We start from the raw sequence: 576716 nt of genomic DNA, 5'->3' as shown, positions 1-576716 counted from the left end.
TACCTCATCAAGAAAACCTCAGTTCAGAACTGTCCACCAGTATGAGAAAGAAAACTAAAATTCTTATCTTCTATTGAAGAGGAATCCATGGACTGTGGAGAGAATGGGGTGGAAAGACCCACTGGGCAGTGTTCAAAGAACGAACAGAAGGAAACATGGCCAGCAAGAACTGGTAATCAGAAGAGACTGTGAGAGATGGACGTGTGCCATAACCACACTGCCTTCCTCATTGTTTCTGGAACACAAGTGCATGCCATTCCCAGGTCTTTCTCCTGAAATCCACCCACTGGAGGATTCCCCCCAACCTCCACCTCCTTCAGGCTCCTGATCAAATGTCTTCTCTTCCAATAGCCCTTACATGATATCATTTTGTGAGTGCCACTTCTTGGACTTAGAAAACTTTCCTTTCACTGACTTGACTTCCACAGTCCTCCAGATCCTTCCAGAAATTCTTCTTATTTCTTTGACATCCTCTAAAATGAGTAAGATGCCCCTCCTGTATACCCTCACAGTGGTCTGTGCTTGTGCCTCTGGTAACTCGTATCCTACCCCTCCTAGCTGTCTCTTTGTGTGTCTGACTCTCCCAAGAAATGTTAGGTGCTTGGAGAGAAACTACTTTGTTTTATTCTCAGCACCCAGCACACAGAAATCTCTCAGAAATATTTGTTAAACAAAGGCAGTGAACTATGCACACATATTTATTCTTGGACAATGTATGCCCTTTTATTTATGGATTCCCACATTCCCAAGTCATTGGGTATACATCCATGTGGTTCCCAAATGTCCCCACACTATTCCTATCCTGGGAAGCTGAATCCACAAATCTGATGCCATATGAGATATTCTTAGATCTCCCATAATTTTAAAATAGACAATAAAACAAAACAACAGTCCTCATTTCCTTCAACTAAACCTTATTCCAAGCTTCTACTCTGCCCTTACTTAACTTCAAATATCTTAAAAGAGTGACCTAACAGAGACTCCCTGTATTTCTTCACAACCCTTGCCCACTTGGTTCCCCCTGGGGGTCTCTGGAAACTTCCTTTTGTGAAGCTCTTCAGGGAGAATAATATTCTCCACATTACATGGCCCCTTTTCTTAGTCACTTCCCCACACTAGCCTTGATTATTTCAGAGGAGGTGAAGAAAAATCTGAGGCCCTTCCCCACATCTAGGGAGCTGGTGGCTTGGAGAGCTGACATCCTTACTGCGTGGTGCCCCTCCCCAAGCCCCAGCACCTCTGCAAAAGCACACCCACCACACGCTGTGTATTGTGAAGTTGGCATAGATGTTTTGAAACTAGGCAGACCTTCTGCAGTGTTTAGTTTTGGGCAGAATTTATGTTTTTGGCTGGCTGCCACTGTGAAATGTGTTTAGTTTTAACTGACAGGCTTGTTCAACACCACAGGTCATAGGTAAGCCTGGCTAATCCTGACTAGGTGAAGCCAAATCAAAAGGTGGGCTCCCATTCCCAATTCCCTTTTGTGCTTTTTACTGCCTTAGTGTCGGTTAATCCCGGCAAAACATTTCTGTCCTTCTACTTGATTCTCTTTGACAAATGCTCCCTGCTTTGGGATGGCACTGTTCAGAAATCCAGGGGTTGGGAGAAGCTATATAGGAAGCTGTAAAAGAAGAGATTCGTTGGCACTCTGGGAAATGAGATTTGTGGGCAAGGTCAGAAGAGAGGCTCATGGGGCACCTGGGTGGCTCAATGGTTGAGCGTCTGCCTTTGGTTCAGGTCATGATCCAGGGGTTCTGGGATTGAGTCCCACATGAGGCTCCCTGCAGGGATCCTGCTTCTCCCTCTGCCTCTGACTCTGCCCTTCTCTCTCTATGTCTCTGGTGAATAAATAAATAAAACCTAAAAAAAAAAAGAAGAAGAAGAGGGGTTCACATAAGAGACATCATATGGCATCTCCCTCCCTCTCAGACCTGGGTGGCAATCAGGAACAATTAGACAGGTTGACAGGAGAACTGCCAATTAGATGAAGACACTCTGATATTTGCACACGCATGTCACTGGAACACAAGAGGTTTTGTGCAGTGAGCGAGCCATCTTGTGACTGCTTATTTTATCCGGTTCAGTGAGTATGACTATGTTTTTCCCTACTGTCTCAATCAGAATCTGTACCTATGCCAGGCTGGGAATCTCAATCAGAATTTGTACCTATGCCAGGTTGGGAAAGTGTAGACTCCCAGCATGAGAAGTATGATCCAACCATTATGAACCTCAGAAAGGCTTGTGGGATGGGTCAGTGAGTTGCAGGATGCCATAGGTATGAGGGTCAATGCTGTTTGACCTGTGATGGGAAAAGACTTCAAAGAAACTGTCAAAGTCAAAGGTAACCCACAGAGTTTACGAATATATCTTAAAGCTAAGAGAAGTTATGACAATATTATAATGAGCTGGCAATGATCATCGGAGGATATTAAGTATTTGGGGTGCCTTCATTTTCACATTTTTGAAAGACAATAATTAGAAGGCAAATAACATTATGGAAACATAAGTTCCGTGAAGTAGGAGTTTTGTCTATGTATTTGTAGTGCTCACTGCTAAATAGTAGAGTTAGCTTGACACATGGTAGGCACTCAATAAATCCATATCAAGCGAATGAGTAAGTAAATTAATTAAAAGTATGATTTTAGAGGGCACTGAAAATGGGACAACTTAGTAACTATGACATGTCTAAAACACCTGAATTGAACTCTACCAAACATACTCCCTGCTGATACGAGAAATTTTCCCAGATGAATAATATTTTATTTCTGGAATTATGATTTAAACATTTGTATTATACTAAAGTGACATATGAATGAACATGCTGAACTTAAATGCATTAATTCAAACTCAAATTTCATATATAAATACAGATGTATACACACAAAACACACATATGTACTTGTACATGTATGTTTATGTAGATGCATTTTTTTCCTCCTTCTGTTTAACAAGTGGAAAAGAATACTATTAAGAGACAACATGGGACAAACAAAGCTATCAAACACAGAAGAGGAAGGGGACCCTTAGCCGTAGATGCATAGGACTTGGCTCTGGATTTCAGGGGCAAATGAGGCTACATCTTGGGGGAAAAAAAAAAAAACGGTACCTGCATTAATTTTGTTTTCCCTCCTCACTGGATTTGAGCCGTGATCTCTTGCTAACACATGCACCGGCAAGGAAGTTATTGATTGTAGACACATCCCCCAGATTATGGGGAGTGTGCATCCCACGCGTTAGTCGTCTTCTGGTTTCTGGAGAGGCAGGGACAGAATATAGAATCCATTAGCCCTTTCATAAGAGGCCCATGGTTCAGGCATGGTTTGGAAAGGGCCCGGGCTTTGGCAGGCGCTCCAGGCGAATATTCCAGCAACAGTGTAGCTCCATTTGCCTCCTTCAACAGGTCTTCAGTTGGTTACATTAGTTCATCAGCTTCAGACTTTGAATTGGCACAAATGCATTGTGCAGATGGGGCAGTCACATCAACGGGCCTGGAACTAATTAAAAACTGGAATATTTTAGATCAGGAGGAGGAAGTGTGGCCAGATTTGCAGGGATAGTGCAAGTGAGCTGAAAGAGCAAATTGACCCAGCCCTATGAGAAAAGTCACTGCTGCCTGACCTTAGGTAGCCCCAACTGGGCTTGGCATTTCCCTGTGTGAGATAGATCCTGCTAGCCTGACAGGTACTGAGCCATCCCAGTGGCTTAGGGAATATTATTATTAAAAAAAAAAAAAAAATCCTCCTAGTGGCACAGTGTTTTGTTAGGAAGAACAAGTTTGCCAAGCTTGTTAGCTTTGGGGAAAAGACAGATCCAAGAGAGTGAAGGCCTGTGAAAGGCATTTATAATGAGGGAAAATTAATGCTGGTTGAGTGTCAGGGGCTGGGTTCAGAGGACTGCACTTTAGGACGGCTGGAGGCACACCCAGCAACCTCCGGCCATGGTGGGACACCATCCACACAGCTCCCCTCTGGCCTGCCTTCCCTGGTCTGTCTGGATACATCATGTCTCCTCTCTTTGTCGCCCCCTCCTGGCTCTACTTGGGATTCTTTTTGACTAAGTGATAACCTTTCTCTTTGCTCAGATGAAGACTTACTTGTCTTGCTAAGGACCTCACCTAGGCCTGCCTCTAACTGTGTCCCTCCAGGTTTTGGGGAACTACTTAGGCCTGCTTTGAGCTTTATAGATAGCTCAGAGCTAACAGTTGAGAATTAAAAAAAATTCCATAGCTGGTTGATGTCAGTGTTTTGTTTTTGTAACTTTCTTTTAACACAATTTATTTGATTTGTACCACCAGTAGGCCACATCACAAAAGACATTATTCCATTTAGTCCACTCAACAAAAATGTAAAGAAATTGATATTGTTATTCTGATTCTTTTAGTTTTTTAACTATGGTAAAATATGCATAATGAAACTTACCATCTTAGCCATTTTTAAGTGTAAGTTTCAGTGGCAGTAAATGCATTCACATTATTAGGCAATTATCAACAGCATCCACTTCCAAAACTCTTTTCGTCTTGCAAAACTGAAGCTCTGTCCACATTATACAACTTTCCATTCTTCCCTCCCCCCATGGGACCTGCCAACTGCTGTTTTAGTTTCTATCTTTAAGAATTTGAACACTCTTGGTGCCTTTTGTATGTAGAATCACACAATATTTGTCTTTTCGTGACTGGCTTATTTCACCGAGCATAGTGTCTTCAAGGTTCATTCATGTAGCAGCCTGTGCCAGAATTTTCTTCTTTTATGGCTCAATAATACCCCATTGTATACATAAACCACATTTTATTTATCTATTCATCTGCTGATGGACAATCAGGTTGCTTCTACCCTTTGGCTACTGTTAACAATGCTGTTATGAACATGAGTTTTCAAATATCTTCTTGAAACTGATTCTGTTCTATAGGTGAGGGATCCATGCCTCTACATGGAGAGGTTAGTAACTTGCCTCAAGTCACACGATTGTTAAGATCATGGATCATAGGTCTGGATTTACATGCAAGGACTCTCATTCCAGAACATGTCCTTTTCATCTCTGTCCTCTCTACCTTGTCCAAAAGGCAGAACTCTGTCCTCCAGCAATGTTGCTGAGGTATACACCAAAGAATTTTGCATTAATTACATCTTCATTGTTCTGCTAATGAATTTTCCAAATGAATCTTTGATGCTAAATGACACAACATTCCAAAAATGTCAGGGTTAGATTAAAGCAATAATAATGGTAATAATAAACGGAATCAGTGATTTGGTGCCTCATATGTATAAATTATGATACTGGCTACATAAGTATATTGATTCTGACTCAAAGTCATTTAGCCATTTTATTCCACTGTGTGCTAGCTCCAATCACTATGATAATATCCACAAGGTGCTAGCATTGTTAATAGATCCTTTATCTATTTTACCCTACAAATTACTTAGTGGTGTACCCATTTTATAGATGAAGAATCCAAAACATGAAATATTAGAGTTAAATCTGCCATGTGTCAGACCCCAACATCAACAAACTTCAGTGAATCAGATGCAAACAAATATTTGTATATATAAGCTGTTATGAATTTTAAATGCATAGCTTTGGGGAAGAAATCTGGAATGGTCAGGAACTATTTGCAAAGGTCTTTGAAGGACAGAGGCTTGTGTAAATAAATTAATGAATGACTTATTGAAAAGGACAATGCATATTTAAGATCTAATAAAATCCCATAAATGCCACCATACCCTGCAAGTCACTGCAGCTGCCTCTGACAAATCAGCTTTTATGTGAAGGATCTGCTCTGGGAAGCTTGTTCAGCAAACCCCTGCTCAGGCCGCCTGGCTCCTTTTCAAAATGTTTCCAGTGTTTCAGCCTCCAACTCAACTCTTCATCCTGGAAAAGTCTGTGTCTCATTCCAGCTGGGTGCTGTGATTTATTTTTGGCGGGTAAAGGGAAGAATTAATCATACCTACTCTCCTATTGGAGTTTAATGGGAGCATTGTGACTGGTGGTAAAGATGGTAGTTTATCAGGCCGGTGACTCGTACAGTTTATGGCATCGGCCTCCTTGCTCCTCTGTCCCTCTCCCCTGTGAGTCACTTTACAATAATAATGAAGAGGTGAGGTCCAATGTCTGACAGTGGATCTCCTTGTGCTGGGCTTTCAGCGTTGCAATAATGTCCATATTGTGAAAAGAGAAATGATGTCACCTCCTTGGCAGTTGAGAACAAAAGGAGGGCAAGTAAAAATGACTAGGGCCACCCAAAGAACTGCCAATCAATACTATTGACAATGAAAAGGAAAGCATTCTTTCTCTTGATCATAAAGTATGGCTGAGCTAAGCAGTATTGACCTTGGGGTAAGGCATTTCCTAGCATTTAATGAATGGCTGGAAAGCTGATGGACTTTAGTCAAACTGGTTATTAACTGCCTGAAAGTGCCTGACCCTGGGAGCCATAATTAGGGCTACAAACACAGAGTACATAAGAAAGCCCAAGTGTGGTTCAGACAATGAGCTATTGTAAGAAAGTCCCAAATCTGGACCATCACATTGACCTTACAGAGCAGCTGGAGTCACCCCCAACCACAGAACCGTTCCTAATGGACATTCTCTCATAAAGATCCAATGCTAGGTATATGTTCCAGAAATAAAAATGGATGGCAGTCGGCAGTTTACAGAAATGAATACTGTACATTTTAAATAGAACAGTGTACCTTAAAGGTAATGGGTTGAATTGATATCACTAAGAATACAGAGGCCAGTGCTGTTCATCAGAAGCATAATGTGAGCCACATATATAATTTACAAGTATCTACTAAGCACACATAAAAAAGTAGGTGAAATGAATTTTAACAGCATATTTTTTCTTAATCTAATAAATCCAAAATATTAACATTTATACACACATTCAAAACATTCTTGAGATATTTTACATTTACATTCATTTTGTATACAAAGTCTTCATGATCCAGTGATACACTCGGAGTACATCTTGATTTGGACTAGCCGCATTTCAAGTGTTCAAAAACCCCATATGGTTAGTGGGTACCATTTTGGACAGCTCAGTCATAAGAAATTGGTTTGGTTATTGGTTATTGGTTTGCATTATTTAATAATGCATTCAAACATATAGTCGGCAAAATGGTCAAAAGGATGTATTTTCCTATAATGATCAATGAAGAGCTAACTTAGGAAGAGAATACTAATACTTTTAATTGTATATTTAAGAAGACTTATAGACGAATTGTATATTTAAGACAAACAATGGTATTTAAGTATGAAAAAAGCTTTCATGGTGACTAACTTTTGCCATGTTCTCTATGCTTTGTTGACTTAACTTTACTTACAGAAATGTTTCTAGGTTGTAGGGGCAAGAAGATTCTGGAATTATGTTTCAAGGGAAGCAATATAGCATAGTAGAGATATTCTTTGGAAACAGTCTGGGCTTTGAGAACAGAAAGACCTTAGCCTGACACTTTCCCACTTAGTGATATAGGGCAAACTATTGTACTTTTTTGGAGTTGAGTCTTCTGAGCTCTGATATGTGGATGGTAATGCTCACCTCTTTTTGGTTGTGTGGATTGGATGAAACAATGCATGACAAGTCTGGATGTTGGTACCATCATCATCATCTGCATTGGCATTAGAAAGTACTAGAAATGTCCTCCACCAATGTGGCTCCTCAGTGAGGTTCAGGGACCACTGTGCTTGCCCAGGCACCTCTTAGAAAGAAGGTGTTGACTTAAGTGTGAAAGATGATGATTCGCTAAAATTAATTTTCTAGTATTTGGTATGACAGCAGAAAAATGTAACCACAAATCTAGTATACTTTATTTGTTCATTTTCTAATGCATTCATTCAGTGGATATTTATGATTGGTCACTATGCACCAGTCACTCTTAAATACCGGACACGTAGTTTTAAATAAGATAGGAAGAACCTCCTCTTTCACAGAATGTACATTTTTGTACCAAGAAACATACAGCCCACAAGCAAAAATAAGTGCAAAATAAGGTTACGTCAGATGGTGAAATTGCTACAATGAAATTCACACAGAGCAACGAAAGAGATCGGGTCATGGGGTGGAGTGTGGCTGGCTATGGCAGAGAGGTAACATGACTTTAGAGGCTGGTAAGAAATGCTCCCTGGGTTGATGGAAAGGTTTAATTATAAGCCTATAAAAGAGATATTATTAGCCCTATTTCACAGAAGGTGGCACAAGTCCCAAATAAGTTAAACACTTCAAATGTATACAGCTTATAGGTGTTGGAGTAGGATTCAAGCCCAGAATTGGCCAAGTCCAGGGTCTATGTTTTACCAATATACAAGACCTGGATTATAAACCAGCATCAACAGCCTAAATAGTTTCTGAAAGAATGCAAGGTTATATATAGGTACATAATGATAGATCTACACTACAGAAGTAACAGGAAAGGTAGAGAATGATCTTCCCTTCATTCCCTGTTTAAACAAAAAAAAAAAAAAATAGGGCAGTTGGGGGAGGAGTTTGATGAGGAGCAGTGAGAAACACAGAGGGGAGCCAGGGTAGAAACTGATATGGAGGACTTTGAAACCATCCAGAGAAGAAAAAATGTGAGCCATTGTGCTTATTCTAAGAAAGTGTGAGGGGACACGTCTTGCACTTTTTCAAATGATTCCACTATGCCATAGCTTACATTGCCATCAGAATGATTTAAAAGCACCCTATGCTTAGAAGTCCTTTTGGTGGCAACTTTATAATCTGCTCAGTGTCCAACAAGACTCTCTCCAGTTAGCAAATAAACGATTTCAAGGCATAGCTTATAGGGAATTTATTTTAACCTGCTTTTATTTCATGGGTTCTTTCCAAGTTTTGCATGTTAACTACAAAGGGATAAATGTTTCCCATCAGGCCAGGAGGAGAAAAGATGAGGCATAAACATAATCCAGACTAAAAATACAAAAGCCATCTCTGGAGATAAAATATTTATAATTCATATATTTGAAAAAACCCACACGCCTTTGCCTGGGCAGAGGGGAATCATTTCTGATAATTATTAAATATCTAAAAAGGGAAGTATCATACTCCTCTGGGGCCATATGTCATATTTTGCCCACTTTTTTACAGAAGCTATTATTAAGCAACAACCATGTGCTGGTGTAAATTCTTAGCAGCTTGCCCCAGGGTTACTTGGCCACTACTGTATGGAGTGGGTACAGAGACCTATTTAGCCATTCCAACAAATGCTTATGCCTGGAAGCATAAATGATACCATTAGACATCTCTGACCAGAAGGAAAAGGATTGGTAGATAAATGTTCCCTTCCTCCATCCAAATGGACGTATTTCTACATTTATTCTATGTGTCTCATCAAAGTTTTCCTACTAGGATCTAGCCCCTGTTCTTGTGAATCACAGTCAACTTGATAGCAGACTCTTGGATTGGCTTTTCCCATTACTCCTCTTTGAATTCACTTCTCAGAACAAATTACCTGCACCTAAGTGCTTGCTTCAAGCTTTGCCTTTTAGAGGAATCTAAGCTAAGAAAATATTATTACCCTATTTTATAACTGAAGAAAACTAACTGTTTAATGTCTCTTGAAAGTGTTGGACAATGCATATTTTAAGCAATGTCTAAAAACTTACTTCTATTGAAAATGTATTCAAAATACTTGATACCCCTTACATAAGTTAATTTTCCTCAGGGTATTAAAAAAATTGGCAATCACTAATCTAGCAAGAAAGGCATGAAATTTTAGTCTGCACATAATTTTATATTTCATATTTCCACTATTTTGTGGATTGTGAAGTTTCTTAGAAATGTGTGAAAAATATTCACCTCTGCTTAAGATTACTCCTGGAAGATTCATAAAATGTGACATTTTAAAAATTAACCAAAAAAAGTAAACCAAATTCATCTAAATTTCTTGATTTGACAGATGCCATTTATTGAAAGAGAGTAAATGAAAAACTTTTCAGAATACCTTAGACACATATTGTGTCACTTCTTTGCAAAACATTCCCAAGAAGATCAAAGATGGTGGACTACTGATCTCAAACTTTATTTTTTTATAAGATTCTCATAGAGAATTGGTCAGAATTTCAGTTTCCCTAACCACATCCCCCAGAGTTAGCAGGCCAAAGATGAGTCCAGGAATATACATTTTTGCCTAACTTATCAGAAATTCCTCTTTTTTAATTTTTCTTATTGAAGTTTGATTTGCCAACATATTTATCAGAAATTTCTGATACACATTTCAATGATGGAAGTTTATCTTGCAACTAAACCATTCATTTTGGAGATTAGAAAGATGATCCCAGTAGCATTCTTCCCTTTCTTTGTTGTTGTTGACTAGATCTTTAAAGCATGACTAAGAAAACTAAAATAACTCTAAGTACAGAAAGCTGAGGGAATTTATTTTTTTAAGAATTATTTATTTTATTTTTTAGAGGCAGGGAGGGGTGGAGGGATAGGGAGAAAGAGAATCTCAATCAGGCTTCCTGCTGAGCACAGTGCCCAATGTGAGGCTTCATCTTGGGACCCTGAAACCATGACCTGACCTAAATCAAGAGTTGGATGCTTAACTGACTGAGTTACCCAGGCAACCCAAGCTGAGGGAATTGAGTGCAGGGTATTGGTTTCAGAGGCAATGAAAAAGCTCAGAAGCCAAACAGGGAGAAATGAGGCACTCTGAGAATCAGCATTTGGAAGGTATCACCACTCTGAGGCAGGATTGGTGAAGGGGGATATGATGTTGTGATATCTGATGTCACTGAGGTCATCCCAAACAAACCGGTACTACAGTGGTCTCATACAACAAGACATGAAGCAATGGAAGGACATCATTGCTACTGGAGATACCACCTAAGACAGCAAAGAAGGGAGAAAAATACCGGGGTCCCCCACCCTCTTCTTGCCAGTGCTTTCCATTGGCTGAACCCACCTGGAAGCTAGATCACAGGAGGATCTGGGCGACACTGCCACCAGATTTGCCTTCCTCCAAAGGTAAATAATTTGAGGCAGAGGCAGGGAAAGACAAGGGATTGTGAAACTAGAAGTCCCAGGAGCATCACAGGTGTCATTACATTGATCCATATCATCATGCAGACTTATGGTAGAATTGTGGGTGTCCATCTCTACTTTTTCCACATCAGTACCCTTGGAAACTGAATCTGCTACAGACCTCACATAGCCCTATTGGACAGTGCTGCTCACTTGATTTAGCCTAACTGGCAACACTTTCATTTCTTTCCTGGGGATGTTATGTCATTATTTAAGACCATTTCTCTGCCTTATTAACAGTGGGTACCATACAGATATTTTGCAAGATATAAAACAACTTGACACTGTAACAATAGATTGAATAGAAACTTCCTGAAGGAAGGTTTCTCTACAGTCTTTCTAATTTCAATGTAGCAACTTTAAGAAAAACTCTAATTCTAAGAGTAAAACGATATGAGGATAAATCAAATTTGGGAACATGAGGTTAAAAAAATTGAACAGTTTCTTTATTACCATTAATATGTTATTTTTTTCACAGTGAAACCATTCGTTTTCTACATTTGTTTTTATTTAAGTTTGATCTGCCAACATATAGTATAACACCCAGTGCTCATCTCATCAAGTGCCCACCTCAGTGCCCGTCACCCAGTTACCCCAACCCCCTGCCCACCTCCCCTTCCACAAACCTTTATTTCCCAGAATAAAGAGTCTGCCATGGTTTGTCTCCCTCTCTAATTTTTCCCACTCAGTTTCCCTCCTTTCCCTTATAATCCCTTTCACTAATTCTTATATTCCCTGTATGAGTGAAACCTTATGATTGTCCTTCTCCAATTAACTTAAAACTTCACTCAGCATTATACCCTCCAGTTCCATCCACATCGAAGCAAATGATGGGTATTCGTCCTTTCTGATGGCTGAGGAATATTCCATTGTATATACATACCACACCTTCTTTATCCATTCATCTGTCGATGGATATCATGGCTCCTTCCACAGTTTGGCTATTGTGGACATTGCTGCTATGAACATTAGGGTACAGGTGTCCCATAGTTTCACCACATCTGTATCTTTGGGGTAAATCCCAGCAGTGCAATTGCTGGGTCATAGGGCAGTTCTATTTTTTAACTCTTTGAGGAATCTCCACACAGTTTTCCAGAGTGGCTGTAGCAGCTCATATTCCCACCAACAGTGCAAGAGGGTTCCCCTTTCTCCACATCCCCTCCAACATTTGTTGTTTACTGTCTTGTTAATTTTCCCCATTCTCACTGGTGTGAGGTGGTATCTCATTGTGGTTTGATTTGTATTTCCCTGATGGCAAGTGATGCGGAGCATTTTCTCAGTGTTTGTTGGCCATGTCTATGTCTTCTTTGGTGAAATTTCTGTTCATGTCTTCTGCTCATTTCATGATTGGATTTCTTGTTTCTTGGGTGTTGAGTTTAGTAAGTTCTTTGTAGATCTTGGATACTGGCTCTTTATCTGACATGTCATTTGTAAATATCTTCTCTCATTCTGTAGGTTGTCTTTTAGTTTTGTTGACTTTCTTTTGCTGTGCAGAAGCTTTTTATCCTGATTAAGTCCCAATAATTCACTTTTGCTTTTGTTTCCCTTGCCTTCATAGATGTGTCTTGCAAGAAGTTGCTGTGGCCAAGTTCAGAAAGGGTGTTGCCCGTGTTCTCCTCCAGGATTTTAATGAATTCTTGTCTCACATTTAGATCTTTCAATCATTTTGAGTTTATCTTTGTGTATGGTGTAAGAGAATGGTCTAGTTTCATTCCTCCGCACGTGGCTGTCCAATTTTCCCAACATCATTAATTGGATAGACTGTCCTTTTTCCAATGGATATTCTTTCCTGCTTTGTCGAATATTAGTTGACCATAGACTTGAGTGCCCATTTCTGGGTTCTCTATTCTGTTCCATTGATCCTGTTCCATTAGTATGTTAACATGGGTCACGAGATCACCAAAAGGAAGATCCGATATGAGGTATTTGCAAATTTATGTAACCATTTGCTTATTCATTTATTCAACAAATATTTATTGGTCAACTATTCTATGCCTGAAACTCTATAAGGTGCTAGGGGTACAACACTAATCAAATAGATAAAATATTCAACCTCACAGAGAATAGATTCTAGTGGAAGAGAGTAATAATCAAAACAACAACAAGCAAGTAAATATACAGTATTTTCATGGTGTTTTCCCTAAAATTAACATTCAATGATTACACATTTAGTACCACTGTAACACTTTCAGTTCTGTTGTGAAGCTGCTTCCAGATCTGTTGGATTCCAGGCTATTCTTCTACCCCAAATTATGTTGTTTTCTTTCTAATGTAGACAGTATTAGTGGTTAAATGTGATGGCTCTGGGGTCAGGCCACCCCTTTCCAAATCCTGGTATGGCCTTTCACTGGGAGTATAATCTCTGTGTCTCATTCATTCATTCATTCATTCAACACATGCTCATCATGCCAGACCCAGCACTAGAATTTCAAGATCCATCAGTACACAGATGAAGAATTTATGTTGAGGAATTTATGTTTCTTTCACTGAGTCAATTTCTTCACCGAAAAATGAGTATATTAATAGCATCTGCCTCATCAGATTGTCATGAGGATTAAATAACTTAATCCATGTGAAACACTTAGAACATTGCCTGGCACATCCTTCCCAAATGTTAGCCTTTATTAATCATGTAGTCTCTAAGTTTAAAATCCTTCACTGAGTCACTGCTGCCTTTAGGGTAAATTCCAAACTGCTTAGCACAATAGACAAAGCCTTTCAGGATGTGGCTTCTGATTTTGCATTTTGCTTCATTCCCTACACACTCCTTCCCCTCCAGTCATATGGAATTATTCATGGATTCCATTATGTGTACTACTTTCTCACTTTATGCCTTCATTCACCCAGTCCTCTCTGTCTTGGGTCTTCTCCTTTGGGAGTCAGTGCTTTTTTTCTCTGTGAGAATTAGCTCAGTTGTTCCCTTTGTAAAGACCATTGTGCTGGCTCCTCTGTGCACATCCCTGGGCCCAGCTGGTCACATTGACCCTTTTTCCCAGAGAGCATCCATATCCGACTCTGTCTGCATTTCTCATGTGCGTTCCAATTAACTCACTTATATCTTATATTGTGCCCGCAACACATCATGGTGATGAATAAGGGTGCATTAGGCATGGCAAAACAGCTTTGTGAAAATAGTGTCTTGAATCCTGTAGGCAAAGAGAGAGGCTGAAGGAGACAGGAAAGCAGTAAGAAAGGAGCTTCCAATAAATAATGGTAAAAGTGAACTCGTGTGAATATTTCCTATCTGTCCCAAATTCCCACATAAATATAATTCCCACACAATGTTAATAACAGTAAAGATACTTTAAAATATATAATGAATATGTGTGCTCACAATTTAAATGGATATGAAATTAGTGGATATGAAATTTGGAGCTATTTCTTAATGATAGAAAATAAAAGTAAAAGAGGTTGAGTGGGAAGATAACCGAAGTAAAGAAATTCACAGAAATCTACCAATACCCACAGGCAAAGGCTGCTGCAGAGAGAAGAGCCCCTCTTCCCAACAGATGTTCTGAGGATCATCAAGTTGGGGTTGACGAACATGCAGAGCAGATGCAGGCTGGAGGCAGTCATCCAGGTTTGAGGTTAAGCTTCTGTTTCAAGATTAGCTGGATAAGGCAACTTCCATCCACCGTTGACATTTATAGAGCTGCTGGCTGCAGCATTTTCTCACTAGGTTGAATCTATGAACTCTTTCCTAAACTACTAGAAATCACCTCTTAGAGAGCACTTGCAGTTTAAGTGCTAAGGTCTGATAGAGAAACAGAGAAGAGAGTGAGATAACTAAAGTCCTAAAGCAAGATCCAGATTAAATTAAAATAAGATCTTGGCACCCAAGAGAGTAAATTATACATTAAAAAATCCCCACCTGAGAGTCAGTCTTTACTACTTGCTGTCCCTTAGCTCCCTGCCTGCTCTTTGCCTGTGTACAAATAGAAAAGATTGCCTCTGGAGAGATCCAATTGATTTCCACAAAGCTCAGTTATTTCTCCTGTTCAGGGGGGAGTCCCATTTAGGAGACACAACACAATGGGGGAAAAGAAAACCCACTCCATCTAGCATACTAATCAAACTAGTTTTTGATATACCCCTATAGCCAAAAGTCACGAAGCATTTGAGGAAAGCCCAGAGTTTGCAAGAAAGCATTTTAGGAAAAATAAAAAAGAATGATAGACCTAGGAGGAAAAATGGAAAAGAGTAAACAATAAAAACAAAAAACCGAATCAGTATCCAAGGAAAGGCTTAAGAGACGATTTAGCCTATAAAACAAGAAGAGAGTGTTAGGGAAAAAGGAGAAAAAAGAATAGCTATGAAGAAAACATTAAAAATATGAATACCAAAAAACTTAAAAATATCAAAATAATCCAACAGAAATAGACAGAAACCAAATTGTTGATCTAAGACATGAAGTCCTGGAATTCCTTTGAAACAGATTAATGGAAAAATGAAAGTCAAGTGAAATCTTATTAGGTGGATATTATGCTTCCTGTGTTCATCTTCAATATCACTTAACTTTCCATAGACTGCAGTACATGAGCACAAGGAGGGGTTAGGAAGTGGAGACATGGTGCAAAGTCAACTCTTTCCAGAAGGCTAGTCCTGAAGAGAAGCAGAAAGATGGTGAAGTAGCTGGACAGTGTTAACTGAGCAAGGGGGTATATTTAGTTTTCCAAGAGGCACAGTGCAGTAATATAAAGGATGATACTGCAGCAAAGGAGTAGTCCAAGGTGCAGGTTCTATCTATCTTTTAATTGATCTAATAATGGTTTTCTAGGATTTTATCTTGATCACAATTCTCAATGTCAGTCGATGATCATAGATCAAGAGCCAACAGTAAAGGGTAGGAGCCAGTAAATAATCACAATAATGGAGTCCACACTCCTGGTTCTGCTGATCAGGCTTGCATCAACAATATGTCTTAGAAAATTGTTAGAAATCATAGGCTATGTGCTTTTTAAACCATACTCTTAAATATGCCTTTGAACAATATTGAACAAGGACCAGCCATCTCTGGCTTATATTGCTGACAGATGTGCGTACCGCTACTGCAAATAGCCTTAGAACCCGGCGAGAGATGTTTGGCTAACATTCTCTGGGGAGGCTGAGCCACTTAATAAGAACATCCCCTCGAGGATGAGTTGTAAGGGCCGCTGAGGTCAGGATTCTGCATAGAAACATTGTGTTTAACAGGCATTAAGAAGCTTATTCAATATTGGACTCACATTGAAATTGTTAGTTGAATTGTCAGCTTTGTGGTGGAACCATAAACTTTTTAAAGGCAAGGACTATGGAATAGTCTTTTCTGTGGCTCCAGCAGCTAATTCAGAGGCTGGCAATTGATTGCCCTTTAAATATTGATTGAATGGTGGAATTAAATAAATGCATTTAATAACAAAATCATTAAAATTAGAGATGTCATAAATACACACTCATGGTTTACAGAGGTTACTACTGTCCCTATTACCAAGACAATCACACACTCTAGAAATTCCGAGGCATATTCAATTTTGGATCTTGCCCATTATTCACATATGTGCCCCATTATATAGTGAAACATGGACTTTTCCTATGAAAGACAGATCTTCCCATCCAGCATCTCCCTTAATGATTTATGAGGAGCTACCATTGAGAAATCTTTTATCGAAAAAAAAAAAAAAGAAATCTTTTGTCAGTATTAATACTCTTTTTCAACAACAGCATCAAAAATAACAATAATACTATTTATTGAATATAGACCAAGTATTCCATGAGCAACATTTCATACATCACACATCAGTAATTATTATAATTATAATTATTATAATCTCCACTGTACAGGTAGGAAAATGAGGCTCACAGAAACGTCATAACTGCCCCAGGATCACAAAGCTAGTAAGTTACTGATTGGGAGTAGGGCAGAAAGCCAGATAGAAAATGACATCTAAGCCACAAAAATATATATATTACCATAGCTCTAGAAATTTACATTGCAATGTTACTCAACATGGTAGTGAACACGGGACTGGTCTAAGGCAGCCTGGGTTTGGTGAGTTGGGGTGGGGATGGAGAGGTGCACCAGGCCAGCAGTTAATTCTGGAAAATACAGATGCTGGAATCCAGAGAGGAAAGTCAGAGTCTGGGCAGAAAGTAGAGACCATGCTCTAGTAACAAACTTAACCTATTTCAAAATGGGGTCTGTGGCCCGCCCTTTGTCCTCGACTTGTAATCCATAACTACTGCCCTTACTGGAAAGATAATTTATAAGACTAGAGGGACAAGAGCCCTTGTGCAGAGCTCACAAGATGGGAACAGTGACTTGTACTTTCCTCAGCGGCTCTGAACGTGTTTCCAAAGCGCCAGCTAGTTTCAAACAGCTTTGGGGATTCTTTGCTCTGAATACTGACTTCATTTCAGAGAACTTCTGTTTTATTAATTTACTATAGGAAATAAGGACATTAGAGAAACTGTAGAATAGTCAGCAGAGGAAAAAGAGAAGGAGGGAGGTCAGTACAGATAAGCTAGTCTGGAAGTTTTCAAAAGGGGTGTTTCACTGGTTAGGAAATTTACTTATTTATTAATATGGCTCCTTGACCTCCCTGCCAAGCATTTCTTCTCCCACCTCCTTCCACCTTAGAGAAGCAGCAGATGATTTATTTTCCCTCTTAGAGTTTCTCCCCAGTGAATTGCTGATTGGCAGCAGACTTTGCTCAGGGAAACCTGGTAGAAATATTCAAAAAGACATCAGGGACTGAATCTATTTAACACTGTGCATGCCACTTCATCTGTTTTGACCAGCCTCCTCTAGATTGGCGGGGAGGAATTATTCTCAAGTCACAACTGTGTGGCTCCTCACAAAATCTGCTTCAGCCTGACCCAATGGGCAGTTTGCCTGCTTTATTGTCCCCTCCTTTCCAACAAGAAGGTCTACTGTGAGTGGAGGAAGGGCTTATGTCATCAAATACAGACCAGATTGAGAGACTTTTTGCAAAGCTGCACAGCTAGTTTAGATACCAGTGACTTCTCTTCCAAGCTGTGGAAGCAATTGGTTTGCACATAATTGCTCCTTGCATCATCTGTCTGAGGAGCCTGGTTCTTATTGTGAGAGACAAAGAGTCATATGTCTTTCCATGAAGCCTAATGGAGATGGGATAAAATTGGAGGCTCCCTTGAGGTCTGGTGGGAAGTTGATCTGAAAATTGTGTTCACATTTTCCCCCCATCATTTTTAAATAGGTTAATAGGGGAAGGCCATCTGCGGACTATCCCTGGTTTCTTTTCTTTACTTCATGCTCAATAACACACAGTTTAGATCTTCCCACATATATTAACATCCATTACCTCTACTGAATGAGGACATGTAAGCGCTGTAGCTATAGTAATACAGAGGATAAATTCTCTAGATAGGGCTTTTGAAAATGAATTTTCTTTTGTTCTTTGGCTGTTTTCAGCACAGCAATACGTTGCATGGAGAGATGGGTTCATCTATGGAATCCCATTCACTGTTCCCTCTCTTGACCAATCCCTCCAACATTGCCTTTTTCTGTCAAACATTCATTCAACACGTACATTCCACCCACTTGGAAGTGCCAAATACTGAGTTAGGTCAAGATGAAGTAGCAGGAGGCATATTTACCTGGAATTATTTGTATATTAGCAAAAGATAGATACAATGGATAATTTCATCTGAAAAAAGAATCCCATGTCCACACAGTTGTGCATAAGATTTTGAGACTTATGTGGACACCCCCTAATGCCAATTTTTTCAGAGACTGGGTTAAGATAACTTAACTTAAAACAACAACAACAACAACAACAACAACAACAACAACAAAACTCAGTGTGAGTGGGATTTTGTATCTTGAATAGCCTGTGAGGAAAATATTTTGTTAGGGGCATTTCTATGGGCCTTTATACATATGAGTAATAGACATTTCCAATTTTCCAGTAAGCAAAGCACAGAAGCAAAAATATCATGAGAACAAGTCAATGAGTCTAAACACAGGGCAATTCACTTCATATGACAGCATGAAAGTCACTTAGAAATAGGTATATTACAGATACTCAGTGGTACAGAAATGGATAGTATACACCACACCTGAGAATACATGAAAAAGAACAGGAAAGCAAAATAAAATAAAGATTTTAAAAATGTATCAAATAGCCTTCTACTTGATTAAATATGCTAAATATAGCCATCTCTGTCTCCAATCTACACAGAAAGCCAACTAAAGTGACTTTATTTTTTTTAAGTCACTTTAAAAAAATACATTAGCCTGCAAAGACAAAGAGAATGACAAGATGACCAGATAGAGAACTTTAAGTGCTAAAACAGGATGTCCTGGATGGCTCAGTTGGTTAAGCATCTGTTTGCTGCTCATGTCATGATCCTGGAGTCCCAAGATAGAGCCCCACATCAGATTCCCTGCTCAGTGGTGAGCCAGCTCCTCTCTCTCCTTCTGCTCTTCCCTCTACTCCTCCCCACTCATGCCTTCTCTCTTGCTACTTCTCCCAAATAAATAAATATATCTTAAAATAAAAACATTAAGGACATCCAAAGGGAAGCAACTGATTCATATTTCAAAATGCTGAAAGGTCAAGAACCAGAACACCATGGATAGGAAAGCAGAGTAAGAAATAGATCTTAATTGGAAGGAATGATTGAGATAAGAGGAGCTATACATTCCAGATCCTCCCCTTCCTCCTCCCATTCCCACAACTATAGCAAAATATAAAGATTATTCTGGAAAGGATGGCTGTTTCTAGGCTCAAGGACACCTAGATGTAAGGTATAAGTGAGCGCAGGCATGAAAACACCAGAAGGCAGTAACAACTATAGATTGAACAATAACACTTCTTTCACTTTGTTCCCAGAGTGCCAGGGTATAGGTTTAAAACCCCAAAGGCAGATATGTAAGGATTCCGATTTGACTGAACAGAATCATCTGAGAGAAAAGACCTACAGATATTAGCATTCAGTCATCTCCAAAAGAAACTTCTAGATCCCTGTTCAATTTTTCTCCAATAAAGTTTATCAGTTAACAAGTATTACCATACATACAGCTTAGCACTTAACATTTCAGTGTCTCCTTATTTAGGAATGAAGAGTGGATCCATTGTTATTTGTGGAAATCCCCACAATAAATTAAAAGGAAAAAAAAAACAGAAAAAAGAAAGAACTCAGAGGAAACAGAGCAATGCATATTATGGGGGAAAATTAACCACACAGAGATAAGAAAAGTTATTGCTTCGATGAATCTAGAAAATAATTTTTAAAGGTATTTTCAACAGACAAGAAAGAACATATGAAAGTTAAAATAAGATTTAATAGAATATGTGAAGATGTAGTAGTGGAGAAAACTCCTAAGAAGTCTAAGAAAAAGGCAAAGATGTGAATATAAAAGTGTCAGAAAAAATTAGAGAATTATTTTAGATGCAACATTTGACCTTAGTATTTCCAGAACCAGAGAAAGAAATGGAAAGGAAGAAATTATCAAACAAATAATATAAGAAAAAGAATCCCAGAACTAAAATACTGATGTTCTACTTTAAAAGCACTCACTACATATCCAAAACAATAAGAAAGTATACACATGCACACACACACACACACACACACACACACACGGTACGGCACTTTATAATTTTAGAATGTTAGAGAAAAACAAAGTAACCATAAAAGTCTCTAGAAAGAAAAATCAGATCTCATACAATAGATGGAGAATCATAATGATGTGCAATTTCTCCAGAGCAATTCTTAAAGCTAGAAGACAGTGAAGATCTGTAACCCATGACTAAATACAGCAATTCTGAGTATGACACGACAATACAAAAAAATGATCTATGTGACAAAATTGACACACACAATCATAGTGAGAAATTTAATACTCTTGTCTCAAAAAAAGATAAATAAGGTAGGAAAAAACAGGGGAATAATGTAAAATATTAAGATCAACATAATTAAAAGTTTCATCTAAAACAGATATAAATGGGCACCTGGGTAGCTCAGCAGTTGAACATATCTGCCTTTGGCTCAAGTCATGATCCTGGGGTCCTGGGATCGAGTCCTGCATCAAGCTCCCTGCATAGAGCCTGCTTCTCTCTCTGCCTATCTCTCTCTCTCTCTCTCTCTCTCTCTCTGTGTGTGTGTCTCTCATGAATAAAAAAATAAAATCTTTAAAATACAATAAAATAAAATTCCAATTAACATCCCAAAGGTGGTTTTGGTGAATCTAAACAAATTAATTCCAAAATTTACATAGAAATATGTAATACCAAGAATAATGAAGATAATTCTAAAAATGGGACAAGGTAGAGGTACGAGATATCTTCTCATTATAAATTTATAATAATTAAAACAATGTAATGTTAGCACAAGAAAAAAAAAGGAAATAAACAGATCAGGTTAGAAAGCTCACAATAAACTCCAAAACATACATGTGATCTTGATACATGAAGAAATATTATTATGAGTTGGTAATAATCTCTATAAACACCAGAAGAATGATGAATCACTTTATAAATATTATTACTTTTACACGTTAAAAAAACTGTGGCTTATACAAAAGAAAAAAAGATGTGCTACATGTATTAAGACCTAAATATGAAAAACATAAACTTTAAAACAAATTAAAATGAAATATAGACTAGAAAAATTCTTAAATAAAACCCAAAAAACATAAATTAAGAAGAAAACTATTTAAAATTTAATTGATTTCAATGTATAATCTCCAATGAATAAAGACATATTAGCTGAAGTTTTTTTTTAAAGTGAAAATAGAAAAAGACTGGGAAAAGATAGTTACAGTAAAGTCTAGCAGAAAAGGATCAGTATCTAAAATGCATTAAAATCAAAAAGAAAAAAAGAAAAAAAACACTATTGAAAAATGGTCAAAGATTTTGAATAGGAAATTTATATGAGCTACTTTGTTTAGTTAACTCATAGAAAGACTCTTGTAATTAAAACATCACAATAAGAAACCACTTTTCATCTCTTAGTTTGTCAAAAAATAAAAATAATAGCAATTGCTAGCAAGTAGGTGAGGATAGTGAGGAAACAGGAAATTTCACTCATAGGTAAAGAGAGTGCAATATTTTTTTTCAAGCATTCTGGAAAATAACTTGTCAAAACACACTAATATTTTTAAAAAATTACATCTACTTTCAGTTTCAGCTCTGACCTGTACAACGTATGGAAGTCATCTTCTCACCCTTACAACAGAAAAAGCTGGGCAAAGTGAAACTCAATTGCTTTTCTTGGACCAATCAGATAATCGAGGCTGTAAGATCAACCACCATGCTGAAATGTGGTGAGAAGTTGCCTCCAAAGAGATGGAGGCTGTGATATTTGCTTACTAGGGCAAAAGCTGCTCAGTACCGTAAGTCAGTAGGGACACCTAACTAGTAATTTTGACAGATTGATGAAGGCCAAGTGTGGACTAAGGATCAGAGTCATATAGATATCCTCACGCTTTTGGGAGCTTTTCCTCTCGGGAGTCTCACCAAACTCTCACTGGAAGATCTGAAAACATACCCTTCCTATCACCCCATATTCACTCACTTTGACAGAGGAAAAGAGAAATCAGAAAGATTAACCAAGATTTATTCTCCAGAGAGAAAAACTTGGAAAAAGGGAAAATACTCACCTGTCATCCTAGCTAGAGGAAGGGAACCATGTCCTATTCTAGCCCTCCAGCCCTCCTGTCTTATCTAAGGAAAAGGGGGAGGGGAAGCCATTGATAACAGAGAAAAGGGTACAAACAGGTAGACTGTGAATGCTGCAGTCAGGGAAAGGAAAGGGTGAGAAAAGGCATAAAGCTCCTCTTGGAGGGGGTTCAGAAACACTTCTGAAAGCCAAACCCCCAAACATAAGTTCTCTGTGCACTTCAAAGACCGAGACATCATCATCATTGGAGTATTAGCAAAAAAGTCCTCTTTCCCACATCCTAGTATCATGCCAATAGCCTCTCTGATAACAGAGAATTCCAGCTGAAAGATGCAGATCCTGTCCCAGGGGAGCAGTACAAAGGGAAGCATCAAAACACAGAGGGGAGACAAAAGTAAGATTACTGGAGGAATTAGAACCTTCTTGTGCCTATAGCAATAACAAATATTAAACACAGCCCAGTTCCTAGCCTGATCAATATAAATCCTCACACTAAAGATTCTTAGTATCTATTACCATTATACAACATACCTAGCTTTCAACAAAAAAATTATAATACACCTCAAAAGCTGTTAAAGAACCAGTCTGAAGAGTCAAAACAATCATCAGAACCAGATGTAGGTATGGCACAGCTATTGAATCATCAGAGAGGGAATTCAAAGTAACTACAATGAATCTCTTTAAGAATCGAATGGAAAAAGTAGGCAACCTGCAAGAGCAGATGTGTGATACCAGGAGAGAAGTGGCAATTGTAAAGAATCAAAACAGATGTTACAAGTAAAATTTTAAGAAACAGTAACAGAAATGAAGAATATTTGGGTGGGCTCATTAATAGATTGGACATGCCGAGGAAAGAATATGTAAACTTAAAAGTAGGTTTATACATTCTGTTTATGTCAGTAGTCAAATCCCATGCTTGGAAGATGCCTTGAAATTGGCATCCAGTGATATATAAGATGTTGATAACTTGCGGTGATGTTGTTTTACTCATAGTTTTAACTTGCCTGTCAGGGGACACCTCACCTTAAATAAGTGACTGGCTCAATTTCAGCTCAGGTCATGATCTCAGAGTCATGAGATCGAGCCCTGAATCAAGCTCCACACTCAGCATGGAATCTGCTTGAGATTCTCTCCTTCTCCCTCTGTCACTCCCCCCACTCACGTGTACGCATGCTGTCTCTCTCTCTCTCTCTCAAATAAATAAATAAATAAATAAATAAATAAATAAATAAATACAATCTTAAAAGAAAAATTAAGTTAGATTGTTGGTTGGTGAGAGTCTCTGGTCACATCCAGACCTTGGGCCCATAGCAACAGTAGTCTGGGGAATAGTGCTTTTCTCAGAGCTGTCTCTTCAGGTGAGGCTGGTACTTAGATCTGATGTCCCCTTCCCTGTGGGTCCCCCTCTTGCCTCCTGATGGGCTTCACCCAAGATTTTTCCAAAAGAGATTCTGCTCTCTACTTCCCAAAATGAAAAAGACTCTTCTTTTATCCCAAAATGTCCCTAGAAGTTTCCTCAGGAAGAAAACAATCACCCTTTGACTATAGCCTAAATCAATGTCAGGTGAAAACTCTGTATGCCCCTAATATGAAGACTGGAAAGACCAGCCATAGGAGCACAAAGTCTGTTTTCCAATCCTTTGGGGGACCGGGGGTGGGGGTGGGAAGGGGAACAGAGCTGTTCTGTTTTTCTCTCAAAGGCTTGCCTTATCTTAAGACTAAACAACTTCTCAAAAAGAAAGAAAAAAGAAAAGTGGTTTTCTATCAGAAACAGGTTGAGCATTTTTTATCGAGCTATAAGAAATTCACAGGAGCTTGGGAGTAATGTATGCTTTGGAATTGCTAACATGAGGAATGAATGGTTTTCTCCTCTCATGAAATCTGTACTAAGTCTCACTATCTTTTAAGCAATCAGAGGGCAGTGCCAGCTACATCAAGGAGACAGCCCTAAGATGTGTTTTTCCAATGACTCATTGAAATCCTTATTAATTAAAGGAGCAAAGAAGGAAGAGGTTGGGATCTATAGCCCCCAAAGGATTGTCCTCAGCCCTGAATAGCACAGTGGTCCTCCTGTTTCATTGCAATGTTTTATTGTGGTTAACTTTTTGTCTCTTTCCTCCACAAAGCTCCAAATTCCTGGAGAACAGAGGTCCTGATTCCATTCTCAGAGCTTAGCATTGGTGTCTGGTTCATAAGACATCCTCAGGATACCCCTTGCAAAAGATAAAATTAATGAATTAGTCAATGGAAGAAGTTAAAGAAGCAAAAGTTAAACAGGAATGAACAAGGGCCATTCAGTATTTATCATATTACCCAGAGATGATTATTCATTACAGAACTCTTTCTTTTACTATTTATTGATACATCAAGTGGAATGGAAATGTCAATTGGGATAGAAAGAGGTCTCCTATATTGTCAACAAGAAGCAGGCCAATTAATTTATTTTAATCAATACTTTTCTCTCTTGCTAAAGATTATTGCTTTTAAATCTAGTGAAATGAAAAAAAAAAGAGCTTCAATTCATATTTAAAGTAACTCATACACAGTGACATATTTATGAATGAAATAATGCATCTTAGATTTGCTTTGAAATAATATGTGTGTGAAGGGGAAAGTGAGTAAGGATAAAGGTAAAATTAGACTGAACATAAGTTAACAGCTCTTGAAGATAGGTGATGGTTACATGCAGATTTATTTATTACTATGTATACTCTCTATTAAAAAAATAATTTTCTACATGTAGCTATTCCTTCATGTAGATCCAAGAAGTCATTTGTTACAGAGGATGAGAATCCAATTGTCTTATGAGACAAATATTGTCTTATGAGCAAATATCATTATTCATACATTTATTAAAGGAATTGCCTGTTCCTTTTCTTTAGAAAAGCCCAACAATGCCCCCTCTCTTCCTCGGCACTGCTTTTAGAGGTGGCAACCATCTCTTACTCAACATCAAGGCTGCCCTTGGTCCTCTCGTGAAGTCCAAGATCATTAAAAAGAGGACCAAGAGGGGCATTGGGGTGGCTCAATCGGTTAAGCATTTGCCTTCAGCTCAGGTCATAATCTCAGGGTCCTGGCATCAAGCTCAAGCTCCATGTTGGTCTCTCTGCTCGGCGGAAAGTCAGCCTCTCCTTTTCCCTCTGACTCCCCCCGCCCCCTGCTCATGCTCACATTCTGTCTCTGTCTCTCTCTCCTAAATAAATAAATAAATAAATAAATAAATAAATAAATAAATAAAACCTTAACAAAAAAAATAAAACCAAAAAGTACAATCAGCACCCATCAGACTGATATTTCAAAATTAAGTGCAACTGGTGGAAGCTCAGAGGCACGGACAATAGGGTACACAGAAGATTCAAGGGCCAGATATTGGTGCCCAGCATGGGTTACAAGAGCAACAAGAAAACAAAGCACATACTGGTCAATGGCTTCTAGAAGTTCCTAGTTCACAATATCAAAGAGCTTGACATGCTGCTGATGTGTCAAAAATCTCACTGTGCAGAGATTGCTCACAGTGTCTTCTTCAAGAACTGCAAAGCCATTGTGGCAGAAGCAGCTCAGATGGCTATTGAAGTCACCAGTCCCCATGCCAGGCAGTGAAGAAAATGAATAGACAGCTTATGTGCACATCATGCTTGTATTAATAAAATAAAATGAAACAGCTCAGCAATAAGTAAGCATCTGCTTTCGCCTTTTTTCCTATAAAAGGCTCATGATATAAACAATCTTCTTAGGAACTTGAGCAAAATTGCATCACCCAGGATTTGAGAAATACAAAGGACATGCATGATTTGAAAGCAGAGGATTGTAAGGAAATACATGAAAAATCACAGCTGAACTTTAGAGCCCTGAGTACTAGTGCACTGGTGGTCTTAGGTTTAGAAGTTTGGCTTTCTACACCAATGAGACTGCAGATAGCACCATCCCATCTAGACTGGGTCTTTAAGAAATGGGTCTTTCAGAACTTCAGACCAACGGCCTCAGAAGGGGGGATCACAGAGCCAACAGATTCTGACTTCACTATAAGCCACAGCTTCTAAGGATCATAGGGCCTGTGAAAATGCTCCAAAAACCAGTTATTGATTGGTCCTGTTTTGTTCTGTTTTGTTTTGACTTATCATTTGAGTGGTTGGTTTGTTCACCCATTGTGGTCATTTCTCAAGAGGCTGCAATGAAGTTTCTTATTTTTGCTTCAACATCCCGTGCCTGCTTCTATTCTGAGTTTACTTCTATAAAGTGCCTCACAATAATATTATAATTTGTTAAGAGAGTTTTTGCACAGCCTTCAAGGAGCCTCAGCAAGCAAAGGGACCAGAAACACAAGTAACCACAGCCACCTCTTCCCTTTGCCTTCCTTGCTACTCTTGAGGATATTAAGATAAAGCCCCACATTCTGGGGCTACAACCAACTCTGTCTGAGTTGAAATCAGAAGTTCAAACATGCACTCTGTATTCATGTTCATTCATCTAGCTCCTAGAGGAGAGAGGGACAATCTCTTCCAATGGGTATCATTGATAATTCCAGGCAATATTTATAAGCATTGTTTCGTTTGATATAAGCATGAACATTTGTCTTGACTTCCATTCAAGAATTATCGGGCGTTTACTCATGCCAAATTGGATGCCAGGCATAGGGAATGAAATGATAAGATACAGTTTGCCGTTAAGGAGCTCAGAATTTAAAGCAGGAGATAAACAAATGAAAATGCACACAGCTTTGGGGATATACAAAGGTGTCCATGAGGCATTATGGACGCCAGGGTAAGAGCGTCTCAGATGGAGAAAGAGAGAGGCATTTCTGCTGATTCCTAAAGGATAAGCAAGTCCCTACCAGGTACAGAAAGGGAGAGAAGACAGGTGAACTCTTGATTTCATTTGAAGTACAGTGTGGGCAAATGCACAGAGTTAAAACAGTGCATGACACACCCAGGCAACTCAATACAAGTTGAAGAGAAGGTAGGATGAATATGAACAAACATTGAGAAATGAGATTAGACAAATGAGAGCAGGTCATATGGAAGTAGATGTTAGAAAGATTCTGCAGGATTCAAAGCATACATTTCTCCAATCTCTGTGCATTAGCAACCCTAGACTTGCCTGGGCAGCTTACACATGTCTAAGCCTGGTGGGTAGATCTGCCAGGAGCACATTCATGCAAAGACTGGGATAGAGAAACATCAAGGGGAATATATTCAAAGGAAAGAAGAATAACCAGACGGGAAGGGATTTGCTTTGGAGCTGAGTCTTGGTTATTGGAGGGAATTTATGATTCTGAATACAATGTGGTTTCTGGTTGTCCGATATGTCTTCGACCGGGTCTCAAGGATCCATGTTGGGACTGGGTGGTAAAGTGATGGGGCAAAGCAAAAAATAAAACTTGCTGTTGCTCCTTCATCAATCTCTTTAAAACCTTAAGATATCAACTCTCCTGCTTAGAATGCGCTCTCTAAACACAAAAGGAGGCATTCTCTGTGGCTCTTCTACTTGGTCCTGATGCGTGGGGCTCACTGTCATTCCAAGGCTTGCAGTTTATTGATGGTAGTGCCCTTGAGGGCAGTGGTGACGATGTCAGGAAGGGTGTCAGAGTCCATCAGATCAGGGAGGTGTAGGCAGAAGATGGTCATGCCCTTGAAGTCTGGCTACACATAATTTCCTAAGCCCAAATGAACCACCTCCTGGGGTTACCACTCACACCTCTTTCCTCTGGTTGCATTATATTCACTGTTGCATTCTTTGAGCTGATCGTAGTGCCAGGCATTAGGAGATGCTCAATAAACATGTATTAAACCACGTCCAATTTACTTTTAAATTCGTTGCAAAGAAATACCAATCAAATGTATTAAATACAGATAGGAAAGCCTCAGAAGGTGTACTTCAAATGAAATCACCACTTGTACACTATTCTCTTTCCAAGTTGAAAAACAAATTGCCACATACCCTTCCCTTCAAGAGTATTTTGTTGTTGTTGTTCTGCTAGATTCATCATCGTGGAACCTATACCAATTCAGAGCCTTGTGGTATTCTTTCCATTTTTCATCCGGATGTGTCACTGACACTCTGCCCTACTCTGCCATGAGGCTCAGAAGTATCCACCCGGCTTCATCAAGACAGCAACCATGCTTTCTTAGATCTCTGATACACTCTGTGAACCTCAGCACTGACTTTCCAATAAGATGCCCGGCCACTCCAAAACCTTGTACAGAACAATGAACACTTAAAAAATTTTTATTTGTTTGAGGGAGTGAGAGAGACAGATAGACAGCAGGAGGAAAGAAGAGTGAGAAGAGCAGAAATCCTCAAGCAGACTCTCTGCTGGACGCAGAGCCTGACTCAGGTCTGGGTCTCAGGACCCCGAGATCTTGACCTGAGCCAAAAGCCAGAGTCAAACGCTTCCATCTGAGCCATCCAGGTGCTCCTACAATGAACACTTTTGCAAACTAACAAGACTGCCTAGGTTTGACCTAATGGAGGTTGAGTTCCTTTGATTCAAACCTGTTAACCTGTTACATAATGGTGAGGGAGACAGGAGAAAGAAGCATACAGGTCCAGTAATGGTCTCAGAATAAGCTCTCCAGATGTGCCATATATTTTTTTTTTCTCATCTCAGGCTGTCATCAACATTTCAACATTTAATGTTTGATTTCCTGCTCTCTTCTTGCCTGCTATGGAAATTGAACTGCAGTCCCCCTTTCACAGAAGGAATCACACACACATACACATAGATGTATTTTTTTCACTGTGCTCTGATCTGGGAGCATCTCAAGCAGGGTTTTCTTCACAAGTTGCAAGTTAATGTCACAGAGGGGAAGCTGCCATGTGAGAGCTGTCATACATCAATCATTTCCTCCTATTTGTGCTGTGAGGCATGCATTGATTATTTTTACTTCTTGGCTGTATCTCCTTCCTAAACTTCCCTGGGGAAGAGTGAGAGCAGTGCTTGACCTACAGTGAGTTTAAAGAGAGGGGCATTTTGCAAAGGGAGTTGCACAATCTTACTTCCCTATCAATTTCTTGCTCCATCATAGACACTTGGACGTCCCCCTTGTATGAATGCTGCACTGCTCTCCAGCATCTGTGTCTGCTTCAACTGATCTCAAACCTTTTCAAACATATCATTCCCAAAGTTTCCATCCAACAGCACTTCAGAGAGAATAGTGAGGAAATAATTGGCATATCTTGAGAGCTGAATCATGTCAGGATGGAATTGACAGGGCAGGAGTAATTGGGGAGAAAATGTTTCTTTAAGAGAAGTCTCCAATTTGGCTTTCATATTTCTAGGCTCTGAGGTTCCAGGGGGTCATTGCATGGAGTGATGAGGGCAAAGATAGTCTCACTAGCCAGGCTGGGCTTCTACTCCCTGTTTCTGGTAACTATAGGATTATGTGCCAGGGGATTGGATTTATAAGCTTTTGCCACAATGTCTAAGGTCACATAGAGATAGAGCTTTGCTTTACATCAGGAAACCTGTCCCCTGGGCATAAAGTGTAGACCTCAGGTAGCTGCTCAATCCTTGGAGAGCATACCTTTGCAGACAATAAACTGTATGAGATATTAGTTATAACCTAAAATGACCATAGCAGCTACCGTATATTAAGGACCTTCTGTAGGACAGATACGATGCTAGTGCCATACACACACACACCACAGCTGATTCTTCCTACAACCTAAGAGTGATCATCTTTTGCAGTTTGGAAATTTGAAAACAGAGATTCAGTCACTTGGCCAAAGCCACGGTTTTGAGGGCATATTCAACTTCCCACATTGGAGCTCTCGGTATCTTTTCCTACCATCTGTATGGAGAGACAGATAGGAAAATATCTTATTGTCAATGAGTGAGATACATTATTTTTCTATACAACAATATATAAAGAGACATGTGGGTGACACTGTTGGTTAAGAGTCTGACTCTTTGTTTTGGCTCAGGTCATGATCCTGAGATCCAGCCCCACCTGGGACTCTGTGCTTGGTGCAGAGTCTGCTTAAGGCGCTCTCTGGCCCTCCTCCCTCAAATAAATAAATAAATCTTTAAAAAAATGACATAAAATAAAATAGCACATAGAGGGCAAGGTGTTAATTAGGTCTATTGCTTTCCTAGACCTATAAAGGTAAGGCATTGGTGACATCTTGGTTTGGAAAACATTAGCTTTCTGCTCATGACCCAGGGAATTGCAATATAGCAGAAAGAGTAATCATAAATGTTTGGTTATCTATTGCTGGGAAACAAACCAACCTAATCTTAGAGTTTGAAACAGAAAACAAAATCATATATATTTACTGACCACTCAGGGATTTGTTCGAGGTTCCAGTCTCTGCTCCCCATGGCATGAGCTAGGACAGTCTGACTCTGCCCAGATCTGTTTCTTTTCTTTTCTTTTTTTTTTAGATTTTGTTTATTTATTCATGTGAGAGAGAGAGACAGAGACAGAGAGAGAGAGGCAAAGACATAGGCAGAGAGAAAAGTAGGCTCCATGCAGGAAGCCTGATGTGGGACTCGATCTCGGGACTCCAGGATCACACCCTGGGCTGAAGGCAGATGCACAACCACTGAACCACTGAGGCATCCCTGCCCAGATCTGTTTCCAAGATGGCTCACATGCTTGGCTAACAAGTTGGTACCGGCTACCCCTGGAATCTCAGTGGCAGCTGACAGCCTGGAATTTACTCCATGTGGCCCATCCACCTGGCTAGGTGGGCTTCTCTCAGCATAATACCTGGGTTCTAAGGTATCTTGGGATACAAGAGCCAGCAAAAAAAGACAGAACCTGGTGGGCAAACTTATCAACCTTCAGTTTACTTTACACTGGGATTTTACCAAAGCTGCTTTCAAGCCAAGCTCAGTCGACATAGGAGGAAACTACACAAGAGACCGAAAACCAGAAGATGTGGCTAACTGGAGGCTACCCAAGTAGCAACTCTTCCCCAGAAGCATACTCACTTTGATCTGAGCAGGGGCTAACTGACTAGTTAGTGCTTCTTATGTAAACCTGAGAGAGTTGCTAAGCCTCTCTGTTCCTTTCCTTCCCTGTGTGATTGGCTTAACAGAATCAGCACCATATACTTTTGCTTAATTACTATAATTTCCACACTCATATGGGATGAGAGTGTTCTTCTGCTTCAGAATCTGGCAATTCTGAATTAACACTGATAAAAGGAATCAGGGCTCGATGTTTGTGCAACATAGAGGCTCAGGAATTGGGTAAGGACAGCAAACCTCAAGCTTTCTTCTTGCAGAAGCCGGAGATAATGGATGCTATGCTTTCATACAGAGAAAAAAAAATGGAGAGATTCTAAAACACTTTATAGGGTGTTGACACGAAAGAGGGCTGACTACGTGGATACAGCATGATTGATCACAAAGATTATGGTCTTGGGAGTAAACAAAAACTGGATATAAATCTCACTCATGTTGCTGAGTGGGTGTCTCTCCCAGAAACTCAAATGCTGTTAGCCTTAGTTTCTATATTTTAAAAGTGACATGCTGGATAAGCTAAATAAGATATTAGTTATAGGGTAGCCTGGGTGGCTCAGCAGTTTAGCACTGCCTTCAGCCCAGGGCCTGATCCTGGAGACCCGGGATCAAGTCCTACGTCGGGCTTCCTGCATGTAGCCTGATTCTCTCTCTGTCTCTCTGTCTCTCCCCCTTTTTCTCTCATAATAAATAAAATCTTAAAAAATAATAAGATTAGTTATAAAGTATCTCTCACAGAGTCGTGTTTTATAGCATATACTCAGTAAATGGTATTGTTTTAATATTTGTTGTCAATATTAATGAGAAAACAGTTGCCATTTTTAGTGACCTAAAGAATCAAAGCCATGAAAGACACCAAATGACTTATATCTTTATTTCTTGCTTTCTTTGCATCAGGACTTCAATATACTTGTTCCAGGCTCTGCTTCGGAATCAGTCCCAAGTTCCATAAGGATTATGTGGTGGTGTAGGCACTTAACTCTAAATCTGTATTTCCTCCCTTAAAAGGGGTTAAGAAGATGTTTAAATGAGGTATGGAGCCATTTTACACACTATTTGGGGTTTTATAATTGAATGAGAATTTTTAACATTGTAATTATTACCCATAATAGCATATAGATTCAACCGTTTTATCAAAAATTCAACCGTTTTATCAAAAAATCAAAACAGCACCTTAAATGTTTACTTATTTTTCTATCTCCATACAAGTTTAAGGATCAACAGTCCTAAACTTAACATGATGGCTTTACATCACCACCCTTTCTTTCTGTTTGCTCTGCCAACCTCAATACGAACCTTTCATCTCATGGTCTAAGGTGGCAGCCCCAAACTCTACCCTTACATCTGCATTCTGGTCAGTGGGAATTACAGAGAAAAAGGGGAAAGCAGGGCCCAGAAATTCTCCACATCCCTTCTGCACGCATATCACTGTCCACGACATAAGTGTGTAGCTACTTAAGCTTCAAAAGAGGCTGAAAAATGCAATTCCAGCAGAGTGGTTCCCTATCCAGCTAAAATTCAATTGTTCAGCTGCTGAAGTAAAAGCAAAAACAAAAACAAAATGAAGTGTAAATATTGAAGACAACCAAGACTCTTCCACATCACCTGTAATTAAGTCTCTAGTAGACAGACATCTGGGTGGCTCTGCGGTTGAGCATCTGCCTTTGGCTCAGGTTGCAATCCCGGGGTCTTGGGATAGAGTTCTGCATCAGGCTCCCTCCCGGGAGTCTACTTCTCCCTATGTCTCTACCTCTCTCTCTTTTTGTGTGTCTTTCATGAATATATGAATAAATAAATATTTTTAAAAATATATCTCTAGTCAGGTCAATGTTTTCATTTGTTTTGTTTTGTTTGAAAATATTTTTATGTGTCAGAATCCTTTTAAGAAAGGAGATTTTTGGGGCTCTTGGGTGGTTCAGTTGGTTAAGCATCTGATCCTTGATATTGGCTCAGGTCTTGATCTCAGTGTTGTGGGATTGAGTTTTGAGTCGGGCTCCCCACTCAGTGGGGAATCTGCTTGGGATTCTCTCTCTCTACCTTTCCCCCACTCTCTGAAATAAACAAATCTAAAAAAAAATAAAAGAGAGACTTTGCATTAGATACAATGTTTAAAAAGGAAGCAAAACTGTTCTGCACTTGGGTAATAGGTAACACGTATTTTTAAATTTCTCACTGAGAAAGTGTCCTATTTTAATAAATTGAAATAGATTTGTGGAACTGAGGGCTCCAGGGGGAATAGTTTATTACAGAGCTAACAAAATTTTCAAAAAGGCCAGATAGGAAGTATTTTATGCTTTAAGGGACATTCTGTCTTGGAAGGAAATACTCAACTCTGTCTTGGTGGTGCAAAAATAGCCATAGGCAACACATAAATGAATAGGTACAATTATGTTCCAATAAAGCTTTATTTACAAAAATGGGTGGTGGGCCAGTTCTGGTTCATGTGCTACAGTTTGCCGACTTCTGATTTACTAGCTGCTTAATGTTTAATGGTAAAAATTCTATCCTCCCTTAGAATCAGATTATTGAAATCCTCTGAAAGATACCATGTCAATATATACATTTATCTTTGATCCCATTAACCAACTAATTTGAGCAGAGAGAAAAATTAGTACACTGGGATTATTGTCACTTGATCACTCATGCCAAAAGAATTATAATATGGTAATTCTTGGTCTCCAGGAATAGCTAGTTGGATATTTGAAATAATCAATTTTATAATCATAGAACATATACGTAGAACAGACAATGTTCCAAATAGTCCCAGTCTTGCAATTTTTGTCATTCCATTATGTATTAAATTGGGGGATTAGACATATTCAATTATTAATAAAGTCACTTTCAGTTCTAGACCTCATGCTCGTTTCGGCAGCACATATACTAAAATCAGTTCTATACTTCTAGGACTCAGTGTAAAATTTAGTACTGGCATTTCCTCAAGAAGAGTGAGTGAGCTCATTTGCTCAACAAATATTTATTAGGCAATTATGATGGCCCAGGCACTGTTTTCATCTATGAATAGGAAATCATAGAATAAAACTAAATGTATTTTTGATTTTATGGAGCTTACATACTAGTAGAGATAAAAAAAAAGGGAGGGGGGAAGAAGAGAGGAATGAAGGAAGGAACAAAGGAAGGATGAAATGAAGGAGAAAGAGATAGCAGAAGAAAATCAGATAGTACTAAGTGGAAAAAATAAATTAGGGTAAGAGAAGCCAGATGAAGTCTATTTGGAGAAGTTACATTTCAACTTCCATGTGTACATAACAAAGAGGACTTTTTTGAAGTTCACATGATGATAAGGAGGAAGATCATTACAAGCAAGGGTATCAGCTAACATAAAGACAGGAACTGACATGTTCTAAAAATGGAAAATGTTCCTAAGTAAATGTGGCAAGGGTTAAGACAGAGGGGTGCCAGAGGAGGCTGGAAATGTAGGTAATAACTGGATGACCCAAAGCCTTATGGTCCATGGTACAGGATTTAGACTCCATTTTAAATCCAATAGGAATCTATTGAGGAGTTTTAAGCAGGGAAAGTATTGAGTGGATAAACGATTATGGAGAGTAGAAAAAGAAACACTATCTTCAAAATACTTTACTTTTTTTTTTTTTAATCATGATAGACACACAGAGACAGAGACAGAGACACAGGCAGAGGGAGAAGCAGGCTCCATGCAGGGAGCCCGACGCGGGACTCAATCCCGGGACCCCAGGATCATGCCCTGGGCCAAAGGCAGGCGCTAAACCGCCGAGCTACCCAGGGATCCCCTGCTTTACATTTTTTAGTGTGTTTGCTACTGTACAGTAATCATTCCAGAAGGTAGCGTTGCCATAAAAAAATTGGTACTAGATAATGGGCAGGCATTAAGGTGTATCTCTGAGGTCATTGACTGGAAGAATTTAGAGTGTTATGTGTTAGTTGGCCATTGGCTGTCCTCAGTAAGTACTGTAAGGAAGAGGTGAGCTCAGGCAAGAATCAGCTGTTTACGAGTGGAGACCAATATGTGTGTAGAGAATTAAGAGATGATGGACCTTCCAGGGTCAGATAAGCCATCTGACTAGAAGTGTGGTTGACAAGTCCCCTCTAGACTTGATTAAGAGTTTTGCACAACAGCTGGAGATCCTGGACTTTGGTCTGTGCTTTGTTTGTGTGAGAAGACAAGGAAGAAATGGGTATTTTCTGCCCCAAAAAGGTGAGATATGGTAGAGGCAAAGTTGTTTTTTCTTCATTTCTAGGCTCTCCTGCAGTTTGGTGTGATATTTAACCATAAAATGTAATGAAACATGGTATGTGTCACATTTGGGACTGTCCATAGAAATCCCCCATGCATAACATAATTCTTCATGCTCTTTTCTCTTCTGCCTCCTTGATGTGTGTAGGCAAAGACTTCACTGACTGAGCCACCCAAGCACCCCCTAGTTGCATATTAGGTGAGTGGCTTGCCTTGTAGCTTATGCACTTGGAATGTAGATGTCTGGAATTCCAGGAGGGATCCAGGGTGGACATTTGGGAGTCATTGGAACCTAGATGTTATTTAGAGCAATGGGACCCAGTTTATAGTTAAGAGAAGGAGGCTCAAAGCTTATTCAAGAGCAGCCAGAGTTCAGGAGTCAGAAGAAAAAAAAAAAAAAGGAACCAGAGGTAAAGGCCAAAATGCACCCATCCAGTGAAGGAGGAGAAAAACCAGGAATGAGTGATATCACCAAAGGTGACCGCACCTCGATACAAGTTCATGTCTGAGGTTTCTAAAATACACATCACCCCAGGGGTCTCTCTGGGAGGTAGAACTTTGCAACCCTTGGGGTAGAATGTCAAAGTTTATTTCTTTAGAAGTAAACTGTAAAAGAAACCACCAGCTCAGTAGACCGCACACCTGTGTTTTCTGAAGTCCTTTGCTCAAGGGAATAGTGAGTCAGAACATTTGAATTTAATGCTTCATTCTGTAATCCCCTGAGTACCAATGGGGCTACGTAAACAACCATTTCCTGTAACCTCAGACCATACATCCACTTCTCACCTCACTCTTGTCACCCACACATGCTGACAGGTTTCCTCCTCCCTCTACAAGGTTTGAAATGAGACATACAGGGGAAAAAAAAAAAAAGAGCAGGTGAGCAAGAAAAAAAAATAACAAAAGTCCCCACCAGGAGAATTTCACAGACAAAACATTTATCTTTGCAAAGAGGAAACAATAGGGATGACATAATCATGTGTATAGATTCTTCACATTCAGAGGATGCCTCTCATTAAAAGACTAATTCTGGAAATAAGGACCACTAATCGCAGGTCGGAGCATGGAAATACAGAGAAAGTGGCTGGATTATTCCAACTCAGGTTTCAGGTCATTTTCCATCAAACATTCGGGCAATGACTTATTCATTGTTGGGAAAAAAGATGTTTGTCTGCAGGGAGATGAGTCTTTAACTTGCTATTTTACTATTGTGAAGGTCAATGCAAAGAGCTGGAACTAAGAGACCTCAAACTTTCATGGACTAGATAAAACAGAAGCTCATTTTTATCTCTTACTCTCTCAAAAGTGTCCAGAGGTGAGTGATCTAGAACAATGAGTTTTGGCAGCTCTTTTATCCTCACAATGTGGTTTCCATGTTAGAATATAAGGTGGCTCCTTCCATTTCTTTACCACAGGTAAGGGAGAAAGAGAGGTAGTGAGTCATTAGTCATATCCTTAGAGAAAATCACACCAAAAAAAAAAAAAAGAAAGAAAAAGAAAAGAAAAGAAAAGAAAAAGAAAATCACACCAAACTATATGTATCACTTCTGCTTATATTCCATTGGCAAGAATTTAGTCATATACCTAGCTGCAAGAGAGTCTGAGAAATGCAGTATCAGTAGCCAGAAAGCCAAATCCCCTGATAAAAATGGCATGTACTTCATAGGGGAAGCTGCTTGTCTAAAAGGGAAATTAGGAGAATAGATTCTCAGAAGGGATTAAGGGCATGCATCATGATGTTCAAAATAAGAGCTGAAGTTCACAGTCAGAACATAGACCACAAGATGGGAGTGCCCTTTTAGACTTCTGCTAATCCAACCTCAGGCACTTCAGGTCACCATCCTTTGCCTTCTCTTCCCCTTTTAGGTTACTGCTGGTATTCTTTAAACATTGACTTCAATGATGTAGACAAATGTAGAGAACCCCATGGTTAGTGTTAACTCTGAACTTCCCTACATCTCAGGCTTATGGTAAAAATCAAAATAGGGTTTGCCATATATGAGAAACTCTGCTTGAGGGATGAGAATATTTGTGGGAGTTGATATAAATAGCAAAACAAAGTCCAACTTTTAGAGAAGAAACAAATGTTTTGCTTAAGGTTTCTATTTCGCATTTTCAAGGCTCTGGGAGAAAGCATACTAATGTAGTCCCATGGTCACAAAATTGTTTGACTATGCCAATAGGAGAAGGTTTAATTTTGTTTGTTTAAGACTCACATCTCTTGTGGTGCAAGCTTCCAAGGTGGTTTCCAACTGTGTTGGTCAGCTCGGGTTGCTATAACAAAATACCATGGATGGGGTGGCTTACACACAAACATTTGTTTCTCACAGTTCTGGAAGCTGGGAAGTCCAGGATCAAGTTATCAGTTAGATTTGGTTTCTGGAGAGAGCCCTCTTCCTGGCTTGCAGGCAGCCACCCTCTCACCCAGGAGAAATAAAGAGCTCTGATCTCTCTTCCTCTTTATAAGGATACGAATGTCATCATGCAGCATACTCTTGTGACTGCTTCTAAACTTATCATCCTCCAAAGGCCCTACCTCAACATACTATCACATTGGTGGTTAGAGCTTCAACACTGAAATTTAGAGAAACACAAATAGTCCACGGTGTGAATGATTCTCATTTCTTTATATTTATGCCACTATGTTCTCCTTCTTGTATAAGACTCTACCTTTGCAACCGTAAGTGAATATGTGTGACTTCTGAGCACAAGTCATAACAGATATCACCTCTTCTGTGGTGCTCTTTTGGACTGTTCACCCAGGAGGAAACAAGCCACCATATTATAAAGACACTTAGGCAGCCCCATGTAGAAGCTCATGTGTGGAGAAACCAACTCGCCAGCACCAAATTGTCAGCATGGGAACTGATCCTCCAGCCCCAGTCAAGATTTCAGATCATTTAGTTCCTCAGCATTTAAATCATTTAGCAGAGGCCCTGACATCATGGTGCAGAGACAAGTCATCCCTGCTGTGCCCTATCTGAATTCCTGACCCATAGGTACCATGATCACTTTTGTTTCAAGCCACTAAATTTTGGGGGTGATTTGTTGTGCAGTAACAGAGACTACCTTTCCATTCTGGTTTCTTGTCTGTTATATTTGAGTGGCATTGGAGTAGTCATGGGCAGTTGGGGGATTTTGCTAAGGAATATTTAAGTTGGGAATACTTGTAGTTTTGAATTAATAAATATTTTTGTACTTTGTAGCCAATATTGTGCATAGATAAGTTCTTTATAGCTGTCTTAGCATAGGGATAGTTCTCAAGTTTTCCCTGTCACTGTAACAGCAGCTGTGTCATGATAATAGCCCATATTCTGGGGCCTGACAGCGTATGGCCCATGCAGACACAAGGTGTGAAATACATGGAGCCAGAAGTTAGTCTTTGGAAAACTCTCTCACTCAAAAATGTATAAAACTGTATGGAGAAAATTTGTTTCTTATGAATCAATCAAATCAAAATTGGGAGGTTCTCTACTATCAGAAATACATGTAATAATGGAGTGTACACAATCATAAACACATGCCATACTTCTTTTCTCTTTTTTATGGGAGTTAAACAATAGAATTTAACAAAATTCCTCTATTGAAAGTATTAAATCCTGTAGTAGTACTACAAACAAACAAACAAAAATGCACCTGTGTGGGAAGTAACATGTTTTTACATCCTAATTCTCAGTAATAATAATAATAATAATAATAATAATAATAAATCACCCATGTAGAGGAAAATACAAATTTTCTCTCAAGTATATTTATTAAAGTAATAAAGCAAAATTATTGGCACATGAATAAGTGATTAAAGCATGTGTAGCCACAAATCAAGAGACAAGGTAGTAGAGAGGTGGATTAGACAGCAAATAAATACCATATTATTTTATAATTCCAGATTTTGTGACACTTATGGTATTTGCCATTTGGGGATAACATTTTCTTTTCCTCAATTAATATTTACTTTTCGACCTAATTTTGCATTCATGACTTTTTCATCTTAAGAGCTCCTACAGTTGCATAAATTTCAGACTCCACAAAACTTGAATCTCTTCATGCCTAATCTTTGTTCTGAGAACCTCTTCAACATGAATGCTTTCCATTCATTTGCTTATTAATTCATTCATTGATAAGCATTCAGCCCAACCCGTGCCATCCCTAAAAGGAGGCTTTCCCAATACCATCCTCATGAAGAAGCAGTCTTTGGTGTGGATCCCAGCAGTCAGTGTCTCCTGCCCTTTGTATGTGGTTGACATATACTCCTTCCTCCACCCTGCAGGGTACCTAAAGACAGACAAGGACTTTCCTTTTTTTTTTTTTTTAAGAGTTTATTTATTTATTCATGAGAGACACAGAGAGGCAGAGATATAGGCAGAGGGAGAAGCAGGATCCCCATAGGGAGACTGATGCAGGACTTGATCCCAGGACCCCGAGACCATGCCCTGAGACAAAGGTAGGCACTCAACTGCTGAGCTACCCAGGTGCCCCCAGACAAGAGCTTATTTATTTTTTAGTACACACAGATTTAACAGTGTATGGTAATGAGTGGATGCTTGTTCATAAATGTTCAACAGCACAACTCCCACACCGGAGCTGAGGCTTCACAGAACACTCAAAACATGTATTTCTTATTTATTATTTCAATCTACTTCAAGTCCCGAACCTCAGTCTTTGCTGAGATTCACTCTATTAACTTTTTTTCCCCAGCTAGTTGACTTAAACTACAAATGTTTTATCAGTATGTATAGTAGGCAGACTACTGGTCCCTCAACCTTGTCCACATCCCAATGCCTAGAGCCTGAGTATGTTCTCTTACATGACAAGCAGGATTTAAGTTTGCAAATGGAGTTAAGATTACTCATTAGATGAGCCTAACATAAAGCTATTATTCTGGATTATCCAGAGAGGCAAAATGTCATCATGAGTATTCTTAAAAGGGAATCAGATGAAGGACCCAGAGAGATAGTAGTTGAAAAATGACTGGACCCAACATTCCTGGCTTTAAAGATGAAGGAGTGAGGCCAGGAGTCAAGGAATGTGGGCAGCTGCTAAAGCTGGATAAAACAAGGAAAAGAATTCTCCCCTAGAGCTTCCAGAAGGAACAAAGCCCTGCTGACACCTTAATTTTAGCCCAGTGGGAAACATTGTGCACTTCTGACCTCCAGAACTGTAAGATAAATTCATTCTTTTTAAGCCACTAAAATTGTGGTAATTTTTTCCATCACCAACAGGGAATATATACAGTATGGTAAGCCTACACAGTATAAGCCTTTGTTTAAATATAAATCATACCTAGACACTACCTCAGAGTATGGCATTTATTGAAATCAATGTTGAAAATATGTTTAGAAATTCATTTGAAGTAAATAACTTTTAGCTTACAAAAGTGAGTGTTTCCTCTGGGAGAACCCAGCCCTGCTAATATTAACCCAGCAGGCTTGGAATCCAGCTAGATCTCCCCAGCAGTTTCGCTGAGGTCAATTAAAGGAAGAAGCTCCAATGGGTTATAATATTAACCTAGGAAACTTAAATAACCCAATGCTCATGTGACATCTTGCATTTTGTAAGCTTTCCCTTGTTAATACTGCCTTTGGTTTGCTTGTTGAATGTTTACATTCCAAGGAAGGCAAAACACTAGGAAAATAAATAAATCCTTCTAAGTTTGTCATATTGGCTATTAATAAATGGGAATAGATGGTGGGAGGTATGCACACTGATCAGATTTCTTCCAAAAGTCAAAAATCTTATTTAAGAATGAGTCACTCTATCAATATGTTCTTGAAAGATTTCTATTCTTGGAACAAACATTTTTATAATCTGTCCAGGCCATTCAAAGAAATGATAGATAAGTTAACATACCTTTTAAAAACAAAGAATTTTTAGCCTTTGAAAGGATCAATTCAGAAAGAAGTGTCTGATGCTTGAATGGGTTGCCTCTGCTCTTTTTCTTGCTCTCCTCTAAAGATTTTAACAAAAATAAACAGAAAAAGACCTGGTATGACTTGTATATAGGTATTTAAGGAGAGATCACTTGCAAATCAGATGCTGCACCTGAAGACTAAAAGCACGGAGACAGTAAATAAGTTACTATAAAAACAGCTCCAATATCTATAAAGACGGGCTGTGATTTGCCACCTCAGAGAAAACAGAACTATTCCTGGTCACACTGACACCATGCATATGGTGGATATTGTTTTTAATTATATTAGTCTGAAAGCCTTTTAGGGATAATAGCCACATTTGCTTACATTTCTATCTCATATGCCAAAATTATTGCTAATGTGAGCAATAATATAATAACCTTGGTTTTCTTTTAAAACGGTTAGTGTTTCCAGATTTGTGTCAACTCTGATATTTATGGGGATGGTCACTTCAGTGCTTTGATTGCTAGTCTGGAAATCCAAATTAAAGTGGCAGCTGGAGAAGGAAAGAAGGAGGTGGAAGACAAAAAAAAAATAAAGATTTTATTCAATTATTCAGTTTCTTCAAGCTCTTTGGTTTTCCCATCTCTCACTTAGACAGTTCATAATATTTGACATTTATAGAGCTGCTTTCAAAACAAAGACCCAGAAAGCTTAATGCACCATGGTAAGAGGCAGAAGGGAAATCAGCTCACACGCCAGGTGCATGACGCCACCTCTGATGTGGAATGTAGCAGCTGGGCCACAGCTGGTGGGTAATGAGCACCGGACAATGGCCCAGAATAGGAAGTGAAAAGGAATCCTGGATCCAGTTGAAATTTCAAGAGCAGCAGGAGGCAGCAGCAGGAGATGACACATGGGAATGTTGCTGGGAAATTAGTCTTACAAAACATTCAGGCTCCCTGGTCAAGGGTAGGGGGACACATTTTCTGGCATGGTGGAGGAGATCCTCAGCCATCAGGATCTGGGTCCTTCTAATCAGACTCGACAGTCAGAAGAATGGTTTGAAGACACGGAGCACTGTACCCAGAAACGGCACAAGCAGGAAGCAGACATGCCTCTGCCATGAGGGCCTTCTGCCCTAAGTGGTAGAAACAATAAAGGAGACTTCCTTCCCACCTCACCTCAGTTGGCAGTTTCATATCCAGGGGACAAGGATAAGAGCCACCACTTTTCACTTGAGGGTTTAAAACAATGTGGTCAAGTCTACATAGTTTCAAGATTACTTTCCTGGAGAGTCTGTCTCATGCCTGGAGGATTGAAACACTCATTCCAATCTGTTCACTTGTGACATTTTTAGTGCATCTCCTCAAATTACACCCCAGCAGCAAAATTAATGGGGATGAAGGCTCCAGGGATTTTTGTGTGTGTGTTGCTGTTCTTAGAAGAAGGTTTGAAGAAAATGAAGGGGAAAAATATACCCTTAGTTCACTTGAATCTGCTGAGCCATTTGGGCTGACTTGAAGTGACTAGGAAGTGATAACAGTACCACAGGTATGACAAACATGAGGCCAACAGGAAGGCCGGCAGTCATGGTTCTGAGATGCAAGGTTCAGGATAAAAGGGGCAATTGATCGAAATATTAGTTTGATTCAGGGATCTCTTCCTGCATAGGGAGCAACTGGGCTGCACAGTGGGCATGTACACACTGATTAATTCAATAGTGTGTCAAGAAGTGCCATGTTAAGAAGGATTATGAGACCATAGTCAACAGACTTAGCCAGAAGGAATGACCAGAGGTGGCAATGACACGTGCCATGTATTTGCAACCTTGGTAGGCGTATTAATAGGAGAAAGACACAGGTCATTTTCCTGAAAGAGGAAAATATATTCTTGATTTTAAAACAAAAGCCTGCTTAGAATGTGACTGGCATATGCCATGTTTTTCTGGGACAAAGATGCTACAGGTGCTCCTTCTGCTGAGCCATGATCTCTGGAATAGCCACTCTATAGATATATCAAGCAACAAGTGTTCTAGGAGGCAAAGTACCCCAGATTGGTCAGCGATGCAGGCTCCTTGGACAGGCCTTTGGCAGAGCAGCTCAGCACAATGTCAAACTCTTATGAAACATTTCCTCTGTGCCAGTCATGTTCTGGAAGTTTTCTAAACATCAGCATATGTGCACTTTCTCCACATCATACCCCAGGAGGTAAACGATTTTACATTTACTTTATAGATGAGGAATCTAAGACTTCCTGAGGTTAATTTCCAGCATGGGGCAAAGGAAGAATTTCAATCCAAGTCTCTCTGGTTTCAAATATAATTATCACAGCTAACGTTTACATATGTTGCCATCTAATGTTTGTAACTGTCCCACCATTATTGCCACTTTATGTGTGATGAAATTGAGGCCCCAATAGGCTAAGTAGCTTATCTAAGTTGCCATGGTTACTACATGGCAAAAGCGGAATTCCCACCTAGGTGGACCTACCCCAGGGCTCTGTTCTTAACAGCCATTATATGCTTGAAAAGCCCAAGAGCTTTAACTACCCAGTAACATCTCTAAAAAGAGGGATCTATGATATGTCCATGGCAATGGCCTAATTGGCTAGATAAGCTGAGAAATAGGTCAAGTACTTCAGAGAAAGGGTATTGCTTTCTTTCTTTAGAGAAAGTGGTAGTGTTCTCAAAATGCAGTCCTCAGATCACCCCCATCAGAATCACCTGGGTGGGGGAGGGCTTTTTAAAATGTTGATTTCTGGCTCCTTTCTTCATCCCACTGAATCAAAATAACACAGGCAGGGCCCCTCTATTTGCCATAAGATTCCTCTGCACTCTCCTACCTGTTTTTGTTGAAGGTAGTGGTTACATTTTCAAGCTGTGAGGTCAGGATGGATTGAACTCCAGTTTGTGCTTTTACCACTTACTAAGTGACCTTGGAAACTGATTTTTATTAGTCTAGTCATCACTGGTAGTTACCACCTTCTGGGTTTCTCAAAGTTTTCTATGCTTCTGTGCATTAGAATCACCAATGGAATGCTTTTTTTTAGAAAGATACCTGGATTTTTAGACTTGGTTCAAAGGTGTAGCCTGTGGCCTGAGAATATCTTTATTTTATGAAAGGCTTCTTCAGTGCTTCTGGCTTGTGGACCTGGTTGAGAATCATTAACAGTAACAAAATGACAAATGCATAATGCCCATGATGCTCAAATATTTTAACCACCACTGATATTGATACTATTCGGGTGTCATTGTTCTGTGGCCATTTCCTATAAGCAGAGTTGGGCTTGCAGCCAAACAAGAATCTCCAATGAGGACAATTTTTTTTAATTTTTTAAAGATTTTATTTATTTATTCATGAGAGACACACAGAGAGAGGCAGAGACACAGGCAGATGAAAAAGCAGGCTCCCTGTAGGGAGCCTGATGTGGGACTCCATCCCAGGACCCCAGGATTACCACCTGAGCCAAAGGCAGATGCCCAATCACCATGAGCCGCCCAGGTGCCCCTCCAGTGAGGATAATTTCAAACCAAGACGCACATGGTAAACCTAAGATATAGATCGAAAAAAAAACACGTTTTTTTTTTTCAGATAAGTTTTTTTTTTCTTTTAGGCTGAAATTAGGTTCTAACTTGGTTTTTATCAGATGTAGAGGGAACCCACATGAAAGATACAACCTCTGAGGATACAGCCTTGAAACTGAACTTGTTATTTAAAATAACAGAATAAGGCTTTTTCGCAAATATCATAGACAAGGTGACTTCAGTCACATGGTGAGAACTGCATGCTTATGATTTATCTCAATTGTATATTAGAGTAGAGTTGAAACTAATGGCACTCTTAAGTTCTCTGCCATTTGCACAGTGTGAGAAATTACCAAGACAGAAGCAGGGAAAGTATACTGAGAGACTTTCTAGGATAATAGGACAAATTTTTCCTTTGTAGGTCCCTGGGTTATGGTTCAGAAATCCTCACCACTCGAGGTTTGGGAATATCATATTTGAAAATGTGTATCAGCGTTAACACAAAGGTTTATAACATAGACATGAGCAGTAGACCCAATGCTAATTGATATTTACCTTGTTTATTTCCCTGGAAAAAAACTGTCCAGTGCCTTCACCCCAAAGAAGATTCTTGCAGTGGGAATGGCAACTTGTCCCTCCATCCAATACAATGATGAGAAGACAATGGCTCATGTTCAGTAAAGTACCAAAATGTATGGCAGGAACTATAGTACAGGCTCTGCATTCTATCACATTTTAATCAATCTGCAAGGTGCTATACTTAGAAACTTTTCATGAACGAAAAATGTATGCTTGGAGTTATTCAATTGAGTGAATATTATATAGGGTAGGAAACAGAGCTAGAGTCTGAACCAAAATTAGTCAGACTCCAAACGCAAACTCGTTCCATGTCAACACATTGGTTCCAATCTAGAATTTAGATGGGCTAATGCAGCTACAGAGGAATAGAAGGCCTGCCTTGACAAAGGAGGGGTAGCTAATTCTCTGCAGCAACTCCAGCAGTTGCAAACACACACAAAAAATTAAAAGCAGAAAAATACATGATCATGCATCTTCCTGGAGATCCTGCAGAAAAGGGTAAAGCTAGGCCACCCTGAGACCCAGGAGATTTAAATTAAATGCAATTTTCCCCTTTCTGTGGCCTTGAGAGAAGGAAGATGATGTTGCTCAAGTAAAAATAGAAAAAAATAAGCATTTGTGTATTGAAAGTTGGCTATTAAAATTATAGTTTATCATTTCAAATACTTACGATATTGCAGGTATATACATTACCTACTTAAATCATTACAACAACCTCATGAGATTATTAAAATCTATTTTACAGGTAGGAAAATGTGACTCAGAGTGGTTAAGTAATTTTCTCCAGAGCAGAGCTTGTAAATGACTGAGTCAGGATTTAATTCCAAGCCCACTGACTCCAAAATCAAAAGTTTCTCCTCTTCATTATACCAGACTCTTTCCTACTCTGCCATTGTAAGTATTTGATCAAATATTCATTGAACAGAAATAAATTCAGCAATGCAAATTTATCAATAAGATTTCCAGTTAGGCTAATAAATGACCAAATTAATTTTAAAAGTGTTTGTTTAGACTTACTGCATGCCCCTATGAATATTTTCAGTGTATAAAGAACTTAAAGATGAGCAAATATAGCTCCTGCATTAAAAAATGTATTATGTTGTGTAGGGCATAAAACCATTATACAGATTACTATATGAAAGAAGAAACGTTCAACCAAGTGCTATGGAGACTCAAATTAAGGAGGGAACAAAGCCAGTGAAGAATCAGGGAGGTCCTCATGAAGGTGATGGGCTGGGCTGGAAGAGTAACAACCTGTAGTAGCTTCATGATTGCACAAAAATACCATTTGCTGGGATGCCTGGGTAGTTCAGTCAGTAGAGCGTTTGACTATTGATTTCAGCTCAGGTCATGGTCTCAGGGTCCTGGGATCAAGCCCGGCATTAGGCTCCAGACTCAAGGATTCTCTCTTTCCCTCTCCCTCTGCCCACCCCCCTCACTCCCACTCTCTCTCTCTCTCAAATAAATGAATAAATATTTTTTAAAAAAATACCATTTGCCTCTCTGAAGGTAGATTATACTTCAAGGCTTGGAAATGTGACTTGCCTAGACAATGAGCTATAAGTAGAAGCAATGAGCCTCCCTTTGAAGTAGAAGTTTTTTTTTTTTTAAGATTTTATTTATTTACTCATGAGAGAGACAGAGAGACACAAGTAGAGACACAGGCAGAGGGAGAAGTAGGCTCCATGCAGGAAACTCAACATGGGACTTGATCCGGGGACTCCAGGATCACACCCTGGGCTGAAGGCAGTGCTAAACCGCTGAGCCACCCAGGCTGCCCAGAAGTAGAAGCTTTTAAGGACAGCACTTGGCTCATCATCTTTTCTTCTACCTGTTGGCATTCTCCCAGATAAATGTTCCTGTAGTGGGCTGGGCCTAGGAGTGAAAGCAGTGCCAACTGGAGCATCATCTGAGTTACAATGAGTGAGAAATACAACCTAGGATAGATTTCAAGGTCATTTGTCACTGCAGCACAACCTAGCCTATCCTGCCTAAATTAGTGCCCAAGGGCAATGCCTTTCAAGTGCAAGGCCACATGTTGAACAGAAAAGAAAGATATTGAAGTAAGAGAAGCAGCAGAACAAATCTCCCAAGGTGGTGATTATGGAGCATTCAGAAGTCTCACCCCTGGCCCTCTAGAAAAACATTAATGCCTGAGCCCATCCACACATCAGTTAAATAAATGTTGAGATGAAAATCACAGATAAGTGTATTTTTAAAAACTCCTCAGTTTCCACTAAAGTGCACCCAAGATTGAGAAGTGCTGATAGGATCGAGTTCCTTTATACTGCCCATGAGGAAACAAAGTCTCAGAGGGAAGGCCCATTTGAGCTGAACAGCTGCAAGGTCTCAATCTCTGTCCACAGGGATCCAAATTTAGCCTTCGTGCCAGAACGAACACTAATTAAATTTAGAAAAAAATTCTCTTGGCTTTAGAAAAACTGATGTAACCTGGATTCAAATCCTGATGAGAAATTTACTATTTATCTGGCAAATCATTTAACTTTTCCGAACAAATCATTTAACTTTTCTGAATTTATTTATTTTTTTTGCTCATAAAATGGTGATACTAGTAACCATCTCATTGCATTGTGGTGACTATTTAATGAGATAATGAACGTGTGAAAGGATAGTATAATAAAGGTCAGGCATATGGATTCTGAGTCCAAGCCATTAGGTTTCAATGCCAGCACTGAAACTTACCCTGTAATGGACTTATCTGTTAATATTACCATGCTTCAACCACCCTGCAACAGCAATACTGTTACTGCAACAATAAAATGGGTTAGATATAATCATGTTGCTTTTAAAATTTATTTTTTATTTTTTTAAATTTATTTTTTTATTTTTTTATTTTTTAAATTTTTTCATTTGTTTATTTGAGAGAAAGAACATGAATGGTGGTGGTGGAGAGGGAGAGAGATAATCCTCAAGCAAGCTCCCTCAAGTGGGGAGCCTAATGTGGGGCCTGGTCCTAGGACCCTGAGTTCATGACTTGAGATGAAGGCAGACACTTGCCCAATGGAGCCACCCAGGTGCCCCTAATCACATCGCTTTTAAAGTTGTTGTGAAAAATATATGTAGAGCTGATGTGTTGCAAAATCCAAAAGGCATCATTATATGGGCATCCATGCATGTAGCACCCCCTGAACTTGTACCTGTGGAAGCCCTGTATATCAGTTATTTCATGTTGAGAATGTAGAAGTGTAGCTGGCGCACAATAGGTGCTCATGAAGTCTATGCTATGATGTTATTATAAAGTTCTTATGTTATTATGTTATATTATAAAGTTATTATATTATTATGTTATATGTTATTATGGTGTCTGGCATGCTGACTGGGACATGGAAAATAGTCAATATGTATTTGTTGAAAGAAAGACTGAGTAAAGTACATTAATAATGCAATTAGTAAACTAATTTTGATAAAAGTACATAGGAAGTAAGATAGAAAGTAGACTGTAAAGACAGGTGTAAAAATAGAAAGTAGATCGTTAGAACATGGACCTATCTTGGATGCCAACTAAGTGTCTTGGGTTTTATTTTGTAGATAGCGGGGAGCCACTGAGTATCTCTGAACAGTAGAGTAACACACTCAGGGCAATTGTAAGATTGATCAAGGGGGTAGTGATGTATAGAATAAGGGGGAAAAGTTTCATACCACCATATAAATCATCCAGCCATGAGCTAGATGGCACAGGAAAGGACAGGAAGGAAGAGATGATCATGAAGAAAGGACAAGGCAGGCATCTCTGAGGAAACAATCTAAATCACATTCTAGTGCACACCAAGAACCCTGGCTCCAGCTCCGTTCTTGGTTCATACGTGTTCTCAGAACATGAGGGAACCAAGGCTCCTCCTTACTTTTTAACAGCAAAATGACCAGACTTGCAACTCCTAAGATTACTTCAGCTCTAGAGCCCACCTGTGAAGTGGAGAGCAAGCTGGGGGTGGTTCAGAACTCACTAGGACCCTGGCTGGGGGCCGTTCCACATGCCTGTCAAGCTGTGGAACCCCATGTGGGAAGCTAATGGGAAGAGCACACTATTGTCTTAATTCTAGAGACCTGTAGACAGGTCTGCAGGCAGACAGCTGCCTTTCCTTATTTAAGGGCTATTAGGTGCATGAGGGAGATGGGGTGGCGTTATCTTTGAAGCCAATTGCTTTAGTCTACTCTTTCATTTCTGTCGGTTCAGGGCAAGGTCAAGTGAGCTATGATCCCAGATTCATTTTCCTCTCCTCGCGTCTCCCATTCATGCAATGAGACTCCAGCAAACCCACATGTACACACTTACACAGACACATACACACTCACATACACAGCTACTCAAATATGCACTTACTCATACACACTCATACACATTCACATTCCTGTGCTCACCCGTGCAACTCTTACTCACACACACTTAGGCACACATACACAAACAGGCACACATACATACTCATACACACTATGGCATGCTTACTCATGCACACACATGCTGACTCACCCCAACATCCACTCACACACATATTTCCTCGTGCATGCACATGTATATGCACATTCACCCACCTTCATAGTCTTCCACAATCACAGACACAAGATCACTCACATGATTCTTGTTCACATCTGCAAACACATTCCTGAACATACATGCTGATGTATGTATGTTCTTCATACAGGCTTCTTTCCCAGGAGGCAGGCCTGAGATGTATGGGATTTTCCAGCCCAAGATTGTTTGAGCATGCCTGTTGTTCTGGCTCAGGGTAGCCAGAGAACAAATAACCAAGCTCCATGGATGCCCCCCTGGCTCCTGCAGACTTGAAGCAATAGCACATTTTTGGAAGTAAGAGTCAGAGATCTGCAAATAGGTATGTAAGCCTTGAATTTTTAATTTCCCATGGTAGCCAATACAACTGGGAGAAATATCCAAACCCAAAGCTCCTTTTCTAATTCTCTGCTCCAATCTTCATCCTCACCAGTGCCCACCTCCCAGGAGGACATGCTGCCAGAGAGGTGATTAAAACCAGCTTCTATTTAATTGAAAAATAACCACCCCACCTTTCTTTCCAAATATGTTTGTAAATTCCTTATAATTAGATTTTCCCCTCAAGGAAAGACCACTGGGTTGCTCCTGAGGGGGGCGGGGAATCAGTGGCATGTGGCCAGCACCTTCCAGACCATTCTGCTGTGATAAGGACTAACTCCCCATTGTCCAGCTAGGTGAGGACACAGGGATGGGGCCATCATGGCCTAAGTGATCAAGGTCACTCTCGTTCCCCTTTCAGCCTTCAGAAATACATTGCTGCTAATTCCAGTAAAACTAGGAGATGCACATGTTGACTAGCTTGTAAAATAACCCAAAAGCTTCTCATTTGGAGTAGAGGCACACAAGTTACATTTACATAGGGACTTAGCCCTTGTGGGATCATGACTCTTTTCTAAGCACCTGTTCTTCCTGTCCAGGAGACACGCCACTGCCCACCACTCCACACCCCCAGGAACCAGAACACGTCTATTCCTTGGGGGAATCCTCTGGCAGAAGCACACCAGAGCTGCCAGGATGGGCTGTGTGATGATGTGGAAAATATGCTGCTTTTGTAATCAGGAGATTTGCCTCTGAGGCCAGTCTCTGCCACTTACCCTTTTGTTTGTTTTTATTATATTTATATACTTATTCATGCTGACCCCGGTTTCCCAAAGAATTTATGGTCTTTATATATATACATGGGTTAAATAGAAGTGGAGAAAGGCAACTAAAAGAAAGGAGAAAGCAAGTATGCCAGGCATGTGGGCTAATAAGTTGCAGTAACTACCCACTGATTTTGTTCTGATCTTTCTAGCATCCTAGTGGGGAAGGGAAACATGATGAGCTGGATGACCACCGACGGACTCTGACTCCCAAGGAAAAATGCTTTTTGTCTTTTTCTTTTTTTTCTGGGCATCAATTCTCAAAAGATCTGACCCAAGAAGACATCCAGATGGCCAATAGGCATATGAAAAGATGCTCAACATCACTCATCATCAGGGAAATGTATATCAAAGCTACAATGAGATATCACCTAACACCTGTCAGAATGGCTAAAATCCAAAATACAAGAGACAACAGGTGTCGGCGAGGATGTGGAGAAAAAGGAACCCTCGTGTACTGTTGGTGGGAATGCAAACAGGTACAGCCTCTGTGGGAAACAGGGTAGAAGTTCCTCAAAACGTTAAAAATAGAACTACCCTATGACCCAGGAATCGCACTCCTAGTTACTTATCCAAAGAATATAAAAATAGTGATTCGAAGGGATAGAAGCAGCCGTTTATAGCAGCATTATCTACGATAGCCAAGATACAGAAGCAGCTCAAGTATCCACTGACTGATGAATGGATGGAGAAGATGTGGTGTATACATACAATGGAATATTACTCAGCCATAGAAAGAAATGAAATCCTGCCATTTGCAACAGCACGGATGGGGCTAGAGGGTGTGATGCTAAGTGAAGTAAGTCAGAGAAAGACAAATACCACGATTTCACTCTTACATGGGATTAAAGAAACATAACAAAAGAACAAAGGAAAAAGAAACAAACCATGAAACAGACTCTTAGCTACAGAGAATAAACTGATGGGTACCAGAGGGAAGGTGGGAAGGGAATGGGTGAAGTAGATGAGGGGGATTAAGAATAAACTTACCTTGATGAGCACTGAGTGTTGTACAGAACTGCTGATTTGCTACACTGTACACTTGAAACTAGTAGAATACCAGTTATGTATGTTAATTGTACTAGAATTAAAATTAGAAACTTAGTAAACGGGGTGCCTGAGTGGCTCAGTTGGTTGAGCATCTGCCCTTGATTCAGGTCATCATCTCAGGGTGAGGTGGCCACCATCTCAGCCCAAGTTGGACTCCCTACTCAGTGGGAACCTGCTTCTCCCTCTCCCTCTGCCCCTCCCTTCCACTTGTGGCCTCTCTCTCTCTTTCTCTCTCTCTCTCAAATAAATAAATAAAATCTTAAAAATATATATACCTGACCTGAAAAATTTCATAGGGGTATTGATAAACATATTGGATATAAAGCCCTCAATGATGATTTTTGTGTCATCCATAACTGTGCTGGTCCAAATGCTTAAATATTTCTTTGGCTTTTTTGTCAAATGATGCTTAAAAAAGCACACTTAGCTTACGATAAATTTTAAATGAAATAATACCACTTTTAATACCAAATAAAATAATAAAACCAAATAAAATAATACCAAATTTTACATGAAATAAAGATAGCACTTTATCTACAGTAAACACACAATTACAAGGATGAAGTACAAGCACTCATTCACATTTTGTTAGTAACTTAAAAATAGGGGAGGATCCAGAGCTCTAGTGGGCCTCCAGATGCCTTTTGTCCCTCCTCCAGATAAGGGCAACATACCTTTCCTGTCAGGACACTGTCCCAGGAGGTGACATAGCTTCCTGGACAGGGAGAGCAGGGGCTTGGAAGGGCCATCTGACTTGTCAAAGGCTAAGTCCCTGTGGCAACATGACTTGTTTGCCTCTACCCCAAACAAGAAGCTTTCCCAGCTATTCTGCAAGGCAGTCAGCCTGTGCATCTCCTAGTCTTAATGGAATTAATTCCATTAGCAATGTGTTTCTAGAAGCTGTAGAAGGAGCAAGAGTGGCCCTGCACATGGTGTTGAAGCTGTAAGCCTTTCTGGTACATTCTCCATCCCCTTTAGTTTTCCTGGACCTGAGCCTCCGCCCAGTAATCCCCTGCAAGGCTCTCAACCACGGCAAACTGTTGGGCTCTCCCACCACACCCCTCGGGGAGGGCTCTGGCCAGGATCTAGACCAAATTCAGCTGGTAATTACACTACAAATTGCTGTGAGTATTGAAACTCCCGGAGACTGACTGGATGGCTTACCACCCCTGCCCCTGCTGGGCTGGTCAGAATCCGTGGTCAGAATCCGCCTGGCAGGCGGCTGGAAGGGAGGCTGGAGGTGCTGGGCTAGGCGGTGGGTGTTTAAAAAAAAAAAAAAAAAAAAAACCAACAGTCCTACGTGTTATTTGGAAATCTGTGATTCATGCTCATAAACAGGTGTGAGTACAAGGGAGTGCCAGAGGCGGTAAGTGGCTGTGACTTTACCTGCAGGGATGGAGGAGGGGCGGTAAGCCCAGCTCCCGAGGCAGAGATCCACTGTCACAGCCACTGTGAGTGGAACCCAGGGACTCCTGGCCTTTTGCAATACACAAAGGTCTTCCTCTAGAAGAGGAGGCTTCTTCTAGAGCTTTGCAAGAGGAGTTAACAACGACACTGTCTTTGCCTTGACTGTTAGGTAACAACAGGGTCGCGCAAATGCCAGCTGAGCAAAGCAGCCTCCTGGTTCTTGAAACAGCAGGTCTGAGACTCTGGCCAGCCAGGATGCCCGCCTGGGGATCCACGTGGACTCAAAAAAGCACAGAGAGATAGTCTCTCTGTCCCAGAACTACAATCTGGAACGCCCAGGGATTCCATCCCAGAAGGAAATGAGTAATATCTCCGATTTAGGGATTAGCGTATTATTGAAATAGCTGCCACGAAGAAGCAGTGGCTCTAGGGTCACACTAGAGAGCATGGGCCCAGCACCCAGCGTGACTGCTAACTTGCCAGTGAGGCTTTTGAGCCTCAGTTTCCCTCTCTGTACCAGAGGAATTATAATAACCTCCTCACAAGGTTATCATAAAAATTCATGACATCTCTTTTTTTTAGTTGCTTAGCTAAGAGTCTGGCTCTTCTAGGCACTCAATAAGTGGCAGCTACTTATGAAGCATCCATGATGTTTACGGATTTTCCAAACAGCAATTCAAACACTCTCATTTATTTTTTCCAGCGATTGCCTTCAACTGTGCTCTTCTATCTCTTTGTAAAGCCGCAGCGCCATATTATTCAGACCATGGAACTTGCTTTCACCTGCAGTTATCACTATGGTGCCAACCCAGGACACAAGGCCTCATCTTGTCCTGGGTGACGTTGCTGGTTCCTACCCTCCCCGCCTATGTGGTTTGCTTCTCCCTCACTGAAGAGATGGGATCTATTTCCTATTTCCCTCAGCGTCCCCTGCCTCTTCAGGGCCTAACAGCTCTGGAAGGAGATGTTTTCCCCGAAATTTCCTGGAACAGTGTTAGCATCAGGTGAGCCTACAATCTTCTCCAACCACACAAGCACCTGGCCAGGAGGTACCTAGTTCCCTAGTCTTTCAAATACCTCTACTTTTTTTTTTTAAAGACTTTATTATTTATTTATTTATTTATTTATTTATCTTTCATTCATTCATTCATTCATTCATGAGGCATGCAGAGACATAGGCAGAGGGAGAAGCAAGCTCCCTGTGAGGAGCCCAATGCAGGACTCGATCCCAGAATCCCAGGATCATAACCTGAGCTACCTAGGCATCCCAATACCTCTACTTTTTTTATCCCCATTTGATTTGGGGTGGAGAAAGCCCACTTCTCATCAGGAAAACTATGACTCCTTAGGACCTGAAGAACTCTGGCCTCCAGAGGTGTCCTGTCCAGTGTGTTGCAAAGACTGCCATGGAGAGGGTGGTAGCTGGGGCAGGACAGGGGAAGGGGTCAGGCCCAAAGTGCCCTCAGCCAGGACTCTGTAGTCCACCACTGAAAGCCCTTGGAGGATCCCTTGAGTGCTCCAGAGCAGAAGTTCTCAAACTGTAGCAGGCCCCTGGTGGTGGGCTCATGCAAATAGGGATCACTGGGCTCCACCCCCAGAATGCAGTCAAGGAAAGAGTGAGAATCTGCACTTCTAACAAATTCTAGGTGTGGCTGATGCTGATAGTACCAAGACTCACTCTGAGAACCACTATTCAAGAAAACATGAATTTCTTGTGATAATGAAAAATGTGAATTTTGGAGAGGTTAATTTACTGGTTAATTAAACAACTAATAAGTGGAAAGTGAAGTCTACATGCAGATTTGCCTGGCTCAAAACCCCTGACCTTTCTACTCTAGTGCGTGCTGTCATGGTTGAAGAGGGATTCCAGTAAGAGTCAAAATATAGCTCACTTTTTCAGGCTGTAGCGACCTCAGCTGGATGAATCAGAATCCTTCCCCAAACTCTGTGACCTTCCCACAATCAAGGGTGGCACCTGACCACACTGAGGGATGTCTGTTTCTCCCTTGGGAAGTTTGTAGATGAGGATGGAAAGACCTCCTTTGTGCCTGGACTGGACCATGGACAATTCAGGGACTCTTGGCCATCGTTTATTGTCCCATGAATCTATGTGCAGAGGCCTCTACTGAAGTTAGAGAACCATGGCCTGGCACTGTGGAATGCCAAAACCTGCCCACCCACTTCCTGAGATCCAACCCTGACTCTAGTCATAGGCCTGACAGCCTTTCTGCTCCTGGTTACTATGAAATGGCCTAACGACCTTCCAGTAACCTCTTTGCCCCACACAGCCCCCTAATGTGCCTTTACTCTTTCTCTTAAGCTCCTTGAATTAGATCTTTTATTACTTGCAACCAATAGCTTCTTTATAATATATAGTGCACATATTCTACACATTTTTATTGACTGACGTTCTGTTCAAAGGATCTAGCATCTCATAGCAAAATTATTATGACCACTTCATTGGTCATTTTTGGCAGGGAGGATCATGGTGGCCATGATGTGTGCTAACACCTCTATTTTTATTTGTTTTTGGCCTCTCATCCTTAGAAGGAATGATAAGCATGTGTAAGTGTATATGTGGGAGAGAGGGGGAGGGTTCTCAGTGTTGTGCACACAGACATGAACCAATCTTAGATCCGTGACCTCCTCAGAGCCTGGCCTTACTTGTTGCCAGAACCCCTGAATCACGGTCTCCCAGATGGTACATCCTTTCCATGTGCCCCTGACGACTGCGCACACACCATTCTGCCCTTGGGAATCCTCCCTGGATTTGCAAGCACAGAACACCATGAGGAGAGTCTGTTTCCCTATACTCCCAAAGTGAGTTTCTCCCCATGAAAGGCCAAAATAACACCATCAATCAACCAGGCTTGTTGTTCTTTTTCAAAAGCTCATGTCCACGGAGCTGGGATTAGCACTGGGTTACTGCCCCATACAGAGCCACCCACATAGTGTTCATCAGGCCCCCTGGCTGCTCAGGAAGCCATGACTCAGCTGGAGAAGCCAACTGAGTTGTGAGGTCTTTTAAGGGTAATTTAGCTGCACGTAGAAGTGCTGATTTATTCTTTTTTCCTCCTCCAGATAATGGACACTGTGCCTCAATGTTCCTGGATTAGTGACAGGGCTGTAGGCACTCTGAGATTCCTCACCCCTCCCTCCCGAGCTGTGTCCTGAAACATCTTTGCACACAGCTTCTGAACTCAGTTTTCAGAGTGCTCCTTTCCTTTTCTCTTAATTCCCTTCCAGTGTTGCTCATGCCGCCTATGAGGAGAACCAGGAAGACCCAAGCCCAAGCAGAAGCGGGCCAAGTTTAGAATGGAGCAGGGGAATGGACCAGGAGAGCCACTTCTCCCAGAGCAGGAGATATGATGTAATGCTTCATGAGTTTCTGAGTGTGGGAGGAAGTGAAGTTGAGCAGATGGAGCTGGAACACCAAATATGGCTGTGCAAAAACTATCTTGCACAACTCTAGGGGGCATTCTGGACTATGACGTGAAAGACACTCCACACGTTATACAACACGCCACTTCTGATCTAACTAGTTCAATCGAATTTATTCCTATGTCCCTCTTACGAAAGAAAATGGAAGTTTTAAAAGGAATGATTAATCACAAATGTTTCCATTTTATGGTAAACCAACAAGGATTAAGGCAAAGATGGGCCAGTATTACTGAAAGAGCCAGTGGTGTGTTGGGACATGCTTATACCAGTTTCAAGGGCCAATTCTTAGTATTTCTAGCCACCTATGTGTTCAGTGACTTCATATTGCTAGCTTGAAACCAACCATAGTGGATTATTTACAGAAACTGGCAAGCACTGAAAATCAGGATCCTCTTACTACCCCCTCCGAGAACCAGCTGTTTAGCATTTAACAGCACACCACTGGGCATTAGCCACCTCTTGCCCTAGGTTCTCAATTTCTATCAGGACTAGGATCACTTAAAAATGTCTTTATTAATGGAATATTACTCAGCCATTAGAAACGACAAATACCCACCATTTGCTTCAACGTGGATGGAACTGGAGGGTATTATGCTGAGTGAAGTAAGTCAATCGGAAAAGGACAGTGTATGTTCTCATTCATTTGGGGAATATAAATAATAGTGAAAGGGAATAGAAGGGAAGGGAGAAGAAATGTGTGGGAAATATCAGAAAGGGAGACAGAACATAAAGACTCCTAACTCTGGGAAACGAACTAGGGGTGGTGGAAGGGGAGGAGGGCGGGGGGTGGGGGTGAATGGGTGATGGGCACTGGCGGGGGGGCACTTGACGGGATGAGCACTGGGTGTTATTCTGTATGTTGGTAAATTGAACACCAATAAAAAATTAATTTATTAAAAATAAAAAATGTCTTTATTTTCATATTTGCTCTCTTAAATGGAATTGTTGCTTGGTCCACCCCATAAAAGCTGTCCTCCTCCTACCTCACCTGAGACCCAGCCCTCTACATCTTTAATTCTTAGTTGATGAGTGGCTAAGGCAGCAACCTAAATTCTCTGTCTACATTAAACACATTATTACCAAGTGAATTTGACAGGCTATATTCCTGAACTGTTTTCAGGGGAGGGGTTCTTGCACAATCCTTTAAGTTTTTATAATTGACTGAAACTTTGTAAATCTGAAAAAGTTGATTCATAAAGATTTCAACTCAGTGTTTCTAAAATTAGCTAATTCTCTGAAGAAGAGAGTGTGATACCTATGTTTTGGAATAGCTACAGAGCCACTGATTCTGGTAATATTTGGTCCACATCAGCTCTAAGAAAGTACATTGATTTTTTTTTTTTTGTCCTTAAACTGCGATCTCTATTTAGTAAGAGTTCCCCCAGAGGCATCCAGAAAAGACTCTGATCCCTGCTACTGGATTTAGAAGTTATGTTTGTCTAACTTCATTGTCTGTTTGGTAAGCCATAATTCCATCGGTAATAAGCATTTACAAAGCACTTTAAAATTATTAATGAGTAAATTTACACAACTCGCCTTTCAGATGCTTTACAAAAAAGGAAATAGTTTAAAATTTTTTCTTAACACCAAGGACAGGAAAAATAAGGAGGAATTTCCAATGATCTGTGCCAATATCATTCAGCAGTTGGTTAAAAATGTGTGTAGTTCACAAGATGAAGAGAGAAATTTCCAGACCAGTGTATTTGGTCCAACTTTTCTCCTCCACTTACAAATGTTTTTAAGTTAGATTATAAGATACTGTTCAAAAATGGTTAATATGATTCAGACAATACAGTCAACTAGATATTTCTCCAGGTCAAAAAAATCATTTCGTTTGTTGTGTGTATTATTTGCCAGGCACTGTTATACAGATTCACACACATTCCTTCACCTCATTTCTGCAGGAATATTGGGAAGACAGCAGTGGCTGAGTTCACAGTAAGTGGCCCTCTTTGCTACTTGCGCTATTTCCATAATGTATGTATAATTTATATAAGTCATATCATGACCCCGTGCAACTGGAAAATTATAAATGGTACTAGATCAATATAATCCCTAAGTGGAAGAGGAATAGAAACATGTTCTTGATATCAAAAGCAAAACAAAGTTTGATCTTCAGTGATGAATGTTTCACTTGAGGGACCAGTAACATCCAGTTCCGTTTCAGTTTTGCAAGAGCTAAGCCATCTATTGGCTGCCTTTTCTAGCAACTGTCTTCAAGAATGAAAAGAAAAATTGAGCACACGATGTTGATTTTATTCTATAGGAACTCCCTGGGGAAGAGCAGGATTGGCCTATGTGGACCTGTGGAAGAAAAAAAAAGAAACTCATTCTTCCAGGAGGCAGTAATCGTTGGGGGCTCTTAAGGTACTGGAAATACAACAAACACCACAATCAATGAAAATGTGTTTGGATTTAACTGTCAAACTTGCCAAAGATAGAAAAAAATTGTATGTCTTCAAGAATAACAATATCTGAATCATAGAGTGCACATCTGTCAGATGTTCTTTCCCAAATGACCCAACTAATCCAAGTGCATCTCTGCTTACAAGTACAAAGCAAAGCCAAGTAAAGGGCCTATTAGGAAAAGAGAATAATTTTGCTGTCAAAAATTCATACTCTGCAAATCTCTTGGATTCAAGGCAAAGGGTAATAAAAGTGAGATTCTGCTTCTACTACCTTTGAAGGGATTATGAAACAAGCAAGACCTTTCAGGATTTGATGTCTTGAAAGTTACTTTCAAAGGTGAGCAAGTATCAGGCACTCCTTGGGTCTCCCCAGGAATGCAGTTGGCCCACAGTGGCAAGGAGTTAGCATCATACAGTCTCAGATACCTTTTCTGCTTTCCTTCTGACAACTCCAGCTTCTGTTTCATGGACAATTTTTATCTCAGTTTGTAAATGTACAAAATTAAGAAATAGCAAACATAGGAAAAAGCATAGAATTAGAAAGTGTTAGAGCAAGAGACACTGTTTCAGCAGATTCAGTTTTAGCCCTTCCATCCAAACATAAGGAGAATATGCATGAGGCTCATGATGAGCCCAGGTCACAGAACTCAGTGGTAGTAGTAACACTAGTTTCTAGGCTCTGCCTCTTGTGGAAACTCTCCCCTGTGCCTTGTCTCTCACAAATAAAACACTGCACATTTGAAATTGATAAAAATTCTAAAAGTGCATTAGAAAAGAAACTTTGGCAGCAATAGCCAAAGAAGCAAGCTGATTGACAAAAGTCGAGTTTATTTTTTTCTTCTTTTCAAACTTTCTTCTGCTATTCATAAGGTGCGCTGTACCCATTTATTTAACACTGAAGAGAGAAGGTCAAAATTCAGAGTAATTTACTGAGTGAAGTTTAGAGGCCTGGGGTACATTCTGCAATTCAGTTTGATCCTCAGAATAGGACTAAAGGTTTACCTATAACAAACATGAAATCTAATGAAAAGTAAATTCAACTGGAAAACCTACCCTATCATAAACATCTCTAAATATAATCACGCTTCCAAATGTAATATACCAAATATGATAAGAGAGGCAAAGTTCACAGCTCTTACATTCCTAACTAGCAAACAACATTTTTTAGGACCTTTTTTTGTAAGTTCTCACACCTCCCATGATTGAAAAGACAGATTTGCTGTGCCCTGATGACTGGAACATTTCTGCATGTTTTAGGCCCTTAGTGGAAAGTACTGAGGTGTACCTTTACAATGGAAAACACAGCATCATGATGCAGCATACCTTTATAGCTAATTTGTCCTGCTACAGGTTTAAACCAAGAAGTTCTATAAAAACTGGTCACAAAAGAGGCTCCTGGCTAAAAAGAAAAGAAGTACAGATAAATCTTGCAGATGAGATGTCTTGGAACCCAGATTGCTATATAGCTTAAAGGGAATGCTTCCATCCTAAGAGCTCAAAAGCAATGAATATAAATAGCAGTGCATTTTTCTCTTCTACACCTTTTACCAAATGTCCAGTGAAGTTGCAGCTGGATAAGATGGCCATAAATCTGCTCCATTCCTGCTCTAAAATTAATAATGTATTTGTTTATTTTTCAACATGCTTCCTCATAAAAGTCCAGTATGGGAGGACAGAATTACTGAGGGCAAATTCTAACAATTCTACTTTCCTATCTTCCATTGCATAAATTCAGGTCACCAGAACGCTTGAAGTAAGCTTGTTTTTCCTTAAGGTGAGAATCTGGAGCTGGCAGGCCAGAGAAAAACCCTGAACTCCACATGCCTCAAAGACCCTGTGTTCCTTCCATATATTCTGGATTTTATTGCTATTGCATTAACTCTTACGTGTAAAGTTTGCAGTGACCAACTAGACATGGATCATGTGGCTTATACAGACTAATGTCCATGTCCAAAGGAGGGGATAAGTGTGGGGTGATGAGCCTCCAGAACCCCAGGCCTGTGTTCCAGTTTTGACTCCAGATGATCACCAGGCCCTGAGTGATCACATCAGATGGTAGAGTGCCCCCCTAAAGGCTTCAAGGATTGGGAGGGAACAGGCCCAACCTGATCTGGCCCCTTTGGCAGCTGTTGCCCATGACATTTGGGAAAACAGAGAGTAAACATTCCAGGATCGCTTGTGAAGAATACATCAGCTTTGCCAATAGAGGGAAAACTGCAAACAATGCCAACCTTCCCCAAACTTAGGAAGGAACCCTGATGCTCTAGGGTGCAAAGCAACGCACTGCCACTTAGACTAAAAGTTGGCTACCTTTGGATGGGGCTTTGGAGTTTGCAAAGCGCCTTTACATTAGTTACGTGATGTTCCCTATGAGGATGCACACTGGAGCATCCCTCTAAGTCTCCCTCCTCCTCCCACCCGCTCCCCATACTCCTCATACACAGCCTTAGCTGATGCTGGGTGCAGAGCCACTCCCCTTCAGGCTAGCTCCAGTCTCTGTCTTCTAATCTGATTTTCAGCAACCCACTCAATCCTGATGATTGTTTTGGGGCCTCTTGAGTTTTTGCTCTTGGTCCCTGTCTCAGGTGGGGTTCTCCAGGCAGACACAAAGACAGGCATGAGATAGGTTCATTAGGGAAGGACGGCAGTGACAGGGAAAGGGGTAGACACAGGATGGAGTGGTGGGCAAGGTCACGGCATGACATGGGCATGTCCAAGTAAAGAATGCCCATGCGGAGTGTCATGTGTGGGGAAGAAATGCCCAGCCCCTCACACTGTGGCTTGCTTACTCACTGACTGAGAGCCACCCTCGTGGGGTCTGGCCCTCTGTCACATCCCTGACCAGCTCCACCAGGGGCCAGGTCACTGGCTGGAGCCACCCTGAGAATAGCAAGTCTTCAGTGGTCAGGCAATCACACTCTTCACAGCCAGAGGGCTTCCATAGGGCGGGCAGCATACCTGCACATCCACCTCAGCTCTCAGACTCTGGATAAGGGCTCTTCTTTCTAGAAAGTCACTTTCACTGAGATTTGACAGAATCTTACAGGTAAGTAAACACAGATACAGAGCAGGGAAGCTCAGGCTTGAGGTAGCTGCACTTACCCAATAAAAAATTGAAGATCGGAAATGTGAAGTGATCGGTCCCCAGCCATACGACTGGTAGGGGACAGAGGCAGGATAAAGCAAGATGAAGCAGCAGAACGACGGCACACTTCCCTTCATAAAACAATATTTGCTGACCCTGCTTAAGGCTGTGGAGAACCAGCCCGGCTCCAGGCCACAGGCAATCTATGTGGCATGTCACTCCTCACAGTCTCAGCGAGACAGTATTGTACTCCTCATTTGAGTGACTGGAAAACTGGGTCTTGGAGAAGTTCAGAGATTTGATCCAGGGCACACAGCCAGTACTGGCGGAAGCTGGACTGAACTGGGTCGACGCCAGCGCCTGCGCTCGGTACCGCCATGTTGCCCTTCCTCACCATGGCCGTCGCAGTGGCACCCGATTCCTCTGACAGTGTTTCCCAAGCGTATACTTTTGGCTTCTGTCAAATGTGACATTTGGAGGACTATCAACTCAAGAAACTGTGCATAGCCTACAAGCACTACATGAGAAAGGAAAAGGCCATTTTCTGTGGTTAGGAAGATAACTCTGGCAAACACCCCTCGCCGGTCCAGAAGAGGCACACTTTGCCATTTTTCTACAGACAAACCAAAAATGATGAAAATAAGCAAAAGATGTTAGAGATTTTTAAGCACCAAACGCTGCTTGATGGACTTTGCCAGTTTCCTAGAATATTTTATCCTGGAACAATTACAAAACACTCTTAGCTCTAAATACATGGGATTTTCCCTCAACTTTTGCAACCAAGATTGACTTCTTAAGTTGAAAGCTTGATGTGTCTGAGACCTTAATCAACACGTATTGATTGGACATTAACAGTTTTCAAGTGTTATTTTTCATATCAACTGGGAAACACATCCAATAATCATCAAATTTATTAAAGACTTTTAATAAGATCAACATGAGGCTGGAAATGATTGAGTAATTGTACAGGTGCTGAGCCTGTATCAGCCATTTTTATAGCAAGATCTGCCTTTTTTTTCAAGCTTGGTTTCACAGAAAAACAAACAACAATAATGGAGCATTTGCTAAACATTTCTAAGAAATCAACTCAAACCATGAAAAATAGAGTGGACATTTCCGGGATTCATTTTATTAGCCTGATCAGAAGATTAAAGACTGGAAAGACATAACAACTGTGGGAAAATATAAATTTGTGGCATTATCAAAAAGCAACATCACGGCTTACTTTTAATTAAACTTAAAACACAGACTCCACTATATCTCATAAGATTTTAAAGGATTAAATATGTGTTGTAGGCTTCAAGAAATAATCGTGGGTGTTTAAAATGAAAAGATTTCCCTTTGTTGTTTTTACAAACTTTATAATACAAAGTATTTATTTCTAAAAGTAAGAATTCACAAATCCCCTTCAGGGATCATTTCTATCCACACACTTAATTCTCTTTAATTTGAGACTAGATGTGATGAAGACAGCCCCTCCTCCCCCCAAAAAGACAAAAATCAGACAGACCACACACCAAAACTACAGTAACGCCCGGCGACATTAAGATGCTATTCAGGCAAAGAATTCAACCATGCTAAAGCGATAAAAGCATTCCTGTGAGGTGCATGCATAGATCTTCACTGTCCCTATCCTGGCCTCAGATGACCTGAGCACATGTTCCTTTCTGTTTTAGACACAGTTCTAATAAACTAAGTCATCTGATCCCTACTTCATGACACTCGGCCAACCCTTCCCTTGTCAAAGCCTCGGGTCCATCCCTGAGCACTTGGCAATGGAGAGCTGGATAACTACTAATCTGTGCTGTGCAGTGAGGTGTGAGCCCATTGAGGCTTGGACTTATGTCAGATTTATCTCTACACAACTCGCACATAATTCTATCTCTTGCATGCGTAGATTATCAAGTGTTCAATGTGCATTTGCTGAGTGAGGGAGCTGATGAGAGAGTACATACAAATTTGCTTCAAAAGCTGGAGGGAAGGAGATCATGAAGTCGCTGGTGAATGAAAAAGGAAGAGAAAAACCGTTGAAAACACACACAGAAACTGCCAACAGGGAGGCGTGGGCGAGACAGCAAGAGGCTGGCAGTGCTAGGACTCACCATCTACTTGTCTGAGACAATCACAAAGTTTCTGGGGGACTCTTTTTTCTCACCTATAGAGTTAGAATGCTAATGTCTACATTGCTGAGTCATCATAGGAATTGGAAATATCTTGAATAAAACAATCAGTGTATTTCCTCATGCATATGTACTTGGCTGGCTCTAATTTTTTTAAGTGTAACTTTTGTCTTTTCTTTAAAAAGAAACATGTCTATTTAGAGAGTTCAAAAGTAAATAATTTTAAGCTGAAAAGCAAACCCATCCATAACTCAATCATAATCCCAATACAGAGAGGTCAGTGAGCATTTCAGCATTTCTTCTTCTAGTCCCACATTCCTTCCTTGTCTCTTATCTGTTTATAATCATCCAAATAGGGATATGATGTACCCTAACACTTTCTGACCCAGCAGCATACAAACACCTTTTCACATTATTACATGATCTATATCATTATTGTTTAAGGATGCACTCCATTACATTGTTGTGATATGGCTTAGCTAAATAACTTCCTGTTTGGGGACACCAGTGTAGGTCATTTTTACTTTTCAATTATTATAAATAAAGCTGAGGTAACTACTCTTATACATGTAAGTGTTATTTTTAATCATCATTGGCTGAGTTCATTTTGTTTTACATAGATAGCAATGTCACTGAAGGCAACCCAATTATATATTTAGTATAAAGCTCATGTACCTAATAATAACCTGGATTATTACATTTATTTGGTCTTTTGTCCTTTGCTAGGCGCTAGAGATCCAAAGATGAATAATTTAGCCCATCCACACATTGCACTCCTTTGTCATTTGAGGGAAAGCATACACTTCAAAGAGCTTTCTACCTAAAATATGTAAATGAGGAAAATCACGTATTCTTTGATCCTGGCAGGACAAAAGGAGACAAAGTACTCATGAACATTCAACATGGTAGGAGATGGTACAGGAGTTAAAAGAAATCATCATGACCTAATGCAATGGAGAGTAAAAATACTGAGTATTCTATTTTGAACAAATTGTTATCACTCACTGCAATTTGATTTGCACTTTCATTGTATCTAGTTGATAGCTTTGTTCTGTCTTCCCGTACCAAACTTCCCACAATCAGGTCATCTTAACTTTCTGTAATGTCAATACCTGAGTTTCATGCCTCCATGATTAACATTTTTCACTTTCATCTTTTAAGAATAATTTTAGCTATTTATTTGCATATAAAAAAACAGTTGAAAGGAGTATTTCAGACACTCCACATGTTTTCTGTAAAAAGAACCTTTTTTCTTCAAGACTCAACAAAACAAAGTGCCAATCTGTGCTCACCAGACATGCATAACTTTATTCAGGAGAGAATTTGCACATGGCATAATTTGTGCCTACATGAAACCAAGATCTGTGGTACGTAGTATAGACTGTAAGGGTACAAACAATAGCAGACATCACTTGACTCATTCATTCTGAAATATCTTTCCCTGTGCTTTTTAATGCTGTAAGAGACTAAGATTGTATTCCTTCTGAGACCCTAACTAAGAGTTATAGGAGAGGCCATATTCTTGAAAGGAGAATGTGAGTATATGGAAATCATGTTCGAGTAGATTTTTAGAATATTAAAGTTTGATACAGCCAATGGATGTTTCCTTAAATTCGGGTGAAATGGTATGCATGTAGAGCTTTGATACAAGTTTGAGAACATTTCTCCACCATAACCCCCATCAGATTATCATTCCAGAGAGTCTTAAATAGACAGCAGCTGAGCGAAGAAATAATCAGCAAAATTGAAAGTAGGTTAATAGAGATTATCCAATAATCTCTATAGAAAGAATAGAAGAGAAAGTCAAAAGGAGAGAAAGAAAAAGAGTGATACAGTAGTCTAGTGTGAAGCTCAAGAGTCACCATTTCTAACAAGCTTCCAGAGGAGATTGATGCTACTGGCCACCAGCCACTCTGAGCAGTCAGGTTCTAAGTTCAACTTACTTTTGGACTGTTTGTTTTAAAAAAAAAAAAAAAAGAAAGAAATGTGCAAGCAAACAAATAATGCAAAACATGGTTTATTTTTTTTTCTAAATCTTAGCTGTTTGATAGCATTTCTTGGGAGATGTTGTGACGTAGGGTATTATAACAAGTTTAAAGAAAAACAAGGATATATAGTTTTAAACATCTGTCTCTTGTTTAAGTTGTTATGGACAAGCAATCAAGCAGAAAGTTGTGTAAGGGGAGTGTATAAAAACTGATTACTATGATAACTGTGATTATCGTCTTACAGATGAGAAAACTAAAATTTAGTGACATTAATAATAATTATTTAGGGGCCCCTGGGCAGCCCAGTCAACTGAGCATCCAACTCTTTATTTTGGCTTAGTGTTGAGGCAATTTCTAAACAATTTTTAAAAATATGTGTAGTGGAATCACTTTTTGGCCAAAGGGACAAATAGACTCCATTCTCCAGTAACAGTAATTTTTTCTTTCAATATGTTTGTAATTGACATCTTTACTAATTCAGCCTAACTTTCCCATCTTAATCTGAACAGCGGATGTCTTATAGTGCTTCTAATTGGATTCATCTTAGCTTCCTTTTCTTACAAGGTGAATTAATCAGCCCCATTGAGATAACAGTGATCAAAATTCCATGACACCTGCAAATGAGCATTCAGCACCAGCCAAAGGATGTCATAAATATAATGGATCATTACCCATAAACAAGAGCCCATTTAGTCACTTTGACCAATGCCATGTGCTCACTTAGACTTGTCTAATGCAGAGAGGCATAAGGCAAGCATGAAGGAGGTCACCCACAAAGATTACTATCAGCAGTATGCCTGCCAAGAAATAAACTCTCTGAAAATTAACTAACTCTCTCCTTCATATTTATTGCCTATTCTACTAATGCACAATGCATTAGCCCCAAGGCTCTAGGATCAATAGTTCAATTGTATAGATTATAAAACATTTTATGTATTCTTTTTCTGGTCAACATTAAATTTCTAGGATTGCAGTTAGAGTAACTTCAACTTAGAAATGATTTGGCCTTTGAATCAAAAACATTTGTCCAAAATGTAGCACATAGAACTTGACATCAAATATTATCTTAGATTGATTTGCCTTGGGCAATAGCAGATTGTGCAGAATGTGTTAATATGGTTTCTACCTCCCTTGAAAAGGCTTTAGAGATGAATCTATGCACAACCAAAGAAGGCCTTGGTTTTTCCTCCTTTAATAATTCATATATCAAAATACTCAAGCCAAATTGTGTGGGAGAATAAAAATAGAACAACATGAAAACAGAGAGTGCTTTCTACTCCTTGTCATTAAGTCTAGTTGAAAGTTTGTAGAACGAAAAAGAATGAAATTTCATGTCTATACCATGGAAATAAGAAAATTAACATTTCCTAGTATCTTTGTAATCATTTTGATATGACATTTCTTTTGTATTATTAAGATAATGAACTACCCTGCCTATTTTGGAATGTCATGGAGGTCAAATGCAATAATAGATGGAAAGGTGCTTTGTAAATTCTAAGTGTACACATTAAGAATATTATTATTAGAGTATAGTAGAATATTAACAGGGAAATCTAAAGTAAAACACTTTAATCATTCTTGGTAATTCAAGATTAGTATATGAAAACCAACGTCAAAGAGAATAGAAAGCCCTCATCTTTCAAAGTGTTTATTTTAATGTTTTAATTGATTTAATTAAATTAATTAAATTTAATTAGATTTAAGGCATATTTCAAATATACACACAATATACCTTCTAAAGATGAAAGTGGGTTATATTTCAATGGAATGAATGTTGGGATGATATTCAGAAAATAGTAGATTGGTATAGCCAAAGTGGGCCTCATTTGAATTCTAAGAATTTTCAATCAATTAAAAAAAATAACAAAATACCATGTGTAATCAGTACTGTGATTCACAGGATCTGTGTAACAAAAATGAATTAGAAGCCCAAGAGAAATCTAATTATTCCTGGAATTGAGATAGAAAGGCATTTCTATGTTCTATTTAAAACATGGGTTTTAAAGAATCTTTTATGAGCAATTTCTTCCACAATATCTTTATAGTAAATCCAACAAAGTTTTTCATAGAGCTATTTCCTACAATGTCCCTCAAATATCAAAACACAATGTAATAAAAGCAATTATTTTTTTTCTCTTTGTGGTGGGGAGAAGTGATGAGCAGGAAATGGAAGGAAGAGGAGATATCCAAAATACTGCATCCATAAACAGATCTCTGTTATGGACAGATTTAATCCAAGTATAATATGTTAGAAGGTTCAAATCAGTAATTCTTAATTGAGGTATGTATCAGAAGTGTCCTAAGACACTCAAACTCCATATGTCTAGGATCTACACCAGAGGTTCTGATTGAATAGATCTGGAGTGGAGATTTGATAAAGCTCACCATGGGATTTCAACGTGCATACGTAAATAAGGACTGCTGATTTAAAGGAATGAATGAACTGTCTTCTTTTCAACAAATCTCTATGTTTAGACAGGTATTTAGCAGCAAAAAGTTCAAAGTCCCAGAAAAAAATATTATGTCCCTGATCTTCTCGATACCCCCCCCTTTTTTTTTAAATGTTCCTAAAATACTCTCCACCCCACACCAACCTGTGATATGACCTGGGAAGCTGACCACTATGGACTGTGTCAGATTTGGCTCACCATTGAATTTGCCAATGAGAAGCACTAGCTGGTGACTAGAAAGGACAAGGAGAATGAAGACTAGCATCTATTCATTTGGTTTTTTGAGTTACATGGACTTGCTGAGGCTCTTGACAATACAGCTCACCCCTTGCACACTTTCTCTCTTCCATGACTACATGCCCCACTTGTCACTTCATATCCAGAGCAGTAATGGCTCCCAAAAAGTATCTGCTCTAGGATACTGCTCTTTTGAAATTTCCCGACACTTTGACTGTATCTTCACCAGATACAGTGAGACACCAGTCTCTTTATTAAGCTCCATGAAAAGTCCTCAAGTTGAATGTGCCATCTGTTTTCTATGGGATCTGACAAACTTTAGATAAATCTTAGACTCTAACCTTTTGTATATTAATGATATTTTTAGAGTTTAGGTATACAAACCACAAAGAATAGGGTAAAATAATGGGGAAATGGGGAGAGCATGTAAAGTATAGTATAGAATATGATATGTAAAATATAGTAAAAGCTATGACATTTAAAGTATGTATATTTTTAAAATGTTCATTGAAAATAAATAAATCATGTACATTAACCAAAAATGTATTAAAGGCTTTTTATGATTGTAATTAATTGATATTTCTGAAAATTTAAAGATATCATATTGCATAAATCTTAAGTATTTAGCAGTGTAAACACACTAATATAAAGCTAACAACTGGGACACCTGGGTGGCTTAGTCAGTTAAGTATCTGCCTTCAGCTCAGGTCATGATCCCAGGGTCTTGGAATCAAGCCCCCAGTCAGGGTCCCTGCTCAGTGGTGAGTCTACTACTCCCTCTCTGACACCTCCAACTGTGCTCTCTCCCTCTCTAAAATTGATAAATAAATGAATAAAACAAAGCTAGCAATTTTCAGTTGGAATATTTGAATTTAGAAAATAAATACATTTTCTTAGGTATGACCAATGGATCACTTTTCAGTTAAAAAAGAAAGGATCTTTCTTGATGCATAAGAAAGGTGGCAGTTTCACCAGCAGAAACCAAGGTGGTAAGTGATCTCTTTTGAAAAGTTTTCTCAGACATCTGTCTGCTTTTGCTATATCTTTGTTTGTAACACAAAACTTATGAAATATTTACAACATGAAGTAGCCCTAAATCTCCCAGTTGATATGATGATGATGAAGAGATTTGGACATCAGACGGCTGTTGGATTCTACTATCTTCGAGCTTCTTCTGTATAAATGGTTCTAATATTTAGATCCCCAGCAAAGTCATCTTCTATTTGTACAGCGTAGGTCTCTTGTTGTGAGTTGAATTTACATACTTGAAGAATCAACTGAGTAATATTTATATTTCAGCCATTTCTATGAAAAATCCAACAAAGACACTGGCTAAAATGAACCAGAACCAATACTACTAACTAGTGGCAAATGCCAAGTCCATCCACACAAGTAGAACTAAGAATTTCACTGGTCTGAATCCAGTAAGGACAGCACCCAAACCCACACTCCACCCTAGGAATCTGTGGGCGACATTTTCAACACAGTTGAATGAGACCTATTTAGAAGGTCCCAGTCTGGGTCACTGGTCTCTCCCTCTAACATCTTGGATATTGTTCATTTGTGGTACTCTAAAAAAATAAAGCAAAAACAAAGTTTCAAAATTTTCATTCCAGCACTGTTTTTGTTGCAATAGAATTAACTGAATAAAATTCTTCTTTCCCATTATTTTTATTCTGGGAACACATTTTATTTTTATCTAGACTCCTTTTGACTAGCCAGGATTTCTTCCTTGAATTCCTTTCTACTACTTTTCTATGCTGGGTCTTTTGGGTTTCATGATTGTCTCCCATTGAGTGTATTTCACTGCAAGGTTTTTACCTAACCTGTTAGTGTGGGGTATGAGGACTCTCAGCCTGATTGCTGACACTCAGAGTGAGCACATTTCCCATTCGGTGCATAATAGCTAGAGCCATAGGATCAGGAACAGCAATGAATACTCCAGTAACCACTTCCAGAAAATCAATAAGTTTTTTTTTTCTCAACTACCCATAACATCTTAAGGAGCCCCTTTCCCAACATATTACTTAAAATAAAGATTCGAGCAATCTTTCATGGTGCCTTGACAATGTGACACTGACCAAACAGAAATAGCCAATTACAACTTTCCAAGAATGCACACTACACATTGATCATACATACATTTCAAACAAGAAAAAATATATATTGTGGATATGCACGCATTCAACACTGTCCCTACTTACAGTATCAACTTGGAAATGTGTGAGGGGATCCTTGGAAATGATAAAGACAAGTCAATTCAGCTAAAGAAATTTTGAGGACAAACAGGGATCAAAGGAAATGAGGAATGAAAGATTGGTGAGCAGAGAACTTCCAACTTTGATAGTGCAGACATGGAGGGTCATTTTTTTACCCTTTGCAAAGGCCGTGAAGGTTAACTTTAGGAGGTATTTCCACTGGAGATGGAGGAGGGAAAAAGAATGGATAGAGTATATCAAGGTATGAAAACGAAACAATTGTAGAGGAGTGGGCTTCTCCCAGACACATGGTGCCTTGGTCCCAGAGCAACACCTTAATGGAGGATTCACCTTCCATGGTTGGGGAAGTGAAAGCCAAGAACATGTGCCATAAATGGAGGCAGTTGCCCCCTAACAGGAAAACAGGGTTCTAATAGTTCCTCAAGCCCTGTCATGATTCACCACCCCTATGGGGGAGGTGAGCCACGCTGACTTGAGGTAAAATAGTTTTTAGCTAGGAAGAGTCAGCAAGGTCAGGCTGGACTGGGGAAAGATTGCAGTTTGGTTTTCCAGATGGGCACCTGGGTGACTCAGTTGGTTAATCATCTGCCTTCACCACAGGTCATGATCTCAGGGTTCTAAGATCAAGTCCTGTATCAGGCTCCCTGCTCAGCAGGGGGGGAAAAAAAAGACTGCAGTTTGGTATTCCAGATGCTGTGTGTGTCTATGTGTGTGTTTGTGTGTCTAGATTGTGTTTGTCTGTGATTGTGTGTGTGTCTCCTGCTGTGTGCATGTGTGTGTTTATGCACACCGCAGAATATGAACTGAAAAGACTATCACATAACAGCTGTTAATATTAGCTTGTTCTTGATGCTGTTAGTTAAGGATAACACCTCTCCCTTTTATTTTGATTTCCTCTGTTCAGGAAATGTTTGACTACCTACTGGTTGCAGTAGGAATGTGATGGTATGGCTTTTTGCGTCAGCCCAGAATCCTCTCCCTGGTGAGCCTGTGCCACAGCCCACAACTTAGAGGCAGGTGGGGGTGAGCAGGAGGCCAGTGGGGGGCCTGGGGAGCACAGTTTAGGGAGGCACTCACTCTCAGGTGTACAAGTGTTGATGTCTTATTTGCCTCACCTTCATCATCCTAATTAGTTAGCATTTCCCAAGTGAACAATAATCCTTTGAGGCACTTCAAGGAAAAAAAAAAAGTGGATCTTCTCAGAGAATAAATGTAAGAAATTTTGCATAGTTAACACAGCTAAGAAACTTACTCGGCAAATGTGTGAATTAAAAACTTTAAAGTCTAGCAATAGAAAAATAAATCAACCTCACTTGGCCTTAAGTCAAGTTTTCCAAACTTTTTTGCTACCTTTTTTTGTTCTTTTTCAAGGAATTTGTGTCGGCATCTTGTAAATACTCACTGGGAAGTACTAGGTTTGGGTTAAGTTAATGTGGTTCCAGGACTCTTCAGACAGATGCTTCCTAGAGTCTAGTTGCTATTGATCTTGAATAATTCCTCAATTCAATCTTCTTTGAAATAATAGAATTTCCTCCAAAAGTCTGAGGTCAGAAATCCCAACATCCTACAGGCTTCCACCCCACTATGATTAGCATGTTTCTGTAACTCTCATAGTAGACATCTGTGTGTAATTACCATTTATCCCCACCAGTCCCAGCAATCCTGAAGAACTCCAGATCTACCCTAAACTCAGTTCTTAGACTTGCTCTCATCAGCATTTTTATCTACAACAAAACAAAGAAGTTGACTTCAAGTCAAACAAACTTGCAAATGACTTGGGGTAAGGAGAAATAAAAATGCTCACTTATTTGATGGTTGGTTATACTCTTATTAGATGCAAGAACAGCTGGATCTTATGGACAGAATTCAACTATAATAAACACAGGTCGTGCAATTGGTTCCAAACCAACCAACCAACCAGCCTACAAAACAAATAGGACAGGTTAAGAAGCAGTATGTAAAAGGTCTAGGGAGGCCTCAGTTTAGCTCAACATAAGAGAGTGTTTCTAAAATTACAATGAAAAGACACTATAAGGAGCTAATGAATTTTCTACCACCAGAGTCATTTAAGCAAAATATTGTACCTGGGACAAATAGCATAGTGCAAGTGGAGATACTGAAGTAGAGCCTAAAGAGTAAACTATAATAAGAAAAGTAACTCGGTATCACACGTGGCATAGGAATTGGGGAGGTGGATGCTCATGGTAGGAGATCAGCCTTGACAGAGCTCCTTTAATCACACATGAACAGCTTTGAGAAAGGGAGAATCAAGAAAACCAACCGAACCAAAAAAGAGCTATGATTACTGACGGTGTTTGAGGGGGGTTGCCCTTACTCAACTTAATTGCATCATTGATTTCTGCTAGCAGGCATGCATGCAAGGGGTTGGAAGCAGAAGGAGTGCAGTTCTCTGGGAAGCCTCTTCTGTAAACTGGAGAGGACTCACTGAATCACTCACCAGAAGAGCCTTTTTCTGGAAGTGGTCCAGTAGTTCCTATTGAAATCCTGTGTCCCTTGACTAGGAATCAAACCTAATGGTCTCAGTGGAGAACGTTGTTTAGTGACAAACGCCCCTCACTGATTCCAGAAGCACTTGCAATCCTTGATGCGTGCACCCAGATGCTGAATATCAGGTGTGGAGCTCACCCAGCCTGCAAAGAAGAAAGGGAATTGCACAAGGAGATAGAAAAGATTCCACTTCCCAAGTTCAATGACTTCGCAGAAGAAAGAACAGGCCAATTTTCCTCTATGGTCAGTCTCAGCAATGATGGGCGTAGAACGAAGAAAATGGGGCTAAGTGACAGCAGAGGACATTGGATTAAGCTGGGTGCCTTAGACATAACCCTCGGGTTATATGCATAGAATGGCAGCCTCTGCCTTAGGGATAAAATTTTTTGGAGATTGAACATTCTTCCCACATTGTTTTAGATGCTAGTCCTCTGGCTCTCTGATAAAGTAGATACCTCTAACATAATCCACTTTCTTTCGAGGGACTTCTAGAGATGATGCTGTGTTCCCTTAAATCATAGGAGATGTAGCTTAAACCATTCCTCATATGAAAGGAGAGGAATAAATTTACCCATAGCTGTTTGTATTCCTTTCCAAACAGATGATTCCATAAAACCATGCATGGGAGGTTTTAACCAGGAGGTGTGAGGGAGAGAAGCCGTAAATCACAAGCCAAATCTATCCACAAGGGTCCTGAATAACTTCAGCTACATCCTCAGAAATGCCTGGAATTCAATAATGTGTGTGTGTGTGTGTGTGTGTGTGTGTGTGTGTGTAGGGGAAAAGTGGGAGAGTGAGAGCTTTTACAACTACATGCATCAAAATTCTAATCCATCTCCTTGTGAAGGGGGGCAGGTGGCAGAAAGAAAGGAGCTGGGGTAAGCTTCCACACACACAAAGAGATAACCCTGATGGGATAGTGTTACAACTGGAAACAGAAAAGATGCATTTTTTAGAACTGTGGCCCTATGGAGTATTGCCAGCTCCTTGAGAATTAAGAATGGCTAAGGCCAATTGAGACCTGGTGATAATTTCAGAGGATCCAGTCTCAATAGGAGAGTCTGCAGTTCCAGGAGAACTGCATGGCTGCTCTGTGTAACCTCTCAAGGATCACACTTCCCTGCTTTTCCCAAGAACCTATCAGATGCAAAAGAACGTGGGTACCATTGAGAAGCAAGCAAAATGTTCCTCAACGAACTTAGTTACGGCTACCCTGGGAGACCCTAAATTGTTCATTGGACTGTTTTCCAGGCTAACAACATCTATTGAGCTTCCCTTTTGTAAAAAGGGAGGCAGCAGGAAGGTTTTACAGACTATATAACTGTGACATTCTTCTTGAGAAAAGAATGAACAATACTATAGGGAAGAAAAGTCACATGTAGGCAGAATAGAATTAGTACCACATACAAAACATAACTACTTTTTCTTTCCATGGAACATCCTAGCTTAGCAAAAGATGTATTTTGAGGCATCTGTGGCCATACCCAAACATCATCTACAATCCTCAACTTTATGGATATTAAACATTCTTATCCCTTAGAGAGCCAGAGGAGACAGAGCATATAAATGTGTGCTCTTGTTCAAAAATATGTTTGAAAGGGGAGAAGAAATTCCAAAACTAATGATCATCTGCATGATTTTACTTTTGGGTTCAAAAGCCTGAATTACGGCCTGTTCTCAAGACCATGGCTGAAGTGTTTATTAGTCTGGGCCGGCACACGGGGGCCCTGACTAAAATGTTTCTTGAATGCCAAGGAGTACAGCCGCCTGTGCACAATCCAATCCTCACTCATTATTCCTAGAAAATTCTTGCAATCACCTTAAGAGCCCTTGGTTTTCTCAGCCTCGCAGCTCTGATTCTCTCGTCAGATCTTCTGAGTGCAACCTGCTGCCCATGGCTGAGAGACAGGGTGGGCGCAGGCCATGAGTCATGCTGATAAAAGTGCACGTCCCTACTTGAGCAGACCAGACGAAGGCAGTGAAATAGAAAGGCAGCCAGTCTCCTGGTCTGAATACCAAACAGTTCCTCAGAAAGGATAAAAGACAAATGAAGCCCATAGGATTTATGGCAGAGGTGCTCAGGAGAATAGGAAAACAGGAGCCTTCTCATTCGGGGCAGCGATGGTGGCAGTGGTGACAGCATTGGGGTCAGCCATGAAACACTGCTAAGATGGGAAAATGGGGGCGAGACATGCCTTCACAAGCAAAAAAAAAAATGACTTTAAAAGAATTCCATTTGAAGGCATGTGAGAATGAATTCTTGGTGGAATGAGAGAAAGGAGAAATAAACATAGATGCACTCTACAGAAATATAGTTAAGGATAACAGTGCTGTGGGTATGAAAGGAGAGTAGTGGTACCAGCTCCTAATTTTCCATTTGAAACAGAAAATCTTGGAAATAGTACCAAGCACTTGGCATGGATCGATTTCGAGCTTGGTTCATGACCTAAGTGTTGGAATGAACTAGAAAATGTGCTAATTTCTCATGTAATCTGTGGGCTTTTTGAGGATTGAAATTTGCTCTTTTTCTCTCTCTCTCTTTCTGCCTCTGTGTGTGTGTGTGTGTGTGTAGGTAGGTGTTTCACTCCTTTAGAAAACATTTTTTCAGGAAAAGCATTATTTTGTGAACCACTTTTCAAATAGTTAACACCACAGCATCTGCTTATGAATCTGAATCCCTGCTTTTTAGGCCCTCACTTTCATCAATTGTGAAGGAAGGGTCCAGGATTTTATCTTACAAGAGAGCAAGTTAGCTTGATGCTGGCAGAAAACACAATACTTATGGGTCAGAGACAAAAGACTTTATTGCTTACAGCACAGCGGTCATAAGATCATCAGCACATTTGTGAGTTTCTCTTGCTCCCCAAAATCCCAGGGGGCAATGCAAATGGGTCCAAGTGGCTGCGTGCACACAAGGAGAGAATTATGTTACAGGAGAGGAGCCCTGAGCTGAGGGAATCTGAATCTCTCATCATCGGGAGTAAGGATGTCTGCCCTTTGCCCAAGAGAGAGATACTGTCTCATTCCTCCAAGGCCGTTGGCTGTACAAACATCATTGAAACCGTAGTACAAAATGAAAATAGTCAAAGTTTCTCCTCACAGATGTGTAGAAATGTGACAGATCCATGGAGAAAAGTCTCCTGACAGCTGTCATCTCAAGTTTTACAGAAATCCCTTCCCCTTTCTGGATCACATATTTTCATATTTTTAAACAAAGGGGTTACACTGGATCAAATCTAAGGTCATCTCAAGGCAATATAATTAAGACGATTATTTCTTACTTTTTTCTTGGAAGAGTTTCAAAAAGATTCTGCTATTTCAAGGTCTTATAATCTCAGGAAGTCATGCTTGCTTCCAAATGATTGCTGCTGGCATTTAAACACATTCACACACATACACATACATACAGAGAGTGTTCATACCTGAGAGAGAATGATGTTGCTTTTCTCATTTTATTTTTTTGTAAAAGCCCAGTGAAGTGGAAGCTAATAGTAAAAGGAAAATTGAGCCATAATTATATATATATATATATATATATATATATATATATATATATATATATCATGTCTTTTCCTACCACTTCAGATTCATTGGCAACACATTTTCCTTAATCTGAAGTCATATAAAATAGTCTGTGAGTTGATCTTTGTTGATTTTATTACTTTTTATCTTTCTTCCCCCCTCACCCTCAATAGGAACTTGTTCTGGGAGTGGAATAATTTGTTGAAATATGAGCTTTGCAAGAAGAGCCCTGCTGATCCCTACAAAAGAAGCCAGGTTACCAAGCAAAGACCTAATGCATCTGCTACAAGTCGCCTGGTATCTTGCCAGTGTCAACCACAAAGTGCTCATGATGGTAGCAGATCTGATACCTCTGAGCTAGGTGGCTATTCTAACCTGCTGACATTGGGCTCTCAAGAGTCACCTTCAAAGTCTGTATTTTCCTCTGCAGACCAATGTACCTCTGTCCCAGCTTCCATTTCTATAGAACTCTTATCTATTAGAGTTTGAGAACTCCATAGGAATCATCAGTCTCTGCCAGAGTTTTCCTCAAGTGAATATTAGCAGAAGGTTCCCTAGGGGTAGGCACTGGAGACTTTCAATATTCAGGACCACTGGGAACACTCTGTCCTACTCTATTCTTGAGCTGGTCTTCATTGCATCAGCCAGTGAGGACTGGATTGTATCACACTGCTTCATCTCAATATTGGTGTGGCTGGATTTTGTCCTGGATACCTTTATGCTCCCTATCCCCATCCCAAACTGCTGCAAACTTCTGTCTCTTCCACAGTGCTTATTCTACTTTCGTAACAAGGTTTTTTGCCTCAACACAATGGTTATCATTATCACCCTCTTGCTACATGTCTGCCAGAGCTGATATGTATAGTCATACAAATTTTGAACTTTATCACTCCGCAGGGCACCATCAGATAGGCCCCTGCCCAGATTTGTGCAGCACCCAATCTACACAACCATACATGGTGAGCTTTCTGGCATTTGCTCATCACTTTACATGCTGTTGCTCATATAATCTCCTAATAGCCCTATAAAGTAGATGCTATACTTTAGATTCTCACAGAACACTGACTCCAGAGAGGCTAACTTCCCCAGGGATTAATAGTTACTAGATGACCAGATCAAGATGCCTACCTTGACAATTAGATGGCAGGTTATCAAACTTTTTAAAGGCTAAATAAGCCTTAGTTCAAGTGAATCATGAGCAGAAACAAAGAAAACCTAGAAGAGAACAATGTTAAGCAGTGTCTCTTTGGCCAGTCCTTTCTCTCTCCATCCCAGGCCTTCCCTTGGAAGCCCTTCAGATATTATCTAGGTTTCATAAACAATCTTTGTCGGCTGGCTTTTTCCTGGTCTAGACTGAGGAATCCACTGGAATCCCAGGAGGGTTACCTATTAGAGTGGCCATTTGCATGGCTCTTGATAGTCTCCTCTCTATGCATCTAGAAATTTCTGCCTCCTCCTTGCAGTAAGCCCTTCCCATCTCCCAGATGCTGAGTATATCACACTAACAGGCCTTACCACTTGTTGAATTTCACTGAAACCAAGACAAATCCACCTCCCTGTCCACAGCATTAGATCACCAATCAGCCTGAATGAGACTAAATTCCCCAAATCCTTTGGACACAGACACCTGAATGACAACCTATTTTCCAGCCCCGCGTAGAGCCTCAGAGGATACAGACAACTACAGGCATTTTGGTACCTGGCTACCTCGCGTCGTGCCATCTCCTCTCGCTGGAGCCTGAACTTCCCCTTGACCTAAAGCAGGGCCATGGTATATCAGGGCCAACCTTCTAAGAGGAAGTCTCTTCATTAATTCATATAAATTAATGATGAAATTGATGTCAGCCTCTCCGGAGAAGGAAATAAAGTACAGAAACACTTTCCCCTTCATTTGACTACCACCTGACAACCCATAGTCTGGGTTCCCCACTAGTATCCCAGCTCTCTGATTCCACAGGATGGACTGTGTGCCCTGTGGAGAACCCTTCCCTCTCTCATCATAGTGTTTACTCTCTGTGTTATGGTCCTCTGCTTATTGATTACTTCTCAACTCCATGGGAAAAAGGACTTTGCCTATTCAGTATTACCAATCCCTGCTCTTATATATAAGACGTATAGTAGGTGCCCATTAAAACTCTGTTGAGTGAATGAACTATTGTGAATTATCGAGTTACAAATACTACTTTATGGCTTATATCTCTAGTCACAATATGAATAACTACATATTCAAGAGAGTTTTACTTTGCATTTTTAAACGTGTATTAAATTTGGAAGAATCGCTTTTGATTCTGTTTTTAAAGATGTGACTGGCATTTGGTTCTTCACAGACAGGAAAATGATAAAAATGGGTTTGAGTTTACTTAACCCTTCAAAGGAAGGAATTGGTCACCTGTCTGTATCCGGGTATATTCTTGAAACTATCAACCCCTCAAGGACTTTAATAAGATGTTTTTCAAAGATTTTATTTTTTAAGTCATGCTACACCCAATGTCATGCTCAAACTCACATCCCTGAGATCAAGAGTTGCATACTCTACCAACTGAGCCAGCCAGATGCCCCAAAGACTTCAATAATATTTTTATTTTTTTTTAATTTTTTTATTTATTTATGATAGGCACACAGTGAGAGAGAGAGAGAGGCAGAGACACAGGCAGAGGGAGAAGCAGGCTCCATGCACCGGAAGCCCGACGTGGGATTCGATCCCGGGTCTCCAGGATCGCGCCCTGGGCCAAAGGCAGGCGCCAAACCGCTGCGCCACCCAGGGATCCCAGCATTTTTAAACAAATCTTTTAAATTTGCTTCAAAGAATGTGTTTTGTTGACTTAGCTTATCATCCATTTTTAAAAGTTTTTAGAAATTTGATGTAAATGTAAAGTTTATGTTTCATTTAACCCTAACCTCCAGCAATCAACATTTCATTTACCAAAAATAAAAACCCCAAACCACACATACACAAAACCCAAATTTGATAGCAAGGATTTGTTTTTAACGCCACCTAAGATTTTTTTTTAACTTTAAAAATATTGAGTTTGAAACCCTCAAGTTGAAAATAGCCTTAAATTTGGCAATGTGTGTCCTTGTCTTGGTGCTACATAATTGTTTTTTTATCCCAAATAATTTTTAAAATTCCCTGAAATGAGGCCCTACATTGTCTTCCCCCCAAGTGTGACCTAGGCATAGAGTTTGAAACTCAAATTACAGACTTTCTTATTACAAAACAAGCACAGGTGATGTAGATACTTGCTTTGATCTGTCCAAGGCTCAGACACAGAGAGTGGGAAACATTTGAGTATTGAGTTTTGTCCACTTTGACTTCCCCTTGACAAACTCGTTCTCACATTATTTCCAGAGACAAATATTTTGAAAGTGAAGAACACAAGAGGTTGCTAAATATTAGCTTTCAAAGGCTTGGAGTCACATGATATTTGCTTGGGTGACCTCTTCTTCAAGCCTGTATAAAGAATCATGTTTACTCTTGAACACTCTTCAGAGCTGAGGCGCTGCTGGGTAAAGAAATATGCAGAAAAGAATGTAAACATCGTTGGGACTTGCTTGGTTCTGTGGATGTAGAAATCTCTGCTTGGTTTGGGAAAATCAGAAAAATGGAGAAGTAGAGAATGTGAAACATAAGATTTCAGGGCAAAGATGAAGTCTTACATGAAATTCAAAAGTAATATCTGACAAATACCTTCCTTAGCCTTGATTTTCTGCGAGATCTGAGATGACCATTCACTACAATTTAAGAGCACATTTTCTAGTGGTCTAAAATAACTGTGAATTATCAAGTTTACCTTAATCTACAAGCATGAAATTATAGGTGTAGAGAATCATAGTCTTAGTTTCATTTAGGTTAACTCAAGTATAATTTGTCAATTGCCAGCATTTTAAAGTTGACCATTCAGGCCCTCTCCCTAAAAATTTACTGAGTAAAATTCAAGAGTTTTGGGGAACTGAATCATCTCAGATTATTTCAGTCAGCACTACCAGTGCTAAGTGCTTATGAATTTTTACCTAAAGTCTTTCTAAGATGCCATGCGCATTTTGCTTCCTTCCTTATACACAGCATTTGGAACATAAATTTAACTTTTCATGACAATTTAAATCTAAACAGGCCTTATTCTATTGAAGGCAATGGGTTAAAATTATGAAATAAAGAGGATTAGGAGTGCACTTACCATGATGAGTACCGAGTAATGTAGGGAATTGCTGAATCACTATATTGTACACTTGAAACTAATATAACACTGTGTGTTGATTGTATTTCAATTAAAAAATATTAAATGGAATCCAGGCTCAGCGATTTACCAACTATGTGACAGTTGACAAATTATTTCATTTCTCTGATCATTTACTTCCTCCTTAGTAAAATGAGAATGACCTTTACTTACCTGACTCTGTGAATGCTCATGAGGACAGTGAAGTTAAGGTGAAAGGAATTTACAAGCCAGAAGGTACCATGCAGTTATGACAACTGGGTGTTACAGGGACAAACTGGCAGGCTAAAAACTTTATTCCAGATAAAATTTTGACAAATTTTTCACCTATTTTTCACATTTCATTGCTCTATTTAGGTTTTATTATCTTGATAATGTCATGCTGATTTTGCCTACATTTTCAGAAACAAATGTGCATTTAAAATTTTTTGAAAATATTACAGTTGGCCATCATGTGATCTTGATGCTTAAAAACTATTCTTTGTGCCATTTTACTTTCCCTCCTTTGTCAATAAAGCATTTGAGTTTTCTTGCTTTTATTAGCTAATAGGAAAGATAATTTATTATTCCTCAAAAGATTTCTATGAGATAGGTATGATTTTTATCCCTGTATTATCATGTTGAAGGGTTTAGGATGATTACATAGTTCATCTAATTCATTTCTGTCATGATAATAATGAAAACATCTTTAGAAAGGGACTTCTTAGAAAGATATCTCATTGCTGTTATTTTCTAAGTAATGTTGATAAAGACTCATTTCAGGAAAAAAAAACACCTTGTTTTGAGTAAACATATTATTTTATTTTTTTAAAGATTGATTTATGTATTGAGGGTAGGGGAGACAGAGAGGGGTAGAGAGAGATGGAGAGTCTTACTCTGTGCTGAACACAGAGCCCAGCACAGGGCTCCATCTCATGACCCTGAGATCATGACCTGGGCTGAAACCAAGACTCAGATGCTTAACCGACTGTGCCACCCGGATGCCACTCAATTAAACATTATACTGAAGCACAGCATACCTACAGGGAAGTGCAGAGGTGAACACTTTTTGTATTGGTGAGTAGCCTCAATGCTTTATGCCTCCTGCTGTTCACACCCTTGAGTACTCCTTTCTATTGAATCGTATCTGGTATGTGACCAATAGGATACTTCGCAAGGGATATTGTGTGACTTCCAAGACTAAGTCATAAAAGATATGGCAGCTTCCTCCTTGGCCTCTGGATCTTTCTCTCTGGGAGAAGTCAGCAGAAGTCTTCAAGGGCACTCAAGCAGCCCTATGTAGAGAGAATTCACCAGCAACAACCTGCCACCTCTCTGAGGGTACCACCCTGGGAGGGAATCTGCTTGCTGCTTATCAAGCCTTCAGGTGATTCAGACCTCAGCTTTTAGGCCTCCCATCTAAGGCCCCAGACATCATAAGGTGGAACCACATCACTCATCTGTTTCAGCTCTGAATTCCTGATCAACAGAAACTATGAATTAACAAATTATAATTATTTTAAGCCACTAAGTTTTGGGGAGACATTATACACCATAATCAATAAAATATCCATGTATTTATAACCCAAATTAAGAAACAGAATGTGAATCCCCCACCAAGCCCCTCTCATGCTTCCTCTTAGACCTCTTATGCCCACTACCTTGATTTCTAGCACTAATTAGTCTTGCCAGCTTTTGAACTTTATTTTAAAGAATGCTACAGTAAATATTTTTGGTTCTTTTTTTTTTTTTTGTGGAACACTCTGCTTGTGAGATGTGGGATTCATTCCAGTTTTTGCATTTGGATGTAGTTCATCTGTTTTCACTAATGTGCAGTATGCATAGTCTATACCAATATTTCATTATTCTACTGTTGATGGATATTTGAATTATTTCCAGTTTGAGGCTATTATGAATATTGATGCTATGAACTTCTCAGATATGTCTTTGGTGACAAATAATGCATTTCTATAGGGATTGTACATAGTAGTAAATGCTGGGTCATGGGATATGTCTATGTTCAATTTTAGAAGGTGCTAATTTCCACTCCAAACAGAGGGAAATGAAAGTTCTCATTGCTCCCTGTTTCTGCAAATATGTGGCACTGATGGTCTTTGAATTTTAACTCTTCTGATGTATTGGTACTGGCATTTCCTCTGTGTTTTTTTTTTTTATTGGAGTTCAATTTGCCAACATATAGTATAACACCCAGTGCTCATCCCGTCAAGTGCCCCCCTCAGTGCCCGTCGCCCAGTCACCCCAACCCCCCACCCACTTCCCTTCCCAGAGTTAGGTGTCTCTCATGTTCTGTCACCCTCACTGATATTCCCCACTCATTTTCTCTCCTTTCCCCTTTATTCCCTTTCACTATTTTTTATGTTCCCCAAATGAATGAGACCATATAATGTTTGTCCTTCTCTGATTGACTTATTTCACTCAGCTTAATACCCTCCACTTCCATCCATGTTGAAGCAAAAGGTGGGTATTTGTCGTTTCTAATGGCTGAGTAATATTCCATTGTATATATACACCACATCTTCTTTATCCATTCATCTTTTGATGGACTTAATCAAGATAATCCTCTGTGGTTTTATTCCATTATGGGACTGAGCTTTCTTACACATGCCTATCAACCATATGGATGTTGTCTTTTGAGAAGTGCCCATTCAAGTTTCTTTTTTCTTTTTTTTTTTTATTGGTGTTCAATTTACTAACATACAGAATAACCCCCAGTGCCCGTCACCCATTCACTCCCACCCCCCGCCCTCCTCCCCTTCCAACACCCCTAGTTCGTTTCCCAGAGTTAGCAGTCTTTACGTTCTGTCTCCCTTTCTGATATTTCCCACACATTTCTTCCCCCTTCCCTTATATTCCCTTACACTATTATTTATATTCCCTAAAGGAATGAGAACATATAATGTTTGTCCTTCTCCGACTGGCTTACTTCACTCAGCATAATACCCTCCAGTTCCATCCACGTTGAAGCAAATGGTGGGTATTTGTCATTTCTAATAGCTGAGTAATATTCCATTGTATACATACAAGTTTCTTGTACATTTTTCTGTCAGTTCCTCTTTTTTTTATCAATTAGTAATAATCCTTTAAAAAAGTAATAATCCTTTAAAAAATCTGGCTATGAATTCCAATTATTCTGTGGCCTTTGTTCCTTCCTCTCTTGCTTTTTTTTTTTTTTTTGGATTATTTTTGATTATGTTATTTTCCTCTCAGCTGGCTTATTTTCCTATTATTTGGTGTTAAAACTAGTGGCTATAATATGTCCTTGACTTACAGTATAATACAAAATGAGTACTTTTTCCATTCATTGGATAACAAGTGAATTAAAATTGTGAAATATAATGACAATATTTTAAGTGGTGACAATGTTAAATAATATACTTCATAAATATTGGGAGGTAGAAGAAATAAAAAGAAACAGGAAGAAAGGGCCATATGGTGATTTCTTCATCTTTCATAATAGACCATCTGTAAGTACAGTTTAAAGACAATAAAACAAGAAATAGAGGCTTAGATATATTCTTTTTTAGTTATAAAAGTAAACATTAAAAGAATAGCAATGCACATATGTCTCATTTTCTGCTTTCTAGAATCTGAGCTGCTTTGTATATGTAAAAATTTCTCTACTCTCTGAGTCCGAATAGGTAGGAAAGCCCTCCCAAGTATAAAGAATGGAAATAAATATTCCCTTTCCCCCTTGCAACTTGGGTATCGGCCTATGATTTAGGCTATGCCAGCAGATACTCCCTTGCTGTGCTTTAATTCAAGAACTACTGACCCAAGAAAAAGAGCCAAGGAAGCTCTTCTCTATTTCTCTCTATCTGGGGAGTGGGCAGGAATAGGGTAAATGCCAATGTTAGTAATGATTTCCTTAGTAGAATTAATGCTCAGGTGTATAGGGGGCATTTTTATTAGCCATTTAATCCTGAACCTCATTTCCTTGTTTCATTAATGAATATATACTTACCCAATATTGTTTTATTTAGATCAAAAGTATTTATTACATTACTAAATAAAAGACTGGTGAACACTTTTTTTAAAAAAAATCTTCAGATTGTATCTACAATGAAAACTGAAATATTTAAGTTATACAGGAGACACAGGCCAATTGAAATGAATAAGAAATGTTGAAAACGTAACAACAAGCAGACACTCCAAGTAAAGATTTTAAAAATTAAAACTAAAAGGAAGAAACAATCTCAATTTATTATCAGATGAGTAATAGTAAGCATTCAAATTATATTTTACTATGGTAAAATATACAATATATCATGCAGGTATATTGAGCATAGATCTTTATGTATCAAGTCATGAAATACCACAATACTGAAGCAAAGTCTGGAGGATATAATTTAAAAAAAGAAACAAGGAAAAAAATCAATGGCTGCATATAAACAACATAATAAAGTAGTACAGAAAATATATCTTCTTTTCAACACATCCATAAAAAGTTTATAAAAATTAACCATCTTAGGCAATAAAAATTCCAAAATGTAGCAATAAAAATTCCAAAATGTAGAATCACAGACCAAATGATTTAAGTAATAAAAAGTCACAATAAAAATCTTTAAAAATCTAACACACTATTTTGAACCAACAATTTTAAAAATTGATCTTTATCTCAGATTTTTAAAAAGCAAGGATAGTGGGCATCAAATTCCAAAATATTAAGAAAATAAAAATGGCAACACAAGAATTTGCCTAAAACTATGTATAAAGACAAATTTATACTACATATGTACACTACTAAATATGAAAGTGAAAAAAGTAAATGAACTCCAAAAGCAAATTTCCAACTAAATAGGAAAAAGGCAAAAATTAACTAAGGAAATAAGAAAGAGAGATTTAATATGACCAATGAGAAAGTGATAAATTAGAAAATTTTAAAAATGGGGATGACCTGGGTGGCTCAGTGGTTGAGTGTCTGCCTTTGGCTCAGGGCATGATCTTGGGGTTCTGGGATTGAGTCCTGCATGGGGCTCCTCACAGGGAGCCTGCTTCTCCCTCTGCCTATGTCTCTGCCTCTCTCTGTGTGTCTCTCATGAATAAATAAATAAAATCTTTTTTAAAAAAGAAAATTTAAAAAATGATAAATCAAGCCCAGAGCTGGTTCTATACTTAGAACCAGAGTACTCTGGACAAATCTGATATGGAAAACAAACAAACAAACAAACAAAAGTATACGCATATAGAGTCAGTAATATGCAAAAAAGTAGCTAAATTAAACATAGATACATATATAGACATAACATACACATATCAACAGATAATATGTTTTAAATACAAATATACATTATTAAAACTGACCCAAGAAGAGATAGAGAACTCAACCCCTGCCACATAGTAGAATTATGGGAGTGAAAAGGGGGTTGGCTTCAAAATGAACCTAACCTAAGAAAGTTGTCAGAGAGCTTCATCCTAGAAAACACTAATCTCAACAATATAAACTCCTATCATGTTATCAAATAAAAGAATATGTTGACACTATTTTAAATATTCCAGAGAAAAATGAAAAACACATTCAAAATCATTTTTGTAAGACCAGCATAACAATAAAACCAAATCTTAGGAAGCCTGATTTAAAACTGAAGGAGGAAAAAAAAGCACAGGTCAGTTCTACAAAAGAGAACTATTTAGAACATTATAAGAAAAATATGCTACAGTAAGTAGTTTGCACCAAGGTACAGGGACAGGTCATTAAAAGAAAATCTTTTAAAATCATTAACCATATCATAAAGTCAAAAAAGTAAGCATCTCAGTAGATATCAAAATAGCATTTTAATAAGAGCTGATATCCAGCCATAATTTAAAATAAAATCAATTCCTTTTGAAAAAAATAAAAATAGGTGAATACTTTCCCAATGTATTAAAAATATTACATATACTAAACCAAATTCAGCCTTACATTCAGTTCTAAAAAAAACAGAAATGTTTCCATTAAAGACAGAAACAAGATTAGGATGTCATCTGTCACTACCATAAACAGTGGGGCTGTAATTTGAACACAGGTTTGTTATGTCTGTTACGGATGGCGATTTCTTTTTTTTTTTATTTTTATTTTTTTATTTTTTTTATTTTTTATTTATTTATGATAGTCACACAGAGAGAGAGAGAGAGAGGCAGAGACACAGGCAGAGGGAGAAGCAGGCTCCATGCACCGGGAGCCTGACGTGGGATTCGATCCTGGGTCTCCAGGATCGTGCCCTGGGCCAAAGGCAGGCGCTAAACCGCTGCGCCACCCAGGGATCCCCGGATGGCGATTTCTAAGAACAATCCAGTCAATATATTAATCCACTCTTCAAATGGTATTATTGTGTGAAAAAGTGGACTTCAAACCAGTATCATATATTTGTTGTAACACAAACTATAAATACTTAGATTCACATATTTATCCCCTATTGACATTTTGATGCATTGAAAAAGTCTGTAAAAGCTCACAAAATGCTGTTACCATATTAGGGGGAGGGGAGCCTTGGGAGGAGACATTGATTTTTCTATTTTTCATGGCTTATAAAGCGTTTATATAGTGTTTGAGGTCCCCCCACTTCCTGCTCCCAAAGGGCATGTATGACTTTCATAATCAGTAAAAATAACAAATAAATGTCCAACATAGACAAAAAATTAAATGTCACATAGAAATATTATGGCAATTATTATTTATGAAAATATTTCTATGGCACAAGTAGAAGCATGATTTCCCTGCCAATAAAGCCAGCAAAAATAACCTAAGGGAGCAGTTTTAACACTATTTAAAAATTCAAATAGTAACAACTTCTTCTGGGGACTCTCTTTAAAGAGAATGTTACTTTCAGAGAAATCTGCATTCTCTGTTTGTGACAAACGTTCTGAAGATTATTTAAACATGCTTCTCCTGGGCAAAAACTCAAAGTGAGATGTTGTGGTGGGCCTGGCCCCCAGCATCCCTTTCTGACACCTTGGAGTCTCACTCCTAATTTTTTAACCCTTCCAGGAACATAGGAGCTGTCGGCTGGCAGGCAAAGGTTAACTTGGTTTATGGTTGTGTTTTGTTTGTTCTGCTGTAGATTATTCGAATTAGTTGCCACTATTGGAGAATTGAGAGACTGCACATTAAAAAATCATCAAAGAGATCTTGGAAACTGGAGGTTCGGGTAGGGCTGGGCCCGCAGTGGTGCCTGAGAGTCTTGGGACCCGGCTGAGAGCTACCAGCCTGCTTTACTGGAGGTCTGCAACTCTTGAGGTCTTAGACCTCTGCATGTGGCAACCCCTTGGGGAATGGATTTTGCCACACCCGTTTTGCCATACAAAGACCTCACAAAACCTTTCAAAACCTGCCTCTGGCCTTCACCTTAAGTCAGTAATGATTGATGAAGATGTACTGTGCCTTTCTATCCATGGAAATCGGTCATTCTGTGAGAAAGCAAAATGATCAAGAGTTTCTGTCCACATTCCAGGTATTAGCCGATCAAAGATAAACCATTTTATCTGAAACAATGCAAATCACACAGTGGTGCAGCCTTTGAGACCATCACTTTTAGCATCCTAGGAAGGTATGGCTGTGAAAAGTCCAAGTAGGATTTCCTGCTTTAGGTTAAATCAGAACACCGTGCAATGCTGCCACCTTGTGGTCACTCAAAGTGACCACGAATCATCCGCCCCACTCAGTCGTTTCCTGAGGTCATATTGCCATCTGCTGGGCTCTCCCAAGAAGGCATGACACGTCCGAAAGCTCACAAGGCCAGAAAGTGAATGCACTCCTGGAATACCCATCCAAATTGTGGATATGTGAGCGCTACCAGGGGCTAATTGTGGATAGTTCCAGTATTGCCAGTTCAATGTCTGTGATGTCAACAACCCATCTTGGTGCTAGAAACGAAAGATGTTTACCTGAGGAAGCTGAGAACCCAGTTATCTTCCAGAGGCAGAGAAGAACATTTATGTATCTAAGATGGTTGGGATTAGTGACTCCCAAATGTCTACTGTGGTTGCATTAGAATTCACTGGGGAGCCTCTTAGAAATCTGTGTCTTGGGTTCTAACTCAGAAATACCTGGAATCTATTTTTGAGTTCCCCCAGTGACCTGGGGAGCCCATGATTTTTTAACTGGGTGATAGTCTAGTCAGCGGCACCAGATTGCATTCATTTGCCCACTCAAATTTTATTGAGATGTGGTGTACTGAGCTAGGTTTGGTTTCAAACTAAAGAGCCCTACCTACGTCAGCATATATGTACACTGTTAAATGAGGTAATTTATGCATGCATTTAACATAAGTAAGGCAATTTAGGGGTGCCTGGGTGGCTCAGTTGGTTAAGCATCTGACTCTTGATTTTGATCAAGTCATGATCTCAGGGTCATGACCTCAAGCCCCACGTGGGGCTCTGCACTCATCATGGAGTCTTCTTGGGATTCGCTCTCTCTCTCCCTCTGCCCCTGCCACTCATGCACTCTCTCTCTCTCTCTCTCTCTCTCAAATAAATAAATAAATCTTAAAAAATAAGTAAGGTAATTTATTTCTTTCAAGAATGTCTACAATATAGCAGAAAGAAGAGGGATAATCATGTTTTCTTCATGAGAACACAGGAGCTTTGCAGAAAAGTATATAACGACCCAGGTACTTGCCAGGGGACCTGTGGGAATGGAAGGTAAATACCATCCTGGGGAATGTAAATCAATGCATGAAAGTCCAGAGATTTTCAGGAGCACACTATCTCTAAGAATTTATAAAACTACCTTAGTCTTGAACTATAGCATTTTCCTCCAGGGGACAAAAATTAAAACTGCCTGAGAGGGCAAGAATCACATTAAAAGGCTTGCACACCCTGCCAAGGAACAGACATTTCATCCATGTAGGTGAGCCATAGGGAGCTACAGGGGGATTTGCACAGGGAGGGATAGGACCCAACTTAGGTTTGCAAAGAGTATGTGGGAAGAGAGTAAAGGTGAGTTATTGAAGCCACAGAAGAGGAAAGAGATGGGCAAAACACCTGTTAGAGGGATCTCTGGGTGGCGCAGTGGTTTGGCGCCTGCCTTTGGCCCAGGGCGCGATCCTGGAAACCCGGGATCGAATCCCACATCGGGCTCCCAGTGTATGGAGCCTGCTTCTCCCTCTGCCTGTGTCTCTGCCTCTCTCTCTCTCAATCCCTCTGACTATCATAAATAAATAAAAATAAAAAAAAACACCTGTTAGAGGAGAGCAGCTTGTGGATGAGGACCTCATGGTGAGGTTGGAAGGAGGGGTGGAAGAGAAGACACTCCCAAGTTGGACAAGCAGGAGCGTGAGTGGATGTGGAATGTAAAGCAGAAGAAAGAAGCTAAAATAATCCCAAGGCTTATGATTTCCTCTGACTGAGCACCTGGGTAGACAGAGGTATCAGTCCCCAGAGAAGAACATAAAGGGAGGTGACATGATGTAAAGTTCTGAAAGAAATATGGCTTTGAGCCACTCACATGGCAACATTTCAGCACCAATGTTATAAGGCCCAGGGAATTCCAAGAGTTTAGCAAAAGCCACCATTGGTGGCAGAATGAATAAGGCAGGGAATTGGGTACTGATCGAAGATTTTCATGTTACCAAATCCAACAGTTGCTATTTAGATTTCAAGCCCTCACCCCTGCATTGACCCTGTGTTTACTTCTGCCCTTGATGGAAAACAGCAGAGAAGCTGGGAAGAAGGGCAGGGAGGCCAAGTGAGAAGAGGTGAAGAGTATAGCCAACACAGAGTGGTTTACAGAAAGGGCATAAAGTGAAAATATCCATGGCTTGAGTGACTGTTTTCTGTGAAATAGATGCTGGAAGCACAATTGTCTGCACAGGGTGGTGGTGGGGGTAAGATGTGAAAGTCTGAAGATAGACACTGATGAGAAGCTGAAAAGGAAAAAAGCCAGGAGTTATGAGTTTTTAGGGTTTCAATCTGCTCTGTCATGATTTGTACTATAGCGCTCAGAAACCCTCTAAAGATGAATGAAGAAACCAAAGGAAATATTTAGAAGATCCTTTAAGAATCTGAGAGTTTCAGGGGTGCCTGGGTGGTTCAGTTGATTAAGCAGCCTATTCTTGGTTTTGGCTCAGGTGGTGATCTCACAATTGTGGGATTGAGTCCCACGCTGGGCTCTATGCTCAGTGTGGAGTCTGCTTAAGGTTATTTCTCTCTGTTTCTCTCTCTCTCTCAAATGGATGTATAAATATTTTTTTAAAAAAAGAATTTGAGAATTTCAACCAGTCTGAGAGTTGTTCTTCTGCTAAATCTTATACTTCATGTCTTGGTCTCAACGTAGATCCAAGCTGAAATTCCCAAATCTCTTAGGAATTGAACCAGAGGAATTCAGTGAACAACTTGGTGCTTTCCCTAAATTGACACAAACCTCCCCAGATCTATCATCACAACCGTCATCCTATAGTTGGAAATACAATAAGCAGTTCACATCTGACTCTGCCACTGGTTAAAGTCATCCTTGGTCTAGCTCCTTCCTGGGCTGTGGCTGCAAGTTCCTTAATGAATCCGTTCGAGTTACATATTTCTTAGTTTCTAGTAGACACTGCTTTTCTGTTTTCCCCAGACTACAGACTACAGACTGCTTTGAGGAGTGGCCAAGGAAAGATACAGATATTCAGAAAGGCCCCTGGACAACATTTATGATTAAACCAGTAGCCCTCAAGCAGAAGACTTCCCCACTCCTCCAGAACATCATACATCATTGACCAAACAACCATGGTACCTAACCAAGCACTAGTTCTCTCTGCAAATGGAATATCAGAGCCCAACTGTTCCTTCTGCCTGGACATGGACCCACTCCCTCTTTGCCTGTAGAAAAATGCTGTATCATTTTAGGTACATCTCAAATGGCAGCTTCTACATTCAGCTTTGCAGACACTCAGAACCAATTGAAACTTCTCCTCTGTTGAGCCCCTGTATCACTTACTTGTAAACATCCATTATGATGCTTATCACTATTTGTGTCTGTGTCTTCCTTCTATTTATGAACAGGGTTTCATTTTCACAGAAGCACGAGACAGGGTTGGGACATTACCAGTCTGCCGGCGGGCTGCCAAGTTGCCTTCCACCCCCGCACACTCAGCCAGAGCAGCGCAGCCTAGAATCTGGTCCACAGCCTAGGAACTAGGAAATAATTTTCTTTCCTTTTTTTTTTTTTTAAGATTTTATATTTATTTGAGAGAGAGAGAAAAAAATGTGATGGGTGGGGGAGGGGCAGAGGGAGAGAGAGAAGCAGACTCCTCGCTGAGCAGGGAGCCAGATGTGGGACTCAATCCCAGGACACTGAGATCATGACCTTAGCTGAAGGCAGACCCTTAACCAACTGAGCCACCCAGGCACCTCGGAACTCAATTTTTTAAGTACTATGAAAAATACATTTCCTTAGGGAGACTTTCTCATATTAACTAATATCATTTAGTTTTTAAATATGCACAGAATGATGAGTTATTAACTTACAATAAATAGTATACTGGTATGCTCAGGTATGGGTATGGTGAGCATTCATCACGAATTGAGAGGAGGGATAGGAAATATTCATTTATTGAACAAAAATAATTACTGGCATCAGCCTATGCTTCTCAAATGCATCCAATGCCACTATAGAGCTTTATCTGTCAGAGGCAGAGAAGAGCCTTCTGTGGGCAGAGTTAGGGAATCCATGTCACTGCACATTTATATGTGTGCCAACCTTTTATTTTCTGCCCAAACATTCTTTCTCTAAGCGGGATAATACAATTCATTAGGCTTCATTTTCTGTATTATAATCTGTCCCCTTTACTACCATATCATAATGAGACAGTGCCAACTATTCTCAGTCTCTTCGGCCTCATGATAATTAGTTATCTCTTGATTTCTTCCATAGCTGGTTTGAATCCCATGCATTGTGTGAAGATTTTACCAGCGGGAATCTCAGAAGAAGCCCTAAGGTAGAGTCTATACAAGTTTTCCTAAGAGCACCCCGTCCCTTGCTTCTTCTTAGGTTGATAACACAGTGCCTGGCTTGAAGTAAATTCTCAATGCAGACTTGCATCCACTTGAACTTGACTATTCAGCGGTTTACTTCACTCATGAGGCAACATTGGCAGAAAGTACATGAACTTGGAGAATGCCCATGCCCCTACTAAATTGGCAGTATGTGAAATAATAAGTTCAATTTGTCAGTTAGTTTGCTTTCTGTAAAAATAATGATGACTGCCAACATTTTCAAAATGAGGAAAGAAGTTGCAGTGATGGTACTGGGTAAGTTACATCAGCATCAAGTCAGTAATTGTACGACAGTGGTTCTCAAAGTGTGGTCTCTGGAATAGTGCATCAGGGTCCCATGGAAACTTGCAAGAAATGTACAGCCTTCTGCCCCTCTTTAGACTTAAACTGAATCAGAAACTCTGAGGACAGGGCTCAGCCATTTGTGTTTTAACAAGATCTCCAGGAGATATGGGTGCTCACTCCCATTGGAGAGCCACTCTCCTGGTTCGTTCACAACCTCCCATATGATTTCAATGGTTCTCACCCATAGATAAGCAGGCACCTTAAATCTCCAGCAGCCTGAGACTAACAGTGTATTAGGTGTATAGACAGGGCAGCCCCTGGGGTATGCCAGGCAGCTGGCACACAGTTCCTACAATGCAGTATGCAAGGGACACATTCATTCACAACTACATCTCAGGTTGAGATCAAGCCCCGCATTGAGCTCATGCTCAGTATGGAGACTCCTTGAGTTTCTCCCTGTTCCCCTGTCCCTCCACTCATACTTGCTCTCTCTCGCTCTCTCTCTGTCTCTCTCTCCCTCAAATAAATAAATAAGTCTTTAAAAAAAATACCACTTTGGTAATCACATATGGGAGGGGTGTCTGGGTGGCTCAGTCAGTTAAGCATCTGCCTATGGCTTAGGTCATGAACCTGGGGTGCTAGGATCAAGCCCCACATCAGGCTCCCTGCTCAGTGGGGAGCCTGCTTCTCCTTCTGCCTGCTGTTCTCCCTGCTTATGCTCTCTCACTCTCACTCTCTCTCTCTTATAAATAAATATCTTTTTAAAGATCACATACGGGAAAGTATGGCCAGCCCAAAGAACATTTAAATGATTAAGTCATTAAGAGCAAACCTGTTTGCCACTTATAAAGCCTAGTTACTAAAATGTTAGGAAAGAGGAGAAAAGGCAAAATAACACCAACACTTCCTAATAAGATTGTTTATTCCAGGGAATCCATTTGCAGTTGAGTCTCAGCAGGCGAATTAAGAAAGCATTCTGGGCGTTGGGCTTTGAGTAGACCTGCTGCATTGCCAGTGAGCCGAAAGTCTGGAGCTGGATTCCTAAGTCCCTGTAATGCTTTGCAGACACCCTTTGCTGCCTCTGTGAGCACCAATCCATAGACCTCTGTGGCTTCAAGAAGCAAAAAGAATATCTTTTGGGCCAAATTAAGCCCAGAGAAGTATTCCCTGTTCCTGGTGTGAACCTATGATTACTATTTGTCCAGCTTTAATGTTGCTTTTTTGTAGTTATAACAGTTTCCCTTATCCTTTCAAAAGTATCCCAGTTTGGGGGCACATGCTGGCTCAGGTAGTAGAGCATGAGACTCTTGATCTCAGGGTCATGGGCTCAAGCCCCACATTGGGCATGGAGCCCATGTAAAATATATATAGATATAAAAAAAAAAAGCATCCCAGTTTTGACACTAAACTATGTGGTCACTGTACCTATTACTCAAGTGTTCTCCCTTCTTCTCCTTCTCCTCCTTCTTCTTTCTTTCTCTCTCTCTGACTCTCTTCCTTCTTCCCTCTCTCAGTCTTCCATTCCTTCTGCCTCTCTTCATATTTCCTGCCATCACTAAAGAAATTTCACAAACCTTCTCAGGTTCTTGAAATCCAGTTATAGAAACAGTGGAATAGGGGATCCCTGGGTGGCGCAGCGGTTTGGCGCCTGCTTTTGGCCCAGGGCACGATCCTGGAGACCCGGGATCGAATCCCACATCAGGCTCCCGGTGCATGGAGCCTGCTTCTCCCTCTGCCTATGTCTCTGCCTCTCTCTCTCTCTCTCTGTGACTATCATAAATAAAAAAAAAATTAAAAAAAATAAAATATATATTAAAAAAAAAAAAAAGAAACAGTGGAATATTGTACAACTGATCGCAGCACTCCAGGGCTGTCACTCATATAGACATGGTGTGAATGGATCCATTGGAATTGTGCAGCTTCCAATCTGCACAGATATCTGGTACTGTCCTAAAAAGGGACTTTAGTGTGAGATCTTAAACTCCAGCCTAGGTCCATGTGTCTAGTCCCTGATCTTTAAGTGATTGGCTTCCTCCAAGCTGCTAAAATTTGGGACTATGTAATGACTTGGAGTTCTAAGAATTGGAACTTTATCTGCAAAACTAATCAAGACCATGGCACATACTAATTTCTCACTGCTCCTCACACTTGACTTGTTTTATTATTCAACCTAATTTTTGATCGCGAGCCCTTTGACTAAAGATATAGTTAAGCTTTGACATCTCCATTCTCTGTAAAATACAATTTGTTTCTCACCTCCTTTTTCCATGTTTCAATCTGGGAAGCATCTTCCCTATGCATTTTTAGGTGGTCTCCTAGAAAATAAATGGAGAACAGAACATGATGAAGGAAATCAACTAATCCAGAGAACATTCTCTGCCCCCAGGAGATCAGATATGCCCATACTTGATGGTCTTGGAAAAGGTCATCTCAACTCCATTTCTCTGGTATAATCTGCTGTAGCTTAGGATCCTTCAGAAAGTTCCTGGGACAGACATGGCTACTGTCCAGATAACAGAAGGCAGGAGCTTCAAGAACAATTTTAGCCACTGCAAAATTGAGAGCAAAGGGCATCAAAATACTCCAAATGGCTCAGTGAAGAGAACCCCGAAATAAGAGTCGTGGGCCTTGGGGAGACTATATAAGGGTGCATCTCTGCAGAGTACAGCTACCCCCCAGCACAGTAGCCCGTCTTATGGTCCCCCCAAGTCACTGCAGATCAGACTCCTAGGAGAGGTTAGGAGAGACAGTGTACTATAGGCACAGGATGAATTCTTCTGGATGTCTCTGCCATGGGCAGCATCCCCAGTTTACCCAGGTCTCACACTGGACCTGCTCCTCTTTAGCAGGAGGAATTTACCTGCTGCATTCTGCATTCAGCCTTATCAGGAATGTTGGCTTATGTCTCTGCTTATCCTCTATGGCATCCCTAACGGAGCAAGAGTCTAGGACAATACCAGGCACTGTCCTTAATTTGAACTCACCAGGCATCCTACAGAACTGATTCATCCTTGCCTGTCTTATGACTCTCACTGAAAACCCTTCTGCCAAGATCACCCCGACTGGCAAGTCAAAATATTCTTTTCCATGTATACCATACTTGCTTTTGTTTTGTTTGATTTCATCTCTTCAATTTTTAAAATTATGTACTCTACTGACTATATTTAGCAATAATATATTTATTATGTATTTATTATTTACACATGCACAGATCAGCATTTCTCAGTAAATACAGGACAATTCCAACACCCCTAAAGAATACCCTTGTTCTGTGTCTTTGTGTTAGGACTCTCCCCATATTTTTCACTTTTCCAGAATGTTATATAAATGCAATCATACAATATGTAATCCTTTAAGACTACATTCTTTCATTCAGTGAAAAGAGTGAATATTGTTCTCAAGTAGGACATTTGGCCATGTCTGCAGACATTTTTAGTTGTTATGATTTGGGAAGGGAAAGTACTACTGTCTCCTACGCATAGGGGTGGCATCTCCAGGATGAGGGTAAATACAATGCACAGAGTAGACCCACAACAAATTATCCAGCCTGAAAAAGGGCAGGAGCCATACTTTTGAGAATGGCACATTTCTCCCTAAGATTTATTTATATTGTTGCACATATTAAAAGTCCATTCTTTTTTTTAAGTGCTGAATCATAGTCCATTGTGTGGATGTCACACAGATTGCTTATATTTTCATCCTCTGAAAGACATTTGGGTTGTTTCCAGGGATGGGCAACTATGACTAGTGCCCCTACAATTATTCATGGAGGGTTTTTTTTGTTGTTGTGTTGTTGTTTTTTGGATTTTTTATTTAAATTACACTTAGTTAACATACATGGATAGTTTTTTGTTTAAACTAAGTTTCATTTTTCTAGAATGCATACCCAGAAGTGAGATGTCTGGGTCACCTGGTAAGGGCATAAGTGTATGGTAACTTTTTAGAAACTGACAAAAGTTTTCCAGAATGACTAAACCAGTTTGCATTTCCCTCAGCGATGCTTGTGCATTACTGTTGCTCTGCTTTTTCAATAGTATATTAACTGTATTTTGCTTTATGCCAGCATTTGACACCGAAGATTAAGAAATAGAGAGTTATTGACACGCCAGATCTCTCTTTGGGCTTCCTTCCCTACCACTCACCACTCAAAGATAAACACCATTCTAACATATAACAGCAGAGATTTGATTTCAATGTTTTGGACTTTAGATAACTGAATTTATAAAATGCACACTCTTCAGTGTCTGGCTTTTCTCTCTCAATATTTTGTTTATGAGACTTATCCCCATTATTGTATGTAGTTGTGATTGATGATACTCTTGGTCACATGATACACCCTTGTGTGATTTACATTTTATTCCAGATGAATGTTTGCTTTCTTTTTTACTGAGGTTTAATTTATATTCAACAAAATGTACCAATTTTCAGTGTGCAGTATTTTCGAAAAATATATATACTCATGTGAACACCAACATTACCTAAATACAGGACATTTCAGCACACCAAAAATATTTTCTCATTCCCCTTTGCCTGCATTCTCCTGCAGTACCCCCATGCCCAGTTGCACATTGATCCATTTCTGTCACAATTGCTGATCTTTTCCAGACTTTCATGTAAATAGAAATATAGAGTATGTAATCTTATGTGTCTGTTTTCTCTGGCTCAGCATAACATTTTTGAAATCCATCTACGTTGTTGTATGTATCAGTACCCTGCCCTATTTTATGGTCAAAGCACACTCCAATGCATATGCCATATTTTTAAAAAATTTATTCATTTGCTGTTGGACATCTTTGGTATTCCAGCTTTGGGTTATTTTGAATAAATCTGCTGTGAAAAACCATATACAAGTCTTTATGTGGAAACCCATTTTTTCCCCTTGGGTAAAGAAAGAAGTGTGAGATGGCTGTGTCATATGTTACATCTACATTTAACTTTATAAGAATAACGTGCCAAAATGATTTCCAAATTGATTGTGCCACTTTGCATTCCCAGTGGGAAATAGGAGTTTTAACTGCTTCAACATCCTCACCAACAACTTTTGGCAAGACTGCTTCGTTTTCATTCTTAATTTAGCCATTCTAGTTGGTGCATAGTTGTATCTCATTGCGGTTTTAGTGTCCTATGTATGTCAAGTTTTTCAAGTCTTCCTTATCTTTATTGATTTTTTAATGCTTATTCTATATATTACTGGGAAAGGAGCTAAAATCTCTAATGATAGTTGTAGACAATACTTGTTTCTCCTTTCAATTGTATAAGGCTATAGGCTTTAATTCATGTATTTTGAAGCTCTCTATTAGGTACTTACACAGTTACGATTATTAAGTTCTCTTGATATCTTGGCTTCTTTATATTATATAATGTTTGTCTTTATTCCTGGCCATAAACTTTTCCTGAAGTCTTTGTCTGATTTTATATAGTCACTTCAACTTTCTTTTTATCCCCTTTGCATTCAATTTACTTTAATTCAGCATGTGTTCAACAAATATTGGTTGAGTTTCTGTGCACCAGACCCTATTGTAAGCATGGGAATAACATTAATGAACCAAGCAAAGACTTTTGCCATTATGCAGTTTCCATCCTGTGGGGAGAGACAAACAATAAACAATCATCATAATAAATGAGCAGATAGTATATTAGATGGTAATTAGCTCTATGGAAAATAATAGAATAGGATAAGTGAATTGAGAATATAACTGTGGAGAAATGAGACGGTAATTAGGTCTTCACTTTTTAACAAAGGGATGTCCAGAGTCACCCTCCCTGATATGATATCTGGGAAAAGATTTCAGAGAGATGATATGGTTGGTCATAGGGATGGATTTTCATGATGAGACTTCTAGGCAGGGGACACAACCAGTGCAAAGGCCCTATGGCAGAAACCTGCAATGTTCTCTTGATTAGTGTTTGCATGGTAAATGGTATATTACTGCATTCCTTGACTTCTAAGACATGTCTGTCTTTACATGTAAGGTGTATTTATGTTAGAGAGGATATAGTTAAATCATGCTTTTTAATTCAGTCTGACAATATCTACCTTTTATTTGAAGTATTTGACATTTCCATTGAAGGCAATTATAAAGTGCTTGAGTTCAATCTACCATCTTGCTACCTGGTTTATATTTCTTACAGCTGTTCTTTGATCTCTTTCTATTTTTTTTTCACGTATTCCTTTGAGTAATTTACTATTTGTCATGTCTCTATTTTACTTTCATTATTGGTTCATTAGTAATTCCTCTTTGTTTTATATTTTAATGGTTATCTAAAGTTTAAAATTTGCATATTTATCATATAAACTATCTTCTAATAATAATATATAACATCTCTTATAATGTAAAAAATCACATTAAGATATTTCCATTTACTGGGGGGGAGGAGCAAGATGGCGGAAGAGTAGGGTCTCCAAATCACCTGTCTCCACCAAATTACCTAGAAAACCTTCCAATCATCCTGAAAATCTATCAATTCGGCCTGAGAATTAAAGAGAGACCAGCTGGAATGCAACAGTGAGAAGAGTTCGCGCATCTATCAAGGTAGGAAGACGAGGAAAAAGAAATAAAGAAACAAAGGCCTCCAAGGGGGAGGGGCCCCACGAGGAGCCGGGCTGAGGCCGGGGCGAGTGTCCCCAGGACAGGAGAGCCCCGTCCCGGAGGAGCAGGAGCTGCACCGACCTTCCCGGGCGGAAAGGGGTTCCAGGGAGTTGGAGCAGGACCCAGGAGGGCGAGGATGCCCTCGGGTTCCCTGGGACAGTAACAGAGCAACTGCGCGCCAGGAGAGTGCGCCGAGCTCCCTAAGGGCTGCAGCGCGCACGGCGGCACCTGGAGCAGCTCGGAGGGGCTCGGGCGGCGGCTCCGCGGAGGGGGCTGCGCGGCCCCGGGAGCAGCTCGGAGGGGCTCGGGCAGAGGAAGAGGCTCCAACGGAGGGGGCTGCGCGGTTCCAGGAGCAGCTCGGGGTGCTCGGGCGGCAGCTCCGCGGAGGGGGTTGCGCGGCGGCGGCCCGGGAGCGCGAATCCACCAGCGCAGGCCCCGGAGCACAGGGCGCCGGGACACAGCCCAGGATCCCGCCTCCCCCGGGACAGGCAGAGGCCGGGAGGGCCCAGGACAGCAAGGACGCTCCTGCCCCGAGCTGAGCAGATCAGCGGCCCCGCCCCGGAGCCTCCAGGCCCTGCAGACGGAGTTCCTGCCGGAGCTGAATCCAGGTTTCCAGAGCTGCCCCGCCACTGGGGCTGTTCCTCCTGCGGCCTCACGGGGTAAACAACCCCCACTGAGCCCTGCACCAGGCAGGGGCACAGCAGCTCCCCCAACTGCTAACACCTGAAAATCAGCACAACAGGCCCCTCCCCGAGAACACCAGCTAGACTGACAACTTCCAGGAGAAGCCAAGGGACTTAAAGTACACAGAATCAGAAGATACTCCCCGGTGGTTCTTTTTTTTGTTTTGTTTTGTTTTGTTTTGTTTTGCTTTTTGATTTGTTTCCTTCCCCCACCCCCTTTTTTTTCTCCTTTCTTTTTCTTTCTCTTTTTCTTCTCTCTTTTTTTTTTTCGTTTTTTTCTTCCCTTTTTTTTCTCTTTCTCTTTTCTTTCCTTCTTTCTCTCCTCTCTTTTTCTCTTTTTCCCAATACAACTTGCTTTTGGCCACTCTGCACTGAGCAAAATGACTAGAAGGAAAACCTCACCTCAAAAGAAAGAATCAGAAACAGTCCTCTCTCCCACAGAGTTACAAAATCTGGATTACAATTCAATGTCAGAAAGCCAATTCAGAAGCACTATTATACAGCTACTGGTGGCTCTAGAAAAAAGTATAAAGGACTCAAGAGACTTCATGACTGCAGAATTTAGAGCTAATCAGGCAGAAATTAAAAATCAATTGAATGAGATGCAATCCAAACTAGAAGTCCTAACGACGAGGGTTAACGAGGTGGAAGAACGAGTGAGTGACATAGAAGACAAGTTGATAGCAAAGAGGGAAACTGAGGAAAAAAGAGACAAACAATTAAAAGACCATGAGGATAGATTAAGGGAAATAAACGACAGCCTGAGAAAGAAAAACCTACGTTTAATTGGGGTTCCCGAGGGCGCCGAAAGGGACAGAGGGCCAGAATATGTATTTGAACAAATTCTAGCTGAAAACTTTCCTAATCTGGGAAGGGAAACAGGCATTCAGATCCAGGAAATAGAGAGATCCCCCCCTAAAATCAATAAAACCGTTCAACACCTCGACATTTAATAGTGAAGCTTGCAAATTCCAAAGATAAAGAGAAGATCCTTAAAGCAGTAAGACACAAGAAATCCCTGACTTTTATGGGGAGGAGTATTAGGGTAACAGCAGACCTCTCCACAGAGACCTGGCAGGCCAGAAAGGGCTGGCAGGATATATTCAGGGTCCTAAATGAGAAGAACATGCAACCAAGGATACTTTATCCAGCAAGGCTCTCATTCAAAATGGAAGGAGAGATAAAGAGCTTCCAAGACAGGCAGCAACTAAAAGAATATGTGACCTCCAAACCAGCTCTGCAAGAAATTTTAAGGGGGACTCTTAAAATTCCCCTTTAAGAAGAAGTTCAGTGGAACAGTCCACAAAAACAAGGACTGAATAGATATCATGATGACACTAAACTCATATCTCTCAATAGTAACTCTGAATGTGAACGGGCTTAATGACCCCATCAAAAGGCGCAGGGTTTCAGACTGGATAAAAAAGCAGGACCCATCTATTTGCTGTCTACAAGAGACTCATTTTAGACAGAAGGACACCTACAGCCTGAAAATAAAAGGTTGGAGAACCATTTACCATTCGAATGGTCCTCAAAAGAAAGCAGGGGTAGCCATCCTTATATCAGATAAACTAAAATTTACCCCAAAGACTGTAGTGAGAGATGAAGAGGGACACTATCTCATACTTAAAGGATCTATTCAACAAGAGGACTTAACAATCCTCAATATATATGCCCCGAATGTGGGAGCTGCCAAATATATCAATCAATTATTAACCAAAGTGAAGAAATACTTAGATAATAATACACTTATACTTGGTGACTTCAATCTAGCTCTTTCTATGCTCGATAGGTCTTCTAAGCACAACATCTCCAAAGAAACGAGAGCTTTAAATGATACACTGGACCAGATGGATTTCACAGATATCTACAGAACTTTACATCCAAACTCAACTGAATACACATTCTTCTCAAGCGCACATGGAACTTTCTCCAGAATAGACCACATATTGGGTCACAAATCGGGTCTGAACCAATACCAAAAGATTGCGATTGTCCCCTGCATATTCTCAGACCATAATGCCTTGAAATTAGAACTAAATCACAACAAGAAGTTTGGAAGGACCTCAAACACGTGGAGGTTAAGGACCATCCTGCTAAAAGATAAAAGGGTCAACCAGGAAATTAAGGAAGAATTAAAACAATTCATGGAAACTAATGAGAATGAAGATACAACCGTTCAAAATCTTTGGGATGCAGCAAAAGCAGTCCTAAGGGGGAAATACATCGCAATACAAGCATCCATTCAAAAACTGGAAAGAACTCAAATACAAAAGCTAACCTTACACATAAAGGAGCTAGAGAAAAAAACAGCAAATAGATCCTACACCGAGGAGAAGACGGGAGTTAATAAAGATTCGAGCAGAACTCAACGAAATCGAGACCAGAAGAACTGTGGAACAGATCAACAGAACCAGGAGTTGGTTCTTTGAAAGAATTAACAAGATAGATATACCATTAGCCAGCCTTATTAAAAAGAAGAGAGAGAAGACTCAAATTAATAAAATCATGAATGAGAAAGGAGAGATCACTACCAACACCAAGGAAATACAAACGATTTTAAAAACATATTATGAACAGCTATACGCCAATAAATTAGGCAATCTAGAAGAAATGGACGCATTCCTGGAAAGCCACAAACTACCAAAACTGGAACAGGAAGAAATAGAAAACCTGAACAGGCCAATAACCAGGGAGGAAATTGAAGCAGTCATCAAAAACCTCCCAAGACACAAGAGTCCAGGGCCAGATGGCTTCCCAGGGGAATTTTATCAAACGTTTAAAGAAGAAACCATACCTATTCTCCTAAAGCTGTTTGGAAAGATAGAAAGAGATGGAGTACTTCCAAATTCGTTCTATGAGGCCAGCATCACCTTAATTCCAAAACCAGACAAAGACCCCACCAAAAAGGAGAATTACAGACCAATATCCCTGATGAACATGGATGCAAAAATTCTCAACAAGATACTGGCCAATAGGATCCAACAGTACATTAAGAAAATTATTCACCATGACCAAGTAGGATTTATCCCTGGGACACAAGGCTGGCTCAACACCCGTAAAACAATCAATGTGATTCATCATATCAGCAAGAGAAAAACCAAGAACCATATGATCCTCTCATTGGATGCAGAGAAAGCATTTGACAAAATACAGCATCCATTCCTGATCAAAACTCTTCAGAGTGTAGGGATAGAGGAAACATTCCTCGACATCTTAAAAGCCATCTATGAAAAGCCCACAGCAAATATCATTCTCAATGGGGAAGCACTGGGAGCCTTTCCCCTAAGATCAGGAACAAGATAGGGATGTCCACTCTCACCACTGCTGTTCAACATAGTACTGGAAGTCCTAGCCTCAGCAATCAGACAACAAAAAGACATTAAAGGCATTCAAATTGGCAAAGAAGAAGTCAAACTCTCCCTCTTTGCCGATGACATGATACTCTACATAGAAAACCCAAAAGTCTCCACCCCAAGATTGCTAGAACTCATACAGCAATTCGGTAGCGTGGCAGGATACAAAATCAATGCCCAGAAGTCAGTGGCATTTCTATACACTAACAATAAGACTGAAGAAAGAGAAATTAAGGAGTCAATCCCATTTACAATTGCACCCAAAAGCATAAGATACCTAGGAATAAACCTCACCAAAGATGTAAAGGATCTATACCCTCAAAACTATAGAACACTTCTGAAAGAAATTGAGGAAGACACAAAGAGATGGAAAAATATTCCATGCTCATGGATTGGCAGAATTAATATTGTGAAAATGTCAATGTTACCCAGGGCAATATACACGTTTAATGCAATCCCTATCAAAATACCATGGACTTTCTTCAGAGAGTTAGAACAAATTATTTTAAGATTTGTGTGGAATCAGAAAAGATCCCGAATAGCCAGGGGAATTTTAAAAAAGAAAACCATATCTGGGGGCATCACAATGTCAGATTTCAGGTTGTACTACAAAGCTGTGGTCATCAAGACAGTGTGGAACTGGCACAAAAACAGACACATAGATCAGTGGAACAGAATAGAGAATCCAGAAGTGGACCCTGAACTTTATGGGCAACTAATATTCGATAAAGGAGGAAAGACTATCCATTGGAAGAAAGACAGTCTCTTCAATAAATGGTGCTGGGAAAATTGGACATCCACATGCAGAAGAATGAAACTAGACCACTCTCTTTCACCATACACAAAGATAAACTCAAAATGGATGAAAGATCTAAATGTGAGACAAGATTCCATCAAAATCCTAGAGAAGAACACAGGCAACACCCTTTTTGAACTCGGCCATAGTAACTTCTTGCAAGATACATCCACGAAGGCAAAAGAAACAAAAGCAAAAATGAACTATTGGGACTTCATCAAGATAAGAAGCTTTTGCACAGCAAAGGATACAGTCAACAAAACTCAAAGACAACCTACAGAATGGGAGAAGATATTTGCAAATGACATATCAGATAAAGGGCTAGTTTCCAAGATCTATAAAGAACTTATTAAACTCAACACCAAAGAAACAAACAATCCAATCATGAAATGGGCAAAAGACATGAACAGAAATCTCACAGAGGAAGACATAGACATGGCCAACATGCACATGAGAAAATGCTCTGCATCACTTGCCATCAGGGAAATACAAATCAAAACCACAATGAGTGCTCGCTTCGGCAGCACATATACTAAAAATTGGAACGATACAGAGAAGATTAGCATGGCCCCTGCGCAAAACCACAATGAGATACCACCTCACACCAGTGAGAATGGGGAAAATTAACAAGGCAGGAAACAACAAATGTTGGAGAGGATGCGGAGAAAAGGGAACCCTCATACACTGTTGGTGGGAATGTGAACTGGTGCAGCCACTCTGGAAAACTGTGTGGAGGTTCCTCAAAGAGTTAAAAATAGACCTGCCCTACGACCCAGCAATTGCACTGCTGGGGATTTACCCCAAAGATACAGATGCAGTGAAACGCCGGGACACCTGCACCCCGATGTTTATAGCAGCAATGGCCACGATAGCCAAACTGTGGAAGGAGCCTCGGTATCCAACGAAAGATGAATGGATAAAGAAGATGTGGTTTATGTATACAATGGAATATTACTCAGCTATTAGAAATGACAAATACCCACCATTTGCTTCAACGTGGATGGAACTGGAAGGTATTATGCTGAGTGAAGTAAGCCAGTCGGAGAAGGACAAATATTATATGTTCTCATTCATTTGGGGAATATAAATAATAGTGAAAGGGAATATAAGGGAAGGGTGAAGAAATGTGTGGGAAATATCAGAAAGGGAGACAGAACGTAAAGACTGCTAACTCTGGGAAACGAACTAGGGGTGTTGGAAGGGGAGGAGGGTGGGGGGTGGGAGTGAATGGGTGACGGGCACTGGGGGTTATTCTGTATGTTAGTAAATTGAACACCAATAAAAAATAAAAAAAATAATAAAAAATAAAAAAATAAAAACAAACAAGCAAACAAAAAAAAGATATTTCCATTTACTCTCATCCTTTGTGGGTATTGTTGTCATGCATCTTACTTTTGCATATGTTAAAAATGAAACATACATTAATATTATTTTAGTTTTAGACAATCAATTACTTACTAGAGATATGCTGTTGGCCCAGCACCACTTATTGACGAGATCATCCTTTCTAGCCTGGGAAAGATGCATAAGTATGGTGCTGCAAGAATAGGCATAAAGTGTGAGAATCTATGTATCACAGATTCAGGTCCACCAGAGACCATCCATCTACAGAAGAGATTTTAAATAGCTAGGTTCACAGGATGATTTATTCAATACCTATAAACCAACCTCTATCCTCAGATGCTTAATGTGCGCAAATTGGGGCCTTGAATTGAGTCATCATAAAGACAGAGAGAGACTATGCATGAATCCAGAGGTGTGGGTTTCATCTTACCAAGACTGATCTAGCTATTGTTGAATGTCCAGCCTGGTGGCAGCAGCAACAAACATTAGCCCTCAATGTAGCACTATCCCTGAAAGAGACCATGTATCTTCATAGTAGGAAGATGATTACATCAGTCTCTTTACATCCTGAAAAAAAGAATTTTCCTGATTAGAACTGCCTTGTACATTGGATATGGGTTTGCTTTGCTTGTTCATATGTCTCACTGTCCAGAGGCTCACAGAATATTTATTGAACCACCACCATGGGATCCTGCAATGACATTATCTCAGACCAAGTGGCCCACTTTATAGCACAGAGACCCACAAGGAACATATAACCATAGGGTCCACTGGTCATATTATATAACACATCACTCAGAAGCTATTAGCCTGAATATTGACAGATAATGTACAGCAAGGTCATGGTGCTATCAGTCATCAACAGCTTAAATCAGTGACTGAAGCACAGTAGTTATTTTTCCTCCCCAACAATTTTAGGTTCTACAGATCTAGGGGTCTGTCTCCCAGAGAAGGAATGATTTAATAGTGAGAATTCCACTAATATAGAACTACAATTGCTGTGTGGTCATATTGGGCTTCTCACACCAGTAGAGTAGGCAAAGAAATAAGTTACTATACTGATGGGGTAATATCCTAATTGTCATGAAGAAGGGGCTTACTTCTACATAATATAGGAAGTGAGGAATGCAGTTGGAGCCCAAGAGATCTTGAGGCCTCCATGACCAGGTTTGACTACAAAAACCAGTGACCATACCTGCAATCTGATAAAATCACAAAGCCAGAGCCTAGACCCCCTCAAGTATAATCCTGGGTCATCTCACCCGATAAGCCACCTAAAAGCAGAAGTGGTAATAGTGAGTAGAATCTAGAAGAATTAGTAAAGGACTGTAAGTTATGATTTTCTGATCAACTTCAGCAGTGGGAAGCTACAGCTCATTTTGCAAACCCTCCTATTTTAATGCTTTCCTTTTTCTCTTCCCAACATTTTTAGGAAGCTAGAATAGGATGGAGTGAAATTAATATGATGTAAGTGGATCAGACTGGTTAAGGAGTAGACTCCATGGATATGTCCATACTCCACCAAGATCTCCGTAATTCTCTTTTATGATTTATGTATCCCCCTCCTTGGCTTTGTTACTGTTTTGTTTCTAAGAGCCCATTCTTGCAATTCTCTTGAGAAGACTACCTTCAAACTGCTACATCTGGGCAGACTGGGTGGCTCAGCGGTTTAGCACCACCTTCAGCCCAGGTCATGATCCTGGAGACCCGGGATCGAGTCCCATGTGGGGCTCTTTGCATGGAGCCTGCTTCCCCCTTTGCCTGTGTCTCTGCCTCTCTCTCTCTCTATGTCTCATGAATAAATAAATAAAATCTTAAAAAAGAAAACTGCTACATCTCCTCTGTCCAGTAAGTGGAGAGCCAAAAGTGCCTGGGAGTTTATATCCTCAAAGTAGCCCTTAGCTAAAAACTGATTAAAAACTGGGACTTTGGAAGCCCAGTTCCCTTTCCACAACCAGTAATAAATGCCATGGCATAATTTCCACTCCTTGCAAGATTTGAGCTGAGACTGGAACTTTGTCTGAAAGTTACCCTGCTTGATTTCTTTCCTGTCTGCTTTCTTTACATTTTTACTGCTGGGAGCACTAAATCAGGAGTGTTCCTTAAACCAGTTCATCCCAGGAAGCAGCAAGTCACATAAGACAATTGTTAAATTGTCAGTAAGTTTGTAGGCCAGCTTGGAAATCCAAACAATAAAAAATCTAGAAGGCTACATACATAATGATCAGAGATGGACACATGCTCAGAAAAGAAATGAGAAGACTCCAAACTTTCAACTCTGGCTGACTGGCTCTACGTAAGCAGGAAGTAAAGGCTAAGGTAGAATTGTAAATAGCCAGATTTAGCATTGTGAAAAAGTGCCCTAATACAAACATAATCTACAAAGACCAAAATAGTATTCTTGTTGCTTATTTATTTGGACTAGGCGATGGCTCCATGTTTTTAAGAAAATCCTTATAAATCACTAGCTCACCATTAAGAGACTTGAGTGGCCACACATAACAAATAATCCAGTTACAAAACATAGTTTAGAAAAGCCACTAAGCAGTTACAACTCACAAGAAGCAGGAACAAAAATACCTGGGGAAGGAGGAGGATCTGGTTTCCAGAATTACCATATTATGAGACTCAAAATGTCCAATCTTCAACAAAAAAGCAAGAGGCATGTAAAGAAATAAACTATGGCCGTTTAAAAGAAAAATATTCATAGAACTATCCCTGACAAAAGCTGGCTATTGGACTTACTAGACCAGACCTAAGGAAATAAGAGATACCATAAAATGTTACATACTTTATATAACTTTACTTTAAGGGAGTCTTAGAAGAAAAGAGAGAGAAATAGAAAATATATTTGAAGAAATAGTAGCCCCAAATTTCCCCAGGATAATGAATGACATGAATCTACACATCCAGGAATCTCAATAAACTCTAAGTAAGATAAATTAAAAGCGAATCACACTGAGACACATTATAATCAAACTGTCAGAAATCAAAGACAGATAGAATCTTGAAAAAAACAAAATAGATAAAATTACCCATATACAAGAGATCTTCAATACAATTAACAGCGAATTTCTCATTGAAAACCATGAGAGTCAGATGGCATGCAATGACATATTTAAAGTGATGAAAGAAAAAAAAGAAAAAAAAAACCTCTCAGTGAAGAATTGTATACACAGCAAAGCCATTCTTCAAAAAAGAAGATGTTGATAAATTTTCAGATAAACGAAAGTTGAAAGGAGTTCATTACTTTTATAGATATACTATACAAGAAATGCTAAAGGCAATTCTTTAGGCTAAAATGAAAGGACACTAGACAGTAACACGAAGCCATATGAAAAAATTTTTAAAACTAGGTAAAGGTAACTACATAGCTAAACATAAAACCTAGCACTATATTTGACTTGTCACTCATTTCTATGCCTATATTATTCAAACTAAACATGTGTGAAACAATAATAAATCTATGTTAATGGGCACACAATACATAGCAACATAATTTGTTAAAGAAATAAAATAACAATATAAGGGGGCAGAGTTGTATAGGTGTAGAGTTTTTGTACATCATTTAAATTGGTATTCATCCAAACTAGATTGTTATAAATTTAAGATGTTAATTGTAATGCCCAGGATAAGCACTAAAATAACTGAAATATATACAGAAAAGGAATGAGAAAGGAATAAAAAGATACAATAGGAAAAAAAATCAATCAAACATACCAGGAGGCAGTAATAGTGAAAATGAGGAACAAAAAAGATATGGCATAATTAGTATAATGACAGAAGTAAGTCCTTTCTTATCAGTAACTACTTTAAATGTACACATATGGAACTCACCAATTAAAAGACAGATTGGCAGAAAGAACTTTGAAAAAACACATAATCAAACTGTATGTCGTCTATAAGAGATGCAAATAAGCTTAAAGTAAAATTGTTAAGAATATATTCCATATAGGGGTGCCTGGGTGGCTCAGTTAGTTAAGTGGCTGCCTTTGACTCAGGTCATGGTCTCCAGGTCCTGGGATGGGGCCCCACACTGGAGTCCCTGCTCAGTGGGGAGTCTGCATCTCCCTCTCCCTCCACTCTTCGCTCCTGCTCATGCACTCTCTCTCTCTCAATAAATAAATAAAATATTATATATATATATATATAAATATTTCATGCAAAGAGTAAATGAGACCTGAGATAGATATATTAATATCAGACAAAGAGACTTTGTAAAAATGTTATTACAGGTAACAAAGGACATGAGTCTCCTGGGTGGTTCAGTTGTTTAAGCATCCGACTCATTTTTTGTTGTTGTTGTTAACATTTTGTTTGTTTGTTTGTTTATTTATTTATTTATTTATTTATTTATATTTTTATTGAAGTTCGATTTGCCAACATATAGTATAACACCCAGTGCTCATCCTGTCAAGTGCCCCCTTCAGTGCCCTTCACCCAGTCACCCCATCCCCCTACCTGCCTCCCCTTCCACTACCCCTTTTTTGTTTCCCAGATTTAGGAGTCTCTCATGGTTTGTCATCCTCTCTAATTTTTCCCACACTTTTTCTCTCTTTTCCTTTATAATCCCTTTCACTATTTTTTTTATATTCCCTGTATGAGTGAAACCATATAATGATTGTCCTCCGACTGACTTACTTCACTCAGCATAATACCCTCAAGTTCTATCCACGTTGAAGCAAATGGTGGGTATTCTCTTTTCTAATGGCTGAGTAATATTCCATTGTATATATAATCCCTATCAAAATACCATGGGCTTTCTTCAGAGAGTTGGAACAAGTAATCTTAAGATTTGAGTGGAATCAGAAAAGACCTTGATTAGCCAGGGGAATATTGAAAAAGAAAACCAGAGCCGGGGGCATCACAATGCCGGATTTCAAGTTGTACTACAAAGCTGTGATCATCAAGACAGTGTGGAACTGGCACAAAAATAGACACATAGATCAGTGGAACAGAATAAGGAACCCGGAAATGGGCCCTCAACTCTATGGTCAACTAATATTCAACAAAGCAGGAAAAACCCACTGGAAAAACGACAGTCTCTTCATTAAATGGTGCTGGGAAAACTGGACAGCCACGTGCAGAAGAAGGAAACTAGACCATTCTCTTACACCATACACAAAGATAAACTCAAAATGGATGAAAGATCTAAATGTGAGACAAGAATCCATCAAAATCCTAGAGGAGAACGCAGGCAACACCCTTTTTGAACTTGGCCACAGCAACTTCTTTCAAGATAGATCTATGACTTGGGATCCCTGGGTGGTGCAGCGGTTTGGCGCCTGCCTTTGGCCCAGGGCGCGATCCTGGAGACCCAGGATCGAATCCCACGTCGGGCTCCCGGTGCATGGAGCCTGCTTCTCCCTCTGCCTGTGTCTCTGCCCCTCTCTCTCTTTCTCTCTCTGTGTGACTATCATAAATAAATAAAAATTAAAAAAAAAAGATACATCTCTGACTTAATGAAGATTAAAAGCTTCTGCATAGCAAAAGAAACAGTCAACAAAACTATAAGCATCCGACTCTTGATTTTGGCTCAGATTATGATCTCAAGGTTGTGAAGCTGAGCCCCACATCAGGCTCCATGCTGGGCATGGAACCTTCTTAGAATTATCTCTCTCTCCCTCTCTTTCTTCCCCTCCCCCTCTGCTCTCATTCTCTAAAATCAATCAATCAATCTTAAAAAAAAGACAGAAACAAGAGACAGTATTTATTGACAAATGGATCATTCCATCAAGAATATATAATGATTATAAACATATGAGGGGCAGCCCGGTGGCTCAGTGGTTTAGCGCCGCCTTCAGCCCAGGGCCCCATCCTGGAGACCCCGGATCGAGTCCCACATCGGGCTCCCTGTGTGGAGCCTGCTTCTCCCTCTGCCTGTGTCTCTGCCCCTCTCTCTCCCTATGTGTCTCATGAATAAATAAATAAAATATTAAAAATATATATATGCATCTTTCTACAGAGCATCCAAGTTATGTATAGGAATATTGTGTTTTCCAATCCATGACCAGAAAATATCTCTCCATTTGATTAGATACTGATTTCTTCCATCAGAGCTTTGTAGTTTTCCACATGTAGATCCTGTATATATTTGTTTAGATTTATACCTAAGTATTTCATTTTTTGATGCTACTTTAAATTATATTTTAAAATTTTTAAATTCCAAATGTTCATTATCAGCATGCAGGAAAGCAACTGAGTTTTGTATATTAACCTTATTATGTGCTATGGTTGCTTATTATCACCAAGACTTATTTTATATATTCCTTGGGATTTTTTACATAAACTATTAGGTCATCTATGAATAAATATTGTATTTCTTCCTTTTAAATCTACATATCTTTTTTTGTTCTTGTCTTATTGCACCAGTTGAGATCACTAATATACAATGTTTTTATATATATATATAAAGACCGTCACTGCATTGATTCCAATCTCAAGGGGAAAGCATCCATTTTTTTAAACCATTTAATATAATGTTAGCTTGCAGGTGTTTTGTAGACAGTCTTCATCAGGTTAATAAAGTTTCCCTCTACTTCTAATTTCGTAGAGTTATTGTCAAAAATAGGTGTTGGGTTTTGTCAAATACTCTTTCTACATAAGTTGACAGGATCACATGGTTTCTTTTCTTTAGGCTGTTGATATGATGGATTACATTTATTGTTTTTTTTATTGTGAAATTAGCCTTTCATACCTGAAATAAACCCTACTTGTTTGTAGAGTGCAATTATTTTTATGCATTGTTGGATTTGATTTGCTAATGATGAGTTTAGAATTTTGCATTTATGCTCATGAGAGGTATCAGTCTGAATTCTTCCTTTCTTTTAATATCTATCTGGTTTTATTAGATAAAATAATCTATCCCTTTTTTCCCTTCTCCCTCTCTCCCTTCTTTGCTTCCTTCCCTAAGGACTCCTTCTCAGAGAAGTATACATCTGGCTGCTATTTCAGCTGTACTGTATTGTTATACTTCAGTTCCATCAGGGTAGTACATACAGGGTATGGGTGAGGGGAAGCATTTTATAACCTTATGAGTTCTTTTCAGTCTTTTAGTGGACCTGTTTCTCTGGGCTCTGATGTTTACAAGTGTTTCTTCAGAGGGATCATTTCCCCTTCCCCTTCCACATTGCTTTGGTGAGACAGAAAAGCAAGAGATACATATTTATATTTTTTTGTCATTTGCTCCCATGTTTTAATTCTCCTAGTAATTTTTAATGGATATCTGACACTGTAGATAACACAATACAGAGGCTCTGGATTATGTCATTTTCCTTTAGCAATAATTAGGTTTTCTTCTGGGGAGCTTATAGGAACTCTGGGTTACCATAATCTAGTTTAATTTTAGAGCTGGGTTTGGTGTTTTTCAGTTTTGAGATTATTCCTAGGCCATGGTTCATCTTCTAAATTGTGGTCTTTATTCCAAGTTTGTGGCCCTTATTCCTACTTCATGGCTCTTTGGGAATCTCAGCTGAAAGTTTGGGCTATATTCTAAAGCTCCCCCAACTTGTTAGGAATTGAATTCCAACCGTAGTCTCCCCAGCAACATGCAGCTGCTGAAATTTCTGCTGTTCTATTTGCCTTCCTAGATGCTATAGTCTGCTGGACTTTTGGACTCTTGCCCTGATATATTTAGCATAGGAATTAACCAAAGACTCAATGGGAATTAGAGATTTGGGGGACTTCTCTGTATTTCCCTATTCTCCAGGATTTTGTCCCTCAGATCCCCACCATTGTGGCACTGTGGCAGTCTCACTACTCTATCTTTACTCCAATTAGAAAAAAAAACAGGATAAATGTGGAGCCTTCAATGTGCTTCTCTTTTCTAAAGGATCACAATCATCCAAGTCTCATCTCTGTTAGTTGTTCTTCAATGAGTTCCAAGAGTCGTCTCATATGTAGTTGACAGTGGGAGGTTTAGTTCTATTTAATCTAATCTTCCCATCCCAAAACCAGAAATTTGCAATGCTAATTTTGTTATACCTAGTGATTTGAAGTGTCCTATATTGGAAACTGTTTCTCTGAAATTCTGTGTTGCCATATTTCCTCTCAAAGTCCTAAATCTGTAATAAACCATGGTACCTTAAGAGATCCATTTATAAAAATTAATGTGCAATCATCTCTTCTTAAATTTCAAAACTATATTTAATCTCCACTGCCAGGTACTTGATCTATTAAATGACTTAGAGTCATGTATGTTTTCATTTAATAGCCTATAGTTTTTAGGAAATCAGAACAAGGACAAAAGAGTGTCATGTGGCTCAGGGGAACCTGTGAGATCAGAATCAAACTATATCAACGGTGTGGCCATTTGCACTTTTTTTGCTAAAATTTCCTCATTTGTAGTGGTGCCTGGCTGGCCCAGTGGATATAGCATGTGACTCTTGATCTCAGGGTCCTGAGTTCAAGTTCCACATTGAGGCTAGAGCTTACTTCAAAAAATACAATAAAATAAGGGGCACCTAGGTGGCTCAGTCTGTTAAGCATCCAACTCTTGGTTTCAGCTCAGGTCATGATCTCAGGATCCTGGGACAGAGCTCCACATTGAGCTCTGTTCTCAGTTCAGAGTCTGCTTATCCCTCTCCCTTGGCTCCTTCCCCCACCCATGCTTTTTATATTTCCCTATCTCTTCCTCAAATAAATAGTATTTTTAAACAACAATAATAAAATAAAATAAAACGTGTAAGAGTTTTAACTTTCCTTAGCTATTGTTTTCTCATTTGTAAAATGAAAATAATACTCCCTTTATATGTTGTTGTCATGGTACATACACTAAAATGTTTACAGTAGCATTGTCCATGGGGGCACAAATATTTAAAACAGAGTAAAGGCAAAATTTTATTTTAAAACTTTAAAACCCTTTCAATACAGTTATGGCTGAATAAATTATGGTGTATCTACACCATGAATTCACGTGAAGCCATTAAAGAGAGTAGCTATGCCACTTGACTTCAGAGACTTAGTCTGAGATAGTAAATGAGAAAAGAAAGACATAGACATGTGAATGTAATTTTTAACTATGTAACTATGCATACACATACTTATATATTCCATTGAAGAAAACCACTGAAAGGCATGTATTATGTGAACATGGATTTTGGGATAGGGGAAGATGGGAAGAGGAAGTAGGGTTGGCACAGAAGAAAGAAAAAGAGAAAAAAAGTGAACATGGACAAATAAAAGTCTATTTCAAGAAATGCATGTATGCAATGATCACTTTTATACATTTTTATAAAATTTTATTTCTATTTGCTTATATGGGTAAGTTAATTTTTAAATGTTGACTTTTCCATTTTAAAGTATAAATTCAGTATAAATGGATATAAGTTCTTTAATAAAACACCTGATTTATGAAAGGCAGTTAGGGATGAAGGGGTAGATCCTTAACTTAATGATCTTCCAAGTGCAAATTATCATTTATTCACAAGACAATCTTGATGCCTGTGCTAAGATGTACTCCCAGGCCTAGTAGACATACTAGGCTTACAGAATCTGTCTTTTATTTCTGTATATGTAATATTCATTTTAGTTCTAAGGTCCTCCATATGCATTTTCATAATACAAAGGCTGATAATTCATGCTCCCTTTCTCTATATGATATATTCCTCCCCCGTAATTTATTTTTGCCAAATAAAAGGTTGGCAAAAAACTTCCCCAGAGTGGATGCTCAGTGTGTGGACATGAGTATAAATTTAGTTGAGGGATACCTGGGTGACTCAGAGGTTGAGCATCTGCCTTCAGCTTAGGGTGTGATCCCAGGGTCCCCGGATCGAGTCCCACATAGGGCTCCCTGCGAGGAGGCTGCTGCTCCCTCTGTCTGTGTCTCTGCCTCTCTCTGTGTGTCTCTCATGAAGAAATAAATAAATCTTTAAAATAAATAAATAAATTCAGTTGAATCACTCAATTGCCCTTCCATGAAATTGTACTAACATGACTTTACTTGCGTAGATCTTTAGAAAGATCTTTTCACACCCCTGCAATGTTTTACAAGTTTCAAGTCGTTCAGATGAATGATATTTACAAAAGAAGATATCTGCCACTGAACTTTTGGAAATTCTAGGTTGCCTAGTCAGCCAATGGTTTTCTGTAAAAGACCAGGTGTGAGCAGGGAATGATGTTCACGTCCTAGAGGCCAGGCTATCAGCCAGTCCTGCCAGCCTTGCGGGAGGATGCCACACAACTTACACACCTAACCCATACTACATGTTTTTGTGTGTGCTATTTATAAGTGTTGGTAGGGACCTAAGTCCATGACAAGAGAGATTTGCTAAGTGGTGTTTGATCTTTTGACTTGAAGTGAATGGTTAAAGATTAGGTATTATGCACCAATAGGCTAAAGATGTGTGACAGAATGATATGTGAGTTATTAAGGAAACTGATGAATCACAATTGTTAACACTTACCAAACACTTACTATGCATTAGTTGCTCTTGGTTAAAAGCCTTGTTCATAAGAATGTACTTAATCGTCAAAGTCCTCCTAGGAAGTAGGAAGTCTTCTTATTTTAGATGGGGAAACTGAGGCATTACCACTGATACAATGCAGAGCTAAGATTGAACAGAGTTATCTGAGATCCACACGTCATCCTCTCAACCACTATCCTGGGTCTGTTTAAACCCGGAGAGCCCATGATGTGTGTTCACTCTTCTGCCCAGAAATTAGGTCCCTGTTTTCTTGAGCAGTGACCAGCACATGGAGAGTCTCAGCTTCTGTGGTAACAAGTCAAGAATTCAAGGATGAGATACGGATTTGAAGGTCCACCTGTTGTGATAGAACTGCTTTTGTCATTGCCTGGTTTCCATTACTTCTTTGTGTGTAAAGAGAGCTTTGGGCTGGGGCTGGGCACACAGTGAAGGGTGACAAAGGAGCTGGTGGAAGAGGAATGTAGGGGGAGAGTAAGTGGCACTGCAGCTCGCTCTCACCCCCTGGCACGTCAGGGACAAGAGGGAAATAAAGAAGAACCTCTCAGGACTTAAATGTGTTAACAGTGAGGGAGACAGACACACTGCATCCTGGACAGGGTATGAGAACATCTCTGAGACAGTAGGAGTACCCCTGGGAATGTGGGGGACAACTGAAATGGTTGGTGGGGCATAACAGATAGGCAGTTGCATGGTCCTAGAAGCTCATCCCAACACCCGATAGATCTTGTTCAGATGTCTTGGCTCAGAATGTCTTCCAAGAATATCTTTCCATGAAACTTACAGAGTGGCAGCAAGGAGCTATCCTGCCGGGGAGAAATGCTGGCAACAAGAACACAGTGATTCTCTTTTCCCTGCCTTGCTGCTGTGTCTCCAATTAAGAGTCAGGAGGAGAACAGAGGAAAAGCTTCAGATGGCAATGTTGAGCCAGACTGTGATTGATTTGATAATCCTGAATTTACCCCAGATCACTAAGTGTAATAGAGAATATTTGGAAGGTGATAGAAGAAAGTATCCAAATCACCACAGTAACCGTAAGTAACCCTATTCACAGTATCCTTCTTACAGTATTAATATCTCTTGCTTCTTCCCCACCTATCCTACCGTAAGGCTCCTTAAATATAGCTCCTATGTATTTTTAACTCCTTAAAACCATTGCTGAACTCAGATAACTTTAGCTATATTTACTACCAAATTAGGAAAGAATTCAGTAAAGTGCTTTTTTGGGACTACAATTTTGGAGTCTGAGAGGTTTTTAAAAAGCACATGCATGTATGTGTATGTGGGAGTTGGAGGGGGGTATCATAAAATGTATTGCTTTGACAACTTTCCTCTGACTATATGAACATATGAAATACTTTTCAACCTCAAAGCTAGGAAAAAATATCTTAGAAACCAATAAACTTTCTCTCAATAGTCAATAGTTTATGTGAAATATTTGACATTAAATAATAAGAGGTCCTCAATTAACAAAAATGAGGGGGATGTTCTAGAAACTGCTGGACACTCTCTCTTAGGGAATGTCTGTAATATATCTTACATTCTACAATGTGCTGATAGTGTTTAGATTTGAATAGTTGATGGCTTAGGAAGGAGTCCACCAAACAATGCCACAGGCTATAAACCACAGTTCCTGAAACCATCAATTGTACTAAGGAGAATTAATGAACTGTTTTGCTCAATGATACATCCTGTTTCATGCCAACTCATTGATCTTTGTAATCAGATACCGTTCAGGTTAGTCTGGCCTTCGTGGGAAACTTAGGAGTAAATTAACATGTCATGGACTGGGTTCTTAATAGTGATGAACTTACTAATATAGACTTCAGCTAATATCTATTTTCTAAACAGGACTTCTGACTTCCCAAGAACTTGGTTTAGAGAATGATATGAAATATATAGCATCTTCCCCCAAAGGGAGGTGTTCTGATAATTCTGGAAATAATGTTAAGAATGACATGGTAGGGGATGAAGATGAAACTGTTGGGTCTTGGTGGGAAAAACATATACCCCCTGTCAATTTAAAGGCTGATACTTATAGGATGCAGAAGGGCCTGTTATAGATATTGTGCATGGATATTTATAAAAATAAAGATAGACCAGAAACATGCATGCAAATGAAAAGCACTAATACCTAGGAAACAGTCACACACACACACACACACACACACACACACACACACACGCCCTGATGGATATAGCTTCAAACCTTTTCCCCTATGGGCATTGGGTTCAAGAAGGCCAGGCATGTAATAGTTCGTCTCTTTCTATTTCCCCCAAAACAAAAAGTCAAGCAGGCTCTCAAATCATCTACAATGTCATCTATGTGGTTTATTGGTGTTACTGGAGCAAGATCAATTGGAACATTGAAAGTATTACGGATATATTGCCAACTACATATCCATAACACTGAGGACTGCATAAAACCATGAATGCATATTTTCAATTGTGCTACCTTCCCCTTGTCTTGAAACTTCCTCCTTAGAAATTCACTGGGGCTGAATGCATGACTTTTCTGAGGCAGGTGGTATTTAAAATATGCAAAGTAAAAAAAAAAAAAAAGCGCTAGGAACCCCTGGATGGCTCAGTGGTTGAGTGTCTGCCTTTGTCTCAGGGCTTCATCCTGGAGTCCTGGGATCCAGTCCCACATTGGGCTCCCTGCAGGGAGCCTGCTTCTCCCTCTGCCTATGTCTCTGCCTTTCTGTGTCTCTCATGAATAAATAAATAAAATCTTTTTAAAAAATTAGCAAAAAAATTAAAAATTTAATTTTTATTAAAAAAATAAAAATTATTAATTAAAAATTAATTAAAATTAATTTTAAAAAAATTAATCACTCCAATTAAGAACAAGATGAGAAGCATTCTGAGAACAATTAGAGATGAGTTTGAAAAAGGAAAACATATCCTGGTGGATGCTTCTCCCAAATCATACCTCTTGTTTCAACTCAGCACTGGGTGGAATGGCAGACAGTTTTTGAGCAGCTGCACTGGAGCCTCTGTTTTTTAAAGAATGTGTGTAGTGTAGCTCATCTTTAATGTGGGAACAGGATGAAATTGCCTACTAATCTAATTTCCAATTACAGCTTAGGATAAGCCCCCCCAAATTTGACAAAGATTACCTTTTGGCATTATCAGATGTTTCGTTAACAGATGAAAAAAAATGCCTTCCTCTGTAAATCTTAGGCAGGGAGGAGTGGTATATTCTCATTTTGTAACATTTATTTCCTCATAAAATTGGTTAAGGATTATACTTAGTTTATGTATTAAATTCAGTCAGTAAAAATTCATTGATGGTCCATTACTATTGACAAACTGCAGTGTAGGGACTTCAGCAAATCCTCCCAAACCCCTGCTTGCTGGATACTTTTCTTTGCTCCATCTTTTCAACTTCATCAGAAGTGATACGTTATAAGCAGACATATTTATCTTCCAGCTAATCCCAAATGGTTGGAATAAAGAGCTTGACACCAATTTTAAGCTTTTCTTTTTTTCCTCCTCTAATCATTCGTTGTGGAAGAAAAATAGCCCTACAAAAATGGATTTTTTTACTGCATCCTCAATAAATCCTACATGCATTTCTCTTATTCTCTGTCCACTGCAAATATACCTCCATCAAGATTAATACTAAATTCAGCCCAAGGCTGAGCACCAGATTTGAGGAATGACAAATTCCTCACATTTCCCCACAGATCTTTTACTTTTTCTGCTAAGTTGTGAATTTCAAGCTTGCCCTCGAAATAGACAGAGTGGAAAAGCATTCTTATCACTGGGTATAAGTCATTGTTTTTGAACCCTGACATACCGATACATCTCAGCTTTTGATGTGTTATTTGATCTTTCATCCAGCTAATTTTTGGGACTTCCTAAAAATTTAGATCATTCATAGTTGAAGTCCAATCTAGTGTCTTGAAAGGAGAATGGGGAAGGCTATAAATGTTTTAGATCAGTTGTCCCCAGATTTTGGATTTTTATCAGCAAAATATATTTTTTAAAATGAGAGGATGAAAATAAGACTCAAATTCAAATTGTGTCAAATACCGACATGCACTCACATAAAAACAACCTTCCACCAGCTACTAGTTCTCTAATTTCACGATAAAAATATCAGAATAAGAGTTTTAAAAAATGAATAGCTTGCTTTATGTTAGTTTTCTTCTCATTTTGTTGGAGATTTATCATGTATATACTACTGTCCGCAGCTTTGCTTTTTCAGGGAAAAAAAATAGAGCCTTCCGTCTACATGGTTCTAAAACAGGGACCAGCGGACCTGGCCTGTGATCCCAGCACTTTTTCTTGATAAATAAATCGCAATTGTACCAAGTCATCATGCCTCAGGATGAAGCCATGTGTGGTCAGCTGAGTGGTCAGACTATAGCCTTGGGACACTTTTCCTAATTGTGTTGGTCTAGAAACGCTACAACTCCACAGGTGCATAACTGAGGATCTAGGAAGTCAAAATTTAATCTGAGATTTTAGAACTAGCTGTAATTAATTAGTTAGAACACATGGGCCTCATTGGACCTTCTAAACAATGATCAGATATTGCACCTATTAATTTATGTTGGGGATGGAGAGGGAGACCTTCAGTGACTTCAGATACTGAGAGATCATGCAAGTACATTAAGTGGTGGAAATATGATGTAAGACCATGAAGGATGGGGGATGAGGGTGTATGCCCATTCCATTTCTAAATGGAGTGTTTTGGATATTCTGACTACTAATCTTTGATCCTAGTTAATTGCAATCTACTTCCCACTCATACACAGAGTCCCTAAATCTCCCCTTTCCTATTGCACTTAACATTTTATAATATACTATATAGTGCCTTACTTTTTGCTGTTTCTTCCTTGAATCTTCCCTCACCCGTTAGACACAGAATTAAACTACATGAAGGAAGGGATTTTTGCTTGTTTTATTCGATTATGAATCCCCTTTTCCTATGTAAGTGTCAAACATGTAGCATGCATTCAAATATTTATGAATGGGTAGCTCTTAATTATTTCATGTATTACTATGTGGATAATCAGCTTTTAATATGAGATTTTATGTTTGTGTTTTCAGCTAGCTGGGCACTTAGCATCTCATAGGAAAATGGTCAGGTAAGGATCAAGACAGATATGGCACGTATCTGGAGGAGGATTTCCATCTAGTACTGGTGTGATACAAACAGTAATTGTGTGCTTTCCAAGTGAGATCTTTTCTCTTCACTACATGTCAGGCAGACGATACCAACACCAATGGGAGTTTGCAACAGGAGGGAACACTTTTGTCATTCCTGAGATAAGGTAACATCAGGATGGTATATAAGTAGACTATGTTGGTGCATGATGTATTTTAAATTATTTGGCATCCTAGATATAACCCACTACTACCATAGTGGCCAATTCCCCAAAATACTTGAGACTCACAAGTGTGTCCTGTTGACAAAAGACTGAAAACAATTGGGGAAACAGACTTGCAGAAATGGTAAAGTATTTCTCACAGACAGACTTGGTAAGTAGCCTTTGCTGAATTGCTGTTCACCTTGTCTGTTTGCTTAAGCACCAGCCTCTAGAATATACTGATAAATCAGCTCTGTATATAGCAGGCATCACAAACTCTGGGGCTTTGGATTCACCTGTACCACATATACATTAATTTGGCCAAAAAATGTTGGCCTCATAACACCCATGTCAACATGTCAAAATCTACAGAATTCATGTCAAAATCTGGGTTACTGGCAGCTCTTTAAAAATTAGGAGCCTGGAGATATTGGGCAAGCATTCCCATAATGCCTTTGGTGATAAATCTTGTGCAATTCATCCTGGCTGGGCCACTACTGAATCTTTTTTTTTTTTTTTTTTTTCATTTTGTTCACTCATTGCTATCACCTGCTGCCTGGTTTATGTTTTTAGGGTATGATGATGGATCTATTAGTAATTTCTGCTGAAGCTCTAATTACATGCTTATTAAATTACTTCTAAAGATTGAGTCAGGGTATGTATGGTGAGGACAGAACAGTTGAACAAATTATTAATTTGTAGCATCATCACCCAATCACCAACTGTACAGACCAGACGGCAGGGGTAAAGGGCTATCTACCTCCTTCACTGAGAAACTGCCAAGATGTGGGGAGGAGGGTATCTCAGCTTGGAATCGTAGCTCTCCTTCTTTTACTCTGCTGTTTGGCTCTGATGATTCTCAGCTTGGGCCCCACACATTCCACACCCAATGCTGTCTGCTTCAGAGTGCTCATTTACTTCATCAGAGCCATTGATCCTAACTGTAGCAGAAAGATAGGGGACTCTAAAAACGCAACCCAAGTTGTATATATTGGTACAGAGATTATGGCAGCTCCATTTCCACAGCTCTCCCTATCTGCATTGACCTTGCCCTTCATGCAGGACCTTCTGTCTTCCGGAATAAAGTTTGCAGGATGTGTGATGCAGGTACCTGTCACTCTGATAATCTTTTTGCTTTATGTTCTCCTGGCCTTGGATCTCTTTCTGTGCCATTCTGTGCAGCATCAAGGCATGGAAAAAGTAGTTTCCAGGCTGATGGCACCCCAAAAATACAAAAATCAAGGACTTTATGATAACTTTTATCTCACAAGTAAATTTTTGTCTACCTCGTCCAGAGCCCATAACATTTGGCTGTTTACCTGTGTTAGTCTGCTATGTGTAGACTGAGCTTAGGAATCTGAAAGAATATACCTGCCAAGAGCCCATTTTTTCTATGACCCAGCTAAATGCAAGGGTCCCCAATGTGGTGGTATGACCCAAACACGCCTCATCTTTCAGAGCCCTTCTGAACTCACAAGGGAAATAAATGCTTGCTGGGTGTGAGTGAACCAGCATGAGCAAAAGAAGCAGCAACCAGTTTAAAGTTGATACTTAAATCTAGGAGACCCAGACTAAAGGTAAGCCAAGTTTTGTCATCACAAGAAGGAGAGGAACTACACAGGGCAGAAAACAGATTTCAAAGGAGAGAAAGTCACCGCTTAATCCGGGCAGATTTTTGACCCAGGGCCTAGCAACATAAGTGAAATTATATTTCCCAGAGACCTTTGAAGCTACGACTGCTGAGAACAAGTCACTTGCTTTTGCAATTGGAACATTAGAAGTTTATATCAAGATGGCAGCGGGCCTTGTAAATTCCTGCAAATTTCTAAGACCCGTGAGATTCATTGGACAACTAGAGCATATGAAAACCCACTGAGCCTTTTCCTTCCCCTTCAACTGAATACTTGTGACCCCAAACAACCCAGATTTCAAAAAATATTCAAAATTGCATTTCTTTTAGACTATATTCAAGGCATAGGCTGAAGTCTTGGGAAATACAGATATGATTAAGCTCTAACTCCACATATAAAAACTATCTTTTGTGAGCACCTGGGTGGCTCTGTGAGTTGAGCGCCTGCCTTTGGCTCAGGTCATGATCCCAGGGTCCTGGGATCGAGCCTGGCATTGATCTCTCTGTTCAGTGGGAGGTTTGCATCTCCTTCTCCTTTTGTCAGCCACTCTTCCCTGCTTGTGGACTCACTCTATCTGTCAAATAAATAAATAAAATATTTCTCAAAATATATCTTTTATGTAAAGCTTTTATTGTTGGTTTGGGAAGAGTGGGAAGATAGGAAGAAATAAAATGGAATTGGACTGTGAGTAGTCAGTCACTAAGAATCTGGGGGACAAAAAAAAGAATCTGGGGGACAAGAGAATTGGGGATGAGCACAGTGCAGTCCTTACAAATAATTTAATGTTTGCCCTGGCCATCAGGGCATAATCAACCCATTGATTTTGAAAAAGACCACAGGATTCCTTACCTCTCTGTCTTGGTACTCCCCATAAACAAGCACGTATTTATCTTGCAAGCCTCAGCACAAGCTCAACTTCCAACACCTTCTTCTTTTTTTTTTTTTTTAAAGATTTTATTTATTTATTCATGAGAGACACAGAGAGAGGCAGAAACATAGGTAGAGAGAGAAGCATGCTCCCTGCAGGGAACCTGATGCAGGACTTGATCCCAGGATCCCAGGATCAAAACCTGAGCCAAAGGCAGATTTTCCAATCACTGAGCCACCGAGGTGCCCCCAACCCCTTCTTGACTTCTGACTATGCACTACTGGGTTGACCACACTTCTTCCCCTGTGCTTATACTCCTTCTGTGTGGATCTCATACCACATATGCAAGGACAATGGCTAAGTCTACTCTCCAATGGCTGATTGGATTTAGTCCCCGAAACACATGTTGAATAGCGGTCAGTCCCATGAACACGTGACACTGTGGACTTCAATCAGACAGGGCTGACTTTGGTCTGGGCCTCAGCACTTACAAGTGTGTGACATCCAATTTTCTTCAACTTAGTAAACCTTTGTTTCCTCTCATGCAGGAAGAGAATACAAGATCCCTTGTGAGGACAAAATGGATGGAATAAGTTGTGCAAAGCACCCAGCCCAATCCCTTGACATTTGTCAGGCATTTGTAAAAGTGGAAAGAAAATACAACAAACATTCATGAATCTACCAACTAGCTTGGTTGAATTTAGATTATTTTCAAGATTTGCATTGAAAATCTGTGGTCCCCAAACCGTGTGCCACAGGGAACTCACAGAAGTGCCATTGTATGTTTTCAATTTTCAAGGGACACACGGGGATATCAGACAATTGACAGCCATTACTATCAAGCTTTTTGAATACTAAATACTTAATAAAAGGAACCTTTAGGCATTTCTTTCAGCATGGGTGCCATCACAAAATAATGGAGATAATAAAGGTGCTATGAACTAGGAAAACTAGGAACCTCTGCTTTAGAATTTTTTTTTTTAAATAAAATATTACAATTGGAGCTGTATCCTCTGTGGTTCTGTATCTCTCTCTTCCCATTTAGAGGAATAATAATTCTGAAATTTGATCATTGACACTTTTTTTTTTTAAGATTTTATTCATCTTTTGAGAGAGAGAAAATGAGCTGGGGGAGGGAGGAGACTCCCTACTGAGCAGCAAGCCAGACTTGCAGCTCCACTCCAACACCCTGAGATTATGGCTTGAGCTGAAGGCAGATACTTAACCAACTAAGCCACCAGGCACCTCTGATAATTGACATTTGCATTAATATTTGTATATTTTCTTTTTTTTAAGATTTAATTTCTTTACTCATGAAAGACACAGAGACAGGAGGCAGAGACACAGGCAGAAGGAGAAGCAGACTCCATGCAGGGATCCCAATGTAGGACTCGATCCCGGGACTCCAGGACCATGCCCTGGGCTGAATGCAGGCGCTAAACCACTGAGCCACCTGGGCGTTCCAATATTTGTATATTTTCATTGCACATTTTCTTCCATGTAAATATATAATATTATTTTTGTTTGAGGGATAATATAAATATCAGTATCAGGTACATTATCTTTCCCGAACTTGCCTTTTGCCTACCATGCACGGATATACACTCTCTTAATTGATATCACTTTATAATAAATATGCATATCTGGTAGGGTGAGTCCCTCTACCCTATTCTAATTCAGAATTATGTGGTTTTAATATTTTTTAATTTTTAGTTTTTGTGGGTCGTTTGGCCTTATGCTTTCCACATACATTTTAGAATGAGCATTTTGAGTTCTACCAAAAACTGATAGGATTTTTATTAGAATTGCATGGAATTTATATATTAATTTGAAAATAATTAACATCTTTGTGAAAGCATGTCTTCCAATCCAAGAACTTGCTTTATTTCTTTACTCTGCAATATTCAATAAAATCTATTTTCCCTCCAAAGGAGCTAGCTCACCATTTGTTAGAGCTATTTCTACTTCTTGATATTGCACTGGACACATATTTGCCTTGTTCCTGACTTGCAAAGTAATGGCTCTACATTTCACTATTAAGCATAAAGTTGTTTGTAGTATTAAATAGATAATCCTTATAGGCTAAGGTTTAGCTTTCTATGCTTGGTGTGTATGTGTATATGCAAATCTTAGATAGATAAAGTATTTTAACAAATGCTTGTTTTGTGTATATTTGGGTATTTTAGAAAGTTCTTATCCTTTAAATTAGTTTGTGTGATAAATTGCATTTATAGTTTTTTTCTCATCTTAAACCATCCATGAATTCTCCTGATAAGTCTACCTCAATCATAATGGTTTTAAAAATAATAAAGTGATAACTTTTGTTTGCTAATATTTATTCAGGATTTTTGAGTTTATATTAATCAGTGAGATTGCATAATAAATTTTGTGCTATTCTTTTCCGGTCTGGTATTAAATTCATTATTAACTTCAGAAAGTAAGTTAAGGAGACTCACTTCATTTCTTCTGCTTTCTGAAATATTATGTATAAAATGGGAATAATGTATTTCTTCATTTTTGTAAAAATTAACTCCTAAAACATCTTATCCAGGAGTCAATTTAGGGAATAGACTTTTATTTATTGATTTTAAAAAGTTGTAATGGTTAAACATCAATTCTTGTTTCTGGTTTTTCTTAAAATACATTTTTGGTTAAGTTTTTTGTGCAATTGGAAAATAAGATAAATATAATCAGAAATAAATAATTTCTAGAAAATGATCTATATATCTCAGTTTTTAATTAGTTGGTATAAATTCATTCATGATTTTCTCTTACCATTATCTACACTCTATCTCTCATTGTGACTCTCTTTAGTTCCTAATATTTATTTATTTATTTATTTATTTATTTATTTATTTATTTATTTATTTATTTTTTGTTCCTAATATTTATTAATGCCTTTTTCTTTCTTGCTCAACCACATCTGAATTTTCAATTTTATTAGGTAATGCAAAGAAAGCAAGTAGCTTTGATTTTTGAGTGATTACTTTTCTGTTCTACTTTATTAATTTGTGCTTATCTATTTTTTTCTTTCTTCTGACTTCTTCGGGTACAGTATCCTTAAAGAATTTCTTGGAGGGATGCCTGGTAGCTCAGCAGTTGAGCGTCTGCCTTTGGCTCAGAGCGTGATCCCAGAGTCCTGGGATTGACTCCTGCATCGGGCTCCCTGCAGAGGGCCTGATTCTCTCTGCCCGTATCTCTGCCTCTCTCACTGTGTCTCTCATGAATAAATAAATAAAATCTTAAAAAAAAGAGAGAGAATTTTGTTGGAGGTGGTTACTTAGCTCATTTAACCTACTTTTCCAACATAAAGATTTTAAGGCTTTAGCTTTTGCAGCTTTCCCACTTTTTCCAGGATCCTTGAGACCATGACTGAAGCCAAAATCAAGAGTTGCAGGGTTAACCAACTGAGTCACCCAGTCACTCAGCCCATAGCTTTTGATATGCAGTTCTTATTAATGTCCAATTCTTAAAAATTTCTTAATTTTTGATGTTGGATTCTTTGGCCCGTGAGTTATTTTGATGTGTGTTTCAGGCTCCCATGTGAATGGGTTCTTCTGGTTATTGCACAACCATTCTTTAATTAATCTGTTATCAGGTTTGTATAACATTAAAGCTAAATTAACTGCTATAATTTCTCGCCTAATACATGTACTTAAAAGAAATGTTGCTTCTTCATATCTTATGTTATTTATTTTCAAATGGTTTGTGCATTCTCTTACCGATTTTAAGATCTCCTTGTGCAGTTTAGATGATAACATTCTCTGTGCTGAGTTGCAAACATGTTTCAAAATCTATGATTTTCTATTGCCTTTATTGAAGTCATCTTTTCCCATGCAAAAGTTTTTATTTAATACTTATAGAGTGAAATTTGCTTATCTCTCTTTTTTTTTAAAGATTTTATTTATTTATTCATGACAGACACAGAGAGAAAGAGAGAGAGGCAGAGACACAGGCAGAGGGAGAAGCTGGCCCCATGCAGGGAGCCCAATGCAGGACTCGATCCTGGGTCTCCAGGATCATGCCCTGGGCCAAAGGCAGGCGCCAAACCGCTGAGCCACCCAGGCTGCCCGCTTATCTCTCTTTTTTTAATGCTTTGTAGGACTCTATATTGCCTAAGGACCCCACCACTTTAAATGTGTGTGTGTGTGTGTGTGTGTGTGTGTGTGTGTGTATACATATATATATATATATTCCTATCTGTTCTTGTAGGATTTTTATACATTTCTTTCAAAGGAAGATCTAGGGCTAAGGAATACAATTCATATAATTTTTTTTATCCAAAGACCTTTTATGAAAAATGCAAACATAGGCACAAAATTTGGTATAAGAGTGAATATTTGTCCAAAGTGTGAAAAATCATAAAAAATTAATGTTAACAAATATCTCAAATATGCCCCTAATCAGAAAGATGGCATAATATTATTAATAAAATGACTGGTTAATACATGTCTGTAGTGTTTTTATTTTCCTACATTTTTTGGCTTCATATTCTTTTGATCACCTCACTATCCTAGTTGCAATTATATGATATCTTCCATAGAGGAAATAAAAAGAAAGGTTAACCTTTCCTTTAGTAGAGTTGATCAAACATTGTTTTATTCTTGATAGTTAGGATGTACAACCCACATGAATTCAGACACAAACACATTCACTATAAAACCACTACACAATTGTACATTTCACACAGGAAATCTGAAAAACCACATTTCACTGAATTCTCAGAAACAAAGAAAAAACAGATGATGCCTTTGTATTGGTAAAATGACCTTTCCACACATTGAATTCTGGCCCCATATGTTGCAAACCTTGTTTCTCCCCCAAGACCCCTGTTCTGGTGCCAGGAGCAGTAGGACATGGTAATAACGTGGCATGAGCCAAGGTCCTGTGTCTTGGTGAGAGAATGTTGAGTGGGTCAGTGCTAGCACCCTGGAGGCTGATGTTCTGCAACACTTACCAATAACTTAATGCAAAATTACAAATTACAAATCCCAGGCATCTATCCCACCAGGCCAAAATGAAATACATCCCTTATTCAGCCTCCCCTCTGCCAGACCCCATAGGCCCTATATTTTTTCCAGGGCCATCTGATGAGAGAGACGTGGGAAGAATGGAAAGTAGGATGAGCGACTTACCTCAGCTTGCCAAGGACTTTGCTGATTTTAAGTACTGAACATCCCATGGCCCAGGAGCTCTCTCAGTCCCAGGGCCTACAAGGAAGGCCGATTGCTCTAGGCAAGAAGAGACAGCGGTCTCAGCTGTTGGTTCTTAAAATAACTTGGTTTTGCAAATTTTTGAGAACTGATGACCTCATGGACACATAGCTGGGGCAATTCCTGGGGCATTAGAAGCAGCCCATGCCAGGGCTAATGATGAAGTTCTGGTAGCTTCCCAGTAAATTTGCTGAGTAGATCATTTAAGTCTCTAATCTATCTTTCATTTAAGGCTTTAAGTCTTTATCTGAAATTCGTTGTCCACTTGCATTCTTTATGTATTTCCTAGTCTTCCTCCTTTTGGGTATTGGGTGCCTGGAATGGTTTGTCTCTCTGCCAGAATCCTGTGACTCAGGTACCACTTCTGGAATCCCCCTTTGTCAAAAAGGAGATGACACAGTCTCCCCCTGTGCTAGGAGAGGAGAAGCAGAGTGGTCTCCATGTCTGCTGAGGCTCCTGGAGTGAGCTAAGCCTCTCTGCTCCTGGAAGTCCCAGCCTTGGAACTGCAAGGCCACTGTTCCACTCAGCCAGGGCTAGGCATCTCCATATCAGGGAGCACAGCTTCTCCAGTCTCACATCTACGCTGCTCAGGGGGATCCCAGATCTCAGCACATATTCTTCAAAGAATCTGCTGCTTTGCTCATCATTGTGGCAGAAATTGCTGAAGCTCCTTTCCAGGATCTCACAGTCTGTGAAAAAAGAAGACTCAGAGCAATTTGGTTTGGATTTGTTTTTCTGCTATAAGTCCTATAACAAGCATCTGTGCCTAATTGTTGTCTTTTGCCTTTAAAGCATATGTGTGTATATGTGTGTACGTAGTAGACATGTACAGGTATATGTATGTATACATATACAGTTGGCCCTTGAATACCATAGGAGTTAGTCTGCATAGTTGGTTGAGCAATTGACTCTTGGTTTGGTTCAGGTCGTGATCTCAGGGTCCTGGGATCCAGCTCCATGATGGGCTCCTCACTCAGCAGGGAGTCTGCTTGAGATTTTCTCTCTCCCTCTGCCCCTCCCTCCCTGCCCTATCTCTCTCTCAAATAAATAAATAAACCTTTCTTTAAAAAAAATCTGCATATAACTTTTGACTCCCTGGAAATTTAACTACAAATAGACTACTATTAACCAGAAGACTTACTGATAATATAAATAGTTGACTCACACATATTTTTGTATATAAAGTATATACATTATATACTGTATTCTTACAATAAAATAAGCTATAGAGAATGTCACTTAAACCTTATAAGGAAGGGAAAATATATTTACAGTATATTTATAGTACTGTATTTATTGAAAAAGATCCACATGTAAGTGTACCCTCACAATTCAAATCTGTATTGTTCAAGGGTTCACTGCATATAAAATATTATGATACTAGACAAACATACATAAAATATATGTGTACCCATCACTTGATCAATGACATGATGCTGGACAACAGAAATTATTACCTAAATATATTTATATTATTTATATATGGTTACATTGCCTTCTTCAACAAAAGATTTGTATAGCTTGCCTTAATTTTAGTTCAGATTTAAGAATATTCATCTAATCTAATGCTAACAAAAGACTATTTCTCAAACAAAAAGAAATAGTAATCTCCTGCCATGGTCTCTAACTCATTTCTGTTTGTTAAACGCTGGTGATGACTGTGGATATACAAAATGCTGTTGTCATTTCTGACATCTAAAACATACAGGGGAGAGCTCAGTGTGGGTCCCCTCAGAATAATCTTCCATTTTTTGGTTCAAGCATAGGATATTATAAGACTTATTGGAAATATGGAGGCTAGGGATGTCTTTCACACTTGCCATTCTCAAGAAAGGCTGAAACATAAACTCAAAAGCCAATGTACTCACTTGCAATGGGCAGTGTACCTGGTGATATGACCAGCATTGGCCATCAGCCACATCCCCAGGGACAGTCTGCTCAGAAAACCTCATTATATGGGCACCCGGATGGCTCAGTGGTTGAGTGTGTGCCTTTGGCTCAGGTCATGATCCTGGGGTCCTGGGATTGAGTCCTGTATCAGGCTCCTCACAGGGAGTCTGCTTCTCCCTCTGCCTATGTCTCTGCCTCTCTCTGTGTCTCTCATGAATAAGTAAATAAAATCTTTAAGAAAAAAAAAATAAAACCTTTTTTTAAGAATGTTCCAGGATAGGGAGGCCTGTCGGTTAGGCATCCAGCACTTGATTTTGACTCAGATCAGGATCTTAGGGTCATGAGATCGAGCCCCACTTTGGGCTCCGTACTCAATGTGGTTTGCTTGGGATTCTCTCTCTCCTTCTCTCTCCCTCTGCCCCTCCCCCACCTGCTCACAGGCATGCGTGCTCTCTAAATCAACCAATAAATAAAGTCTTAAAACAAAAAAGAAAAGAATGTTCCAGGAGAGCGAAGACAATCAAATGATCAATGGGGTATTTCAAATAGGAACAGAGCAGGGGAAAGGGTATGAACATTAGGCCACCCACATGAGGATCTAATTTTGGCTCCAATGCTCAGGGGTTGTGTGGCCTCCTGCAGAGACCTCTCACTCTCTCTGGGCCTCTGTTTCTCCTTCTCCATAGTAGGGATGATAAATAGGATTGTTCTGAAGAAGATCTGCTCTGGCTTGCTCAGGTATTAACTCACTTTACTCTCATAACTGACCTATAAGGTTGGAACTATTAGCTTGGTTTCATCCATGAGCAGAAAGAGATACAGAAGACATTGTGCCCAATGCCTTGATTTCCAATGAGAGGCAGCGCTGGCTGCCCAGCCTCCTTTCAGACCTTCCCACAGCACTGGGCCTCTCCCCTGAAGCATCAGGTAGTAGGAGATCATCTGGTGCCATTTCATTCTGCACATGTCCGCATCTCAAACAGGGTGAGTCCGTGATTTGCCCTTGTCATAAACACCTCAGAAAAACTGCCATGACATACCTCTCTTCCCCCTTGTGATGACATAGCAGCCTTGGCCAAGGCCAGCTCATTGCATACATTTCCTGCTGTTTCTATGATTTCATTATCATAGCAGGTGGAACAAGAGAATTACACAAGACCATGGAGACCCATCAGATGTCCCCTTAAAAGCTCACCAAGTGCTTAATTAAACTTTCTATAACTTTTTATACAGGTGAAGAAAACTTTTAGAGAGATGTAATTAAATCGCTAACAAACATGCATACAAGTAGGTGGAAAGGGACCCCAGAGTTCAATAAATAATTGTCACCATCTGTCCCCAACTCACCAATCCACCCTTGTTTTATTACGGAATCTAGGGAAGCCTCAAAACATGAGCCATTTTGGCTACCAAAATACGATATTCCTAGAAAGTATATGTCTTCATCTCCTTTTTTAAAGTATGAAAATTAGGATATGGTCCTTTATTGGCAACACATGAGGCTTGTCACTGTAAAATCTGGGCTAGGATGTGAGCTTCCCTTTGCACAAGCTGTCTCTAACCTTGGACCAGTCATTTCACTTCTTTGGGGTCTAGTTTCTCATTTATAAATGGGCCCAATGATTTCCTCTCAATAGGCTGTTGTGAGGCATAAATAAATGAGCAGATGCTAACAGAATTAATATATGAGTAATATAAACACTCTATCAGCAAAAATGCCTACTGAGAGGGATGCCTGGGTGGCTTAGCAGTTGAGCGTTTCCCTTTGGCTCAGGGTATGATCTCAGGGTCCTGGGATCCAGTCCCACATTGGGCTCCCTGCAGGGAACCTGCTTCTCCTTCTGTCTATGTCTCTGCCTCTCTGTGTATTTCATGAATAAATAAATAAAATCTTAAGAAAAAAATGCTTACTGGATGGGTGGGTATAGATGCATGTGTGGTTTCTACCTGGGGTGGGGAATGTAGTGAGGCAGGGCGATCTCAAACAAAAACAAAACCCACAGGTAGGTGTCACACTAAACTGGATTCAAACCATGACTTTATCACATACCTGCAGGATTCTTAATCCATCTGGGACCCCAAGGTATCAGTTGAATTGACTACCTGTGGAGGACGGATGTGAATATAAAATTCAGCAATAGCCAGGAATAGAGAAAGAGGGAGGAGGGCCCAGGGAAGGAGGAGTATCTTTGGATTCCCATCTAGGGGCACCTGGGTGGCTCAGTCGGTTAAGTGTCCCTCTCTTGGTTTCAGCTCAGGTTATGATGTCAGGGTCCTGGGATGGAGCCCCACATCAGGCTCAGTGCTCAGTGGAGGATTCTCTCTCCCTCTGTCCCTTCCCCTGCGCGCTCTCTCTCTCTCTCTCTCTGTCTTTCTAAAATAAATAAATAGATCCGGTGGTGGGAGCAGATCTCAATCTTTCCCCCTTCAGGTCCTCCTCCTAATGCAACCCCCAGAAACCCAATGGTGTTACCAGGACGAGGAAGCACAGGACAGCCACCATGAAAAGCTTTGATTTCTTCCCCTTTTATTGCTGCTTCTCTGTCCTTGGGATTTGTGCTAAGAACTGGGACTGTACAATTTCATATCATTTAAGAATGAAGGGATATCAGGGAGCTTAAGAAGCAGCCACTTGGCAAACATGAAAGCCTGTTCCAAGACATCTTTCTAAGCTCTATCCCCATCGGGGTGCTCCTCAGAGCTGCCTCCCCGCAGTGCTAACTGAAGCTTCAAGACCCAGCTGCTTATGCCCTGCCCTCCAACACGGGGCTTTATTTTATCCTGTGATTGCTAGGGAGAGCTACAAACGGCATCCAGCGGGCAGTGACAGATAGCATTACCTGTTTTCATTGTCATTTTCGGCTTCATTTAGGTTCAGCTGCCTTAAGCACTGGGAACACTTTACTTAAAAGGCTGGGCTCTGCACTTCCAGGTTTATCAAAATAAAGCAGAAGTCGAGCTGGCTAGTTTTAAGGGCGCAAAGGAAAACACGGTTTGGTGACAGGAGGTTGTGAATTCCAGTGGGCAGGGATAGCTGGGTTCTGCTTAAGACTTAAACATCCAAATAGATGCATTTAAAATAACTGCCCCCACAGCCTCCATCTGAATTCTCGAATTCTCGTGCCTTTGTTATCAACACAAAGCAAGCGGCTCAGCAGCAGGTCCTCATAAATTCCAAGGATTAAACTCGCACAGATTGCATTTGGGATTCAATGGCACATTCTAGAATGAGGAGTGGTTTTTGTCCTAATGCTTTTCACTTGGGTATTAGCAGAGTTGTTATCAGTTTCCTGAGACTTTAGGTTGGAAATGATAATAGTTATTTACTGAGTGCTTTAATGCCCTAGGCAGGAACCATTCAAGGACTTTATATGTAATATCATTTAACTCTCACAAAACCGTGTAAGATACACAGGATGAAGAAATCGAGACCCAGAAAATTAACTTGCCAAAAACCAAATAACTAGTAAATAGTGAAGATCCAGAATATAAGAAAGAAAGAGTATTAGAGGTTCAAGGTGACAGTAGATCCCTCACATTCCTAAAGTCACGCCTTTTCCATCCGGCCACATCTCGGATGTATGCAAAATAAATATTGCCATATTTCTCCAAGAATAAGATGACGCGAACTGTAAGATGCTCCTTTGTGTATCACAAAGGGGAAAACAATCTGCCTATTAAACTGAGGATGAATTCCAAGACGTGTTCAGACTTCAGAGATGTAAAATCATAGGAGGAAAAAGAAAGTACTTTTTACTATTCATGAAGAATGATCCTTTAAAAACCAGCCAGTCTGAAATGTAAAGAACAGAACAGTAAACTGCCCGCCTGGCTTGAGGGCAGCATGATGGTAGCCGAGGTATTTTCTGGTGAAATCTTGCTCTCTCCAAAGCTCCAGAGAAAATTCAGGGAATGATTCGGCTGTGGCTGTTTCAGAATTTCCACCTGCAGGTGGCAGTGTAGGCCATGGGATGTGGCCTTTGGCCTTCCAGGCCTTGCTTTCAGAGGCCGCAGGTGAGAAGAAACATATTTTCACAGCTTTAATTTTTATTCACGCTTCTGCACTGTTCCAAACCACAGGGTCCTGTCCATTACCTTTTCCTCTTGTCTGGTCTCTTCTTTCTCCACATTAACTCCTTTTAGGCCCAGATTTCCAAAGACCAAAACAGGTAGACTTGCAATGAAAACAAATGACACCCCCCACTCTCCCCCGCCTCCACCAAAAATCAAATCAGAAGTTTGGGAGTTAGCTAAAGAGAAGGAAGCTGGTATCTTGATTTTCCTATTATTCTATGAGGTTTGAGTGTCTTGAATATATATATCTGGAGAATATCTCAGATATAACCTCAAGGTAGAGATTATTCTAGGGGCACCTGCATGGCTCAGTGGGTTAAGCATCAGGCTCTTGGTTTCCACTCAGGTTATGATATTAGGATCTGGGATTGAGCCCTATGTCTGAGCTTGTTTTTTCTCTCCCCCATCCTCTGTACCTCCCCTATTCTCTCTCTCTCTCTCTCTCATTCTCTCTCTCTCTCTCTATATATATATATTATATATATATATAATATATATGTATATATGTAAAATAAATAAATAAGATACTTTTAGAAAGGGATTATTCTGTCTAGAGAACATTTCTCAGGTAGATCTTCCCACCTCTGGACGTAGCTGGTGATCAAACCTCACTCTCCTCCGGGTATCTTCAAACACTTCCCTGGTGCTAGACAACTTCTCCTGCCTCCTTGTGTACCACTTACCCAGGCTCCAGCTGCCTGTGAACACATCCCCTGGCCACTCCCAACTCCAGGCCTCTCCCTGAAATGTTCTTCCCTCTACTCTTTGCCCATAAAAAAAATAAAAATAATTTAAAAAAATCGTTCTTCAAAACTAAGTTCAATTTCTTTAAGGAAGGCTTTGCTCACTTAAACCTCATTGCCCTTTACCTACAGCTCTTTTTTTTTAATTTTTTAATTTTTTAATTTTTATTTTTATTTTTAAAGATTTTATTTATTTATTCATGAGAGACACAGAGTGAAAGAGAGGCAGAGAGACAGGCAGAGGGAGAAGCAGGCTCCATGCAGGGAGCCCGATGTGGGACTTGATCCCGGGTCTCCAGGATCATGCCCCAGGCCAAAGGCAGGCACTAAACCGCTGAGCCACCAAGGGATCCCTCTTTTTTTTTTTAAAAAAAAAAGATTTTATTTATTTGACAGAGAGCAAGAGAGAGAGAGAGAGAGCACAAGCAGGGAGGTGGCAGAGGGAGGAGCAGGCTCTCCACTGAGCAGGAAACCTGATGTGAGGCTGGATCCCAGGACCCCTGAGTGGAAGGCAGATGTTTAACAGACTGAGCCACCCATGCACCCCCACCTACAGCTCTTAACAGCTCTCTGTAAATATGTTCATTGGCATGCCAGTCACCTCATTAGTTATCAACATGCCAATCTTCCTCTCTCTGTCTGATTTATACCTATATACCTAGCACCTAACACAGGGCTTGGGTTACAGTAGATACTCACTTGATATTTACTGAATGAATGAATGTATAACTGAATGCCTCTTTTCCAAACTATGCCAGAACTGATAGGGAAAAAAACATTAACGTTTGCACATTAAAAGTACCTGAAAAACTTTTAAAACTCCTGATATCCAGACCCCACCCAGAAATCAGAACTTCAGGGGTTGAACCCAGGCAGCAGTATTTTGTAAAGCTTCCCAGGTGATCTCAAGGTACAACCAAGGTCGAAAATTACCACCACAGCCCTGGTTCTCAAAGTGTGGTCCTAGGGGCCAGTATTAGAGCATCACTATCATCTTATTTGAAATGAAAATTCCTAGGACCCATTTTAAACTATAGAATCAGAAATGGCAGGGGTGGGTATATGAGGGGAGTTGACAACAATCTTGTTTTAACAAGGCCTTTGATGATACAAGTCAAGTTTGAGAAACACTGTCTTAGAAGTTTACTTTAGATAAGTCTATACATGCCGTATATGAATGAATTCCTCCCCCCTTTTTTTTTCCTGACTTGATTCTGGCCCCTATTTCTTCCATATGGCTGTGCTTACAGATGAAAAAACAAACAAACAAACCCATCTTAGTTGAAGATTTTTTTTTTCCAATACACTTTGGTCTTATGATCATCATCAATCATAGTAAAATAGCTTAAGAAGATAATTTATATTTTTTTCCCCAATCCTTAAAACAACCAGGGAAGTATTCTTGTGGCAATTTTTCAAATCACAGAAGAGAAACAGACAAAACCCAATGTATATGGAACTTGTGCCACAAACCAGGCATGATGCTAAGTGCCCCCTCATCTTATAATAAATCTAAGACAGTCGTTCTACAGATGAAGAAAAAAGGGCTGTAGAAAAATATGGTGAGTCCATGGGGGAACAGCTGAGATTTGAACCCAGATCTGTCCTAACATCTGATTGTTCTTAGGATTTTCAGATCCCCATTTTGTTATTATTATTTTTTTTAATTTATTTATTTTTTTAATTTATTTTTTTTATTGGTGTTCAATTTACTAACATACAGAATAACACCCAGTGCCTGTCACCCATTCACTCCCACCCCCCGCCCTCCTCCCCTTCTACCACCCCTAGTTCGTTTCCCAGAGTTAGCAGTCTTTACGTTCTGTCTCCCTTTCTGATATTTCCCACACATTTCTTCTCCCTTCCCTTATTTACCCTTTCACTATTATTTATATTCCCCAAATGAATGAGAACATATAATGTTTGTCCTTCTCCGACTGGCTTACTTCACTCAGCATAATACCCTCCAGTTCCATCCACGTTGAAGCAAATGGTGGGTATTTGTCATTTCTAATAGCTGAGTAATATTCCATTGTATACATAAACCACATCTTCTTTATCCATTCATCTTTCGTTGGACACCGAGGCTCCTTCCACAGTTTGGCTATCGTGGCCATTGCTGCTAGAAACATCGGGGTGCAGGTGTCCCGGCGTTTCATTGCATTTGTATCTTTGGGGTAAATCCCCAACAGTGCAATTGCTGGGTCGTAGGGCAGGTCTATTTTTAACTCTTTGAGGAACCTCCACACAGTTTTCCAGAGTGGCTGCACCAGTTCACATTCCCACCAACAGTGTAAGAGCGTTCCCTTTTCTCCGCATCCTCTCCAACATTTGTTGTTTCCTGCCTTGTTAATTTTCCCCATTCTCACTGGTGTGAGGTGGTATCTCATTTTAGTTTTGATTTGTATTTCCCTGATGGCAAGTGAGGCAGAGCATTTTCTCATATGCATGTTGGCCATGTCTATGTCTTCCTCTGTGAGATTTCTGTTCATGTCTTTTGCCCATTTCATGATTGGATTGTTTGTTTCTTTGGTGTTGAGTTTAATAAGTTCTTTATAGATCTTGGAAACTAGCCCTTTATCTGATATGTCATTTGCAAATATCTTCTCCCATTCTGTAGGTTGTCTTTGAGTTTTGTTGACTGTATCCTTTGCTGTGCAAAAGCTTCTTATCTTGATGAAGTCCCAATAGTTCATTTTTGCTTTTGTTTCTTTTGCCTTCGTGGATGTATCTTGCAAGAAGTTACTATGGCCGAGTTCAAAGAGGGTGTTGCCTGTGTTCTTCTCTAGGATTTTGATGGAATCTTGTCTCACATTTAGATCTTTCATCCATTTTGAGTTTATCTTTGTGTATGGTGAAAGAGAGTGGTCTAGTTTCATTCTTCTGCATGTGGATGTCCAATTTTCCCAGCACCATTTATTGAAGAGACTGTCTTTCTTCCAATGGATAGTCTTTCCTCCTTTATCGAATATTAGTTGCCCATAAAGTTCAGGGTCCACTTCTGGATTCTCTATTCTGTTCCACTGATCTATGTGTCTGTTTTTGTGCCAGTACCACACTGTCTTGATGACCACAGCTTTGTAGTACAACCTGAAATCTGGCATTGTGATGCCCCCAGATATGGTTTTCTTTTTTAAAATTCCCCTGGCTATTCGGGATCTTTTCTGATTCCACACAAATCTTAAAATAATTTGTTCTAACTCTCTGAAGAAAGTCCATGGTATTTTGATAGGGATTGCATTAAACGTGTATATTGCCCTGGGTAACATTGACATTTTCACAATATTAATTCTGCCAATCCATGAGCATGGAATATTTTTCCATCTCTTTGTGTCTTCCTCAATTTCTTTCAGAAGTGTTCTATAGTTTTGAGGGTATAGATCCTTTACATCTTTGGTGAGGTTTATTCCTAGGTATCTTATGCTTTTGGGTGCAATTGTAAATGGGATTGACTCCTTAATTTCTCTTTCTTCAGTCTCATTGTTAGTGTATAGAAATGCCACTGACTTCTGGGCATTGATTTTGTATCCTGCCACGCTACCGAATTGCTGTATGAGTTCTAGCAATCTTGGGGTGGAGACTTTTGGGTTTTCTATGTAGAGTATCATGTCATCGGCGAAGAGGGAGAGTTTGACTTCTTCTTTGCCAATTTGAATGCCTTTAATGTCTTTTTGTTGTCTGATTGCTGAGGCTAGGACTTCCAGTACTATGTTGAATAGCAGTGGTGAGAGTGGACATCCCTGTCTTGTTCCTGATCTTAGGGGAAAGGCTCCCAGTGCTTCCCCATTGAGAATGATATTTGCTGTGGGCTTTTCATAGATGGCTTTTAAGATGTCGAGGAATGTTCCCTCTATCCCTACACTCTGAAGAGTTTTGATCAGGAATGGATGCTGTATTTTGTCAAATGCTTTCTCTGCATCCAATGAGAGGATCATATGGTTCTTGGTTTTGCTCTTGCTGATATGATGAATCACATTGATTGTTTTACGGGTGTTGAACCAGCCTTGTGTCCCAGGGATAAATCCTACTTGGTCATGGTGAATAATTTTCTTAATGTACTGTTGGATCCTATTGGCCAGTATCTTGTTGAGAATTTTTGCATCCATGTTCATCAGGGATATTGGTCTGTAATTCTCCTTTTTGGCGGGGTCTTTGTCTGGCTTTGGAATTAAGGTGATGCTGGCTTCATAGAACGAATTTGGAAGTACTCCATCTCTTTCTATCTTTCCAAACAGCTTTAGGAGAATAGGTATGATTTCTTCTTTAAACGTTTGATAAAATTCTCCTGGGAAGCCATCTGGCCCTGGACTCTTGTATCTTGGGAGGTTTTTGATGACTGCTTCAATTTCCTCCCTGGTTATTGGCCTGTTCAGATTTTCTATTTCTTCCTGTTCCAGTTTTGGTAGTTTGTGGCTTTCCAGGAATGCGTCCATTTCTTCTAGATTGCCTAATTTATTGGCGTATAGCTGTTCACAATATGTTTTTAAAATCGTTTGTATTTCCTTGGTGTTGGTAGTGGTCTCTCCTTTCTCATTCATGATTTTATTAATTTGAGTCTTCTCTCTCTTCTTTTTAATAAGGCTGGCTAATGGTTTATCTATCTTATTAATTCTTTCAAAGAACCAACTCCTGGTTCTGTTGATCTGTTCCACAGTTCTTCTGGTCTCGATTTCGTTGAGTTCTGCTCGAATCTTTATTAACTCCCTTCTTCTCTTGGGTGTAGGATCTATTTGCTGTTTTTTCTCTAGCTCCTTTATGTGTAAGGTTAGCTTTTGTATTTGAGTTCTTTCCAGTTTTTGAATGGATGCTTGTATTGCGATGTATTTCCCCCTTAGGACTGCTTTTGCTGCATCCCAAAGATTTTGAACGGTTGTATCTTCATTCTCATTAGTTTCCATGAATCTTTTTAATTCTTCCTTAATTTCCTGGTTGACCCTTTTATCTTTTAGCAGGATGGTCCTTAACCTTCATGTGTTTGAGGTCCTTCCAAACTTCTTGTTGTGATTTAGTTCTAATTTCAAGGCAATATGGTCCGAGAATATGCAGGGGACAATCCCAATCTTTTGGTATCGGTTCAGACCCGATTTGTGACCCAATATGTGGTCTATTCTGGAGAAAGTTCCATGTGCGCTTGAGAAGAATGTGTATTCAGTTGAGTTTGGATGTAAAGTTCTGTAGATATCTGTGAAATCCATCTGGTCCAGTGTATCATTTAAAGCTCTCGTTTCTTTGGAGATGTTGTGCTTAGAAGACCTATCGAGTATAGAAAGAGCTAGATTGAAGTCACCAAGTATAAGTGTATTATTATCTAAGTATTTCTTCACTTTGGTTAATAATTGATTTATATATTTGGCAGCTCCCACATTCGGAGCATATATATTGAGGATTGTTAAGTCCTCTTGTTGAATAGATCCTTTAAGTATGAGATAGTGTCCCTCTTCATCTCTCACTACAGTCTTTGGGGTAAATTTTAGTTTATCTGATATAAGGATGGCTACCCCTGCTTTCTTTTGAGGACCATTCGAATGGTAAATGGTTCTCCAACCTTTTATTTTCAGGCTGTAGGTGTCCTTCTGTCTAAAATGAGTCTCTTGTAGACAGCAAATAGATGGGTCCTGCTTTTTTATCCAGTCTGAAACCCTGCGCCTTTTGATGGGGTCATTAAGCCCGTTCACATTCAGAGTTACTATTGAGAGATATGAGTTTAGTGTCACCATGATATCTATTCAGTCTTTGTTTTTGTGGACTGTTCCACTGAACTTCTTCTTAAAGGGGAATTTTAAGAGTCCCCCTTAAGAATATAAATAATAGTGAAAGGGAAAATAAGGGAAGGGAGAAGAAATGTGTGGGAAATATCAGAAAGGGAGACAGAACGTAAAGACTGCTAACTCTGGGAAACGAACTAGGGGTGGTAGAAGGGGAGGAGGGCGGGGGGTGGGAGTGAATGGGTGACGGGCACTGGGTGTTATTCTGTATGTTAGTAAATTGAACACCAATAAAAAAAAAATAAATAAAGTATAAATATGTCCCCAAAAAAAAAAAAAAAAAAAAAGAGTCCCCCTTAAAATTTCCTGCAGAGCTGGTTTGGAGGTCACATATTCTTTTAGTTGCTGCCTGTCTTGGAAGCTCTTTATCTCTCCTTCCATTTTGAATGAGAGCCTTGCTGGATATATTATTCTTGGTTGCATGTTCTTCTCATTTAGGACCCTGAATATATCCTGCCAGCCCTTTCTGGCCTGCCAGGTCTCTGTGGAGAGGTCTGCTGTTACCCTAATACTCCTCCCCATAAAAGTCAGGGACTTCTTGTCTCTTGCTGCTTTAAGGATCTTCTCTTTATCTTTGGAATTTGCAAGCTTCACAATTAAATGTCGAGGTGTTGAACGGTTTTTATTGATTTTAGGGGGGGATCTCTCTATTTCCTGGATCTGAATGCCTGTTTCCCTTCCCAGATTAGGAAAGTTTTCAGCTAGAATTTGTTCAAATACATATTCTGGCCCTCTGTCCCTTTTGGCGCCCTCGGGAACCCCAATTAAACGTAGGTTTTTCTTCCTCAGGCTGTCGTTTATTTCCCTTAATCTATCTACATGGTCTTTTAATTGTTTGTCTCTTTTTTCCTCAGTTTCCCTCTTTGTTATCAACTTGTCTTCTAGGTCACTCACTCGTTCTTCCACCTCGTTAACCCTCGTCGTTAGGACTTCTAGTTTGGATTGCATCTCATTCAATTGATTTTTAATTTCTGCCTGATTAGCTCTAAATTCTGCAGTCATGAAGTCTCTTGAGTCCTTTATACTTTTTTCTAGAGCCACCAGTAGCTGTATAATAGTGCTTCTGAATTGGCTTTCTGACATTGAATTGTAATCCAGATTTTGTAACTCTGTGGGAGAGAGGACTGTTTCTGATTCTTTCTTTTGAGGTGAGGTTTTCCTTCTAGTCATTTTGCTCAGTGCAGAGTGGCCAAAAGCAAGTTGTATTGGGAAAAAGAGAAAAAGAGAGGAGAGAAAGAAGGAAAGAAAAGAGAACGAGAAAAAAACAGGAAGAAAAAAAACGAAAAAAAAAAAGAAGAAAAAGAGAAAGAAAAAGAAAGGAGAAAAAAAAGGGGGTGGGGGAAGGAAACAAATCAAAAAGCAAAAAAAAAAAAAAAAAAAAAAAACCACGGGGGAGTATCTTCTGATTCTGTGTACTTTAAGTCCCTTGGCTTCTCCTGGAAGTTGTCAGTCTAGCTGGTGTTCTCGGGGAGGGGCCTGTTGTGCTGATTTTCAGGTGTTAGCAGTTGGTGGAGCTGCTGTGCCCCTGCCTGGTGCAGGGCTCAGTGGGGGTTGTTTACCCCGTGAGGCCCCAGGAGCAACAGCCCCAGTGGCGGGGCCAGCTCTGGAGCCCTGGATTCAGCTCCGGCAGGAACTCCGTCTGCAGGGCCTGGAGGCTCCGGGGCGGGGCCGCTGATCTGCTCAGCTGGGGCAGGAGCGTCCTTGCTGTCCTGGGCCCTCCCGGCCTCTGCCTGTCCTGGGGGGAGGCCGGATCCTGGGCTGTGTCCCGGCGCCCTGTGCTCCGGGGCCTGCGCTGTTGGATTCGCGCTCCCGGGCCGCGCAACCCCCTCCTCGGAGCTGCCGCCTGAGCACCCCGAGCTGCTCCTGGAACCGCGCAGCCCCCTCCGCACGGAGCCTCTTCCTCTGCCCGAGCCCCTCCGAGCTGCTCCCGGGGCCGCGCAGCCCCCTCCGCGGAGCCGCCGCCCGAGCCCCTCCAGCTGCTCCGGGTCCCGCCGGGTCCCGCCGTGCGCGCTGCAGCCCTTAGGGAGCTCGGCGCACTCTCCTGGGCGCGCAGTTGCTGTTACTGTCCCGGGGAGCCCGAGGGCATCTGCTCCCTCCTGGGTCCTGCTCCAACTCCCTGGAACCCCTTTCCGCCCGGGAAGGTCGGTGCAGCTCCTGCGTCTCCGGGACGGGGCTCTCCTGTCCTGGGGACACTCGCCCCGGCCTCAGCCCGGCTCCTCGCGGGGCCCCTCCCCCTTGGAGGCCTTTGTTTCTTTATTTCTTTTTCCCCGTCTTCCTACCTTGATAGATGCGCGAACTCTTCTCACTGTAGCATTCCAGCTGGTCTCTCTATAAATCTCAGGCCGAATTGACAGATTTTCAGGATAATTTGAAGGTTTTCTAGGTAATTTGGTGGAGACAGGTGATTTGGAGACCCTACTCTTCTGCCATCTTGCTCCTCCCCCCAAGCCCAGAAGATTTTAGATTTCCTTCTGACAGCCTGATGGAGCAAGGGGGATAAAAATGATAGGCTTGGCAAGGGTTTGTTTTGTTGTTGTTGTTGTTGTTGTTTTTACAGTAATGAAACAGTTCTAAAATGAGCTCATTGAGATGCCTGTATAATTCTCTTTACATGCTAAAATTTGTGGAATTGTACACTTAAAATGGATGGGTTGTATGATATGTAAATTGTATCTCAATAAAGGTGTCGGGGCAGAGGTGGACTCAATTGCTGGGTTTGACACCAATAGGACACAGGTAAGTTTCAGAGAAATTTTAGTACAACATGTGTACTTTCTATACTTTTTGCTCAATTTCTCTGTAACTCTAAAACTGCCTAAGAAAGCATCTAGTTAAAAGAAGAAAAGAAACTACTCTCTCTATGAGCATTTGGCTGCCTCCTCCCCACACCACCAGCCTGGTCAGAGCCTCTGTCCTTTCCACCCATGGAGTCTCCGTAGTCTGAACGTTGGCAGCCCTCAGGACCCCCAGACTGGGCTCAGGCTATGGTTTCTTGTTTTTCTCTCTCAGGTAAAGGGACTGAGGACAAGTCGCTCATGATGGAGACCCAGGGAATGAACAAGGAGGCTCTGAGCTAGGTCCAGAGAGATGCCAGGAGACTAAAATGTGGTTTCATGAAATAAAAGGTGATAAACTGAGCCCAAAGAAGGACCCAGCCTCTCCATAGAAGCCTACTTCTGACAATGATTTTGTGGACCAGAGCCCCTCCTGAGGGCCATCTTGGGGATACAGACTGAAGATGGAGGGCCACATGAGGAAGGAGCCTGAGTCCACTGTGTCACTCTTGGAGCAGTGTCACTTACTTTCTGGAACACTCAGATTGAACCAGGTCATATTGGTTCCACAGAAAATCCGTGGAAACATATGACTCTGTCAGTTCCAGCTAATTTCTCCTGACTTCTTAGGATTGGAATCCAGTTCTCTTAGTTAATACTTCACTCCCAGGCCCCTGTCTGTTCAAGGTGACCTCACACAAAGGAGAGGAAGCCTCAGTGGAGACAAATGCCCTGGGACCTTTGTGGGCAGTGCCAGGCTTCCAGCAGCAGAAGGAAACTAAATCAGGAGAATGAGTGTCAGTGGAAGATGGGGGCCTACCACTCTGCCCTGACAGAAAGGATCAAGACCCGGGCATTCTTTGACCTTCTAGGTTTCCTGTAGGGCCATGTGGGCCTGGGGTGGCTGGGCACCTGGCTGCAATCAATCCTCTCCACCCTCCCTGAGTGCTTTTATAAGTGAGATCATTTTCTATTGCAGAGCAAAGTCAGGGAGAAACTGTCTTCTGGAAGCTGGTTGGCTTCCCCCTCCCCCAGCCCAACTGATCTGCTCTGGTTGCCAGGCACCTGTTTACCTCAGAAATAGAGCATTCCCCAAGGTTCTGAGGTGTCAGTTGGGACTACCAGGACACTGGTACTTGGAGGCAGAGCTGTGGAGCCCTACAGAGCCATGGAGGGCCTACTGCCTGTCATCAGTTCCACTTTCCAGTTCGTCCAAGAGCACCTGTGGGGTGCTCTGCTGGTGATTTCCGAAAGCTGGAGATATGTTTCAGGTCTCTGTGAGTTTCCCTGGGAGATCCTGCTATATAGTACTGTATTGGTTTTGATAGTGAAGAAACTACACATTTTAAGAAGTGTGAAGGCACTGGGCAAAAGATGTTCTGTCCCTGCTGAAGTCTGTGGAAAACGTAGTGAGAATATGGGACCGATGACACAAGCTGGTAACACTCTGGGGGTGCCTGAGGTAAAGGCCAGTCTACTCACAATACAGACTACGTGCTTATCACCCATAAATACAAACCACTGCAGGTTGTCACTTCAGAACTCTGTTGACTTTCTGAAAAAGTCACAGGAGAGACAGTCTCCTAAACTTCCTCAAGTGACTAATGACAGACCCATATTAAAAACATCAAAGAAAAAAGAACAACTACTTTGGAAGAAATTAATGGATGATTTGAATGAAAACACTCATTTTCTAGAGAGTCCGGAACTGCTCACTCAAGAAATTATGATATGGAAGCAGAGACTCCAGGCAAAGGAGCAGGAGAAAGAAAGGCTGGAGCAGTCGAATGCACAAATGCAGCAGGCCCTGAAAGATAAAGTCAACCATTTAATACCAATCGGTGAAAGCCTGCTGAAGACCATCCCCTGGCCTGGTCTCCTTGGCGATCACTTGGGTCATGGCAACTCAGAAGCAGAAAACGACAATCACCCTAACCACCAGTCAGAAGGTGTCAATGATGATGCTGATTCCAACGTGTCCCTTCAAAGTGCTGAAGAGAAAAAGCAGGAACTAGCCAGACAACTGTGGGAAGAAAAGCAAAGGAATGAAGAGCTGACAGGACTAATCACAGGTCTTCAAGCCAAGGAAGCCTCTTTGCAGTGTGAAAATTCACAGCTTGAAAGTGAGATTCAGCAGCTGAAGCTGAACCTTCAAATTCTGCCGGAATTATATCAAGAATACATCATGCAACTTGAGACACAATCATCTGAGAAGGAAGCACAGTGTTCAGAAATTGAGAAGAAGATTTCCAATGCATGTATCAACATCCAGTCCACGTATGAGATTCGCAACTTATACAAGGAGATGGCCAGAAACATGGAAAGGGAATTGAAGAAAAATACCTCATTCTATCTGAAGGAGATCTTTTTCCATGCAAACAAAGTTCAAGAAAGCTGGATGGCAGCTGTACTGAACGAGAAAAACTTCAAGGAACTAAAGAAAGAAAATGATCACAACAGACAGATGCTGGCCAAAGCTGAAGCTAACTTCCAGCCTTTCCCAACTGGCTCTTTGGCTTCTGCTATTCCACTGGCTGCCCACACAGGCCCAGAAGTGTCAGGGGGCTCCCTGCATCATCAGCACCCCCAGGAAACAGAAAAGCCAGGCTGCAGGGGCCCAGGCATCCAGGGACACCTGCAGGTTTGACTGAGCTCGCCATATCCAGGATCTGAACTCCCCACAACTACGCACAACATCTACATATGTTTTCTGTCGTTAAATTTGACTTCTCTTTTTTTTGGTTTAGATACTGTCATTTAATTGCTATTACAATTGCTTTTATTCGAGTAGGTTTAGTATTATAGTTTTCAGATAGTATTTTTCCAATAAAGTTTCATTTCCTATAATGAAACTTGTAAGCAAATATGTCATTTGTAAGCAAATATGTCATTTTCACATCATCAGACCCTTCAGAATTAGATAATGTTAAGTATTGTATTTTGATTTAAATTAAAGATCTGCAATTACTGTAACAATTATTGGAGTTTGGTGTGGATACAAACATTATTTACTTACTTTTTAAAATATTTTATTTATTTATTCATGAGAGACACAAAGAGGCAGAGACACAGGCAGAGGGAGAAGCAGGCTCCTGGCGGGGACCCCAATGAGGGACTAAATCCCAGGACCCCAGGATCACAACCTGAACCAAAGGCAAATGAAGGCAGATGTTCTGGTGCCCCAGATACAAACATTTAAAACATGAATATTTTTATGTAGCAAGAGCATTTTTGTATGCCATGAGCATATATTAGAAGTCTGTATGAGTAATTGAATATTACCTGAATAAATTTTGATTTTTTTTAAGTTGGAAAAAAAAAAAAAAAACCCTAAACGACAATCCTCTATTTCAACTTCATAATATTATTCTTAGACGAGCCCTAAATTCATGAATTAATTTAGAGGAGTTTAAATTTTAGAATTTTTTTTCTCCTTTTGTTAACTTTCTTAAGCTTTTTCTCTTATTTAAGATGATGTTTATTGTTTAGACATTTCTAAATTTTATGCAGTGAAAATAAAAATTATCCGTTGATGGCAACCTACCACACACACACACACACACACACACTATACACACTCCATAATGCATATTACACAGTACTTTAAGTCGGTATGTCAGTAACAGAGGATAATATAACAGTAAAGAAAGCTGCAAATTTTTTTTTAATTTTTAAAAAATTTTAAAAAAATTTTTAAAGAAACAAATCATCATCACACAATTTATATAATACGCAAACTAAACCTAATGTATCCACAAAAAAGAGATTTGCCGAATGTATCAGATGCTCTAGGAAGGCAAAGCAGGGAAGGAGCAGGAAAAACTGCCCCTCTTCTTCACTCCTGTCCTCCCATCTGCTGCAGGTACAGGTGGCTGTCACCAGAAGGTCTGGGAACACAGGCCAGGGCAGGGCACAGAAATAACTTGCAAAATGACCAGTGCACTTGGGGTCTATTCAGTCAAAAAGTGTGTGTGTATGTGTGTTACTGCATTCATTCATATCCACTTACCTACACAGGCAGACCTCAGAATCTTGCAAGTTTAGTTCCAGGCCACCACAATAAGGCAGATGCCACAATAAAGCAAGTGAAATATTTTTTTTCTAGTTTCCAGGGCATATAAAACTTATATTTATACTATACTATAGTCTATTAAGTGTGCAAAAGCATTCTCTCTCTAAAAAAAAAAGTAAAAAGTAAACATGTTTGATTAAAAAATATTTTCTTGCTACAAAAAGCTGTCATCTGAGCTTTTAGCAAATCTTTTTGCTGGTGAAAGGCTCTTGCTTCAGTATTGATGGCTATTGATTGATCATGTGGTAGTTGATAGAAGGCTGTGGCAATTTCTTAAAATAAGACGACTATGAAGGTTGCTGCACCAACTGACCCTCCTTTCCACAAAAGATTTCACTATAGCAGGCGGTGCTGGTGTAGGGATGTGAAGAAATTGGAGCCCTGTTGGTGGGAATGTAAAATAGTCTGTCCGCTGTGGCAAACAGTATGGAGGTTCCTCCCAAACTTGAAAATACAATTACTCTATGACACAGTAATCCCACTTCGGAGTATATATCCCCCCAAACTGAAATCAGGATCTGAAAGAGGTATCTGCACTTCTAGGTTCATAGCAACACTATTCACAGTAGCCCACAGGAGAAAGCAATCCAAATGTCCACCAATGGATGAGTGGATGGGTTCCAAAAATGTGGTATGAATGAGGAAAGAAAATGGAATATTATTCTTAAGAAGGAAATTCTGTTATATGCTATAATATGGATGAACCTTATATATGCTTATATTATATATTATGCTATGTAAAATAAGCCAGTCTCTCTCTCTCTCTCTCACACACACACACACACACAAACACACACCAGATATTGTCTGATTCCTCTTATATGAAATATCTAAAGTAGTTGGAAAATTGAAAAAAAAAAAAAAAGGAAACAAAAGATAAACCAGTCAAACTCCTACAAATAGAAAGTAGAACTCTGGCTACCAGGGGTTGAGAGGTGAGAATAATGAATCGTTATTCCCTGGGTATAGAGTTTCAGATTTGCAAGATTAAAATTCCTGTGATCTCTTGCTCAACTATGTGAATCGTTAATAATATGAAACTGTAACCTTAAAAATAACTAAAATGGTAAATCTCATGTCATGTGATTTTTACTACAATTAAAAAAAAAAAAAGAATATGAGTTTTGGGATTTGAGTGGTGGGAAATTAAACTTGAACTGTCTCCAACCCATGACTTTACCTTTCTACATTCCAGTTGAAGGAGTTGAGAATTTTTAAAGGTTCTATCTAAATAATTTTTAAAGGTTCTATCCAGCTCTAAAATCTAATTTCATTGTAATTATAAAGAATATCTTAGCCATTGGCTCAAAAACAAAGTCCTTCATAGTACAAAATGTTGACCTCCTTATCTTCCAAAAAATCCTTCCACTACACCTACTCAATCATATCAGAGACCATCAATTCACATTTGATGTTCAGTGATCAGCATCTTACTAAACTAATTCATGCTGAAAAAACAATATGATGATGACTTGAAAAGGAAAATGTTTACCTCAAGCCAAAGGAGTACCTAATGATTAAATATTCATATTATGCTCATTATATTTTTTTATCTTGAATCTTGATTGTATTTGTATAAGAAAGAGTAGAGCAAAGGTCACTAGAAGAAAGATCATGATCTCAGGAATGACCCTGATGTCAGGTGAAGAAGGTCTGAATGCAGGAAGTGATAGAGGAATAGAAAGAAAAAAATAGAAATAAGACAGGATGAGGATAGAACTTGGTGGGTGTTAGACATAGAAAAGTATCAAAGGTGTTGCTAAGGCTTCAGGATGGAGGGATCATTGTAACAATGATACAAGCAGTTTTTGTAGAACAGATGGCTGCCTATGTTGAAACATACAGGAGAGATATTGGGTCCAGGGAGGAAAAGGCATCTTGGTGAGGCTGAATGGGTCCTTTCACACAGTGTTTTAAGAGAGAGAAGCACGGCAAACCTTGGGATGATCTTTGGGGCACAGTCCAAGTTAGCCAAAATCCTCACACTTGGAACAGGTACATTAGGTGTTACACAGTGTAATGATACATAAGTTTATGAATGAGGATGAAGAGGCCCAGACAGGGCAGAGGAAGTAGCCACCATGGAGAAATGAAGCCAAGAGGCAGAAAGTGAGACAAAAGAGTGCCCTGGACCAAAAGGCAGATAGAGTGGCTAGTAGGGAGGTATGGGTTAGTGGTATCTTTGCTTATAGAAAGGTATGGGAAGGAGGACATCCAAAGTGAGAAAATTCTAGAAAAGCCAGGAAGGGATATATTTTTAGGCTCTGATGAGAGAATTAAGTTTGAAATATAGGAGGGAAAAGTGAAAGGGTGAGTGCAGAAAGAAAGGTTATTCACTGGAATTTATTGTTACAAGCCACAGCAAAATAACCTGGCTGATGAAAAAAAAAAGGGGGATTTAGTTGGAAGGCTTTGGAGCAACTCTGAAGATTCTAAGAAGATCAGATAAACAGACTTAGCCAAAGGGCTGAACCAAAGGAGACTGGGTCTAAAGATAGCAGCTCAGTTTAAACCCCAGGATGGACTCAGGTTAGGTCACTACCACTACTACTGCTGCTGCTGGACACAAACTGAGAACACAGGTGTCATCTGGCCATAGCTATTGTCACCCCAAAGCTGTGAAACCCCCAACTGTTCTCCCAAGATTCAAAGACTGGTGTGACTTCTAAGAGTACCTGACTATTTTGCTTTGTGAAGCATATTTGATGTCCCAGGGCAGACATTGTCTCCAAAAATATGGCTCTTACTGAAAAAAAAAAAAAAAAAAAAAAAGGCTCTTACAGTCAAGAGAAGTCAAAACAAGAGACACATGTCTACCACATTCTACTTCACCATTTCCCAGACCTATATTTCAAAAGCAAAACCAAACAACACATATGATGCAAAAGGCATCTGCCTCTGTACAACTGAAAACACGCTACTTCCCAAACCAAGCCATTAAAATCTCTCTCCTCTATCCAAACTCCAGCCCTAAGATCCATGAACAACATCTATTCCTTTGTTTTTCATTCTATAGCAAGCTTGTTCTGATATTTTGCAAACCACAAAATGATTACAAAGTCAGATAACACTAATACATATAAAAACTTGGTGGAAAGAGATTTTAAAAAAAGGAAGCTAAAACCTTTACATGACACAATAAGGAAGGAAACTGAGTAATTGGCTCTAGTCATCTTCTCTGTGGCAGGTCTCTGCTATGGGTAATTATTGATGGCTTACCTATACCACAGCCGGCTCCCTGTCTACTTTGCCTTCTAGGGCACTTTGGCACCTGGGGGCACTTAATCATTGGGGTGACCCTCAATGTCACATATAAATAGCTCAGGTCATCCTACATGTGTAGGGTTACAACAGTCTTTCAAAACTGCCTTTCACTAACTTTTTCTCTCTTTTTCAAAAATGCTTTAGTTATATCTTGGACAAGAGCAGAAATAAGATTACTTGATACTAAATAAATTCTACTATGCAATTACAAAATGGTGCTCTTTACCACATTGTAAGATTTTAATTATCAGCCAGCCTGTTTCTGATTTCTTCATGGGGACTAAAGTAATATAATAATAAAGATGGCTGTATCCCCACCGAGTAATTCAAATCCCCACTTGAATCCTACACAAGTGGTCCCAACTTTCCAATCATCAAAATAAAGACTTTAAGACACAAGATGGTTTAAGAACAAATGAAGACTCCATAGCCTTAAACCAAACTCTAGCTGTATATCTGTAAATACTAAGCAGCATTTTTCTCTTATTAAACCATGTTTCATTCAAAGAGATGTTCCACACTTGAAATTCTTATTCCGTATCCAACTGTTATAGGATAAACTATGTCCCTCCAAAATTTATACATTGAGACCCTAACCCCAGGTAATTCCAAACGTGAATGTATTTGAAGATAAGGCCTTTAAGGAGTGATTAAGCTTAAATGAGACAATTAGGGTTGGCCTAACCCAGTTAGGGTCCCAATAAGAAAAGAAGTATGGACACAAAAAGAGACACCAGGGACGAACACACAGAGAGAGAAGGTGGCCATTTGCTAGCCAAGAAGCAAAGCCTCAGAAGAAACCAAACCTACCTCCACCTTGATCCTGGATTTCCAGGCTCCAGAACTATGGCAAATTAAATTTCTGTTAACCCCCCTACTCTGGTGCTTTGTTATGGCAGTCCTAGCAAACTCATATAGCAACCCATTCAAAGGACCAACTGAATCATTAGTTAAAAAAAAAAAAATGTGTCAATTACCTTCTGTTTTCACTGGTGTTTTAAATATTTTTCATGTGTCACAAGTGTAAGAATTTTGTGATTCCCAGTAGGAAAACATAACTGAAAAGCCTAATGGCAAATCAGTTGTAAAATGTTTCTGCTGCATTGGGGCAGGCAGTCAGGATCATCTTCAAAGTCCCCCAACTTACTTTACTAGAAGGCCAGATGTTAGCTGCTTGCATTACTGTGTCCCTCATTAAGTGATCTGTTTCGTTTTTCTTTCAGCAAAGGCTCTATTTGTTTAAAAGACATGAGGCTTGACTTCCAAATTCAAGTGACCATTTACTGATGAGATTCATAAGTGTTTTAGGTCAACTGCCCCTATCTCAGAATCTAAGACAGGGAGTGTTGTACAGGGGATTTATGAGTGAAGTAATCCCAAGTGCAAACTTCTGAGAAAGTCAGAAAATCAGGAAAAAAGAAAAAGGAGGAAGTCAAATAAGGGCATGTCTTTAGGCAAAGTTTTATAGATAATCGCTTCAGGTTTATCCTACGATGGGGATCACTGGATCACTGGAGTATAATTTGCACCTCAGCCCTTGTCCTGACTCGGTAAGAGGCATAGGGCTTTCAAACTCCCAAATCTATCAGTTAGAGGAGAGGAAATTATCAGACTCTGCCAGGCCAATCATTTTTTTTTTTTTTTAAGAGCTTCGGATGCTGGCTGTTGGGAGCAAAAGCTCCTCAAAGTCCTAGGGCCCCAAAAGTAGAATAATAGGGAGCCAAGGAGATCTGGTGGGAGCACCAACATCATACACCACATTAAACAGTGAATTATTCTATTTTTTCAACTCATCTGTAAGATTCAGGGCCATATTCTGGAAGGTCACCATAACATTCTGGAGTCTGCATAGCTTCAAGAACTTCAGCATCACTCAGAATTTTATTAGGCCCAGATATTCCTGTCATTTCTACCATGTTCCCCCCCCTCTCCTTCTAGCATTCCTTCAGAAATTCATTCCTCAGGGAAACCAGCTGGAATGAGCTAACTGAGCTATAGAGTCTCTAGTCTCTGTATTCTCTTTTCCTCTGGGCCCTCCCATCTTTTTCTCAAACCTTCATGTGGCCCATCCTCCTTCTGATCTCTTTCTCTTTCTCTCATCAAATCTTCACTTCTACTGTTTGATATTCTACATTTTTCTGGACTTTTGGTTGGATTTCTTTCAGCACTGTGCTGGCACCCTCACTGTAATCTAATTGACAAACAAGAACAGCATCATGGGCTGCTTTTCCTCAGTGTCTCAGAAGCATGTGAGCTTTCTCCTGCTACCTTGGTGGAATTAGGAATTATATTCATATCTCTGTCATGGCCTCCAGTGGGAGCATTTAGCTTTTGCAGTCTGGAAAGTCCCTTGCTTTCCTGCCAATACATTGATGAATTGAGAATTTGGCCTAATACAATATGGCAGAAGCAGGCTTAAGAGAAATGTGATGCTGATACATCTTATCTATGTCTGTAGGGTCTACTCGGACCTCATCTTTACCTACTAGCACACAGTGATGCTTTGCTGAATGGAAGAAATACCAAATCATAAGGAATAACTCAGAGCCTAGAGTTACTGGGTTTTCCATAACCAAGAGTCCGTTTTTATCAAGGCCCAATATAAACCCCAAAGCTCTTTCTGTGAAAGTGAATGAATTCCTGCTAAAGATTAACTTGTCTAAAACCTGAGTGGTCTGAGATTCTCTTCTTGGGGTGTGTCATAATGTCATACAATATCTCGATCTACCTCTAAAACTTTAAGTGCCATTTATTGGATCTGCTTAGACTGTAATCAGGACCATCTACGGAAGGTTGTTCTGGATCCCATTCCAGTTGGGACGTTGTAGAAATTTCCTAGGGCTGTTGTAACAAATGACCACAAATTAAGATGGCTTGAAACAACAGGAATTTATTTATTCTTTCATTGTTTTGGAGGCCAAAAGTTAAACATCAAAGAGTTGGCAGGGTTGTTTCCTGCAGAGGCTCTGAGGGAGAATCGCTCCATGCCCCTCCTAGATGCTGGTGCCCGAGGCAATCTTTGGTGTTCCTTGTCTTGTAGATGAATCACTCCAATCTCTGCCTCTGTCTTCGCATTGGCTTCTCCTCTGTATCTGCTTGTATCTTTCCCTTCTTTTATAAGCATATTTATTATTGGATTTATGCTACATGTTTTTATAAGGATGATCTAAATCTAGGATGGTTTCATCTCAAGATCTTTGACTTAATTATATCTGCAAAGATTCTTTTTCCAAATAAGATGACAATTTACAGGTCCCAGGGTTTGGGACATGGACATATATTTCAACCCACCACAGAAATATTTCTGATTACTCAGTGATTAGCTTTAAATATCCATCCCAATATAACATATATTCTTAATAGTACATAGTACAAGGTGGAGTAGACAAAGAAAATTTGTCCAAAGTAATTGGAAAAAAAAAATCCCAAAATTTCTTAGACTGTGAAGTGGTAGGGTTTTCACAGAATCTATGCCCCATTCTATGACATACACCGTTTTATTAAGGTCAAAGAAATGTCTTGTCTTCTTATTCCAACTTTCATGTCACCAGTATATTTGGCCTATGTAGCATATGTTATGAGTAGGTAAAGAGAATCATGCCTCTGTAGACTAAATTGTGGCATAGAGCCAAACAATTGAATTAATTCTGAGGTAGAATGGTTACGACATATCGCTAGATATATACCTAGGTAATTTAAAGTATTCCAGTGAATCAATAGGAAGAATTTTATTACTTTGCTCCTCAAAAAAGATCACATCCAAATAATAAATGCAATTGGAGTCACCACTTGCTAATCTTAGAATAATTCACTTTCATTCTCCAAGACCAATCCAAGATCTGTTGACCTGACCAAATCGGAGAGTTAAGTGAAAAGAAAATAGAAATCACCATCCTTATATTTTCCCAGATTTTTTTTTTTTGGTAGCATTAACTTTAGAAATTTTTCCACAGAAATTGTAGTATCTTCACATTATTAGTTTGATAGCTAAAGGGAGTTCCATGAGCCTCATTTTGGTTTTTCTTACCTTAACAGTTCTTGTATCAAAATCCAGAAGGCATGTTCTTCCAGGATGGAGGGTATACATAATAGCTCCATGCACACTAACCAGATAATTACTAACAAAAAGTGCTTGTGAGCTACTAGAACTATGAACAGTATTTGTGAATCAAAACTGCATTTATTTCTTGAAACTTGTAAGGCTCTATTGTGACCAGTGCAAAGCAATGATACACTGAGATCCCAAGAATTGATGTTACATATAGCCAGTGTCTAATGACCCTTGGAAGACTTGAGTAGCTCATTTTCCTTAGGGAAAAATAACCCTGATAAATAGCTGAAAAGAAGTTAAATAAAAGATTCAATATGTGTATTTCTGACTTTTCTTCTCCCCAAACCTCAAAGGTACTCAGCCTGAGAATCAGGCAGTGAGTTAATGACATTTTAATCTGAATTAGGCTTCTATACTCTCCAGACCAGGAGTTATTTTTCAATTATAAGAATCATGGGAACAGGATTTCCACTTTTGGGAAGATGGACTCTTCCCAATAATTTTCAATATGGACTCTTCTCAATATTTTTCTCTGTTCCTCTAAGTACAAGTAAAGATCCCAACATCCTCTACTTAAAGGAGAAACAGACAAATCCACAAATACAGTTGGAGACTTCAACACCCCTGTCAACAGTTGATGATGAAACAACTAAACAGAAAATCAGCCAGTTTATAGAATACAAAATACCCTCAACCAATAGCGTCTAACTGACATTTATAAAACAATCCCCCAATAATAGTAGAATACACAAATTTTTTTAATTACCCATGAGACACATATCAAGATGGACCATATCCTGGGCCATAAAACAAACCTCCACAAGTTTAGAAGAACTGCAATGATACAGAGTGTGTTGTCTAACCACAACAGAATTAAACTAGAAATCACTAATTGAAAGATAACAGGAACATCTTCAAACACTTAGAAACTAAAAAAAAAAAAAAAAAAAAAAAAAAAAAAAAAAAGCACACTTCTAAATAATACAGGGATCAAAGAGAATATCTCAAGGGAAAAAATACACTATTCTGTATGAAATTATGTAAACCTATCATTCCTTCTTTTAAACTTCCAGAGTATGAGAGGCAGCTGTCTCATTCTATGTTTCTGGAAGATTCCATGCTCAATAAACCTTCTAATGTTAGAGACACCATGGTCCGAGTACTGACCTCAGTGGGGCCTTTTTGTCATATGACCACAAGCAATAATTACATCAATTATTTAAACGATTATTTAAATGTGGCTTCCAGAAATTTTATTATCGTCAACCCCACCTCAGCAAGATAGGCAATCCCAGGTTGTCACTGCTATTCTATCCCCCTCGGTTATATTGCCTTTAAGACACTCCTGGATTCCACATTGTAGGTCTTTGGGTATTGAGATGCTTGGTTGGATCCAGTGGAGTCCAATTCTGCCTAAGGAGACTTGGTAACTCCCAGAACGGATGGGAAATTGGGTAACCAGGGTTTGTAACTCAGTTAGGACTAGGAGAAACCAGGCAACAGGAAGTATAGTCCAGGCAGATTCTTCCACAGAACTGTTCATTTAGGATATCTCCACCAGCAACACTATCACTAGACCTCAACATCATCATTGTAGGACTCCTGATGCTGCCCATAGCCTGCCTCCTCTTCCTGGCCTGAATAATGTTCCAACTGTCCCTCCAGGACAGGACCACTCTTGCAGTAATAAATATCCCACGGAAGAACGTCCATCTGGATGTTCCATGCCACCAAGTCAGGATTCACAACTGGATTTAATTGACTTCACTCTAATAATTATACTATCTTGCCTCCCAAGGATGGCCTTTAAGATCTTGGTAAATTAGAAAATTGGTGTGGAGGTAGGGAAGATGGGTAGATAGAGGAGATGAAATTAATGAGTTAAAAAAGGTAGATTAAAAATAATCTATTATTAAATTCTTCATTTGCCTCTACCCATTGATTGACAGAAGGGAGGGAATGCCCAGGTCAAACTGATGTATCTTATGGTGGAATTTAGTCTATTACCTTACTGAAAAGACCAAGAGTAGATCTGACTGTAATTGCTAATTAATCAAGAGGTCAATGGCCCAACACAGGTTTTTATCTACTTCTCAAATTCTATCCCTGCACCTACTCCTCAGATTCAGTCTTCTAGTGCACATGATGACAAGAAGGCTACTGCTGTTCTGGGGTCCTTGTCTTCTCAGCTTCAAGTCCAATAATAAGAGGAGGGGTCTCTTTCATATGAATTCAGCAAACCCTCAGTGTTTCTTACTATGTTATCCTGTGACAACTTCCCTAAACCCTAACCTGTCACCACAGTCAATACGATGTTCTGCATTGATTGGCCAAGCTGGTCCAACTCCTAACTTTTGGATGGAGTGGAGCAAGATTATAAATATAGGTTTATATAGTGTATGCTAAATTATTTTAAAAGTATAAATCAAGTTATATGTTAAATAAAATATATTCTATCCTCTTAACATTTAGATTCCTAAATGTTAACATCTCAGATTCCTAAAAGGCCTGCTCTTGAATAAAGGGAAGGGTAGCTCAAGGCCTGATGAATTATTTTTCCTTTCTTGGCTCCGGCCTGCAGCCTAAGAAGTCACATATGCACACATGTGGGCACTCTGGCATGTACATCCATACTTGATCTGCAACCTTACAAACAGCCAGCTATAACCCACTCCTTGAGGCCAGGTGAAAGCATAAAAGCTGCATAGTCTGCCCTCAGGAGAGGGAAGAGACCACCATGTGACTTGGAAGCAAGTAGATGTTAGGCAGCTAAATTTGGGATCTTGGATACTTAAATCTAGAACATGAAAAATGGGAAGTGTGGTGTCCTGTTGGGCATATCCACTTGGCTCAGTGTATTCCCCACACTATGCAGATGAATATGATCCTGCCTTGGATGCAGGATCCAAGATGGGGTCCTACTTGCTCAGATCTTGGGGCAGTGCTAAGCAAAGTAGAAGCTACTTGTCCTCCCCTATAGCCAGGGGTGGAATCAATACCATTGGAAACACAGTGCCATTGAATGCAGATGTAACAGTGATCCTCCAGAAATAACTAGAGACAGTCCTCAGACTTTGGATACCTGGATATCAGGCGGCTAGGAAATAGCAAACGCCAACTGTATGCATGACATTAAATATGCTTTAAAATTAGATTTTGTTTTTGTTTTTGTTTTTGGTCTCATACTTTGTTGTTCTTCTGTGTCCACTGGAGTCAGTGTGATTCCCTTCCAATTTAAATCTCACTGCTTCCTTTCATCAGCCTAGTGCTTTTTCCTGATGCTTTAGTGACTGGGCTCTGACCCAGGCAGAGATTCCGTTTGATTCTTTTATGGAACATTATCCCAGCCACATCCCACCCATTGCCTCTCATCTGCACAACTCTGACTGCCTCCTTATGGGTCCAGTTCCCAGAATCCAGTTTTGTTCCCTCACCCTTAGCACTCAACACTCAACTCCTCACTGCTGCTGTCTCCTATGAGCAGACATTTTCCATTCTGTAGTCAGAGCAAGAATCTTTTAAAAATAACTTTAAAACCCAAATGTTGCTATGAAGACCCCTAGCCTTCAGGAAAACACTGCCCCTCAGCGAGTGTGGTTTGCAAACCTGCATGGTTTGGGCCACATTAGCCTCTCCTCACACACCTCCTCTCTCTCTCTCACTCCTTGTCTTGACTCTCTTATCTCCATAGTTTCACAAAGAATTTTCCCTTTCCCAAATCCATTTACATCTCTCTCTTTCCTTTCACTTTAATTAAATAAATATTCAGCATCCTTGAGCTTTTAACATAAAAGTAATAACCTCTGGGATACCATCCGTGACTCATTGATACAGGGTGAGTTCCCCAAATGCAGTTCCCCACAAAGGCTGCAGCCTTATGACAAGTCAGATCATGTGTATAATGACACATTCCTTAAATTAAGCAAATTCACAAAGAATGTCATCTTCAGTTCTCACCAGGACTCTCTGAGGTGCTTGGTTATATTACTGCTTGGAAGATAGGGACATTGAAGCCTGAGGACTTAGGGACTTCCCCAAAGCCAAGGCTACATGGGTAGCAACAGGAGGTGTCAATTTCCTCCTCCAAATACTGTGAACATCAGCCTATTATTTGCATCCCTGATGTGTCCGAGCCTTCCAGACAGTAGAGAGATCATGGTTTTGGTAATTCCTAACACATCATCTTAAGAGCCCAGGCTGGAGCTGGCTGAAGCTGCCAAGAAAACAGTCAATTAGTGCTCTGTATGGGGTTGCTTTTCCTCTGTATTACTTCACTCCCTGAAGACCCTCTTTGTTTATCCACTGAAGTTCAGCAGACCCCCTGGGGCTCGCTCTCACATGGAATGATAATAATTAGTCCAACAATGACAATTCTATTATAACTTCACTTTCATCTCCGGAGATGCCCAGACACTTTGCCAACACTCTGTTTGTAGCATTGTCTGAAGATGGGACCAACTGTGGGAGGAAGTAGGAAGTCCCGTATGGAAGCAAATGTAGGAAAAGAAAACTGGTATCTAGTTTCTGTCCCTTGTGCATGCAAAATATGCAGAAGTTAACAGAATGTACTTGTAATTTATAATTTTATGCTGACAGATAGAAGCTTGGCAAAGGCAGTTTTAAGGGGAGAGCGATGATTGTTATCACATTCAGAGTGTTCTATGTCTCAGAATTTGATTGTAAATCAACTTGTTCATGGCAATCAACTTGGAATAAAGGATTTTGTGGGATGTAGGACTTCCAGTGTTAAACCTGGGACAGTCCAGAGCAAAATGGGGTTCACTGGTCACTTTACCTAATGCAGACACCAGCTACATACCAAGGTTTGGCAAATGACCCATCACCTATTTTTGTAAATGAAGTTCTATTGGAATATAGCCATGCCCATTTATTTATGAATGGTCTATGGTTGATGTCACAATACAGTAGCTGAGCCCACTAGTTGTGAAGGAGATCCTATGGCCCATAAAGCTGAACCTACTTGCTACCTGGCCCTTCACAGAAAATGTTTGTCAAACCCTGATCTATAATTCATTTGGAAAACATCTTGAAGACGATGTATGCAAAAATTTCTAAGGATTCTGGGGTAGTTGGCTTAGTGGGTTGGCTCAGTGGGTTGAACATCCAACTCTCCTGATTTCAGCTCAGGTCATGATCTCAGGATAGTGAGATTGAGGCTTGTGTCAGGCTCTGCGCTCAGAGGGGAGTTGGCTTCTCTCAGTATCCCTCTTCTTTTCCCTCTGCCTCTCACCCCATTTGCACTCTCTTGGTCTCTCTCTCTCAAATAAATAAATAAATCTTGAAAAAAAAAGATGCCTAAGTATTCATCAGAGATGACCAAACCCAGTCTGAATTAAGAGCCATATATATTTCACTACACAATCAACTACTATTAAATGGTTTTATAAGTGAAGCTCTGATAGACATGCATTTACTCCTTAATAAGAAGGGAGTATTAACCTTCCACCAGAAAGACCAAGGGAATAGTTGCTATTTTACTTAAAATTTTCTTTCTTTCTTTCTTTCTTTCTTTCTTTCTTTCTTTCTTTCTTTCTTTCTTTCTTTCTTTCTTTCTTTCTTTTTTTTTGGTCTAGGTTCTCTTTGTCCTGGGATTTATCTTCTCACTGCCCAGGATAGTTTGTAGAACCATAGAGTCTCTCAATGCACAATGTTATTTTAACAATTTTATTAAGTTTTCAAATTTTAATTCCAGTATAATCAGCATACAGTGTTTTATTAGTTTCAGATGTACAACATCATGATTCAACAATTATGTACATTACTCAGTACTCATCATGATAAGTGCCCTCCTTAATCCCCATCACCTATTTCCCCCACTCCCTTTCCCACCTCCCCTCTGGTAACCAACAGTGTGTTCTCTATAGTTAAGAGTCTGTTTCTTGGTTTATCTCTCTCTCTCTCTTTCCTTTGTTCACTTGTTTTGTTTCTTAAATTCCACATGAGTGAAATCACATGATATATGTCTTTTTCTGACTCTTTTGCTTAGCATAATACTCTCTAGCTTCATCTATGTCATTAAAAATGGCAAGATTTTATTCTTTGATGGTGCATATTATTCCATTATATATGTATAATCCATTCACCTCTTGATAGACAACTGGGCTGCTTCCATAACTGGGCTACTGTAGTTAATGCTGAATTAACACATAGGGGTACATATATCCTTTCAAATTAGTGTTTTTGTATTCTTTGGGTAAATACCCAGTAGTGGGATGACTGGATCGTAGGATAGTTCTGTTTTTAAATTTTTGAGGAAAGTCCATACTGTTTTTCACAGTGGTTGTACCAGTTTGCATTCCCACCAACAGTGCACAGTTTCCTTTTTCTCCACATCCTTGTCAACACTTGTTGTTTCTTTGGTTTTGATCTCTTAATGCTCAAAACTGTAAGACTTTTTTTTTTAAGTAGGTTCCATGCCCAGCCTAGAGCCCAATGTGGAGCTCAAACTCATGACTCTGAGATCAAGACCTGAGCTGAGATGAAGAATAAGATGCTTAACCAACTGTGCCACCCAGGTCCCCCCAAATTTTAAATATCAAATTTTTAACCTATAACTTTCTATAGATTGTCTCCCATAGTTATTCCTGCTATGATGTTGGCTGCTTGCTTTATAAGAATCGGACTGTGGTTCAAAACATAGCTTTGGCACTGACTGGGGAGTGGTCTTGAGTAGGTTCAATTCCTTTGCACCTCAATTTTCTCATCTGCTCAGTGCAAATACTATTATGATATGTTACAAGAATTAATGTAGTCAGTGTATTAAGCACCAAAGTATACATTATAAGCATCCAAACATTTAACCTATTGTAATTAACACCATTATTAATAACTCCTTAAATCATTATTTGGTCTATTATTCTGAATTTATGAACTTTTACTTCCTTCTTGGTGCCTGTATTATTCAACTCTCCAGAGAAACAGAAACAAAAGGAGAGAGAGAGAGAGAAAGAAAGAGAATGATTTATTATAAGGAAGTGGCTCATGGAATTAAGGAGGTGGAGAAGGGCCATAGTTTGTCATCTGCAAGCTGAAGACTCAGAAAAGCCAGTAGTGCAGTTCAAAGGCCTGAGTCCTGTTGGTATAGATTCTGGGTCAGGTGTGAAGGTCTGAGAACCAGGAGCATTGAGGGCAGGAGGAAGTCTCAGCCTCAGCTGTCAGCCAGGGAGAGAGTCAGGCCTCTGAGAGATTGGATCGGATGATGTCTTACCCACACTGCACAGGGCCATTTACTTTAGTCAGTTCACCTTCCCTGATGCTAATCTCTTCTGGAAACATCATCACAGGCACACCCATATATAATGTTTTGTTTTTTTTTTTTTAATTTTTTTAAATTTTTTAAATTTTTTTATTTTTTATGATAGTCACAAAGAGAGAGAGAGGGGCAGAGATACAGGCAGAGGGAGAAGCAGGCTCCATGCACCGGGAGCCCGACATGGGACTCGATCCCGGGTCTCCAGGATCGCGCCCTGGGCCAAAGGCAGGCCCCCATATATAATGTTTAATATATTAACATTATTAATATATTAATATCCCATATATAATGGGATCCCATATATAATGTTTAATCGGACATCAGGCACACCCAGAAATAATGTTTTATCCTGTGTGCCATCAAGGTCATATATAAACTGCAACATTATAGTATCCAAACTAAAACACTCCACCTACTATGCAAACAACTAAACATACTGGTAAATACCTTGCCTCACAGGTCTTCCAAGTAGCACTTGATCAGAGACGTTTGTCTTGAATCTCTCGGGAACCATTCAGTGGGCTGAACATACACAGGAGTCCCGCATGTTCTTCATCTCCACAGCTCAGAGAGAAGCAAAACCATCCCTTCTCCTGACTTCTCCAGAGCATGTCCATGTCACATGTCACACAGTTAGGGAGCACCCAAGGTCTCTTCTTTTTTGCCACTCCAATGCTTTCTAAGCTGTATTTACTGTCTCTTGGGTCTTTTGAGATAATCCCTAGTGCAACCGTTTAACATTTTAAAAGCATTAGGCAGTCTTAAATATTGAAACATTGCTCAAAACCTCCTTAGCAGGGCCAAAATAATTTATTCCCGAAGGAAGAAAGATGAAACTCAATGTATTGAAGTTGAACTTGCGGCATCCTAGAATATTAAGCTTCTGGGTGCTCCTGGGTGGCTCATTCAGTTAATCATTGACCCTTAATTTTCAGGTCATGATTTCAGGATGTGAGATGGAGCCCCTGTCAGGCTCTGTGTTCAGCAGAGTCTGCTTGTCCTTCTACTTCTGCTCCTCCCCTCTGCTCATGTGATTCCTCTCCTTTTCTCAAATAAAAAATAATAAATATTTTTTTTTAAAAAGAACATTAAAAAATAAAAATAAAAAATAAAAAAGAACATTAAGCTTCTGGCATTGTTATCTCAGACTCTCTGAAACATCACGGAGATTAGAAGACATTTTAAGATTAAGCATAAGTGTCAGAGAATGAGGATAAGAAGGCCTCTTAAAACTCCACTACAAATATTGACTTTAAGCCCAATAGTCCCTTAAGGAGAATGTTCAACTGACAACGTGGTCTTTTTTTTTTTTTCTTTCTTCAGATACCTCTGGTGAAATCTATTTTGATTCAGAATGTTTATTTTGGATGATCAGTGAATTTTTGCATTGAAGGGAATTTCGGGGGTAACTTTGAACAACCCTATTTTTGTTGTCAGTGACAATTGAGAGGGAAGCTACGTGACACGCCCAATGTTATACCCCAGTGTCACATCCCAAGGAAGTAGAATCACCATGGATGGGATCTAGATCTCTGGACTCTTAGCTGAGGGTCTCTTCGGTTCTGAGTCTTTTCCCATATATCCCTTGTTATATTTTTTGATGAGCTACAAATAGCCTCCTGAATGTAGCTTTTTTGGTGAGCTATGAGCCTGGGGCATTAAGGACATGCCAGAGGGTCAGTCAAATCTTAAACCCCTTTCTCTGGCCTGCCTGGTCCTAACCTTGTTTGACACCTGAGCTCTAGCTTCCATTTTGACTCTCTGTTTTCCCTTCTCTCCTCTGCTCTTTTTTGTTTTTTTTTTTTTTCAACTATAAGTAGGATTGATAAAGTTTGCTTTTGTCTGCATTCAGGATATTACTTAATACAATACAAGGTCACTTGTGTGAATGAGAGTCAACATATGGTAGTGATTACATGGTAAAGGAACAAAAGCCCAGCGAGGGAACACAAGAGCACATTTTCTGCTGCCAACTAGCAGCACTAACTGAGGGAAGCAAATAGTCTGTGTGTAATTCTGTCAATAAGCCCGAGGCACAGACTCCTGAAAATCCCAGAAGTGAATCTGTGAGTGAGGAGGGAAAAGCACTAATGAAAGAAAATAGACAAATGAGCTTTAAGCAGAGCAGAGTCACTTCCTGTGGCATTGTGTTTGGGGCATGGGCATCCATCCACATACACTTGGGTTGAAGTCCTGTCTTTAAATCTTGTAAACTTTATGTTGTTGGTCACATGGTGCAACCTCTGAGACTTAGTTTATTTTTGACAAAAACATAAAAGGGAATACTAATAATAAGTACTTTTGCTGAGTAAATAGTGTCTGATGCTGGGCATGAGAACTCAAGAATTATTATTATTATTATTATTATTATTATTATTACTAGCACCTTCATCATCATTATCCTACCTGGAAGAGATCAGTAGTTCATAAAAACTTCCAGACAAGTTATACATACAAACTACTTATATTTTACCCTATGTGCTTTGGTAGATACAGTTACACGATCTTTTATCCAAAATCACAGGTCATATATGCTTTAGGATTCAGAACTTTGGAAATATTAGGTAAATTATACAGGGCATATAGCACATGCTAAGTAACAATCCCAGTAAGTTCTGGGGCAGTGCCCTATAATCAATCACATTCACTTCTGTGTCAGGAGTTCCCAAGACCACCTCCAGAGCTGGTAATTTGCTAGAAGGACTTGCAGAACTCAGTATACAGTCATGCTCATGACTATGATTTATTATAACAAAAGGACACAAAGTAAAATCAGCAAAGATAAAAAACTCAAGGGGCAAAGTCCAGAGCCAGGCATAAGCTTCCAGAGTCTTCTCTGAGTGGAGTCACACAGGATACACTTGATTCCTCCAGCTACAGATTGTGACAACACATGTGAAATGTTGCCTGCCATGGAAGCTCATTAGAGATTCAGCTCCCAGGGTTTTTATTGGGGACTCAGCACATAAACACCCTCTGCCTCTCACACACCAAAATTCAAGACTCCCAGAAGGAAAAACAGGTTTTCAGCATAAGCCACATTGTTTCTATGAACAGCTTAGCATAGTAAGCCACTCTTATGAGTCAGGGATGGTGGAAACCTTCCCAAAATGCAAGTTCCCAGATGCCAGTCAAGAGCCAATCATGCAAACAGGCCTTTTTAAAAAGGGGGAGCCAGGCTCAGGCCTGCTGTGCTAATTCCTTCCACACAGCTTTCTGTAGCAAAAACTGTGAATAGAGTCATAAAGAGCTAGCCTCATGCTACTTTGGGTCTGGCTTTGCCACTGAATCAACTCAGATTAGGTCAGGTATTTTTTTTTTTTTTTTTTTTTTTTTTAGGTCAGGTATTGATGTAAAACATGTCTTGAAAATCTCTGGTTTTCAGAACTTCTTGGGTTTTGGAATTGCCATTAAGGGATCAGAGCTCTGTTTTGTTCTCTCTTTCTCTCTTTCTGCTTTTTTTTTCTTTCTTCCATTTTTTTTTTATTCCCTCCTCCCTTTCTTTCTCTCTTTTCTTCTTCTTTTAAGATTTTATTTATTTATTCATGAAAGACACAGAAAGAAAGGCAGAGACATAGGCAGAGGGAGAAGCAGTTTCCCCATGGTAAGCTTGATGTGGGGCTCAATTATCAGGACCCTGAGATTATGACCTGAGCCAAGGGTAGAGGTTCAATGACTGAGCCACCAAGGTATCTCACTCTTTCCTTCTTCTTAACTTTACCTTTGCTCAGCCTTACCATTAAGTAAAATGGATAACAGTTTCACAAAAGTCAGGAGGTGAGAGATGCAAGTGTTTTCTACCATTACAGGTTTTATAACCATACATGGTGGTATGACATCACTTGAAGGGAGATGGTTATAAATTTAAGGCAAACCCTAAAGCAATGACTAAAATAACCAAATATAGTACACCTAATGAGCCAAAATAGATTCATAAAATTATACTCAATTAATTCCAAACAAGATAAAAAAAAAATAAAGGGAACAAAAACCAAACGGGACAAATAGGGAAGAAACCACAAGATAAAAGACTTAAACCTAATGATAACAATAATTATGTTAATGGTAAATAGCCCAAACATTCCAACGAAAAAGCAAAATGTCAGATGGGATTAAAAAAGCAAGACCCACCTTTATGTTGCCTAGGAAAAATGAACTATAATGATACAAATAGATTAAAAATAAGGATGAAAAAATATACTGTTAGCACTAAAAATACCCACCACCAACAACAAGGAAAATGGGTATATCAGTATCCCACAAAGTAAATTTCAAAGAATTTTAGTAGAAATAAATAAGGCAAAAAAATTTTTTAATTTTTATTTATCTATGATAGTCACAGAGAGAGAGAGAGAGAGAGAGAGGCAGAGACATAGGGAGAGGGAGAAGCAGGCTCCATGCACCGGGAGCCCGACGTGGGATTCGATCCCAGGTCTCCAGGATTGCGCCCTGGGCCAAAGGCAGGCGCTAAACCGCTGCGCCACCCAGGGATCCCAAAAAGGCAAATTTTTGATGATAAAAATGTCCATCAAGAAGCCAAAGCAACCAAAAATGTTCATGAACTTAAGAGATCTTTGAAATTCACAAAGCAGAATCCACTGAAACTGCAAAAACAAATTCACAATGAAAATTAGATATTTTCACCCCTTCCCTCAATAATTGATGGAATGAGCAGACTTAAAATCAGCCAGGATATAGAAAAATTGAACAAAATTATTAACAAACCTGACTTATTTTACATATATAGAACAATCCACTCCAAAACATCAAAATACACATTATTCTCAACCACATATGGGACATTTTATAAAGATGTAATTTGGGCCAGAAACTAAATCTCAATCAATTTTAAGCCAGAAAACAAATCTCAGTAAATTTTGAAAGATATAATTCATGGAAAATATGTTCTATGACAAATTTAGAATTAAATTACAATTCAAAACCAGGAAGATTTCTTGAAAACTTGTAAAATACAGAAACTAAGTAACATACATTTAAGTAATCATTTATCAAAGAAGCAGTCAAAAAGGAGAATTAGAAAATATGTTGAATGGAAAAAGAAAATAAAAACACAGCATGTTAAAATGTGATCAATACTATAAAATAACACTAGGGTGATATTTATACCACCGAATAATTATATTAAACAGAACAAATGTCCTAAGTTAATGGCCATGTTTCTACCTTAAGAATCTAGACCAAAAAAAAAAAAAAAAAAAAAAAAAGAGAGAGAGACATATTTGATCCAAACATAAATGGAAATCAGTGAAACTAAAACAGAAAAAAAATTAATAGAGATAATAAGTGAAACTAAAATTATTTGAAAAAGATCAAAGACCGATAATATATAATATTGAAAAACTAACCAGGCTGAATGTGGAGAAAAGAAAAGAAGACTCAAATTACTATACACAGCTGATTCTACAGATACTATTGAATATTAAGGGAAATTGGTGGGTCTTTCTTTCTTTCTTTCTTTCTTTCTTTCTTTCTTTCTTTCTTTCTTTTCTTTTTTAGATTTTACTTATTTATTTTAGAGAGGGTAGAGAGAGGCTGTGGGAGAGAGATAATCCCAAGCAGACTGTGTCGAGCATGGAACCTGATGCAGGGCTTGATCTCATGACCCTGAGATCATGACCTGAGATGAAATGAAGAGTCAGAGGCTTGACAGACTGAGCCACCCAGGTGCAACCAAGGGAATTTTATAAAGACTCTGTCAATAAATTTAACAATGTAGAGTTTGGATTAAGCAAAGATATTTTTAGATGCAACTTCAAAGCATGGTTATAATCAAATAATTTTTTAAATGTACTTCATCAATATTTTTTAAATGCCTGCTCTTCAGCAACACTGTTAGATAGATGAAATATAAGCCATAGACTAGGAAAATATTTGCAAAGCTTAACTCTGATAAAGGATTTGAATCGAAGATGAATAAAGAATATTCAAAACTCAACAAGAAACAGCACAATTTTAAAAATAGACAAAAAATCTTATCAAACATTTTATCATACTGATATATTGACTGCAAATTACATGTAAAGATGCTAGACTTCAACAAGTCTAGCATTAAAAAATGCAAATTAAAACCACAAGGAGTTATCACTACATACCTATTAGAATGGCTAAAATTAAAAACAATACAAAATACTGGCAAGTGGGTGCATTTACCGCAATTAGAAATGTAAAATGGTATATCACTTTGGAAAGTCATTGGCGGTTACTTTAAAAATTAAACATCCATGTACCATATGATTCATTCTACTCCTAGCTATTTACTCAAGAGAAAAGAAAGCATATGTTCTTTCAAACACTTGTATACAAATAGTCACAGCAGCCTTATTTATAATTGCTATAAATTGGAAAGAATCCAAATGTTGGCCACCAAGTGAATGTATAAACAAATTATGGTATATCCATACAATGGAAACAATTCAGCAATACAACTGAATGAGCTGTTGGTATACATGACAACATGGATGAATTGGGAAATAATTATCCTGAATGAAAGGAGCCAGATAAACATAAATGCCTTCTGTAAGCTTCATTTATATAAACTTTAGAAAATAGGAGTTAATCTACCGTCGCAAGGAAGACATTGCCAAGGGGGACATGGGAACTATAGAGGATATGTTCACTGTCTTGATGGTGGTGTTGGTTTCATGGATGTATAAATAATTCAAAATTTTATTAACTGTATACCTTAACATGTACATTTTATTATAGGTCAACAATTAAACAATAATGTTGTGTAAGTATGTCAAAACTTGTTAAATTGCAAACTTTAATATGTATACGTTATTAAAGGTCACCTATACCTCAATATTTTCTAAGTAAGAGTTACAATGAGCACTAGTGTAAGATCTGTTTCTAATAATAACATATTCAATAATGCATTGATCCCAATGAAATTGATTTTAAAGTTTATAACCTTCTGTGAAAAAGTGCTTTAACAATTTTTTGTAAGTTAGCCCTAGCTTAAAACACAGTTCAATTGGTTAATAAATTTGCTAAACATTTTTGATTTTTAAGATTTAAATGATTCTATTTGCATAAGTCTTCCTACACACCAGTTACAACCACAAACACAGCAAATGCCCATCTATGGATAGTGCTGGGAAATGTGTCCTGTAGTGAAGCTGTAATTCCTGGCAGTAAATCCTATCCATTTTTATATCCCGGGGCCACCCTTCTCTGGAGCTCCGGCCTGTGAGAGGCAGGTACAAGAGCCAGCAGCCCAGTGCCAAGCTTAATTATTTATTCAAATATATTCCTTTAATATGGGACATTTAGTTCCCTTTACTATTTCTCCTGAAAGCAAGTAAGAATGGCCCATTTTAAACCACTCATAAAATAAGCAAAAAAACAACAAAAAAAACCAAAAAACAAAACAAAAAAAGCAACTATGTTCGCTTTTCCTTTGTTCTTTATTCCCTCCAAAACTCACCTAAAAATGAAAGAGCTCTGTTTGATATTAAAAGGTCGATGCACACAGATTTATTTTCTTAAAATCTGGCATCTTGATGAAAAACTGCCAATGTACAGACTGTATAAGTGAAGGACAAAAAAATACACCTTAAAAAGATTAATTTTCATTCGTGGTATGTACAAGTATTTTAAAAAGGATCTTTGCCACATGAATTCATGGGAGAAAGTTTTATCTGAGATGTGATCCTTTTAATCTTAAAAAGAGGATGACAGAGACTTTTGTAAAAATCTATCAATAACTACTGAATGAATTTGAAAGGACTGGGAGAGTCTAGGTCTCCTTAATTTTGAAACTTACCTAGGCCTTTATGTCATCGCAGTAGGGCCATGCATCTGCCGGAGAAATGCTCTCACACACTACTGGGCTTGCTGTAGGAGGAGCCAAGCATGATTTAGCAGAACTTCTTTGCAGATTACTGGAAGCCTGTGTGTTTCTCCTGCTCTGGCTTGTGCCAGGATAAACCAAGCACCATTTAATAGAGCTGGTGGTTTTCTTGTCCTTTCCTGTTTGGAGAAGGATATTGACAGTAGCGCACACCAGGTCACTGACTCATGGTGGGTGGAAACTGCCGGAGTGCAGAGCAAAGGACCTAACCCACTCTGTACACTTCATGTTCCCCATAGTTGTGATGAAATACCCCCACAACATCCAAAATTATTCTTAAAATTTCTGAGAAATCACAGTAGGGTGAAGGTAAACATCACCAGTGATTGTGAATATCATGGACCCCATCCATACCCTATCCCCCAACAGGATGTGAAAATAAAAGTACTTTATTTAGGTGTTATCTTTCCAAAAATTAGACACCAGTCTAGTCAAAAGAAAAACCAGACCAACCTAGATGGCAGGATATTCTACAGTGCACCTCAGGCCGGTATTCCTCAAGACTGTTAAGGTTGTGAATAATAAGGAAATTGTCATAGACCAAAGGAAATGGGAGACATGACAGTGAGGTGTAATGTGGCCCCTGGAACAAATCCGGGAAGAGAAAGAGCCTGTTAATTAAAACAAAACAAACAAACCAACAACAACAACAACAACAACAAAAAACTCTGATGAAATCTAAATAAAGTCTGGAGTTTAAATGATAGTAAATACCAATGGCAGGTTCTTAACTGTGAAAAATGTACCAAGGTATTTTAAGACATTATCAATGGGGGAACCTGGATGGAGGTTGTAAAAGAACTCTGTAGTATCTTTGCCATTTTTCTGTCAATCTAGCATTACACTACAACAAAAAGGTTATCTAAAAAGCTCAAAAATAATTCTGAGGAAGGATGTTTGTAGCTTGCTGAAATTGAATTGTTTACAAAGAGAATTTATAGCTGACAAAGATGATGGTTGAATAAATGAAATAAAGTTATCTAAGCAATGATGTTCTTAAATCTTTGCTTTTTTGCTCTGAATTTCATTGTTCCCTTCCAAAAAAAAGTCAGAAAAGCATGTAAAATTAACAAGTAATTCAAGTTAAAAATATCTTTAGAAAAATAAAAGTCTCTTGCATCTATGTAGGGCTGGACAATGGAAAAGATACCATTTGAGAGTTTTTTTTCTGTGCTCTTGTGCAAACATACATCCAGTGTAACACACAGCATATAATTACTGTTTATACATATGTCCCTACCATTACACCTTAATTTCCTTGTACAGAAGTATTCTATAGGTTGAAAAATAGTTTGGGGAATCATTAGATTTAAATATAAATAAATCCAGGGGCACCTGGGTGTCTCAGTGGTTAAGCTTCTGCCTTTGGCTCAGGGTGTGATCCCAGAGTCCAGGGATCAAGTACCGCATTGGGTTCCCTTCTGGGACCCTGCTTCTCCCTCTATGTCTCTCATAAATAAATAAATAAAATATTAAAAATTAATAATAAATAAATATTCATAAAAAAGAATTGACACTGGGTTTCAAATATGTGGGCAGTTAGAAAGAAGAAGTCTTGCAATCTGAGATGAAATTAGAGACATTGGTCTACCTATTGTATATCTTAAGAGAGCTGTAGAGAAGAGTTCCAGTGTAAAGTCAGCAGTATTTTGCCTGCGGGAGGCAGCTGTGTGGCCTTATCCATTAAGACCCAGAACTCAGCTGGGTTTTTGCTTAGGAGGAAATGCAGCTACTTTGTGGCTACACAGACAACATTCTTTACCATTTAAAGGATGCTCAGGAGGCTTTCAGCGGAGGTGGTTTATCATTAGCATTAGTAATCCTTAATGCATGCCTGCTAACTCCCCGAAATAGTTGAAGAGCTCATACTATCTCCAAAGGCCTATGTGAAATGTTTAAGACCACATTTTAGATTCAGACCAATCTAGGTTCAAATTTCAGTATGTACTGGCTACATGACCTTGGGGCTGGGAGGGTTATTTGCACGGGAAGCTGGGTCTAGCATACAGTGGTACTCAATAAAAATAACACTTCCATGGCAATCACTGGAGAATTAGGGCAAAGTTCTCAATTTTTGATGACTCAGAAATCCCAAGGAAATTTGAAAAAGAAGACAAGATAGGTGTAATTATTTTATTTGAATGATTATTCTAAAATTACTTTCATTGGTCACCGTAATAGTGTAATGATCATTCAGCCCCCTGCCTTCATTTCCCCACTGGAAAGCTGATACCATGAGGGGTCACTGAGAGGCTTTCCCAGCATGGCATGGTGACTGCATGTAAGAAGAGCCATTAGGACTTAGTCTCCCAGCCTCTGTTGTAGAACTCCTGATACATGGCACCAACTCCCAAAGCCCGGATAGATGGTAGCAGAGCAGCTTTCTACTTTAAACAGTCCATTAGGGATCCCTGGGTGGCGCAGCGGTTCAGCGCCTGCTTTGGCCCAGGGCGTGATCCTGGAGACCCAGGATCGAATCCCACGTCAGGCTCCCGGTGCATGGAGTCTGCTTCTCCCTCTGCCTATGTCTCTGCCCTCTCTCTCTCTCTCTCTGTGACTATCATAAGTAAATTAAAAAAAAAAAAAAAACAAAAACAAAAAAATAAACAGTCCATTAGAACAGAACCCTTAAAAAAAGATTAAAAATACAATCTTTTTAATCTATGGGCCACTATCAGTGTACCTGAGAGCAGCATTCTGGACCTGAAGTGCCTAAAATTTTGTACAGGGCCACTGACTGTAATGGCCTCAAGAGGCTGATCTCTTGACTTTGTCTATCTAGGCCAACTATTTTTATAAAATTTATTAGTGAGCAATGATTCTGCATCATCATATTCAGTAAAGTGGGGGAAAATGTTCACCCAGTTCATTCCAAGATTAAGACTGCATTCCCTCCTCCCCAGACAGAAAAAAAAATCTGATATCTGTATACTTGTTAGTTTATGAAAGGTCTTCTCTGGGGGAGGGAGCAAAATAACTGGCCAACTTTTATTCTCTTCTTTTAATGCCTTTCCTACTAAGTGTGTGTATGTGTGTATATGTGTGCATGTGTGTTCATTCACATGCATGTCAAGATTCTCTTTTCAACATTGCAGTAGGTATTTGGGGACTAAAATAGAAGGGAAAAATCTCCAACCCCTATGAACTAAAAACCTCATAAAGAAACACATATGTCCACAAAAAGTTTTGTTCAAACATGTTTATAGCACTTTATTGATAATAGCCTTGAATTGGAAATTTTCAGGTGTCTGTCAATAGACTATATAAACTGTGACATATCATATTCTTATAACAGAATGTTACTCAGCAACAAAAGGACAAATCACTGGTATACAGAGAAGAATAGATGAATCTTAAAAACTGTGAGGAGAGGGCAGCCCAGGTGGCTCAGTGGTTTAGCGCCGCCTTCAGTCCAGGGCATGATCCTGGAGACCCAGCATCAAGTCCCACGTCGGGCTCCCTGCATGGAGCCTGCTTCTCCTTCTGCCTGTGTCTCTGCCTCTCTCTCTCTCTCTCTCTCTCTCTCTCTCTGTGTCTCTCATGAATTAAAACAAAACAAAACAAAAAACTGTGAGGAGAAAAAAGAAAAACCTTTACACAACAGAGTACAAATATGATGCCTCTTTATTTGAAGTTCTAGAATAAGTAGAATGAATCTGTGATGAACAAACTGTCAGAACTGAGTAGCCTGTGTGTGTGTGTGTGTGCAAAACAGGGAAGCATTGACTGGGGAGAGACAGGAAGTAAGTATGGAAGGTAAAGCAAGTGTCCTATATCTTGGTTGCCCAGATGTACTTATTAATCAAACCTCAGTGAATTTACACTTGAGATTTGTATACTTGAATGTACATAAAATTTATATTGAAAGAAAAGAATCTAGTTAAAGTGAAAAGAACTCTAATTAAAAGTTGCATGGTGGGGTGGGGGAGTGTAGGGGAAGAGTAAAAATACCTGCAGTTTATTTTGAAATATGTCCAAACTTTAACATATTGGTAGATATATAGAGACACAAAGTTGTATAGATAACTAAGAGAATGTCTAGTGGTAGGTATACAGATTTTCATGGTAAGTTTTACAGGTTTGTTGTATGTTTGAAATTTTTCATAATAAAATGTTGCAAAAACCCAATGAATTTAAGGAATTTACATGGAATGAGCCTTATCATCATCATCACTATCATCACTATTATATCCAAATATTCAATTCATAGGAATTCTACTTTGGCTCAGGCACATTCAAAATATTTATGACCCAAAAATGAATCTCGGGGTGTAGAGAGTATTTCTTCTTTTAAAAAAATTATTTATTTATTCATGAGAGACACAGAGAGATGGAGAGCCAGAGACAGAGGCAGAGGGAGAAGCAGGTTCCATGCAGGGAGCCCAATGTGGGATTCAATCCCAGGACCCCGGGATTACACCCTGAGCCAAAGGCAGACACTTTAACCGCTGAGCCACTCAGGTGTCCCAATATCTCTAATTCACATAGAAGGGAAATTGATCTGCTTCAAGTCACCAGCTAATAAATGGCTGACCTAGAGCTTATATCTTATGCCAGATTTGTTGTATTTGTTTCTTTGCTTATTGCTTTTGCTCTCAATAGGACTGTCCTACTTCCCCAGCATGGGTCAAAAAACAACTGAAATATAGTGCATGCTTCTACAGACTCAAGTTTGGAGTCTTGTTGTTCTGATTATAGGTTACATTGGGTAAATAGAAAAAGAAATAATCAACTTGAATAATAATTCCATGGAGACATATGGATAATTTAGGACACAGAGCTAATTTGAAGTGGAAATTCACATGACTGATGTTGTTTATTCTGCAAATTGCTCTCAAAGTATGAAGTCAACCATAGGACAGGAGCTACTGGGCTAAGTTTGAGATGGACAGGAAGACTGTTCGTCAAAGATAATTAGGATATCTTGGAATTACCCACCTGACTACAGGAATAGAGACCCTGCCACTTTTATAGAAACCTTTGATGATACATTTGCCCCTTTGTTAGGCTGGCAGATAAAAGATGTGTAAGGGTGCTTTGGATCATGAGTCATATCTTTGATTGCTTGCCAGTTATCTTGGAAGGCAAATTTGCTCAGTGACTTCATGCTTGGTGGCTTCATTTCCCAATTGCTTTAGGTTCTATGAACCTAGAATGCAATGAGTTATTGTCCAAGTGTCTTGAGGAAAAATCAGCATATACCTGGGATAGCTCAAAGAGAATGAGGAGCAGTGTCCTGACCTAGAAATTTTGCTAAGTGTCACTGGGACCTGGAAATTTGCTCAGTTAATATTAAAAAGGCCAATACTCAGAGTGGTGAGTACTGTGAAGTCTTAAATATCATTCCTACTTGTGCAAAGACACTATTTGGTACTGAGGCAGAGACTGTTTAAGACTCAAGCACTGGGACACCTGGGTGGCTCAGCAGTTGAGCATCTGCCTTTGGTTCAATGTGTGATCCCAGGGTCCGGGATCAAGTCCCACATCGGGCTCCTTGTGAGGAGCCTGCTTCTCCCTCTGCCTGTGTCTCTGCCTCTCTCTGTGTGTCTCTCCTGAATAAATAAATAAAATCTTAAAAAAAAAAAAAGACTCAGGCACTGGACTCATAACGGTTATACTTAATGCAAGTAGACTATTCCCCAGAATAAGATGGCATAGGTGGTCTCAGATGCTGCTTCTTTGCATTCAGCTAGAATTGGATCAACTCAGTGAATCAACACTGTTGATGTCATGGTCTTGAGCCCTCTGCCTGCATGCTGATGACATTGTAAGAGGGCCAGACCTCCTTATCAGAGCTGCCAGCAAGATATTTATTGTAACCAAATTGAAAATAATAGCAGTAATACAGTGAATTTTTTGGGTAGAAATACTCAGAACCTTTGATCTGGTCCAATCTCTTTTCAGGAAATTGACAGCCTGAAAAATGACACTATAATTTGATGAAGAATGAAGTTATGAACTCAGATATCCTGAGTCCTAGTATATTTCTCTATAATTAAGATATTTTTTAGGGGTGACTGGGTGGCTCAGTCAGTTAAGCACCTGACTTCAGCTCAGGTCATGATATCAGGGTCCTGGGATAGAGCCCCATGTGGGGGGGGGGGGTTCCTCACTCAGCGGGGAGTCTGCTACTCCCTCATCCTCTACTCCTCCCGCTGCTTGTGCTTTCTTTCTCTCTCTCTCAAATAAATAAGATCTTTAAAATAATATTTTTTATTTATGTTTCTTTTTTCATATGGAATACATGCTATGCAAGTCACCAAGGGGTTTTGTTTGAGATTGAATCATTTTATCTATAGGATGTGACATCAGCTTCTGGTCATGATGAAACAAAAGAAACTATATTTACCCTCCCCCAGCTAAAAAAACAAAACAAAAAATAACCTATATATATATAAAACAGTGTTTTTTGGGTATTAGACAACAGTGCCACACTACAATCCCAGAGAAAAGGGGTATAAATGTGTAGGATTTGTGATGGTTCCAGCTTACTCTCTGGAGAATTTCCAGTCCATGGCCTGGGGATGGGGAGACCCAGCAAAGCCTGATGACTTCTCTTATTCAAGGAAAGATTAAGGAAGCCTAGGTAGCCATAATTTGTGTGTGCTGAAGGGGCAGTATACAGAGGAAAGACCTATAGAGAGAGATAGAAGGAGAGGAGAGTGTACCAGGAAACTGACAAGATCAGGAAAGAACCACCAGAAGAAGCAGGTGGAATGAAGTTCATACAGAGCCAGAAATAGTTCAAGTTTCCACAAGACAATAAGGAAAGATTTCCTAATACAAGGGTTAGAATCCTTGGAGGGTTTAATCCCAGATGAGCGATCATTCTGTATCAACCCAACAAAGCTTAAGAACAACCCTCAAGAGAATCAAACTATTTCCAAGCAAACTTAAATGCATTGCAGAAAAAAGCCCCTAGATATTTAAAGGAATAATCATTTTAAAAAATTCAACATAGAATTTACTTTATATGGCATTTAATCAAGATTTACAAGGCAGGCAGGGAAGTAGGAAAAAAGATCCATGATAGATAGAAAAATTAATAAATAGAAAAAAAACAGAAGCAAAACAAATGATAAGACTTAGTAGACAAGGAAGATAAATAATATTATCAATATACTCTCTACATTTAACAAAGAAGAGAGAATGAGTAGATAAGAAAAATAAAAGATATTCAAAGAACCAATATGAAGATTTTCAAAACGAAAAATGTCTGTTAAAAAACATATTGGATAGAATTAACAGCAGATAAATATTGCAGGGAAAAATTAATTAACCTGACCATATAGAAATAGAAACTCTTCAAAATGAAAAACAAACACAATAGAAGCCTAGAGAGAGAAAAAATGAGCAGAGCATTTGTGAGCTCTGGGACATTACGTGGTGCCACACACACACACACACACGCACACACACATTGTGTGTCTATTATTATATATGTATCCTATATACGAGTATATTAGGTATAAACATCCATAGTGGGGGGGAGGAGCAAGATGGCGGAAGAGTAGGGTCTCCAAATCACCTGTCTCCACCAAATTACCTAGAAAACCTTCAAATTATCCTGAAAATCTATGAATTCGGCCTGAGATTTAAAGAGAGACCAGCTGGAATGCCACAGTGAGAAGAGTTCGCGCATCTATCAAGGTAGGAAGACGGGGAAAAAGAAATAAAGGAACAAAGGCCTCCAAGGGGGAGGGGCCCCGCGAGGAGCCGGGCTGAGGCCGGGGCGAGTGTCCCCAGGACAGGAGAGCCCCGTCCCGGAGACGCAGGAGCTGCACCGACCTTCCCGGGCGGAAAGGGGCTCGCAGGGAGTTGGAGCAGGACCCAGGAGGGCGGGGATGCCCTCGGGCTCCCGGGGACAGTAACAGCAACTGCGCGCCCAGGAGAGTGCGCCGAGCTCCCTAAGGGCTGCAGCGCGCACGGCGGGACCCGGCGGGACCCGGAGCAGCTCGGAGGGGCTCGGGGGCGGCTCCGCGGAGGGGGCTGCGCGGCCCCGGGAGCAGCTCGGCCGGGCTCGGGCAGAGGAAGAGGCTCCGTGCAGAGGGGGCTGCGCGGTTCCAGGAGCAGCTCAGAGGGGCTCGGGCGGCGGCTCCGCGGAGGGGGCTGCGCGGCCCGGGAGCGCGAATCCAACAGCGCAGGCCCCGGAGCACAGGGCGCCGGGACACAGCCCAGGATCCCGCCTCCCCCGGGACAGGCAGAGGCCGGGAGGGCCCAGGACAGCAAGGACGCTCCTGCCCCGAGCTGAGCAGAGCAGCGGCCCCGCCCCGGAGCCTCCAGGCCCTGCAGACGGAGAGCTCCGGAGCTGAATCCAGGTTCCCAGAGCTGCCCCGCCACTGGGGCTGTTCCTCCTGCGGCCTCAGGGGGTAAACAACCCCCACTGAGCCCTGCACCAGGCAGGGGCACAGCAGCTCCCCCAACTGCTAACACCTGAGAATCAGCACAACAGGCCCCTCCCCCAGAACACCAGCTAGACTGACAACTTCCAGGAGAAGCCAAGGGACTTAAAGAACACAGAATCAGAAGATACTCCCCGGTGGTTCTTTTTTTGTTTGTTTGTTTTTGTTTTTGTTTTTGTTTTGTTTTGCTTTTTGATTTGTTTCCTTCCCCCACCCCCTTTTTTTCTCCTTTCTTTTTCTTTCTCTTTTTCTTCTTTTTTTTTTTCGTTTTTTTTTTTCTTTTTCTTCCCTTTTTTTTTTCTCTTTCTCTTTTCTTTCCTTCTTTCTCTCCTCTCTTTTTCTCTTTTCCCAATACAACTTGCTTTTGGCCACTCTGCACTAAGCAAAATGACTAGAAGGAAAACCTCACCTCAAAAGAAAGAATCAGAAACAGTCCTCTCTCCCACAGAGTTACAAAATCTGGATTACAATTCAATGTCAGAAAGCCAATTCAGAAGCACTACTATACAGCTACTGGTGGCTCTAGAAAAAAGTATAAAGGACTCAAGAGACTTCATGACTGCAGAATTTAGAGCTAATCAGGCAGAAATTAAAAATCAATTGAATGAGATGCAATCCAAACTAGAAGTCCTAACGACGAGGGTTAATGAGGTGGAAGAACGAGTGAGTGACCTAGAAGACAAGTTGATAGCAAAGAGGGAAACTGAGGAAAAAAGAGACAAACAATTAAAAGACCATGAAGATAGATTAAGGGAAATAAACGACAGCCTGAGGAAGAAAAACCTACGTTTAATTGGGGTTCCCGAGGGCGCCGAAAGGGACAGAGGGCCAGAATATGTATTTGAACAAATTCTAGCTGAAAACTTTCCTAATCTGGGAAGGGAAACAGGCATTCAGATCCAGGAAATAGAGAGATCCCCCCCTAAAATCAATAAAAACCGTTCAACACCTCGACATTTAATTGTGAAGCTTGCAAATTCCAAAGATAAAGAGAAGATCCTTAAAGCAGCAAGAGACAAGAAATCCCTGACTTTTATGGGGAGGGGTATTAGGGTAACAGCAGACCTCTCCACAGAGACCTGGCAGGCCAGAAAGGGCTGGCAGGATATATTCAGGGTCCTAAATGAGAAGAACATGCAACCAAGAATACTTTATCCAGCAAGGCTCTCATTCAAAATGGAAGGAGAGATAAAGAGCTTCCAAGACAGGCAGCAACTAAAAGAATATGTGACCTCCAAACCAGCTCTGCAAGAAATTTTAAGGGGGCCTCTTAAAATTCCCCTTTAAGAAGAAGTTCAGTGGAACAGTCCACAAAAACAAAGACTGAATAGATATCATGATGACACTAAACTCATATCTCTCAATAGTAACTCTGAATGTGAACGGGCTTAATGACCCCATCAAAAGGCGCAGGGTTTCAGACTGGATAAAAAAGCAGGACCCATCTATTTGCTGTCTACAAGAGACTCATTTTAGACAGAAGGACACCTACAGCCTGAAAATAAAAGGTTGGAGAACCATTTACCATTCGAATGGTCCTCAAAAGAAAGCAGGGGTAGCCATCCTTATATCAGATAAACTAAAATTTACCCCAAAGACTGTAGTGAGAGATGAAGAGGGACACTATATCATACTTAAAGGATCTATTCAACAAGAGGACTTAACAATCCTCAATATATATGCTCCGAATGTGGGAGCTGCCAAATATATAAATCAATTATTAACCAAAGTGAAGAAATACTTAGATAATAATACACTTATACTTGGTGACTTCAATCTAGCTCTTTCTATACTCGATAGGTCTTCTAAGCAAAACATCTCCAAAGAAACGAGAGCTTTAAATGATACACTGGACCAGATGGATTTCACAGATATCTACAGAACTTTACATCCAAACTCAACTGAATACACATTCTTCTCAAGCGCACATGGAACTTTCTCCAGAATAGACCACATATTGGGTCACAAATCGGGTCTGAACCGATACCAAAAGATTGGGATTGTCCCCTGCATATTCTCGGACCATAATGCCTTGAAATTAGAACTAAATCACAACAAGAAGTTTGGAAGGACCTCAAACACATGGAGGTTAAGGACCATCCTGCTAAAAGATAAAAGGGTCAACCAGGAAATTAAGGAAGAATTAAAAAGATTCATGGAAACTAATGAGAATGAAGATACAACCGTTCAAAATCTTTGGGATGCAGCAAAAGCAGTCCTGAGGGGGAAATACATCGCAATACAAGCATCCATTCAAAAACTGGAAAGAACTCAAATACAAAAGCTAACCTTACACATAAAGGAGCTAGAGAAAAAACAGCAAATAGATCCTACACCCAAGAGAAGAAGGGAGTTAATAAAGATTCGAGCAGAACTCAACGAAATCGAGACCAGAAGAACTGTGGAACAGATCAACAGAACCAGGAGTTGGTTCTTTGAAAGAATTAATAAGATAGATAAACCATTAGCCAGCCTTATTAAAAAGAAGAGAGAGAAGACTCAAATTAATAAAATCATGAATGAGAAAGGAGAGATCACTACCAACACCAAGGAAATACAAACGATTTTAAAAACATATTATGAACAGCTATACGCCAATAAATTAGGCAATCTAGAAGAAATGGACGCATTCCTGGAAAGCCACAAACTACCAAAACTGGAACAGGAAGAAATAGAAAACCTGAACAGGCCAATAACCAGGGAGGAAATTGAAGCAGTCATCAAAAACCTCCCAAGACACAAGAGTCCAGGGCCAGATGGCTTCCCAGGAGAATTTTATCAAACGTTTAAAGAAGAAATCATACCTATTCTCCTAAAGCTGTTTGGAAAGATAGAAAGAGATGGAGTACTTCCAAATTCGTTCTATGAAGCCAGCATCACCTTAATTCCAAAGCCAGACAAAGACCCCGCCAAAAAGGAGAATTACAGACCAATATCCCTGATGAACATGGATGCAAAAATTCTCAACAAGATACTGGCCAATAGGATCCAACAGTACATTAAGAAAATTATTCACCATGACCAAGTAGGATTTATCCCTGGGACACAAGGCTGGTTCAACACCCGTAAAACAATCAATGTGATTCATCATATCAGCAAGAGAAAAACCAAGAACCATATGATCCTCTCATTGGATGCAGAGAAAGCATTTGACAAAATACAGCATCCATTCCTGATCAAAACTCTTCAGAGTGTAGGGATAGAGGGAACATTCCTCGACATCTTAAAAGCCATCTATGAAAAGCCCACAGCAAATATCATTCTCAATGGGGAAGCACTGGGAGCCTTTCCCCTAAGATCAGGAACAAGACAGGGATGTCCACTCTCACCACTGCTGTTCAACATAGTACTGGAAGTCCTAGCCTCAGCAATCAGACAACAAAAAGACATTAAAGGCATTCAAATTGGCAAAGAAGAAGTCAAACTCTCCCTCTTCGCCGATGACATGATACTCTACATAGAAAACCCAAAAGTCTCCACCCCAAGGTTGCTAGAGCTCATACAGCAATTCGGTAGCGTGGCAGGATACAAAATCAATGCCCAGAAGTCAGTGGCATTTCTATACACTAACAATGAGACTGAAGAAAGAGAAATTAAGGAGTCAATCCCATTTACAATTGCACCCAAAAGCATAAGATACCTAGGAATAAACCTCACCAAAGATGTAAAGGATCTATACCCTCAAAACTATAGAACACTTCTGAAAGAAATTGAGGAAGACACAAAGAGATGGAAAAATATTCCATGCTCATGGATTGGCAGAATTAATATTGTGAAAATGTCAATGTTACCCAGGGCAATATACACGTTTAATGCAATCCCTATCAAAATACCATGGACTTTCTTCAGAGAGTTAGAACAAATAATTATTTTAAGATTTGTGTGGAATCAGAAAAGACCCCGAATAGCCAGGGGAATTTTAAAAAAGAAAACCATATCTGGGGGCATCACAATGCCAGATTTCAGGTTGTACTACAAAGCTGTGGTCATCAAGACAGTGTGGTACTGGCACAAAAACAGACACATAGATCAGTGGAACAGAATAGAGAATCCAGAAGTGGACCCTGAACTTTATGGGCAACTAATATTCGATAAAGGAGGAAAGACTATCCATTGGAAGAAAGACAGTCTCTTCAATAAATGGTGCTGGGAAAATTGGACATCCACATGCAGAAGAATGAAACTAGACCACTCTCTTTCACCATACACAAAGATAAACTCAAAATGGATGAAAGATCTAAATGTGAGACAAGATTCCATCAAAATCCTAGAGAAGAACACAGGCAACATCCTCTTTGAACTCGGCCATAGTAACTTCTTGCAAGATACATCCACGAAGGCAAAAGAAACAAAAGCAAAAATGAACTATTGGGACTTCATCAAGATAAGAAGCTTTTGCACAGCAAAGGATACAGTCAACAAAACTCAAAGACAACCTACAGAATGGGAGAAGATATTTGCAAATGACATATCAGATAAAGGGCTAGTTTCCAAGATCTATAAAGAACTTATTAAACTCAACACCAAAGAAACAAACAATCCAATCATGAAATGGGCAAAAGACATGAACAGAAATCTCACAGAGGAAGACATAGACATGGCCAACATGCATATGAGAAAATGCTCTGCATCACTTGCCATCAGGGAAATACAAATCAAAACCACAATGAGATACCACCTCACACCAGTGAGAATGGGGAAAATTAACAAGGCAGGAAACAACAAATGTTGGAGAGGATGCGGAGAAAAGGGAACCCTCTTACACTGTTGGTGGGAATGTGAACTGGTGCAGCCACTCTGGAAAACTGTGTGGAGGTTCCTCAAACAGTTAAAAATAGACCTGCCCTACGACCCAGCAATTGCACTGTTGGGGATTTACCCCAAAGATACAAATGCAATGAAACGCCGGGACACCTGCACCCCGATGTTTCTAGCAGCAATGGCCACGATAGCCAAACTGTGGAAGGAGCCTCGGTGTCCAACGAAAGATGAATGGATAAAGAAGATGTGGTTTATGTATACAATGGAATATTACTCAGCTATTAGAAATGACAAATACCCACCATTTGCTTCAACGTGGATGGAACTGGAGGGTATTATGCTGAGTGAAGTAAGTCAGTCGGAGAAGGACAAACATTATATGTTCTCATTCATTTGGGGAATATAAATAATAGTGAAAGGGAAAATAAGGGAAGGGAGAAGAAATGTGTGGGAAATATCAGAAAGGGAGACAGAACCTAAAGACTGCTAACTCTGGGAAACGAACTAGGGGTGGTAGAAGGGGAGGAGGGCGGGGGGTGGGAGTGAATGGGTGACGGGCACTGGGTGTTATTCTGTATGTTAGTAAATTGAACACCAATAAAAAAAAAAAAAGAAAAAAAAATAAATAAAAAAAAAACAGTAAAAAAAAAAAAAAAAAAACATCCATAGTGTTCAAAAATGAGGGTGCCTGGGTGACTCAGTGATTGAGCATCTGCCTTCAGCACAGGGCGTGATCCTGGGATCCTGGAATCAAATCCCACATCGGGCTCCCTGCATGGAGCCTGCTTCTCCCTCTGCCTATGTCTCTGCCTCTCTCTCATGAATAAATAAATAAAATCTTTTTTTTTTAATGAAAAAGTGGGGTCATAATATTAGAAGAAATGATGATTGAAATTTTTTTTTATCATAGCCAAATTCAATGAGAACCATAAACTTGCAGGTTCAAGAATCCTAAACATATTTTTCGTCACACATTTATTGTGTGTGGCAACTAGGCATAGTAGGCAGTCTCTAAATTTATACTCCTGGTCTCATGGTGTTCATGTTCTTGTGTGATCCCCTCGCCCTGCGTATGTGATGAATTTGTTGGTTATCTAATAAATAGAATATGGAAGAAATGAGAAGATGTCATTTCCAAGATTGAGTTACAAAAAGATCGTGGCTCCATCTTGGTCTCTTTCTTTCTCTCTTTGGTCACCAGTAGCCATAATAACATGGGGACACATAGGCCACCTGTGGAGTAGCCTATATGGTGAGGAAATATGGTCTTCCAATAACTGTTTGAGTGAGTTCTGAAGCACATTCACCAGCCCATTTAAGCCTTGAGATGACTACAACCTCATGAGGGATGCTGAGCCAGAAACATCCATCCTAGCCACAACTGGGTTCCTGCCCCATAGAAACTCTGAGATCATAAATTCTTGTTGCTTTGAACCATTTGGTTTTTAAATAATTTGTTACATATCAATAGGTAATTAACACATTGAGTATATGTATGAATCTAAAATCAAATTTTAGTATTCCATAGTTTATCCTTGAATTGAGGTTTTCCAGAAATATTCACAAAACAAATGAATGTATGAAAGATAAGGCAGGTACCCAAATCACTGTGCCCTAAAGACAAAAGCAAAGTTCTTGATTAAAGAACATAAGATTGGTAAGGATATTACTGTGAGAGTTCTTAGGAGGAGGGATTGTTTCTGGTTGAGAAAAGAGAGCATTCTTTCAGTAAGACTTGGACCCTAAGGGGACAGAATTTGATTACATTTTGCTGACAACAAATCTAGGCACTTGGAGAAAGAGATTCAGTTGGAAGGGAAACCAAGACACATGTATGGGAAACCATGAACAGAATGGAGCATGAGGAAACAAGAGAAAAATATTGATGGAATAAAAGCTACTCTTTGTAAGTAGATCATCATAACTTCTCTTTTGGGCTCATGTTATAGAGATACTGCATATTAACACAAAATATTAATTCTTGCAATTAACCTCTACCTTAATACCTTCCTAAATCACATTGAGTGTATGGTATCTACCTGAGTTGAATTTCCAAGCATGAGCTAATGAGCTTTTTTATTCTCAGAGAATAATAGTCAGATAAGGCACAATGGTAAACTACTAATCTCATCATGAAGCAGAGCATTTCTGTGTTTCAAAAAGCTGCAGTAACAGCTACACCTTGAGAGAGGTGTGATCACAAGGAAGAAAAATCCATTTTCTTTTCTAACTTACACCTACACGTAGAATGAACTTTGATTATATTGGGCCCGTTTGACTTATTGTCTATGTTATTTATCGTCACACTTTTTCTTGTCCTGATGGTTTATAGCAGTTTTTCCTCACCAATTTAAATTCTAGCTTGCTTCTTCAAACTGTTCATTGATCACCTGCTTTCTCATTATTAATTTCTGCCCTTTAGAGTCCAGTCACATTTTTCATGGTGTTAATTCCATCCTTTATTCTTCTACCATGTTTCATCGTTAAGTGACCATGGAAGCTTTTAGTTTGTTGGGGACGCAAGCTTCCTTGAGCATACCTTGCTAAAATGTGTGCTTCAGAGCTCTACATTGAGCAGGAAACAGCACAATGACCCCACAGGCATTTTAAAGATTTTATGTATGTATGTATGTATGTATGTATGTATGTATGTATGTATGTATTTGACAGAGAGAGAGAGTGCATGTACAGGTAGTGGGGAGTAAGAGAGGGAAAAAGTCTCAAGCAGACTGCCACTGAACTGGAAGCCTGACTTGGGGCAAGATCTCCCAACACTGAGACCAGGAAATAGCAGAAACCAAGAATTGTATGCTTAACTGACTGGGCCACCCAGGCGCCCTCCACCCCCAACCTCACACAGGCATTTTAAATGCTGGTCCTCTGAGCCTACTCCTTCTGACTTTAATTTAACAAAATTGACATTTATGCTATATACCAAATTATAGTTTGTTCAGGTGAAATCACATGATGTTAGGACTGGCTTGGTTCTTAAGAGAAGTGATTAGTTTTTGAGGAAGAAAGATAGAGCCTATAAGCAATGAGGCATTATAGACACAAAACTTAACAAAGGCCCAGAATGTTGTAATCTCTTCATACTGTTCATTGTATAGGCATATAGCTTGGATTCCTGCCTTAGTTTTACAGAATTCCTGAGCATGTCTTACAATGAATGTGTGTGGTAAATATCATACTCAGTTTGATATATAAGGCTGGGATTTTCACATGAGAGTTACTGAAGTGGATCCCTTTTGCAAATTCATCCAGCAGGGTCCAGTTTCACCAAAACCCACCAGGAATAAGGAGATAGGTCACAAACTCATTTGGAGGGTAGGTGCAAAGATCATTGTAAAAAGTTCAAAAGTATAGCCAATTTCTCTGACATTGAGAGAATTAGCTTGGAGACTCTCTTTCCTTTATGTTCTAAAATATAGTTTGGGGGCAGCCCCGGTGGCGCAGCGGTTTAGTGCTGTCTGCAGCCCAGGGCGTGATCCTGGAGATCCTGGATAGAGTCCCACGTCAGGCTCTCTGCATGGAGCCTGCTTCTCCCTCTGCCTGTGTCTCTGCCTCTCTCTCTCTCTCTCTCTCTGTGTCTCTATGAGTAAATAAATAAAATATTTTTTAAAAAATATAGTTTGGGGGTACCTAGGTGGCTCAGTTGGTTAAGCATCTGTCTTCAGCTCAGGTTATGACCCCAGAGTCTTGGGAACAGCAAAGGTTTGGGCTCCCTGCTCAGTGGGGAGTCTGCTTCTCCTTCTCCCTCTACCCCTTCTCCTGTTTGTGTTCTCTTTCTCTCTCTCAATTAAATAAATAAAATCTTTATATATATATATATATATATATATATATATATTTATTTTCATTGAAAAGATTTTTATCTTTTACATTCTTTATTTTAAAATCAGCCTAATAGGAAGTTCAAACTTAGAAACAAAGTTATTTTTTTAAGAGTAAGCCCTTAACAGAATGTATAATTTTTGAATATAGTTAGGTGTTCCCTAATAAGAAAAAAAAGTTGAGCACATATATAATGGAACTTAAGAAATTCATTTAGTGTTAAAGTCAAATTTCTTACTATTTTATTCTTTATTTTGAGCCCAGATTTTCTCGGAACGATACAATAGTCACTATAAATATGACCTAAAAAAATCAGTAAAGCAGGTAATTGTTTACCTAGTCAGCTTGAAAATATTATTCTTATGCACTTAATAAAGTCCCATGTATTTCCTGACTACTTTTCCATCCACTAATTAGTGATTCTGTATTTTCTTTGTAGGTCATCATTACAGCCATTAATTAGAGGCTGGATAAATAAAAACCTATCCAAATTATATATCCCAGCACTCACAAACATAGCCTGGAGACTTCGAGTCCAAAATTTGTTAATGCCCTCAACGAAAAGTATTAATATTTCTTTCTATGTATCTGTATTTTATTTTTTCTGATTACTTGAGTAAACAATCGTGGAAATATTGGTAGACAGGTCTTGCTTCATTTCCTGAATGGTCTCCTGCCGGTTGAGAGTGTGTTCCATGCAGTGGTGTGTGCTAAGATTCACTCATGAGGATCTCCTCTCTCAGCTCTTGGGCCTGTCATTGTGTCTACTAATTCCCTGTGTATTTTCTCCCTGGGCTCTTGCACCTGACTCTCTACTTGGAGGACCCTATAGGTGCTGCTACTAGACTCTCATTCTTCTCACATGCTATTGTGCTTATTTGTTTCAATGGTTTTCCTCTTCAACAAACTGTGAGCCCAGGAGCATGAGCAGGAGCAATCATATCTTATTTATATAGATCCATAGTGTTTACCTTGGAGCTTGACACATCCTTAGTCAGGGGTTATGAACAGTCACGTGACCTCTAGCCACCTGCATTACCTGGCCAACACAGAGTTAATAAATGAACTTGAATCCTTTAGGTGGGCCTGACCTCTGCAGTTTGTGAAAGTCTCTATTTTTTTTTTGGATGTGCCCAGTCACACATTTATTTCACCAGCCTGGCTCCTGTGAGCATCCTTGTTTGTGGCCCTCATGGTAGCTACTCAAACTATGTAAGTTATGTAGGCGAATGTGTCAATGAATGTACATCTAAAATTATTATTCGAATAATCTGGCCCTGAAAATTCCTTTGGTTCCATCTCAGACTTACAACAGGAAAGGTGAAAAAAATATGACTTTGTTACACAATGTACAAAAAAGCACTGCAGAAGTAGGACACTCTGAGCATTTTAGTAGTCAAATTAGAGAGGAAAACCAACTGGGTGGTGCTATTTGTAGAATTCAGGGGATGCAAATAAACCAAGTGTGTGGAAAAGCCTAGGTTTGCATTCCGGAGATGACTGACAACTTCTACCTTGGATCATCTTAAAATAAGAACCAGGATTTTTTTCTTTTTAAGATTTTATTTATCCATTCATGAGAGACACAGAGAGAGAGAGGCAGACACAAGCAGAGGGAAAAGCAGGCTCTCTGCAAGGTGCCTGATGCGAGGCTCCATCCTGGACCCAGGGATCATGCCCTGAGCTGAAGACAGATGCTCAACTGCTGAGCAACCCAGGAGTCCCAAGCACCAGGATTTTAAGAACAATTACCTTGGCCAACATTCCAAGTGCAAATTCAACAACACATTTCTCAAGACTGATTCTAAGGTCCTCCAAACTAGGGCCAATGACAGTATACTAGAGAACAATCCAACAAAGTGATTCTGTGTGGGGCCGGAGCAGTGCTGTACTGTATGAAATGATCTCTTGGTCTGATTTAAACCGGGGGAAAGCTTAAGCAATGAGCTCACTGGATGGAATTTGCATCACCAGACATAAAAATGTCGGTGTCGAGGGAGTAATCTTGAAGCAAAGATAAGCTTCACCTGAAAAAGAAAATTTGGGTCTGTTTTAATTATCTGATAAATGGAGGACTATGGCTCTAAGATTTACCCTACTATGTCTCCAATAATTTTAACTTTCTAAAAGCAACTATTACCAGATATTCATCTTGGCCATAAAAATTCTCCCCCTTGAAAACTATAATTTCTATGAAAATGTAACTTTGAGCAACTTATTACTTGTGAACATTTCCAGCTAATTAGCTTTGTTAAAAATATGTCTGGGTATTTGAAATAATTTTTTACATAGGCTTATCATTGATAAGACAATTAAATGTTGATGTCGGTTGGTTTCAAAGAAAGATTTTATAATATGTCTTCCTCTGAGTAATTAAAAAGTAAGACTCCTTTTCTGTTAGGACCACTCCTTTGTTTAAGAAACTGAAACCTGGGGATCCCTGGATGGGTCAGCAGTTCAGTGCCTGCCTTCGGCCCAGGGCGTGGTCCTGGAGTCCCGGGATCGAGTCCCACGTCGGGCTCCCTACATGGAGCCTGCCTCTCTCTGTTTCTCATGAATATATAAAAAAGTCTTTAAAAAAACAAGAAACTGAAACCCTACCAACCACTGTTTCCCCCCCCTTTTCTTTTCTTACCAACTGCAGGAAAATATGTAGCTAGTTAAGTGGCAGAACTAAGTCTGGAGTGAGTCACCAAGTGTGGTCTCTCTACACCTGTCACTATTAAAAGGGGATATGTTTTCTATAAACTGTCATGACAATTATATGATAGGAAGAAACCAAACAGAAATACAAAAACAAAGATGATCTGAACTAACAATAAAAGGGATGCCATTTTCTCAAGGCCATGTGGCAAAGTGCATATGCTTCCTTCTGGCACAGTCTAAACACCTGCCACTTGGATAGTAGATTACATTTTGCCTTAACCATGATGTAGATTTCACCTCCTGGAAGGTCTAGGTCTAGATATTTATATTTCTATTGTTTTTCTACTTCAGCTTTTCTTTTGGCTCAGAAATGACAAGAAGCACCAATGCAGGAAAATGTGAGTGATGCTAGGTATGAAGCTTTTATGTCATTGTTAGCAGATAGTGCAAACCTTTTTCTTAGTCATTCAAGGAATTCGTACTCCTAAGATGAGCTCTGAGTCCTCCAAATAGAGCTGGACTGGACTGACCACATGGCCAGCTCTGGTGGAATGGTATAAGGAGTCCTGTTGTGATTCCCCAGGAGCAGAGAAGAGTTGGGGCTTTAGATCCTGTGCTTTTACAGACAGGATCCTCTCTTTTAGAAAAAGCTCTTTTAACTCCATGGGCAGAGATTCTCGGCAACTCTGAACTTGTCCTATTTAAATTACTGTTGCTCAGTCAAACAGGCACAGTGACATTGCTAACATACCTCCACTGCAGCACTTCTGAAATATGACAGGCAGCATCAGCTGTGGTGGCAAAGGAGCACATGGGATCTGTAGAAGACACATCTTCCATTCAAAATGGAAAAGAAAGGTGAAATTATTACATCACCATGCAGCCAAGCATATGCTGTCTAGCATCTAAAAGCAATTAGATGCTTTTCCCTTCCTTGCTTTGACCTTCCTGAATGGTCTCCTGCCAGTTGAGAGTGTGTTAGGCACTCTCAGGTAGGCACTCTAATCTAAATGTGGACTGTGAGAAATCCCCACCTCAAAGATCATATCCACAATAGAGTTGTTTTTTTTTCAGAGGCTACGTATCTTGATGTTCATGTGAATTAAGAAGGCAAAAACAGAGTAATGGGGAGATTTTGATTTTTTTTTTTTTAAAAAGTAACAATTCCGGGATCCCTGGGTGGCGCAGCGGTTTAGCACTTGCCTTTGGCCCAGGGCGCGATCCTGGAGACCCGGGATCGAATCCCACGTCGGGCTCCCGGTGCATGGAGCCTGCTTCTCCCTCTGCCTATGTCTCTGCCTCTCTCTCTCTCTCACTGTGACTATCATAAATAAATAAAATAAAATAAAAAATTTAAAAAGTAACAATTCTAACAGCATGGACTGTGCCTATAAACTCGGTCCAAAACTTATTTACATCAAGAAATTCAATGTTAGGGCAGCCCTGGTGGCTCAGTGGTTTGGCGCCGCCTTCAGTCCAGGGAGTGATCCTGGGCACCCGGGATCAAGTCCCACATCGGGCTCCCTGCATGGACCCGCTTCTCCCTCTGCCTGTGTCTCTGCCTCTCTCTGTGTCTCTCGTGAATAAATAAGTAAAAAATAAATAAATAAATAAATAAATAAATAAATAAATAAATAAATAAATTCAATGTTAAAACAGCGTATTGAAAATTTACCAGCTAAATACATGAGTCCAGCTGCTGTCCTAAGTGCTTCTAGTGGTTACATAGTGAAGTTAAGTTGGTCAAAGCAATGATGTTATTTCCTGGATGGAACATGCTAGAAAGACGCAGGTGATATATTTGGACAAGTAAAACACACACACACATACACACAAACCTTCAAGGAAGCTTTACAGAGGAAGGGATTGTGGTGAGAGATGAGGAGGTGTGACCTTAGATTTCTGTCTCTTTAGATGTTTCACTTTCTGCAGCATTTAATGATTGAAAATGCTGTTAGTCATTTTTTTTCAACTTGTGGTTGGGCTTTAGGAACCACAGAACAGGAACCCCATTGTGGCGGGAGTTGGATGTAAAAACCTTTTTTGTGTGTGGGTTCAGTTACTATTTTAATTCTGTTGTATTAAGTGGCAGTTGGCTTCCAAGATACGGTTGTTATTTCTCCTATTTACTGATCTTTCCCTCCTTCGTGTATCTTTTATTTTCCCTCTGGTTTCCTTCCTTCTCTAAGGCTAGAAATGCAGCCTGCAGGGAGACCCCGGTGGAAAAAGTCTAAATTTGCCATAGGCCTCAGGTAACTCTGCTTTGACGCTGCTTGTTTCATAATCGTCAGCCGTGTTATTTCATGGTTCTTTATTATTTTTTAAAGGTCTTATTTATTTTTTTATTCATGAGGGACCCAGAGAGGGACAGAGGCAGAGACATAGGCAGAGGGAGAAGCAGGCTCCCTGCAGGGAGCCTGTTGCGGGACTTGATCCCAGGATCCTGAGCCAAAGGCAGATGCTCAACCGCTGAGCCACCCTGGTGCCCCAGTTTCTTGGTTCTGAGGCTCATTTTCCTCATCTTAAACCATGGATATTATAAACTGTTTCACAGGTTTGTGAAAATTAAATGTGATCCCGTGTTATATGCTGAACCCAGAAATCAGTGAGCGGTTTTGTTCATTTACTGGAAGCTGCTACTCTAAGTATTCTTCTCATGAAAGTGGCAGCTTTGCCTCTGCCCGAGTTCTCATGTGTTCGAAATGTTTTTTTTTTTTTTTTCCTGGTCCTCTCCATTTCTTACCATATCATTATTATCATTAGCCAACGTTTAATAGGTGCGGAGCATTGGCCTAGATACCGTGGTAAGTACTTTAGGAAAAGCATTTAATTACTTCTCAGAATCTATAGGATAGATAGCTATTATTTGAATCTCAATTTCTTTCTTTTTTTTTTTTTATGTATGCTATTTATTGGGCCACTTGAATCTCAACACTGGAACCAAGTAAGAAATATAATTTGGGAACAAAGGATATATGAATAAAGAGGCTCTCAGATGACTAGGGCAGACAGATCTATGTTTTGGGGATATTACAGTAGGCTGTGGCTGTGGGGGATTTTTACCTTAGTGGTTTTCTTCAGCTTACAGTGGCTTTGTACATGCCATGCATATGACTGTTTTTATTTTTATTTTTTATTTTTTTTAATTTATTTTTTATTGGTGTTCAATTTACTAACATACAGAATAACCCCCAGTGCCCGTCACCCATTCATTCCCACCCCCCGCCCTCCTCCCCTTCTACCACCCCTAGTTCGTTTCCCAGAGTTAGGAGTCTTTACGTTCTGTCTCCCTTTCTGATATTTCCCACACATTTCTTCTCCCTTCCCTTCTATTCCCTTTCACTATTATTTATATTCCCCAAATGAATGAGAACATATAATGTTTGTCCTTCTCCGACTGACTTACTTCACTCAGCATAATACCCTCCAGTTCCATCCACGTTGAAGCAAATGGCGGGTATTTGTCATTTCTAATGGCTGAGTAATATTCCATTGTAGACATAAACCACATCTTTATCCATTCATCTTTCGTTGGACACCGAGGCTCCTTCCACAGTTTGGCTATCGTGGCCATTGCTGCTAGAAACATCGGGGTGCAGGTGTCCCGGCGTTTCATTGCATTTGTATCTTTGGGGTAAATCCCCAACAGTGCAATTGCTGGGTCGTAGGGCAGGTCTATTTTTAACTGTTTGAGGAACCTCCACACAGTTTTCCAGAGTGGCTGCACCAGTTCACATTCCCACCAACAGTGTAAGAGGGTTCCCTTTTCTCCGCATCCTCTCCAACATTTGTTGTTTCCTGCCTTGTTAATTTTCCCCATTCTCACTGGTGTGAGGTGGTATCTCATTGTGGTTTTGATTTGTATTTCCCTGATGGCAAGTGATGCAGAGCATTTTCTCATATGCATGTTGGCCATGTCTATGTCTTCCTCTGTGAGATTTCTCTTCATGTCTTTTGCCCATTTCATGATTGGATTGTTTGTTTCTGTGCTGTTGAGTTTAATAAGTTCTTTATAGATCTTGGAAACTAGCCCTTTATCTGCTATGTCATTTGCAAATATCTTCTCCCATTCTGTAGGTTGTCTTTGAGTTTTGTTGACTGTATCCTTTGCTGTGCAAAAGCTTCTTATCTTGATGAAGTCCCAATAGTTCATTTTTGCTTTTGTTTCTTTTGCCTTCGTGGATGTATCTTGCAAGAAGTTACTATGGCCGAGTTCAAAGAGGGTGTTGCCTGTGTTCTTCTCTAGGATTTTGATGGAATCTTGTCTCACATTTAGATCTTTCAGCCATTTTGAGTTTATCTTTGTGTATGGTGAAAGAGAGTGGTCTAGTTTCATTCTTCTGCATGTGGATGTCCAATTTTCCCAGCACCATTTATTGAATCTCAATTTCTTAAAGACAAAGTGGAAATGCAGAGGCATTAAGTGAACTCCCGGGTTTATGCAATCAGTTGCCAAGCCAGGATTTGGTGAGGTCTTCCTGACTCGGGAGCCTATGCTCTAAGCCACCGATGACTTCCATTAAACTCTCCAGCTCCGAGGCCACCCACTCCCGCAACCGTAGGCCGCCAGGTGTGTCCCACACCCAGGTTAGCCGCTCTTACTCTTGTATCGAATTTCCACTGTTTCGTGGGGGTGGAGGAGTGTGTAGTCCTGACCTCCCGGGAGGCAGGGATCAGACCCTGCACAAGCTCCTCCTAAACCACCCAGCGCCTCGCGGGGCGGACTCCGCACGCAGCAGATACCCACCCCTCCATCGAGGGTAAAAGCAACTGAGCAGGCAGAGATCCAGGGTAAATAAAGTGCGGGAAGAGAAGAGCAGGAAGAGGAGAGGGAGGGGGAAGACAGGGAAGGCAAAAGGGCAAGTATCTGCGAACGCCTCAGTACCGGCCATCGGCCATCGGCCATCGGCGCCGGGCATCTCTGAGGGTCCCCGAGGGCGAGTGGAAATCCGGCCTCATCTTCCCAGACCAGGACCAAGGCTCCCAAACGAGGAGCTCAGCGCGGGGGGAGGGTGGGGGCGCCTGCACCCACAGGCGCGCGCACGGGGCACGGGCTTAGAGCGGGGCCTGATGCGGTGGCTGAGACGCGGGCTGCGCTCTCCCCGCCGAGCCGCCCCCAGAGTGTCGGGTCCGGCGAAGGCACAGCCCTCGGCGGCGGTCAGTGGGCAAGCCGCACGCGCCCTCCTCGCCCACTCTGAACTCCGCTCCCAGGGCGCCCGCCCGCCGGGGCACGTCCTCCACCGCCCTCTCCTCGGGAGCCGGGCACGGCCGCCGCGGAAGGCGCTCAGGGCGAGGCGGCTCTTAGGTGACGCGCGGCCGCCCCCGCCCCCGCCCCCGGGAGGCGGGGCTGGGAGCGGGGCCCCAGGGAGCCGGCGGCCGCGGCCCCGCCCCCGCCCCCGTCCCCGCCCCCGCCCCGCCGCGTCCCGGCGGCTCCTGCGCGTGCGAGCGGCGGCCGCGGCGGGCCGGCAGGGGAGGGCGGCGCGCCGGACCCTCGGCAGCCCCGCGGGGCGCACGCCGGACAGGTGAGGGCGGCGCCGGGCTCACCTGGCAGGTGCGCGCGGGAGGGGCGCGGGGGTCGCCGCCGGCCCCCCCCAGGACGGGCGTCTGCTCACCATCGAGGTGAGGACTTTGGGGGACCCTGAGGGTTCAGGATGGGAATTCGGTGAAGCCCCTTCCCGGGAGCCGCGGGTTCAGGGATGCACAAAGGTGTGCGGGAGCCGGGTGTCCTGGAGAGCGCACGGAGGGCTGGCAGCCCGCCCCAGGAATTCTTGGCTCCTTTAGGGACACACCGTTGGTGTCCTCGGGGCGCAGTGCGGTCACCGCCACCGCCACCGCCACCGCCGGGACGTCCTCCGTAGAAGTTAGACCCGCATTTGGAATGTGATGCGCTCCCCTCGTGGAGACCTGGAGGTTCAGCTTGGGTTCCTCGCGCAGACCTGGGCGCAGCGGCACAGGAGCAGAAAGCCTTGGGATGATTGTGTAGGTGACAGAGTGTCTTGCACATTAAAGAAAAACAAAACAAAAAACAAAAAAATAAACCCAAAACACCAAAACCCAATACGGGGTGATAGTGGTGGTGAACTTGAAAGGCGATTGCTTCCGCATTTGTCCATTTGTCAAGCAGATGGGGCGCTGATGGCTTTTAGAGATGGTTGGGTTTCCGGAAAGGGGTGAGAATACCTGAAGGAACTTCTGTGCGACGTCTGAGGGTGTCAGCGGTGCAGGCACTTACGTAAGTGTGGACTGGAGGTTACCTTGGCAGGGGCCACTCAGAGTTACCCAACGGCTTCCAGGTGAACCTTGGAACTTTACAAAACCTGCTTCCCAACCCACTGAATGGGCAAACAGGTCTGTGGATTATGATTTACATTAGCGTTCATTTTTCTCTTGGGTCAGCAGCATTTCAATTCAATAAATATTTGTTGTATGCCTTTTGAGGAGGAACCTCTGCGAGAGCCGGATTGGTGTGCTTGTTTGGTAGCACAGGTGTTGATACAAAGGGGGCATTCAGGGCACTCGTTCTCCACACAGGTGGGTGCTCCAAGAGAACAGTGGCACGGCGGCATCTCTTTAATCTAGGGTAAAATGCATTTAAATGCAGGGAGAATGTGTGTCTTTGAAGAGTAGCCTTCATTAGCCTAGTCTGCCATCCAAACTGACTAGGACTACAAAATCATCTTTAAAATAAAGTTATTAGGAATCCATCCTGTACCACCCACTTTATGCTGGGCACTTTATCTTGTTACATAAAATATACAAGATAGATGGCATTCCCCGTGCACAGGTGAGAAATCCAGACAGGGAGGAACCCAGCAGTTTGCTCAAGGTAATTAGTAAACCTGAGAGCTAAAGCTGGATATTTCTGAGTGCAAAACCCACGTTTTTTTCACTATTCCATGGTGCTGTGAGACATACAGTGTAAATCTGGCATATTTAATGAAAAATAATTCAAATTTATATTCATAAAGCAATCCATGTCAGTACAAGTGACCGTTATGAATAAAATGAGTATTGCTTTCATTCTGTATGTGTGGCTAAACGATGAACTTGTCTGGGACAAGAAGATGAACAGCTGGTTCCAAATATAAAATTTATTGTCTTTCTTCACTTTTTTTTAAGGACCCAGTTTATCCAAGTGGGATAAATCAGTAAAACTCTCTAAGTACACATTCCTTGTGTGTAACACATTGAAGTAACAGTTAATTTTCATATTGTTCATATCCTTTAACATATTTCAGCTTGATTCCATTTCTTCCAGATGAATAGAAGCCCCTGTTGTTGCCTAGAAAGGACTTTGTGTATGTGTGTGTGAATCTATAATCATGCATGAATGTATATAACACTTATTTTAAAAGATATATCTATTTTTCCTTATATCTATCTCTAGAAGTGTAGGGTACTGCAGTACACTTATTTGGGAAGGAATCCTAATATTCTTAATTTAGCCTTTGAGTGAATGATTCATGACAACTGATTACTTCTTTAGAGTCCTGTAAACTGCAAAAGTGATTTTCAAACTATAATTATCATACTGTGAAGAGTGAGAATGAAAATAGTCCTTAGAATTTTAAATAATATTTCCTGACATGGAGAGCACTTGTTTTCTTAAACCCTTCCTTATAATTGTTAGTAATTATGAATTGAAGGGTTTCATAATTAAATTATTTTAAGATATTGAAAAAAAAAAGTGTCTTCTTTGGAGGAAGAGAGGCTTTTTGCCTGTGTTGGGAAGATCAGGTAAGATACATTCTGCGTGGGTTGTGTCTGGCACAATTTTTATCTTCTCTGTCTTCATTTGACAGTGCAATCAACAATACACCTTGAACTCCTCTAAGAGTATTTGAAATCCTGCCTAGAATGTGTTTATAGAAGCCTGCTTGGCTTGGTTAAGATTTTCTGATGAAGGGGCTGAGAGTGGTGACTTAGAGAAATTTTCAGAAAAGCCAAAGGGCCAGCGAATGTGGTATGTGTGAGATGTGAAATGGACAGATCTAGATTTTGTGACACCTGGAAGGCAAATTATTTGGGGATCCTTTTTAAGAAAAAAATAATGCAAAATTAGTGATGAAAGTGAATGCTTATTTAGAATGGAAAAAATAAATGATAATCATTTGCTAGAGGTTTCTTTCACTTTCTGCTGAGATCTTTTTTGGGCAGTTTACCAGAAATGCTTACATAAAAATGCTTCCTGATTGCAACCCTCTCTCCCTGAGAACACTCAGCATCTCCTAGCAGCTTGCGGCACTTGTACGGGCCTCTGCGAGCGAGAGACTGGAAGCTGAAGCTTCATAGCCTTCGAAGAGTAAGAGGACTGGTTGTGATTGGAGGCAAAAAACTCATGGTTCGCTGAGCAGAGTAGAGGCTGGTGGTTGGAGTGGGAGGGATACTCGGCTTATCGGGGACTCAGGACATTTCATATCTAGTGAGCAGTCCTGAGGGGAAGGCCCAGAACTGGCTTCTGGAACCTTTTACTTTGCTTGGCTCTCCAGGGATGCCTTTGGCTATTGGCTCTCCCGGTCGTCATTTGTGGAGGGTTTTCTTTTTCTTTTTCTAAGATTTTATTTATTTATTCATGAGAGGCACAGAAAGAGAGAGAGAGAGAGACACAGGCAGAGGGAAAAGCAGGCTTCTTGCAGGGAGTCTGATGAGGGACTCAATCCCAGGACTACAGGATCACGCCCTGAGCCAAAGGCAGACACCTAATCACCGAGCCACCCAGGCGTCCCCATGGAGGGTTTTCTATGTCCCAGGCACTGACTATGGTGAGGTCCTATTTGCCAGGGAGCTCCTAGCCTCATGGAGCTGATTTTGTGATGGCACAATGGTGTCCTAGGTGCTGGCCTGGAGCCTGGAGAGCTCCTGATTGCTTGGGCTGAGTTTGGAATTACTGATGGAGTAACCAAGATGTAAGAATTCAGGGAGGGCCTTCTAGGCATGTGGAAGGCTCTAGAAAGCAGAGGTTTGGACCCACACACAATCTCCTCCAGGGATGCAGTGAGGCCCCTTAGTCTGTGCTTCTTCCAGACCAGCTGAATCCACACAGCTGGTTTTAACTTGTTAGAAATGCAGGTTCTCAGCCCTCATCCCAGACACTCTGAATCAGAAGCTCTGTGTCTGAAGCAGAGCAGACGGGCATTTTAAGAAGCCCTCCTGCCGATTGCCATGTGTGCTAAAGTTTGAGAACCGCTGCTCTTCATTTTTCAGAGAACCGGTAGGGCCTAGAATCCCCTGTGGCAATGCTAAGAGGGGAGCAGGATTCGTACTAATGCTAATATATTATGACTGTGATATGAGTATCGTGATCACTGATATTTTTTGAGCACTCAGATTATACTCAGATGTTGTGCTAAGCAATAGGCACTCTTGGGGACGCTTGGGTGGCTCACTGGTTGAGTGTCTGCCTTTGGCTCAGGTCCTGATCTTAGGGTCCTGGGATTGAGTCCTGCATCGGGCTCCCTGCAGGGAGCCTGCTTCTCCCTCGGCCTGTATCTCTGCCTCTCTGCCTCTCTGTGTCTCTCGTGAATAAATAAATAAATAAATAAATAAAATCTTAAAAAAAAAAAAAAGGCACTCTTTTAATCACAAATGCAACCCCACAATGCTGGGCTGTTGTCACTTCCATTTAATGTGAGAAAACTGAGGTCCAGAGAGACCAGGGTATTGTTCTAGGGCACGCAACTGGGAAGCCTTTGAGTAAGGATTCTGGCAACTTCCCGCTCTTTCTGCCTGGGCAAATTTTCATCTGCATCCTTGTCATGTGTGGGTTTTGTAGGAGAGGCTGGAAGACGACTTAGAGACCCCAAGAATGGCCCTTTTTGACAGCCACAGTCATTTGCTGACCACTTGGGGTTAACAGGCTTTTCTCTAGGGGCAAATTGCCAGATGAGGAAGGTAGCACGTTGTTATTCTGTTTGAGTGTGGATTTCTAAAGTTTCATAAGCAATGGACATGATTGCATATATGTAATTGAGTAACATAGAAGTTGCCTCCTTCCCTGGCATGATTATAGGGTCACATGGATTTCTCCATGATTGTGGAAGGCAGCTGTGTTTTGTAAAGTGGGTTTCATTTGGGTGTTAGCAGGGGGCCTCCTAAAGGCCAGCTCCCTCTCTGTCCAGGACACAGAGGGCTTGAAGATGATGGTGTGTGTGTCCATGATGTCCTGGAAGGTATCTAGAAGAGCTGAGCTTTGCAGTTTCACAGTTGTGTTTTTTTTTTTTTTTTTAATAATTGTTCTCCACAATTCTACACATTTCACCATGGAATACCTCCATCATTTCAGGAAGCGTGGGAAAGAAAACATGGCTATAGATGTGAGTACACGTGTGAGTGTGTCGAATGATGTTTTGCCTTTGGGTTCTTGAATCTTCACTTCTCCTCTGGAGTTAGATGTTTAGACGAACATTAGTTTGAGTTTAGGGCAGGCAGCAGAATTTAATTCTGAGAGTGCCAGCTATCTTAGCCATGCATTCATTCATTCACGTGGTCATCGGTTGCCTGCCTCGTTGCCCCAAGGGTTAATGTCAGGCACCAGAAGGTATAGTGGTGGCCAGATAGATACGATCCGTACAGACTAGTAAGGAAAAATCTTGTTCTGCAGTGCTATGACTGAATGGAGTCAGACACCCTAATTCCTGTAGTGAGTCAGCAGGGAAAGAGTTATGAAGTTTTCTTAGCTCAGGAGAATGGTTATAGGACTTGGCTTAGGTAATAGGGAAGCAGAGGTGTGTAAGGGTGTGAGAGATTATCTGGGAGATTGCGGAAGTGACAAGGTGGACAGGGATGATAGGAGAGCCAGGCGCATTGGGGCTGAGGTTTGTGCCTTGGGCCCCTAGGTTGGTGCCAGCTCTGCAAGTCAGGACTCGATTGTTTTCAAAGAATATTAATGAGTTTTATGAACATCGTGAGTTTGAAATGTCTGGATGACTCCAAGGTAGAGATCTGGGTGCATTGAATAATGCAGCAGATAGTACAACTGAATAATTCAACGGATTGAGTAATATCAACAACTGAATAATGCTGTCTTCTGAGAGGGTAGAAGCCAGAAGCAGGTCACCAAGGAAATGTGGTGTGGACATTTCTCCTGGCGTCGGTAGGGTAGGTGCAAATTCCAGTTCCTTTGCTGTGAAAGGTGAAGAAGGCTTACTTCCACTCATTCTTGAGAGGGTGGAGATAAGTTCTCTGCTCACTCTGGCCTTGTGTGTGCTTGATTGCTTGAGATCTGGGCCTTGGGAGGAGGGCGGCATTGTGGCATAGCAAACAAGGCTGGCCAGAGCAAGACAGTGATAGGGAGCTTGTTGGAAGTTTGTTTGTGGATTTTGAACCCATATAATTATCATAGGGTGAAATGCTTGTCATCTATCCCTTTAATCAGTTATACACACACACACACACACACACACATAAATTAACCGGGCCATTCTATAGGTCATACAGATCAGCCAGCACTATTTTGTAGATGCAGCTGATACTAATATTACAAGATTAATTTTCATACAGGATATTAGGTTTCCTTAGGTGCTAAGAGTTGAGCTGAAGGCTTGTTTAAAACACGTGTTATGAAGTGGTTGAAATAAATATGTGTTCTTTTATCCAAAAGCCATTAATGGGGCATGTATTAGGCAGAGTATATGCTAGAGGTTTTGCTGTGAATCAGGCAGATAGTTCCCTGGCCCCGAAGAGCTTACAACTAAGTTGGAAAGTTGGACAACTTAACTAGTGTCAACAGAAGGTGTGCTGTTTGCTAAGGGTAAGGCACCGGGTGCCTTGGGGAAGCCTCCAGAGCTAGAGCTGCCTGCACTGGGCAGGAATGGTCAGCTGGAGTTAGCCTGGGGTGAGCAGAGATCTCTCTGGGAAGGGCCTCAGGCTTGGAACAACGTTTGGAAAGAACACAGAGGTGGTTTTCAGAAGTCGATGGATGGGTGCTTTTGAGGAACTGGAAGTTCATGATCAACTTTGTCTGTTCAGAGGCAGACATCTTTACGAGAGGCCGTGACCTCATCAGGAAACATAGAAAAGAAAGTATTAAACTTGTCTGTGTGCCTGTCAGAGCTAAGAGGCAACTGAGGTGATGATACAAAAATAATACAAAACCCAAATCAGACCAGAAACAAACAAAAGTAATGATTGTGGTGGTATGTAATAATTTGTATTTTGGGGGGTGGTGGGAGGGGGCTACTTTTAGCATTGTGAAAGATGTGGGTGTTCAGTTTGCAAACTTCATATATCAGAAAAGGACACTATTTCTAAGCCACAGTAACCAACATCATTACTCCAACCGTCTTGCATAATGTAAAATAATCACTGCATATATAGGCTGCTAGTCTGAAAATGGCCTTAGGGATCAGTTCTACCACCTGTTGCTTCCTCATGAATAAGCTGGGAGCTGAGGTGCTGAGGGCTTGCTTCCCTTCACCTGGTCAGTCTGTCTGGTCAATGTGTCTGTCGCTGTTTGTCTCATAGTGACATACTTCACTTGAGCAAGAATTCTTGTCGGTAGCTGGAAGAGACCCTATACTGAACTGTCTCCCATCTTTTCAAGTCTTCGTGTCACTCTCCCTTTTTTTTAAGATTTTTTTTTTTTTTTAATTTGAGATTGGAAGAGAGAGCGAGTGAGCATGAGCAGAGGGGAGGGACAGAGGGAGAGGGAAAAGCAGACTCCCCGCTGAACAGGGAGCCCCATGTGGGACTTTGATCCCAGGACCCAGAGATGATGACTTGAGACACTCAGGCACCCCTGTGTCACCTAACTTCCTTCTTCGCTGTATGGTTGTCATGCACTTTGTTCCCATATAGTTCAGTGTTTTTGGATATTGTAAGGAATCTTTGGCGGAAATTGCTTTCAGCACTTTAGGCCTGTCTAAACAGGCAGGACTTCTCTGACATTTCTTTCTCTTAAATCTGTTTGAGCTGGTATAGAGACATTTTGCTTTAGCAAGGAATGAGAAAGAGGGTTCTCAGGAAGGTTCCTTTGTTAATATTTGAACCACAAAACAGGACAGGACTGAGAAAGTACATGATAAATTGTTTCTAAACATCATGAACTATTTATGTGATTAAAAAGCAAAGTTTGAACAAGTAGGTGCTGCCCTGGTCATTAATAACAGATTGGTATTTAGTTTGCTTTGTTAACTACTTTCTTTCCAACTTTCAGCTTTTGTGCCAATTTTATGCCTTTATCACTGTGAGCTCAAGACTGTAAATCAATAATTGATTACTTAGTTTCTGTCTTCATTGCCAATGTGTGCCTTTTCATTGACGATGTTTTTAATTTTGGTAAAAGAAATTTTTTGTTTCCCCTGGTTCATAGGACTTGTGGACTCAGAAGGTGTGTTTTTCATGTGCCAGCTACCTGGCATTGCTGACCTTCTACCAGGTGGGAGCATCTCTTGTTCTTAGGAACTATGCTAGTTAGGAGTCATCCCCGTTTTATAGATGAGAACACTGACACCCAGAGAAGCCATGTAAGTTGTACAGGGTTGCCAAGTTGATTGGAATTTTATTTTTTTTCTTTCCCCTACTATTTCATCCCAAGCCAGGACTATTTTAACCATTCCATTCTGACTTATTTTCTGGTGAAGTTTTTTAACCCCAAAACTAAGGAGTCTCCAAAACTCATGACAACTAAGATGCCTGATATTTCTCTGCATCATGGATTTGGAAGCTGCTACTCTGTGCATTCTCAGGCTGAATGCGGAGTTGAAACACTTCACCACAGAGGCTGCTTTAAAAGCCACATCGATAAAACCTTGGAATCCTGCTAAACCTTGTTCTGCAGATGGATTTGGCAGGATCTTGATAAATATACCACATTAGACAATTTCCTGATTGTGAATACATGAAGCTAGATGCTCTGAAAAGGTCTCTTTCTCATCTGACCCAAGTGATGCCTTAAATATAATTGATAAATAAATTTGTGTAGCAAAGCAAAGCAGTCACTTAAATGTAGACTCCATGGTTAATTCCTGGTGAGAACAACTCCATGAGAACAACTTCATTGTGTTTTTTAATGTTTTTTTAAATTAATGTCAGCTTTTAAAGATATACAGAGGTTACTCTTTTAAAACCCACGTAAAATTCTTGTGGTGCTGTTGATTGGATCTAGGGACTTTTTAAAAAATTAATCATTTCCTTATTTTTTGCTATTCATTCATTTATAACTACTAAGCCCAAATGAGATCTTTTAAGGGTCCATGGTATATAGATAGGGTTGATATTCTGGTTGTTGTGGTCTTGGAGAAGCTAGAGTTACTTCTGATTTCTGAGTTACCTCTTAGAAACCTTTAATCTAGATTGACAGCCTATGTTCTTTTAGAACATGGAAGGAAATTGAGAATACATATTTCAAGCTCTATCATTCCGCTTCCTCTAGGACTGTATTTTACCTTTCTGTTGAAGCTGATGTGGTGGCCATGGGAAGCAGCAGGATATAACCAAAGTGTCCTCATGGATATCCAGCAGGATACACCCAGCACCTGTCCTTATGCCCCACCCAACACAGTCTCATGTGCCTTTTTGTAGAGCACCCATCAGTGTTGTCTGTATTCATTTCGATTAGAAGTTAGGCTATTTAAGGGGCGCCTAGGTGGCTCAATCAGTTAAGTGTCTGACTCGTGGTTTCAGCTCAGGTCATGATCTCAGGGTGGTAAGACTGAGCTCCCTGTGGGGCTCGCTGGTTAGCAGAAAGTCTGTTTCAGATTCTCTTCAGATTCTCCATTACTCCAACCGTCTTGCATAATGTAGAATAATCTGCGCCACAACCTCTTCATACTCTCTCTTTCTCAAATAGATACATCCTTTTTTTTTTTTTTTCAAAAAAAGGAAGTCAGTCTGTTTCATGATATGCAATAAAGGATGAGTGTTATTGTTTGTTGTTAAACTATTTTTTAAATGTAAACTTGGCTGAGCAATTCTGGATGTCTTGTTGATATAATGTTGGTAGTGTCCCTGGTTTGAAGTAACATCCTGAATCTAGCCAGATTGGAAACCAGCCCCTGGCTATAACATTTTTTGTTGTTCTATTGTATTTTTGCTAGTGGCTGTGGGTTAGAGCTGTTTTAGTGCTTATAAGTGATTGGTTTTATGGCTGCTTTTAAAATTGAGAAAGCATTAATGGAGTAGTATAGAGCAAAACTGCTTTTACATACACACATATATTCATACTATGTGCTCATATATGAATATGTATTTTTTTCTGTTAATAAGCACCAGGAACTTACTAGTAGTTCCCTTATGGAGTTATCTAGTCTGGGCTGAGTCATTTTCATCGCGTGCCTCTCTGCACAATTACAACTTCCTAAAGGCTTACCTTGAAAAAATATTGCCAGGGTTAACTGGATGCAGGGATAACAGACCTTTTTCTGTTGTCTTTAAAATGTCATTTAAACAGACTCATCCTTGGACATGAGAATATTAAAAATGCTTTGAATTTAACTTGCCAAAACTTTAAAAAAGTCTTGGTATTTATTTTTAGATTTAGATTTTATCAGCCAAACGTCTTCTCTATTTGCGATCAGGGGAACTAGTACTCTGGTGCATGCTACTTGATTAGAAATGATTAGAGAGGAAGGTGTCCAGGTGTTTCTTTCCATTCAGTAATCCCTCCTGGAGGCCACTGCGGATGAGGTAGGCATGGAATGGGATCACTTAAGAAACTTCTACTCCAGTAAGACAATGATAGAGACTCACATGTGGCTCCCTTGACTCACCATGACTCAGTTACTGAGAAGAGCCCCAATTTTGGACTCAGACAAACCCTGGGTTCAAATATCAGCTCTGCTATTTTCAGGACTTCAATGTCTCCAAAGCTCTGGTTTCTCATTTGTAAAATGGAGTTTGCAAATACTTACCTAGGGGTGCTGTGAATCTTAGCAATAATCCCTGCAGAGTGCCTCGTGTATGTATACTGGATACTTTATAATTTGAGATACATTTTAGGGAGCAGTAAAAAAAGATCTAAATCCAGTCCTCTTTTCCCAACTTGAGGATCTTATTTTTAGAGTTGAGACGCTATGTCCTTTTTTCCCTTAACTTTAGGTTTTTACTTTTGCTTTTAAGGTGTTTTTCCCTTTTGCATTTTTAAGTAAGTCTTGACGTTAGAAAGCTGATATTGGACATGCGCACATTGATTGTGTGCTGGATTTAGCATTTTCTTGGTGATTATAGTATAATTTGATGAAAGCCCAGTTACTCCTCGGGGAAACCAGACAATGTTTCCAAAATGTGTATGGACAGATTAATACCTTAGAAGGTTGACTTTGGAAGGTGACACCTAATGGCTTCATTGGGTTCACAGCCTACATTTCTGATTGCTCAAAAAGAGAAGTGAAAAAAAAAAGTATCGATTAGCTAAGGATTTAGTGTTTAAATGGAACAATAGAGAAAACAAAAGTGGTTTCTGCTTTCAAAAAGCATGTCTCCATGGAGAGTCAAGGTAGATCTTCTGAAAAGATGATTCAGGGCACCCTTTTGGGAGCAGAGAGTTTTAAAGACAGGCAAGTTCCGTTTGGTCTGAGAAGTAGAGGGAAAATGTGACTTGAGTTTGGAAGGATGGGGAGTAAGTGACTCTTCAGGTCTTAGAGAGGTCAGTGGGGAGAGACTAGGACTATATTTTGTTTTTATTGTTAAAGATTTTGTTTATGCTTAGAGAATGTGCACAAGCAAGAGCAGGGGGCAGATCTCAAGCAGACTCCGTGCTCAAGTAGGAGCCCCGCGAGGTACTTGATCCCATGAGCCTGAGACCATGACCTGAGCCAAAACCAAGAATTGGATGCTTCCCCAACTGAGCCACCCAGGTGCCCCAAGATGGGCACTATTGACGTCTGTTCCTCTCACACTGCATGGCCTCCTCTAATTTTGCTGATAGACTCTTTATAATGCTGCCCCTTTTAGGAACGGAGACCATGAGTGGGAAGTTAGGTGATGGAGACTGAGGGACAAAATGACACAAAAGAACAGGAACATACAGTTGAGCTACTAGGCCTGCATGTAGCTGTGTAGCATATTAACTGTGTGACATTGGGCAGGTAGCTTAAGCTATGCATCAGTTTGCCCATCAGTGAAATGAGGCTTCTAATAGTATCTACATTATCAGGTTATAAGGATTAAAGGACAGCATACCTAAAGTTTTGTGCTTGACACCCCATGTAGCTGCTGCTGCTGTTTTTTTTTTTTTTTTGGTCAACATTGATGGCAGGAGGTTCATTTTAGCTTTAAAGAACTATGCTATGTCATGTTCACAGGTCCTAATAGAATCTAACAATTGTATCATATTTAAAAACTCATTCGCAGCATTTTAAATCAGTGGGGAGATTTGTTCTGTATGTTTCATTATTTCTTCAAGCCTTTTTCTAGCTGATATTCTATGAAATGAGTTGCAAAGTGCATGTCATGAGAGACTATAGAACATTGGGAAAGTTCATTGGGGAATTATCAATTGAAGCTGTCATAGGATGGTGTCCACTTCATCGAGCTGACACTGGCATTGATGGAATCCGAGAAGCAGGGGGGCAAATCAATATAACCTTTTTAAAAGACAGATGGTTTTAATATTGATAATAGTGTTCTTTACCTTTTCATTTGAGAGATGCGGCTGTAATAGAATGCCACATAAATACTAATGTGCACTGACTACATTCTGATAGAGAGTAACTCCTTTGGATATTGAGACAAAAAGTTCAATGATCTGGGCAAATGTCACTTTAATGCATCACTAACAGGTAGAGAAATATAGTCTTCAAATAAACCATACTGCACACGAGTGTAGGAGATACTCTTTATGTTTTAAAAACCTTCTTAAGTGACAGGCAAGGAAAGCCTTGGTTGGGTGTGTATATGACTCGTTTTCATTCATCTGTGGCAGTTTCCCATATTTGCTTCAGACATTTGGATTAGTTCAGAGGTGAGTGAGTGTATGTCAATCAGTTCATCAGGCATGTGTCTTGGAGATCTCACCTGTTGCCTTTTCTCCTGTTGGGGACACCAGCTGTCTCAAGACCAAAAAAAAATATCTCAGCTTACTGAAATCCAAATGTTGATGTGAGGAGAGAACCATGGCTGGCCTTGTAGACTTGCAGGCATGCTCAGTTCGAGGGCCTGTCAGCTCTTGGTAGATAGTTTAGAGATTGGTTCTGTGAGCTTCTTTCTTTGCTGGAGTTCAGAGGCTTTGTTGGCAACTTGTTGACTGATTTTGTAAAGGTGATGAGAAAAGTAGATTATTTCCATTTACGAAATGATTGGGGAAATCCAGATGGGATGCACAGACAGATAAAATGTACTCCATCCTCAGAAGCATGTTACACCCAAAGATAAACTCAAAATGGATGAAAGATCTAAATGTGAGACAAGAATCAATTAAAATCCCAGAGGAGAACACAGGCAACACCCTTTTTGAACTTGGCTGTTATTTCTGATGTACTGCTCTGTAGCTGGCACATGAAGCTGCTCACACACCTTATGACAGAGCAAGAAATATATTACCCAACATTATTTATTTAATAATGAAACATTTATTGAAAAGCTTAACGATTGTGAAACTTTTTAGGTTGGTGGGATATACTGGCCTCTGTTCAGGTATGGGAGTTCTGATAAATATTCAGTCGTGATAGTGGTAGGGAGAATTTGCCCTCTGAATGAGTTCATTCATTCATTTCATTAAAACTTAGCTGCTGTGTGCCAGGTACTGTTCTAGGTGCTAACAATGCAGGGGTGAACTAGGCAAACACAGTCTCATCTCTTCAGAGGAGTTGATTATTGTGGGGGAGAGGGTGGATAGGGGAGACCAAATAAACCAACTGGTGAGACAATTTTGATCATGAAGGCCATGATGAATGTCAGGTGTGGAGAGAGATAATGGTGCAGAAGTGCAGTTTCATACCAAAGGGTCAAGGTCAGGGTGAAAGTGAGGGTTAGGATTAGAGTTAAGGTTAAGGTAAGACATTCAAGGCACATTGGTGGCTTAGTCAGTTAAGTGTCCGACTTTTGATTTTGGCTCAGGTCATGAGCTCAAGGTTGTGAAATCAAGGTCCCAGCTGGCCTTGGAGCCTGCTTAAGAGTCACTCTTTCCCCCTCCTTCTATCCCTCCCTAGCCCTGCACTCACACACACTCTTTCTTTCTCTAAAAAAATTAAAAGTAAAAATAAGGTAAGGCTTCCAAAGGAGGTGATGCTTGATCTAGACCTAAGAGAGCTACGTGTTTGATCTGTAGGGAGAACAGATTATATCACTAAGAGGACTGAACCAACAAAACAAAATCCCTAGACTTTCACCCAAATGTTTGCTGCACCCATTTTTCCCCTTGGAAAAGGGGGCTGCTCCTTTCTCCTTACTGCAGTTGTTACTGTCAGACCTGGTAGGACTGAACATCACGGAAAGGATGGCCTCACCGGGTGAGGTCCTTCCTCACTGTAGGTTCAGTGAGCCTTCTTTCCCTTTTTTTTTTTTTTTTCTGATCCTTCTTTCTTGTACGCAAACCCAAGTCAACAAAACTTTGCATCCGGCAAGCGCTCCTTCTGTTTTCAATTGCTGATTACACTGGCAGGTTCCAGTGAGCCCAGAGCTGTGGCCAGGCTTGCTTTAACTTTCCTTTCTTGGCTAAAGCATATGTGATTTTGCAGGACACTTGTAGCTTTCTGTACATGACACACTGTCTTATTCTCACTTGTGTCAAGACACCTGCTAGAAATAAGAGCTTCCTCTTCATTCAGCTTTTCTCTTTTCAACTATGGATTATTTTTAGCCTTTTTCTGTCAATTAGGAAGCTTGAATTGTATTGAGTATTTATAGAAAATGAATCAGAGCAGCCAGTGAGGCTTTGCGAAGTGGAAACTCATTTAGCATTGTAGACCCTGCTGCCATAGTGACTTGAGTTGCTTCTCTGTATTTGTTGACTAAGTACAGGACAATATTATTTGGTCCTTCAGAGTAGAAAATAATCATAATACACAATTACAACTTTATAGGAAAACAGAAATTTACCAAACAACGTATTAAACCTGTATGCTATTCAAACACTTGTGTAGATAGATATTTATATAGGTTGTTTTCCCTCTGGAAGTTTCTGTTCTGTATGGAGACCGTAAACATGAAAACCTTTAATTGCCAATAAATAAGAATTATAACAACCGACTAATAGATCAGATTAAATAAGTGTTGTAATTCTCGGACACATTTGCATCAGGTGAATGAAGTGACTACATTCAATTTTAAGAATTTATTTCTAGGGACACCTGGGTGGCTCAGTGGTTGAGCGTCTACCTTTGGCTTAAGGCGTGATCCTGGAGTCCTGGGATCGAGTCTGATATCGGGTTCCCTGCATGGAGCCTGCTTCTACCTCTGCTCATGTCTCTGCCTCTCTCTCTCTCTCTCTCTGTGTCTCTCATGAATAAATAAATAAAATATTTGAAAAAAAGGGAATTTATTTCTAGAATATTAATTCTAAAACTGTATACTTGGACTCTTGTATCTTGGCTGTTGGACCAGAACTAATTAGCTATATCATGTTTGAGTTGTCAAGGCCTCTCAGGTTGATTGTTTTAAGGAAAATTGTAGAATACTCTTAGTCCTTAGGCAGGATCTATGTTTCTGATATTAGTGGCTACACAGAGATGGTAATTCACTGGCCTAGAGCCACTGCTCCCTTTCCTGAAGCTCGGGGCAGATTCTCATGCTGATGACATCATGTTTCCCATTGAGCCTCAGAATCATTTGCCATAATCACTCTTTAGGCAGCTACCATCCATTGATCTGAGCTGGCCATCAGAAATGTGGTTGTCATCCAAGATGAGTTTGGATTGAACTTTTCCTTTCTGTTCGAGGAATGCACACACACATATATACAAAATACCAATGCATACATCACTTTTATTTTCCTGTGTATTCATTATACAAAATGACATGTCAATACTAAAGGGGATACAATTTTTAAAATTAAGAAAAAAAAAACAAATATCTTCTGCTTTGTAAAAACTAGGCATTAAAATTTTTTCCATGTTTCTACCAGACTAGCTCATGCTTTTACATCATTATACAGTGCTGTAAATATAGCCTAGGTATAATTTTGTAGTTTGTATGTCTTCCATTTAAAATTCTGAATCATTTTCCAGGTACATAGCATCAGAGAAATAAATTTTAATGGCTGCATTAATGAAGATTAGTGGTCATTCTGTCTACATGTGTGTATATTTCTACAAAATTGTCTAAGCTTGTAGTATGTTGACATTTTATGTTACCTCTAGTTGTCATCCTCTGCAACTGTGCAAAAACTGTCTATTCTTCACCTGTGATCATGGACTAATTTAAAATTTCACATGGTGAGTGTGTATTGGGAGTTAGCATAGAAGCCTGTGAACCGGGGATCCCTGGGTGGCTCAGCGATTTAGCACATGCCTTTGGCCCAGGGTGTGATCCTGGAGTCCCGGGATTGAGTCCCACATCGGGCTCCCGGCATGGAGCCTGCTTCTCCCTCCTCCTGTGTCTCTGCCTCTCTCTCTATCTCTCTATGTCTATCATAAATAAATAGATAGATAAATCTTTTTTTTTTAAAGAAGCCTGTGAACCATGTATTTTAGTATGGATTTTCTTTAATATACCCCATATCTAAAAACACATTAAGGTGACAACCTTAAATCACTGGGCTCTCCAAAGAACTAACACCATGGAATAAGCCTGAAAACAAATTTATCTAGTGAATTTTTCTTTACAACGAGGGACTGACAGTTGTATATTTTTCCTTGTATTAGCTCAGTGAGGATCTTTGTAACCCAGATGTCTTAGTTGGCATGAACTCTATAAGGTGAACTCACTCAGCAAACAGTCATAAAGTTAAGAGAAAAGCGGCTCAAAATAATACATTTTGATTTTTAAGCCTATTTATAGAATCCAACGTGAAGGGACCAAGGTAGCACAATTGACAGCTCAACAACTTTGGTACAAAAATTATTCATTCTGGGAAAAAGCTGTCTCTGTTGGGTTAATAAATGTGAATTGATGTCGAGTATTTATAGAGTGAGAGGCAGGGTTGCTTGCATCCTTGGCTATTGTAAATCATGCTGCTATGAATATGGGTGTACAAATAGCTCTTCAAGTCCCAGCTTTCACTTTTGAGTATATATACAGAAGTAGAATTGATGAAACATATGGTTATCCTATGTTTAATTTTTTTGAGGAGCCATTATCCTATTTACTCTCTAGAGGCTGTGCCATTTTATATTCCCACTAACAGTGCATAAGGATTCCAGTTTCTCTAGATCCCACCAACACTTTCTATATTCTGATTTTCTTAAGATTTTATTTATTTATTTATTTATTTATTTGAGAAAATGAGTTGGGGGGAGGGGCAAAGAGAATCTCAAGGAGACTCCTCACTGAGTGTGGAGCCTGACACTGGGCTTGGTCTTACAACCCCAAGAACATGACCTGAGTCAAAATCAAGAGTTGGACACTTAACCAACTGAGCCACCCAGGCACCCCCTGTTTTTCTTAATAGTAGCCACCTCATATCCTCAGTGGATATGAGGTGGTATTTTATTGTGGTTTTGATTTGCATTTTCCTAATGATTAATGGTATTGCATATAACTTCTTTTTAAAAAGTTTACTGCTGGTGCCAGACACAACCTTTTGCATTGTCATTGAAAGAAAATTACCTGGTGAGTCAAAAGACTGGGATTTAGCCATATCTCTATCTTAATTAGCCATCTGACCTTCAGTTCTATTTAACAAATGTTAATTAGACCTCTGCCATCCAAATAAGACATGAAAGCTGTAACTTAGAGGGAAAAGTCAATTGTGAGATTTTTGAGGGGACATGTATGATGAAAATCTGAATTTTATATATTTACAATGTCTACTTAGTTTGCTTTTACATGTCTTTATTTATTTTTAAAATTTAGCCTATATTAATGAAATGACACTATTCATTCATTGTATCTTCACTGGCGTATGCTTATGGAGTATCTGTTTCCTTTTCACAGCAGAGCCTCCTGATAGGCTGTTGCTTGTCATATCTTTGTTTCCTGCCTTCCCAACTTGCTGCCTTCCAGATCCTGTCTCCAAGGTTTCTTCAGCTCTCCCAGTCACCAAAAACAATGTATACACCTCTGCCTTCCTCAGCCCACTTCTTTGAGGTATTTGTGTTGGTTGCTTACTCCTTCATTGAAACTTCGTCTGCTCTAAGCTTCCTTGGTCCTGATTCCTTTTCCTCCCTGATCCTCTTGTGTCCCTCTGGCTAGTCCTTAGTTTTCATGAAGAGTTCCTTTTTTCTGTGCTTCCACCAAGTGTGTGATCCCTATAGTTCTGTCCTTAATCCTGTTGTCTTTTCACTTTACACACTTGCTTGGGAAGGGGAGGGTTGGTCCTGTCTTCCTCATTCCTATCCCAGATCTTATTCCTAAACTCTAAACCTGAATATCTGGTTTGGCTGTAGTCTGTCTCAATTTTGGTAATTTATCAGTGTTTGAGCTGAACACATGTTCAACATGGAACTCATCTTGCCTTCTATAAATAAGTTTTGCTCTTATGTTCCTGTGTTAATTGGTAGTTCTATTGGATTCCTTGCTGCCCAAGAAACCCTAGATATTTGCTTTTGCCTCACTGCTACTCTCCCAACACATACAATAATAGATTACATAATTCAGTTTCTCCATCAGCCCCTTAATCTTCATCCTAATTGCTATTTCCTTGGTCCAAATTCTTACCATGATAGGTTGATGAGTCTCCTGTTTGTTCCATTAACATCTCATTCTTAACACCTCATAGATCATACCACTTTGTGTTGGAATTTCTTTATCTTCCTCTCTTACTGAATTCTGAGTGCCTTAGAGAATGAATAGTGTGTATTTTATGCCTAGGAGGGAAAAACCCATACCTTCATTTCCATTGCACTCCATTTTTTTTTTAACTCATAAAAGAATATGAGAAGTCTGATAGTCCCTTGTCTTTTCATGTTATAGATTTAATTCTATTGTAATATTCATGCAGTTATAACCACTAAAGTCCAAAGATGGAAAAAGAAGGTTTTCTTACCAGCTTAAAAAAAAATCTGGTGATATTCTAATTCAGTGGTGGACTGAAACGAACATCTGCTTTTAACGTGGCTTTTTATGCTCTGGAGCACACTGTTTACTTTCACCTTCAGTGGCTCAGATTTTAAACTATATAAATCAAGATTGCACGTGCATGGACAAGGAGGTTGGAGCCATAGTAGGTGACATGATAGAAAACTTTGAATACCTTGATGATGGAGTAGTTTTCTTCATAGGGTTTGGATTTCTTGTAATTCTTTTCTAAATTGCTTCTATTTATTATTGCTACTTATTTCATGGATATTTAAATCTCATCCCTTTTTAATTAGCTTTTGTGATTTTCTGTACTGTTTCCCACTGTAATGCACCAATAATTACAGTGTTCATGCTGTCTCTTTGGATTTTTAAAATTATTAATATAGAATTATGACTGATTTACCCAGAAGAGAGATTTTATGATCCCAGGTAGGGGTGGCAGTATAGTCTGTAGGTATAAGTGTAGGTTTTGTGGTTAGAGAAAAACTGGTTCAAATATTCACACTGCCACATATTAGCAGACAAGCTGCTTAATATTTATAATCCTTGATTTCTTCTCATGCTTATTTTATTTTATTTACTTTATTTTATTTTAAGAGGGGGACAGAGGGATGGATGGGCAGAGGGTGAAGGAGAGAGAGAAACTCTTAAGCAGGCTCCACACACTTGATCTCCAAACCCTGAGATCATGACCTGAGCCGAAGTCAGGAGTCCAGTGCTTACCAACTGAACCACCCAGATGCCCCTCTTCTCATATTTAATAAATTTTACCCACCTATGTTATGGTTTGAGGATTCAGAAAATTCATAGACAAAAAGAGTTCAATGCAGTGCTTACCCATAGCCTCTACACAACAAAGGGACACAAGTTCTCACCCATAAGCAAATTACACATGTGATTTGGAAATTTAACAAATACGTCCAATGTATCATTTCTTGAAGTAATTATTTTATATGTGGGTGAAATTGAGGTTAACACCACTCAGCTACACAAATGTTAAGAAAACACAGATTTTATATTCTGATAAATACTAAGTTACAGACATATTTGTTGAATGAATGAATTTTAGCTATCATACTTGCCTCTATGAGAGTAAGCATTAATTTGCCCTTGATTACAACCTTAAATGATTGATTATTCTTTATTTAGAAGTGAATGACTTTGCCAGAGAGAATTTCCAACTCTGTTGCATTGCTTGTAACTTCAATAATGTCACTGTAGTATTTCTCTAAAGCTTGCAGTTTTCAGATGGGTTTAATCTGACATTTTTATAAAAAGTGTGTTATGCTTGGAAATGGTCAACAAATGTTATAACCACTAAAGTCGACTAACGAATGTGGTACCAGGCTTGGCAAAGTGGGATTTATTGGACATACAGCTTTTTAGGTTCCAGTTGGGACATCAGACACATTGCTCCTGTTTTTCCCCTAAAGGCAACATTCGGTAGATTATATTGATCAATACTTTCAAAAAATAGTTCCTAACATTATGGTCTTACAGCTACACTCTCATTTCTTGGTGAGATGATCAATCTAGTCAGGACTGTTAACAGAAATAAATCAAATATATCTTTAGGGGAGATAGCTAAGTTTCAGGTTTGGTCAGGCAGGTACTTTGAAGGCCAGAGAGTGAAAAAGCGGGATCTCTTTAGAATTGTTACTATTTTTAGTAGAGTTGTCTCTACAACTGAGATCTTTGGTATTAGCATCCATTTAGATACAGAGGGCTAGAGAGTTAATTTTTTTTTAGCAGTTTTGTGTTTGCCAAAGCACACCATCTGAGGCAATAAATATTTTAATGATATTTATTTTATTTGTACCTGTTTTTGCCAAATAGTGGTAAATCACATTCAGATAAAGGCCTCCAAGAATGGGGAGTGCTCCCCATGTGGAATCCTGGGGTATCTTGGTAGGAAGGAGTAGGGAAGGGCTCTGGACTTATGCAGGATAGGTTTTTTTTTTTTTTTTTTTTTTTAAGGTTTTATTCATTTGAAAGAGGAGAGAGAGCGCAAGCAGAGAGGAGGGTCAGAGGGAGAGGGAGAAGCAGATTCCCACTGAGCAGGAAACCCTAGGTGGGGCTCGATCCCAGGCCCCTGAGATCATGACCTGAGCTGAAGGCAGATGCTTAACCAACTGAGCCACCCAGGCACCCCTTGCAGGATAGTTTTAAGTAAGGACCAGGCGAAGTCAGGACCAGCTCTGTACTGGGTGCTGTCTTGGAGCACCTGTTGGGTATCCCAGTAATCTTTGTTCAGGAGGCAGGGAGAATGCAGTGCAATTGGGGGAAACATCTGGAAGAAATCATTGCTCCAAAGTAGTTGTTTGGAAGCCATAGCATGTTCTTGAGGGAAATGTTTTCTGTTGGCCTGCAGCTGGACTTCACTCTGTGTGTTAATGGTCACAGTATTTTTGGCTAGGATGACTTTTATTTTCTCAGATGTCTCGAAAAGTCCTTTTTTTCTTCCTCTGAGCTGCACTGCCCTGTTGGGAACAGTTCCTGACATATGGCAGGAATAAAATACACACTTCCCTCCCCTATCATCCCATGTCTGAGGAATGAATAGCAAATTTTATTGATGACATACTTGATTGTCCTTAAGCTGCTCTTCTACACAATGTGGGACTCCTTTCAGACAGAAGTGGAAATCCCAGTAAATACTTGCAAAAATTTGCATGGCGTTGTTTAGGTTGCAAGGTGAGTATTAAAATGTTGCTGGTGAGTATCAGGAAGGCTGCCTGGCTCAGGGATGAGTGTCTTTTCTGTGAGTGTGATTCTCTGTGAAGCAGAGGACCATTTGGAAGGAAGTGTAACCTTCCTGTTTTCTTATTTCCCAAATGGAGTGTAATGTAAGATGTAGTGTGTATAGGGTTTGGCATTTCCAGCAGTGCTGTGGATCCACTGTTATTGAAATCTGAATAGCCAGAAAGCTAAAAGGGAAAAAGCAAATAGCAAATGAAATACCCTTTCTTTGATCCTTTGCTTCCAGCTGGTCTCCTTCGACTCTTGCTCTGTATAGGACAGGTTCTCTATAGCAGCCATTGTGATCCTTTAGAAACATACAACAGATCAGATCTATCCTGAGATTAACCTTCACCTCTCCATCCTCTCTGCTGTCATGGCTTCCCGCTCACTTAAAATCTAAAGTCTTGGGCACCTGGGTGGCTCCGTCGGTTAAGCGCTCACCTCTTGATTTTGACTCAGGTCAGGATTTCAGGGTTGTGGGATCGAGCCCCACATCTGCAGGCTCTGTGCTCAGGGAGGAGTCTACTTCTCTCCTCTCTCTCAAAAAATTCTAAAGTCTTTGCTGGCCCCAGGTCCCTCTCTGATGTCATCTCTTCCTACTTCCTGCTAGATCATGTAGGTCTGGCTATATTAACCGTTTTGCTATTCCTAGGATACAGGGAGCATGCTTCTGGATGTGGGGCTTTGCATGGACTTTTTCCTCTGTCTGGAATCCTCTTCCCCAAATACCCTGCTTTTTCCTTTTTGTCATTTAGGTGTCTGCTCATGTGTTACCACTTCCTCTGTGAAATGACTCCATCTGCCCCTCCACACATATATGTCCCAACAGGAACACAAGCTTCAAGGGAACAGGTTCCCTGTCTGATCTGACCACTGAATTGATGAGTAAATAAGAGGTCAAGTCTGACTTGGAAGGCTGATCCTGGGAGTTAATTCAAAAGAGGAACAAGCTTTCAGACTTTGGGATAGATCCAACCAAATTCAACCTTATCTCCCATACATTTTGCATTGGCAGTCGTGGTGTATGTTTACTACAGTGATCTGGAAGCATTATAAAGAAAAGTCGTTTTGTTTTTGGGAACATCGCCACTGAAAGGATATTGATGGTCTTTTCTGCATATGGACCTTTGTGCTCCAGTGTCATGAGTGTTTCTAGTTTCTGTGTGTGTTATTCACGAAATCACAGCTAAAGCAAGGCTTCAGTTCACCAGATTTCTCTAACCCTACTTTATGATAAATGGATTTATTTTAATGTTGTGAGTTTTACATTTTGCTCTAACTGTGAGTGACTTCTCTCTCAGAGGAGATGCAAATCTTTTTTCCTACCTCTGCCCCATCACTTGGGTCCACAGAAAGGCACCTGTGTCTACTTTTGAGCATGCAAATGATATGAATGGTTTGGAGGAAGCAAAAGGAAACAGTACATAATATAGTTTGTAAATGTTAGAGTAAACTTGAGACGAATGAGATCATTTGTTGAAATTAATGCTTAATGAATTTCCCTAGAGAAACTCCCTTTAACACAGATGACAGCCATATATACGAAAACCCTATTTGTATCACACTTACTTTTTTTTTAAACAAGCATCTTGTGTATTTAACCTTGTCTGGTTTGTTTTATGTTCGTTACCTGATCTTTTTTTCTGAAAGAAGAGACACAGTTCCAAAAATAGTCATCGCCTGAAGGGGAAAAGCAAATTCTTTTCTTAGTATTGTAGGTTTTTCTTTTTTTCTTTTCTTTTTTTTTTTTTCATCAGATTAAAGGATTTAATTGTTCAGTTGCTCTAGAAATGTTCTCTCTGTGTTCTTTTGATCAGAGCCTATGAGCAGATACTTTTTGAGCAAGACACCCAATAGGACTTTGCATATTACTTATAAATTATGTATATGTACTGTGTACTGATATTACATGTATTATTAAACACTCACCAAAATAGAAATTAAACAGACACGTTAGATCAATCTGAATGGATGTCCCCCTATCTCCTTTGCATGCCCCAGGGCTGTCCTGGACACTCACTGGGGCATGCTTAGTCCACCCTGGTAGACACCCCTTCTCCTCCCATCCCCCCATAGCCTAGAGAACTTCTTGTGGGCTTTCTGTATCTCCCTAAAAATGCAGCATCAAAAGATGTCCAAAATCTTCAATAGAGAGGCTGGAAGGAGAATAATTTGCTGAAAGTTCTGAAATAAGCTCGTTGAACTCAATTCTCCATCATTGGAGACAAGGCAGTGTGGTGGGGAGGGGTGTCAGGAAGCTGAAGCTGATGTTGTATGAACACTTAGAAGCTGTTTTGTCTATCCCATTGAGTGCCAGTCATGAGATGTTCTGTATGGGGTATGACTCAAACACTATTTAGGTGGTTATATAACATACAATGCCCCCTTTCTAAAATCTTCCATTCTGAATTCCAACAAAGAAACCTGGCCTAAGATTTTCACAAAAGAGATAGTATAATTGTGCTGCTGTTATTTCTGCTTTTAAGCCTGGATGGCTCTGTCATTTAAGTTCTTGCTGGAAGATAATTTTGTAAAAGGTGCTGCTTTTGAGGTTCATGATTGCTCAGTAAAGGCTTTCTCAAGTATCTCCTATAGAAGAGTGTGTCTGCCCTGATTTCATCACTTGTACCAGTATTGCCATTTATACTTTGTGATAAGGCTGAACAATAGATGATTCCAGTCTAACCCTAATGCAGCATAGTGCCCTCTTCACTGCTACATAATTGCTCTTTCCAGGTTCCCCGCATTTGGTGAGGAGTCTTGTAACCTCTCTGTTCTTTATCTTTCTAAACCCCACTCTTCCTCTTTGGCTAGTCACCAGCTAGGTCATTTGTTTTAACACAAGAATATATGAAAAGATTCTACCTCCACCTCTAACCCTGTTCTTCTGTGAGTGCAACTTCCATACTGATCATCCCTGTTTATTCTATTCATGGAACCTTGATGTATCCCTCCTGGGGATCCTGGCCCCTGTGCATCTCAGTGGAGAGAATACATCTGTGCAAAAATCCTCTCCAACTCTGAATCCAATGGGACTTCCTCCAGGATGGTGTATTCAATTCCAGATTGTTCCACTGCCTCTTTGCCATTTCTTCCTCAGGCCGTGGTCCACCCCCTGAGACTAGGCCCGCTCAGCATCCCTGCTGTTCAGCTGTGGTCCTATCTCTTGATCATAGGGCATATCAGTCACAGACAAGCTGGCATGCATTCCAGAGCGATGGGTCCAAGCCTCTTTTTCCTCCCGGCCTCCCACCTCTCATCACAGATGAAATGGCAAGACCTGTGGGTTATGGCCAGATAGTCAGTGGGGTTTCAAATGCTGCATTAAGGACTCTCAACTTTTGTCCTGCAAACAGTACAGGAACCATTAAAGGGGAGTGCATCTCTGCTTTGGCAGTGCCATCGCTCTGGTGGAGTGGAAGAGAGATTGCACAGGAGAAAAGGTTGAAAGAAGGGTCAGAGGCACCAACGAGTAAGCTCTCAGCATCCCCTCAGTACCCTGTATCTCATTCCAATTTCAAAATGATGCATTAAGGACTCTCAACTTTTGTCCTGCAAACAGTACAGGAACCATTAAAGGGGAGTGCATCTCTGCTTTGGCAGTGCCATCGCTCTGGTGGAGTGGAAGAGAGATTGCACAGGAGAAAAGGTTGAAAGAAGGGTCAGAGGCACCAACGAGTAAGCTCTCAGCATCCCCTCAGTACCCTGTATCTCATTCCAATTTCAAAATGATTTAATTGGCTACTTTACCACTTGAGTAGTGAAGCAGCCTGGCAGACTGGAAAGCACACAGCCCCTGAGCTAGGCAGCTGTGCATTTTATTGACAGTTCTACCAAAAACAAGCTGGTGATCTGGGCAAATTAATTTTAGTTCCTTAATCTATAAAGTGGAGATTTTTAAAAAAATTATTTCATCATCCCTGAAGGATTTGATGAGTATCGTATAAATTAAATTTGTGACCTGTAACTCAGTATGAGGAACATAGTACATGTGCAGTGAATGTGGCTATTTATTTACCCCCATCCCACCACTGTGAGATATCTGTGCTGAGGTCTGACTCTTTGACATCCTGGCATATGAAGAGGATTCTTCTGGTACTTGAAACAGTGTCTCTGTTAATGGATGTAGATAATGTTGGTTAGGTCATGTTAATAAAAGAAATAGTTTTTCTAACTGCGTATAAGGCAATCAAATAAAATCTCTGCTTGACTGGTATTTCTGTCCCTTCTGGAATGAATTCCTGCCATAGTTTAAAACTAGTGATAAGATTGTTTCCTATTATATGCAACTTTGGATGGGACATCCTATTTAAACCAGTGTGGTCAGTGTGAGGTCGCATTTATTAGAAATGATATTTATTTCATGTCTTCTGAAATTCAAAACATTATAATGATGTTATGTTATGCACATTTCATGTATATACCAATTAATCTAACTAGGCAACTATTTAATCATTTTTTGGAAACTTTTAAGTCAGTGTTTTATTTCCTTCTCCTCTAATTATTGTCATTATACATTTTATTCCAGCAATATGATCTACTATATTTTTTTTTTAAGATTTTATTTATTCATGATAGTCACACAGAGAGAGACAGAGAGGCAGAGACACAGGCAGAGGGAGAAGCAGGCTCCATGCAGGGAGCCCGACGTGGGATTCGATCCCGGGTCTCCAGGATCACGCCCCGGGCCAAAGGCAGGCGCCAAACCGCTGTGCCACCCAGTGATCCCCCTACTATATTCTTTTATTCAGAGTAATATTGCTTATTTTAAAAGTTAAAAAATGGAATGCCAGATGGCTCAGTGGTTGGGCCTCTTCCTTTGGCTCAGGGCATGATCCTGGAGTCCCAGGATCAAGTCTCACATTGGACTCCCTGCATGGAGCCTGCTTCTCCCTGTGCCTGTGTCTCTGTGTCTCTCATGAATACATAAATAAATAAAATTTTTTAAAAAATAAATAAAAGTTAAAAAATAAATTATACTTAAAAGACTTTTAATTTCAGTCACATAATTATAGTGTTATTAAGAACCAAAAGTGAAACTTTGTAATATTTTTATTGTACAGTCATCATTAAATACATTATTCCATGGTACCCTTTAATATGTATATTTGCTAGCTGAGCTTCATTGTTGGAATTGTTGGAAAATTGCAGTTTTAATGAGCGTGTCTCGTGTGTGTGTGTGTGTGTGTGTTTGTACATGGGTGCGCATGCATATGAGTGTGTGTTTCCTGATCTGTCTTTCAGCAACTTGTAACATCGACTATTCTTTTGGGGGATCACTGAGAAATTGCTGGAAGCATATTGGCCTGGCATCACTTATTAAGGCCAGTGGTCTCTAAAATCACTCTTAATAATGAATGCAAAGCAACAATGACTGCAAGATTTATGGAAGTCATAGCTACAGTGTTTATGTGTTCAATTTAGTATTTACTTAAAATATTTACTGCAGGGCACCTGGATGGCTCAGTCAGTTAAGTGTTTGCCTTCTGCTTGGGTAATAATCTCAGGGTCCTGGGATCCAGCCTGGAGTCAGGCTCCCTGCTCAGCAGGGAGTCTGCTTCTCTATCTGCTCCTCCCCCTGCTCATGTGCTCTCTCTCCCTCTCTCTTAAATAAATAAATGAAATATTTAAAAAATTAAATAAAATATTTATTGCTCCTCAAAGCATATTATTATTATTCTTAAAGATTTTATTTATTTATTTTTATTAGAGAATGGATGGGCAAGTGGAGAGGGGAGGGGCGGAAGGAGAGGGAATCTCAAGCAGACTCCTCACTGAGCATGGAGCCCAGGGCAGGGGCTAGGGACGTGAGTGGGATCTAGCTCAGCATCCTGAGATCATGACCTGAGCTGAAATCATAAGTTGGAAGCCTAACTGACTAAGCCATCCAGGTGCCCCACATATTATTATTTTAGTTGCAAAATAAATTGGGCATAAAATTATTTTACGGAAAAAAATGCTTGTATTACTATTTCATCTTTATAGTGCAAAATAGACTCTTGATGTAAATCTTTGTGACCATAAACCTGTTTCTTAAAGAGGGCAGGACCCATGATACACTTGGATTTCTGTCTGAAATCTGACTGGACAAAATGTCTATCAAAAGAGATACAGGGGGTGCCCAGGTGGCTCAATCAGTTAAGGTCTGCTTTTGGCTCAGGTCATGATATCTGGGTCGTAGGATTGAGTCCTGCATCAGGCTCCCTGCTCAGCGAGGACTTTGCTTCTCCCTCTGTCTGCTTCTCCATTGCTCTTGCTCTCTCATTTGTTGTCCCTCTCTTTCAAGTAAATAAGCACATTTTTTTAAAAAGAGGAGAGAGATACAGAATTGAGAGTTGTTATTCACAGTAGTGATGCTTTCACAAAGTCATCAGGAACATTGAATGAATGAGTGCTCCTAAAGTACAGAGTTAGGTTCCCGCAAACCTCTGGTCACCTTTATGTCACCCTATTGATAAATAACCTTGTTTTATATTGATTTCCATTTAAATGTACCTTATTTAACATATATTGCTGCTTTATTAACATAGAATTCACAACCAACAGCCCTGTAGCTCACCCCTGAACAAAGCTTATCTAATATACATATTTTCTTCGTGACACACATCACAGACTTGCCTAACTATGTCACCTTTGCCACCTCTTTATGATTCTGCAGTTATCTTACCCATCCTGTCACATGCTCTGAGTTGGGAGACATTACAAGAAAGCAGTGATTAAGAAAGCAACCTGTGGATTCAGTTGGCATGGGTTCAAAGCCTGGCTCTACTACTTAGTAGCTGTCTGCCCCGGGCACGTTATTCAAACTCTTGTGCATTCTTTTCTCATCTTTTCAGTGGCTATAAAAACATTGCCTATCTTGTCATGTTAGTAATTGATGAGAAAATATGTATTTCAGACATGTCAGGTGTTTAGGGACAGGTAGCACATTAGCCCTCAATTATGACTATTAATCTACTCAGCCATATTCCACTTTCCTTTCTGTTTTTCTTAAACATTTTTTTAAAATTTATTTATATACGATAGTCACACACAGAGAGAGAGAGAGAGAGAGAGGCAGAGACACAGGCAGAGAGAGAAGCAGGCTCCATGCACCGGGAGCCCGACGTGGGATTCGATCCCGGGTCTCCAGGATCGCGCCCTGGGCCAAAGGCAGGCGCCAAACCGCTGCGCCACCCAGGGATCCCCCTTTCTGTTTTTCTTAAAGCTTGATTATGCATCACCAACAAAATCAAAACCAAAAATAAAATTAAGGAAAAATGTAGCCTCTGGGTATCTGGGTGGCTCAGTCAGGTAAGTGTTGGACTCTTGATTTCTGCTAGAGTCATGATCTCACAGTTGTGGGATTGAGCCCCAGATAGGGCTCCATGCTCAGCCTGGTGCCTGCTTAGGATTCTCTTCTTGTCCCTCTGCCCCTTCCCCTGTTCACACATACTATAGTTCTCTCTCTTTCAGAATAAGTAAATAATTTTTTTAAAAAATTAAGGAAAATAAGGTGGAAGATACTCAAGTATGAAAAGATGAAGCAGAGATGATGTTAGAAAAAACTATTAGGTTAGGGAGAGAGAAACTCTCAAATTTGCCCTGAGTTCTGATCAGTTTCAAAAAAGAAAGACCTGAGTCTCACTATTCTTTGGATAAAAGCAATTGTTCAGGAGGTGCATGGTTAATTTTAGAATGGAGCAATATTTTTTCTCAGTTCCTCATGGGACACCTGCTATTCAGATGCCTGTTATACTAGTTTGTAACTTGTGTGTGTGTGTGTGTGTGTGTATGTGTGTCTCCTTCACCCTGGAATTTTGGAGATTGGATGTTAACTCCCTGAACTTTGTTAGGTCTTCAGGCCTAACTCCAGACACTGATTCTCCTGAGGATCTCTTCCTTCTAATAAAGTGATCACCAGAATACTTTCTTGCTCTTCTTCCAATTTTATGGATCACAGAGACATAAATCTAAGTGCAAAAAAAAAAAAATAAAAAAAAAGCATTGGATGCTGTATAAAGATAGTGAAGGCATAGAGAGGCAGGTAAAGGAACCAAGTCCCACATGGCATCTACCAGGGACTACATCTACAATTGGAGGACGTTGTGACAGAGGCTCTAAAGCCATAGTCTCCATGCTTTTTGGTCATGGTCCTCTTTTATTAAATAATTTGAGACACATACCCTAGGTGTATGCATTTATTTACCTGTATATTCCATATAACTTAGTTCAGAACTACTGTGATCGCACCTTGTAATTTGCGTTTAAAGAGATGTTGAAAAGGATGGATGATTGTCCTAAAAGCAGATTGTGGTGACAGCTGCCTAACTCAGAAAGTTGACTAGGTATTATTCAATTACACACATAAAGCAGATAAATTTTATTTTATATAAATTATGCCTTTAAAGTAGTTTAAAAAGGGAAGGATGACACGAAGATGAAATTAGCAGCATAGAAACATTTAGAAACTGTTGTCAGTATAAAAAAGCTGTTGCTCTCACCCAATTTATTAACAACAAAATACTCATTTTTGCTAAGAGTAATATGATCAAACATGCCATTATTAACATTTTTATTGACTTTGTTGTTTGATTTTTACAAAAAGCTCATTCTCAGAGTATAAGTACTGCTCTTTAATACTTTTGCCTCTGCTTCATTATTAGGATTATCTTCAGTTCAGAGTTTCTTTGCAAGAATCTTTTTCAGTAACCAGGTAACATCTGTAACTCTCTCTAGCCAGGTGTGCACACTGAACACACATACACACACAGTTTAGAGTCTGTCAGTATGCCACACATTGGATAATCCTGAGAGCGTGTGGCCCATGAACCACCTGTTGTACAGGGAAACTTGCATTTTTTTCCCCCCTCAGAGCAGCTCACAGTGGCTTGTGATTGGCTGATCTATGGGTTAGGTTTCTTCCTGGTTTTCTATTTCTTCATTACTACTTTTCACTATGGGAATTGCCTGAATATTTTTAAATGGATGTGTCTGTTATTATAATTTCTTCCCTGTCTCTCCTAGGATTTATGCTCTCGGATATCAGGGACATTATTTTGTTCATTGTGGCATGACCAGCACATTGACTGATTCTTGGCACAAATTCTTGGCTCAATAAATATTGCTAAACAGGCACATTAATCTATGTCCTAAATTTTAGTGACAATTCTTCTCAATTTTAAGATAAGGATAAATACATGTAGAAGTTCTCTTGTTCAGTTCCTGCCTACACTGAGGTACTGAGTTTGGATACCATGGCCTGGGGGTGGGCAGAATGTGAATGTCACGAATGGAGGCAAGGTGACAGAGCCTGTGTGTCCCCAGGAGACCAGACTCTCTTTTTTGGCCTCTGATGTTTGGAACAAACCCACCTTACCACTCATCCCTTATAAAAGGAGAGGAATGAAAAAATCAGAAAACAGAACAGGTAAAAGTCATACCTTTTCAGAATAATTTAAGGTGTTTTGGAAATACTGTGCAAAGGCAGCTGCTAGTGATGTTTGAGGGATTTGTAAGATTTGAAGGGTGTCATTGTGACATATGACTTTTCCACACTGGCAGGACTGACAAGGACTAGGAAGTACTCGGGAGAATTGCATCCATTCAATTTGTCTGAAAGAACTGCTCTGTAACTTGATTGAAGTCCAGTTTTGTCTTTTTTTTCTAAGATCAGAATTCTTGAGGTATAATTTACATACTAGGGTTTACTGGTTTAGGTATATAGTTGTCTGAATTTGAGACACAGAGACACGGAACCACCATCATAATCATGATATAAAAGGTTTCTTTCACCACCACCCCCAAGTTTCCTTGTCTTTTCTATATCCCATCTTGCTGTCCCTACCAACTACTGATCTTATTTCTGTTCATATACTTTTCCCTTCTCCAGGATCTAATAAAAGATGATAATTATAACCCTTTGTGTTTGGCTTCTTGCACTTGGCTATTACTTTTATACTCTTCCATCATATTTTGTGTATTAGTTCATTCTTTAAATGCTGAGCAGTATGCCACTGTATGCACACATGCCATGTCTTTAAAATCCATTCACTAGTTAGTGGGAAGTTGGGATGTTATAAGTTGTTGATGAGTTTTTGTAAAGATTTTATTTGTTTATTCATGAGAGACACAGAGAGAGGCAGAGAGAAAAGCAGGATCCCCGTGGGAAGCCTGATGCAGGACTTGATCTTAGGACCCCGGGATCATGCCCTGAGCCACCCAGGTGCCCCAAGTTTTTGATGATTTTGAATAAAGTTTCCATAAACATTTATGTACAGGTCATCATATGGAAATATGTTTGAATTTCTATTGAGTAGATACTGGTAATTTGGATTTCTGGGCTGCATGGTTAATTGTAATTTTAATTGTACGAGAAACCATCAAATGGTTTTCCTAAGTGTCTGTGCCACTTTGCTTTCCTGCCAGCAATTAGAGTTCTAGCTGCCCTGCATCCTGGCCAGCACTTTGTGTTGTCAGAGTTTTGCATTTGCTTGTTTGTTTTTGGTCATTCTAGAAGACAGTTGGTTTAGGTGGAGTGTAATGGGATGGCTTAATTTTCTTTTGCTGTCATTACTCTTCCTTGCAGGGAACCTCCCCACCTTATGTTTCCCTCCATGGGCTCCATTTGTATAGACAGTTGGGTTGACACCTTATTAAATACTCTTACCAGTTCTGTTGCTGCCTCTTCATAGTATATGTTACACTTGCTTTGCTCTTCACTGAATTCTTACCATTAGATCATAAGCTTTTTATAGGTAGATTTATGCTACTCTGGCAAGAACCAATAGGCACTCAGGTCACCCTTATTTTTTAAATTATATATTTTATTTTATTTTATTATGGGTTTATTTGAAAGAGGGAATGAGCATGAGCAGAGGAAGAGGGAGAGGCAGACTCCCTGCTGAGCAGGGAGCCTGACTTGCGGCTATATCCCAAAACCCTGAGATTATGACCTGAGTCTGAAGGCCGATGCTTAACTGACTGAGCCACCCAGGTACCCCTAAGGTAGCCCTTTTGTCTTGATTTTTTAGAGGATAAGAAAGCATAGAGTCAGCCCTGAAAAATTCATTATTTTAAAAAAAAAAAAAACCCTTCTTTTTATGCCTTTTTGTATATAAGATGTTATTGGCAGATTTTTTTAGGACTCAAGAAAGTACGTTTGCCAGATTTCCAGTCCTGAATCAAGGATCAAATGGTGGAACACTGTTACTCATATCATTGTTTAAGCTAATAGTATAAGGACTTTTAAATTGTTCCAGCTACATTACTGAGTCACTTTAGCATCAAGTGCTGTTTCTAAAGCTCCCGTTGAAGTGTCTCAAAGCAATTGAAGCAATTAGGCTTGGTTGGGCTTGGTTTCAAATTCTGCCAATTTTCAAGCCCTCTTCAAGTTCAGCCTTTAAGCATAATTAATGTTTTAGACACATAATAATATAGATTTATCCCTTCAACTTTGGTTATCTTGAGACATCTTTTCACAGATTGCCTTATGAAGACTTAGGCTTGCTTTCAAATTCTGCTAATTTTTAGGCTCTGATCAAACTAATTTGTAAACATAATTGATCTCTTAGATAATAATACAGATTTATCCCTAGAACTTTGAGAATATTGAGTCCTATCTTTCAATGATGCCTTTATAAAGACGTATTAGGCACTGATGTCTCAGTATTAATTTACAGTTTTATGTAGGCAGTCTCATAGGGATATAATAACTTTAAAAGGACAGAATTGATCAGACTCACATGTATATGATTATGCATCACTATAGATGGTTTCCTAGTAGTTCTTGTTAGTTTTTTCTCAAGCACATTTTAAATACCTAGCATTCAGGGGTGCCTGGATGGCTCAGTCAGTTAAGCATCTGCCTTGGGCTCAGGTCCGGATTCCGGGGTCCTCGGATCGAGCCCCATGTTGGGCTTCCTCCTCAGTGGGGGGTTTGCTTCTCCCTCTCCCTTCGCCCCTCCCCCTGCTTATGCTCTCTCTCTTTCTGTCAAATAAATAAAATCTTTAAAAAAATATACATAGCATTTATTTTTTTTCTTTTTATATAAATTTATTTTTTATTGGTGTTATACATAGCATTTAGAAGAAAATCTTCTCACCTGAGTATTTTATAACACAGAGCCCATTATATCCTTAGGTCTACAGGCAATTGTTTAATTACTCCAAGGTGTCTCAAGGCCCAACTCTGAACCTGAAGAATATTGTCCTCTGGCCAGAACGATTGTGTTCTAGCTGTGATATGTGAGTTACATAGTTTTAGAATTTGAAACAGGGAGGATGTCTACAATACATGGTTTCAGTGGAGAAAATAGTCAACTTGAAAGTGTTTCACTCATCCATCCTTTAAAAAAAATTAATGCATCCATCCCTCTTAGGAATTTTGTTCCAATTGCCTATTTTTCGCAAGCAGGATAAAACGAAGGAGAGCAAGGTGGTGGAGTGGGCAGGGACTGCACTGTGTTTCCAGCTAGTGGAGGTAGGTCCTTCCTGGGGACCGTTGAAAATGTGTATGTTTTTGAGGGTCACAGTGACAAGGGGCATTGTTTGCATGTGGGAGGTAGTGGCTGGGGTTGATAACTGTCATTGTGCAATGCATGGGACAGTCCCATGCAAAAAAGTATTGACCGAATGCCAGTAGTGGCTTCTGTTGAGAAAATCTGAGATAAGCCTGGGTTTCAGTTTGCAGCTCTGTGAAATGGAAAACATTGCATTTTCCTCATCTGTAAAATTGGAGTGAAAATATGTATTTACAAGATCACTCTGAGCATTGCTGAGGTTGTATGCAAAACAGTAGACACAGGACCAGTACATAGAAGGAACTAGCAAAGAATCATTGGCATCCTTTCTAACCCTCTAGTGGCTTCTCAACCCACTCAGAGTAAAACACAGTGTCCTCACAGTGGCACACAAGGACCTCCTGCTCTCCTGTGAACTCATTTCCTGCCAGTCCCTTCTCTGGCTGTGCTCCAGTTACCCTGGCCTCCTTCCTGTTTCTCTTTCTGGGAGATCTGCCCTGCTCTGGACCTTCTGCACTTGGTCTGTCTTCTGTGTGGAAGGTCCTTCCCCTGAGTGCATCTACTAGGCTCTCTCCCTTCTTCTGTTCTCTTATCACCTTATCCAAGGGGGGTTTTCCTGATCCATAATATAAAGATAGCAGCCTGGCTGTCTGCAGCCACCCCTTCCCTTCAGATCTTGCTCTTTCCCCTTGCCATCACCCAACATATTCAATATATTTTTGCTTATTGCCTGTCTCTTCCAAGTAGAACATAAGTTTCATGAGAGCAAGGACTCAATTTTGTTCACTGATGTATCCCTAGGTGCTGTGATACCACCAATGCATAGATGCCCACAAATATTTTCTGAATAAATAAAAGTGAAAATAGCACAGGAAAAGGGCACATTGTGGTTGATCATAATTGGTGGGTACATATGCTGTTTGTGTTTATAATAAAGTTATACTTTTCTGCTAGTTTAATAGTTTTTCATCCAGATGATGGAATTAATTATTCACTAGAATCTCCCTGTCTAAACATTTTGACAGACATTACAAGAGATAGTGGATATCAGGTTGTCTAAGAATCAGATTTCTCTGTTCCCCTCCTTCACTTTTAATTGAGGAAAGCATGAGACTTTTTATTTTTCTATAAGATGGCTTTAAGAGTATGATGATGTGATTTTCTCTGAGTATATGTTTTTATATTGGTTGCAAATCTGTAGAAGTCATCAATAAAATTGTCCATAGCATATTAGAATTATTGAGTTGTCCTGTATTTCTGTAGGAGGTATAATTGTTCTTTGAAAAGACAATAGGTTTCTGTTGACATAGGGTTGGCTTGAGCTTATGAATGCTTTGAAAGATTATGTTATGAAAGAAACTACTGGCTTAGTGTTTTGAAAATAGGGCAATGAGAAACTGTATTGATGTTTATTTAAAAGATAGATATTATTTTTTAAAAGATAGATATTTGTGTATAAGTTTCTTCTTACTTTTGAGAGGTACAGCCATATTTCTCAAAGATTTTGCTTTGTGGGGGCACCTGGATGGCTCAGTCACTTCAGTGTCTGCCTTCAGCTCAGTCGTATTCTCAGGGTCCTGGGATTGAGCCCCATGTCAGGCTCTCTGCTTAGCGGGGAGTTTGCTTCTCCCTCTCCCTCTTCTTCTGTGTTCTCTCTCCCCACCTCTCAAAAATAAAACCTTTAAATAAAATAAATATTTTGCTTTGTATTCTGAAATATTTATATCAATTTGGTGGCTGACCGGTATATACAGTTTGTTAAACATGCTCTGTTTCACACCAGAAATGGTGTAGGAAGATATGTATAAGGCCTTCTTTGCTCTGAATTAATGTCCGTCTTTGGGCTTACCTTTCTGTTACATTTTTATATCCTAATATGGCTGCTGCAATATGCTGTTTACTCAAGAGAGATATGATTTTTACTGGAAATTAACATCTTCTTCTAATTCTATCCCCCATCGGTAATGTTCTAAAGATAGTTTAGATGTTCTGCTTCTGCTGGTAATTCCTAGATGAGGAAACCTTTAAATGTGAAAATAATGTTAGGCAGGACATTTGAGGTTTGGCAGTTGTTTTGCAATGTAGATACCAGGTAAGAGATCGGTGTGTGTGGTTTAATATGAGGTCATTAAACTCAAGTATGTGAAGAAGTAAATTACTTTCTCTTAACACTTGGTGTGTATTGTTTATTGGACAATGCTTGATTTAAAATTTTTTTATTCACTTGTTTATTAGACAGTGCTTGACTTTTAAAATTTGGGTCTCTAACTCCATGGCAGATTAAGAAATATTCTGATAAGGGAATCAAGACAATTGTGTGTGAGTGTGTGTAAGCACACACATATGCATGTATGCACTGGCAAATGGTGGGGAGCAATTTCGTCAAGAGATAATTATTGATTGAACATTGTAGCCAGAGAAGCATGTGCCTTTAGCAAGAAGATTACATCCATCTACCTCAAGTGTCCTCAGCTTGGCCTACATCTGTCTTCCCCTTCAGCCTAATTTTATCTGTTGCCTTTAAGTTTTCCTTTCCTACAACCTTCACGACTTACCCAGTCAGGCTTTCTTTCCCCTCCTGCCCCCACAGCAAGTCATACCAAGATTACCAATAAGCTCCATTGCGCCACAAGGATGCTTTCGGGACTAGTGTTATCTGCAAGCAGCTCTTCATGCTCTTGACCACTTCCTCTATAAAATACCCTTCCTTTATCTTCTCTGTTTTGGTGTCTAGTTGTCATAAGGTGGCACCACCCCCCCCCTTTTGTTTTTCATTCTCTTTGGCTATATCTTTTTAATGTCCTTTTGCAAGTTTATCTTGCTCTAAAAGACTGTTCACTGCTGGAGTTCCTTCAGGCTCATGCCATCTTTCCATTTCATATTCTTTTTTTTTTTTTTTTTACAGTATTTAGTTTGGATTGGCCACATAACTAGTGCTTTGTGGCTTATAGTTTTATTTTATTTTTATTTTTTAAAGATTTTATTTATTTATTCATGACAGAGAGAGAGAGAGGCAGAGACACAGGCAGAGGGACAAGCAGGCTCCATGCAGGGAGCCTGATGCGGGACTCGATCTTGGGTCTCCAGGATCACAGCCCAGGCTGAAGGCAGCGCTAAACCACTGAGCCACTGGTGCTGCCCCATTTCACATTCTTCTTGACAAACTTAACCATCACTGTGCCAACAGTTGAATGCCAGTCTCTCCAAAATCTTGTCTTTAGACCTGATCTCTCAGCTTCACAGTCATCTACTCTGCTACCAATATGGCTTTTCCAGTGAACTTCTGAAACACAGAAACCAAGACTGATCGCACAATATGCACTTGTGAGTGAATAGCCCTAGTAGTTTTTAATTGGGCTGGACTCAATCCTGATATACTCCTTCCTCTCATTCCTTTTATTGAGTTCTGTTAACTCAGTGTCATTACTGTTAGTACAAGAAAGGTACTGAAAAGAAAAGAAGAAAGCTTTTCTTTACTGATAAAACAAGAAGACAGAAGAACATAGATCTAAGCAACACAGTCAATCAGCTTCAATTAATTGACATATATAGAATTCAAGAACTGCAGAATTGACTATAAATTGGGCCATAAAAAAGCCCCCATTAGCAGAAGAATGAAAACATATGGATTTTCCTTTCTGACTTAATTCTTAGGAATTAAGATAGAAATAAATAACGTGAAGATAACCTGACAATCCCATTTCTTTTTTAGAATTAAGTACTATGCCTCTAAAACAAAACAAAACAAAACAAAACCCTATGTATCATATGGAAGAACTTAAGATGGAAATTAGAAAGTATTTTTAATTAAATGGCAATGAACATATGATATACCAAAGCTTGTTTGATGTAACTCACTCAGTCCTTAGAAGGAAATTTGTAGCATTAAATGGATAAATAATGGTATAATCCAAAAATCAGTATCAAATTTTGTCAAGAATTAAAAAAAAAATCAAACACAGAGAGTATAGGAAGAATGAAGGAGTAAATATAAGAACAAGAATCAATAAATGAAATCAACAAAGAAGAGTTAGTAAACTAATAACCCCTTGTGAGACCAATAGGATGAATAATATATAATATATTACCAATATCCTGTTACCTATTGAATTAGAAGCCCTGGTCAGCACATAAAGGAAAAAAAAAATAGATGCTTTAGAAAAGATTAAATAAAATTGTCTTCATTTGAAAATAATTTAGTGGTCTACATTGAAAACCAAAATTAATTATAATTTATAAACAAATTATTAGAATTAATAAGTGACCTCAATAAAATGGTAGAAATTAGAATTCATGTATAAAAGTCAATTGTTTTCCTCTATACCAGCTACTCAAAATGAAAATATAATACAAATATCAATAGTTATAAAATGATTTGGTACCTATAAATTAATTTGACAAAATATGTCATAAGTTGCCTATTATGAAAATTTATATATACATACACACACGCACACACAAATATATATGTGTATATATGTATAACATGATCAATTAAAGGCTATTAAAAGTTATAGATACTATATGATTCAATGATCTTGCTACTTGGTATTTACCCAAATCAGCTAAAAATTTATGTTTGCTCAAAAATCTGTGCACAAACATTTATAACAACTTTATTCATAATTGCCTCAAATTTTAAGCCACTGAAATGTCCTTCAAGAGGCGAATGGATAAACAAACTGGCACATCCATAAAATGAAATATTATTCAGCAATAAAAATAAATGAGCTATCTCAAGCCACAAAAAGGTATAGAGGAGATATAAATAAATATCGCTACGTGCAAGAAGCCAGTTTGAAAAATCTGTATAGTGTATATTTCCAACTATGTGACATTCTGGAAGAAACAAAACTATAGAGATAATAAAGAGATCAGTGGTTGCCAGGGGCTCAGGGGGAGGGAAGGGAGAAATGTATAGGTGGAGCAGAGGGAATTTTTAAAGGAGTGAAATTATTCTGTGTGATACTGTAATGATGGATTCATTTGTCCAAACTCAGAAATGTACAAAACAAAGTGTGAACCCTAGGGCAAATTATGGACTTTAGTTAATAATAATATATCAGTAACACTTCATCAGTTGTAACAAATATACCATATCAATGATAGATGGCAATAATTGGAGAAATTTTGTGTATTGGGGAGCAGAAGGGATATATGGGAACTCTTGTACTTTTGTATAGTTATTGTATATACCAAATACTCCTCTAAAAAATAAAGTCTGTTACAAAAACAGACAAAGTAGTCATATTCATGGTTAGGAAGATAATGACATCTTTTTTTTTAAAAGATTTTATTTATTTATTCACAAGAGACAGAGAGAGAGAGAGGCAGAGACACAGGCAGAAGGAGAAGCAGGCTCCATGCGGGAGCCCGACGTGGGACTCGATCCTGGGTCTCCAGGATCACACCCTGGGCTGCAGGTGGTGCTTAACCGCTACGCCACCGGGGCTGCCCAATAATGACATCTTAAAGCCGTCCTCAGATTAATTTGTAAAGCAACTACCAACTAAAATTTTTAACAATTTTATTTGGAAGTTAAGAGTATTAGTCAAACAAATGAATTCTAAAATTTACACGGGAGAGCAGAGAAAAAAGAAATCAATCTGAAGAACCACAACAAGGTTGGAACCTTACCCAGCTAGATACCAAACCTATAGTTATTGATTTTGTGATTTTAGCACAAGTATCAATAATCAGATATACACCTTATATATGGAAATTATATATCTAATAGAGATGGCCTTATACATCACTAGGAGGTAGGGTAGGTTTTATCAATAAAAAGATTCCTTGAAATTTGATTATGTACGTAGATAAAAAATAAAATCTTACCCTCTTCTCAAACCATAAGTAAACCATAAGTAAAATAAGGAAATTGTTTACTTATTATTTAAAAAAAACAAAAAATTGTTTTTTGTTTAAAAACAAAAATTGTTTAAAAACAATTTAAAATTGTTAAATTTTAAAAAAAATTTAAAATTGTTAAATTTAAAAAAAAATTGTTTAATTTTAAACAATTTAAATTGTTTAAATTTATTTGTTTAAATTTTTAAAAAATTAAAAAGTCAATTTTCAGAATTTTTCCAAGAAAATATATAAAAAATATATTAGTGATCCTGAGGGTTTTAAACCATACCCACTGCACACATGCCGCACAAACACAACATGTAAAAAAAATCGATGAATCGATGAATTCAACTCACCAAAATTTTTCAAATGTGAATCTTGATACCACATAAAAAAAGTTTTTAAAAGTTACATATTGAGTAGAGTTTCACAGCTGAAAGTACTAAGGAAGAATTATTATCAAAAATTTTAAAGTACTGTTTCAAATAAGAGAAAACTAAGCTGTCAACCCGATAGAATAATGGGTCCCCTATCACAATTTAAGATTGGCAAATATTAAAAAAGTCTTGCAGTGGTAGGTACAGGCAAAGACATTGCCCAGTGGAAACTCATTGGCTGATGTTGGGTATATTAATTAATATATCTACTTTGGAAAACAGTTTGGCAATACTAGCTAGTCAAGTTTAGGATACATAAAACCTGAGTCAACTATTCCACTCTGAGAAAGGGTATTTCTCAATGAGATTTATTGGTAATTTGGGCAGGACGAGTCTCTTGTAGGATAGGATACCTTTCATAACTCTGATTTGCTCCCACTCTGTATGATTTATGCCCCCGACCATGGTCATTGAAACAACCATTCTTCACATGTTTCTAACCACTTTTAGAGGGGGAGTCCAGAGCTCATGAGAAGAACTCTGAGAAAAACTAACATTAGCACCAGAAGACCAGTCTATGTATAGTTTTTAAAGTATGGTTAACTCTATTTTTAGTAGTAAAATAGAGTAAGCATCTTAAATATACATCTGCAGGAAAATAAATAAATTATAGCATCTTCTAACAATACAATAGTATTCCACCTTTAAAATAACTTTAATAAAGCTACATTTATCATTGTGGATACAGTTCCTGAAGGAAATGTTGATTGAAAAGCATGAAATAATATGCCACTTATATAAAATATGTAAGAAATCAAGTTTATAATCATGAAAAGTAGTATTCTGTTTATCCTTAAATCATATATAACAAAATACATGGATAGAATAAATACAGTTTTAGAATACTGATTACTTCCAGCAGGGCATGATGAGAGAGAGTCATCAGAGAGGAGCACACAGAAAATATAATTGTATTTAAATTTTTGTTCCATAAGGTGTGTCACTAGTATGTTCTATGACTTTCTATACACATTGAAGAAATCTGAGTTTAAAAGGACAGCAGTGGGAGTGGATGTGGGAACATATAACCGAGGCTGAGAATGTTTGAATAGAGTTAACCCAGAGGTCCGAAAATTATTGTGGACTGAGTTGAATGAAAAAATCAGGTAGGGCAATAAGTAAGGTCTAAGGCCTTTACAACTATTTAGAGCAGGAAAAACCAGGAAATATTAGATTTAGGGTAAATATAGTGATATAATGTTGTAACCACCCCCCCCCCCCACACTATTTATTTCATGTTTGCAGAACACTTTGATGGATATGACCTCCCTGGATCCTACCAAGGGATATGATAATACAATTAGCCATAAGTAGGAAAAGAAGTTCATGGTACTTGATATAGGAGTAAGTTACTAATTAGCTTTTTTACTTGACTTAATTTCTTTAGGGTCAGTTAAAGTGAACTATAGTGTGCTAAAGAAATTTGCATTTATGGTCTCCAAAAGCCAGTGTTTATACTCGTGTCATGACTATAGAGAATTAGAAAGTTGCTAGAATTCTAAGCTGATTTCATTTAATTAAAAGACATACGGTAGAAAGCACTGGGAAAGATAATGGCCCACGTGATCTCTGTGTTCCCTGATAATATTGAGATGTCCTGCAAGGTGTTCCAACATGAACCCGGTTCCATTTTGCTGCCAGAGCACCACTTTAACCAGAAAGTTGGGTTTCTGGTTCCTCTTGAATGTTGCTGTATGCTGTTCACAGTTAAACATGGCCCATAGAATACCACAGATTTGATCAACTGTTGTTCATCTCTCAACCTCCCTTGAAGACCCATCAACGTATTTATGTTGAGCTTCCAGTCTGTTCTTGCTTGTATTTTTAAAATTTCAATGCTGTAATAAGATTTTCCTCTTCTCCATCTCCTCCTCCTCCTCCTCCTCCTCCTCCTCCTGCTGCTGCTGCTGTACCTTTTCCTCCTTCTGCTTCTTCCCTGCTTTGTTCTCTTTCACTCTTGGTAAGGAATAAATCAGAATAATTTAGAATATTTCTACTTCTTCCAAATCTGTCCATTATGGCAACTTATGCTAAAACATTTGAAGTTCCAACTGAGGGGGTCCCTAAGATCATTCCCAGGTTTGGTGGGTCTTTAGGAGGACTCACTGGACTCAGTATTTGGTCTTATAGCTATGATTTACTCTGAGAGGATACAAAACAAAACCAGCAAAGGGAAAAGTATACACAGGAAATTTGGAGGAAACCAGGGACAAGCTTCCCATTGGGGTCAGATAGGAATTGTGATAACACATGATATGTTGTCTAGCAGTGATGCTCAATAGAGACATTTTTTTCTATTGGGTTTATATTGGGAACTGGTCACATAGACACTTTCTGCCTAGCATGTACCAAAACTCCAGTGTCTTAGAAGGAAATACATGTTTGTTTGCAAGTACAATTTAGACAGAATGAGTCACTCTTATACTCACAATGGGTCCTTGTCAGTTAGGGTGATTGGAAACCTTCCAATTCTTAGGTTCCCAGATGCCAGCCAAGGGCTAACCTTGCAAGCAGAATTAAGAAGTCAGCCATCTCAGACCTGCTTATTGTGCTTTTCTGCACAATGATTATTCTTTTGTTGAATGGAATGTTAACTTCCCAGGGCTCATTTAAAAATTATGTATACCTTTGGTTAAACTCATTCTGGTCATTTCAGAGAGAGAGAGAGAGAGTGTACAATTGTGATTATTCTTCAGAGCTTGGAATAAGAGTGTAAGTCCAAGGATCTGAACACTTGAGAGACCTCAGACCCTTCTCCTTCCTTTTATTCCTCTCCAAGTGGAGTATGAATTATAAATGACTGATAAAGAGAGGAGAAATTCTGGGACCTTTTTCTATAGATGAGATTTTAAAGAGACAAGTAGTTGGGCAGAGTTTGGCCTTAACCAGAGGAGACAGGAACTTCTTCTCTGTTAATGCATTTTATTTCTTTCCAAGAACATATGTAGTGGAATCAAAAAATATATCCAGTCCTTTTGGTTGATCTTAATTTCGGAGGGGTTTCTGTCTCTATGATGATATACTTAGTAATACATCTGATTTGTAGAATGATTCCTTCTCCCTCAGTTGGATTACAGATTTAGTAGCAAGTTGAATGATTGATTGGAAGCTGCATTTTAGGGGGAAGAAAAAGGCAGATTTATTTTAAAAGCAGATGCATTTTCTTTTTCTTACATGAAACTGATATGGAGAGATTTTCCTAATAAGGATAGTCTCACTTAGTTAACATTTTTGTGGTGAGGAAGTTGTTTCTACTACAAGCACAATTAAGTATAGTCAGATGTAAAGAGTCTTTTTTTTTATTTTTTTATTTTTTTTTTACGTTTTTATTTATTTATGATAGTCACAGAGAGAGAGAGAGAGAGAGAGAGAGAGAGAGAGGCAGAGACACAGGCAGAGGGAGAAGCAGGCTCCATGTACCGGGAGCCTGACGTGGGATTCGATCCCGGATCTCCAGGATCGCGCCCTGGGCCAAAGGCAGGCGCCAAACCGCTGCGCCACCCAGGGATCCCAGATGTAAAGAGTCTTATCCCCATACCATCAGAATGCTAAATAATCCTTCCACAGAATGTTACTTGCCTTTATGTGTTCCCATAGGATGAGTCTATGCTGTCAGACTTTCATTTTTATTGAATTTCGTCTAAATTTTTCTTTTTCTCCCCAATTTAACAGGATGTGATATGAAATTTTCTTTCTTCTGGTAATAAAAACATTTTAATGGTTAACTACAAAGATAGTAATGACACATTCTGACTAATAGTAACTACTTGCTATGTCATTTGATATTTAGATTGTAAAAACATACCCTTTTTTTAGTATTGACACCTAAAGGAGATCTTTGAGAAGCAGTGTCCATCATTGCTATTGAATAATATGCATAATAATCACTTATGCTGTTGTCATTCTCAGACCTTTTTCTGAGTGCTTCTTATTCACACAGTGGTTTTGGTGCAGGTTCTATCAGATACTTTTGGGCGGGCGTGTAAAAGGTTTGCTGTGCTCTTTCCATTTGGCCAATTGCTAGCAGCCAGCGGGGGGATGTCTAGGTTAAAACCATAATAAATGAAACTTCCATTAGGCTTCTGGGCTCTGGGCCGTTTCCTGTAAAGACTTTATCCTGCCGTTAGTGGTTTGAAGAAACAGAATGCTTCTGTTCGTTCAGTAAATGAAAGCTCAATTTTATCAGGTTGGGTAGCACAGGTATCTCGTTTTGTGAAGAGATTCTGCTCCTGATGCTGATAGTTTGCAGAACACGGGTTGACTGTAACTTGTAACTCTTTGGACATTATGATAATAACCTATGAATGTAGGTAGAAAAATGGAACAAATATGTTTATTTTTTTAATATTCTTTGAGGTGGGGAAAACTGAATATCCAGATAGTTAGATTTATCTCATCAGCTTTTTCTTCAAACCTAACTGTTCCTTGAGTTTATTCTTACTTTTAGACTTTCTTTATTCAGAGAAATGCATTGTTAATTGGAGGGATAATATTTTCAAGCATCAAAGAGACCACGGGCCAACAGTGTATTAGCTTTATGCACCCCTCTAAGAACACTTTTTTTCTTCTGGGCACATATTTTAGTATTTATATGTTTGTAGTTCTGTACATCTCATTCTGTACTTACTTGCACAGTGGGGAAATTAGGGTTGGGATGATTTTGCAAAACTCACTAGGAGAGTTTGGGTTTCAGGTAAAATGGAATAAAACCACTCAAACCTTTCCTTGCCCACTGAACACAGATATTAAGCCAGGGTAAACAAAACAAAACAAAACAAAACAAAACAAAACAAAACAAAACAAAACAAAAAACCTTGGTGAAGCTAGTTTAGGTCTCTGAAAAGTAAATATAATCATGCAGATGAGGGAAAACACCAGAATTGAAATACCATTGAATTAGAGGTGAGTTTACTATTTCCACCTCCTCTGCCAATACCTCTGAATTCAATGCAGTCCACAGTCTAGGAGTCAATATCAAAGGGTTATCTGTAGAACATGTGACTTTTGATATTAGGGTTGTGAGTTCAAACCTCATGTTGGGCATGGAGCCTACTTAAAATTTAAACAGCAGGGCAACAACAAAATCTAGGAGTCAGTATTGGAAGCAGATGGAGAAACCCAAGAGACACCCTCTAGTTCTTGTTTAAGGAATAGAAAAGAAAAGTCCTAAAATTCAGAGAGAAGGGAGAAATCCCCCATTTTTTCATCTCTCTTTTCTCCCATTTTGTCATGCCCTGGCAATCTTGTGGCCAAGGCAACAGCCACAGAAGCAGCTGACAGTAGAAAAGAGCAGGAGCCAAGACAATGAGTGAGGGGGATGTCCTTCCTATTTTGTGAAGCTGTAATTTTGAGGGCGGGGCTAAATCATTGTTTCTTTTTTTCTTTTCTTTTTATTTATTTATTTTGTTTGTTTTAATCTGCATCAACCCTTCCACTACGTGTGACATCACAGAAGTGGGTTGTTTCTGATTAGAGGAGTGATGAAAAGGTACTCTGGAACCAGAGAGTATCAGGGAAGACAGCTGAGAAGAGGGGCTCAGGAAACGATTCCATAATGTTTGTGAATTTTTGAACTCACTATAACCTGTACATTCATGTATCTGACCATGATTAGCATACCATCTAGTTTGGGAATGTAGTTAATGAATAGAATTTCATGCAAGTTTCAGAGTGACCTCGAATGGGGCGTACCCAGAGCAGATTTGAATGGCCCTTCATAACTTTTGAAAACAACATTGACATCAGCTCACAGAATGTGGGTTGGAATTTATGGTGAGAAGGTAATCAAATCAAATGCCTGGCAAGACAATAATCTCAACATTCTCCATAGATTTAATAAGGCAAAGGATTTTATAAGAATGTTCAGAATGGGGCAGCCCGGGTGGCTCAGCGGTTTAGCACCGCCTTCAGCCCAGAGCCTGATCCTGGAGACCCCAGATCGAGTACCACGTCAGGCTCCCTGCATGGAGCCTGCTTCTCCCTCTGCTTGTGTCTCTGCCTCTCTCTCTCTCCTCTCTGTGTATTCTCATGAATAAATAAATCTTAAAAAAATGAAAATATGATTTTAAAGCAGCTATTAATAAAATGCTCCAGTGAATAATCATGAATTTTGAAATAAAAGGTAAATTGAAATATATCCATAAAGAAATAGGAAATATGTAGTAGAACCAAATGGAAATTTTAACATTGAAAAATAAGAGTCTCCTTATCTTACCCTCTCTTACCCACACCCAAATTCCTTACTACATAAATTTGATTAAAAAAATGGAGATGACAGCGGAAAAAATCAGTAAACCTGAAAGTAAATCAATAGAAGTTTTATAGTGTGAACAAAAGAGAGGAGAAATATTGAAAAATAATGAACAGAGACCCTGGGACTGTTGGGCAATAACAAAAGGCATAATGTTTATATTATTGGAGTCCCAGAAGGAAGGGAGAGTATGGCTAAGAAGTATTCCAAGAAATAATGGCTGCAAACTTTCCAAATTTGACAAAATATATAACCTTATAGATTCAAGAATCTGTTACGTCAAACAAGATAAACTGAAAGACACACACACCCAAGCATATCATAACTCCCTAAAACTCAGGACAAAATCTTGAGAGCAGTCAGAGAGAAAGTGACACCTTATCTGTAGAAAAACTGTGATTCAAATGATAGATTTTTCAGCAGAAATCATGGAGGCCAGAGGAAATGTCATACCATTTTTAAAGTGCTGAAATAAAAGTGCAGAGTCTAGGATTTAGTGAAAATATCTTTGAATGTGAAATTAAGATCTTCTCATATCATGTAAAACCAAGAGAATTTGAAGTCAACAGACTTGCTATAAAATAACTAGTTAAGGAAATTTCTTAGACAGATGGGAACTGACATAAGACATTTGTAATATCAAGAACAGACGAAGTGGTAAATATAATAGGCAGTTCTTCTTGAATTATTTAAAATATGGTTCATGATTGAAATCAAAGTAAAACCTTGTCTGATAGGAATTTTATAAAAAAGAAATATAGCCAAAATCACAATTGAATTAAAATGGAATACTAAAAAGGCAAAGGAAGGAAGGAAAAGCAAGGAATGAAAACAGAAGAATAAAAAACAGTGGAAACAAACCAAATATATTGGGAAACCTTAATATAATACAAACATCAATTATTATATTAAATGTAAATGGTCTGAAGAAACTAAAAGAGATTGTCAGATTGGATTTAAACAGCAAGAAGATAGAACACTTATAACAACAAACTTTCAAAATACAGAAGCAAAACCTAAAATAACTGAAGGATAAATAGACAAATTCACAATTATAATTGAGAAACCTCAATATAATTGAGCATTCCTTTCTAGGTAATACTAGTAGACAGAAAATCATCAAAGATATAGAAAAATTGAACCATCAACCAGCTAGGTTTAAAAAACATTTATATAACATCAACTAAATGCTAATTGGCTAAAATATTTCTAATGAATATACAAGCAATGCTTTTTAGCATATTTTCAAGTTAAGCTGTGAAATGTGAATTAAATAATGTATTTGTGTCTTGCTAATGTGAAATACAAGTTTATGTTTAGAACAACATTTTAATTATTTTTTATTAAAGATTTTTATTTATTTGACAGAGAGACACACAGAGAGCACAACGGGGGAGCACCAAAGGGAGAGGATCTTCACTGAGCAGGGAGCCCAATGTGGGGTTTGATCTCAGGACCCCAGCATCATGATCTGAGCTAAAGGCAGATGCTTAACCAACTGAGCCACCCAGGTGCCCCCAGAACAACATATTAAAAGGCAGGAAAAAGTGGTAAAATATTTTCAAAGCTATAATGACTCAATGTGAAATAATTGAAATAATAATAACTTAAAAACCAGACAGCATTATCTTAAATATTTACTCTGTGCCAAGCACTATTCTAAGCACTTTATATAGACGAATTCATTAAATCCTCATTAGACATTGTTGAGGTAGTTATGGTTAAGCTCTGTAAAACACAGTAATGAGATACAACTTGAATAAATTGGGTTAGATATCAAAATTTGAATTATGACAACAGTATCAAAAAATAAATAATAAAAAATAGCTTTTTTTGACTGAATATTTTCTGTGCATTCAACACTGTGCCTGGCACTTTGTCTCATTTTATTTGTACACTAGATTATATAATCCCCATTAGATAAGTGAGAAAATTGAGGCTTAGTACAACGACTTGCCCATAATATACCATCTAAGTAAAATATAGCAAAGCAAAATTCCAACCCCTGGTGTCTGTCTCTAGAATCCAAGCTCTTCATCTCTCCATTACTTTCTTTCTTTTCTTTTTTTTTTTTCTCCATTACTTTCTGAAGATACTCCATTTCATCCCGGAAGCAGCCCTTGCCTATACTGGTGGCCATTCAGCAAAGCTGTAGACACTCATAGTCCTGCTCTTCAAAAGGTAGGGACTTCCCAATGACTAAATATCCTGTCCTAGAGTAAGTTAGGGCTAGGTACAAATGCTTGGAGACCTTAATTTTAGAAAATATGTTTCCTTGTGGCTCTTGGCCTCTTTTATGCTCAGCCAAACATGTCGATGTTAAGTATAGGCCAGATCAAAATTACTTGACCCCACTGTTCTTTTTCAAGGATTTTGATCCTTTGGGATCAAAGGAATAGATCTTTTTGAAGGATCTATTCCAAAAGGATCTATTATGAGCTACTTGATACATAGAATAAGGTTTATTTCTCCAAATTTGTTCTTTTTTAAATTAAACACTAAGACCTTAGATAATTATTTTTTTAAATTTATTTATTAGTTTTCATTATGATAGGTATACTCTCTAATCATTGTCCCCTATTTACCCCATCTACTCACCCACCTCCCCTCTGGTAACCATCACTTTGTTCTTTAGTTAAGAGTCTACTTTTTTGGTCTCTCTCTCTCTCTCTCTCTCCCCTTTGATCATTTGTTTCTTAAATTGTATATATGAATGAAATTATGTAGTATTGTCTTTTTTCTGACTTATTTCACTTAGCATTGTACTCTCTGGCTCTATCCATGTTGTTGCAAATGGAAAGATTTCATTCTTTTTTATGGCTGAGTAATAATACATTGTGTATGTATATCTTCTTTATCCATTCATCTCTTGATAGGTATTTGGGCTGCTTCCATAGCTTGGCTATTTTAAATAATGCTGCAATAAACATGGGATGCATGTAGCCCTTTGAATTAGTGTTTTTGTATTCTTTGGGTAAATACCCTGTAGTGCAATTCCTGGATCATAGGATAGTCTATTTTTAATTTTTTGAGGAATCTCCATGCTGTTTTACGCAGTGGCTGCATTAATTTGCACTCCCACCAGCAATGCATGAGGGTTCCTTTTTGTTGACATCTTTGCCAATACTTTTTTCTTGTGTTTTTGTTTTTAGCCATTCTGACAGGTGTGAAGTTATATCTCATTGTAGTTTTGATTTGCATTTCCCTGATGATGAGGGATGTTGAGCATCTTTTCATGTATCTGTTGGCCATCTAGGTATCTTTGTAGAAATGTCTGTTCATATCTTCTGCCCATTTTTAATTGGATTATTTGTTTTCTGGGTGATGAATCATGTAGGATCTTCTTATTTTTTAAAAGGATTTTATTTATTTATGAGAGACACAGAGGCATAGGCAGAGGGAGAAGCAGGCTTCTACCAGGGAGCTTGATGCAGGACTCCATCCCAGGACCCTGGGATCACGACCTGAGCAGAAGGCAGATGCTCAACCACTGAGCCACCCAGGTGTCCCTCATACAAGTTCTTTATATATTTTGGATACTAACCCTTTATCAAATATATCATTTTCAAATATCTGCTCCCATTCAGCATATTGCCTTTTAGTTTTATTGTTTCCTTCACTGTACAGAAAACTTTTATTTTGATATAGTCCCAATAGTTAATTTTTGCTTTTATTTCCCTTGCCTCAGGTGACATATCTAAAAAATGTAGCTTGGGCCCATGTCAGAGATTACTGCCTGTGCTGTCTTCTAGGATTTTTATGGTTTCAGGTCTCACATTCAGGTCTTTAATCCATTTTGAGTTTATTTTTGTGTTGGTGAAAGAAAGTGGTCAATTTAATTCTTTTGCATCCAGATTTGACTTTGATTTGATCCCTAATGCGTCCGATCTGTAATATGTCAAATTACCTTCTTTCCTACATAGCATTTACCACTCTGTGTAATTACATATGTATTTGTGAAACATTCCTGTCATTCACGCTTAGCTGTTTGTGGGAAACACTTCAATCTTGCATTCTCAAGCTAAAGCTCTAAAACTTGCATTTCTTGAGATTTCCATTATAGTTTTCTCAGTTTTTCTGACTTGGTACATTGGAACAAGAACAGACCTCTCACTTCTATAAATGCTTTTTTCTTTAGTCAATCTTATTTTAATATAAAGTTTTAAAATATCAGGTAGAATTTTTGTTGATATGAGTATGTATTTGTCCTTCCAGATGCATCTGTAATGCTGGAAAGAAAGATAATAAGTTCAAAGCAGAGATTGGCCAGCTACCATCTGCTGCATTTTTGTAAATAAAGTTTTTTCAGAACACAGCCACACTCTTTCATTTAGGTGTTGTCTGTGTCTTTGATGCCAAAATAGCAGAACTGCATAATTGTGATACACCATGTGGCATGTAAAGTCTAGAATATTTGCTAACTGGTCTCATACAGAAACTGTTTGCCTACCCTGGTTCAGACATTAAAAGGCCCTGGTTAATTGATCATACTGGTTAAAGATCCTGGTAGTAACTTTTGGCTCTTCTTTCCCTGAAAAGGACATAGGAAAGTAGTCTACATGGCTATTATTAACAAAAAACAAGAGATAACAAGTTTTGATGAGGACATGGAGGAAAGAGAACCCTTGTGCACTGTTGGTGGGAATGCAAACTGGTGTAGCCGCTATGGAAAACAAAATAGAGTTTCCTCAAAAAACTAAAACTAGAAATATCATATGATTCTAGGTATATACATCCCCCCAGAATGAAATCAGTATTTCCTCACTCCCTTCTTCACTATAGCATTCTTCACATTAACCACGATATTAAAACAATCTATGTGGTTATTGAGGGATGAATGGATAAAGAAAATGTTGTGTGTGTGTGTGTGTGTGTGTGTGTACATATACATATACATATATACATACACAGTGGAATATGAGTTAGCCATAAAAACGAGGAAATCCTGCCATTTGCAACAACATGGCTGAACTGGGAAGATGTTACACTGAGTAAACTAAGTAAAAGGAAGCAATCTTATGAAATGTATTTTTTTCACATCAACCTCATAGTTACATTCATTACTAGAATTTTTCTATAACTACTCTGATAAAAATCTTAAAAAATAGTTTCTTGGGATGCTTGGGGGTGGCTCAGTGGTTGAATGTCTGCCTTCAGCTCAGGTCAAGATCCCAGGGTCCTGGGATCAAGTCCCACATGGAGCTCCCTGCAGGGATCCTGTTCCTCCCTATACCTATGTTTCTGCCTCTCTGTGTCTCTCAAGAATAAATAATTTTTTAAAAAATACAGTTTCTTAAAAATGCTTTAAAAAATATTTGCAGACATTACCAATCAAATGTTTCAATCTTGATCAGTGAGAGGAAAGTGTGAGACTTTCTAGTCACGTTTTACGCATTGATGTGCTTGGCCACCACCAAGAAGACTCAGTTATGTTCTCTCTCCTTATATTGTGTTTTCTAGGAGCCACTGAAGTTGTTTCCCATAGAGAAGCACTCTCTCATGGAGTGATTGGTTCGGTCTTCATGCAGTCATGGATATGGATAAACCATCGGTCTGGGGCTCTTTGAAACAGCGGACCAGGCCTTTGTTAATCAACCTAAGCAAGAAGAAGGTAAAGAAGAACCCAAACAAGCCACTAGACCTAAGGGCAAGGCGTTCTCTGGACCGCCGTCTCAGCCTCTCTGTCCCTGACCTCCTGGAGGCTGAGGCCTTAGTCCCAGAGGGGCGGCCTTACTCTGGGCCCCAATCATCCTACACCTCAGTGCCCAGCAGCCTGTCGACGGCAGGGATCTTACCCAAGAGCAGCAGTAGCTCCTTGAAACAGTCTGAAGAAGAATTGGATTGGAGCCAGGAAGAAGTGGGCCATCTCCATGTGGTGGAAACAGACTCGGAGGAGGCCTATGCTTCACCTGCTGAGGACAGGAGGCCTTCCAGCAATGGCATCTTGGATCTGCTCCAGAAAACTCCTATTGGAGAGGATGCACTGGAAGAGCCAGAGGTGAGACCAGGGCTGGGCACTTTTCTGTTCCTTGTTCTTCTTTCCTCCTTTCGAAGGGTCCTTAGTGCCCTTGGAAAATTTGGTTAGGAGTTATTTTTGTGGTTATCTTGGCTGGAGAGAATGTCATTTATAAGAAATTTAAATCCAGGTGATATCGATTGCACCCACTGTTCCCATTTGTTTTAGGGTTGACCTCTGTGTATTTTAAAACTATTACAAATAACCTTTCTAGAGTACTTTAAGGCATTAAAAGCCCTATTGGATGAGTTTTCCTTTTTTCCATCTCTCTGGCAAAGAAATTAAAAGCATAACTTTTCCTCAAACGTTTTGCTTTAACTCTGTGAGTGTGTGTGTCTCTCTCTCCCAGCAGTGCTCAATGCTACTGTAGACAAAAATGCATGCTAATATTGCCAAGAAATGTATGTATATGTGTCTCCCTTTAACTGTTGGAGAGTTTCAACTTCCTCTTATTTCACATGTATGTGTGTGCATTTATATGTGCTTATGCACATGTGTGCACACTTGCCTATGGATAGCTTCACTTGCATTCTCTAAAAAACAAAAGGATAAAGACTGAAGGAATCAATGGATTCATTGATTTCACAAAGCTTTAATTTTTCAATAAGATAAAAGAGCCAAATACAATTAATTATGAGACAAATCCTGTATTTCTAGAATGAGTTTAATGTGTACATTCAGCTACCAGATTACTAAATTGTGGTGATCGGTTTAATCAGTTGTTCTTTTTTTTTTTTTTTTTTTTTTTTTTTTTTTTTAGTTTCCCATTAAGGGCACTAAAATAGGTTGTGGTGTTGAGGGAGGAAGTTAATTTTTTTTTAATTCTGAGTTACTATTATAATCGCATACAAAGCTGGGTATTCAATTGGGATTTTTGGTTTACCTTAAGAGCCAAAACCTGTTAATTATGTCATATATTTGGGTGTTATTACGGAATGGATCATGGATATTTGGACGATGTTGTGACCAGATTCTTTTGGAAACATTACAATAAGGCACCATTAACCATTAAATGACTTAACTATCTTTTCCCATACCATTTACCTTTATGAAGTTCTTTTTGTAACAATGTTATGATTGTTACTATTTTTGATTTTTACTATTTATAAATTTGAAATGTCTTTCTACTAATCAAAGCATAAATAAGGTGAATTATTAAAAATAACTCCTAATTCACAGTTCAGTGGAAAGGGGGTAACGTGAAATTGGATAACTGAAATTTATCTTCTTGTTACATTATTAACTGATTAGAAAAAAAATGGCTGGGTTTTGTGGCTTTGATAGACTAACACTCACAGATTAGAATATTTTTTTAGGGTTAATTTTTTTTTTTAAGATTTTATTTTTATTTAGGAGAGAGAGAGCGCAGAGGGAGGAGCAGAGGGAAAGGGGCAGTCTCCCCACTGAGCAGGGAGCCCTATGTGAGGCTTATCCCAGGACTCTGAAATCATGACCTGAGCCAAAACCCAAGAGTCAGATGCTTAACTGAGCCATCCAGGTGCCGTGAAGTTGTTTTGCTGACTATAAATATTTGAATACCTACTCTAACTCAGGCACCATGAAGGTTACGACTATGAATAGAGATGAATAGAAAAGTGACTCTGCCTTCAAGTTATGATGTATTCAGAGTCAGTTTTATATAGCTTTAAAGGTAGTATAAGAGGTCAGCAGAACTATCTATGCAAAACATCCAAGCCTTACCTCTTGGCAGCTTAGTGGATGGATGATATCACTGCGTGGGGCCTGACAGACATTCATGTGAGGCATTGTGCAAGCTGGTGTAGATTTGATAGATGTGGAAATATGGCAGACACAAGCCTGAAGTGTGGGTGGGGTATTTGGGGGTGGTGAGTATTTTGCTGCACTTGACATGGAAGTTTGGGGAACATTCTGGTGTGATGTATGCTGGGAAGGATGGGCTGTTCTGTCGGGCTGGTTAGTGATGGTGAACGGTTGGTTGGCAGATGGATGGTTGATAATAGTTACTTTCTCTTCTCTGGGCTGAATGCAAAAAATCTTGGAATATATTTATTTTAAATAATTTTCCTTTTTAACTCACCCATTTAAAAGAACACAAACTCCTTTAAAAAAATAGATTTTATTTTTAAGTAATCTCTGCCCCAAACATGGGGCTCAAACTTACAAACCTGAGATCAAGAGTCACGTGCTTGATTGACCAAACCAGCCAAGTGCCCCCAAATGCCTTTTTTTGAATAAGAATATTTTGCTTCTTTTATCCTGTCCTAGGATGTACAAGGTAGAAACTGAGACTGATCCTTCCGTGGCCATTTGAATGCCATGTATTTGCTTGGTTGTTTGTTTGCAGAAGATGGAGGGAATGGGCTGCAGCTAATCAGACCTATAGGATCACACATGATCAAGTCCATTGCTCCGCCTCCCCTCTTTTGTGCTCTGCTCCACCATATTGAGTGGGCTTCTCCCACTACCTAAGGATCCAGTTTATTACATACTGTAGAAGTTAACTACTCTCTTGCTTATCTTTCCCACTAGGCTCCACAATTTGGTCTGTGGGTAGGTCTAGGGGAGTCATATCTAATTTATCTTTGTTTCCTTAGGGCCTTACTGTGTGCCTGACACATAGCATGTGCTCAATCACTATTTCTGTATGAGGAAATCAGTGATAACCATGTGTGCATTCAGATTAGTACAGTTTTTGTTAGTATCTTTATTGTGAGTTCTCTTCAGTTTATTTCATTAGAGTCAATTTTTTTGTTGTTGTTTATTGGATTTTTTGGGGGGTAAGGGCTAGGGGTGAGGGTTAGGGGTTAGGGTTAGAAATATACTGTAAATGAAATTTCTTTTTGTATGATTTTACCTGAAAACAGACAAATGGAGACTTCTCAGCCTAAGTCCAATACTAGCTTTAAATCTGAATGTGTTCTCTGTTTTTTCAATGAAGATGGAAGTCCTGGTGAATCCATGTCATGTGAGTTTCGGGATTGCTTAATTTGTATCTGGGATATGGGTCATCTCTCTTCTCTCTAATGAATAGTGGACAGGTTACTATCACTTTCATGGAATGAGGAAAGCAATGAGGAGGGAAGAAAGAGTTGGCATGTGACAAGCCTGGTGTATACAAGGACAAGCAGATGTTTTCTGAGTATCCTTGGTATAGTTTGTTTTGTGTGTAGCTTTACAGAGTGAAGGTAAAGAAAGGAACATCTGTAGTCAGAGTACCCACTGGCATTTGTCTTACATGTTTTATGTCCAAGGGTAATTTCAAGGCTGAGCCTGCAGTAGTGGGATGGGATAAGACCCCAAATAATGGTGTTGTCTGAATGTTTTCCAGTTTTTTCCTAGTTCTGCCAGGGTAGCAATGAAGTAAGGAATGGGCTTATAGTTATGGGGAAATGGAATGAAGAAACAAAGAAGAAAATGAAGAGGGAAGAGGAACAAGGAATGTGAGAACATAGAAGCCATATGAAACCTTGAAATAGTCTCAATGCAGGTGCTCCAAGCAACCATAAAACCAGAGTAGAAGAAAGTAGGTTTAGAATAAAGGATACATTTGCTTGAAGAGGATTCTCCAGACTTTCTCTTGGTCCCCAGATTCACACTGCATGTTCCACAGAAACTTGATCTCAACTCATTTTGACAGAATTTTATCTTTCCGAAGGACCCTCACAAATGCAGACTGTTGTTTCTTGGTAGCATCACCGTTATTCATCTGGCCCCAGTAAAACACCTGTGAATGATGTGAATGATGACTGTTACACTTTCCTTGCTTTTCATGGTCTCTGATCTTCATTGATCCGTCTCACATCTGTCTTCTCCTCCCTTCTTCTCTTAAGGAAATCCTTTCACCCTTTTGAAATTTCACCCAGCTGAAATTCTCCTTTCCTGTGTGAATTTTCCTGACTGTACAATCAATATCTTCACCCTATCTTTGTTTACACAGCATTCCACTCTTGCTGTCATTGAATGCTAACCTCATTCTGCTTTCTTTCTTTCTTTTTTTTTTTTAAAGATTTTGTTTATTTATTCATAGAGACAGAGAGAGAGAGAGAGAGAGGCAGAGACACAGGCAGAGGGAGAAATGGGCCCCATACAGGAAGCCGGATGTGGGACTCGATCCCGGGTCTCCAGGATCACACCCCAGGCTGCAGGCGGCGCTAAACCACTGCGCCACTGGGGCTGCCCTCATTCTGCTTTCCGTAGAAATCTGTAGAGGGAGCAAGGGTTTGGAACAGGTAGACGGGGTAGAGAAAGGAAGGCAAATTGATAATCGGCATAGCTGTCACTGTATGTACGACCCTGAGAAGATCACCAGCCTCCAAGACCTGTATTAACTGTCCAGTGACACTCTGGCTTGGAGGACTGACTTATGATAACCCAATACTCATGACACTAAGTTGTAAATGACAAATTGTGACTAATTTGCAATAGGAATTAAATACTCTATAGATTCTAATATTTATTTTGATGTAAACAGCTCACTGTTTCATTGTCAAATTCTTTGGGAAGTCAAATTGTAATCAACATCAACTTCATTGAAGTGGAATGAGCAATAATTATATCAGGGCCTGGAAATACTTTGGAGAATTTGTTGAGTATGTATTAACTCCCTGAAGTCAGACTACATGAGATGAGAAGTCACATAGAATCAGGAGATGGTTTTGTGAACACAAATCTGTACACGGAGAACAGATAGGTTCTACACTGAATGGTGTCTGGTATGCCATCCATCTCACAATAGGGACTGAACTCCAAATGAGAGCTTGACATACTCACACTTTGTTTGCTTGGGCCAAGGACATCTGTATTCACATGCCAACCTGTCTAGGCCATGAAGCCACGATTCTTAAAGTCCTGTGGGATAGGCTCCCTCCTCCCTCCATAGGGTTCAGGGGCAAGTCCAAACTTCTACCCACGCTTCCTTGCATGACCTCTCCCTTTTTCTCATTAAAACATTATTTTTTAGATGTATATTATCACTTTTAGTCAGGCTGATGGCCTTTCATGTAGCCTGGCAACCAGATTGCCTCCTTTGGATGACTTTGTATGTCTGGCCTCAGATGGATAAAAGGTGCTCTTACAGTTTTATTATCCTTGCTGTCATCACCAGAACTTGGGCATGGGAGGTGGTAAAGGGCACCTTTTACTGCCTAAACCCTCTACCACCTTGTATTTAGTTGATTGTTTAGAAGTAGGCCTCTCTTGTTTAGATTGGAAGCTCCTGAAGAATAGACATGATGCCTTTTTCTTCCTGTCTCAGCTTTTTGCAAAACCTTGTTTATTTGATATATTGGGGGTGGGGGCAGGGCAGAAAGAGAATGAGAGAGAGAATCTCAAGCAGACTGCATGCTGAGTGAGAAGCCCTATGCATTGCTGTCTCATGACCCTGAGCCCATGACCTGAGCTAAAACCAAGAGTTGGACAGTCAACTGACTGAGCCACTCAGGTGCCCCTGTGTGAAATATATTGACTTATGTTTCTCCATAGCTAATTTTCAAGCCATAGGCCATGCTAAGTAGTTGGGCTACAAGAAGTTCAGCTGGGTTGGGGAAGGTGATGATATATGGAGATCTGGGCAAAGGGATGGGGAAATTGGATGAGCTCTAAAGGAGTTCCTAAGTGTCAGATTAAATGTGGGGAAGCTATAGTTAAGGAGACTCAGAGTAGCTTTATTCTTTTCCCTTGCATTTCCTTCTCACTTCCTTCCCCAACACTTATTTTACAAGATATTCTCTCTCACCTTATAAAATCAAGTATTTAGAAAATACAGAAAGTTACCTCTGTTTCCCATCCTCAGTGTTAATGGTGGAGTTGAGAATAGTTCCAGATACTGGAAAAAATGACCAAGGATAGGATCTGAGGTGGTCATAGCCCCTGAGCAGTGCTAGATGACCAGTTGCGGTGAGTGGTGAGGGGTCACTCAGCAGGTAGTCAGGAAAGGCTGGAAGAGAGAGGGCACATTGGCTAAGTCTCAGGTGAGTGGGGAGTAAAACTGAGTAGCTAAGTTGCACGTGAAGTAAAATTTTATGGCTAAAAAAATAAAAGGCTCTCAGCCCAGAGATATGTGGCAGGCACAAGTACCTAACATGGACTCACTGCTGAGGTTATAGTTGTGTTTATTAGAGTTATCATAGTTATTTTATCATTACATTTCCCAGAATGGAATGAGGGCTGAGAAGGTTTAATGACTTATCTAATGTCATCAAGCTAGTAAGTGTTAGAGCTAAGATATAAATCCAGGACTGTCTGAATCCAAAGCCTGTGCATAAAACTCTGCACATCACGAATTTGGAAATGTGACAACTTGGAGCTGGTGATCTAAAAAAGTTGGTAACAAAGGGAGATTTTTTTCTAAGATTTATTTATTTTAGAGAGAGAGAGAGAGAGAGAAAGACCATGCATACACAGAAGTAGGGATGGGGGGTGCACAGAGAAAGAGGGAGAGAGAGAATCCCAGCAGACTCCCTGCTGAACTCAGAGCCAAGATGCGGGGCTCAATCCCACCACTCTGACACCAGGACCTGAGCCAAAATCAAGAGGTGGACACTCAACCGACTGAGCCACCCAGGTGCCCCCTCAAAGGAAGACAGTTATTTTTGTGTGTCCACTGTGCCCTTTTAAAGGCAAGGATAATTATAGTGGTTGAATGGCCTTATTATCACACTCAACAACTGATAATCCTGAATGGAAGGATTATTGCCCCACACCACCTCGTCATCTTTGTAATCCCCCACTGGGGATTTCCTGACATTTCATTTGGCAGTTGGGGTTTTAAAGAACTAGCTTTGGTGCTAACTTATGCAGATGAGTTGAGTGGTTTAGAGAAGTACCTTATCGGGATGTTTCCAGAAACACTACTAGGCAACCACAGAGCTTCAGTTTAGTGACCACAGAGAAGCACAATGACAGACCAGTACAGAGGAAATAGCCTCCAGCTGGCACAACTAAATAGGTACATTCGTTTTTCTCTATATTTCAATTACTTGTTCTTTACTGTTTGTGATTTATCTCAAAAACCATTACTCAACATCATGCTGTCAGTGAGCCAGGCATGTCAGCCACATTCTGGGGTCTTTCATGGGTTTGGCCTCTTTTTCTCTTCTTCCCTCCCTCTTTCCTCATCTGATGAGTGCCTACTATGTGCCGGCGCTACTCTAGGCACCCAGAACAGGGCATTCAGCAACACAGGCTTCCTCATGGAGATCCTATCCTGATCTCAACAGTGGCAGGCTGCATATATATTCAGAGAGGGCTAGGCGTAATGGAGAAACACAAAGCAGAGAAGGCTACTGGGAGTGCTTGGGCAGTGGTGGTACAGTTTTGAACAGAGTGGTCTGGAAAGACATCTTCTGGGATGGTCACATTTACCCAGAGACCCCAAGGAGGTGAGGAAGTAAGATGTGTATGTATTTGGAGAAAGAGCATCTCTAGAGGAGAGAGTAGTAAGTATATAGGCTCCAGGGAGGCAGGAGAATGCCTGGGGAGTTTCAGGAATAGTAGGGAAGTGGGGTGAAGGGGCAGGGGTAGGAGATGGGAGACTTACTTCTGAGCCTGTGTCACGCAGGCTTTTCCGTCTTCCAGGCAACTCTGCTAGGCTGTAAGGACTATCTGGGGTACCAAAGAGTGGGATATAAAGGAGCCCTGTGAGATCAATACTGTGTTGCTCACAGGCAGGGATCAGCAGTACACAGATGGTGCTTGTAATACCTACTGTAGACATTGGGAATAGCAGTAAGTCGAAACTTTGCCTTGGAGGAGAGCCATAAAGGAAGCATTGCATAGGTTGATTAGCAGTGTGTGGCAGGGGAGGTGACACTGTCCTCAGGTTTCATTAGCCAGCTCTCTATCTCTGTCATGATATAAGTGTCAGAAGGGAAGGGATGGTTGGGATAAAGGAAGGAACCTGGGTTGCTGCCTACCTTCATTGAGGTTTTTCATCCAGTCTTCTCAAACACATCCCCTATCTTAATCATAATCACAATATAATAATATTAATAGAAAAGCAATACTGAGAAGTTACTATGGCCGAGTTCAAAAAGGGTGTTGCCTGTGTTCTTCTCATCCACGAAGGCAAAAGAAACAAAAGCAAAAATGAACTATTGGGACTTCATCAAGATAAGAAGCTTTTGCACAGCAAAGGATACAGTCAACAAAACTCAAAGACAACCTACAGAATGGGAGAAGATATTTGCAAATGACATAGCAGATAAAGGGCTAGTTTCCAAGATCTATAAAGAACTTATTAAACTCAACAGCACAGAAACAAACAATCCAATCATGAAATGGGCAAAAGACATGAACAGAAATCTCACAGAGGAAGACATAGACATGGCCAACATGCATATGAGAAAATGCTCTGCATCACTTGCCATCAGGGAAATACAAATCAAAACCACAATGAGATACCACCTCACACCAGTGAGAATGGGGAAAATTAACAAGGCAGGAAACAACAAATGTTGGAGAGGATGCCTAGAAAAGGGAACCCTCTTACACTGTTGGTGGGAATGTGAACTGGTGCAGCCACTCTGGAAAACTGTGTGGAGGTTCCTCAAACAGTTAAAAATATACCTGCCCTACGACCCAGCAATTGCACTGTTGGGGATTTACCCCAAAGATACAAATGCAATGAAACGCCGGGACACCTGCACCCCAATGTTTCTAGCAGCAATGGCCACAATAGCCAAACTGTGGAAGGAGCCTCGGTGTCCATCAAAAGATGAATGGATAAAGAAGATGTGGTTTATGTATACAATGGAATATTACTCAGCTATTAGAAATGACAAATACCCACCATTTGCTTCAACGTGGATGGAACTGGAGGGTATTATGCTGAGTGAAGTAAGTCAGTCGGAGAAGGACAAACATTATATGTTCTCATTCATTTGGGGAATATAAATAATAGTGAAAGGGAATATAAGGGAAAGGAGAAGAAATGTGTGGGAAATATCAGAAAGGGAGACAGAACATAAAGACTGCTAACTCTGGGAAACGAACTAGGGGTGGTAGAAGGGAAGAAGGGCAGGGGGTGGGAGTGAATGGGTGACGGGCACTGGGGGTTATTCTGTATGTTAGTAAATTGAACACCAATAAAAAATAAATTAAAAAAAACAATACTGAGCTCTGCTAGGTACAATATATAACTATTATCTCATATGACCACATCTGTTTGGCTCACTATCCACACAAGTAGCCTAGCATAGTGTCTGGCCCAGAGATGCTGTAGTGCTCAATAGATATCCTTCGAATGAATTGATTTTTCTCCTAACAATCTGTAAGGCAAGTATCTTTTCTAGCCCTTTTGAAGATGTTCCCATGTCTTGAATTTTAAATAAAAATTTTCAATGACATAAAGATAGGAAGTAGAACAAGTGGGATTCAAAATCAGGTCTTTCTGACTCCCAAGCTTCGTCTAACCCTGCACAGAACTAGATCTTCTAATTTTGGATTCTTGTGGTTCTGGGCACAGTCGGGGCACGCTGTGAAAGGAACAGAGGACCCAGAACACTCAAGAGAAGGCCTAACACTTTGGTTTCCCTTCAGCAATCCATTTTCCTCTTTGCTTTGGCTTCCTTATTTGTAAATTGGTGATACTGATGATAGCCTGTGGGCTCTTATAAGAAGTTAATAGGAGCATGTGGGTATTTGTAAAATATAAAGGTCTAAGCAAATGTAAAGGGGACCATTATTCTTTTAAACTACCTACTGATAACAAGCATGAAAACAATGTGTAGAAGGTCAGTGGACAAATATTACTGAACATGAAAAGTAAGGTTGATTATACCAGGGGTTGGCAAGCTTTTTCCATGAAAGGCCAGATAATAAATATGTCTAGCTGTATGGCCCACAGTGCCTCTTTTGCATCTTCTTGGCCTTGATATTGTATCATGCGATCAGCCATAGACAATATGTAAATGAGTAGGTGGGGATGTGCTCCAAAGTTTAAAACTAATCTATAAAAACGGGTGGTGGGTTATAATTTACTGACCACTGCTTTATACTGACATGCAACTGAGTAAGATATATATGTACACACATGCGCACACACGACTTATATTTTGCACATCATTATTCCAGGGTAATCACTTCCAGAGAACAATCTTGGGGGTGGGGGGAAACTAAATACCTCAATTGAATGATCAATAGCCTCCTGAAAAGTTGTGGAAAAATTTAGTATGCATAAACTCAGCTATTTGCTAGACGTGAATTTTTCTGAACAGACATCTTAATTTTGTTCTCTCATTGCCATGTGGGTTGTTTTGATTCTGTCACTGTATACAGGCTCTGCTTCAGGGTCTGTCTAGCTATTCCATCCCCTTTGCTCATTTTGCTACTTCCTTTGTCCTATAGGTATCTGTGTTTATGACTATTGACATCCAGAGTGTTCTGAGTCTCAGGAACCTAGGTGTGGCTACAATCATTAAGTCAATATGTATCACATGTATGGTTTGTTATACTGACATACTCTTAGGATTTTTCAGAGACTGTAGAGTGCTCTTCTCAGCTAGGTTTTGGCTCATTTAGCTTTCTTGGATGTGGGTTTATGTCTCCTTGTACTGAAGTTTAAACACCCAGTGATTGTTTACATGGTTTATAATTTGGCTTCCTGTGTATACTTCATGGTGAGAGCCTTCCGATGAGCCACATGGGAGGTGGTATTTGTACAAGATCACATTTAGTGTACACAGAAGGGAAATGTTTATTCACATCAGTGTCTTGCTCTTAAGGTCCTTGGTGACTAGGGGAGATCTTCTTTTATTATATAATTGGCCCATCCATGCTAATATTGGCCCATATCCTGCTGAATTCTAATAAATTTGCATTCTTGTAGATAGAGAGCTCTCATCTAAAGAGAATGTAAAACATATTATCGTCTCACCAATTTCTATTTAGGTAGAATAGAAATACCAATGCAAACTCTGTCATTAAAAAACAAACCAAACCAAAAGCTACTCATCCAAGAAGCAGCAGTGAGAGTTGCATGTGTGATGGCTAACCTTATACTAATTTTCATGCCAAGATGCTGGTGCTGCATTTTTTTGTTCCTGAGTATAATAAGACCATTTTTTCATATTATTTCTTTTTTTTGAGAGAGAAAGAGAGAGAGAGAGTGCGTGAGCACATGCACAAGTGGTGGGGGGAAGGAACAAAGGAAGAAGGAGAGAGAGAATCTTAAGCAGGCTCTACACCCAGTGTGGAGCCTGATTCGAGGCTTGATCTTACAACCCTGAGATCATGACCTGAGCTGAAATCGAGAGTTGGACACTTAACTGACTGAGCCACTCAGGCACCCCTGTCATATTAAACCTTTTAGCATTCAGTAATCAATTTTTTTTTTATCTTTCCTTGAGTCCTTAGAAAGAATTTGATTGAAATTTATGAAACCAGCACTTTTGGATAAACTATGGCATGTGGAATACTATTCAGCCATGAAAAAGGTTGGGGTAATTTATACAAGGGCCACTTGGCTGGATTTCAAAGGCATTGTGCTGAGTGAAAGTGATCAGTGTCAGAAATTTGCATACAGTGTTAGTGCATGTGTAGGTTATTCTGGAAAAGGTGAAACTACATAAGGAAGACAGATAACTGGTTCCTGTGTTTGGGGCTGGTTTAACCCCAGTGGGATGGCATGAATGAGTGTTATTGGGTGACAGAACTGTTATGTCTTGATTCTTGTGGTGGTCCCATAAATATATACCTGGGTTAAAAATTTGTAGTACTTTTGTATACAAAAAGTCAATATTTGTATGTTTATTTTTCATAAGTAAAATTAAAACTCAGAGTGTTTGAATATGCTTGTTGAGAACATCAAAAATATATTCAAGTGATTGTGGGGTACCAGGGATTCCTATGAGGAAAATCGTAATTGTGCTCATTTTATTTTATTTTTTTTTATTTATTTATTTATTTTTTAATGTTTTATTTATTTATGATAGTCACAGAGAGAGAGAGAGAGAGTCAGAGACATAGGCAGAGGGAGAAGCAGGCTCCACGCACCGAGAGCCCGATGTGGGATTCGATCGCGGGTCTCCAGGATCGCGCCCTGGACCAAAGGCAGGCGCCAAACCGCTGCACCACCCAGGGATCCCATCATTTTAAAGAAAAACCCGGGGGTGCCTGGGTGGCTCAGTGGTTGAGCATCTGTCTTTTGGTCAGATCATAATCCCGGGGTCCTGGGATCAAGTCCCCCCATCAGGTTCCCTGCATTGAGCCTGCTTCTCCCTCTGCCTATGTCTCTGCCTCTCTTTCTATGTCCCTCATGAATAAATAAATAAAATCTTTTTTTTTTTTTAAAGAAAAACTCATTGTTGTAGTTACTAGATTTATAAAGAAATGAAATAATGTAACTCCTATGCAGTGGATAATACCTTAGGCTCTATGCAGAATGTAGGGGAATATTCGAGGTTATGTGTCCCCCAGCAGCCATAACTTGGTCCTTGGTGCCTATGTAGCATTTCCACTCTTCTTTATGGCGATCACTTTCCTTGGTTGGTGTGTATATATGGTGTGTGACAGTTACGGTGGCTGTGGGAATCATAACTTTAAGTTCTGTGACTTTCCTGTGAGTAAAACCAGCCATAATATTGAATTAATGTCATTCTTCACATTTAATTTCCATGTTGTTGTAAGTGGAAGACTTATCGCATATATGAATAGCAGCTCTGTGTACATTTTTGATAGCGTGTAAGTGATGGTGGTTATGTGGACTAATTTTGTCTCTTAATTAACATTATCATTAAGTAGAGTGAGGCCAATTTGGGAGAGAGTGTGTTTGGTGTGCCCTCTGGAGGAGTGATGCTTTAAAGCTCCTATCCATCCACCGTTGTACTTGGCAGTAGAAGATTCTGGACCACCACAATCTGGCTCATAACCATGCACCCTGAATGGAAATTCTGAGCCCGGCACTGGTAGCTTTGTGGAATTGCCTTTGCACAGGAATGATTAAGTGGAGCCTTGGTGTATTTCCTAAAATGGGAGACACTACTGATGGGTCTTCAGGCTGCACAGGATCAGTCAGCAGATGGGACTTTGCTGACTGTGTACGTTGAAGACATGTCTGGTCTCTCTTAGTTTTGTAAATCAGGTAGGAGAGCTGCTACGCTTCCAAGAAATAATAGTGTGTGGTGTAAAATGCTGGAGGACAGATCTTTTGAAACTGGGGGAGTCAGGGCACCTGGGTGGCTCAGTAGTTGAGCATCTGCCTTCGGCTCAGGTCATGATCCTGGGGTCCTGGGATCAAGTCCCACATCAGGATCCCCACAGGGAGCCTACTTCTCCCTCTGCCTGTGTCTCTGCCTCTGTGTGTGTCTCTCATAAATGGATAAATAAAATCTTGGAAAAAAAAAAAAAGAGGAACTGGGGGAATTGACTAAGGTTCTTATTGTCCTCATGAAGTGGTCTTCAGATAGTTCTGTCCAACTTACCTGGATGTGTTTTTCATAGACCAACAGAGGAGGTATGAAGAGCCAGAGGAGGAGGTGACTCGTGAAGGCTCTGCTGGTGTATCTTTTCTGGTCTAACAGGTCTCCCACATTGAGGGTTAGGGCTTGTTTCCTGGTTGGGCAGTGTTGGTATTTCCAGGGCCAGAGGCCTCTAGTGACCTCAGTGCTGGGAGCCTTAGGGAAAGATCAAAGTGTTTGAAATCACCCTTGATCCTGGTGAACGAACCTTAAGTCAATGAATTATATTCACACTCAAGGGACATAAGGGCTGGGACCGGCATAAAAAGAGGCCTGTGTGAGAACCACAGACATAGGAGCTGTGGGGCCTCTGTCCTTCCTGGGGAAGATGTGTGAGGCCTCAGGTCATCTTGTGATCAAAGCTCATTGTTTTCTGGTTGCAGCATTTCGTGATCTCACTGCATGCAGAGGGGGTGTACCAGAGGACCCTAGCTTGTCTGCAGTCCCTCACCATCCCTCCATTCCTCCTGGGGGCTGAAGAACTGCCCTCCTGCTTGGGAACCCAAATATCTCTTGCTGCCTGAAGCTCTACTTGAGACTGATAGTGTGCATGTGTGCATGCATGTGTGTCAGTGTCTTAGAGGGCAGGATCTTTGACTTGTGTCAGGACTTCCTGGATGGATACCATGGATGGGAAAGACCAGTGACCACAGTGTCCTTGGCCCCCATGTCTACCCTCAGTAGTTCATGGTCATCCAAGCAAGTCTCTGCAGGTCTGCTGCATGCCTCAGTTTGCCCAAAACTTCAGAGTTACTAGCCTTGTTTGGAGGGAGAAATCCTGTGTTTCTCACCCAAGAAATCAGCCCTGGCTGATACCTCAGCCAGACAGGAACATATCCAAAATCCCGGTAGACCATTAGCTCATGTCCCTTCCACCCTGCCTTTCCACACAGACAGCCATCTTTATATCCAGCCCAGAAACCCTCAAAAAGTCTGAAAGCTCTCCTGGGCCCCAATTTGTGCATACAAAACTCACACGTTGTACATGTCTACTATATCCCCCACTAACTACAAACATTGCCCATTTTGTTGCCCTGTGGGATCAATTCCTATCTTAAATTAGGAAACATAGGTGCCTCCCATTCTGAGATCATTTGTTCAGAATTTGCATTTCTTACTTTTTGGTTGGTGGTTGATTGCGCAGACTCATGAAGGGTATGTTTGGAGGATCTTCCAAATCACATTTTGAAATGTTTCCTTCTGAGTGACAACCTCAGGTCTCTGGCATGTGTTCCACCCATTTCTCTATGGTGGCAGAGGGCCAGGCCGGCCCACCCTGGGAGGAGCCTGATGGGACGGCTCTGCTCCTCCCATTGCATTCACCAGAATGAAGCTGTTTGCACACTAAGCCCTGGATGAACAAGGGATGATGGAGTAGCCCGGTGGTAGAACAGAATCAGCCTTATCCACGCTCTGATCAATAACTAAGATGGTAGAGGCTGTAGCCAGAGGGACTCCACAGAATCAAACTTTTACTGCCAAGACTTGCCACACATGTGGGAAGGCAGCCTTTGTACTTGAAACTGAGCATGCAGATGGCAGATTCAAAGAGAAAGAGCTGATACAGGGTATCCTTATAGGTTGATACCATTTTGCTTTTTTGAAAGTGGGATTTTTTTTCTTTTTCACAGAAGCTGTGTGAAAGTGGTGATCTGAATGCTTCTCTAACATCCCAACATTTTGAAGAGCAATCTGTGAGTGAAATTCCTTAAAAACAAACACAAGATTAAATATTATAAGTATTTCTTATCAGGTGTTTGGATCTGTGAGGGTTTTTTGCCTGTTTTTAAAGAATGCTAAACCGTATCCATCTACAAAGACAGGCCTTGCACCTTATAGCTGGAAAAGATTAATTCAGGGTCTATCGATTTGTCAGACTGGCACAGATTTTTCTAAAAATACAGAGCAGGTATGCATTTGAGTGGGATCATAAAGGAGACAGAGCCATTCTGAAGTGCTTTGAAACCTGGGTGGGGAAACTTTCAAAAGAAGGTTGTCAAGGGAAGACCTAGCCACAAGATCGATTAATTGAATGTCAGATAAGTGAATAGTAAATTACTTTATCTGTCCCTTATCTTTGGAAGACAAAAATTTGAACTATTGCAAAACTCTAGTTCAATACTTTCATTGGATTCATTTAATAAATATTCAAAAATAGACTTGAAGTTGACATTGTGGCTGGTAGGAGTTGATGCATTCCTGGATGAGGAAGTGAGCTGTGTTGAGGGAAGGCAAGGCTGAGGGTGAGTGGAGGAGACACCACAGTGGGGTCCAGGGAATGGAGGAAAAATATGCAAAGGGGAAAGCACTCCGAGTGTGTCACATATGGACATGGGATGGGCATGTGTCTGGCGGTCTGACGGACATGTGGGTACAGGAGGCTCACCCCTAAGTGGTCATGAACTGAAATGTTTTTTATTACACATAGAGGGGAGGTGTGCCAGGGTGAAGGGCTTGGTGGGATGGTGGAGAAAATGAAGAAGCCACTTTGTATCTGAGTGCAAACACACGTCTGGGGGCGCCAGCATCACAGACACACTTCTGCATGCTACCTCCTCCCTTGGTGCTCCACCATGAGAGTTCTAGAAGAATCCTACAGGAAATCACTAGGTTTAAGGGTGTTTTAGATACTGGCCTACCACTTGTGTGATTTTTTTTGCAGGGGGATAGAGTTTATTGCAAAGATAATTCAGGAATTCTGATAAAATCCTGCTGGTGGGAAACATAAAGGATGTGTTAATAAAGCACTGTAACCAAGCCATCTGTGTGGGTGGTGGGAGGTGAAGCTTAAAGATTTGCCTTTGTAGTTACTTTTGTTGTTGCTCTGAAATTTTCTTTCTGAGTCCCCAGACAGCATGCTTAACTTACTTCTCCATCTGTGTAGATGTTTGGGGAAGCCGGCGATGAGTTGAGTAACCTGCCCAGTCCTTTTGCGTACCTCCTCACCATACACCTGAAAGAAGGCCGGAACCTGGTCATCCGAGATCGCTGTGGTAAGCCTGGCTCTGTGGTGCCATCTGTAGCCTGCACACCCATTTCTCTATTCCTGTTTCTATGTTGTTTGTTTGCCTTTCTCATCTCTTGTAACAGAGCAGAACTCAAATCTGCACCTCTAAGGTATCAAGGCCTTTGCAGTAAATTATCTAGATCCACTGAGTCTTACTGTCGTTTACTGTTATTAAATGAATAACAAAAATGATAAGAGTAACAATCACATAAAGTTGTTTTAAATGAGGTAAAGGCCACTATAATAGCTTTGTGCCTGGAATATAGTAACTGCTCAATGTTCCCTTGATTCTACTTTGATTATACATAACAAAAGACATGAATTTATCTTTAGGTGTGAGGTCATCAAACACACACTAGATGGAAATGCCCTTTGAACTGCATCCCTCTCCTGCCCTGAAATCCCATGGGGCTCCTCTCCCTCAGGATAATATCTGTTATCTGCATATGATTTGACTTGTTCACTTTTTCCACTAATTCTGTGCATTTACTGTACACAAACACACATGTGTATATTTTTAATTAAAATACTATAATGTCCATATTCCTCTGTAATAAGCTTTTTTGTGCTTCACTAAATATGTATTCAAGATTGACCATGTTTGGCCATGTAAATGTGTCTCCTTTCATTTAAATACTACATAATATTCCATATTCTGATGTGTTATTCCTCTGTGTCTCTACTGACAATTGCTGCTTTTTCCTACACTTCAGGAATATAAATGATACTGTAATAAACACCCTGTGTTTTTTATGCATATAAATAGATGATATCTTACCAAAAAAAATAGCACATGTTGAAGAGCTGACAGTCCAGCCAGAGTGCTGGGGCTCAAATTCTGCCCTTCTCCATTTATTGTTGTTTGATTTAAGAAATGTTCTTTGACCCCTCTCTGACTTAGTTTCCTCATCTGTAAAATGAGGATAGTAATATTAACCCTCATTATAGGCCATTAGGAGTATTGAAGGTACTAACTTCTATAAAGCACTTTAAGCTACATCTGGCTTCTAGCACTTCATGAACGCTAACTATTGTTAGCAGCCAGGAGAGAACCGGGAAATAGAAGTCAGGATCCAGGGGATGCACACTGTTTAACTTAAGAGATCCTGGCAAATTGCCCTCCAGGAGGTACAAAATATATGCTCTCCTGCAATATGTTAACAATTACCCCACCTCCTCACTATCGAGTATCCACTCTTTTGCTCTTAGTTTTTGGCACTCTCATAGGTTGGGTGTCAATTCTCCTTGTTTTAATTTATACTTTGCAGATTATTATGATAATGTATGTGGCATTTGTATTTCCTTTTTTTTAAATTTCTGTATTGTTTGTTCAGTTTTCAGTTGGGCTTTTTCTTCTCTCTTCTTAATTCTTTATAACTTTCAGCATTAATGGTTGTTTGTTACAGGTTGCAAGTATTTTTTTCCTCTCAGTCTGTTGCTTATCTTTTATTTTTATGACTGATTTTGTCCTTCAGAGACTTTACATTTCTTTACAGGCAAATATATTTGAGTTTTATTTATGGTACCTTTTAAAATTTTATTTCGTTTAGTAAGAAGGAACTTCTAATCTAGGGAATTGAATGTCTTCCTGCAGGTCTTGGGTAGTTTGTCCTGTTGCTTCCTTTCTACTCTGTTCTGGAACATGAAATGGAGAAAGTGCCTCATAGACCCTTCCGTCTGTTCTCTGTGTCTGTTAGCTTTTCTTTCTCATTCTTCCCATGACTTTTTTCTTGCAGGGAAAAAAGTCTTGGTCTTCTAGCTTTCTCATTTTATTGTCCATTGTGACCATTGTGCTATTGTATTCATGTATTGAATTGCCATTTAAAAAATTTTATATCATCTATGATTGTTTCATAAATGAGATGATGCCATCTTGTTTTTGAGAATATTAAGTGTACATTTAAAATCTCTTGTTCTGTGCTTCATCCCTTAGATATTCCAGTTTGGCATGTTTGCTGCTTATCTTTTTGTTTATTTCTGTGTCCCTGTCCTGCCATTCATGGATCCCATTTTTTCTTACTGTGTCCTATCTTTCCTGATAGTGAGGATGACTGGGACATGCGACCGGACAGGCTGAGCCAGTAGTTCAAACTGGCTTCTTCCCATTCCTCCCAATTATCACCTGTTCCTGGTTACTGCTTATCACTTAAAGCTTTCCACTCTGGCTTACTACCCATACTTACTCATGCTTGCATTCAAGGGCTCTTGCTAGTTATCACTTAGCATCAAGGGGAGAGGATGGTGCTGGCCCACCTGGCTGCTGTATGTTTGTTGTGCCAACTGGTTACCCTGATAATTTCTCAGGCTGTCTTCTAATTCCTGTATCTCCTGCCTGCAAGCTCAGAGCATCCATGGCTTACCTGCCACTCTCACATTTTCCTGCCCAACTCTGCTTCTGAAAACTTTGCTATGACTTTCTTCTGCTCATATTTTAGACTGTAGATTCATCTGTCAATCTGATCTCACCTAACTTCCATATTTCAGGCTATATAAAATATCCCCACTTAAAAAAAAGTATTTAATTATTTATTTAGAGAGAGCACAAGCAGAAGGGCAGAGGGAGAGGGAGAGAGAAAATCTGAAGTAGACTCTATGCACTGAGCACGAGCCCTACATGAGGCCTGATCTCATGACCCTGAGATCAGGGCCTGAAATCATGACCTGATGACTGAAACCAAGAGTCCGTTGCTTAACTGGCTGTGCCACCCGGGTGCCCCTCCATTTTTTTTTAAACAAAATTTCTCTCTTTTTTTATTTTCTCAGATGCAGGATTTCAAAGTAGTGAAAAAAAAATACCATATTTTACTTGTTGGCAAATTATGTTTTCTATCAAAATCATAAAATTTCTTGCCTATCAATTGTGTGACTTTCAGTGTTTTATCACTTGTGTGCTATCATGATAAACATATTACATTTTAGTAACTCCATCTCTTATGTTGTTTTTAATTATTTGGTCACATAGCATTTCACACCTGAAATAACATCCAGGAAACAATCATAAATCAGTGTAAAGTTAACTCCCATAAACATCCCGACTCTTGCTCTGAATTTGCATGGTGTTCCCTGGGTGCCTCTGACAAGCTAAGATCATTATCGAGCTTGTTTTATGACAGCTTATCTGGAGGGTGTACCATGGAGAATGTATTTAACTTTACTAGTAAGAAGCTATTCTAAACTTCTAAAAAACATGTTTTGTTTTAAATTTTTGGAATTCCTCTAATATTTTGTAGCTTTGGAGATCAGTACAGGCCCTGGACTACTTCTACAAACCAGCTGCCCCCTTTGTAGTTTACCCATCCTCTCTGGATCTTTCTTCCAGAGTGAGTTATCTGTCTCCACCACCCTTGACATATATATCATAAGGATACACTTACAGCAGATTTTTAGTTGATGGTCAGTAAACTTAGTATATGATAAAGAAGCCATTGCACACGTCAGAAAATCACTGGAGTATGTATGCTCATGCTCCATACCTTCCTTTTAGAGACAGAAGAGAAACTGTAGTCTGTGCTATAATCCCAGCCATTGTCACCTCTGAATAATTTCATCAAAGTTAAACATCATATGACTTTGGCTTTATCTTGTGTAAACTTAATATGATCCAAATATAATACCTAGTAAGGCATCGAGGTCATAAACTGTGCTGTTCCAACACCTATATCTTTTGTAACCAGTAGTGACTGTTCTTGTCTGGTTTTTGTTTGTTTGTTTGTTTGTTTATTGGGAGAGTTAATAATTATTGAGAAAATATCTCTCTCCCAGCCAATTCTTTTTCTACACTTTGAGGTATGGTATGCCTTCCTACATAGTGACTCTGTTAATTTCTGCTTAATTTTCCTAAGCCTTACGTTATGTTAGTGATCAGGGAAATGTTCCAGAGACCACTCAAGGAAAGGTGGTGTTCAAGTGGGCACTGTTGATTTAGGCAGAGCTCCTAACTATTATATAGGCTCCCACTCCTGACATCTTGCCTGGTTTCTGACATTATTTATCAGTACAATTAAATTTTCTATGGGACCCAACCCAGCATCAGAATTTTATCCAACATAGTCCTTTGGATCAGTAGTTTTAAAACTTGAATGAAGATCAGGGTAGCCTGGAGGGCTGAGGAAAGCACACATTGTCCACCCCCAGAGTTTCTGATTTAGCAAGTCTGAGGTGGGGCCTGAGGATTGGATTTCCTTTCCTTTTTCCTTTTTTCTTTTCTTTCTTTTCTTTTCTTTTCTTTTCTTTTCTTTTCTTTTCTTTTCTTTTCTTTTCTTTTCTTTTCTTTTCTTTTCTTTCTTTTCTTTTCTCTTTTCTTTTCTTTTTTCTTTCTTTCTTTCTTTCTTTCTTTCTTTCTTTCTTTCTTTCTTTCTTTCTTTCTTTTTTCCTTCCTTTCTTTCTTTCTTTCTTTCTTTCTTTCTTTCTTTCTTTCTTTCTTTCTTTCTTTCTTTCTTTCTTTCTTTCTTTCTTTCTTTCTTTCTTTCTTTCTTTCTTTCTTTCTTTCTCTTTTTTCCCTCCCTCCCTCCCTCCCTCCCTCCCTCCCTCCCTCCCTCCCTCCCTCCCTTCCTTCCTTCCTTCCTTCCTTCCTTCCTTCCTTCCTTCCTTCCTTCCTTCCTTCCTTTTTTTTTAAAGATTTCACTTATTTGTTTAAGAGAGAGAGCATGAGAGAGAGAGAGACAGCACAAGCAGGGGGAAAAGGTAGAGGAAGAAGCAGATTCCCTAGCGAGCAGGAAGTCCAATGTAAGACTCAATCCCAGGACTCTGAGATAATGACCTGAGTTGAAAGCAGACACCTAACCAACTGAGCCACCCAGGTGCCCATGGTTTCATATTTCTAACAAGTTCCCAGGTGATCCTGGTGTAGTTGGTCCAGGAAGGACACTTGAGCACTGTTGCTGTAGGGAGCCACTGTCCATCAGTATGTGTTAGCACATGAGAAGAAACATTTGCTTCTCCTGGTAGGTAGAGTTTCAATTCTGTATTAGGCACAACATATGGGGCTTTTCCTCCTTGCATATTTTTTCTCTAGCATTCTTAATTTATATTCTTTGAACATGATGTAATTTGGTATTAGCTAGTTAACATAATTAAGTACAGAGGCTGTATAATATGACAAAATACTAAATGCAAAAGGATTTCTGAATTATCCACAAACTTACAGTATTCAAAGAAACATGACCTCTAGTTATGTGGCTATAAGCTTGATAGCTATTTGATACAATACTAAATATCCTTCGAGATTCATTCAGATGCCACTTCTTTGTCATCTTTTATGTTTATCACAGGCACAAATACTCTCCATCTCAAGCCTATAAAAATTTTACCTCTATGAAACATACACTTTTACCCTTAATTGAATAAATGACCAATTTGCCCTATTACGATATCAGCATTATATTAGCTGAGTGACCATTTTATTCATCTTTGTATATCCTACTGAACCATACTGATGGTTTACACATAGAATGCTTTTAATATATTTTAGTTCATCATTAAGGAAATCCACCTTAAGTGCCGTACTTAAAAGGAATGTTAAAGACTGTAGTAAGAGGGAAAATATCTTCCCCGAAGGGAAGAGAATTTGGTCACTCTCACTCCTTTACTCCTTCACTTAGTGAGCATGGTTGGCTCCCTTCTATGAGACGAGCACTGTGCTGCTTCTCTCCTGAGACTGGTGGTGAAAGTCAGGGAAAAGGTTTACATGATTTTAGAAATGCAGGACCTCGTACAGATCACCTGCTAGAATGGCTGATCCAACAGAAGCTTTAATTTAGAAGACTGAAGTCCAGTCTAAATGACTTACCAAGGTTATGTAGGGAAACAGCAGGGAAGGCAGCATTCAGAGCAAACTGGGTGGCTCAGTGGGATCACAAAGAGGATTGGGACCTTACAGCCAACTTCCCAGCTTGGGACCTCCTACAACAACTCACTCAACCTCTCTGAAATTGAATCTACCAATTGGTAAAATAGGCATGATGTGACCTCCCTTATAATATAGTCGTTAGAATTGATGAAAAGGAAATATAGGATAGAGCCATACGTAGAGAAAATAGTCAATAAAGACTAATGCATGTTATTATAGTTATTAATGAATAATAGTAATGAGAATAGCATATATTCCTGACTCCCAGTGTTCCACATCAACATCCCCATCAGTGACCTTGGATCTTGGTCCTTAGCCTGTGTCAATTTGTTAGTACCCCTGTACCCTCTATGCTAGACCTAAAGCACAGGAGTTTGGTTACATTTTATTTTCCTTATACTGAATCATGTATTTAATGTTTAAGCCTAAAATAGAATAGATCCAATTGATCAAATCATTGATTTTCAATTAGGACAGGTAGGTCTTTGGAGTGTTGTTGAAATGTTTTGCACCTTTGGCTCTAGAGGGACTGTTCTGGGATATTTAAGGTAATTGCACAGTCTCATTTTTGAATGTTTAAGGAGAAAAACTGTTTTTGATGAATCATCCTCTGCGGAAAGAGTTTGGTATTTTCTTTAGATTGTTACATAATCAGTACCACTTATGTAACTTTCTGTCTAGAACATGGACTGGCAACTTTTTCGGTACAGGGCCAGAAAGTAAATATTTTGGGATTTATGGGTCATCAGGGCTCAGTGACAACTACTTACCTCTGCTGGGAAAGTGCCAAAACAGCCATTATCTTTAGATCCATTTTAATGATTCATTTCCTTATATGGTCTATAATTGCATAGCTGAAGAGGAAAGGAAGAACTCCTTGAAAATGTGACTCTTAGGTGCCAATAATGCATTGTACTCAACTGACATAAGTGATCCAATGTACTATATCACATCTTGTTTATTATTTACTGTTTTCTAACATGAAAAATGTTAGTGGTTTTCCAAACAGCCAGATAGAAAGAATTCTTGGTTACAATCTGCATCTAAAGATACTATGTACACTAATGGTCACGACTGTGCTTTAATACACCTTTATTTACCAAAACAAGCAGTGGGCTGGATTTGACCTATGGGCTCAAGTTTGCCAACTTCTGTCTTAGAATATTATGGTCTGATTTTGGAGTTTTGCTCTAAGAAACAGCTTTTTAGTGTAGCAAAGTAAAACTTTATTGAAAATAAACTAAATTGGGAAGTAATCAAGTTTTGAAGCTCATGCTTTTTGAGGTACCTAGGAAACATTTGACCTCAAATAATGAAAAAATATCTGGAGATACTCATTGGTAAAAAACCATTTTCCCCTTATATTTTTATCAGGCAATAAAGTGGAAAGCCATGGTATCTGTCTTAGGAAAAGTCATTTCTGACATATCAAGAAACGGCATTACAGTGAGCTTGCAAGGTTTGTGGCTGAGGATTGGAAACTTTGAGTAGTTTGGTCTATCCGGAAACAAGTGGGGAGAAGCCTTAGAAATGAGGGCACTCCTCTAAGTTATGATGCTGTCAGCCAGGCTTGGATGGTGGACGTCCTTCATGTAAAGAGTGCTGTGGATGTTTTATCTAAATGTCTCATTTCTCTGGCTCACACGCAGTGCTGGTTTGTTAAATAGACTATCAAGGTAGAATTTGGAAACTTTTCTGGGGGTTTTGGCAAAATTTGTTCAACTATAAGCTTGTTAATTGTTCTTTGGGCAGAATTAGGAGGGAGCTCTGGCTTCAGAACAATGGACAGGTTTAGCAGTGGTATCCACAGCATAGTGCTACATAGTTGCTACTCAGGGCATCACAGGGTCTTGTCAACCTGTCTATCCCCTGTATAGAATATATAGGCATGTTGTGGGTGCAGGTGTACATACATAGACTGAATAAACCCAGCAAAACTACAGGCCATTCAAAAAAACTGAAGTTAGTGGATGACTACTCACTCTCTGTCCTGGACATGACTCCTAATCCACAAGTCATCGTGGATGTAAGAATGGCACCGGGGAGGCAGAAAGGTTTTAGTTAGGTTGTTCTAGAAGTATGGCCACATTTAGAAGATTGCCCCTTACAGGTCTTTTTTCTGGTTTTTCAAGAATTGCTTTCGATTCTCTAGCATGTGGCGTTTTAGTCTTGACTGAACTCAGTCCAGTCTTGGGGAGCTCAATACTTATTAGGCAGCCTCATTCTTTCTGCTGAACACCGTGGGGGTGATCTAGTGGTCTTTCTAGGAATGAGCCCTACTTAAATGCTGTAAGCATCCAGGCATCGTATTACGTTCATCTTGAGCAATCTTTAGGAGGGGGAGAGCACAGCACTCCCACAGTTCTGCTCTATCCCAGTTACTGCCTATAGCTTTTGGCCTGTCTTTGTTTAAACCCCGCTCCTGCCCTGTCATCTTTTTTTTTTTTTTTTTTTCCACTTTACTTCCCTTTTCCTCATCCTCACTTCCTTTTATACAACTTTATATGCTTCATTTCCTTCCCATTTTCCCCCCTCTGGGAGGATCTACAGGCTGTAATGTTTTTCACCAAATAAGACACACAGTCATTTTGGGTTCCCCATCTGAATCTAGTAACACTTTGGGAGGGCCTGATCTTTCCAGATTGGTAAAGCACAAGCAATATGATATGATCAATTTAAAGTCCTTCTACTCTATAATTAGGCTGATGCATAGAGAGAATTAAACTGGGACTCAGTTTCCCTTGCAAGGAAATGTAGTCAAGAAGATATTTTGGGGTCTTAAAGCTGGTAGCAGTCATGCCAACAGCCCTGCTTGCTAGGCCTAGAGTGAGCACCACTCTGTGACATGCATGGGAAGGCCTCTAATCCTGGGAAGAATGCTCAGCTCAAATCCCGTTAAAACTTTGAGCATTAGGGACACCTGGGTGGCTCAATGGCTGAGAATCTGCCTTTGGCTCAGGGCGTTATCCTGGGATCCTGGGATGGAGTCCTACATTGGGAGCCTGCTTCCCCCTCTGGCTATGTCTCTGCCTCTCACTCTGTGTCTTTCATGAATAGATATATAAATAATCTAAAACAAAACAAAACAAAACAAAACAAAAAACCCACACACAAAAAACCTTGAGCATTAATTCCTGGAAAACAAGAGCCCTTGCGTTAAACCCTGCTTTCTCTTGATGTGAGTGAAGGCAGTTACCGCCCTGTCCAGCGGTGCCCTGGAAGAACACTGTGTTGCTGGTGCCCTCTGGTGGCCATTTTTCAGTGTTGCAAAAGGGAAAGAAAAGTCCTTGGAGGGAATTCATTGGAAGGTGATCAGTGGGGCTGTACAAATCACTTCTACGAGAGGCCTGTGGATTGAGGGTTGATGGTTCTTTTTGACGTGAGTTTTAGGTGATGAAAATTCAGGGCACATTCATCTAGCAAACTTCTCTTTATCCTTTTCCAGCACACACAGATGGTCGACCTTCGCTTTCAGAGCAGTAACAGCTTCATTTGCACACTGCAGGAAGAATAATGTTGGATAAGTCATTTTCCTATTTGGAAAAATGACTTAGAAGATTAAAGAGGTCCCACTAGTGTGAGAAGCCTGCCATGTGGTAGGTGTTTAGTAAGTTACTGATCTGCAACCAAAATGTTCAAATATCTGGTACCTCTGATTTTAGACCTCTTTTCCTTTTGCTATTTAATAGGCTAATTTTTATCATTTTAATTTTTTTATGATTATATAGGTCTTATGTAAGAAGAAAAGACACCCTAAATTAGAGCTAGAGAGAAGCCTGTAAGGGACAGGCAGGGTGTTTCTAGAACTCTGTGCTCCATCATGTTGTGTACTGAGGAGCAGCCATACAACTTCCTGGCAGGTGTGTTCTGAGTGGTACACCATCCCCTTAGCCTTTGGACAGATCTGTTGAGCCTGGGACAGACCCCAACATCTTCCATTTATCCTGCTGTGTCCAAAAAAATCCATCATTTGCTTTTGGGCCATAATGCAAAGTTTTGGTACAAGCACGAGTCCCGGACCCTGAGAGCAGACCTCCTGGGTTTGAGTGCTAACTCAGATACCATCTAGGGAAGGTTGTGGGGGTTCATCTGCTGTGCATGTTTGTGGGGATGTGGGTGGGGCTGGAGGAAATGCAATAGCACACAATAAACAGTAAGAATTATTATTAGTGTGTCTAGGTGTCTTTATCCTTATTTGTAGTTTATTTTCACATTTACCTTCTGGGAAAGGAAGGACTCGTGGCATTTCCACCATAAGAAAGGCCTTATAATTACCTTTCTTTCCAGTTTCTTGATAATTTGTTTTACCTTTTACGTGTTTTTCACTTTTGTCTCTTTTTGCAATAGATTATTTCCTCCTCTCACCCCAGCTCCCCTGTCCCCATTGGGGGCAAAGGGTGGTGGAGGTGAAGGGTGTTTTCTGAGACCAATTCCAACTTTGAGTTTGTGCAACAGCAGAAATGAAGGAGAGGCTAGATTTTAGTGATTGGAGTAAGGACTCCATTATGAATTGATGGTTTTATTTTCCCTCTTTTATATTTGATCAGAAAATGCCCCTGAGATTTCATAGTGATCAACCTGGGCAGACATGGCCTTTTTTTGTTGTTGTTTGTTTTACAGAGTGTACCATACTGATCTGGTGTTTAAAGAACCATTTTTACCTACTAATGTAAAATGGGATCTTACTTCAGCCTGCTTGCTCACTTGCTTTTTTTCACCCCCTGTATTTTTCCCCTATTCTTAAAATTCCATTTTGAGAAGAAATAAAAAGATGAATATAATATATCATTTTTTGTTTAATCCATGTTCCAATGTCTTTCAACATTTTTATTGTGAGCAATAGTGCCCCATGCAAACATTCTTGTGCCTCAATCTGGGTGTATGACTTTCTTTCTTATTTCTTTGCAGATGTTTTGTGCCCCATGATCTGAACATTTCAAGATTCTCGTTATAGAATTGCCAGCCCATCCTTGGGAAATATGTTGCTCACTCATCAGTCGCATACATGTGGTCTACTTTTTCATTTCTCACCTACACTGTGTGTAGATTATCTTTGTTAATTTGATAGAGAAAAAGTATTATATTTGTTTCAATTTGTATTAATAAATTTGGTCCCTCAGATGCAATTGGTTATGAGCTATTTGCTTTTCTTTTGTGCATGTTCCATCTGTTATTGTTGCTCATTCTTCTGTTCCCTAGATAGGTTCACATATATTTTCTAACTTGCCATTTATCTCCTAATTTTGTTTTTAAAGGTTTGTTGCAAAAAATCGTTTCAAGTCTTAAAATCCTATTCTAAAGAGTTTCTTCCTTTGTTTTTATAACAAGAAAGGCCTTTCTCTCTTAAAAGGATACACATCAACTTATATTTATTCTCTTTGCTGTTTTGTTTTATGTTTTTCCTTTATCTCTTTGATCTGTCTCAAGTTTATTTTTATTTCTGGCTCAGAGTAGGAACTTAGATTTACTTTTTGCCAAATGGCTATTTAATTAGCAAGGACTAAAGATTCCTTTCCCCAGTGACTTGATTGCCACTTATTAAGTGTATTAAAATGCAGTACCTACTAGGGTTGTTTCCTGGTTTTCTCTTTGAATCCTATGGATGTGTTTTTCTGTTCAGATGCCAGCACCACACCAGTGTTACTGTATCAAAAGATCACAATCAGTACTCTTTTTTTTTTTTTTTTTTCAAAAATTGGGGTTTGCTTCACATTGGAGTACCTTCTCTGAACACCAGATGGCATGAAATCCCCGGCCTGCTGTGTGGGAGCCACAGGAACACAGCTGGTGGGTGTATGAAAATGTTATTCAAGAGCAAACTTGAGACTTTCAGAGATGCAGACACCTATCCCAAATCACAGGTAGTGGTTGGCTTTTCTCCACTTGTTGAGTTTTTATAGCCTGCCAAGCTCCCATTGCAAGTAAGTGGAGCTGATTTTTGAAAGCTGTTTCTGTTCATTCCTTTCCCACTTGGATACAGAGCATCCTTGGTTGGCCGTGTTTATCCGTATAGCTTTTATTGTTTTCCCATTATGGAGCCCTTTCCTCTAGAGATTTTTGTTGTATTTTGTTTTGGAATGCCGTGCACCCTTACCAGCTTATTAGAAAGCTTTGATACTGTCCCATTTTTATAAAGTCAGTTAAGCTGTTCTTTCAGTAGGATCCTGTCCCAATTCCTATGAAGTGCCTTGAAAGCAGGACCAGCATGTTTCCTATATCTGATGCATGGGACAAATTGCTTTACATCCAGCTGAAGATCACTGACTTGTACTTAATGTAGCATGCATTCCATTTGGTTGAATGGGGCTTCCCTATAGTGAGTGGTTATTATCAGTTCACTTCTGTATCCATAGGCTATGTGCCCCATTGCAAGGTGTGCTTTAAGTAGGTGTTTTTTTTTTTTTGTTTTTTTTTTTTGTTTTTACTTAGTTTCATTGTGATGTTGATCTTATGTGTTCTGCTGCAGGCAGGCGGTGTGGGTGTTTTACACAGAGAGTGAAATTCAGAGGGTATGTTGGTATATTTCTGTATGTCCTGTGATTCACTTGTGGTGTAATTGGGATTTCAGCTCCCGCATTGTGTGGGTAGTCCTATCATGCCATCAAACCCCTAAGAGTCACAATGCACTGAATTTGAGACAGAAAGCACAGCATGCAAAGGTGAAGGGTGTAATTCCAGAGACCATCATCATGTAACAAGTTATCACAAACCTTAGCAACCCTTAACCACCACAGGCTCATGAATTCAGAGGGATGGGAATTTCTACAAGGCACACTGTGAATGGTTTCTCTTTGCCATGCACTGTTTGCAGTCTCTGCTGGGAAGACTTGGTAGGTTGAGAATGACTTGCCTATTGAGAGTGATCATCCCAAGGCTCAAAAGCCTGTTTGTAGCAATGTTGGGAACCTGGGATGGCATGCTAGAAGACAAGATTATTCCACAAGAGCCCGCTCTGTGAAGCATGGGTCCTCAGACTTGTCACGCTGTTTATGTTGCTGCTGAGGCTCCAGGGCACAAGGCAGGTGCTATATCACCCTGTGTAGCCGGCCTCGGAAGGAAAACTGTGTGACTTTCTCCACACTACATTGACTGGAGTAGTCACCCACATTCAGAGGGATGAGATGGGTTACGCTTTAAAATTGCTCTTGTTTTGAAGGCCTGACAATGAAATGGATCTATATTTGAGGCTTGGCTCTGAGAACTTACTTACTTTCCTCCTCTTTAAAACAATAATATAAATAGTGCTATCCCTTACAGTTTTTGGAGGATTAAATGAGAACATGCCTGTTGTTAATGTTATTACAAAGCTTCAGTCCTTTGTCTCCTCTCCGTGGAGGCTGCTGTCTCATTAGATTTATTTATTATTATTTTTTAAAGATTTTATTTGTTTATTCTTAAGAGACACAGAGAGAGAGAGGCAGAGACATAAGCAGAGGGAGAAGCAGGCTCCCTGCAGGAAGCCTATTGCGGGACTCGATCCCAGGACCCCAGAAACACGCCCTGAGCCAAAGGTGGACACTCAACCACTGAGCCACCCGGGTGTCCCAGTTTCATTAGATTTAAATTTATGCTCCAACAATAGCCTGCACTGAGGACAGTTTTAGTATTTGTATTAATAGAAGGGAGAACTTTAGGGTATTCATAATTGTGTATGCTTTGGTAGTGTGGGTTTCTAGAACACCCAGAGCTGACAGTCCTACAGATCTGGTAGGTTGTACCCTTGGCAGAGACTGAACATTTCCATTCTATGGTTATGTAGCTAACTCTTGTCTTCTTTCTTTCCCTGATCCCCTTTATAGTCTCTTTATGTGGCTGCATCCTAGTCACTGGCTCCCCTCTCCTTTTCTTTATTCCATTAGGCCTTTTTCTAACTTTATCTGGACTCTTCCCTATTTGATGTTGCAGGGACAATCCTGCATGATACATGAAGCAGAAGTTCACACCTTTGTGTGCTTTGGATCACCTGATCAAGAAAGGGGTGCAAACATCTCTTAATGACCACCTCATCAAAAGCCAATTTGTCCAGTAATCTGTTCACCAAATGGTCTATTTATTGACTTACTGAATTCATCAGTATATTGACAATGTTTTCTTTTTCTTTCTTTTTTAAAAAATATTTATTTATTCATGAGAGACACAGAGAAAGAGGCAGAGACACAGGCAAAGGGAGAAGCAGAGCTCCTTGTGGGGACTGCAATGTGGGACTTGATCCCCAGACCCCCAAAATCATGACCCAAGCCAAAGGCAGATGCTCAACCACTGAGCCACGCAGGTGCCCCAACAATTTTTTCTTCTAATCTATATTTATAAATTTGCATGTATAAAGTTATCAGATGAGAACTTTTCAAAACAGCTGAAGGTCTCTGGGTCATATCAGTTAATCGGTTTATGAAAACAGCATTTTAAATAATTTGTCTCAGGCAAAAAAAAAAGAAAAAAAAAGAAGGAGTGATGGGATATGCCTTGGCCTAGGCTGCAGATCCCAGAAAGGGGATGACTAAGGACAGAGAAGGAGAGGATATTAAGGGGAAGACAGATGGGGAGGGATGTGTGTGGGGTAGGTGGGGCTGAAGGAAGTTTAGGGAGGCCATGTACGAGGATGCATCTGAAGGTCCCAGGAGGACTTTACTTTCAACATCTCTGTTATGCTCCATTATTTATACAAACTATAAATAGTCAAAATAAAGAAGTTCTGGTAAAACTTTATAAGTAGTTAAAATAAACAAGTTTGGTATAACTGGTAAGTTCAGATCATTCATCCCACTGTAAGTTGGTCATTGGAAATTGTTTCAGACACTGGATTTTGGTAAATTGCTTGAAGCTGTTACACTGAAGCGTCCATCCACGGGCAGGTCTTGACCAAAGTGCCATTGAGATGTTATAGATGGCAAGTTCCCTTAGAGGAGAGGAATCAATCATATTCAGGAGAAAACTTCAGGAATAGTTCGCCCAAGATGTGCTAAGTGGTAGAACACATACAGACAAATTTGAAGATGGTTGGGTAGGAAACTGTTCTTTTGTGGTTGTTAACAAGAGAACAGCTCCAGGAAGCGTGCAGCCACCACGTACAGAATGATGTGCCAGGGTAATTCTGGGAATAAGCATGTTCCCTTAACTTAATTGTAGTGGATGAAATGTGGCTTGGAATTGTGCGAGACTTGAACATACTGCTATCTTAAGTAATATGAAGTTTGCTCTACCTAGGAAAAGTTGTTTCTTCTTTCCCATGTGACTGAGGAAAAATACTCTGCATTTTCATAATGCCCATTATAGTTTCTGAAGGTCAGTTTAGAGAGTAACATTGGGACAGGAATTGATGTAGAAACCCCAGCTTAACTGCTAGGGGGCAGCAGCAGCTGTTGAAAAATCATCACTAGCTGTTTTTCTGGAAAACATTTCTATCTCTTATTTAGCTGGCCTCAAAGAAAGTCAGAACTTATGCATCCCCTATAAAAATGGCTCAGTGTTGGTTGTTTTTCTGGTAGGGAGAAAAATTCTAAGTATGTATAATATTGAGAATATTCTAAATGTATGTTTATAAATAGTTTAAATATCGCTTCTCTTAAGCCAGAGGATAAGAAAAACATCAAATTTATACTTTTCATGTTCCCAAATACTGTTTATACAGGATGAGTTCATCGATGTGTATCTCAGTTTCTCTAAAGACTTGGGAAATAACTGTTGGCTTGAATTAACTCTTAAAAACTGACAAAAGTTATCAGATATAACAAAATGTGAACTTAATGTAAAAATGTGGAGATAATTTCTTTTCACAAACAAACAGCTACTCTGAGAAATGCATTTAATTAGAAAACTTTCTAGCCTGACAACCTTTCTTTTGAAGAAACTGTATGGCTGAAGTGTTTTAGCTTGGCAAATGAGCTTTGCTGTTAGCAAAGAAAAGGAGGTTTTTTCCTACGAATATTACTTCTGCATGGATTTGTTTTTTTTTTTAATAAGTTTATTTTTTATTGGTGTTCAATTTTTTTTAATAAGTTTATTTTTTTATTGGTGTTCAATTTGCCAACATATAGAATAACACTCAGTGCTCATCCCATCAAGTGCCCCCCTCAGTGCCTATCACCCAGTCACCCCAACCCCCCGCCTACCTCCCTTTCCACCACCCCTAGTTTGTTTCCGAGAGTTAGGAGTCTCTCATGTTCTGTCTCCCTTTCTGATATTTCCCACTCATTTTTTCTCCTTTCACCTTTATTCCCTTTCACTATTTTTTATATGCCCCAAATGAATGAGACCATATAATGTTTGTCCTTCTCCAACTGACTTATTTCACTCAGCGTAATACCCTCCAGTTCCATCCACGTCGAAGCAAATGGTGGGTATTTGTCGTTTCTAATGGCTGAGGAATATTCCAGTGTATACATAGACCACATCTTCTTTATCCATTCATCTTTCGATGGACACCGAGGCTCCTTCCACAGTTTGGCTATTGTGGACGTTGCTGCTATAAACATCGGGGTGCAGGTGTCCCGGCGTTTCATTGCATCTGTATCTTTGGGGTAAATCCCCAGCAGTGCAATTGCTGGGTCATAGGGCAGATCTATTTTTAACTCTTTGAGGAACCTCCACACAGTTCTCCACAGTGGCTGCACCAGTTCACATTCCCACCAGCAGTGCAAGAGGGTTCCCCTTTCTCCACATCCTCTCCAACATTTGTTGTTTCCTGTGTTTTTCATTTTCACCATTGTCACTGGTGTGAGGTGGTATCTCATTGTGGTTTTGATTTGTATTTCCCTGATGGCAAGTGATGCAGAGCATTTTCTCATGTGCATGTTGGCCATGTCTATGTCTTCGTCTGTGAGATTTCTGTTCATGTCTTTTGCCCATTTTATGATTGCATTGTTTGTTTCTTTGCTGTCGAGTTTAATAAGTTCTTTATAGATCTTGGATACTAGCCCTTTATCTGATATGTCATTTGCAAATATCTTCTCCCATTCTGTAGGTTGTCTTTTAGTTTTGTTGACTGTATCTTTTGTTGTGCAAAAGCTTCTTATCTTGATGAAATCCCAATAGTTCATTTTTGCTTTTGCTTCTCTTGCCTTCGTGGATGTATCTTGCAAGAAGTTACTGTGGCCAAGTTCAAAAAAGGTGTTGCCTGTGTTCTCCTTTAGGATTTTGATGGAATCTTGTCTCACATTTAGATCTTTTATCCATTTTGAGCTTAGCTTTGTGTGTGGTGCAAGAGAGTGGTCTAGTTTCATTCTTCTGCATGTGGATGTCCAATTTTCCCAGCACCATTTATTGAAGAGACTGTCTTTTTTCCAGGGATAGTCTTTCCTCCTTTGTCGAATATTAGTTGACCATAAAGTTGAGGGTCCACTTTTGGATTCTCTATTCTGTTCCATTGATCTATGTGTCTGTTTTTGTGCCAGTACCACACTGTCTTGATGACCACAGCTTGGTAGTACAACCTGAAATCTGGCATTGTGATGCCCCCGGCTTTGGTTTCTTTTTTAATATTCCCCTGGCTATTCGGGGTCTTTTCTGATTCCACACAAATCTTAAAATAATTTCTTCCAACTCTCTGAAGAAAGTCCATGGTATTTTGATAGGGATTTCTGCATGGATTTGTATTGCAAGTTAGGAATGCTAGTTTTTAAGAACTATATTATGTATCTATGTACCAATATACACATAAATGACCATTAAGTTGATTTGTAGAAATATATTTTTGGGCACAAGGGAGACTGATATGTTATTGATTGAAGAAAGGTAAAAATATAATATGAAGGATGGTTCCTTTTTTTTTTTTTTTTTGGATGGTTCCTTTTTAAAAGGTTTTACTTAATTATCAGAGAGAGAGAAAGAAAGTGAGTAGGGGGAGGGGCAGAGGGAGAGGGAGAAAGAGAATCTCAAGCTGACTCCTCAATGAGCGAGGAGCCCAACATGGAGCTTGAACTTATGACCCCAAGATCATGATCTGAGCCAAAACCAACCAGTCAGAAGATCAACTGATGGAGCCACACAGGATCCCCAAGCCTGGTTCCTTTTTGTAAAAAGTGTGTGAGTGTGCATGTAAAGTCTAGGAACGTATCACAATATTACTAGATGGTAATAATTTTCTTTCCTTTAATGCATTTGAATATCTGCTTTTTCTCTTGTGCCCATGAGTTATATTATAAAAAGCAAAGAGAAGTTGTTTGTAATTAGAGCTTTAGTGCAGATTTATTTTATTTGCATGTTAGATTGATTCTTGAGCCAGTCAACGTGATATGGTCTATTCTACTTATCACTTCTCCTGTTACTTCTGACCATTTTTTATAACTCTCAAAATGTGGTAGTAGATAAATAGAATGCCAAGAGAACCAATATGGTTCTTTTTTAAGAAATATGGTTCTTGATCACTCTTTCCTTATGATGGACTAGAGTTGTTTTTTGTCCATCTCACTGAGCTGTCATTTCCATTGATTATATTTGCAAAACGATCTGAAATCCTCAGTGAATAACATTAGGACTGTAGGTAGAGTGGTAGCCAATACTTATGAATACTTAGGGCTTTTTAGTTTTTTAATGCAATTCTTTCTTTCCAGGAAAGCTCAGATTGTTTTAGGGAAATGTTCTCAAACCACATTGGATCTTGTAAGAAGTATGTAAGGAATTTTCTGTTCAAGTTCTGCAGAGAAAAGGTGATATGGATTTCACAGCTTTAAAGATGGCAATAGAAGGGACATTACAGAGACAAATTGGTATTTGTTATTTTAGATAGGTAAAATAAATGTATATTTAATACATATATTGTTCTATACTCACCCTTTTTAAATTAATTGGGCAATAATACTAAAAATAATAGCAATTGCAATGAGACTTTCTTGTAAATGGCTGGAGTATATGGATTCATTCAGTTCTTGAGATAATCCTGAGGTTGGTATGTATTTTTTAAAGATTTTTCTTATTTATTTGAGAGAGAGAAAGAGAGAGAGCATGAGTGGAGGAGAGGGGCAGAGGGAGAAGCAGACTCCCCACTGAGCAGGGAGCCCCATGAGGGGCTCCATCCCAGGACCCTGAGTTCATGACCAGAGCTAAAGACAGATGCTTAACTGACTGAGCCACCCAGGCCCCTGAGGTTGATATATTTTTTATAAACAGGTGAAACTAGCCATAAGGATACTGAGTAAAATTGCCCAAGAAAAGAAGTGGGGTTTTACAAAGAGGAAGTTATGATAAAGGAAAGTATGAAATTTTCATCCCTATGCCATCTTATTTCAAATATCATCCAGTCATTGATCACATATTTATAATACTTCTACTGTGCACATTTGACAAATATTGGGCATACATCTTACCTTCTAGAGCCTTGAATTTGAGGAATCTAATATTATGTTCACAGAGGCTCCAAGGAAAAGTTTTTTTTTTTTTTTTATGTTTAAATCATTTCCTGAAATACAGAGTAGAAAAGTTTTGAGCTGTTTGTGTTGTTGTTGTCTTAACGTGGTTCATGGTTTTAGTGAAGTTCAGTATTCTGTCCACTGAAATTCCAGGGAAGGAAGTGGTAAACAGCTTCTCCCAGTGGTTTTGATGACCTAACACTTTCAGTCCACGGAGCATCCCTGCAGGTGACATTCTGCGGAGCATGCTCAGTGAAGCCCTGTATTGCCTCCTCTGATGGTCCGGGTGCAGCATTTTGCTCGGCCCCCAACTCCCTGGGGCTGCCTTATCTCGAGCACCAGGTTTTCTTGCTTTCCCTAGTTTCTTCTGCCTCCTTCATTATAAGCGGCTGCCAGATTTATATTTCTTAAGCTTGGCTCTGATCATTTTTACTTTCCTGTTCCATACCTAAACCTGACTTTCCTTCCCTCCTCACACTGAAATAATTCCAGATGGACAAAAGACTTATATACATAAATGAAAAAATACAAGATCAGAGGAAGGAAACATAGCTGAACTTATTTAAAATCTTACAGTGAGAACATTTCTTCCAAGCAAGATGTTAAACTACAAAGCCATAAATAAAACTTTGGTAAATTTGACTAAATAAAAGTGAAAAAAAATTATTGCAAGAAATAGCTTAAGCATAAACAAATTATGACAAGATTTATAACCAATAGCTGATTTCCTTGATTAAAGACTCATTCAAATCCTGAAGCAAATAACAAACTATGAGACCTTAGAAAAATGGACAAATGATATGAATGCGAATTTCCCTGACAAAGAAATACAAAGGCAGGTCACTAAAATACAAAAGATCCTAAACTTTATTCAAAATGTCAAAGTTAGAGAAAAATTGAGATACTATTTTTCCACCTGCTGTTCTTTTAAAATAAAGGCACATAATAACATCCAGTTTGAGGAGCATGCAGAGAAACAAAAACAAGTACAAAACATATACTTTTGGCGGGAATGTAAATTTGATGAACTTTGGAAGAGCCATTTGACAATGTCTATGCAAACCAGAAAGGGCACATATTTATGTGCCTGGCAGTTTTTCCAAAGTTAAAAATTTCCTCTGAATATACTCACTTATGCACTCCAAGAGAGTCATACAAGAATGCTTATTATAGTATTGATGGTACTAGTTAAAAAAAGTGGAAGTGATGTAAATATCCATTATTTGGTGGCTAGTGATGTAAGTAATGAAAATTTAAGCAGTGGATTAAAAAAAATACCTGGTGAACCTGTATTGCTTTAATTGTGAAAGCATGAAGTCCAATGCATGTAATATGATTACACCTGCGTTAAAATCAATTTTTGTATCTTTTTTCCTATACTAAACCTATGAAACCAGCCCATTAGAGGAATGAGAATGAGGAAAGTCAGAGTCAGAATAGAGATTCTCTTTTTCATTTCATACCTTTCCAAGACCTGTGCATGTTTTATGTGTGTTAAGAAGTTTTTTAAAAAGGGCACGTGGGTGGCTCAGTGGTTGAGCATCTGCCTTTGGCTCAGGTGGTAGTCCTGGGGTCCTGAGATCGAGTTCCATATTAGGCTCCTTGCTGGGAGCCTGCTTCTCCCTCTGCTATGTCTCTGCCTCTCTGTGTGTCTCATGAATAAATACATAAAATCTTTAAAAAAAATTAAAAAAAAAGAAATTAAAGAAAAAAAACCAAGAAAGACAAAAACACCCTGTATTTCTTACCGAACAAAACTAAATTCCTTATTTTGTTATTTTAAAGCACTTTGACCCTGGAGGTGCCTGAGTGGCTCAGATGTTGAGCATCTGCTTTCCACTCAGGCCATGATCTCAGGGTCCTGGGATCAAACCCCACTTTGGGCTCCTGCTCAGTTGGGCATCTTCTCCCTCTGCCTGTCTTCCTGCTTGTGTTCTCTTTGTCTCTGTCTCTCAAATAAATAAATAAATAAATAAAAATCTAAAAAAAAAAAAAAGTAAGTAAAGCACTTTGGCTTGGTTCAAATCTGCCTTTTCAATTTTATTTCTCATTGTATTTTTTCTCACTTAATGTCCAGATCAGTTGAAATGCTTACTTGGCGCCACACAGATCTTGCCATTTGGGTCTCCTTCCTGCTCCCCAGCTTCACTGCCATTTTCTCCTGCTAAAATGACCTCAGATCTTCTCCGTGTGTTCGGGTCCACCCATATTTCTACCAGCACCTTTTTTTCCAGACTCCACGGCCACCCCAGCTTGGGCTCATCTCTTCTACCTGTGAGCTGTTACCACCTCTGAGTTCAGTTCTATTTTGATACTTACCCCCTAGTTATATTTATGGTGTCCCTGCTGCCCGCCAGGTACAGGAGACTGGACTGAAGCAGGATCTGGGACTCATTTACCTTGGTGACCCCTGCCCCCCATCGTGCCGAGCCCTGGGGCAGCCTCTGAAATCAGCCTTCAGGGTTTGTAGCACGTGAGCAGTGTCAGCAGGCCTGGCAGGTAGAGTCCAGGGAGGGTTGGCCGAGCGTCATGTCACTGAGTAGGAGCAGAAGTAAGGACATCCGCACATTGTGGGCACGAGGGTCGGAGGACCCGTGAAGGGCTGTGAGCCTGTCTCGGCAAGCATCGAACCCCCATGTGTTTGGAGTGCGGCAGGAAACTCAGACCCTTGATGCTTACCATCTTGATCTTCCGAGTCCGAGGTTGTGTGACCCCCACTGGGTCCACAAGGGCAGAATCAGTGGCCCCATCAGGACGGGGGCGCCCGTCTGGCCTCCTGGCCTCATTCTCCTCCCAGAGCACCACACCACCTCTTTCTTCCAAGGAGCCTCATTGTTGGTGAAGGTCCCAGTGAAAAAAAGGTTAAAGTCCACCCATTCAGGTGTCATCTCATCATTTGTATAATCGGGGAGTTGCATTCCTGAGCAGCCGACCCCTTTTCAGAACCTGCCTAGTTGAGATGTCACTTCCCTGACAGTGAGGCACTTAGGCTCACGGAGAAAAATCACAATGTGCTCCCTCCCTTTCTCAAATTTTCCCTAACAATTAATGCCACACTAACTTGACACTCTCTTTCCTTGTTTGGCTTTGTAAACCCTGGTCCCTTTTTCTATTAATTCCAGACATTAATATTTTCTTTCACGCAACTGACGCCATTCACCCGTGAAACCGTTTGAACATTATGTAGCTGTCAAGATGCCTGGGGATTACCCAGTATGCTTTGCCTGTGAGAAAGTGACACCACCGAGGTCTGGTTTTGAGATGTTTATTTTGAGAGTACGCTGACAAGCATGAAGTCCCGATCCCAGAGTGGCAATTTCATTTAATTAAAGGCCTCTTTTTATTATAGTTTTCCCCCCACATTTTTTTTTTATATATATATCAGAATGATTGTTAAAGTCTGACTTGCCAGAGGTGTTCTCTTGTACTATAAAAGGGAGTGAAGGGGGCGGGGGTGCATTGCTCACTCACTAGTGACTATTCCACTGAATGGCTGTGAATGCATTCCTTTTTACTGTCCTGTTCAGAGCTGCCAGTTGACATGGTGTGCATGTGTGTGTATGTGTCTGCGTGTGTCCAAGTTTAAAATAAAGACTGCTGGGCTTCTGTCCCTGTGTTGCCAAACTTAAAACGTGAGAGTTGAGTACATTGCGTATTTGTATATGCTTGCGATTTAATTTCTTGGTCTTGAAGTTAGAAGTCTTACCATACTGGAAGGCTACCAGCCGAATTATACCTTGGTTAATCTATTGAGGCTTTTAAAAAATGCACAGTATCTTACTTTATTGCGAAATTTCTTTCTGTTCAAATAGTTGGGGAGGGTATTGCACTTGTGTTCAGTAATTTTTAATACAGCAGCTAAATAAAAACCTGAAAAAGGAGCTAACGAAAAGAAAAGCTTAAGGTAATTAAGGAGGGCATTACTGATTTGGTAAATGTTTGCAACAGAGTGGCCTAATTAATTTTTGAGATGATACCTTAGACTATTTTGGCTTGACTTTATAGTAGGAATTCACGTCCATAAATATATGGGGGCCTGTGTTGGGCACTGTCCACGGCATGCAGATATATATATTATATTATATTATATTATATTTTATTTTATTTTATTTTATTTTATTTTATTTTATTTTATTTTATATTATATATATTATATATGCAGATTATATATAATATATATATCTTACACATATATCCATCCCAGATATATTTACCCAACAGGTAAAACAGACTGTTGGTCTTTGGACACTGAATCATGTTGTCTGTTTCACAGTTAATTACAATATCATAACTCCTGAAATTAGATTTTTTTCTTTCTTTGTGACATTATTGGCTGGCCTTCGGCTATCTCCTCACTGATTGTTCATTCCTTTGTGCCTTCTTTATTCATCATTCACTGGGTAACACTGCACTAGTATGTCCCAAGTATTCAAGTATGACGGCATGCTTGCAGGTGTGCAACAGACCTGCAAAACACAGAATTCATGGTTTCTGTTTACAGTGCTCTTCCCCACCCCCATCCCGCTGCCCCTCAGCTGATCTGAAATTGTGGAGGAGGGTTTGACATCAGCCCTTCTTTCTGCTTTGGATATAGTGGCTGGAGAGATATTATTCATTCTCTTTGGTGTCTGTTTCAAAGCTCCCCAGGAAGAGCTGGGCGGGTCAGGGGTGTTGGCCCTGAGGCCAGCGGAGGGCCTGGCTGGTGTGGCTGTTCCCCCAGCCAGGGCCAAACAATGCTCGCTGGCTTTTCTGCAGGTGCAGGAGGCAGCAGAGAATGACAACTTTGTCAATTTAATCTCTATGCTCCCCGTTCTAGTCTTTCGTCCTCTTGCCCCATCTTTTGAGCCAGTGGTTCCAGAGATGGATTTATTTATTATGATTACATTCTAAAGTACAGATTTCTGTTGAGTCAGACCTCTGGCCAAGTGTTTGAAAATAGTTTCTTTCCCTTTTCACTGACTTGCTGCCATTCTTGGGAGGGGTTGGTTTCTCCTCAGGATTCCTGACACCGTTGGCTGGTGCCGGTGGATTTTGTGTCTTGAATTTTTGTGGCTAATGTAGTGATGACATAACCCAGAATGAAATGAAACAGAAAAAGCTGAAGGAGCCCATTTGTATTATGCCACTGAGGGCAAAGAATGATCAGTCATTTACCCCAAATTGTTTCATTTTTCTCTACTTGCCCCCTCTGGGGCCTTCAGTCCATGCACGGGGAGACATTTGTTCTGGGCGTGCTCCGTGAAATGCTTTGAGCCAGGGGAGTGTGGAAAGAATCCTTAGTTAACGGAGATCCTGGGCTTTTACGTATATTTTTAAAACCTGTCTTGCTCTCTTTTTTCTTTAAAGGCACGAGCGATCCCTATGTGAAATTTAAGCTGAATGGGAAGACGCTGTACAAAAGTAAAGTCATATATAAGAACTTGAACCCAGTTTGGGATGAGATAGTTGTACTTCCAATTCAAAGCCTTGATCAAAAGCTACGTGTGAAGGTAATCACAGATGGCTTTCAAATCTGCTCTTTTATTAAAAGCATTGATTTCTCAGCAATCTTTGCCCCCTTAAAAAGGCAACGTTCCCAAATTCCTTTATTATTATTAAGCTCTGGGTAAAACATCTTAGAGAAGAAGGGATTATTTATACCTTCCATTGAAACTATATGTTTTTCTCAGATCAGTGGTGTATACTCCACAGAAAATCAGAGTGAAAATAATATCTCCATTGATTGTATTTAAACTTACTGCACGTGGAAGAATTATTACTGCTGGTGTAGTGGCGACAAGAAGGAAAGCCTTTCTCATTAGGAATAACTTTATACTTAATAGAGCTTTAAGCTACTGGTTGTAAGCATCAATTGCTCTAACATCTGGGTTAAAGCTGCATGAGTTGAATGCAGGATGGGATTGCTATAGAATATTTAGCAAATTTCTATTTAATTGGCAGATCTGCTCACCGTGGAAAATACTAAATCTTAATGAGAGACCATTTAAACTACAGGGACTGATCCATTGTGCATAACATTTTAGTGCATATGAATACTGCCTTAAGAGTATTTTCTGCTGTTGTTTTGGTGGTAGTAGGCAAAATGGGCAAGTTTGCATAATCTTTGTTCTTGCCATCGGCATGCCCTAATTCTCCATTAACTGTACTGTGCAAATTATTTTTTGGGTCTAGAAGACTGAATTCAAAATTCCCAGCCAATTGCATTTATTAATAGTTCGATAAATTTACTTGGTTTACCGTATTAATTTGTGTTCCTGGTCTCTTCCCTCTTTGTAGGTATATGATCGAGATTTAACTACATCTGATTTCATGGGTTCTGCATTTGTCATTCTCAGAGATCTTGAGCTTAACAGGTATTGTATTTTTACCTTCTAATTATTATTTTGAATTTTAGAGGGAACTCAAGATAATGTTAAGTGACATTTGTTTAGATCAAATGACAAAAAAAAAAAATCTGAATACATGAAAGAGTGCTTTAAAATGTGAATTTTCAATGATTTTATCATTTATCTCCCAAACATTAAATCTTCCACAATGCATTCTGAAATGTGTATTGGATTTTGAACTGTTAATATTCAGGTTCATTAACCTACCTAACCTAAAAATAAAACAAATATTTAAATTTTATTTGGGCAGTAAGGGAAAAGAATCCATTAACCAACTGTTGAATTAGGCAATGCCAAGCAGTTCCCCTACTCTGAAGATGGTTGGGTTATTTTTACCAGATCTGGTGCTTTTTAAAACTCCCGTCACAGGCTTATACAGAGGTAGGAGACTTTTTCTGTAATCTCTCGATGCATTATGAGACTACCTAGTACTGCCCATAAGTGCTTATGTTATTTGTTGCTTTTTGCTTATAGAACAACTGAACATATTTTAAAATTGGAAGACCCAAACAGTTTAGAAGAGGACATGGGAGTGATTGTGTTAAATTTGAGCCTAGTAGTAAAACAGGGTGATTTCAAGAGACATGTAAGTATGACTCTTTTGTTCTTTTCAAAGTTCTTCATTGCAATTGTCCTTTGATAACTGGGTTACCAGATGGCTGGCATTTTTTGGTAATTATTTTTGGAGGGAAACAAATAATTGTGCCAAGATGTAAAGTATCTATCTGTGGTTCTATGCATCCTTTCTTTTGGAACTCTGGAAAGAAAATCCTTTAAGGAATGATCTCAGCTTTGGCTAGGGATGCGGATGGTATTCCTATTATTAAAATGTATATTTTCTTAAGTGGTACGGTTTTCTTAAGTGGTACGGTTTCCATTAACTATTTTCTTAAGTACTGGGTGACCTAGACATTATTCAGTTATGCAAAGCAGTTCCCAGGATTTAATTATTATAGTGTACATTATTAAGGTGAACAAATACATATTTGTAGCATTCCAGTTTATTTTGTTTTCTTTTAGCTTCATATTTCCTGTTGAGAGTACTTTTGGGAAGATATAAATTTTAATATCCTCTGATCTATTATTACATGGATGTTTCTAGTTAATGCATGGCCTATTGAAGATCTCTCTAACACCAACAAAGCAATGGATTTTTTGATGATTTGACTGAGACTCTGTTTTTATGAGAAAATATGTGAATACAAATCATAATCTTATTTTATATTCAGGGGTCAGACCTTATAATTCCAAGAATTAAAATAAGAACAAAAAGCATCTTTGATTGTAACTTACTTGAAAGGCGTTTTTAAAGCCAACTAAAATACCTACTTGGAAAAGGACTAGAATGTGTTCAAATTTAAGCATGTTTAGAATGTGGTAGGAAAATCTGAAGCCTATTTATAAATTAGGCTCCAGTAGTACTTCTTGAATTGAGTCAGTGGGGTCGATGAGGAGAATATTCTTCATTTTGACATCACCTTTGCTTTTAGTTGTAATTTATTTTCATGGTGAAAATCAGGACTGATTTACTAGTAAACTCACAGAAAATAGCAGAAAGGAATAGCAAAGCTGCACAGTGATTTTTCAGTTGCCAGAGAGTCAACTAAATCATCGCTATTTTTAATTTGAATTCTTTACTTGAAGCATTTACTTGACAGTAACTGGGGCAAAAAACCCTCCCATTTATTAATTTTTAAATAAATAGTACTTTTGAAACTTGAAACCTCAGTAAAGCTGATATTTTGATGTTAAAAGTACCTTTAATTGGTATTGAAAATAAACTTTTTTTTTTTCCTATCCAACATAGTGAAGGAGAGGTTTCTTTAGCTTCTCTTAGCCTTGACAGTATTGCTACTAGATTCGGTGTCAGTGTGTGTAGTAGGTGGCTGGTTCCTTGAGCTGGATGCCATGCTAAAATAACATGCATTGCACATAAGTATCATTTGCCACCATGGAGCGATTGCTATCTGAGATGTTCTGAAAATTTTCTTATATATTTAAGTGGGGTTTGGAAAGTTGGATACTTTTTCATGAAAAGAGCTGCATATTTATTCCTGTTGTGAGTGTTTCTGTAGTATGTTGGATTATGTTTAACAGGCACATCGGCCCTTAAAATATTTTTAAATATTGCCAAAATTCAGAGTTTTAAAGTAATGCCAGTTTAGTTAAAAATTTATTTCAAATTGCAGAGGTGTTAATAATGGATGCTGCCCGAATTTGCTTTTATAAAACATCTCAAAGAATATCTTTTCAGAGTCCTAGGAGGAGCCACACTTGTCATCTTACTGAGTTCGACCACCCCCGACTTCTTTTTAAGAGTTTGCCAGACTGTGTATCTGCTTGCTCCTGTGCTTTCTCATTTTCTTTCTTCTTTGCTTGTCTGGAAGAGGTCTATTATACAACATATTTCTTGCATATATATTTTATGGGGCATTATAATATAGGAATCCTTGCCTATTCTCATTTATTCTGATCGGTAGTTTTATTTTTCTGTTTATATACTTGATCAAAGTATACCCAAGCAAGGAATAATCTAACCTATGCAGCGTGTATGGGGCCCTTTTGGATAGAGTGGGTATCAGAAAACATTTGCTCTTTTCATCAAGTGAATATTTAAAGACATTCTTAATGTGGGATTTTTAAATGGCAATAACTAACACTCAAGACTGGAAAGATAATAGATTATTCAACTGGGAATCATTTGTAAATTTCCATCATCTAATTTTTGTTGCCTTAGAACCAGGCTAACAAAAATCTGAACACAAGCAAAATGTCTATGAACTCACCCTCACATCCAGGGGTGTAAGTGTATATGGGTGTGGTGCTGAAGGCAGGTGTATTGGAAGGCAGGTGCTGGGTAGAAGGCTGACAAACCCACCAACTGGTTCTTTTTATTGGGTTATATTTAAAATTGTGGGCTTGGTCATCAGACTGCCTGGATTTGAATCCCAACTCCACTACTTTCATGCTTTGGGAAGTTAAGTGATCAGGTCACATTCACAGAATTATTTAACCTCTTTCAACCACAATTTCCTCACATGTGAAATGGGGATTTAAAAAAAAAAACTATTTTACAGGAATGTGAAGATGGAGATTATGAAATCTAGTGTTTGGCATGTGGTAGGCTGTCAATATATGGTAGCTCTTAGTACCGTGGTAAGCAGACAGGATATTTATTTTCCATTAATTTCCTTACCTATTTTGTTTAATTTTTATGATTGTTAAAAAAAATCAGATGAGTTATATGTTAGAGAGCCCTAAATAGACATTTGTACCTATAAGATGCTAATTCATTTTGGTGGTTGTTTTGGGTGAAAATACTTGTTGTCATGATGTTGGGAAAATAGACAAAGAACTGACTTTAATACCCAGATTGTAGCATCTATAACTGTGTGTCACATGTAAATGTCGGAACTCACAGTTTAACCAGGGGAAGTGCTTTATTTTAATAAAGAATATGTCCAAGTCATTTCTGCACCAGTGTTCCTAGTTGCTGGTCACTGGAAGGTAAGTGGATTTCCTCCCAAGAGTATTTATATTCTGGTTTCTAATTGATTGGGAAGACATATTGGCAAAGTGGATAGGTCATTTGCCTAAAGGTATTTTTTCCTTAAGCATAATAGTAAATGTGGTCTGCTCGATTAGATTCATAATTGTACTGTAATCTCCCAAATTTATCCAAGCTTTAACATCCAGTTAGCTGGCTAACCAGCCAGAGTAGAGCTTCGCAGTCCTGGACAGTGACAGGGGTAATGAGAGGATTTTGCTAGGGAAGAATTTTAATTGTAGATGAAATTCAGCAGCCTTAGCATGACAAATGAGAGATCAAAAGAGAACAGTGGTGAAGTTACTTGCTGTTCAGAAAATTTGTTCCTCCCTCCCTCCGTGCTATATAGCCTATTTTTCTTAATTGTGCAGAAACAGCTTGGATTTTTTCCATTATTATGAATATTGAGAGTTGCTCATTGAGGGCAAAAGGAATGATTTTTTTAATTATTGTTTTTTTTAGTATCTAAAAGTATGGAAGCCTAAACATGCATTCATATATTGTCCATAAACTTCTTAAACATTTTTAGAATACTATTGAATATTTCAAGTAGGAGAAATCTCCCTTTCCAATTTGCTTTTAGACCTGAAATTATAGAGCTTTAAGACAGTGAAAATCATTTAAAGGATCGAGAGCCTTCTCATACTAAGAACTGGTACTCGTAAAGATTGAGCAGTATTCATATGTTGCCGTCTCCTCATTATTGAATACTAGGAGAAAATGATGTCTCACAATCACAGAAATGTGATTTTCCTGTTTCTGTTTTCTTGATCAAATGTGTTGTCTCTGGAAACTGGGAATTCAGGTGTTAGTTGTTTGAATATAATATGCATATTTGGCTGATATAATAATAGAATGCTGTTATTAATGATTCTATTTCTCTCTTTCCTTTTACCATTTTTCATCATTCAATGGGTTCAATATCCAGCGTTGGTCAAATCGGAAGCGACTGAGTGCCAGCAAGGTAAATGTACCTGTTTTTTTCTTTACATCATTTGGGGAAAAGTTCATCTTTGTACAAACACAGACATACACATGATTGGTATTATCCAACTGTCATACATAGTAACAGTATTCTCTTCCTCTCACTGTTGCTACGAATAGAAAGGAAACAACCTCCCTTTTAAATTTCATTTTAAATGAAACTTCATTTAAAATGAAATTTAAAAGCGGCATAGCCAGATGTTTGAATGTATACATGTTTTAGTGGTGACATTTTATATGTACCAGCCATGTTAGAATGTTCCACTTCATTAAGCCTGGATTATTTGGAGTGTAGTGCTGTTAGAATTAGCCCTGTAGGAAGTTATATGCCACTACATGGAAACTAGCTTTGGTGTTGTAGGGGCAATGAAAAGATTAATTGAGAGGAATATGTGGTATATTTTATAAATCTCTTTTATATTACTCTTATATTTACCATTTATTACGTTGGTTGCTGAGAGTTTCTTGAAAGATTTCTTCATGAAGTACCAGGGATTTTTTTTTTTTTACATTGCTAGTATCTTTTTAAGCAATTATAAACTGTTGTCCAATTTGTAAAAGCTCTGCGTGTATCAAGGTAGAAAAGCATGATTTATCTGGTTATTAAATTAGTACTTTGTGAGTGACTACATGTCAAAATTGGTGTGAACATACACAAAACCAGAAAAGTATTTATAACTTAATTTTGCTGCTCTGCTACTTTTAAAAGAGAAAAAAAACAACATGGCCGTGATGTGCGTGGGTATTTGGCAAATAACCTGACGATCTCTGTAGATGCATTTGCACACACTTAGGTGCACAAGTGCACGCCAGCTCTCATTTCCAACCTCACCATACAACAGCTATTTACTTCTCTGTAAAATAAGGTGATTGAAACAAAGGCTTTGTGAGTTTGTAAAAGTGCATGTGTGAAATGGGGGGGGGGGGGCGGAGAGAGAATTGTCCTCTGACTAACACTAGGCGTTTGAGAAGAAAGATGAACTTTCTAAACCTTCCTTTTTAAAATCTGAAGGAATCAAAGCCCGCCTTCCACTAAAACGTATATCCTTTGCATTTTGAACACTCTAAAAATAACTCCAATAAGTTGTTTTGTTCACCAGGTCACTTGGTTTGCAAGACTCTGGTTTCTTGGTTTCTTTTTGTTTTTGTTTTTGTTTTGTTTTGTTTTGTTTTAGAAATAAAATTAAGAGACAATAAATAATAATGTGCAGCTGTCTCAAACATTCCCCTAACTTTTGTCTTATTCCTTTATAGTCACTAGAGGGTAGGAGAACATCATTTCTTGCCACAGAAGGGAGCCCTTCTCTTGCTCTCCCATATTAAGAGCTTCTGTAACCATCCGAAGCAGTAAAGTTTCCCGGCATGCTTTGGAGAAGCCTGACAAAGCAGTATTTTCTCGTTTATTGATTCTGCTGTGCACTAAAACACTGGTACTGTACATCAATAACCATCTTTAGTTAGGGAGCTCCAGCCTGTGGAAGAACATAAAGGCTAGAAAGAAAAATTGTGAGCTTGGGGAATATTGGAGCCTAGGGAGGACAAGAGAGGTTATGGGAGGATGAGCGAAGGAATGAGGAGGGAGACAAGAAATGTTGACGGCCTGGATAGAGACATCACAAATGCGAAAGGCACAGAGGATCCTGGAGAGCAGTATTTATATCTGTCCTGTGGTCTGGTGTCTTACCACAGAGCTGCCGTGTTCTTTTTTTCCTTCTCTCGTTGTGGTTTCTAGAATTTTGACTTCAGTGCACTGGGCTCTGAGACTTAATAAACGCCCAGACCTGGGGCATGTGTTTAATAAAACCTCAGTGGAATAGAGCCGTGGAAGGCCACTCCTGATCTTACACGGGAGGTGTGCTTTGTAGGTTGATGAAGGATTTCAACTGATGGGTCGACTTTTTTGCTACTTAAGAGTTTGCGGTTTTTGGAGGAAGATTCTAATTTGACTTATGAAAATGAGTCCCATGGAAAATCTGTAGGCGCAGTGATTAACCCTCTGTAGATGTAGTTAAAATGCCCTGATCAACCTATCTTGGTATTTTTTTAAACTGTAAGCTGCTTTTTTTTCTCTTTTTTTTTTTAGGATTTCCATATTATATTTAAAAACGAGGTAACAGAAGTTTGACATAGAGAAGATTACTATGCTATGAGTATCTAAAATTTTACTAGTCCTAAGTAATATATTCTCTATAAAATGTCATTGACTTTTTCACCTCAATCTTACTCTTTTAATGGCTTAACTTTATTTGGGTAATTGCCTCTTAAACCTCATGAGTTTATAATTTTGCACCATCCAAAGGGACCCAGAATGTCAGACTCTCTTCTAAAGTGTTTTCTTACTAAGTTGACCTTGACCGTAATGTGGTAAATATGTAGAAATTGCCTCTAAAAGTGGGTTTTGGTTTCACCCAGGGCCTCTGTTTACCTTCCAACGAGCATTTTAGCTTGAGAATTGAGAATTTGACTTAACAGGGCCTGAATCAGATAACTAGTTCTTTTTAGACAGTTATTCTACATAATCTTTTCTGCTAATAGGTCTGTTTCCAAACCTTACTCTTTTTCTAATGCATGTAACACTTAGAAAATTAACAGCAGTGACTTCTCTAATATCAGATAGTTTAATGCGGGGGAAAAAAAAAACACCCATAGTGATAAAAAATGGAATTGAGAAATCACTGATCATACCCAGGAATATGTGGGCATACACTCACCCACATCCTTCCCCTGTGCTTGAATTTGAGTGTGTGTAGGTCCTGTGGCTGACCACGAGTCCCCTTCCCTAGGATTTCCTTTATTTTACATGCATTTGCACTGCTGTAAATCTCTATATTTTACATGCCCCCCACCGACCACTGTTTTATGAGGACTATGCCAGCAATCTGAAGTAAGAGATATGACCTATACCACTTTTTATATATATATATGAAATTAGTTGACTCATGGTAATGTCGATTTTTTGGGTTTCTATCAGCTTTATATATTTTTTAAAGATTTTATTTATTCATTCATGAGAGACACACAGAGAGAGGCAGAGACTTAGGCAGAAGGAGAAGCAGGCTCCCTGCAGGGAGCCTGATGCAGGACTTGATCCCAGGATCATCCCCTGAGCCAAAGGCAGATAGATGCTCATCCACTGAGCCACCCAGGTACCCCAGCTTCATATTCTTATATCTTTGTACCTCTCTGTTATTACAGAGACTGGTAACCACAGAATATGTCTTCTAGGTTCCCCGGTCAGGTAGTCTCCCATTGGCTTTATGCAATGAGAGGAATTGTAGGATACTACAGTGTAGGAGAATTTCTAGGGTATCTCTTCCTTTTCCCACTGTTTTACATGCTGTCTAGACATGGACTGTGTTTTGCATTTCTCCTTATACTTGCCTTGGTTTCAGCTTCTACTAGGTGAGTCTGACTCTCTAGTCTTTACTCTTTTTGCCTCGCTTGCCTGGGGCTTGCAGATCCTCAATTCCAGGGCAAAAATCCAGCCCTACATCTGTGCAAGTACTGTTGTAACACAGCCGTTACATGTACGCATTGTCTCTAACTGGCAGGGGCAGAGTTGCCACTATATTGTAGTTGGCACAGAGACCTAATGGCCTGAAGCCCGAAGAGTTATTCTGTGGACCTTGGCAGGGAAAGTTTGTCCTCCCCCGCTCCAGCCTGAGAGTGCTAGCGAGGGCTTCCTCCTGTGGCCTACCTTAGCTTTTCTCGGCCCTGTCTGTTTGATCGCTCAGTCATCCTATACCTGGGACACTAGTTCTCTGCATTATATTCCCTCTAGTTTCAGTACCAGGAGTGGTTCGCTTTTCCTGTTGGATTCTGATGCAACCTATAGGAGCTAAACCTTTGCTTTTGGCTTTTATGTATGCTATTAAAATTGTCATTTTCTTTTCTATTCTTGTTTTTTAAGATTTTATTTATTCATGAGAGATACACAGAGAGAGACAGAGACACAGGCAGAGGGATAAGCAGGCTCCCTGTAGGGACCCCAATGCAGGACTTGACCCTAGGGCCCCGGGACCATGACCTGAGCCAAAGGTAGATGCTCAACCACTGAGACACCCAGATGCCCCTAAAATTGTCATTTTCTTTGTAAGAATCATGCATCACATGATGAGGGTTCTGCATGAATTTAGGTTCCACCATCTCTGGTTTTTCTTCTCTTTAATTCCTTTTGCTCGGTCTGTCCCTCTGTTTCTTTTTTTTTTTTTTTTTTTTTTAATATTTTTTATTTATTTATGGTAGTCACAGAGAGAGAGAGAGGCAGAGACATAGGCAGAGGGAGAAGCAGGCTCCATGCACTGGGAGCCCGATGTGGGATTCGATCCCGGGTCTCCAGGATCGCGCCCTGGGCCAAAGGCAGGCGCCAAACCGCTGCGCCACCCAGGGATCCCTGTCCCTCTGTTTCTATCTGACATCTAGGACTTATGGAAGGCAGTCTATTAATCTATGTAACTATCTCTATCTATCTATGAAGGCAGCCTATAAATCTATATATCTTTATCTAATCTCATCTGCCTAATTTCTTTGTCTATAGATCTGTCTGTATCTCTTTAACCTAATTTATTTGTCTGTATGTCTGCATCTGTCTACCTAGACATCATACTGCATGGGCCCAGTGCCAAATATCTGAACCCTGATGCCTCTGCTGCCTTGTTATGAAGTCTAGGTCAGCATTATCCTGGGCAGAATTACTTCTAAGGGCTTTCCTCATTTCCAGGGGCCTCAGTCCTGCTAGGTTAAGACCACAAATTTGTTGGCATTCTCCAACCTTGTGTGTGATCCGGACCAGAAAACCAGAGCCACAGCCTTCCTAAACTTTTCACTGAATGTCTCCTTGCAGTGACATAAAAGTCTACTTTGGCCCAAAGCCTATCACTGAGCACATATTATGTTGGCTGGAATACTGTCCTGAGGATTCAGAGATGAAATGGGCATGGCCATCATATGATTGCTGAGTCAGCGGGAGACAAGAGAGTAGGGAGGTAGGTAGGGGTATTCGGAGGGCCTGGTTAGACTTTGTACTAGCTTTGCAGGTGGGCTGAGTGCTGGGGACAGAGAAAGACTGCAGTGAATCTTATCAAATGAGAGGGAGGAAGAAGTGAATTGAGATATGATTATATAAAATAATGTAGTCCATGGCAAGTGCTCCAAAGCATTTATTATCAGGCTTCAGCCAATTGAGTTTTCAAAGTGGAGTCCCTGAACCAGCAGCATCAGCATCACCTGGAAATTGTTAGAAATGTGAATTCATGACCCTCCCCCCACCAACATTTCAGACCTCTTGAATGAGAACTTTGGGGATGGAGCCCAGCAATCTTTTAGCATGCTCTCCACGAGATTCTAAAGCATGTTCATGTTTGAGAACCATTGGCATAGACTTGAGTCTGATATGGGGTGTTGGATGGGAAGAGGAGTAGACGAAGCTAGCAGTGTGAGAAGCATAGACCTCATAAGCCAGTAGCTAGTGCTGCTAAATCTTAGGAAGGACTAGGAATAGGGTGAGGCAAGAGCTGTGCCAGGAACACAAAACAATGGAAGGGATTTAGGGGCCAGACCTGCCTGTTGCAGAAGCCTCAGAGTGAGTGCCTTGCTTGCTTCACTAATAGGGAGGTAGGACAGTCCTAGAAAGGCATGTCCCTGAAGTATTTTCCCTGAAGGAAAGGCATAGACAACATTTAACTTCAAAAACTTCTTAGGGGTTAGGGTGAAAAAGAAAATCCTATTGAATCATGTGGCCTTCATTTTTTTTTTTTTTCACTTTAGTTTTTAACGACAGAAAGTGCACTAGCAGCATTTTCCTGGTCCTAATCCCTGAGAAGTAGGTATTCATAGATTGTATCAAAATTTTAAAAATCTTAACCTAATTTTTATTTGTGAGTGCAAAAATTGAGCAATGGAATTTTTTTTTCACAATGAAAAAGTGTTAAGTTTCCCGTAAAACTTTTTTTTTTTTTTTCCGTAAAACTTTTATAGCTAATGTGTCTATACAACCTACAGATTATTCATTATCCTTGGGACTATAATCTAGTTCTCACGTACAAATTTAAATCTCATGGTCCATGTCCATGTCCTTGTGGGAAATTTAAAAGGCTTTCTTTATATGCTTATGCAAAGATTTTTGTGTGGTTCTAGGAGAATTTATGCCTACAGGATCCTCTTCGGGTGATATAAGAAGCTGCCAAGAAGGAGCTTCTCTGGGAGCCTGTTGCATGAATATATGGATCTTCTCATGTCATGCTATAAAAGCTGTTGACAATGAACAGTTGTTTTACATGTTAAAAAAGCTTGGAAGGAATATTTCAGGGAAACCTTTTGTAGACTGAATATTCTCCCATAGCTTTTCTAAGCAATGCCGGCAGAGCTGAATCTCATATTATTGTTCATTTAGCTTACAAAGTTATTTTTTTCCATGCATTTGTTTCCATTGACACCTCCTTTCTTACAATGACTTAGGAAAACTGAATAATTAGAGTCAAAATAGGATGCACTGGTGGTGTCAGAATATATATTTTTATACTCCCATAACTGAGATCATAGAAAAAGGACCCACACAGTAATTTGGCACCTAGTAGGTAGGTCTTCCTAGAAAAGTCTTACAAAAATATTTTCTCACTGCCCCTCCTTTTCATTTCTGTTTTTAAAATTTGTTTGATATTTTGTCCCACCCAGGGGAGTGCTGTGGATAATCGTCCTGTGGTATTTGTCAGCATGGTCTGTTCTGGAGTGTGGCATGGCCAGCTGTAACATTGCTTTTGATGCCTACAGGCTGTGGCCTCAGCTCCTGGACTGCATGCTACTCCTTTCAAGATCTTTCTTCTCTCCTAACCTCTCCGCCATTCTTCCTGGCCCATGACAGAGAGGAGACACCTCACTGACATGTCTGTCATTTCTGGGTTTTCTTTTGCAGTCATGCCAAGAGACTGGAGTCCACATCACCATCTTCCCAGCATGCCACTTGGCTAGAATCCTCAAATAAAGCATCTGGCCAAGCTATAATCCATTTTATATGTCCTAGGAATGATAGCCCGTTCACTGTTTTGAAAGTCTGTTCCTAGATCACAAACTTGAAGATTCTCTACTGTTGGGAGTGAAAGTTCCACAGTACTTATCTTCACCTTTGTTCCCTTTTTACCCTGCCTGCATCCTCCTTGGGATTGTCATGACCCAGAAGTAAATTGTTAGCTGAAGCTTTTCATTTTCCTGAAAGTCAGTATGGTTTTTTTAAAGGATTTATTTATCTGAGAGAGAGAGAGAGGGAGAGAGAGAACGTATGAGGGGAAGAGGGAGAGAGGGAGAAGGAAACAGACTCCTCACTGAGCATGGAGCCTAACTCAGGACTAGATCCCATAACCCTGAAAGACCAGACCATGACCTGAGCCAAGAGTTGGATGCTTAATCAACTGAATCACCCAAGTGCCCCATGAAAGTCAGTACTTTTTTGTTTTGTTTTGTTTTTGTTTTTGTTTTTAAAGATTTTATTTATTTATTCATGATATATATATAGAGAGACAGACAGAGATACAAGTAGAGGGAGAAGCAGGCTCCACGCTGGGAGCCCAATGCGGGACTCAATCCTGGGACTCCAGGACCATGCCCTGGGCCAAAGGCAGACGCCAAACTGCTGAGCCACCCAGGGATCCTCGACTTTTTTTTTTTTTTTAAGAGTTTATTTATTTATTTATTCATGAGAGACACAGAGAGAGAGGCAGAGACATAAGCAGAGGAAGAAGCAAACTCCCTGTGGGGAGCCTGATGTAGGACTTGATCCAGGATCATGCCCTGAGCCCAAGGCAGATGCTCAGGTGAGGAGCCACCCAGGTGCCTCAAAAGTCACTTATGTTTCTAAGTTAAATATAACACCTTGTATTCACTGGTAATAACTAATGTGTGTGCCTTGGATGGGAGTAACGATTTCTGTTCAGAAAAAGGGTGTGGATTTGGTGGATTGGGGGCTGAGGAAGAAAGCGCCTATGAATGAAACAACATAGGAATAGTGAAAGGTTCTGATCCTTTGGGAGGAAGGAGAAAAATAACAAAACCCTGGTGTACTATATTTTATCCTTTATGTCGGCTGAGAAATTAGGGTCAGGACCTAGAAACTTTGCTCTATCTCCTGGTGTTTGTTTCAGCTCAGGTGGGGTGGGTTTTTCCTTTGATGGGTCATTTCCTTCTCTCCTTTCACATTCCAAGCTGCATTAAGATGACAAATTTCACTTATAGGCTCAGGCACAGACATGAAAACCTGAGCTATGGAGTTAACAGAGTGAGTGCAGAGGAGTAGATTTATTGTGAGGAGACAGGGATTGTTTGAAGAGTGCAAAGGATTTGGGGAGCCCAACTCTGTATCAGAGCACACACAGGATGGCCCCAACTGTACCTGTCCCTCCCCACCAACTCTGCTCTCAAGCCCCATCTCTTGTCCAAGGCTGAAGACAAACGTTAAAGTAATTAAGACACTTCTTTAAATCACTCCCCTACCCCAGAATATGTTGCTCATGGGCGAAACTTTATTTGGACATAACCTTGTAGCGGCTTTTGCAGAAAGATGGAGGCAAAAAGAAGTAGAATAAAGGCCCTCTGTGCTTGTCTATATCTGAACTCTGCAATAAATAGTTCACTTTTCCTACTCTGCCTTTAGTAAGGGGGGAAAAAATCTTGGACAGCAAAGAGCAAGTCAGTCACATCAAACACGACTGCGTTAAATACTAAAATGTTCAAAGTCCGACTGAGATAGATAAAGGCTTTGATGGAAAGTGGATATTTCCCAGGGACATTACAAGCAATAATCCAGATGTTATGGTGTAATGCAACGAGTGTCCGTGGATAGATCAGGAGCTCCAGCCAAGCCGAGCCTGATGGAGGCTTTAGCCTTGCCCTCCCATGCTGTTCTGCCATATGGAACCTATCTCTCGGCCCCCTTAATAACCAGCTTTGGATTCCATTTTCACAGAGCTCCTAGAGCTAAGTGGGGCTGTTTTATGGACAAGTTAGATAGAAGCCTTTCCAAGATAAACATCCAATTTGAAATTAGGACATACCAAGCCACAAAATTATTTTAGGGCATATTTCATGGAAGTGCTGCCATTTTTCTTAGGCAATTGCCAGACTGTACGATGCCCTTTGATCCCATGTGGACATTACTCCCTTCTTTATAAAAAGGATTTTGAAATAGTTGCAGTGTTTAGGGAGGAATATATCTGTCGGAACTTTGAAGCATGGCCATGGGACAGGTCATGCTTTAGCTGGTTGGTTGGCAAGTCAAACTTTAAGAAGAAAGAAATTAAAAGAAAAGAAAGAATTGTAACAGGATATATGAATCAAAATCTCATTTTCCTTTTAAAAATAGAAGTTTTCAGCCAGTGTACTTAATAAGATGTATTCAGTGTATCCAGATCTATATGCTCACACAGATTTATAAACACATGTGAGTACATTTTTATATATGTGTCTATATATAGACTGTGTTATTAACATGAAATTGCTTAACTTTACTGATTTCCTTAAGTTTCATTATTGAATATATTCTATCCTCAACCAAACTGGAAACAGAAGTTAAGGAATAATTGTCCACATTGTCCCGAGGAAAGGGATTTTTTTTTTTAAATCCCATGCACCCTCCCTGCTCTGTCTCGGCACCTCCAAAACTCCTGTGCACATGTGCCTGCATTTTAAGAGAAAGGCAGCACAGGTGTGAAGTTTGAAAATGTAGATTTCCTTAAATGTGTGTTAAGGAAGTCATAAAATGACCAACTAAATACTTGGTGTGGCATTGCTGCATCATTTATTAAAAGTGGTGGAGTGACACGTGTTGGATGAGGTAAGCTGGTATATAATTAATATGATACTGACATACCATTTGTTGTGATAGATTGTAACTAACTGGTGTCCAAGCGAATTGGTGTCGAAATGATCTCGAAGATATATTGAGTAGATGACAGGAATGAATATATAGTGTTAGAAATTCATTGCTTTACTATGGTGCTTGATGCCATTTACATTCTCCAGTCCATTTATTTCTCCTTCAAATAAAGCAGCCTAGGATCATACCATTTCACGTATTGAACAGCGAACATAAATGAACTCTGCCAACAAAATGCAGCATGTGGATCATGTGGGGATCTTCATTCAAACAAACTAACCATAAAAAAGACATGGTTGAGACCTTAAGGGAAATGTGAATATGGGCTGGATATTTAACGATATTAAGGGAATTATGGTTACTTTTGTGGAGTGTGATCATGGCATGGTGCTTATGTAAAAACAAATATGCTTTCAAATATTTCAGGTGGAGAAAAATAGTGAAGGGATACATGAAATCAGAGTGGCAAAATGTTGAATCAGATGAATAAGTATGTGGAGATGTATATACCATTCTCTCTGCCTTTGTGTGTGTTTGAAAATTTACATAATAGAAATTAAAAATAAATAAAATGTGCTTGTCCTCTTTATAATTTAATAATAGGGGATGTTTGCTTTTTTCTATATTCTATTTAAGATGTGTGTGAGTGTGCATGAGTATAATAATTTAGAAAAGGAAGAAAATAAGTTAACAGTTACTGAATCTCTACTGGATCCCAGGCACAGTGCTAAATGCTTTATACATCTTCCTCTTCCCTGCAGATCTGCAAAGCTTATTTGGCTGGCTAGCTGATTGCAGGCTGTATGTGGAGTTGTGACTCTCACAGTGGTGTTGGGCTTTTTAGTAGTAGCCCAAGGAATACAGGGAAGTGTGGACAGATTTGAGTGTGAAGGATAAATTCAAAACTATTACTTCTAAATACCCAGAGGTATTTTGCTTCCCTGCAAAGCAATGCCTTATGCTTCTCTCTCGGTTTCCCAGAATGCCTTTCTTCCCTTCCTACTATTAAAATAACTGAAGGCCCAGATGAGGAATTCCTACCAAGGAGCACATCTGGGTGGGAGTATAGTAGGCCAGTGCCAAATCCAAGTGTTTCTCCCAATCATCCTTCACTATATTGTTACAAGTCCAGTGCTTGTGGAGGAAATCATATAACTGTGCTTGCAGGTTTGCAAAATCAATGAAGACTAATAACACTTTCACCAGTCAGGGAGTGCTATTCATAATCCCATATTGAAAGCTGGAATTCCTGTGATCACCAAAGTCACACTCAAGAATTATCAGCAAGTTTATATGTCATCTTCATTCTTTGTTTTAGTCCTCTTTGATACGTAACCTGCGGCTCTCAGAGTCCTTGAAAAAGAACCAACTCTGGAACGGGATTATAAGTATAACGTTGTTGGAAGGGAAGAATGTCTCAGGAGGAAGCATGACAGAGATGTTTGTCCAGTTAAAACTGGGAGATCAGAGGTATAAAAGTAAGGTAAGTTCTGTCAATTACTTAAGAAGAACAAGATCTTTCACAATAAAGGAACTGAAAAAAAAATGTTTTCCACTCTAAATTTCATAAAAAGAGGAGAAATTTATTTTTTGCCCTCATAACTTTATTAGGAGCATTCCAGACAACAAAATAGCTGTATAGCTGCAGTCAATTAATATACCTTTTGGGTTGCTTAGCATAATTTATTTTAATATAGTAACTGGAGCTAGAGAAGGCTTATTAAATAGTAGATTTTGGATGCATGATTTATTTTCGTTTTGAAAATAAGCAAACATTGTTTCATAGATTACAGGAAAGGGATAACTAAATATTTTCAAAGTCCTACAAAAATAAAATCATGTAATATATTATATTTGGGTGAAAACATTCGAGATAACGAAAAATATTTTCAAAATCATATACTCTTTGCTTTCCTCTTACTCGTTAGTATTAACACAAAAAATAGATATTTAATGCTGTTTTTGCTGTGATTTTTTTTTTTAAACTGAAGTGTTAGAGATTTGTTTTGAATAAAAGTAATGGCATTTTTTAGCTGCCTTTAAAACTCAATCATCTTACTCTCCTGAAACAAATTCCACTTAATTTTTAATCTTAGTAATTTGGTGTGGTTTTTATTTCAAAAACCATAGTCTCCAAACCATGGTAATGAATTTGTTTTACATAACAGTCAGACAGGAATATTTTCTCGGTTTTATGGATTGGGGGAACTAGGGTACTTGAAAGTTAAGTCACTTGCCAAAAGCCACATAGAAAAAAAAAAACAAAAAAAACAAATATTGGTGGAAGATTTTGAAAATAGACCCAAGGATATTTGTAATTTGGGCTTGTAGTGTAGAGGACATAACACATGCAGACAGATGCAGTTGGAAAATAATTTAGAGAGCAAGAGGTGGTCTCTGCTGCACGCTCTTCAGTGCAGAATCAAACATTAAACATCACTTACTCCACCACACGAGTAAAGACTTGAAGCTCACACCGGAGAATCATTCTGGAGAAATGTGAAAAATTCTGGGCGAGTTACAGCAGAATTAGGCAGGCGATTCTTCTAATCAGGTAGTTTCAGGCTTTACCTCACAGCGAATGTACCCAGAGTGAACACATCTGCCAGGGTCAGGCTAAGGATTTATAGAAAAATTATTCATCGCTAAGTACACTTAGCCCTTTGGACTAAGGTGAAGTGCAGAATTAGTCTAGTATTTGCTACAGTCCCCCTTGGGGAATATCGCATTTAATTTGTGGTCGAATATTTTTCACCCCATGGTTTCTAAATTCTGTGATCTGATATATTAAGCTCAGTGTGAGAAAGAGCTTAAATGATACTACATGATGGTGGCTACAGCCGATGTCTGAGTTGTCCCCATTTTCCCTTGCAGGAATAGTTTGACGCTCAGATTTAATAGTTGATGCAGTCTTTTTAGAGCCTGATTGTCAGTGTCTGGCATTCTTGCTCATTTTTATTTACAAATTCAATCTCTAGGTAAATGAAACAAAAGCTAAAACATTTTTAATGGATCAAACACATAAGCGGTTCGCAGTCACTGGGAGAACATAGAAACACTTGGCAGAAAAAAAAATTAAAAAAAAAAAAGAAACACTTGGCAGAGTTTTCAAACGGGGCTGGTTACGTTATCAGTGTGGCAGCAGTGGGGCTTCTTAGCTTTCTTTCGCTCAAGTGACTGGATTCAGTAAACTCAGGTTTTAAAACAGGCAGCAATGCACAAGTTATGGGTTTCTCATGCAAGGTATCGGACAGATGTTAATGAACACCTCTGACTGCTAATTTATATACTTCTTAAGCCAGCACTGAATGGATGGGATGTGCTAATAAAAATGTTACTTACTTGCATTCGATTAGCCAATTAGTAGTATCTTTTGTAAGAGAGCCACTGTAAATGTCTACTGAGATATGTTTTATCTGTCTATAATATATATATATATATATAATTTATGGTTCCTTGTGGGGTAATTCTTGTGGGGTTACTCTCTAACTTGCTGAATAAATTACTGAATCTGTGGGTGAGCTAAATGGGTTAGGGCGGTTTTGCCAATTCCTTGAAACCTCCAAACCCTTTTCGTTCCAAAACGGAAAGTTTAACTTTCTAAGGGAGAGGCATCCCATCACCATCTCCCGCAGTTTAGAAATGAAATGAATGTATGTAGCTGCTGTAGCAATGAATGGCATTTTAAGAAAATAAATATTATAACTGCATGTTTTCTAGACACTGTGTAAGAGTGCAAATCCGCAGTGGCGGGAACAGTTTGACTTTCACTACTTCTCTGACAGGATGGGCATTTTGGACATTGAAGTGTGGGGAAAGGACAGCAGAAAGCACGAGGAGCGTCTGGGCACGTGAGTCTGCTCTGCTTTCTAACTAGTGGGAAATGTGTGTGGAGCTTATTTCTGCATGTGGCAGGGCAGAGAGGATGTCTTGATCTGTTTGAGCATAGAGTGAAACCTCACACCCGCACCCCGGGAGCCATAAGTTAGCTGAACCTTAATCTAGGGAAGAATTTTTCTTTTAACCTGTTAATGTCATTTCCCATTGATTAAAACAGAAGAAAATAGTATGTGTTGGGTATCCTCCTTAAAAAGATGCTGCATATATATGTTGGCAAAGTGAATTTAAATTAAAAAAAAATAGGGAAAAAAAAAAAGATACTGAGCCCTCTCAAGCTATTTAGGAAATAGCACTGGTTCACCTATACGCTATTTTTTTTTTTTATGAGAAGTACAGTACTTTAAATGAATTTTCTCTTCGTTATCATTTTTTTTAAGTAACTCTTTCTTTTCCCTAGCTAATTTTATTGTGAGAATACAGATGACCTATAAAATATGTGTTAACTGTTGATATTATTAGCAAGGCCTCTGGTCAACGGGGGCTATCCAGTAGTAGAGTTTTGGGGGAGTGATAAGTGAGATGCAGATTTTGGACTGTGCCAGGACTTCAGAACAACTGACCCCTGCATTGTTCAGTAATCAACTGTATAGATTTCCAGTGTTCCGTATAATCTTGGTTTTGCTACTTAGCAAAATACCATATAATTTAGTAAGAATATGAAGCTAGGTGTCTCAAGATGATGGGAAAATTTTCAATGTCCTTAATTGAGGGACTCACCCATAAATAACGAGCAATACCATGAATATTATAGCTTCCTTATTGTACAGTACTATTAAATGAAATTGTGCCTGCACTGTGGCTGGCCCATGGGAAGTACCATGGAGACAGTAGTGGAAAGCTCATCTCTGATCTTTCAAATAGCCCTGCAAGTTAGCAGCATTATTTCTATTTTGTGGAGTAGGGAATAGAGTGCAAGAGGCTTACAAATGACTTGGCCATGAACATCAGAGCAGCAAGTGCCAGGCGAGGATTCTGTGCTTTCCAAGACCCAGTATCTTTCCATCAAATCACTACTTTTGTTCATACCATATACATATAATTTGTACACAAATCTTAAATCTAGGATATATGCATTTAAAGGGCTCTCAACAGCTGTCTTCATCTTTTTCATACCAAGGTCTCTGGAACCCTGAGTTCAGGGAGATGCTTGAGGCTCAACCCTTGGAGAATTGGAGGTCTGCTAAAACTTCTGTCCTGAGGCCAGAGCATCTCAAATTTTACCTCTATTCTCTATTGGGATTCTAACTGAATCTAACTGATTCTCTTATTGACAAAAGCTAAAAATTGAAAATGACTCATTTAATAGAACCCCTTCGTTTCACTGACAAGGAAATGCAGAGGCCCAGAGAAGTTAATATTTTTCCATTTGTGGGGTACTTACAGGCAGACATGGGGTGAGACCCAGCTAACCCAGTATTTGTGCACTGTTTTTTTCTGGGTAAAATACTGAGCACAGTGTCTGGCACACAGAGTGCTAGCTCTTCTTGCTCTCATCACTCCATCTCTCATCAGCAGCTCTCCTGAGATGGATGAGTGGGGAGTGTACCCATGGAACATTGAACATTCCTGCTGTGTTTCTCAATGGAGACACCGTGTTCCGTCAGACTGTCTAGCATGTTGCAAGATGTTTAGTAAATCTCATCCACCTTATACCCGTTGCTTTTCCCAGTTAGTGTGTGAAAAATATACACACAACACATCCACATTCCATCATACATATCCAGACACCCTCCAGGGGAACAGCATGTCACCAGTTGAGACCTCAGCTCATCAGTATATGACATAACCCTGGATGCATTGCTTTGTGCAGCCCACTTGTCCCCAGCACTGTATTCATCCCACAGGTGGCAGTCATTGCTTCATTGGCAACCTCATGGGCCAGGTTGGTGCTGTGGGGTAGCCAACTGGACCATGTCACACCCTCTGGCTCCTGCAGGAGGTCTTCCCTTGGTCATCCTGCAGATACTGCCTATCTGATTACTGTAGCCTGGTCTCATCTCTCCTTCTTGTGCCTACACAGGGTAAATGAGATAATTCAGACATTTCCCCATACCTCTGACACTTGTCACCACTGTGACATACCAGTGCCCTACCACACCCATGGCAGCAGGATTAGAAACTTTGTGCTAGCCCACAGAGCCAAGAATAAGTTGCGGAAATGCACAAATGTGCAGAGAACTCTGTGTCCCAAAGCATTATCTGAGTGATGGGGATTTGGGCTTCCAGTGATGAATGGCCAATGTATTATTTTAGTAGGTGCAAAGAATAATGCCCTTCTCATTTCACACATCACTGTGCTGTCATGTTTCCTTGACATAATAGGAAATGCTTTTCCAGATGAGTGTTAAGTTTCTACACAGCCACAAAAAATAAGATGTCCCTTTTCTTCCATGTTTTGTCATTGGAGTATTCATTTATTTTAGCTATTTCCTGTTTGTAACTTACATATGTACCTGTCCTGGAGGTCATGATGTCCTTCCTCTTCATGGATATTAAAGGATCTTGTTGGTATCCTTTTCCTTTTTCCTCTCCTGATGTATAAAAATAACAAAAGCATCTCTTGGGAGCTGGCTATACAGTATTACCCTGCAGTCAACCTCCAGGTGGGGTGAAACCTACCCTAAAAATATATACTGCTTCTCAGAGTGAAAGAGGAGATGCTGCTGGCATATTCATATCACAGGCTTATTATGTACTCTTCCTTCTCACTTTAAATTTCTCACTTATTTTCTTCTCATTTCATCTTCTTTGTTGTAATTTTAAGGCTCAGTTATTTTATCTCCCCATGGTTGGGAAATACCTTTTTGCATGAGGCAACTCTTTGACAGTGTGAATGAGTCATAACTGTCTCTTAAGACCTGTTTCATATTTTGTTTTTGGTTAACACCTTGATGCCAGTAATTTAAAGCCCTACATGGCCTCTCTGAGGAAATTCTCATCAGTGAAGCTTCCGTTTGCAGGCAGTTTGACATGAGAAAAGGAACACCAGCTTCGAGTTGCAAATTCAGGGCTTGCTGAACCAGAGAGTTTGCTAGCTATGGGACCTTGGGCAATGAATATGCTTGTGAAATTGGGTTTTCTATCCATGCAAGTGGGGTCCTGACCAACTTATAGGGTCATCATGACGGTCAGCAACAGTGTTTATCTGATACCTAGGTCTTTTCTGAACACTCAAATGTTAGATATTATTATTACTATTAATTTTGAGATTTTTCTGTGTGGCAACAATAGATCCCCATACATTTGCAACTAAAATTATACAATTCAAGAGAAAGAAATATGGCTAGTAAGATTCAGTATACATATATTTTTTCAAAACAAACTTTTTGTAAAGATTATATTTTTATTTTATTATAGAGAGAAAGTGAGTGCAAGTAGGGGAAGGGGCATAAAGAGAGAAAGAATCTCAAGCAGACTCTGTGCTGAGTGTGGAGTCCAGTGCAGGGCTCAATCCCATGACCCTGAGATAATGACCTGAGCTGAAATCAAGAGTCAGACACTGAACTGATTGAGCTGCCTAGGAGCCCTAGACTTTTTGAAATTTTTTTGCAGAAGTTTTCAATCTTCTAGGATGTGGTGCAAAAGATTTTTTGAAGGAAGATTTGTTGAAGGAAGATTTTTTGAAGGAAGATTTGTTGAAGGAAGGATTGAGCAGTGGCATTGGCACTGGTGGGTTGCTAGCTTGGTGACGGTTCAGACATGTGCCTGCCTCATGGTCCTCCAGGTTCTCCTGAGTCACCTGGAGCTTTCTGAAATCCACTTGTGTCCTGGTTCCCCTGCAATCTTCCACTGAGTCACTCCCAAGGGGGTCAAGGCAGGTGACATAAAGGTGCTTAAACAGATCCAACATTTGGTGGGCCACAGTGCCTACCAACTCCAGTGTTTATTTGTGAGCAAAAACAAATCAAAATGAAACAGAAAAATTACTAAAAAACAACAACAACAAAAAACAAACAAACACACACACACACACACACACACACACACACACACACAAACAAGAAAACCAGTCTCTGGTTTTAAAGTCCATCAATGGTCCAGAGATAGTGAACATTTTGAGGGATTAAGAAATAAAGTTAAGTGGAACCTGCTGCAACTTTTAAACAAAATGACAAGAGTGTAAATATAGATTGTCTCATTGTAAACCTGGGCCATTTCAAAACAATTGTATTGCTTTTTTTACAGCATATTTTCCATTTCAAATTGATTATAGAGATTAATCTCTATAGAATTTATTTAAAAAAAAAGATTTTATTTATTTATTCATGAGAGACACAGAGAGGCAGAGACATAGGCAAAGGGAGCCTGATGTGGGACTTGATCCCAGGAACACGGTGTGAGCCAAAGGCAGATGGTCAACCCCTGAGCCACCCAGGTGCCCCTAGTATAGAATTTCTAGGCTTTAGTTTCAAAGTTAAAAATGAGAATGTTCGAGTCCATTTTAACCTGACTGCCTCAGAGTCAACCCTCAGCCCCACACAGTGCCTTGGAAAGTGACTCTGACATTTTCCCAGTTTAATAGTGACTCCGAAGTGGTGGAGAAGTGGGGCTGGAGTATTTCTCTGGACAAATTGCACCACATGTCGTCGATCTGCTTTTACAGCCAGGCTTGACACATTCACCATTTTCTTCGTGTTCACCCCATTCCTTAGCCTCTGAGATTTACAGCTTTTAAAACTACAGCACTCTTTTCTGCCCCTTGCATTTAAGCTAAAAGCTGACCAGTCTGTAATATAAAACAGGGAATTATGGTAATGAATAAGAGGTTAAAAGCTATCATGGCAAGTGAAATTTGAGCAGGTTTGGGTGACTGATTTGGCAAAATTATGTGTTGAATTAAAACATGAAAATGCTGCCCAATTAATGGAGAAAGACAAGAAGGGAAGTCAGAAACAATGCTCAATCAGCATATTAATTGTCTGGAGGCTGGAGAGGATAGTCTTACTATTTGCCTGTGGCAGAGGAAGAAAACTAGTAATTAAGTCCTTGTCTTTTTCAGGTGAAGAGAACCATAGACTTTTCAATTTGGGAGGCACTTAGTAAATATATTTATTCTCATCCTTTCTTCTGTAGGGGAGGAATTAGTGCACAGTATGTAGTTGGTTAACAGAAAAAACACTGCCTCTGTCATTTGGATTTTTTGACTTTGAACTTCCTTATGCCACTGGCCTTCCTTTGTTTGTTCCTTCACTCTATTTAGCAAATACAGATCACGTCATGTGCTAGATAGCCTGCAAAGATAACTGGGGATTCAGTGGGAAGTGACAGTGATGGATGCTGTCCTCAGACACTAAAAAGTTTGGGGCTGCTACAAGTAGGCAGGCAGGAGATTGGGGGTGGCAGAAGGCAGCCTCCTGGAAGAGAAGAGGTCTAATCTGGAGTCTGTAATGATGGGTGGGTTAGCCTGACAAGGAGATTGGAGGAAGAACTTTCAGGAAGATGGAACATGGACAAAGGTCAAGAGAGGAGAGAGAAGTCTTGAAAGGAATGAGAAGCTTGAAAGGAATGAGAAGGATGGATGGTGTCACGAGATGAGTCCAGAGAGGGGAGCAGAAATGAGGCCACAAAGCCACCCAATTCCATCCTTCTACAAGGGAACAATGGTGGCTCCTCTCTAGACACAAATGCATGGGGGACTCTGCTATTTTGTTTCCATAATATGAAGGTGGTTACAGTGGTGGGGCTCTTATTCCAAGATTTTGAGTGAGAATTTCCTGGTGACCTAAGGGCCAGCATGGAATACCTTCTGAATGTCCAGACACCATCACTTGCCTTGTGTGATAATGCCCCAGGAACAAACCTAATTTGCTAAGGCTCATTAATTACATAGATGTTCTGAGTGTGTGCCTTCCACATAGTTCCCAACAGAAGGAAGAACAGTTTTATAGTATCATGGGTTGTCAGTTTTTATTCAGTGCATCGTTGGCTATTTTGCCAGATTTCCTTGGGCTACAGTGAGTTAAAAGTGAGGCTTTAGGGATGCCTGGCTGGCTTAGTCGGAAGAGCATGTGACTCTTGATCGTGGGGTCATGAGTTCAAGCCCCAACGTGGGATGTAGGGCTTTCTGAAATAAATAAAAAATAATTTTTAAATGTTATGCTTTCAAAATTATTTTTAGGTCAATTTCCCTGATGCTTTTGTCAGTGTGTTTGTATTATCAGCATCCAACCTTGTAAATTTTTAAGATCCTGACATTGATGTAATTCACCAGGGCCAAATTATTAACATTCCTCTAGATCAGGGGTCAGCAAACTGGAGTCCATGGGCCGAATCCAGATGGCTGCCTGTTTTTGAATAAAGTTTTATTGGATAGCAGCCTTGTTCATTTGTTTACATTGTCTAGTGTTGCTTTCATATTACAAGGGGGCTTGAGTAGTTTCAACAAAGACCATATGCCCCATCAACTATAAATATTTATGTTATGGCCTTTCATAGAAAAAGTAGTTTAAGTGCTTATTATTTATTTATTAATTGATGTGATAATTGAAAAATTCATTATGAGAGCCATTTAGATCATATACCTGGAAACTGAGTTTATTTTTCAATGAAAATTTGCATATACACCAGTAAGCTAAGCTTTCATAAATGCTTCTAAAAGTTGCCATTTGTGTAGAGTTTAGGAAGAAATTTAGAAGATTCAAAATGGAAGAGAAATAAATATGTAACATCACTTGTAAAATTTTAGAATTGGACAGTGAGTCCACAGTTTTTATTGGAATGAGAAAGAAGGGAGGAGTAGGTGGTGGTTTAATTTGCCCATGAAGCTGGGCTGAATCTCTTCTAGTTCTCAGGGGCTCATCCTACACTGTGTCCATAATAGGTAACTAAACAGATAAAGCCTTGAGAAAGAACAACAGATTCTGTGGTGCTTCAGTAGCACCAAAAGAGAATTAAGAGACCAACTAAAACTAAATCGTTTAGTATTTTCTCAGGGAAGAATCTGATACCCTTTAGAAAACAAACGAAGACACAACCTAAATTATCCTTTCAAAACTTTTGTCTTAAAAATGTCTTTGATGAATGTCTTTCATAGTATCTATTATATCTTAATGGATTGTAGAGTACTTATCTTTATTTGAATCTAAGAAAAACGATGGTTTGTTCACACAATACTTACCTTTTTGCAGGAGGTTCGGTGAGTATTATGGTGATGATACCAGAAATTTTGAAAGACAAATCCTTTATATTTTTAATTTATTTTTTTGCAGTTTTTATTTTAATTCCAGTTCGTTAATATACAGTGTTAGTGATAGGTGTACAATATAGTAATTCAAAATTTCCATACATCACCCAGTGCTCATCACAAGTGCCCTTCCTAATCCCCATCACCTATTTCCCGCATCTCCCCACTCACCTCCCTTCTGGTAACCATCAGCTTGTTCTCTACAGTTAAGAGTATGTTTCTTGAATTGTCTCTTTTTCTTCCCTTTGCTTGTTTGCTTCGTTTCTTAAATTCCACATATGAGTGAAATCATATGGTATTTGTCTTTCTCTGACTGACTTCTTTCACTTAGCATTGTAATGTGTAGCTCCATCAACGTCGTGACAAATGGCAAGATTTCATCCTTTATGGCTGAGTAATATTCCATTGCATATAGATAACCACATCATCTTTTTCCATTCATCAGTCAATGGACACTTGGGCTGCTTCCATATCTTGGCTATCGAAAATAATGCTGCTATAAACATAGGGGTGCATGTATCCCTTTGAATTGGTGTTCTTGTATTCTCTAGATAAATACCTAGAAGTGCAGTTGCTGGATCATAAGGCAGTTCTATTTTTAATGTTTTGAGGAACCTCCACACTGTTTTTCACAGTAGCTGCACCAGTTTGCATGAGACAAATCCTCTTTAAAACTTGTTTCTTCTGCTTTTGCTGATAATGCAGTACCTCTTCCTAGCTTGGAGTTAATATAATTCGTCCAGCCTCTGAATCACCTCCAGAGCTTCTGGTTCTCCTTCAGACATGAGGATGAGCTGGAACTCTGCCGACTGAGATTGGAATAGAGTAAATTGGGAGCCTAGAGGAGAGGTTTTTGTGTGGAATTCATTCCTTTTCTTCCAGAATGTGGAAGTAAATGCGGAAGCCAGGTGGGTAGAAGAGAGGCAGAAGGTAACTCAGTTGTAGAAAGTTTATAGAAAGTCATCTTTAGAGGGGGCGCCAAGCTGGCTTTGTTGGTAAAGCATGTGACCATTGATCTCAGGGTTGTAAGTTCAAGCCCCACGTTTGGTGTGGAGCCTACTAAAAAAACAAAAACAAACAAAAAGAAACATCATTAGAAGGGAGCTAATTGTTCACCGTGTAGGAAGGGTAGCTGTAAAATAATCCCTAATTCTTAAGGTATCAATTCTCCTAGTGGGGCAGGAACCCTCAGAGGCTGGGTCATAACCCATGTGCCAAAGGATCAACATTTATGATTGACATGATGACGATATATCAGTTTAATTTGTTGTTTCAAGTCACCGTGGAAGTGAAAGTATTTGGCTGAATCCACTCATTAGTTAGCTGAGCATGTAGAATCCATTAAATTTGTGCAGAGATCCCCAATCTGTTGTCTTTGGGGCTCTTTTATCTAAAATAGGCAAGGCTGTTTTCATGCAGGTGTTCTTTCTTCAACATCCAAACAATCTTTAGAAATGGAATAGGTGCAAAAGTTTCACAGGGGAGAGAAATGGCTAAAAAGTTTGTGGAAATGTGTAATTTCTGAGAAGAAACCCAGCTTTTACTTTGCATTTTGCCTGGTACATGATTCTGATGAGTTGTGCCTTGAAACAGGCACTGAGAAAGTTTACACAGTTATTATAAAAATGCTAATATTGCTCACAGTCTTTTTAGATGACTTTTTAGAGTTAATGTAAGGTTCATTTTGAATTACCCGATAAGAACTTATTGTATGAATCATTTTTAACTCCCAAATATTATTTGTTTCTTGTCTTCAAGTAACTTCTGGTTGTTCAAAAAACAAAACCACTGCTACAACAGCAAGGTAAAACTCAAAGGATGAAAATAAATTGTCATTACTAATGACAGAAGATGATTGTGCCATAAATAGGTTATTGCTAATTTGGACTAATGAAAGTGACCACCAGAAAAAAAAATTCTTACAAATTTGGATCATTTATCTTTCCATAAGAAAGAGCTTTGTTCAATGAAAGTACACATAACAATGTAAAATAATGCTTAGCAATGTATTCCTAAACTATATTTGTTAAAAATTTGTGGGTACTAATTTTTGTAGAAATGGCTTAAAGTACTTGACATTTCTTTCTTTCCAACCAAAATTCCTCACTTCCATACTTGCTTATGAAATAAAAATATTCAGGAACTCCTATTTTCATGTAGAAAACTTTAAAAGCTTCTTTATTGTTACACAATTTTTTTTTGATTCAAAGCAGAGAGGATTATTTAAAAAGATATAGCTTTTTTTGTGACGTCTCTGGTAGAAATACTTGATGAATTTATTACATACAAAAGCTCTAATTGCCACCTCTTCTTATAACTGAAATCACTTTTGGTAATTAGGAAATAAATACCCACAAGTATTTAATTTTATAGGCACATATAAAGTATTAAAATATGTATTTTTTAATTTGGTAGTAAAAACTGGTATAGACTTTTAATATTATGGGTATTTTTCTCTTTAATTGGGAAGGGATTGCAAGGTTTCAATTTTATTAAACTGGAACTCATATCTAATTGTCATTGCTTTATAAATGTTGGATAAGGTTACCTACTTTTAATTATCTGCAAGCATACAAAGTCCATTGAAGATTTAGGGTAATATCAGAAAGGGAGACAGAACATGAAGACTCCTAACTCTGGGAAACGAACTAGGTAGGGGTGGTGGAAGGGGAGGAGGGTGGGGGGTGGGGGTGAATGGGTGATGGGCACTGAGGGGGGCACTTGACGGGATGAGCACTGGGTGTTATTCTGTATGTTGGCAAATTGAACACCAATAAAAAATAAATTTATTATTAAAAAAAAAGATTTAGGGTAAGAATCCATCCTTGTCCCACATTGTGAGAGGCAGCGCTTCTTTATAAAGTCTTGAATATTCATCTCATTCAATAGTATGGGGGGAAAATGGGAATTACACACACAGGCACATCCACACACAAATTGCAGCTAGGAACCACCACTTCCTGCCCTCCCTCCCTTGACTTGACCCTACCTTTTCCATCCACCTATGTGTAAACAAAGCAGGTGTGGTCCAGGCAAACCCAGAGTTTTCAGTGTTAAAGCAAATAAATGGCTTAGCACCTCAGCCCTCCTTTTTGGTGTTTGTTTCCATATATAAATGTGTTTGAGGTTTTCAACAACGCCAGAACATTGGCTGTTAAGAGACGGAAAACATGCAATTTATAGCAGATGGGTGAAGCCTTTTCCTGGCAGTGTTGCTGAAATGGGATCAATCAACAGCACTTCATGCTTCATTTGTCCAAAAGCAATCCACCTGGGGAAACCCTGTGGAACTGCGCCTATTAGGAAAACACCTTAACACGTTGCTTTAAATAAAAACCTACCAGTTGGCATTAATCTGGAAGAAAATAGTTTCTCCAATGAACCCTTTGCCACCTGAATTTCTCTTCTCTTTTTTCCTCTTTTTGAATCATGACCCTTTATTCTCTTTGCTGGCAAAAGATGCAATACAGAGAATCCATAGAGATCCCTCATCCATAGAGCTTGGATTTTGAACTTTTTTCTCCCTAATTCTTGAGCTCATGGTCTTTTTACAGACCTCATGGGGCAAATATCCGACTCTTCTCTTTGCACTCAGGGTCCCCTCTGTGCTGCCTTCTCTTTGGTTTCTTTACCACCTCCTCTCCTTAATCTTGGAGTGTGTTAGGCTGGCAGTGAAAATTAAGAGCCAGAGGGAGCCCCGCAACTTTCACTGTGCAAGTAACCATGATGAGCCGGAGTGAGGTTTGGGGGGTGAGGAAAAACAAATCAGGTGCTTTGGAGGTTCAGAAGTGGCCATGAGTTAATCCTTTTTCTTTGATTCCTCCAACTTTTCCAGGTGTAAAGTGGATATCGGGGCCCTGCCGCTCAGGCAAGCCAACTGCTTGGAGCTGCCTCTAGAGAGCTGCCTGGGGGCTCTCCTGATGTTGATCACACTTACTCCCTGTACTGGAGTCTCTGTCTCTGATCTCTGCGTGTGCCCCTTGGCAGACCCCAGCGAAAGAAAGCAGATTGCCCAGCGATATGTGAGTGCTTTTGCCTTGTTACATCACCCCCCACCACCTCCACTTTTGATTTGAAACAAGGTCTCTGAATTTAAAAGCTGCATGAAAAGAGATCTTTGTCCAGAGTTTAATGGCATGTCTCATAAAACAAGACATCAGATCTAGAGGTTAATGCACTAGCGAGAAGGTGAAAGTAGATTAGAGTTTGCGATTTTCAAAGCCCAGAACGGTATTTTGAATTTTTAGTTTTTAGAAAGTCATTGCAGAACATTGAAATCCATGAGGCAAAATTGTTTAGTATGTCTGTGTGTGTGTATATGAATTTTAACATAAGTTCACAAAAGCTTTTTTTTTTTTTAATTAGCCATAATGTTTGCAGTGTTAAAGCTACCTTTCCAGAACCTCTCAAGATCAAGTGAGAGAGTGCTTATGTCTTAGAAAACAGCTCAAAGCCCTGGACAGACACAGAAAGCCATTCTGTACCACTCTGGATAATAATAGCAGTTTCTGATTCTTGCCTAAGTAGCTGCAAGGAGCTTAAAAGTCCACTCAACATTTTTAAATCAAATGTCTTCGTGCTCTTGATTTATTTTTTGTACTCTGGCTTTCTAGGTGCCTTTATTTGCATTCTGCTTTCATCCTACCTTCTTTTAAATCAATATGTTTATTTTACGGCCACACATGAAAGGCATGTTTTAGAAAAGCGGTATGAAAACGAAGCAAAAATGAATCCCTATTTAATGGGAATATTATTCTCAGCATAAACTTTAGTGCCTCCATAATCCTTCACTTTGAGGTGTATTGATTAATTGAATAATTCTTTATCTTCAGGAGTTAAAAACTTAGCTACACATTGTCAACACAGACTATGCATGCCCAGTTGGTATGCTTTAAAAGAGTTTCTACAAAATCCACTTATTAATATTCTCTCTGATGACTGCAGTTAAGCAAATAAAAATTTGATGGTAAATATTAAGATTTCTCCCCAAACTTTCCCGTAGGTAAATTGCAAAATTTGCCAAATTTATGAGGGGTATCATATATTTATAAGGTGACTTTAGATAAGATCATAATGACTGCTTTGAATAATGCCTCAGGATGTGAGGAGTACTCCGGGAAAATAGATTTGAAAAGGCTAATCAGAATAGAAATATCAAGTGTTTTGTTTTGTTTTTTCAGCGAAAGAGCTGGCTAACATGTTAGAAGGAAAGAATGCCCTGTCATAAAACACAAGTTCCAGACCTCTTGTTTTTTAGCTTGTAAGAATAGATCATCTTGAAGGCATTTCCACATTTAAACTATAAAAGTATTTTGTTTCAAATATTTCCTGATTAGCTTAAACTAGTTTTTTTTTTCTTTTTTGTTAAGTTGAAAATAAACAGCAAAAACAACTTTCAGAAGTGCCTAGAAATGGTACATATGAAGTTAAACATGAACTATTATTCAGTTATTGTTATTTTATCCTGAAATGCCTAAAGAACAAGGATTTTACTGTCTTCCCATAAATCCCCAAAGCCTGCCTATCACAGGTTTTTAGTTAACCAATGATAGCGGAAATACTATATCCTAAAGTTTGAAAGCAGAATCTTTTCAGCAGATGTGTTCTGGAGGCATGCAGAGATAGTTTATCTGCTTGTCTCATGCACCATTTCTGAAGGATTCAATGTATATGCACAGGGAATTATTCTGCATTTTTAAGAATTATCAGTAGATACATTCAAGTGTTGGCTCATGCAAACTAAAAAATAAAATAAATGTGAATACAGGGTGATACTAGATGCTCAGACTCTAATTTAATGAGCTGACTAAAACGTGGACCAGAAAATGCATCGTATTTCCATCCTCACTCTTTTTCCAGTGGTAGTAAGTATCTGTGAAAGGTCCAGATTGAGTCCTCTGGTATCCATAAAGTTTGTACTAATGAGGTCAAAAAAATGTTGCCTTTTTGAGTGACTTAAAAGTTTCATTGAAGAGAAAGAAGGGGAAAAAGAGAATGAATATAGCTCCACACACATTTTCCCCATGGGATATCTATGCTATCACCAGGAGGCAGTGTTAAATGTAGATTGTGTGTGCTTTGTGATTGGTTTATTTTAAAACTAGTTCATTCTCAGTCACTTTAATCTGATTTCTGCAAAAGCCTAACTGTCCCATTGACTGATAGAATGCATTTTGGAACTTTCCTGAGCTTTGCACCAAAAAAAGTGATGGTAAATCCGGACTGTACTTCTTGTAGGACTTTATGGCAGTAAATAGTATATTAGAAAGCTATTTTCATGTATGATCTACTTTTCTCCCCTTCAGTGCTTACAGAATTCCCTGAGAGATATGAAGGACGTCGGCATTTTACAAGTGAAGGTTTTAAAGGCAGTAGATCTCTTAGCAGCAGATTTCTCAGGTATAAACATCTTTCATTCAGTTTCGTTTTTATTTATTTCCTGTTTTGAAATGATCTGATGGCAAAGCGAAATCTTTTAATAAGTGGAAGCATATACAAGCAATCATGCTCTTCCAAAGAGAGTAATAGAAGGGAAAAAATGATGTAGTCAAGCAGTTTTTTTCACTTACGAACGTTTTTCACCAGATTATTTTTTCAAATAATTTTACTCTGATTAGATAATGTACTAGTCCCATTGGCTTTCAAATATATTTGTGGATGATTAGTGCCACGACTTCTTTACTTGTTAAATTAATTTTCTGAGAAAATTTTACTGTACTACCTCAAAAGACAGGTTCAACCTCCTGCCGTCACTCCTTGGTGGTGTTCTTTGCCTAGAGCTTTCCATTCTTCACAGTGTAGGAGGAAGTGGTGGTTTGTAAATTTAAGCATGAAAGCCCATCTGGCTGGCACTTCTCTGAAACAATAACCAAAGTCTTGGCCATGGAACCACTTTGCAGTTGACATGGTCTTATACAAAATTTCTATTGTTAACTCACTAACTTGACCTTGTAGACAGAGGCAAAAGCAGACATGCTTTGTGCTGAGTTATGCTTGATTGTGAGGAGAGTAATCCAGACATCCCACTGTCTGATCAGAGGGTAACTCTTTTCTTATTGCCAAATTAACTCATTCTACTAAAAATGGAGAGACAGATGCTATTTGCCAAGCAAATTGATATAAATACAAAGAATACAGTGTAGACAAAGAAGAGTGTAGAGGTTTTATGCATGGCCAAGGTACTGCAAGACTTACTTCATCTCCTATTTTTAGAATGTGGTCTGCCCTCTTCTAGGCAGCAAGTTACACTATGTGACGATAGCCTTCGAACTTTGGAGCCTGAGAGGAAGATCAGAGTTTGGAAAAGAGAATTTTAATTTTAAGCACTTTCTAAGAAAAAAAAAAGATGAAAAAAGGGATGGAAAATATAAACTTATTTTTTTAAAAAAAAAGTTCTAATCACCTTCCATCAAAAAATGAACCAATAGAAATCACTACTGTATAAACCGTAAGAAATAAGATGATGTTGATCTTAAGGAAATGCCCAGGGAGAAGATCCAAAAATTGTATTTTGGCTGATATGAATAAAAGAATTTGGGGGATTGTTGGTGAAATACTCAGATGATTACTTCTATTCATTAATTGGTTAAAAACGTTTTCAGTCTCAGATTGATTTAGAAATTTTCCTTTCTTTTAAAACTTCTGTATAGTTTATGAAAACACTTAATTCACCCATTTCCCATCTGCCTTTGGCATGGGGAGTTTTTTTTTTTTTATCAGTACTGTACATTTAGAGTTATCTACCAGTCTTCCAGAGCCAATTATTTTTATTTCCATCTGAATGTTTACATACAGTTCTTTTTGAATCTATGATTGTTGATGTCTCAGGAAATGTCCCAAACACAAGAACTCATTCATGCCTTCGAGCTATATATATATATTTTTTTTTTTTTTTCGAGCTATATATTTAAAAATTCTCTCTCTAGTTGTATGTTTGGGGATCTCTAGGAACTAATTGCAATGCATTAAAGCTTTTTTTTTTTTTTTTTTTTTTTAAATCTTGCTTACAACTGCATCCATATGTGGAAATACTTTTAAGAAAACCTTTATTTTACCCGTCCGGACAGGTGCCCTCTCTACAGTCCCTAAAACTAGTAATTATTGAGGTATTTCAGGCCAGTGTCAACTTTTCCAAACAGTATTCTGGCTATTAAAATAAAGTGAATAGGAGAGGAATCTGGGGGAAAAACAAAAACAAAAACAAAAAAAACCTGGAAATATTTGGAAAGACCAGAAAACAAGGCAAGAAAAAAACCTCTCTTTTCAGAAGAATAACTTTTGGGGGAAATATTGTCATTTTCTTTATATTCAAGATTCCAGTAGATAGTTTTGGGGTGGATGAAGGTAAGTACCAGAGGATTCCAGTAGCAAAGAGGAATGATTGCAAACCCAGTCATGCTGTAGGGTTTGATTGAATGCCCTAGTGTTTTACTGTCTCTGTATTGTTTATGAGAAAATTACTACTCTTCTGAATTGAAGCAAAGATCCTTATAATTAGCTAAACGTGTCTTTAGACCATATTGATCTTTATTTTTAGAACCAAATTTCACAGTCTGTGTTCTTTGTAGGTTGACAGGCTCCTGCGTGAATCTTCCAGTCTATTCTCAACCAGGATAATGCTTTAGGGCAACAAAGTGGACCTAATGCAGAGAGTTGTAAAGTAAATTTTCTATATGAAAAAAAAAAAAAAAAAGATTCAGGTGGCAGGGAAGTAGCAATAAGGGTGTAATTAATACCTCCAAGAGCTTAGTTATTGTATCATATCGTGGGGACTCAGCCTATTGCTGCTGTTACTGATCACTGTTACAATTCACTTGATATGCAGTAAAAAAAAAAAAAAATGCTGGCTGATGGGGAATCAGAAGGTATGTATATGCATGCTGTCAGTAGCAAAAACATTTAAGAAAGAAATAACTATTTATACCCCATACCCAGCCTTTTTCCAGTCTTCTGTACTTTATAAATGAGTTGTTTAGGGAGCAAAGTATTCACCCTTGCAAATAAAAAAGAAATCTATTTACTTTGAGTAACCAGAGTACAAAAGGTTTGGAACTTTCTAACCTTAATATTTCTGTTTTACATTTCTTGGTAATTCTTTGTTTCTTAAAAAAAAAAAAAAACAATAACCATAACAATTGATACTTTAAGTTTGTTTCACTGAAGATTCCAAGGAACCTGATAAAGCAAAGGTCCAGTGAGAGATCTTTTATGGAGGTTACTGTTACAGTTTGCAGAGTACAGGGACCTCTTGTCCTGCGGCGGAAATGAATGTACTTGGTACTTAGTATGGCAGAAATTAATGTACTTGGTAAGCCTTCTTGTCAGTGATTTGTCCATTTTCAAGTGTTTTAGCAAGGAACAATTAGAAAAAGAAAATATTTGCCACTGTGCTCATAGTAGGATATTCCTCATTAGCAGTTACTGATGTTGTGATTATGTAGTCATGAAAAGAAATGAAATTTTGGAGAGAGTGAATCCCCATTACTTTGCTAATATTTTAGAACATTAGAATAATATGTACATATTACATATATAATATATATACTATATATGTTATATATATATATACACACACACAAACATATACTAAGGTGAACTTCCCATTAAAAATGAAAATATGTTTCTTAAATAAAGAAAAAAGTGTATCTTTCAAAATGTATTAAGATATTAATTACCTAAATCTATATTACCAATATTAAGTTATTTACAAAAGATAGAGGCTTCAAAGCTCTAATGTATAAAAAGGATATATTATTTTTTAATTAATTCATTTGTTTATAAATACACTATTGTGGGATCCCTGGGTGGCGCAGTGGTTTGGCGCCTGCCTTTGGCCCAGGGCGCGATCCTGGAGACCCGGGATCGAATCCCACGTCGGGCTCCCAGTGCATGGAGCCTGCTTCTCCCTCTGCCTGTGTCTCTGCCTCTCTCTCTCTCTCTGTGTGACTATCATAAATAAATAAAAATTAAAAAAATTAAAAAAAATAAATAAATACACTATTGTGTGATTGAACCAGTTTAATACTAATACATTTGAATTTATATATAGCTTGGCATTTTTTTATGCCTGACATTTGTTTGTATATAAATGAGAAGACTTTTTTAAAAGAATCTGAATTAATCTATCTTCTCTTGCAGCCCATCCCTCTAAAATTGGTGAAAGACATTTTAATGTTCTCTACAGCCAATATTAGATGTTGATAGCCATAAGCAGTCATTCTAATAGAAGAGCCTGTCAGATATTTTTATTAAAGAGTTTGTCTCACAAACACCTTGTGTCCAGCATAACCTAAAATTTTTAAGTAATAGGTTATCCATTCTGATGCTATTACTTCTATAGTAAAACAGACTATAGCCTTGATTCACGAAACAGATGATAAATTGTACCTTGAGACTCAAGGTGAGCGTAGCTGTTTGTAATACTTAATGAGACCCCCATGCTCCGCTCAGCTGCTGCCAGTCTTAAAAGTCAGCTATTTTGAGAAGAAAGTAATCCACCTTCTAATGATTAAACGAGAGAGAGGAAGGTTTTGTTCACGACCAAGCTGAAAAATGATGTGAGCAACAGGTTCCCTCTCCACAGGAAAACCCTCAGAGAGAATGAGGGTGTATCTTCTACTTTGCCCAGAGGTATATGTCAGTTTCATGAATTAATACTGCTGGGGAAAAAAAAAACCGACAGGGTTTAATTCATAAAAGATAATAATATAGGTGATAGATAAATAGAAAAATTGTTAGAGAACTGAAATATTTTTCTGGTCAGAATTGTATTTCAGTACAAATAGCAATTCTCATTTTACCTATTGAGAGACCAGTGATGAGTAGCCAACTATTTACTAAATATTCAGCACATATAGGGAGAATTGTTCTAGAGAGCCTTGTTAGAGTTGATAGACTATTGTGGGAAACCTGTTGGATTTTAACACGTAGGGATGGCTTCAGTGTATGAGTACTGAAGGCATCATGGCGACCATTTGCATAAGGTACGTGCCAAGTTCAACACATAGTCATGACTCTTCTCTTATATTCTCAGAATCAAGATGTAGGTTTCACACTTCCTTCCTGCTAATTAAGCCATTAAGCCTTATCTTTATTCTTTAAAATAATTCTTAAATGTTGACATCCTTTCCCCTGGGGAATCTTACAGTGTTAAGACTGGTTATTCTTTGGTCTCTCTCTGCTTTATTCTCTCACCCTATTTACCACTACTGGGGTGCCCCTAGCTGTTAAAAATTCTGGCATAAAATGAGGATACAGAAACAGAGTTTTCATTACCTCATCAAGCCAACAGCAGCAAAAGAGCAAGTAGGGCAGCATTGAAAGCCCACCTCAGTGTAGAATGATAGTACATACTATAACAATGTAACACAGGTCTCAATATTTCTGCTTTTTGTTATGCAATTCTATCTTAATTCTTTATGTTCCTAGCATTATAATGATATGCCACGATAAGAAGTTGCAGAAGTATCAGGAAACAATGAAGGAACAAAACAGGAAATACCATCGTTGCTTACAATCCGGAATTACTTGTTCTCCTTGCAACTTTTTGGCACATTTTGCCATATGAAACCTACCCATAAAACACAAAATATTCCCAAATATATCTGGATCTTTGTGACTTCTTGCCCATAAGTTTGTCGCTTAGATCTTCTCTGTTTCCAGTGTTATTATAAGACAACCCCAAATTAGTGTCAAAATATCTGTCAGAGGAGTGGAAAAGACCATGTTTGCAGACAACAACAAAATGCAGGTTATTGTGAAGTAGCTTTATTTGGTAAATAAACATGATAGGAGCCTTTATAGTGCCTGATCCAGGAAAACAAAGATACATTTAATTCCAGAATTTCCAACTTCTTTCCAGGGAGCCCAGTATAGATTCCCAATTGCTTTTAAAGCTTGTCTCAACTTAAGAAAAGCCAATTTAGTGGTAGATCTAGTGATCTTCAAGAAATATTCATTGAGTACCTACTGTACTTGAGGAAATTGGTCACTTCAGCCTTCCTCCTCTGCTGCAGAGCTGCCCATAGAGGGCAGCGAGTATCATTGAAGAGGACAAGGACCTTGCTCAAAATCTGGGTGGCATTTCCAGTTCTCAGTGCCATTAGGAGGAGCTCTTGGGCTATTCCACACACTGTTGATCTCTGCTGACTGTGGTAGAGTTCTCCAGTCATTCAGTACAGGAGGCCCTTCCTAAGTGATTGTGACTCATGCGTTAAATAAATCAATGTTTAGTTCAGTGATTTATTCATCAAAGATGAAACTCAGTCCCCATTTTTTGCCCCTCCCTTTCTTTTTTACAGTTGCTGCCTTTCACTTTAATCCTTACATATTATGATGAAAAACATATATAGAAATAGAAAACTGTTTTAAATCTTGGTTCTACCACATACTGGCAGCCTTGGGTCCACCATAAGTCTCTACTTCCTAATGGATGTTTTGAGGCTTAACTAAAATCTATGTGAACTTGTCTGACACTTCTTACATGTTCAATAAATACTGTTTCCATTGTTTATTAAATTTATTTGCTTAGAGTCTAGTTGATATGGGGAATTCCACAGGTTATTATCTTAATATTTTATTTATAATTTTTCTACTTGTAAATAATGTCAGAAATACCAGCATTTCTAATCATAATTGGCTTTTCAAGCACTTTTAGAAATCTAGTTACCAATCTAAAATGTTTTTCTTTTTGTTCTGTTTTTTACTGCCTGATAAAAGTTAAGGGTAAAAAATGCGTTTCATGGTAGGAAAATTCTCATACTCCAACCAGTTTAGTACTTGTGTTTACATTTTGATAATCTGAATAATAGTTTTATCCATATAAGATTTTTTGTGGGCTCATCAGTTTTTTTGTTACACACAAAAAATTCTGAGAAACTGTTGACCAAAGCACTTCATTCAGATCCCACATTATAGAGTAGAAATATTCCAGCCATATGCTATAATAATGGCTTTTAAGTAATTTCTATAAATTATCACACTGAAAAAAAATTATAACACTGGCTGTAAGTTTTTTTTTTCCAAAACATGACTACTGTATCAGAGGAAAAATAGTCCTATAGTTATTGTTCACTGGGGATTTTAAGTCACCTGTCCATTTTCTGGTTTGTTTTCCTTGTCTGTTTAAAGTTGTATCCATAGCAATATCTCTCCTCTTAAAGATGTGCTCTATTTTCAGAGGGATGGCTATAATTGCAATTTCTAGAAAGCTTAACAATAGTGATTGAATGCTTTTAATTTCCTTGAGAACCTCTTGGATAGCTGAGCTCAAGTCAAGACCAACTTTTTAAAAACACATCAAAAACTATATAAATCTGTCTTTGGCTCACCATCTGCTTTAATAGCCTGCCAAAGAACATGGACTCTTGTCAATGCAGAGTTTAGGAGTATATGTAAGATTTAGCAGTTTTAACTTACTGGTACCTAAAGAATAATGAACTCAGTTCATTTTTGTTCTATGAATTAACAAAGGAATCACTTCGATTGTATTATTTGGGAGCTTAGTAATTAATTATCTTAATTTATTCAGCAAGTATACTCTCTCTACCTGAGAGGCCATGGTAGGCTCTGGTGATGTCACAGGGAATAGAAATTGCTCTTTGCCCTCGTGTGAAGTGACTAATTAAACCAGTAGCATCTATAGTTGACACTTTAACAATGAGGGGCTTACTCCGTGCAGTCAAAAATTGGCATATAACTTTTAACTACTGATAGCCTACTGTTGATGTGAAATCTTGCTAATAACATAAATAGTCCAGTAACACATAGGGGAATATGTGTTATATACTATATTTTTCCAATAAAATAAACTAGAGAAAATGTTATTAAGAAAGTCATGGAAGAGAAAATTCTTTTGCAATATTGTACTGTATTATTTATTTAAAAAAAATTCACATGTAAGTGGACCAGCACCGTTCAAACGCAAGTTGTTCAAGGGTCAATTGTAATGACAGTTATACTCCTAAGGTCAAGAACTGGGTGTCAAGGTTCATTGAAGGACTACCTGACTGGTGTTCCTGCAGGAAGTGATGTTTTAGCTGAGATGTCAGAGATGAATTAACACAGAAGAGGTAAAAGAAAAGCACTTTATTCTTTTAGAATATTTTATTTATTTATTTGGCAGAGAGAGAGAGAGAGCACAAACAGGGGAACAGAGGGAGAAGAAGAAACAGGCTCCCTGCTGAGCTTGATCCCAGAACCCTGGGATAATAATCTAAGCTGATGGTGGCCGCTTAACCGACTAAGCCACCCAGGCACCACAAGAAAAGCATTTTAAAATGAGGGAACAGCATGTTCCAGAGCCTGCAGGGCTTTTCCAAAATCTGGAAGAAAGCATGTGCCTGGAGAAGCAAGGATTTTGAGGGAGCCTCAGTGGAATTGGGGAGATGTTGGGTAAATGCAGAGGGTGATGGTGTGTTTTTGTTGTTTGTTTCTTGTTTTTGTTTGTTTGTTTTCTGGAACTTGAGTGGTTGATGGAGGAATGCAGTTAGGAGAAAGAAAAATTATTGTGTCACTGGTTCTTGTATAGGTTCTGTGTTTGTGCTGGAATAGTAGAATATCAGAAATTTAGTTAAGTAGCATTTCAGCAAAATTAAGTCCTTCTCTTCCTTTGTGGATCTCTCAGTCCTAATATACAGATTTGTCTGCCTTTTGCTCCAGACATTGCAATAGCAACGTAAGGAAGTCCTCACTTGTGTGACTTCACTGAGGCCATGCTTTGGATTATCTGTGAAGTTTGCAACCTACATCGGAAGGCAGGACATGCTTGAAAAGCTATACCCAGAACCCATAGAGATCAGTATTTCTTTTTCTTTGAAAATCCCTCTTAGCCCCCAGCACAGTGCTTTCCCAGGGCAGGGATCATAGAGTATTTGTTGACTAAAGGAGCAGGCACATCACATGTGAGGTATTATAGTTTTCAAATTAATCATCATCAGAGATAGAGGGAGAGAGAAGGCTCTCTGGAACCTAAGGTTGCAGGAAAAGTTCTATGAAGATGATGTATCTTGAACTAGGTCTTTGAGGCTAATCGGCCTCTGTGTTTTTTGGTTAGGACCAGGGGTTAAGAGAGCATTGCAGGGAGAGGTCATTCGACACGCAGTGTAGGAAGCATGTCTGAGACCCACATCTCTGCACACTAGTCAGGAGGGGGGGAAAGACACACCAACCTTCATCAAAGGGTTTGGGAATAGGAGGTAGATCAGGATGGATTGTGTGGGGTAAACTATCAGAGAATAGATTTTCAGGATAAGCACGTAGAATTTGCTCCAATATGCCCTAGTAAGGTTGGACATCAACCATCAGCGTATGGTTGGATACAAGGTATGAAGGGAGAGTTTGTAGAAATTTAGTCTAGGACAGCTCTGTTGGCCTCCCCTCCTTCCCAGCTTGCCTGAGCTGTGATGCTCCATGCTTAGTTTCAGGAATTAGCTTCTTCTAGAAACACTTTCTTCAAATCCTGCCCCTTGTGCTGACAGTCTGCAGTGGCTCCTGGCTGCTGGCTGAGAAAAAAAGAAATGCATTTAAATGAAAAGGACTGGTCTTGGCCTTCAAAGCTTGAGGCTAATTTCAGCATTTATTCATCCATATCTTACATATTCTGATTGGTACTATTTATCAATATATATCTGCATGTCTACCTTGTTAGTAAATTTAAGGCTCTCCTCCATCCCTATCTCCTCAAGATAAACCCAGCTATTTCTACTAGCCAAATGAAGCCTCCTCCTCCTCCTCCTCCTCCTCAACGTTGCTCTAAGATTCATTTCCATTATGAAATCTTTCTGGACTTTGATCAACCACACTAAATCCCTCTGAACTTTAGGCTCTTCTTTTGCAAAAGGATGCAAGCATTCCTCGCCTCTTGGAGTTGATGTGAGAACTGAATGAGAAGCTGGGTAAAGCATGGGTACTTGCATAGAGCAGAAGGAGTGAGGTGGCCTCCTCCAGCTGGCACCTGCCACCAGAAGCCAGAAATCTCCCTACAGGACTCTTTCACTGGATCACGGCACTCTTCACAGGGACTGGTGGGGTATGCACCCCTTGGGTATGCCTGCATTGGACCCTTAAATGAAATACAGGACTGAATATGGAATAGGAATGCTCAGATGTGAAATATGAGAAGTGAAAGGAAAACACACAGCCAGAGATCAGAAATGAGAGCAACTCAGTCTCTTGGCAGGGAGAACGAAGAAAGTTTTCACTGAAAAGGTGACATTTGCTGAAAAGCAGAGATTATTATGAGAGTCCTTTAAAAGTAATAACTTGGTGGTCTGCGTACATCAGGGCCTGGTTCAGTGCCAGGAGCAGAGTGGGTGCTTAATAAATATTTGTCAGATGAATGATATGACCTCTAAAATACATTTATTACTTCCATCCAACTTCTGTAACTGATATAAAGGTAAAATTATTTAAATGAGAAGCCTCTACTTGCCATTCAAGGAATATAAATGAATTGTAAAGTGGTGTTGAAAAGCAGCAAAGGCTATGCGGCGCAAGGTGCTAAAGCAGCTCTGTGAAACGGAATCACCAGCGGTGTAACCGTGTCAAGGTGACATGGCATCTGGGCATACAAGAGGTCATCTAGATGTTTTACCTGTAAAACTAGATGGAGCAGAGACAAAAAGTACAGACCCAGGTGTGGATAGGTCAGTCTGTCTGGTGCTGTTTGCTCAGGACCATTGGGGGAACATTTGGACATTCCATTTATTATGGGACATCATTTTTATTTCCAATAAATGTGTTCATTTTTTAAACTTTAGAAAATCCCCACATATCTAAAAACCTTTTAAGGGAAGAAAAGCAATTTGTAAAGTGTAGATAAATGACTCTATCGGTGTTTTAATGTCTTTGTTTCCTCTTCCTCCTCTCTGCCTGCTTATACCATAATATTAATAAATGCAGCATTTTAATGAGCTTTGACGGAATCACCTTCAGAGAGTTGGTGCAGTATGTTCCTTGGAGACTCATAACTGAAGTTCCCAGTTTCTGGAAGGAAGTCTGTTCCTCATTAGCTGGGACAGCTAAGAGTGTGCTGGCTTGAGAGAGAGAGAGGGGGCCACAGCTCAAGCCCACCTGTGCTTGCACAGGACCGGCCGTGTCTCTGCCCTGCTGTGGAGTAACCCCAGGGCTTTCATTAAAAGTGTCAGATGCTTTCCCCGGAGTGAGCGCTGATGGGATGTCATGTTGGTGTCTCTAGAGGACCAGTCCTGACACCTACTAACAGTCTGACAAATGGTTAAGTAGCTGCTGCTTCAGCTCAGGTTGAGGGATCCAGCGTCCTCTACCTAAGTGTGCAGCAGAGAGCACATGTTGTCTTCATGTGCCTGGTTGTTAAAGGGGTAATCTGCCATCCTCCATCGGCAGCGCCCCTACCCAGAACCTATCCCTTACCCTGCAAAGTGTACTCCCAGAGTAAAACTGTCTTTATTATTTTTTTAAGATTTTATTTAATTTTTTTTGAGAGAGAGAGAGAGCACAAATAGGAGCTGCAGAGGGAGAGGAAGAAGCAAACTCCCCAATAAGCAAGACCCCCCCCCCCGGGATCATGACCTGAGCCAAAGGCAGATGCTTCACCAACTGAGCTACCCAGGGACCCCTAAAGCTGTCTTTAAATAAGCAAGATTTCTTGTTAAGATACAGACGGATTTTTGTGTTGGTTTGATTTCGGCTGCCCAACATCCAAAAACCCTTGTAAATTTAGGGAGTTTCCCATTGTGTGTTTTCCATTGTGTGCAAGAGGTCAGAGCCTACTTGCATTGACAGAAGGTGAAAAGCCAGTACCTTTGAGCACTGGTGTTTAGGGCATGGGTACTTGTTGAGACAGGAGTGATCAGAGGTTTCCTTGGAGGCCATTACATCTATATCGAGTGCAGCAAAGAAGCAGGAGAGGACAATTCATATTAGAGGTGGCCACCACACCCAGGGGCCAGGAACTGTGAAGCTAATTTTCCTGGGAAGCAGAGGCCAGACTTTTCCTGGGGAGAGAAAGTAACTGACATTCTTGTGCCTGCATATTTCTATACCATTCTTTGGTTTTCTAGTGATTTTAAGCCTGGCTTTCAAATCTTCGCAATGATTTTGAAAGCCCTCTGATACTATTTTTAATAAGTTCCTTCTCTGCTAAATTTAGACAGGGGCCATTTCCATGTTTGTAATTGACAACCCCAACTCATTTTTGTCCATGGCTTGGTCCTTGTCTACTGACCACTGAGATCTTGGCATTCATTGATGTAAAAGCTTTGGCCTGGCATCTAAGTGTCCAGAGCACTAGTTAGTTGAATGAAATCTCCTGTTTCATACTGACCCTTGCCCATGCATCTGTTCTTCTTCTTCTTCTTTTAATTTTTTTTTTTTTTTAAATAGAGTCTTCATGCAGGGTCCTGCATGTGTCAGTCTGTCTATTGATGTGTTGTACCTTAGAGCTCCTGGTTATTTAGTTAATTAGGTGTAGGTTCAGTGACCTAAATAGTAGGGCAGTAGGTCAAGAGGCCTAAGTGCTTTCGGTATTAGACCCTGGCCTGGGATTCCTTGGCCATGTGCTGGCAGGGCATCTGTCCTTATGCCCCCAATTAATTTAGTACGCACCGCTTTGTAAAGTGTCGCTGTGCCGCAGAGGCAGGCAATGTGTTCATGTTGTACGGACATTATAGAGCTATCCATTCTGTCCCTGACAGTTAGGATTCTAGATCCCACTGTCAAACCCAACAAAAGAAAGGTTTTTGTGTTTGTTTGTTTTTTTGGGCAGTAACTTTCTGGGTCCAGCTTTGGATTTTGGAATTTCTAACTTTTTTTTTTCTTTTGGATGGTATGTGAGGTGGGGTGGAAAAAGAAGAAGTGAGATGAGAGAAGTAAGGGTTAAGCTTCACTTTTTTTTTAAGATGAAAACTTTGAACTTGCTTTATGGAACTCTACTTTTGCATGTTTATGAGCAGCAAAAATATAGCATATGTATTCCCATACTGAATGTATAAGATCATATGAGTTCAGGGCCACACCCTGCAGAGTAGTTTTAACTCCTGAGTAGCCGTGTTTACAGTTTTCCTCCCTTCTCTCATGACCATGCAGAAGCCTATAGGTTCTCATAGGCTTGCAGTTATGGCTGAGTAATTAGCTATATTGATGCAGGGAGCACTTAGACAAGAAATAGAGAGGAGCTTCTATATTAAAACAAAACACAAAACTGGACTCCCTCACATGCCAGATTGACATCAGCTCCTCTGCAGCCTATGTGGTCACTGGCTCTCTGGGCTGCATCTGGGTTATTTTTTCCATCTCTATGCACTAAGTATGCTACAGTCCCAGCACTTATATAGGTTCTGTCCATTTCCTGAATTCCCACATAAGACTTGCTGGAAAGACATGCTCACTTTTGCTCTTTTAGCAAACATAGTTTTATTGGTATAAAAGTGCATGGCTTTTATTCACTTGGCCTCTGTTACTTTTGAGATTCATTTGTCTCTGACCAGGGAGATTCCTTTGCCTTGACCAATGTCCTGTGTTCTTTTTCCAGGGAAGAGTGATCCTTTTTGCTTGTTGGAGTTAGGCAATGACCGACTTCAGACTCACACCATTTACAAAAACCTCAATCCCGAGTGGAACAAAGTTTTTACATTGTAAGTGATTTAGCCTCCAGAATACCAGGGAGTGGTTTTAACTTAGAGATCAATTATCCTTGATATGTTTGGGGCAGGCTGGGGCTCTTGAGTGGAACTTTCTGTCCATTTTTATGTGCAAAGAATGAATTTTATTGTTTTTTCCTTCTGAAAACCTTTTATCCTTTCATTTTATAGAGCATAGAGTTAATAATAGAAGAGGCCATTTAGAACTGCAAGGGAGTGTTAGAGGAGGCATTTGTAAAGCAGATCTTTTAGTAAGTCAATTAATCTGTGAGTGGGTGGAAGCTTCCATATACCCAGACTAATTCATTCCTGGGTTAAAGAAAATTACAAATGTAGACCTGCCATAAATTCAAGTTTATATTTTACAACATTTTTGTAATGCCTAAAGGCTTGTATTATGCCAGAGTCTTTTGGAAAATACAGATTATTTGTGATTCCCTAAAGAGTCCCAGTGTCTCTTTGTATTCCAGCTTATTGGACTGACCTGTCTTATGGCAGTGCCCTATCCACTCTTTCAAACTCAGGCATTTAGGAGGCTGGATATATTTCATAGTATGTTTCAGATTCTCAGGTACCTGGCCATCAAGTGGAGGTACCTTTTGATCTGGGTCAAATGGTGGTTTCCTGCCCTCACAACACTGAAGAAATGCTGTACTTGTAACTGAAAGAATATACTTTGAATAGAGTTGATTATTCCCAAGGATTGAAATTGAATCAGCAATCAAAAATTACCAACAAACAAAAGTCCAATACCATGTGTTTTCACAGATGAATTCTACCAAATACTTAAGAAGAGTTAATATGTATTCTTATCAGAGAAGGACAAACATTATATGGTCTCATTCATATGGGAAATATAAAAAATAATGAAAGGGAATAAAGGGGAAAGGAGAAAAAATGAGTGGGAAATATCAGAAAGGGAGACAGAACATGAAAGACTCCTAACTCTGGGAAATGAACTAGGGGTGGTAGAAGGGGAGGTGGGCAGGGGGTGGGGGTGACTGGGTGACAGGCACTGAGGTGGGCACTTGATGGGATGAGCACTGGGTGTTATTCTATATGTTGGCAAATTGAACACCAATAAAAAATAAATTTATAAAAAATAAAAATTAAAAAAATTAAAAAAATAAAAGCTTAATCAAATTTTAAAAAATGCATATTCTTCTAAAACTTTTCCAAAAAATAGAAGAGGAAAGAAAACTCCCAAATTCATTCTATGAGGCTGGCTTTACCCTGATACCAAAATCAGATCCACACCAAAAAAGAGAACTACAAGTCAATGCCTCTGATGAACATAGGTGCAAAACTCTTCAACAACATATTAGCAAATGGAATACAACAATACATTTAAAAAAAAAAATCATTCACCACAGTCAAGTGGGGTGTACTCCCAAGATGCAAGGATGGTTCAATATTTGCAAATCAATCAATGTGATAAAAGGCATATGATCATTTCAAAAGTTGCAGAAAAAAAACATTTGACTAAATACTATATCCAGTCATGATAAAACCTTCAACAAAGCAGGTTTAGAGGAAACATACTTCAGCATAAATAAGGCCACATTTGAAAAACCCACAGCTAGCATCCTATTCAGTGGGAAAAAAAAAATGAGAGCTTTTCACCTAAGGACAGGAAAAAGACAAGGATGTCCACGCTCACCACTTTTATTCAACATAGTACCGGAAGTCCTAGCCACAGCAATCAGACAAGAAAAAGAAATAAAAGGCATCCAAATTAGTAAGGAAGAAGTAAAGCTTTCACTCTTTGCAGATGATATAATATAGAAATCCCTAAAAATTCCTCCACCAAAAAGCTACTAGAAGCAATAATGAGTTCAGTTCAGCAAGATATAAAATTATTATTCAGAAATCTGGTACATTTCTATTCATTAATAATGAAGCAGTAAAATGATATAATTAATAAAATAATCCCATTTATAATTATACCAAAATAATAAAATACCTAGGAACAAACTTAACCAAAGAGGTAAAAGACCTGCACTCTGAAACCTATAAAACACTGATGAAAGAAAGTTCCCAAAGATCTATGAGAAGTGGACTAACTCACCTAAACAAGTGTGCAAATTGCCACATGAAAGAGTTTCTTGTTTGCTCAATACATTGCTGATGACCGTGGCTCCACTTTTCATTATAGGTGATATATGGTTTCTGGTCAACATAAAAAAAAAAAAAAAGTTTCTAAATATGCATGTGATTTTTCATATTTTGTGTTTCAATGATAAGCTTTCTATGGATCTCAGCAAGTAGTGATTTTGACCACCTTTTTTTAAAAAGGGAATTCTCCATTAATTTTTTTCATTAATGTAAAGACAATTTTATTGTCTATTTGAAATCACTGTCCTTTTACCCTCCTCATTCTGTCTCTTATATTTTTATCCTCCTGTTTCTTTAATAGTCCTACCCTTGAGTGCATGTATACATGGAAAATGTCATAGTAAAAAAAGTTGACTTTTTTTCATATGGATGTCTGAATCTTCTATGATGGAAGGTTTGGGAATACAGTTCAGTTTGATTTAATTTTTGGAATTTAATTAAATGATAGTTTTATACTCTAAGGACTCTCAGGCTTAATTAGTGAAACCGTGTTTTCAGATCTTCACGGAACAGACTCCACTTGTGTGTTTTTGTATATAATACATGGTACATTTCTCATTTCAGTCCTATTAAAGATATCCATGATGTTTTGGAAGTGACAGTGTTTGATGAAGATGGAGATAAACCTCCTGATTTTCTTGGAAAAGTTGCCATTCCCTTGCTGTCCGTAAGTTACCGTAGTTAATACCCACTTCATAAGTCATTTTACAGTTGACAAGTTTCTGTGGGCCAGAGGTGTTCTTTGTCAGTCTGGGGAAAAGATCCTCCCAGCTCTAGGAGGAAATAGTTATTTTATTCTTTATACCTTTCCAGTATTTTCAGCAGTTTCAGATATAAAGTAACAGTTTGCTCTATTTAGTAGAATATTGGTTTAACCAAGGAAAACATTTTGACTAGTCTTTCAATTCATTCTCAATCTTTCCATCTTAAGATGGGAGTTTCTCTTTGGTTTCAAGGAACAGATCTATGACTGATTTTCCATTTGTTAATGAAAAACATACACATATTTCTTTACTACCTCCTTACTGCCCATTTCTTCAAAGATTAATTGCTGGTAACTACAGAGTTGTCCTCAGCTCTACTGAAGACCATTTTCTCAAAAGTTCTGTTTGTCTTTGTAGTAGGAAGGTTTGCTTTTGGTATCAAAGAATGCTTTGTGGAAGAGAGCAGAAGCTTCTCTTGGAAAGAGTGTGATTTCTGAGGTCTAGTTAAAAAAATAACATACCCGAGTGAGCTAAGAGCTAAATGAAAAAATACTCTATAATGTCAACGGAGAAAGTACCACACCATGCCTTTACATGGATAAAGGGGGAAAACTGGGATCTGAATTCACCTATTAATTGTACATTAGTGTCTGTACCAAATGGACTCTTCTAGAGAGAGAATTTCAGTTTTTCATCTAGCCATTAATATGTTTTGTTGTAGAGATGTCATGGTTTTATCAGTCAATAAGGCTTTATTTATTTCTTCCCAAATACTTAATTCTCCAGAGCTGTTAGTGCATTTTTATAGCAGGAGAGTTCTGTGATCTAACCATGATTAGACTAGCTCATGTGATGCTTACTGTGGGAGAAACACTGCATCCTTCAGAATCTCTATGGGTTTTGATTGCCTGGTTAATGTTTGCCCAGGTTCTCCTATCCCTGATTTTCCTCTAAGAGAAGGATTAGAAGAGCTTCTCCCTTGTAGATTTGGCTCCTGCCAAATACTCATAGCCATTCACAACAGACCATGCCAACTCTTAGGGAAGAGATGGCAATTTGGGATTTTTCTCCATTTTTTCTTGTTACAACTTTATCAGTTATTCCTGAAAGAATACATGTAAAAAAAAAGCATGGAGCACAATTTTAAGAGAGGTTTAAAGGACAAGAAGCAAAGACCCTCCTTTATAATTCAGTTTCCTTTTATCTTCAATTTTTTTTTGAGTTGGACAGAGCCATTTCTTGTCTTGTTTTTTTGTGCCTTTAAAAAAAAAAAAGATTATTTTTAAGAGAGAAAGAGAGAGTGGGGGGGTTGCATACAGAGGGAGAGGGACAGGGAGAGAGAGAGAGAGAGAATCTCAAGTAGACTCCTCGCTGAGTGCAGGGCCCAATATAGGGATACATCTGATGATCCTGAGATCATGATATAAACCAAAATCACAAGTCCAATGCTTAACCAACTGAGCCACCCAGGTGCCCCTCTTCTCCTGTTTACATAGATAAATCCGTAGTAACAAATTTTATTCCTTGCTGGGTGAACATTATTGGTGTCATTTTTAACCCCCTTCTGTTTTACAAATGAAAGTTTTTGTGTAATTGGTATTCTGTAATACCAATAAATTGACCCACTTACTTCCCTCCCTTCTTCCCTTATAATATATAAAGACTCCATGCTGTTGAGTTAGATCTAAGAAATTACCTCTGACTAAATCAGGTGTGGGTTTCTCAACCTTACCATGATTGACATTTTTGGATGGATCACGCGTTGTTGTAGGGGGCTGTCCAGTGCATGGTAGGATATTTAGCAGCCTCCCTGACCTCTACCCACTAGATATCAGGAGGACATATCCACCCATCACTGTTGTGACAGTCAGAGATGTCTGCAGACATTGCCAAATGTTCTGAGGAGGGGCAGAATCACTTCCAGTGGAGAACCACTGACCTAAGTTAATGCAGCTTTCAAACTGTATCTTTCAAGATGCAAGGTGGAATGATTTATGAAAACCTTCGTTTAAATGCAAGGAGCTCCTTGACCTCCTTAACTTTATTCTGGTTGCTGATTAGCTACACACAATCTCTACAGTCATTTGTTTGAGGACTATTTATCAAGTGTCCAGTTTGTGCCAGGTGTTGTTTGTTGTTTAGGCAGTAATGCTCTAACAGTGACTGTGCTGAAGGTATCTTCTCTCTTGGAAATTACATTTAGGTTGTAGGAGTCAGTATACAGAACACACAGAGAAAAAAACAAAAAGCAAGACAGCCTGTTAGATGCTGAAAGATGCCATGGAGAAAGCAAAGCAGGGGAAGGGGATTCCAGGAATATGCCTGGGGAAGGTAGGCAGTTTCCCATGGGCTGGCCAAAGAGGACCTCACTTCAGGGGGCATTTGAATGAGAACTTCAGGAGGTGAGAAAGAAAACCATGTGGATATCCAGGGAAATTCTTCTAAACAGGAAGTCTTCTAAGTTCAAAGGCTCGAAGGTGGTACCCTGACTGTCCAGTTCCAGAAATATCAGGGTGGACAGTATAGATGGAAAGGAGTAGCCTGCCTGAGGGAGAATCAGGAATGTGGAACAAGAAAGGACACAGGGACAGAGTGGCACAAGAGAGGTCTAAGATTCTGACAGTCTAAAAGTTTGAAGGACTTTGGGTCTTTTTTAGTGTTGATGAGAAGCCACAAAGAAGTTTCAAGACAGAGTGCTTGATTTGGTTTATACTCTGTTTCTAACATAAAACAGCTGTGGCACACTGAGAAATAAACCCAGATCAGACAATTCTCTACCACATAGAGTGTAGAGGCAGCGTGGCCTGAGCCACATTCTCATTAGGAGCTTAGGGGGCTGGGAATGTTGAGCTGAATATATTAGAGCATCTGTTCTTCAGTGTGGCCATTTCAGTTCAGACTCATTTCCAATTGTTTGACCCACAAATTGGGCAAGTGATCCAATCTTGCAGAAGATCTATTTTGGCTCTTCCTGATATTCAGTGGTCCACCTGCTACATATACTTTCCAAATAACTTCTTTCTCTACCTAAAGTACAGATATAAATATGATAGAAAAAAATGCTATAACCCTTAGTATCTATAACAAGCAAAATTTTCAATTGTTCATTAGTTCACTAATCATTCAGCTTTTGAGTAATTCTAATTTGTGGTTTACAGAGTATGTATTCACATTTATTTAGATCTATTTTTTCTTTATTACTATCTATTGCATCATGCTTAACTAACCAGCCTGTGCTGTGCATATATCATATGTGAAATCATTAATTCTCTGAAGACTTCATGCAGCATACTTTATTATTATGGCTATTTACAAAAGAGGAAACCAAGGCACAAAAGGATCTTACTGCTGGTAAGTAGTTGAGGCTGGATTTCAAGTAGGTAGTCTCATGTCTGAGCCTGGGCTCCTAAGAGGATATTCTTTTGCCATGGTTAGCACCTGTTTGGTAGGTATCAGGGCAAAAGCAAGAACCAAGATGTGCCTCCTGCAACCACTGGTCTCAGTGCAATAGAATGTGGACAGGTAGGATATGGGGTTGAAGGCTTGCATATCTTGAGTGATGCCTGTGGAGTGAACATATAACACTGGAATGCTTTTTTTTCCCTTCTTTCTTGAAGTATAGTTGACAAAGAATGTTATATGAGTGTACAGCGTGGTGATGCAACAATTCTGTACGTTATGCTGTGCTCACAGATGTAGCTACCACCTGTCACCAGACAACAGTGTTACAATACCATTGACTATAATCTCTATGCCCTATATTTCATCACCATGATTTATTCCTTCTGTAACTGGAAGCCATGACCTCCCACGCCTCTTTACCCACTTTGACATCCCCCTCCCCCCGGCAATCACCAGTTTGTTCTCTGTGCTTATGCACAATCTGAAATATTAAATGCTAAATTAAAGGAACAAGAAAACATAGAGCCAAGAGGAAGGGATTTAATTTTAGGAAGACTTTAGGAAGTGGCAAGTTTGAGCTGGCCTAGAAGGAACCTGGTGTTGATGATGACTAGTGGATGAGGTAAAGAGAGAAGGCCATTCCAACTGGAGAGTAGAGCAGGAGCAGAGAAGCAGAGAATAAGAAAAAGGCCACCTTCTGGAAACAAACAGGGGCCTTGGTGTCTGGTGCTCAGGGAGAGAGGTAAGGCTGGAGAGGAGGATGGAGGACCAGTCGAAGAAAGGTTGAAGGAGGTTGGATCTTACTCTGTTAGCAGGGAGAAGCTGAAGGCCTTCACCCTGGGGATGGAGATATCAGAGCAGTTGACTAAAAAGAAAGTTATGGCTCCAGTATGGAGCAAGTTAGAGAGGGAGGGAGGTTTTTCCTGGAGGAAATGGTTGAAATTCCAGAATAAGCATCCAAGGGAGAACCCTTAGATTTCTTGTTTTGTACCTCTTGCGAGAAGGCCTTATTTCTCTACTTTTTTAATATGAGAGAGAATTATAAAGATGGAATAGCGGATGCTTCATTGTTACCTTTATAGGATATGAAATAGTATTCAATAATGCCTTCTTTTCTGTCTAAAAACAAAAATTGTGTTTCTGGGAGAATATTATGAATAATTTTTGTGAGAATACATTTTCTTTAATCAAGTCATAAATGAAAACTTGATTTACACTTTCAGAGAAAATGCAAACTACATTTCAAAATGTCTCAGCATAAAGTATTGAATGCACTTCAACTTTTAATCTCTCTCAAAATGATAATGTGCTAAGTGCATTTCAGCCTGTTAAATAAAAAGCCTGTTCTGAATCCACTGTATCTTTTAATCAGGGTGAATGTGCTGGCTGACTATTGGCTCACTTAAAATCTGTGTTCTAAAATCAGTGTATCTGTTAATGCAGTGATTTGTTCAAAGCATGTACATATGCTTACATAATACAGGTCATCCTTCCATGTATTTCATTTCTGTTCAAGTTTTTTAATAAAACAATTGGCTTTTAAATGGTTATATAGATATGTAAAACTTGTTACTCATGATTAAAAACAGTAGAAATGTAACTGGCATGGATTATCATCTGAAGACTTCTAATATTTGCCCATTTTCATGTTACTCCAAATATTTTCTAATCAATAACATAGCAAATGTGCATTGGAAAACAGTAAACACATTTTAGAGTTTTAAAATATTTCCAGCATAGACACTATCTCTTAATTATTATCCAATCCCATTAGATTTATTTAAATATTTCTGTTCTCAGGTAAGGATTCTAATTTTGTCCTGAAACTCAGTCTGAGTTCTTCTCCTCCAGGATGTTTCTTTCTATTCAGACATATGTGTATCATCTCAGAAATTCTGGAATGGACCCATCTAGGAAGACTTTAAAAATCAGCTTTCTGTAAAACAGGGAAAAAATCTTTCTGTTTATTGTTGTCTCCTAATATCTAAGAAAAAAAATCATCTGTAATCTGAGGAGGTCCTACATTTTGATGCAAACTTGAGACCTCTTAAACCATGCCAACACGTGCAAGTGAATTCATGATCAGAAGCACAGGCTTTCTGTAGCCCTTAGCATTCTCTACATTTCCACATGCAGGGGAACTAGCTGTTCCAGTAACAGCTTCACTTAATTAGTTTTATGGGACAAATTTTCTATAATTGCTTGTACCAAATAAATGTCCATACACATCTTCATTTGCATTTCCAATTAAGTATTTGTTCATTTCACCTATGATAGGTTTTGTATATTGTAATGGACACAGTTACACAGTCATTTTTTTTAAGTTGATGCTGAAGGTTTTGGCCATTAAAATAAAGAATATTTATATTTTACCTTACATTAAGATTTATGGATGTATGGCCACCTAAAAATTTAAAAATGGCTAAAACATATTCAACTCTCCTTCCTGCCTAATCCTCTTCCAATATGTCCTTTGAAATACATTTTAAAAATGTAAATGAGGCAGATTTGTCAATTGGCCCTGGAAACTAGGAAAAGGTGCCTTTAACATGCTGGAATTATCACAAACCCTATGTAATATACAAGGTGGATGGGATTTGGTTAAGATGGGCAGGCAAAGGGAGAAAGAATGCCTCATGGAATTCCTCTAATGTCTTGGAACAAGAAGATAGCAAGTATTAAATCCAAGCATACCCCACATGAGGGTAAATGCTGAGTGGGTGAAACTTTTCTAGTAAACAGAAAAACCTCTTACATTGAGTAAAAGAGTAAAATCTAGCTGCTGCTTCTTCAGAATGCCTCAATTGTGGCAAAGCAGAAATGGATGGGCAAAAGTGTAATGCATAGATGTAAATAAGTGGTAAGTCAGAAACATACAGAGGACACGTTATTTTATGGCCCCAAAATGATTTCATTACCAATAAAACTTAGAGCAGACATTAATCTTTATGTGAATACTTTCCCAGAGAAGTGTGTGTGTGTGTGTGTGTGTGTGTACACACACACACATATATATGTTAAAAATATTTGAAATACAAGAAAAATTATCAACTTAGAAACATGATTATATTATCTATGCAGCTTTGGAAATATCAGAAAAAAATAAGGCTGTAAACTGATGTTTCTTGAAGGCCCAAATGTTTGAAAGTCCAAGTTCCATGAAGTGAATGTTCATTAAGTTTGTGCGTACTGTCCTACAGCTACTCAATTTCTGGGGATGAGACCCTGGAATGGTCCTTTTTCAACAAGTTCTTATGTGAAGTTTAGGCATATTAAAGCAGTGATTCCCAAATTTTAGAGACTAAGCAATAAGCTTGATCTAACATAGTGTGTGTGTACACACATAAATATATAAGATATTCTGTTCAAATACCTGTCTAATGTGCTTGAATACTGATCATGTGGGCTCAAAAAATGTCTCAATAGATTCCAAAAAGGCAGAAACTAAATTATGATCACAGTGTTGGGCAAACATAAATTAGTAACGAAAATGAAACAAATATCAAAACACCAGGTGGAAAAAAAAAAAAGTCCCAAGGAACTAATGTAGATACCAAAACTACAGTTACAGACTTTTTAGAAATTAGCAATGAAACACTATACATAAAGCTATGGATAAGGGCCAGAAGTATTATTCAGAGGAAATCCTTACCTTGAATGCTTTTATAATTAAACAATGAAGGTTGAATATCAATTAGGCATCACAACAAAAGATAAAGTAAATAAAATTAGTAAAAGGAGTTTATGAAGATTAAAAAAAGAACAAAAATGTAGAAAATATGTAAACAGTTGATATGATAAATCCAAGTATTTGTTTCTCCAAAACCCAATAAAATGGAGAGGCCAGTTACAAGGCTAATGAAAAATAAAGTGTATATTATTAAAAATAAGGAAACAAGAAATACGGGGATCGCTATGAAAAACATAACTAAATTATACTGAAGAGTATGGAAGACAACTTGAATCACTATAGGGATATATCTTGAAAAAATTTGAGTGTTATAAAGGTATAAAATCTTCCAGATTACTATGAATATAATAAAGTTCCCCATCTGGAAAAATTAATGTGTAAAAATAGCAAGAAAAATTATGTTTAAAATATAGAGAAATGTGAATATCAGATACTGAATGCATTCTTTAATGAAATAATTATTTATGAAAATATCAGAAAAAAATCATCAAATAATTTCACCCTTTTCTCCCTACATCTTCTCTTCCAAATAAGAAAATAACAGATTCAAATTGTTTAATGAGCAAGTTTTTCAAAACCTTAATGGCACAGGCAATTTTTACATTACTGAAATGGACATAAAAGAAAATTTGTGAGTTTATTCATTCATTCATTCATTGAGCTTAGAAGAATTCTGATATCAAAAACTCAGATTTAACAAAAAAGGAAATCATATACCTTTCATGGAAGACCATTAGGAAGACCATGAAAGCACATTAAGAAACCTAATTGTGTAATTTATATTATTAATATATTAAGAGAACAAAACTTGGCAATCTCAATAGATTTGAAAGGGGCATTTGATAAAATTTAACATCTGTTCCTGATTATGGAAAAAATTAGTCTAATAAATTAGTAATTGATGAGTACTGCCTTACCATGATGGAGATCTATCAGAAGCATCACAGACATCAGACTTACTGTTGAACAATTAGAGAGATTTTGAATTTAATGAACTTCTCTGCTTACAAATTAAAATAAAGCTTTTTATGTCAGACCCAACCAATGTAAAACTATAAGAATTTATATTTTAATGAAGAAAACAATATTATCTATCTGATGTCAACTATAATTTACATATGAACAAAATTAATGAACTGCATCTTGAAATTAAAAAAGGTCAGTGAAATGTAAGCAAAGTCAAAATTAAGAAAAAAATAATCAATGGCCTTACCCAATAGGAAAACATTTTAAAAACAGAAAGCATCAAGAATTTAACAGCAGGAAACCAAAACAATTATAATGCTTACGTCCTATGTGAGGAAGTTCTAGAACCGTACTAAAAGACATGAAAAAAACCTGAAATGATTGGAAATCACTTTATATATATAATAAATTTGAAACATGAAGTCACTGAGGAAAAGGATAAATGAAGTGATGACTGTATGAGCGATTCTGGGAAAGCCAGTTGCTTACTCATCAGGGAAAAATGCATCAATGTGTTACATTGAACACAGTAACTGTTTTGCCATGAATTAAAGGTCAAACACTTGGAACAAACTTCATAAATAAAATTGTTAAAATAATGAGGAAGTCCTATGTTAACCTGAAAACAGGAATGATAAAGGAAAAAAAATCTGAAGATGTCAATATGGTGAAAACAAAAATTGATATTGTAAGTTAAAACTTGCAATGTAGAAACAAATGGATGATATCTCTAACATAGAACGTTTTTGTTTTTTTAAGCCAAAAGGAAGAGACAAGTCAATTTAGCAAAAAAGTTAATTCCAACAGGTGGAAATTCAAATAGCTAATAAACATCTAAATGGCTCAGGCTTTATTCAGTAAGGATCATGGTCCTTAAAAGTGCAGAAGACGGAGCCAGACCACCTGGGTTGGCCCCCAGTCTTGTCTCATCATTGGCTGTGTGATTTTTGACAAGTTCCTTAACCTGTCTCCATTTCTTCCTTGATGAAATGAAGATAAATATAATGTCTAACTTGGAGGCTGCGGCGAGAATTTAAATGCTTTGAGCAATGTGAAGTGAGTACAGTAGCACATGGTACCCACTTACAATGTCATCCACCATCGTCATCACCCTTGCTGTAGTAACTTAATGATCAAATTAATTGAAGCAATTGGATTAACAGATATGGTAGATTTCTTCATTACTAGTGATGATTAAAAGTAGACAAAGGACTCTCTGTGCTGTTGGAGGGAACATGACTTGATATAAGCCTCGTAGAAGGCACTTTGATAAAATGGATTAAAATTTAATCTACACATATCTCTGAGCATTTATATTCTAGGTATCTGTTTCAGAGAGGCAACTGAGCCTTGGAGAGATACAGTAATTACCCACGGCCACACAGATGCTAAATGCCAGAAATGGGAATTGAATCTAAGTCTGGCTTCCCAGTCCTACCATGGCCCACCACTAATAAACATGGGAAAGACAATGTGCAGTCTCATTAGTTGGAAAAAAGAAAAAGCACATATTAAAAAAACCTGAGGCCATTTTCTTCCCTTGAAATTGCTGTATATTAAATAAAAATGCCTGCAGTTGGCAAGGTTGCAAGGAAATGGATAGGCTTATTCACCAAGGCTAGGACTAGAAATTAATATCGCATTTTAGGAGGGCTAACTAGCAGTACTTGGCCAAAACCACAAGAACAGGCATATCCTATGACTCGGCAATTCCATTTCTAGGAATATATTTTTGGGAATGCATCATGGATGCATAGAGGTAGCTATATATAAAATCATCAGTGTTTACAGTTAAAAATTGGAGACAGTGATTTACAATGGATTGGTTAATTATAGAATCTTCATGAGGTGAAGGATTACTCTGAATTATGTACAAGAATTGGTTATTACATTGGGGATGTTTCCTATGGCTTTTTTTAAATTTAAAAGACAAGTGATTAATAAGTATATAAATGAATATAAGACTAAGAATAGATATTATTTAATGAGCAGTTTCTACTTGTCACCCTTTACTGCTTTCTGCTGATTTTTTCATAGCAACCTCTGAGATACGTATAATTTTTTATTCACACTTCACAGATTAGGAAACTGTCAAACAGAGGGAGTTATGTAACTTGTCCAAAGTTATTCAGTCAATCTGAGGCAGAGTCAGAATTTAAACTCAGTTCATCTGCCTCTGGAGTCCCAAATTTTATCAAATACACTACAATCCTATTTTCATAAGTAAATACAAATGTACATTAAAAACTAGAGATGTGTGTTTACTTGTTTTAAAAAATATAATATTGTAAAAACTTTTTAAACCATTTTTGTAAATTTTACATAATTCTTATATATAAGAATATATAGAATACATAGTATATATATAAAAGTAATATATATATATATTATTTTTGTAAGATAGCTTATATTTTAGAGAGAGGAATTGATAAATGCTGGGTCCACCAAAGTTTCCTGCCATTTCCAAGGTTCTGAGCTGGGTTTTGGGTGGGATGGATGGCCTCAAAAGGGAGAAGAAGTGGATATAAATGGTAAGGGTCAGGGTAATGAGTTCAGTGTCATCTCCCCTGGCAGGTGGTTGACTTTATAGTCAGGGCAAATAATAACCTTGTGGGCATTTTCATTTCCGTTGCCATTTGGGTTTGTTTGTATGTAATTCATGCCGTTGGAAGCAGGCCTGCTTCCAAGTAGGGATATGAATGTGAATTACTACCAAGTAAAGAGTATTTATTTTCCTCTTACCCAGCCACATGTCTGTCCTCTTCTCATTTTATTAGAGAGTCATTTTGTATATATGCATCAGCTAGGACCAACTGTTGTATTGTGATGTTGTCACATTGAAGTATTTCCCCCTTTGCATGGAAAGAAAAGTGTTTGATTAGCAGCATGCTTGTTTATACCCAGATACTTTCCACTTTTTCACAGGTGGGTCAAGCTGAGGGATAAATATGACTCTTTATTTTGGATTTTGCTCTTAAATATGTATCTTCCCTCCCTAAACCAGTTGATGGATTTTATGCATATTGATTCTGATTAACTTTTCTATTGCATCAGTTGGTAACTGGTCCAGTCAAGGAAATTTATAGAAAAGCATAATAATGATAATTCTTTAAAGAGAGTTTGAGATGAGAAAACAATTTATTTCCCTATTCCACATAATCAACTTCTGTTATATGCTGATTAAAAAAATATTTCCTAAAAAATGAATGTAGTATCTTTTTGACTAAAAACTTATTCATCCAACTTTTAAAAAGTTACTCATATTTACTATCAAAAAGCTTTTTTAAGAAGATTTAAAATTCTTTTAAGTAGAAAAAATAATTGAATAGTTAAAAGATGATTTCAGGTCAGATTCAAATCTAAACCAGACTGTCTTCTTTATAATTTGTCCTTTGGCTCCAAAATCCTGAATCATTACTCAACAAAACAAAACAAAACAAAAAAACAAAAACAAAAAAACTTCCTGTACTCTTGTATTCACTGGCTAATTTAACCAGGAATTAACTGTTATGCACTTGATAAAAGCTTTCTGATATATTGTTTATGAAAATAAAGGGATATGCAAATGCCCATTTCCTTGATTGTTGAAGTCAGTTTCTAATTAGATTAAATCTATGTTACTGTTCTGCAGAAGTGCTTTCCTCAAATGATTGCCCAGTATCTGTGCTCTTCACCTCTGAATAGATGAACATGCAAAATGTGTGTGATAAGTCAATCTGAAGAATTTTCTCATAACGGGTGAAAGACATTGTCTGTTTTTTTATTCAATGACCTTTATCTTGGAATGAAATTAAATCATCCCAGATGTCAACCCAGGAAGACTCTCCAAATGAACTTAGAGACTGCCTTTTGTCACAAATCGAAAACTGTATAGTTGTTTTTTGCCTTGGTCAACAGAGACTTAAAAATTAATTTTAGGTCTTCATTTAAGTGACTATCTCCTACCTAAAAGATGAAGGTATATATAGATTCTTTGCTCTAAATTTTCTTTTGGTTGTGTTTTAATTGTCCTATTTATTAGAGGTTTTATAAACAGTTTCATAAACTGCCAGAAATGATTTTCTGAGTTCTATGTATAAATTACAAACATAATTCTCTTGACAGGAAGAATATGGTTAGCTTTCCTTTCCTGTTGTTTAGATGCTCTCATATAGCAGTTTTGCAAGTTGAGATGCTACAGAACTTTTTATCCTATATTCTTGTGTTGGAAGTTCCTATATTATATAAAGACTGTGAAAAATGAAAATCTTTTAAAAATACTCCCTTTGATCACTTTTTCAGTGTTGAATATGCTAAATATTCAAATACATTGACCTGCTCTTAAATTAAACATATCCCAATACAAAGTAGGATATTTCCTCTTTCCCTTACTCTCCCTTTTCCCAAAAGATATTCCTATAGCAGACAGACTGAGAAATTGGTATCAACCAAATGTTCATCAATAGGAAAATTAATAAATGAGTAAGTTCATATTCTGAATATTATATAGCAGTTTAAAGAAAACCAGATCTGTGTACTATATACACATTATCAAATCATATTGATTGATAAATACAAAGTGAGGTTCAAAATACAGTTTCACACAGAAAGAATTTAAATTACTTTTTTCAAGGGGATATTTATGAATATAAATTCTCAGTACAAATTTAGGAAGGATACACGCCAAATTCTGATCTAATTTCTGTCTGGGGATGGGATTGTGAGATTTGTAGAAGTTCAAAGGGATTTTTGTGTTGTTTCTTTTCTGTAATCTTTCAAACATTTTACAAATGTGTAAACTTATAATTGATATGCTTTAAGATAATATTATATGAAAGTACCCAACATGAATAGCCTATATGATATCTCTAGCTTTAGTAACTGATTTAACATCCCTGGGTGGATTCTGTGTTTTGCTGACACAATAGTAGCACATTTGAAAAAGAGGAAAAGATCATTTACAAAGAAATCACCCCCCCCCCAAATTACTATAAAATATATTTTTTTCTACCGATACCTCATGTTCTTCTGTTGCCCTTTCCTAACCCTGAAGAAATCATGGAAATTTTAAGATAACAGTACAATGACTGTGGGTTGAGGCACAGCTAAATTGGACTGAATTCAGGTTGGCAAATTGTCATGCTGTTTTTGTATTTATTTCTTTCAACTTTAACACCCACAATTTATTAAGTGAGACTGTGGATAAAAGAGGAAGCTCAGAATCCTGTTTGGACACCGTTTAGGAAGGAAACCAGGTCTTTATGGGGCACCCCCTTCCTCTTAGCCACTGGCCAGGAAAACCATCTTTCTGTTTAAAACCTATTCAATCTGAGAGGTGGGGTGACTTTGGGAAGGAAGGTGACCTCTCCCTTGTAAAGTGTAATGGCTCTGTTTCCCCCATGACTTATTCAACTCATTTCCACCACTGTTTATAAGAACACTTGTGCTGAATACTTGTAGTGACAGCAATAGTCAGTTAAAATATGGCTCAAATTTCATGCCATCAAATTTCCTACATTATTTCAAATCTTTGATTATTATAATCCTAAATGGAGCTTTTGTTAGTTCAAGTTTTGCTGACGTCCTTTTGGAGTTACCAGGTATTCTTCTTACAAGCCAGAAGTTTAATCAATGCAGTATACTGCTATGTAATCATAAAAAGCAAGGCTGGTTTTGAATCTGGAAAGTGAATGCCTTGATGGGACCCACATCATTTCTAAAATGGTACAAGAAGTATTTTTCTTGGATGCCTTACATGTTGGGGTCCACTAGCAGATTAGGGTCTGGAAGTGATGTGACCTGTTGGCTGAGAGATGATATCAGAGGCACTTGTTTATTTTGAAAACTACTCAGCATTTTGTGCATTGTAAATATTTTTGATTTTGACTTCAGCTTCAGCTCCTCGTGAATTGAATTTGCATTGCTTCATGGCTGTGAAACACTGATCATCTTATTAAAATCAGTTCCTTTATTTCTTAAAAATATTTTAAGAACCACTTTATTTGGGGATAATTTTAGATTTACAGGAAAGTTGCAAGGATAATTGGAGTTCCTATGTACCCCTTGGCTTGTTTCCCCTAATAATGTTAACTCTTCACATTGCCATGGTACATTTATCAAAACTAAAAAAAGAAAACAGACGTTGTGCATTACTGTTAACTAAACTTTGGTCTTTATTTGTATATTACCAGTTCTTCCACTAATGTCCTTTTTCTGTTCTGGGATCCAACCCAGAGTACCACATTGCATTTAATCATCTTATCTCCTTCAGTCTTCTGAATTGTGACAACTTCTGAGGCTTTCCTTTTTCCCATGACCTTGGCAATCTTGAGACATACTGGCCAGGAATTTTGTAAGATATTAATCATTTCTAATCAATGAAAATGGGTAACATCTGAGATTCTTGAAGGAAAGCCCATGTAGACCTACTAATAACTTGTATGACTAATTTTTCATTATTAACCCAGTTTCAGCCTGCTGATTGTTACTTTATCTTCTCAATTATAACAGCACCCTAGATTTTAAGGTCGATGTATGATGGATTTACTATTTGCTGAATATCTGCTTCATCTGTGTGTGCATTGTGCAGTTTCAACTTTGCCAGTTCAAACTCCACAGAAAGTTGGTATTTTACCTATTATTTATGACAGATTCGAGATGGACAACCGAATTGCTACGTATTGAAGAATAAAGATTTAGAACAAGCTTTTAAAGGAGCTATTTACTTGGAGATGGACCTCATATATAATCCGGTAAGTCTAGCTGGGCCATCCATACCCTCCAGCTTCTCTGTACCTAAAGTAAAAGATGACCAGCTTGGCAAGACTCAAATTCATGTAAAAGTTTTTCAGAAATGTTGCAGTGAGAGAGAGAAACAGGGTTTTAAACCTCAGCTGTAAAATCAATGCCAGACAATCCAGTTTTTAACTGGTATTAACCCCTTGAGCCAGTAGAAATGATGGTGTTTAATTTCCAGTACATCTCAATGTCAAGGAAAAAAATTTTTAAAAAAGGAGAAATTAGTTTGTTAGCAGCTTTATTGCCTGTAATCTTCTCTAAGGCCACAGCTGGTGGTCAGACAGAGGTCTTTGCAAGCCCCTGACATGTTATTTAATTGTTACAGTAGCTGTCCAGCTATCCAATACTACCAAAACAAGTAATTACTCATTTAGAAACTGCAATTTAGGAGGAACTTTTCAAACATATCTTAAACCTTTAGTTTAATATAAAATATGTGAATACTCATTTGCCAATCCTTAGCTCTGGTCATAAAATTTGTTTTTTATACCATGGATTTATTGTGTTCTATAACATATTCCTTGCATAAATATGCTCATAATATATATAGTCGTATCTAGTTTCAGGTTTCTTTTAAAGTGGAGATCTACTTTATCTACTAAGATACAAAACAATCTGAATATAGAAATTTCCAGACTGTTTTTCCCCCCATAAAATTATTAACTCAAAAACTATCTTTTTAGGGATGGACCTTTATCAAGGCTTTCTAGAACAACCCACATTTAAAGTCTTCTGGCCTATGCTGGGGTTTCAATAATTTATATGATAATTGATTAAAATATGGAATTATAATACTGGGCAAAACTGGCATAAACAAGTTTGGGAGTTCGCACAGTCGATTTGATTATTGTGAGCAGAGATTCCTCGACATGCAAAGAACTAGCCTACTTACTGTGACCATGCATATGCCGTGTATCTGCAGTAGGTTCCAGAAAGGAAAAGGAGAAAGCAGGTTAATCCAGTTAGTGGTAGAAATGAATGTAGGGTAATGGAGCTTTTACAGTAATTATAAGAATGGCTGCCATTTAGTGGCCACCTGCAATGGGCCAGGCTCTGACATTATTGCATTTAATCCTCACAATAAACCTGGTAAATAGGTATCATTAATGCCATTCGACAACGAGCAAATGGAATTAAATAACGGAGCTGATTGACAAATAAATAAATGAGTCAGCAACTTTCTGATTTTGCAGTGATTCCTGTGCCACCCTGCTTCTTGTTTATTGTATTTAAGAATTACTCATAAAATCATCCTGGGATACCTGGGTGGCTCAGTGTTTGAGCATCTACCTTCGCCCAGGGTGTGATCCCAGGGTTCTGGGATCGAGTCCCACATCGAGTCCCTGCATGGAGTCTGCTTCTCCCTCTGCCTGTATCTCTGCCTCTCACTCTGTGTGTCTCTCATGAATAAATAAATAAATCTTTAAAAATATTTTAAAAAATAAAATAATCCTCTTTTTTTTTCCCATTTAGTTCCCTTTTTCCCCCAAGGAAATCCTCTGTGCCTCTTATTCCACAGGCAACTCCTCATTTCCTGCTTCTTCCTGGCAAGCCCTTGTATATAGACTCTACACAATTCAAACCTGAGACTGAAGGAAGAACATTTACAAGGAAAAGATGTCAGTTGTGTTATTTTCCATCTGTCCATCTGATGGAAAGCAGAAGGACTTGAATTTTATTCTTTGGGCTTTTCTGAAGTATGGTGAGCGGGACAAACTACTAATGCTTTCTAAGCCTCAGCATATTCCCCATAAAATGGGTCTCAAAGGACTCACTTATGTACTTTTCCATATACTTGAGAGAAAATGCGATGCTATGTGGAAAGGTGTTTTTACAAGCCAGGAACTGATTTTCTTTCGCAGGAAAGCTATTCTTGGTGAAAATTTCCTTCAAAACCTTGATGGGAAGGTAGGTGTAGTTTTTAGACCTGATGATACATTCAGAGTGTACCCTTCTGTAGATATCACAAGCTTGTCCCATTTGTGTTTTCTTACTTTGCCACAAAGAGGTGTTTTGATTTTTAATAGACAATTCAAAATATTAGGTCTGCCTGGGAGAGACCATCATCTTTGTCATGGAAGAAATCTTTAAAAAAGATTAGTTGGGGAGCCTCATGAACCCAGGCTCTTTTTTTTTTTTTTTAAGATCTTATTTATTTATTCATGAGAGACCTAGAGAAGCAGAGACACAGGCAGAGGGAGAAGCAGGCTTCCCGCAGGGAGCCGGATGCAGGACTCGATCCCAGGACCCCAGGATCGGATCATGACCTGATGACCTGAGCCAAAGGCAGACACTCAACCACTGAGCCACCCAGGTGCCCCTCAACAGTGGTTTAAAATACCTCCACTGGTATGCAAAATGGATACAACACTCTGGAGTTCCCCAGTCAGATCTGGTCTGACCTGCCCAATTGTGCTGGTGAAATGAGATTCCCAGGAACACAGCGGAGTGCCCCCCTCCCCAATCCCTCTGCTCCCTGCCAAGGGCCTTAGGGTCAGAAGATAGTGGTTTCCATATTTTTCCCAGTCATTAACAAGAAAGAGAGGAGAATGAAGTCTATTTAAATGCTGCTTAAAAACAAAACAAAACAAAACAATGATGTCTTTCTAGGTCAAAGCAAGCATTAGGACCTTTACTCCCAGAGAAAAGCGCTTTGTTGAAGATAGCCGCAAGCTGTCCAAAAAGGTAGGTGGGTACAGTCAGCTGGCTTCTGGTACACTCAGTACCGGAAGTGCTTATTCCTCCCTACTTAGCATCCCTCCCTCCCTCCCTCCCTCCCTCCCTCCCTCACTCCCTCCCTCCCTCCCTCCCTCCCTTCCTTCCTTCCTTCCTTCCTTCCTTCCTTCCTTCCTTCCTTCCTTCCTTCCTCCCTTCCCTCCCTCCCTCCCACCCTCCCACCCTCCTTCCACCTCCACTCCTTCCTCCTCCTTATCCCCTCTGTCCCAGAATGAGGACCTCAGGCAGCAGGCTAAGAAGGAAAAGACTGGAAGCCTAGATGTTGGATGAAGTAGGTGTCAGCCCTCCATTTTGTCTCCCAGGTCATTCTATCAAGGAAGATTCCTCGACTTGGCTTGCCCAGCTGGCCTCAATCACTTCAGGCCCTTTCAGCCTCCTCCTCGCAGGAGGCCTTTACCACCTTGGCCCCACCGAGATCTTCGGGGCCTCTAGCCTCAAGCTCCCCCAAGCTGCTCCTACCAAGTTTGTATTTTCTAAATAGTTGGAATATGTTGGTGTTTTACCTCATTTTTAGTTAAGTGTCTCCTGCCTGTTTCTCTTCATTTCTCCACACACAGTTTAAGAAAAAAGGGAGGATCAGGGCCCAGTAGGAGGAAGTTTTGCATTTTTTTTTAAGCATGACCTTTATGTTTCTTTTCAGAGTCCCTCCCTGTCTTATTCAGACGCAGTTCAGGATTTCACTCTGTACCTATTGTCCCTCTTCAGTTGTGTAACAAAGAACAAAGTGTCCCCTTTTTCAAGTGTTTATTACTTCCACCACTTCCTGTGGGGTGAGCAGCTGTGGATGACATAAAGCAGTTAAATATAAATGCATCTCCTCATCCCTTTGTTTCCCGTGAACTTCTGGGCACACTTGGGAAAGGCCTGGAATGTCTTCTGAAGGGAGCATCCCAATGTTTTGTTTTGGTCTGCCATAACATGGAGTGTAATATTTATTTGGTGTAATCTGAGTAAACGGCTTTTACTATTATTATTATTACTGCCTTGTGCCCTCTTTACTTGAAAGTTAAAACCTAAGTAGGAGTAGGTGGGGGTAGAGCAGCTTTGCAAACAAGTTGAAATGAATCTGCCTGCAAAGGGGAGAAAAGACGTTTCTTTTGCCAAACAGGACCTCCCTCCACATGGGGTGGCTTTGGGCTCTGAGAGCTCCAGGGGATTTGGGGCTGCAATCCTGGGACCTGTAGGGATCCTCCCTGTGTGCCTCTCACCACTGTGGGTGTCCAGATTTTTACCCGGTTGAAGCTTGTGCTTTTGATGCAGGTACTTGAGACCACTTACCATGTGGCAAGCACTTTTCAAAGGCCCTTAACTTTCTTCACTGTCTACAAGGTGAATACTAAGATCCACCCCATCCTAGAAGACAAGAGAGGTTAGGAAACTGGTCTTAGGTTGCACAGCTAGGAGGTAGAAGAGCTGGATTCTCCTCCCAGAATTATGCTTTCCTGTAGACCTTTTCTTCTGGATGACATGAGCTAGAATACTTACACATCTAATTTCTACAATAAATCCATCCATTTCCTTCTAAACTAAACAGTATAGATTCTCTCTCTCTCTCTCTCTCTCTCTCACACACACCAAATGCCCTGCTGCTATAGCTTTTACCAGCTCAGTTTTGTCCTGAATATTATTGAAACAGGCTATTCTCCATCAAAGAGTCATAAAGTACATTGTATTTTTCCCCGCTATGGATGATGGTGTCTTAAAAAGAATTTTAGAGGAAGCTTTAGGACTTTTCCGTCGTATTCTATTTTTTAATTGGCAACTATACAAAATATAATTTAAATGAGCTGCCTGTTCTAAAGAGAATATTTGGAGTATTTAAATCTAGGTCCTTGTTTTCCATTTTTTTATTAGATCTTATCAAGAGATGTAGACCGTGTGAAAAGAATCACCATGGCAATGTGGAATACAATACAGTTCCTTAAAAGCTGCTTCCAGTGGGAATCCACATTGAGAAGTACAGTGGCATTCGTGGTAAGCTTCTTTTTTTATGTTCAAATTATTTGCTTCTGAGTAAGTCCCAAATCCAAATGCAGATGGGCTTTATTTTACTGACATGAAGCAGAATAATACACATTCAACATAGCTGAAGTTCACTATAAAGAAACTTTAAAACATAAATGGTATCCATTCATCTTTCTGAAATACATTGCAGCATAGATGAATATATTGATGTCTAAGACTATACTTACATCAGATTTACCCTTGGAAATCCCTTAAATTACCCAAATCTTACCCAAGTACTATCTCTCAGTAAGTTTAAGAGACTTAATGTTTTATATATGTTTAAATGTTTTTTTTTCCACTCAGAAATGTGTCTTTATGTATGATGATGATGATTATTATTATTATTTTAAGATTTTATTTGTTTATTCATGTGATACACAGAGAGAGGCAGAGACAGAGGGAGAAGCAGGCTCCCCACAAGGAGCCTGATGTGGGACTCGATTCCGGGATCAGGTCATGAGCTGAAGGCAGACGCTCAACCACTGAGCTATCCAGGCGTCCCTGGTGATTATTATTATATTAACCTTGTCCCTTTAGTCCCTCCATTGTGCCTGTTTCTCTTCCTGTGTCCCAGTGAATGCTGCTGCTTTTTGGAAAATGACTATTGAAAAATCACCTGACTAAACTTGTCTAATTTATGTTTTAAGTAAATATTCCCAAACTTTGATGTAAAAACATTTATTCATATCAAACCACTTGAGTTACTTGACAAGGTAACCCAGTACCACCTAAGAGAGTGACCAATGCACATGGCATGCACTCTTTCTTCTCCCTGATAATGCTGGCCATCCTTATGAGCTTAATAAAAATCACAAAATCTTAGAAGAGCGACAAGAGATCTCAGGCCCACTGAAGTTAACCGCTGAGAGTCCAAGAATCTTGTAAGGACTCGAAGTGCCTTCACCTGACATCTTGGGGCACTCTCCGCCATCTGTAAAAGGACTTGTTCTTGATGGGATTGGTAGTGTCAGACATGGGAGGAGAAATCCAATCTCTCAATTGCAAATCTTGTACCTTTTTATCACGCTTAATCTCTGCACTGTGCAGAGATCACAATAAAGCCTAATAGGATGTGTGAGTGGTTCTGAGTCATGCATGATCTTCGGTAAATGATGATTCTTCTGTCTGTTTTGTTTTGTTTTTTATTGGCAGTGCTCTCTCCTACTTCACAGGCATATCCTCATTAAAAACAGAATTAAAAAAAAATCAGCCTAAGATGGCAGTGGATTCAAGGTCACTCCCATCCTTATCACACAAACAAGTATATCAACTCTGCAAGAGTCTTTTTCTTTGCCATCGAGAATGTTCTGTTTGGTTTAATTAATTTTGGATTTTCATTACTCCAAGATGTAGTGGGTCTATGATGGCTGTAACCTGGGCCTTTAATATTCTCTGGTCTGAAGTTGCTAAAAACAATTAGCCTTAGTAAAAACATTAATAAGATTGTTATTAATCCATATCTGTCTTGTCTTGGCATGTATTCATCTCCTTTCCTTTCTTACATTCTCCTCAGCTGGGGGCTTCATGTGTTGGCTTCCTCTTCAGCCTCCCCACCTCCACTTCCCACCTGAATTCTCTTTAAAAAACTTTCCATGGAATGTTCTCTTGTGATTCTGGGCAAAAGAGGAAAGTCAACACAATTGGTGGCTTCTTCCAGTCAGCACCCCAGCCAGCCCCTGTGAAGAGGAGAGGATTTCCTCTTTCTTGAGCTTAATTTCTGGCACTGTGATTTTTAGAAAAACAGAGCTCCGTTGCACTGGCTTATGTAGGGGACTGACAGAAATGATTAATGGGCTGCCGGCCTGATCTGAAGAAAGATTAGAACAAATGAATAGAAATAAGTTGTCTACTAAAGGGACTTCTAAAAGGGAAGGGAGCTTTCGCAGTGGGGCCACTTGTGCACCGTCCGGTCCACTATACCGGGAAGCACTCTACCAGGCTGGCAGACACAGGCTGCCACTTCATCCTTTCAAGTCACTGTAGCCCACAAAATGGAAGATAAACGCGGGGCTCTTGTTGCTGGTCCTCCATGGTGGGATTTTGCAAGGAGACATGGGTTTGTGAGACTAGGGGAGTGGCCAGTGTGTGTGTGTGTGTGTGTGTGTGTGTGTGTGTGTGTTTTGGGAGACATTTCCCAACCAACATCATTGAGAAAATGCAGTCAGTTAGGAATGACATGACACCTGCACAAACCTTTTCTCTGCAGGTACTAGAATGAGGAGTGCTCCCTTAAAAGCATTTAGTTTTCCATTTTAATTTGCAATTCTGTGTTTGAATGTTCATATTATGTCTACTTTGACTAGCTGTGGCAGATCTCTGAGATACTAGAGATACAGAGAGGTGGTATCTTCCCTCCCTAAGCCGATAAAGTGTCATCTTCTTAGAGAATGTTTTTGTTGCCATTATCATCATCATCATTCCAAAACTATTTCTGCTCCTAAAGCAAGAGCACATAAAGAAAATGTACTTTTAGGATAAAATAAGAATACATATATATTGGTCTCCCATATTATTTTTTAAGATTATGGGTATCTAAGCCTTCAGTTTTGGGGATAACATTTTGATTTTATGCATCTTGTCTGATACTTATGTTAGCCTCCTGTAGAGTGTCTGGATGATGGTTTTACACGTTGGGTCCACAACTAGCTATGGTCCTGTATCCCTGACTCTGTGGGACCCTGTTAAGGGTTGTCTTTCTGCAAAGTGTTGGATGCTCAGGTGACCTGCGCCAGGGAGAGGAAGGGCTCCAGTGGTGCCAAAGCCCTGCTTCTTCTCTTCCTTGCTCCACTGTGTAGTGGCCAGGTTTGTCGTGGTACACGCTAATTGTCTCCTGCAATCTACTGACAACAGGATGCTGTTACTGGTCCTTATTCATTGGTATGACAGTGTGTTCATGGTTCGTCCACTTGCCTTGGCATTACAGGGACAGAACAGTTTCATATTGCTCTGAAGTGAGGTCTCAGGCCAAGGTTTCACTAAACAATAGGACTGCATTTGAAGGCCATTCTGTATTACAGAGTAGATAAGGTGCATCTGAGGGTTCGCTTCTTAGGTGTAAAGAATCATTTCTGGGGAGCCAGTTCCCAGTGGGGCTTTGCCTTCTAGAGGGGGAAGCTTGCACCGCCAGCTAAGGGCAAAACTATAGGAATATTTTTTTTCTTATGTTTTGTCAGATAACATAAAATCGCCTATTAACATGATGTCAGTGTCTCTATTTTCAGATGATACAAAGCATGAACACTGCAGGATCATGTTTAGTATATTCTGGCTGTTAATTTTAAGACTTTAGGAAAGCAAAGCATATATTTTCTAAGGATTCCGATGGGTGTGTATACGAGTATGTCATATCTTGTTGAAAGCAGGGTTCAAGACAAGCGGCCTATAAAGATATAAGTCCACATGGTGTCTGGTCAGAAGTGGGTGGACAGACCTGTGAGGATTTATCTTACTAGACTGTCCAGGAGTAAACCTCTCCACCCTGGGATTGATTAATCCCCTCTCCACTTACACGGGTGGCTGTATTCCCAATACTCAGAGAAGAAAGTTGTCTTTAATTCACAGACATGTGCTACTTGAATGTTCCCTATACAGCTTAATTTGTCATAAGAACATAAATTTGGACTTCTGCAGAGTGGTCAAGCCATTCCAAATCATGATTCTACAGGCTCAATTACCTTTTTGTTAGGATGACTTTTGAAAGTTTTGCTCATTTTGTCTTTTGAATCTTTCATCCAGGTTTTCTAGATATTCTACTGTGTTGCATTTTCCGAGCTTTCCTTCTTATAAATTAAATGTGTATATATTTTCTCTTTTCTGCCCCCCAAAATCATCTTGTTAACTTTTCCAATGGAAAAACAAATTAATATGAGATGTCAGTTTACTGACCGAGGCTAAGGGTAACTAAAAATCATGCCTAGAAGAAGCACATCTGGGTATTTGTCTGTGAATGGATTTGTAATTGCACATGGTGTTTCATAGACCTGCACATGGCCATTCTCAGACCCAGACTTTCACCTCTAGGGGTCTTTAACAGCTCATATTTCAGTGCTTACTGTGTGTCAGGCGCTGTCCGAAGCATCTTGCAAATGTTAACTCATCTAGTTCTCACCAATACCTGCTGATGTAGGTACTGGTTATTACCTTCTTTGTGCAGATGAGAAAAATGAACCCGTAGAGGTTAAATAGAGTGTCAGAGCTCATATGCTTTTAAGAGCCACAGCTGGGATATTAACCCAGACCATCAGGCTTCAGAGTCCTTGTGTTTAACCATTGAGCTGTACTACCTCGCACTGATATTCAAAATGCAGTGACTGTGGTCCTAGTATTTAAATAGATGATAATGACTCTGGGGATGACATTGGTCATTTCAGATATGTATTTGGATGTAATTAATGGGACTTAAGCCTTTTCTAAGATGTTTTGAGCGGAGGGAACCCTCATCATTGGAGTGGGAATAATTCTTAGTCATGGTCATTATATTCACAAGAGATGGAGCCAGATTTAAAGAGGCGAAACGTGGAAATGTCTGTACCATCTCTGGGGAACAGCCCAGACCCTGGGAATCACATGCACATGACATCCTTGGATTCTGGCTTGATGGTCTGGAAAATCTCAGTGGCTGGTTCCAGGCTGAGCCCCCAAATTCGAGACTGAGTTATTTTTACCCACTTTGCAAGGAAAGCTCTTATATGATGGAAAAGGGCTTTCAAGGAGAGTATGAAGGCTGAAAACAACTACATGAAAGGGCCATGGATGGAATCTATACTTTTGCCAGATTTTTTTTTTTTTTTGAGAATTCCAGGTTGTTCAAAATAAGGGATATGAGTAGAGACAAGCACATTTATCTACATTAATGCATTCCTTCAAAATGTCTTAAGACAACAGTTATCCAGAGAGATAGACTTGTATTTCTAGTGTGTATGGAGGAGTAGGGGTTCTCTACTGTCTATCTCCCTGTTTTGGTACAAATACATTATTTAATATTAGGATGAATTGAATTTGTTCTCAAAAGGTAATTCTGCTTTGTGATGTTTCTGCTGTGGAACCAATCATTTATATGGGGTTTTTATTTGTTTGTTTTGTTTTCCTGTTGGGTACATGTATTTTACAAACCCCAATATTGTCTATGAAAAGACCTAAGGTTACATTATGGCATAAGTGCATTATTTTTTTTTCTTATGACAAAAAAGCATTTACTTGACAGATGGCATCATCAGAAGATTATTTTAAATAGCAAAGGTCTCCTAATGCTGTAAAAAAGGATTGCATTTTTTTTTTCAATTTCCCACCAGTCTTTCAGGCACACACCTATTGCTTCAAGGGAGGCAAGTCTGTGGAGCATTGATGGATTCCTTATTTTATTAAATTTTTACTTGGACATTTGATGTTAAAAAGTAATCTAAATCTACCGTATATCAATGGGTATCTTCATAAAGCTATGATTTTAACATCTGTGACTTTTTTCCTCAATTTTTTGAGTGTCAGAAAATGAAGAATTTCTTCTTCAGAGTCGACTGGGCCTGCAATATGATACATAATTTAAAACATCAATCAACCTCCCCTTCTCCAATAAGGTTAAGAATACAGTTCCCTACTTTCTTAGTGATATCCCATATTTAACATACATGAAATTCTTAGCTTGTAGAGATCCTGGAATGTTGAGCAATGTGAAACAATTTCACATCAAATGTAAAAACAACAGTAACAGTAATAGGATGGACCCTTCCAACCCACATGCCACATATGTGCTTAAACACAGACACACACACACAGACAGACAGACACACACACGCACACACACACACACACACACATAGATCAAGAAGCAAAGATATTTGGGAAATAGGAAGCTTCTCCCTGGAACATTTTGTGAGAACAGCCTAGTTAGCATTTCATACGAGATCTTGAGGATTGCTCTGCCCATGATCCATTCTGTGGTCTAAAGAATGTTCAGATTGAATTTACTTTGCTACAAATAACAGCTATAATGGGAATTTTGTTTTAAAATAAGACTATTAAAATAGTGCTGGTCCATGTCTTTTTGATGCTTTTGATATTTATGTATTAACTGTGTCAAAAAGATTTACTACTTTAAGTTCTATCATCAATTTATTCACAACTAGATGCACCTGCATTTGATTAAACATTTGGTGGCTGTTTCCATATCCAGCAGAAGTTCGTTGTATGTGCGAAACAGACATCACTGCCTATTCAGTAGGTGTTTGCACAGTTGGAGTTCAAGATTAACGGTATTTCTCTAAAGCTGAAAAAAAATCCAGTTCCAATAACCATTTTATCTGTAGGAGGTGATATTTTTTGACATTTTAAGTGCATCCATATATACCTGTGTGCACAACGTGTAAATATATTATATAAAATGCTTAAAATATTTGCCAATTCATTGTTTTATTTATCATTTAGAAGATGAATCCCCAAATCTTCCTTTTCCCAGAGGACTACATAATACTCTTTCAAAAATATTTTTAAGGGTTTTCTCGGCATTTTTTTTCATCAGAACAATCCATCATTGCACATTGTGATTATAATTTTTACAACATAATTGCACCTTCTATTGACAACTTCTCAGGCATTAACTAATTATGCCATTTAATAAAATTACAGTAATTGCATTAAAAGATTATCTGTTGAAAATTTGAAAGGACACTCTTAACGATTCTAGCATATTTTCATATTTATATTTTCAACTTTATAATTGAATCGCACTTTCAGAATTGTAGCTAAGCTGACTGAAAGTGGTTGGTATTTTGTAGCATCTGAATTTTGACTAGTAAGCATTAGATCTTCATTTTTTTCTTAATTCCTGAAACAGCATACATTACCAACCTTCACATGGCCCCCTTAGATAACAAGTGAATGGTTAGCTCTAGATTTTGTATGATAGGTGCCAGCTCTATATGGGAACACTTTTGTCACTATCTACTGTCTCCCCTACACTTTCTGTTGGGAAGTACTCACACACACACACACATCTTCTGCCTTCTGTGAGTTTGCTGGTGGTGAGCCATTGTCTTTTGCAAATTCCAGTGAATTCAGTCTAGTTCTCTCTACTGTCCAGAGATACCCTACTGTTAATTTGAACTTGGTCCCTGAGTTTAGGATCTTAAATCTTAGAGAAGAGATCTGGAGATTGGAAACTCCTGTCACCCCTTGACCCAGCCAATACTCTCTTCAAGCTTGCCCCATTCTTTTTACACTCACTTTCTACAACCATTGTCTGTCCAGTGTCTTATGCACTATTAGATAATGAAGTGCAGAGATGAATCTGTCATGCTAAACTCTCACCAGTCTCCTATCTACCCCCCACTCTTTTCCCATCTCCCTTCTCTCATCCCTCTTTCCCTCTTTCTCCTCCTCCTCCTCCTTATTTATATACCACTTCTCCTAGCCTCTCCCCAGCATTCCTCCCCATTTCTCTTGTTGCCCACCCCCTGCTTCTCTCCTCTGCTCTCCTCTTATATTTGAAATCTAAGCAGTGCCATTAAATGATTAGCATCCACCCTAAGGAAAATTAAATTTGTCCTTTGGAGATCAAATTAGATAATATGCATGGGAATATTTTAAAAATGTGAAATAGGCTACAAATGTGGGTAGGGATTATTATGTGATATGACTATTGGTAGGTATGCTGTTCTTCTAACTCAGAGAGAGGCCTCACTAGAGCAGGTGCAGACACATACATGCACATAGTTACTGCTTCATCACAGAGAATGTTGTATGAGGACTTGTGGAAGACTTGTTCCAGGACAGGGTAGAAATGCAAATCATTGTATCATATGCCACATCATTTGTGTTCACTAGTCAACTATTTCTAGGGCTGATTCATGTGCCTAGCACCACCAAATGCCAAAGCGTGTGGTTCTGCCTTTAAAGCTACGAGAGTACTCTTCATGTTTGACCTAATAAATTAATTCTTCACATCAAAAATGGAGGAATTTTATTTCTGTGGCCTATTAATTTATGTTAATGTGAAAAACTAAAGAATTATTCAGTGTAGCATAGCCATATGTTGGAAGGATTGTTTTAGGACATTGTGGGCTACAGAATGGCAAAGACCTCATCTTTGACCTTTGCCTATATCCTTATGGCTTATGTGTTGGGTACACAACAGGCTTCTAATTGATGCTTCTTGGAAGAATGCTAAAACTAGTACAAATCATCTGTTATCAGATACTGCTTTCCTTTTATTCTAACTCCTCCTCTGACTGTGACAGCCTATGGCCCCATCAGAGGATAAAATCCATAGACAGCCTAATAGTTTCATCATAATCTTGTCTAACGTGCATTTTTCTAGCTTTCTCTTGATGCTGTCCATCCAGCGAGTGGTGCTAATCTCCAGCAAGAGGGCAAATGCAGCCAGCAGTTGGAGAAGAGGGGGGAAGAGGAAGGAAGCTGGCAAATCTTTAACCCAGATCAACAGCCCCTGAATTAGGGGGATTTTATTTTTGATTCTTACAGAGATGAGTGCTTACCCCCCCTCCCATCTGTTTCTATATGTGACACCTGGTTGTGCAAACATTTTGTCTGATGCAAAAATGAAACAGACTATCTAGAAATAAAAGAGAAGAAGGAGAAAAATCACCTGTGTGTGTGAAAACAGTTATAACTGGTTCCCTGCTTTGATCCAGACCTGTTGAAGAAGCCATGCTCAGCACTTGTATTTCTGGCTAATTTCATACTGCCATTTGTGTGTGCGTGTGTGCGTGTGTGTGTGTGTGTGTGTGTGTGTATGTGTGGTTCAAGCTTTGTCATTTGTTTTTAAGCTGTCATTTTTATTAGTCTCTCTGGCTGATCTTTGGGGCTCCTCATCAGGTGGCGTGTGCTCTCTGTTGTCTGGCTGGGCTTGGCGAACTGATGGCCCTTTTATTGCAACATGTAGTATGGGCATGGTTGCCTTAGCCTGTAGCCTGTAATTAGACCCACCACAGGTGACAGTTACAGGAAAGCCTGGTAATCATTCTAGCTGCCTGATCTGATGTTTATGGAGAGAAACCTTCTTTGTGGTCTGGTTAGAGTTTACTGTGCTGTATTGTACTTTTCACCATCTGATTTATGATTTAGGAGGGTGTGTTTTGCTTTCTCTTGGTGTTGTGTCATTGGCTTTTTAAATAACAGCTAATTTGGTGGGAGTAGATTGGATTTTCAGTGGCCTGATATTCTAGCTCTCACTTTTATTACGAAAGATGTGAAGACAATTAAAATCCAATTCAATAGGTCGTCATTGAAGTGGTGGTTTCTGTATAATGTTTACTGACTTTTAATATCACTGGGATTTTCTTATAGCCCAAATCCACAATTTTTTTTTGGGGGGGGGGTGGTCCTTTAAAGTGACTTTTTCTGAGCAAGCTTTTTTAAGTTCTTGTTTCAAGTCACTGTTAAAGATGTTTCATTTTGTCAAGAGAAAAAAAAATGAAGAAAGAAATACACTTCTTAGCTTACTTGGTGTTGAAAACAAGACCCTCATGGCTACTGTTCTAAATCTGGAAAACTATGGAGCTATAGAATGTTAAATCAGAAGGTCTTTCAGTAAAGTGATTTTCACAGGCCTCCTGGCTTTTTAGAACAGAGGATGCTGCTCAACCCCTATACCACTTGTCTAATATGTGATGTTTGTGGTCATAAGCTTTGCAATTATGGTTTTGGTTTGTGAGTATGAACTATATCTACACAGTAGCCATGAATTATGTTATTAAAAATTAAAAAAACATTTTCCCCAAAAGTCTTATATCTGAAAAATACTGTGTATGTCTGCAGACCAGCTACTCAGAAGAGTAATATGCCCTGAAGGAGCAAAAGTCTGTATAGTTACTTCATATGCATCTGGCTGATCCTTCTCTTACAGGTGATGAATCCTTCTCTTCTTTTTCTTTTTCTTTTCTCTTCTCTTCTCTTCTCTTCTCTTCTCTTCTCTTCTCTTCTCTTCTCTTCTCTTCTCTTCTCTTCTCTTCTCTTCTTTCTCTTCTCTTCTCTTCTGATTTATCCGAGAGAGAGAGAGAGAGAGAGAGAGAACATACTTATGGTGGAGGGGGAGGAGTAGAGACAGAGGGAGAGAGAGAATACCAAACAGACTCACTCCAGCAGCACAGGGGCAGAGGAAGGGCCTTGCGGTGGATTCCAAGACCCTGAGATCTTGACTTAAACTGATATCAAGAGTTGGTCACTTAACCAACTGAGCCAGCCAGGCGCCCCAAGTAATGTCTCTTTCTAATGCAGATTATATGGTGATAGTGACAAAGACATTAACATGATGATGATGGTGGTGATGATGACCTGTGCTTTTGTTTTAAGCTTTAACTTCTTCTCTTAAAACCTGTTCTTTATTGGGTTATAGTAACACTTAGTAAAATACTATCTAAAGCTTGTCTTTTGTTTAAAGAGCAACAGAATCCTAAGTAGGAATTTGCTGATATTTTCTTCTCTGGTATATTTCTTCTCTGCTATAAGCCAGGTACATGCAATTATAAACTTTTTTGTAAACTGTTCCTTAGTGAAGACTGCTTTCCTTGGATATCATTGAAGTCCTCACCATTCTGGTAAGGAAATTACTAGGGGCTAGCTCCCATCAGAGCTTTACTTTGGAAAATTGGAGAATGTGATGTGTGCTTTGCTTTTTTTTTTTTTTGAATAACGGATGAATTTTATTTTACATGTTTATTAATTTTTTTCAAAATTTTCTACAGCGGATATACATTGATTTTTAATCATAAAACAATGTTACTTTCTATGTTTATATAGATTTTATTTCTTACCCCAATTTTTAAAATTATAGTGAAATATACATAACATAAAATATGCCATATTTTGCCATTTTTAAGTATATGAGTCAGTGGCAGTAAGTACGCTTATTATGCTGTACAACTATTGTGTGCTTTGCACACATTGTTAAAAAAAATTGGCTGCCTGGGGACACCTGTGTGGCTCAGCAATTGAGCATCTGCTTTCAGCACAGGGCATGATCCCACAGTCACAGGATTGAGTCCCACATGGGCCTCCCTGCATGGAGCTTGCTTCTCCCTCTGCCTCTGCCTCTGTCTCTGCCTCTCTTAGTGTCTTTCATGAATAAATAAATAAAATCTTAAAAAAAATTGGTTACCTATAGCCACTGTCCCCTACACCTCTTTCAGAACATTTAATTTTGTATTTCATTGGTGATTTTTACATGTTTAGTGATGTATATGTTTTCAAAAGATAAATAATTGATATCTTGGAAACTTAGTGCACACACATGGGTGTACACAGATAACCACACAATAAGAGAGGAAGAGGAGAAGGAAGAAGAGAAGAAAGGAAAAGAGGAAAAGAAAGAAAGAATGCCCAAAAGCCTGACCATAGTTTGGGTTTACTTAAAGATAGACCTGCAGGTGGCGATAGAAACTCATAAATGAAAAAAGTCCAAGGTAAATTTCTGTGGATTGCTTCTTGGGATTTTAATTTCAGCAATTTATTTTTAATTTAATACAATCATCTACAAGCAGAAATTATTATATTAGTTTAAAAAAACTCAAGTTTTGGCATTGTGTAATCTCTTTTTATGATAATTTACTCAGATATCCTATGGCATGTTCATCTTTACACACAAAGAATGAGATCTGGATTGTTGTGAAGCTGGTACAGATTTCAAAGGACAACCATTTTAAGCCTGTCCCCCCCCCCCCTTTTATTTTTGCTTTTATTAACTTAGATTTTATGCCTATACCATTGGTCAGGTTCATAAAGTCCTTTGCTATTGAGTAGTAAATTGTTTAGACTGATGCTGTGTGTATATCTGTACATAGATACACCTTTTCATCAGAGTGTTAAATCCAGTTTGTTCAGGAGGGCATTTCATTCCTTAGCTAATTGTTCATGGTTAGGTGTAATCCTAGTGGAATCACAAAATCCTTGGAAGTTATTTTACTTGTGGATTAAAAACATAACCTAAACAATTCCTTTTAAAATAGTAGAAGATACGTAGGTAGATATGGTAACATTTTTTCCAGCTACTTTCATTATTCCATTTTGGATTTTAGGCTTTGTTGGAGCAAAGTTAAAGCATTCAGTAGATCTGTCTGTATTGCTAGTTAAGGTTCAAAAGTTCTGAAATTGCTTCTGTGGGTGGGTATATATTTTCATCTGCTATTTTTTTTTCTTAAGTTTGAGTTTAAAAATGCTAACTCCAAAGTGATTTGCTGAAACATAAAACTAATATGCAGCTCTCCTCTTTCCGTGCAGTCTCATTTGAAAAACCTTTGCAGTACACATTTTCAAGGGAGAACTGCCTTGATTCTAAGAAAATGTAATTATTTTTGCTTTAAATGCTATAGGCTTTAGATGGTGAGTGTCATCAATAGACAGCTGTGGTAGTCTTGAGCAAATTATGAGAATTTTGGCCTTTGTCTCTCCTCTGACCGTTTCACTAAGTCTTGTGATAAAGTTCAAAACCAATAAGGTCTTGTATACCATAAGCTTGGATACAGAATTTCTTATAATGGAAGAGGGAGCTAAAGAAAAAAAGAACAGAAAAGAAACCTAGCCTTCTTATATTCTGTTTCAATTGCTATTCCAATTACTCATGAGGGAGAAAAGTGGAAAGTAAGTCAGACTCTCAGAAAACCTATTTTGCTGTCTTCGTATAAAGAATATTCAGTTCTCTGCTCTGTTAGCAGCAGACCAAAATCTAATCCATTAAAAAATATATCGTGGTAAGCAGTTCTTGAAAATGTTTATAATAAATGGTAAAAGCCAAGCTTCCACTGTGAGATTAGCAGTTGGAACAGGATGTGTTCATCAGGAAATAGGTTATTGCCTGACCAGTGTGCCCTGACATGTAACCTGTAGGACAGATGAAGATTTAAAAGCTTGAAGCACAAGGAGTTTATTTGATCCCACCCCAAGCTTTCTTTTGCATATTACAGTACTGTTTATCACACAGAGTGTCTTTCTCAGTGAGTCTATTATGACGTTCATTTTATAGACAAAAAGAATCAAATGTTTTAGAGATTGTCTCCCTTCCCTGCAGCCCATCCTCATCTAATGACCTATCCATATTAATGCAACTACTGTAGTCTCCCCTTATCCGCAACTTTGCTTTCCTTGGTTTTAGTTAACCCAATGTCAACCGCAGTCCAGGAACAGATGATCCTCTGTGTGATATATCGTAGCCTAGCACTACGTCACAGTGCCACATCATTCACCTCCCTTCATCTCACCACGTAGGTGTTTTATCATCTTCCATCAGCACAAGAGCAAGGGTGAGGACCTATAAAAAGACATTTTGAGAGAGAGGCCACATTCACATAACTTCTCTTATAGCGTGTTGTTATAATTGTTCTGTTTCGCTACTAGTTATTAGTCTCTGTCGTAATCTCTTGCTGTGCCTCACTTATCAATTAAATTTTATCATGGGTATGTATGCATGGGGAAAACATTATGTGTGTGTATGTACGGGGAAAACATTGTGTGTGTGTGTGTGTGTATACATTGTGTATGTGTGTGTGTATATATATATACACACACACATATATGGCTCTGTACAATGTGTGGTTTCAGTATCCACAGGGGGTCTTAGAAGGTATCCCCCACAGATAAGGGGGGACTACTGTCACTCACTTTTACAGAACAGACTCTGTAGCTTTAAAAAATAATAGAATTGTGAAAGACTATTTCTAGAAGTCCAGACTCCCTCCCTCCCCTCTTCTCCATCTTAAAGATACAGGAAATACACAGAGGATTAAGGTGATTTTCCTGCTTTTGCTTGATCACAGTCCGATGTCAGACCTAGTGGACAGTAGTACTCATGAATAATGCCTTCTATGTGGATGATACCTATAGTAACACATAGAGTAACTAAGAGATCAAATATGCTGGCTAAAAAGCCTTAGGGAAGCATTATGTGTCTGAGGTCTGATCTATTGTCTGGGAGGTCGGAGAGTGTTAATGCACTCTGCAAAGATTACACTCCCTCTCTAATTGCTCCGACACTTCCTTAAAGGATTTAAACAGTCAGAAAAGGTGACGCTCCTTGTCAATTTTTGTCTTCTGCCTGCAGTTGAAGTTTATCTGGCTTTCCACTGAGACCACTAGATCAAGTAACCTAGCCATTGTCAAAGGCATAAACTCTGAATTAAGAGTGAAAGCAATGAGAGATGTTATTTACAGCTCCATTATTACTTGCTCTCTAAATGCTTTGCATTCCATTTCTGGTGTTTACGTTATGAAAATGACAGCATATCTCTGTTCAAAATGGGGGCTGAAAAGAGTCTAAGGCTTCACGTTGATTTTTTGATCAGAGTTGTTTTTGTAATCTTTTCTCAGCGCCATAAGGCCTGGTGTTGACGTCTTGCATTTGGGTTATTTCAGTTAAAAACGTGGAAGATAGTGAACTTTAGCATTTCCTCTGTGCTGCACCCAACCCCCAACACACACACACACACACACACACACACACACACACACTATTCTGAAATGTTTATCCTGAACTAGGCATTTACAAGATTGACCCATCTGAAGGACCTGATGACTTTGTCCAGACCATCACTGTAAATTTCAAATGTAGTGCAAACACATTTTTAAAAAGCTCTCTTCTGCATTAGAGAATGCTGCTTCCATCCTGTGTGTCCAGGAGCTGATATAGGAATTTTCTCAGACTCTATATCTGTTCTGTTGCTTTGATTATAACTCCATGTTTTCAAAATGACACTGAAAAGCTTAAAGGAAGCTTTTGCCAGTTCTTTCATGACTAGTTTAGGAAATACTGGGGATATTTGAGTAAGCATATTGAATCCTTAAATTTGTAGAGTTTATTGTTGTGAGGTGAAGAGGACATGCTTGCATTTCATCCTGAGCATTTTCTACCCCCATGCACGGTTGCATCGAGAGTTAAGAATTCCTCTTAGATCAGTTCAAATCACTAATATATGTGGCTTAGAGCCTACAATATAATATTTATGTAGCTTCTGAAAGAGACTTGGGAGGATTCCCTGTAATTCAAGATGGTAGTCTGAATGATGGGTGTAGAAAGATTTTTTTTTTTTAAGAAATCCTTGTTTGTCCCATGGGATTTTCACACTTTTCGGCTGACGGCACTGTATTTTACTCATACTGTATAAAGCTGTCAGTGTCTTCGTTATATGTGTCTCCTGAAGACTCTGAGCAGATGACAAGAACAATTGCTAGAGGGGAAAAAACACATTTGAATCACCATCTTCAGAGCAGAATTTCTCTAGTGTCTCCTGTTCTGTTCCTACGTGGACTGTCCCTCGCACTTTTTTCTTATTGCATGTTCTCTCACACTGTTGGTAGATTACACTGAATGTTTCATCTGTATATAAAAATTAAAAATTCAAACAAAAATCTGGCCCACATGAAGAACAGGCCCTTTGGGCATATGGTTCATTATGCATATTCGTTTAATTACTAAAACACTTGGGATGGCTTTCCTGCCCTTGCTTTCAACTTGCAAAGTTGGATCTCTTCTGTTGCACAGAAAATGTAGCACAGAATTCTGTAGGAGAAAAAAAAGAAAAGAGGGGAAAAAAAGCCTTTGAAGAAATTACTGGAATTCACCAAAAGAAGAAGTATGATTCTCAGGATGAAGCCAGTAGAAATAAGGATTTCTCTCATTCTCTCTTTCTCTCTCTCTCTCTCTTTGGTCTCTTTCTTCCTCTCATTTCTACCATTACCCCTGAAGGCTAGATTTACTGTGGTTAGTTTCTACGAATGCAAGCAGGGCAGGAATGTGAGACTGAGGATTCAGGTTTCAAGTACATTCCCTCTGAGAGACTCAATTCTCTCGATGAAGCTGGCTAAGTTTTATTGGTTAGAAGGGGAGTACTCTGAAAGTGTGACTTTAATTGATTTTTCAGGGCAAACAGGTGGTGATGGTTTAGACATACCCTAGCCTCTATGCCACTCCTGATTTGGGGCTGCACATGTAATAGCTTTATTAAAATATACAATCTCCTGGCTTTGCTTTTACCTGAACATCTGCCTCTTGGTTTTTAAAGCGCCTTTCAACTATTTTCATTCTGTGCTTTAACGGGTCATATCCTAGAAGGGCTTGAGGAAGGCTTTATTTTCTATTCATGTCATCAAACTTACTATTTTTGGTTTGAAATGAAAGACATTAAAATTCAAGCAGCATCTTTAAATAGGATCATTGTTGTTTCAGGAATTTGTGTTGTGGTGGTGGTTGTTTTGGGCACATTTATTTACATGATGCAACAGATTTTGAACATAACAGGCCAAAAGCTGAATTTGTCAGTGCTGGGTTTTGATTTGAACTTTTATTTTGGTGAGCAGAAGATTGTTTGAGTGAGTGACTGGGTGTGAGTGGATAGCAGTGTGTGTGTGTGTGTGTGTGTACATACTTCAAGACCCTAATTTTGGGTTTCTTCCTGGTTTATAGTAATATCTCAGTGTTGTAGGAAAGCTTCTTAGACTCTTGCTGATCAAAATAATTTCAGGACTCCTAACAGCATATTTAAGTGAGAGGAGGATCCAAACCTGGCTTCATGTTTGTGTCTCATGGCTGGTACGTATGGCTCTGATGTAAACAGTCTTCTTTTTGATAAAGAAAATAGGTGGTCTCTCAGAGTAATGGGAGACCTTCTTAGGCATTCTTTTTTTTTTTTTTCTGTTTTTAAGATTTTCTCCATTTACTCATGACAGACACACAGAGAGAGGCAGAGACATAGGCAGAGGAAGAAGCAGGCTCCCTGCAGGGAGCCCAATGTGAGACTTGATCCCAAGACCCTTGAGATCATGACCTGAGCCAAAGGCAGATGCTCAACTACTGAGCCTCCCATCTAAGGCATTCTCAATAGGATTCCTAAAGGGGTTGTACTTTTCTGTAAAGAGCATTACTCCCTAATCGCTAATGAAGGGTTCCTGAATTAAAGCACCTTAGTCTGTTTTAAGCACAGAGAATACGTACAGAGCTATCGTAGGCTTAATGTGAAGGGATTTCAAGCCTACTTCTTTTAGCACCAGAAATGAAGCTACAAGCAGAGTAACTTAATACAGTGAACTGCTTTACTTGATCACCACACTAATGCTAATTAGATACACTTGCTTTATTACCCCGAGCCATTTTTTTTTTTCTGTATTCATTCTGATCTAATCTTTCCATGAACATGAAGGAGTCTGTCGTAAGTGTGAAGTTTAGGCTTTTAGTCACAATTAGAGCCTGATGTTCATGTGACTAAAGTCAGAGAATGCCTTTTGAGAAGGAGAAGGCTTTGTCCCTGAGAGTACAATTAGAGCCCCATCGGACTTCTGCTGTGGTTGGGCCCAAGATACTAACAGTTACTCCTGTGAAATCACATTCATCCATGTAGGTAAGGGGATTTTACCCTGATCCCTTCAAGATACCTAGCTTATGGAGAGTAAATAAATGTGTGAGGGTTTGTCTTCCCTTCCTTCAATCAGACCAGAGAATTTGCTGATGATTTTGAAAGATATATTTACCAAAATCAGACTTTCAACTGCTCAATTACCAGGTTCTGCAAAAATGCATAATGAAAAATTTATTGCTTGATTGTAGACATGAGATTATGATGACTCCAGGAAAAAGCTGATAGTCACCGCCCATTAGTTGCTTTCTCTCATTTAGTTCAGTGCTCTTCTACTTTATAAACTAGTTGTTCTGGCTTTATGAGTGGTGTGGGGACTTTTAGTGGACCATAGGTGATCCTTTGACAATTTTCCATTTATATAATATCATTGAAAAATGTATAGAGTGGCCAGTACTATGATACAAATGTGAAAGTGATGGGTTTTAATAAATACTTCATATTTAAAGGGGGGAAAGGATTATGTATTTTGTGTTTATGTATATGTTACTATGTATAAATACAGAAGTATTATTTTCTGTTGTTAAAAAATCCTATAGGCTCAGTCAGTTAAGCATCTGGTTCTTGATTTCAGCTCAGGTTGTGATCTCAGAGTCCTGGGACTGAGCCCCATGTTGGCCTCTGTACTCAGCATGGAGTCTGCAGGAGATTCTTTTTCTCTCCCTCTGCCCCTCCCTCAGCACTTGGTCGCCTGTGTGTGCATTCTCTCTCTCTCTTTCTCTCTTTCTCTCTCTCTCTCTCTCTCTCTCTTCTAAGTAAATCTTTAAAAAAAAAAAAAAAAAGTTCCATAGAGGAACTTGTGTGGCTCAGTGGTTGAGCATCTGCCTTCGGCTCAGGTCATGATCCCGGGGTCCTGGGATCAAGTCCCACATTGGGCTCCCTGCAAGGCATCTGTTTCTCCCTCTGCCTATGTCTCTGACTCTCTCTCTGTGTCTCTCATGAATGAATGGATAAGAATCTGTAAATTTAAAAAAGGTCTCGTAATACATTCAAAAGGGAAAATAAAAATCAACAAAAATTCCATGTCTAGAAGAATACAGCCTAAAAGTCTCCAGTTTATAGTTAATTTTAAAAAGTCTCCAGTTAATTCTAAAAGTCTCCAGTTTATAGTTAATTTTAGGATTATATGGATTTATGTATAGACTTCTGAAATAAGAATGGAATTAGCTACATACGTCCATGGAAGTATCCATATGTTCTTTTATATAGAAAAATATTACTATAAAATTGAAAGTTTGAAAATTATATACATTGTTTATTCCAACAGTCATGGAGGGTAATAAAATTAGGAAACATGTAATTCAGGTGTCCTTCTGCAAAAGTACTGGGAGCAAATTATCAGGTAGTGTCATTCCCACACAAAACTGGGACTATCTGATAGAGTTTTGTCTTTAAGAGATATGGCAAGATGCCCAGTTTGGTGTTTCCCCCCACAATGAACTGACCAGACCATTTTATATCATGTAGAAATAGCCAAAGGCAATGCTGATGAACACCAGAAATGGCATATTTCAATGCTCAAGAAATGAGATGGCTAACAAGGCTTGATTCTGTAACTATAAATATATGTGTGTGTGTGTGTGTGTGTGTGTGTGTGTATAGGACTTTTTAACAACAGAAAATAATACTTCTGTATTTATACATAGAAACATATACGTAAATACTATATATATCTCAACCAACCAGAGCATGATGTAGAGGAACAGGTTGAGATAAGAAGTTTTTATTGGAGGACTGAGAAAAAGGAGGGTCAGGGCGGGGAAGGGCATTTCAGTTCTGGGCCCAATCTGAGTTGATGTTTGCCAGACTCTCTCTTCCATGATGGGTTTCTCTAGTCCCCTTACCTCTTTCAAGGTGGAGATTAGATCAGTAGGAACAAATCCCTTCCTAGACCCTGGTTCCTTCCAAAGGTGTAGAATTTGCTTTCCAATTTCCCTAGGTATGTTCCCTATTTCACATTATGCAATTTTATTAGTTTTCTGTTGCTGATATAACAAACTACCAAAACAAACAAACAAACAAACTACCATACATGTTAAGTGGCTTGAGACAGCACAGATTTATTATCTTACATTTCTGGAGGACATGAGTCTACTACAGGTCTCATTGGCCTAAAATTAAGATGCTGAAAGGGCTATGTTCTATTCTGGGGTCTCCAGGGGAGCATCTGTTTCCTTTCCATTTCCAACTTATAGAGGCTGCCCATGTTCCCTGGCTCATGGTCCTTTCTTCCATCTTCATATCCAGGAAGGGCACATTGTTGTGTTCCTCACATGCCATCACTGTAGCCTTGATCTGCCCTCACATCTTTTCCTGGCTTTTTTCTTCTGCCTCCACCTTCCACTTGTAAGGACTGGCCCTTGTAATTACACAGGACTGAATCAGGTGGCCCATGATGATCGCCTTATGTTAAGGTTAGGTGGTTAGCAACCTTAACTCCCATCTGTAACCTTAGTTTCCTTTTGCACTGAAACATACTCATAGGTTCTGGGGAGTAGGACATGGTCATCTTTTGAGGTACCATACTTCTGCCTACCACAACGAGGCCCATCATTTCAGTCCTTCATTCATGTTGCTTATCTGATGGATGAGGATTAATGAAGTAAGCATCCGCTCCTTGCATAGGAAGTAATTTAGTGAGGCATACATTTGGGAGGAGGAAAGAGGTTATGGACTGTGGACATTTCAGAGAGTGGCTGAGAGAACTGCAGTTACAAATGTACAAAAGTCACATGTTATCAGCAACTTGAAACATTTATTTTATTTGATTAGCTCAGTCAGCTTCCCTCATAGCTGCTGGTATATGACAGAGGGCTTTACATCTAGGAGGAAGCTGTGTGCCTATCCACAGAGCAGATCTTGGGCATAAGAACCCCAACAGGGAGAGGAATGGGTGGAATAGTTTCAGAGGCCAACCCAAAGGGATGAGGAGACCAAGAATGACTCCAAGCGTTGTTCAGAACTCAGAAGTAATTCCCGCTGAGTGGATGAGTGGAACTGGGCCTCAAATCCATACTGTTTCCCCACATGGCTTCCTACAATTCATCAAAATCCAAACCACAACTAGCGAACCAATACAAATCTAGATTCTTATTTGCAAAATTATTTATTTGAGAGAGAGAGAGAGAGAGAGAAAATGTGAGTGGAGGGAGTGGGAGAGAGAGATTCTTAAGCAGATTCCTGCTAAGCATGGAGCCCAACATGGGGTGATCCCAGGGCACCAGTATCATGACCTGAGCCAGAATCAAGAGTCAGACATTTTACTGAGCCACCCAGGCACCACAAAAGCCTGGTATCTTTGTAAAACATCCCTTAGCATCCTAGACAAAACTGATCTTATCTTGCCCTTTCTCCTGGGCTATTGCAGTTCCTTCCTAGAAGTTTCTACTATTTTTCATTTCATAACTCCGTTCCCATAATTAAGGGTACTCTGCTACCAAAATTAGCTGGTTAAATATACAATCCTCTTATTTTTGTGTTTAGCTTACAATCACACCTTCAGCCTATTAGTATGGCATATGGGTCTTTCTGGACACCCCCCCCCCCTCAGTATCCACCCTTATCTCCAGCCTCAATTCTCTGTGATCCAGCTCAATTGGTGTCTTTCCATCTCTAGGCATGAGAAGCCTTTAAAATTTTACCACTATCCTGTCTTTTGCTTGTGCTTTCTTTTACTAAAGAGAAAGTCTAAACTAAGCACTATCACTCTCTAGCATCGGGCAAACACAAAGGAGTAATTGAGTAAATGTCTTCTCATTGAACCAATGAATGGCCTGAGTGCTTTTCCACAGAAATAATTAGTGACATAAAGACCAACAAACCTTTTCTTCCAACTGGCTTTCTTCATGCTTTTATTACTGTTCTTTAACTTGGATTCAGTCATTCATCTGCTTTAAGAAGCATGGCAGTGATGATGACTCCTCCCTTCCATCATTGGCCTTGAGTCCTCTCAACAGTACTTGAGGCAGATACTACCATTTTCATTTTAGAGATGAAAAAAGGTTATGCAATATTTCCAAGAGCACACTGCTAGGATAGAGAGAGCCATGATTTAGAGCTAATCAAAATGAGTATGTCCCAAGCACCATTAAATAAATGCTTAATGTCAGATAATGTAATTGCCTCAGGACACTTGGGTGACTCAGCAGTTGGGCACCTGCCTTTGGCTCAGGTTGTGATCCTGGGATCTGGGATCGAGTCCCACATCAGGGTCCCTGTGAGGAGCCTGCTTCTCCCTCTGCCTATGTCTCCATGCGCCTCTCTCTTTCTCTCTCTCTTTCTCTCTCTCTCTCTCTGTCTCTAATGAATAAATAAATCTTAAAAAAAAAAAAGAAAATGTAATTGCCTCAGAACTGTTAGAAATAACACAACAGGAAAGAGTATGGCATGGTAATTAAGAGCACTCAGCTTCATGGTCAAACTCAACCACAAATTTAATTATTAACAATTTTATTTTCTCATTTAAAATATTATTTTGATTACTGTGTGATCATGTATAATGATATACTCTGATATTTTTATTTACAATCATATGTAAATAAGACATGATGAGCATCTCTAGGTGTGTGTGTGTGTGTGTGCATGTGTATGTGTTTGAGATAGTTTATGCTAGTAGCTGCTTGATGACAGAAAGCATCTTATTCCTTTTTTAAAAATAGCAACAAGTACCCCATACACAATAAACACTCCATGAATGTTGATTGAATGGATGTTTGAATTGATTAATCAGTTCAGCAGTTTTAATTGATTTGGAGCCTAGAGTATATTTGACCACCTTGGCTTTCTTGGAATTGGTATAGAATGGATATAAACCATTAGCCAGAACTTTCTCCTGCTCACCCTTTTCAAGCCACATGCAAATGTTCACATGAGGGATACTGCACCGGGGGATATTTGTGATTCATGCATCTGGAGTATATCAGGTTCTATCATTCTGCCTTTGTATAAAGCCATAGTTTGGATTCTGATTTAGGGCTTCCTGGTCTGCCCTCTTAGACCACTACAAGCTGACTTATGTTGTGACATCACACAACTGCAGTGCTGGGTGACAGGTTGTTCAAATGCAAAGGATTCAGTTAGACTTTGAAGACTCATTTTAATTCTTGTTTCAATTCAATACATCTTTGAGTATCTATTACATACAAGACATTATCCTATGTTTTATAAGAAATACAGATAATAAATTATATATGCTTTAGGATTTTAAAGAGTAAAACTTGAACAAAATGACCATGGTGCCAGGCAGAATACATTTACTTGGGATTTATAGAACCAATTATCAGGCATTATGAAACACTGGGTAACATAATGGCTTGTTCCAAACAGGGCAACCAGTGAGAAAGAAAAAAAAAGAACATTTGTAGGGGCACTTGGATTAAAGCACTGAGAAGGAAAACAGGCAGTTTTTAAAAATAGTAAAATTTTGTGTCTGGAGTATAGAAAACATGGTAGGAGAAAGAAAGAATAGTAAATATAAGTTTGGGCCATATTTTGATTTGATGCCTTTGAATAGCATATTAAGAGTTTGAGACTCTGTCTCTACAGAGTGGGCAGACATAAAGCTTTGAGCAGGAATGTACCACAATGAGAACTAAGCTTTGGGTTATTACTTTGACCTTGATATGAAGAACTAGGAAGTAGAGAAAAATACTATGATAATATATGAGTTAGTGTATTAATCGGGGGCAGAGGTTGTAAACTGGCAAACAATAATGGCCACATTAGGTCCTGTGTGTGTGTATGTATGTGTTTGTGTGTGTGTGTGTTATTTGGTTGCTGTCTTTTCTTTTTTCCTTCTTTATTCCCCACCCTGGCCTTTCTCATTTCCAAAATCAGTTCTTTGTTAGCAGGAATTGTAACCAAAAAGAGTGGTTTTTTGGGAGCCTTCAACTGCATGGCTTCAAATGCATAGCATTTCTAAAATCATACCTGTTGTTTCTAGTGGTAAGTTACCTGCCATTTAAAAAAATTATAAAGTATATTTTATATACAAGGGAGTTTATAAAACTATGTGTCTATGTGTACAATTTAAAGAATAATAGGAAGAAACACCTGGGTGCCTATCACCCAACTTAAAAATTTAATATTCCCATTATTATAAAAGTCCTTTATTTGCCCCTTTATTATCAAATCCTTCTTCATCCCTCATCACCAGAAGTAATGGTGACACTGAATGTTGTGTCATTCACTCACTATCCATTGTAGTTTTGTATATCTGTCTTAGCAGTGTAATTCAGTTTTGTCTGTTTTTTGGAGATTTTACCAAAGCAATCACATGATACTTTAGTGTCTTTACTCTGCGGCCTGAAAATTCATTTAATATCATTTTTGGTGTTCATCCTTGTGGTTCATCTCCATTATGTATGACATTTAACTTTATGAGTAAATTATTATTATTATTATCATTATTATTATTTAGAGAGAGAGAACACACAGGAGAGAGAAGAGCAGAGAGTGAGGGAGAGCATCTTTTAAGATTTTATTTATTTTTAAAAGATTTTATTTATCTAACAGAGACTGAGAGAGCCAGAGAGCACAAGCAGGGGTAACAGCAGAGGGAGAAGGAGAAGCAGGCTCTCCACAGAGCAAGGAGCCTGATGTGGGACTTGATCCCAGAACCCTGGAATCATGACTGGGGCCGAAGGCAGATGCTTAACCTACTGAGCCACCCAGACTCCCGTTACGATTTTATTTTTATTTTTTAAGAGAGAGAGAGAGAGAGAGCAAGACTGGGGGGGGTGGGTAGATGGGCAGAGAGAGAGAGAGAGAGAGAATCCCAAGCAGGATCCACAGCCAGCACAGAGCCCACCACAGGACTTGATCTCATGAGCCTGAGATCATGACCTGAGCTGAAATCATGAGTCAGATGCTTAAACAAATGAGCCACCCAGGTGACCCTATGAGTAAATTATTTTATTCATACTTTTGGTAGACATTTGGATTAATTCCTGGTTTGGGTTGTTTTTGTTTTTATTTTTTGGCCATTATGAAGAGTGTTCTTGAAGATACATTTCATCTGGTAGACACATGCTAGAGTTCAGAGTCATGGCTCTGAATGTGTGGTGCCTAGACAGCAGTAGCAACATCACCCGGGAACTTTGTAGAAATGTAATGTCCTGAGCCCCACCTAAACCTGGAACCAGAAATTCTGGGGGATAAATCCAGCAACCTGATTTAAACCAGCTCTCTAGTACTTCTCATGCATGCTGATGTTGAAACCCACTGCTCCTAGGAGTGGAGTTACTAGGTTATCTGATCTACACCTTGTGTTTAGTTAATGCCAACCATTTCCCAAGTAATTGAACCATCAGACATCAAATAAAAGTTTATCATTGTTCTGCATCTTGGAAAACTCTTGGGATTCTCTGACTTTTTAAATTTTATCCATCTGATGTATAAAGTCGTACCTTGGTGGTGTTTTAATCTGCATTCTCTTCATTACAAATGAAGAGTCATATGTTTGGGGTCTTTGTGCTCTTTTTTGTTCTTCATTACTCACTACTTTCATATTGATTTGTAGAAAATGTTTTATATAACCTAGATAGAAATTCTTTGTGATAGAAATATCTTCTCTAAGTTTATGGCTTTTTTTTTTTTTTGCTCTATATGAACTTGTGATGCAAAAAATTCTTATACTTCATGTCAGATTTATCAATTATTTCTTTTGTGGTTTGTGCATTTTGTGTCATTATTGAGGATTGTTCCCTATCCCAAAGTCATAAAGATATTTAATTTTTTATGGTTTTACTTTTTATATTAAAGTTTTAAAGTGACTTTTGATTTGATTTCATTGTTGTGTTCTGGCTACCTGGTTAATCTAGTACCAGTTCTTGAATCATCTTCAATCCCAGTGATCTGCAATTTTCACAGAGTCATAGATCAAATTTCCATATGTGGGTGGGCTTGCCCTTTGGTCTCTTGTCTGTATTCATACCAGTGTTACACAAACATCATTTGGCTTTAACATGATTCTAATTTGTTTTTAATTTTCATGAATGGCTTGGCTATTCTTGGTTTTTTGCTCTTGCACATAAGAGTTGGAATTGAGGATCCCTGGGTGGCGCAGCGGTTTGGCGCCTGCCTTTGGCCCAGGGCACGATCCTGGAGACCCGGGATCGAGTCCCACGTCAGGCTCCCAGTGCATGGAGCCTGCTTCTCCCTCTGCCTGTGTCTCTGCCTCTCTCTCTCTCTCTGTGTGACTATCATAAATAAATAAAAATTTATAAAAAAAAAAAGAGTTGGAATTGATATGTTGTATTCCACAAAAACAAAACAAGATGAAACCAATATTGAAAAATAAGATGCAAAATTAATGAGTTAACTGTCAAAATCGAGACATTGAAAAATTACAGCAAAATGAAGCCAAATGAATTAGAAATAAAAATAAGAGCAAAATCAATGAAGTAGACTCCATGTGTAAAATAAAAGGGGAAATAAAATTAAAAATTGTCTATTAAAAAAACTAATAAAATTGATTATTTTCTGAGAATTTTCAGTGTACAGAGTAAAGGCAAAAGTAAACAATATCAGGCATTAAAGGGAGATATAATCTGGATTAAGCAGAGATTAAACATAAGAGGATACTATGAAATCTTATGCTTAAAGTGTTAAAGTATGAAATAGATAAAACTTGTAGAACAACATATCAAAGTGACTGAAAAAGAATGAGAATTGAATCACCCTGAAACCATTAAATAATTGAGTAGTTTAATATCTTTCCAGAAAACAAAGCACAAAGCCAAGGCAACTTTATAGGTAAATTTCACCAAACTTTTAAGGAGCATGTAAATCCTATCTTATATAAATTCTTTCCAATTGTCTTCTGGTTCTTATCTTTTTTTTTTTTTTTTTTTTTTTTTTTTTAAGAGTATTTGTCAAGTTTGATTGTTGTTCACTGGGAGGAAATGCTTTTGTTTTTACTCCCCACCCCCACCCAGTGTCTACTTTTAAAATTTATTTTGGTTATTAGTTATGTGCAGTTTTGCTCTGAAAAAAACCTACATGTGTTTATTTTTTCTATTCATTATAGTTGAGTGTCTTTAAATCTGTGACTTTACATCTTTTATAACTTTTGAGAAATTCTCATCTAGTATCATTTATAGCTTTTTTTCTATTCTCTCTTTGCTCTCTCTCCCTGGATTCCAAATTTAGTTTTAAACTTTTCTCAGTGTGCCATACGGCTTTTTTACTGTATTTTCTTAGTATATTTACCTCTGCTTAAAGTATGTATAGATGTTTTCTACCAATACACCAACTCATGAATCTTCTTTTTTCTGTTTTGCTATTAAATTCAGTTAGTGAGTTCTGCATTTCACTTATACTTTTTTTTTTTAAAAGATTTTATTTATTTATTCATGAGAAACAGAGAAAGAGAGACAGAGACACAGGCAGAGAGAGGAGAAACCGGCTCCATGCAGGGAGCCGGATGCAGGACTCGGTCCTGGGACGCTGGGATCACGCCCTGAGCCAAAGGCAGACGCTCAACCACTGAGCCACCCAGGCGACCCTCACTTACCCTGTTTTAAAAATATTTCTAGCTTTTGATTACATTTTGTTATAGAGATTCCAGTTCTTTGCTGATATTCTGCATGCTTTTATCCATTTTCATGTATATATTAATCATAACTATTTAAAAATGTATATCCAATAACTCTAACATCTAAATCACCTCATGTTCTCATTATCTGTTTTTCTCTTGATTTTTGGTCATTCTTTTTTTATCCTAACCATGACTAGTTATTTTTATTAAATACTAGATAAGATTTATTAAAATATTATAGGGGCTGTGGAACTGTGTTGTAGTCCACCAGAGAGGATATAGAGGAAGCAATAAGAGTCTAACAAGTCCATATGATACAATTAATGTTGAAATGATCAGAGGTAGGATTTCAAAAATTTTGAGGATACATCTATTTCTAGTTACTCCTATGCTTAGTGCATAGCCCTTCAGGTTTCTTAATACAAGCCTGTAATGTTTACAAGAGCCCTTCTTTCCTAGTATTTCCTTCACAATCAGTGAGATTACCAAAAGCTTTTAGTTCTCACTTTCTGCCTGGTCTCAACCTTTCACCTGAAGCATGCATGTCTTAGAAAGTAGTAAATTTCTCAGGAGAAATACATGGAGAATGTTGGGCTTGAATCTCTACTATTCCTTTTGTCTCTTACATCTTGGCTGTCAAAGTTTCTATAAAGTATTCTAAATTTTGGCTCCCTAGATTATTAAAATAGAAGAAAACTCTAATATGCTATTCAATTCACTATGCCATCCCACATAATGAATTGGCAAAAACAAAACAAAAGAAAAGAAAACAAAAAGATCCTTGAAGGAGATAAAGTGGTAGCAAACCAAGTTTCATCTCTTTGCATTTGTCTTCCATTCTTGATCTTGTCTCCATGGACCCTGGGTGTATTTATTACTCAGATGTCTTCAAGAAGAGTTTGTTTATTTGGGTATATTTTCCAGTCTTCATAGTTGTTTTGGGGCTTTTATTTGTTTTTGTGTGTTTCATTCTTTTGCAGAAAGATTGAGGTAAAGCTTCAGCTTCATAATGAAAAACTGAAATTTATGTTCCTACTTAACATATGAGCTTAACACGAGGATATCCTAGAATTCTTTAAATCAAACTATACCACTCCCAATTAATGGGTTTTACTGACCCCTATTTTAGGTCTAGATTGTCTCATTACACACATATTAGCCTTTTTTTTTTTTTTGGTAAGTTGATGTTTATTTAAATTGATGTACACATTTATCATTGCTTTTGAGCACATACATTCTTGCATTCACAGCCTTTGCACCGAGACAGCTTTCCTTCTCTTTGTTTTTTTTTTTTTTTTTTTTTTTTTTAGATTTATTTATTTATTCAGAGAGAGAGAGAGAGAGGCAGAGACATAGGCAGAGGGAGAAGCAGACTCCATGCAGGAAGCCTGACGTGGGACTCGATCCCGGGTCTCCAGGATCACACCCCAGGCTGCAGGCAGTGCTAAACCGCTGCACCACCGGGGCTGCCCACTTTCCTTCTCTTTGGAATAAATCTCTTTATCTATACTTTCATGAGGGTCTTTTGGTGATAAGCAGTATTGCTCATGTATTTCTGAAAATATCTTCATTTGACTCTTAAGATAATTTGCTAGATACACTATTCTAAATTGAAAGACTGAAATTTTATGTTATACTGTCTTCTTGCTTTCCTTGTTGCACTAAGATACAAAGTCACTCAAATTGCTTTTTCTTTGCAATTTAGCTATTTTTTTTTCTGTTTAGCTGCTTTTAAGTGTTTCTTTTATGTTCCCAGGTGTTTTTCAGTTCTAATATGGCATTTTTAGGCCTAAATTCTTCATCTGTCCTGGTAAGGATTTTCTTTTCTCTCTCTCTCTCTCTCTCTCTCTCTCTCTCTCTCTCTCTCTCTCTGATTTCCTATTATGAGTATCTTTCAATAATTTTGGAAAATTCTCAGGCATTTTATCTTAATATATTGCTTCTTTCCCATTCTATCAGTAACTCTTTCTCCCCTACCCTGAACATCTCCTTTCTATCATCCATATCTCTTAACTTCTATATCTGTATCTTTGTCTTTCTTGTCTACATTCTGGATAATTTCTTTGGAAACATTTCTCAGTTCACTAAGTTTCTCTTCAGCTGCTTCTTCGTTTGTTTGTTTGTTTTTAAGATTTTATTTACTTATTTAGGCAGAGAGAGAGAGAGAGAGAGGAGAGTCAGAGACACAGGCAGAGGGAGTTAGCAGGCTCCATGCAGGGAACCGGACGTGGGACTCGATCCCGGATCTCCAGGATCACACCCCGGGCTGCAGGCGGTGCTAAACCACTGCTCCACAGGGGCTGCCCTCTTCAGCTGCTTCTAATCTGTTAGTCAGTCCACCCATTGTATTTAAATGGCATCCTTACTGCCTTATATTGTTCCTTACCAATAATCCAGCTCAAATTCCATGATCATTCTTTAAAAAATTTTCCTTTCTTCCTTACTTTCATTATATTCAACTAGCAAAACCTTAGGTAAGCACAGCTATTGAAAAACACATTTAGTGCCTCTTCACCAATGTAGTACATTTCTATAATCTGTTCTCCTTTCCTCTCTTCTAAATTATGCTACAATGTCTGTCCTCAATCTCTAATGCCTTCTCCCTGTCCTTAGATCATGATTTTGGTTGACATAAGTGCCCTATGCCCACTGCCCTCCAACAAACAGCTCAGCCACTCCACTCCCTTAGAATAAACATCAGAGACTTTCCAGCCATACTCTAGGCCCCTTAAGACTGACTCCTGTTCCTTTCTCACTTCTATTCTCTTTCTTTTTTTTTTTCTTTTTATTTTTTTAATTTATTTTTTATTAGTGTTCAATTTACTAGCATACAGAATAACCCCCAGTGTGTAACCCATTCATTCCCACCCCCCGCCCTCCTCCCCTTCTACCACCCCTAGTTCGTTTCCCAGAGTTAGCAGTCTTTACGTTCTGTCTCCCTTTCTGATATTTCCCACACATTTCTTCTCCCTTCCCTTATATTCCCTTTCACTATTATTTATATTCCCCAAATGAATGAGAACATATAATGTTTGTCCTTCTCCGACTGACTTACTTCACTCAGCATAATACCCTCCAGTTCCATCCACGTTGATGCAAATGGTGGGTATTTGTCATTTCTAATAGCTGAGTAATATTCCATTGTATACATAAACCACATCTTCTTTATCCATTCATCTTTCGTTGGACACCGAGGCTCCTTCCACAGTTTGGCTATCGTGGCCATTGCTGCTATAAACATCGAGGTGCAGGTGTCCCGGCATTTCACTGCATCTGTATCTTTGGGGTAAATCCCCAACAGTGCAATTGCTGGGTCGTAGGGCAGGTCTATTTTTAATCTTTGAGGAACCTCCACACAGTTTTCCAGAGTGGCTGCACCAGTTCACATTCCCACCAACTGTGTAAGAGGGTTCCCTTTTCTCCGCATCCCCTCCAACATTTGTTGTTTCCTGCCTTGTTAATTTGCCCCATTCTCACCGGTGTGAGGTGGTATCTCATTGTGGTTTTGATTTGTATTTCCCTGATGGCAAGTGATGCAGAGCATTTTCTCATATGCATGTTGGCCATGTCTATTCTTCCTCTGTGAGATTTCTGTTCATGTCTTTTGCCCATTTCATGATTGGATTGTTTGTTTCTTTGGTGTTGAGTTTAATAAGTTCTTTATAGATCTTGGAAACTAGCCCTTTATCTGATATGTCATTTGCAAATATCTTCTCCCATTCTGTAGGTTGTCTTTGAGTTTTGTTGACTGTATCCTTTGCTGTGCAAAAGCTTCTTATCTTGATGAAGTCCCAATAGTTCATTTTTGCTTTTGTTTCTTTTGCCTTCGTGGATGTATCTTGCAAGAAGTTACTGTGGCCGAGTTCAAAAAGGGTGTTGCCTGTGTTCTTCTCTAGGATTTTGATGGAATCTTGTCTCACATTTAGATCTTTCATCCATTTTGAGTTTATCTTTGTGTATGGTGAAAGAGAGTGGTCTAGTTTCATTCTTCTGCATGTGGCTGTCCAATTTTCCCAGCACCATTTATTGAAGAGACTGTCTTTCTTCCAATGGATAGTCTTTCCTCCTTTATCGAATATTAGTTGCCCATAAAGTTCAGGGTCCACTTCTGGATTCTCTATTCTGTTCCACTGATCTATGTGTCTGTTTTTGTGCCAGTACCACACTGTCTTGATGACCACAGCTTTGTAGTACAACCTGAAATCTGGCATTGTGATGCCCCCAGATATGGTTTTCTTTTTTAAAATTCCCCTGGCTATTCGGGGTCTTTTCTGATTCCACACAAATCTTAAAATAATTTGTTCTAACTCTCTGAAGAAAGTCCATGGTATTTTGATAGGGATTGCATTAAACGTGTATATTGCCCTGGGTAACATTGACATTTTCACAATATTAATTCTGCCAATCCATGAGCATGGAATATTTTTCCATCTCTTTGTGTCTTCCTCATTTCTTTCAGAAGTGTTCTATAGTTTTGAGGCTATAGATCCTTTACATCTTTGGTTAGGTTTATTCCTAGGTATCTTATGCTTTTGGGTGCAATTGTAAATGGGATTGACTCCTTAATTTCTCTTTCTTCAGTCTCATTGTTAGTGTATAGAAATGCCACTGATTCTCTTTCTAAATGTCTTACTCACTCTGCTTCAGCCAGAGTGAAGGGTGAAGGAATAGCAAGGGTGAAGGGTCCTTGCTATTCCTGGCACATACCAGGTGTACTCCCACTTTTGGACTTTTTATTCTACTATTCCTTTTGACCAGAAGCATGACAGACTTGGATTTCCATACTTCCTCCAAGGACTTTGCTCATATGTTGCCCTTTCCACAAGGTCTTTCCTGGCAATCCCCACTTATAATTGCCACCCTCTGCCCCCCGTTGCCTCATATTCCTTCTTTTCATCCCCATTTGTTGTGGTTTTGTTTGTTTTCACATGCCAGTTTTTAATCATCTGATATATAATGTATAGTTTGTGTATTTGCTTTATTTACCTCATTCCTAATCCCCAGATACCATGTAGGTTCTATTAAGGCTATTTTGTTATTGTTGATGTTGTTAGGGGTGGTGGTTGGTTTGCTAATTTTGTTCACTCTTGTGTTTAAATTGACATGGTTCAGCTCTTGGAACCACAGAGGGTAAAGAAGAGAAGTAAAGGAAGGTTCCTGCTATTCCAGAAACTCTTAAGGGGAAATACAAGAATTTCACAGAGTTGAAGATCAAGTATCTGAGTAAGAAATTTGCCCAAAAGATGTTTTGAAGGGTAAGGAGGAAGCCTATGTATGAGAAAGCTAAGCATTACCACAAGGGATATAGGCAGATGTACAGAATTGAGATCATATTGCTAGGATGGCAAGAAAAGCTGGCAACTTGTATGTACCTGCAGAACCCAAATTGGTATTTTTCATCAGGATCAGAGGTATTGGTGGTGTGAGCCCAAAGGTGCAAGGATTGTGGGACCATATATGGCATGGGGGTATCCAAATCTGAAGTTGGTGAATGAATTAATCTACAGGTCTGGTTATAGCAAAATCAACAAGTGAGTTGCTCTGGTAGGTAACATATAGATTCCTCAATCTCTTGGTAAATATGGCATGATTTGCATGGAGGATCTGACTCATGAGATCTTTACTGTTGGAAAATGTTTCAAAGAAGCAAATAACTTCTTATGGCCCTTCAAATTTTCTTCTCCATGAGAGGGAATGAAAAAAAGATCACCCACTTTATAGAAGGTGGAGATGTTGGCAACAGGGAAGACCAGATCAATAAGCTTATTAAAAGGACGAACAAACGTATCTACCGTGATTATTTTTGTAATCTAGTCATTTAATAAATTGACTACTTTGAATCAGAAAAAAACTTAGAAATCAACATAATTCATAGCAAGTGTTCAACAAATGTTTAATGAAGGGAAAATGAACAATGAGTTTACACATAAGTAAAGCAATGATAGTAAGTTAAGGTTAGTATGTAGTGCTCTGGGATGAGTTAAAGAGTAAACACTTCCAAGGTGAGGAAGTGGTCAAGGAGTAGCTTTATTTTTATTTTTTTTTTTTTAATTTTTTTTTTTATTTGTTTATGATAGTCACAGAGAGAGAGAGAGAGAGAGAGAGGCAGAGACAGGCAGAGGGAGAAGCAGGCTCCATGCACCAGGAGCCCGACGTGGGATTCGATCCTGGGTCTCCAGGATCGCGCCCTGGGCCAAAGGCAGACGCCAAACCACTGCGCCACCCAGGGATCCCAAGGAGTAGCTTTATAAATGAGAGGAAGGGTATGTTTTTTCAGAAGCAAAATCCTGAACACCATGTCTTATTTGGGGTCTGTAAATAGTGTATCTTGATTGGGAATCTAGAATGTGTAGTGAAACATTTAGAAAGAATTTGTAGCTTATGAATTCTAGTGAAGTATGAGTCAGTTCAAGGAAGGTCTTAAATATTAAAACTATCATGTCTAACTGTCATAATGTAGGCTAGGAAGAAATAGAGAATTTTAATCAGATGAATGAACATGAGAAGACCTGGAGGTGTTTCTTGCTGTATACTCTGATTTTGCTTTATTATAATGCTACATACTTTTTTTCTCTTTTCACAGCAATAAAAGCAGTTACACTTTCTTGACAAGAAGTTGCTTACTGATTTGTTAGAACAATGAATGTGTACTTGGTCAAATTAAAAACAGATTCTTCTATTACTTTCTCTTTGTTTAACCTTGGAGTTCTTTCGAATAGAAGTAGCATAGCTTTGTTTCGTCTTTACCCAGTGCCTTAATTCTAAAATAATCATGTGTATGAGAATCTCTTCTCAAATTATGCCTTGTGCTGACAGGATGGTTATTCATAAAAACTGGATGATAATTTCAGGAGACACTTTTAAAATATTTTAATTGTAATTTTAACGAATGAACTGATTTTTGCCATATTGAGAAAGAAGTGTGTGTGTGCGCACGCGCACGTGTGCACGTGTGTGTTTTTTTGTTGGTCATAGGCAAAGACCATTCCAGTGGTTTTCACTGAAAATTAGTCTCCTCTTCATCATTTTGCAGATGAAACACCTTCAAACTCCTTTAAATATTCAATCAAAGTTACTGAGACTTGAAGCAATAGTGCCTTAACCAAAATAAATCAACTAGCTCTTCCTTTGTGCTTCTTTAGATGTTGCTTGTCAGTATGATTTTAGCTCAGTGGTCTGATAATGTTGGAGTTTGTACTGGTAGCAAGGAAGGTGAATGTTGGGTTGGTTTTCATCTGTTTTCCTTCTAAGATACCTGTTCATTTTTACTCTGAATTTAATCCTTAACTGTATTTATGACATAAATCTTGACCTCTTTATTCTCCTTTAAAAACTCAGTGTTGGGCAGCCCGGGTGGCTCAGTGGTTTAGCACCGCCTTCGGCCCAGTGAGTGATCTGGGGGACCCAGGATCGAGTCCCACATCAGGCTCCCTGCATGGAGCCTGCTTCTCCCTCTGCCTGTGTCTCTGCCTCTCTCTCTCGCCTCTCTGTGTATTCTCATGAATAAATAAATAAAATCTTTAAAAAATAAAAATAAAAATAAAAACTCAGTGTTTAGTTTGGGATGTAGGAATGAGTAACTTAGAAAGTAGAGTGTTCATTGCTGAAACCTGATATAAAAGTTTTCCGGTAATTTTCTATCAGAAATGAACATTTTTAAATTACATGTTTAATATATTTATGCCATCTTAAGTCATCCTGTGTTGTTCTACTACACAGAATAGCAATTTAAGATTATCTAGTTAATCTGACCAACACTGGGTCAAGGTGAAACTCTCTAAACATTAATCATATTAACCTGACCCTAATCTCAGTGGTGGATCTAGGGATTTATGAGAACAAACATTAAAAAAAAAAGAATCCACCATTTTGTATGAGCCACCCTACCAAAATAAATATATTGAAATGAGGATCTTGATTCCATTTTTTAATTTCTGTTTTTCTTAATATTTTATGTATTTATTCATGAGAGACACAGAGAGGCAGAGACACAGGCAGAGGGAGAAGCAGGCTCCATGCAGGGAGCCCGAAGTGGGACTCAATCCCAGGAACCCGGGATCACAGCCTGAGCCAAATGCAGATGCTCAACCACTGAGTCAGGTGTCCTTTTATTTATTTATTTATTTATTTTTCAATTTCTTTTAACATTACATTCATGGGCAATGTGTAGTTCACAAAAGTCAAACACTAATCTTGGTAATCATACTTTGCGTGTTTTTTTTTTTTTTTTTGTCTTAACAAATATAGCATTTTTAGGAGTTATTCAGAGACTTGGCTTCATGAAATCTGGCTATTTCCTAGTCTTAAATCTACTCTCCAGGGACAGGATAGCATCCTAATATTATTTTAAATGATAATATCCCAGAGTATTTGGAAAAAGAGCAGTGTCATCGTATTTGGTATCCCAAGGTAAATAGTTGGAAGTGAGGGGGCACCTGGGTGGCTCAGTGGTTGAGCCTTTGGCTCAGGTCATGATCCCAGAGTCCTGGGGTCGAGTCCTACATTAGGTTCCCCACAGGAAGCCTGCTTCTTCCTCTGTCTTTGTCTCTGCCTTTCTCTGTGTGTGTCTCATAATAAATAAATAACATCTATAAAAAAAAAAAAGAAACTTTAATTTAAAAAAAAAAAAAGGACACTTGAGTGGCTCAGTGGTTGAGCATCTATCTGCCTTTGGCTCAGGTTGTGATCCCAGGGAATTCTGGGATCAAGTCCCACATTGGATTCCCCCCAGGGAGCCTGCCTCTCCCTCTGCCTGTGTATCTCATGAATAAATAAATAAAATCTTAAAAAGAATATTTGAAAGTGAGGCATCTTCTTCGATGTATAGAGGATAATTTAATGGCCATTGTATTGGTCGATTACTTAATTATTTACAGATTACTTCATAATGGAACCTGCAGAAAACACAATTTGTTCTTTAAAACTTTGTGTGATGTACGATAACATTCTTCTCCTGTCATAGCTAACTAAACAATACCTAGAGGATTTGTACAAGTGTCTATGAAGTACTGGCTAAGTTCTTCAATCACAGGCTCCCTTGGAATCATGGACTCTTTCTAACAAATTTCTATCTTTAGCATTTTCCCTAGAAAAACAAAGAGTCTTTTTATGAATCACTTTTTCCTCATCTGATATTTGACATGAATATATTTTTGCATCTGTTTTTATAAAAATTTTGACAAATTTTGAGGGAAAAAATTAAGAAATATTTGCAGCTGAAGATTTAAGGCAATTTCTTAAAGTTACGTTTTGGGAGAAGATATAGCCTGGGTCACCTTTGCATCTGCATTATGGAGTGTAAGAAGGAAGCTGACATGATGGAGTAAGAAGCTTTTTTTTTTTGGTATCAAAGAAATAGAGCTTCATGTACTCATTCTGACATTTTGTAGATGTTTTAATTCTAAGCAGTGTTCCATTGAATGAGTATATTACATTCATTTATTGCTGGGTATTTGGGCTGATGCCAGTGTTGCTGTTATTTGGGATTAAGCTGCTATGCTCTGAACATTTGTGAACAAGTCTTTGTGGGACATGCATTAAAAGTTATATGTTAAATTTCCACATTTCAGAGTAGAAAGGCTGTGGATTATAGTAGGAGTATGCTCAAGGTTTTGAGAAACTTCCAAATGGTTTTCTGAATCAGTTATATCATTTTGTATTTCTGTCTGAAGTCTTTGGAAGATCTAGTTGATCCACATTCTGCCAATATTTTCTCTCTTGTCAGTGTTTTCAATTGTAGCCTTTCTAATAATTGTGCATTGCTACTCCCAGGGGTCCTTATTTGCATTTACTTGATGGATAATCATGTTGCCTATCTTTCTATATGCTTTGAGGTATTCATATACATTTCTGTATGTGTGAGGGGCCTGGCCAAATCTTTTCTCGTTTTTATTGGATTATCTTCTTGTTAAGTTGTAAGAATTTTTTTGTATATTAGGATACAAGTTATATTTCAGTATTTGTACACATAATATTGTTCCCCTTTTTTGTGGCTTGTTTTTCCATTTTGTAGCTGTGTCTTTCAAAGAGCAAATGAAGATTACTGCCAATAAACTCCATTTTTTCTTTTATTTACATTATTCTTTGTACTTTTTGTATCTTAAGAAATGTCACATAAGATAGCAAAGGTTTTTCCTCATATGTTTTCTTAGAAGTTTTAAAGTTTGAGCATTTATATTTAAGTATTATAATCTACTTAGAGTTATTCCTTATATATGATAAGTTGTAAGGATTAGTTATATTCTTTTTTCTCACACATGTATCCAATTGTTCCAGTGCCATTTGTTGAAAAGACTCATTTCTCTGATAGAGTTACCTTGGCAACTTTCTTAATTAACTGAATATATGTAGATCTATTTCTGGACCTGTTTTCTGTTCCATTGATCTCTATGCCTATCTTTTTGCCAGCACCACACTGTCTTCATTACTATATATTTATAGTAAGTTGTGAAATTAGGCAGTGCAAGCTTTATTTGTTAAAATTGCTTTAATGATTCTGTCACTTGTACTTCCAGATAATATTTAAAATCAGCTTGTCAATTTCCAAAAAAAATGGGATTGCTTGCATCTGTAGATCAGTTTGTAGACAACTGCCATCTTAACAATGTTAAGTCTTCCAACCATGAACTAGTGGCATATCTATCCACTTATTTTGATATTTTATAATGCAATCTTTTATAATTTCTGGTGAAGAGATCTTGCTCATGTTTTGTAAATTATATGCCTATATATTTTATAGGTTCTGATGCTACTATAAATGAAAATTTTAAAAAGTCATAATCCAGGAGGGTTTTTTTTTTTGCTACTAGTATAGAAAAATTGAATTTACTTTAAAAAATAACTTTATATTCTGTGACTTTGCTAATTTCTAGGATTTGCTTTGTAGATTCTTTAGAATTTTGTATGTAAAAAGATCATGTCATCTATACAAAGAGATAGTTTTGCTTTTCTCCTTTTTGATACTTGTGCTTATTTCATTTCTCTTACCTTATTGAAGTGGTTAGAATATTTAGTCTAATGCTGAAAACAGTTGGCAAGACTAGACATCCTTACCTTTTCCCTGATTTTAGAAGGAAATCATTTATTATTCTCATCTCTACTTTTTATGCTTATGATATTTATTCCATTAAGATTTAATATAACTATTGATATCATTGGCTTTAGATAACCATTTTATTATTTTCCATTTGTCTACTACGTTCCTTATTCCTGTTTCTCTTCTTGCACCTTTTAGCATTCCATTTTAACTCATGCATCTTTCTTTATTCCTCACTGCAATATTCCTTCAGTGGATGGCTCTAGGGATGAAGGTGCATGTGTGAATGTATTATCTCCCTTAACTTTTGATAGTAAATATTATTATTGAATCAGCCCCTCTAAAGCATAGAAACATTGCAGTTCATCTAAGTCCATTTATCTACTCATCGTTACCTCTTTTATATTTTAGTTTTCATATATATTACATGTAAGTACATTATATAGCCCACCAGAACGATGCTATAAGCATAGCTTTAAACAATCATATGGATTATAAAGAAAATAAAATTTGAAAATAATCTTTAATATTGTCCTGTGTATCCACCATTTCTTGTTTACTGTTTCTTTCTAAAATTTGAGTTTCCATCTAGTATCTTTTCCCTTCATTCTGAATAAGTCATTTAGCATTTATTGATATGAAGTTATACTGATGACAAATTCTTTAAATTTTCTCTTATCTAAATCTTTACTTCACCTTCATTCATGAGGGATATTTTCATTGGGTATAGAATTCTAGGTTGACAGTTTTTGTTTCTGTTTTTGTTTTTCACTTTAGCACCTTAAAATTGTTGCAATGTCTCCTTGCTTCCATGGTTTCTAACGTGAAATCCATGTCCATTCAAATAGTTATGCTCAGAAACATAAGGTATCATTTTATTAATTTATTTCCAAATTCTTTGGTTATCTTTGTTATTCACAAGTGTGGTTACAACGTAGATGCCTAAGCCAGGTTGCTTAAATGTATTCAGTTTGGGTTTCTCCAAAAAAGTGTTTAGCTATTAGTTCTTCACATAATTTTTAACTTCATTCTTTCTCTATGATTCTAAAGACCTATGTTAGAACTTCTGAAATTATCTCACGGACCACAGATACTCCATTCACTTTTTCCAAACATTTTTCTCTTTCAGATAAGATTTCATTGGTTTTCTTTTAAGATTTTATTTATTTATCTATGTGAGAGAGGCAGGAGTCTGGGAGAGGAGCAGAAGAAGACAGACAAGCAGACCCCACATTGAGTTCAGAGCCTGACTTGGGGCTCGAACCCAGGACTCTGAGATCATGACCCAAGGTCAAAATAAAAGTTGGATGCTTAACTGACTGAACCACTCAGGTGCCCCAGATAAGATTTCTTTTGATATATCTTTGTGTTCACTGACTTTTTCTTCTTAATTCTGCTACTGAGCATATCCACTAAATTTTTGGAAAATTTTAGATATTGTATTTTTTAGATAGGCAGTTTTTCACTTACATTATTTTTTTTATATTTTCATCTTATATTTACTAATTATCATTCGTTGTATGTGTTTATTTTCCTTCACCTCATTGAGCATACTTTTAATAGGTGGTTTAAAGTTCTTGTAATTTCATCATATAATTCATCCTTCAACAATAGCCAAATTTTGGAAGAAGCCCAAATGTCTATAAAACAAGGAATGAATAAGGAAAATGTGAGTTGTATACAAACATACTCACACACACAATGGAATATTACTCAGCCATCAAAAAGAATGAAATTGGGCAGCCCAGGTGGCTCAGCAGTTTAGCACCACCTTCAGCCCAGGGCATGATCCTGGAGTCCTGGGATTGAGTCCCACGTCGGGCTCCCTGCATGGAGCCTGCTTATCCCTCTGCCTGTGTCGCTGCCTCTCTTTCTCTCTGTGTCTCTCATGAATAAATAAATAAAAACTTAAAAAAAATGAAATCTTGTCATTTGCAATAATGTGGATGGAGCTAAAGAGTATTATACTAAGAGAGTATTATACTAAGTCAGAGAAAGACAAATACCATGTGATTTCATTCATATTCAGAATTTAAGAAATAATATAGGGAAGGAGGAAAGAGGAAAACCAGGAAGAAGACCCTTAACTTGAGAGAATGAACTGATGGTCACCAGAAGGGAAGTGAGCAGGGGTGGTGGATGAAAGGAGGGCACTTCTTGTGATGAGCACCAGATATTGTATGGAAGTGTTGAATCACTAAGTCCAACACCTGAAACTAATATTATACTGTATGTCAACTAACTGGAATTCAAATAAAAACTTGGAAGAAAAAAAAATACATAATTCACCTTGAAGTTGACATCTGTGATTGCCTCTTCCTTGAAAATGGACTACGTTTTCCAGACTTCTTGTATTTAAAGTGATTTTTAATTTAATCTCATATATTAGTAATGTTATGCAGTGGAGACCCTAGATTCTCCTATGTTCTTTCAAATAAGGTTGATTTTCTTTTTTAAGAAGACATTTAACTTCAGGGCGCCTGGATGGCTCAGTCAGTTAAGTGTCTGCCTTTGGCTCAGGTCATGATTTCAGGGTCTTGGGATCAGGTCCTCTATTGGGCTCCCTGCTCAGGGGGGAGCCTGCTTCTCCCTCTCCCTCTGCCACTCCCCCTGATTGTGCTTTCTCTGTCTCTGTTTCTCTTTCTCTGTCAAATAAATAAATAAAATCTTTAATAAAAGTAAAAAGGGAACATTTAACTTCATTGAACTCAACCTGCAAATTCTGTCTTACCTCCTGTGGGTGTCAGCTCTGATCCCAGATAAGACTACTTGGAGTCAGCTCCACATCTATGGCAGAGACTGCAGCAGAATTCACATACAGAATTTGGGCTTTTCCTTTGCTTGCTCTCTCCTTCCAGTGTACCTCTATACCGTCTCCTGGCCCTGATTATCCCCAACTTCTCTGTTTCATCCATTCAGAAAGATGGCGAATTTTTCTTCTGGGCTTAACCAACTGGTAATACTATTGTGACTGTAGCTGCTCTTGAGAAAAATATGCAAGAACATTACAGTGACACCATGCAGACCTGATTTCTTCTTCTAAGATTTGAACTCTCTTGCAAAGTTTAATGACCTTGGATCAGAATCTCAGGCCTACCTACCAACTATCAGGGTCTACCAATTATCATTGGTCTTTAAAAAAAAAAAAAAAACTGTTTTCAGGGTACTGATATTACTAATATCATTATTATTTTATACAAAGGTATTTATTATAAAATTAATTCTTCAAACAATCATGCATTGTTTTTTAATTTTTGTTTTAAAGTGAGCTCCACAACTAACATGGGGCTTGAACTCCAACTCTGAGATAAAAAGTCCCATGCTTTACCCCCTGAGCCAGCCAAGTACCCCTTAAAAATATTTCTAAAGGCACTAGTGTCTCACTCTGGAAGTTTTGAGTCCTTTGAATGTGATATTTAAATGTGGCTCAATTTTTGTTATAAAGCACTTTCTGGTGCTAATTACTTGGTAGAGATGAGTGTTATGGTAAATGAGGTGTTTATCTAGCACAACAGCCTTCTAATATTAATTGATGAACAACTAATCTTGTTAGATATATTTTATAAATAGCTTTATGATGAAGAAAATAAAAAATATGGTTTCCTAATTTTTTCCCAATAGTTTCTTATCAGACTTTTTTTTCACTTGAAGTTATATTTAGCAAAATTAAAAAAAAACAATAAAATTTTACTTATCTACTAGATAGACATTCAGAAATAGTAACCATTTAGAATATAGTTAAAACTCCTAATCCTAAAAGAACTTTAAGAATAAGGTAAGAGCGTGGGCACCTGGGTGTCTCAGTTGATTAAGCATCTGTCTTCAGCTCAGGTCATGATTCCAGGGTCCTGAGAGTGAGCCTCACATCAGGCTCCATGCAGGGAGCCTGTTTCTCTGTCACCTGCTCTCTCTGCTTGTGCTCTTTCCCTATCTCTCTCTGTCAAATAAATAAAATCTTAAAAAGAAAAAAAGGAGAGAGAAATAGGTAACAATTAGGAAAATCTCTAGCTTTATCTAGTGGAGAAATCACTACTATTTTCTCTGCTTTTCTCTATTCAGATTAAAGCAAAGCATGACATCAAAGAAACTTTTAAAAAGAAAAGTATAGGAAAATATAAATTTATATAAAACAATAAAGCTGGTAAAGCACATCAGCTTAACATCCTGGAGGAAATCAACAACATAATATTATGCATTGATTCAAAAAGCATTTTTAAAATTTTATGCTTATAAAAAAGAGTATAGAGATTTAGCACTAAAAGAACATATAAGTAACACCAAGATTTGAAGGCAAAAAAAATTGTCATGACTTGCAGTTTATATGATTTTCCACGTCAGATCTCCAAAAGGATAAGATTTGAAATCCCCTACAGCTTATAAAAGAGGTCAGAAATAATGTGAACAACATATAAAAATCAGTGCTCCTGTGCCCAGAAGTCACCAATGAAGTATATAACTTTAAAATATCCTCATTAATAATAGTATCAAAACTCAAATTTTAGAGAAAGATAATAATAAGCATATGCAAGATCAGTGTGATCAAAGCAAGAAAATATTTTGAGATACATAAAGGTCCTGAATATATGAGGAAATAAATAATCCTTAAGATTCTGAAAGTCAGTGTCAAGATATCAGTTCTCTCCAAATTAATACATACATTCAAGACTATCCCACTGAAAATTTTACCAAGAATTTTATGGAATGTTATAAATCGGTTCTGTAATACATGTGAAAGAGTAAAAAGCAAAGAACTACCCAGGATAATTTTGAAGGTGAAATAATACAGACTTGCTCACTCAGATGTCATCTGTTTATTTAACTACAGTTAAAGATGTGGGCTTGGTAAAAATATTTTTCAATGCACAGGATTAGAGTGTTCATAAACAACAAACATACCCATGTGGGAATTTGATATGTAGCAGAAGTAGTGATGGAAACCGTGAACAAAATAGGTATTGGTACCACAATCTATTTGTAAAAGTTGGCTGTCTGTAAGGGAAAAGTTCAAATTGGGTGCTTGTTTCCAACTGTAAACCAAAAGAACACTTGAGACCAAAAAAAAAAAAAAAAAAAAAAAAAAAAGGGAACATACACATACATTTATTTTTGGGGAGAAAACTTGATGAAATAACTTTATCATCTCAGAGTAGAATATGATTCCTTAAATAGAACATTGAACATTGAAAGCACAAATTCTAAGGTTGAAGATGAGTATGTTTGACTACATTAAAAAGTAAAACCACTGTTTCATCCTATGTTTTCAATAAGAAGGTATAATGGAGGGCAGCCCAGGTGGATCAGCGTTTTAGTGCCACCTTCAGCCCAGGGCATGATCCTCGAGACCCAGGATCGAGTCCCACGTCTGGGTCCCTGAATGGAGTCTGCTCCTCCCTCTGCCTGTGTCTCTGCCTCTCTCTCTGTCCTCTCTGTGTTTCTCATGAATAAATAAAATCTTTTAAAAAAAGTATAATGGGTAAATTACTGAACATTCATTTGAATGGAGTGTTCAAAATGAATAAACTTTTTTGAAAAAGATTTAATTATTTATTTGAGAGAGAAAGAGCATGGGTAGGGAGGAGAGGCAGAGGAAGAAGGAGAAGCAGACTCCCTGCTGAGCAGGGAGCCTGCTGCCAGGATAGATCCCAGAACCCTGAAATCATGACCTGAGCCTAAGGCAGATGCTTAACCAACTGAGCCACCCAGGAGTCCCTAAAGTGAATATACTTGATTTAAATTTACACCATCAACAAATCTGTGGAACATATTATTGAATAAAAAAAATAGAATGATGGGAAGATTTTGATGCTATTTATGTTTTTTTTCTAAAATAAACCTTAGATATCCTCAGATGGCAAGGATTCACATCCATTTTCAGACATGGTGGCCTCTGGGAATGGGAGGAATAGGTTGCAGGTAGTTGGTGAAAGTTGACAATGGGAACAAATGATCTGAAAGATTCTATTTTTAAAAAAGACTAATACATACATTGGAAAGAAAACTGACAACACATCGACAATTCTTAATGCATGCAGGTGCATGGGCATTTGTTAAATTAGTCTATAATTTTTTTCATTCTTGGAATATTTAGTGATATGACATGAAAATATTACCCTGGCAATAGAGAAGGAAAGAATGGAATGGTACCAAAATAATGGCACCAAAATACTCCTGATATCAGAACCTGAAATTAATATAAAAAGGAAACAACACCGATAAAAAATAAATTTATAAAAAAATAAAAAATAAAATAAAAAAATAAAAAGGAAACAATAGGACATGGATATCTATACAAAACATCATCAGTTAGCAAATAAAGTACAAAAGTACATTAAAAGACCATTAGAGTCCAGTGAAGGGGAGGGGAGGTTTCTTCCAGAAATACAAATTCACTTCAGTATTAGGAAATTATAAATACAATATACCATGTTGAGGTTCTAAAATGAGAAGTAAAAAACCCTCATTTCAGAAAATAGTGAAAGAACACTTAATCATTCACCCTCCTCCATTCCTGATTTTAAAAATAATAAGAATGAAATTTTGTTAAAATTGATGTTAGTGTTCTTATTTAAAAAGATTTTCCTTTTTCAAATATTTTCATAAAGGTTCATAAATATTTTTTAAATATTAAGAATTATGAATGCTGTATATGAACTTCCTAGTGTTGTAAGGTTTATTTGCACATTCTTAACATGAAATAATTTATATAGCTCAAACTAACACTTAATGTCATGCTTAATTGTAAAAAAGTGTTTTTGTAAAATTCAGGAGTTAGACAATATCCTTCTCAACAGTTTTATTTAAAATTGTTCAATTAGTAGTAATGAAACTAAGTATGCATGTTAGAAAGTAAATCATAGATATTAGACAAGGAAAAACAGTTGTAGTTCTTTATTTATAGATTGTGTGACTATATTCTTAGAAACCCCCCAAGAGTGAAATGAAAGGCTATTTGAAACAGTAAAAAAAAATCAGTAAAGTTACTAATTAAAAATAATATGTACAAATTATTAGCTTTTATTAATTATCTCCTTAAAATATATAATGGGAGAAATGATTAAATTTAAAATAGCAAAAATAAGCAGGAATAATATATAATATCTACAAAAATAGAACTTTAACAAGGCATAAAATGTTTTTAGTAATAGGTAAACAAGGAAAAGGAAGTTTCAGTATTTAAGATGCAATAATTTGCCTCTTCTGAGTTGAGGTAAGAGTGACTTTTTCAAGCACTTACGTGCCAACAGCTGATAATCACAAATTATCTTATTTCATCTTCTGGATCACTTGTGATTTAGAAAAGAAAGTGAGGCTCAAGTTTTGAAATAATTTTCCCATGATTTCACTCGTGCTTCATGTTGTAATTATTGTGGATTGTTTTCTTATTTGTCCTAATTTGCTTGTTGCTTGGAGGCAGAGCCGTGTCTTCTTTGCATTCATGTCTCCCATGACCACTGTCACATAGATACTGGGCTTCAAACCCAAGCTCTGGCTTGTCATTCTCTAGGACAGGGTCACAAATCCAAAGGCCGATGGCAATTCAGCAGCAGGCAAAGCACAGACCTGCTTGAATGTAGGAAGTTCTAGCCCATCATTTCCTGGTGATGAAAAATTTGAAAATTTTAAGATTTAGATTTTTTTTTTTTAAGATTTAGATTTTTAAACATTTTCAGCCTATTTATTTATTTATGCTTTTATTTATTTATTCATGAGAGACACAAAGAGAAAGAGGCAGAGACATAGGCAGAGGGAGAAGCAGGCTCCATGCAGCAGGGAGCCCGATCCAGGACTCGATCCCAGGACCCCAGGATCACGCCCTGAGCCGAAGGCAGATGTTCATCCACTGAGCCACCCAGGTTTCCTCACTGGCAGCCAATTTAAAAAGTAATTACTCTCCACAGTTCCAGTAAACCTTACTGTTGGCAAAATTTGGTCTGTGGCTTGACTCTAAGACTTTGGATTAATAATACTACCTGACTAAATTCTGGTTAATCTTGGAGCAAAAAACTGAATACAGTTGATGGGATAATGGGATTTCCAGGTATGAAGCTACTGTGTTGTCTATTTCAGAGTGTGACTGGCCTATTCATTTCTAGATCTCCTTCATTCTATAATTGTTCCTAAAAGCTACTGTAAATAGAAGGTCCTGGGCTTAATTTCCCTAAGTCAAGGCAAAGGCTTTTAAGATTACTCCCATTCTGATTTTTCAAATAATCATTTTTGTCTTGTCTTTCCATCAGGTATTTGTAGTCACTGTCTGGAATTTTGAACTGTACATGATCCCCCTGGCATTGTTGCTACTCTTCATCTACAACTTCATCACACCCACAAAAGGGAAGGTTGGCAGCATCCAGGACAGCCAGGTGAGCAAAGATTCCAGTAATTGTGACTATTGATTAGAGAAACATGTGGATAACAACAACAAACTACTACCACATCATGACCCAGCTCAACTAGGTGTGAGACTGGAGGAGCAACATTGCACATACATTTATGTTACAATGGGGGTCTTTTATTGGGTATAACCTGGAGTCCTTCTATGTTATGTTCCTGAGTTCTGGCCTACATTCTTAGCATGAGTAAAGCCCTCTGGTGTTTGGTCATCTTTACCATTCCAGCAGTATATTTTAATATGTGCCCATCTGGTTATCTGTAAGGTTCCTATGAATGGCATTCTCAACCACAAAAAAGCCTTTGGCATCTCCTTGAGCCCTTTCAGGGCACAGAAAGCATCGGAGAGGCTACCATAACCTCCAGACAGCCTTTGCAGTGTTCACCTCTGGCCTGAAGCCTTCAGAGGCTTGCCAACTCCCAGGGAGATCAGAGAGTGGGCAGGCATGGGCACCTCAACTTTTGGGCTCCCAGGTCCTGAAAACCTAAAGCTTCCCATGGTACTGAAGGAAGTACCAAGAAGACATCTTCTAACATCTATTTATCATACTTCTTCTCTGACCCAGCATCCTATCTTTCATTTATCCCACCCAGAGGATCTTTTCCTGCTCTAGGTGAGCAGGAACTTGTATTCCTAGACTTGCTTTATGGCATTATCTTGGCATTCCAGATTTAAGAAACAAATTTTTAAAACAGAAATCTAAAATTTTGAGACTTGATAATAGACCTCCACATTGTTTTTTCAAGACTCAAGAGCTGACCATCTTCACCCATTTTTCTATACAGTGCTATTATTTTTAAGTGAAAATATATATGAAATAATGGATATTAAAGGGATTATCTGATTTCTTTTGGGGTAAAAGGGAAGTAGAGAAAATGAGTTTTTGGCAGGGAGTGAAAACCTCAAACAAATTCAAACTTCTATTCTGTTTGATTGTTTAATGCGGTAGGCATGGGCATATATCACTAATGCCTTAAAGACCTAAAGATGCTAGAATCAACTTTAAATAATTTTAAAGTACAGGATTGTTTAGGGACTAAGTTTCACATAGATATGAATAGTGGGAAATTTTCACAACAAAACATCTTTAGGAAGAAATACTGTTAACTAATGTTTTACCTTTTTATGGTCAGATTTTGTTTTTCAGCTATATACATGATCTGTATGTTTATAGCATATATATGTGCATATGTGCAGATATATATACATACATACATATATATGTATGCTTAGTGTGCTTAGGTAAGCTCACGAATGGGATGTTAATATGCATATACATATTTATGCATACATAAGAACACTTAAGTGCATGTGCTTATAAATGTGTGTATAAAATCTTTTAAATTTACAGAACATTTTCAAATTTATTACTTATTTTAATATTGATAGCACCACCATGAAGGAGACAAGAATTACTATTTTTATTTTATGCTTGATGAAAGTAAGGTCCAGAAGGGCAAAGTGATTTGCCCAAGGTCATATAGTATAAAGTCCTTGAACAGTGTCCCAAGCTGAAGACTTTGCCCCAAGCTGGACTTCTAACTCCAATGTTTTTCCTCCCATCACATGTTTCTATTACATGTGTTTTTACCCAATTGCTTTCATGAAACATGTGTGCTGCCAACAGTGAATAGGTGAGTTCTCCAACATCAGTGGAGTGTCACAGAAAGTACTAACTGAAACTCATGGAATTCTGGGAGGTAATGGAGTACCAGTCCTGGAGAAATTGCTTGGTAACTGCTCAGTGATTTTATGGAGTATAGTAGAGTACTCTCTGGATACTTCAGAATTACTCTTTTTTTTTTTTTTTAAGAACATGCTATTGACAATTATGCTTACTACTGGCACAATGGCATCTTAACAGATGCCTGACCTTTGCAAGGTGGTTGAGCAGAAAGGTAAGCATTCAGGCTGTAAACAGACTCTGGTGTTCTAGTACCTAGCATGCTGTCTGAGCTAGTGAACCCCCTGTGTACCAACATGTGTTGGCTTTAAAATATTGCAGCAATATGATTAAAAGTTACCTGGTAAACATTCAAGATTTCTAAACCCATCCAAAAAATCCTATTCACAGCACCTGGTGTTTTGGCACCCCCAAACTAAAGCCAGGTGCCTGTTAGTGGCCATCAGAGCCTGAGGGTGCTTCACCTGCCCCCACCCAAATCCCCAAATCCCAGGGAAAACAATAATAACTCACAGAAACCTGTAACTTATTCTTGAGATTGATTATATTCAGACTAATGCATTTCCTACTGTCTAATGTTGCAGTAATGGCCCCAGAGGAAAAGAGCAGTCATTATAACAATGAGCCTAGCACAAACCGAGTATGGTGTTCTCAGCCTTAACATAGCAGTTGGCTCATTTGTCAGAATAAGAACAAACTGTTTACAGAAAGTACAGCCCAGCAATGCATTTTTAAAGCTGGATGCCTTCAAAGGGCACTCGCCTAATAGCTTTATTTATAGTTAAGTTTTATGTAGATTATACATATTGTTCATGGTCTTACCACAGTGTCCCTGAACTTTAAAAGCATTATTTTTTAAGAGGCTATCATGTACTTTAAAAACACTAGTATTGCCGTTATGTAGGAAAACGCAAAAAGTGTGTATGGATTTGATATGCATTTTGTCATTGCAGTGGATGTTATATTAACCAGTTGTGGTTTTTTTCCTTGCAGGAGAGCACAGACATAGAGGAAGAGGAGGTTGAAGATGACAAGGTAAGTGTGCTTAGGCAAGCTCATGAATGGGGATGTTGTTAATATTGTCAGAAGAGAGCATTTTTCTCGTTGAGTCGAACCATATATATATATTTTAGTACTATGGAGTGTCTGGTATAGTCACATTTTTGTATTTTATAAAAGATATCACTTTGTAGAAATCTTATTAAGGGAGGATTAAAAAGGGTAAAAGATAAGGAATTACTGGAATATGATAAAAAGTGTACCTACAGGAGGCCTGTCATTTGATGCGAGTGAAGATTGCAAAAGCCTGCCCCTTTGGTGTAGAAAAGGTAGATAAGAGGTAGTCTAGGAAGTCAAAAGTAAATCAGGTAAAATTGCTGTTCCTTTAGGTTCCCGTCTGCACTCTGTGGGGTGGTCACCCACTTCAGAGCCTGTCAGTTTCCCAGCTGTTGCTGGCAATGGTTTCAGCTATATGTCTGCGTACATCTGTCCTTTTTCTTCTCCTGGGAGAATCTCTTCAAATCTGCTGCTTTTGTTGTCATTACGCTTTCAGACAAACCTTCTGGAATAAAATGAAACAAGTGAAAATGCCAAATGAGATGCTACCGGCTTAATGGACTTCCAGCCCCATAGAATCTGCCGGTGTATGGGGTTTGTGATGGCCATGCCTGGGAAGCTTGCAGGACTGGGGGGAAGGGCAAAACAGGGAATCATAAGAGTTAAGTATCCAATATAAAATACCCAGAAAATAGCCATGAATTAAAAAACACTGGCTCCATGACACAAACAGCCTTAAAATTAATTGGGTGAGCCAGATGGTTTTGGCCATTTGAAGCAAATTGGGTGAATTACAAAGTGAATCTTATTTGTTGTGCTAAAATGATCATTAATAGCAAAACAATAAAATAAAATATATTTTTTAAACAAAATTGACTCGTTTCAGAATAAGGTCGCACGATGCAACTTTCTTCTGGATGAATCAATGTGAGTTGCTTCTGACTAACATTTAACTCCTTGAGCAGGAAAGATAAGCATAGCTAAGCTAACATGCATGATGATGGGATGTTTTACCAAAAGAAGCACAAGTATTAATGGAATTATTTTAAATCTTTTATGAGGCAAAATTCTAAATTTTATTTACCAAGGCTTGGAAGTGAGGGAGGTTTTCTTCTGTTTGGCTATGTCTGGTAAAACAAGCCCTCTGTAGAAGAGGGTGTCATCTGCCCTTCAGAGATCATTGTGACTGTGTGTCTTTGGCCCATCTGATAAAGGAGAGCATCCAACAAAAAGGAAATGAATGAACAAGTGGTATGTACTGGCAAGCAACAAATTCAGGCCATGGATCAGTGGTTGTCACAAGCCAACTTTCTAGTGGGGTGCCTCAAGGATTGTCTGGGGGGGTTGGGAGTCTGGAAGTAGAGCCAATTGGGCTATGTTTCAAGCCTTACTGGGCAAGGTTGACTGAGTTGGAACCATACCATTACATGGAGGAGCCTTGGAGCTCTTGTGTTTATGCAAGCATGGCCCTCCCTAAGGGTAGGTGTACCAAACCTGCTACACACAGGGCATTGGCATTAGGACATTCCCCATTTCCCTCAGGGCAATTCCGTTCTTGAAATACTTTGATTGTAGTATTTTCATAGAGCCTTTAACGGCCACAGCATGGCCATATTTGTTTGCTTCCTCAATTTTATATGTCTATGAAATCATCCAAAGGAATAAATCTAAAATGAAATTTTGACTTTTATTTATATGTCTTTCTGCCTAACACAACCCATCTGCTGTTAGAGACTGGTGAACTTTGCAGTCCTTATCCATATCTTTTCAATCTCACATCTCCAGGAGATTTGTAAAGTATAGAGGGATTTTCAAGTTTAAGACTTCTGGAGCCCACATCATCCACATATATATTACAAGCCCATCATTTCTTCTCCACATAGAGCAGATGCCATGACTGAGATGCACTTGCCATAGACCAGCACATCCGGGCACTGGACCCTCCATAGTGTGCTCTATTGAAGAGCTTACCCACAGAACCTTTCTGGCTTCTGTTGCATGTTAGACATGACAGACCATGCCTCTGGGAACTGTAACACACCCAGTGAGTAATGAGCTGTTTACAAATGATAAACACACAGCCACTTCCTTCCAAACCAGAAGAAGAGAGGAAACTCCTTTCTATCCAAACTATCCATCTTGAAAGTGACACTCCTTAATTGCCAGCACCCCTTCCCACCAAATACAATCCCAGGCGACTGCAGAAGATGAAAGCATTTCGGGGCCCCACGGCACAGCTTCCTCGGGAGATGGACGTGTTCTGTATTCTGCCTGTCTCTGATGCACAGACCAGGACTCGGTCTGTGGTCTGTCATACTTTTATTGTCCTGAAGGGCGGTTGTTGTAAAATGACATCATTGTGGCCTCTTGTTCCTTCTCATTGTCCAAAGTCCATGGTGGTGACCTGTATGAAAAGGCAAATTGGAGTGCACAATTTTGTGTGTGTGTGTACTTTCAGATATAACATAGAATCTTCAGGTAACTACTATTTTGGCTTTTATGAAACTAACTGTACAAACCAAACTTTGAAGAGAGAGGAAATCTCTTTTTCTTATTCTTGATGGCCCACGCAAGAAATTGCTTGTTACAAGCGTAGTTTGCTGGGGAGCCCTGAATAAACAGATAATGGCCAAGTTCAGTCAACAGCAATCAGCTGACATTTCCTATTTGTATTAGATTCCAAATGTGGAATTCTTCTATGTGGACCTTATTTGTACGGATGGATTACAATGAAAATTGCATTAATTTTCTGCACAGTAAAGGTCAGTAATTGAAGCATGAACCAAGAAACTATTGTGTAAAATGCTGTATCCCGTGCTTAGGAAAGGTCACGCAAAGCAATAATATCTTGTTTTCATTGCAGAAGGTATAAATACTTGCATTAGAGTTTCTTTTTCCAGCCCAACAAGTGCTTACATAGAATATTTCAGTATTTACTATTAACATCAGCAAGCAGAAATCATAAGGGCACATATTAAAAAAAAAAGATCCTGTCTATTGCTATAATATAAAGAAACTGCTCTGTAAGGCCTGCATTGTGAATTGGTGTGTCTTTAACTCAGCTGTCAGAAATAGGACTTGAATGATCTGTTCTAGGATGATCAATGAGTGCACAATTGTCTTACAGTGTTTGGGGGGAAAATTGCCCTTCTCTATCAGTTGTGGGTGAAAAACAGATATGGATGTTTTTCTTTGAGAAAATAAACATCTAATGCATTTTTGTGAATTAATTGTGGAGCATTTTATAATGAAAGGGTACAAATGAATATTATATCTCTGTGTTCTTTTCACAAATTAGGATGTCATCATTAAAAGTTAGTACATTTTAAACCAACAATTTCAGTTAACGTAGTTTCCATTCTCCAAATGGATTGTCCCCTGATCCCAGGCAGAACCTTCTTAGGGAGAGAGGCATGTGGCATATGTATTTAGAAGGAGTTTTTGCTGTAATATAATCTGCAGAGTCCTTTGAATGTACTAGACCCATGATGCGGCCCATGATGCCTCATTCCCTGTGTCTTCTTATTCCAGAGAGAGAAGATGATCTATAGTGTCCCAACCAGGGGAGACCTTCATGTTTGGAGGAAGTTTTCTTACAGTCTCATAGTGACAGTAGTTTGGTTTATGATTCCTTTGCACCATCTTAAGAATGCTCTCAAACACAGCAAATTGGTTTGATTAGTGATTTTTTAACCTATTAATGGAGCAGTGGTACTTTAAAATGATAAAGTGTGGTATTTTTAAGAAAATACAAAGTTGGACAATATCTTTGAAAGGTTAGCAATAGTTGAATATACACACACAGGGCATAGGCAATCTATATACAGGGCATATTTTAGAGGACATGTTTAAGGATAATTTTCAGAGAGAGAAAGTAAATGGTTGCTCTGATTTAACTCCTTTTAATTTGATTTAATGTTATTTTTAGTGATGAAGTGATTTAATTGCTATAATTTCTACCATGCCATCTTACTTTCAAGACTTTAATATTAAAATGGATTCTAGCCAACTCTTAATCATCAGTTTATGCATGTTTTGAATGAGAAGGGATTGGCTTCTCTATTTCATGCAGTCTTTTCTCTGACACATTGACTTGCTTAAATTTTTCTTTTAAATACAAACCCCCATTCTTAAAAAAAAAATGTATTGGCTTCATTATCTTTTAAAGTCATCCAGAAATGTCATTAACCTGACCCTTTGAACCATTATTCATCCCACTAGTATCAGGCTCACTAATATTCCTAATACTTGTGTATTTTCTTTTTGATTTCTATGGTAAGGATTATACTTACTGTGTTATTCCCAAATATTGTGAAATATTATATACCAGGCTATAAATTAGATGGATTATCTATCCTTCTATTAGTTTATGTACAGTCTAACAGGCAGAGGCTCTGGTTTTATGGACTATACTGTGTCTAGATATTTCTCATTGCCTAAAATGTTTATATCATGCTAATGTAGAATACTTTGGATATTGTATTTCTATTATCCACAGGTCATTGTTTTTCTGAGGATAGTAGCTGTTCTTCTTACCTTCTGTAATGAAATCCTCTCTGTTCCCTTGTGGTTTGCCCTAAATCCGGATTACCCAGTGAGTTTGCAATGTAATTGATAGGTAAAGACCCTTCTCTTTTCTCAAGGGAAAAGTAATAATTTAAAGTAAGTAATAAAGGAAGCAAAGATAATAATATAAAACAAGATTGCTTTGAGTATTAGCTAAATAATTCCATTTATAAAATAATTAATATTGGTGGAGGGTTTATTATTTGAAGACTATTTCTGTATACTTTAGCTCATCCAGTATTCAAGATAACCATTAAATTTGATATTATTTTCCCCATCTACAAATTAAGGGAAACTAAGTAGATAGGATAGTAGCAAAACTCAAATCCAGTTCTAACCTATATCAGATTTATTTTTCACCATGCCAACCTGTCCTGGAAACGTGCCATTAATTTATCAGTTCATTTTTCTGCATTGTATATTTGTGGAACATTTTATAATGAAAGGGACTGTTTTCTCCATCTCCAAGCCTCTGTAGGTAAAAAGATTAAAACTGTAAACATGATCCTCTAAGTAAATAATCAGAGTATAGCATAGTTGCTACTTTCATTAAAGTCTGTACACTAGGTTGGGCAGAGAAGAGGAAGTGTGTGTGTGAATCAGGAATGCTGACAGAGGTGATGTTGCTGCTGAATCTTAAGGTAATAAGAATTACTTGTTGCACTGCTTGACTGCACTAATGTTCTATCTCCTGCCCTTCTCACTCCCTACCTCAAAGAAAACTAAAAGACACACATAGAAACGTCAGCAACTGCAGCTCATTGTGTGTTTAGCCACAGTAGTTACAGAGAACTACCTCCATATTTATAGAAAACCACTAACCCTGTTTGCTCTGGGGTGGCATGCATGCATCTGTCAATTGGCCTAGAGAAACCAATCTTCCTAGGGCTAAATTCCAAATAATTATTTTAGACAGTTTCCAATTTTTCATTTGTGTTTTATCAACATCATCTTCTTGATGTTGTTCGTTCTTTTACTTTTTTCAGCCCTTCTACATAATACCAGATGAGATTCTTGTTGCAAACCAAAAAGAAAGACAAACATGTTGGTAAATACCAGTAACTGTGGAAATGCTTTCTGTAATGAATAGAGTTTAAAAACCACTTAGAAATGATATTGATTTAAAATCTGATCTGTTTTATATTCATTTCCATAAGCAAAAGTATACTTGAGAAAGAAGTAGTCTCCCGAGAAAATACAGAATTTTACCCCTATTGAAAGAGCATACACCATAGAGTAGACGCTGTGTGTGTGTATACACACGAGTGTGCACATGCACATGTGCCAGCGTGCTTGCACACAGACCCACCCCATATCTCATGGGAAGAAGTCCTAAAGGAGGTTCCCAGTACAGGAATCCAGGCTTCACAAGGAACACTTTTTAATCTCATCTATCAGAAATATTGCTTCTTATGCTTTGCTATGACAGATACTACTGAGGTTTGGGGTTTTCTGTTGTGTGTGTGTTTTTTTTCCCATGCTAAATTCCACTGAATCTATTTCTGGTGTTTATAACTTTAAGTTTTCAAATTATTGGCTTTTTTTTAATACTCTGTAGGATAAAACAGACCAAACACTCCCATTGAAAGCCCAAAAGTTATATTTTTGTGTCTTTCTTCTAGATGGCTGAAATTATTGGAAAGGTCTTGAGACAGAATTTTGCGTTGATCCCTTTTGGGGACACTTCCCATTCTGTGACAAATATTACTCAATTTTTAAACATGTCAAAAAGGATTTTTTCTGACATGGTCAATTTTGGGGACTGTCTCCTGGCTTTGCTTAGGTAATTAATAGAGGAATGAGAATTTTTTCCTAAATCAGAACATGTAGGAAAGATTTAAAGTAACATACTGATTATATAATTAATTCCAAGTTGTAAATTCATTTTGATGGTGTGAATTCTCTCCCAGAGGCTCCAAGCTGGTTTATTGCACCTACAGTGCTATAGTCATTGGAGCCTTGGGGGGAGTGGGGGTGGGAACAAGGCCTGGAGAAGGATGGATTTGCCTCCTGATTTATTTTTGGTTTTGCTTATAAAGAAAGCACATGATATGTGCTTAATTTGACTGCATACAGACTTAGCCAAAAACTCAAGTTTATTTTTCTCACATTTTATAAACAAATGGGCAATGAAGTAAAAGGTGATCTTACACCCATCTCTGGTATGATAATATGCATCTTTAGGTTTCAGAGATGGAGTTTGTTATCATTTTTCTTACAGTGAGTGCCAGTCTTTCTTTCTGTATGTCAGAAAACAAAGGATTCTTATGAAATTGGAATTCTATCTCTGATAAGTTCATGCTCTCATCTCTCTTCCATTATGTTGTGATGCATGCTTTATCACAAAGTAGACCCTAAATCATGTGAATTGACTTACACCTCGTTGGTTTTTCAAGTTTGTAATACGAAGTAAAATCCATTCTTTCTCAAATGCAGGGCTCTAAAAGTGCAGTGCATATAGTTGTTCACATTTTTTTTGTGCATTTGTTTAATCACACCAGTGGCCCCCACTCTTTTTTATTACACATTTCCCTCTATAAATCAGAAGCCTCCTATGTTAAGGAAACACATGAGCACATGTGATAACAGTTCTGTCTTTCTGAATGGATCTCTGTTACTCTTCCCAGGCAATTTGGTAGCAGCAGCAGATGTAATGTTGTGTTTGCTAAACTGTTATCACCACATTCCATGGTTCAATCTGAGACGTGTAAATAAAGCCAGCATGATGCAGATAAAACTGCCAGATGATCTTTCATACAACGCAGGGCAACATGAGTAGACTTGTCTTGGAAGATCATTGCTTTCAAAACTTAAATTAACCCCAGTATTCTTTAAACTAGACCAAAGGTTATTCATTCTTTTATCTTTTTGCATTCTCAAAAGGAAGGGACTTATATTTATGAAGTGCCCAAAGTGTACCAAGTCCTTTACATATCTTATGATACGAATGATATTTAATTCTTCAAACACTCAATTGGGAAAAGATTAGGCTCTCCCTTTTTCCAGATAGTAAAATGGGGATTCAGAATGGGTAAGGAATTTGCCATGATCACAGAACTGATTAATGGCAAGTTAGAGTTGAACCCAGTTCTCTCCGACCCCTAGCTGGTTATTTACAAAATGGGTAGGCCTGGTGAGAGCTGAGAAGTCCTATGGATGGTTGGTCTGTTTGTTTTTCTTGTAACTTTTCACCTTTTGGTACAAATAATCCCTGATTACCCCAGCTCTTAAATATAAAAATGGAAAGAAATATTTTTGAAATATTTTCAAATGACATCATTTAACATCTCCTCTCATGAGTATTGGGCAAAATAATGCTGGAAAGAAAAAGTAAGTATCAATATGTAACTGAATGTGGTATCTCAAAATTATATATTCTGTGGTACAGAAAGAAAACAGAAACACACGGACATCAAAGAAGCAAATGCCAAAAAAGAACAAGTGTGAACTGAATCCCTACCTTGTGAAATGGTCACTAGACACTAGAGCTTGCCTTTTTTTTTTTTTTTTTAATTTTTTTAAGGGACTTCTTGTAATGGAGACACACTTGCTCTGGAATCCTATGCCACATGTCCCTATTTGCCCAGAAAATTTCCATTCACTGTTTTCTTCCCATTTTGTTTAAGTACTAAATATTGTACTTAATATTTACATTCAAATACACTGGAATAAATTACTTAGACTTGTATTCTTTTTCTGCCATGGTTTTTACTAAAAGCCCAGGGGTTACATGTGCAGTGACCAGAGATCTCATTGTCACCAGGTTAAATCCAGCAAGCAATCAGGGATAACCCATTAATTTTCCTGATACTTTTCAGGGGCAAAGTCACTAAAACCTAGCTTTAAAGGAAAGCTTGTGGATGGTTGTTGAAAAAGTACTTTCAGACGAGTTCACCCCTTTTTGCAAGTGGTGGAGAAGCATCTGATACTCCCACCCCAATCAGCCATGTGGCATGCCAGCCTATTGGGGCATAGCAATTACCAAATCTATAGGATGCATAATGTTTCCAAACTGTCAATTATGGTGGAGTTAGTGGGAAAGATGAAAAATTACAGGGTAAATGTATGTTAAATATATGCAGAATTTAAAAAGTCTATGGATAATAGAATAAGTAGTAGTCTGAACACTTTTTTTTTTTAATTTTTATTTATTTATGATAGAGAGAGAGAGAGAGAGAGGCAGAGACACAGGCAGAGGGAGAAGCAGGCTCCATGCACCGGGAGCCCGATGTGGGATTCGATCCCGGGTCTCCAGGATCGCGCCCTGGGCCAAAGGCAGGCGCTAAACCGCTGCGCCACCCAGGGATCCCAAGTCTGAACACTTTTAATATGTTTTGCTTCACTCATTCCATTGAGTAAATCTTCAATTTTTTCCTTACTGTTTGATAAAACTTTTTCAGTGAGTAAATCATAAAGTAGAGTTCATGTTTAAGAATAATCAAGTAAAAAAAAAAAGAATAATCAAGTAAAAAAAAAAGAATAATCAAGTAATAATATTCTATTTCTCAAGATAATTATTGATGAGCTAACTGATAGATATGTGTTTACATTTCTTGTCCATCCCCTGGGGCCATGATCATATCACCTGTGTGTGTAAACTTAAGTTACAAATTTGCTTAAAGAGTCTTCAATAGCTAGCAGTTACTTTAAGAAAACAATTTCTGGAAACATGCTTTTATTTGTGTAGCCGAAACATTTTGTTTACATATCTCTCTGTGGAGTATGGCTTTTCTTTGAAATAAAATGACTGTTCTACATTTATCTGATTTTTCATTCCAAGGTTTCATTGTACACGTATGAAAAATAGCAAGATGGCTCTTATTATGTTGACTCCAATAGTGCCAACATGTAAAAAAAAAAAAAAATCATGGGTGGAGTCAAATGGTGGCACTCTTACCTGGGTGCCATCAAATGATTCAAACAGAATATCAGATAAATTAATTGTAAAATTGTTCTGAGTTTTTTCAACCAATATATGGAACTAAAATAAAGCTTCTGCTAGTTTTACAAATGGTAACATTCTGACATAGGAATGCCATTGTAAATTTAGTTGAAACATTTAGCATTAATTAAGAATTATTTAATTTCGTAGGAATAGTATCAATGCAAACTTGGATGGGGGACAGCATCATGACTAATAAGACATTCTTACAAAACAAAGGAGTCTATGAGGCAGAAGTGTACTTGGGATTGGCCACAGTGCCCTGATTATCCATGATTGTGTACAAATGATAATGCTTCACTGATTGACTAGAAGCTGAAGTGTCTACACTTACAAACATTTTATGTATACAGTGTTGGGTAGCAACAACAAATTTTTTGTGGCAAAGATGTGTCAAATATAAAAAATACACTTCAGTGTGACAATGTATACTGTTTTTGCTGCTGGTCACCAATTTGAGGTTAGGAATGTTTGAACCTTTGAAGAGCTCTTAGTCAACTTAAACATTTCCCAAAGCTATTGAACTCCTGTGAAAAAAGAAATCTATTTTTGTTGCATTTGGGTCATAATCAGTTGGAAATGTTTATTTGTTTATTTATTTATTTATTTATTTATTTATTTATTTATTTATTAGATTTGAGAGAGACAGAACATGAGCATGAGCAGGGGGGAGGGGGAGAGGGAGAAGCAGACCCCCACACTGAGAAGGGAGCCTGATGCCAGCTCCATCCCAGGACCCTGAGATCATGACCTGAGCCAAAGGTAGATGCTTAACTGACTCAGCTACCCAGGTGTGCCTCAGTTGGCAATTTGTAATCAAAATCTTTGACGACTGAAATACTAAGTAACTTGATTTCTAAAAGCTTTTGTGAGTGGAAGTGAATTTTAAAAGAACTGGCAAAAAAAGACACTGCATTTTTTTCTCTCAGAAAAGCAAGGAATATTCATCACAAAGTAAACTATGATATTAAATGCTGTGCCCGGTCCAGTGTTTAATTCTGAAGCTATCCTTTGGGATAACTCAATTTGGGGGGAGGGGGGGACTTTTGATTTTTAACAGAATAAATACCTGTTTTATGCAAGAATGAAAGGTAATTGAAAAACCATTTATTTACAAGCATTAATTTTGTGTAACACCAAATGAATTAAGGATACAACTTACTTGAAGCTTTGTCCTGAAAAAATGTTTAACAGAATAAGTTGATATGAATGATTACAAAGATATACAGTGCCCTTGAAAATATTTGGGCTGAGATATATATATATGGATATCAATATTTAAAAATTAAAATTGATAATTTTCTCCATGTAACACATTTTTTGGTGTGAGGTTTCAAGGTACCTCAGTGCCTGTAGAGATAGTATTTTCATAATTAAAATTATGATCCACAGTAGAGTCAATTAAAGGTGTCAATTTAATGACTACTAAGTGCAATTCTGAAGATGATTAAGAACAATTTTATGAAATATGTAAAAAGATGGTTTTAAAAAGTACATTCTTTTGAAAAGTACCCTCACCTGGGATTATAAACATATATAACTAGGAAACCAGTTAAATATGTGAATCTGTAGCACAAATAATAATCCTTTATGTACCATTTAAAAATGTTCACAGAACATGAATGTTTCATTTTAATATACATAAAACATGCCTTTTAAAATTTTTGAAGTAACGTACTTGTAAAAATAAAATGAAATAATTATGTGGATCTGCCAATATGATTAAATCAAGTTGAGAGTTCATAAATATTTTTAAAATTATGTGATTCTGATTACGTTCACTCTTCAAATTACTATCCTGTTAGCCTAGATATGGTGGGACCCTTAGCCTTGTTTTTGAATATTAAATATGCAAATTAAAACATCAAGTACATCAAAAAGTAAAAGGACATTGTGACAATAATTTATTATTTTGATATACTAAACTTATACTTTCTTCATGACCAGAACCTCAGCATTTGGGTGTTTCATTAGGGGGGTGGGGGGAATACACATACACACACACACACACACACACACACACGGTCAATGGATATTTTTATGAAGTGGAGCCATGTGGAAATTTGAGTCATCTTCCAAGAAATTGTTTTGACCTAAAGTCTATGCTGCTGAAAAGAAGAAGCTACTTTTGCCCTTTGGGTCAAACTCCCTGGTGCTTTCAAATCCTCCGTTATAAACATGAATACTTATGTAGCAGACAGAGATGGGTTTTCACCATTGTGCCCATTAATAGATGTTGCTGAGTATGAATTAGGTTGCTCTGGCAGCATATCTAATTTTTAATGCAAGCTGCTTGAGGAATTACAGAGTAAGGGAAATAAGGAATTTTAAATTGCAGTGAAAATCTAAAAATGCCTTGCTAGTTTGAGGTAGCAAGAAGACACAAAAAGCCTGCCTTCTCCTTCTATACGGAATGCTTAGATTAAGGAGTTCAGCGCTTAATGGTAAGGGGTCTTCAAACCATCCCTGCACCCTTTACTAAGGAGGGGGTGGCGGTGGTACATTCTAACCTTTGCGCTCTCTGTGGTCTGTTTCTGCCAAGTAGCTTCATAAACAAGGACAGGTGTGAGAAGGGAAGTTTGTGGTTTCCTGACATCTCTGCCATATTGATTATTCTTAAAATGATCTCTCTCTCTCTCTCTTTTTTTTAAAAGATTTTATTTATTTGAGAGAGAGAGACAGAGATAGCAGCAGAGAGCACAAGCAGAGAGGAGAGGGAAAACCTCCCTCAGCAGGGAGCATGACTCAGATCCCAAGACCCTGAGATCATGACCCAAGGTAAAGGCAGTTGCATAACCAACTGAGCCACCCAGGTGCCCCAAATGTTCTCTTCAGTTTAGAAGGTTTTGCTCCATAATTTAGTGCAATTCTAACTCAAGTAAAATTCTAGATAGAGAAAAATTTGAGGTTTTAGGTATTATATATTAGATGTTGTGGCTACAATGACCCAGACAGGCAAGAGCTGAGAAGATACTAGCTAAATCCCAGTTACAGTAGAGTTCCCAGGGAGGTAAAATATGGTATCAGAATATAAGAAATTGTGTAAAAATACCAGTCATTAGAGAATCATCTTTTCTCCAACATTTGAGTAATTTCTAAATTATTTTTATAAGCATTAGCTGCCTAACATGCTAAAACACACGACATATTTTTATAAGCAAAGTAAGGACAATATTCTTAGACGGCTGAATTCTGTTACACATGACAAATTGTAGACTGAGGAAGATGAACTTGTATTTGCTTCTACCTCATGAAGGAAAAGCCAGTCAATCATTGGACATCCTCCCAGGGAATAACCTGTGTAGGATGCAATCTCCAGAAATGACTATGGAGTCTGCCTACAGGTGCCTACTCTGTTTCTGAGGTGGTTGCCAAAGGATAACTGAAATGTTCCTCAGACTTGCAGTGGGTTTAAAACATGACTAGAAATGCAGCAGAGTTTGACAAAGAAGCCACAGTACTAGGAAACATATCACCTGGATTTCCAACATACCATGTTGTCACCTGCTTGAAACATTTCTGAAGGACTGTGAGGGACCGGGGTAAGGTGAGCTGGCAGGTAACTGTGTGAAGCCAGACAGAAAATCAGGGTCAGCCAGATGGATGGGGTTGCCAAGTCCTCTGAGAGAAGCCGTAGCTTTCGTAGAGAAGAATGGTTGTGTCTGAATGAGTGGGCAACACAGTTCTTTGGAGTCAATAAATACTTTAAATTGTGAAAAAATGTGATTTGTCTCTTGGAGTCATTCTGTTGATAATAACTGTTATAACGATATATGAATTTCTATAGCAAGATGATACAAATGAAGTGATTGAGCTAAATCTTGCTTTTATGTTTCCTAGGAATCTGAAAAAAAAGGGTTAATTGAAAGAATCTATATGGTACAGGATATTGTTTCAACTGTTCAAAACATCTTGGAGGAAATGGCTTCTTTTGGAGAAAGAATTAAAAAGTAAGTTCTACATTTGTGTTGTATTTGAAGCAGAGCTGGTATCATCGAGGACAGTGGAGGTTAGAGGGTGGGGAGGGCAGGGATCAGTAAATGCAAAAACAAAACAAAACAAAAAAACAAAAGCTACAGTGTTGGAGAAACCGTATTTATATTTGTTGGTTTGTTCTTTGGGCTTGTCAGCTTCACAGTTGGGTAGTGCTTTGGAACCGGGGTGACCATATGGTCAATTCACACCAATTGCCCCAGCATAATTATTTCACTCTCAAAAGTATCCTGGTTTGGGTGATAAATTATAGATTAAGAAAAAAGGGGGATCCCTGGGTGGCGCAGCGGTTTGGCGCCTGCCTTTGGCCCAGGGCGTGATCCTGGAGACCCGGGATCGAGTCCCACGTCGGGCTCCCGGTGCATGGAGCCTGCTTCTCCCTCTGCCTGTGTCTCTGCGCCTCTCTCTCTCTCTGTGACTATCATAAATAAATAAAAATTAAAAAAAAGAAAAAAAAAAAGAAAAAAGGAGTATCCTATTCAGAAATAAATAGGGTAGCAAATATGCTCTCAAGTTGCCGTTTTCAACTGAAACATAGAACACAGTAAATGCTTTCTTTCTCAACTTACCAATGAGTAATATATAGCTAGTAGCATCGTGGATGCAAAGATGTGAAGTTAATTCATCACATTCTTGGGTGTCTGAGGGGTCAACAGACTTCTTTTATGAGAGGCAGTGAATAAATATTTTCATTTGTGGATCACAACTACTCAACTCTGTTAAGTATAAAAGCAGGCATCATTCATTTAGGTATCAAATGAATGACTGTGATATGTGTTCTAACAAAGGTTTATTTACAAAAACAGGTGGAAGGCTAGAGTTGACTAAAATCCAACCCATAGCTTCTCACTTCCCACCTTAGGTCACAAGGACTAAATCTCTGATGTAGTCTCAGTTGAAAAAGACCCTATGATTCATATTTACTTTGTTTTAGACATCATGAACTCTGTGTAACTTGTTCTTCAGTTGGTACCAATGAACAGAGCAATTTTTAATATTTTTTCTTTTAATTTTAAACTTATTTCCTCTTTTGAATCTAAAATATGTCAAGTTGTTCTTTCTAAAGATTAATACTTTTTTCTTATTTTATTGTCCATGATAGTTTCTTTTTTTTTTTTTAAGATTTTATTTATTTATTCATGAGAGACAGAGAGAGAGAGAGAGAGAGGCAGGCTCCATGAAGGGAGCCCATTGTGGGACTCGATCCCGGGTCTCCAGATCACACCCTGGGCTGAAGGCAGCACTAAACCAATGAGCCACCCGGGCTGCCCTCCATGATAGTGTCTTTAAGTAAAGAAGATAATATTTAGAAATTGCATGGGTAGGGGTGCCTAGGTGGTACCGTCAGTTAAGCATCTGACTCTTGATTTCAGCTCAGATCATGATCTAAGGGTCCTGAGATCAAGCCCCAATTTGGGCTTTGGGCTCAATGCTGAGCCTACTTGCTATTCTCTCTCACCCTTTCACCCTTTCTCTCTGCTCTTCTCACTTGTGTGCACATGCTTGTGCTCTCTCTTTCTCTCTCTCTCAAATGAATAAATCTTAAAAAAAAAAAAAGGAAAGAAAGAAATTGCATGGGTAAAGAGGAAATTAAAATTAGTACTAACAGCCAAGGGAAAGTTTTCTATATTAAGATGCAGGGGAATCAGTAAATTATAACATCAGGAAATATAAATAGCTAATATGGAACTTTGTATGGATACTGATCTTTCTCAGATTATCAAATCCAGTTGCTCTGGAGTGACCATTTATTATTGGCATGCTAAATGTATTTTGTTTATAAAATAAGCTATTAATAATCTTTAAAAGATTGTAAATTTTACTGAATTTACATGCTACTATTCCTGTTATTAATGTCTTAGAAGAAAAACTAAAGAGCAGGAGGATTTTTGCTTACGTATATTAATGCCTACTTGCTTTTTCTAGATTTCACAGAAACCGACAAATGATTTCTGAAGTTACCTTCAAAATTGTTTAATAAAGACCTAAATGACAATAGGAAACAGTCAAATAATGAAGAGGGCGTTACACTTCTTCCTTCATTAACTCTTTATCTCTCTGAGTGTCAGGCACTGATCTGGTCTAAGAATGAGAAATATTCCATAGAGCCATGATAATAGTAACATCAGCTCGTGTTATATGCCAGCCAGACACTGTTGTAAACCCTTCACACATAGTAATTTCTTTAAGAAGTTGCTGGCTGGAATCAGAGTAAATGATTCCCACAGGCGTATGGATTAAGGATTTTAATGTACCCATTTTACAGATTAGGAAATGGAATCACAGGTCAAGGTCACACAACTAGTGAGCAAAGAAGCCTAGCATGTCGTTTTCCTCTAGGAATCTATTTTCCAGTGAGGGAGAACAGCAATAAGAATTAGAATTCAGTTGCATTGATGCAAGATAGAGAGAAGACAGGGTATCAGGAGTGGTCTGACCAGCCCAGAAAAGGGATATGGGGGAGAGAAAGCCAGGGGACAGTTCTGAAGGAGGGACATCTTATCAGTGTGTCTGATCATGGGAAGAGATAGTTGAGCAAAGAGTTAATGAATGGGGACTGCAGTAAGTGGGACTTTGTGCAAAGGTTCAAAGCCCAAGTCTGTGCTAGATACTGGGAGATGTAAGGGTTTCAGTATGTCTATGAGGCAGTGGAGGGTAGTGGCAGTGCTTAGAGATGAGGCCAGTCATACAGGACCTTGAGTGGATGGAAAAAGGCCATGAAAAAAAAAATTGGATGAGGGACATTCTGGCAGCAAGAAGGATAAGAGGATGTGGAGTGGGGGCAAGAACTGAGGAAGGAAGATCGTGTTGTTTGGTAAAACTGTCTCCACACTTGAAGGTCTCTAACAGACAAATGGGGCTGTTGTGCCATTGATAATGGTCAAGGAAACATGTCTGATGACAGCAGAAGGCAGGGAGATTGAAACAGGCCCCCATCTCTCCAGTGCGTCTGAGGGACAGCTGTGTTGGGCACAGCTGTGGTGGCCATGTCTGAGACGTATTTTCAGCCATGAACAGAGTACTGTTCTGCCCAGCTGCAGCACAGGAAGGAAGGCCCATAAGGCTCCACTCCTATTAATTCTTTGGCCATTCATTACTGCAGTGATCTGAAAGTTCCTGCTGGGTATTCAAGTGGGGTGGCATGTGTAACTCTGTTGGAATTCCATTGTAATTCAGTGGTGAAGGACCAGGAAAACTTTTCCCCAACTTCTGGCAACTAGTAAATGAGTAAGCTTTCATGAAACACTCAGAGCAAGGCTTTCCAGTTACTGACCCAGAAGACCCCAATTGTATTGCATTTACGTGGCACAAGCTAAATCTTCTTTTTCTCCTCTTTACTTTCTCTAGTTACCTTCTCTCATATTATACAAATTTCAAATGTGTGTATATAACAGACCCAAGCATTAATTGAATGTGTAGCATCTATATTATCTCAGACAGCAGGCTGGATGGTCAGAGGGTGCTATATTTCATATGTCCTCTCATTATGGAGTGTTGGCCTCAACACTTGTATCTTTGAGTGGTTAGGGAAGTCTCACAGAGGAGGAGATAATCAGAAACCTAAGACAGGGAAATCATTCCTGCAAATGTTCCAGAGTAAGGTCTGGAAGGCACATTCATCAGAAGTAGAACTTCTCTGGATGGGAAAGACGTTGAAAAATACTAGGCAGTAAAGATGAGGAGGGAGGTGAGTGCATCTTGAATCACAATGAGGACATGAGGAGTGACAGACTGACACACCTGGTGTTTACTCTGAGAGTAATATGTCAAAAGGAACAAAGAATGAAGGCAGAAAGACCAAGGAAAAGGCCAGACATAAGGTGTGAGGAACAGGTTCACCAGCTGGTGTAGAAACCATGCTTCATGAACAAAAGCATCACGTGGGGTTCATTACAAAAGAATAATCTGTAAGATTATATGATCAGTCATTTCTGTTTCCATGAGTAGAAGAGTCAGAAGATTTTATTTGTCCTACCTTGGGAAGTGAGGAAAATCAAAGCTCCATGGGCATAAAGGTCAACTAGCAGGACACCCATTTGGGGGAAGATCTATAGGATGGAGCCCTTTACCTTTACTGGTTGTGGTCACAATAATTTTTGTTTAGTGCTTTGGAACTTTGAAAATGATATTCTTAGGACATGTCAGTAAGCCTGAATGGTTGAATGAAGGAAGGGAATTCGTTGAATTTTTTTCCACTAATTAAAGGTTTGGCTCATTTGACTCATTACTGTTCATGTCAGGTATTCCTTTCTTAGGAACTCAGGGAACTCTTGAATCAAGAAAACTAGGGAAGCCTGTGCAAATGTATAACAAAGTGTTTGATTTTGAGATGGAAAGCTTAGATTTACCAGGGTTTTTAAACTTTGGATGTTCTGTGGAAACCAGCCCAAGATATTCCATGTTAATGGAGAGAAGGTCTAGTAAGTTCTTGAGTATTAGGGGAATTACAGTGTAATGTCTTTGAACTAAGCCCTCAGTATAAAAAGGAGTATTGAATAAATTAAATGAACAAAAATGCACCTTTTTACATTTTCTAAAGTGCCTACTATAGAGGTAGTGAGAGTGGGCTCTTGAACTGACTTTCTGAATTCATGTCCCAATTCTGTCACATACTGAGAGTATTGGTGCCAGTTATTTAACTTTTATGAGTCAGAGTCCTCATTTGTAGAATGGGAGTAATAATTATTCCTACTTCATCATATTTTGGAAAGAATTAAATGAATTAGTGTATATGAAGAGCTCAGACTAGTGGATGGCATGTATTACTCACTTAAGAATATTGACTATTATGAATATTATTTTTGGCAAACTGCCTTGGCTTTCTGTGTCTTAAATTAAAAAAAAATTAAAAAGCAAGTGTCTTCCTTTTTGTAAAAAAAAAAAAAGAGCCGTTTAAACACTTTCCACTAAAATTGTGGGTTGCTGAGAGGAAAACACAAGAGGTAGCTGACTTGGCTGTTGGAGAGCAAAACTGACAGGGTGTTTGTGACAGTATCTATACACATCTTCATTTCTAGCACTCAGCACTAATACACATGACACATCCCACACTTGTACACACAAACAACTGTTGAGATCTTTATAAAGATTGCATTAATTGGAAAGTAATTGGTATCTTGATAATATTTTAAGTTTACTAATCTAGTCTGTCTAGGTCATTTTGAATTTATTTCAATATTGTATTAGAGTTTTATGTATGAAAGTTTGACACATTTTTGTGAGGTATATTCCTAAATATTTGATTTGTTTCATGATATTTCAAATAGCCTCTTTTTTAAATATTTAATTTTCTACGTGTTCATTACTAGAGTATAAAAGTGAAATCATTTTTCCTGCATTCACTTTGTATCTATAAATTTTGGGAAATTTAGTTATCTTAATTTTTATCTGAAGATTATTGTTCTAGATTTTCTATTGCATAACCATTTTATCTAGGAATAATTTTTTCTTCCTTATTTTCTAATCCTTATACATTTTTCTATGTTTTCTTGCTTTATTATACTGGCTAGCAGCTCTATACCATGTTGAACAGAATTGGTATTGGTGAACATTTAGATATCAGAGAAAAAAACTTTTAACTTTTTACCCTAGGAATGATATTTGCAATAGTCATTTGTAAAGACGCTTTGTCAGATTAAAGAAGTTCCCCTTTATTCTTAGTTTACTAAGAATTTTTATCATGCATGTGAGTTTTGTCAAACGTTTTTCCTGATTTCATTGGGATGATTTTTTTTCTCCTTTATTTTTGCTAATGTAGTCTATTATTCTTTTTCATTTTTAAATTTTAAGGCAATCTTGTACCTATTGAATAAACCCAACTTAGCCATGCTACACACTCTCTTCACATATTGCTATATTTTATTTACTATTACTTTGCATAGGATTTTTGGAGCTATCATCATCAGTGAGAGTTGAGCTATAATTTTCTGTTCTTAAATTCTTAATGGAAAGAAGATTATTCTAGCCTCATACAACAGATGGGAGTGTTCTCTCTTTATCACTATCTGGAAGAGTTTACATAAGCCTGTGTCATTACTTCCTTTAAGATTGGATAAAATTTTAGTAGTCCATTTAAATTTTGTGGCTTTTATTGTTTTCTTTGTCCTTGTTCTGTTTTGTTTTCTTGTCTGTATTTTTTATCAGAGTGTAAGCACTTTTTTTTTTTTTTTAAGATTTTATTTATTTATTCATGAGAGACACAGAGAGAGAGAGGCAGAGGGAGAAGCAGACTCCATGCAGGGAGCCGGACGTGGGACTCTATCCCAGGTCTCCAGGATCAGGCCCTGGGCCGAAGGTGGCACTAAACCGCTAAGCCATCCGGGCTGCCCAACTCTTTTGCTATTCTTTTAGTTGTTACCCTAGAGTTTACAGCCTAATATAAAGTGTTAACTTATTTTGTCTTCCCAGTCAGGAACCTTCTTAATTTTGGTACCTAGCCATTGATTTGTACCCAGGATCTGCTACTATGTCTCTGTTTTCCAAAAACACAAAAACCAAAAAATTAGAGCATAAAAATTGATATTTGGTTTTACTTATTTATTTTAATTTTAATTGGTTGATTTCATGATATCTTAATTTTGTTTTTATTTTTATTGTAAATATGGTACACATCCATGATAAAAGTAACCAAACAGAAAGCTCTCCTTTATTCTCTCTACTTCCTTTTCTTCCCCTTCTGTCCATCCTATTGAATTACCATTAACATTTTAGAGTATATCCATCGAGGGTTTTTCAGTTTAAAAACCTCTATGTGTGGTTTTTGTACATGTGTAAATTTATTAATAAAGACATATATATGCATATATGTGACACATACCCACGTTTATTTATGCAATTTATTTTTTCACTGTCTTTCACTTACCTAGCTTTGAGCCTGTGTGTTGAGGGGTAAGGGAGTTTGTGTGGGTGCCCTTTTTATTATTTCATTGTTTTTTTAAAGATATATACACTTGCAACTGTATGCTCAGAAAAAGAGAGAATAAAGGTTACCTAGCTCTGTGTATATAGTAGATGCTTAATAAATGCTGAATTGAACAAAACAAAAATCTGCATGATACTACGAAGTAGACATCTATTTAGATTTTTCCCTTTATTTAGATATTGTGCTATTAAGGAAATTGATGCTATTTCCTTTTGTAAGTACTAGCAACCATTACTGTGACATTCATGCATTGCCCCTGCATCCCTGTGCGAAGAGATCTGTAGATTAAACTTCCTGCCATGGCATAATTTGGAGCATTCAGGGAGTCTGAATAACATTTCTACAAACATGAAATTGCCCTCCAAAACATTCAACTAAAAGTTTTACTACAGAAGAAAGTAGTAAGAAATGGACCCACATATATATATGTAAATTTAGAATAGCCTAGAAAAAGGCATGAGGAAGGAGTAGGGAGAATATCAATTATTCAGTTTGTTGGTATCAAGTTACTAGACTAGGGAAGTCTTTGGTAAGTGCTACCAAATCTAGAAATCAGCAAGGGAAAACATTGATAAAGTTGGTCATGTAAAATATATAATTTTATATTTAAAAATTTATAAACCAGATTAAAAAAAAGACAAAGCAACACATTAGAAAAACACTGTGACAAATATGACAAAGGACTGATTTCTTTGGTATCCAAAGAGGTATTTTAAATCACTGAGGAAAAAGTCGAGCAAAACAGCTTAAGGCACAATAGACAAATCATAACTGCTTTCTGTTTTTTCAGTTTTTATAATGTGCTAAAACCAGAATGTGCTAGCTACCTTAAATGCAAGTTCTTATTTAATTCTGGCAGAACTCTATGACAGGGGTATTCTTCTTCTCCACATTTTGCAGAGCAGAAGTTGGTGCAGGTTGATTAAATCGCTTTCTTGTAGCTTATTAGAGATGGAGCTTGAACTCAAACCGATGTCAGTATGCTTAAACATCCGTTTTCTTAAGCACTTTCCCAAATTCTGGCACCTAACGAAGAAATCAGCTGGAAATCGCTTACGAAACAATTAAAATGATGAGCATACATGTTAAAAGGTGTTTAAATTTGCTTATAGTTTTAAAAAGCGAGAAATTCACATGTACCTTTCTATGGGTAAAGATTAAAAATGTTTATAGTCTATAATAAGAGGGTGAGGTGACTGGGTTTTTCTAAGACTCTTTGTGGAATTGTGGTTATTTACAAAACAAAATAAATTTCTCTCAGCCTCAATTTGCTCATGTGTAAAATGAGGATAATCTTTACTCAGGAGAATTGTGGTGACCATCATGACATGAAAAATATTAGCGCAAAGGGACACCTGGGTGGCTCAATGGTTGAGCATCTGCCTTCAACTCAGGGTGTGATCCCAAGATCTGGGATCAAGTCCTGCATCAGGCTCCCTGCGAGGAGCCTGCTTCTCCCTCAGCCGATGTCTCTGCCTTTCTCTCTCTCTCTCTCTCTGTGTGTGTGTCTGTCTCTTATGAATAAATAAATAAATCTTAAAAAAAGATATTAGTACAATGGCACAATAAAGTGTCCAGTAGCTATTATATGTTAGCCTCCCCACCCCTACCACACATTCACACAAACAACACACAAAAAACAAAGAGACAAATCTTTTACCCCTTTATATCCTTAGCACAAGGCCCAGGGTCAATAGATAATCATGTAAGTGAAGCTAAAGACCAGGAAGAAGAAGGGCCAGAGTCTCTCATGGGCTCTCCAAAGGACATGGGATTTACAGATCATTTTCTAGGACCATGAAAGTGTTTCCACTGTTTGTTCAAATCTACATCCCATGTTCTGGATCTCCATTTGCACATAAGTCAAGGAGGCAATGCATATACTGAAAGGATCCAGGGGCCTCATGAAAATAACATGTGGTCGTATAACCTGCATTATCTATGGGTTGGTGGCATAATGGTTTGTAGTCAAATGTCCTCAGCCCATTTCAGGGTAACCTTCTGGAGTCAGTGAGTCTGAAAGTTCTAAAGATAAGTTATTAGAAAACACAAAAGTTGAGATACCTGGATGGCTTAGTCAGTTAAGCGTCAGATTCTCGATTTCAGGTCAGGTTGTCATCACAGGGCCCTGAGATGGAACCCCGCATGGAGCTCTGCATTGAGCATGGAGCCTATTTGAGATTCTTTTTCTCTCTCCCTCTGCTGCTCTACACGCCGCCCCCCCCCAACTTGCATACTCTCTGTCTCAAAAAGGAAAAAAAAAGCATCAGAGCACCTTAATAATATCCTCCATTTTCTAAATATTTACTGGCAACCATGTCTTCATTGAGAGAATAATGTTGACTTTGAAGTGACCTCACTAACCTTTCATTTTGAAGATCTCCATGCATGGAGCCATCATGACAACACTATGGTCTTTCATTGCTTGTGAGAGCCAGAGTCTTCCCTTAAACACTATCAGTTCCAGGAAGGCAAAGTCACCACGACCTTGAGAAGTTGGCTGGCAGTTGGTCTTGGGACCTAACCCTCAGGACCTCAGTGAAGGTTTTGCAGTCCCCAGTTTGGCAGATATCTCTCTCCAGGTTTTTAGAGAGACTTTTCCAGTAGACCTTTTTCATTTGTGTAACTAAGAAATAAACACAGCAAGAGAATGTGTAGAGCATCAGAGAAAATGACATTTATGTGCTTTGTCTGCAGCACGTTTAACTGGACGGTCCCATTCCTTTCGTTCCTGGCCTGTCTGATCCTGGCAGTGGCCACCATCACTTTGTATTTTATTCCACTCCGGTACATCATTTTAATCTGGGGTAAGTCTGGCATGATCCTTTTGCTGGCAGTCAGTTTCAGGTAAGAACCAATTACTCATTTGTAAAGTGCGACTATAAACTTTAAATGTGCTCTTGTAGGCAATTAAACATGAGATTAAGGGAGGCATTTTGGGAAAAAAACTTCCAAGACCTCCCTGAAAAGGCCAGTTGCGTGAACGATCAGTGTAGATATTTATAGGCCTCTTGCATAATTGCAATCAAATAAAAATGTGATCGTGCATGAGATTTCCCTTTGGGCTTCCATAGTCATAAATACCCTTGGATAATATATTGCTGTGGCCCGGTAATTTTCAGGAAACACTGTTATTCAAACAGTGAGCCAACACCTGCATCTCACCCTTTATATTATGTAAAAGTAGATCTGGCCACAGCCAGGTTGCTTCTGACACTTCATCTCTCCTGGAGGAAAAATAACCTAACCCAATTCTTAAATCCAGAAGCAGTAGAAAGGAAGGGAGGTGGTTACTCCCTAACCAGTGCCTGAAAGAAGAGGAAGCTATAATTTAGCAGGGTAAATGGTGTGCTATATAAAGTTTAGCTGCTTTAAAAAAGTAGAAACAAAAATCTCAAACTTGAAATAAGTGCCATGACTTGATTTACTACTCAAGCTAGCAGTTGGATAGAAGACAAGCAGCTTTGTGAATATTTGTGTCTGTTGCTGGGTGGGCTCTGGGTTGATAGAAGGAGCATACATTGCAGTAAATTAATTGCGGGAGAAACAAACAACCCTTTTCCATAAGAGTCTGCCAGTCACAGTTTTCCATTCCTTGGCTCCTATGACTACTGCTGAGTTCTCAACCATAGCTATTCCTTTCTAGGGATCCTCAGGTGTTGAGGTGTTCAGAGAAGTTATCCATACAAGTGACTGCAATAAGGTGCATTTACCTTTAAGCAAAAGCCTGAGAGCTTTATGTCAGATAAAAGCTACAACCTTTCTAAAACCATTAAGTGTAGACCTTTTCAAAGAGAATCCACAGGAGTAGAATCCTGCTGACAAGGAAAGCCAAATGTAGACATCTAAAAAATAGAATAACTCATTAAACTTCAGAAGTGGAGTGATTTTGAGAGAACATAAGCCACTGGTTGTCTGTTTTGTCCAAGAAGTGAAAATCCCATATAAAGAAGTATCTCTCTTTCATAGCAAGCCCAAGAAGAAAAAGGTATTCTGATTTCCCTCTGTAGGGGTCTATTTTAAGCCTCAACGACACTCAGTCTTGGGCAAAGTCTTCTATCCATATTTAACCTTTGTTTGTTTCTCTATTTTTCAACAATGCTAGCACATTGGTCCATAGACCCTTAGAAAGAGAACATAAAGCTCTTCAGGATCCATTGATCAGGAAGGAACATTTTGTAAAAGTATCTCCCTGAATACCTTACGTACTAAACATTATCCATATAGACTGAATAATCTCACTCTTTCTTAATGGTCTTTCATTAAGAATTAGTTTCCAAATCCATTTACTGATCATATTTAAAAAACAGATCTTTAAAGCTGTTGTCTGATCCTAATCAGAACATGATTCAAAATTACTGTAATCATTTGGCCAACATTGTGTTCATTTTTAAGCTGGTATAAGTTGAATGCATGGTCAGCTTGTCAAACACTGTTTCTCATGATTTCCTCCTCATTTCTGGTGCATACTTGACTTGCTTTTCTGCATCTTTCCCTCCACAAAGAAGACTGTACTGTTTCCTTATTTGATCATCAGTGTTGGAATTCCAATTCCTCTTTCTGTTTATCCAAAATTGCTTTGACTTCTGATCTTATCCTCCAAGATCTTGGCAGCTTTCCAACACCAACTTTTAGCATCTAATTAATGAGAGATAGCTCTATTTATTTCAGTTTATAGGTGAAATTATTAAATAGCATGGAGTCTCTTATGTTCTCCCGAGCTGACAGTAATCCTTCAAGCTTTGTTTTCTGTGTCTAGTTCTTTGGTTTTCTGCTCTGGACAGGGGCTTATAGATTATTGTTGAGTTCACTATATATAATGTAGTCAAAATCCTTGACAATAAACACATGATCTATTGCCTCATCGAGTAAAACCTGCCATGCCATCATGGAATATACTCGGCAGTTCTATCAGGACTTCTTCTTTTCTGATACAAATTAGTTATTAGCTAGCATGAACCCAGGACATTCCTTTGCATATCTCCTATATGATTGTATCCTTGGCAGAGACTTTCTCATGTAAAGTCTTCTGACTTCATATGTCTTCAATTTCTAGTGTTCCTTTCAACTTTATTAAGGATCAGAAGATCATTTCTTATTCTGAGTTACTCATTTTCATTGAGTTAAGATCCTAAGATTTTTTTTTTGGTCCACTATTTTTAACCCTTTGGAACAAAATTACTTAACTGTATGTTCTATATTTCCATATTCTATATACCCAAATAATATTTTTATAGGAATACTTATTAAGTACCACAATTATTTACCATAAGCCTCTGAAAAGCAGCCTAATTTCAAAATGGCCATAAGGAATATTCCTTAACTCACCGACTTCATTGTAAGCTTTTGAAGGGTGAGACATTTTTCTTTCTTCTTTAATGTATAATTCCTAGAGAAGCTACATATAGGTAGTAGTTCTTTAATAAGTACTTGTCAAATATTTAATGAGTCTGCATGTTTCATACCTGTGGTCTATAGGGATGGCATTTCTTTTGAGCCTACCACCCACCTCTCTTGTGTGGGAGTGTAGATTTTGAAAAAGATGTGAGAAGTAGTTTAAGAGGGATATTTAACATTTTCTGAAGGAAACCATATCTACTGAATTTTGATCACCTATTTGATGTATTTCTAGAAAGCAAGGTACATTTTAGGATTAAATCCCATGTGGGTTTTCTGCCCCTTTTGAAAGGTTTCCCATATTCCTTTCATTCTGTTCTTCACTATAGATGCTTCTGTTATGATATGAGGTACTTCTGTTGTTCCAAGGTAGATGTGAGCTCCCTAAGCTAGATTTTGGGCTACTTGAAAAGAAGACCCATGACTTATTTAACTTTGTATTTCCATTTGATGACACTGTGTCTTTTATGTGGTGAGCTGTAGTGTTTGATACATGGGCAAGCAAGGACCCTCTGCCCCACCTCACCCATCCCCACCAGTGTACTGAGGTCAGGGCTGCATTCCAGGCACTCATATAAGTATCTGAAAAATACTGTTTTAATTCTGTTTCAAGTGTGTATTCACCTGTGACCATACATGCAAAAAAGTCATGCAATTTTTCCAACTTTCTCCAAGAGATAGATAGATAGATAGATAGATAGATAGATTGATTGATTCTACTAGATTGCTCATTCCACTCCACTGATCCATTCAGTCTGGATCTGGGACTATTAAATGGTAGTATCTTTCTCAAATATTATCCTTTGGTGTTTGGATCCCATTTCTCTGTGTGTTCTAAAAAATTAAAATTCACAGCAAATAGGTCCTCTGCCTTTCTGTATTTGGGTTAAAAATACCTAAAGGTATATCCATCGTGCTACTAATAAAGTACAACTTCCAGATTTGGGTGTGTGCTCACATGCCTCACACTATAAGGATTCTTCTCTCACCACACCCCTTTGTTTTTTGGCTTGTTAACATCTAGAGTAATGATGGTAGCCCTTCATCATTTTGGAACTTCAGATTACGGAATCCTTGCGCTTACATTTCCAATGTGATTCTCTCATCAACCTGGGAAACTACATAGGATAGGTCTTTATTATTCAGATTTTGATGTAAGAAATCTGAGGCACGGGAAGGTCAAGTGGTTTGCCTGAAACTACACAGATAATACATGGGTGATGCTGCAGCTGGGGCCCAGCTATTTGTGATCCATAACCCTCGTTCCTTGCCCCATGGCCCCATAGTGATGACCCAGGAGTTCATGAACCCCTGTTGACACTTGGTTTCACACAAAAGATCATAATGCAGAATTACTGACATTTAACAACGTTAAAAAAAAAAAAAAGATAAGGTGTGCTTTTGAAGCATGCAATCTGAGTGCCTTATAATTTTTATTCTAAGTTTTTCAAACAGACAATCTCAGTGCATTGTGGGCTACTTCTGCCCTTATTCGTGCATTTGAGCTACTGTGCAGGTTTATAATCTTCTCAGTGACTAAGAATGCCGTGTTTTGATCGGCTGTGAGATTATCCCTGCCTTGCTGTTCATTGTAAAGACTCCAGATGCGCACACTATATATAATTAACAATAGAAGATATATCTTTCCTCAATAAGTCTTTGTCTCCCTTCATCATTTTGCCTTGTCTGTTTTCTTTTGCCAAAAAGCCCATGCTACAATTAAGTGTCTTTAGAATAACACAGTGAGAGTATTTTAGTTTAAAGGAATGCCGGGGGAAATTTTAGCTAGAAACATGAAGCTTGCTGTGGGGGGTAGAGGGAAGAAAGGCACAGTGCAGCTTTGACTTGAGAGATAAAGAATCATTTGGGAGGAGGCTTCCCCAGCCCAAACACCAGGCCACCATTTTACTCATAAACAATGGCCGGCTCCCATTTGCAAAGCTGATGTAAATCTGACCCTCTGCAGAAATGACTAGAGGCTGGCCTTGTGTTGGGTATAATGTCACACAGGAACTTCTGTCCTTAGACCAAAGCAAAAGACTATTTAATGAAGAAAAACATCAAAGCTTTTATGGGCTGGGGGCTGTCAAACCGTTAACTGTTACCCTGGCTTTGAGGTAAGAGTCAGGGTTCATCTGAGGTGAGGATTCATTCAGCATCATTGGGATGGACCCAGCCTTCAGACATAATCCTCACTAAGCATGCGCTCTGTGGCAAGACTTCAGAAGCCCACCACTTTTAGTCTTTCTGCTTGGAAAACTCAGCAGGAAGAAGAGTTGACCCTTGGGGAAAGACAACAGCTCACGAGCTCTTGCCAGCAGCTCTGAGGAACAGAGGAGGAGGCAAGAGTGGCTGAGAGGTACATCCCTCTGGAGAGAAAACCACAGGCAGAGCTCGCCCAGGGCATGCCCGCACCCCCAAGGTGCAGCCGTCACAGATGCCCTAAACACTGAACCCCCTCTAATTACCACTGTCCCTGGCCTAAATTAGCAGGGACTCCAATGACGACGAGACAAACCCACGCACCAGCGTCACGGTCCATAAATTAAGTTAGCAGCCATAGTAAGATAATTTCCAATAATAACTTTTCACAGTTTCCTGCAGCATCAAAGTACAATCAACATGTCAAGTACTGTTCTGCAGCGAGAGAAGAGAAACCTGTGAAAATAAGCTGGAGTCAGGCAGAGAGATTTCTGCAGTTTCTTTTTAACAACAAAAAAGCAACTCCCGCCCTCCACCTCCCACGGCTCCATTTGGTCCAGGGCCCCCAAGCAGAGACTTGTTGGGACTAATGAAGGCCTTTTCCCATCTGGGACGTTTGTTTTCCTAGCAGAGGAGGCTGTTAATCAGTGTAGTCCAGAGAAGCCAGTGCGCACCACGGTTTTAGTGTGTGTTTCTGCTGCCCTGCTGCTGGGATTGTAATGGGATTTTCACAGTTGAAGAAGGCAGAGCTCCTGTCCGACAGAACCACCCCCCCTTTCCTTCCAGAAAAGGCATTTGTGAATGGTTCCACATGACAGCGACATGTGTGTGACTTGAGGTCTAGTAATTGTTTTACGCTAATTTTTACTTCTGAACCTCCCCCATTCCCCAGTCAGGAGAGTTTTTAAAGATACAGACAGACAGACAAAGAGATTTCTCAGTGCTTCTATTTTTCAGGCATAAATAAATTTACGAAGAAACTTCGAAATCCCTATGCCATCGACAATAATGAGCTGCTAGACTTCCTCTCCAGGGTACCATCTGATGTTCAAAAGGTACGTAATGAATGGTCACCACCAGCGGGGACCCCGGTGCTGAAGTTTGGCCAGCCCCAGAGCCAGAGGAGCACAGGGCAGTGTGTGGGTAATTGAGATAACGAATCAGAAAATCTTTAAAGCGGCCTGGCTTGCAGGGAGGTGACAGGAAAACCTTTGTCCAGAGCATGAGATGATTATGGAAAATTACCCCAAGAAAGGGCTACTTAAGAATGATCTGGAACCCATACTGTGTGGGTATAGTGCAATGGCGTTTGTCTGTTTTCTGATCACTTGCCTCCCCGAAGAGGATAAGATGGGCCCAGTGAGTGGGAGAGTGGGAGAGCCCAAGCTAGGGGAGGGTTGCTTCTTTTCCTCCTCTTCCGGCTGGCAGGCATTTTAGGGGAAGTAGGGGACAAGAGGATTATTCTTTTTATTCTTGCTTGCCCCAATTATGTCGCAGGCTTCCCTTCTGTCCTTTCCCTCTGATGATTTAGGGATGCTGGGGGCAAGGCTCCTACCTACTCTCATACACATAGAGGCAGAGATGGCAGGAAATAAATGGAGATCGATCAGAAGTATTATCACAGGTAATGGTCATTCGGTCCAGCGGCATCTGGTTTCTGTGGACGCATAGAGATTAAACCAGGCAACAATACCAGAAAGTCCTGTAGAGTAGCCTGAGCCAGGCCCCTGCAGATCAGGCTGCTATAAATCCAAAGGAAGGAGGGCAGGCAATGATTTCTCGAAAGGAGAATAGAGATCATAGAAAAGGGAGATGGGGAGACCGTGGTGTGAGATATCAACATGATGATCAAAGGCACAGCCCTTTATTATCTGAGAGAATCCAAATCAAGTATCGATTTTCATCTTTGGGCCACTGACACAGAAGTGGTTCCCCAGTGGCTCTGTGCAGATTGCAGTGACTCGGGCCTGAAAAGACCTAGGGTTTTTTTCCCCTTCACTCTGAGTTCTAGAGGTTAAGATAGAGTCCATGATGTTGTTTTTCTTTAACCTCCATTTTATGATATAATTAGCTATGAAATGCATTCTGTGCATTAGAAGTTACTCGTTAACATTTGCATTCCATGATTATAAAATAGTAACCTGGCCCCTGTTTGTTTTGCATTGAAGATTGACAGGTATGTCATCCCCTGCTCCCCTAGGGGACCTTTACCAAACACTCTAAGGAAAGGGTGCCTTTTGCATGTATCTGCTTTTGACAAAGTATAGCTCAACATATGTGATGGGGCATGGTGTCCTTGGGGAGTTTGGCACAAATGCTAAAAGACAGTCAGCATGTGGTCTGTAATACAATACTTTAAATGAAGCCATTCCACGGTCAGCCAATGAAAACCCACACACCAGAGCAATGAGCGTGCGATGTACCATCATTCGAGTTGCAATCTGAGTTCGTCCCTGCGTCCTCAAAGAAAGGAAATCACCACTGAGCACACCCCACCACAAGGTTTGTCTCTACAGAGTCCAGGCACCAGCCCTCAGAGCGGCCAGTTGACATGAATAGAGAGGGATGCGACCAAAGAGCATTCAAGGAAGATACACAGTCCGCCAGCAAAATTCTCGGTGTACCAGCAAGAGCACTTCCAAATAACACAATAGACAGTTTGCCACTGGGGACTTCCCGAGTGCTCATATTTATCACAGATGTTTTAGCCATTACATTGTAAATGAAATTCATTTTTAAGCGAAATCTATTTAACTCTGTGGTCAGTATCAGTTTCAACATTTTTTTTTTCTCTCCCTGGCAAAATAAATGTATATGATTTGCAGGGATTTTTTCCCCCAAATTTTAGAGACTTTTAAATGAATATTTCTTAGTGAGTTGCTGTATCATATACTAAGATAAACATTCCCAAGAGGCCACTATTAAGCATACTTGTGGTGGGAAATGGGCACGCACACAACTAAAATTATCTGGCGGTGCTGAGAGCAGGTACAAAACCCATGCATCTCATTAGAAAAATCTGCTTTTAATATTTTGGTTTCAAGAAATGATGCATGACTTCTCAAATCCTTCCTGCAATTAATCCCTCCATGTTCCTGTGTTTAGAAAATGATTCATTACCTTTGAACCTTCCTTCCTTTGCCTCCGTCTGTCCTTGGGGAGCCATTAACACACACGATGGTGAGCTAGGGTTACCTCACCGCCAGCGGCCCGTCTGTTTGTTTTCACAGGTGCAGTACGCAGAACTGAAACTGTGCAGCAGCCAGAGCCCCCTTCGGAAGAAGCGCAGCGCTCTCTAGGACATGCACCAACCGTGGACACCAGCACCCGATTCCCTATTTGGTTGATAAGACCAACACTATCTCTGTTCAAGTGGTGGTACCCATGGTGTCATTCTGAAATGGGTGCTGTACGGAGCCCTCCATGTACCCTCCCCGCTTCTCCACATGCGCCGATGCACACACGCATGTGTGCACATCCACACGCATGGGTGTGCTAGTTGCTTAGCTAGCGGGCCAGCCAGTCAAAAGGAAACAATCTAGTGACTACGGAAGACTGAGGTCCCTTCTCAAATAAGAGGTAAAGCCAGGCTGCTGGGGTTCTGAACGGCCTCCTCGAGAGTGGCCAGGAGACCACCTGGATTCGAGAGTGACTTTGAACTTGTCTTCGTACCCCCAACAGATTCTCCTTAAGATGCAGTTATTTCCATTACTGTTTGCACACTCCTTTCAGATTATTGTTCATGTGAGTCAGTTCGTTTCTCTGAGTTAATGAGTCTCTGGTAGCCATCACCTCCCCAACTAGTGTCTTTTATAAATAGATTTTTAAAAATATTTACCAGGATTAGCCCAGGTCTTTGGGAGCCCTTCTGCCATGATTATTGAAAATGTGTATGGACAATTGCAGTCAGCTCCCCCGGTGCTGGATACCAGCCCATATCATGGTCTATTGCTGGCAGTGGAAGCCCCAAGAAGGTCCTGAAGGGACCACTCATCCAAAAAGTGAAGGTTTCATGAGAATATTTGGTTGCCTTAAAAATGCCATTTCTTCTGACTTGACTTTGCTTATTTCCAAAATAAAATGTCAATATTACAGTTTCAGAAAGAGGGGGATGAGTGAATGAATTCTGAGAGTACTTAGATAAATGAAGGGGCACCTTGGTGGCTCAGTGGTTGAGTGTCTGCCTTTGGCTCAGGGCGTGATCCTGGGATCGAGTCCCGCGTCGGGCTCCCCACAGGGAGCCTGCTTCTCCCTCTGCCTATGTCTCTGCCTTTCTCTCTGTGTCTTTCATGAATAATAAAATCTTGAAAAAAAAAAAAAAAACAAATGAAGGCTGAGGAGCAAGGGACTAACTAATGAATATGGCTACTTTACCTGATTGTCATAATCACTTTATTCGCCTGCATTTTTGAGCAGAAAGTAAAAATAACTCAGCAATCCAAATTAATCTTTTGTTCTTGAGCAAGATAAGCTACACAGAATGCATATATATCTCAGAACCCCATTCCTAGAAAAGCACCACCCCAAGTCATCTTGAAGAATATCTGATTCCTGCCAACCTCGCCATTTCATAGTACCCCCCCCAAGTAAAAACCTGGTTTTATGCATATATAAAATGCATGCAAATATCTTTCTGTTCGGATGATATTTAAGTTGTAAAGACTGTATTTTATTGACACATACTTTGTGCAGTTTTATATATTTAATATATATGTATATGTATTGTAAAGAAAAGTTGAGGTAAAGACCTGATTTAATAGCAAGTTTTACTATTTTTTTCTCTCCGAGTTGTAATTTAATAATCTTCAAACAAAATGTTTATGAAAAATGCCAAAGATTCTAAACCTTATCATCCCGTGTCTGTTTTTCTTCATATTATATCTTCCTGGGTTTCTTTCTGGCTGAGCCAGATTTCTGCATGATTTGATTTGCTTCAAGTTAATGAAGCTGGCTGGAAAAGAGCCTTGCAGAAATTATAAAAGCTCCAGTAAATCTCTTAGTTGTACATACAATAGATATCCAAGAATCTCTTTTGTTAAACCAGTTACTCAATCTTCTGTGTAAACAATGCCTCATTGTCTCACTCCCAACTATCATGTAGTTTATCACAGTCTGTCATTTTGTAACGACCTAAGTCAGACATTTTTAAACAGACATGTGAGATCTGATCAGTCATTTGAATGAAAACTTTCAGCAGCAAAATAACCCCTTATTTATTTAAGAGTGGAACCGATACGCTATTGTTGTTCTTTTGCTATACAATTTCAAAATGAAATAATTTGTCCAACAAGAAGGCATCAGTAGTTAGACTTATTCCCTCTGTAGCCCAATGAGAATTCTCAGCATTAAGTTTTGGACAGCAGCCGGGCTGCAAGGGCAAGACTGAATAAACCTTTAAGAAACTGTTAATGGAAAACAATTGTTAATTGATTCAGTAGACTTTGAACATTAGAAAGGTTAGTTGTAAGAGAAATGTGAAGATTTATACGAGTAATCCAACTTATACCAAGATCCCAGAATGCTCTTTAGATAAAATTTATGGATGGTGAACTCAAAGTTTGATAACGCAAGATAATTTGGTAGGAATGTTGAAGTTTAGCCAAGCTCTCCTGATTGTCTTCTCAAACCTCACCCTCCCGTTTCCAGCTCTGCCTGGATGTCTTATAGACACCTGTACTTCACTGGGTTAGAAACTCTGCTCTCTCTTCCTCCTTGTGTTCAGGACCCCTAAACCCATAGTCTCCTGCTTGCTTCCTTGTTTCCCTTACTAGGGCTGGCATCTTCTGGGCTGGGAGACACTGAGCATCCCGTTTTTTTGTTCCTCGTGGTTTTTTTCCCCACCTCCCAGCCCATAAACTTGTAGCTCCAGTGTTTCCATGTTATCTTGGCCATTTCTATCTTGGCCATTTCTGATCACCATCCCCTAAACCAAGGCCTCCGACACCTCTAAGGAGTCATGGCAACAGTGCCGATTACATTATGCCAGATTAATCCTCATTCCGACTATTCTTTTCACTAGAAATACTTTCTCACAAGTTTCTGTCCAAATAAATTCTGCCCTCCTTTAAAATTTTCAGAAGCTTCCCACCCCAAATAGGATTTCTTTCATTTCCTTGGCTAAATTAGACTCTACTCTTCTCTCTTACACCCCTGCCCCCTACGTCTTACATACCTTTCTGCATTTGCCATATTCTGCTATAGCTCATAGTTACCAGAGGCTTTGACTTTCATTGTCCTCCACTGGATAGACCATCCTGTCTGGCACCTAGTAGACACTCAGGAAATACATGATTAATGGACTGGGTCATAGTCAACTTTTCTTCTCTGCCCTTTTATGTATACAGAGAGTTGAGCCAGGTAGATTAGTATGGTCTGTCAGAGGAAATAATTTCTTGTATTTAGCACACAACTTATACTGTGTGATATTATTTATAAGCTCTGGCCATGTCAACTATAAACTTCTCAATGATGTCTTATATTGGCGAAGTCATTACCTACATGTCACAGAAAAATAAATTTGTGCACGGTAAAAAATAATCAACTTTGATTTTTCGTCTTGTCATTTATCATTTAATGAACACATACAGAACACTGATGATATGCCTGAACAAAACAGACTACATTCCATTGGTAGAGCAAGACATAAAACAGATACTTTCAAAAAGTGGCATGACATTTGCAGATTCAAGTTTTAAAAACAGTATTCTGGCTGCAGTGGTGGACCAGCACTTATGAGTGTTCAAAGGAGAGCTAATTTGAAGAATCTTTATAAATTGATGGTAGCCTGGACCTTCCAATAGCATCCATGGAAAAAATACAGGTGAAATCGTTAGATGGGGAGGAGGAAAAATGAGTGGGACTTCTCAGTTGCTTGACTATGGGGTGAGGGAGAGAATAGAGATGCCACTCAGTGTTCTCATCTTTGGGTCCAGGAAGATGGTATGGTTTTCCTAAGACAGAATTATAGGAGCAGCCATGAGAGGAACAGCATGAGCCCAGTTTTAGATGATGTTGAATTTGAGTTACCTGACAAGCCTCTAAATGGGGCTCTTAAAGAGGTAACAGTATATGGATATGGAGCTGAGAAAAGAAATGCACTATACTTGAGAGAAATATACTAAAGGCCAACAGTCATAGAAATGATTGAAGCCACATACATCAAGAAATTGACTCCATACTCAAGAAATTGACTGTTAAGTCTTATCAATTTATAAGGCTTATCAATTTATAAGACTATAAGACTTAGTCAACTAAGGCTAAATAGAAATATTAAACAAGAGAAAAGTAAGCATGCACTGTCATAGAATTCAGTTGGTAGAGTTTGTTTTAAGAAGGCAGGTGTGGTCTATAGTGCTAAATACCACTAAGATCACACCAGTTGAGGACAGAATAATGACCTTTATTTAATGACATGGCAACTCATGGAGAACTTGGCAATAAGTCATTTCCATGGAGTGGTAGGAAAGTAAACCAGATTTTGGTTGAAAAATGAGTGGACCTAAGAAAATGGAGACCACGTGGAGGTACCTCTTGAAAAATTCCACTAGAAGGAGAGGAGAGGGAGCACAGGAACTCAGAAAGGAAGAAAGTGCATGAGATTATTGAGGAAAAAGAACAGGGATGCCTGGGTGACTCAGCGGTTAAAGCATCTGCCTTCAGCTCAGGGCGTGATCTTGGAGTTCCAGGATAGAGTCCCACACTTAGTTCCCTGCATGGAACCTGTTTCTCCTTCTGCCTATGTCTCTGCCTCTCTCTGTCTCTCATGAATAAATAAATAAAATCTTTTAAAAAAGAAAAAAGTAGATGTTTCATGAGCTCAGTGCACACCTACTAGCAACAAAAAATACGTAAGTATGAGATGGAGTGGTTGGTATCATCACTTATTTTTTTAATGTTATTTATTTATTCATGAGAGAGAGGCAGAGACATAGGAGAAGGGAGAAGGAGGTTCCCTGTGGGGAACCCGATGTGGGCCTTGATCCCAAGATTCTGGGATCACAACCTGAGCAAAAGGCAGACACTCACTGGGCCACCCAGGTACCCCTGTATTGTCATTTAAAACTCTGTGAAAACACCCCTCTCTAGTGTAGTAGTAATCTAACTTTTATGGTAATAAAGTGGTTGGGAAATCAAAATAGAATATCTTTTGAAAATATTATGAGTAGTCAACTGATCATTGGATGAGTTTTGAAAGGTGAGTTCTAAAGAATAGCTTAAAGCACATGACCTCTTTATGTACGTCTCCTTGTAGAAAGCCTGCCCTTCTGTTCTGGTATGTTAATGTAGTGATTTACATGTGGAAAATGGATAGACAAGCTCAGAAGAATAGATAGCATTTTAGAGCATTTATTAAATGTCAGCTACTTCCTAAGTACTTTAGATGTAATAGCTTATTTAATTAACAACAACAACAAAACTACAAAATTTATCTAAATACCTATAGAAAAATTACCAGTTTCATTCAAACTGTCCCAAAAAATAGTAAAAAACAAACAAAAACAAGCAATCCCACCTTTCTACATATTTTATGAAGCCTGTATAATCCTCATTCCAAAACCCAACAAGGTGATACAAGGATGGAAAATTACTTCCCAAAATCCCTTATGAATATAGATACAAAATTATGAACGATATGTAAGCTTCTACACTGAAAACATGATTGAGAGAAAGAAAATAAATAAATGTAGGGTTTCATGGATTAGAAGATTCAATATATTAAGATGTCAAGAGATTAAATGTAAGTCCAATAAAAATTATAAGGTTTATTTTTTGCATAAATTAATCAGCTGATTCTAAAATGTATATGGAAATGCAAGAATCCCACAGTAGTCCAAGCAATCTTGTACAAGATTAACACTGGCAAATAACAAGATGTATTATAAAGTTATTGTAACTAGACAATGTGCTATGGGCACAAGTGTAGACAGATTAAAGAAATAGAAAAGACAGGAAGGACACTCATATTTGGTAACCTATGACCTAATTTATGTCAAAGGTAACATATTTTCAGTGTGGGGACAGTATGCAGTGTAGAGAAAAAAACCTTTTTGAAAAATGACACTGGGTCACTTTAGTATCCACATGGATAAAATAAATATTGACTCCTTCCTTATATTCCCCAAAATCAATTCTGTATGAATTGCAGATCCAAAAGTGGAAGGCAAAGTAAAAGATTTCAGAAAAAGACATAGAAAATATCTGCACATCTATGGATAAACAAAGATTTCTTAAAACAAGATGCTGATCATAATGAGAAAATGATAAATTGAAGATCACTAAAATTAATTTTGTTCTCAAAAAGTTTGATAGAGTGAAATGATAAATGACAAAATGAAAAAAAATATGTAATCTCCATATATAATCTGAAGAATTCTATCCGGAATACATAAATATGTTCTACAATGTAAAGGCAGAAAACCCAGTAGAAAAGGGTCAAAACACTTGAACAGACACTACAGAAAGCCTACCCAAATGGTCAGCAAATATAAAAAGTACTCAGCATCACTAGTCATCAGGTACATGCAAATTGAAACCACAATGATATAATTGCACATGGCCAAAATGGCCAAAATGAAAAAGTCAGTATTAAGTGTTTTTAAGGATATGGAAAAACAAATTTCTACATACTGTTACTGGGTGAGCACATAAATTGGTACAACCGCTTTGAAAAACCTTTGGAAAAATATCTATTAAAGCAAACTATAAGGGGCATCTGGATGGCTCAGCAGTTGAGCATCTGCCTTTGGTACAGGGCATAATCCTAGGTTTCTGGGATTGAGTCCTGCATCAGGTTCCCCACGAGAAGACTGCTTCTCCCTCTGCCCATGTCTCTGCCTCTCTTTTTGTGTCTTTCATGAGTAATAAATAAAATCTAAAAAATAAATGATAAAGCTAACCATATGCATGCCCTATGAACCTTCCCCAGTTTCAATTCTATAACCCACAGAGTTGGGCTTACATTCTATAAAAGACATGCCCAAGAATAATTTTAGCAGCACTGCTTGTATAATTCCAAAAACAGCAACAGTATATATTCATCGGTATCTGAGGTGATCAGTTACTTGGGCCTCTGCAATGGAATACCATATAGAAAGGAAAGGAAAAACTAAGTTTGCATGCAACAATATGGAAATTTCACAAATAATATTCAACAAAAGAAACAACACACAGCAGAGATACATGCAATGCAAGATTTCATTTACATCAAGTTCAAAAATGGAGAAAGATGGTCTATTATATTAAAAGGAGGCTGGGGATACAGTGGCAAAAAGGAGCCTGGGATGATGTCAAGGTTCTGTCCTTTTGGTCTGGATTCTAGTTTCATCAACTTATTAACTTTGTGAAAATCACTGAGCTGTAAACTTGGGACTTGTATAATTTTCTGCATGTTTACTCCAAGGAAAAGAAAGAAAAATTATGAAGCATGGCCATTTTATTCCTAATTTACAATGAAAAACTGAGGCTGATCACTGTTAGTATTTTAAACATGAAAGAAGAGCCCTAATCCAAATAAACATGTTGAGTTGTGCTAAGAGTTGGGAGTCGTTTTAAACAAACCCAAAGCAGACAGTTCCTAAATAGGCTCATTGCATTTGAATATTCCATTATGTCTTAACAGAAAGCAATCATCATTTTTAAAAGATATTCATTATTAGGAGTACACACACACACAAAGGTGGCTTCCTCTCACTGATCACTTACTGAAGCATTAAAAAACTGCTTTACATGAGCCAATTGGCCCTTGAAACCTCAAGATCTGAAGTGTTCCAGAAAGTTTTTTTTGGGGGGTGCCTGGGTGGCTCAGTCAATTCAGCGTTTTTGGAGGGTTGTGATCTCAGGGTTCTGAGATGGAGCCCTATTTTGGGTTCTGTGCTTAATGCAGTTGGCTTGAGATTCTTTCCTCCTCCTTCCTCTCCCTCTGCTCCTTACCCCCTCATTCTCTCTCTTCCCTTCCTCTCTCTCTCAATAAATAAATAGATAAATAAAATCTTTTAAAAAAAGTTTTACCTTTGTACATGTTACATTTATGTTCATTGAGCCTGGCAGTGCAAGTAGTTAAGTTTTGGGGGAGTTAAGGGCACCCGGGTGGCTCAGTGGTTGAGCGTCTGCCTTCAGCTCAGGGTGAGGTCCCGGGTCCTGGGATCAAGTCCTGCATTGGGCTCCCTGCAGGGAGCCTGCTTCTCCCTCTGTCTATGTCTCTGCCTCTCTCTGTGTGTCTTGAATGAATCAATGAATGAATGATAAATAAATAAATAAATAAATAAATAAATAAATAAATAAATAAATAAATAAAATCTAAAAAGGTTTTGGGGGAGTCAAAAGGTCAAAAATTGTACCAGGCTTTCCGCCTGAACAGAGAGGGTTGGTGCTCCTAACCACCCCCTCCCCCACATTGTTCGAAGCTCAATTCTACACACATACACATATATTCCTAAATTTTTATGAAATCTCACTTATTTCCAAAAATTGATCTGTAGATTCCAATTAAGAACCCAAAAACCTATGTTTTCAGGCAAAACATTGAGTTTGCCTCTTGCTGCATTTGACTCCTTAGGGGGGGAGGATGTGTTTTTCTAGATGCCCAATGTCAGTAGTCTGCTCAATGCCAGAATTCAATTCATTCATTATTCAATCTGGCTTTTTTCTGGGAAATGTTTTATTAGGCTCGTCTTTACAGCTGAGAAATCCTGAGATTTCAATTTGCTTTCCGTTCCTTTAATTCATTATAGTAATACAGACAAGCTTCTCTTCTCCATGTATTTTCATTATCAGATCAAAATAACTGGTTGGAAAAGCAAAAACACATGGAATCATTTTTTAACTGCATAATGAATAGCTGGCATATCTGATTTAGTATGCATCTACCAGATAAATTGTGATCTGCATAGTGGTAAATGCCATGATTTTGTTTTTGTTTTTCTATTTTGTTTTGTTTTGTTTTTACCACAAAAGTTCTGCACAAACTGGAGATGTGGTCCAGCAAAGAAAAGTTAACAGGAATGAGTAGAATGTTCCTTATACAATGAAAGGAGATGGCAGATTTTTTTTTTCCTGAGACATGAAATCACCTGCATATGCCTACTGCACGCTGGGCAGGTTCCAGGTAGAGAATGGGGTTGGCTGAAGGAAAATCTGAAGAAGTGGGAGACAGAAGCTCTCTGACTTTGTGAAAGGGTTGGACAGCAGTTGCAAGTTTTGGGGTTGTACAAATGGAAGCACGCTGGAAGCACAGTGCCCCCTGAATGGCAGCATTGTTGGCTTTACTCTATGACCAATGATCCTCCAACAGCAAAACTACCTTTTGCTCGTAAATTCATCAGAACAAACCATATGTTCAATGTGGCACTCCAGAACAATATGTACCTTATTCTACCATAAGAAAGATCCAAGAGTGGGTCCCCACCTGCAACACCTTACAATAAAGACAATGAAAACAGTTTGAACATGTGAAATAAGGAGCTCTTTGGGCAATTGCACTTTTACTGCTTCCTATTAACTTAATTAAAATTGATTTTAAAAAATTGATTTAAAAAAATGTACAGATGGAGCCATAATCCTGGGCAGAACTGAGCTCACATGGGGAGAGACACGGGCATGTGTTATCTCCAACTCTGAAAGTTTTGCCCTGGACTATGTTTATTCTCACCCTCAGATTCAGCAACTTGTGCCCCAGGGAATTTGGAAAAGTGATGCAGCATGTGACTCTGATTAGAAAAGAAACCCCTTATCATGTAAGAATAGCATTTCTTCTTTTCATAATACAGTATATTCCATTTTAAAATTACCTAAAATGTTTTTGTTGTGTATTTTTCTCCCTTCCAAATCATTAATAAAGATGCTAAAACAGAACGTGACCTTGATTCCTTCGATCCACTGACCAGATACCCCTCTTGAACTCGATCCAGTAGCATTTATCAGTCTGACCACCTTGAAAATTAAAATTGTCAACCTGCACTTTTCTCAGCATATTAAAGTTAAAATTGGAGCTTTGTGAGATCCTACTGGATCTTCTCCTACTTATTTTAAAGAGTGAACAGATCTAAGATTATTTCTCAGTAACCACCCCCACTCACTATAATCAGGTTTAAGCTTCATAATTTATAGCAGTGTATTTGCTTGTAAGACTCTGGACCCAGTTAGAACCATCCCAGTTGCAACCACTTATGAATTGTCACTTACAGTCAAGGCACTTAAAAATCATAGTTTTTTTTGTCAATTATGAAGATATTTTGCATAATTAACATGGTATGTCTGGGCGAAAGGTTTTGATCTGTGCTCTCATTCTTGATTTTACATGAACCACTTCAAAAGCATCATGGTTGGAGAGGCTTGCAGAGTGGTGAATTCTCTGGGGTCCGAGCAATTTTAGAACTATTGACTTTTGAATGATGAGGTTTCCTGACATTCTTTTCCCTTGCTTCTTATAAATGGTTACTTGGTCAGGCTGTCCATTTCTTTTGAGTATTCATATTGGCTGTTCCTGTGAAAGATTTCCAAATGAATATAGTGTCACGTTCATTTAATAATTAATGCCTCCTTTTCTCCTAACCCTTAGTTTTTAGCCTGGATTTCGATTATTCATAGTCCTGTGGGAGTGTGCATGAATTCAATTCATGTGTGGTCCTAAAACTTCCCATTACCTGTTAAACTCTAGTAGTTTAAAACTTCTCTCCTAATGCCCTGATAATCTATAAAATTGCTACGTATTGGATCTGTTTCACCCATTTTCCCTTTTTTTATAGCTGTCCATTCTCTAATTCAGAGGCAACAAAAATTTTACATGTCCTAAAACAGGCAATTTAAAAGGGGAGAAAACTCAGAAGACTAGGTGACCCCAAATTTCAACTATACTATTTTTCCCCACCTGCCTTTTGTTAGCATTTAATTGCTGCTGGCTTGAAGTTGAGTGAGCTCAATGACCCAGAGCTGGGAAGATAGGGGTTTAAATCCAAGATTTGGTACTATGGTACCAACTTACTATTTGTCTTTAGGTATCCCACTTATCTCCCTGGAACCTCAATTTCCTCATTGCTACAATAGAAATAACAGTCTCCAAATTATGAGGCTTTGGGATAAAAATATATATACTCAGCACATACTGTTCACTTTTATCGAATTAGGATATACACAGAAACAGTGAACAAAACATAAGTATGCAGCTTCATGAATTTTCACAAATTGAATATTCTCATGAAACTGACATCCAGATCAAGAAACTTAACAATACTAGCATCCCAGAAGCCTTTATGTGCCCCTTTGAATTACTATCCCTCAGGGGTACGTATAAAATTTCTCAACCTCATCACTGTTGACCTTTGGAGCCAGATAATTATTCATCATGGAGGGGTGGGATACTTAAGTCTGTAAGGATGTTTAGCAGCATCCCTGACTTCTACCAATTAGATGCCGGTTGTACCTCCCCCCGATCTGGGAAGATATGACAATAAAAACATGTCCAGATATTTCTAAATGCTCAGGGGTGGGGCATATGAGGAGGCAAAAATCTCCCTTAGCTGAGAACCATGAGTATATACTGTTCATTATGCTGCCAGACCCTATGGCCAGGAGGCATCCCTCCTCTGTGAGCTGTCTTCTGTTCTCCAGTCTTCACCACTCCATGGAACTCACCGGGACCAGCGCAGTTGACAGAAACCTCTGAGTAACTGTCAGGTAGGTTCACTATCAGTTCTGTAAGGAGGTTGTCCCTGGTTCTGGGGCCTGAAACGTTTTGCTTCGGTTCCCATTTTTTCCATCACCCACTTTTCCAGCTTCTATTACCACTGCCAGTGGAAGTTTTATTTGGTTCAACCACTTTGGAAAACTGTTGGCAGTATTTATTAAGTATTTACTAAACTAAGAGTATGCTTAACCCTTATGATTCCCTTTTGAGTATCTATTCAACCAACCACTTATAACTAAACTTTCCCCTGAAAGAACTGAAGCACTCCCAACTACAACATTAATGTGTTCATTAACTTTCCTATTTCAGGGGAACCTCACAGCTGAAAATAAGATACATTATTTCCTTCCCATGTACCATAAGCAAATTGAGGAGCTCAGGATTAGTATTGATTTTTTGTAATAAATTATATTATAATTGGAATTAAATTCTGAATGAATCTACATATTATGACTGATATATCTCTGAAATCTCTTTTAAGTTATTATGCTTCTACTCTGTTTTTGTTGTTGTTGTTTTGTATTTTTTTCTTTACAATTTATTAGTTGAAGGAACTGGTGTTTTGTCCTGTAGAGCTTCTGACCATCTGAATTTTGATGATTGCAATCCCATGGTGTGGTTTAATATTTTCGTCTGTTTTTCCTGATCTCTGCAAATGATAGTTAGAAAGAGTTGTCCTCAGATGCAGCTTGGATACTTTTGGAAATATTTTCTGTAATGCTGGCATACTCTGCCACCAAGAGGTATATAATTGGAGCAATTGTTAAAATTTAGATCCATTAATTCATTAGAGCTGCATTTCCCCTGCATTTATTAGTTTATACCACAAAAAAGAGAATGCCTCATTCTACCACTTGTTTAACCATTTGTAATTTTTTTAAGTTTTTACTCAAATTTCAGCTACTTAACATACAGTATAATATCAGTTTCAGATGTACAATATAGTGATTCAACACTTCCATACAACACCCAGTGCTCATTACGACAAGTGCCCTCCTTTATCCGCATCACCTATTTAACCTACTCTCTCCCCACCTCCCCTCTGGAAACGATCAGTTTGTTCTTTATAGTTGACTGTGTTTCTTGGTTTACCTCTCTATCACTTTTTCCCCTTTGCTCATTTCTTTTGTTTCTTAAGATGTGGTATATATAAAGAATGGAATATTATTCAGCCATCAAAGAGAATGAAATCTTGCCATTTGCAATGACATGGATGGAGCTAGAGAGTATTATGCTAAGCAAAATAAGGCAGTCAGAGAAAGACAAATACCAATAGAAAAATTCTTATAGGAAATTGAGGATTCTTTCCCTCTATTTACCTTAAAAAAAAAGATTTATTCACCAGCATCTAATGTTGATTAATTACATCTTTTGTCTCTTTATAAACCAACAGATTTAAATTTTTTAATATGTTTCCAATCATATATATATCATCCCATACTTGGCCAATGAAGGTCTCTTCAAGTTCCTTTTGACACGATCTTAGTAGTTTTTGGTAGTTACCTTGCTATTTGACATAATGAGATGTTCAAAACTCATACTGTACCTATCTTACTGTGGACCTAGACTCAGTCATTTCTCCCAAAAGCTCTGGTTCTTTTTAGTGGGAAATTATATTTCAAGACCACAATCTGGGTGCATTAGTCAGGATTCTCCAGAGGAAAAGAACCAGCAGAATGTGTGTGTCTATATGTGTGTGTGCTACATGTGTGTACTTATAAAGAGATTAATTATAGAGAATCGGCTCATGCAAATCAGCAGTGAGTCTTTAAGCTAGATACCTAGAATAGCCAATGATGTAGCCCCAGCCTGGAAACCTTGAGAATGCTGGCTAATGTTACAGTTTCAGTCTGAAGGCAGGAAAAAAGCTAATATCTTAGTCTGAAGACACTGAGGCAGAAAGAAACCTCTCCCACTTACAGAAAGTGAGATTTTTTGTTCTATGCAGGTTTTCAACAAATTAAGTGAGGCCCACACACATTAGGAAGGGCAGTCTGCTTTAGACAGCCTACCAATATAAATGTTAATCTCATCCCAAAACCTCTTCACAGAAAAAAACATGAAAATGTATGATCAAATATCTAGACACTGTGTGGCCCAGTCAAGTTGATGCTGAAAATTAATCATGGCACTGGGTGCTAGGAGTGCTCAGTACTGCTGAATTTCTAATTGTTTCTAGATATTTTCAATGGACAGACTGAATTGTCTGATTACATATCTAGGTCATTTTCTTGTATAGGAAATTTGGTATTTTTAATTTCTTATAAACTAATTATATAGAAATATTAATCACATGTGATATGTTACAAATATTTTTTCCAAGATTGTCATTTTTTTAACTCTAATTATGACGTCTTTTGTAGAAAAATTTATTATTATGTATGTTTATGGTCATTCTATAAAATTATTTAATCTATATCTTTCCATATTGTTCCTGGATTTTGATGAAACATTAGGAAGTTTTCCTCATTCACAGGTGACAGAAGAACCCACCCTTGTTTTTTTATTTGATTGTTTTGTTTCACTGTTTTATTTTTAAATACTTGAGCAATTTTTGTTCATACATTTAAATCTTTTTTATTTTCTTCTGGCATAAAGGTTGCTGTCAAAAACCCTAATGTCAAGTCTGATTTTCTATTACTTATAAGTGACTTAGTATTTTTACTTGGAAGTTCAGTAGTTTTACTAGAAAAAAATCACAATTCTAATCTTTGTTATCCAGTGTTGTTCAGTTATCCCAAGTACATGGTGTGCCTCTTCAAAATGGAATCTCCATTATGTTCAAGTTCTGCGGAGTATATCCTTGTAGTAGTAGACTTAACTGAGTCATAGGGTATATAAGCTTTAGTAAATACACTCAAACAGTTTTCCAAAGTGGTTGTACATATTTGCATTTCATCCACCACTGTAAGAGAGTTCTGATGCCTCCACATCCTTCCCAACACTCAACATCTCCACCCATTTCATTTTAACTCTTTGAACATGTGTGCAGTAGTATCTCATTACAGTTTTCCACTTTTATTTTTTTAAGATTTCATTTATTTATGAGAGACACAGAGAGAGAGGCATAGACATAGGCAGAGGGAGAAATGGCTCCCCATGGGGAAGCCCAATGAGGGATTTGATCCCAGGACCTCAGGATCACAACCTGAGCCAAAGGCAGACGCTCAACCACTGAGCTACCGAGGTGTCCCTCATTACAGTTTTTTAAATTTAAATTCAATTAGCCAGCATATAGTACATCATCAGTTTCAGATGTAGTTTTCAATAATTCATTGGTTACGTATAACACCCAGTGCTCATCTCATCATGTGCCCTCCTTAATGCCCATCACCCAGTTACCCCATCCCTCCATCAACCTCCCCTTCAGTGACCCTCAATTTCATTCCCAGAATTAAGAGTCTCTCTTGGTTTGTCTCCCTCTCTTATTTTTCCCCATTCAGTTTTCCCACCTTTCCCTTATGGTCCTCTGCACTATTTCTTATATTCTACATATGAGTGAAATAATATAATTGTCTTTCTCCTGTTAACTTATTTCTCTTAACATAATACCCTCCAGTTCCATCCATGTCACTGTAAATGGTAGATATTCATCCTTCCTGAGGGCTGAATAATATTCCACTGTGTAAATAAACTCATTACAGTTTTAATCTGCAGTTTTCTGATGGCTAAAGAAGTTGGACACATTGTCATATCTTTCCTTCACCATTTAGATACAGTAGTTTCCCCTAACCACCTGTGATATAAATTGCAAATGTTTTTCCAAATTTGGCACTTTTAAACTCTAATTATGATGTATTTTATTTTTAAAAGTTTTGGTTTTTATATATATTTTTGCTTTTTACTTATTTTTGGGTGGTTTTGTTTTCCATGGTTTCATGGTTAACCTGTGGTTAATGGTGATTCAGACACAGATGATCCTTTTTCTGGTGAATGGTCAGAAAGTCAATAGTAGCCTAATGCTATGTCATAGTGCCTATATAATTTACCTCCCTTCATTTTATCACCTCACGTCATTACATGAAGGGTGAAAACAGCACAATAAGAAATTTTGAGAGAAAGACCACATTCATTCAACTTTTATTGCAGTATATTGTTATAATTGTTCTATTGTATTATTAGGTGTTTTTGTTAATATCTTACTATGCCTAATTTATAAATTATCATAGGTATGTATGTATAAGATAAACATGATATACATAGAGTTCAGTGCTATCTGAGGTTTTGGACATCCACTAGGGATCTTGGAACTTATACCCTATGGAGAAAGAGGACTTCTGTAATTCTCCTTTGTGAAGTGCTTATTTAACCCTTTTACCTTTTTTAAAATGAATTATCTTGTTTTTGTCATCAGCTTAATAGAACTTCTTTCCATGTAATCTGCATATGAGCCAGTTGTCAGAATTATGGATGACAAGAATCCTTCCCATTTTATTACTTGCCTTTTCACTTCTATGACCTGCTAATGATGTCTTTCAATGAAAAGAAGTTCTAAATTTTAACACAGTGCAATTTATTATGACTTTTACTGGTTTTAGGATGGAGGTGTGGGTCAGAATAGCTTTACAGCTATTGTTCTTGCAAAGTGACTGAAAAACATGGCTTTACACTTTGAATTCTTTCTCCTCTTTTTATCACTGGTATCTCAAACTTCTCCCTCCTTTGCCCCATTGTTCATGTTGTATTCAATTTCATCTCCACCCATAGCTGTTCTTAACTTTCAGGGGGACTTTGTCCCAAAAGGAAGCTTTGGTCTTATTGGCTTTGAGATGTGAGCATTTATAGTGCTCAGATAGCTCCAGTTCCATCAGACTCTACAAGGTACTCATCTAAAAATTGGAAGGTGCAGATGTCCTTCCTAGTCTCAGCTGCTGTCTGTATATTGCCTGCCTTACCTCTCTGAGTACTTTTTGGAAATTTGGAGGGTTTTTGTTGGTTTTAAACTCAGATCCATTAGATGCCCCATTCTTCCTCTGTGGATACCTTGTAGGTCTTGAAACTATCAAGTTTGTCCTCACCCACTTATATTTTGGGGCTTATGGAGATGCCATGTCACCTAGTTTGGGTGACCTATGTCATATATAAGTTTTGGTATCTATCATAATTTCTCTGCTTGTCTTCATGAAATGATTTGGAAAGATTATATATGTATATAATATATATAGTCTTCATCATATTCCCTGAATTTCTCTCACTATACTTATTATTCTCATCTTGCAGAAGGGGAGCCAAGCTCTTAGAGAATCTTCGTCAAAGTCAGATAAGATAACATGTGGAATGGGAATCAAGTCTATCTCCATGAACTCCAAGGTTTAATACTGTTTTACTTCCACTATTCTATGGCCTATTTTATTTATTTGTTTGTTTGGTTGTTTGTTCATTCATTCATTCATTCATTCAAGTAATCTCTGTCACCAAAATAGGGCTTAAACTCACAACCCCCCCACAAGATCAAGAGTCCCATGCTCCACCAACTGAACTATCCAGGCACCTCATTTATACTTACTTTTATCTAATCAAAAAAATCTTTGTCTGGCATGTTTCATAAAGTATATAATATTTTAATCATCTTATACAGACATAATTTATAAATAAATAAAACTACAATTATTGGGGGTGTTCAAAATATTTTGCTCAGTATTCTCAATTTTTTTTAAAAAAAAATTGTGAAGATCTAGGGGCACCTGAGTGGCTCAGTAAGTTAAGCATTCAACTCTTGGTTTCCACTCAGATCTTAGGGTCCTTGATCAAACCCCATATTGGACTCCACACTCAGTGGGTAGTCTGCTTGAGATTCTCTCTCTCTCCCTCTGCCTCTCCTCCTGCTCTCTTTCTTTCTCAGATAAGTAAATAAAATCCTTTAAAAAATTTAAAAATGTAAAAATCTAGTAACTTAATCAGTGTGCATTAAACTATGTAACAGGAAGTTTGAGTACTTGGTATAATGAAGAAAATAAGAATCCATGAAAACAAAGATTCATTTCATCTTCTTTATAATAGCCAGTTGTTATAATGGGATGAAAGACAATGAAAATACATGAGAAATTATAAACAGTGGTTTTCATATTGTGGATTCCGATGCTGTAGATACCCAAATTTCATATGCAACTGAAAATACAAATTACTGAAGTTTCATATCACATTAGCTGAATTGGGAAAACAACATCTATTTGGAGAGATAAACATTTGATGGAAATTGGCTAAACACTACACACCAGGCTATTTTTTTTTGCCTTCCTTCATTGTTGCTTAAAAGTATAATAAAGAGAAGTACAGTTAGAATGTCTGGAAGAATAATGTCTCCCAGAATTATTAAACAGCACAAGTCAAATTATAAACAGAAATATTCAGTGAGGTTTAATTTTGAGGCAGTGTCTCCTTTGCAGGTCAAAAATTATAGGATGTATTAAAGAGAGTCCTTTGTGTTGGTTTCTATGGCTGCTATAACAAATTGCTAGAAATTTAGCAGCTTAGAAAAAGACAAATTTGCTTTACAGTTCTAGAAATCAGAAATCCTACAAGATCTCATTTGGCTAAAATCAAGGCATCAACAGGACTTCATTCCTTCCTGAAGCTTTAGGGGAGAGGTGATTTTCCTGTTTTTAGAAGGTGCTCCCACACCCTGGCTCCTTCCCACCCTTGCCACTCCATCTTCAAAACCATCAATGATGAGCAAAAATCTCATTCTGCCATTCTTCTGGTTGTCTTTTCCAATTCCTTTTTTCATGTGTAAGGACTATAAAACACTATAAAATGCTATATCATCTATATCTATATCTATACACTATATATATATATATATATATGTATAGACTAAAAAATAAATTGATCAGTTTTGGGCAGTGAGCACATTTCTCTCCTGTTTTCTTAGGAGAGTCTGTTATCCATATTTATTTTCTTTTTTTTTTTTAAGATTTTATTTATTTATTAATGAGAGACACAGAGGGAGAGGCAGAGACATAGGTAGAGGGAGAAGCAGGCTCCCTGCAGGGACCCTGACTCAGGACTTGATCTCATGACCCGGGGATCATGACCTGAGCCAAAGGCAGATGTTCAACCAATGAACCACCCAGGTGCTCCTCATATTTATTTTCAAAGCAGAGCTTCTCATACTACTGTGGATTATACCCACACATTCACATGAGCATGGGCATGTACACATATGCACACATATACATTGCTAATTTTCTCAGAACATCACTGAGAAAACAATGGTATGTGAAGAAACATCTTATTTGTAATGAGAAAGGCTCCAATGCAGTATGGGATGATATAAAGAGCATCAAACTAAGAATCAGAAAATCCACGTTCTCCACCTGAATCTGTCCTTTTATGAACTCTAATGTAAAACAGTATTAGTAGTACTTGAACGAGCTGTGTAGAGAGTCATGAGTATTTCTTTATCTCAGAGGTATTCCCCATCAAAATTCCATTAAGGAGCCTCACAGCCAACTAATGGTCAGCTCCAGAGGTGAAGAATGAGGAAGATAATCCTAGTGTAAATTTATCGGAGAAGGAAATGCTTTTATATAGTAGAGCCAGGAGAGGAGACTCATCTCAGGTAGCCAAATATAAGCCAGACCCCAGAGCTTTAATTCTTGATGTCATCACTAACACTAATTCTTGAACCCTTGAGCACAAAATTGCAGTACACCCTATCTCATTTTCTCCACTAAAGTAATTGGATGAGATATCTAGGGATAGAACTCTAAATACTGGCGTCTTGCATAAAATGTTTCCATTTTTGAAGATCTTGGCATTAGATTAGTCCATTTTGTTGTGTAACAATACTGCCTCAATGCTCAGCAAAAGTGGATGTTGAAACTCATCATTAGATACAGTTTGGGCTTCTTTTCCCCCAATTCTCAGTTTCAATTATCCGTGTTATACTTGTCTCCTATCATTTCAGAAAATCACAAGTTGGCAATCATAATTACATAATTCTTTCTGAACAAGCTGTCAAAAATAGAGGCTTAACACTAAAAAATGCAAGTCCTTTAAATTGATTGGTTTGGGGAATTTTGTCTCTGGATTTGGCCCAAGATTGGATTGAAGTAGTTGATTATCTTAATAGTATACTTAAATTTTAACCACGCAGTTACATTACTTTTGACTCACGCTAGGAAATGATTATGTCAGAACTGGAAACCGTAAAGCTAGAAATTGTATAATAATAGAAATACCAATTAAGCTGTGAGTTGCAGAGGCAGACTGGAATCTGCTGGAACCGAAAACCAACAACAACTGAAGCATTTCTTTTGTCTCTAAATCTGTTTCCTGTTAATATCGGTGAGCTGCGTGGCACTCAGCCTGCCAAAGAGATATTAGGTGCACACATTTGGAAATGCACATATGCTTTTCAGCAAACAGACAACAGGTCAGGCTAATGAGAAGTGTTCGCCTGAGGAATTCATCACGTTTTAATAGGTTTGTCATATTGACACCAGGGACTGTGTGAGTCATCATTTCCCACAAAGGTGAATCTCTGCAGTGGACAGCAATTTTGCATTTTAAGACTTGATGAATAAAAATTCCACTGCTGGCATCTACTCCTGCCACCTACGATCCTTTAGGACATGAATTTAGCTGGGCTTGACTTTGTAGAGAATTTAATGCTGGGACCAGGAGAAAAGTTAACTTCCTAGCTGAGCGAACTTCAGTCTGTTCGTGCCACTGTGTCTTAGTTTTCCGATTTGTCAAATGGGGGGTTTGTGTGGAGGAAATCTAGCAATTTCATGCAGATAAAAAGAGATCAGAGAGAGAGAGAGAGAGCTAGACCAGCTGTGTAAGCAATTTGGCAAAGTGCAAGGTATTTTTATCATTATTGAAAATGATACATTTTTGCGTGATTTTAGGATAATCTATGTTGTTGAATGTATAGATTTCTGTGTTGTGAAGTAATGCCAGGTCACATTTAAACTTTCTTTTTCTTTCTGCCTTTAAACTATGTGCCTTTATTATTTATTTATTGTTCTGTTAACTGTAGCCAGTGCTTTTAACTCCTTCATCTTTGGGCTCAGAATGTCACTGTCCACCCTTGCCATCATGTCTCATCCCCCTCCCACCTGCCACCTCCTTATACTGGGGATGCACCTTCCTTTCTCTCTTGGGTCGCATCTATGGCTTCCTGGGCCACATGCCCTCCTTTTTCTGGATTTTATCTCTGCTTATGCTGAAGGACACCTAGAAACAACTTCCTTATTTTTAATCTTTTAAAAGATTTGTATTTATTTATTCGAGGGGAGGCAGGAGCAGGAGGAAGGGAGAGAGGGGGGTGGAAAGCAGACTCCCCACTGAGCAGAGTGGGGTGGGGGTGGGGATGTGAAACTCGATCCCAGGAACCCAAGATCTTAACTTGAGCCAAAGTCAGATGCTTAGCTGCCTGAGCCACCCAGGTGCCCCTAGAAACAACTTACTAAGACAGAATATATAGAAAGTTAAGTATTTGAGCCCTTTACTGTCTGAAAATGTATTTATTTGCTGCTCGTACTTGTCTATAGTTCAAAGGTCATGGATCAGTGCTGATTTGACAATAACGTTCCTTCCTTTGAGCATTCGTATCTGAAGCTGTTGCATCTAGTGGCTGACAAGAGGTTAGTGCCCATCTGATTCTACTCCGTCAGCAAGAGTAGCTTTTTCAGTAGTCTATTCTTTTGCAGTAGCTTTTTTTGCTGTTTTCTAAAGAATTTTTAGTTTATCTTTGCTTACAAATTTCACAAGGAGTCACTTAGATTTATATCATGTTCCAATTCATTCCTCTTGGCACTCAGGCTGGAATGAAGTCTTTCAAGCTAAACCTTCTTACCTAGTTCAGGCCTAAAAAAGGTGTTCCCTATTATCTTTTTTTTTAAAGATTTTATTTATTTATTCATGAGAGAAACAGAGAGATTGACAGAGACACAGGCAGAGGGTGAAGCAGGCTCCCTGTGAGGAGCCTGAAACAGGACTCAATCCTAGGACCATGGGATCACGACCTGAGCCAAGGGCAGACTCTCAACCACTGACCACCCAGATGTCCCAGTGTCCCCTATTATTTATTTATACATTTTTTTAATTAAAAAAAATTTTTTTTTTATTTATGATAGTCACACAGAGAGAGAGAGAGGCAGAGACACAGGCAGAGGGAGAAGCAGGCTCCATGCCCCGGGAGCCCGATGTGGGATTCGATTCCGGGTCTCCAGGATCGCACCCTGGGCCAAAGGCAGGTGCTAAACCGCTGTGCCACCCAGGGATCCCCCCTGTTATTTGTTTATAAAGTAACTTATCTTCCTCCTTATTGAGACAACTGTATACAGAGAAGTAAGACTTTGAATAATCTTCCTCTCTCTTTTTTCCTCTATTTTCTCTTTTGCTCTACACTCTGGGAAACTTCTTTGACTTTCTGTTTTGATCTTGCAATTAATTATTTAATTTGACCAATCATGTTTTAAATTCTGTTATCTTTTCCATAGCAGTCTCTTCTTTTTTTTTTTTTTTTTCACTGTATTCCCAACTCTGAAGCTAAGAGAGTGTTTTCTATTTTTGTTTTTATCTGTCTTCCTGAATCATCCATTTCTTCCATGTCGGTTCCTCTTTTATGTTACTTGTTTTCTTCCCAGGTCTGTGGATCCATTGTTGATTCTTCTTATTTTGGACCAAAGAACTGGCTTGGCTGTTTTAGGCAAGAGCGGCAGGTTTTCTCTCCTCATGAGTAAGTAGGTCCTTCTCCTGCTAAATCCGTTTTTGGAAGATCTCTACCAGTCTGGGAAGAGTATGCCCACTAGCTGTAGGTACTCAAGTAGGCAGAGTCTGTTCCAGGGTGTGAGTCCTTCCAAATGCCAGAATAAGAAAGGCTTTGTTCTGAACCTGCCAACACCACACATAATGAGTGTTGATATTATTCATAGCTGACACTTAGGCACTGTTCTAAGTATTTTAAACATAGTAATTATTTAATCCTCAAAACAACTATATGAAGTAGGACTATTATGAACCCCCATTTTACAGAAGAGGAAAGTGAGGCCCAGATAGTTAAGGAAATTGCTCATCACACAATTGTAAGAAACAGACCAGAGCTTTGAATCCAACCAGGCTAGCTCTGGAGCCTGTGCCCTTGACTGTTACATATTATGTATTAAGAAAATCCATTGATATTCTCTAAAGAAGAAATCTTGACTTTTATCAATTGAGACCATGCTGGGTTCCTGTGAGTCTACCTTGTCCCAGAACCTCTTCTTATTTGTGCCTCTTTTAGACCCCGCCAACTTAAAGATGAGCTGTCTGAGGGTTGCCAAGGACAAAGTTGTGGCCTTCTCCACTATACTGATGTGGAGACTCTACTGACACCATCCCCCATTTGGCACTACCTCTCCCCCTGCTATCAACATGTTCCATTCACCCCCACACTGCTTCATATCTCTCATCTGTGAGGACTCCTCCTTTATACTCTCAGCTCTTGTGCATTTATTCTCTTTTGTACGATGCTCTAATTTTATTAGCTTCTCATTAAAGAAAAGCCATTCTACTATGTTCAGTTAACAAGATTTTATGAAACCAAATTAAACACAATTTTTGGCCCCTACTTACATATTTATCCATTCAAATGGTTTAAAACAACCTGTGCCAATTAACTCTATGACATTATCATTCTAAACTAGTAATTAGTTTTGGTTAATCCAAGTTAGTCTAGTGATAAAGATGAGAATGTATTTTATTGTTTTCAATACACCTAGACTTACATATGTGCTTTGATATATCTTAAAGCCTAGGTGTAATAACACATCTGAGGACATTTGAAATTTTATTCTGAAAGAGTTGTATTGTAAAAACGTATTCAACTTCCACTAGTTCCTTCCATAATTTTTGAATATTGTCTATGGATTACATTCTGAACAAGTCTTAAAGATCTCAGATAAGAGAAATTCTCTGCCTTTTAAAGCCTCATAATTTTTGTTGGAAAGCTTAACTATAGGTCTATTTCTCAGGTTTTAGAAATAAGTTCTACTAATATAATAAAAACGAATATTTTAAAGTTTAAACTTTCTTATTATTACTTAAAAATAAACCAATGAGGTCCATTCTAAGACATTTCAAGTCAATGAGTATTATTTTTTTCCTGTGAGAGAAGTATTAATAGAATTTTAACCAGAAACTTTACTGAAAGTCAATGCCACCTCTTTGCATTTATCACTGCCAGTCTTGCTCTGCATATTTTTTTTTTTTTTTTGGTATTTGCCATGCATTGTTAACGGTGATTGTCATGTAATTAAATCACTGCTCATCACAAGAGCCTGTTTTTATGCTGAGATAAGCATCAGAAGCCTGCTGCAAGACCCCCAGATCAATAAAGATGTTCCCAGTAGGATTACAAAGAGGCTGGGGTTGAGCAGGGCACCAGAATTAATTAGAAATGATTTCTCTTTTTCTTTCTACTTTCAATATATTTTTTAATTGTTTTTTTCCATTTTCAATGAGCTATACCTCCCTCTTTTTAAAAAAATTCTACACTGGTACTCAGACACTTCTGTCCAGAGATATGTAGAGGCTGAGCTCTTAATTTCACCCATTTTTCAGTTATATCCTCAACTTACTTTAGTCTTCGTTATCTATGAGTTTTCAAAGAAACTTTGGAAGCAGAAGTGGCCATCCAATTTCAGAAAGCTACTTGAATATTAAAATACAAGCTTTGAACTGCAGGTGGATTTCTTGTTTTAGTTGGCATGCTCTTCAGAAAATGTGATATCCAGTTTTTGGAATATTAGTGTATTCTAAAATGAAACCAAATCCAAATCAAATGTGAATTTTAAAAAAAGAAGAGGAAAATTTCTTGGTCTTCCATAACTGGGTATGACATCCTCTTGGAGAGTGATATATGAGAGAACCAGGAATACTAAGGCTCATTTTTGAGACCGAAAACATTGTATTCTAATTAAGAAGTGTGTTCTGGTGCAGATAGGGATGCCATAACAACAGGGCCTCCTATATTTCTAACTTCAAGGACTATTAAAATTCTTGACTATAGAAATGGAGACCAGAAATGAATGAGGCAGCAGCTGCAGGAGGTGGTATCAGTAGGGAAAGGAAGATGAGGATATTCAAACAGTAAAAGATGACCGGAATATTTCCAGGAATTGAGACACATACTTCACATAAAAGGAGAGAAGAAAGAAATAATCAAATATTTCAGAACAGGAGAGAGAAAGTGATCTATTAATGGTGACCCAAAATGACCTCATGGTAAGATTCTATTATCAGGTGCCCATGGTCACAGATGGGCCTTGACAGAGCAATAGAGTGATGGGGTAGGGGCTTTGATGCATTTTGCCCCCACTGGTCTTCAATAATTAAATCACATATACATTCATTCTTGTAATCAACACACCCATACTTATGGAGTGCCTACTCTTAGGGTTTGATAGCATTTAAGGGGCTATAATACTCCTTTTACCATCTGAGGTCAGACCAAGAGATAGATGCAGGAGTCAAACAAATGGAGATGAAAATACATCTTTATTGCTACTACTAAACAATGAGGACAAGTGGGTTCCCTAATACTGAACCCTAGGATTAAATAGTCATAGTCAGACAGAGACTGTTGGATACCAGAGGAAACTGTTGCATTACCTGATCCTGTAAGACTCCTCAGAAAGGAGTAGAGAGAAATGTCCATGCTGTGCAGATAGGTGGACTCCAAAGAGGAAGGAGGGAATGGGTCTGATGTCCTTCCTCCTCCCTGGGCAGGTGTGTTGATAGAGGCACTGGAGGGAAGTCAGGTGTGTTACTCCAACATAGATGGCAGTCCCTTAACTAGTGGACTAGGGCAAAGGACCCTTCCTGTAGACTGGGAAAAGCACATTTCTGCCAGGTGGGAACCGGACATAGCCCATGCCTAAAGGAGCATGTATAGTCCAGTATGGCAATCAGAGCAATAAATAAGCATTAATAACACATGTGAACAATTTTCTTTTCCAGGAAGTGGGGCATGTTGGACAACTTAGAAGGTAGCTGGACCATGGGACGCCTGGGTGGCTCATTCAGTTAAGCATCTGACTCTTGATCTCAGCTCAAGTCATGCTCTCAGGGTCATGAGATGAGATTGAGTCCCACACTGGGCTTCATGCTCAGTGGGGAATCTGCTCGAGAATCTGTCTCTTCTTCTCCCTCTGCCCTCAACGCCTCCAGTTCATGCATGGGCACCTGCATGCTCTCAAATAGATAATAAATAAATCTTTAAAAAAATTAGAAAGTAGTTGGTCAGTCTTAACCTAGTTTTCGAATCCTATATGACAATACTGTCCCGGAAATACAGTTGATTGCACTCAAAATGTACCACTCTGCCATCCTTAATACACATGCCTGCTTTGATCTGGAATAGCCTTCCCCCCCCAATCCCTGTCCCCTCTCTCCCAGTAACATTCATTTTCAGTGCCTTTCCCATATTATACCCCTTTAAGGACCATTTCTTGACCTCCAAAACTATGCATCACCTTTTCAGCTTTTGACCATATATGCCACTTTGTTCCTTCCCCATGGCCATTGCATGACTCTACATTGTATCACAAGAATGCATATGCTTGGCTTAGCCCTTCTCGAATGGTGCCATCCCCATATCTAAATGTCTTCAAACATCTGACTTCGAGGCTTTGCAGGTGGACATCCAGAAGAGATGTTAAGTGAACTGGAAAGAAGCTAAGCTCCCCTCCTTTTATGACTGATCAGGCTTTTACTGGCTTCTCAATTCGCTCTGTGTGCCAAGATCCCCCCACATCCAGAGGAGGGAGTATAGAACCCACATGGCTTGCGCAACCTCCCTAAACCCTGTAGCTAGCTAGAGTGGCTTCACTTCTCTGTGCAGAACTGCAAGGGCCATTTACCATTTGATGGTATTTAAATCCAGAAGGTGGCAGACGTGTGGTCAAGGGGAATTCAGGTTTTCTGAAAAGTTCCAGGGGAAGAAGGAATTTCATTATTTGCTCCCTACAGTCTTCATGCTATCCCCTGCATTTTGTATTTTTCATAAAACAAAACATTTTGCCTTCACAGTAGAAGCTCTGAGTGACCTTCGTGCTGTTTATTGCCTCTCCGGCTGTATTAAAACTCCAAGCTGTGCAGCGGGATTTCTAAAGGACACGGGCCTCAAACCTGCCAACCTATCAATTTAGTGGGGAGAAAAAATAAAAGTTAGCGTGCCTCTCAGACGCCTGAGATTGTATTTGTAACTAACCTTCAGCACAGACCGAACTGTTCACTAAGAGAGACCTATTCTCATGGTTTAGAACACCTTCCCCTCTCCCTCCCCATCCTAGACCTTTCTGCTGCTCGCTTTTGTCGGAGGCAGAATTGTTCCTTCTCTTTCTGAAAGCAACTCTTCTCTCCAAGGACGGTGATATAATGTCTAAAGCAAACCACTCAGCCCACTGGTCCCCACTGTGGCTTGGGAGGTGACTTGCAGGGTAATGAGGTCTTGCTGCCGCTAGGGCCCTAAAGACAATTATGAGATGGAGTCTCTCCTTGGCAACTTTCCAAACTCATGTGTGACCCTCTCCACAGGCAATTGGTCTTGGTTTTTGTTTTGTTTGTTTGTTTGTTTCTAAGGATTTGTGGTTTTTAAAATCTGAGGAACCAAAGAAGAATACCCCACCCAGTTTCCTTCTGCCTATGGAGTGTCACCGTGTTTAGCATAGACAAGTGACCCAACCAGGGCCAAAATCTTTCCTTGGTTCCGTACATAAGTATCGAAGAGAGCTGTTAGATTTTTATTTCAATTTGCCGGGCTGGAAGGAGCTCCTGGCAGCTATCTCGTCTGCCAAGTGGGCAAAATCCGCTTGCAGAATAATATCCAGTAGCTGTGACTCTAGGAGATGAGGAGCAGCTATTAGGTCCCCCTGGAACAGAAGCAAGCCTCATTCCCAGAGGTCCCAGTTAACTGATCTAATAATTTCATTCTCTGCATAATTTACATTGTGTTGGGATTGTGTCATTCTGGCATGAATCTTGACTAATGTGGATGATAATGCAAAGTGCTTTCTTCTGTTAATTTGCAGATCTTTGATTACATATAAGACTGAGCATTAATTCATGTTTGCTGGATATTTCTGTTTCTTCTCTAATTATTTCTTCATGGTCTCTGTCCATATTTGACAATTTTCTTTTTATTTTGTAATAGCTTTTAATATAGTTAGAGCATTAGTTTTTTTTTTTTCTGTCATATGTGTAGCAAGTATTTTTTTCCCAAATTGTCATATATTTTTTCAATAGGTTTTTCTTGGCAAGTAAATGTTTTTTCTTATGCATCTGGCCCTCGGCATGCTTCAAGAAGCCCTCCCTAATTCAACATTGTTTTTCAAGTGAGCAGACAAAATAAAATTTGAAAATCAATAAGCATTTGTCCATCCTGGGAATAATCATTCAGAAAAGGAAATAAAAACTACAATACCTTTTAAAATAGCAACAGAAGCTCTAAAGTGCCTGGGTTTAACCTAACAAAGAATAAGCAAGCATGTATGGAGAAAATCCTGAAAGAACTAGAGGACATTAAAAAAAAAAGATTTGATTAAAGGAAGAAGTATTCTTTGATAGGAAAATTTGATAATAAGCTTCAGATGAGTTAATATCTGTTGAAGGGGCACAACATGATAGGTGTTTTCTAAAGGTTTTCTCTTGTGTTAGCATTTAAACTGCTCACTAACCATACTACTAATACTTTTAAGAACATCAAAGTGGATGCTCAGAGGGGTCGGAGAATATGGAGCCAGAGAAGTACAAGGGGAACGATGATGGCGAGAAAGTAAGATACCAAGATGGGAGAATATGTTTTATAGACCAATGGTTGATAGTGAGCCATGAATTGAGGGGTATTTTTAAATCATGTTTATTCCTGAGATCCAAAAGCAGAGAAAGAACAAAATGAAGTAAAACAAGATGAAAATATAAACCTATATTAGCTTCTAGTACTTTTAATATTTTATTTTTATTTGCATCTATTGTGAGAAAAGTATCCACCTTATCCAATTCTCTCCTCCTCTCCCTAAAAAATATTTAGCCAATTGCTGAAATATATTTCATAGATAATTTTTTCTTTCCCACTATTTTAAAATGCCATCTTTATTTAATAATAATATACATATGAATCTGTTTCTGTTTTCTCCTTTATTTGGTTGTAATGACTAGCCTGTCTTTTATTTTTTTTTAAAGATCTTATTTATTTATTTGTGAGAGACATAGAGAAAGAGAGAGGCAGAGACATAGGCAGAGGGAGAAGCAAGCTCCCTGCAGGTAGCTCGATGCGAGACTCGATCCCAGGACCCCAGGACCCCTTGAGCAGAAGGCAGACGCTCAACCACTGAGCCACCCAAGTGCCCCAGCCTGTCTTTTCTTACACTAGTGAAAAACTTTAAAACAGATCAGTGTTATATAGGTCTCTTGACTTTCCAGTCCATCAATCACTAATTCTCATTACTTCTACTTTCTAAATACTTGTCAAACTCTTCAATTCCCCATTTCTAGCATCCCTACCCTGGTTAGTTACATTACTATTTTTATCCTGGAACACTGCATAGTCCACCATGTAGTCATCCTGTGTGCATTCTTAAGTATATCCAGAACATTCTTTGCAGAACAGAAAAGAATAAACTTCTTAAACCATTATTTTCATTATGTCACCTCCCTGCCCAGGACCCTTACGGATATTTTCACTACACTTGAATAAAAACTATTCCATGTTGTATGGTCTTCATGGACCCCAACTATTTCTCTCCTCCCCTCCCCCCAGATCTCTGGAATTCTATCTTTTGGTTGATGCCAGACTTCTTTTGTTTCTTGACTGCCAAGATCTGCTCATCACAGGGACTTCAAACCTGCTTTCTTTCTCCTGGGAATTCTTGTTTCCTTTCCATCCTTGAGTGCGGTTAAAAGTCACTCCCCATGAAAACCAACACTTATGGCTTTGGATGTGCTGCATGCCAGTGACACCACTTCTATGTCTTACATATAGAAGAACTGCAGCACCAAACACTGCTCTCCACAACTTGTAGCTTTCTTTTAAAGCACTTGTTATTGCTTGTAATTAGATATTTGCAATATCAGATTCATTTTTAAAAAAGATTTTATTTACTTATTCATGAGAGACACACAGAGAGAGGCAGAGACATAGACAGAGAAGCAGGAAGCCTGATGCGGGACTCGATTCGAGGACCCAGGATCACGACCTGAGCCGAAGGCAGATGCTCACTGCTGAGCGACCCAGATGCCCCAGTCATTTTTTTAGTCTCTCTCTCCTTTGCTAGATTGTAAGCTTTTGAAGGCAGGACCATGTCTGTTCTCTCTCCCTCTCCCACAAGCAAATTGCACACAATGGGTCCTCAAGTATTTACTTAATGAATGAGTGACATCTGGTTGATCATGTTATTCCCTATCCCTCTTCATTTAAAAAAGTCCCACTATTTTTCTTCCACAAAAATTTTCAGAAGGTTTTTTTTTTCATGCTCTAAAATATCCTATTGAAATTTCATTATATTTATACATTATTTTTGGATGATTCACAATCTTCACGATATTAATCTCTCAATGTGTGAATGTGACATAATATTTCATAGTTTTTTTTTCTCATATGAGCTCTACTCATTTCCTATAAGGACTATTTACACTTTATTTTATATTTATGGTTGCAATTGGGTGCAATTTTTTTGGAGAAGAGGAATCCTTTTCTTATTCTATTTTCAAAGGAGTTGTGTTTTTGATATAGGAAATTACTGGTATTTTATATATAGTTTTTAATTGGCAAATGTATTTAAATCAATTATTACTATGTTTTTAGAGGGGGCAAGGAGAGGGAAAGGGAGAGAGAATCTTAAGCAGGCTCCATGCTCAGAGCAGAGCCCAAAGTGGGACTCGATTTCACAACTCTGAGATCATGACCTGAGCCAAAATCAAGAGTTGGACACTTAACCAACTGAGCCACCCAGGAACCCCTTAAATTAATTGTTTTAATAAAGTTAATAGATTGTAATAAATTTCCTAGATAGGCAGTCATTCAACCTACAGAAAACTTTTTCTTTATGCCCTTCATTACTAGAGCTATTATTCCATTTTTGTATTTTATCCCATCAGTTATTTACACAATAATTTTAAATGATAATAATAAAATGAAGTAACTTCATCATGTTTCTAATCCCAAAGAGAGTTTATTTGTTAACCGTTAAGTGTATTGCAGTTACTCCTCTGGCATAGAGTTAGTTTTGTATTAAAAAGCAATTTCGATCTTCTTTTACAAAGAATTTTGGTATAAAAAATGATATTCAAGTATATTAAATGCATTTGAATCCTCAGTGAGGGGCAGCCCCTGTGGCGCAGCAGTTTAGTGCCTGCTTTCAGCCCCGGGGTGTGATCCTGGAGGCCCCGGGATCGAGTCCCACATCAGGCTCCCTTCATGGAGCCTGCTTCTCCCTCTGCCTGTGTCTCTGCATCTCTGTGTGTGTGTGTGTGTCTCTCATGAATAAATAAAATCTTAAAAAAATAATAATTAAAGAAAAGAATCCTCAGTGAGAATTATAAAAAAGAAACATGACTTGGGAACCACAGGAGTGAGAACTCCAGTTTCAGCATCCTCACGGGCACATTTTTCTCTGAGGAAAAGTGATGTTGGAATCCACACAAAGTACCACTATATAAGCTTCACTGACTTTTCATGGTCTACAATGCAGGTTCACTGGTTCATTGGATGGTTTGCCACATGCTGATCTCTTCATTATGAATTTTCTCTGATTTGGCTGCAATTTAGGAAGGGCCATTCCTTAGACATTCACTTTGCAAGTATGATGGTTGAAGAAAAAAGTGATGTTGGAGGTCTCACATATAAAGGATACTTGGGCTTATTAACACTGAGCAAGAAATGTGCTCAGTCTTCTAAGCTACTGCAAAATTAAACATGAATATTTCCATGAAAAGTGATTTTCGGTGTCTTGGTATTACTCTTTGTTAATCTGCTCATTTTGGCCAAAAATTAGCTGGAAAATTATTTAGAGAGTTACAGCTCTTCAGTCATTTACAGGGAATGGATTCTCATCTCTCCTTTATTATGAAAAGAATTTTGATGGTGTGTGTGTGTATGTTCCTGTGTGTGTAGATGTATTTGGAAGGAAAAAAATAAAACACAAGAGCCGTCCTACAAAGGCAGCAAGATCCTCTTCTTAGGTGCCTAAATTAAATCACCAGAGGTGTGGACACCCACCTCCTGTCATGGTCCACGGTTGTGTGGACTCAGCCCTTTCCTCTTGCCCACTCCCCACCACCCTTCCCTGAGTTGCTGGCAGTGCTCTTCTCCTCCTCCTCCTCTTCCTCCTTGGGCATCTGTCATCCCAGTGGCCACCAAAAGTTATTCCTCACTTTCACCCAACTGATTTCTGTTTGTGGAGCAGCAGGAACATTCCAAGGCCAGGCTCTGCCTGAGAGGCAAGCCTGCTTCTTTCCACTGTCAGGGAGCTTTTAGAAATAACACCCTCCTCTGAGGAAGTCAGAATAGCAACAGGAAAATAAGTAAAACCTATTATAAAACAGTTGTCCAAGAACGTGGGCATGGTGCGGGGTGGAGATCGATACACTGTGAAGGTTAAATCTATTTTCACACTGTGTTCTATTTCACAGTTTAATGGTGTTTTAATGTGTCTGTCACTGAGCCCCTTCATGTTATGCAGGTAGAGCCTTTACAAAGGAGAAAGAACCCGGCTTTTCAAGTTTCACTGTAACGTCTTATTCACCAGCTGCGTTCTGACATTTTCTTTTCCCATCCAGAGTAATGGCAGACCTGGCTCTCCCACTCAAGCCCTCTACCTCTTCTTCTCGTTCTCTTTCATACTTCTGATTTTGCAGAAGGCAAAGTTGAGACCCTTGGAGACTCTTGGATATCTCTCTGAAAAGCTCTCCAGGATAGTTACCTGTATCTAAGAAGTAGGTGACTAAGGAGACATTTCTAACTCTTCCTCCCCATCTTCTCAATTGACCTCATTCCTTTTGCATGGGACCCCAGCTGGTTCTGGCCAATCTCCCGGCCTTCCCTCTTCTGCCTTGGTTTTCTACTCAGCCCCCAGCCTTGTCTCTCTCTCCACCCTACAGATCAGTGAGCATGTGGTCAGGGGTCTTGCTCTTGCTTCCTCGCCTTGATTATTTATTCTTACTCATGAAGAGATTTTTGCTTCTGCCTTGATATGCTTAAGCCATGTGGTAGTGTAGTCATTGTATTAGTTTCTTAGGGCTGCTGGAGCACGGGGCCATAAACTTGGTGGCTTGAAACAACAGAAATGTGTTCCCTCAGATCTGGAGGCCAGAAATCTGAAATCAAGAGCTGGCAGGCCATGACCTCTCTGAAGGCACTAGGACAGCCTTCGAATGAACTTGTGGTTTACCAGAAACCCTTGGCTTTCCTTGATTTGTGGATATATCACTCCAATCTCCACCTTTGTGATTACATGGTGTCTCCAAATTCAATCTCTTTCTTTTTTTAAAAAAGATTTTATTTATTTATTCATGAAAGACATACAGAGAGAGAGAGAGAGAGAGAGGCAGAGACACAGGCAGAGGGAGAAGCAGGCTCCATGCAGGGAGCCCCATGTGATACTTGATCCCGGGACTCCAGAATCATGCCCTGGACCAAAGGCAAGCGCTAAACCACTGAGCTACCCAGGGATCCCATGCAATCTCTTTCTATGAGGACACCAGTCGTATTGTATTAAGGCCCCACCCTACTCCACCATGACCTCATCTGAACTAATTGCATCTGCAATGGCCCTATTTCCAAAATGTGATCATAATCTGAGATTCTGGGAAGGAAATGAACTTGGCGAGTACTTTGTATGATGGTTAATTTTATGTGTCCAACTTGACTGGGCTGTGGTGCCAACCTAAGCAGTCAAATATTATTCTGAATGTTTCTGCAAGAGTGTTTTTGATGGGGTGGCAGTTAAATCAGTGAGCTTTGAGTAAAACAGTTTGCCATCCATAATGTGGGTGGGCCACATCTAATCATTTGAAGGCCCAAATGGAGCAAAAGACTCACCTCCCCCAAGTAAGAGAAAATTCTGTCAGATGACTGACTTTAGACTTAAACTGCATCATTGCCTCCTTCAGAGTCTCCAGCCTGCCAAACCACTTTGTAGATTTGGGACTTGACAACCTCTATAACTTCATGAGCTAATTCCCTAAATCTTTCTCTCTGTGAATGTACACACACACACACACACACACACACACACACACTGGTTCATTTCTCTGGAGAATCATGGCTAATACACTATCTAACCCAGTGCCGCCATGTAGATGAAGCATATAGTAGGTGCGCCATGGAAGAACACTTATTATTTAGTTATGCTCAGTAATGAAGAGACAGAATTTGGGTACTCAGATTTCTGTAAGTTAGAGTAAGGGAACCAGCACAGCATGTTCCTGCTTGTCATGAATTCCGAATGGCTTGCTTTTCAGGGGAATTCAAATTATAGGGAGGGGAGGGCACTATCACTAGATATAGCACATAGCAGAAATTCTAAGTATGGTCCTTAGTAATATCTGAGACTCTTGCAGATGATCCACAAAATCAAAATTATCGTCATAATGATATTAACTTTTTTTGCTTATTATAATTGTGTTGATCTTTCCTTTTAAGATTTATTTATTTATTTTAGAGAGAGAGAATGGGAGTGGTAGAGGGGCAGAGGGAGAGGAAGACAATCCTTAAGCAGACTCCCAGCTGAGAGCAGAGCCTGAAGTGGGGCTTGATCCCAGGACTTTGAGACCATGACCTGAGCCAAAATTGAGTGGGCTCCATAACCCACTGTGCCACCCAGGTGCTCCAACTGTTGGCTGACCTTTAAACTGATGAAATCAAAGGAATGTTGGGTAAAATGAATATGCCTAAGCATGAATCAGTGCAACCCCACCAAATATTGCTTCTTTACCAGAGTGCACTTCCAGGACAATAAAAGCCAATTTTACCTAAGAATGTCATTAGGAAACAATACAAATTAATTGCATTAGGGACACTTGGATGGCTCAGTGGTTGAGCATCTGCCTTTGGCTCAGGGCGTGATCCTGGGGTCTTGGGCAGGGAAACTGCTTCTCCCTCTGCCTATGTCTCTGCCTCTCTCTGTGTGTCTTTAATGAATAAATAAATAAAATCTTAAAGAAAAGGAAATTAATTGCACTAATTTTGACATTTTTGTTGTGGCAAAATGGGAAGTTCCCTAGAAGCAGTTCTGTTCCATATCAAGTATGATGGCTACCTGGAGGAAAAAGATTTGTGTGATTGAGTTGCTAGCTGAACTAGCCAGTTTTTCACAGAATATTATTTTTACTTGAAAGGACAACTGACAAAGTGTAATTATTCAGACCTGGGCATTTGGCAAACATTTTCTTGAAAGTGAATGAAGTAAGCCTGTCACTTAAAGGTAAATGATGGTATTTATTACAAATGATGAAAGGTAGCTTTTCAAAATAGAATCAGAAATTTAGAGAACTTGCATCTGCCATTATGAGCTTAATGGCTCTCTGATGAGATTCATGGTGATGTAGATGAACGTGATTTTACTGTATGTGAAATATAACAAGATTTAGAATGTTTGTCTAACTCAGTGTACTATTGTTTTCCAAATGACAAAAGCAAGATGTTACAAAATTGCACGTAATATATCCACTCAAACAAAAAGACAAACTAGTGGATTTTAATGTTCATTCATATAATTTCAGGTTCCATATTGCAACTCACCTGTAAAAATTATTACTTGTCAAGTTTTGGTGTAATAGGATAAAAGAATACCTATAATTATCAAACAGGCTTAAAATACTCTTCCCTTTTCTAACCAGACAGATGGTAAAACCAAACATTTTTCATACTCTTGAACCAAAACAATATATTGTAATATGCTGAATACAGATGCAGATAGAAGACTCCAGCTGTCTTCTATTAAACCAGACATTAAAGAGTTAGGCAAAAAATGTAAAACAATGCTACTCTTCTCACTAATTATTTTAAATACAGTTATCTTCAACAAATACACTGTATATTTCAATATGTAGGAGATTTGCTATTTAGACAAATTAATACATTGCTACATTTTAAAAATTCTCAATCTTAACTTCTAATACAGTAAATATTGACATCACCCATATAAAAAAAGCTCTTTGGAATTCTCAAAAAAATTTTAAGAGTGAAATTCTGATCTTGAGACTAAAATTTTGTTCTAGAATCACTGTTTTAGACAATGACAAGGAGTTTGGATTTTACTCAAAGTGCAGTGAGAAGCCATTTAAAAGTTTTAGATAGCAGATTGGCCTAGTTTGTACCAGATGATTATGGCAGAGATGTTGAGAAATGGTACAGTTCAGTGTATGCTTTGGAACAAGGCTGGCAGATAAATTATATGGGGAAAGAAGAGATGGAAAGAAAGGATTCAGAGTGGCTACAATGTAGGGTTATTATATTTAGTGTATTATTTAGGGTTTAGTTAGAGAATGAGAATTAGTAGGAAATTTATATTAAGCAATTTATTGCAAGGACTGTGTTTACACGATTGTGGGGACTTGCTAGAAAAGTCCCAAATCCATAGGGTAGGCTGTTAGGCAGGGCAGGCTGGTACCCTCTGTACTGAGCTGATAGAGTTTGAACCCTTAGAGAAGCCTCAGCTCAGCTTTTAAGACTCTTCAAATAATTGAATCAGGGCCACCAAAATTATCTATTACAGGAGACAGATTTTCCAGGATCATCTTCCCTTGCTTCAAGTAAACTGATTATGGACTCTGATCACATCTACAAAATATGATGGGCATTCATACTCATCTCTTTAAACCATACTTAAAACCCAAACATTGAACGCCTGGGCAGCTCAGTAGGTGAAGTGTCTGACTCTTGGTTTCAGCTCAGGCCATGATCTCAGGGTCCTGAAATCAATCCAGCATCATGGGGCTCTGAGCTGGGGGAGGGGAGCTGCGTGGAAGAGTCTATTTGAAGTTTTCTCCCTTTGCCCCCCCCCCACCACTTGCATGCACCTGTGCTCTCTCTAAACTAAATATATAAAATAATAAATAAATAAATAAATAAATAAATAAATAAATAAATAAATCCCAAACATTTATTCCTGAAAGACTTGTGCTGTTAGTAGTCCTGCCTCCTTTGGTGGTAGTTGTCCATTGACTTTGATCATAGAATGTACTGGTAAATAAGAGATAACCCTAAGGGATCTCCTGTATTCCAGACACCGTCTTATACCCATTGTGTAGTAGCAGCTCACTTTACACTTGTAATCACGATCAAGCCCCCTAGCCAGTACAGTGACCTCCTTATTTGCCTATTGATTCAAAGACTTGAATTGCTCAAAGTGCCTGGGTGACAGATTGATTATACTGGACTGTGTATATCATTGATAGAAGAGCACTCTGTTCTTACTGGAAATAAACGATTAATTTTGGATATGGATCGGCCTGCCCTGCATGCAGCACTCTTGCCAAACTACCATCTGTGAACTTGGAATACATATTGTCCTTTGTTTTACTTGAGCAACCTTACTCCTGGGCGTAAGACCCAAGTAATGGTCACTCACCGAGACAGCAAATACTAGGAGGGGAGTATGTAACAGTCAGTTGTTGGATAAATAAGTTGCATAATATTTGGACAGGTCAGGGTTGAAGATGAGGATGTGCAAGTCATCAATATGTAGAGTGTGTTTGAATCACCGGACTGGATAAAAGGAGAGAAAAAAGAGAATAGACATGGCCGCCATTGAAGGAAGATATAACAGAAAGAAAAGAAGGAGCCAGAAAGAGTAAGAGGGAATTACCACTGATGTAAGAGGGTAAAAAAACATATCTGTCTGACGACTGAATGACGTTGAATATTTTGAATTCTGTAGTGTTTTACAGAGTCATGCCTTCTACTGATCTGCCGTGTAAATAAAAAGTGGGACTCATGGTTGAAAATTTTGTGCTACAGACCAAATATTTATTGATCTCTGCTTCAAAGGAAAGAGAGAATAATGAAGGGCTAGGATAACTCTTTAATTCATTCATTCACTCATTTATTCATTCAATAAGAGGTTTTTCAGAAATTAATATATAAGTGACATTAATTTAGGCATGATGAATACACAATTTAGTAAGATTTGCTTCTAATCTCTGATAATTAAGAAAGGTTTTGGTGAAGATAGAGGACCTGAATCAGCATCTGATTTTGATGGGGATACAGGAGAAGAGTGAGAAATGCCAGAGAAATCACAGATTTGTATTTAAACATTTATCATAGGGTTTAACAAGGCTCAGTGACTATGAATTTGGGAGAATTAAGGGGAAAAATGATCAGTGCAGTTAACTCCTGAGATATTCTGAAACATTTCATTTCTCCTAGAATCGAGACACTTTTTATCACCATTTTGCACTTTTCCAGTGAGGTTATGAACCAGCTGCCTATTGAGCAAAAAATATTACCATCCAATTAATATTTTGGAAGCAATGACAGACTCTTCTAACCTCCTGGCTTAGCAGTCTGTTCAGAGAGTCTGATCATACAGGAAGTGGAATAAACGTGGGGCCAGTCAGTTCATCAGGCCCTCACCACAAAGAGCAGAGGCCACTTACTAAAGCCTGTGAACCACAGAAGGCTGCAGCAGGGGATTTTTTCATTTGAATTATGAATATTTAAATAGGCTTATTAAAACTGTGTCCACAGAGAGCAAAAATGCATTTGCTTTTAAAACAATTAAAAATATAAAAGGCGGTACAGAATAGCCCCTAACTCCTGGAATTTGGAGACATAAGACACAGAGAGAATCCTTAGCCTCAGCACTGCCCAGCTCTGTGACATGGGGAAATGAATTTGACCTCCATAAATTTTATCCAACACCCCACTCCTTCACTTATTCTTACTAATTTAATAAAAAAAATTGAAAGCATGGTCTTTAGAACCACTGTCTGAATTTGAATCCATCACTTAATAACTGTACATGTTACCTAACCTCACTCTGTCTCAGTTTACCTATCTGTAAACGGAAATGATACCAGTAACTATGTTGAAGGTCTTGTCATGAGATTAAATAAGTTAGTTCATATAATGCATTCAGAAGAATGTCCAGCACATAATAAGCACAAAACAAATGTCAGCTCTGACATGAAATACTATGTCATTAGTGTGCACTAGAAACTGTGCTTGGTGATCAGATGAAATCATGAGCAAGATGGGCAGGCTGTGTCCAGATAGAGACAATAGACACATGATAACAACAGAAGTGTTATGAAAGTTTAGTATGGAGACTGAAATATTAAGCTGAGCTATGACGGATGAATAGGAATTATTCAAGACAAAGAAGGGAAGAATATTAGAGATAAAGAATATATGAATATGGGTAAAAAGGATGGAAAATGGAGAGAGAGAGAGGAGAGAAAGAAGAAAGAAAGGAAGAAAGAAGAAAGAAAGAAAGAAAGAAAGAAAGAAAGAAAGAAAGGAAGAAAGAAAAGAAAGAAAGAAAGAAAGAAAAAAAGAAAGAAAGAAAGAAAGAAAGAAAGAAAGAAAGAAAGAAAGAAAGAAGAAAGGAAGGAAGGAAGGAAGGAAGGAAGGAAGGAAGGAAGGAAGGAAGGAAGAAAGAAAGAAGAAAGAAAGAAAGAAAGAAAGAAAGAAAGAAAGAAAGAAAGAAGAAAGAAAGAAAGAAAGAAAGAGGAAGGAAGCAGGGACAGATAGAGGAAAGGAAGGAAGAAAATGGAGAAAAAAGGAAAGAAAGAAGGAAGGGAAGAAAAGAAAGGGAAAAAGAGAAAAGATAATTTTCTGTTAAACTGGAATGGGGAAAGACTCAGAATGAAGTTTGAAAGGCCAGGTCACAACTGACTTTGCCAAACATATTGAGGAATTTGGACTTTATTTTATGGGCATTAGAGAGCCCAGGACAGGATGATGATATTTCCATTTTTGATTAGTGACAAGCATGACTTGGGGAGGACAAGCAAAAGCAGAGATACCACTAACATGGTTATTATAGCAAATCAGTTTCACACCCCAGTCAAGAGATGATAGAGTCTTGAGGTATGATGATTCAGAGATCATGTATCTGAAACATTTTTAAGAAATAGAAACACAAGGATTTGGTGGTTGACTGGATACGAGGAATAAGCTAGGCTCCAGGCTGGCCCCAGACTGATGTTTGTGCAATATGTGCATGGTGATGACTTTCACTGGCATAGAGGGCATCAAATGTAGGCCAGGTTTGGGGGGGATATGATGAGAAAATGAGTTTAATTTTGGATCTATCAATTAAGGGTGTCAAGGGCAACAATCAAGTAGAACTCTCCAGTGAGCAAAGAAAAAGTCTTGGCTGGAGACACAAGGATCTATTCACACACACAGAAGCGAAGTCTCTGATGAATAATACAGAAAATGAGATAATAAGTCCTTTCTGGTGGGGAACCCTGGAAAATACCATCCTCAGGGGTGATTCTTCAGAGAATTAGAATATTATTGAAGAGAAGTAGGAATAAAAGTGAGAATGTCAAATACCATCTAAGTCAAGAGTTGGAAGTGCTTCTTAAAGTGGGGAGGAGGAAGAGGAATCAAGGATGAAGGAGTAGGAAGAAGATTCTATAACTTGTAGGTCATTGACAACTTTGAGCAGGACCATAGGAGTGAGGTGAAGAGGGTGGAAGCCAGAGAGCTGTGGGGTGAGTGAGAATAAGAATGTTGAGTCATAAGATGTGGCCAACTCTTCAAGTGCTTTGTGAAGGGGAGTTCAAAAATAGAGGAAATCTGCAGGGAGGATGAGGTCAAGAATGAATATTTTAAAGATATGGGGTGCGTCTTGAGTGTGTTTAAAAATCATGGATGGGGCCAGAAGAGAGGACAAAGCTGAAGATTCCCACAATAGGAGGAGGTGATAGTATCTTGAGGGCAATGGAAGAGAGGAGTCTTCCACTAATCAGTAAAAGAACAGCATGGGGTGGGAGAGGTTCTAAATTGAAAGGACACACTCTCTCCTTTGGAGGATCTGTCTTTACTGGTATATGTTGGTTTAATTCATAAAGTCAGCTTGTGGCTTATAGACCAATTCTTTTCCGACTATAATGTGCATACGAATCACCTCAAAATATTGTTTAAATACAGGTTCTGACTCAACAAATCTGGGATGAGGTGTGAGATTCTGAATTTCTGATGAACAGGGCTTCAGTACAGACACTTTGAATAGTCTGTCATAGCCCTAGAGTATCTCACTGTAGCACATAGTTGCAGAATTTTCCATTATGGTACTGCTCCTGGCCCTTCAACCATCTGAGTTCATTCTCTGCTACAGAAGCAGATTTCTCTCAGAACAAAACTCTTCCTGGGATGTGATTCCAAATTATATTTATGGTCTAGGGTGTTTTCTGTCTTTATCTGCCACAATTTAGGAGTAGCATCTCTGGTTGCATATTCAAGTAATCTAGGGAGCTATGAAAACCCTGATGCCACGATTAATTATAGACCAGTTAAATCAAAATATTAATAAGTGTTTATGTCCTGAGAATGTAGCCATGAAAAATAGTAATGCACACATTTTGAAAGAAAAAGGAATATTTGTATTTGATTTTTAATCACTTGCCAATGGGATATGTGTGCCTATTGGACATTGTGCTTCTCAATCCTTGAAATCATGTTGGATGCCACCATCTCATTTATTGCTCCACACTGATTATATATTGTACTTCCTTTAAAAAAAAAAAAGATTTTGTGCATTTATTTTGAAGAGAGAGTGTGTAAGAGCGTGAGTCAGGGGAGATGTAGAGCAAGAAGGAGGGAGACAAGCAGACTCTGTGCTGAGCAAGGAGCCCTATGTGAGGCTTGATCCCAAGACCCTAAGATCATGACCTGAGCCAAAACCAAGAGCCAGTGGCTTAACTGACTGAACCACCCAGGCGTCCCTGCACCTGCTTTTTATCACTACTGTTGAAAACCCAACTTTACAAAGATATGACGTCACTAAAAGGGACATAGCTCAAATTAATTTTGAAATGTTTGAACTACCGGCACTAGTAACTTACATAGTGTCCAACTATATATTGACTATAGCCATATTTTCATTGAAATTTTGATATATCTTATTTAATTTTGATATATCTGATATATCTTATACCCTGTGCGTTTTCTAACTCCCCCCATTCCCTCACCACCACCCAAAGTACATTAGCACATAGTTTGGGAATTAAGAATTTAGATTCAATAAAGATGCTATTTTCTGTCAAATGTAAAGTTTCTAAATTCTTGCTTATAATTTCTGTAGCTATTTTATCATGGATCGGTAACAAGCATTTGAAACGTCAGCAATCCAGGGACCAGACTTTGAGTAGCACTGGTCTAGGGTTCTTCATGATCTTCTTTATCACTGACATTCCTTCATTATTCATTATACTTCAGATATAGAGTTCTTTCTGATGTTCTTAGAAGGCATTAAGCTCCGTGATGCTCTCTTTCTTTTCTCCTTGCTCTACCTTCTGCCTATAAAATGCCTGTTCCCAGAGCTTCAGATGATTGACTTCTATCCATTCAGTTCTTAGTTCAAGAACTGTCTCTTCATTAGGCTTTTCCTAATGACTCAGTTTAAATTACCAATACCCCAGGATGCCTGGAAACCTCAGTTGGTTAAGCATCCGACTCTTGGATATGGTTCAGATCATGATTTCAGGGTCTTGGGATGGAGCCCTGCACTGGGATTTGCACTCAGTGGGGAGTCTGCTTGAGGACTTCTCTCCCCCTTCCTCAGCCCCTTCCTCTGCTCTCTTTCTCTCTCTCAAATAAATTAATAAAATCTTTAAAAAATATACCAACACCCCTAAGCCATTCTCTGTAATATTGCCTCAATTCATTTTTTTCACAGCAGTTGCTATTTAACACAGTCTTGCCCATGTATTAGCTTTCATATTTAATATTTTGTCTCATACCAGTATCATAAATACTTTACAGGTAGGGACCTTATCTGTTTTGTTCACCACTATAGGTCAGTGTCTTAAACAGTGATTAATGTGTAACCAGTGCTGTAAAATAGTTGTTAGATGAATGAAAAAATGGTAAATAAGAATCTTTGCTGTACTTAAGTCTTGAACGGGCAAGTGGTCGTAAGTGGCAAAGGTTTTAGAAAAAAATAAATGAGGAAACATAACCTAAAAATAAGAAAATCCTATCCAATAGCATCAACTTTTCTGTAATTTAGTGAAAATAAGAAAATATTGAATTTAACAGTTGGAATTCTTTGCCATCTTGAGGAATATGAGAGATCTGTGGGAATACATCTAAGAGCCACAGAGATAGTAGGTACTCCACAGCACGTTCTTTGTATGCTGTCCATTCATTTTTATCTTGCCTCTTAGATTTCTGGCTCACTAAAGATAGAGATCACGCATTATACTTTTAAAAATATATCTCCCATAAGGCTTGCCATTTGTCTTAGTTGTTTGGACTGCTCAAACAACGTAACATAATTGGGTGACTTAACAACAAATACCTGTTTCATACAGTTCTGGAGACTGGGAAGACCAGATAAAGACACTGGGGGATTTGGAGTCTGGTGAGAACCTACGTTCTGGTTTGTAAACAGTATCTTTTAGTACCCTCACATAACAGAGTTGAGGAAGGAATCTCTTTTTAAGGGTGATAATACTACTCATGAAGGCTCTACCTTCATGACCTTATCACCTTCCAAAGGCCCCACCTTCTAATACCATCACTTGCAGGGTAATATTTCAACATATGTATTTGTTAGAGGTGGAGCATGGGGGACACAAGACATTTGATCTATAGCGCAAGTTCTTTTAACACAAAAGTTATATACTTACCATATTTTGGTGTCCATGAAGGTTTCCCTGTATTTTTTAGCCGTTAACTAACCTTCACTGGAAAACAAAACAAAATAAATCAATACAGGAGGAGGGTAAGAGGGCAAATGTGATTTTATGATTCTTCCATCACTATAGAACCATTTGTAGTGTTGCATATATGGACTCAAAAGCTGGCTAAGAGAGCTGATGGTGGGAGAAGTCAACTTAACCTGTGACCATCCCTTCAAAGCTATGCAGAGTCTCATTGTGGTTCTAATTTGCATTTCCCTAATGATTAATGACATTGAGCATCTTTTCATGTACCTTTTGGCCCTTCATATGCATTCTTTGGAAAAGTGTCCATTCAGATTCTCTGCCCATTTTTTATTTGGATTATTATTGGTAATTATTAATACTTTGCTATTGACTTGTATGAGTTCTTTATATATTTTGAATATTAACGTCTTATCAGATACAAGTTTGGAAATATTTTTCCCATTTCATAGGCTATCTTTTCATTTTGTTGGTGGTCTCTTTGGCTGTGCAGAAGCTTTTAGTTTGATGTAGTTCCAAAGGATTTTTATATATTTTTTTTATTGTATTGCTTATGCTTTGGGCATCATATTCAAAAAGTCATTACCAAGACCCATGTCAAGTTTCTTTATTCCTGTTTACTTCTAGGAGTTTCATGGCTTCAGATCTTACATTTGAGACTATAACACATTTTGAGTTAATATTTGTGACTGGTGTAGGACATGGGTCCAATTTCATTCTTTTAAATGTGAATAATCAATTATCACAGCACCATTTGTTGCAAAAACTGTCTTTTCTCCATTAAGTATTCTTGGCTCCCTTACCAAATTCTAGCTGACCATGTATGCTTGAGCTTATTTCTGGGCTCCCAGTTCTATTCCATTGGTCTATTTTCCTGTTTTTTTTACACCATTGCAGTACTGTTTTCGATGATCATAGCTTAGAACTGGAGTGTGATGCCTCCTGCTTTGTTCTTTTTTCCTCAGGATTACTTTGTCTACTTGGAGTCTTTTGCAGTTTCATATCAATTTTAGGAGTTTTTTTCTCTAGTTCTCTAAAAAATCCCATTGGAATCTTGGTAGAAATTGTATTGGATCTCTTGGAATATTGACAATGTTAATTCTTCCAATTCATGAATGTGCAAAACTTTCCATTTATCTGTGTCTTCTTTGATTTCTTTCACTAGTGTTTTCAGATTTGAGATCTTTGACCTCCTTTGTTAAATTTATTCCAAAATATTTTTTGATGCTACTATAAGTGAGAACATTTTAAATTTATTTTTCAAAAAAATGTATTGTTGCTATATAAAAAAACTACTGAGTTTTGTATATATACTTTGCATCCTGAATCTTTATTGAACTTATTGATTATATTTAACAGGTTTTTTTTTTATTGAGTCCAGGATTTTCTCCATATAAAATCATGTCATCTGCAAATAAAGACAATTTTCAATCTTCCTTTCCAATTCTAATACTTTATTTCTTTTCCTTGCCTGCTTGCTCTAGTTTAAAACTTCTAGAACTATGTTGAATCGGAGTGATGACAGTGGACATCCTTGTCTTATTCCTGATCTTAGAGAAAACTTTCTTTCTTTGGAAAGTTATGTTTATATGTATATTTTTTTTTATTGGAGTTCGATTTGCCAACATATAGAATGACACCCAGTGCTTATCCCGTCAAGTGTCCCCCCTCAGTGCCCAAGAAAACTTTCAACCTTTTCACCACTCAGTATGATATTAGCTGTGGGCTTGTCATACATGGTCTTTATGATCTTGAGATATGTTTTATTCCTAATCATTAAGAATTTTTTATCATGAATGAATGTCAAATTTTGTCAAATGCTTTTTATGCGTCTATTGGGATAATCATGATTCTTTTCTTTCATTCGATTAAATATGAATGAATCACACTGATTGATTTGCATATGTTGAAGCATCACTGCATGCCAGGGATAAATCTCACTTGATCATAGTGAATGATTCTTTTAACATACTGCCAAATTTGGTTTGCTACTGTTTTTTATTAAGAGTTTTTGCAATTACATTCATCAGGGTTACTGACTTTTAGTTTTCTTTTATAGTAGTGTCCTTTTCCGGTTTTGGTATTGGGATAATGTGGAAGGTTTCCTTCCTCTTAATGTTTTGGAAGAATTCGAGAAAGATTGGTGTTAGTTTTTCTTTAAATGTTTGGTAAAATTCACCTTTGAAGCCATCTGGTCCTGGACTTTTCTTTCTTGGGAGATTTTTGATTAGTGATTCAATCTCATTACTAGTAATTGTTCTTTACAGCTTTTCTATTTCTCTCTGATTCAGTCCTCATAAATCGTATGTTTCTAAGAATCCTTTCATTTCTTCTTGGTTATTTGGTTTATTGGCATGTAATTGTTTATAGTAAGTAATCTCTTAGGATCCTGTGACTTTCTGTGGTATCCATTGTGATATTTCTTTTTTCTAACTTATAATTTTATTGATTTTGATTTTTTTTCTCCCTTTAGTTAGTCCAGCTAAGGGTTTGTCAATTTTAGTTCTATATTCAAATAACTAGCTCTTAGTTGGCTGATCTTGTTTGACTGTTCTTATTTATTTGGGATGATTAGACTTTCCCAAACAAACTAAAGCTGAGGTATTTTATTACAAGAAACTAAGAATTTTTGTACAAAAAATGGTAAAAGGATTTCTTTTGAGTGGAAGTAAAAAATATTAACACCATGAAAAATAAAAAGGTATATAAATTTTATTGGTGATAGTAAATATATAGCCATGGTTAACTACAATATGGTGATAGTGGTAAAAATGTTTTGTTTGAGAAAGTCTAAATCTAATCTTAGTTTGGCTATTCTTATTTATTTGGAGTCTTTTAATGTAGGCATTTATTGCTATAAATAATTGCTATGAATTCTTAGAACTGCTTTTTCTGCATTTCACAAGCTCTGGCATGTTGTATTTCCATCTTCATTTGTTTCAAGAAATTTGTTTATTTCCCCTTTATTTTTTTCCTTTGCTCCCTTGCTTGTTTAGAATAGTGTTGTCTAATTTCCTTGCATTTATAAATTTTCCAGTTCTTCTCTTGCTACTGATTTCTAATTGCATGCTATTATGGTCAGAGAAGATACTTGGTATGATTTTAAACTTCTTAATTTACTGAGACATGTTTTGTGATCTAACATATGTTCTATCCTAGAACATATTCCATCTGTACTGGAGAAGAACGTGTATTCTATTGTTGTTCAATAGAAAGTTGTGCATATATGTGTTAGGTCCATCTGTTCTATAGTGTTATTCAAATGTACTGTTTTCCTATTGATTCTCTGTCTGGATGATCTATCCATTATTGATAGTAGGGTGTTAAAGTCCTCAAGTATTATTGTATTGGTGTTTATTTCTCCTTTTAGCTCTTAGTTTTTGCCTTATATATTGGATGCTTTAATGTTAGACACATAAATATTTATAATTGCTATATCTTTTTGATATATTGATCTCTTATCATAATATAATAACCTTCTTGGTCTCTTTTTATCATTTTTAGTTTAAAATCTCTTTTGTCTGATATAAGTGTAGCTGACCCCGCATATTTTTGGTTCCCATTTGTTTGAATTTTATTTTCTCCATATTTTCACTCACAGTCTATATGTGCCTATTAAGGCTAACATGGGTCTCTAGTAGGCAGCATATTTTTGGATCTTAAGAAAAAAATAAAAACTATTCAGCCATTTTATATCTTTTAATTGGAAAATTTAATCCTTTTATGTTTAAAGTAATTATTGACAGGTAAAGCCTTACTATTGCCATTTTATTAATTGTTTTCTGATTGTTTTGTAAGTTCATTGTTTCCTGTTTCTTATCCTGTCATCTTTCTTTATGTTTTCATGTATTTTGATATAAGTCTACTTTGACTTCTTTATCATATTCTTTTGTGTAATTATTACAGGATTTTCCCTTGTGGCTATGGTGAAGTTTACATAAAATATCTTAAACTTATAATCCTATTTTAACTGATAACAACTTATCTTAAATAGAATTTGTAAACTTTACACTTTCTTCTCCCCTCTCACATTTTTGGTTATTGCTGTTATAATTTACATTATTTTTAAAATCATGTAACAAATGACAGATTATAGAAGTTATGGTTATATTTACTACATACAAATTTTTAAAATGGAGTTGTAATTGAATTATGCATGATTATCATCAGATTGCAGAATCTACCAATGACTATATTTACCATTACCAGTGAAATTTACACAATCTTTTTATATTTTTATGATGTTAATTAGCATTCTTTTACTCCACTCAGAGAATTCCTTTTAGCATTTCTTGTAAGGAAATTCCTCTGGTTTCTGGAAATAAACTCCTTCAGTTTATGCTTGTTTGGGAAAGTCTTTATCCTTTTTTTTCTGAAGGACAGCTTCACCAGTTATAGAATTCTTGGTTGATTTTTTTTTCAACATTTGAGTATATTACTCTATTCTCTCCTGATCTAAAAAGTTTCTGTTGAGAAATCTGTCATCAATCTTCTGGGAGACTTTCAGAATGTAATTTCTCTCTTTTTTCTTGCTGCTTTTTAAAGTGTTTATCATTGAGGTTTGCCTATTTAATTTTACTGTGTCTTGATGTGGCCCTATTCAGGTTCAATTTAATTTGGCAGTTTTGAAGCCTCATAGGTCTAGGTGTCCATTTATCTCCCCAGGTTTGGGAAGTTCTCAGCCATTATTGTTTTAAATATGCTTATTGTTTATTTATTTCCTTCCCTTCTCTCTTCCTTCCTTCTTTCCTTCTTTCTTTTTTTCCTCACTTCTTCCTCCTGGAATTCCTGTAATGTGACTATTCTTTCTTCTCTGTGTGTCCTATATCCTACAATTCCCATAGGTTTTCTTCAGTCTTCTCATTATTTTTTTTATTTTTGCTTCTCTGACTGGGTAATTTCCAATACCTTTTCTTCCAGATATCTTCCAGATATCTACCTTATCTGGTTCTTTCTTTTCCATGGTTACTTGAAATTCTCAATTAAATTCTTATTGTATTTTTCAACTCTAGGATTTTTTTTTTCTGGTTGCTATTTTTTTTTTTTTTTTTTTTGCCAAACTTCTCCTTTTGTTCATGCATTGTACTCCTGATTAAGGTTAGTTGTCTTTCTGTGTGTGTGTGTGTGTGTGTATGTGTACGTATGTGTGTGTTTGTAGTTCACTAAAATTCCTTAAGAAAATTATTCTGAATTCTTTGTCTGATGGTTCATAGATCTCCCATTTATTTAGAGTCAGTTATTGGAGCTTTCTTAGTTTTTTGTGGTAATGTCCCCTTTACCTGATTTTTTTTTTTTTTTTTATGATTCTTGACTTCTTACATTGTTTTCAATGCATTTGAGTAATTAGGCTCCTTTTCTAAACTTTACAGTTTTACTTTAGCAGAGACAATTCTTAACCAGTCAGCTCAGTTTGGGTTTTTGGATGTGTCTGCTGGTCATGTCTTTGGGCAGACGGGGCATACTATTATGGTCTATTTTAAGGTGAAGTGACTATTTGAGCTCTGAGGATAGGGATGAGCAGGGTATGCCACTGGCTGAAAACAGTTGGCTAGAACTCTTGGCTTCATTCCATACCCAAATAAGGCTATAGGATAGTCTCTGCATTTGTCTGGATTCTTGGTCAGGCTTACTAGATGGTTGACACTGGGTGCTATATTCAGTATTTGATGTGGCCATAAATTAGCTTCCCTACCCTGGCAAAACAGCAGGACAGGATCCAGTGCCTTTACAGGTCTTCTTTGGGGATCCAAATCAGGCCAGAGTATGCACTGAATTCCCTGGCCAGGTAAGGCCACTGTTTTTTCTCTTCAGATGGGTAAGCTATAAACTGTGCTCTGTGTTTAAGTACTTTCCCATTTGCTCTAGTTAGATTCCCTGGTTGGACAGGCTGAAGGCTGTATTTAGTGATGAGTGGGGCTATAAGTTAGATTTCTTGCCCAGGTATAGCAGAAGCAGCTCTAAAGCTGGTAAAGCTCTTTGTTGTCTTAATTTAAGCCAACCCACACCCAAATTCCCTGACTGAACAGGGCCACTCACTTTTTTCTGCAAACTATTGGCTCTGTCCTTCTGTCTCTCAGTTCTACTGACTCTAGGCTGTATGGCTTCCAGGAGTTGTTGCCAGCATTTCTGGTCAGATGGGGTTGAAAGACATTCTTCACAGCAGGTGGGCTATGTATATAGCAGCTTCCTTGTCTGGGTGGGAGGGGGAGGGGCTGGTCCTGACTCCTCTTAATTTCCCAAACAGGCTTTCTGGTTGGGAGGAGCTAGGAACTCCTCTCTACCTTGGCTAGAACTAATGTACCACAGGAATGCTCCATGCCGGTACTGGCTTTGTTCTGGGGGCAATCTGCTCAGCCCACCTGCCTCTTGGCTCAAGTGCCATGGAACCTCACTGTTTCCAATAGTTTTTTTTTTTTTTTTTTTTTTTTTTTTTTTTACCAGCCTTTCTGGTCAAATGGAACTAGAAGACATGCTCCATGGTAAGTGGGGCTATTAGCTCCTTGCCTGCTTGTGGGTAAAGCAGGCTCTGTGGCCACAAAACTCCTCATTTGAGGATCTGAATTAGGCAGATTAGTACCCCTTTGAGTTCCCTGGTGAGAGTGCACCCCGACTTGGTTCTGTCACTGAGCAAAATCACAGGTTGGGATTACTACTTAAGTACTAAGGTATGAACTTGCTGCTAAGATCTTGTGTGCTGGTTGCTCCAAGCCCCCCTGCCTTTTGGGTCACAGATTCCCACCAGTGGAGTTGGAGGCTCTGGGCAGACCTATCTGCCTAGTGCTGCTCTGGTCTGGGGGAGAGGCAGTGTGGTCCATGTGTAGCCTTCTAATGCAGCCTGTTGGGGTGTCTATAGTACTGAGGGTCTTCAGCCTTACCCCTGCAAGATTCTCTTGGTGCTAGATTTGTTTTTGAATGGTTGGTAGTTGTTCTTGTGAGAGGGATTCTAGTCTGGAGCAGTTTATGTCACCATCTTGATGACCACCCCTCCTTTTTAAATATATTTGATTTTGTCTTACATCCTCTGCCCCATTTCCCTTTTAAGACTACTGGCAAGGATGAACAGAAGTAACTGTTGTTTAATAGTAGGTGCTTCAATGGAGAATGGGTTCCATCACATCATTTCAGGCACAGAACTGAAATTTGCTTTGTGAAAAATAGAATAAGAACCGAAAATTGAAGATAGTTGAAAATTGCAATTATGAATGTTATTTTTAAAACTGTGAGACAATTAGATATGATGAGATGTGGATGTTCTCTGATGTATTATAAACCTCAAAATATTAGTATTGTAGCACTGGCAAAATATTAGCTAACATGAGTTTTGAAAATGTTTCCCAGAGACAATATTTTATCCAGAAATACAAACTGCACTGACCAAATTTCACTGATTAGATTCATTGAGCCTTTCTACCCAAAAGCAACAAAGACCATGTTAGCATGAGGGTCAGAGGAACATTTGAAAAAGCGTTTGATGTTGACAGTGAAAATATCCTATTTGCTAAAGCCCATCAAGTGGCATAGTTATCAGTGACAGATCAGTTCAGTTCTTATGTGTGTTCTTGGCCAAGGGAGGGATTAAAGACTTGGGCAAGCAGATTTCAGTTTTGCTTTACTAGATTGCTCTATTTTTTTTGGAACAGAACTCATAGGTCAATGGTAAGTAAACAATTATCTTTGCTTCAACACCAATCTTGGCCAGGAAGTTAACGAAATTGGAGGAGGTAGAGCCTCTTTCTACCCATGTTTTAGGGAGATTATTTAGTATGGTTCTTCAACAATGTGTTTGTATAGTGGCCTGAGTAATAACCCATCTTTTTTGCACCTTTCCACTGAAAGAAGAAACCATAGGAGCCTACAGCCCCTGGGACCAGTGTCTGTCCCTAATGTTGGATGCCTGTCCAATCTAAGAAGCGATCATATGATTAAGTATAGGACTAGAGAAAACACACTAACTTCTTAATACTTTATAGGTTCTAGGTAAGTTTGTATATCGGGGGGGGAGTGCTATTATTAATGAGATTCTTTGCTTTTAACATAAGATTAGGCGGCTTTCCCTTCTTGAGATTTAATTTTCCTACATCAAATTTAGCAGCCACCTTGTTTTTTGTGGTCTCCACCCACCCACCAAATAGTACTGAGTTCTCTTCAATGCCAAGGTCTGGTGTTACATATAGAATGCTTTTTTTTCCTTCATGGACTTTATGTCTAATTTTAAATGGAAACAAGTAAAAACATAAATGATATGGGTGTGATGCAAGAGAGGGAAAGAAATGGAGGAACCAAAGAATCATATGCAAACCCACTGGGTTCAAAGCATCTACAGATGTTTCTCTAATGATTCTCTTCCCCTCTGTTTAGGGTTACCTACCATGAATGGACCAGAGCAGATCAGGGTTCTGAAGTCCCCTGACATGAACATCCACATCTGAATTCTTTTCTCCCCAAACTGATAGGAAGTAGGATCCAAGCTCTGCCCACCCTACACCCACTGTGTTTCAACTCAACTCTCTGTTTTCCCCAGCCATCACTACTGTTATGAAAACTCACCTTTAATACTTGTTTCCAATGCTCATTTCCCTCCTTGATAATTATTACACAGAGGTAACAACTAATCAATATATTAAGACCTTGGAAACTTTTATTGTTCAACACAAGAGCAAGACTACCAAAGTACGTTGGTAACATGGAAATGGAAATAATAATAATAATAAAAAAAGGAAATGGAAATAATAGTGACTTTTCAAAGACATTTGTAAGGGTAGTCCTAAAATGCAGTGTCACCCACATATTTTGGTTCATCCAAGGAAGTCCATCAATAGAAGATCCTCAGACATTGTCTCTATAAGACAATTTTGCCCATTTAACTGCATGACAAACTTGTTGCTTAGGAAATGATCATGCATTTCCTTTTATCCCTGAAGAATTGATATAAATCATTAGTCATTCAAGTGTGAAGTGGTTCTAAATGAAGAGAACATTTGTCATCTGAGATGTAGAGAATATGGTAAAGAACAAGACAGATCTGTTTCTTCTATAATGGAGCCTATGTTTTGATGAGAAACATAGACATAGTAGACAAACTTTATTAATAACGAATTACAAAGCTACTAGGAAAAAGTACTAAGATTTGTAGGGAATTCCAAATGACTATCTAAGATACTGGCAACCCAATATTTTTCATCCAACTAGTAAATATTGCCTGTCCTTGCTTTTTAAATTACTGCCTCTGGAATCATAGCGTACTTATGTGGTTCCTCTTCTAAGGTCTTTTGAATCTCTCTCTTTTTTTTTTTTTAAATTGAATCTCTTTTTTAAAAAATGATTATTTTCTTCCCTTCAGAAATTAAAGCAAGATAAATTATTAGTAAATTTTGGAAGTAGAAAAAAGACACAGGAGAAGCTTGTGCTAATTAGAGTTCATTTTCTCAGTTAGACTTTCAAGTCTGCCTGGTATTCTGATGAATTGAGGTTATACTTTCCAAGCCCACAAAAGAGCCCGCTGCCCAGTGACTTCTGGTCCAGGATAATCTTCAATTCTAATTAAGGTGCTTTGCAAGCCCACTTATCTGACAAGAGCATACAGCAAACAATAAGTGAAGATGCATACCTCAGCACTCTGGAATGAGACCTTTGTCTTGAAATCCAGTCTTTTACCTCATCCTTATTTAAATTCCAGTTGCTTTGAGCACAAAAGAAGCAGTGACAATCCTATCCTTGGATCCAGCAGATCTCAAGGTAGGTGTTGCTCAGATTGCTTCTTCTCCCCAGTCTATTTTGCTAAACACACGAGGGAAACCAGTCCAAGGAGTGACTCATGCAGCCGTTACATTGACACAACCACATTTACTCTGATGAATGGCATTTCCAGTGTTTTGCTATCATCCAACAGTTGCTTGATACTTGTTTGACAATACACGGACAGACAACCACATTTGAAAAGTTGCAGTTTGCAAATATTCTCCCTTTACTGCATGGCCTTTTTTCTTTTTTCTTTCTTCCAGAAGAGCAGTCTCTTTGAGGAGAGAGGGCTAATGAAGTGTTTATATATTTTCCTTTTTCAAGAAATACCTAGAAGTGTGATGACATAGAGTGAGGGTAAATGGCTTAAAAGCATAGGGTTTTGGTGATGAAAAGAATTATAGGGGGTTTTATGTCTCTCCACCAACTTTTCTGAAGAGAATATTAAGGGATAGAGACATGAAGTGACTTAGGATCACATGGGCAATTAAAGGCTTATTGGGCCGAGAAACTCAGACCTTCCATTTAATTCTGACAATGCAATACTCCATACGTAAGCACTGACTTTAAAAAGCAAAACAAAAATGCAGTAATGAGTTGTTAAGTAAATATTGGACACACATTCAATAATCACACTATTTTGACAAGCAATGAAATGGAATAAACATCAAATGTGAAGTGGTTGAGAAATTTTAGGGAGAAAGTCAATAAGATGAATCTCACAAGCATATTAATAGCTTATAAAAATTGAAACAACAAAGAGCATATCCTATAACCACTTGGAGAAAAGGGTGATTGGAAAGGAGGGGTACTGTCAAGGTCTGTTTTATTTCTTCTTTCTTTCTTTCTTTCTTTCTTTCTTTCTTTCTTTCTTCTTTCTTTCTTTCTTCTTTCCTTTCTTTCTGGAGACAGAGCATGAGTGCAAGTGGGAAGAGGTGGGGCAGAGGGAGAGGGAGAGAGAGAATCTTTTTTTTTTTTTTGTATATTTTTTTATTGGAGTTCAATTTGCCAACATACAGTATAATACCCAGTTCTCATCCGGTCAAGTGCCCCCCTCAGTGCCTGTCACCCAGTCACCCCATCCCCCTGCCCATTTCCCCTTCCACTACTCCTTGTTAGTTTCCCAGAGTTAGGAGTGAGAGAGAGAATCTTAAGCAGGCTCCACACACAGCAAGGAGCTGGAGTAGGGCTCTATCTCATGACCCTGAGATCATGCATGGTCTGTTTCTTGATGAGAGTACTGGTTACAAGTCTGTATTCACTGTGAAAAATGCCAGTAAACTGTTCACTTAGGATTTGGGCCTGCTCCTAGATCACAATTAAAGTTTACAGTTTTGTCTTTTTTCTTAACCTTAGAAACTTCGCCTTACCTAAATTTCACAAGTAATGAGGTTGAATCCTGATTTGTATTTTTTAAACTATAGGAGCATGGGGAGAAGTGGCCTTGGAAAGTCAGGTTAATGGCTTGAATTCAGAACAGGGGTAGGGGCGGGTGGGTGGAATGTCCAGATCTTATTACATGCTACTTAACTCACTTGCTGGTTTTTGTCTGTAAAAGGGTGATCGTAAGGCATGTACCTCCCTGAAAACTAGGGGCCATGTGGGAGGGTTGTTGACATCCTTTTCATTAAAATGGGTGATGGCAGGGGCACCTGGGTGACTCACCTGGTGGCTTGGTTAGGCATCTCCCTTTGGCTCAGGTCATGATCCCAGGGTCCTGGGATTAAGCCCCATGTAGGGCTCCTCCTCAGCAGGGAATTTGCTTCTCCTTCTCCCTCTGTCCCTCCCCCTGCTTTTGCTCTCTCTCTCTCTCTTAAATACATAAAATCTTTTTCATTTCTTTTAAATGGATGATGGCATAGTGGTGAATAAATGTTTCTGGCTTGGAGTGAGCAGAACCCTTCACTCACCCTCAGCCCTATGTGTCTGTAGAAATACTACCTCATCTGTTCTATGATTCACCTGCGTAATTTCATCCTTCAAAAATCATTCTTCTTGTGCCAGAAGCAAGTGTAAACATCTTTAGCTACCATAAACCATACAATCTTTGGGTTATTTAAAGTTCATTAGTTTGGATTTCTCTTTGGGATTTTTGTCAAAGCACATATCCAAAGATAAGGAAATGGATTTTGGTTGGAAGCTGTAGTGGTTTTAAAACATAGTTGCAAAATGCTTCAACATTTCCTCTCATTGAGAAAATGTCATTTGGGCCATCCCTTGAATACAAATAGGCTGTGACCCTCAGGCCAACTGAGTGGGAGTTCTGAGGCTAAGTCATAAATGTAGATATAGCTTCTGCTTTGTGGGGATGCTTGGACTTAGCTCTGAGCAGCCATGTATAGAAAGACTAACTACCTTGAGACTGCCATGTTGTTAGGAAGCCAAACCACATGGAGATGCCATGGGGAGGCACTTCAGTATATGAGTCTTCCCAGCCCAAATGACAGACAAGTATAGGAACTTTCAGATGATTCTAGCCCTCAGCCATTAAGTCACCTCCCTCCACCCCAGCCTTTAAGTTATCCCAGCTAAGGCCCCAGACATGGAGGCACAAGTCGACCCCACTGTACCTCATTGCGTTCTTAGCCCATGGAATCCCTGAGCATAATAAAATGGTTATTTGAAGACAGTAAGTTTTGGGGGTAGTTATATAGCAACAGAAGGAAGGAACTCTAAAAGTTCACTGATGGGATTCTGCTAGAGAGACTGGACTCTGTAGATACAAGGATGAGTCAGGCCATTTGAGATGTGAAATGGAGTCTGTGGGACAATATCAGAAGGACATGGGTCCCAATGCCACACACAGTATTGCCACACATGAGCTATAGTTGTACCATTCAACCAGGGGAGGAATTCCAAAGGCTTCCTTAACATAGTCCCAAAATTGTCCCAAGAATCATGGTAATACATAGGAAAACAGTATCTTTCTAAACTGTAAATCATCAAAGGAATAGATACTACTCCTAAGAATTATGTTTGCTCCTTGGTGAAAATTATTTCATACTGATCCTCTTGGCAATTTCTTGTCTTTTAGCCCAGGTGAGAGGCCACAGGTATATCTAGAATGACTAGACCATTGAGAAAAGCCATCATTTTGGTCATTGAAAGATAAAGCATGACTCACAGTCATGTTTTTTGTTTTTGTTTGTTTGTTTGTTTGTTTGTTTGTTTTTTTCACAGTCAGTTTTGAAACTGGTTCTTATGATTGTAGGTGGGCTGAGAAATGAGCACAAGTTTTAGTTAGAACAAGTAGCCAGCTGAGTGTATAAAAGTAGTAGAATGTGCGTTTGTGCCAAGTCACATCTCCTCTACTGCATTTTTTTCACTCAAAAGAAAATGGTATTTAAAGAGTGCCAAATGGAGAGTTGGTTTTCATGATTGTTAGATCCTATATCTTCTCTCACCAACATTTTAAAACTGGGAGTTTTGGGCTATCCAGGTTGTGAGGGAGAATTCTCCTTCACTGGAAACTAAAGACATCCCTAACCTCTTTTGACCACAGAAGACTTCAGGATGAGATATTAACAATAATCTAGCCATCATTGCCTCACTTATTTCTACTGTAAAATGGGTATATCATTTCTCAGTAGGAAAACTTTTAATTAATAGAAATATCCAGAGCTTCTGGTGCAAGGAAAGGATCAGGCCATTGCTTAATACTATAGCAGGGGGGTAGGGGTGGGTTTATAACCTCAATAAAGTATAAGGGAACTAATTCTGAATATCAGATTAAATTTGCTCTTGTACATCCTGTTTTTTTTTTTTTTCTTCTCCAAACAGTATTGAATTTCATACATCGTGTTGAAGTCCCCTCCCTGCGTGGATGCTGGATTACATCCCCCACCCTGTATCTTTTAACAAGCTCCTTGGTGCAGCTGGAATTAATGCTTCCTGTCGTTTTAAATAATGTGACATTGAAATACAATTTTTTAATGTGCTGGCATTTAACATGCCACAATATTTCAGTTATTTTACATTCATTTGGGTGCTCTAGTGTTATTACAGCTGTTATGAAATTCTGACAAAGAGGTGCGTTTCTTTCTTCTGTTCCACCATAATTGCTTTTTGCCGCATCTCTGAAGCGTAACCATGGCGATCTGCAACATTCATCAGAGGACCTCTTGTTATTTCCCTCGTGTGAATGAAAAACAAAGTGGTATAAATACTCAGAGAAGTTTTTTTAAAGGCAGCTTTATCTCTCTTTCTTTTTCTCTTTCTTTCTCTCCCTTCCCGTTATTTTTTCCTTCCTTTTTCTTTTTTCTTTTTTCTTTTTTCTTTTCTTTTCTTTTCTTTTCTTTTCTTTTCTTTTCTTTTCTTTTCTCTTTTCTTTTCTTTTCTTTTCTTTTCTTTCTTTTCTCTTCTTTTCTTCTTTTTCTTTCTTTCTTTCTTTCTTTCTTTCTTTCTTTCTTTCTTTCTTTCTTTCTTTCTTTCTTTCTTTCCTTCCTTCCTTCTTCTTTCTCCTTCAGTTTCCAAATGTGGAGGGTCAATTGAGAGGAAATTAAGTTGCATGGCTAGAGATTTTTCATTTATGTATTTGCTTTTAATGAGAAATCTTCTATACAGGGTCTTTCTGTGGCAAGCACAGAGAGAAAATGAAAATTTTGCTAATGCCTTCAGGAAGAAGGAACTGCTGTCATCAAGAATAAAAAAGGCAATGAAAAGTTAAGTCTTTTCTAAATCTGACTTATTACAAACAAGTCCTTGTTTGAGCTGCTTACTGTGGGATATCATTACCATATTGGGACTACTTTGTTGATGTTTTGACTTGTTCTTCCTTTTTATGGGGGAGAGGGATGACTGAAATTACCATGTTCTGGTTGTGCTTTAAATTGCCATCTTTCTGACAATTTGGAAAAGGTTGGGAGGTCAACCCTGCCCCATTTATCTGTACTCTTCTTATCTCTTTAGTCCTTTATTCCCCAGGATTATCAGGGATGACAAAGATTCAGGTAAAATTGGTATAGAAGTGCTATCAGATACCGTCTGTGAGATGGTTGTGCAGGTAGACCAGAGGGGCTCTGCTCCATGGGTAAGTCAGTTCCAGCAATAAATCTGAGACTCAGCATCTGTTAATTCCCAATGGTGCTGCTATTTCAATGATGTGAGAGTAAGGAGATGGGGATCCTTCTTAACTTTATTTCCCTAGAGCCAGCTTCAAAAAACTTGCCTCATATATTTTTTCATAGTTTCTCCAGAATTTCCTTTTGGGCTCATAAAAACACTAAATATTTAGCCTTTTCTATTAAGTAGGAGATTTACAAGAAGGAATCTAGTTTTCGGTGCTATCTAAAGCTAAAAGAAATAGTTCTGCCAAGTCTTAAGTATTCTACTATACAATTTTACCATTGTGTCTGTTGTGATCTACTTGGGTTCTTATGGCCAAATATATGAATAACAGTAATATATTTTCAAGGCACGATTGTTGCAAAAACACGTGACTGTGAATAAGAAATAACTGTGCAATGGCTTGTTCCAAACCTTCAGCATTTGAGGAAGAGAATTATTTTTATGGAAATTCAATATAATTCTGGAATTGCCTACTTAAAGTGATTTTGGTTTGAACTGTGGTCCCATTATGTTCACCTCTCCCCTAAAACTTTCAGCCATCCCAACAGACTAATTCTGCTGGCCCATAGCAATAACGTGTCCATAGAAACTTTTAGTAATTGTGATAGCCTGAGAATGTGCTTTCCAATCCCCAAATTCATGGAGTGTAAGGAGTAAAGACTTCCAGCTTCTATGCTTTGAAAACTCTTGCCCTATTTGCATCCAGGCCACAGTTTCCATGAACTACAAGATTGAGCCAATGATTGAATGTACATAAAGTTAATATTCTACAAACAACTCCTCTTTCTATACCACTATATACAGAGTATCTCAATTTTTCACCTGAGTATGTCATTACCTCCAACAATAATTCCATTGGTTGGTTAGGGAAGCTACTATTATCCTTATTTTGCTGATATGGACTCTAGAGCTCTCAAGCAATATGACTTAACACTTAAGGTACCTCATTCCAAGTTTTCTAGATTTGACTCCTCTTCTACATGAGCAAAATTTCATTTACTCATCCATTCATGTATTTAACAAATATTTGGTGAGTATCTACTAGGGCAGACACTCTATTAGTGATGGCAGTAAATCACCAATAATATTTGTTAATGAGGAATATCTGTTGCTGTTAATGATCTGTGAGCCCAGGAGTAGATGCCCAGATGATTCACTCCACCTTAAAGGGTTGAGAAGTGTGGTATATTCTCAGGGGAGATGACACAGATTCTGCAAGATAGTATTTTGAGATGCCAAACACAATTTGAGTGTTTGTCAGACTGTCCAAAACTATCTCTTGCTTCTCTGCATTCTATTCTAAGTGGGCTCAGATAAAAGAATCTCCAGAGTTGGGTCATAAATAGACAAGCCACTTACATGCCATAAAAATAGAAGGAAATTCATAGGTAGAGCCAAAAGGGCTTTAAACTTCATTTCGGAAGGAGAATTATCTTAGGAAACAGAAAAAACAAAACTGGTACATAATTAAACATGAAAGTCAACTACAAAAACACAGGGAAAGTATGAAACATAATAATAAAGCCAATACACACACATTAGAAGTAACTATAAGTGTATGGGTAGGTGCTTCTGAGAATGGAAGCCAAATTTGAACTAGAACAGGCAAAATTAAAAGAAGAAAGAAAGAAAGAAAGAAAGAAAGAAAGAAAGAAAGAAAAAAGAAAGAAAGAAAGAAAGAAAGAAAGAGAAAGAAGAAAGAAAGAAAGAAGAAAGAAAGAAAGAAAGAAAGAAAGAAAGAAAGAAAGAAAGAAAGAAAGAAAAAAGAAAGAAAGAAAGAAAGAAAAGAAAGAAAGAAAGAAAGAAAGAAAGAAAGAAAGAAAGAAAGAAAGAAAGAAAGAAAGAAAGAAAGGAGAAAGAGAACTAAAAATAATTGGCTCATGGAGTCAAGAAAAGTTTGAGTAGCAAGTAGACTCAGGAAGTCCTCTAACAGTAGACCATCCACATTTCTGCTACTGGGCACGTTAGATTTATACTTTCTCACCATGGACTTACTTTCTTCATGCATCCATCGATGACTCCATCATCTCCATTGTGAAAATTTGCACCCACAAATAGGGAATTAGGTTTCATAGTTTCAGTTAGAAAAATTCCATGGAAGCATTCTAAATGAGACACTTCTTGACTGATTAACTGTAGCTGGGGAAGGGCAGGGCCATGGACAGGAAGGTCCTCAGTGAAGGGGTAGCATATGCCAGGCAAAACCTGGAAGATGTACACCATACAAAAGTGATTGGAAAACATGTCAGATCCTGACAGCATGCCGTTATCAAAATAAATTCCTGATTGAATAACATAAAATGTAAAAGAAAATATGTTAATGATTAAACAAAGGAGAAAAGGTAGTTTTTAAAAATACATATCTTTAGATGGAGACAAGTGATCTAAAAAGAGGAATTAAAAGAGAAAAGTATCACATCGATTGTATAAATTTCTATGTTCTCTTTGAAAAATATAAGAAAATAAAAAGGCAAATATAAAAGAGAAAAATATTTTGCAACAGTTATTACATAGCATTGATACCCATAATAATATGTAAATTGATTTTTTCAATTAGTGAAGAAAACACTAAAATACTAAGGAAAAATTATGGGCAAGGGCATAGACCATATGCAGAAAAATATATATATATTAAAAAACTATTATAAATGTATCAGCATCATGAGTAATCAAAGAAATGCAAAGTAGAAAAATTAAATGTCATTTTTGTTAATCGAAATGGTGAAAACTTAAAGCACTCAATGCTGGTGAACTTCTAGTGAGCTAAGTACACCCAAAGAAAGCATTAAGATGGAGTGCTTGTGTGGCTTGGTAGGTTAAGCATCTGCCTTCCACTCAGGTCATGAGCCCAGGGTCCTGGGATTAAGCCCTGTGTTGGGCTCCTGGCTCAAAGGGGAGCCTGATTCTCTTTCTCACTCTGCCCTGTCCCCCTCCTTGTACTCTCTCTCTTTCAAATAAATAAATATTTACTTTTATTAAAAGCTTTTAAAAACCCAAGTCCTCTCTCTTCCAAAAAAAACCCCCACAATGTGTAAGACAAAATTAATATAACTACTATGGGGGCAACACAGCAGCACATTCACAATCTTGAGAATATCTATGTGATTTGATTAATTAATTCCATTTTGAGAAATCCACCTTAAGAAATAATTGAGAAATGTAAGATTTCTATATAAGGATGTTCACTGCAGTATGAGTAAGTGAAACCACTCAAGGATCTGACAATAAGGAATTAGCTTTCTCTCTGTCTTCAGTCCTCTTATCATTTCCATTAAAGTGCAAGGCTCACTATTTTAATGGGTTTTTATCATTACTCTAAACTGTCTTGTCTTCTGGGTTTTCATCAGTCCTGTGTCTGACAAATCCCCAATCCCAGCTGATTCTGTCCACCACTGTCTAGTTAGTTCCAAGTCACTCTTATGAGCCATTACAGATACAAGTCTCTTTTTTGAATCCCTGAAATTGACTTCTAACTGATCCTCTTGCCCCCACTTATATTCCCACCCATTTTATCCAGTATAATCAGAATGATCTTTCTGTAACTCAGACCTGCTAATTCTCATCTGCATCCCTCCTCACATGGCTGCCTTTAACAACTTAAAGCACTCCAGAGGATGAAAAGAGATTCTTCTCAGGGTCTACAATCCCTCATTGATATGAATCCCACCTCTCTCTCCAGCCTTATTATTTACTTCTAAACATTGAGTTTTAGTTACATTCTCCTACAGTTCCTCAGATATGCCAAGATCTTTCTGGTCAATTGGCTTTGCACATGCCATTCCCTTCACCTGGAACAGTCTTTCTCACTTGGTTCCATATATATTTTTTCAACCCTCATCATTTCAACCATTCTTTCAGATTTCAGCTCAATAATCATTTTCTCATCCTCTAACCTCCCTAGCAAGGTCAATTCCTACATTATGAACTTTGCTATTTTAATGTAACTTTACTCTATGATACCTTTTAATAATAAATACATGTTTACATGCCTGGGTCATGGATTAATGTACACCTCCTTTACTACTGTTTAGTGAGGATCTTTAGGCATAAAATCTATATATGCACACACTTCTCCCACTGCACCTCATGCCTCTGGCAACCACTGATCTGTACTCTCTTTCCATGAGGTCCTTTTCATTTCTTGAGATTACTCATATAAGTGAAATCATATGGCATTTGTCTTTCTCCGATTTATTTCACTTCGTATAATGCCCTTAATGTTCATCCATGTTGTTACACATGGTAAGATTTCCTTCTTTTGGGGATGTAATGGACAGCATGATGACTGTAGTTAATGGTACTGGATTATATATTAGAAAGTTGCAAAGAGCGTAGATCTTAAAAGTTGTCAGGGCAAGAAAAAAATTGTAACTATATGAGGTAATGGATGTTAACTAAACTTAGTGTAGTAATCCTTGCACAACATGTACATGTATCGACATACAACCTAAACTTAAACAATGTTATTTATTAATGAAAGCTCAATAAAACAGGAATAAAAAAGATCAATGTAGGCAGATTTGCAAATTGCCATGTTTCCAGGATGTAGCACACATCCAGGCACATAGTAATATTCAACATGTGTTTATTGAGAATGAAGGATTGAATTATGCTATGTCCTTGTAAAGAAAAATTATGTGTCTTTATAATTGAAGACTTTTTTAAAAACATGGAAACATATTTACACAAATACTCAAAAACTTTTAATACAAATACAATAATATTTAATACAAAAATGTAAAACTGTATGTAGAGTATGATCACATGTTTATATAGTTAGATAGCTATGTATGCAAAAAATGCTTTAAATTAATTGTCTCTGATATACCTCTAGATTTCTAAATGGTGAGCTTTATTTACTTATTTCTCATTATGTTGTCATTTGAAAAGTTTTTACAATGAGTTTATATGAGTTTCATTTTCAGAAAAAATATTTTAATTGATATGGCCTATAGCTACTTCAACATAGGAGTGTTGTTGTTTCAATAACTGGTCACCTCTTCAACCTCCTCTGTCTTGTATTGTGGAACTACTGGTAAATAGATTTCTCCTCTTGGCCTACATTGGACCCCCAGAGAGGCCTGATTTGTGGGCTTAAGAATTCAGTATGTACCTTAGTGGGATGATTAGAGCATCTTGCACTGAAATGCCCTGATTATTTTGGGCCTCTTGTCCTCATTGGGAGTATTGACCCACACTACTCACTGCCTTGGGGTCTTTGAGTCATATGAATAAGATAGGTTGACTAGCTCTTAAAACAACTCAAAGCAATAAATTTAAAAATATATACATATATGCAGGTGATAGATAAACAGATGGATAAAGGGATAGATTTTAGGGAAAAGAAGACCTCACCTCAGAAGAATTCACTTTGTTCTTATTTATATCTTAAGGAAATGTAGTTAATTCTCTTTTTCACAATTTTAAATCCTCAGGGTCCCAGCTTCCTTCCTCAGTAAAACTAACCCTCTAGACAAAGAATGGCAAATGCATTCTGACATAGTTGCAAATTCTGATCAGCTATTAGTGGCTACTGGAGTATAGTTCTGAGAGTACTAAGGTCATGTCTGGGCTCAGGGGAAAAGTATGTTTTGGTCAAGAATGGAAGCTACTATGAATTTCCACACTTCTTGTTCTTTTTTACAAACACCTCCCTCTGAATGAGGTTGACAACCCCATGCTTGACAGTTCCCTGGGCTCATGACCCAGGGTCTAAATTTCCTGATTCCTTCTTTCTTTTTCTTTCCTTTTTCCCCTTGACTCCTTATTTCTTAAAGGCAACAGAGACAGCATGTGAAACTTCTGTCATTTTAAAGAACACAATCTCATTTTCTGGCCCAGACAACTTTGAAACCCATACAGGGCATCTAGAGTTTTATTTTAATTTAATTTCCCCTTCTTTGGTTTCTGGCAACACAAAGCAGATGAAGGGCAGAGAGTGAAGCATATGCCATTGAAAACTGCCCTGGCTTTTCCCTTCACAGTACACTGGGAGACACCATGTGGTGTGAGGCATTCATTTGCAGGTATAGAGTCTGTAAAATTGTATTCGAAAATTAAAAAATTTTAATTAGAAGGCAACATCTGTGAACCCTTTGCTGGAAGCCACTGGTTTTTTTTTTTCCCCCTAATAAGTGATCCCAGCTCTGTGGCCCCTTATACCCCTCCCATCATGTCAGAGATTGTAAAACTGGCCATTCCTCTTATTGTGATACTGCATAATGGTCAGATGAGATTCCTCTGCTTAATATTAAACAAGCTATTGGTGCTGCCCTGAAAACTTTAAAAAATATTTAATTTAGAGTCACTTCTTTCTTCACAGATTCTCTTTGCTGTTCTGTTTTCCTATCAGTCCCTTACTTCCAGAAACTGTGAGAATCAAAGCTTCTAAGGAGTGTATCAGCTCCTTAATCCCTACCTGATGCCACCCTCTACTGTTTCAGGCAATATAATCCACTCCAGCAGCCAATACAGGGAGCCATGGGTAAAGAAACTTTTATTTCAAGTGGGAGTTATTAATCAGGTGTGAAAAAAAATCCTTTAAACAACAATGTTGTTATGTTCTCTTTCTCTGAGCTGAGATGGGCAGGTGTTGACAAGGGCAGCTGTGAGGCAGCACTACAGACAACAGTGCCAGCAGGCCAGAGGTGTCTGTGGATGTTGACAGTCTGAGCAATCAGAGTTCATGGGCAAGTAAGTTGGAGACAGAGGGCTAATACATACAGGTAGGTTGTTGGGGGTCTTAGACCCTCTGGTGTGTTGAAGCAGAAAGAAGCAGGTGAGGAGTGAGATATGAAGACCAGCTGGGTCTGAATCCATGAAATGAACACACAGGGACAGGGGGTGGGTACTGAGAGTCTAGTTTCCAGGGCCAAGAATCAGGTATGATAAACCAGCTGTGATGAAAGTCATAGAAATAGACTGAAAGTAAACCAAGGAGCAGAGTAGAGAATGTAGATTGGAGAGGCTGGGTGGCAGGGCTTTGTGAACCTTACTAAGTAGGTGCAATGCATTGAATTGTGTCCTTGTAAGAGACTTTGAAGTCCTAACACTCAGTACCTATTTAAAAAATAGAGTGTGCAGATGATCAAGTTAAGATAACATCAATAGGATGGGCCCCAATCCAATAGGACTGTATCTTTATGAAAATGGGAAATTTGGATATTGAGGCAGAATAAAGTCAGAGATTGGGGTGATGGATCCATATATGAGTCAAGAAATGTCAAAAATTGCCAGAAAGTCATCCAAATCTGGGAGAGAATCACAAAGATACTCCCTTAGAGCCTTCAGAAGGAACCAAGCACCCAGACACCTGACCTTGGACTTCTAGCCCTCAGAATTGTGAGACAATATATTTCTGTTGTTTGAGCCAGCCAATTTGTGATATTTTGTTGCAGCAACCCTAGGAAAGTAGTACAGTAGGTGTCACATTCACCAAACAGATAGGGCTAGTCTCCCAATATCTAGCCTCCATTCTTTTTTTAGTTAAAGAGTCTTGATTTTTTTACTGGTTCCATTGCCAACTGAAATAACACCTATATTTCCCATTCTTTTTTGCAGGTAGCTGTGTCAGTAAAATATACTGTGATGGGTTGTGGGAAACTTTAGGAAGACTTATTTTTTTTAAAGATTTTATTTATTTATTTATGAGAGAGACAGAGAGAGAGGTAGAGACACAGGAAGATGGAGAAGCAGACTCCCTGCAGAAAGCCTAATGTAGTACTCAATCCCAGGACCCCAGGATCATGACCTGAATAGAAGGCGGACACTCAACCACTGAGCCACCCAGGTGCCCTTTAGGAAGGCTTCTTTAAAAAAAGGGAGCAGTAAGGATTTTTTTCCCTTCCTTTCTTCCTTCCTTCCTTCTTTCCTTCTTTCCTTCCTTCCTTCCTTCCTTCCTTCCTTCCTTCCTTCCTTCCATCCTTCCTTCCTTCTTTCTCCCCATTTCCTCCTCTTCCCCCCTTCCATCATTCTGTCCTTCTATTCCTTCTATTTTTAAAATTGCAATTTTATTGAGGTATAATGGGCAATTTCTTTCTTTTTTCTTGTTTAATAGACAAGAAATGAATATGACTCATCCTGGTTCCCTGTTGCTGCTTTTACATGATTGTTTTCCTTCCTTTCCCTGAGAACCTCTGATTCTTTGAGTCTACATCTGCTTAGTCTCTTTAGTCATAAAAAACTTTGTAACTGATGTATTGTAGTCTCCCTTTCCATCTCAACCCAGTCTACTTTGCTTTCAAATTCTGGGATCCAAATCAGGTATGAGGACTGAAGCTCCAGGAGCCATGCAAATCAGTGCTAGAATGGTAGTACAGAATGATGGGAGGCACTAGGTTCTCTGCTGCTCATGCAGCAACTCCGCACTGCCTCCCTATATCCCTTTGTTTCCCCCTCCACTCTTCCTTGATGTGAAAGAGAAATAAAGCTCTATACAATTTAAAAATGGCTGTTTGGAGCTTATTCTCTTAAGAAGTGTAGCCTATCTCTTACCAACATATAGCAGCTGTACCCATGAGGAGATGGATTCAGGGAGAGAATGTGGTTCACCCAGGACTGTGTAGCCTTAGTGCTTGGCAGAATTTCGAATGAAAGTCCGTGTTTCCTTCCATACTCCAGCCTTTACCAAATTCATTCCCATTTAGAATCATTGAGAGTGCTGGTTAAAAATAGCAGGTTATGTCTGTGTTCAGCCCTTCTAAATTTCAGCCTCTGGAATTAGAGCCTGGTGATTTACATTTTAGTCAGCAACTAAGCTGATTCTTTTTTTTTTTTTTTTAATCAATCAATCAATATTTTTTAAGAGAAGGAGAGAAAGAGAGAAGGGGCAGAGGGAAAGAGAGAATCTTAAGCAGGCACCACACCCAGCGTGGAGCCCAACTCAAGGCTTGATCTCATGACCCTGAGATCATGACCTGAGCTAAAATCTAGAGTCAGATGCTTTACCAGCTGAGCCACCCAGGCACCCCAACCACTAAATTGATTCTTGAGCACACAGAAGATTGAGAACCTCTCCCAATTCAAGCCACTTCATACTCAGGTACTGAATCTGGGAAGCAGAGTTGGGGACCTGCAGACATTATTCCTCATTCCTGGTTTTATAGTCCACTGACCTGAGGACACTATGGGGTGATCTCTTCAGTAGTGAGTGAACATAAAGCATAAGCATCTGTCACATTTGCCCTAGTAGAGGATGGTATATTAGGGGACTCCCACTTTTCCTTGGGTATGTGGGAAGGAGCAAAGAAAAATTGTGGTCATAGCAACTCCTGGGCACTCTTCCATACTCCATAGTGTTAGGTGAATATGACTCATCCTGGTTCCCTGTTGCTGCTTTTACATGATTGTTTTCCTTCCTTTCCCTGAGAACCTCTGATTCTTTGAGTCTCCATCTGCTTACCCATCCTTCCCTTTCTTCCTCCCCTTCTCAAACAATATCCTTTTCACTTCTCTTTAGTCATAAAAAACTTTGTAACTGATGTATAGTCTCCCTTTCCATCTCAACCCAAAATCCTAACCCCTTGCCCTTGAACTTCTCTTTTCCAATGCTCTCCTCTCCACCTCAAACACCCACTTATTAACAGAGGCTGTACCATTTCTGAAATCACCAATCAAATAAGCTAATTCTCCCAAGGTGACCCATTATTCTCCTAGCTCCCCTGTTCAAGCACCTCTACTTCAATACCTTATCAAACCTGAATTTCAATCTTTATCCCTCTTCGTTCTTTCCTTCAATTAGCCTCTCTTTTATTCAGTTTGTGTGCATTCAGTTTAGAGGGCCTGCTCCATTGAGGCTTGCATTCTTTTGCAAATATACATACCTCCCTTGCCTCTGTGTCCCTTCTACATGAACAAAATCCCAATCCTGGGCGGACCCAATCGCTTTCATTCTCCAGCTCATATCCATCCCAAAAATTAAGCCCTACTGGGGGGAAAATCACACAATTAGGCAGATTAGAATCATTATGAATTCATAATCTTTTAATCACCTGCATCAGCTGGGCTCTCATTAAAGTCTAGCAAACACTCTATTTATCTAATCAGCTTGTACTTCACTGTCCCATCAAAGGAAGATCCATCTGCCCCTGCACTGGTTCCCAGAGATTACACTGCCTTATTATTTCCTTTCTACCCAATATCTTAATCATCATTCCCACTTCTGCATCCTTCCCATCAGCATAGAAGATTGCTTGACACTCTCTCTTTAAAAACAAAACAAGTGTGAAAGCCAGAACTTTTTCTTGGAACCTATATCATTCCAGCTACCACTGTTTCACTTTGCTCACCTTCATGGCCACATTTCTTTTTTTTTTTTTTTCATGGCCACATTTCTTAAGAGTTTTTAGAAATGCTCCCTCACATCAGTACCTCCCAATCACTTTCTAATCTATAAAGTTATGCCTGCTGCTACACCAAAACTGTTCTTACTAAACTCCTTAGTACTCTTCCCATCCTTGGATCAAATCATAGGAAAATGGAATGGTCCTCATTTTATGTAGGTCATGGGTTTCTGTGATTCTATTTCCTGTCTCATTCTAAGGTCCACACTGATAGGCAGCATCTCCCTGGATTATGCCCTGGGACATACTATTCTCATCACAGAGGGAAAAAGGCAAGGGTCAGTTGAGCAAAGGCTTTTATGTCTTCTAATGGGATATAACCAAGGTTAAGTCTGCTTACTTTATATTGGCCAAATTAAGTCACATGCAATACCAGGCCCAACATCAATGGAGTGAGTGAGATTGTACCCTTCTCAAGGGTGGGGTCAGTTAGTATAACAACAGGTTCATGCATGTGTAGTACGTACAGCAAAGGCAAGAGTGTATAATTATCTTACAGGGAAAGGGTGGGCAGATATGTGGGACAGTGTTACAATCTGCCACAATGATTTGAACAACTTGATTCTTTCCTATTCTCTTATTCCATCATGAATGTCAGTCTCACTCACCTCTATATCTTCTTGAACTTCGTGTCAAGGCATTCAGAGTAATTTGCTAATTCCTACCCACTTGACCGTCTGCCATTTCTATCTTGCATATTAACTCCCTTTACACTCTTTCTTTTCTTTCTTTCTTCTTTCTTTCTTTTTCTTTCTTTCTTTCTTTCTTTCTTTCTTTCTTTCTTTCTTTCTTTCTTTCTTTCTTTCCTTTCTTTCTTTCTTTCTTTCTTTCTTTCTTTTCTTTTCTTTCTTTTTCTTTTTTCACCCTATTGTTTTTGTGCATTGATAAATAAAGGGAAAGAGAAGACACAGTTGTTGATTGACTCTACTATGTGGCTATAACATTGTGGGGCTCTCACAACTATAATATTTCTCCCATTTGTTATTGACTTCATAGTGCATATATTAGAATGGCCATTAAAATAACTTCCACCTTCCCTGTCTCTGTGTCTCTCCCACTGTAAATGTCATCATTTTGGTGCATAAACAGGTCTTCTGTTATACAAAGATATTTGGAGCCACAGGATTTGACTCCACCAATTATCTTCCTTGCTAACTCCAAATATTATTGTGTATTCTCCCTCTTACTCTCCTTCATCGTTCACAACACAAGGAGTGATTCTGTCTCTGGAAACATCCAATTCTTCTCTCTTTGTGCATACTTGTGACAACATTACAACCTTATCTTATTCCACTTAACACTCTTTACCGAGAATGCCTTAATGACTGGTATATGGAAAATACGAATAAATAATGTTACTTTATTTTCCCAAAGACAACTGGGGTTACATATGTGTCAAATAAAACATAATAGATAGGGATTTATTTCTCCATTAGCTTTTTAGGTTTGCTTATCTTTCAGAGTAATTTAAATTGAAATGGAAGACAAATCCTTATTTGATTGTTAGGCAATTCAGTTCTATTTATATTGTGTGAGTTGGTGTGGGATCTAAGTGCACTGTTGTTAAAAGGCTATTTAATGTCACATAGAGGACCTATTAATTTTTTCGATAAATTGCTGGCATGTCCAGCCAATTGCATACATTTAATAGGGAGAGTCCGTTCTTCTAAAAGTCTCTCTGTACTTTGTGGTAATGGTGCTATAGTTTATGTGCTATTAGACATACTAAGGCACTGCCTTTGTTATCAAAAGTCTGGAGATAAATCTCAAAGTAAATATGTAATTCTGTTGGAAGAGGGTCAAAAGAATGATAGTGCTTTGTAGACCAACTTAGAGTCACCAGGCCTAGAATGGTGGGGCTTTAAAAAAATTTCTGGATAATTTGCTTTGTATCAATAATGAAACATGATCATTAATGTTGAATTTTAACATAATGTTGGTAAAGAATTATACTTGTATAGGCTTGAAAATAAGACCTTGTCATGAATATTACTTTTTTACTTGATCTGAAAGACCAGAACATGGGGACCCCACGTAGCTCAGTTGGTTAAGCATCTGCCTTCTGCTCAAGTCATGATCCTGGGGTCCTGGGATCAAGCCTCACATTGTGATCCCCACTCAGGGAGGAGTCTGCTTCTCCCTCTCTCCACCCCTCACTTGTACTCTCTCCCACTATATCTCTTTCTCTTTCAAATAAATAAATAAAATCTTTTTTAAAAAAATGAAAGACTGGAACTCACAAAGTTGTTTTCCTTTTCTTGTGTATAATTGTTTTATAATGCTAATTAGCTAGTGCTTATTTCAGGTGTATGAATTGTCTGTTGAGAACAGAAAGAACAGGGAGGACAGGGACCAGATTATCATAAATTTCAAGTATAATCATATATCTAAGAGACACTACTTTTATTTTTTATATAAATTTTGGATAAACAATGTAACATAGAACAGAAGGTTGATCAATCATGAGTCTTCCCTGTTTTGTTTGTTAGTATTTCCCTAAAACCATAATGCCTAGTACAGAGTACAGGCAATAAATATTTACAAATAAATTAATAGATAAAGATATGATAAAGTAAAAATGGCACTTAGGGTTTTAAAATGACAAAGTAAAAGTACTATCTTCTTTTCTTTCTAAATGTCAGAACACTCACCAGAAGAATGTCACCACAAAGCAGATGAAAATTTCGACAAAATATATTGCTATAAAATAACAACAGTAATAGTAATATAAACTTGTGGTTAGTAATAAGTAATAATAAAGTTGTGGCCTTTAATTTTTCAAAAAAGCATATTAAGATGGGGGTAAATATTCAGGGAAGATAGAGCATGGCAACCGGAAGAGATAAAACATTGAACTGACAAACCCTAAGGGTGGTATGAAAAAAGAAAAATAAAATCATCATGAAAACAGGGGCTATACTGCCAAGAGCATGAAGTAAAATGGTCTTGTTGAAAATGTAGCAAGAAAGATAGGGACAGATTAAAACACACAAGCAGAAAAAAAGAGAAAGGAACAAAAATCTAAAAAGACTACAATAAACAAAGAATAAAAGGAGATCCAGGGGTGCCTGGGTGGCTTAGTTAGTTAAGCAATTGACTCTTGATTTTGGCTAAGGTCACAATCTCAGGGTTGTGAGATTGAGCCCTGCATCAGGCTTTACGCTCAGTGCCAAGTCTGCTTGAGATTCTCTCTCTCCTTTTCCCTCTGCCCCTCCTCCACTGCACCCTCTCCTCTCTCTTTCTCTAAAATAAATAAAAAAATAATAAAATCTTTTAAAGAAGAAGATTCAGCCTACATATTATTAGAGTTTCCAAAAAAAGAAGGCTGAATTAATGAGACGAAAAAAATCATCCAACTAAATAATTTTTATTTTTTAATTTGTTTTTTAAAGATTTAATTTTTAAGTAATATCTACACCTAACATGAGGCTTGAACTTACAACTCAAAGATCAAGACTCCACATGCTCTACTGGCTGAATTAGCCAGGTGTCCCTAAATAAATCATTAAAAAAAAATTTCACAAGTGGGGATCTCTGGGTGGCTCAACAGTTTAGCGCATGCCTTCAGCCCAGGGCATGATCCTGGAGACCCGGGATGGAGTCCCACATCGGGCTCCCTGCATGGAGCCTGCTTCTCCCTCTGCCTGTGTCTCTGCCTCTCTCTCTCTCTGCATCTCTCTCATGAATAAATAAATAAAATCTTATTTTTTTTCACAAGTAAAATAACATTTGAATCTGTACCACCATCGTCCCCAAGGGGGAAAAAAATAACACAGAGTAATCCAATGAAAGTCCGAGACAAATAAAGTTATTAAACTTTAAAGATAAGGAAAATTTTTTTTGGAAATCCAGATAAAAATACCCAATCCATCCCTAAAAAGGGAGAGTTGGCCTATGTGTTCTTGTTCTCTCTTCATCTTTCTCTTGATCCTCCCATCCCTCATAAACAAGAGTCTATACCATGAATTATATATATGTATATATATATAATGTGTATAAATATATACAAATATATTCATATTAAATTACACATATTTATGGTAAAAGAGATTGGAGTATTAAATTACACATATTTATGGTAAAAGAGATTGGAGTAGCAGGGTATAGTAAAAGAGATTGATGATAATATCATCAAGGAAAAAGAGGTGACTTCAGAATTTTATACCCAGCCAAACCACTATTATTATATAAATGCAACACATACTTTCAAACATGCAAGAATTTAGGAAATAGAGTTACCATGAGTTCATCTTTAAAAACAATCTAGATGACCACAGCTTTGTAGTACAATCTGAAATCTGGCATTGTGATGCCCCCAGCTATGAGTTTCTTTTTAAAAATTCCCCTCGCTATTCGGGGTCTTTTCTGATTCCACACAAATCATAGTACTTCTAGTACTATGTTGAATAGCAGTGGTGAGAGTGGACATCCCTTTCTTGTTCCTGATCTTAGGGGAAAGGCTCCCAGTGCTTCACCATTGAGAATGATATTTGCTGTGGGCTTTTTGTGGATGGCTTTTAAGATGTTGAGGAATGTTCCCTCTATCCCTACACTCTGAAGAGTTTTGATCAGGAATGGATGCTGTATTTTGTCAAATGCTTTCTCTGCATCTATTGAGAGGATAATATGGGTATTGGTTTTTCTCTTGCTGATATGATGAATCACATTGATTGTTTTATGAGTGTTGAACCACCCTTGTGTCCCGGGAATAAATCCTACTTGGTCATGGTGAATAATTTTCTTAATGTACTGTTGGATCCTATTGGCTAGTATCTTGTTGAGAATTTTTGCATCCATGTTCATCAGGGATATTGGTCTATAATTCTCCTTTTTGGTGGGGTCTTTGTCTGGTTTTGGAATTAAGGTGATGCTGGCCTCATAGAACGAATTTGGAAGTACTCCATCTCTTTCTATCTTTCCAAACAGCTTTAGTAGAATAGGTATGGTTTCTTCTTTAAACTTTTGATAGAATTCCCCAGGGAAGCCATCTGGCCCTGGACTTTTGTGGTACTGGCACAAAAACAGACACATAGATCAGTGGAACAGAATAGAGAATCCAGAAGTGGACCCTCAACTTTATGGTCAACTAATGTTCGATAAAGGAGGAAAGACTATCGATTGGAAGAAAGACAGTCTCTTCAATAGATGGTGCTGGGAAAATTGGACATCCACATGCAGAAGAATGAAACTAGACCACTCTCTTTCACCATACACAAAGATAAACTCAAAATGGATGAAAGATCTAAATGTGAGACAAGATTCCATCAAAATCCTAGAGGAGAACACAGGCAACACCCTTTTCGAACACGGCCACAGTAACTTCTTGCAAGATACATCCACGAAGGCAAAAGAAACAAAAGCAAAAATGAACTATTGGGACTTCAACAAGATAAGAAGCTTTTGCACAGCAAAGGATACAGTCAACAAAACTAAAAGACAACCTACAGAATGGGAGAAGATATTTGCAAATGACGTATCAGCTAAAGGGCTAGTTTCCAAGATCTATAATGAACTTATTAAACTCAACAGCAAAGAAACAAACAATCCAATCATGAAATGGGCAAAAGACATGAAGAGAAATCTCACAGAGGAAGGCATACACATGGCCAACATGCACATGAGAAAATGCTCTGCATCACTTACCATCAGGGAAATACAAATCAAAACCACAATGAGATACCACCTCACACCAGTGAGAATGAGGAAAATTAACAAGGCAGGAAACCACAAATGTTGGAGAGGATGTGGAGAAAAGGGAACCCTCTTACACTGTTGGTGGGAATGTAAACTGGTGCAGCCACTCTGGAAAACTGTGTGGAGGTTCCTCAAAGAGTTAAAAATAGATCTGCCCTACGACCCAGCAATTGCACTGCTGGGGATTTACCCCAAAGATACAGATGCAATGAAACGCTGGGACACCTGCACCCAGAGGTTTATAGCAGCAATGTCCACAATAGCCAAACTGTGGAAGGAGCCTCGGTGTCCATCGAAAGATGAATGGATAAAGAAGATGTGGTTTATGTATACAATGGAATATTATTCAGCCATTAGAAATGACAAATAGCCACCATTTGCTTCGACGTCGATGGAACTGGAGAGTATTATGCGGAGTGAAGTAAGTCAATCGGAGAAGGACAAACATTATATGGTCTCATTCTTTTGGGGAATATAAATAATAGTGAAAGGGAATAGAGGGGAAAGGAGAAGAAATGAGTAGGAAATATCAGAAAGGGAGACAGAACATGGAAGACTCCTAACTCTGGGAAAGGAACTAGGGGTGGTGGAAGGGGAGGTGGGCAGGGGGTGGGGGTGACTGGGTGCCGGGCACTGAGGTGGGCACTTGATGGGTTGAGCACTGGGTGTTATTATGTAAGTTGGCAAATTGAACACCAATAAAAAATAAATTTATTATTAAAAAAAAATTAAAAAAACAATCTACAGTTTTAAGTATAAACAAAATAAACAGACTTTCTAGGAAAAAATATAAAAGAAAATAATGAAAGAGAATTAGCAATATTAGATGTCACACTTATTAAAAAAACAAAATAATTCTAACTGTACACAAAAGAAAGTCTAAGCATAGCTCAAATCTATATAGACCTTTTATATATAATGAAAGGTGTGGCAGTGAGCAAAATCTGAATTACTGAATGATGAGTATATACTGATTGGAAATTAAAAGGAAAAGCTGTTTTCTATTCATACTTTATACCAAAATAAATGCTAGATTCATAAGAGTTTTACAAGTTAGTGCTAAATCCATAGAATACTATAAACGGTATGGGATAATTTATATTTATGATGGTATAACATGGAAGGCTTTTCTAAGAATGATGAAATCTCAAAACTCAGAAAAAGTAGGTAAGTTTAAATAGATAAAAAATTTTTTGCATGACAAAAAATAAAAGGCCTGAAAGTAAAATAAATAAATAAATAAATAAATATAAAACCCCACAATATTGGAAAATAAATAATAGCAACACATATAGTAGGCCCCAAACTACTTTCCTGAATATGCTAAGCAACAGTGAAAGACTAAGTACCTAAGAGTCAAAAAGCAAGCATTGGACAGCTAACAGAAAATAAAATGTGCAGGGCTATTAAATCTGTGAAGTATCGCTCTAGCAATAATTCTTACCATAGGGTAAATATAAATTAAAACTATAGCAAAACTTTTATTATGTATAATATTGGCAATAAAACATTTTGAAGTTCAAGATAGTCAAATAAGATACAAACTTTTGTATTTTGCTATTGGAAATGAAAATTAGGATGCCTCCAAGAGACAAATTGAGTAAAATCTATTAAATTTTAAATTTGTACATACACGTTGACCTGGGAAATTTTACTTCTAAGAATTTATACTATTGACAGACTATACAAAAGACCATGCACATACAAGATATTTATGTTTTTTTAAAAATATTTTATTTATTTATTCATGAGAGATATAGAGAAAGAGGCAGTGACATAGGCAGAGGGAGAAGAAGACTTCCTGTTGGGAGCCCGATGTGGGATTTGATCCCTGGACCCCAAATCATGACCTGAGCTGAAGGCAGACACTCAAACACTGAGTTACCCAGGCATCCTGATATTTATGGTTTAATAGTAAAAGTTTGTAATAATCCAAAATGTCTATAAATGGAGAGCTGTAAATAAATTTTGACACAGTCATACAATTGAATACTAGAAAATAAAAGAAAAAAGGCAATTTTATATAAAATGACATGGAAGGAGTTCCAAGAGGTATCAATAAATGAGAAAAGAGGGGAGCTAGAAAAGTATAACATGTACTGTCATTTTTTTTCTTTTTACGGAATATCCACATATGGATATTCTAGAGACATCTGCAAAATTTAAACAAGAAACCAGTAATAGCCTCCGGGTGAGAAGAATGAGGGAATCAGGAAAAGGGTTTGAGAACATCTTAGACATCTTTGATTCTGTCTTTTTCTAAAATAATTACTGAAAAACATATCTAAGTGCATTTAGATTCTTTTCGAACTCATCTACAAAAGTTTGGATCATAGCTCTTTTTTTTTTTTTTTTTTAATTAATTTCAAGTACACATGTTTAACTCCCTCTCTGGTGGCAAAGCTCACTGGGTTTGCACATAGCTTGGCAACCCTTGGTTAGGAGCCTACTGCTTTCCTTGCATGTGAGGATGTTTATTCTGGTAGTATTTCTCTCCTTAGGGCAAGAAAGAACTGGCTTTAGTGGGGGGCACCAAGGAGTGGGGTTCAGCATTTCAGTTCTTGACTCTCCATGAGATCCTACTGCTTGCTTAATTTCCCAGATGGAGCAACACATTTTTCTTTGGCTGCCCTTTACCCCATTTCATTTGGAACCTCCTCAACTTAAGACTAGCGACTTAAGAAGGTAATGTTCATATATGTTTCCTCTACATTTGTTAGTGAGGAAACAGTTTTTTCTTTTTTTTTAATTTTTTTTATGCAAAGTCCATACACTCCAAAAGCTCCTTCCTATCTCATTAAAGGGGGGGAAAAACAAACTTCAAAAGAAAACATCATTGGACTGTAGAAGTTCAGTTTAATCATTAAGCCTTGTTTTAGCAATGCTGTGTCTTCCCAACAGTCAAGCCTTACTCATGGAAGTTGTTGATGGAATGTTTAGAATTAACAAGGGAAATTCCAGGAGGGGGCCCCCAGTAAATTGTTACTTGATCATTTGCAGATTAATGATGTTCTTCTTTCACACCCATGCCAGACTTATTTTGGTATTGTAAATTCCTATCCTAGGGTGGAGGGCACCCAGAGGAAGGGTGTGACTTTTCCTACACCTAGAACCTCCTCTGTGCTGCTAGCCTCCTTAGAAGCCTGGCATCCCTATCCCTACCACCTTCATAGGTTTTTTTTTTTTTTTTTTTTTAAGAGACAGAATGAGCAGGAAAGAGAGGCAGAGGTAGAGAGAATCTTAAGCAGATTCCACACCCAGTACAAAACCCAACATGGAGCTCAATTTCAGGACCATGAGATCATGACCTGAGCTGAAATCAAGAGCCAGATGTTTAACTGAGTGAGCTACCCAGGCACCTCCATAGATACCTATTTTGAACACATTTTCTCAGAAGCATTTTCACAGACAGCTTTGTCCTTGTAGTCTCAGCCTGAGGAGACTTGCTGCTGGACAGTGCAATTTCTGATTTAGTCCTTTGAGTTAGGCAAGTGATATAAGCTTTTGTAAATAAAGTTTCCTGGAAACAGCCATGTTTATGTATTGACTGTGGGTCCCTTCATTCTACAATGGTGCACCAGCTGGTTGCAACAGAGGCCATATGGCTTTCCAAGGCTTAGACACTTCCTAACTGGCCTTTTACAGATAAAGTCTGTTGACCTCTGCTCTAGATCATTCAAAATCTATAATTGTGTAGCTCCAGTGTAGTTGGAGACATCTATTTTTCTGAATACCAGCCACATCCTTAGCCACTTTCAGAGGGCCACTCTCTTACAGCCTGCTTCTTCTCCTCCTCTCTTGAGATAAATAACCCTCAGGAAGAAAGGAATCCCCCCAAGGCAGGGAGGAGAAAAATACAAAGCTTCTAGGCTGGTCTTTGGAGACTGGGTATCATCTGGATTCCATCACTTTCCATCTGAATGATCTTGCACAAATTATAAAGCCTCTCATTAAAAGAGAGAAATAAACATGTACTTCATAAAGTTGGTATGAGGTTTAAATGAGAGCTCACACTTAAAACACTTAGCTTACTGGCACATGGTAATGGTCATTTAATGTTACTTATTATTGTTGTTTCTCAGCCCCTAAAACCTATGTTATTTACTATATTGTCACATCTTGGTCAACCTCTTTGGACCAAAGAAAAGTCTTTAATCAAGGAGCAAGTAGATCCAATCTATGGGCTGCAAAGAGTGAATGAAGTGGCCAGGAGCAAAATGTTTGTCTGTCCACTGTAGCTTATTCTTGGGGAGAATATATAGATCCCAGTTTATCCAGGAGAGTCCCACTATATGCATGTTGGCTTTGAATAATTATTAATAGCTTCTCTTTTTATTCTTAGAGTGTCCCAGTTTGAACAATAAATTATGTGGTACCTATATCCTTACTGAATGGCGACTGCCTAAGGCAGATAACTTCAGGAATGAGTTAATATTGGGAGAAATGAGAGGCACCTAGGTAGCTCAGACAGTTAAGCATCTGCCTTCTGCTCAGGTCATGATCCCAGGGGTCCTGGGAGAGAGAGAGAGAGAGAAGTGAGGGACCCAGAGGAAAGTCAATAAGCAAGGGCTCCTAGACCACCAAAGATTCCATGGGTAAGCAGACACTGTGAGAAGCTCTGTGATAGAACAGTTGGGAGAGATTCTAGCATGACATCTAACTCTAACTTCTGAGATAAAACTTGTATTACATGTGTGGATGTGGTTTGACACACAGCAACAAAATGAGGCTTGTCAAATTCAAGTAGAGAGATAGGGGAATTGCAAGGCTGTGGGTTGGTCTGAGGTCAAAGTTTCCTGGAGTTAATGAGGACCTGAGGGGACCTAGACCAAGATGGGCTTATCAAAATGACTCACAAAGATGGTGGCTCATTGTATCAGGGCTGTTGAGACTCTTGGGATGGGGCTCTCCCTCAGTGAACTTCCATCTTTTCTCAAAGTGTCAATCCTAAGATACCCTTGACTATAAATGAACCAACTTGATAACAGCTTTTTGTAGGGGGTGGGAGTGGATGTGTAGAAACAAGAGGATTTAAAAAAAAAGCAATTAAAAAATAGGACAAAAACCATGAAACATACTCATTTATAAGATAGATCTTGACACCAATAATGTAAAACTATAAAAATACATTTGTCTGAGATTTATAGAAATATAGTCTTTGGACTGAGGCTCTATGGCTCTAAAACCTCAGGCTGGCTCTTTGGAATGGGCTATGGGATGAGGCCTTGGGCTTGTGCCCAGGGTGGGGAGATTTGAGAGGATGGATCCATTTGTACGTACTGGCTCTCAGGACTCCACTGGACCAGTGTCTACTTCTGTGCACTAATCCCAATCATGTAGATGTAGCACTAGAGGGATCACAAGGGGAGGCCTAACAAGTGTGATCCAGATAGTGGTCACCAGGACATCTGCCACATTCAGCATGACCCTTGGATCCAGGCAGAGGCTCAGGGGATAGATCCTGTCCTTTAAGGGTGAGGTGATCTTGTGAAGGATGAGAAAATTTCAGTCTGATTTTCTTGTGAACTTGGGCAAAGAAAGGTCTGTATTAACACTGACTCTTTTGGGTGAATTACATTGTGAGATCACACAAAGTTATAGGCAGCTATGGAAAGACCTCTACTTGTGATGAGCTGGGGATAACCTCTGGCAAAGAGTTAGTACAGTGAAACTTCTAGATTGTTCCATGTAATTTAATGAAGAGATTCCTTCAGAATCAGAAGAGAATATTGCCCTGCTGCTCAGGAGTTAATGTTCTATAATGTCAAAGATAGAAGAGAGAGAGGAGGAGGAGGAAGAAGAAGAGGAGAGGAAGGAAGAGGAAAAGGAAGAGAAGAAGGAAAGTGGAGGAAAGAAAGGAGGAAGAAGACAGAAGGAAGAAGGAAGGGAGAAAAAAATGGCATTGAATTACACAAAAATGCAATATCACAATGCAATGTTACAATCAAGTTAGTTTGATGCATAATGTTATAATGTTATCAGTGAGGGTTGCATAAGAGAAAAAGAACCAGTATGATACACATATATAAAGATATTTATTGCAAATAATTGGCTTATATTTTTATCAGGGCTGGCTAGACTAGTCTAAAATCCAACGGGCAGACAAGTAGGGCTGACAGCAAGCCACTGGCTGACTTTTTTCTTCCCGATCTTTAGGTCAGGCCCACCTACACTATCTATGATAAGCTCCTTTGTGTATATATATATATATATATATATATATATATATATATATACACACACACACACACACACACTGTCTATGTGTGTATATATATACACACTATCTATATATATACATTATATATAATCTAATATATATTATCTATCTATCTATCTATCTATCTAATCATCTATCATCTCACATCTACAAAATAACTTCACAGCAACATTTAGATTCCCATTTGATTGAATAGCTAGGACTGTAGCTTAGTTGATACAGAAAACTGACCATTGCAATGTATCTAATGATTTCTAGAATTCTATCTGTTGTACTTAAAAAATTACAAGTAAGTGCTTCTCAGATATGAACTGATCAAAGCTCTTGTACAGAGTCAAACCAAACCTTTACAATTTAAAACATTGTGTTGACAGGACAATATCAGGATTAGGCATTCTTCTAGACTAGGCATTTTCCAAAATCCTCAGTGATTCCTTGTTTTCCCCAAATGAGCCTATCCAGTCCCAACCTACCATTCCCAATCATATCTTTACTTCATACTTCCTCACTTCAGCTGCTCAAATATCTTATCATTGTTTCTCGAGGGTGCCAAATTCCTTCATTGCACATCTGGTGAAGCTCTTGTGTTAGCCTAGAATGAGGGGGAAGTATCCAAATGAATGAGTGAGAGAGAAAAAGAGAGAGAGGAGAGTGAGTGAGAGAGCAGGGATAGATAAACAAAAGCACAGACATGCAAGATATCATGGCCAGGGGCTCAAGAATTCAAGAGCACATGAATGCTATAATCCTCAGGTGAGCACAATCATGCTTACTCTCCTAGTCATCGATCCTGAGTCAGGACCCTGGATCCTAATGACTTACACAACATGCTGTTGCCCCACACCCACAGAACTCTTGCCTGAAACCCAAGTGCTCTGCACAGTCCCTGGGAAGGGATCATATTAGGTTTCCTGGTTGCAGCAGAGGTACAAGAGCCCTAATCTGGTTGGTTACCTAGAAAATGGTGAGAGTGGGGGGTGGGGGAGTGGCAGTCAAATACCTCTTAAACATTCCTGATGTGAAGAAGGCAGTGGGGAGTTATGTCATTCTTACCACAGGCTCTGTGGTCTAAGCCTAGGAAGTGCTAAAGACATCTCTGAGTTCTCTGTCCCTGAGCTACAGGGAGGTCTGCCCCCAGCCTACTCTTTAGGGATCAGGGGAGTTTTTGATGGCAGGAGAAACAGTGCCTCCTCTCTTCTGTAAGATGTCAAATTGAGCTGAATACTTTTTTTACTCTTGGAACTAGAGTTTGGTAAGATTAGTTAAGATGTTTGAAATAGCATTAACTGGGATTCAGAATTAAGCAATTTTAATTAGATGTTAACTCTTCAAGTGGTTAAATGACTTTAAATATCAATTTTATTGGATATCTGAGTTCAAGGAAAGGGCCCATAAGTGGGAGCCAGTGAATCTTTAAATTAGGGCCAAAGATAAACTATTTCCACTGGCAGTCAAATGAGCCCAAATGAGGCCCACCCAACTGACTCCTATACCTGTGGCTGTTAAAATTTTTCCTGGGGCAGCATTTCTGATAGGTTGAGGCCATCCTCAGCTTAGAGAAAACCTCATAGACAAGAAAATAAGGAAAATGCCTTGCAGCTCTGGCCATTTTGGCTCCTTTTCTGCAGGATTCCAATTTTACAACTTGGGCAAATTCACATTTTTGTTCCTTATGCATTATGGGGACTTCTGTGTGCTTCCAATGGATTGTTCCTCAAGTAGATGAAAAATATGGGTGCACCAGAGAGCAAAGACAAAAGTGAGAACCTTCTAGTTCTTGAAGGCTTGACTATTTTACTGAGGAGGTTGTTAAGAGTCATGGTTAAGAACCAGGCTACAGAAGTTCAAATCCCAGCCCAGCCACCAGCTAGCTACATGGGTGGCTCTCCATGCCTCAACTTAGTCATCCATAGAAAGGATCTTGTAGTGATATTTTATTTTGTTTTTAAAATAAATTTAATCTTAATCCAAGCTGTCACGCACCTAGATGTGAGATATCTGAATGTATGTGAGCCTTGAGGTATTTCCCCTTTCTAGGGGGGCACAAGAAAAATGCAGGGGTGAGGAGTGGTATAACCATGCTTCACAGGGAAAGCACCTCTTGACTCATGGTCCAGGTCCATTGATCTGTTGCTCTATTCTCCAAGCCAATATTAGAGTTTACTCCCCTCTCCATTTCAGGTCACCCCCATCTGAAGTCCTGATAGTCATCCAGCTTCTAGAGCTGGATTTGAGCTCTCTCATAAGAAAACAGGGGAAAATTTTTTTTAATGTCATATTTGAAAAGATTTCAGGCAAGGGTAATATAACATGGTAGAATTGTTTAGGAGAGATTCTTTTTTTAGGGAGGGGAGCAGAAACTAATCCACTCTTGAGCCACTAGTTGTTGTCCAGTCAGGGAAAAGCCATCCCCCCATCTCTGTAGAATGCTGTGATGTTTGGCAACCAAGGGCTGGAAGCTTCCAGAGCATCTGGCATCCTGTTTCGAGTTCCCATGATGAGCAGTAATAATCAGGCTGAGGCCTCATGGACAGCAGGTGTGGACAGGTGGGAGAGAAGTGGGGAGCAAGCCCAGTGTGGTACCGAGACCATGGAATACAGAGTGGTTTAAGGAGCTCACAGAAATTACTGGAGGGCACTTGAATGTATAATAACTTTTAGCAGTCAGGCCCACAGGGGTTCAAATGCCGTAATGAGGTCATTAAAAGTAAATGGGATAGAATTTTATATTGAACCAAATGCTGACCCAAAAGGGGCTATGGAGTAAAAAATATTTTCAGATATTAAGATGGAGATGTAAAACTTCACTTTATGCACAGAGAGGTAAGGTTTGGACAGTACATCCGTCTTCATATTTATAAATAAGTCCACGTTGGAATGGTACCCAGTCTCAAGATCTGGTGCTAGTTACTCCCTGGTCCAAAGCTGGGTCCTTTATCACCTAAAGTCAAATTTCTAAAGTAGGCACATGGGCATGAGCTTGAGGACCATACTGTCCACATGCTGGACATGCCTGGACAGAAGCAGCTCAGTCTGGCTGTTCTGGGAGTCTCGGACAGGGTGAAAGAATGAAGATTTCCTGGAGAATTTGACATGCAGGCCTGGATCCTGTGCTGTCTGATTCAAGTGAAAGAAAAATCTCAAGGGTGTGTTGAGTCTGTCTATTATGGCTAGGGCAGCCATGTGGAGACCTGAGGAGATGCATGCATTCCAACAGACAGCAGGGAGTGTGGACCCCATGAAAGTGGGGACATTACCTGGGGGCAGGTGCGGCAATGGGAATCTCATCAGTAAGGGGCTGGGGTGAACCTCCAAATGTCTACACAGAAGACGGGCAGTCATTCTACGACAGAACTGTGGGTAAGGGATCCCAGCTAATGTTGGGGAGAAACATGTCTGTAAGTGCCAGAAAAAAGTCATCAGTTGCTGCCTCAGTGGATGAAAGAAACCAAAACTAACTTGGTGGTGACAAAATGAAGCCTTTCCTGTCCCTTTCTTCTTGCCCCTGCCTTCCTCACCACTCAGCTCTGTGCCCCCACCCCAAAAGAAACAAGACCAACCAAACAAAAACTCCTCAAAACTCAAACAACAATGGAATGACTGTTGGAATCAGAGACCTTATCAAGCAAGGCAGACAGGCACAAGTAGAGAGAAGTCGACCACACACCACCTTCTTGATTGCCAGTTGGTTGGTAGAATGGGCTAAATAATATTTTTTTGTTTTTGCACCATACAATCTTTAGTGTTAGTCACAGCCACCCACAGACACATCCCTTATGCTCATTAGCTTCAGCCCCTACATCACTTTCCCCATCTCTATCTTGCTCAGCTTCCCAAAATTGAAATGGCATTCTCCCTATCTCCTCTGCCTAACCCTGCTGCACATACATGTACTCCCATAGCCCTCCAGGCCCTTGGGCACAACGTTAAACCCCACCTCGCTTAGTTGGGGCCCTGAAATGCCAGCTAGAAATCAGGAGCCCCCTCCCTAATAAATTAGATGATGCCTAACATAGCCCAGCTCCTGGCTGAGGTCCAACCAAGGAGAAGCTTACCTTTCCCTCCTTTTCTTCCTCCACCTCCTCTCTCTCTTCTTCCTTGTTCTTAGCCCTACACTACTGCCAGACTTTCATAGGTCCTGTCCCAGCCTCTCCATAATGACCCTTGGAAATACACATGGCTTTTGGCTATTCTGATTTGGGAATTTCTTTTAGTGCCTGTGCTATGGAATTTCTTTCCTTTTGTTTTTTTCCCCTTTTCTCTGTCTCCCCCTTGAAAAGTCTTGTTCACTGTGCATATGTACGTGTAAAAAAAAAAATGAGTCTTGCTCATTATGATATGCAGCACCTCTTTAAAATGCATCATTTACTTCTGGTGTCATAACTGAAGTCCCTTTGATAGTTCCATCCATTATATTAGCATCTATTCCACTTCACTTAGAAGGACTATCTTCAAAAGAAGTGATAGTTTAGTTGACAGAATATATACTATGTTGAGTTGAACCTGAAGTGAAGATGGGAGAGAAACAGAAAAACTCTCATACTTTAAATTCAAATTTAAAAATATATGTATTTAAAATGATAAAAAAAAAAGAGGGGAACAATAATTATTGTGAGTTCCAGTTGAGTTGCAAAGGTGTGGGTGGTCAGAATCTTTCAATATTCCTGTCTCTTTGGTCACCCTTACAGCTAAATCATTAGTAAGTATGATGAGAATGTGCTTTATAGCCAAGAAGGTGAATGTCTTAAGAAATAGCCTAATATTCAGGTTAAATCTGTAATAAACACTTTCTTAATTTCCTCATGATTAGCCCCGACCTCTGGGAATAAAAACAATTGTGTGTGTTTTTTTTTAATGTTGTTATTTCCATACTACCTATATCATCTGGTTGGTAAAAGATATGCTTTTATACCTCATAATTATTCTTTTTCATTTAAAGAAATGTTGGGCTTGTTTTTGGTTCTTTTCTTCTTTTACTTCCTTATAAATATTCAAATTATGGACACTGGCTTAAAGGACTTTCTATTAGGTTAACAGATGAGATTGCCAATATATGATTCCTGAATCATTTTTTTAAAGTAATGTCATGTGGTTCAATTGAATATGTAGGTCTTGAGGTTGGTACTGGCCAAAAGGTGAGATTAAACCTCCTTTTGTAGACAATATCATATATTCTTTAATTATTATAGATTCCCTCCATGGCTTACTGCATTAGTGATGATTTGAACTCAAAGTATATACACTTCAAGCAGTGGACATAGTAACAAATCAAGAGCATGACTTGTATGGTGGAAAATATAATATTCAAAATCACCAGTTGAACATCTTGTTTTAAAATTATATTGAGCTGACTACATCCCTGATGAGACCATTCATGTTGAAACTGGTGACTGAGGGGATGAGGAAACCAACTCATCCAAAAGCAATCTGTTCAGTGGTTAGCAATAAATCTACTCAATATGGCTGTGAAATTTGTTGGCATGAGAATGGAAACCCCTTATTGTTTCCATGAGAGAGAATACTGAGAGAAAAAGGAAAAATGTGCTGAAGTAGCTAGAGATTCTTATTACCTCCATATTATTATCACCAGAGGAAATTGGGAAAACCTTAACTGAGAGATTCCCATTATCCTACTTGTTGGAAATAATCATGTATGCTAAGACATTACTGCTTTTGGTATTAACACATGGCCTTACGGCTAGAAATGGGTGGTATTCAAAGAACCAGGTAGTCTGCAAGGATGTAGAACTTGGCTAACAATGGCCACCTCCTCCTGATGCATGGTGGAAACCTATTTGTCAATGCTCTGGGGGCAGAGAGGAAATGGATCCAGAGTTATAACTGAGGCTTATTTCACAGTTAACAGCGAATATGTGAAAGAGGCCCAGATAATCAAACACCCTTAGACTGCAGAAGCCAATATTTCATCCTAGAGTTAAAGTACAGCTGATCAAAGACAATTAATTAGAAAATAGAATGGGAAAGCATACAATCAGGGTTCAACTGGAGGAGTAGAATCACTCTGATAGGTAGGTAAATATATATAGATACATAGCTTTAGAGACATCATAATGATCCAACCTTACACAGCTGTGGTCTCTGTGTGGTTATAGTCCTCATGTTTGCTGATGGAGCTTAGAGACCATGCAGCAGGCAGGAAGAGAAGATGGGCAGGTGTATATAAGGCGAAACGGAGCAAAACCAAGCAGAAACCCACAGCCATAAGCTGCAACCAATGAAGATGGACTAAACCTGATCAGTTCTTGTTGCCTCTACGCTTGTTGTGAGCATTAATGCAGGCATCCTACAGAAGATGGGTCTTTAATCATGGACCAAAACATGCACCTGGCCCAGAAGTCAGAGAAGCTCCCAGGGGGTCCACGAGAAAGGTGACAGTGTAGCAGAACTGCCTTGCACTGAATGAGGAGTCAGCAGTCAGAAACAATGTGTGCAGGCTACAAAATGGCAGCTGCTTCATTTCTGCCCTCTGAATCTTACAGGGGAAACTCTCTGTGGCCCACTCGCTCGAGAAGGAAGCATACAAGTCATGAAATTCTGGGAAATATGGCTCAGCCTAAGCAAACTGACATATTACAAAACATTACAAAAGAGTTAATGAATTTTGAGGGAAGCCTGATTTCCATGTATTTTCCAAATTTTTTCTACTTATAGGCACTCCCTGCCTACAAAGTGCTGGCAGCTGGATAAAATAAAGGGAAGGAGAAAGAGCAAAGAAAGGGTCAGGGACTGGCTAGCTCTGCTTCCTCTGCAAAAATGCGATGTTTTACATTGCTTTGAGACACAAGCCATGAAGGAAGTCAGTAAGACCCAGAATAGCAGAATGGGCATAGTATCAAATCAGTTGCTAAGAGACAAGTGTGCAAAGGTGGGCTTCTTATTCCAGAAACAGGATTCAGCAAGATTTTTGGTGTTATCAGAACAGACTCCAGAAATCAGGCATAGGCAGTGTGTTTGCAGAGCAAGTCCAAGCCTTCCAGACAGCGGCCTGGGATTGCTCCATTTCTAAAGCCATTTCCTTGTCCTTGTAACCTAAATCAAAGTGGCTGTTCCCCAAAAGAAGACTGGTCTCTCTCATCCTTCTCAGGTGTGGCCATGGAGGGAGATGGATAAGAGGGATCCTCCTGGTGACCTAGCTATAACCAATTGCCTGATGTAGGGTATCATCCACAGGTCTCAGGAGTAAACCTTTGCAAACGGTCTCCAACAATACTGTCCTACATGCTAATAATAATGGGATATGTTTCCTTTTCTCTAAATTGGGATATTATTTGTAATTATCCCAATCCCTGGACTTGAGGTCTCCCCATTGGACCTAAAAAAGAACGCGTGTCACCTATAGAGCCTGGACTTTGAGCAAGATGAAACAAGGTGAAGACATGCTTTTGTGAAGTCTCCCTTTGGAAAGGAAATAAGTGGCTTGCAGTTCTTTATATCAGGCAAGACAATTACTTTAATTAATTAACTAAATTAATTAGAGGAATGGGGCAGAGAGAGAGGGAGAAGGAAAGAGAGAACCTTAAGCAAGCTCCATGCCCAGTGTGGAACCCAATGCTGGGCTCAATCTCATGGCCCTGAGATCACAACCTAAACTGAACTAAAAGTCAGACACTTAACCAACTAAGCCACCTAGGTGCCCCAAGATAAACATAAAGTAAATATAAATATAAAGTAAAATGGCAGGAACATGGATGCTGTATTGCCATAAGTGAAGCTGGTGGATATGTATTATTTTTGTTTGCTCAAGATCCCTTTCTCTTGTATACATAAACCACATCATCTTTATGTATACAATGGAATATTCCTCAGCCATTAGAAATGACAAATACCCACCATTTGCTTCAACGTGGATGGAACTGGAGGGTATTATGCTGAGTGAAGTAAGTCAGTCAGAGAAGGACAAACATTATATGTTCTCATTCATTCGGGGAATATAAATAATAGTGAAAGGGAATAGAAGGGAAGGGAGAAGAAATGGGTAGGAAATATCAGAAAGGGAGACAGAACATGAAAGACTCCTAACTCTGGGAAACGAACTAGGGGTGGTGGAAAGGGAGGAGGGCAGGGGTGGGGGTGAGTGGGTGACGGGCACTGAGGGGGCCACTTGATGGGATGAGCACTGGGTGTTATTCTGTATGTTGGCAAATTGAACACCAATAAAAAATAATTTATTATTAAAAAAAAGATCCCTTTCTCAAAGAAAAGAAAAGAAAAGAAAAGAAAAGAAAAGAAAAGAAAAGAAAAGAAAACTCCTCTTCTTCCAATCTAGGATTTAATGGGAACTTCAGTTACAGCCTTTAGCCCACTTCCAGGTCAAAACCATGACATGGGATCCAAAAATTTTTCCCTTTCTCCTTCCTTCCTTCCTTCCTTCCTTCCTTCCTTCCTTCCTTCCTTCCTTCCTTCCTTCCTTCCTTCCTTCCTTCTTCCTTCCTTCCTTTCCTCCTTCCCTTTCTTCCTTCTGCTTGCCTGTCTTCTTTCTTTCCTTCCTTCTCCTTCTTTCCTTCCTTCTCCTTCCTTCCTTCCTTCCTTCCTTCCTTCCATTATGTATCATCTGTATCTATCTTTCTATCTATCTATCTCTGGATATCTATAGACAGATATAGATAAAAAGTGCCTGTGTTTATGTATATATGAAAACAATATTCACTTTCTGATAAGTGTGCTACTAAGTGTGCATGCAGGACTCTTCCCTTTCAATCTGCCTCTGGCCTTGAGGAAGAAGCCATCTACAGTCAGAAAAAGTGAGACCACAGCCCAAGGAGAATCAGAGCTCAGAGACCAGGATGGCCTGCTGATAGAGCTTGAGATGTGGAGGGAGCTGTGTCCAAACTTGTACTTCCAAATTACTTGAGGCAACAAGTGCCTTTGAGCCAGCTTGAGTTTGGTCTCTGATACTTTATTTATATGGCTCTTGACCAATGCTAAATGTCTCTTTTCCCCAGTTTTTGCTTATATCACATGCAATCCCCCAAATTAAGCAGTGGGTAGCAGTTCCCTTCCTTCGTTTTTGAGTTAACAGACACACTTGGAGTGTACATAAAATATCCAAGATCACATAGTATGTCAGTGACTGAGCTCAGGCCTGTAGTACAAGCTCATTCCTTGTGTCCCACTAAATTTTTTGCTGTCCCAATAAAGAAGGCAATGCCTAGATTCCTAGGCCAAAACAACCAGTTGCACACATGGAAAGAAAGCCACGTGCAGGCCATATGCAAAAACAAGAATATTTGAATATGCTACTAATTTTTAAAAAGAAAATAAAAAGCAAATTTATCTATAATTATGTTAATAAACATAGTTATTCATTAATAGCACCTTACATGTGTGGATCTTTATATTTTACAGAACACTAAGATATACACTGTTTTCTCAATAAATCATCTGAGTAATTTTGAGAAGCTGGTATTCTAATCATCATGATAGTGCAGAGGCCATTTTAAAGGCTCCTAGAGGCACTGTTCCTTGCCTCTGTTTCATAGCCAGGAAGTGATAAAAATGAGATGTGAACCCAAATATTCTGACTTTAAGCCACAGATCTCCAATTAACAGGAAAAATGGCATTTCCAGTGCAGTGCCCATTGTCAATTCTTCTATGTGTGACATTTTAAACTCTGTTAGGTAACTTAAGTAAAAACTGTTCTCTCTCTTCATATTCCTATACCCTCTACTCTGACCCCCTTCTTACCACAATAACCACTGATCCAGTTCTTAAGCCTGGTCACAATAAATGCATGAATATAGTGATGCCTATGCTTCTGACTTAAGTGTACATTAAGTGAAAACACCGTCACATTGGTGAATGATCATTGCTTAAATTCACATCTCCTTTTCTCTTTTGCTTATAGAGTCTTGATGTAGTTCTTTTCACGTGATTCTTTTTTTTTTTTAAAGATTTTATTTATTTCTTTAAGAGAGAGCACACAAATGAGGAGGGGGACAGAGTGAGATGGAGCAGCAGACCGCCTCCACATCTTGCCACTGAACAAGGAGTTGGACATGGGGCTTGATCCCAGGACCCCAGGATCATGACCTGAGCCCGAAGGCAGACGCTTAACAGATTGAACCCCCCAGGTCCCCTAAGAGTCCCTGTTTTGAAAGTCACACTCTGATTTATATCAGATGCCACCCATCACCCAGCGTGCACCTGAAGTTTGGTGGGAATGGGTTTCTGGTCCAGGGAGGGCTCCAGTGAGTGGCAGAAGTGTTCTGGAATGTGTGTCTCTGAGATGTGAGTTGTGAAGTGAGAGGGAAATAGCAGAGCAGGCCCTTGCCAGCAGGCAGAGGATAACAGGCCAATGTGTAAACATTGCTAACAGGGTTCTGGGAATGCAAGTGGTGGGTACATAAGGAAAAAGAAAGGAAACAGCTAGAAGAAAGCATGCCACGCACCAGAGGCCTGAGGCTTTTGTAGCTTCCCAGTTTGGTTTCCATGCATCTAACTTGGTTTGCAAGAAGGGAAATGCTCTTAAGTAAATAACATGCTATGAAAGCATGTGATTTTTGCTTTAAAAATATCCATGGAAAAGAAAACATCTTAAAATGTGCTTTTTCAATAACCCCAAAATTAATATTAGGGAAAAATGGTAATGTGCAAATAGTCTGAATTTTAGCATTAATAAAATTAAATGGGAATTTGATTATGCTGTGTTACAGCTACACATAATGTTCTTAAGCATAACTTTTGCAAATCTGTTAATTCCACTGGTGATTATATATGTGCATTTCAACACATCTTGCTGCCCTTTGAAATCTAGTACAATCAAGATGTTAGATTGTAAGTTATTTTCTGGTTATTAAGATGCATTTCAATCCTCATCTTTAATCAACTGAAGATTTTCAGGGTGGCTTAGATACCCACACTCGTGTGTGTGCATGTGTGTATGTGTGTGTGTGTGCTGCACACCCCAAATTTATCTGCCATCACTCTTATCTCTGGCAACTCAGGATGTACCCTTTAGGATATATTATTAATAAAGAATCTGTGTTGAGTGTTATTCATTTAAAAATGGGGGGAGCGTTGGAATGGTTCTTTGTATCTAAATCTAGCGGGGAGCCCCACAGCCTGGCCCCTACTGTCAGAGGCTACATGGGCAGGTGGAACTCAGTGAGGTGGAGGGAAAGCAGCCAGTTGGTAGATAACGCCTGGCTGCCCTCTGACCCTCGGGTTAAACTGCTGTCTGGGCTGCTCCGTCTGGAAAGCTGAATTCCAGGCAGGGAGAGCTGCCAGTTATCTGTCAGTGTGCCAACGCATGGACTTCATCACAGGGAGGCAAAGAGATGGAATCTTACTAATGGCTGTCTCCTTCAGGTCCCCAGTGCCTGAAGCCCCCCAGGCCGCTCCAGTGTACACAATTTAGGGAGTTTCCAAATTATTAAAGAACTGATCACATCTCTGGACATTCCGGGGAAAGTAAATGAGGATGCTGGTTTCCAGAACATTGTATTTCAGGCCTTCATGCAATGATCTAAGCTGAGAAGATGGGGATATGTGTTCCCCAGAAAGTGCTGCTGTCACTTGAAGAACACTTCAATGCCAGGATTTTTTTTAAAGGATTTTATTTATTTATTTGAGAGAGAGAGAGAGAGAGAGAATGAATAGGGGGGTGGGCTGCAGAGGGAGAAGCAGGCTCCTCACGGAGCTGGGATCCCAATTTAGGGCTCGATCCCAGGACTCTGGGATCATGACCTGAGCAGAAGGCAGATGCCCAACTCACTGAGCCATCCGGGCCCCCTAATCATTGAATTTAAAGAAATGGAAGAGAAAGTATTGAGCAGATGATCTTAGGGGTGAGAGGAGGGATGGGAAGGAAAGACACAGGGTTTATGTGTTCGATGCCAGGAGGGCATGCATGAAGAGAAGGCAATTTGGCAGAGAGTAACAGGGGACAAAGATAGGGAGAGACAGAGAGAAAGAGACACACTCACACAAAGGGAATGAGAGAGACCAAGAGATACGAAGAGAGAAAGACAGGCAGACAGAGAAAGACACAGAGAAACTAACCCAGAGAGACAGAGAGGGACAAAGAGACAGAGGGATATGTGGATAGAGACACATACACAGATGGATAGAGGACAGAAGAGATACAGACACAGGAAGAGAGTGGGGCACACAGGAAGGGATGCAGACAGAGAGAGAGAGAGAAACAAACACACATGCAGAGTGAGAGAGACACAGAAAGAGGCAAAGACCTAGAGAGAGACCACAGGGAGAGGAAAGCAGACAAAGGACAAGAGGTCCTGTCTTTTCCCTGCCGGATGGAAAGGAAGAGGCCACAGAGCTTGTTCCTGGAAAGACCTTTAGGGCTAAGAGGTACAGGGAGCATGTGGCCATCTGGAAAGTGGGGTCCTAGGCCAGGGTGGGTGGCCAGAGGGAACGCAGCAGGGGCCTGCTGTGCTGGGGTGTCCCCCAAGGATGGAAATCCTCTGCAGGCCTGGGGAAGGAGCCACCAGGTGGCAAGGCTTGCAGGGAAGCAGGGGCGGTAGAGATGAGATTTCCTCCTGGTGGAACTTTAGGGGCAGACACCTGCTTTGGCTCTTTTTCCTATCAACTCTTCCATCCTCCCCTCAGTGGCTGCCCCTTCTTCCATCTCCTCTCCTCCTCCCCTTCAGCCCTCTGCTCCTTTCTTTTCATTGTCCTTCCTCCCTGGATGGGTCTCCTTGTTAGTATTTCCATCCATCCATCCATCCATCCATCCATCCATCCATCCATCCTTCCATCCATGCATTCTATAAATATTTATTGAGAACTCGCTATGTTCTTTTTCTGAACACTGGGAATAAATCGATGAGGTGAACCTAGTCAGGCCTCTCCTTAATTAAGAGTTTTGCTATTTGGGTCTCCAAGCAGCAGGGATGCTAAGTCACCAGGATCATGATTCATAGACTGTAGGGGCAGGAAAGTAGAACCAGGGACTGATGTACTGGAAGAAGAAGGATCCTCGTGGTGTTTGCAATGTGAGGGATCAGGAAAGGGAGAAAACCACCTCCCACTTCCAGGCCAGAAGGTCAGTGTGTTTCGGACATCCATATAGCAGGCATTTATTAAGCACCTACTATATACACCAGGCCCCGAGTCAGATGGCTAGTTAGGTGATTCAGAGTTAGCAAGTCCGACATAAATGGATCTTAAATCTGAGTTTCTTCACTACTGCCTTCAACGAATGGTGTGCTGGCAAATGTGCTGATGCAGAAGAGAAGCGCAGATAAACTCAGTTGAAACCAAATGTTGTTTGCCTGTGACTCACTGAGGAGGGGCAGGTGTCCAAGCAATGACGACCTTGTCCTTGTATGCAAGGTCAGTCTGCTGTTGAACGTTTTGGCTCAATGCCTACACAACTCAGAAAGGACTCCGTGACCCCCATCAGCGTCTGTACAGAAGTTACACTCCTTAGAGACGTACAGCCGAATTCTGCAGAAAACGAGCCCCGGGGGAGCTCCAGTGTGGTCCCCCCAGGGACGGCTGGGGTCAGCGCCCCCTTCCCCCTCCAGCACTCCCAGGCCGCCTACCTCCGGAGCCACAGAAACACTCCCGCAGCGGCTCCGCAGAGGATGGAAGTCAGAGGAAGCAAAATAAACTCTGCTTCCTGGACACATTGTCTTCTTCACAATCATGGAGCTTTCACTTAAGCTGCCATTAAATTGGAATTAAGTGCTGCGGTGTGGCCTTGAACTAGCTGACGCTGTGGCCTCCTTCTGGAATGTGGAAAAAAGTACAGGGCAGTAGGTGGTGCTGTTTGCCTTTGAGTCAACCTCCGACCCACCCAGGCCTTGAACTAGGGCAGCTGCGGGGGTTGGAGTAATGGCTTATTATATTAAGAGAAACTCTGAAGGTTACTTCAACATAAGAGAATGTGTGTTGTTTTCTTAATAAGGTTTTTAGGTACAGACAGCCTAATATGACCATTTGCCATGTTCTTCTAGAACTATTTGCTTATATCACACAGGTGGAGTTTATTCATACATTCACTTACTCGGGCCATAAGTATCTATTGAGTTGTTCTTCTGTGCAAAGGATTAGGTAGGATTCTTCTGAGATCATGTGATGAGAAACAAAGAAAATATATAAAATATAATTTTTGCTACCACAGCAGAACGTATCCATAAAATATATTAGTTGAGTACCTACCATATAGTGGGTACTAATTTGGTATATATTGTTTCTAATCTTTTAGGAATTTTCATATTCCATGTGCAAATGGAAATTTGAAATATAAAGTGACTTGCCCAAGCTCACACAGCTATGGAGTGGCTGAGATGGAGGTCAAAGCCCAAGTCTGTGACTTCAATTCTATTTCCTATTAGCCTATAAGGTTATAAGGCCAAGGCTAGTGAGAGACAAGGGAGATGCCTGGTACCCTCACTCTCACCCTGCTAAGACAGAAGCAGAGAGGAGATAGCACATGTCAACTAAAGTAGAGGCCCTAGAGCCTGCCTTACTGACGTTGAATTCAGGTGTCACCATGAAATGGCCGTGTAACCTTGGACACATGACTTGAGCTTGCTGTATCTCAGTTTTCTCATCTGTAACATGGGAATAATAATAGCACAAGGCTCGCAGAGCTATTGCAGGAGGTGAGATCATGCATATAAAGTGCTTGGGGTCATGGTTGACACATATATAAGTGCTAGAAATTTTTATCACTACACTGAAATAATTACATCATGAATCTATATATGAGAAATCTCCTCTAATATTACAGTTTAAGTCTTTAGGATTTCAGAGGGGAGAGAGATTGCTTCCAACTGGAGTGACCTTGGAGGATGCACTTAGGTCTTGATAGGATGGCAGGATTTTGACAACCATAGGTTATAATATTTGCAGTAACAATGACAACAGCCTTGCTTTATTCACTCCTCACTTTTTACCAAATGTTATGCTAAATTCTTTGTGTTTATTTGCTCATTGAATTCTTGCAAGAATTCTATGGGGTCAATAGTCTTATCTTATGATCATTTTGAACTGAATCAGTCTCTCTATCCAAAGTCGCCTCATTGATAAGTGGCAAGGAAGAGATTCAGGTCCAAGTCTGCTTGATCCTGCAAATCATGCCCTCAGCCCATAGGCAGCACCAGGGGAGAGAGAGTGTGGTGGAGGCAGAGGTCACGGTGCATGTGGCTCCACCCTGAGCACACACCCTAGGCCCAATCAGAGCATAGTGTGAAATCCACTTTAGCTCATGTGACTTGCCCATTTGGGAGAGGACTTGGGAGCGAGGAGGGGCCAGAGCTTGAACTTGAAAGGTCTTCAAGGACAGACTGAAAAAGCTTGGATAGGACTTGGTCCTGAGTGGGGAACAATTGTGATTTGGAGATTTGGAATAATGAGTGTGTTTGCCAGATACATTTATATGATAATTGAGAAAGAGCCTGAATGACCTATAGTTTGGTCAGACTTCCATTTGAGAAATAGCCAATTTAGGATTAAATCCTCCTATAATCTTGTATTGTTGAAATTATAGGGTTATTTGTATCTATCCTAGAAGAGGCTGTTTGGAATTTTAGATGAGTGAAGAAAAAAAGGTGCTGGACAAGTGGGGAATTTTAAAGTGCCAGTTTGTTACATTGAATTACCTGCTTGGGCTCTTCATTTCAGCCTCTTTCATTAATTCAAATGCAGGTACCACCCAGGGAAGCATTTTGAAAATGCAGGCAGGCATTCTTCGGTGATAGCATGGGCTAGGACATTTCTATAGAGCCTAGAGAAAATTGCACTCAGAACATGAAATGTAACTTTACATCGAGACCTCATTATTATCCAGAAAGATCCAACTACCGTCCTCTTTACTGGGCACTTAAATACCTGCACCTCTCTCTTCTCCCTCTCCTGTTCACTATCCAAGTGTGAGGGGTTTCTGCTCTTCTCTGCCTTTTTAAATTAACCTTGCCATATACCGGGAGCGGTGCTTGTGAATGGCAGGAGATGGGGACCCAGCCTCCCCGCCCGTCCTTGAAGCAAAGCAGGCTGGAAAAGAGAACTCCTAGTCATAGTGGTTGTGGCTTATTTATTGTTTTAATGAGCCTTTGCTGTGTAACCACAACACCATTATGACCGGACCACACCACAAGAAGAGGAAGTTACCGTAATCCTCCTCCTCATTGTCTTTTCATGTTGCTGGAATTCAGCTCCTCTTGGCCGCCCCTTGCTCCGTGGGCTTCCGGAGTTTGCTGGGCCTTTGTTCTTATCAGTGATGCCCTCCTGTCCCCCATCCCTCCCTCTCCCTCTTCCTTCTTCCTCCAGACTGTGAGGCCTCAAGTATCAAGCGTAGAAGGCGAAGGGGAGCACAATGAATAACGTTTTTTGGACCTGAACCTTTGTGGAAAGAAATGCCAGCCAGGAAAAGGAGGCAAGCAACGGGAATGACAGGGTCCTGCTTTCTCCTCCTGCCTTTGTCAGTCCTAAATAGAAGCTGATACAGTTCATGTAATAGCCCCAGGAGACCACAGTTATTAAGAAAGTGCCGATGGTATATTTAAGAGGAATAGCACTGAACAAGGAAGTGTGTGTGTGTGTGTGTGTGTGTGTGTGTGTGTGTGTGTATGAATTGGCATGAAATTGTACACTGGGATTCTGTGCACTTTGGGAGATATCTGTTCTTTGAATTTGGAAGGTAAGATGGGGTATCCCCAAATAGAGAACAGGTATCCCAGTGATGAAGCTTTGGAATATAGGTGAGGTCGGAGCCGACGACCAAGAAAGAGTTCTTGAGACATCTTTGGTGCAAAATGGTGGTTTTATTAAAGCACAGGGATAGGACCTGTGGGCAGGAAGAGCTGCTGCCCCAGGCCTGTGAGGGGTGGCTAATTATATACCCAAGAGTTGGAAGGGGCTTGAGGATAGCGTACTCTCTCAGGAATTTTGGAAGCAAGGTTTCCAGGACCTTGAAGGACTAGCTATTGTTGGGAAAAGATCACTTATTACCATCTAATAAAACCTGAGTCATGAGACCCTACAGATATATATCGGTGGGCCATCTGCTTGGCGGATGATTGCTAACATGTATCTTGGGGGTTTGGAGATAAAGGGAAATTTCTAAAGGAATTTTTATATGTTAAAGTAGGCTTATAGGATCCAGGGGGTTGGGCTAGGATTGCCTTTTGCCCTTAGCAAAGTATGAACATCCAGGCAGTTGAGTCTGTAGAGGAATGTCCCTTTACCTGTTTTGAGGACTTGTCAATGTGCTGCCCCAAGCTCATGCCTTGTCCTCAGCTAACCCTGTGTTCCCCCATCCCTAGTGTTCCAGCATTTCCATCGCTTTTGCTACCTCCCCCAGGTGACTTTTAATGACTCCTTATCAGTTGCTTTCCTGGGATCAGCTCACATGAGCACAGCGCTCTTCGGTGGCCATCCACTGGTCCATCCACTTTCCTCTGGGCCCATCCACTTTGCTCAGGAAGCTCAGTGGGTGTAGGGGTGAAGAACACAGCTTCTAAGTTTGTATGAACCTGAACTTGGATCTCAATCTCACTGTTTTCTATCTAGTGTGTGTTTTGGGAACAAGGCTTGTAACTCCTCTGAGCCTCAGCTTGATCAGATGTAGGACAAGGAGAATAATATCTACAGCATAGGTACTTTGGACTGATTCAATAAAGAAACATATGTAAAATATCAGCTAGATAGTAGGTTCTAAATTAATAATAACCGATCCTCCACTCCCATTTTTTCTCCTCTTCCTCTTCCTCCTACTTCATCTTCTTTTTAAAAATTATTATCTCCCCCGCCCTGCCCCCACTGCCCCCAGGAACTGTGGAGCATAGGATCAGTTTCCAAGTTCCACCATGAGGAGATCTCAGCCAAAGGTGATCCTGTTTGGTGTTGTCATATGCACAGACGGGTTTCTTTCCAATCAGAGCTTCTCAAATGCTTGCAGAGGCTCCCCGTTGCTACTAACAGGAAGGGAAACTAGAAATACAGTGCAAGTCAGATTCTTTAAAGGTTTAATAATCCTTAGAGCTTCCATCAGGCCCCTTCCTTATACATCCCCTGAGGGCTCAGAGGATGGAGGGTCAGAAATTTCTTTGCATTCTTTAGAATGCAGAAGTGAAGCAGATACCACTGATCACCCTGGTACCATTTTGTCTGTTTACTATGTTGTGCCCAAGATTGCGAATCTGAGAAACCACCAAGAAGCCGACACCGATGCAAGTACATGAGGGTTTATTAACAAGCTCGAGCTTGGGTCCAAGTCTACCCGACACAGCGGAGCAGGGACTTGGACCCCGAGATTAAGAGGCATACCCGTTTTATAGGGGCCAGTGGCCAATGAGATTGTAACACACACAGAAAGTTGCATAGTCATGTCAGTCCACACGCAGGTGGCCAATTGAATTACAATTTACCCTATAGTGACCTTTTGAACTAGCCTATCATTCTGGTCAGAATTGGCACGAAGGTTTGGGGGGGCAAAAGGCAGGGTTTACATTCTTTGGCAGTTAGGGGTTCCGCATTCCTATATGAGCCAGTTTCTGGTAAGGGAGTGCTCAGTGGCTTGACTAGGGTGGGGGAGTGCCTTAAGCAATAAGCAGGTCATGTGGGGGTTATAGAGGAGATGGTGGGTGTAGCACAAAATGAAGTTAGTCCTGCTCTGCTTGTCCAGGGGTAGGGATTTTTGTTAAATTCCTTGGGTCCCACAACTAAAAGCTAGGATTTTCTTCAGAAAGTATTGTTACTCAAGAAGGAAAGCTTCCAATCAATTTGAATCTGAATAACAGATGAAACAGGGCACTTTTTTTGGCTTTATTTCTTTCAAAAAATACCTATTGTCTGCCACTTATGTATTAGGCACTGGTAAAACAGTGGAAAAACAAGACAGCCATAGTCTCTACCTTAAAATCTGTGCCTTCATGATGGCCATGAATTCTTTGACACTCCTGAGATTTCTTTGGAATCTGGGCTGGCTCTGTGACTGGCTTCGTTGGCCAATAGTGATGCTATGCCAGTGCTTTAGTTTCCTGGGGCTGCTGTACCAAAGTGCCACAAACTGGTCCACCTCACATATTCCATCATACTTCTGGAGATTAGAAGTCCTAGGTAGGCATTGACCGGGTTGGTTCCTTCTCAGAACTCTGGGGATGAATCTAGTTCTTGCCTCTTCCCTGATATCTGGTCATTTGCTACCAACCTTTAGTTTGTAGATGCATCATCCCAGCCTCTGCCTTTACATTTACAGGACATTTTTCCTGTGTCTTCACATTGTTTTCTCATTGTTCTTGTCTATGTCTATGTCTAATTTCCCCTTTTCATAAGGATGCCAGTCCTATTGGATTAGAGCCTACCCGCACTTGACTTGACAATATTTGCAGAGTTTATTTCCAAAGAAGGTCACTTTCTGAGGTATTGGTGGCTTGGACGCTAATACATCTTTTATTTCAAATAGAACATCCATAAAATTTGACTCGTGACAGTATTTGGGCCCATATTTTAAGAGATGGACAACCTCCTCTCTATTGGAACATTGCTTTTGGAAACCAGCTGCCATATCATGGGGAAATCCTAATGGCCTAGTTGAGAGGCCTATCTGGAGAGGAAGTGGGTTCTCCTAGGTAACAGCCCCAACTTGACCCCCCTGCACCAACTTACCAGCTGTGCCTGAGCCATCTTGGATGTGGACCCTCCAGAACCTCCAGTAGAGCTAACACAACTGACCCTGTGGGGGGTGCTGACATGTGTGGTTGCCAATAAGCCTGACCTCAAATTGAATATTTGTGAGCAAAATTAATAACTTATTTCTGTTGTAAGCTACACGTTATGTGAGGGGAGGTAACCATAATGATGTCCAGGAAAGTAGACATTAAACAAGTAGTTTTTTGTGATAAGTGTTAAAAAGGAGAAGTCCAAGTCCCCCGGGGAGTGTAAACAAGACAGCCAACTTGGTCTTCTACTGGTCTGTTTGTTACTAAGTAAATGTTTTTGTCTGTATGGGTCAGTTGTTGATTGTAGGGGCTTTACCAGTTTGGCATTCCCAGCAAAACACATCTGTTCCTGCCTACTTGACTTTCTGAAATACATTTAATTTGAAAACATCTTTACTCTCTGTGTTTCCCTTTTGGGAAGTGAAGGTTGGGGGTGGGAAAGCACATCAGCAGGTGATGGCAGTGCCCATACAAAGTGAACTCCATTTGCTTTCATCTCCTTCATAACGGCACAGAAAATGGAGCATAAAAATATCCCGTCCAAGGTTAAGTGCTCCCTACTAGATGCGGAGGATACACAGGAGGCAATGAAGCAAGAGTCAGAATGAACAGGGAGGGGTGAGTTCAGATGCAGGGTTTTTTTTTTTTTTCTCTTTTACTACCATTCAAGTGAAGCTATGTGATACAATAATTAATCCTAATGAGAGACTGTAGGGCAGATAGGCAAGTGTCACCTGCTCTGACAGGAGACCCTACTGAGTCAGATGATCCGGGGAAGGATGCTACAATCAGCAGACTAGAACAGAGCCATCTTGTCTACTAAGAAAACCTGAGGCCAAGCTATGTGTATGTTGAGCCTGGGGTGAGGGATAGGGAGAAGTGGATGGAGCCTGGTCCAGGAGGCCATTTTGATCCACATCCCTATGGCTGGGCTGGGTTGGGAGCCTGGGGTATGTTTTCAAGGAACTCAGGTGATCCAGGCTCAGGGTGGCACTGGAACTTTACACCTGCTGTTCGCAGTTCATTCATTCAATATATTAAGTGTTTTATATATGCCAGACCTCATTGTAGGCTTTGAGGATGGGTCCTCGAGAACTATTCTTGTGACAAATTCATTATAGTAAAAGAAGAGGCATGATATGTTAATAACAGAGCATACATACATATAATTTTTATAGTAATCAATGAAGTGGAGGATTAAAGCTATCGTTCCCTTCGTTCAAAGATCTCTCATTGAAACCCCGATATCTCCTTATGATTTGCAGAATAAAGTCCAGATGACTTCTAGTGACATGTAAGGGCTAGCATGACCTAGCTCTTGTCACATCTCCCAAATTACTTCTATTTCTCCTTCTCTCATTCCCCAGGACACACACATAGGATTCAGACTTGTGAGAAGGTTAAGAGTATAGTCTCTGGAATCAGACCCACCTGCGCTCAAACCTTGGCCCCAGCACTCACTAGCTGTGTGACTTTAGGGGAGTTACTTAACCTCTCTGAGCTATAGCTTTGATGCCTATAAAATGACTAGAATGTGACATCTATCTTCCAGCATCGAATGAGATCGTGGCCTTTAGAAAGAATGCAGCACCATGTAACACAATATATAACTTATTCCTCATAATAATGACCATATTATATCTGTGTATGTGTATATACACCTGCATTTACATGTATACATAATTTAATCATGGCCCTACTCTAAGTCAGAATATATCCATCTAAATGCCACACGGTACGGTAAGACTTGGGCTGAGCCTTGTTTTACCCCTCATACACAGTTGATAGATGCTAAATAAAATATACTCAACTCACTGGTGTGTCTTGCAACGGATGGTAGAGATCTTTAAGTAGGAAGAATGCCATTTCACGGGGCTCAGAACGGGTAATTAGGAGACTGTCGGTACGAAGCAGTGAAGAATTGCACTCTTTAGCTTTCAGAACTGTAGTTGAGGGGCCACGTTATGAGAATCTGTGCGTGCCACTTGGCAACATTAGAATTCCAAGACAGAGCCATCTTAAAAGTATTTCTCCCCTTGCAGCCGGATGGCGAGGTGGCCTGGGCTGCTCTAGGAACAGTGGTGAGCCTTTTATCATTTATATATCATTCCGGCAGGGGCAGAAAAAAAGGACAAAATACTGAAAATAAAAGTTAATTAAAAAATAAAATCAAGAGAAATGTCTCTCAGAGGCCACCTCTGTTACAGAGACCACCTGTCATTAAGCATTTTCCTGTCTATAAACCCGAGATTGGAAGCCGGTCGACTCTCCTGTTGTTTAATTTTTAATGCCTCCTGTCTGGTCTCCGAGGTAGCTGTTCTAGTCAGAGGCTGTCGCGCAGATACGTACCTTGCCCAGAGAAAAAGTGAGCAGTGAGCCTTCCCTCTGCCAGATCTGGCATCCACTGGGAGAAACCTGCTGTGGGACAGATTCCTCCCTCCCCAACCCAGGGAATTTGCTCTTGTAATGATGCTAGCCTGTTTCCTCATTGCTGGTGAATTAGTGTGAGAAGACAGGGATGGAATGTCCTTGGGGGAAGGGACCTAACTGGCAACTCCTTGGCAAAGAACATCTTCTAAGTTAATTCCCTCCATTTTTCTGGGTCCTCGGGTCACGCATTCAATATGAATTTATGGAGCATCTACTATGAGCCATGCACTGTGGAAGGTGTGGAGGTTGAAGCAATGAGGAGGTCAGAGTAAAAACTCTGTTCTCGAGATCCATGTCTCATGATGTTTTACTGAGGGGAAGGGGAAGAATAAACACTGTGACAAAGCAGGATGCTGGGTCATTTGAGATGATGATGGTGCAGAGAAGCAAAAAGTTGGTAAAGTGATGCCTTGGGAATGAAGGCTTCCTGAGCAGGGTATAGTCGAGCAATAAGTTGAATGGTGAGAAAGAGCCACTGATGCCAAAATCACGGCAACAGTGTTCCAAGCAGAGGGTACAGCAAATTGTAAACTGATTTGGAGATGAGCTAGCTTTTTTGAGAAACAGAAACACGTCACTGTGTGAAGAGAAGGAACAGCAGGCAAATGATGGATGGTCAGGCAATTGAAAGCAACTGAGGACTTTTGGGAACCCATGAAAAGGGGAAGATTTGGTCTATGGATTACGTTTCTAACCTGGGATCAAAATATCCAGGAACAGTCTCATCCTGGAAGAAGTGAAAGACATGAATAAGGTCATGAATTCATCTTCAGTGAGTGGACATGCTGAGCTGTACCTCCTAGAGGGAAGGAATGACACCCTATGGGCCTGCAGCCTGAATCTCTGCTTAGTCCCACCCACTCCTGCCTGCATGGATGTGCGGTTTCTCTACTGGAAGCCCTTCCTTCACTCTGGGCCCCATCATTCTGTTCTCTGCTTCACTGTCACCTTCCTAAAATGCACCAATGATGCCTCCCTTCTGCTCAGTAGTGTCTTTTAGTTTTCAACATGAAGCCCCAGCCCCAGCTCATAAGATAAATACAATCTGCCCTCCACCAGCCCCAAGGCCACATGTCTGTGCATCACTTCATCTCGAGTGTGAGTGCTAACATGGTACCTGCATGCCTGGTGCACCTCCAGAGCCTTCACCTGGGCCCTTCTTTGCCTCAACCACTCACCATCTCCCTCAACATCTGGAAGGTACTTTCTTATTCCTCACATGCCACCCCAACTTGCCATCCGGTCTGCTTGGAAAACTTTCCACATCTCCCAGTCTGACTTGAATATCTTTCCTCTTCCAGGAGGAAAACCAGTTCAGGTTTGAATGTTAGACTGGAGAGGAGATGGAAACCAGGCAAATTTCGGAGGGCAGAGTATTCCAATACAGACGATGACAAGCAAAGGCCTGAGTTGGAAATGAATTTCGTTGAGTGATTCCAAGTTCACCTCTCTGCGTTCTGGGATTTGGGTTCCCAGAGACAGGGTGGCATTGGGGGCTGGGCATGTCTCTAGCTTCTCCAACTTTCTGCCTCCCCTCACCTTATTTTTGTACTGGTATTTTGAAGCTCTTCGAAATAATTTAGAGGGGGAAAACCCTGCAGTACATTTATTAAGTGACAAGGTTAAAATGAATTCTACTGTAGCTTCTATCATGAGAGTCATAAATAGCATTTAGTGTTTATAATCTCATTTTTGGAAGACTTTAATTTTGTTGTTCCAGGAATGTTTATAAAGTAAAAAGGAACTCCTGGTTGCATCAGCAAGGGAAGCTCTTTCAGAGGGACCCTGAGAGATTTACACTATTCCCTGTTCCTGCCCTAATTAAGGCATTTGTTGCTGTGTTTTAATAGCTCCAAGTGCATTGTGTACACACACAGTAGCTGGGTTTATAAACAGCTTTTCCTCAAGCAGACAGGGGAAACCTTTTACAAGTTATGAATTATAATTTCTCCAGGGCAGGACGGTGGCATATCCTCCTCATTTACCATCCTCAGAGTGTCTGGGCCCCATCTCAGACCTGCCAAGTTGCAAAGTCCAGACTGAGAGAACCAGCTAGGTTCACTGTGACACAGCTGACATGTGCTTGTGTTGGCCGCTCAAGTGCGAGGACCACTTAGGTAAGGGGACGGTTTTCATTGAGTCTCCATATGTCAGGCACTTTGCTCTGTCCTTGCTACTCAAAGTGTGGTCTTCAGACCCTGGAAGCATGCAGGTCACCCAGGAGCTTGGTAAGGGACTCCAAGTGACCAGTGACACCTGCTCCGTCAGGTCATTTGCATCATCTCACGGAGCTCTCAGGCTGACCTGTGACAAAGATAGGATTATCACCACGGAAATCTTGGTAATATTTTTTTTCCTAAATCACTCTTTTGCTTTTAATTGTCTTTTCTTCTGCAGCTGTGCTATTTCTAGTACCTTAGAAGCAATTTCCCTGTTCATTGTAAAGCTTGAGCTTAACCCCATGTGTTCCACTTGCAGAGCAAACTTTCATTGACTGCACTTGTCTTTCTCCCTACAAATGTCCTCTGTCATTCTCCCTTCTGTCACCAAAATGCTGTGCACCAAATTTCCTTGACTCCACCATTCATTAAGTGTTCTGTTTAATTACTTAACTCATACTTTGGGCAGTTAGAATTGTCTTTTTTCCCTGATCTCTCTGGTAGGTGGCCCCTAAACCAGCTCTCAGTAATCCCCATTTGCAGATATGCATGTTTGTATAATTCCCTCCCCTTGAGTTTGGCTGGGCCTAGTGACTTGCTTTCCATGAACAGATTATGATAAAAGTGATGGGATGTCCTTGTGAGATTAGGACATAAATGGCTGTGACTTTTGTCTTGCTCACTTTCTCCCCCAGGCTTATTTTGGGTGGCTCACTCTGATGAGCTAAACTGCCACTTTGTGAGCTGCCCTGGGGAGAGACATCTCAAAGAACTGGGGACAGCCTCCAGCCGACAGCTAATAAGGAAATGAGGCCACAGTGTAAGAACTCACAAGGAGCTGAACCCTACCAATAGCCACTGTGTGAGATTGGAAGCCAATCGATTCCTAGAGGCGCCTTCAGCCTGGGCTGACACCTTGGTTGCAGCCTGGGAGACACTCAGAGCCAGAGAACCCAGTGAGGTCACACCACACAGAGATGCCTGACTCATAGACACTGTGGAATAATGAATGTTATTGTATAAAGCCAACATGTTCTGTGGTAACTTGATATGTAGTCATTGATAACTAATATAATCTTCCTTCAGTTGAGATTATCTAAAGCTAGCTTGTAAAATTGATGGAGCTGCTCTTTGCCAGCTCTAAAACTACACAGAAAAGTCTAGTGCAGGAGGGAATGCAAGTATTTGCCAGATCTGGTTACCCCCACCCCCTTCTTATGTACAAGGTAAGCCGTGTGTACCAAGTCCTCTTTGAATCCATATGGATTCACAAGATGAGCCTGATAAAATATGTTAGGGAGTGATGCACGCCAGGCAGATGTACCTAGCTTTGTTCTGAAAGTTCTGATATCTTAGTCTCATCTCATTTTAGAAGATCCCTTCATGTTCTTTGCTTGTGAACTGGTTGGATGCGGAGGGCACAGGAGAGGACTTTAAGGAAGACTGAAAAGACTAATGAACCGATGGAAGGAATCCAGTCTCAGGTAACTCTCAGGAGAGTCTTCTAGGAAACTGCCAATCTGGAGCATTCATAGTGAACTTTGTGGAAATAAGAATCGAGCTTTGTTGCATTAAGCCTTTGAGATGCTGGGGCTCCTTGTTATGCAGTTAACTTAGCCTGTCCTGACCAAATCACCTACTTTATATGTTTTATTTATTTAATTTGCTCTTACAGTTTTCAGACCAACTGAAATTTTCAGTCCTTTAAAGAGAGTTGATCTCTGTTAAACTTTAGGCAACATTTATTTATTTACTTTGTGAGTATTTATTGGTTGCCAGGTACGAGGCTTACATTCATAAAAGGGCACAGATATTTTCCTTAACAAATCCTCAATGAATTAGGAAAATAGACACACAAAGGAGCAATTGAATTGAAATATAATAGAACTATACTCATGGACCTATTTGAAATACCCTTTATACCTAAAACACTACCTCTCTTCACTAATCTCTTAACATCATGAACACTTAAACCTTCTTCATCATATTTGTCAAATATCTGCTGGGTGAGGAGGTAGGAAGTGTGGCTGTTTTGTATTACAACAAATTTGGTTCAAATAGAGATATTTTGTATGTAGGAGACAAGAAATGAAGTCACAGAAGGAAAACATGCTTAGATGTTTTAGAACTTTATTCAGTAGATGCTAGGGAGCCATTTATGATTGTAGAAGAAAGATGTGAGATCAACTTTTATTTTATGAATATTGATTAGGCAAAGGTATGCAGAGTGGCTTAGAAGAAGGGAGAGAATATACATTTTGGAAGACTAAATTGGAGGCTCACTGTGTAGCAGGTCAGGCATGAATCTACGGAGTTGTGCTTGAGGGCCAAAGGAGAGGAAATTAATTAATGGAAGTTAGCTTTGAGAGAAAAATCTATAAATCTGGCTGAGAGAAATTGCCTTCACATGATCTGAGACTATTGCTCGGTGTTTCACTTTTTATTTCTTCTGCCTGAATTTAGCTCTGGGGTATGTGTGAGTGTGTGTGTGTGTGTGTGTGTGTGTGTATCACTTTCACTAAGTAAGATGTCACACTATAATTAGGAAAGGTACTATTTCTACAATGCTATATCAAATTGTGTTTATTTTTATCTGATATTTTATGCTTAAAACAAACAATCCAACCATCTACAAATTTTCTGGCATTTCCTAGGGAGAATTAAAAATACATCTTTTCTATATATTACTCCTTGGCATGATGTTATGGGAATGACTCTAGATCATGTCAGAAGAGGCTAAGAGCTAATTGAGAAGCTGAAAGAGTTTTTCAGAGGTGGTGTCTGCCCCTGTGACTCCCACTCTTCCTCCTATAGACGGGAGAATGCTCTTCCCTTTCTCTTGTGCTAAGTGGCAGGTACCTTAGTGGAACCTCCTGGGAAGTTGGACCTGTGCCAATTGTGATACAGGTGGGTAGGTGTTGGGGGCAGGGCAGATGTTAACTCATAAATGAATGCAAGAGGTGATGGGGCCTTTGGGGAGCACTGGGGTTATTAGCAGTTGCCTGCATTCTGAGGTTGACTCTGAGTTCCTCAGGGACTGGCAATGGGCTCCGAGGGAAGCAGGATTGAGTCCTTTTGGGAAAGATCCACCCAGGAAGACCACGGGAAGGGCCTTAGGAGTGGAGCCCCTGGAAACAGTGTCGCGGGTGCCTTACATGGCCATCTTTGTCTGCATGGAGGTAAAGCAGGATAAGGACCGTGAACAGTAAGAGGCATATAAAGACTCTCACCCCAAGGGGTGCTTTTCCATGAGGAAAAGCTTCAGGATATGCCTTCTGCCATCCCAGAAGCCATCCCTGCCAGATTTAAGTTCCCACCATAGAAGCCTTTTCCTGGGCCTCACCTTTTCTATCCACCATGCATCACCCTTTGTCCTAAGCAGCAAAGAACAAGTGGTGGAGAGCGTTGCTGGGGAAAGAGGAGAATCCATCTCTGGCTTCCTTTTCTGATTTTTGAAAAAAATATTTATTTCAGGGAGAAAGAGAGACAGAGAACAAGAGAGAGGGGGAGAGAGTGTGTGCAGCGTGGAAGGAGAGAGAGAGAGAATCCCAAGCATGCAGAGAGAGAAGCCCAATGATGGGCTCGATCTCAGGACCCTGAGATCATGACCTGAACCCAAATCAAGAGTTAAAGGCTTAACCCACTGAAGCACCCAAGCACCCTTTCGGCTTCTTTATCTACAAAGATTTCTTGGCGGACAGATTGACTCCTGAGCCAGAGAGAAGAGAGGTTTTCAACTGACTAGCGGCTTGGAAATTTGATGTGGTACTGGGCTAGATATTTTGTTACTCAAAAGTTACCAGAAAATTTTACTCACTGAGGAGTAATAACTAGGAAGACTTTGGTTTTGCCTAGGACTTGAGGCAGGGGGTGAGGTTTGGAACCCAGAGTGGCTATGCCAGGGCTGGTGAAAGAAAGGTCCAATTGCTGCTTCTTTATAACCACTGAGTCTAGTCCGTCAAGAGAACAAAAAAACAAAAAGTAAAAAACCCAACACACAAACACAACACACCAAAAACACCCCGGATAACTTCATTGTCTACCTTCTCTTAGTATAATTGCAATAATGTTTCTGTTTGGGTCTGACTCAGAAAGGCATTCGTTAGTAAGGATTTTATAAGCCCCCCAATTTAAATTCCCTTCTCTAATTCCATCTCCACCTACTCCCTTGCTGAGCCATCGTAAAGCCTAAGGCAAGAGGAAAAAATCAGAACACTGATACTGAGCTTATTTAAAATTTTGAAATTTGGGTCATCATGCGTTTTTGGTTTAATTGTGATTTTTTTTTTTATTAATTGTGATTTTTAAAAATATTATATTAAAGTATGATCTTGGTTCCTGAGTTTTTGTTTGTTTGGTTTTGTTCTTTTGGGGCATCTTTCAAATGTTGTGCCCAAGGCAGACACCTTACTTACCTCCCTCTAGTCCCAGCCTTGATTCTACCTCATGCCCCTTGAGTCCAACACCATCACCACCCACTTTGGTTCTGCAGGAGAAGAGGAAATTGGGATGGTTTCCTGGAAAAACCCTGTGCCCTGGGGGGGGGGGGGTCTCATACCCCAAAAAGGCAATGTCTGCACTCAGTGCCCCAGACCAGACTATTAAATCTTGAGGTTATGTGTTTGCTATTGGGAAGCATATATTATTCTTATTTTCTGTCTAGACCACTGTTTACAGAGAACTAGAACTTTCTGCAGAGCCTCAGTGTGCTTGTATAATGGAAGTCTTCATAGACAGCCATTACATACAAATTCATTCCTTCAAAGCCTTTCTGCTTTGAATATGCTCTTTCCTGGCATTTGGGAAATGTAGAAATGTAGAAAAACTTTTTTCTCTAGTATAATTTAGTAGCCAAAAGCAATGGTTTGGGTAAAAGTTAGTCTTTAATCTCTAGTTCTGCCATATGATTATGCAATCTTGCTTCCCATTCCAAACCTCAGTTTGCTCATCTGTAAAATAGCACCTCATGTAGGACATGGGGCGCCTCAGTCGGTTAAGCATCTGCCTTTGCCTCAGGTCATGATCTCAGGGTCCTGGGATTGAGCCCCAAGTCAGTCCTCTTGATCAGCAGGGAGTCTGCTTCTCCCTTTCTCTCTGCCCCTCCTGCCCATTCATGCTTTCTGTCCAATAAATAAAATATTTTAAAAGGTGAAATAAAATAGCACCTCATAAGATACATGTAAGCACGCAAGAGTTTGTTTAGCTCAGAATAACTAGAAAATATGGTTCAAGGGCACTAAACTAAGGGTTGAATCCACAAAGGTAAGCAGGGTCATGTGGTAAACTACCTTTAGTTTTGTTTAATGTCCAGGACGATAAGCCCTGCACAATGCTCTGCTGTATACAGAGAATGCATGAACTAAACAAGAGTTGTCATTATTAGACTTTTACATGAGAGACAATTTTTCTAATGCTGAATCTGGGTAAAAGCATGCATAGCAGAAGCATCCCTTCCTTGGGGTGTTCCTCTTTAAAAAAAAAAAAAAGATTTATTTATTTATTCATGAGAGACACAGAGAGAGGCAGAGACATAGGCAGAGAGAGAAGTAGGCTTCTCACAGGGAGCCCGATGTGGGACTTGATCCCGGATCCTGGGATCATGCCCTTTGCCGAAGGCAGACACTCAACCGCTGAGCCACCCAGATGCCCCTGGGGTGTCCCTCTTTATTTAGTTATTTTAGCTACATGGCCTAAACTGGGCAGATTGGCCTGAAAGTCATGCTGGATCCTCAGTGATGTGGAAGAGGGTAAAAAGGAGGACTTCAGGCTTGGGTGTGTACAAAACCCCAACCTGGCCTGAGAAGACCAGCATGGGTCTACAGGATGAGGGGAAAGCAGCTGTGGTTTGGGTAGGCATGGGAGTTAAAGTCACACACGATTACAGGTCTCCCAGTAGTGAAGGATCCTCAGCGTCGCATGGGCAGGCTCTGAGAGCAAAGCTGGGTGCCCAGGGTAAAGGATGGACTTTGCAGAGACATTCCAGCTCCAACACACTTGGACAAATTGCCAGGCATAGTGTTTTGAAGAGGGTACTGAATCTATGTCCAGCTCAGTGGGCAAAGTGCCCTTATTAATTAGTGATACTATCCTATGGATCCATCAGTTTCCAAGCTGAATTTCTGTGATGTACCATTTCAGACTATTCTTAGAAAGCCCAGGTAGTGGCTAGGAATAAATATAGAGGTGTCCAATTTCCCTAGAGAAGAGGATCATGCAGATTTGCAGCAGAATTAGAATTCCCCACTTAGGGAATAGCATTCGCAAGATGTAGATATACCAGGCCAGAACTCAGAGTTCCAGCCCTAGTGGGCAAATGGGTAATAGGGAAACAGAGGTCTTGCAACCATGTTGGATTAAACAGGACTACCAGTAGGGGAGGCTGTGACTCATGGGGTCCCCAAGTACACAGAGACCCCTTGGTCTAAGCTCACAAACTGATCCATAGCTGCATCTGCCTGACAAAGGAGGCTGTGTGGGAAAAAGGGCCATGAGAGAGAAAGGCCTAGGGAGATGAAGTAGGCTAAGTCTTGGACATCCAGGCCAAAATGGACTAGTGGTAAAGCAAGGACACATTTCTCTGACCAACATAGCTAAACTACATGTCCATCCTATAGACACAAGAGAGATGAGTACATGGAGTCCCAAAGTAAGGTTAGGAGCCAACTTTCCAAATCTTTTGACTAGGTTGGCAAATGCATAAAATTTATGCATGAATCATTAGTGAAGATATTTTCTTTATTATTTTTCTTTATTATTTTACATTAAACTACTTCAAGCAAAGGCTCTTATTTGGGCATCCTGCCACAGTATGACAGGACAGGGGAAATTTTTCTCTGTAAAATTTATCTCTCATTATGCCATTTATCAGTCAAATCCTTGTTTGACCTTTGTAGAGATAAAGAATAGGACATTATCCATGTACAATGATCAGTGGGCTTTGGGCAAAGAACACTAACTTATTGCTTCCTTGGTTCCTCCATCTCTTCCATGGGGTATGGTCATTGTTTGTATAAGGTGGATATAAGGATGAATTGAGTCAACACATGGGAAATGCTCCTAGCAGTTCCTGTGTGACTCAGTAAAAGTCCTCTTACTACTATTACTGATCCATTCCTGAACCAAAAGACAATTATAGAATAATCTTACAAACAAAAAGACAAGATTGATAGAAATGGTTGATTCAATTAATTTTGGAAAATAAAAGTCACTAGCAAAAAGTAAAAACATATTAGCCAAATTGTGATTGGGTCTTGTGGAAGGAAAAAGAACCCCAAATTTAATGCATTTTTCTTACTTATCCGGATTTCTTGGCTTCATATAATCAAGGACAAAACAAATCTCTAGATTTATTTTACTCAGAAAAGTATAAACCTAGAAAAGCTCGACAGGTTATATTACCTATCTTCATCATTTATCTATCTGTCTACCTGTCTACCTATCAATCCATCCATCAGTCTATCTATGTATCTATCTATCTAGTCAAATATTATTTCTAATATTTATTTGAACTCTTACTATGTATGTGTCAGGCACTGGGTTGGACATATAAAATGTATTATCTCTTTGGGATCCCTGGGTGGTGCAGCGGTTTGGCACCTGCCTTTGGCCCAAGGCGCGATCCTGGAGACCCAGGATCGAATCCCACGTTGGGCTCCCGGTGCATGGAGCCTGCTTCTCCCTCTGCCTATGTCTCTGCCTCTCTCTCTCTCTCTCTCTCTCTCTCTCTGTGTGTGTGTGACTATCATAAAAAAAAAAAGATTTAAAAAAATCTTGTATAAAAAAAGATGTATTATCTCTTTATTTAATAGATTTCAATCTAGTAAATCTGACAGCAATGGAAAAATTAGTAAGTACAGCAACAAAAGTTGTATGTATGCTTAGCAAGAAAGATGCCCCCAGGTCTTAGGGTGCCCAAGAGAGAAGAAGTGTTCAGAAAAGATTACACAGAACACAGCAGTTGTCCCAACTGACAGGAAGCAGGTCAGTCTTGGCAGAGCAATGCAAAGGAAGACATGGAGGCCTGGAGGAGTCTGGAGAACTCTGCTGGTGAGCTTGTCGCTTTCAAAGTATGGTTCAGACCAGCGACATCAGGCTTACCTAGGAGCTTGGTTAGAAAAGCAGCATCTGGCCTCCACTCCCATGGGATGAAATGGGCCGCAGGGCTGGAAGCAGGCAACCCCTGGAGAGTCTTCACACACAACCACATTGTTTGGAAGTTACTGCCAGGAGCTCGCTCACTGCCTCCCCCACAGCACAGTGTGCATGGGCACCCATTTGTTTGTCCAGTGAACCCTGTACTAAGTAACATGAAGATGAGATCTTTATTAACTGACCAATCCCAGTTGATCACCTGACCTCTCCATCTACTTTATAAAGTTAGAGTCACATCTTGCTCTTAGAACAAAGGGAACTGAGGGGTATTTTGTCTATCTTTAAGAACAGCTCACCACTGTGATGGAAGATATGGGGAAAAATAGATCCTTCTGCCCACAAGTTCTGCTTCTCTGGTTCCCAGTCTCCAGGGCTGAGGACCTGCCCTTCTGTTTCAATGGCAGGCATAGCAAGAGCTGGTTATTGTTGGTATCATTTCTAAAGTACTTGAAGGTCACCTGAGATTAAAACAGGAGCAGCCTGAATGTAGCTGCTGCTAGATTAATTATGAAAGACACAATGAATAAAGGGAAGCCCCTGGAAAGAAGAGAAGAAAAATCTAGCCACAGATCAACAGGTGAAGAGGCTTTCTCTGGAGCCTGGGGCTTGGGCTCAGGGTTCCCAGGGCCTCTGATCAAAGAGGAGGCCCAGCAGAGCCTGAAGCCATGTGGATCTCATCTCCCTGACAGTGTGATTTTAGTGATTTTATGAATCCATTTCCCTCTGTGCCCAGCAGCGCTGTCTTGAAGAGGACAGAGATTGCAGATAAGTCCCCATGTCTATATCTCTCTTGCTCTTCACAAAATATGTTTATAACTATGAAATCATACTCAACTCTTCCCTGGAAGGAATCAGTGATTTGCTCCACGGAGCGGCACGTGTTCACTCTAGCTGATGGTGTTGGAGGTGATCCTTTCTCTTGGTAGCAGACTGAGCGGGTGTGTATGTGAGAATCCACAGAAGCTCCAATGCTGTGCTGCCTTGGGAGGAGGTTGTGCTGTTAGGCTGTGTAATTTTTCGATTTTGTGGCACTCATGTCTCAGAAGAGGGGTATGTCTTTTCTAACAACCATCATTTCTATATAAAATGGAAGGTATTCACATTACATCTTCATCTTCTCGATCTCAACTAGTAACAATATCAGAACTACTCCCTCCTGACAACTATATTCATTTCTCATTAAAGATATTTCATGTTTTATTCAGGAATTTAAATGAAGCTATCAGAGCCTGGAATGGCATCCGTTTGGTATAATTGTATCTCACTGATGCCAGCCCCAAGAGTTCTAATTAATATATATTTAGCTCCCTGACTGTCTTTAGACCAAACGGTTGAGCACAGAAGACAGGAAGAAAAAAAATACACACATACACACACATTGAGATTTGAACAGGAAAGACTTTTTTAAAAGAGGGGATTTTTGGTAATTGTGCATTTCAAGTGCTTTGCTCCTATATCTATGTCAGAAATTACTTTCAGGCCATGGAGTGCTTTATGAAAAATGGGCTGCATGATGATAATTATTTTTATTGATCACACATTCAAGTTATTAATTTTTTAATCTCCTTTCTTTCTTTCTTTCTTTCTTTTTTTTTGGTTGCAAAAATGTTCCTGCCCAGGGAATTACTATGTGCATTCACAATCCTCCTTAGGATTGCTCTCCTCTTTCCTCCCTCTGCCCTTTTTCCCTCTGACCTCACACTATTAAAAAGAGATATTGTTCCTCTTTGCCAATGTGAAAATGACTGGAGCCATCTTGGGATTACTTGGCCTCCCTAAACCCATAATATGAAAAGAAGCTAATTGGGTACCAACCTCATTCCTTATGGGGTTTGCCATTCCCCCGAATTCCCTCCAACCACATCCCCATTCTCACTTGCAGGAAATGAGTTTAGGGACATTGCTTGTGCTGGTCTAACATTGGAATTCATAGCACTTGTGTTCACTTAGAAGCCTCAATTCACTCCCAGTCCTGGGATGCTCTGGGATTGTGGTTTATAAATCACTCCTGTGGTGTACCGTGTGCAGAGATCAAGACCCCTGTGAGCTCTAGTCATATTGAATTGTGCCGGGCAATGGAGTGTCCTTAAGAGTTTACAGTAAGAAAAAACAAAGGCCTTATAAATAGAACAATTCATCTAACACTTACAACATTTACAAGGCACTATTGAAAAGAGAGAGGATGCTATTCTCTTTTGTTCTCAATCTTGGTCTCATTCACTGAGGAGGGTAGATCTTCAATAGGACATAAATTGGGGTTTAGAAATAGCCTGGATCAAAACTTAAGTTGTTATTTAAACAACTGGTAGGGGTCATTTAGTGGTTTATTAGCCTGCCATAAACCTCCCGTGAATCTGGTTTACACTACAAAGATTTGTGCTCATCCCTGGCCCTCTGTAGCAAAGATTTCCATTGCTGCTTCTCATTAGAATGGGAGAGGTGGCAGGTTCTTCTATTTACTGGATGTGTGATGTGGGTGAGGCAAGTCACTTGGTCCCCATGAGCAAGTGTGAACTGAGGATCTAAGAATATGTTTATTTCACTGGGGCATTGTTAGACTCACAGTGATGACAACAAAAAGAACATTTGGTGTATTGAATGCTTGCCGCGTCCAGGCATGGTACTCAGTGCTAAACTCCATTCTCACCCTCGGTAACAAAGAAAGGTATATTGTAAATTGTCAAAAGAAACATCAGAAAGGGAGACAGAACATGGAAGACTCCTAACTCTGGGAAACGAACTAGGGGTAGTGGAAGGGGAGGAGGGCAGGGGGTGGGGGTGACTGGGTGGTGGGCACTGAGGGGGGCACTTGATGGGATGAGCACTGGGTGTTATTCTGTATGCTGGCAAATTGAACACCAATAAAGAATAAATTTATTATTAAAAAAATAAATAAATTGATTTCAGCCCCCCCCCCCCAAAAAGTTATACTCTTATACCAATGGGAATAGTATTTTAAAATCTGTATTTAACCAGGTTAATTTTTTTTTTCCCCTTGAAAATCAGACTGGATATTCAAGGGAATGAAGGCTTGATAAATATTTCTGGTGGAAGGCTGGTCCAGTCTATTTTCCCCTCTGTCCCAAGACAGCATCTTCCTAAGTGAAAACAATCCTTCCAAAATGGGGGCTGGGGAGTGCCCACAAGTGCTCAGGCACTCATGCTCAGTTGATTCCCAGATACATTAGTACACTGCCTTATTGACTGCCACGTCCATTTGACCAGGCTCAGAGGGGTTTTTATTATCTGAAACGCCTCACTATGTGGGCACGGTGACAGGTGTGTCATGAGGAGAACAATAACCAGAAACAGATGCATGGAATATTCACTAATATGTCAGCAACGAGGTGCATGTCAGCAGTGCGCATCCTCACCGAAAAAAAAAAATAGGAAAAGAAAGAACATTTATTTCCATGAAGCCAATTTCCATGCCAAACTGAGCATCTGTCTAGCTTTTGTGTTTGGTATAAACAGGACTCACACACACTCAAAAATAATGTCAAAAGTTCAAAGGGTGGAGAGTAGAGAATTCTCACATGGGCAAATAAATGAGGTCTGCGGATTGGCTGGCCTTCACTCGGCTTTACATGAAGTGTCTCCTTGGGGCTGGGGTGATGTGTGGCTTTGATTCTCTGCCCTGTCCTTCCATAACCTGCTTTGGAATGTAGCCCAGTCCTAAGAGATTGGGGGTCACTCCGGCTTGATAGTGTAAGGTCAGAAAATGGAATGAAGCTCGGATATCTCAATTGAGATTTGAGTGTATAAAAGTATAAATCAAAAAAGCAAAATCCTTGAAGGGACACCTTGCAGCTGTCGCTACAAATGAAAGGTTTCAAAATAAGTAGATACAAGAACAGCGAGGCTGGTGCAACTAATAATTCCCTTGCAGTCCTACTTGAAGGAGACGGGAGTACAGCTGAACACTCAGAAGTAAAGAATACACATTATTCCAAGCAAGGATGCTGGCCTGAGTTCTTCAATAAATTTGTGTCACTTCAGGGACAATATTTAGAGTGTTTTGAAAAAAGAAACAAAACCCCTCTTTCACGTGTTTCTTGCAGGATGCAAATTAGAAACTGTACCAAGTGATAGATAAACAACAGGATCTTGAGATTATTTGGTTCTTTGTTCTCAGAAAATATCGATATTCTGAAAGTTGAGTCATTCATTCAGGAAGGGAAAAAAGTAAATGGATTTTACCCGCCTTTACTCCTAAATGCCACTGTCTTATTTGGCTGTAGGATGTTTACAATTTTATGTTTATTTAAACAGACATATTTCTAGTTTATGGGCATATTCCAGAATAGAACTGCATGTTGCTTGGAGTGTAATTCGTATGGGCAAACACCTGATCCCCTTTAATACAAGATAAAAGAGAAACAATTCCTTTGCCATTCAAATACCTTACTGTGCCTAGCTCATAGACACAACCTTGTTACTTGACCTTTCTAATCAGTACAAGAATCCCAGATACTGAACTCCTGATACAGTGATTATAAATGACTCTTCCAGCTGCTACTTGAATTCTACTGTAGCAGAACTTGTTTGAATACAGGAGTTCTCTAAGATTACGATTACAAAGCAAGAGTTAGGAGCTGCAGAGGTACATGTGATGGGTGTTGAGAATTGTCACTAAATTATGTCACATACACTCCCCTCTAAATTATTTTTAAGGCAAAGTTTTCTAAGAACCCTGCTTTAAAGCTACAATTTTTCTCATATGGTTGAAAAAGGCATTTTGCTATTCCAAACACTCAGGCTGAGTGTTTATTTTTCAAGTTATTTTTTTAAAGATTTTACTTATTTATTTAACAGAGAAAGAGAGAGAGCGAGAGAGAAAGAGAGAGAGAGAGATTTAGAGGGAGAGTGAGTAAAAGCAGGGAGAGCAGAAGAGAAAGAAGCAGGCCCCCACTGTTGCAAGGAGCCTGACACAATCCCTGAATCCCAGGACCCTGGGATCCTGACCTGAGCCAAAAGCAGATGCTTAAAGGACTGAACCCCCCAGCCGCCCACCAAGTTATTTTTTCTCGTTTGGAGGAAGACCGTGGATCATAGTTATACAGTGACTTTGTGTACATATCAGCTAAGCCAACATTTCCCAAAATGTTTCCTGTGGACCATGGATCCTGAAGAATGTTAGTACATTTTAGGGGGGAAAAGGAGATCCTGACTAAAATAAGTTGGATTGAAACTGAATGAAATGTAGTCAAAGAGTTGTACTAAATGTAGAACTTCCCAGAACCTTTAATATGCAAAATAGCTTGAGATTTCTCAGTGTAGTATGCATTTATTCTTGTTTCTTCATTTTGTTTAAGTCATATATCTCTTTTTCTGAGATCATCTTTACTGATCTAATGCTCCAAGGACCTTACTTTAGGGAATGCAGAGCTGTGTGCAATGACACATAGCTTGGGCTACTTGACCAAAAATTTAAAAGAAAAGAAAAAACAACTTTTTAAGATGGCTAACATCCAGGGAAAGTAACATTGGATCTTAAATTAGCTTAACTGGCCCATAATTCTATCTAAACCAAACTGAAAATGAAAAAAAAGAAAAAAAAAATCCCAGACTGTTATGTACAGGAGATGGAAACAAATAATAAAGAAAGGGCTTTAAAATGTGTTAAGTAACCTCTTCAATAGACACCCACATATAACTTTATAAATCATTTAAAATGTGACAAGGAAAAGACAACCTGATCAAATGACTGTCCAAATAATAGTTTATTCTTCAATTTTTTTCCCATTGAAATCACATTGTTATTTGAGTAGTCATCTTGACACAACTGATTATTACTATCCAAGGCAAAGGGGGAAAAAAGAACACCTCAAAATGTAGTTTTGTAGGAAAAAGAGTAGATAACGTAAATGCAAATATTTCTCTGTCTCATCCTTCCGCTCTGGCTCTGGCTGTGCTCCATAGGTCTCCCTACAGCTCTCCTGACTCTTTTCCCTTTGCCTCTACACTCTCCTGCTCACCTTCATTTGTCTCCCTGGATGACAGTTTTAACTTTTGGTCTCATCTAAGAGAACCTACATGGATAAAACCGATTGAAAAAGGCACTTGTGCCATAGTGAAGGCTCATGGGTCATATAGGTCCTGCCTGGTGCTACCACTCAGGGCTGGAAGCTTGACCAGGTCCTCAGTCTTCCCTGGCTCCATTTCTTTTTCTGTGAGATGCCACTGTTGGGCCACATGGCATCTCGGGTTCTGCATTTGTTATCGTCCTTATTATCATTTTGGTCTTCATGTCCAGTGTCTTATAGGAAGCAAAGAAGAGAAATCTGCTTGTTGACTTTGAGGTAACATCAGAGTTATCAATAAATAGCCAAGTATGGTCAGCCTTGCCTCTAAAAGAAATGACATTTAATAAAAGAGGGGAGGAGGATCAAATCCACCCATGAGAAATGAGATGGCTTTCTGAATGTGTGTGATCTTGACTTTTTAAAAAAATGTTTTATTTATTTATTTGAGAGAGAGAAAGCATGAGCAGGAGAGGGGGCAGAGGGAGAAGCAGACTCTCCACTGAGCAGACAGTCCAATGTGGGGCTTGATCCCAGGACCCTGGAATCATGACCTGAGCCAAAGGCAGACTCTTAACCGACTGAGCCACCCAAGTGCCCCATGAGTTCTTAACTTCTGTTCAGTGCCTGGAAGCCAATAGGAATTTCCATTCTGGGGCTCTGTCATGGACAGCTCTGAATCAAGCCACCTACATTAATCACTCTCATGATGATAGTTGAGGAACTAACTTGCATACCTGCCTGGGTTTCTTTGCAGTAGGGTGGTGGACGGATGGGTCTTGTCACTATACTCTCACAGGGAAAGGAAGTTGTATGCTGTACTTGCTCACATTCCAGGAGACAGGTCTTCACTCACACCTGAAATGGAACCATTCGACCCTGTTTGTTGCTTTTCTCCACACTCATTTCTTAAACAGAGCCTCTGTTTACCTGTAAACCCCTACCCGGGAAGGTGAGAGCACCTCACTAAAAGTAAAATTGCCAGATTATTTTGACACAAGCACAGTGTGCTTTTGCCTGAATTCTGGGCGGCTTCCCTGTCCTGGCTGGTCATGAGCTTCTTCCAGGGAGTGTGTTTCAGAGGATGAGAACGAGGCCAGTGGCTGCTGATGTTAAAAGGACATGGCATCTGCACAAGTCCTGAGAGGGGGCTGGTTGCACAGATTAAAGTCAAACACATCACAGCCTGATTAGCAGACATGGACTTGTGAGTGTTGTCTAGGCTTTTTTTTTTTTTTTTTCCCTTCCAAGTTATGGGGAGACAATTTAAAAAAAGAAAAAAGCAAAGGAAAAGAAAAAAGAAAGGTAACTCCATTTGTTTCCTATCACTGTTTCTTCTCCCTTCCCGTAGTCTTGGTTTCTTACTCTATTTATCAGAGAACCCAAATTACAATGGAATACAAGAAATAAATTTAAACATAAGTAGCTACTTAATCTCTCTCTGTCTTGTTCTGGTCAATGGAAATTCTCCCCCAAATGTAGCTTGGATATATAAAGCCACTAAGAAAAAAAAAAAAAAAGCATGCATATTGTACTGGAACAAAATTAGTTCTTTTACTGCCAAAAATAAAAAAAAAAAATATGTTGTGTGTGTTTTTTCAAGCAGATTTAGAATTTGATGGAGACACCTTTTCATACATAGAGGATTCCTCTCAATGGGTGAGCTCACCCATGAAGAGCTTTAATTACTTGATATTTTAAAAGAATTCTTTATTATATTAAGAAAGAGAGCAAGAAGGCAAGCACAAGTAAGGAAGAGACATTTATGTAGGAGAAATCTCAAGCTGTATGTGGGAGGCAGAGAATTTAAAACGCAGTGTCTTTCATGAACAAAAATTCATTCCCACAGTGTGGAGCTCTTTTGAAATGTTTCATGGCCTGCTACTAGGGCAGGGGGTGGAGGGTGGATGATTCCAGGAGGCAGAAGTGTTGTGAATTGAGCTTGAAAAACCACTAACCACAGTTTAAACTGAGCCAAAGGACAAACCCAATAAAATTTTGTTTGTTGTCTTATTTATTTATTTATTTATTTATTGTCTTCACATTAATCTGTCTCCAGGAACATTGAGTGAAGGCCTCACAGGCCTGGTATGAAAAGCACTTACAACAGACACTCAGAGGAACTAAAGTGACTTCCTGCACTCCTTCCGGACTCAAACTTCCTTTGTTCCTATAATCTCAAAACAGCTGTTTCCTCTGGAATCCCAAATCCCAGTGGGCAGAGAGTCTCTACCTCCTGGATCCTGCTGCACATAATGTACATCAAATCTGAATGTTGATATGACATGTTCTTCTTTTTCCCATCCTCCTCCCCTACCTCCACCCCCACCCTCAGCCCTGTATTCACTTTGACCTTTACAGGAGAAGCAGTTAGAAAAAAAAGTGATAGAGGCATTTCAGATCCAGACCTTCCAAATGGCAAAGCAAATCCTTGAAAATATTTGGAATCTCAGAATATTGAGTTTGGAAACATGTCCAGAAACCTTTGTGAGACAGACATTGATAGCTGGCATCATTTTCCTAGCTTGCTTTGAGAAATCACTACGTTTTAACAAACATTAATGTGTTAGCTGTTCTTTGATAGAAACTGGTATATGAGTTGGTTCAATGTAGAAGAAATGAACAGTAGGCAGTAGCCCTTCCTTAATAAATTTTCAGTTTTATTGATAGATACCTTCATTGAGACTTCTAGGGTATAATAATAAGGAAAAGGCCATAGCCTATAGTGGGACATATCCCACTCATGGAAGAATTTGCTAATAAGTTTGGAAGAAAAGACACATGGATAAAAAGAAATAGAGAAAATTACAAAGCCATATTTGAATCATTGCAAAATAATAGAGTGTTTCTCCTGTGCCTTTATGTGTTGGGGGAATGCAGGGTAAGGAAGTGTGTTCAGTGCCAGTGTGTTGGGGAAGGATGGTGGGAAGTTGGAATCAAGGAAAGCCCATGGCTGAAGGTGTTCTGCCTGAGTTGGGAAGGAGTCAAGACAATGGGAGCTGACGTCAATAAAAACCCAGGAGGGGAGGCACAAGTGTTGGCTTGGGATAGACCTTAGAACTCATAGACTGTTGCCTCATTAACCACAGGACACAGTGAATTCCAGAGAAGGATGAGCCTGGCTTCAAGTCACAGGGCCCAGGAGTCAGAAAGGCTGCGAGCAGAACCTTTGCTCTCTTTCTCTTGCACAACCCTGCTCTGCACACAGTGTTTGCCTCTCTGAAGTCTGTGTGGGTGATTCTTATGCAGTAGAAGGGTGAGAGTCTTGCTCCTTTGAGTCAGAAGAGAGGATGGGATCAGACCTTAGCTCTGCCACTTATTAGTCATATGATCTCAGGCAAGTCCTTCTAAACTCTAAAAGCCTCCGATTTTGACCATCCATAAACTGGAAATGAATTACATCTTCATCCGTGGGCTATGGTGACCATTAATCAAGGGATTCACCTAATAGCTGTGCAATTCAATAAGTGTTTGCTTTATTATAATAATACACATCATTCTAATTATTATTAGGGAAGAAGATATAATAAGTTGGTGGGAAACTGGCTTAGTTAGAGTCAATGTGTTCTCTGAAAAAATGCAAAGAAATTAAGCTAGGCAGATAAAGCCATCAAAGTGCTATTAAAGAGCAATCGATTACAGATAATGTTTAATAAGAACAGGAGAACTTCTTGGATATTGTTTCATTTTATAAAATGGTCTCTCCAAGTTTGAATTTTCTTAACAATTCTTAAACAAAAACTAATGCCAACTGAATAATTAATTGATGCTTACACACTTTTACTACGATTTATTGAATTATCATATGACCATGGAGTATGATGGTCATCAGGAGCATGGACAGCTGAGCCAGACTGCCTGGTGTTGCAACCCAACTCTGTCACTTAGGAGTGAGGAATCCTTAAGGCAAATCACTTAATCTTTCTGAGACTCAGAAACAGAGGTACAGTTGTGGAGAGGACTGTATAGAATAAGTTAATACATTTAACTATCTGAACAATGATTGACGCATGGGTGTCCAATAGTATGATTAGTACTCCTTCGATTATATAGTAATAACACAGTAGTAAACAATAAATATAATAGTAAACTAATACAATACAAAATAAAAATAATACAAGTAATAAAAACAATAAGTAATAATTACCAAATATATAATAAATAATATGCGTATCACAGAATTCTTTTTGATACAAGCATAATTGATTAATTTATGGCTATAAATTGTGACTATTAATTTGGACTATTAATTCTACTATTTATACTGGGTAATGCCAATATCAGGATTTTACTACATACCAGGTGGTGGCAATCACAGTGATAGGCTCAGTGCTTGGGATGAAATAATTAGCCTAATAGAAGTTGAAATTGACATTATAAGTCTGCAAACACTTCACATTTTATAGGACTTGTTGTTACTTTTGTGTTTGATTTATTTCAATTCTCTTGCTTAGGGTATTAGTTGTGGTTGGGAAGGGGATTTCATTTAAACTCTGAAAGTAAATATTTATGGTCAGTTTCTCTGTGAAACATTCGTGAAACATCCACCTAAGCCAGCGGTTCTCAAAATACCTCTCCAGACCAGCAGCATCAGCATCAGCTGGGAGCTTATTAGGAATGCAGGGGTCTTGGGCATCCCTCAAAATGCTGGAGGGGAAACTCTGTGGTGAGCCTAGCAATCTATGCTTTAACAAACCCTCCCAAGGATTCTGATGCCTGCTCAATCTGAGGACCGCCATGGTGAATCAGTATAGATATCAGAGTTGGCATAAATCAAGCCTTAAGCATTATAATTCTAGACACTGGACATACTGTTGACCCTACTGGATACTGCTCCATTCTACTCCATTTTCTATTTGTACTTCCCTCTGCTGACACATTCTTCCTTTCAGATGTGTTAATATTACTAACCAGGCTGTGGTGAAGAGACTTCCCCTGAGCCTCAAATTCATGTTTGTTTTTCCCTATTATATGTTGATTTAATTAATTTAATCCTTGGAAGGCAACTTTATCTTCAGAACTTAAATTGGAAGTCCGCCTGTCCATAATTTATCCCCCAGATGACTGCCACTGATCATAAAACCCATATGAAGAAGACCACACTCTTATGGGTGTTTTGGCAAGGATTAGTTTAGTCCTTGGAGTAGTTTAATGAGAGTGTGTTTAACTAAAATGTGGATGCCATGATCTTCCTGTTTAAAGAACATCCACTATTAGAGGAGCTCTGAATGTCCTGGAAAAGGGAGTAGACAGGAAATTAGAGAAATAAGTGGGAAAAAAACAAACAAACAAACTTGGACAAAGGTTTTCAAGTGGGCTAGAATTCTGGATCAGAAATGAAATCTAGGGGCCAACAGACCTTTGAGGATATGGTAATGGCAATCAATTATGGACAAATTTCAGATGTTCTGTACTACTTCTGTCTATGTTAGTCATTAGTTGAGGGTAGGAATAGTTATATTTATCCATCCATCCATCCACCATCCAACAAGTATCTATTAAGTTTCTACTATATGCCAAATAGTGGTATAACAGTGGACAAACAGAAAAATATCTGCCCTCATGAAACTTTCCTTCTAGTTGAGGACACAGATTTAAAGAACAAAAGTGAAATGTTTGGTGGTGACATTTTTAATGAAGCAAACTAAAGCAAGAAAGGGAGGTCACTGGAGCCTGAGCAGAAGGGACTCAATTTTCAATCAGATGTCAGGGAAGGTCTCCTTGAGAGTATGACATTTGGGAGAACACCCAGGAGGAGAGAGGCAAGTGTCAGTTCTCAGAAGTGAGGGTGTTTCTGGTGCATTCAAGCTCAGAATGAAGTCTGATTCTGCCAGAGTGGAGTGATCCAGGGAGCATAGCAGAAGGTGAGATCAGAGGACAAAAGATGCCCAGATCTCATGGAGCCTTGCTGACTACTCGGGGAGTTTTGCCTTTACTTTAAGAGATGTAATGTACATAGTCTGATAAGCCAGTGAGTTTTCCCTCCCAGAGAAGGGTTGATGTCATAAGAAAGTCCCAGGGAGCTAGTGGACTCACTGGGAAAGATTCTCTGCTGGAAGCCCCCCAAAAAGGGCACAAGAAATGGTCAGTGGCAAAAAGAAGAGAATGGTCACTCAGAGAACAAGTAACTTAATCCTTTTTTCCCTTCACAAAGACTCTGAGCATTGAATATGGGGTGTAAGGATCTCAGAGTGTTCAACTAGGCTAGATGTACCTGGTGACCACCGAAGGTAGGGAGGTGGCCATTTCCCACCACCTGGGCCCTGGAGGGTAGGGTGACAGACATGCCCAAGCTGGAAAATATGTCAACAGGGGAGAAACGAGGCCCCCTGACTTCACCCATCACTCCCTAAACTGGTAAGAATTGGACAGAATTGCTGCTGAGAGCTCTGTGTTCCTCTCCATACTGGAGACAGCCTGGAGCTCTAGAAGGGGATAACATAGCAGTAAGAGCTATGGTAGCAACCAGTCATGTTCTAGGACAGGCTTGAATATGAGTGTATCCAAGAAGCACACAGGTGCTATATATCCAGCTAACTTGGCTGTGGGCACTTATGGAAAACACTGAGTGGGACAAAATATTTCAGGATCACAGAAGATAGATGATCAGCTGGCTGGAGAATCTAGGAAGGTTTCTAAAAAAAAAGGTGACACTGGGCTCAGGTGGCCTTGAAAGAACTCAAAAATGTTAGCAGGTAGTACTGATGGAATTGATGTGCCACATTTTCTAGAATAATCCTGGGGAAAAGATGCTTCTTTTGGCTTTTGTCCTTTCTTCATATGAACATGTCACTGCTGAGGACAGCATTCAGGGTGGATCAGGAGCCCTATCACATCCCATTACCATTTTTTTTTTCATTATCCTGTTCTCTAGTCTTTCTGAGCATCCCATCTCAGGTGGCAGCACAGTGTGGTCTGGGTATGGCACCTTGTGCCCTTCTGGCTGGCTGGGAATGATGTTGGGCTGAGCATGGTGAGGCTGCCTCCTGGCATGGAGATGAAGAGGTTTACCAGTGACTAATGCTATCTGCCTGCCGAGTAAAGTTTTCAGGAGGGACAGGACCCTCCTATTGTGCTCAGAGCTGTGTCCCTTCTGGCACAAGGCCCCAACCACAGTCAGAACCCTATGAGTTTGCAGAATGTTGGATGACCTGAGCTGAGACACATGTGTTATGCAGGGGTCAACCATGGAGTCATGGGTGGAGCTTGGTTTAAAGTCAAGCCCTCCTGGGTTCTGGGCTTCTCCATTGCAAAGGGTGCTTGCTTATTCAACATCATGTCCTTGTCTGTGAAATGATGTTGTGCCTCACAGATGCTCCTGGAGGAGTTGCGTGCTGGTGGAAGTGGATTTTGATGCAAACCTCAGGAGGACAGTTCCTGATACTATCCCAGCACTTGTAGCTCCATTTTGAAGAGACCACTAGAATTAAACTACAACCTGTAGTTAGAGCGATTTAGTAAAGATGAGGCCATTAAACATAGGACTTTTTTTTTTTTTTTTGCAAAATGAAATTGTTTTTTTTTTTCTAGTAGCTGTACAGCAATCGAAAGATTGAAAGATGTATGCTTCACCCAGACAGTTAAGTTAGAATAATAAACTCTCATTTTATTTCTATAGGCTTCCTTTGGAATTTTTAATGGCTTATACAATATGGGAGAGGGGACCCAAATTGACATAGTTGTTATATCTTATATTTCTTAGTTTGTATGGATTTTTTATAAAAATATAGGTAGTATTTTATTGTGTCATACTGGCATTACTAGAAATGGGACATAAATTTTAACATGTGTAATTATAATTGAGTGCAAATACTTGGATATTTTTTCTTAGGGTTGCCACCATGTGATTTAGATGCAGTTAAGGATTTTATTTAAGGTCTCATTAAGATAACATTTCTTCTGGAGCTAGCAGTGAACCAGTCTTGCCACGCGTGGCTGGTGTAAAAATGGTATATAAACTCAGAATCACCCATTCTTCCTCACTCCGGTTCTGCCTTTCTCAATTTTTTTTCCCTACAATTCTCAAGATGCTCAACTTCATCACTTAGAAGAATATAGAGATTATTGCATGCAATTCCATAACTTCCCCATGGGGAAAACCAGGCCACTTTGAAGTCCTTTTTATTTTCAACATTCATTAAGTTTATGCCAGTGGTTATCTCAAATTAGGTTTATAGAGAGAGGCATTTTGTAAATTTGTCATTTATATATTGCATTAAACTGACCTGATTTAGCTGTTTAGAGAAATGATATAATGTGTATTTATTCCCAACTATTAGATAGTAAATATATAGCAATTACTATAAGCATGCAGAAGGGCAAGAAATCCCATAAGTAAGTGGTATATCTGTTTTGTCTTTTATCTAGCAGCTTAAATGCTTTCAGATTCACTTACTTATTAAGAAAAATTTACTAAGCACCTATTTTATTTTAGCAACATTGTGCTAAACATTGACACCTTGAAGACCCATAAGCTTGGAGGGGGAGTGAAGAGCTCAAACATGTCTATATGACCTGATGAAGGGACCCTGCTGTACTAAAGGGCCCACAGCCAGGCTGGAGGAGAAAAGAAGGCAGAATGCTCTGCTAGGAGAAGTCATGGAAACTCCACAGAGAGACAGCCCTCCCGAAAGGACAAGAAGTGAGTAGGAATGTGCTGGAGGGCAGGGGAAGAAACTTGTAAAGCGATGGGATATTGCAAAGGTTGTCCATTCTTGGAGAAAGTGGAGCAGTCCTGAGCAATGGGAACAGATCGCTGTTCAAGAAGAGCCAGCAATGAGAAGCAGAGACAGATCATGGATGTCACACTGACCTTCATTTGGAGCCTGACTGCTGGGAAGGTTTTTAAGCAGAAGAGAGACCTGGTTGGATTCGTGTTTTAGAAAGTTTACAATGAAAACAATCGTGCAAAGAGGACTAGAATATTGGTGGGTGAGGCTGAAGGAGGGACAAATTATCCCCTAAGTGTGTGCAAGGATCCAGAAGAGAAAGACAAGATTGCTCTAAGGCAATGGCAGAGAATGGTGAAGAGAGGAAGTAGAGAATTATTTAAAAGGTTTGGTTAACTGCTGAGATCCTCTGTCCCCCATGAATCCTATGACCATGATGACATGGTCTTAGAGCAGTCTGAACTGAAGCAGAGATGGGGAAAAGTTTGTTTTCTTTGGGCTGATTGACACGTCATAGGCTTTGTTCCCACCACAAATCAAGGGGTCAAGGAGGCAGCACACTGTCTTCTGTTCAGGATGGTATCTATGGATAAATCACTCCTGCCTCATTATTTCTCTGAAATGATAGGCTACCCTCCCCATTCATCCTTCTCCCTTTCTATTTGCTGCCCTAATGGTAGAGTCTTGAACCTGGTGCCCTTTTTTAGTCAGTCAGGGTCAAAGAACCAACGGTACAGAGTTCATCCCAGAAAATCACTATGGCAGCTACAACTCCAGTCATGGAAAAGAAAGATAACAAGAATACTCAGGGACTTCTGGGTTGTGATTGCCTTTTGTGCACCTGAATATTCAACTGGAGGCTGTTGGGTGAGTTCACAATGATGCCATGGTTTTGGCTACTCTAGCCCTGCTCTTACAGAGGCATTGCTAGAAACATAGCATACAGGAAATAACACTGATTTAGGAATCCTACAGATAGGGTTTGCAAAATTATACATGACAGCTCTGTTATCTCAGACAACTTACTTGACTTGTATGAGCCTCATGTTCTTATCAAGAAGTGGGAATCATAACCCATTTTGCTTTGTTCCTATGAAGGTTGAATGCCATAAAAAATGCTAAGTCTCTGATATAGCATAATACCCTTATTCTTGTCTTACCTTCCACAGGGGAAGGAAACTCCACAATTAGACTATCCACCTGGGGGCACGATTGGGTGTTCCACAGATCCTAATACAACTCAACCTTCTCTGATCTTCTGCTAAACTTTTCCACAGGTGTATTACTTTCTTGGATTACTGGCATTTTGAAGATGGGCTATTCAAAGATACATTTCCCTTTCCTGTACTTGAAGTGGTCCTAATCAATGTAGAAGTGGTTCTAATCCAAGTAAGTGGTCCTCCATTACTTAAATATGAAGCCCTCCCAAAAATATGAAACCATGCTGCATCTCGCCTTTTCAAATATTTAGACCAATAAGTTTTCAGAAGTTTGGATAGTTTGAGAAAGTTTAGAATCCATTGTTATAGGTAATGGCATAGCTAGGGATGTGGGAGGAAGACAGGGAAGGGAATGGCATTCGTTGAATATGAGGCAGAGCATTCTTCCATAAATTTTCCATTTGACCTCATCAATTCTTTGAGGTAGGTGCACCCATTAGTATTAGATGTGCTTACACACAATAGACTCTTCCTCACCCAAATATCAATGGCTGAAACAAGATGAAAGTTGGTTTTTTCCTCATGTAAAAGAATTCAGAAAGGCAGTAAATAGGCTCCATAGGTGTCCTTCTATCTTGATATTCCATCATCCTTAGCACATCTCCTCATGGTTTAAAATGGCCACTTGAGCTCCAGCTATCATACCTGTATTCTAAGGCAGAAGCATGAGAAAAAAATAAAGGTTACATCCTTTCTTTCAAGAGTGTTGTCCAGCTGTGTGGTCTCTGGCTTTCACTTCTATCACTTTTGCCAGAACTTAGTCTTGTAGACTTCTCTAGCTGTAAGAGCTCTGACAAAAAATAGTTTTTTAGATAGGCAACATGTGCTCAAATGGATAGGGAAAAAAGGATGTCATGAGTAGCTATAAGTGCCTGCTTCAGTAGGTTCCTCACTTCTCAGAGGAGAGGGAACAGAGGCTCCATGAGTTTATGTGTTCTGGTTATATATTGGCGATTGCCTGTGTATACTGCTTGTGTCTCTATTACTTAGTGACTTAAAACAACAAACATTTTATTATGTTCAGGATTTTGTGGGTTAGGAGTTTGGGTAGGATTTTATGGAGATGGCTCCACTCTGGACCACAATGACTATGGCCTCATCCAGAGTGTCTTCAAGAGGGAGAGATGGTTGGGATGAATTGACTGGGACAAATATCTGTGGTCTTGGTATCAGTTGTATCCCTCTGTTCTTTCTTTATATTGTGACAAAGATGGTTATTCACTCACTTGCCTGGCTGGGGTGGCTGGAGCAGCTGGGGCTGGCCAGCCATCAGGCTTTCTCCACAGAGTTTTTCCACATGGCTAGCTTGGGCTTCCTCATAGCGTGGCAGTCTTTGAGAGTTGTATTTTTTTTCATTGCTGACTGGCTTCTTCAGAGAGAATGTTCCAAGAGACCAAGATGGAAAGCTTCCTACAATTAGCTTGGGAAGTCATACTCTTTCCACAACTCGCTAAGGTCAATCTAGATTTGCAGGATGGGTAGCTAAACTCCATATCTCACTGGGATAGGTAGCAAAAGGTTCATAGACATCTTTAACCTACCACAAAGTGACTTCTAAATTTTTTTTAAAATTTATTTATGATAGACACACAGTGAGAGAGAGAGAGGCAGAGACACAGGGGGAGGAAGAAGCAGGCTCCATGCACCGGGAGCCCAATGTTGGATTCTATTCCGGGTCTCCAGGATCGCGCCCTGGGCCAAAGGCAGGCGCTAAACCGCTGCGCCACCCAGGGATCCCTTTTTTTTAAAAAAAAATTTTTTTTTAAATTTATTTATGATAGGCACACAGCACAAAGTGACTTCTTAAGATAATAGTTAGGGAGCCAATTGGCCATGCCTGGAACATAGACTTTCCTTTATACCATGTGGGTGCAAGTCACATGTCTTAGTACTTTTAAAGAGCCAATTAAAGGAGTTGATTTTTTTTAAGCATGGAAATAGAATGGTAATAGAATAGCAGTAGGTAGTAAGAATTTGTGGCAATAATGTCTTTGCTCTGTGCGCAGACTCCACCCCTCAGTGGAGCTTGCCTGGGGGTTTGCACTCAGCTCTATGCTGAGTCTTCTACTAAGTGTAGCTGATATTATTTTTTTATCTCTTCCCTCAAGCCCCTTCCCCCCACCTCCTTCAGGCTGAACAACTGGGCTGCTGCTTCACTGTCTCTTTCATATTGTGAATACTCTCTCAGGTCTGGAAAATCAGATTGTCTCATTTAAATTTAATTTGAATTTCTGTTTGAAGAATCAACCTGAGACATCAAAGAGAATCCAAAAAATGCACTACAAAATAAATGATCAAATGACTTCTGAAAACATTGCACTTTTATATCTGGAAATATTGGATCAAAACTCCAATTTCTTTTATTGTTAAAATTAAAGAGAGACTTAAAAGAAACTGCTATGTAAGTTCGACATTGCATTTAACCAACAGACAAATTGTTATAACCTGGTAGGGTTAGAACCATCCATGCATGTCTTCTCTCTCTGATTTAGAATGAGTCAGATTCTCCCAGTCACTAGGCTTCAACTTGGTTTCCCGTCAGTTTTCTTGAAGTCATAAAAATATCATTTAGAGTATAGGTCACAGAAGCCTGATTTAAAAAATGGGAAGAGCAAAGTTGTCAGTTTATCTGCTCAAAACAGACTGAATTTTGTACTGAAATGCAACCTTTTCAAACAATAACTTTACCTTAATCATTTGTGCATTTAATTTTTGAAGATCTGAAGCCTCTTTCCCCTATTTTAGTATATTTAGAGATGGATTTAGAAGGTTCAATGCCATAATGAGTTAGCATTTCCTGCAGGTCCTGGCAGGTGATTGAGAAAACAGAAGACATGAAAAGGGCATGTAGTTCCCCCTCAAGGGTGCAAACACACTCTGCCAAGAGGAATTGAAAAGAGTACCTGGTAAATGAATGAGTGATCATAGCTTGTCCCATTAAGACTCCGATGGGTGATTAAACACTTGAGTGAATGATACTTTAGCTTATCAAGAAAAAAAAAAAAAAGAAGAATTAACAGCCCAAGCTAAAGGTAGAGAAGTCCTGGGTCCTAGAGACAAAAAGTTTCAGCCAAAGATTATTGTTCAGAGAAAATACTGCCCTTTCCAGCTGGGATGGTCAGAGATGATTTGTTTGTTTTCTGTTGACCAATAGGACTGGGTTGGAAGAATCAATATTGAAGAATTAAAATTAAGAAGTAGTATTTTTAGAGATTTTATTTATTTATTTGAGAGAGAGAGAGACAGAGCACGAGCAGGGGGAGGGGTAAGAGGAGAGGGAGAAGCAGAAACACCTTCTGAGTAGGGATCCCACCTGGGGACTCAATTCCAGGACCCCAAGATCATGACATGACATGAGCCGAAGGCAGATGCTTGACTGACTGAGGCACTCAGGAGCCTCAAGAATTATTTTTTTATAAAGAAGGAAATAACTATAGCATTCCAGGAGAAGATAACATTCTTTCCAGGTGTTTGGGAAGTTGGCTTTTTTATAATTAGGAAAATCAGCTGATGGACATTTTGCCAGTTCTGACTTCCCTCTCTGTCTCCTGCTAAGGAATTAAAGGAGAGGATTCTAACAGACAATTAAATTTGTCTGTTTAATATAATTCTACCAATGTGAAATCTGTCCCTTGGCAATATGGCTGGGCTTTCAGAATGACTAGAGAGAGACAAGAGTGACAAAAGGAAAGACTCCTAGTGGGACAGTAAGCCTCTCCAACAAAGCAGCAAGTTGCACTTCGAAAGATAGCAAAAGCTAGAGAAGCTTTGGTAGATCTAATATTTAAGCTCACAATGATTCCTATTGTGATATGTGCTGATTCCCCCCTGCCTTATGGCATTGCCCTCATTAGGTCACACAGATACCCTAGTAATCATGCTGTTTGAGGAGGAGGGGAGAAGGGGCCAGGAGGAGGGAGTCCCTTAGGGCAGCAAGCACAGAAGGTAAGATGCTGGTTATTAACTAGGCTACAGCAGCTAAGCACATTGCAGCCAAATATGCATCCCACCCCTGCCCCCGATTACCAGAGCAGGTTCACCCTTCAAGTGCATTTATCTATGTTGGTATGTGTGTGAAAGAGCTTCCGGGAGGGGAGCCAGCCCTGCATTTGCATGGATATGAGTTAGTCAGGATTCCCATGCTCAGAATGTGTGTGTATATATTTTAGAGAAGGCAGCAGTGTTCAAGTGGATACCAGAATGGTTATAATCAGCTTTCCTCGGAAAGGAAATGTCTCCATGCCTCTCTGGCAGCTATCACTCTACATCAAAAAGCCCCTCGTGTGCTCCTCCTTCAGCACTGGCCTGGTCCCTGCAGGATACTGCCAAGGATTTGTATGGTCCTTTTTTTAATAAGTCCAGTAATAGGAGTTTCTACCAATCCTCTTGGGATTTTTTTTTCTATTTCTGTGTTATGAACTCACTGTATGGATTTTGGAAGTTGTTATTTTAATTGAGCAGTCAAGCAACAGAGAACTATCTGCCAGCCCTGACTCAGTAGAATCTGATATACTTCTGAAATGAGAAAAAATTTTCAACTGGAAGAGGTGATGGAAGAAGTGGGGCTAAGGGTGAAAGGACCCCAAATCTCCACATAGCCACAGTCTCCTTTATCCTTGAAACTTATCCACTAGATTTCAAAAATACCACGTAACATAAGTGCATTTTCTTCCTAAAGACCAAGATTAATGGAGTATTTTTTTCTTACTGAAAGGCAAGAATTGCAGTTTACTAAAATCTATTGATTCTGATATACTCAGTCAACATGGCTCAACTCTGGCCCCTGCCTCCATCCCCTTGGCCTCTGCCTCAGATAACATCCTCATCATCCAGCTTCCTTAGGTTCTAATTCTCCATGCTGCTGCCAAGGCTATTTTTCTAACACAGAGATCATCATATCATGAAATCTCCTTGCTAGAAATGCCACAATGGCCATCTATTGCCCTCCAGAATCTGGCAGCCCTACCCTCCCCACCCCCACCCCGACCCACCTTCCACCATTAAGCAGGTTAACCCTGTAAAAACCTTCAAGAGTGAAATGGTTACCCCTCTCCACTTACTTTTTCATTCTACCATGTCTCTTGCACCCCATTCCCCCAATCCTGCCTTCCACCACTATTTGGCTTTCAATTTTGGGACAAAATCTCACTTCTTTTATTCTTTTATCAAAACATTCAGTAAACAAATTATTAATGAGTATTTCCTATGAGCTTTATACTGTATACACTTTTTAAAAAAGATAATACCACCATACTTAATGATTATTAAAGGAGCATTAAAAAAAATACCCTGTCTTCAAAGGTTTGCATTATAAAACAGAAAAGGGAATAGACAAGTATTTTCATAAATATTGTATCGTTCTTACGATGTTGATTTGAGGGAAATAAGCAAAGACACAGTGTCCGGCCCTTAGTATGAAAAAATGAAAGGATAAACCCAAAGGGATAAACAAAGCAAAAATACTTAGTTCTCTGAGGTTATGGTTTCACAGAATTTCAATAAATTACATAATTATAATATAATAAATTATAATTTTATTTTATTATTTGCTCTATGTACTACTATATAATTATTTATAATTAATTTTAATGCAAAGAGTATCTATAGTTGAATAGGTTGATGCATTGAAGCCCTATGGTCCTTATGTGTCAAATAACTAGCTAATGTGGAAACAGATTATAAAATATATTGTGAATTATTACAACATTGAATTTTGTAGAAAAATACATTCTAAGTCATGGAATATTTATTATTTCAACAAAGAAGCTTGATAATGAAATTTTTGAGCAACCAAGCATTATAATAATGAGCTAACATCAAGAATAAAGAAAAACATTATTGGAATGCAGGGGGCACAGTGAGAATATGAAGATCAGAGAGAGGGACAAGGCAGAGGGTGTCAGAACGAAAAGAGGAGTGGGGACGAGTCTATCTGTGTAGCATTTATAGAATGGAAGGGAGAGGAGATTGGGATATGAGAAAGGAGCAAAGAAAAGACAGAGAAGGGAAGTAGGAAAAAAGAATCATCAATTTTAACTTGTATAAAGATCATCTTCTCATGGAGGTCTAAAATGAACCTTGTGAATATTCATTAAATCTTTTGGAGCTCGCTAGTGATATATAATTAACCAGGAAATAACTCCTTTCTAGTCAGTTGTGCAAACCAAAATTCAGAATCTACTTACCTGCTCTCACTGTATATAGTTTTATGGACACAAGCAAAGCTATATTCCAGAGCAAAAATAAGTCGACTCAGACCACACCAAAAGATGGCTCTAAAAATAATTCAAGGTCATTTAAGTCTAGGCTATTAATGACATATTCATTACACCTGGTACTAGTTGGAGACGTTTTAAAAACACACTAATTCTATCAAATCTGATCAGAAAGAATGTAAATAAAAAGATGTAATCATAATTAGTAGAGATGATTAAAGAAATTGAAAATGATGAAAGACATGACAGATACATTGCATTTGGAATGAATTATTGAGATGAATTATTTCATGATAAGAATTTTTTAAAGGACAGAGACCCATCTTACAACATGTAAAAGTTAGTAACCAAAAAGGCAAATGGAAAAATAATTGATTTAATTGTTTATAAACTAGAAGCAAAGCATGAAAACCACATCTCTAGAGCATGTGATTAGAACCTCTATTTTGTGTTGATATCTATTACCTGAATAGTTACTCAAGTGCAGACTGAGAGTTTGCTAATGCTCATACTATAAAACAAAGATTCAAGACCCTTTGCATTGTGTGTGATATCCAAAGATCAGGGCAAAGTAGATGAGTGCACAATTTTGAGAAAAAAACACCAATGTCCTTTTCCTTGGAGAATTTACAAAGTAGTGAGGGAGAAAAAAAATAAATATCTAATAAGCAAGGAATTGCAAATTAAGAAGTACCATATAAGAAATATGTAGGTTGCTGAGATAGAGCATAAGCAGGAGACCTGGCTGTATTGGAGGTGATCTCAAAAACACTGACTGAAGAATGATAGGAATGCAAAAACCGAGGAATAAGATCCTTTGAAGAGAGTTACTGGGAGGCTGGTAGATGGTAGTAACAAAGAAGATTCAGGAATGGTAAACCAGATGGTGCAGATTTGAGAGTAGGGTATTACAAGCTGGTTTTTAGAGGCATCATGGTATGAGAATGGCAGTAGGGCTCAAGAAGCTGAGAGACAAAAAAAAAAAAAAAAAAAAAAAAAAGAAGCTGAGAGACCTCTCAGGTCCAGCATTTGAAAGAACAGTTCAAGGAGACAATGGAGAAGATCCTTTTCCCAGAGAAAATTATGGCAGAGGGTCCAGAGGAGGACTTGGGGAAGGAGCTGAATAAAGTAGATGAGGCTGATACATCAAGGGTTTGTGTTCAGGCAATCACTGGCCTAAAGTGTGTGGCATAATCATTATTATTATTATTTTTTGCTTCCTTTATTTTAATTAGTTTTACCACCTGTTAATGAATTTCTAAATCTAATTGTTTATCTCTGTCTGGTTTAAGTTTTATACAAGTGGAATAATACTATATGCATTCTATTGTTATGTCTTATTTCTCCCAGCTTTATGTTTTAGAGACATGTTCATGTTAATGTATAGACCTGTAATTTATTGCTTTTGTTGCTGTGTAGTTTCTATTCCATGAATGTGTCCTCTTTTATTCATCCAAATCTACTGTTGATGGACATTTTTGTTCCTTTTATTTTTTGCTGTAGGAAACAATGCTGCTATCAACATTTGTTACACATTTCATAATGCAAACATGAAGGAATCTCTTTAGTTTATATGCCCACTAATAGAACTGCTGGTTCATAGTCTATATACAAGTCCAATTTTTTAATTTGATGCCAGATTATTGTCAAAAGTGGTTGGTCCAATCTGCACACTGCCATTCCACATCCTTACTAATATTTGCAGTGTCTGATTTCTAAGTTTTGTTATTTTGTTGGATTTAAAGTATATTTTGGGATTTTAATTTTATCTGTTGTCAAAATATTTTCATATGTTTATTGGCCAAACAGGTCCAGCATGTCTTTTTATTAGTTTGAGAATTTGGGTGAATGCTTTAATTCTGGATCTTTTTCTTCATCAGTAGAAGGAGAATTATATACAACACACAAGATATTGCCCTTTAGAAAGAAGGACTTACCATTGTTAAAATGACATTAATTTAGCTTACTTTTGGATATCATTTGAACCAGTGTTGCTCTTGGGGATAGGTCACTGGAGAGAATATGGAAGTACCCTGAGAGAATTCTGAGAAAAAAAGAGGGCTGAATCAGCTGATAAAAACAAACATAAAACCAAACAAACACAAAACAACAATAAACAGCAAACAAAACCCCTAAATTTCATTGTTCTAGTTAAGGTAAGTCTGAGAACTTTAAAAAACAA

The 576716-nt window shown here is 39.1% G+C and overlaps 1 protein-coding gene and 1 pseudogene across 8 annotated transcripts; both read left to right on the top strand.

Annotated features, from left to right (window-relative positions):
* Positions 1-106302: 106302 nt before the first annotated feature.
* LOC144304286 (U6 spliceosomal RNA) lies at positions 106303-106373 on the top strand (annotated as a pseudogene).
* A 91089-nt stretch (positions 106374-197462) lies between these two features.
* Positions 197463-442982, top strand: MCTP2 (multiple C2 and transmembrane domain containing 2). Of its 8 annotated transcripts, XM_077870898.1 has the most exons (25): positions 197485-197536; positions 245216-245397; positions 245940-246028; positions 249308-249845; positions 264931-264993; positions 266184-266292; positions 290844-290986; positions 291774-291850; positions 292358-292469; positions 296359-296394; positions 307595-307759; positions 309997-310127; positions 321195-321381; positions 323665-323758; positions 336867-336969; positions 339655-339757; positions 354483-354584; positions 357241-357315; positions 359221-359340; positions 405532-405654; positions 408361-408402; positions 421772-421881; positions 431544-431653; positions 437403-437500; positions 439676-442982. In XM_077870898.1, the coding sequence occupies exons 4-25, from the start codon at positions 249378-249380 to the stop codon at positions 439742-439744; spliced, it is 2640 nt and encodes an 879-aa protein (XP_077727024.1). In that variant the 5' UTR covers positions 197485-197536; positions 245216-245397; positions 245940-246028; positions 249308-249377; the 3' UTR covers positions 439745-442982. The 8 variants fall into 8 exon arrangements, with proteins under 8 accessions (XP_077727035.1, XP_077727059.1, XP_077727075.1 ...); XM_077870909.1 differs by lacking the exon at positions 245216-245397 and having other exon boundaries at positions 197463-197536; XM_077870949.1 differs by lacking the exon at positions 264931-264993 and having other exon boundaries at positions 197483-197536.
* Positions 442983-576716: the final 133734 nt, after the last annotated feature.

Source organism: Canis aureus, chromosome 2 (genome assembly GCF_053574225.1).
Source record: "Canis aureus isolate CA01 chromosome 2, VMU_Caureus_v.1.0, whole genome shotgun sequence".
Lineage (NCBI taxonomy): Eukaryota > Metazoa > Chordata > Mammalia > Carnivora > Canidae > Canis > Canis aureus.
This window is presented reverse-complemented; position numbering and strand designations above follow the sequence as displayed.

What these genes read in the sequence shown, in the direction of transcription:
- MCTP2 (XM_077870909.1), top strand. Translation starts at nt 249,378, where the DNA reads ATGGATATGGATAAACCATCGGTCTGGGGCTCTTTGAAACAGCGGACC. An exon ending in AGCAGATTGCCCAGCGATAT is followed by an intron (nt 321,382 to 323,664) that starts GTGAGTGCTTTT and finishes TCTCCCCTTCAG; the next exon opens with TGCTTACAGAATTCCCTGAG. An exon ending in AGGAGGTTGAAGATGACAAG is followed by an intron (nt 408,403 to 421,771) that starts GTAAGTGTGCTT and finishes TATGTTTCCTAG; the next exon opens with GAATCTGAAAAAAAAGGGTT.